We start from the raw sequence: 576716 nt of genomic DNA, 5'->3' as shown, positions 1-576716 counted from the left end.
TTTATTACTGCAGGTATAATGAACAATAAAAATATAGCAAAAAGTGGAGTGCATCGTATAGGAATTTTTATACGATTAACACTGTCATGTAATATTCTGTTCATTTGGTGCAGTTTTTTTCGTAAAAATAAACTTTAAAAAACTATAAAAATTATTTGAATACATTTCTGTGTGGTATTAATGTAACCTTTTACATAAGAAACCGAACTGTTTCACTGAAATTGCTGAACGCAGTTTAATAGCTGCACTCCTGGAACAGAGTGTGACAAAGTGATGACGTGACAGACCCAGGGTTAAGGTGCCATTCACGTGGAGCGGCTGTGGCAACGCGAACGCCGCGGCTGTAGCGATGTACAGTCATGCTTAAAAGTATCCGAACCACCTGAATTGCATTTCGCCTGATTCGCATGCAATCCACATAACGCAGCTGTCTAGCGGGTCCTCTAATCGCTCATTAGTACAGTCGTTTGACTATTGAAAATGGTTTCAACAAGTCACCACTAGAAAACACTGCTCTGTATCGTAATAACTCAAGATGTAAAGGGATACCAAGATACTACAAATATCAGGGAACACCTTATCACCGATAAGGCTGTCCTTAAGCCTTGTAAGCTCACATTTATTGCAACAAATGACATACCTGAAATGTTACCACTCTCATTATTACGTAAGATAGGTAATGCACGTACGACGTTCATCGTATTCATGATTTCCTCATCAAAGTAACATACCGTGCTTGTTATTTAACACAAAATGACATTAAAAATTTAAGTTATTCACGAACACCTATTTGAGAATATGTATGAACTTCAAATGACACGACGAACCGTCTCGTTCTGCATATGGATTCAAACCCAGGTCATGCAGACTAAGATTTCGTGACTGACGGAAACTAACATTCCTGACTAGGCATACAGACAGTGATATACCTCGATTTTAGAAAGTATCAGTTGGGAAATATCAACTTTAAATTACATAACGTAAACATTTTTAACGGACGCGAATTCCTACTTAGCATCTATTGTCCCTGTTAACAAACTACGACAGATGTTAAATATTGCTTCCTCACAAGTAACTTACTTGAAATGCCGTGAGGTAAAGCTTTGTGTTGGACAGGGATTCGAACCCAGAACCTAATCGGATTGTTATCGAAGCACAATCAACTGCGACATATCGGATTTTCTCGGCAGTAACTATATGTTTTAACTTTAACGACGAGACGAAACATTACTTTTTTCGTTGCCAGAACTCTAACGCGGCACCTATATTTGTTATATTCTAGAGAAAACGAACGTTAAATATGGGTTTCTTACACCAGCAGCGACATGTGAGCATGTTTGTACTAGAAATAATATGACGAAGAGTTGAGTGCTGACTGGGAATCGAACTCCACACATATCGTTGTTGACTACACACAAAGAGACGTCAGCTATCGAATTTTTCTTCACCAGCAGCTCTGAATAACATCCTTGAACTTACAGTGGTCTCTCAAATAGTTCTGTGTCTCACTGGGAGTCAAAAATGTCAGATATCATTAGTGTTGACAACGAATGAAAATGCATTAAAAATCAAAATTGTTATCCACCAGCAGATAGGTGTTCTCATGCTAGAACTTGATAATACATAATGAAAACCTTGATGCCGGGACAGGATTCGAACCCATTCACGCGCAATATGTGGAGATGTTGAGGAATGTGCAGTTTTGAACAAACAACAAATTGAAGTCGAGCTGTATTGTCAGGAAGGGATCAAATTCCGCATTAAGGGCGGTCTGAGTTGCATTCCCAGTTCAGAACCAATTTCATCGACATACAGAATCTCAAATAAAAAATGGAATATGTGGCCTGTGACCCTACTTAGCGTTTGTTTCGTCACTTGAAATAAATAACTAGTATAAGATAGGTTACTGGTGATAGAGTTCCCACATTTCGCCACTCCTGACTTTATTGTGGTTCAACCTAACGTCTACTTGGTAGAGAAGCAATATCATGTTGAATGTGAATTTCAGACCACAATGCCATTATACCTTATTCACTTGGCGTAGCCAGAAGAGAACAGAATCTGTCTCTCCCTAGTAAAAATAATTAGCAGAAGTTGGACTCGAACCCAGACCACCATCATATGAATCTGGCATCAATCCAACAGACCACCAAATGCTGTTCTATGAGCCTCCTTCTTAAGTTATAACACCGCTGTGGCACACTCGATGAGAATTCTGACACACAGGCTCCTTGTAGAGGTTTCCAGCATGTTCAGTACATTCATTTACTTGGTTGACCGAATTGCCATGAACTAGCTGCTTCGGCTATCCAGTGCATACATTCGACTCTATTTTGTAATCATCGAAATAAAATCACGTAACTGCCACCTACACACACCTTCCAACAGTGTAGGATGTAGAAATTTAAATAGGAAGTGTTCCTTTGCATTTGAGCTACTCTATTGCGCTATCTGTTTGTTGAAAACGTCGTGCAATGCAAAAGAAAACCTGTAGCTGTCTGTCTCTCAAAAGTCTAGATCCGGCCATATGCATTATCTCACAGCACTGTGGAATGCGTAAGTTCTGGAGGAAAAGTTGTTGGCTTCTGGAGGTGCCATAGCTGCATGACAGCTGATACTGTAGCGGTAAGTATCGCCCACCGTAGATAAGACATCGCGAGTTGTATTACATTCGCTGCTACATTTTTTAAAACGCAATTCTGCTGTCCGCTGAAGTTATCAATTTAATTGAACATTGAACATAATTCCCTTCACTTCTCAACCCAAAATAGCCACATGTGGAAAAAGGGCGAACTTCTGCAACATTTTGTTCTTTTCAGGTTTAATAGACGGCCAGGCAGCAGATGCATCACGAAGCTTTTGTATTGTGTATGGGGAGAGCGCATCGTGCCAAAATAGTCAGAAAAGTATTTTCTACATTATCTGTCGTCTGGTAGTGGCATTTTATTCTTCTTCAAACCTTGTTTGACAGCGTTAACTCAGAATAAGTTTTCTACACACATGTAACCAATAAACTGCATGTGCATTATCAGACTGCTATAGATGACATCAGAGAATTCGCATATATCGTTGATGATTAATTTCTATCTCTTGTTTAGTACTCTTTTAACAACACTAACGGAAACCCTACGAAAATTGTGCACTGTATTATAAGAAATGAAATAAAACTACCCACAATAACCTTACGACGGAAGTCTGTTTTAATAAAACTGAGTATCTCTACACAAGCGTGCCTATATCGGCACGATTTTGTAAAATACTACTCACTTAGATTTCGATTGGGTCTGTGTTTAATTGGTATGCTGTGTCTTACTCAACAGGTACGCATATGTGGCATTTCATAAATAAGGTTATGTATTCCTAGAAACCCAAAATTTGCTTGACAGCAGCGGAAAGAGGCGTTACCTGTTGTGCAGCATTGTAAGTTTTTCACCATTGCACTATGAGCTGAAAGTATTTTCTCGCGATTTCCTTATCGATGTTTGATATGACTGCCTGTAGCTCTTCTCCAGAAGTGATAAAAGCGCTACTGTCAGCGAGACTGGAACCATGAGCCATAACAGACGCTTTTTCACAGCTCAGCAAATCCCCACATAGCTACCGTAGAGGTATGTATTTCGTCATTCTCTTACAAGGCCAATAGTGGCTAGAACTCGAAAACCGCTATATAAAGGACGAGTTTAGTTGCGATTTCCAGGTGCCACGACTTTTCTGGGCTGAAAACCGTAAATTTACCATCTTTTGTTACACCTCAAGTGATAATAACTCAGATTGTTAAATGGAAATGACATGAAAAATCAAGTGAACTTTGAGGCTTAATTCCGTGCACACCAGGAAGTAACCCGTCGATCACATACCTTGCCTTGTTGCCAAATCTCAGTTACAGTACCACCAGGAAGAAGACGAACCGATGTGATCCTACAGCGGGTTGGGAAGTGACCATAGCTGGCGTCTCAAAGACGCGGCTGCTACGGCTTGGAATGCGTAATGCGTCTGATTCGCATTTCTGTAACTAGTTTTAAGGACTGGTGCCTATTTACTAATAATACTTAGAACTGACTGCAAACTACGCATCATAAATCAGTAACTCTCATAGTTGTTTTTATATTTCTTTCGTAACTGTACTCAAAAATAAGAAACTCATTCACGGACATTTTCGTGACTCGCCGATAGTCGAGCACACCTAACAAATAAAAAAAAAAGAAGAATGTGTGTGTGTGTGTGTGTGTGTGTGTGTGAGAGAGAGAGAGAGAGAGAGAGAGAGAGAGAGAGAGGGAGAGAGAGATAAAATTAAAAAAGAAAGATAGAGAGGGTAAACAATTGTTGTAAAGAAATTGAATACCGCTATGCAAAGAAATCTTTCATTAAAATGACACGTTCCACATTATTACGAAATGTCTTATTCATGATCTATGGAACAAGTATTAATCTAATCTAATCATATCATATTGCTGACTACCCGTGAACATGAATTACCGAAATTTTCGCCAATATCAGTAACGAAATCTAAACTTGAAAATAAAAGACGACCGTTTCTGTAATAAATCGGGACTCCTATCAAGACCCTTTCATCCCTGTTAACTAACTACGAAAGATGTCTGATATACCTCCATTCATAAGTAACAAAGTGTGTATGCATTTAAAGATGAAGCGCATGATGTTAAGTTCTGTGACGGAGTTACGAACCCAACACGTAATCGGATTGTTGACTAAGTAAAATCAAATGTTACGTATCGGTTTTTCTTACCAGCTGTAGGTGTTTGAATCTAAAATAAGGATACAAATATTTGTGCCTGAGCTACAATAGAACCGCACTCATATCGTTCTTCTTTATCGTCCACGAATATAGCCTAAGTATCAATTGCTTACTTACCAACAGTAACATGTGTGCGTGTTTGACCAGAAATTGTCGGCAACACATGAACAGACATTAAAATTGCACGTTAATTTTCACTAGCAGGCCGGTGTGCACGTGATTGGGCTTGAAATGAAATTATGAATATTTTTGTACTGGCTGTCTCACCCTGCTTTGTTCGCTGCACCGTCCCTTCGGCCGCAACACAGCATTTAATTCATTCGCGTAACACTTCAACACTTCCTATTCCTGATTTGTATCGACATTACTTTCACACTTACCAAAAGATATTCATTTTGCGGCATTAGTTATCGTAATTCAACAAAAGTTCAAAAACAGTTCAAACATAGTTCAAAGCCTACTTATCACAGTTTATATGCAGTTCTCTAGTCATTTACAGTTCACACCTGTACACAGTTCGGTGGTCGGTTACGGTTCACAGTTCTTGCTAATAAAATGTATCCTCACAATTGCAAAGCACTTCGACTTCAAAGGTTTCACCGCAAGGGATCCCATGTATGGCAGTGGAAAAGAGAGAGAGATGGCGAGAGGGTTTTTCGTATGTGTATGATACATCCCTTTCCTCGAAAATTTCTTCCCTTCTTACCTCCTATGTGTTACCACAGACGGCATGTCACTCATCTCATTTGTACAAAGACTGCAGTACAACCGAGGTGCCTAGTTGCTTCAATCACCCTGAGTGGAATGTGTGTTGTTGGTGTGTTGTTGTCGTTGCGGTTCACAAGGAAAGACAAAGAAGAAGAGGAGATGTTGTTATGGTTGTGGTCTTCAGTCCAGAGACTGGTTTCATGCAGCTTTCCATGCTACTCTATCCTGTGCAAGCTTTTTCATCTCCGAATAACTACTGCAACCTACATCCTTCTGAATTTGCTCTAATCTTCAGCATTCTTGTGTAGCACCACATTTCGAAAGCTTCTACTCTCTTCCTGTCTAACATATTTATCGTCCACGTTTTACTTCCATACACGGCTACACAAATACTTTCAGAAAAATCTTCCTGACGCTTAAATCTATACTCAATGTTAACAAATTTCTCTTCTTCAGAAACGCTTTCCTTGCCATTGCCAGTCTACATTTTATATCCTCTCCACTTCGGCCATCATCAGCTATTTTGCTCCCCAAATAGCAAAACTCCTTTACTACTTTAAGTGTCTCATTTCCTAACCTAATTCCCTCAGCGTCACCCGACTTAATTCGACTACGTTCCATTATCCTCGTTTTCCTTTCGTTGGTGTTCATCTTTCAAGACACTGTCCAAACGCTCTTCCAGGTCCTTTGCTGTCTCTGACAGAATGCCATGTCGTCGTCAAACTGCAAAATTTTCATTTCTTCTCCATGGATTTTAATTCATACTCAGAATTTTTCTTCTGTTTCCCGTACTGCTGGCTCAAAGAGAGTATTCCAGTCAACATTGTCAAAAGCTTTCTCTAAGTCTACAAATGCTAGAAACGTAGGTTTGCCTTTCCTTAATCTATTTTCTAAGATAAGTCGTAGGGTCAGTATTGCCTCATGTGTTCCAATATTTGTACGGAATCCAAACTGATCTTCCCCGAGGTCGGCTTCTACCAGATTTTCCATTCGTCTCTATAGAATTCGCGTTAGTGTTTTGCAGCTGTGACTTATTAAACTGATAGTTCGCTAATTTTCACACCTGTCAACACCTACTTTCTTTGGGATTGCAATTATTATATTCCTCGTGAAGTCTGAGGGTATTTCGCCTGTCTCATACATCTTGCTCATCAGATGGTAGAGTTTTATCATGGCTGGCTCTCCCAAGGCTGTCAGTAGTTCTAATGGAATGTTGTCTACTCCCGGGGCCTTGTTTCGACTCACGTCTTCCCGTACTCTGTCAAATTCTACACGCAGTATCATATCTCCCATTTCATCTTCACCTAGTTCCTCTTCCATTTCCATAATAGTGCCCTCAAGTACATCGCCCTTGTATAGACCTTCTATGTACTCCTTCCACCGTTCTGCTTTCCGTTCTTTGCTTAGGACTGTTTTCCCATCTGATCTCTTGATATTCACACAGGTGGTTCTCTTTTCTACAAAGATCTCTATAAATTTCCTGTAGGCAGTATCTATCTTACCTCTGGTGAGATATGCCTCTAAATCCTTACTTTTGTCCTCTAGCCATTCCTGCTTTGTCATTTTGCGCTTCTTGTCGATCTCATTTTTGAGACGTTTGTATTCCTTTTTACCTGCGTCATATACTGCATTTTTATATTTTCACCTTTCATCAATTAAATTCAATATCCCTTCTGTTATCCAATGATTTCTACTAGCCCTCGTCTTTTTACCTACATGATCCTCTGCTGCCTTCACTATTTCATCTCTCAAAGCTACCCATTCTTCTTCTCCTGTATTTCTTTCTCCCGTTCGTGTCAGTCGTTCCCTAATGCTTTCTCTGAAACTCTCTATAACCTCCGGTTCTGTCAGTTTATTCAGCTCCCATCTCATTAAATTACCGACTTTTTGCAGTTTCTTCACTTTTAATCTACATTTCATAACCAATAGATAGTGGTCAGAGTCCACTCTGCCCCTGGAAATGTTTTACAATTGAAAACCTGGTTCCTAAATCTCTGTCTTACCATTATATAATCTATCTGGAACCTTCCAGAGTCTCCAGGCCTCTTCCATGTATACAACGTTCTTTCATCATTCTTATGCCAAGTGTTACCTATGACTGGGTTATGCTCTGTGCAAAATTCTACCACGCGGCTTTCTCTTTCATTCCTTACCCCCATTTCATATTCACCTACTACTTTTCCTTCTCTCCCTTTTCCTACAATCGAATCCCAGCCCCCATGACTATTAAATTTTCGATTGCCTTAACTATCTGAATAATTTCATTTATCGCATCATACATTTCTTCAACTTCTTCATCATCTGCGGAGCTAGATGGCATATAAACTTGTACTGCTGTGGTAGGCGTGGGCTTCGTGTCTATCTTGGCTACAATAATGCGTTCACAATGCTGTTCATAGTAGCTTATCGGCGGTCCAATTTTGGAATGCATAAGTTCTGAATAATGTTCGCCAACCTTCAGTCTTCTGTAGTTGTCCCCTGCGCAGAAAATAACACGTACTTCATGAATCCGTAATCTTGAAGCTGTAATAAACTGTTGGCGAGGAACTGTTATTGCATAAATAATTAAATTTTGAATTGGTTTGTTTAAGCGGATTGCTACGCTCTTTTAATTAACAGAATACGATAGACTCCCCAATTATAGTCCACGTTATGAATTACAAATTATTTCTTTCTTCATACTTTCACACAAAATAAACAAAACAATGAAATACGTATTTCCGTAATTATTATCAAAGTGCTTCTCAATTACGTGTCCAAAAAACCAGATGCTCTTATTTAAGTTCTTAACCAACACAGACAGAGGCAGACAACATGTCTGCCCTGCGGCACTGCCGAAGCAGCGCTGCCCTAAGAGTCGAACCACTTCGCCATCCCTCAGAGTTATGCGTGACTCTTCGTCTGCCACTTCGTTCAGCAACTGTTTATTATTCTGCTGGTAACCAATACCTTTGAAATAATGGAATGATAGCCTGCTATTAGGATCGCTTTTGTATGGAAGGCGAGTAAATTCACTGTTTAGTTTTTCTAATATTAATGACAGAAGTTTATCATTTTGGCGCTCTAATTCCGAATACAGCAGCCAATCGCGGAGAAGCATCACAATTTAGGCGGTCCTTCTCACGATACACATATCGAATAAACCATTTTGTCGTCGGTACCTCACACACGTTACGTCATCTTCCCACTGCCGCCTTCTCAACTGCTCTAAGAAGAGCTTCTTGTAGCTGAATGTGATGGCTGTAAAGCCAGAAATATTACATAATGTAAGAACAATTTTCAATATTGAAACGTCGATAACAAGCAAAGTTAACTTTCATTGCAGTAGATCTCTCCTGGTGACTCTTTTCTTTTCCCTCGTACTTCCTCAGTCGTCAACGCTAACCCTCCCCTCCGCCATGGACCATGGACCTTGGCTTCGGTAGCGTTGCATTCATCAGCGATACGGATGGCCGTGCCGTACGTTCAACAGCAAACGGGGTGTATCTGTTGAGAGGCTAGACAAACGGTGCGGTTCCTGAAGAGGAGCAGCAGCCTTTTCAGTAGTTGCAGGACCAACAGTCTGGATGATTGACTGATCTGGCCTCGTGACATCGACCAAATCGTTCTTGCTGTGCTGGAAATGCGAACGGCTGAAAGCAAAGCGGAAACTACAGCTGTAAACTTTCCCGAAGACGTGGAACTATGATTAAATGATGGTGGAATCCTCCTGGGTAGAATATATCGGAGGTAGTCTCCCATTCGGATCTCCGGGAAGGGACTACTCAGGAAGATGTCGACATCAGGGGAAACAAAACGCATTCAACGGAGCGGAGCGTGGAATTTTAAATCCCTTAATCGAGCAGGTTGGTTAGAAAATTTAAAAAGCGAAATGGAAAGGCTGAAGTTAGATATAGTGGGAATTAGTGAAGTTTGGTGGCAGGAGGAACAGGACTTGGCCGTGCGGAGTGGCCATGCTGTCAGAGGCGCCATGTCACGAAGGTTCGAGTCCTCCCTCGGACATGGGTGCGTGTGTTGTCCTTAGCGTAAGTTAGTTCAAGTTAGTTTAAATAGTGTGTAGTCAAGGGACCGATGACCTCTGCAGTTTGGTCCTTTAGGAATTCACATACACTGAACAGAACTTCTGGTCAGGTTGATACAGCGCTATAAATACAAAATCAAATAGAGGTACTGCGGGAGTAAATTTAATATTGAATAAGGAAAGAGGAATGCGGATAAGATACTATGAATACCGTAGTGTACACATTATCATTGCCAAGATAGACATGAAGTCAACATATACGACAGTAGCACAAGTTTATATGCCAACTAGCTCCGCTGATGATGACGATATTGAAGAAATGCATGAGGAGATAAAAAAAAAAAACTATTGAGGTACTTAAGGGAGGTGAAAATTTAGAAGTGATGAGGAACTGCAGTTCGACAGTAGGGAAAGGTAAAGAAGGAAAAATGGTAGGTGAGTATGGATGGAGTGGGGGAAAGGAATCAAAGAGTAAGCAGCCAAGTAGAATTTTGCACAGAGCATAATTTAGTCATTGCAAACACTTGGTTTCAAAATCATGGCAGAAGACTGCATACGTGGAAGAGACTTGGCGACACCAGAAGGTTTCAGACTGATTGTGTAATGATAAAACAGAGATTTCGGAACGACTTGTTAAATTGTAAGACTTTTTATGGACTCCGGACTCTGACCGCAGTTTATTTGTTATGAACTGTAGATTAACACTAAAGAAATTGCGAAAAGGTAGGAAATTAAGAAGATGGGGCCTGGATAAATTGAAATAACCAGAGGGTGCTTAGAGTTTCTGTGGGATCATTAGGTGACCTGACTAGAACAGGGGAAAGGAATATAGTACAGGACGAATTGGTAGCTTCAAGAGATGAAATAGTGAAGGCAGCAGAGGACCAAATATGTAAAAAGACAAGGCATACTAGCAATCCTTGGATAACACGGGAGATATTGAACTTGACTGATGAAAGGAGAAAATATAAAAATGCAATAAATGAAGCAGGCGATAGGGATTACAAACGTCTAAGAAATAATATTGAGAGGAAGTGCTAAATGGATAAGCAGGAATGGCTGAAGGACAAAAAAATGGCTCTGAGCACTATGGGACTTAACTGCTGAGGTCATCAGTCCACTAGAACTTAGAACTGCTTAAACCTAACTAACACATCCATGCCCGAGGCAGGATTCGAACCTGCGACCGTAGCGGTCGCGCGCTTCCAGATTGCAGCGCCTAGAACTGCTCGGCCACTCCGGCCGGCGGCTAAAGGACAAATAAAGAGATTTAGAGGCATATATCACCCAGGGAAAGATAGATACCGACTACAGGAAAGTTAAATGGGGTTTTAGAGAAAATACAAACAGCTGTATGAATATCAAGAGCTCAAATGGAAAACCAGTTCTAATCAAAGAAGGGGGAGCTGAAAGGTAGAAGGAGTATATAGAGGGTTTATGCAAGGGAGATGAACTTGAAAGTAATATTACACAAAGGGAAGAGGACTTGAATGGAGATGAGATTGGAGATACGATACTGCGAGTAGAATTTGACAGGGTACTGAAAGATTTAAGTCGAAACAAAGCCCCCGGAGCAGACGACATTCCGTCAAAACAACTGATAGCCTTGGGAGAGCCACCCAAAGCGAAATTCTTCCATCTGGTGTGCATGATGTATGAGACACGCGAAATACCTTCAAACTTAAAGAAGAAAGTAACAATTCCGCTTCCAATGAAAGGAGATGCTGACAGACGTGAAAATTACCGAACTATCAGTTTAATATGTCATAATTTAAACACTAACATGAATTACTTACAGAAGAATGAAAAAATTGGTAGAAGCCGACCTTACAGAAGATCAGTGTGGATTCTGGAGAAATGCAGGAATACGGGAAGCGATGCTGACCATATGACTTACTTTAGGCGATAGGAAAAGTGATGCCAATCTACGTTTATAGTATTTGTGGACTTGGAGAAAGCTTTTGACAATGTTGACTGGAATACTCTCTTTGAAACCAGACGGCAGTTACAAGAGTCGAGGGGCATGAAAGGGAAGCAGTGGTTGCGAAGGGCGTGAGACAAGGTTGTAGCTTATCCTCCATCTTATTCAGTCTCTATATTGAGCAAGTAGTAAAGTAAATCAAAGAATAATTTGTAGTAGGAACTAAAGTTCAGGGAGAATGACAAAAAATGGCTCTAAGCACTATCGGACTTAACGTCGGTGGTCATCAGTCCCCTAGAGTTAGAACTACTTAAACCTAACTAACCGAAGGACATCACACACATCCACGCCCGAGGCAGGGTTCGAACCTGCGACCGTAACAGCAACGCGGTTCCAGACGGAAGCGCCTAGAACCGCTCGGCCACAGTGGCCGGCTGGAGAATGACATTGTAATTCTGTCATAGACGGCAAAAGAATTGGGAGAGCAGCTAAATGGAATGGCAGTGTCTTGAAAGGAGGATATAAGAAGAACATCAACAAAACCAAGAAAAGAATAATGGAATGCAGTCGAATTAAATAAGCTGATGCTGATCGAATTTGAGTGAGTAATGAGGCACTTATAGTAGTAAATGAATTTTTTTTGTGTTGCAAAATGACTGCTGATGGCCGAAGTAGAGAGGATATGAAATGTGGATTGGAAATGGCAAGAAAAGCTTTTCTGAAGAAATTTGTTAAGCTCGAATATAGATTTAAGTGTTAGGAATCGTTTTCTGAAGGTATTTGTCTGGAGTGTATCCATGTATGGAAGTGCAACGTGGATGATAAACAGGTTAGACAAGAAGAGAATAGAATAAAGTGTTACAGAAGAATGCTGAAGATTCGATGGGTAGATGACATAAGTAATGAGGAGCAGTTTGTGCCGCAACCTGACTAGAAGAAGGGATCGGTTGATAGGACACATTCTGAGACATCAATGGATCACCAGTGTAGTACTGAAGGGAAGAGTTTGGGGCTAAGAATCGTAGAGGGAGATCAAAGGCCAATACGATAAGCAGATTCAGAAGGATGTAGGTCGCAGTAGTTATTCGGAGATGCAGGGGCTTACAGAGGATAGAGTAACATGGAGAGCTGCATCAAACCGGACCTTCATGTTGAAGACCACAACAATAACGACACTGCTAATATTAATCAACCTTATCACAGTACCGACTTCGTCAACAGTTCTCGAATGCCATAAATGTACTTTATTCCTGGTTTTTCTTTCTTTCTTCTATTTAAAAAAAAAGAATGGAAAGTAGCATCAGTATCTCGATAAGAAAAAGTTATAAGAAGCACATAAAAATACTTTCTATTTTGATAAAAACCTCTTTCGAATATCTTGAACCAAGTGCAGTATTGATTACTTATTCTTCACAATTACAGCCTATTATCTAAAAGCGAAAATAGGCTATACAAATCACATTTTCCTGGATAATAATAGAGGTACATATTAACTATTCCTTTTGTATTTATTTTTTTAATTACTCTAACTACTCCTCTTACTATTACAAAACTATAGAAAAACTAGAACCAGTTACCCAACTACTAATACTAGTATTAGTACTACAGAATCTGTTCTGTGTTTCTTCATTTATTTTGGTGCATTTAATGGTTATTTCTGCTACTGCATACACAGCCATGCTACCTCAGACACTAGACATTGTCTGCTGGATTACTCGGACATCAGGCAGCGTGACAGCGGCGTTCGCACTATAAGAAGCAATTCCACCAGTCACTGTTACACCTTAAAGTCCACACTTTCTTGATCACTTGCACCAGAGCAATACAAATTCTTGAGAAACTATTTCATTCAGTGATTACTGGCCTCAGTTGTGTTCTCTCGATCTGCAGAGTACGTGTCTAGTCGGAATGGTTGCTTGCTGACGAAAGGTTGAATACCCCGATAAGTCTTCTTTGACTCTCGTGGATACTGCAGCTGCAGTATCGTCAAAGATGTGCCAGATCGAATCGCTTGTTAGTGTTACTTTAGGATCCAACATCATTAATGCCTGACGGACATTACTCACTGCATCTTCATAGAGCAGGAAATTCGGTTTTGAGCCCTGGTCCGGTACAAATTTTCATTGTTGCTCTTCCATTATCCAGATGATGGTTGTCTATATTCATATGTATGTATCCGACGACACTGAGCAAGTGACTTTAAATTAAAATGTCTCTCATGTATGGGAATATCCATAATGAATGTACAAGTGCAGGCTGTGGACACGTGTTTGATGACATATGGTAGCTTTGGTCAGGCTGTAAAGCGTGATTGGCTAGCCTAAAGGTAAGGCGATCGCTTGTGATAAGCAGGAAATCTGGGTTCGAGTCCCAGTTTGGCAATAATTTTCATTGTTGTCATTCCATTATACAGCTGATGGTTATCCGTATTTGTAACTGTATATACCTGTCGTGGAGACATGGAAATGATAGACGGAGACGTCAGGTGGCTTTCTCAGATAAGGGCAATGATGATAAATGCAGGAAAGAGCATGGTTGGTCACAACCATTTTAATAGATGTAACAGTGACGTTCTACATCTACATCTACATCCATACTCCGCAAGCCACCTGACGGTGTGTGGCGGAGGGTACCTTCAGTACCTCTATCGGTTCTCCCTTCTATTCCAGTCTCGTATTGTTCGTGGAAAGAAGGATTGTCGGTATGCCTCTGTGTGGGCTCTAATCTCTCTGATTTTATCCTCATGGTCTCTTCGCGAGACATACGTAGGAGGGAGCAATATACTGCTTGACTCTTCGGTGAAGGTATGTTCTCGAAACTTTGACAAAAGCCCGTACCGAGCTACTGAGCGTCTCTCCTGCAGAGTCTTCCACTGGAGTTTATCTATCATCTCCGTAACGCTTTCGCGATTACTAAATGATCCTGTAACGAAGCGCGCTGCTCTCCGTTGGATCTTCTCTATGTCTTGTATCAACCCTATCTGGTACGGATCCCACACTGCTGAGCAGTATTCAAGCAGTGGGCGAACAAGCGTACTGTAACCTACTTCCTTTGTTTTCGGATTGCATTTCCTTAGGATTCTTCCAATGAATCTCAGTCTGGCATCTGCTTTACCGACAATCAACATTGTCTTGTAGTACAGTGGATCACCTGATCCAGTGCATAATCACATGCAGGGAGTCTGCTGCCAAATTCAATGCTTTCCGAGCGGGAAGGGGGGGTTGGGTTGTTTGGGGGAAGAGACTAAACAGCGAGGTCATCGGTCTCATCGGATTAGGGAAGGAAGTCGGCCGTGCCCTTTCACAGAAACCATCCCGGTATTTGCCTGGAGCGATTTAGGGAAAACACGGGAAACCTAAATCAGGATGGCCGGACGCGGGATTGAACCGTCGTCCTCCCGAATGCGAGTCCAGTGTGCTAACCACTGCGCCACCTCGCTCGGTCTGCTGCCAAAGGAATGATAAGTATTGTCAGCAGCTGAAACAGGAGCTGCACAAAGAATAAGTGGGAGTACTGAAGAGTTAAACATGTTAAATTTTAATGATGTGAATGAAGTCTTAGTATTAAATCAGTAATGGATCCACTGCTTGCAATCTGTATGAATGGAGTTCTCTTGTCATTTGTGTTGGACACAGGGGCTAAGGGGTTGGTATTGAGCATGTCTGTATTTCGGAGCTGTGAAGGAGGGGTTCTTGGTCTATAAGGCCTTTAGAATAGACGAAAGTGATAGAGACAATCATTGGAAAAAGCGAAGCGTTGAGGTGGAAAGACAAGTCGTCTTTGAATTTCAGTATCTGGAATATGGGTTTTATGAGAACTTTGTATTCAGCCTAGGTTCGCAACTGAAGCGATTTTAGGAGTGGATTTTTTATCAAAGCACCAAGCAGTGATGAACTTGGATTCCAGTGAAGTAAATTTAAAGAATAACGGATCTATGATGGAGCTATTGTTTGATGTATGTACAGTTAGAGAAAAGAATTGCAACTATTGTCTAAAGATTCTCAGCAGAGTTGTCTCTCAATCTCAAGTTTGTTGAACTGAGAGTATCACCTATTGAATGTATTGCGTTTTCAGAGCATCCAGCTACTATTAGAAGTTTCTATCATCAGTTTTCAGTCAGTAAGCATAGGAAATTATTTTTCAAACATTATTCTACACCGTTAATTTACAAAGAGAGAGTAGAGACAGAGGTTAAAAGATGTTACAACAGGGTGCCATAGAACTTGCTGTTAGTTTATATGTCTAATCCATTGTCATGTTGGATTCTGAATAAACAATTAGTCTCATTCTACCTGAAACCGGCAGTCTCTGAACAACGGATTAACTTTTACTAAATTTCATAGTCATGTATTTTAGTACATTTAACCTATAGATGGTTGTTCCTGCTACTGCATCCACCCTCACAGCCACAGCCATTGTCTGCTGGACTCCGTAGACGTTGGAAGATTTGAGAGCAAATTAAAGGCAGTTCGAACTGCGTTCTGCATGTGAGAAATATATGCAGTTTTTGTATTTTAGCTCTTGTTATCAATTCCATAAGTTAATGTGAGTTTGACTCTCTTTATAAGTGCTTTCAACAAAAGTTTCCCTGTTGGTTTAAAAAAGATATTAAAGATGCGTGTAGACCATGCCTTGATTGTAGAGAACAGTTAGCAAAGTCATAACAAAGTGATGGTTGGAGAAAGTACTTAAGGATTTTGGAGTGACTGTTAATTGTAGAAATCAGAGATAAGTGGGAAGCAAGTTAAATTCCTTGCACATATTGTTTCTGTGACAATAATTCAGCCTGACCCAGCCAAGGTTGAAACCATCCATGATTTTCTTGCTACTTTACTAGAAAGCATATTCATTCATTTCTTGATTTGTCAAATTTTTATAAACATTTCATGTATTTGAATATGTTGCCTTCATATCATCTTTGTGCGCCAATGGGTAAGAATTTTCATTGGGACTGGGATGCCCAAGCACAGACTAAATTGCAAGGTGTGAAACAGCCTCTTCTTAATACTCCTATACTACCTCATCCTGATTTGCGAAAGGAATTTTGTCTTCGTCATTTCAATAAGCGGAGCAGAACTCTTTCAAGAATTTGAGATATATGGTAATGTGTGCCATATGGCTATTGCTTTTGTGACACCGGTGTTCTTGAAGTGTGAATGTAGTTGTTCTGACATTTAGTTGGAAGCTTTGGCTCTCATGTCAGGATTCACAAAATTTCCTTGTTATTTATTTACAGGAGAATATGGGCTTGAGACAAAGAATGAGAAAGGAGAAAGACTAATTGAGTTGTGTAACAAGTTTCAGCTAGTAATAGCGAATATTCTGTTCGAGAATCATTAGAGGAGGCGGTATACTTGGAAAAGACCGAGTGAGATTACATCATGGTCAGACAGATTCCGAAATCAGATACTGCATTTTAAAGAGTACCCAGGAGCAGTTATAGACTCAGATGACAGATGACAGTGATGAAGAGCAGGCTGATGTTTAAGACATTAGTCAGGAAGAATCAATACACAAAGAAGTGGGATATGGGAGTACTAAGGAATGAAGAGATGCGGTTGAAGTTCTCTAAGGCTATAATACAGCAAGGAGGAATAGTTCAGTAGGCAGTACAGTTGAAGAGGAATGTACATCTCTGAAAATGGCCATCATAGAAGTTGGGAAGGAAAACATAGGTACAAAGAAGGTAACTGCGAAGAAACCATGGGTAACAGAAGAAATACTTCAACTGATCGATGAAAGGAGTAAATACAAAAATGTTCCGGGAAACTCAGGAATACAGAAATACAAGTTGTTGAGAAATGAAATAAATAGGAAGTGCAGGGAAGCTAAGACGAAATGGCTGCAGGAAAAGTGTGAAGACTTCGAAAAAGAAATGATTGTCGGTGACATTAAAAGCAAGGGTGGTAATATTAAGAGTGTAACGGAAATTCCGCTGTTAAATGCAAAGGAGAGAGTGGATAGGTGGAAAGAATACACTGAAAGCCTCTATGAGGGGAAAGATTTGTCTGATGTGATAGAAGAAGAAACAGGAGCCGATGTAGAAAAGATAGTGGATACAATATTAGAATAAGAATTTCAAAGAGCTTTGGAAGGCTTAAGATCAAATAAGGCAGCAGGCCTAGATAGCATTCCACCAGCATTTCTAACATCATTGGGCTAAGAGGCAACAAAACGACTATTCACGTTTGCAATATTCCATCTGAGTTTCGGGAAAGCATCATCCACACAATTCCGGGGATGGCAAGAACTGACAAGTGCGAGAATTATCGCACAATCAGCTTAACTGCTCATGCATCCAAATTGCATACAAGAATAATATACAGAAGAATGGAAAAGAAAATTGAGGATGCGCTAAATGACTATCAGTTTGGCTTTAGGAAAGGTAAAGGCACGAGAGAGGCAATTCTGACGTTGCGGTTAATAATGGAAGCAAGGCTAAAGAAAAATCAAGACACATTCATAGGATTTGTCGACCTGGAAAAAGCGTTCGACAATGTAAAATGGTGCAAGGTGTTCGAAATTCTGAAAAGTGCTCGTATTAAAAAGGGTGTAAGACAACGATGTTGACTTTCGCCCCTCCTGTTCAATCTGTACATCGAGGAAGCAATGACGGAAATGAAAGAAGAGTTGAGGAGTGGAATTAAAATTCATGGTGAAAGGATGTCAATGATACGATTCGCTGATGACATTGCTATCCTGAGGGAAAGTGAAGAAGTATTATATGATCTGCTGGACTGAATGAACAGTCTAATGAGTACGGGGTATGGATTGAGAGTAAATCAAAGAAAGAAGAAGGTAATGAGAACTAGTAGAAATGAGAACAGCGAGAAACTTAACACCAGGACTGATGGTCACGGCCGGCCGGAGTGGCCGAGCGGTTCTAGGCGCTTCAGTCTGGAACCGCGCGTCCGCTACGGTCGCAGGTTCGAATCCTGCCACGGGTGTGGATGTGTGTGATATCCTTAGGTTAGTTAGGTTTAAGTAGTTCTAAGTTCTAGGGGACTGATGACCTCAGCTGTTAAGTCCCATAGTGCTCAGAGCCATTTGAACCATTTGATGGTCACGAAGTAGAAGAAGTTAACGAATTCTGCTACCTAGGCAGGACGGACGGAGCAAGGAGGACATCTAAAGCAGACTAGCATTGGCAAAAAGGGCACTCCTGAGCAAGATAAGTCTACTAACATCAAATATCGGCCTTAATTTGAGGCAGAAATTTATGAGAATGTACATCTGGAGTACAGCATTGAATGGTAGTGAAACATGGGCTGTGGGAAAACCGGAACAGAGGAGGATCGAAGCATTTGAGATGTGGTGCTACAGACGAATGTTGAAAATTAGGTGAACTGGAATGAGAAGTTTCTGCGCAGAAGCGGATAGGAAAGGAAAATGTGGAAAACACTGATAAGGAGAAGGTACAGGATGTTAGAACACCTTTTAAGATGCGAAGGAATGACTTCCATGGTATTAGAGGGAGCTGTAGAGGGCAAAAACTGTAGTGGAAGACAGAGATTGTAATACATCCAGTAAATAATTGAGGACGTAGGTTGCAAGTGCTACACTGAGATGAAGACAGCAGAGGAATTCGGGTGAGCCACATCAAACGAAAATCATTTAGTTGTTTGAGCAAGATGTATACTATTCATAGAGCTTTACAGGTTTTGATGAGTGCTATGTTAACTCATGGGCGTTTAGCGAGATGGGCTTTATATTTGCAAGTATCTGATTTCACTGTTATTCATCTTCCTGGAATGGAAAATCTTGTTTCTGACATTCTCTCAAAATCACCTCTAGTGTTGAATAATGGGAATGAGGAATGTCATAATAGCTTTCTCACCTTCTATTTAAAAGACGTTACTTTTGAGAATTTCATCTCATTTTCAATCGCATATAATGACAGGAAACAAGACAAAGATATCTCCTTGAAGTTAAATTGAAGTGGAATTACCTCACCAACTTTGAAATTAAGTGGGTAGAATGTGATTAAGAATAACATTTTGTTTAAAAAGAAGGAGCTTGAACATCACATGAGACTGCATGTATACCAGGTGATCTAGTTAAGAAGTTTATTTGGTATACTCACCTGAGTTATTCACATATTGGACCTAGAACATGTTATGAAAAGCTTTGTAATATGTCTTACTTCATCAACATGGGTAAAGAACCCATAGAAAATTAATATGAATTTAGTACTGTGATGAAGGTAACTCAAAACTATTTTTATATAAACGTATCATCCTCCTCCAAAACATGGAAAATTGTGCCATCTCTGTTGTCATAGTCATCATGGGTCTTGGGATTCTTATGCCTACAGTTGTCAACAAGCTATTAATGAATTAACAAACACTTTTACTCTCTACTACCACTACTTGCACTATTTATCCTCCAGATAAGATTTGGGAGACTATCCATTTAGCTTCTTCCTAGCAGTTATGGCTCAATGATGTAATGAAATTGTCCTTGGCAAACATTCAGAGAACTGTGGCGAAATGAAAATGGTGAGATGAAGTTAAAAGGCAATCAGCCCATTCAAGTTGGGACAAAAAATACTGACGAGGTCTCAGAAGTTATTATGAAAGAGAAATTTCCTTACTCATAAATTACTTTCGGTCTACAATGGTCCGTTTAAGATGAAATGAATAAGACATAAAAATGCAGTGGAAGTGGAGACACCTAGGACGAAGAGGTCATGAGGTTTGCACCACATTTCAAATGTATGAGTAGGAATGTTGGATTACATTTTGGGAGCCTATCTCAGTTATATCATGTAAGAGTAAATAAATGTTTTCTGTACAATACTAATTTTATTCCTAATTTCAGATGAGAATAGTATGTATCACACCATGCGTGTGTTGCTTACATATTACATTGCAGGGGTATCTCATGGAAATGTGGAAGGGTAAGCCTTTGTCTACCACAGGTATGTCTGTTTCGATGATCAGGTGTTCCATGCTGTACCACTGGAATGAGTTTTAGCTTTTATGCTACTAAACTTACGTTTTGCCAATTTTATACTGGGTAATAGTGATGAAGATGCTGTGTAAGCTGTAGAATGTGATGACTTGGTCTTTCATCCTTAGATGGCTATCAGGAGCTGTTTTCACACTGGAACACATGAAGCCAAGTACGAATAAGCATTTAATAAAATGGTTTAATTCTGTGTTTATTTACACATATGCATATTATTTATAACAAAACTGTAATCAATTTTTGTCAATAAGTAATTATTTTTAAGATTTTTGACTGATGACTAAGTGTGATAAAAGAAGGTGAATTTATTGGTTTTACCTGTGTTAACAGTCTTTTAACAGAACAAGAAAATAATATTATGAACATTAACAGAAGTCAAAGTGGCACCATCATCAGTTCAAGGTCAAATGAACAGTCGTTGTGGGATGATTTTCTGAATAAAAGATGTATATTAACTGTAATGCAATGTACTGTGGTCACAGGCCAGTTAGTGTAAGTTATTGCAAGTATTTTTTGAGGGTTATTTGATGATTGATATACTATGTTGGTAGTATCAGAAAGTGGTATGACTGTAAAGGCAAAAAAAAAAAAAAAACTGGTGAGAACATAATAGAAGAAATATATCAGTGCTACAGTAATACTGCAGTAGTTTAAGAACGTGAAAATTATCCTAAACCATTCATACATACCACTCTGATAATTTATGTCAGTCAGTTTAACACAGAATCATCTACGATTATGACATGAGAAGGATTATTGAATGTGTACTGCGTAATGTTGTACCGATTTCTTTGGTCACGCAAAATTTCGTTTATTATCTATTGCTTATTTTGAGGGACCACTTAGATTATTACGGATGTTCTGCTGTACCACTACCAGATTCTTTTTTGTATCTTTCTTGAATTATCATTTATTCATAATAATTATGGTAAATTGTTCAACTTCGTACTTAGTTTGTTGTATTTATTTTCATGTCATGGAGTTGAGAGACAATCACTGGCAGATGTTATGAAGGAACACGTGAGGAGAGACCACACTCTATTCCCAGACAAAACGATGGACGCTCTATAAAGGACCATTGAACCTGACATATGTAAAGCAATTACTGAAAAACACTCGACAATATGGAGAGCTATTTCGATTGTCAGAATTCCTGCAGTACAGTACTCACCTCGGACTGACGCTGGAAATACCTGCCATGCAGGGTGGGTAGTAGTTGCTCAGACGGAAACTGGATTGCCATTGAAATGTGACCTGTAGACGTGAGTCAGCCCCAGCGACGTGTAGAGGTCATGGATCAAGAAAATACCCTGGTATTACTCACAGCCATGGATCTTGCCATTGGTCTCCACAATCGACGATTTGCTCCCCATCTGCAACGAGGTTCCATTCAGCTCACCAAACTGTCAGTTGAAAAACGTCTCGCAACGTGAGTCGAAGACGTCTCCCACTGCAGAACGCTTCTTGAAGTGTATGAGTAGCTATGAATTCCATCAAACGCTTGACGAACCAGTTTAGTACTTCCACCATCCCTAAAGTAAACCTGAAGAAAGACTCATTTACTAGAGTATTTTGTTATTAAGGCTTGCATTCATGAGAACAACTACCCCAAATCTTCTTCCTGCACCATAACTATTTTATTTGTATGCTTTTTATTCATTTCCAGGACAAACTTTTTTTTTACTGACTTGTCTTAGCACTGGACTAAGAGAAAGATGTGTCTCTTTCCCTAACTGTGCTCGTATTCAATTTTATTTTTGTTGCATAAATGGTTCATGGTGTGGGTTCCTGTAGTCATGTCCTAGTTCATGAACCACGGGCAACGTATGAGTGGCCAAGTAAGTGGTCCCGACAGTCGGGATACCAGTTACTTTGGAATAAGGCTGGGCATCTCGGACATATTCTGAGTCGTGGTCACCTTTGTGCTCATACGGCAAAGACTACCAAATCCACCGGTTAGTCCCTCAGCCGTTAGGGGTAAAACCCAATGGGACTCGGGGCAAGTAAGGCTAGCAACCTGCTTCCCTGGTACTCTAAATATGATGCTGGCAATAATCAGAGCAAAATGCCTCGGACCTTTGGAGGTGACGGAGTCCCACCTCTAACTGACAAACCAGGGACTCCTAAGATACGACTTGGCAAACAAATGGTAATGAGATGGGGAGCTATTAATATCAATGGGGGCTACTCTGGGAAGAAGGTAGAGCTGGCAGAGGCTGCAAGTAAGATGGGGCTGGACGTTTTAGCTGTTAGTGACACTCGGGTAAGGGGTGAGAAAGAAGAGGAAGTGGGAGAATACAAGGTCTACCTGTCAGGAGTCAAAGCAGGAATAGCACAATGGGGTGTAGGGCTTTATATCAGGAAAGAAATGGAACCCAGCGTAGTTGCAATAAGGTATGTAAACGAACGACTGATGTGGATAGATTTGACAGTGTCTAGCAAGAAAATTAGGATTGTGTCAGTATATTCGCATTGTGAAGGGACAGATCAAGATAAGATGGATAGTTTTTATGAGGCACTCAGTGATGTAGTTGTTAGAGTAAAGGACAAGGACAGTGTTCTGCTATTGGGTGATTTTAACGCCAGGATTGGAAATCGAACAGAAGGGTATGAAAAGGTTATGGGTCAATTTGGAGAGGATATGGAGGCCAACAGGAACGGAAACAACTCTTGGATTTCTGTGCCAGTATGGGCTTAGTAATCACTAACTCCTTATTTAAACATAAGAACATTCACCGGTATACTTGGGAAGGCAGGGGAACCAGATCTGTCATTGACTATATAATAACAGATCAGGAATTCAGGAAGGCTGTGAGGGACACACGTGTATTCAGGGGATTCTTTGATGACACTGATCATTATTTAACCTGCAGTGAAATTGGGATTGTGAGGCCGAAAGTGCAGGAGGTCAGGTCCATATGTAGGAGGATAAGAGTGGAGAAACTTCAGGATAAGGAAATCAGGCACAAGTACATAACAGCGATCTCAGAAAGGTAGCAGTTAGTTGAATGTAGTCAATTACAGTCATTGGAAAAGGAATGGACAAGGTACAGGGACACAGTACTAGAAGTGGCTAAAGAATGTCTTGGAACAGTAGTGTGTAAAAGTAGGATGAAGCAAACAGCTTGGTGGAATGATACAGTCAAGGCAGCCTGTAAAAGGAAAAAGAAGGCGTATCAAAAATGGCTACATACCAGAACCCAGGTAGACAGAGAAAGTTATGTTGAAGAAAGAAACAAAGCCAAACAGATAATTGCAGCATCCAAGAAGAAATCGTGGGAAGACTTTGGAAACAGGTTAGAGACTATGGGTCAAGCTGCTGGAAAACCATTCTGGAGTGTAATTAGCAGTCTTCGAAAGGGAGGTAAGAAGGAAATGACAAGTATTTTGGACAGGTCAGGAAAACTGCTGGTGAATCCTGTGGATGCCTTGGGCAGATGGAGGGAATATTTTGAAGAGTTGCTCAATGTAGGTGAAAATGCGAACAGTAATGTGTCAGATTTCGAGGTAGAATGGGATAGGAATGATGATGGAAATAGGATCACATTTGAGGAAGTGGAAAAAATGGTCAATAGATTGCAGTGCAATAAAGCGGCTGGGGTGGATGAAATTAAGTCGGAACTCATCTAATACAATGGAATGTCAGGTCTTAAATGGCTACACAGGATAATTGAAATGGCCTGGGAGTCGGGACAGGTTCCATCAGACTGGACAAAAGCAGTAATCACACCAATCTTTAAACATGGAAACAGAAAAGATTGTAACAACTACAGAGGTATCTCTTTAATCAGCGTTGTGGGTAAAATCTTCTCAGGTATTGTTGAAAGGAAAGTGCGAGTATTAGTTGAGGACCAATTGGATGAAAATCAGTGTGGGTTTAGGCCTCTTAGAGGTTGTCAGGACCAGATCTTTAGCTTACGGCAAATAATGGAGAAGTGTTATGAGTGGAACAGGGAATTGTATCTATGCTTTATAGATCTAGAAAAGGCATATGACCGGGTTCCTAGGAGGAAGTTATTGTCTGTTCTACAAGATTATGGAATAGGAGGCAAACTTTTGCAAGCAATTAAAGGTCTTTACATGGATAGTCAGGCAGCAGTTAGAGTTGACGGTAATTTGAGTTCATGGTTCAGAGTAGTTTCAGGGGTAAGACAAGGCTGCAACCTGTCTCCACTGTTGTTCATATTATTTATGGATCATATGTTGAAAACAATAGACTGGCTGGGTGAGATTAAGATATGTGAACACAAAATAAGCAGTCTTGCATATGCGGATGACTTAGTTGTGACGTCAGATTCGATTGAAACTTTGCAAAGTAATATTTCAGAGCTAGATCAGAAATGTAAGGACTATGGTAGGAAGATTAGCATCTCCAAAACGAAAGTAATGTCAGTGGGAAAGAAATATAAACGGATTGAGTGCCAAATAGGAGGAACAAAGTTAGAACAGGTGGATGGTTTCAAGTACTTAGGATGCATATTCTCACAGGATGGCAACATAGTGAAAGAACTGGAAGCGAGGTGTAGCAAAGCTAATGCAGTGAGCGCTCAGCTACGATCTACTCTCTTCTGCAAGAAGGAAGTCAGTACTAAGACTAAGTTATCTGTGCACCGTTCAATCTTTCGGCCAACTTTGTTGTATGGGAGCGAAAGCTGGGTGGATTCAGGTTACCTTATCAACAAGGTTGAGGTTACGGATATGAAAGTAGCTAGGATGATTGCAGGTACTAGTAGATGGGAACAATGGCAGGAGGGTGTACACAATGAGGAAATCAAAGAAAAACTGGGAATGAACTCTATAGATGTAGCAGTCAGGGCGAACAGGCTTAGATGGTGGGGTCATGTGACACGCATGGGAGAAGCAAGGTTACCCAAGAGACTCATGGATTCAGCAGTAGAGGGTAGGAGGAGTCGGGGTAGACCGAGGAGAAGGTACCTGGATTCGGTTAAGAATGATTTTGAAGTAATAGGTTTAACATCAGAAGAGGCACCAATGTTAGCACTGAATAGGGGATCATGGAGGAACTGTATAAGGGGGGCTATGCTCCAGACTGAACGCTGAAAGGCATAATCAGTCTTAAATGATGATGATGATGATGATGATGATGATGCATAAATCGTTAGAACGTTAAAGAATATGACTCAGGCATTACCATGTTTAGGGAGACTGCTGTCATTCTGGTTGCATATTAATGACTGCTTAATCAGCAAGGTTGCCTCACAGTTTTCTTTTAAGTTTGAAATATTGTTGAATGACAAAATTTTATTTCTTTAGGTAACTATGTAATACCATACCTGCTTATGCCGTCTAAAAAAATATCGTTATAAAAATTGTTATGAAGATTGTAACTCGTAGATAAATAATCACATTGCATGGATGTTTGGGAATTTAGAATCTTTTTTACACTGGCTTCTCATATTTAATTTACTGAAAACACTCCAAATAATGATCTGAAATAAGTGAGAGAGTGATGCAAGTCGATCATTAGAAAATACCTTCAATATCATCTATCAGGTACGGATACTCTACCCACTGGTTTTGTCTCCTAGGAATGCCACAGTATTTGGCTGCGTAGTGGAAGCATAACTACACGGAATGTATTGATGACGGTAACTGATTGACCAATCCTTTGGCACGGGGATTCAGATTTGAGCCAGCACGTCCAGGTGGACTGGGAGACAGAGGCACCTGTGTTTCCGTGATCATAGCGGTTACACGCATCGCGTGGGTACCGCCTGCGATTTCACGATTCTGTCAGTTGAAACTCGACAACTTTGTCTAATGTATCATTTCGATGACGATTTCTGTGTAGCAACATACAAGAATTTGTGGTAAGACCATTGCTTACTCGTGCTCTTTTTCGTAATATTCCACCTATTTTTCAACTTTACAGATGCGCTTTCTTTGTGACCGCGGCTAAATCTGTTGTTCAGAGCGAGAGATTTTTTTCGGGGTTTCTAGGGCCTACATTGGTTTTTCATTAACTCAGCCGTGAATACAGGTCTTGGTTCACATTACTATACTGCTTATTTAGTCATTTACTACGAGGATTAGAGTCTATCTGTAGTTTCTTTTGTTCTGATTTTGATGATTTGTGGTCATTGTATCCCACGTAGTTCGTAGTTCCATGGAGGATTTATTTTATTGCTTATTTACTGTGTTTGTCATGAGTAATAACTAAAAGTTATTCTCATACATGTCCGCTCTCTTATCTGAGTGGCCAGCGCATCTGAGTGTCATACAATGGGTCAGGGTTCCATTCCGGATCGGACATTCTCCCCCCTTGGAGACTGGATGTAGTGTTGTCCTCATCACCATAGACATGCAAGTCGTCCAATGCGTGGTCAGCTGAAAAGACTTGTAACTCGGCAGCCGAACTTCCCCAGGTGGGGACCCCTGGCCATTAATGCCATATGATCATTTCATTTCATTCTATTAAATTATTTCACATCCCGAAATAATTCATAATTTATCATACTCTCTTGTCCAGATCCGATGTGCTCATTTACTCTTCGTCTCAAATCGTAACCGACGTGACCGCACTTAACTAAATACGTTCTTCTTTCAGTGGAATCGTTGGCTGTACTACCTGACATCGGCAGACTAACAAATTTCTTTACACTCTAATTACAACATAAATAGGGTACGTCTGAGATGCAGAGAACTTCGAGATACATGCTGACCCTGGACATGCTGAAAATGACTAATGTGATTGTTTCTTGTGTGTAGGTGTTAGTTAATACAGCGCGGAATCTTTATCTCAATATCGTGAATGCTCCCTATAAGGACTTAGGCTTTACACTTTTATATCGTGTTAGTAATCTTTGAATACACTGAAAGATTTTGGACATGGCTGTGTTTCAGTAACTGTGCATGCAAGAGCTTTAACGGATTGGGAATAACAGCCAACCAGTTGCAGAATACAGGTTTATTAAACCTTGACCATGGTTTCGACAGTTTTAAAATTGTCTTTCCTCGAAGGTATTGTACCTATTAAAAATTATTACGACACTGTGTGTGGAACAGATGTGGTATCGTTACAATAAACAAAATTACAGGAAATATTTACAAATAATTTTAATGAATCATACCCATGTAGGATCACATTACCTATATGCAATATGGTAGTAGTTGCCCTTGTCTAGTAGATGGCTGTGTGCCATTTAGTTAATCTCTGTTTTTGAAATATTTGATATAGAAGTAGTAGCTGTCTACTGTAGAGCTTTGTCTTAACTGTTTTAAAATATCACGCATTTGATATTGGATCCAACAACAGGTAGTGTGCCAGTTGACAGGTATACGGCATTAAATAAAAAACGTGGCGTTGGATCCTACAGAGGATAAGTGTGCCACATAAGAACTAGTGACATGCGCCGATTGGCTGAAGACTAGGTATGTGGCGCTGATGTGCGTCGTCTTCGTGTACGCAACCAGCTGCAATGAGCAGCGTGTGTGATATGACAAGAACACATTCACTACTAGAATTAACTTATTAACTAAAACGTTTAAAAGGGGAGAGTGGATGGGGTAAAAAATTATGCCATTAAATTCATTTGGTTAATAAAGAGCCCGCACGCTCGGGTAAACATAGCAAACCATTTATAATATCATAGAAACGTACGAGAAGCACTTTTGCGTGAATACGCAACTGTAGCAAGAACTAGCGTCAAACCAAACACGCTTCAAGGAATTATTATCAGTTTATAAGAGCTCCAATACTGACATATTAAATTGCTACCTGACATGAAGGAATACTGTAAAACAACACACTGCGACGGAGAAATCGCAAATATTAAAGACGAATGCGGACTGGTGAAAGAGAAGATGGAAGGGGGGGTAGGGGGCGGGAGCAGGTGTGGTACTTCATTACTTGTGAAGCATCACGCTAATGGAAATGGTCGTACTTCGTCGTACTGAGAAAGCATGCTATATGAACAAATATACTGGAAGGGTGAGGGGGGGGGGGAATGTTATAAAACACCAATGTAAAACAATGAATAAAAGAAGGCCTCTAAGCACTGTACATACATTATGTTACAGTCTGAAAAAAAAACTAACTAAAAATTTTAAAAAAATTAAAAAAACGGGGCGATGGTTCTAAGGTAGGTCATAGCAGCCTATTCAAAACATTCATTTCCTTATACATCGGCATCGCCATTCACCATCTGTCTCCGCTACCCAATACCTACTTTTCACTTCATTTTCTAATTACTAAAATAAAATCACATAACGGCCCTCTGCATGAGCTGGCAACATGGTAGAATACGGTAATTTCTGCAGGAAGTGATGCTTTCCATTTAAACTGCTGTGGTGTCTTATATACTTCTGGTTTGTGGTAAATTTGGCTCAGTGTAAATGCAAGGGCAAGATATCGAAAACACTGTTCTATTAATTTTCTTAAATTAATTTCGGTGGTCTGTTACAGCAACTATTTTTTACTGTCAAATGACTGTACCGCAGAGATATTGAGGACCTGCAAGAAAGTTACGTTATGTGGGTAGCATACGAATAAGGCGGAATGTAGTTCACGTCTCTGGCATACTATTGAGCATGATAGTACGTTCAATTGTTTTTACAGCTTCAGAGTCGGATAAATGTGTTTACCCCGTATAGGACGGCACGACGACACGGAGCTAATAAAAGTCGCGACATTGGAAGTCGAGCAGACGACCTCGAACGCGCGGTTGTGATGGTAAGCCTGGAAATTTGCAGCTGCCGCACTGGAATCGAATCTTTACTTGGATTAAGAGGCATATTGTGCCACCAACCTTGCTCCTTCTGATTCTCCCTGTAAAAATAAGTTACATGGTTGCTGCTGTTGCTGCTTCATGTAATATTTGTCGTTCTAATGTCGTCCATCTTACGGACTGGAGATAGCGGTTGTTAAGGAAATCGTTATATATATTTCAGTATACAACGAATGTTAGGGACATAATCCTCAGCAACGCGTTGCGGGAGTGAAGCTTCCATCATCTGGCTGTATGTTAATCCTACATAAAATGCATTTCAAAAGCACTCATGATCAAAATATAAAAACGGATAAAATTATTCGGACACGAATTCCTCGTCCCAGTTAAAAAATGGAAACACCAAATTCCGTGCTCTGCTTATCCATGTGAGCCATCAGCCGATCCATAACATTCCGAAGATGTTACAAAGGGTACGCAGAGACATCATACTAGTGGTTATCAGCGCCAAATCGTTCACATTCGTTGTACTAATGCTAAACTTAAAAAAATATCTAAAAAAAACGTTGTAGAATGTGTTACCACTCTCGCCAGTGAGTATATTACGTAAATTATCAAAAATAATTCGCCTGTTTTCTAATTCAAGTTCTTTTCTTGTCCACAAGTATCAGCTCTAAGTCTTCTTCTATGCCTTTCAGATGGTGACTTGTTTCTCGCACATATATATGTTTGGCAACTACTGATCTGCCCAAGTGGTTTTGTATTTAGACCATGAGTGCTTTTGAAGGGTATTATATGTAGGGTTAATCCAGACAGCCAGACATTGCGAGCTTAATTTCTAATATTAGTACTTACATGCTAAAATATTTATAGCGAATACTTATCGTGCTTTGCTTTATTGCAGCTGTAATTAACAGTACTGTGGCGAAGTACCTTCATCGTACCTAAGTAACATGAAACTCAACGCTGAATGTTCTTAGTGCACTCTAAAGCACACGCTGCAGACAGACGCTGTAGAATGATTCAGAGCTCTTTGCAAACTGCTATACACAGTTTCTAATTTTAATATTTGACTTATTGTCTTAAACCTTTAACGTAAGATTTTGACTTAAGGGGATTTTCCGCCTCGTAGCCTTATTATTTGCAAAACATTATTTTTTCTGACAAATGTTCGTATCTTTAATGCTATGTAAATTATTTTTGCCCGGTAAACTGATGAGCCTGTACAGCACGAAATGGTGGCCAAAATATCTCTTCGCTGACTGAATAACTAAGCTGTTCGCACGATTAAGGTGAAGTCCAGGTCTGCAATCAAAATTAAACGTATATACATTATTAGAAGTAAATTCTCTTTAGCGTCAACCCTGAAAACCAAATTTCCTGTAGTACATTTCAAAATGGTGGCAACTTGGGAACGTAAAATCGACCTATTTTGTTGCCTTTAAAAGGAAATAAACAAAAAAATTATAAAAAATATATTATTTAATAAGATGGAGATGTTCCGGGATAATATACGATAGTTATTGTGTTACTACTGTGGCCTGAAAGCAGAGACAGTCACTACACGCACCGCTGGAAAAGTTGTCTTGCTTATGCAGCGAGTGAGTATTTTATGATGGTACGCCCTGTGTATGCAACACGATATTATGGCCTTCCAGTACACTTTTCTAGTCAAATAACGTTCTAACTCCTATACGTAACAATGTTCTTAGATAAGATATTAAATTTATGGTACGCAGGGAGCCATAAAATGTAAGCAAAGTTTGGTTTTCGCTTGACTTACTTCTAATTGAGGGATACTCCCTTAAATGTACTAAAGCATCTAGCTACGTAAACCAGAATGTATCACATTAATATTTCTCTTTACGCTTCGACAATATGAGCAATAGACCTCACGCTATCCTGTAACCTCGATTAATCCAAATTGGTTACGTAAACAAAACCTTAATTTCACCGCTAAGTCAACTTTCTTGAGAAATTAAATCATAAGTTTGCTTTACTACCACATTCCCAAGTCAAAAGAAACTATACATACATCGCTGCCTAGGTGAAACGATTCTGCTAATTGCCAGAAATTATCTATGGATTTCCGTTCCTAAACCGCACACAAGCCGCTAATCAGTAAATAGCAACCTACCGATTATGTATTTAGTTTTACTCACCTTATACGTAACTGAAAGTTCACCAGTTCCTTAGTTGCCGATCACGTCAATACTCACAGATATACTTTATTGTTAAGGCAGCGGCATAGACGTAGCCTCTGACTTTACTTCTGATCTTTGTTTGTTATTAGTTAACGTAGATTCCTATTCACACTCCTTTATAAGATAAAACTGTTATGCAGACTACTATCATCTGTCGCTTTACCTATGCTGATAATATAATAATATCCTTTTATTAATAATATGATTCTCAAGCAAAGAACATTTATATTATTTTCTAAAAACAAACGAACATTCGATAACCAGTAGCATCTTTTCTTTAGTAAAATATTATTTCTTCAGGTTCTGTCATTTTTCAGTTTCTGTTATTCTTTTTTTTTTCTTTATTTCTCTTTCTTTCAAATTATAAGGTACTTCTTTTCCTCTCTTGGACTCAAAATTTATTTTTGATCTCCTAGGCTTTATTTAGCTCGTTGTGTCAGCACCATAATGACGATATGAGTGAACGACAGCCAGAAAAAGTTAATCCCAGATGAAACGACAGAAATTAAAAAAGGGAAGTAAAAAGAACCTACATGCCACCACCACTTTCGCCTTAACTTAGATAATGTAAACAAAATTCAACTCGTACTTCGCTGCAGAGTGAAAATTTCATTCTGGAAAACTCAGCCTCTTCAGCTGTTGACTATTCGCAGACGTAGTATTATGCCCTGTTTTAAATGGCAACTAGTCAGTTAAAGTTGTCAGTAATAGTAGCCTCGACACAATTTTCTCGAATGGTTCTAGTTTGGTACGGTTTGCCTATTAGTGGGAATGAAAGGACAGCCTCCGCTGTACGACCACAGTTCTAGAATTCCGCTACCACAAATATCAGTCCCAGTTTGTAAATTAATTCAATGAATTTGAGTACTCTGCTCAAGAAGAATCCTGGATGCACCTACCCACACGTTATTACCACAGTGTGTGCTATTACAGCCAATGAAACTGCAGTCGCTAACCTTCGCAGTGCGCTAATCACCGAGTTACACATATGTACGTACATCACGAACACGCAAATTCCTTGAAGCGCACACACAGGATCACTGATTAATATGAGCAGATCAAATCGATACGACGATTGAATGCAGCGCAACGTAAGTACAAATTAGAAACGTCTGGTTCAGGTGCAGCATTTACTTAAACATCGCAGTAAACTATCAGTCAGTTCTTACGGCCAGAAAAACCTACAATCGCTAACATAGATTTTCCATTGATCGTGACTTAATAACAACTATAGGAACTCAGTGCAACGGATAACAACCACTGTTAATAGTAACCTCTGACATACCTAACTCCTCCAAATAAACCTTACAGTTATTCAGGAAACTATTCCTCTGAATAGACCCAGTTGAGCAGTTAACTGTGACCATAGATACGACAGCTCACCAGCAAGTCTTCTCTGCCGTAACTCCACTGCCCTGTAAGAGACCAGATAAAAGCTGCATTGTTCAGGGACCAAAATCCACTGAGTACTAACCCCGTGTTAAAACTACCTAGGGACCATTACAAAGAAACGCACAAAGCAACCATTACTTTTGGCAATTAGTTCATTATTTCTGCAGCAATCAGCTCTTGCTTCTGTGGCTAGCTCCTGTAAGATATAGTCTTCGCCACAGACTGCTTCTATTGGCGACAAACATGACTTGCACCATCTTTGGCAACTTGCTCTGTTATTAATAGCGGCAAATCTCACAGTACCCATACTAAAACATTTTTAACAAATATACATATAGAAGAAAACCTTACACTTACATACACTACTGGACATTAAAATTGCTGCACCAAGAAAAAATGCAGATGATAAACGGGTATTAATTGGACAAATATATTATACTATAACTGACTTGTGATTACATTTTCACGCAATTTTTGGTGCATAGATCCTGAGAAATCAGTACCCAGAACAACAATCTCTGGCCGTAGTAACGGCCTTGATACGCATGGGCATTGAGTCAAACAGAGCTTGGATGGCGTGTACAGGTACAGTTGCCCATGCAGCTTCAACACGGTATCACAGTTAATCAAGAGTAGTGACTGGCGTATTGTGACGAGCCAGTTGCTCAGCCACCATTGACCAGACGTTTTCAATTGGTGAGAGATCTGGAGAATATGCTGGCCAGGGCAGCAGTCGAACATTTTCTGTATCCAGAAAGGCCCGTACAGGACCTGCAACATGCGGTCGTGCATTATCCTGCTGAAATGTAGGGTTTCGCAGGGATCTAATGAAGCGTAGAGCCACAGGTCATAACACATCTGAAATGTAACGTCCACTGTTCAAAGTGCCGTCAATGCGAACAAGAGGTGACCGAGACGTGTAACCAATGGCACCCCATACCATCACGCTGGGTGATCCGCCTGTATGGCGATGACGAGTACACGCTTCCAATGTGCGTTCACCGCGATGGTGCCAAACACGGATGCGACCATCATGATGCTGTAAATAGAACCTGGATTCGCCCGAAACATTACGTTTTGCCGTTCGTGCAACCAGGTTCGTCGTTGAGTACACCATCGCAGGCGCTCCTGTCTGTGATGCAGCGTCAAGGGTAACCGCAGCCATGGTCTCCGAACTAATAGTCCATGCTGCTACAAACGTCGTCGAACTGTTCGTGTAGATGGTTGTTGACTTGCAAACGTCCCCATCTGTTGACTCAGGGATCGAGACGTGGCTGCACGATCCGTTACAGACTTGCGGATAAGATGCCTGTCATCTCGACTGCTAATGATACGAGGCCGTTGGGATCCAGCTCGGCGCTCCGTATTACCCTCCTGAACCCACCGATTCCATATTCTGCTAACAGTCATTGGATCTCGACCAACGCGAGTTGCAATATCGCGATACGCTACAATCCGACCTTTATCAAAGTCAGAAACGTGATGGTACGCATTTCTCCTCCTTACACGAGGCATCACAACAACGTTTCACCAGGCAACGCCGGTCAACTGCTGTTTGTGTATGAGAAATCGGTTGGAAACTTTCCTCATGTCAGCACGTTGTAGGCTTCGCCACCGGCGCCAACCTTGTGTGAATGCTCTGAAAAGCTAACCATTTGCATATCACAGCATCTTCTTCCTGTCGGTTAAATTTCGCGTCTGTAGCACGTCATCTTGGTGGTGTAGCAATTTTAATGGCCAGTCTTAATGAGTCTTTGTTTTGAATTATGTGAACCAGTTTACGAAAGATTGTCTCTAGAAATACGCATTTGAAGTTTTGATTTTTCAACTTATCATTAATCTGCTGTTCGTGGGCCATACAGAATACCTTCCTCGTCTTTGAAAGTCTCATTTTATTAAGCGAAGTCTCTGTAGCTGCAGTTCTCGCGTCGACGCTGATCTGGAACGATCTACGATACGAACGCTTGAGGATTTTCTCGGCCGTTTTCGTGGCGAATCAGCAAGCTGTCACGCAGATGACAACTCCCATGACTTTCACATTATGCAGGACACCCGTAAATCCGTCTTTAAAAATGACGCACGGCCAATTATTAGCTATCTGGACAACTTTTACATTCGAAAACATGTGTTATGGAGTGCAAGTCCGACTTAAACAATTCATTGATTCATTGTTGTTTTGGGTGTGGGCTTCTAGACATCTCTCCAGCACACGCAGATACTTGCACACGTCACCAATAGCTGCAGTAACGTCACTCCTCAGTGGCGGCTTATGATCCAAAATAACTAATGTCCCCTTCATCTCAGCTTGCTACCATTTACACCATCTTTCATAACAGCTACCGTGCTGTCAATTGTCATTCGTTGCATTGCTCTGAAAAAGTGTCGCCATAACCGCTTTTGTCATCCACTTTTATCGAAAGCATGTACTTAATGCGTCTGATGGGCAAGTACAACAACTGCATCGATGTTTTCCTCGACCTACAATGTTACACTAAAATTACAGACAAATAAAACTATAAGAAGTCAAATTATGAAAAAAAATATGCTTCGAGACAGGAAAACCGCCTTAGTGAATTTCAAGAAAGTAAATACTGACACCTCCGCGCGGGGTTAGCTGAGCGGTGTACGGCGCTGCAGACATGGACTGTGTGGCTGGTCCCGGCGGAGGTTCAAGTCCTCCCTCGGGCATGGGTGTGTGTGTGTTTGTCCTTGGGATACTTTAGGTTAAGTAGTGTGTAGGCTTAGGGACTGATGACCTTAGCAGTTGTAAGTAGGCTGTTCATGTTTTCTCATTGGCAACGTTACGTAGCGCTCTGTATGAAAATCACTGGCTGTGCTGTGTGCAGTCTGTGGCTAGTTTGCATTGTTGTCTGCCATTGTAGTGTTGGGCAGCGGCAGCTGGATGTGAACAGCGCGTAGCGTTGCACAGTTGGAGGTGAGCCGCCAGCAGTGGTGGATGTGGGGAGAGAAATGGCGGAGTTTTGAAATTTGTAAAAATGGATGTCATGAACTGCTGTATATATTATGACTTTTGATGACTATTAAGGTAAATACATTGTTTGTTCTCTATTAAAATCTTTCATTTGCTAACTATGCCTACTAGTAGTTAGTGCCTTCCGTAGTTTGAATCTGTTATTTAGCTGGCAGTAGCTGCGCTCGCTGTACTGCAGTAGTTCGAGTAACGGAGATTTTTGGTGAGGTAAGTGATTTGTGAAAGGTATAGATTAATGTTAGTCAGGGCCATTCTTTTGTAGGGATTTTTGAAAGTCAGATTGCGTTGCGCTAAAAAAATATTGTGTGTCAGTTTAATCACAGTCGTGTATAAATATTTCTAAGGAGACGTTTCACAGTTAAGTCGCATAAGATTTTAAAAAAAGAAAATAAACCCTTAATTTTATGAATGATTTTATTTGACTACCAGTTTCGGTTCCTCATTGGTACCACCTTCAGGCCGCTCTACACACGTAGCTAGAAATGTAATCTAAACTTCTGTACTACTATAGGGATCACTAATTTCAACTGGCTACAGTAGACTTCTGAAACTTCTCTGTAGACGGGGACTCTCCATACCTCTAACCATAAGTTGTCGTTTGACGTGTGGAGAGCCCACGTCTACAGAGAACTTTAAGAAATCTGCAGCAACCATTTGAAATTCCGGATCCCTAAAGTTGCACAGAAGGAACTATAGGCTCTTTACTCGCACGAAGCGTTGAGTGTTACTGACAAGAGATTTCAAATTGATTCCGTATTTCTGGATTTCCGGAAGGCTTTTGACACTGTACCACGCAAGCGGCTTGTAGAGAAACTGCGTGCTTATGCAATATCTTCTCAGTCATGTGACTGTATCCGCGATTTCCTGTCAGAGAGGTAGTAACTGACTGGAAGTCATCGAGTAAAACAGAAGTGATTCCTGGCGTTCCCCAAGCTAGTGTTATAGGCCCTTTGGTGTTCGTTATGTATTTCTCAGCAGCCGTCTTAGGTTATCTGCAGATGACGCTGTTGTTTGGCGACTAGTAAAGTCATCAAAAGATCAAAAAAATTGCAAAACGGTTTAGAAAAGATATCTGAATGGTGAGAAAATTGGCAGCTGATCTTAAATAACGAAAAGTGTGAGGTGATCCACATGCGTGCTAAAAGGAATCCGTTGAACTTCGGTTACACGATAAATGAGTCAAATTTAAAGGCCGTAAATTCAACTAAATATCTAGGAATTACAATTACGAACAACTTAAAGTAGAAAGATCACATAGAAAATGTTGTGGGGAAGGCTAACCAAAGACTGCGTTTTATTGACAGGACACTTAGAAATCTACACTACGCTTGTTCGTGCTCTTGTAGAACACTGCTGCGAAGTATGGGTTCCTCACCAGATAGCACTGACGGAGGGGCAGTGCGTTTTGTATTATCACGAAATAGGGGAGAGAGTGTCAATGAAATTATACAGGATTTGGGACGGACATATTTAAAAGTTTGAAGGTAGGAGACGAGGTACTGGCGGAATTAGAGCTGTGAGGAGGGGGCGTGAGTCGTGCTTGGGTAGCTCAGTCGGTAGAGCACTTGCCCGCGAAAGGCAAAGGTCCCGAGTTGGAGTCTTGGTCCGGCACACAGTTTTAATCTGCGAGGAAGTTCCATATCAGCGCACACTCCGCTGTAGAGTGAAAATTTCATTCTAAAAAGGCGTTTTTCGTTGCGGAGGAATCTTCCCACGAAATTCCAATCATCCTCCTAATGCGAAATATTTTGTTGGCGTCGACCTACATACGAAGAAACTATCACCACGATAAAAATAAGGGAAATCAGAACTCGTACGGAAAGATACTGGGTGTTCGTTCTTTCCGCGCTCTATAGGAGATTGGAATAATAGAGAACTGTGGAGGTGGCTCGATGAACCTTCTGCCACGCCGTTAAATGTGATTTACAGATTACCCGTTTAGATGTAGATGTAAATGTAATGAATAGATTATGACAGCATTTTAAACTTTTAAATTTGGCCGATTTTTATATGCAATACTTCAATTCATTAGTTAGTCAGACTGGGACCGTGCATCGTTTTAGACGTCCAGTACTACAGGTAGTCGAGAAGCCGAGTGCCTGTCCGTCAAGGACAGCATTGGCAGCATGTTCATAAGTCCGTGGGGCCTTCCTCTGCAGCTCGAGGACACGTTGACGTCTTGTCAGAAGTCCATCCAACGTCACGCTCCTCGCCACTGGAATTCCACGCACGTATACAGGTGGCAGGCGGTTGGTGCCGGCAGGCAGGTTGTCTGCTTCGCAGGGGCGTTAAATCCAATGTACGGCACTACTGGTCATTTCAAAACCAGGAAAGTAGCACATAACGAAATTTTACTAATCGTGTTGATCCATTTGTGCAGGGTGGATGTAATCACACTTGAGAGGGCCCCCCATGAAAAACGAGAGATCGTAGGACAATGAAACTTTGTGCAAAGATTTCTAAGGACACGCGGAAGAGAAATATCGAATAATCCACTGAAAGAAACACATCTTAATTTCCACATGAGAGGTTAACGACTGTTAACTGCGCCTCTTGTTTACATTCCAGGTTACAAATGTTGCTCAGTATGATGACCATATGCATCCACGACAGCCTGGAACCGCACTAGAGGTGTTATTTCACAATTGTTCGGACGACTCTCCGAACGGTGGACTACTGAATGTTCAGCTGTTGTGACACGTCTCGTGCATTTCTTGAAGAGCGCACACTGCGTCCAGCATTCTCAGCCATGACAAAAGTAACTTCTTCAACAAGTTGTGGCACAGGTGGCCGTCTCTCCCAGGAGCAGTTCCCTAATCCGTAGCTAACTGAACTTCCGGATCATGTTCTGGAAGGACCACGTCTCCGTATTGGCTTTTTGCGTCGATACTCACAAGGGAACCTCCCCATTGCACCCCCCTCAGATTTAGTTATAAGTTGGCACAGTGGATAGGCCTTGAAAAACTGAACACAGATCAATCGAGAAAACAGGAAGAAGTTGTGTGGAACTATGAAAAAAATAAGCAAAATATACAAACTGAGTAGTCCATGCGTAAGATAGGCAACATCAAGGATAGTATGAGTTCAGGAGCGCCGTGGTCCCGTGGTTAGCGTGAGCAGCTCCGGCTGTAATAAGTTTAGTGTCTGTGTTTTGCGACCGCACTGCAAAACCGTGCGATTAGTAGACGAAAGAACGTGCCTCTCCAATGGGAACCGAAAACATTTGATCGCAAGGTCATAGGTCAACCGATTCCTCCACAGGAAAACACGTCTGACATATTCTATACGACACTGGTGACGGCATGTGCGTCACATGACAGGAATATGTTGTCGACCCACCTAACTTGTACACTTGGCGAATGGGTAAAAAGATTCTACTACCTTGCCCGATTTAGGTTTCCTTGTGGATGTGATAATCACTCCCAAAAAGTGATCGCATCGGACGGACGGACGGACAGATAATAATTGTCTGAAAATAAAAAATTAGCCTTTTTCACTCGAGGGAAGACTTGAACCAAGGACCTTTCATTCCGCAGCTGCTCACGCTAATCACGGGACCGGGGCGCTCCTGAGCTCGCACAGTCCTTGATGTTGCCTATCTTACGCATGGCCTACTCAGTTTGTGTATTTTGCTTATTTTTTTCATAATTTTACACAACTTCTTCCTGTTTTCTCGATTGATCTGTGTTCAGTTTTTCAAGGCCTATCCACTGTGCCAACTTAAAACTAAATCTGAGGGGCGTGCGATGGGGAGGTTCCCTTGTCAGCAGCAGCGCTCATGCTGACGTTTTGATAAAATAGCTTTACCAGTAAAGCCTTGCTCACCTTGTCCAAACCAACACTACCTACACTTATAAATTAAGGATAATTGCTGAATGTGGTGCACTACGCAAAACTGGTGCTAATAGCATAGGCACATAGGGAACACACACGACACAGATCTGTAAGTCCACGGTATTGGTGATAAGTTGAGAAAACCGTCCCGAAACAAATGTGCTACAAAACGGCACTGTTTCCTGCGCATGTGCCCCAATATCAACATCGGATATGATCACCATGCGCAGGTGGCACGGCATACTGTGGATCAGGTGGTCGAGCAGCTGCTGGGGTATAGCCTCCCATTCTTGCACCAGTGCCTGTCGGAGCTCCTGAAGTGAGCTTGAAGACGTGCAGCGATACGTTGATCGAGAGCATCCCAGACGTGCTCGGTGGGGTTTAGGTATGGAGGACAGGCACGTCACTCAATTCGCCTGGTATCTTCTGTTTCAAGGTACTCCTCCAGGGAGGCAGCTCGGTGGGGCCGTGCGTTATCATCCATCAGGAGGAAGGTGGGACTCACTGCAACCCTGAAAAGGCATACTGGTGCAAAATGACGTCCCGATACGCCTGACCTGTTACAGCTCCTCTGTCAAAGACATGCAGGGGTGTACGTGCGCCAATCATAATCCCTCCCATCAAACCACGACCTCCATACAGGTCCCTTTCAGGGACATTAAGGGTTTGGTTTCTGGTTCCTGGTTCACGCCAGATGAAAACCCGGCGAGAATCATTGTTCAGACTATACCTGGAGTCGTCTGTGAACATAACCTGGGACCACCGTTCCAATGACCATGTACTGTGTTCTTGACACCAGGCTTTACGGGGTCTCCTGTGACCAGGGTCAGTGTAATGCAGTGTAATGCAGGTCTCCAGGCGAATAAACCATGTCTATTCAGTCATCTGTAGACTGTGTGTCTGGAGACAACTGTTCTAGGGGCTGCGGTAAGATCCCGAGCAAGGCTACCTGCAGTAGTCCGTGGCCGTCTGCAGGCACTGATGCTGAGATATCGGTCTTCTTGTGGTGTACACTGTGGACGTCCCGTGCTGTAGCGGCTGGACACGTTTTCTGTCTGCTGGAATCGTTGCCCTAATCGTGAAATCAGACTTTGTTTCACACGGAGGGCCCGTGCTACGACCTGCTGTGTTTGACCAGCCTCCAGTCGCCCTAGTATTCTACCCCTCATAACGTCATCAGTATGAGTTTCCTTGAGCCATTTTCAACACACAGTCACCATTAGCACGTCTGAAAACGTCTGCACACTTACTCGCTGCACGTTACTCTGACATGCACCAACACACCTCTGCGTATGTGGACTGCTGCCAGCGCCACCGTGCGACGACCGCAGGTCAGATGCACCGCATGGTCATACCGCGAGGTGATTTAAACCCGCAAACCGCCCACCAGATCTTCGTTTCACCATGTATCAGCATTATCCTTAATTTATAAGCATAAGTGTAGATGGAAAGGCCGAGCAAGTGCGAGAATTCCAAGTTGTGACGTCAGCAAGAAGCGGCGGAAATCAACCGCTCTCTTGCGTTGTATGAACAAGGTATTGGGCACAAAAATTCGTCGTCCTTTGTGAATGTTACGTGATGGTTAGTCAACCACAAAAAATCAAATTTTTTGTTACTAAGTTGTGTTTGTGAGAGGTTAACGCAACATGGTATACGTTTATGCAGTTTCATCTTTGTACGATTAGCAAGTATTGCGCGCCAAACGGTAATGGAAATCACACACCAGGAAACACGGCTCACTTGTTCAAGTTTTCTAAAGACGATATAATGAGACAGAAATGGCTCCACTCTATCCCAGGGAAGGATTTCGCAGTTACTAATTATTCAGTCGTAAGTTTTGTTTTAAATGTAATTTAGCAACCTCCGTTTTAGTTAGAGCTATATTATTATATCCCGGATCATTTGGCTTGAATAGATTACGATTAATGTAATTAACTGTTCATTTTCTGGAGTGCAACAAGTATTACAGAGTTTGCTGCATTATCTGGGAAGTATCAGCCACAGGCGGAAAGAAACCATAACTTCTCCACCTTCAAAACCACAGCTTGCTTCGAATACAGTGTCACGCAGTTTCCCTTTGTCCAGCCTACCTGTCTTCAGCTGCAAGAGTATTCAGAGAGGGAGCAGAAGAAGAATCACATTTGGAGATAGCAGTATTGCAAGGAAGCATCAAGATTAGTGCAGCCAGCTGGAATCAATCTTCAAAAAGAATTTCGTATAAGAGCTTTCAGGGACTGAAAGTTAAACTTGATGTAATATCTTTACAGAAGAAATGGATGAAAATAGTGGAAGAAGAGTGTATTATTTTTATGTCTATCGATCTAAGTGTGCAGTCTGGTTACTCTGTGTATATTGTAATTGATAATCACATAAATGTCGAGGTCTTTTCGAATGGAGTCTCATGAAACAAAATTCTAGCCGCTAAATTTGTTCTTGATCTTGTACCGGTAACACAAGATGTGTGAGTACAACAGAGTGTGATTATATGAAGACGTTATTTAGAAATGTGTGAATCGTTTGCTGCCGCGCGGGATTAGCCGAGCGGTCTGAGGCGCTGCCGTCATGGACTGTGCGGCTGGTCCCGGCGAAGGGTTGAGTCCTCCCTTGGGCATGGATGTGTGTGTTTGTCCTTAGGATAATTTACGTTAAGTAGTGTGTAAGCTTAGGGACTGATGACCTTAGCAGTCAAGTCCCATAAGATTTCACACACATTTGAACATTTGAATGGTTTGCTAAACAACTGCCATAGGTTACATTTAAAAATGCCCCAGACGGTCCTAGCAGTTCATACGCGGTTGGCCGTAACACGTTAGTAATGTAACGGCTGCTGTTCAAATTACTAGCAGTGTGAAGCAGCGGTGATATTGTTATGCATCCAGTTACACCCCGCAATCAAGCATGTTGCTGGGGCATATGATAACGACGAATTCAGTCTGACTACGTTCGTCCTCCTCATTGCCTCCACACTGGGATACATCCATGAAGATACCATATACAGAATTGTGTGCAGTTTTGTCGCTGAGCGCACAACTGAATTGAAATCGTAGTGTGGCATTGACGTCCGGGAGTCCGGCCGTCGAATTGCAAGTCTTCTCAATTGATGCCACATCGGGCGACCTGCGTGTCGATGATAATGAAATGATGATGAGGATAACACAAATCCCAATCCCGGAGACGAGAAAAACCTCAGACCCAGTCGGGAATCGAACCGTGCCCGTTGCATGGCAGTGAGATGTGCTGACCACTCGCTAGAAGGAAAGACAGCGTCTCATTACCGGCGCGCCTCTCTGTGCTGCCACGTCAAGGCAGGCAGCAACAATAGCCGCCGCGTTGACAGTCCTGTGTGCCCCAGGCGTAGTCGCAATGTCAGTATGCGTACTTGTTCTATCTAGCCTATATCCTGGCCTAAGGTACATAGTGTGGCTGTATAATCCTGACGGCGGAGAGAACAATACATCTGTCCTCTCGGTCGATAGCCGCGTGGTCCGCTAATACTAACAATAAGATCCTACTTTCTTGGTATTCATTATGGCACTCCTAAACCCATCGACTGTGTATTCCCGTGACAGTTGCGGTATGTCTACAAATTCGAACAGTAATATCGTGGAAGGATGTACGGCAGTCTCGATATGCAACTAACCTGAATTGAAATCATCGTATGGCATTGCCCGCAGCTCGTGGTCGTGCGGTAGCGTTCTCGCTTCCCACGCCCGGGTTCCCGGGTTCGATTCCCGGCGGCCGGCCGCGGTGGTCTAGCGGTTCAGGCGCTCAGTCCGGAACCGCGCGACTGCTACGGTCGCAGGTTCGAATCCTGCCTCGGGCATGGATGTGTGTGATGTCCTTAGGTTAGTTAGGTTTAAGTAGTTCTAAGTTCTAGGGGACTGATGACCACAGATGTTAAGTCCCATAGTGCTCAGAACCATTTGAACCATTTTTTTGATTCCCGACGGGGTCAGCGATTTTCTCTGCCTCGTGATGGCTGGGTGTTGTGTGATGTCCTTAGGTTAGTTAGGTTTAAGTAGTTCTAAGTTCTAGGGGACTGATGACCATAGATGTTAAGTCCCATAGTGCTCAGAGCCATTTTTGCCGGTCGCGGTGGTCTAGCGGTTCTGGCGCTGCATTCCGGAACCGCGGGACTGCTACGGTCGCAGGTTCGAATCCTGCCTCGGGCATGGGTGTGTGTGATGTCCTTAGGTTAGTTAGGTTTAAGTAGTTCTAAGTTCTAGGGGACTTATGACCTAAGATGTTGAGTCCCATAGTGCTCAGAGCCATTTGTATGGCATTGACACCGGATGTCCCCGCCTTTGGAAATCCGCCTAGTCGAGTTGCAAGTCTTTTCAGGTGACGCCACATCGGCAGTGTCGATGACGGTGAAATAATGATGAAGACAAAACAACACCCACTCCCGAAGCGGAGGAAAATCTCCGACCCGGTCGGGAACCGAACTCGGGCCCGCTATATAGTAATCAGGCTCGCCGACCAGTCAGCTAAGGGGCATACCTGCAGGCGTTTATACATCATACACGAACAATCACCCTCTCTTCTTGTAAGCAGTCTACACTCAAATCTGAATTCAAAATGAGAAGTCCACAGCGTAATATTCCCTTATATACAGAATATAGATGGCAGCACTCGAATGTGCTATGTGAAATTTTGCTGAAATGCCATATACTCTTAGAATTACTGTGATTCTTGGGACTTCCAGCCGTGACAAGAAAATTCCACCTGGTGTGCAAGATATACGCCTGGCGAAAAACCCTCAGACTTTAAGAAGATTGTAATAATTCAAATTCCAAATAAGATAGATGCTAACAGGTGTGAAACTTTACTGAACTATCGATTTAATGGATTTCTTTATGGAGGCGTTCCGCCTTGAGCAAAATGCAGATTTATCTTTCCTTCTATTTCCCATACATGTTTCGCTGAAGTTCCGCCACCATCAGTGGGCTTTTATTTCTTTATTAAACTGGAAAATGTTCTTCACTACCATTTTGTGTTTTTTATTCCACTTTTTTGTTTCAAAATTTGTCATTTTTTTCCTGTTTCCTCATTATATTCACTGTGAAGACCTGTAGTATGTAACTTCCATTGTCGCTGTTTACAAACTACGAGAACAAGATAGCGGACAGTCGAAAAGTTAAATGTGTTCTAGGCGGGAATTTTGAATCTTTAACAGGCACATCCCCCATTTTGTGTGCGTGAGTGAGTGAATGTGTGTGTGTGTGTGTGTGTGTGTGTGTGTGTGTGTGTGTGTGTGTGTGTTTAGATTGGAGGGGGGCGAGTGTTTGTGGGTTGGTGTTGTCAGATCCGTCTTTGATGGCAGAGAACGATCTCCATTCCAGAGAACTGTGTATTCTTTGTCAATTATGGCATTTTGCATTTGGTAGTTATCTTCAGTTATTGGTTTCTGTGCTGTTTATTTGCAGTCCTGACATCTCATTTGGCAAATACCAAATGTATTGCGTTGGTGTGTTCTCGTATTGGTTGCCCTTAATTTTCTCTGAACTGATTTGTCCGCTCTGTAGGCTACTTTTATCTCTTTTTGATGTTGCTTACTCTGTGGGCTGTGTTATTATTGTAACTGAGAGTGTACTATTTGACTGCCGTTATGGATGTTTCTTGTTCATTTGTTCTTGTGTTTGTGTTGGTGTCTGAAAGTTGGTGATCGGCTGTCTTTTTGTGTGCTAGGTATCCCCTTTATTTTTGTTTTAATATTGTGATTCGCTTTCTCTATAATGTTTCTATTATATCCATTCACTACGGCTATTTTTTTAATTTTTTAATTACATGTAATCCATTTTTGTAGTTGCTTTTACTGAGAGGAGTCAGTTCAATCTGTGCAGCGCATATTGAAAACCAACCAGTTTTTGAACTATCGAATGATGAGAGTAGTTGTGCATGGTCGTAGTGACTTTCCTGAATATGGAGAATTGGTGTTGGTTGTTGTGTCTGTGTATTGTGAAAGTGTAATTTAATATTTCTGTTTAATATTTAATGTTCTGTTTCTGTGGTGAATTTTATTTTTGGGTGAACTGTGTTTATGTCACAGGGGAGTTGTTAGCTACAACTGGGTGTTCTATCTAGAAGGCTTAGGATGTCATCTACATTACAATATCAATGTACTATCCTGAACTGGTTGGATCTTACTACTGCTTCAAATATTTGGTTCTGATTGTGTTTGAGGAAGATGTTGGCTAGGAGTCCACTGACTAGTGACCCCATGGCAAGCCCATCTCGTGGTGAGTCGAACTGGTTGTCAGATGAGAAACAGTTTTGCTCTGTGATTAGAATACCGCTATTTCCTTTATGTGGGATTTGGGAATGTCTTTCTGTTGCTCTAGTCGTTGTTTGATGGTATTGATGGTTTCAGTGGAGGGGATAATTATGTACATGGATGTGATGTCAAATGATGTGAATATGGCTCTTGTGGGTGTGTTTTTGTATCAGCTCTCTGGTGTTTATACGAGTCTGTTATTTGTGCATACATAATGTTTCCGTAAATACATGTGTATTTCTCTGGCAAGGTGATATGTGAGTGCAGTTCTCAAATTTACAACTGCAAGTATTGGAACATCCTTCTTTTGGACAGTTAGTAGTCTGTTCTTTTATTTTGGCCATTTTACTTTCTATTTTGTGAATACTTCTAGATATTTTTTAGAAGTGTATGTTCATTTTTTTGGTATCTTTGAGTTGGGTCATCACTTAGCTTTGTATGTAGTTATTTTCCAGAAATTTTAAGCTTTTATCTTTGTATTGTTGTTGTTTTATAACTCTCAAGGTATTGTCCATGTCTGATCTCATGACAGGAACACCGTTGTTTTTAAATTTGTTCATTATTTTTCTGGAAGTTTTTTATCTTCAGTTTCCTCACAGCAGACCCCTCCAAAAACAAAATCTGTTTATAAGCAAACATGGGCAGGGGAGCTTCAACCTCAAGATGATTATCAATTTAATAAGACATAGTTGCAAAATACTCATACGATTTATGTACAGAAGAATAGAAAAACTGATAAAAGCTGACCTTGGGGAAGATCAGTTTGGGTTCTGGAGAAATGTAGGAAAACGCGAGGGAATACCGACTCTGTGACTTACCTTAGAAGATGTGCTGGAGAAAAACGAAGTTACATTTACTGTATTTGCGGATTGAGATAAAGCTTTTGACATTTTTGACTGGCATACAATCTTAAAATTCTGAAGGTAGCAGGGATAAGACATGGAGAGCGAAAGGTTATCTAGAAATTGTACACAAACATCATTCCAGTAACACATGAAAAGGAAGCGGTACTTGAAAAGGAAGTGAGACAGAGTTGTACCCTATCGCCGATGTTATTGAAGGTGTGTACCGAAAACTACGTAAAGGAAACCAAACAGAATTTTAAAAAGGGAGTTAAAATTCAGGGAGAAGAAGTACAGACTTCAAGATTTGCTGATGACAGTGTAATTGTGTCAGAGGCGGCAAAGGACTTGGAAGAGCAGGTGAATGGATTTCATGGTAGTTTAAAAAGGCATTATAAGATGAAAATCGACAAAATAGTTGATTATGGCGAAAGTAGAGAGGATATAAAATGCAGATTCGCTGTAGCAAGAAAAGATTTTCTGAAACAGTGCACTTTCTTATCACAGAATATAAATTTAAGTGTTGGGCAGTCTTTATTGTAGGTGCTTGCCTGAATTGTCGCTTTGTATGAAGTGAAACAGGGACGATAAAAACTTTCAAACAAGAAAATAATATCAGCTTCTGGGAGGAAACGTGCTGCTGCAGAAGAACGTGGCAGATTTGATGGGTAGATCGAATAACTAACGAAAAGGAAATAAATCGAACACAGCAAGAAAGAAATTTGTGGCACAACTTGACTAAAAGAAGTGACCGGTTGATATAACAAATCCTGAAGCATCAAGGAACTGGATAGAAGTATGGGAGAAAAAATTGTAGAGGGATATAAACACTTGACCACAGTAAGCAAGTTCAAATGTGTGTGGGTTGCCATAGTTATTTGGAGATGAACAGATCTGCACAGGATAGACTAGCACTGATAGCTACATACGAAGGCTATTCTGAAAGTGAGGTCCGATGGCGAGCGAAATGGAAACCACAGTGAAAACCCGATGAAGCTTTGCACAGGTCTGTTGGGCAGTGTCTCTAGTATCCACATCGATCGAGTCACGTCGTTCTTTTCAGTTCTGAGGACACAGTGAGCACGTAAAGATGTCTAAAACAATAGTGTCTCCCACCAAGTATGAGGGCCTGGTGCAAGATTTCGCCTGATGTCATGCAGCCCACATGACACAACTGTCACGCGCCTCCTTCTGCACGACAGTTCTCGGCCGCATTCTGACGGGGCAATGAAGATGGTCCTGCAGCGTTTTCGATGGGAAGTGTTTGATCACCCACAATACAGCCCCTAGTTGACTCTCCCTGAATTTCATCTCTGCTCACATAAACCGTTAGCTATGAAGACAACGTTCTGGCAAAGACAACGAGCTGTAGACCAGCGCAGAGCAGTGGCAGGGAGCACAAGCGTCTTCCTTCTATGCGAAAGGTATTGGAAATTTGGTACAACGTTAAGACAAATGTCTAAATCGGATCGGCGACAATGTAGAGAAGTAGCTGGAAGGTGTAGCTAACTGTTGCAAATAAAACGTTTTTTTATTTTCACAGTGGTTTCCAGTTTGCGACCGATCGGATCTACCTTTCCGAATAGGCCTCGTAAAACTAGTCTTGAGGGTAAAAATCACAACAAGAACAACAACAATATAGTGGCTGGATGGATAGTAAAAAGTACAAACAGACATTTAAAAATTATCTGAGAGCTTTTTGTAAGCTAAGAAGGATATTAAATATGAAGATTCTCATTGACATGATTCAGAAAAACGTGAAGTCAGTCTGCGTTACAAGTTATTACTTAATGACAGTATCAGGTGTACTTCCAGTGTGAATATTATTCAAAAACTGAAGGTTACTCTGTGAAAAAGACGTGTTGCATCTCCCTTTTTGCTTAACTTTTTACTTAACCCTTATTATTTCACGGCAGCACGACATATCATTGTGAGATGATGGACCATATAATCAGTAAACGGGGGCCGGTGTCTGGGGCAAAGACCGACAGCAAATTTATTCGGAGACGAATGACCGATTCATTGGCACATCTCCTGAATGAAACCAATACTACATATGTTAAAATGATCGGCCGCTAAAGTCAGGATCGCTTATTGCTATGAGCAAAGACAAATTAATGACTGAACGCAATAAGCGGTCGGTCATTATGTCACTTCACAATGATACGCCGACTTCGCTGGATCCCGTCTGTAACAAATTATACGATAGCAAAACATCATGTAATTATCCACAATGGGAGTAGGCAGGTTTAAAATAATTACAAAAGCTGTAACATCTACCTCGTTTAGTTACTTTAAGCTAGCACACATTATAATTTAAACTCAAAGTACATAGCATACCGGCTCGCCACAACAGATTAACAGAGAGAGATAAAGAAGAGTGAATAAGTTCGCACCCTTACACAAAACAATAGAAAATTTTCCCTACTCCGTTCTGTTCCAGTAACAGGCCACTTCAGTATCGATGATCGTCGATAAATTTTCACTAAGGTGGCACAGAATACAATAATTATTATTATTACATTTCATTGAATGGCTAGACATTACTTCCAAAGTTCTCGGGGGTACTGCCAGGTGCAGTCTTCGAAAGTCAGCATATTTCGGCGAACAACCGTTCGACAATTGCATCCAGCAGTACACCCGAGAACTTTGGAAGCAAAATATACACCAGGAAAGCCTCTTACCGCAAACTAGACATTGCGCGGAATTTTTCTTCTTTCTTTTACAGAAACTATTAAAGAAAGAAACATATGCGCAGGAGACTGGCTCTATACAAACAATAACGAAAATATATACTTCCTTCGAAAAGTAACACTGCAAGCTCTGGAAAGATGTATTGTAATTTCACTTCACTGAATCCTATTATTACTAGACTGAGCCTTCACATTTCCCTTTTCAGATTTTCTAACTTTTCTACTGTATTCAGACTTGTAACATTCCATGGTCCGACTCGTTAAGTGTTACGCTTTCGTTGCTTATTCCGTCTTCTTATCATGGTCACTTCCTCCTTGGCAGCACACTTCTGGAGACCCGTATGATGGACTAATAGGTAATCTTTTGCGTATGGAGAGATAGTCATGACACGTTTTTCAATTAAAGACCATATTTCCTTCAGATACACATTGAGTGTTGTCACTGTAGTGGCTTCCATTGCTTTCTTCATTCTGTCATTGATTATTTATGATCCTTCTGCGTTTAGGCCAATTTCCTGCTCTGCAAGGGGAAGTGGATGCGCTGATCCTCCATCCGCTTCTCTGCCACCTTTGACAAGGCCGTTGATAGAATGAGGGAGGCTTGTTCATCTGCATCTACATCTACATCTACATTCATACTCCGCAAGCCACCTGACGGTGTGTGGCGGAGGGTACTTTGAGTATATCAGTTCTCCCTTCTATTCCAGTCTCGTATTGTCCGTGGAAAGAAAGATTGTCAGTGTGCATCTGTGTGGGCTCTAATCTCTCTGATTTTCTCCTCACGGTCTCTTCGCGAGGTATATGTAGGAGAGAGCAATATACTGCTTGACTCCTCGGTGAAGGTATGTTCTCGAAACTTCAACAAAAGCCCGTACCGAGCTACTGAGCGTCTCTCCTGCAGAGTCTTCCACTGGAGTTTAACTATCATCTCCGTAACGCTTTCGCCATTTCTAAATGATCCTGTAACGAAGCGCGCTGCTCTCCGTTGGATCTTCTCTATCTCTTGTATCAACCCTATCTCGTACGGATCCCACACCGGTGAGCAGTATTCAAGCAGTGGCCGAACAAGTGAACTGTAACCTACTTCATTTGTTTTCGGATTGCATTTCCTTAGGATTCTTCCAATGAATCTCAGTCTGCCATCTGCTTTACCGACGATTAATTTTATATGGTCATTCCATTTTAAATCACTCCTAGTGCCTACTCCCAGATAATTTATGGAATTAACTGGTTCCAGTTTCTGTCCTGCTATATTGTAGCTAAATGACAAAGGATCTTTCTTTCTCTGTATTCGCAGCACATTACACTTGTCTACACTGAGATTCAATTGCAATTCCCTGCACCATACGTCAATTCGTTGCAAATCCTCCTGTATTTCAGTACAATTTTACATTGTTACAACCTCTCGACATACTAAGGCATCATCCTCAAAAAGCCTCAGTGAACTTCCGATATTATCCACAAGGTCATTTATAATTATTGTGAATAGCAGTGGTCCTACGACACTCACCTGCGGCACACCTGAAATCACTCTCACATCGGAAGACTTCTCTCCATTGAGAATGACATGCTGCGTTCTGTTATCTAGGAACTCTTCAATCCAATCACACAATTGGTCTGATAGTCCATATGCTCTTACTTTGTTCATTAAACGACTGTGGGGAACTGTATCGAACGCCTTGCGGAAGTCAAGAAACACGGCATCTTCCTGGGAACCCGTGCCTATGGCCCTCTGAGTCTCGTGGACGAATAGCGCGAGCTGGGTTTCACACGATCGTCTTTTTCGAAACCCATGCCGATTCCTACAGAGTAGATTTCTAGTCTCCAGAAAAGTCATTGTACTCGAACATGGTGTGGGTTCCTGAAGTCATGTCCTAGTTCATGAACCACGGGCAACGTATGAGTGGCCAAATAAGTGGTCCCGACAGTCGGGATACCGGTTACTTCGGAATAAGGCTGGGGATCTCGGACATATTCTGAGTCGTGGTCACCTTTGTGCTCATACGGCAAAGACTACCAAATCCACCGGTTAGTCCCTCAGCCGTTAGGGGTAAAACGCAATGGGACTCGGGGCAAGTAAGGCTAGCAACCTGCTTCCCTGGTACTTTAAATATGATGCTGGCAACAATCAGAGCAAAATGCCTCGGACCTTTGGAGGTGACGGAGTCCCACCTCTAACTGACAAACCAGGGACTCCTAAGATACGACTTGGCAAACAAATACTAATGAGATGCGGAGCTATTAATATCAATGGGGGCTACTCTGGGAAGAAGGTAGAGCTGGCAGAGGCTGCAAGTAAGATGGGGCTGGACGTTTTAGCTGTTAGTGACATTCGGGTAAGGGGTGAGAAAGAAGAGGAAGTGGGAGAATACAAGGTCTACCTGTCAGGAGTCAAAGCAGGAATAGCACAATGGGGTGTAGGGCTTTACATCAGGAAAGAAATGGAACCCAGCGTAGTTGCAATAAGGTATGTAAACGAACGACTGATGTGGATAGATTTGACAGTGTCTAGCAAGAAAATTAGGATTGTGTCAGTATATTCGCATTGTGAAGGGACAGATCAAGATAAGATGGATAGTTTTTATGAGGCACTCAGTGATGTAGTTGTTAGAGTAAAGGACAAGGACAGTGTTCTGCTCATGGGTGATTTTAACGCCAGGATTGGAATTCGAACAGAAGGGTATGAAAAGGTTATGGGTAAATTTGGAGAGGATATGGAGGCCAACAGGAACGGGAAACAACTCTTGGATTTCTGTGCCAGTATGGGCTTAGTAATCACAAACTCCTTTTTTAAACATAAGAACATTCACCGGTATACTTGGGAAGGCAGGGGAACCAGATCTGTCATTGACTATTTAATAACAGATCAGGAATTCAGGAAGGCTGTGAGGGACACACGTGTATTCAGGGGATTCCTTGATGACACTGATCATTATTTAATCTGCAGTGAAATTGGGATTGTGAGGCCGAAAGTGCAGGAGGTCAGGTCCATATGTAGGAGGATAAGAGTGGAGAAACTTCAGGATAAGGAAATCAGGCACAAGTACATAACAGCGATCTCAGAAAGCTACCAGTTAGTTGAATGTAGTCAATTACAGTCATTGGAAAAGGAATGGACAAGGTACAGGGACACAGTACTAGAAGTGGCTAAAGAATGTCTTGGAACAGTAGTGTGTAAAAGTAGGATGAAGCAAACAGCTTGGTGGAATGATACAGTCAAGGCAGCCTGTAAAAGGAAAAAGAAGGCGTATCAAAAATGGCTACACACCAGAACCCAGGTAGACAGAGAAAGTTATGTTGAAGAAAGAAACAAAGCCAAACAGATAATTGCAGCATCCAAGAAGAAATCGTGGGAAGACTTTGGAAACAGGTTGAAGACTATGGGTCAAGCTGCTGGAAAACCATTCTGGAGTGTAATTAGCAGTCTTCGAAGGGGAGGTAAGAAGGAAATGACAAGTATTTTGGACAGGTCAGGAAAACTGCTGGTGAATCTTGTGGATGCCTTGGGCAGATGGAGGGAATATTTTGAAGAGTTGCTCAATGTAGGTGAAAATGCGATCAGTAATGTTTCAGATTTCGAGGTAGAATGGGATAGGAATGATGATGGAAATAGGATCACATTTGAGGAAGTGGAAAAAATGGTCAATAGATTGCAGTGCAATAAAGCGGCTGGGGTGGATGAAATTAAGTCGGAACTCATCAAATACAGTGGAATGTCAGGTCTTAAATGGCTACACAGGATAATTGAAATGGCCTGGGAATCGGGACAGGTTCCATCAGACTGGACAAAAGCAGTAATCACACCAATCTTTAAACATGGAAACAGAAAAGATTGTAACAACTACAGAGGTATCTCTTTAATCAGCGTTGTGGGTAAAATCTTCTCAGGTATTGTTGAAAGGAAAGTGCGAGTATTAGTTGAGGACCAATTGGATGAAAATCAGTGTGGGTTTAGGCCTCTTAGAGGTTGTCAGGACCAGATCTTTAGCTTACGGCAAATAATGGAGAAGTGTTATGAGTGGAATAGGGAATTGTATCTATGCTTTATAGATCTAGAACAGGCATATGACCGGGTTCCTAGGAGGAAGTTATTGTCTGTTCTACAAGATTATGGAATAGGAGGCAAACTGTTGCTAGCAATTAAAGGTCTTTACATGGATAGTCAGGCAGCAGTTAGAGTTGACGGTAAACTGAGTTCATGGTTCAGAGTAGTTTCAGGGGTAAGACAAGGCTGCAACCTGTCTCCATTGTTGTTCATATTATTTATGGATCATATGTTGAAAACAATAGACTGGCGGGGTGAGATTAAGATATGTGAACGCAAAATAAGCAGTCTTGCATATGCGGATGACTTAGTTGTGATGGCAGATTCGATTGAAAGTTTGCAAAGTAATATTTCAGAGCTAGATCAGAAATGTAAGGACTATGGTAGGAAGATTAGCATCTCCAAAACGAAAGTAATGTCAGTGGGAAAGAAATATAAACGGATGGAGTGCCAAATAGGAGGAACAAAGTTAGAACAGATGGACGGTTTCAAGTACCTAGGATGCATATTCTCATAGGATGGCAACATAGTGAAAGAACTGGAAGCAAGGTGTAGCAAAGCTAATGCAGTGAGCGCTCAGCTACGATCTACTCTCTTCTGCAAGAAGGAAGTCAGTACCAAGACTAAGTTATCTGTGCACCGTTCAATCTTTCGACCAACTTTGTTGTATGGGAGCGAAAGCTGGGTGGATTCAGGCTACCTTATCAACAAGGTTGAGGTTACGGATATGAAAGTAGCTAGGATGATTGCAGGTACTAGTAGATGGGAACAATGGCAGGAGGGTGTCCACAATGAAGAAATCAAAGAAAAACTGGGAATGAACTCTATAGATGTAGCAGTCAGGGCGAACAGGCTTAGATGGTGGGGTCATGTTACACGCATGGGAGAGCAAGGTTACCCAAGAGACTCATGGATTCAGCAGTAGAGGGTAGGAGGAGTCGGGGCAGACCGAGGAGAAGGTACCTGGATTCGGTTAAGAATGATTTTGAAGTAATAGGTTTAACATCAGAAGAGGCACCAAAGTTAGCACTGAATAGGGGATCATGGAGGAACTGTATAAGGGGGGCTATGCTCCAGACTGAACGCTGAAAGTCATAATCAGTCTTAAATGATGATGATGATGATGATGATGATGACTCGAACATAATACGTGTTCCAAAATTCTACAACTGATCGACGTTAGAGATATAGGTCTATAGCTCTGCACATCTGTTCGACGTCCCTTCCTGATAACGGGGATGACCTGTGCCCTTTTCCAATCTTTTGGGAAGCTACGCTCTTCTAGAGACCTACGGTACACCGCTGCAAGAAGGGGGCAAGTTCCTTCGCGTACTCTGTGTAAAATCGAACTGGTATCCCATCAGGTCCAGCGGCCTTTCCTCTTTTGAGCGATTTTGTTTTTCTATCCTTCTGTCGCCCCCCCCCCCCCCATGAACCATGGACCTTGCCGTTGGTGGGGAGGCTTGCGTGCCTCACCGATACAGATAGCCGTACCGTAGGTGCAACCACAACGGAGGGGTATCTGTTGAGAGGCCAGACAAACGTGTGGTTCCTGAAGAGGGGCAGCAGCCTTTTCAGTAGTTGCAAGGGCAACAGTCTGGATGATTGACTGATCTGGCCTTGTAATAATAACCAAAACGGCCTTGCTGTGCTGGTACTGCGAACGGCTGAAAGCAAGGGGAAACTACGGCCGTAATTTTTCCCGAGGGCATGCAGCTTTACTGTATGATTAAACAATGATGGCGTCCTCTTGGGTAAAATATTCCGGAGGTAAAATAGTCCCCCATTCGGATCTCCGGGCGGGGACTACTCAAGAGGATGTCGTTATCAGGAGAAAGAAAACTGGCGTTCTACGGATCGGAGCGTGGAATGTCAGATCCCTTAATCGGGCAGGTAGGTTAGAAAATTTAAAAAGGGAAATGGATAGGTTAAAGTTAGATATAGTGGGAATTAGTGAAGTTCGGTGGCAGGAGGAACAAGACTTCTGGTCAGGTGACTACAGGGTTATAAACACAAAGTCAAATAGGGGTAATGCAGGAGTAGGTTTAATAATGAATAGGAAAATAGGAATGCGGGTAAGCTACTACAAACAGCATAGTGAACGCATTATTGTGGCCAAGATAGATACGAAGCCCACACCTACTACAGTAGTACAAGTTTATATGCCAACTAGCTCTGCAGATGACGAAGAAATTGATGAAATGTATGATGAGATAAAAGAAATTATTCAGATAGTGAAGGGAGACGAAAATTTAATAGTCATGGGTGACTGGAATTCGAGTGTAGGAAAAGGGAGAGAAGGAAATGTAGTAGGTGAATATGGATTGGGGCTACGAAATGAAAGAGGAAGCCGCCTGGTAGAATTTTGCACAGAGCACAACTTAATCATAGCTAACACTTGGTTTAAGAATCATGATAGAAGGTTGTATACATGGAAGAACCCTGGAGATACTAAAAGGTATCAGATAGATTATATAATGGTACGACAGAGATTTAGGAACCAGGTTTTAAATTGTAAGACATTTCCAGGGGCAGATGTGGAGTCTGACCACAATCTATTGGTTATGACCTGTAGATTAAAACTGAAGAAACTGCAAAAAGGTGGGAATTTAAGGAGATGGGACCTGGATAAACTAAAGGAACCAGAGGTTGTACAGAGTTTCAGGGAGATCATAAGGGAACAATTGACAGGAATGGGGGGAAAAAAATACAGTAGAAGAGGAATGGGTAGCTTTGAGGGATGAAGTAGTGAAGGCAGCAGAGGATCAAGTAGGTAAAAAGACGAGGGCTAGTAGAAATCCTTGGGTAACAGAAGAAATATTGAATTTAACTGATGAAAGGAGAAAATATAAAAATGCAGTAAATGAAGCAGGCAAAAAGGAATACAAACGTCTCAAAAATGATATCGACAGGAAGTGCAAAATGGCTAAGCAGGCATGGCTAGAGGACAAATGCAAGGATGTAGAGGCTTATCTCACTAGGGGTAAGATAGATACTGCTTACAGGAAAATTAAAGACACCTTTGGAGATAAGAGAACCACTTGTATGAACATCAAGAGCTCAGATGGAAACCCAGTTCTAAGCAAAGAAGGGAAAGCAGAAAGGTGGAAGGAGTATATAGAGGGTTTATACAAGGGCGATCTACTTGAGGACAATATTATGGAAATGGAAGAGGATGTAGATGAAGATGAAATGGGAGATACGATACTGCGTGAAGAGTTTGACAGAGCACTGAAAGACCTGAGTCGAAACAAGGCCCCCGGAGTAGACAACATTCCATTGGAACTTCTGACGGCCTTGGGAGAGCCAGTCCTGACAAAACTCTACCATCTGGTGAGCAAGATGTATGAGACAGGTGAAATACCCTCAGACTTCAAGAAGAATATAATAATTCCAATCCCAAAGAAAGCAGGTGTTGACAGATGTGAAAATTACCGAACAATCAGTTTAATAAGCCACAGCTGCAAAATACTAACACGAATTCTTTACAGACGAATGGAAAAACTAGTGGAAGCCGACCTCGAGGAAGATCAGTTTGGATTCCGTAGACATACTGGAACACGTGAGGCAATACTGACCTTACGACTTATCTTAGAAGACAGATTAAGGAAAGGCAAACCTACGTTTCTAGCATTTGTAGACCTACACAAAGCTTTTGACAATGTTGACTGGAATACTCTCTTTCAAATTCTAAAGGTGGCAGGGGTAAAATACAGGGAGCGAAGGCTATTTACAATTTGTACAGAAACCAGATCGCAATTATAAGAGTCGAGGGACATGAAAGGGAAGCAGCGGTGGGGAAGGGAGTAAGACAGGTTTGTAGCCTCTCCCCGATGTTATTCAATCTGTATATTGAGCAAGCAGTAAAGGAAACAAAAGAAAAATTCGGAGTAGGTATTAAAATCCATGGAGAAGAAATAAAAACTTTGAGGTTCGCCGATGACATTGTAATTCTGTCAGAGACAGCAAAGGACTTGGAAGAGCAGTTGAACGGAATGGATGGTGTCTTGAAGGGAGGATATAAGATGAACATCAACAAAAGCAAAACGAGGATAATGGAATGTAGTCTAAATAATTCGGGTGATGCTGAGGGAATTAGATTAGGAAATGAGACACTTAAAGTAGTAAAGGAGTTTTGCTATCTGGGGAGCAAAATAACTGATGATGGTCGAAGTAGAGAGGATATAAAATGTAGACTGGCAATGGCAAGGAAAGCGTTTCTGAAGAAGAAAAATTTGTTAACATCGAGTATAGATTTAAGTATCAGGAAGTCATTTCTGAAAGTATTTGTATGGGGTGTAGCCATGTATGGAAGTGAAACATGGACGGTAAATAGTTTGGACAAGAAGAGAATAGAAGCTTTCGAAATGTAGTGCTACAGAAGAATGCTGAAGATTAGATGGGTAGATCACATAACTAATGAGGAAGTATTGAATAGGATTGGGGAGAAGAGAAGTTTGTGGCACAAGTTGACTAGAAGAAGGGATCGGTTGGTAGGACATGTTCTGAGGCATCAAAGGATCACCAATTTAGTACTGGAGGGCAGTGTGGAGGGTAAAAATCGTAGGGGGAGACCAAGAGATGAATACACTAAGCAGATTCTGAAGGATGTAGGTTGCAGTAGGTACTGGGAGGTGAAGAAGCTTGCACAGGATAGAGTAGCATGGAGAGCTGCATCAAACCAGTCTCAGGACTGAAGACCACAACAACAACATCCCTCTGTCATCTATTTCGATATCTACCATTTTTTCATCTGTGCGACAATCTAGAGAAGCAACTACAGTGCAATCTTCCTCTGTGAAACAGCTTTGGAAAATACATTTAGTATTTAGGCCTTTAGTCTGCCATGCTCCGTTTCAGTACTATTTTGGTCACAGAGTGTCTGGACATTTTGTTTTGATCCACCTACCGCTTTGACTAAGATAAGTCTTCGGTCAGCATGGCCGATGATTTGTATTCAGAATCTATATACTGGCTGGGTTAGAATTCGGGACCAAGGGCATTTTGATTACTAGTCAAAGACGCCACCACTGGAGCGCAATAAACCAGTACCTGAAACTAACCGTCCAGTGCCGGAGTCATCTGTAGCCAATGTCACAGTATTTTGAGTTTTTTGCTGCTCTAAGGTGCACATCGACTCGATTTGCAACTTCACCAACAGATCAAAAACGTGTCAAGAAACTATTATTAGTCGAGCTACAGTCAATAATGTAATAGTATAATCGACATTCACTGGGGTTGGAACAGATAAGAAAATGAGGTATGTTATCTTACAATCAGAATGTGTTACCGCTAGGAATAATGTATTCGAAAACTTTCTTCAAATGACCTTATTACTATGTTTTCCACAATTTTGTGTTAATATAAATTATACTCAATATACAATGTGTGAATAAACACATGATTGGCAAAACGAGGAGGGTACTAGCCGGATGAGCTGTTTCCTGCAAAACGGTTGCCTGTGCCTTCTTAAATATAGGTTCCCTACAGTGAATTTCCATTTGCAAAAAGGGAAGTCAGTATAGTAACCTAGTAGTCCTTTGTTAGGTATTGTTCTTGTCCGTGAAGCAATTCACCCAACTCTTTACGCCACGACCTACAGAGTGGCGTGGAGTGCATAGAACAGGACACTTACAGTTTCTTCATATACAAACGACTGTCACATTTATGCAGACAACAGAATAAAGTCTCTTTGCCTAGCGATAATACTGGTAATTAATACATCCTCATTGTCGTTTGTTGTAGCGGAAGATGCTGGTCTTTGGTGCAGCTGACGTTTCTGTCACATTAAATAATTACATGCTCTGTACTGCTCCTGATCTGAAGACGGAGACTGACTGTTTCCCGCCATTTGCAGGCGGTGAAGGGGTGGGACGTCGTAGGGAGTGGGGAAAACCTAGCCGCCACTTTGAATAAATTATTTGTACTTGTAACGGCCTTGTTCCACTACTCTGGTCGACATCGGAGCCAAAGTCTTGCTGCATCAATAACCTTCACACCGTCCAAGTACTCATTCCTGCGGAGTGCATCCTTGATTGGGCCAAACAGATGGAAAATTGGTTTCTAGTTCGAAGTGATGAACGCATGTTTCTTCGCCTGTGACGATGTTCGATAAGAAGTTGTCGCGATCAGCCTCGTAACGCGTAAGCAGTTCCGCACAGGTGGTCCTTCGCTGCTCTTTATGGCCTTCCTTCAGGCGCCGAGGAACTCAGGCAGCACACTCCTCTGAGTATCCCGACTGTTGGTCGACTACGTCAGCACTACTACCGTCAGGTGGCTTGCGGAGTATGGATGTAGATGTAGATGTAGATACTGACAGAGACATCCAGTTGTACAGCGAGGTGTTTGTGATTTGCTTTTTTATTTCAGTCTCTGATCACAATATGAATTCTTTAGACAATGACCGGTTTCAGTCTGTATTGACCATCCTCAGACCTATATAAATATATACATCTAGTGAGCAGTGTGTCTTTTAACATAAAACAGCAATATGTATCACAATATACTGTCATACAAACAGGGAAATGTACAGATAGAATATGGTATAACGTACCTTTTTTACACCATGTCCTAAAGTGATATGGCCATAATGGCATCATCAAAACATATAAATATAATCAGCATAGCATCGTCACATATATTTAAAATATGGTGTAGAATAGGCCACATCGTGATTATTGCCAAGTAGCTACTGAAGTACAGTAGCATCCAGAAACCTGTTTGCCTACACCCTCCACAGTAGTCGCTACTGTGGGCTTGCTTATATGTAGTCATCATTTACGCAAAAACAAAATCTGATAAAAGCACATTAAATATTTATTTTTCTTTATTGTGATTTTGATCACCTTACACAAGGCGAGCTGTCAGCAGCAGAGTACGCCACTCTTCAGCCTTGAGTTTTACAATAAGTAATACATAGAGGGGGCACAGAGAATACAATCAAAACGGCGGGCAAAAAAATGTAGACACTAAAAAACATGGAGCCGTTCACGCTGGATGAGAAACGTCACTAACACTAGTTGACACGGAGCACATAACATGGATGATGGCGACGGTACACGTGAACAGTGGTGGCGTGACGGCGAACAAACACTAAACACAAACGAAGGCACACACACGAGACACTGATGGCGATGACCTCCGGCGCGCGAATGTTCACTGTGCGTGTGCGAGTCCGGGATCTGCCAAGAGAGGAGGAGGTGGAAGGGAAGTGGGAGAGCGAGAGCGGAGAGCAGAGAAGCCACGGGCAGGGGGATAGGGGGAGGGAGGAAGGGGGAGGGGAAGCCCAGGAGAAGAGGGGTGGAGGGAGGGGACAGGGGAAAAGGAAAGAGAATGGAAGGGAAGAGAAGGGAGGGAGGGTGCCTAAAGGAAAGGACACCGGAAGTGGGGGGTGGGGCAGGGTCAAAGTTGATAGGAGGGGTAGATGGAGCGGAGGAGGACATCATCAGGGAGAGGGAGCTGACAGAAGCCACCTTGGGAGAGGGTAAGGAGGGTGGAGAGATGGAGACCGGGTGGGACGTGGGAATACAGGCACAGCAGCGGGTGGGGGTGGGAGAGGATGGGTGAGACAAGCGGATGAGGAGGATCGAGTTTGCGAGAGGTGTACAGGATCCGTATCCCTTCAAGAAAAAGGAGGAGGTGGGGGAAGGGGATGAGATCATACAGGATCCGCATGGGGGACGGGAGGCGGATGCGATAGGTGAGTTGGAGAGCATGGCGTTCAAGGATTTGTAGGGATTTAGAAAAGGTAGGGGGGCAGAGATCCAGGCCAGATGGGCATAACAAAGGATAGAGGGGATGGGGGATTTATAGGTGTGGAGGACAGGGGAAAAGGAAAGAGAATGGAAGGGAAGAGAAGGGAGGGAGGGTGCCTAAAGGAAAGGACACCGGAAGTGGGGGGTGGGGCAGGGTCAAAGTTGATAGGAGGGGTAGATGGAGCGGAGGAGGACATCATCAGGGAGAGGGAGCTGACAGAAGCCACCTTGGGAGAGGGTAAGGAGGGTGGAGAGATGGAGACCGGGTGGGACGTGGGAATATAGGCACAGCAGCGGGTGGGGGTGGGAGAGGATGGGTGAGACAAGCGGATGAGGAGGATCGAGTTTGCGAGAGGTGTACAGGATCCGTATCCCTTCAAGAAAAAGGAGGAGGTGGGGGAAGGGGATGAGATCATACAGGATCCGCATGGGGGACGGGAGGCGGATGCGATAGGTGAGTTGGAGAGCATGGCGTTCAAGGATTTGTAGGGATTTAGAAAAGGTAGGGGGGCGGAGATCCAGGCCAGATGGGCATAACAAAGGATAGAGCGGATGGGGGATTTATAGGTGTGGAGGATGGTGGAGGGGTCCAGACCCCACATACGGCCGGAAAGGAGCTTGAGGAGACGGAGTCGGGAGCGTGCCTTGGCTTGGATTGTCCGGAGATGGGGAGTCCAGGAGAGGCGACGGTCGAGGGTGACGCCAAGGTACTTAAGGGTGGGAGTGATGGCGATAGGACAGCCATAGATGGTGAGATAGAAATCAAGGAAGAGGAAGGAAGGGGTGGTGTTGCCTACAATGATCGCCTGGGTTTTGGAGGGATTGACCTTGAGCAACCACTGGTTGCACCAAGCGGTGAACTGGTCAAGATGGGATTGGAGAAGGTGTTGGGAGTGCTGCAGGGTGGGGACAAGGGCAAGGAAGGCGGTGTCATCGGCAAACTGGAGAAGGTGGATGGGGGGTGACGGCGGCGGCATGTCCGCCGTGTACAAAAGGTACAGAATGGGGGAGAGGACGGAGCCTTGGGGCACACCGACGGAGGGGAAAAAGGTGTAGGAATCTGTGTTATGGATGGTGACATAGGAAGGACGGCGGGAGAGAAAGGAGCCGATCAGACGGACGTAGTTAATGGGAAGGGCGAAGGTTTGGAGCTTGAAGAGGATACCAGAATGCCATACATGGTCATAAGCTCGTTCGAGGTCCAGGGAGAGGAAGATTGCGGAGCGACGGGAATTAAGCTGCTCGGAAAGGAGATGAGGTGAAGGAGAAGGTCATCGGAAGAGAAGGATGGCCGAAAGCCACACTGGGTAACAGGAAGGAGGCGGTGCTGGCGGAGATGCTGGTGGATGCGCCGAGTGAGGATAGGTTCCAGGACCTTGCTGAAGACCGAGGTAAGGCTGATGGGATGCCAGGTTTAAGGAACATCAGGATACAGGAGATTTTTCCACAGGTCGGGGTAGTAACTGTTGGACAGGACTACATTGTAGAGCCTGACCAGGGTGGAGAGGAAAGAGACAGGAGCTTCACGAAGGTGACGGTAGGTGACACGATCATGACCAGGAGCGGTGTTGCGTTTTGTGCAGATTGTAGCAATGAGATCCTGTGTAGTGATAGGGGCATTGAGTTCCACGTGGGCAATGTTGTCCAAGTACTGGAAACCAGGTGCGAGGGGAGAGACAGAGGTGTCAGTTCGATCGCAGACATCTAGGAAGAGGGAGTAATCGAACTGGGGATCATCGGGGATGGAGAAAACATCGGAGAGGTAGGAGGCAAAGTGATTGGCCTTACTAAGGGAGTCAGGGAAGGGGTGATCATCATGGAGAAGAGGATAGTAGGGGGAGGGTTTAGTTCCGGTAAGGCGATGGAAGGCGGACCAGAACTTGGACGAGTTGATAGGTAGGGTAGCATTTAAACGGGTGCATGTCTGTCGCCAGTCCCGGCGTTTCTTAGCCGCGGGCAAATTATGAATGTGTCGCCGGAGTTGCCGGTGGTGTCGTAGTGTGTCCGGGTCACGCTTGCAGAGGAAGGCACGGTAGAGACGGCGGGATTCATGGAGGAGCAAGACGGCCTGTGGGGGTAAGGGAGGACGGTGGGGGTGGACGGCGACAGTAGAGACGTGGGCCACCACAGCCTCAGACAAGGTCTGCTGGAGAAAGGAGGCGGCATGGTTTACATCGTCAGGGTGGCGGTAGGTGAAGGGGTGGCTATCGACCTGGGTGGAAAGGGTATCCCGGTAGGCATTTCAGTTGGCACAGGAATAGTCATGGACGTACTTAGGGGGAGGGTCATTACGAGTGCCGGGGCGGGGGCGACGACCGTCTGAAACGGTGAGGAGGACAGGGAGATGGTCGCTACCAATAGGCTCCAGGACATCCACCATTATGCGACCAAGGAGGTTGGGGGAGGAGAGGATAACATTGGGAGTGGATTCGGGACGGATGTGCTGGGGGATGGGGATGAGGTCGCCTTGAAGGGAGGAGAGGAACCGATGCCACCGCTGTAACTGGGCGGCGGAACGACTATGGATGTTGAGGTCAGCGGCGATCACGTAGGAGGAGAAGGTACGGTCAGTGTGGGAGAGGAAGTCGAAGGGAATAGGGGCGTTAGGGCGTACATAGATGGTGGTGCAGGTAACAGTAAGGCCGGGGAAGAAGAGACTGAGGATCAGGTAGGATCGGGAAGGAGAGGTTGGAGCCGAACGGGGATCTGGCGGTGGTGACCAATGGCAACTCCGCCACGCGCAATCGGGAGGGGATTATCGGAGCGGTGAAGGAGGTAGGGCAAAGTGTGGACAGTGTGGTAGGGTTGGAGGAAGGTTTCATTGAGGAGGAAGGCATCCACGTGGTGGGTGGCAAGGGTGTGCAGGAAGACGTTCTTGTTGGTGGAAAGGGAGCGGATATTGTTGAAAAGGATACGGTGTTATCGTGTCATCACAGGGATTTAAACGAGGGTGTCAAGACAGGAGAAGGTGAAATGGGCCTGGTTGTTGGAGTAGGTGGCGTACATTTTTAGTTGGAAAATACAACGGGTGGCGAGGGATATCTGTTGGAGGGTGTGTGGGCGCTGAAAAGGATGAACATTCTGAAGGACAATGGTGAGGAATCTGATGATGTCCTCAGCGGTAGGGGGCGGGCGAAGGAAATTGCCGGGAGGGGTGGGGGCGTCCAGAGGGTGGACAGGAATGGTGAGTTCAGGAGTGGTAAGAGGGGGTTGGGCCTTACATTTCTGGGAGTATGTAGGATAAGGGAGGTTACAGGTATTACAGGAAGGGGGGGACTGGAGATTGGGGCACTGCCGTAAAAAGTGGGCTTGCCTACAGTGAGGGCAGGTGGGGGCCTCGCGGCACTCAGATGTCGGGTGTGCATTATACCGCAAGCACCTTTGGCAGCGGAGGGGAACGGGCGGCGAGGGATATCTGTTGGAGGGTGTGTGGGCGCTGAAAAGGATGAACATTCTGAAGGACGATGGTGAGGAATCTGATGATGTCCTCAGCGGTAAGGGGCGGGCGAAGGAAATTGCCGGGAGGGGTGGGGGCGTCCAGAGGGTGGACAGGAATGGTGAGTTCAGGAGTGGTATGAGGGGGTCGGGCCTTATATTTCTGGGAGTATGTAGGATAAGGGAGGTTACAGGTATTACAGGAAGGGGGGGACTGGAGATTGGGGCACTGCCGTAAAAAGTGGGCTTGCCTACAGTGAGGGCAGGTGGGGGCCTCGCGGCACTCAGATGTCGGGTGTGCATTATACCGCAAGCACCTTTGGCAGCAGAGGGATTGAGGAGGGGATCGGGAGAGGTCAACTTTATAACGTTGGTTAAAAAGGAGGGCACCCTCCTTCAGGAGACGGTCTATGGAGGGGGCGTGCTCGGAAAAGACCTGCATAAGGTGGGTGGGGCCGGCAGCGTTGTGGATGCGACGAACCGCACGCACCTCCAGATGGGGATGGGCCTGAAGCTCCGCCAACACCTCCTCCTCCGTGATCGTCAGACTAAGCCGAGTGATCACGGCGGTGAGGGTCGGCGGTCGACATGGGGGTTGGGGTTGGTGGGAGGGAGGTGGGGAAGTAGCACGGGTGAGGGAGGCATGAGGGCCAAAGCGGGTGACAGGGATGCGGGAAAGGAGATCTGTGTGGAGGGTAGGGCTGGGGGAGGAGATGAGCACCGAATCACGGCGAGGAGTGAGGAGGGAGATGGGGGCACCAGGAAAATTCTGGCGAAGGAAGAGGGTGAGGTTCTGGGCTTCAAGAAGGGAGGGATCAGGACAGGAGAGGAGGTAGCGGTAGGAGGAGGGGGTAGAGGAGGAGGAGGAGCGGGCAGGGACGGTCGGGGAGACATCCGTGGCATCATGGGTGGGGGAAGGGGGACGAGGTGAAGCCTTTTTGGGAGTAGAGGAGGCTGGGGTGCCACTGGGGCGCTTGACGGTGGTGGAGGAGTTGTGGGGGAAGACGATGATGAGGAAGGCGAAGGGGAGAGTGGAGCGTGGGCCGTAGCCCGCCGGGCGACCATCCTGGCGGGGGCCGCAGAAACGGAAGGAGCAGAGGGATGGAGTGGAGGGAAGGTATCAGAGGAGGCACGGGAGGGAGGAGTCGGGGATGGGGCGACAAATAGGGAGGGAGATGAGAGAGTGAGGAGTGGGGGAATGGACTGGGGGGAGTGAAGCGGCACACCACATGATAGTGGTGGCAGCAGTGGAGGGGGAGGTGTATATGATGGCAGTGGTGGTGGCTGTAGAAGAGGTGGTGGGGGTTGACATTATGATAAGGGGGGAAAAAACACAGTACTAGACAAAGGAGCAAACGAGAGACGGGCAGGGCGACGAGAAACACAGAGGAGAAAGGGACGGAGAATGACGAAGGAGACTGGGGCCGAAGCCCCACTCTGCTGCCGCTGGTGGGGGGAGGGGGGGGGGCGACCCGGCTGGCTGGCCCATGGGGACGCCTCTGCTGCTGCTGCTGTTGCTGCTGCTGCTGCTGGCAGATGGTGGGGGCAACTAGGACCACTGCTGGCCGCTGGCTGCGACCGCTGGTGGCTGCGACCGCTGGTGGCTGCGACCGCTGGCGGGGACAGCTGCTGGCCGCTGGCTGCTGGCTGCTGGCAGGGGCCAGTGCTGGCAAGGACCACAGCGTGCTGCTGGCGGGGATGCTGCTGGCTGCTGGTGTGGACCGCTGCTGGGTGCTGGCGAGGACCGCTGCTGGCTGCTGGCGGGGACCGCTGCTGGCAGGGACCGCTGCTGGCTGGACTGCTGCACTCCGATGGGCTGGCTGGCTGGCTGGCTGGCTGGCTGGCTGGTTGGCTGGCCGGATGGCTGGCTGGAACCTGCAGCACCTATCGCTTCGATTGGTACCGGAATAGCACATTCGAAGGGCGGTATTCAACTGAATTACCGCCGGAGATCCACATTAAATAAAGTACATGTAGCAGACTTATTAAAATTGATGACTATCATAGAAACCAATTGTGATACATTAAAAGATGACTGCAGTTACCCTTGTAAAATTGTTAAAAGGAATATATGGAGAGTATAGGTCCAACCCTTTCTTTTTATTTACAGTCAACAATTAATGTAGCGTAGTACATTGCCTCTAGGAACCTATAAATTGCTTATGAAAGATAAAATGTCTATATGACAGCTGAAAAAGAGACAGATCAATGAACAGCGCCCTCTGTTGGATCGGCCGCTAGGATCTTATGGAGGCGCGCACCGATCGTGAGAACTTAACCAATAGAGGGCTTTACATACATCGTGACATGTCTCCCACAGAAAACGTTTAAACATTCAATTAAGCATTCAATTTAAGCATTCAATAAATAAAATTATATAGTTTAGTTATACATTCCATGAGTAGGTAGGAGATAATCAGTTACAGGATTAGAGCGACTACTGTGCGGAAGTAAGGCAAATGGCTTCTGTTCTCAACATAACTCATCAAGTAAGGCTAGGTACAAATCTGCTAGGCATTATTTGGTTATCATCTACAGGGTTGGATCCCCTCCTTCGAAAGCGTCAGATTGCAAAGCCTGGGCTACTTTCAGGGTGGAATCTCCGTCTTCGAAGATTGTGTCTGTCTGTCTGTCCGCCGCCCGCCGCTTGCTGCTGTAGCTGTTCGTCGTCCGTCCGCCTGCTTGCTCGCTGTCCATCGCCGTCGCCGTCGCCGTAACCGCCGCCGCCGCCGCCGCCTGCAGCCCGTCCGTCTGTCAGTCGCCGTTCGTCTGCAATGAGTCCTCCCACCTCCACTGTCATCTACACCTCCCCCTCCCCCTCACCCACAGTCACTTCCTGGAGTGCCGCCCCTGGCCTCCCTCCTTAGACCTCCCCTCCCCTTCCCTCACTTACCCATCCCCCTATCTCCTCCCCTGCTGTATACCCACACCTCTACACCCTTCCTCCAGCCTCCACACCCTCAACAGCTCCCACTACTACCCCCGCCCTCACGTACGCTTCTGTTGCCGCCTCTGCTGCCGCCCCTCAGGTGGTCGGCTTCCCCTCTCTCACCCACCCCGTCACTTTGTCATCTGCAACTCACGCACGCATCACTTCGCGCCGAGCCACTATCGCCACCACTGAACCGGCTGCTTCTCCCGGTGCCTCCACTACGCCACAGGGATCTGCCACCCGCCACCTCCCTCTCCTCCCCGTTCCTCTCCCCTCCTCCCAGCCTCCAGTCTCCAAAAAACCCCAAAAGCGCGTCATTACTGACTCTGCTCCCGCCACTTCCCACAAAAAGTCAACACCACCTCCCCCTCCACCTGCCGTCTCCATGGACACCACCCCTCCTCCTGCCACCCATACCTCGGCCCCCACCCTCCACACCTTTGTCCTGTCAACTCCCGATCCTAAGTTCCTCGACGCTCGTTCCCTCACCATGGAGATACGAAAATACTTACCTGGTGCTCCCATTTCCCAACTCATACCCCGCAGGGACTCAGTCCTTATCGAGTCCCCGTCCCCATCCTTTCACACAGACCTCCTGCGGAAACTCCCACGAGTTATGTTTGGCCCTCCCCTACCTGGCCCCCTTCAGCGCGCCCCCCGCTCATCTCCCCCACCTCTTCCCCTCCCTCCCTTCTTCCGGTCTCTCTCATCTCCTTGCACCTGGCAGATCCTCCGTTTTGATCATTGTCAGTGTGCCACATCAGTGTTGCGTTTAGTGCTGTTTCTCCTGTGCGTCAAGAGGTGTGATTTTAATTCTGTACTGCCTTGAGGTTCGCCGCCAGTGTTTGTTATGTGCTACACCATCCGTCGATACCTTTTATGCTCCAGTCATACTGTGCCTTGTTTTCTTTTAATTGTCGCAGTGTGTGGCTTTTTGTGTGTTCTACTTTTAAACAGTTTTAACAATTTTTTATCTCCATTTTACGGTCACCCCGTTTTACTGTCTATTGCCTTCCGTGATGTTCCCCCTTTTTTATATCTATGTTCACATATTCTCTCCTTTGATCTTTTTAAATGTCTTCTATTGTTTGTTCTATGTCTTTCGGCTGAAGACCAGCGCATATGCTGCTGCCAGCCCGCCCAGATGGGGAATTGAAATACAATAACGAAAAAAAAAAATTGGCTATCGTAGTATGTTATCAAATAAAGCAAAGTAGGCGTTGGGTACAAAATCGCTTTGTCCATTGGCTTTATAAATTTCCAACTCCTCCAACAAGTCGAGAGCGCGGCCCTTCTCTGCTCTGTGTAAAATACGCATTCAACTCTCGATATTGTCTACAGTGTGGCCGGTTTCTGCTAAATGCGTTCCTCATGCAGTTTTGTTATGTGCTTGCAAATGCTCCCTGAATCTAATTTTCAAAGAGCGGCCAGTTTGACCGATGTAAAATTTGTCACAACTACTACGAGTGATTTTGTAAACCCCAGAACCATCAAATTTATCAGAGTCTTTACTCAGACTGTGTTTTAAACGGAGTTTGAGTGTTGTTAACTTGAAAACCACATATAACCTTAGATTTATTCAGACACTTTTCTATTCTTTATTCTTTCTTTTTTCTAGATGATTGTGGGTCGGCCTATTATTTACTTTCTGTTTTTTTGTCCTATTGTATTGGTGCATAACAAATGGTTCAAATGGCTCTGATCAGTATGGGACTTAACATCTGAGGTCATCAGTCCCCTAGAACTTAGAACTATTAAAACCCAACTATCCTAAGGACATCACACACATCCATGCCCGAGGCAGGATTCGAACCTGCGACCGTAGCAGTCGTGCGGTTCCGGACTGAAGCGCCTAGAACCGCTCGGCCACCGTGGCCGGCGGCGCATAAAATCTTTAGCTGAAAAACCGTTGGCTATTGCAATTTGCTTCAATATACTAAGTTCTTGGCGTGTTTGTGATTCGTCGATCACCTTGAATGGGAGTGTCCGTACGTTCCAGCATTGGAGGAGTCACAGCTGTGTGCGTGTGGCCGGCACGCAGCAGGTAGGACAGGCTGTGCGACTTTGCTACGATAACGACGGACGCCTCACCCAATCACTCAGCGTTCTTTTGTTCACTGTTAGGTCTCCGTAGACGTTCTGCAAGTGCCTATGAATATTTTCAGTGCTCAAATTTTCCGCCAAAAGAAACTCAACGACAGGTCTCTGCTTGGAATGCGCCTCCGTTAGAGACGGCATTTTGAAGGCTACGTATAACGCTACCAGCTATCGGAACTTCATGAAACTATAGGGGTTGAAGGGGGAATATTTGACGTCGTCCCAAAACAAATAAAGCATTTTTTCAATTGAAGTTTGCCTAGAAAAAGAAGTGTTGCATAACTTGTTGAGGCGGCCAAGAAACGATATGTTACAAACTTCTACTCCCTACTCTTCCATCCATAACCAAATTAACTATTTCTTGATGATATTTTAAACATAGCTGCGCAATAGCAACCGTTTCACGTAATAAAAGTATAAACATGGTCGGTTGTGAGCTCTGCAAGATCCATGAGCTATTTTACATTTACGTGACAAGCCCTAATTAGGGCTATATTTTATTTTTGACACATGGATATATACCGACAATTGTAAAAGCGGCGATGGTACATTAGTCCTTACTAATGTAAAATTGCTACCTTCTAAAGAAGACAAATTTATACTTGTCGAAACCTAGGTAAAGAACTCCTTTATCCATTGCAACTGGTCGGCTGTTTATAATTTTATTATTCCTTGATGTCTATCAACCGACGATTCTTTCTTTTAGTCAAGTTGGTCCATAAATTTCCCTTCAGCCCGACTCGATTCAGTACCTGTTCACTATCCTATCTAAACTTTTAATCGTTGATAACAACAAGAAACACTTTTCTAATAACCGTGCAGAACTCCGACTAAGCCCTGTCTAAAGCTGTCCTGTCACGAGACGTGAAAACGCACGTGGACGAGGAGCTGGTAGCGTCACTGCGTAAAACTAAACGTTCTGCTACACGGTGGATCGTGATATAAAGAATCTGGCATGTTAGATTTTTGCCTTGTGCAGAGGAACGTGGCCGATGAGATGCAACATCGCCTTCCGTCACAAGCAGAACATAGAAGCTGACATGCTGTATGGAGTTAAACTTGGTATTTAGAGCCTTTCCTTTCTCATTCAGTATGTTGTAACGAATATAAGCTGTTTCAGAGCATCAGAAAATTGAGAATCTCTCGAAAATGCGTCGTTTTAGCTACGATTTATTATAATAAAATGACAAGAAACTACATGTCGGTAGGTAAAGGCTTTCTGTGTCTAATGTTTTTAGTGCCGTAATTTGTGTGCTACGAACGTATACGATTTCAGTGCTAAGGCAAAATGATGATATAGTAAAAGTGAGTCCTTTTTGGTGCCATTTGCACACTAAATATCAAATAGTGGCATTTTTAGATACGATTTATAGACGGCGTACGCTGTGTACGGAGGACAGGTCGCCATGTCAAAGCTGTAGTCCATGTCAAAGCTGTAGCGTCGTTGGCTCATGTGTTGTGACAAAGGAGGCAGCATGTTCGCGTCCACCTACTTTCAAAAAAACATTTTTAACGTTTTGTTTTCTATAAGATTCTGGACATTTCTTATTCATTTAATAGGAATATTACCTCAAACGTCTAAGTCATTCACTATAAATAATATATTTGCTGTAATTCTTGTTCATCTACAACTTCGTGGATACTCTGCAAATCACATGTAACTACCAGCCACAGGGTTCATCGAACCACCTTCACAACCATTCTCTATTGTTCCGATCTCGTATAGCGCGCGGGAAGAAACGGAACACCTATATCTTTCCGTGCGAGCTCTGATTTCCCTTTTTTTTATTATGGTGATCGTTTCTCGCTATGTAGGTCGACGCCAACAAAGTATTTTCGCATTCGAAGGAGAAAATTGGTGATCGAAATTTCGTGAGAAGATACCGCCGCAACGAAAAACGCCTTTGTTTTAATGATATCCTCCCCAAACCCTGTATCATTTTAGTGACATTCCATCCCGCATTTCACGATAATACAATACGTGTTGGTCGTCTTTGAACTTTCTCGATGTACTCCGTCAATTCTCTCTGGTAAGGACCCCTCGCCGCGCAGCAGTGTTCTAAAAGGGGGCTGACAAGCGTAGTGTAGGCGGTCTCTTCAGTAGATCTGTTACATTTTTTTAAGTGTCCTGCCGAAGAAACGCAGTCTTTGGTTAGCCTTCCCCACAACATTTTCTACGTGTTCCCTCCAATTAAACTTGTTCGTAATTGTAATTCCTACGTATTTAGTTGAATCCATGGCCCTTAGATGTGACTGATTCATCGTGTAACGTCCGCAGCTCGTGGTCTTGCGGTAGCGTTTTCGCTTCCCACGCTCAGGTTCCCGGGTTCGATTCCCGGCGGGGTCAGGGATTTTCTCTGCCTCGGGCATGGATATGTGTGATGTCCTTAGGTTAGTTAGGTTTAAGTAGTTCTAAGTTCTAGTGGACTGATGACCATAGCTGTTAAGTCCCATAGTGCTCAGAGCCATCGTGTAACCGAAGTTCAACGGATTTCTTTTAGCATTCATGTGGATCAAGTCACAATTTTCGTTATTCAGGGTGAATTTCCAATTTTTGCATCGTACAGATATCTTTTCTAAGTCGTTTTGCAGTTGGTTTTGATCTTATGATGACTTCACTAGCCGATAAACGACAGCGTCATCTGCAAACAACCTACGACGGCTGCTCAGATTGTCTCCCAGTTCGTTTATATAGATAAGGAACAGCAAGTGGCCTATAACACTACCTTGGGGAACGCCAGAAATCACCTCAGTTTTACTCGATGACTTTCCGTCAATTACTACGAACTGTGACCTCTCTGACAGGAAATCACAAATCCTGTCACATAACTGAGATTATATTCCATATGCATGCAATTTCACTACAAGCCGCTTGTGTGGTACAGTGTCAAAAGCCTTCCGGAAATACAGAAATATGGAATCGATCTGAAATCACTTGTAAATAGCACTCAACACTTCATGCGAATAAAGAGCTAGTTGTGTTTCACAAGAACGATGCTTTCTAAATCTATGTTAACTGTGTGTCAATAGACCGTTTTCTTCGAGGTAATTCATAATGTACGAACATAATATATGTTCCAAAATCCTGCTGCATATTGACGTTAACGATACGGGCCTGTAATTAAGTGGATTACTCCTACTACCTTCCTTAAATATAGTGGTGACCTGTGCAACTTTCCAGGCTTTGGGTACGGATCTTTCGTCGAGCGAACGGTTGTATATGATTGTTAAGTATGATAATGCATCAACATACTCTCAAAGGCGCCTATTTCGTATGCAGTCTGCACCAGAAGAGTTGCTTTTGTTACGTGATTTCAGTTGCTTCATTACTCCGACGATATCTACTTCTACGTTACTCTTGTTGACAACTGTTCTTGATTCGAGTTCTGGAATATTTGCGTCGTCTTCTTTGGTGAACTAATTTCGCAAGGGTTTATTTAGTAACTCTCCTCTGGCAGCACTGTCGTCGATAGTATTTCCACTGTTATCGCGCAGAGAAGGCACTGATTGTATCTTGCTGCTAGCATACAACAAGAATGTCTTCGGATTTTAGTCAGGTTTCGAGACAAAGTTTCGTTGTGGAAACTTTTCTAAGCATCTTGCATTGAAGTCCACGCTAAATTTCGAGTTCCTGTAAAAAATCGACAATCTTGAAGATTTTGGGTCCGTTTAAATTTGACATGTTTCTTGTTTCAGCAACAGTGTTCTGACCCGTTTTGTGTACCAATTAGGATTAGCGCCGTTGTTTGTTAATTTATTTGGTATAAATGTCTCAGCCGCTGCCGATACTGTTTCTCTGAATTCATGCTACATCTGGTCTACACTTACATTGTTAATTTGGAGGGAGTGGAGATTCTCTCTCAGGAAGGCGCCAAGTGAATTTCTATCTGCTTTTTCAATAGGTATATTTTTCGTTTATTTTTGGAGAATTTGGGAGTTATAGTATTCGATCTCGCTTCGACAACCCTGTGTTCACTAATCCCAGTCTCTGTTTTGATGCTCGTTATTAGCTCAGGACTGTCTAGTGCTAAGAGGTCAAGTGTGTTTTCACGACCGTTTACTATTCACATGGGCTAATGAACAAACAGCTCGAAATAATTTTCAGAGAATATGTTGAACCGTCCCCTTAGAAAAATTAATGAATTACTATGCTGATAAAACCCTTACGTTATTTGATTTTCAAACAGCTGAGCAAAACTGAACGTACTCAGACATTTCTCACTTTACTTATTCTGATCATCACTAAACTGACACACAATATTTTTAGCGCAACGCAATCTGACTTTCAATAATCCCCACAAAAGAATGGCCCTGACTAACAATAACCTATAACTTTCATGAATCACTTACCTCACAAAAATCTTCGTTACTCGCACTACTACAATACAGCGAGCGCCAATACTGCCAGCTAAATAAAAGATTCTAACTACTGAAGTCACTAACTACTGATAGGCATAGTTAGCAAATGAAAGATTTCGATAGAGAACAAAGAATGTATTTACCTTAATAGTGTTCAAAAGTCATAATATATATCAGTTCATGACATCCAGTCTTACAAATTTACTGTCTCTGATGAACACACGTCCAGATCATCCGCTCCCAAAACTCTGCCATCTCTCCCCCCACATCCACCACTGCTGGCGGCTCACCACCAACTGCCCAACGCTACGTGCTGCTCACATCCAACTGCCCAACACTACAATAGCGAATATTCCAACAATGCCAACCAGCCACAGACTGCACACAGCACAGGCCAGGATTTTCATACAGAGCGCTACATGGCGTTACCGACATAAAAATCTAAACAGCCTACTTACATAGCTAACTTGCTCCCCACAAAAAATTTTACAAATTGTTTTGGGCAGTGGCCAATAATGATTTGATAAAATTTTTCATAATTACAATAACAAAGATATCAAATGCACACACTTATTGATGTAATGTTGGTCAAAAGCAAAAATTTTTTCACAGTCCATAAAGATAGTCCTGATCATTCATCACAGTATTAATTACAATTTTATGCACAAAGTCTGAGCAGTAAAAGAAAATGCACATGGGAGTAATGGATTTACATGCACTCTTGAAGAAGTAGTGTTGTCCTTCCAACAGAAAGATAATCCTGACTCTTGACATGCAGACAGGTACTGGTCCGCAATAGAGCAAACCCACAGCAGAGTCAGTCGAAGGTTTGAAGAATATTGATAGGTTGGTCATCAGAGAGCAGGCCCACTGTAGTCCTGGTAGAGAGTATGGTATTGGTGGGCCATCAAAGGTACAGATACACTGCAGTCCTCGCAGAGACGGCCAGCAGCCATCTGTTGCGACTGTGCAGGTGCACAATCACCATCGAAGAGTCTTGCGAACAATATAGCAAGTCCATAAACGACCACTTATTTTTGGAATTGTCCTTAGAACCTGCAATGCTGTTAACCAGTCCCAAGCTGAGTTATTGACACACGTGAAAACACTAACAGACCCAACTTCTCACATATTGTGCATATACTATGACCAACAGAAACATGTGCAGTGAAATGAAACATAATATGAAGAACTGGTGTCTATACAATTGTAAATTAACAACATAAAAGTACAGTTACAAAAGTACAAAGTACATCATTAAAGAACATAATAGTACAGATACCTTTTTTAGTAATGTGGGCTTTACAAAAGAATAGAAATAAACATGTACATCAGCGTTACAGGAATTATGACGTAAGTCAATAAATAAAATAATGAGAATAGTTTTCGAAACATTAATTTCACACATGAGCATTGAAACAGAACAGAATTAATAGTGTCTAAACATCTTTACAAAGTAAATAACATAGTATTACAAAAATTCTACAATATAACTCTTATCTGATAAACACATAAAGACAGGAAGAACACAAATACGCAAGGGTACACAAACACATAGCGGAATAACACAAAAGGAAAGGACAGGGTTTGTTTTACTGCAGTATTTTGCAAACAAAACTTTCTTTACTTCTTGGAGATTATTACTCCCAAAATGTCCTATCTATACCTGTTGTCCCTAAACCCTAATGTTTTGTTCATATCCTCTTTGAAAATAATTATTCTTCATTGTACACTACTCATTTTGGCCCAAATCTTTTTCATATACTTCTCAATGCATTTCTTCCAATTCATCGCAACTCATTCTCTTATATTGCCTACCCCCTCTTAAGATAACTTAAATCTACTGAGCTCAGATGCATAAACTAAGGGATGAACCAATGCAACAGTTCAAAATAATTAGCACAAACAGCAATGACAAAAAATGCAAATTGGCAAAGCAAGCAGCAGTATATGTAAATTAGCAAAGCAAATGCAACATTACAACTAATATGAGCCAATGTGCAGCAACAAGAAAAATAAATCAGTAGTAAAACTGGCTTAATACAATGTAAAATTCAGTAGAACTATGAATGGCAAACAGCAGCAGCAAATGCAATAACTTATATCTAAACATGACAAACCCACAAGCAGATACAATAGTACACTAAAGACAACAATGCAGATAAGGGAAACATCTATTCACATCCTAGTGTCTATGTCATTAAAGTGGTGCACCACAACAACTTATTATACAAAAAAAATATCAAGTACTTGAAAAGAAAATTATGTATGCAGTTACTGTTATTAGTCCCTTCTTATTGTTCTTTCCTTTCCAAGTGCTCCTTTTTGGAAGAATGTGGATCATAAAATTATTATTTAATACATCTGTTGACAGAAAGTGTTCACATTAGTAAATGCATTTAATTTTATTTTATAAAATCAATGCTGCAACACAGCTGGAAACCAGATATCATTATGAAATAAGCATTTATGTACAAAGCAAAGCACAAAAACATCATTCAATAGCCATGTGGCATTTCATAAGTCAGTAGAAATTCTCTCAACTCTCGTAGAAAGACACTTGTGATAATCAGGTGTGCAGATGTAAGAATATTTCCCATCAATTCATAAGCATTTCAGTAAGTAGCACAAAGTACAGGCTCCACAGTATAATCATATGTTTCAAAGTATAGCGTGTCATATTTGCGATGCTTTCTGCAAAGGAATGTCAATAGCGAGGATAATGGCCTCTTTTTTCTCCACATAATGGCTTTTTTCCAGGCGACTGGTGCAGCTGGGCACCCACAACGCATTACATCAAGGTCACTTACCTTCTGTACTGAAATATTTACGACAGCAGTTTGCCCTACAGTGACAGTCTCACATAAAAAAAATTTTACAGGTCGAGAATTTGCGTTACAAATGTGTAGAAAATAAATTCTATAAATATAACAGTGTCCAAAAACTTTTCGCCGGCATTGTGATACATTCATGCATGTACACACATTTCATAACTCTTAAAGTATGATTCTTGGTTTTGAACATCCTTTTTCACAAATCAGAGTCCCTAACTACTACTCATTATTCCTTACTTTATTACACATACACATATTCATCGACACTTCTTCAATATTTCATCATAATAAATATGTAGCATAATTAAATTCCTCATATACATCAGCTTATTGATCATAAACATACTTCAACAGCATAATACACATCGTCGTCGTAATAATAACATCATAACACCTCAGTCAAATCTCAAAAATGTCGTAGCTTTCTGCAATAATTTCAAAACCTAAAAAAAATTCTCTGCTCATTTCAATAGTGTTATCTACCTCAAACGTACTTTAAAAATCATGATCCCATACCAAAGACATCATTCAAAGCTCTCATAGTATCACAATGGTTCCAAAAAAAATATGAACAGTTCACAAAGTACAGACAAAATACAATTTCATAAGTGTGAAGTTATCTAACCATGGAATTATGTAAACATCTGTCACTGATGTAGTAAAAAAAAAATGTTTGTCTGTCTCAGTTAAATGATCAGATAACTGTGTAATTATGTGTTAGAGAAATATGGTACCGATGCATAAAGTTGTATAAGCAAATACCATATTAGCTAGGGATCCTTGTGATTGCCAAACACATGGTACCCAAAGTAAGCATGTACTCCCCTGAGGATTAAAGTAATTATACCCTCTGGTGTTACAGATTATAGCAATGGAATGAAATGTATCACGGAAAACCTTTGTATCTTTGTAATTCTAAAATCTTTAAAAATAAATGTTTTAAGTACAAAATTAATCACTCAGATGCGTGTCCTGTAGCGCTAAATGTGCGTCTTCCTGCAAGATAATTCTGTGGAAATGTCGTAGTTATCGTCCTCTGTAAGCAAATTTCTGCATAAGCCAATGTACTCACCTCATCATAAACAAAAGTGAAATGCTTTGCGTATATATATCGTAGTTATTACACTTGTTGCCGTGATGAAGAAAGTACTGTACTGTATTGTTGTGCTATGGAAAAGGCTGTCTCATAGTAGCTATACCACAAAAGTTACTACTAAAAAATGTTTTCCTTTCCAGAAGAATTCAGAAAAACTGTGCAGATATGAAACAGATACAGCGCAAAAGCAATAATATAAACTGTGTCACTCATTAGTAGCATCGTGTAGCTGTCAAATAAACTAACCACTGTGTCATCTGGTATCTCTCAGAAAGCACTTTAAATCCATAATGTATTTTCAAGTAAACCAAAATGTTGCATTACAATGTCATTAGCAGTACCGATATATGTTCTAAGTATATAAGCCTTGTAGTCGTTACGTAATCATGCAACTAACAAGCAACAATGTACACGCACAATAACACTGTGTCCTCTGTTCACTACAACAATGCATTTGTAATTACTGTCTAAATAAGTTCCCTAGGTTCTTGACTGGATAGGTAACTTTAAAACATAGTTGCATGTTAACAGTTTCTAAGTGTGACAAAGCGTACCAGTAACATGAAGTGAAAAATTTTATAGCAAAGACTAAGTTAAAAAGCAGATTATCTCTGAATAAACAGTTTTACATGTGAAATGTGGTGCAATCCTTTACTCGTCCTAGGATGCAGAGTTTCAACTTCAACGCAATTATCATGTGGTATACGTTGATAAAGAATGCTCAGATTTTTCTCAAGATTGCGTCTATGTTATTTTTCTCTGAGCCAGCCGGCGCACACGGCTGCCTGCGGTGTGAGTCATTGTCTGTCTCTTTGTTGGCGTGCGTCGTTATTAGAATTAGGAGACCTAATTTCTACAAATTCACCTTGTTGAGAGGGCCCTGCCCTGTTTGAATCCTGCCAGTTCTGATGACATTCAGGTCTGTGGTTACGTCAGTAGTTTCCATAGTTCCTTTCTAGTCGGTCATGTGGTGGAGAATTTCTCCTGGAATTGTAACTGTGCGCTGGACCGTTGCGTCTGAAATTGTTCTGTCTCACTTTGATAATAATTATTTTGGTTCCCATATTGTCCGTTTCTATGGTTATCTCTGTCATATTCATTACTACGGAAATGCGATCTTTCACTGTATCTATTATTCTGCCAACGGTTGTCATATGGGTGGTGTCTGTTATGGCCACGATCTGCGTTGTAATAATAGCCTTGTCGTGTCCAGTTATTATTTCTTTCATCCCGGAATTGTGACGGATGTGACCTGTAATTGTTGTGTTCCTGTTTTCGCGTCCCGCGATTGTCAGTGTCAATTTCTAATTCTTGTAAGAGTCCCTAAAAAGCTTCAATGTCGTCTTTGCAATGTCCTGCCAAAATATTATGTTGTAAATGTTCAGACAAGTAAGCAAATGTGGATGAGTTCTGAGGGGCTGTATGGGTTTGACAGGTACTGATTCTTGTGCAACATGTCTTCAAAATATTTCACAAGACTGGAAAATTCAGATTGTTCGAAATGTTTCATCATTATGATGCTGTGTTTTACTCGGTCTTGTGTAGCTTGAGACCAATATGCTGAGAGGAAGGCATGATAAAATTCTCCTTCACTGTGAAAATCGTGAATGACCGATCGCATTCTTACAGCTGCTTCATTCTCTAAGTAGCCACACATAAATTCTAACCTGTGCTCCAATGACCAGTTGGGAGGAAAACAATGAGAGAATTGATGAAGCCATGCTTGTGGATGAATGTCGTTGCCAGAATTCTTAAATGTTTTGAATTTACGTGTAGTAATGAACAGCTTATAGTCAAAATCATCATGTCAGCGAGTCACATATCGGTCATTGTTATTTCGTTTCGGCGGTTCCATGTTAAAATTCGGTGTACTTTGCCAATTTCTTACATAATTTCTGAAGTGCCCTGTGTTATTATTTTGTGGCTGTTCCATATTTCTATGTCCCTCTTCCCATATTGGAGCGCGAGCGTCCTCTGAAATATGTAATTCTTCTATTACCTGTGTGAACTCATCTTGTACTTCCCGGATTTCTCTTTTGTACTGTGTATTTATTTGATTTTGATTTTGTTTGCATTTTCTAATTTGTTCATACTCTTCTGTGTCAGTAAGGCTACGGGTCTTGTGTCATTCAGATCATCATCTACCTTTGTAGATAAGTTAGTGAACTGATCCGAAAGTTCGGCTACTTTCTCCGATAGTGAACAGATTTCCTCAGTGTGTTTTTCTGAACCAAGTTTCAGAGAGTCCATTTGTGTTGAAATCGTATCTACTGTGTCCTTTAAGTTCTCCTGAGTTTTTGCAAGTTGCGTAACCAAATCGCTAGATGCAACTGAGTCAATTTTAACTTGAAAGATGTCGTGATTTTCATGAACAATAGTTTGCAGTTCTTTTATGACTGCTTCGTGATTCAGTAATGCATCTTCATGACGAGAAAAAATAGGTTGGAAATGCTCACAAATTTGTGTTTTTACGTCATTACAGGCTTTTTGACATTTCAATTCGATTTTAAGTAACTCAGCAGTTAAACCTTCACGTGTTTGTTCATGTGTGGTGTCTAACATTTGAAGCTGTTGTTGTGTTTGTCTCTGGTGTTGTTCCATTGTGTCTAACTTTTTAAGATTTTGTTCCATTGTGTCTAACTTTCGAAGATTTTGTTCCATTGTGTCTAACTTTCGAAGATTTTGTCCCACTTGTTTCTGATTTTGTTCAAGGGTTGTGTCTAACTTCTGTAGCCTTTGTCGCATTTGTTGCATTAACTGTAATAACAATGCACTGGTGTCTGAAACATGTTCCTCAGTGCTATTCGGCAGTGCATTTGAACCGGCAATATTCGCATTTTGAAAAGTAGAAAATGTGTCTTGACTTATTTGAGAAAACGGTGAGGACGCAAAACCTAACTCTATAGTATTTGGAAGATTGTGTCCTGAGGCGAGCTGTTGCCGACCGATCGATCGATAATGCTTCCCTGTTCACTAACTGTTTCACTGTCTGCACCATTATTTGCCGCCCGCTCCATTTCTCTATGCACAATTACCAAATTACTACTTTGAATGTCTGTTAATTCATAACACGGTGATGCTGATAAGCTAAGTTCGTCGTCACTATCATTTCTCAGTTTACTTTGGAGCCTAGTGCTACGTTTTTCACACGTCATAATTGTCACGTATTTCACACAATAACAAGAAAAGCACAATTTGAAGAGCAAAAATAAGAAAACACATTAACATAGCACTGAAAATAATATCTAGATAATTGCAAGCGCAGCTGCGAAATACTTGGTGCAAATCTACATGCATGCCACAACTGTTTTAGTGTACAACAATGAAAAACTACAACTACAAAAGAAATTCTCTCTACAATTACGCTCTAGCAAAAAACTACACTAATTGCACAAACTACAAGAAAAAATCAGAAGATTCCAGTGAGGTATCCTCGGCTAAGAGTCGACGTATGAAACCTCCCCTTAGAAAAATTTATGAATGATTGTGCTTACATTATTTGATTTTCAAACAGATGAGCAAAACTGAACGTACTCAGACATTTCTCTCTTTACTTATTCTGATCAGCACTAAACTGACATACAATATTTTTAGCGCAACGCAATCTGACTTTCAATAATCCCCACAAAAGAATGGCGCTGACTAACAATAACCTATAACTTTCGTGAATCACTTACCTCACAAAAATCTTCGTTACTCGCACTACTGCAATACAGCGAGCGCCAATACTGCCAGCTAAATAAAAGATTCTAACTACTGAAGTCACTAACGACTGATAGGCATAGTTAGCAAATGAAAGATTTCGATAGAGAACAAAGAATGTATTTACCTTAATACTGTTCAAAATTCATTATATATATATATCAGTTCATGACATCCAGTCTTACAAATTTACTGTCTCGGATGGACACACGTCCAGATCATCCGCTCTCAAAACTCTGCCATCTCTCTCCCCACATCCACCACTGCTGGCGGCTCACCACCAAATGCCCAACGCTACGCGCTGCTCACATCCAACTGTCCAACACTACAATAGCGAATATTCCATCAATGCCAACCAGCCACAGACTGCACACAGCAGGGGCAGTGATTTTCATACAGAGCGCTACGTGGCGTTACCAACATAAAAACCTAAACAGCCTACTTACAGTGTTTAGCATAATTTCGGATGCTGTTTTATGCGTACCTCCGGACTTAAACAAGTATTTTAGCGAACATATCGAGGGTAAATTAAAGTCACCTCCAACTATAGCTGTGTATGTCGGGTACATGTTTGAAATCAAAATCAAGTTTTGTTTGAACTTTTTAGCAATTGTATCATCTGAATTGGGAGGTCGGTAAAAGGATCCAATTATTATTTCATTCCATTTGCCAAAAGTTCCCTCTGCCCATATTAACTCACAGAAACTATTCAATTTTGCGACAAGCTAAACTAGTTCTAACAGCAACAAACACGCCCCTGCCAACTGAGTTTAGTCAGTGCTTTCGGAACACAGTTTGGTTCTTCGCAAAAATTTCGGCTGAACTTATTTACTGCTTCAGTTAGCTTTTAGTGCTTATAACGATTGTAGTGTCAGTGCTTTCTGTTAGCGCTTGGAGCTCTGGTACTTTCCCAACAATTTACAACTGTTATACCGATGGTTCCTGTATCTACGTTCTTCCTGTGTTCGACCTGCACCCTTTGTGACTGAAGCCCTTTTTGTGTTTTCCCGAGACCCTCTAAAATACCGCCCAGTCCAAGCCACAGAGCCCCTGCTACCCGTGTAGCCTCCTCCTGCGTATAGTGAACACCTGACTTATTCGGCGGAACCTGAAACCCAAACACACTTTGGCGCTAGTCGAGGAATCTGCAGCCTAAACGGTCGCAGAACCGTCTGAGTCTCTGATTCAGACCCTCCACTCAGCTCCCTACCAGACGTCCTGGCGAGTACGCTGCAAATGGTGAGCTCTGCTTCCATCTCGCAGACAAGACTTGCAGCCTTTACCATTTCTGTTAGCCGCTCGAAGCCAGTGAGAATCTCTACCGATGCAAAGCGACACACGTGATTGGTACCTACGTGAACCAGCACCTGGAGTTGGCTGCACCTTGCTGCAATGGCCAACGACTGGAATGTTTCCCCAACGGCCAAACATGTTAACGTGACTGCCAGTCTGTGTCTAAAAGTATTATGAAATTTTCTGTGGGGTATATACACCAACCTCTGGGCTTATGGACTCGCTCATGTTTGTATCTTGCTAATAAATATCTTGTGGGCAACGTCGAAAGAATCTCCTCTTCCATTCGACTGAAATTACAAAGGAACCTCAACCTAGATATCTATGTGATGAAGTACGTTGTTTCAGAGTGCTGATAATCAACGCGGCATCGAGAATGTGGAATTGTGCATGTGCAAACTGACATCAGACATTATACCTTAGTTATATTTAGTTTAAACCGAAAATTCAACTAACGAATGACTTCTTCCGGAAAGGATCTCAGGTCGTTATATAGCACTGTGCAGTGTTCCTCTACCAGAAATTCGGTGTTCAATCTGTCGACGAATGAAGAATCTTCTTCGTGATTGTCTCCACTCATCTTCGACAATCACTAACAGTGTTAACGGAGCTATTTTCCTCGTGTCCAATTTCGTGAAGGAACTGTGTGGTTTGCAAGCCAAATAAAGTCGACAACGGGCGCTGTAGAGGGCTGCGAGCGCAAATAGCGATGTCCAGCTCGTCGCGTGCGTGGACACGCGATGCCTCTCGTGAGATCGGATGCCTCGTCCGCGTCCGCCTCAGCGTTAGTTACCTCGTCCCGTGTCAGGACATCTTAAGGCTGGTCAGTGCATGAAATCCCTTCGATTGTGCCTCATCTTGTCTAGAAAGCCCGTATTTTACAAGTTCCACTCAACGTTACGGATTACGATCTGTACCATAAATAGGCGGGCTTCACATTGAGTTGTGATAAACTGGTCCGTGGGAGGCAGACAGCTGGGAGCAGTGGGTCGCTGCCTGGTCGTGAGCAGAGTGGATCGACACGAGCGTCGACCTGACCTGGGCGGCCTGCGTGGGCGCCGCGGACCGTTCTCCGGCCGGGGGGACCTCCGAGGCAGGGCCGAAGGTCGCCGTCACGACCCGGAGGGCTCTGGCAGCGCCGCGCTGCAGAGCCCAACCTCTGCCAGCTCCCGGCTGACGATTCACGACAGCGAACGACACGCTTACCTACGTAAATAAAAATGTAACGTTCGTTCGTTCAAAATCGATATCTTCGTAAGTTCTTTACCGATTGCCTTCAAATTTTGACACAATGTTGCATTCGAAAACGGACGTGTTTTATATACCGTCTGGAGCGCCAAAGGGTACATAGACACATATATTAGATGCATAGTGAATAAAATTTTTTAATATTTTATACCATATGGCCCTTCGGAAGGTATAGAAAAACAAGCGCGTTTTCAAATGCAACGGCGTGTCAAACTTTCGAAGTATTCGATGAAGAACTTTCGGACATTTACGATTTTGTACAGACGAACATTTAAATCTATATAAATACAGTTATAAATGTTTTTGTGTTCAAAGTCATAAATCTCTGTAGCTTCATAGATAGCCCTGAAATTTTGCCACAACATTGCATTCGAATACGTGCGTGATTTTCTATGCCTATTTTTTTGAAATACGTATAACACATAAATAAAAATGAAATATGTAGAAGGGAAATGTTATCACCAAAGATCTCGAGTAGTGCTTGACTGATTTGCTTTAAAATTTTGCTACAGTGGAGTGTTTTTATCAAACAAGGAAGTTGTATTTATGGCTTACTGGCTTATGATTAGGGTACTCAGTCTGTGTGTGGAAGCACAATAACAATAAGCAAGGCTGAGGGTTAGAGAGAGAGGAAGAAGAGATAGAAAGGTGGAAGGAAACGGAGATAGGAGGGGATGGAAAGAGAGAGGGGGCAAGAGATGATGGCGAGAGAGAGAGAGAGGATGGAGAGAAGACGGACATGGAGAAGGTGGACTAGATGACGGACAGAGAGAGGGAGAGGGAGGGGGGCAGGACGGGATAGAGAGAGAGTTGGAATGGAAGATGGACAGCGAAAGGAGAAGCGGAAGTAATGGACAGAGTGGGGGAGAGTGAGGGGCAGGAGATGGATGAGAAGAGGGACAGACAGAGAGTGAGGAGGTGATGGACGGAGAGAGGTGGAAGGAGGGGGCCTCGATTCGAAGCGGGACTCATCACTAATGAGAATTCTATTCCGGTCAGTGAGATTCCAGGCCGAAAGTGCTCGGCACCACTGCAGACGTGCTTGTTGCTGTACGAATGTCAATGACAGTAGGCGCAAAGAGTGCCGTGAACTCAGCCCTCTTCCTGTGAGCCACCTGTAAATGGACCTTGAGATCACTGCAGCACCAGTTGCACTTGGGATCGATGCTGTAGATGAATCCGGGTCTCTCGGTACCTCTCTGACGATTGAGGGGTCCTTGTTCTGTCGTCTCACTTAGGCCGACCTCTTCCTTCTTGACGATATTTTCGGCCATTGTTAATCCACTCCCGCCAACATCGTCGAATAGTGGCATTGTCACTATTCAATTGTCGAGCGATTCGGTGGTTACTATGGCCCGGCTTCTTTGAGTCTAACCACACGCCCTCTCTCAAATGCGGACATATGCATATATTGCTCATGCGCCTGTCTACGAGGCATAGCTGTTATCCAACAGTGTACAAGGCATGAAATTTGCAAAGCCTCTATGCTCCGGTATCGACGTCCCCTGTGTACTGTCCTTGCCACGTGCGTTGCGAAACTGCGCTGCAGATTCACACATTCATCCGTAGGTCGCCACTGACTACAATTTTGCGTTTTCTATCGATAATTGTACAGATATTAGTCTGTGGCCAATTTACGTAACTCCTTCGTGGTGCGTACCATTCTTTGTGTATACCTTTATTGGTGAGTACAAGACTATTAATCGGGTAACAAAATTACGTGCAACTTTGCTGACTACCATTTGCCAAAATTCTAGTTTCGGTATCCACAACCGTTCAGGAAACGAAAAGGATACTGAGTCACACGGGACTCACTGCGCAAATGCAGGGTGAGTACAAAGTCTTGCATTACCACAAAAATTTATTTGAAAGAAGCTATTCTAGATTCAAATATTCAGTTTGTCGCAAATGATTGCTTAACTCCTAAAGTTGTTTACAGACACACTTCATCATGTGAGCAGTTTGTTGGTCGCAGATCATCTAGGCGACACTCAATTTCTCTTCAGTCTTTGCTACGTTTCTTTCATCGTCGCGTCTACAGCATATCGTGCTCGCGTCGTAAAAATTTGCACGTCAGTAACTCAAGGTAACAATACCAAAAAAAGACGAGAGGGTTTATGTTTGGTGAACATAGTGATCATAATTTTAGACCATTTCTACCAATCCATCTGTCTGGAAATGTTTCATTCAAGAACTGGCGGACAAACACTCTACTGGACCAAGATATATGGGTTCTCCGACCCCAGCTACGAACGTTACGTGTGTTTACTTTCCCAGAGGTGTGAAAAGTCCCTTCATCGGGAAAGCAGAACTTGATTAACCTAGGTATTGTCTCTATCGATTCATTCCAGCATGTTCCCACAAAACTCTGGACGTTTGGGCCTATTATTTGGCTGCAAAACTTGCACGAGTTGTACTTCGCATGTACAGAAATTCAGTCGTTTCTGTGAAACCTCCACGGGCAGTGTTCGAGGTGTGTCTGTTTCTCTGGAAACAGTGCTTCGATTTAAGCGCGGACTGCGTTGAAATGTTGTACTTCAATATCAACAGTGTCATCACTCACTCCATGTCTGCCGCTTCTTGCCTTGTCAACAACAAGGTATGCTTCATGATACCACAAAACACTTTCTCCCATGTAGACGCTATTGTGTAAGCAGCACTCTTAAATTACGCAAGCTGTAAAAACAGAGGAAGAAAAGAAATCTGATACGGTCAGAACACATACAGAAATGCATCCACAAAATCTTCGTGAGTTAAGCTACCATACACACGCATCAAATAAAGTTTTCCATTACCTGGTTCCCAGACCTCCTGAAAATAGACGTTGACTGTGGATATTCCATCAGAGACACGGTCCCTTTGACTGTTCAGAGATGTCACTAAACGCGCCCAAAGATGTAAACAACCATGCATGAGCAGCGCCTATTAGACGGAGTGGTCCGACAGCCGATCAGTTCCAGTCATTCGACCAGGAAGGAGGTACACGGCTCATGTTCTCTGTAGTTCAAGTATGAATATACAGTCAATACCGCGGTTCGATCGCGTCCATACAGTTACTTTGTGCAAGGAAGGGCTCTCAACAAGGGAAGTGTCCAAGCGTCTCGGAGTGTACCAAAGCGATCTTATTCGGACATGGAGGAGATACAGAGAGACAGGAACTGTCAATGACATGCCTCGCTCAGGCCGCCCAAGGGCTCCTACTGCAGTGGATGACCGCTATCTACGGATTATAGCTCGGAGGAACCCTGACAGCAACGCCACCATGATGGATAATGCTTTTCATACATCCACTGGACGTCGTGTTACGACTCAAAATGTGCGCAATAGGCTCCATGATACGCAACTTCGCTCCCGACGTCCATGGCGAATTCCATCTTTGAAACACGACACCATGGGCCCAACAACATGCCGAATGGACCGCTCAGGATTGGCATCATGTTCGCTTCACCGATGAGTGTCACATATGCCTTCAAACAGACAATCGGCGGAGACGTATTTAGAGGCAACGCAGTCAGGCTGAACGCCTTATACACACTGTCCAGCAAGTGCAGTAAAGTGGAGGTTCCCTGCTGTTTTGGTGTAGCATTATGTGGGGGCGATGAACGCCGCTGGTGATCATGGAAGGCATCGTAACGGCTGTACGATGCGTGCATGCCATCCTCTGACGACAGTGCAACCACATCGACAGTATATTGGCGAGGCATTCGTCTTCATGGACGACAATTCGCGCCCCCGTCGTGCACATCTTGTGAATTTCCTTCAGGATAGCGACATCGCTCGAATAGAGTAGCCAGCATGTTCTCCAGGCATGAACCCTATCGATCATGTCTGGGACAATTTGAAAAGGTCTGCTTATGGGCGACGTAACCCACTAACCACTCTGAGCGATCTACTCCGAATCGCCTTTGAGGAGTGGGCTAATCTGGACCAACAGTGCCTCGATGAACTTGTGAATAGTATGCCACGACAGGGACGCATCAATGCAAGAGGACGTGCTACTGGGTCTCGCTGTATGGTGGTACAACATGAAATGTCTGGATTTCATGAGCAATAAAAAGGGCGGAAATGATGGTTATCTTGATCTCTGATCCAATTTTCTGTACAGGTTCCGGAACTCTTGGAACCGACATGATGCGAACCTTTTTTTGAAGTGTGTATATAAAAAAAACTAAAAACATTCAAGAAAATGCGTAGCTGTTCAGAGACGTGCGTTCAAAAGAAAAGATACAAAAGAATGCTATGGGTGTAATTGAAGACTGAAGTCTTTATTCAAAAGTAATCACCAGAGGCCTGAGCACAACTATCTCACTGTTTCACGAGCCGAAGAATACCTTGCTCCAAGAATTCCTGTGGCTGTGACAGGAGCCAGTCCTCCGCTGCATCCTTCAGTGCAGTTCGTGATCCGTGTCTGGGCTGTAGGGTGGTTACTCAAGCTGTTCGCACTTCCCACTTGACCATTACACTGTGTACCTTGGAGGTTGGCCGTTGTGGCCGAGCGGTTGTAGGTGCTTCAGTCTGGAACCGCACTGCTGCTAAGATCGCAGGCTCGAATCCTGCCTCGGGCTTGGATGTGTGTTATGTCCTTACCTTGGAAACGTGTGGAAGCGCGTTGTCGTGGAGCAGAATCACTCCCTCCGTGAGCAGTCCACGCCGTCTGAATGGACTTGTGTAGGCTACGGAGTGTCTCACAGTACACGTCACCGTCAATGGTTTTTCCGGCCTCGAGAAATTCGATGAGCTTTAGAGCTTGGACGTCGGAACAGACGCTTGCATCACCTCGTCTACTGAGCTACACACAGCACCGCTACGTCTACATCTACATCTACATTTATACTCCGCAAGGCCCCCAACGGTGTGTGGTGGAGGGCACTTTACGTGCCACTGTCATTACACGATCCCAGGTAGATGCCATTTTCCTTGACTTCCGGAAGGCGTTCGATACACTTCCGCACTGTCGCCTGATAAACAGAGCCTACGGAATATCAGACCAGCTGTGTGGCTGGATTGAAGAGTTTTTAGCAAACAGAACACAGCATGTTGTTCTCAATGGAGAGACGTCTACAGACGTTAAAGTAACCTCTGGCGTGCCACAGGAGAGTGTTATGGGACCACTGCTTTTCACAATGTATATAAATGACCTAGTAGATAGTGTCGGAAGTTCCATGTGGCTTTTCGCGGATGATGCTGTAGAAAAGTTGCAGCATTAGAAAATTGCAGCGAAATGCAGGAAGATCTACAGCGGATAGGCACTTGGTGCAGGGAGTGGTTCAAAATGGCTCTGAGCACTATGGGACTTAACATCTGTGGTCATCAGTCCCCTAGAACTTAGAACTACTTAAACCTAACTAACCTAAGGACATCACACACATCCATGCCCGAGGCAGGATTCGAACCTACGATCGTAGCGGTCACGCGGTTCCAGACTGAAGCGCCTAGAACCACATTGCCACACAGGCCGGCGCAGGGAGTGGCAACTGTCCCTTAACATAGACAAATGTAATGTGTTGCGAATACATAGAAAGAAGGATACTTTATTGTACGATTATATGATAGCAGAACAAACACTGGTAGCAGTTACTTCTGTAAAATATCTGAGAGTATGAGTACGGAACGATTTGAAGTGGAATGATCATATAAAATTAATTGTTGGTGAGGCGGGTGCCAGGTTGAGATCCTTTGGGAGAGTCCTTAGAAAATGTAGTCCATCAACAAAGGAGGTGGCTTACAAAACACTCGTTCGACCTATACTTGAGTATTGCTCATCGGTGTGGAATCCGTACCAGCTCGGGTTGACGGAGGAGATGGAGAAGGTCCAAAGAAGAGCGGCGCGTTTCGTCACAGAGTTATTTGGTAAGCGTGATAGCGATACGGAGATGTTTAGCAAACTTGAGTGGCAGACTCTGCAAGAGAGGCGCTCTGCATCGCGGTGTAGCTTGCTCGCCAGGTTCCGAGAGGGTGCGTTTCTGGATGAGGTATCGAATGCATTGCTTCCCCCTACTTATACCTCCCGAGGAGATCACGAATGTAAAATTAGAGAGATTCGAGCGCGCACAGAGGCTTTCCGGCAGTCGCTCTTCCCGCGCGACTGGAACAGGAAAGGGGGGTAATGACAGTGGCACGTAAAGTGCCCTCCGTCACACACCGTTCGGTGGCTTGCGGAGTATACTGTAAATGTAGATGTAGATGTAGAAACCAACATGGATTCAAGAAACAGAGAATTAGCTAAATTCAGCTCGCTCTCTTCCTCTGTAAGAACGCTAGCGCTGTGGACAATGACCCTCAGAATGATGCCGTGTTTCTTGATTCAGCGTGGCATTTGTATCCGTCTCGCACAGCCGTTTTTTGTTGTGATCTTCAGTTCGAATACTGGTTAGATGCAGCTCTCCACGATATTCTACCGGGTGCAAGCCTCTTCATCTCCGAATAACTACTGCAGTCTACATCCTAGTGAATCTGCTTACTGTATTCATCTCTTGGTCTCCCTCTACGATTTTTACCCCCACACTTACCTCCAGTACTACATTAGCGATCCCTTGATATTTCCTATCAACCGATCCCTTCTTCTAGTCAGATTGTTCTACAGATTTATTTTCTCCCCAATTCTATTCAGTGTCTTCTCATACCCTTCTAATCTTCAGCACGTTTCTGTAGCACCACATTCAGAAAGCTTTTATTCTCTTCCTGTCCAAACTGTTTATCGTCCATGACACTTAAAATCTATATTCGATGGCAACAAACTTGTCCAAAATAACTCTCCTGATCATTGCCAGTCTTCATTTTATATTATCTCTACTTGGGCATCACCAGCTATTTTACTGCCCAAATAGCAAAACTCATCTGCTACTTTCAATGCCTCGTTTCCTAATCTAATTCCCTCAGCATCACCTGATTTAATTATGCTACGTTCCATCATTCTTGTTTTGCTTTTGTTGATGTTCGTCTTATATCCTCCTCCATTCTGCTCAGCTGCTCTTCCAAGCGCTTTGCCGTTTCTGAGAGAAAGGCTCAAAGTTTTTGTTTCTTTCCCCTGGGATTTAATTGCTACTCCAAATTTTTCTTTGATTTCCTTTTCTGCTTGCTCAGTGTACATACTGAATAACGTCAGGGGTAGCTTACAAACCTGTCTCACTCCCAGCTCAATCACCGCCCCTCTTTTCATGCTGATTCTTATAACTGGCGTGTGATTTCTGTGCAAGTAGTAAATAGCTATTCACTACCTCTGCTTTATCCCTGCTGCCTTCATCCCATTCGACCTTGTCAAAAAGTTTCTCTAAGCCAAAAAATATTATAAATATAGGTTGGCCTTTCCTTAATCTATTTTCGAAAAGAAGTCGTAGAGACTGTATCGCCTCTCGTCTTCCCACATTTTACCGGAATCCAAACCGATCCTATCTGAGGTCGACATCTGTCAGTTTTTCCATTCTTCCGTAAAGAATTTGTGTTAGTATTACTTCAACTACGACTAATTAAACTGGTAGTTCGATAATATTCACACAGGTCAACACTGCCTTCTTTGGAATTGGTATTGTTAAACTCTTCTTGAAGTCTGAAGGTTTTTCACCTGTCTCATATATCTTTTACACCAATGGAAAGTTTTGTCTTGTGTGACTCTCCCAAGGCTATCAGTAGTTCTGACGCAATGTCGGCTACTCCCAGGGCCTTTTTTCGACTTAGGTCTTTCAGTGCTCTGTAAATTCTTCTCACAGTATCGTATCTCTCATTTCATCTTCATCCACGTCGTCTTCCGTTTCTATAATATTTCAGTCATATAAGACCGCCTGTATACTCCTTCCACCTTTCAGCTTTTCCTTCTTTCCTTAGGACTGGTTTCCCATCTGAGCTCTTGATATTCATACAGCTCCTTATCTTTTCTTCAAAGGCCCCTTTAATTTCCTATAATCGGTATCTACCTGTCCCCGTATGATATACGCTTCTAAATCTTTACATTTGTCCTTTAGCCATTCCTGCTTCGCCATATTGAGGTTCTTTTCCCTCTCATTTTTTCTAGTTTGTATTCCCTTTCACCTACTTCATTTACTGCATTTCTATATGATCTCCTTCCATCAGTTAAATTCACTATCTCCTGTGTTACCCAAGGCCTTGTCTTTTTACCCATTTGATCCTCTGCTGCCCTCACTATTTCATTTCTTAAGTCGTCTTCTCCTGTGTTCCGTTCCCTGTCCCTGTCAATCGTTGCCTAACGCTCACTCTGAATCTCTCAACAACCTCTGATTCTTTCAACTTATCCACGTCCCATCTCCTTAATTTCCTACCTCTTTGCAATTTCTTCATTTTTAATTTATAGTTCATAACTGTGGTGTCACCGCCAGACACCACACTTGCTAGGTGGTAGCTTTTAAATCGGCCGCGGTCCGCTAGTATACGACGGACCCGCGTGTCGCCACTGTCAGTGATTGCAGACCGAGCGCCGCTACACGGCAGGTCTAGAGACACGTCCTAGCACTCGCCCCAGTTGTACAGCCGACTTAGCCAGAGATGGATCACTGACAACTACGCTCTCATTTGCCGAGACGATAGTTAGCATAGCCTTCAGCTACGTCATTTGCTACGACCTAGCAAGGCGCCATAGCATTTGATATTGAGATTATAACATGTACCGTCAAGAGGGATGTACACCAATTGTGGATTACAGTTAAGTATTATATCAACTACGTACTTTATTTGCCACTATTAATTCCCTTAACTGTTCCAGACCTCACGCCAGTCAGCGTGTAATTAAACGCGTGCATTTCGGCCTCCTCTAGCAACACAGTGTTGGCTCTTCTGCCAACACTTCAATAACCAATAAATTGTGTTCAGAATCCATATCTACCTCTGTAAACGTCTTACAGTTTAAAACCGGTTTCCGATATCTTACCATTATATAACCAGTGTGAAACCTTCCGGTGTCTCCAGATCACGTCTACTTGTACAACCTTCTTTTATCACTCTTAAACCATGTGTTAGCGATGATTAAATTATGCTCTGTGCAAAACTGTACCGAGTGGCTAACTCTTTCATTCGTTTCCCGCAGTCGATATTCACCTACCACTTTCCTGTCTTTTCCTTTACCTGCTGTTGAATTGCAGTCCCCCATCACTATGAAATTTTCATCTCCCTTATCTATCTGAAAAATTTCTTTTAACTAGTCATACATTTCTTCAATCTCCTCGTGATCTACGGAGGTAGTTAGCATATAAACTTGTACTACTGTTCTGGGTGTGGGCTTCGTGTCTATCTTGGGTACAGTAATGCTTTCACTATGTTGTTGATAGTAGCTCATCCGCATCTTACTCTTTATTAAATCCACTCCATTACCCCTATCTGATTATGCGTTTATATTCCTGCACTCATCTTCCAACTGTTCCTCCTGCCACCGAACTTATCTAATTCGCACAATATCTAACTTTAAATGATCCATTTTCCTTTTTAAATTTTCTAATCTACCTGCCCGATTAAGGGATCTAACAGTTCACGCACCGATCCGTAGAATACCAGTTTTGTTTCCCTTGATGAAGACATCCTCCTGAGTAGTCCCCACGTGGAGATCTGAATGGGGACTATTTTACCTCTAGAATATTTTACCCAAGAGGATGCCATCATCATTTGTCCACAGACTAGAGCTGCATGCGTTCAGGAAAAATTACAGCTGCAGTTTCTCTTTGCTTTCAGCTGTTCGCAGTACCAGCACAGGGAGGCCGTTTTGATTGATGTTACAAGGCCAGATTAGTCAGTCGTCCAGACTGTTGCTTCTGCAGCTTCTGAGAAGGCTGCTGCCTCTTTTCATAGGCACACGTTTGCCTGACCTCTCAGCAGACATCCCTCCGTTGTGGTTGCACTTACGTTACGGCTATCTGTATCACTGAGGCACTGAATATTCTGTCGAAAACGCGTCTCTCGAGGCATAATTTGGTAGTGTGTCTTGTCACGAAAGGTGTGCCATTCATATCGGCTCGTAATCCCATAAACAACAGCGTAGCGGACGCTACAGTTTTGACTTAGTGCGCCAAGAGCGCTCTATCGCGACACGTGACGTGGCGGCTCGCGAGTTTAAGGAAGTATGCGAATCACTCCCGTGTGTCATCAAAGGTTGCCCATACCTGCGCTAAACTACAAGAAGTATGTTCAGTTCTGTCATTTTGTGCAGTTCTTACTTTTCTTTTCGGTATTCACGACCCAATAAGTAAATGAATAACTGAGAAAAACTCTTTCTTATCTTCAAGTAGACTCTATTTCCATTGACCTTGTTTCAGAAATCCGCCAAAGAAGGCACACTCAGAAAATGTAAGGTTGCGCTAGAAGGGGAGGCCGGAAAAGGCGTTCAGTCCACAGATGGTCCAAGGATTTTTCTGTCATTTGTCCCTTAATTTCATCTCTTTGTGGTTGTGAGAATTGGCGAGTTGGTCGTTGTCTCAAGTCTACGTTAAACTGTACATTTCCATGTAACTGGCTGCCTGAGTCATCTCGAAGGTCGTAGGATGGCGAGGGTATACCATATCCACAAGAACCGTGCTAGAATCGCACTGAAGCGCTCAGACAAACCTTCGAGTTGGAAACCGCTTTTTTTCCTTTTTTACGCTGGTATATGCCCTTTAATATCTTACGCATAAAAGATGTGGAACACAGATACCAATAACGTGAGAGGCAGACAAGATTTGAAGAAATTCTTCGGACCGAGAAAAGCTTCATTTTTTGCCTACATTTTAGATGATAGATAATAATCAGAAAATCATTTCCGTAATTCCTGGGACGGTTCGTATTCTTATCCAGTACGAATGAGTCAGGGAAAGCTATAATTTTCTTTCTTCTGCTCACTGTCAGTGACGCAGCTAGAATAAGTCGCACTCAGGGCATACTTCGAATTTGCGCTTCCCTGTCCCCCCCCCCCCCCCACCCCATCCAACCCTTTTCTCCCACCCACGCGTACGCAGTCGTATCCCAATTCTTGTTTTGTATGAAACAGTTCGAAACATGGAACAGCACCCATTCCAAAATTGTACTGCTTGCAACAATAACAAGATTTCTTTTTCTTTTATTACGTTCATGTGGCGCTCCCAAACCTGTAAATCGACTTTCCAGTCCCGCTTTTGGTTGTGCATGTAATCACTCCAATGCCGTTTTCCGAAATGTTGTTCTAGCGCCGGATTTCCTCGTTGACAATAGAGTTTCGCTACCATGTCAACTCCCAACTTTTTTTTTTTTTTTACATTTGTTACTCCCGATCACATTACTTTCGTGTAGCAGCGGAAAAGTACAAATATCAGACTAATCAAGTAGTCGCCTACCTCCTATATATAACAGAAAGGAAGCGACTACCATCAGAGAACAGGACAGCTGATTTCCAAGAGCAACTTACGGAACACAACCGACGATCGGCAACCCGATATGTAACAGTTTTAACAAAACCGATCAATCTGTAACATGTAAATATAATAGCGATAGCTCTGTTTACGTATCTTTCATGCTTTGGTACCAGCACTGCGTCGTATTCCCATTTTCGGGCAGTCGTTCCTCCCATCGGGCAAGCCGTTATTCTGAGTTTACATATTCCGTATTGTCGCTCAACGAAAAGCCGTAACAGACAAAACAACAAAGGCAAAATGTAGTCTTTAAGTTTTAATTGTCTTCACTCACTTGACATGCTGAGCGGAGTTCCTCCTACAGGTAGTCGGAAACAAGAGACATGCACTTTAACACTGTTGCTCGATGTGGTCCAGTCGAAATCTCTTCTTGATTCCTTTTTTACACATCCGCCCCCTCCGCCCCCCCCCCCTTACCGTTTTAGTAGCCTCGAATTCATAAGCTTCTTTATTTGATTCTTCTTCTGCTCTCTTTTCCTACCTTGTTATCAGCCTTCGCTTTTTCTTTGGCCCTTTCTCAACTTTCGCAGCCACTTCCGTCTCCCCCCCCCCCTCCCATCACCGATCACCTCACGGAAACGTGGCCCAGCTGCCAATTTTAAATGCATGATCTTCTCCGTCACTTTTCAGGGATAATTTTATTGGCACGTCAGCAGTTGATAAATCATTTGTTTTTGGAAACAAGCATTCCACAGCTTCACAGTTTCTAATCTGTTTATGTACCTTTCATGCGTTGGTACCAGCTCTGCGTCGTAGTCCCATTTTCGGGCAGTCATTCCTCCCATCAGGTAAGTCGTTATTCTGGGATCCAGCATCGCCATTGGTTCGTGCCTTGACGGCTTGCCTGATAGTAGAAATAATTGCTTGATAATGGAGCTACAACGCGGAAACTAGTACCAATGAACAAAAGATAAGTAAACACACTGTACCACACTGCTAAGAACACAATGTAGAAACACATGTGAATGATTAACGATACACTGTTAGTCGGACATAACAGTGGCACCTGAAAGACGGATTACTAGAAAAAATAACGGGTCCAGTAGAAACTACAGATGGTTGGATTGTGAGAAGTAATGAGGAAATTTGCGAAAATACACAGTAAAAATCAGAAGTAATGGCGAGGCGAAGGTTAATCTTCTTTTGATACCTCCACAGAATGAATGAGAACAGGATAAGGAAGCCAGCATTCCTGTGTTTCTAGAAAAAGAAGTTAATAGCACGGGTTATAGAAAGAAAAGAACTAGAAATAAAGAACACGAAAGAATCGGCAATAATAGGAACCATTTTAAAGTAGAAATACCAGATTTAGAAGGTTTTCGAGGCAGATGATGATGTTGTCTGTCTGTTAGTTAGGTCCACAAGTGTAAGTTCAGCAGTAAACAGTTCTCCCGGTTTTTTGCAATCATTTCGCACACGCGACTGGTGCATTTATCCTAATGTCGTCAATTGGTTCATATCTTCTTCTTCTGGTCTCTGCCTTTGTCTGGTCACACAACCGGAATGGGAAAGGAGGAGGGTTGGCTGGTCTGTTAATCAGCCGTAAAACTGCCAGCGCCGAGCACTGGGCCGCGTTAAATAACCCAATTACATAGGGACACCGACGGTAGGAGCGGATGAGGTCATTAGAGCTTCAGTGAAGAAGCTGACACTGGAAAACATGCGGTGGCGTCTGTTCTCCATGTTAGGGGCGACCACCAATGGCTTCTGTTTCCGATGTAAGGGTGGCCTCTAATGACATGTAGAAACCAACAGGGAGGCACCACATTTACAAGGTCCCCAGGAAAACCGGTAAGTGTAACGCACGGTCAGATGAAAACAAGACAGATGAAAGAAAAGTTACTAAAATGTTAATTATTTCAAAAGTAATAGCCGTAACTGTTAATAAATTTATCTCGCGGTGAGACAAGACGGTTTGTATCTTCATGGAAAAATGATTGCGGGTGCCTAGTAAGCTGCGCTCAACGTTCTCGTCTGGATATCGTATGTGTCCTCATCTGAAGTAAGATATGATGCAGGATGAAGTCCCGATGATGCAAGGTGGCTCAGTAGCTTCGTGTATAAAAGCGAAGTTAGTACTTAGCTTTTGTAGAGTCGCCTCCTTGAGATGGCGTTGTGTTTCTCTTCTCTCAGGTTCATTACTTCCGCGAATTTCCTTATGATATTTGTTTCTGTTTTTGTTTAATTAAATAACAAATGCCTTTTCTTCTGGTCGACACGAGGCTTTATTAGTTGGTAGCTTTATAACTACCCAATTTATACATTGCAGCACTTCAATTAGTCACTGGTGAAATATATTCGCAGTTGCGAATACGGACACCCTTCAGCTGTATAATGTAATGACGAAAAGGAAAATCTGTGAGCCGGCCGGAGTGGCCGTGCGGTTCTAGGCGTTTCAGTCTGCAACCGCGAGACCGCTACGGTCGCAGGTTCGAATCCTGCCTCGGCCGTGGATGTGTGTGATGTCCTTAGGTTAGTTAGGTTTAAGTAGTTCTAAGTTCTAGGGGACTGATGGCCTTAGCAGTTGAGTCCCACAGTGCTCAGAGCCATTTGAACCATTTTGAAAATCTGTGACGGACCAGGACTCGGACCCAGATTTCACGCTTTAGGCGAGAAGTAACCTTACCTGCTTCTGCTATCCGAGAGCGACCCCCAGCCAGACCCAAAATTCTATGTGTCGTCGTCCATATGTCTACAACCTGGACTCGTACACGTCATGTAAATGCCGCACACGGGAAATATTTTAACTGAATGTCGCCAGCCTAGCATTGATCGGTAAATACGTCATTGCAGTGCCTATGTTGCTAAGAAGTATCTCCCGCTTCAGATGTGCTTTAGGTCTTCGGAACATGTCTAGTGTCATCTGGTTGTTAACAGTAATAGTTTCAGTGCAAGTGTTAAGTAAAGTGTAAAATAAGCGTAAAACTTAGTATGTTTGTTGATGTCCAATGTCAACTGGTTGTTTACAGTAGTAATTTTGAGTACAAATGTTAAGTAAAGTTTAAAATAGGCCTAAAATTTAGTATATATGTTGATATGTCTTCTACATAAGTCAGATCTTATAGTATCGGTGCTTAAATATGTTGATATGCTTTTACAAACTCTTCTGTAAGCAGTACATGTAATTTGACTAGCGTATTGTACTTTGAAAGAGCTTGTTAACAATGACGTTTTATTGTACGTTTTTCAAACGTATGGTACTTTTCGTGTTATCTTATTAATTTGACAGTATAAAATTAACATGGACTTTCGAATGTGACAACGTTGTAAATCTATTGCGTTTTGAAAACGACGAAATATAATTCGCAATTATGTCGAATAACTCACAGTCTAGCAAGTTTCAATGAAAGTGAAGGTTTTACCGCATTATCCGTCGCTAGAGCTTTCTAATGGTAACTTCAGAAAAGGTAATTCGTTTTTTAATTATAAAGTTTCGTAATTTTTGTGTTACTTGAGATTAGATGCTGCTTCCATGTTTCGGTGGCTTTGAACTTTGTTTAAGCATACTTGTATATCACAGGCTAGATTATCTTTATACTTTGCTGTTAAATGGTATTGTTTTATTATGTAGTTTCAGTCATGGTTTTGATTTAATATCAGACGTCACTAAATGAAAAAGATAACTTGGTCTTTTACGGCTGTAAGCAGATGTCATCATTTCAGATACTACTCAGAGCGTTATTATCAAGCTAAGAATGTTAATCTTTACTTTACAGTGCAAACTTGTCAACCTGACTTACTGATACCACACTCGACCAGATTTGTTGTTATGTTACCAGGCTGAGTCTAAAATGCAGAGATCGATACTATACGAAAAGTGTTACGCTACGGAACCGTGATTGTTTTCAGGCGTGCACCTCTTCGTTCCAAGTAAATCGACAGCCACGAATGTGTTTCTTCAGGGCTCCAAAAATATGGATATCGCATGGGGAGAGATCGGGACTGTATGAAGGATGTAAGGGCTTCCAGCGAAACTTGTGGAGCCTAGTGGAAACAACCTACTAACGAAATGCCCTCTCATACATTGCTCCCAAAATGTGGAAATCTCATGGTGAGAAATCGGGACTATATGGCGGGTGTGTAAGGACTTCCAAGCGACGCTTCTGTAGTGTAGTCGATGTTTCTAGTAGTCCTTAGACACCCTCCATATAGTCCCGATTTCTCACCATGATATTTCCACGTTTTTGGAGCCCTGAAAAAAGACATTTGTGGCTGTGAGTTTACTTGAAACGAAGAGGTGCACGCCTGAAAACAATCATGGCCCCGTAGACAGCCACAAACATATTTCCTTGATATGATCCTCTTGTCTCACAGTAGGATAAATGTATTAATAGTTATCGAGATAACATTTGAAATAGTAAACAGTTTACTTGCTATTTTCCACCTCTCCCCTTTTCATTTGATTGCCGCTAATAGTACTATGAGTCCTTCAAGGCAGACTAAATAAGAAATAGGGAACAACAAAGAGCAACGTTCCTACTCTCAAACAAGGCGTACAAATTCAACGAAAAGTTCTGTTCGTAGATGGCACTTACCTCGACAGCAAAATTGGGAGTTTTGCTAATCATAGAAGTTTTGGAGCAGAAAACGCTACTTTCACAATTATTACTCGTGTTAATGAACTCGAGGATGATGTTCATAGTTGTTCATGTTTGTTCGCTGCAGATGTTCCGGTTTCATTGTCTTTTTCGACGCTACCAAATTCTTAAACAGTTCTTATAGGATGACTTTTAAAAATAAAATATGCGATACTACTATACTAATAAATTTTCTTCATTCATTCGATCCAACTATTTCACACTTCTACTGTCCTTAACAACCTGCATGAACCAGCTGATAACTAAACAGTGTTGCCTTATGTCTCTGTGATTACAGGTACTGTCCCTTATACAAGGTGCAAAAAAAATGTATTCTATATTGTGACAGGTGGTTGCGCGAACCAAAACAAGACAAAAACGGCCAGTAAACGTGAGCACCTTAAGAGTCTTGTTCATCTTTGCTGCTGTGCAACATCTCTTCTACTGCTACCTCTCTGCTACAGAATACTTAAACAAATGAGTACAGATTCCTCTGTTATTGACCAGATGGATACAGCACGGAGTGAACATCTGTTTGTTTCGTTACTGAAAACCGTAGTCACAATTCCGAGTAAATGTCGAGCATATGTTAATATTAATGGGACCAGTTTGTGTTGTGATGATTTGTGAAATGCTTTTACATTGTAGTTTTCTCTTTAAGTACTATTTCACATGAGAACTGGCGCACATGATCTGTTATGATCTGGCAAATGGAAGCAACTGACGAGTCCATATCCTGCATGCTGGAAAATATCCAAAAGGCAGGGTACTTTCTGCACAGTTATGCAGCCGTCTTATCACGCAAGTAGCAGGACGTGGTTCCGTAGCTCCAACAGCGGCAAATCGTGGCAGACCTCGCACCATTCATACTCCTGTTGTAGAGGAGCGAGCATACTGTAATGAGTGGGAGAGGATACTGGAACTAGCGTACGACTACGTAAAATTTCAGCATTTATTGGTGTTAGTCGTTTCCTAGCCTGGGTGATCCTGTATGACCATTAGCTGAAAGATGCCAACGGCCTTGCTTCGCTGGACACACCGGTTCCCGTCAGATTACCGAAGTTACGAAACATTGGGTATGACTAATATATGGATGGGTAAATGCCTGGTTATGTCATCTCCCGTCAGCTGTTTTGCCTTTGCCTTTGCGACAAAGGGGAGGAGGGATGGAGGCGTAAAATCCCCGGTCACGAGTCTTTGCACCAATGTCCTTGATTAAATTCCAACCCTCTCCACAGTGTCTCATAAAGTGAGGGCATTTCACACTGTTGACAGTGATCCGTTCGTCCGATGGGGATCTTAAATTCGATGCTCTCCTTGATGCTATTCGAGTGGACAATGTGCCGGCGTATGGTCTCACCCTCCTCCACATCCGACACCACGTGACACTGAGGTACACACCCGTCCATTAGAGTCAGGTACACTTACCAGATACATTTAGACAACTCACGAATAGAAAGTGTCATTGAGTGCAAAGGCAACTGAACCTGCCTATCGGGGTCTCCCAACCGACGATGACATACGACTTTACTTTAGTATCGGTAACCGTATCGTGAACAACGTGTCCAAGTCCATCAGGCACAAGATCAGCCTGCCAGACCGCACTTCTACCAATGTCTGCTGCAAAGTTGTGGTGTAGATCCACTTTTCACAGCAAAGACGACGTTGTACTCATGCGAGATGGAATTGTCAATTTTCAGAAGCATATGTGCAAATCCAGTGAAGAAGGAAGGCATCAGCGCCGATTTTCAGTTAATATCGATGGACTAACGGGACCTTACATACTACCCAATACGTTGACCGATATGAAGTATCGTCTATTCCTATCAAACGACTTGTCTGCCCCGCTAGAGAAGATGCCATTGTAACTACGGCTTGAGACGTTGTCCATTCATGATGGACCACCTGCTCATTTTCTCTGAAATGTCCGAAAACGCCTCACACAGCCATTTAATGGGGAGAGGATTCGTCGGTGAGCTCCAGTACGTTACCTTTTCGTTCCCCAGATCTTAATCCCTTGGATTTTTTGCTGTTGGGAAGCTCGAACTTTTTGGTGTATTCAAACCCGATTAACGACGTACAAACGCTACAGCAAAGCATCATCAGTGCCTGCCAGTGCATCTTTGACCAACCAGAAATTTTTCATAGAGTGCATGATTCCCTAAGACGTCGGACAGAAACACGCCTTATTGTGAACGGACACATATGTTACATATCCTTTAGCTATGGCTCACAAGTAAAGGTCTTTTGTAATAGCAAGCAGATGAGATTAGAAGATCTGCCGTTTCGCCCGTAATAGCAAAGAGCGTACAGCAGAAGAGGCCTGTACACAGCATAGAAGATGAGCAAATAGTCACAGCTCTTAAGGTAGGCCTATGCGTTTTATAATCCACGTTTACTGAACATTTTTTCCTTGTTTCGTTCCATGCTAGCAACTCTCAGAATACGTAATACTTTTTAACACCATGTAAAATCTCTCGATGGTGCATCATACTTACAGTATTGATTTCAAGAATATTGCGTATTATTTACAGTGAAGAAAACCGCTATACAATTACAAAGTACGCTCAGCAGAAAATATAAACATGTTGTATATAAACAGTTTCGTGAAATAAAGAGTCTTTCAATATTAAGAAACGATATTTTAATGTAAGAAGTTAGTATTAAGTCTAACTTCTTTGAATAATGCTTCGGGCAATAAGTGGTGTCAAGTTCAGGAAACACTTGTCGACCCCTTTTCACGAGTCTGGATATTTTGACATTGGCCTCTCAGTATATGTATATTCCTTATTGTCATTTCTTATTAACAACATTAGCATATTCTCATGAATAAGCAGCTTTCCCTAATACTCGGCAGAAATCAATCCTGCATTTGGATCGGACTTCTGTAACTCTAGCGCCGAAAGGTGAGCAGTATACTGCTGCATCCATTTTCAATAAGTTATCACTAGAATTCAAATATCTTAGCAGTAGTCCAGGCGCTTTCAAATCGAAACTGAAGAGTCTGCTCATGGGTCACTCCTATTCTGTCGCTGAGTTCCTTGGAAACTTAGGCTGATTCTTGTTGTATTGTTGATTGCGTTTACTTAATCTTATGGACTGACTTTTTTCGGATTCATAAACATACTATTTTTATCTGTTATTACTTTTATATTGCAATTTCATGTACTGACACGTTCCATGACCTTGAAGATTTCCTCCTCAATTTGGTCCTACGGAACTTGACGTGTAAATGAAAAAATTAAAAACTTCCAGTAACTCGGGTGACAACCGCCGCTATCTCGACAGGAGCACACCTTGCCACTCTAAAGGCAAAACTGCAACAGGTAAGTGCTGTGGAAGGGAATTTAAAATCTCAGTTTTCAAAGAAATTCCGGAAAGATAACCTCCAGACATTCCACAAACACTAGCGCCATCACAAACCAAAGATGACCGACGTCAGAAGTTATAGACAGTGAAATTAAAACTCAATGGGTGAGGTAGAACATACTCTTTCTCTCCGTTTTTTGAGAAATGAGAGAGTATTTTTCCACACAGAATTTAAGCAAAAAGCAGCGTCCCTACTTATAAGGTTACAAAAGCTTCCTCCATAACACTATCCCAATGGGAGGAAGTGCATGCCAGTATCTGCGTGTTGTTACATTCCGTAAGATGACCAAGACAATGTTGTGCAATGGCGGATATGCTCGGCTGTTGTGAGTGTGTGTGCTGCTTATGCTCGATACAGCGGTCCTATACAGTCCTCATAGTCTGACCAATATATGACGTGCCAGGGATACTATAGACACCCGCCGTACACAACTCAAGGCCATCCTTTACGTTACCTAAAGGGACCCTGCTCTAAGATGGTGGACGAAAAACACACTTCACGTATTTCCGCGAAATCCTGTTCGAAATGCTCCCTGCATAAGGCAAAAAGGCCTTAGACTTTGGTACCATCTCGGGACTATCATGAATAACCCTGTGCACAGTAGATCGATAGCGCAACGCATGTCTGATCTTTCTTTCACTACAACCATTCTGACGAAAAGTAAGTTTGAGATGGTCTAATTCTGCTGACAAGCTCTCGTGGTCCGAGATGATATGCTTCCTGTAAACCAAGTTACGAAATACTACTTGCGTCGAGCAGAATGGGGACAACTATCAACCTACAGAATGCAAATCAATGCGAGTAGACACCCTATAAACTGCATGTCCCAACGTACCATCCGCCTTCGTCCTGCCAACGCATCAAGGAAGGGAAGACAGCATTCTTTTCCACCTCCATCGTAAAAGAAATATTCGGGTGGATTGAATTCAGGTGATCTAGAAAGTCGTTCAAATTCTCGCTGTCATGAGGCGAAACAACAAAAGTATCGTCTACATATATGAAAAAACGCGCAGGTTTCATAGCTTCAGACTACGCGGCACATTCCTTGAAATCTTCCATAAACAAATTGGCCGTAATAGGCGACAACGGGCTCCCCATCGCAACTTCATCTGTTTGGTCGCGATTACTAAATGATAAGTAAGTGGAAATCAACACCATCGAAATAAGTTCGTTAATTCAGAGACAAACATAACCTCCTTTCGAAATATCGGCGGTTGTCGACGAAGTTATCCAGCTGCAGTCCCTTAAGTTTTTTGAACGTCGTATACGCTGGAAGAAACTCAGGTATCACGCATGTTGTAAGTCTTCACCACACTATAAAATGAGTACTGTAACCTAGAATATGGACACACTTTTATTTTTGTTTTCAAAGAAAACTCCCCATCGCTCCCTCCTCAGAGTTAGTGGCAAAATGGTCCAGCGGATAGCATATCAGAAACCGAAGACAGATCAAGCATGAAAACAGGCAAAAGTGTACTGAGCTGTGAAAAAAGAAGCGAAACAGAAACATTGAACGGTCCAAGATATGCAACATCGGGGGAAATACGAGAACAACGGCGTCATGGTAGACTGGTCATGATGTTTTAGTGGAATTGCCACGAAGGAAAACTTAATAATATTGGGAGGAAACCGATCGTTATATACAGTTTCTAAATCACGTAAAACCTTTGATGCTTATAGAGCACTAAATCTCTATCTCGGTGACTTTTCACCTGATTCTGAGACATATTGCTTGAAATTTGTGCGCAGTAGCTATTCTAAACACTTTTTCTTCGAAACATGCACGTGGATTTTGGACTTCTAAGCAAAACGTTTGACATACGAGATGCGTTCACGTAGTAATTTTTATTTTTTGGTAAGAACTTTATTTGTTAATCTACAGCAATATTATTCCCCATTAAATACTATACACTTGTGCCATTGCTTTTTCCAATTTCCGAAATTCTTTAGGAACTGTTTCTTCGGGGTAGTTTATAGGTCTCTTAATTGTGCATTTTTAATCTCATCCATGCTTGTAAAACCGCTGTCATTTAAGGCGTGCTTTGAAATGTTTATACCACATGTATGCCCCTGGTTCACTTATAACAGGCTCACCCAGCTCACCAAAGCAATATTTAACATTTCTAAAAATTTCATTCCATTCCTATAACAAAATGTAATACAGATTCTCTAATCTATTTTTACACAAAACGAATAATGGTTGATGCTACCAAAGCCCGCATCTCGTGGTCGTGCGGTAGCGTTCTCGCTTCCCACGCCCGGGTTCCCGGGTTCGATTCCCGGCGGGGTCAGGGATTTTCTCTGCCTCGTGATGGCTGGGTGTTGTGTGCTGTCCTTAGGTTAGTTAGGTTTAAGTAGTTCTAAGTTCTAGGGGACTGATGACCATAGATGTTAAGTCCCATAGTGCTCAGAGCCATTTGAACCATTTTTTTGATGCTACCAAAACACATGTAACCTTTTTGACAGCTGACAACAGAGTAAATACCCAATATGCATAACATGGTGCACATACTTTTGAGACATGTTTACGAAGACAGTGAGGAAAAGTAGTGCAAGTCGGCCTAATACAACACGCAAAACTTATAAATTTCTGCTTACTTTTTAAAGACTCTTCGTGTTGCAAAAATTGTTAAGTTTCAATGCATTTCTTCAAAGAAAACTTCTAACTTTTAGTAGAAACACAAAGAAAGAACAAGCCTCAAATTCTACAGATTGATTGCATTATATGGGGTTCGTTTTACGAATAGCAATAGAGGAACATACAGTACATTCAAATGAACAGGCATTCGGTTCTATGTTAGTAGTATAATCCTGACTTCCATTGTTATGTTAACATTATTTACTCTATAATATTGTGTTTCGGAAGAAGGTATCGTTTTTTGTATTCCTTATGGTCTCAATGCATTTGTCTAAAAATAAAAGCAGCCGGTACGTATCTGTACACGGCGTTGCCACAGATTTAACCTTCAAGCGCTCGCGCGGGCGGTGAAGTGACCGCCTTTTTGAAATTTCGCGCCATACTTATTCCACAAAGGTAACGAGGCGGCGGGAGGGACATGTATTCTCTAGTTGTGCTTTTTTCCGACAGATGCTGCTCAAAGTTCGTCCAAGTCGCACCTCTCAGCCTCTCAGGACAAGTTCAAATAGGTCCGAACACGTTCGGCGGTCAGTTTACCGCCTTGCGAACTATTGATTATTACTGTCGATCTCGCAGTACTTAGTATCTTCTGGATGATTGTGATGAATTTTTGCCCAAACCCGAGTCTGTTTAGTGTCTCTACGAGATATTTGTGGTCGATCGTGTTGAAGTCCCCCGAAATTATGGCACCTGCGCTTCTGGTGGTGGCTGCCTGTGGTATTATGTCCCTGTAGGTGCATGAAGGACCTCGCGTTCCACATCTGCTCACACTAACCACGGGACCACGGCGCTCCTGAGCTCACACTCTCCTTGATGTTGCCTATCTTGCGCATGGACCACTCAGTTTGTATATTTTGCTTATTTTTTTTCATAGTTCCACACAACTTCTTTCTGTTTTCTCGATTGATCTGTGTTCAGTTTTTCAAGGCCTATCCACTGTGCCAACTTATAACTAAATGTTACAAACACGGTCAGTTTACCGCCTTGCAAGCGCTTACGGCACTTACAAAAACGGTCAGTTACCGCCTTGCGAGCGTTTACAAGACTTTGTTCTACTCGTCTACTTCGGAATGTAAGTATTTCTTTTTGTAATTCCTCTATAATTCCTCAATTTTATAGACTCTTCCAATTCTCTAGTCAATGTGCATGTGCTCCAGAATTTCAACATCAAGAAGAAGACAAAGGTTGCCTGCATGTATATTTTTCCGCTTACTTGAATTGGCAGGAATAAATTCGTTACGCATTTTTCAATTCAACACAGGTAATATGAAAGAAAAAACGAGAAGAAAATTCTTACATGCGTTATCTTTGGAACTGATGAGCGAAAACCTGAAAGAAAGAGCCAAACTGAAGCATTTACCCAAAGATTTGTTAGTATTTTTGGAAAATTACAGAGAGAATGACGTAGTTTATCCAGCTGTATCAACCCCTACAAGGAGACGAATATGTTATTTGTGTGGCTCAAAAAATAATATAAAAACAAAGCGAGAATGCGGTGAATGTGGAAGAAACGTCTGTCTACGACATTCAACCACGACAGTTACGTGCAATAATTGTTGTCAGCCTCAAAACGAAAATGAAATGGATACAGACTGATCAGCATTTTTCATCTGACAGAAATGTTTGTGACGTTTTCAATCAAAAATTCTTTTTTGAAAGCAAAATTAGCTTTTCTTGTGAAGAGTTAAGACAGTGAATAATTCTAGTCTTAAGTATTACATTATATAGTCCCAAAACATTACAATTAAAAAAAAATGTTCTTATATTTCATTTGGGCATTTGGCTTCCTTTTTGTATTCCATTGTATATTTTATTGTTCAATAAATAATTTTGACTACAAATGTGTTTGCAATATTGTGTGAGATATCCTATGTCGTTATTTTATGGAAATATGACCTTTAAAAACGGTAAACCTCAAGAGATTGATGAAAAGTCTCGGGCGGTCGGGCGGCCGACCGTCCGCGCGAGCGCTCGCGTGACTATTTGTAGTGCGAGCGCACGAAGGTTGAAGCGCGCGCCGCGGCAGGGGCGGTAGTACTTACAAGGGGAGGCCGGCAATTGTGAAATTCAGATTCGATTCATACTGCGCATAATAAAAGCTCATGGCCAGAGGTGTCATGTGGCAAAGCACCAAGATGCACTTCTCAGCCGTTCTCGAGAAAATCGACAGTTAAAAGAAACCGTTGCGGTGAAATACTCTACTGTTAATGATTTTCTACAGCGTCGTGGTGCAGCGGTAAGCGCTGGAGTTGGTAACCCGAAGGTCGCCGGATCGAATCTCGCGCCATGCAATTTTTTTTATTATTATTTTTTTGTAATTCAAATATATATATATATATATATATATATATATATATATATATACTATTAATGAATTGCTTATGCATGTTGGTGAAGGCGGATCGCTCTCCAATTGTACCGCCTCCATTTTCCATTTGTTTAACAGGGTGTACCAAAGCTCTCCCGTCCACACTGATTTCCGACGATGTTATAAGTTGCGCTAGGGACCACATCTACCTTCTTCCGAAGTTAGCACGCAACTACTCTATTATGCGGCGGCTCGTTTCGGCCCATTCAACATCTGTCCTTCAAGTGTAACGAGCGAGTAACGGAGTTTATATTTCATACCTGCCACAGCAAGTTTGTGTTCGTGGGGTCTCTATTCTAATTCGAACGTTTGACTTACGCTATACGTATTCGTTTCGGAATATCGTTTCTACGTCTTCCGTTAACTATATGTGGTTAACATTATGAAGGCAATAAAATTTGTGAAATACAACTTTGTTTGCGGAAAACATAATGATGTTCGAAGTCGCCAGTTTTTCCACGACAAACGACTTTCAACAACTTATTATATGCATAATTGTTGCAACTGATGGCCGGGAATTATATATATATATATATATATATATATATATATATATATATATGAATTACAAAAAACAAATACTAAAACAAAATGGTTGAATGGTTCGGGATTCGATCCGGCGACCTTCGGATTACGAACCCGAGCGCTTACCGCTGTACCACGACGCTGCAGAAAATTTCTACTCTTAGAGAGTATTTCACCGCAACGGTTTCTTTTAACTGTCGATTTTCTCGAGAACGGCTGAGAAGTGCATCTTGGTGCTTTGGCACATTACACCTCTGGCCATGAGCTTTTATTATGCGCAGAATGAATCGAATCTGAATTTCACAATTGCCGGCCTCCCCTTGTTAGTCAAACAGCCTGTACAAGAGCCTTGTGACGCAGCTGACTTGGCAGAGTGGGGACTCGCTCGCTCGCTCTTCAGTTTACCGACAGGCTATAGCTAGAAGCGGTCACCGCCTCGGGCCACCTGGGCGGCCCGGCGGCGATCTGGAGCGCCGGGAAGCGAACCCGGCGCCCCCTGCGTGGGGCACAGCTGACGGCGGGCGGCCGGCAGCTGCTGGGCGGAGTGGGGCAGCGGGCCGCACACTTCCGCAGAGCAGAGCAGGGCAGAGCGGAGCGGAGCGGGCCCGGCCGCGCTGGGTGGTCCCGACGTGTGTGGCTCGGGCCGCCGCCGCCGCCGCCGCCGCAGCCGCAGCCGCCTCCTAGAGGCCCCGCGCGCTGCCGCTCTCTCTCTCCGGCTCGGCGCGGCCCGGCTCTCGTAATTGCCGGCCCGGACGCCGCCGCCCGAACGGCCAGCCAGCCTGCCAGCCGCGCTCCGCAGCTGCGCACGGCCAGCCGGCGACCTCCGCGAATCCGGCCGCGGCTTCCGGGTGTGGTCCGGCCGCTGCGGCGCGGCCAGGCGTGACGGGGGCCGTCTCCAGCTGTGGCCAGCCCCCTACTGGATATAACGTCCCAGTCCCAGGAAGGTGTGTCTGCACTAGTAACTTCTGCGAGTACTTTCCGATGTGTCTACGTCGGAACCAAAACTTGCGCAAGTTTATTCTGCAAATCCATTGGGCAAGTTAATTTCAGGATCAAGCTGCAAGTACTTGCAGAAGTACAGGGTGGCACAAATAAAAGTAGCCCAGGGAACAGAGTTCTAGGGTACAAAGACACGCAGCAGAAGAGAGGAAATACTGTACGAGCGTTTGACTCGGTGCCCCACTGCAGACTCCTAACTAAGGTACGAGCATATGGGATTGGTTCCCAAGTATGTGAGTGGCTCGAAGGCTTCTTAAGTAATAGAACCCAGTGCGTTGTCCTCGATGGTGAGTGTTCATCGGAGGTGAGGGTATCATCTGGAGTGCCCAAGGAAAGTGTGTTAGGTCCGCTGTTGTTTTATATCTACATAAATGATCTTTTGAAATTTACCATCATGCTTGATATGTTACACGAGATTGCTGAAAAGACTGGGCTAAAAATATCCTACGAAAAAACCGAGTATATAGAACACAAACATAATACAGAAAAGTTTATGAAAACAAAGTATGGAAAAATTAAAAGAGTTGATAGATTCACATACCTGGGGGAGTGGATCCAAGCCAATGGACTGGATAACACAACAAATAAAGAAAGAATAAAAAAGTTGGAATTTGCATATAAATTAACACAAAACTACTACAATAAGAAATCAATATCCATACAAGCAAAGATTAAACATTATAATTCAGTTATTAGGACACAAGCAACATATGGATCAGAGTGCCTAACATTGAATAAGAAAGGCGAATTAAGAGAACTAGAAAAAAGAGAGAGAAAAATATTAAGAAAAATTCTAGGTCCTGAGAAAAACAAGGAAAACAGGTGGATTAAAAGGAGAAATGAAGACCTATACAAAAATACAGAAAAGATCATAGACACAATGAGGAAGAGACGGCTAAAATTTTATGGACATTTAAAAAGAATGGAAGAAACACGAATTACAAAGAAAATTTTTAATTACGTTAGTAAGCTGAAAAACACCGTAGGATGGATAGAAGCAGTAAAGAAAGACGCCAACAAAATAGGTGTTACAGAAGAAATAATACGTGACAGGAATAACTTTAGGCTACTTATAGAAAACGCAAACTATGAAGAAGATGCGCCAAAACCTCGACCCAAGAGAGTGTGGACAGATGAGCAGAGACGAGCAGTTGGCGAGAAAATGAAGAAGTACTGGGAAGAACGGAAGAAAAAGAAACACCAGAAGTCTTAAGTTGTATGCGGTCCATAGCTGGCCAAATTCATAATTAAAAAAAAAAAAAATGATCTTTTGGATAGGGTGGATAGCAATGTGCGGCTGTTTGCTGATGATGCTGTGGTGTACGGGAAGGTATCGTCGTTGAGTAACTCTAGCAGGATACAAGATGACTTGGACAGGATTTGTGATTGGTGTAAAGAATGGCAGCTGACTCTAAATATAGGTAAATGTAAATTAATGCAGATGAACAGGAAAAAGAATCCTGTGATGTTTGAATACTCCATTAGTAGAGTAGCGCTTGACACAGTCACGTCGATTAAATATTTGGGCGTAACATTGCAGAGCGATATGAAGTGGGACAAGCATGGAATGGCAGTTGTGGGGAAGGCGGATAGTCGTCTTCGGTTCATTGGTAGAATTTTGGGAAGAAGTGGTTCACCTGTAAAGGAGACCGCTTATAAAACACTAATACGACCTATTCTTGAGTACTGCTGGGGCGTTTGCGATCCCTATCAGGTCGGATTGAGGGAGGACATAGAAGCAATTCAGAGGCGGGCTCCTAGATCTCTTACTGGTAGGTTTGATCATCACGCGAGTGTTACGGAAATGCTTCAGGAACTCGGGTGGGAGTCTCTGGGGAAAGGAGGCGTTCTTTTCGTGAATCGCTACTGAGGAAATTTAGAGAACCAGCATTTGAGGCTGAATGAAGTACAATTTTACTGCCGCCAACTTATATTTCGCGGAAAGACCACAAAGATTACATAAGAGAGATTAGGGCTCGTACAGAGGCATATAGGCGGTCATTTTTCCCTCATTCTGTTTGGGAGTGGAACAGGGAGACAAGATGCTAGTTGTGGTACGAGGTACCCTCCGCCACGCACCGTATGGTGGATTGCGTAGTATGTATGTAGATGTAGATGTACTAACCTGACTACAACAAATACTGAAAATGACCACCATTTATGTATTGGCACTTTTGGGCAGCAAGTAGCTGAAGGCGGATCGAAGCTGGACTCTTGCAATCTCGTCCGAAATGTACTGCTGTACTTCTTGAAGACTATGAGGGTTGTAGCGATACACCTTAGACTCGAGGGCTCTCCGCATAAAGTACTCGCACAGTGACAGACCAGGTGACGTGAGCCGTCAGCTAGGGCCGCAACCAGACTGACCTCTGAAACTTCCTGGCAGATTAAAACTGTGTGCCGGACCGAGACTCGAACTCGGGACCTTTGCCTTTTGCGGGTAAGTGCTCTACCGACTGAGCTACCAAAGCACGACTCACGCCCCGTCCTCACAGCTCTACTTCAGCCAGTACCTCGTCTCCTACCTTCCAAACTCTACAGAAGCTCTCCTGCGAACCTTGCAGAACAAGCACTCCTGAAAGAAAGAATATTGCGGAGACATGGCTTAGCCACAGCCTGGGGCATGTTTCTAGACTGACCTATGCTAACAACACTATGAGGCACGAAGACAGTGTAAATGACCTCCAAGGTCCGGCCGGCTCTATGGGCAGCTGCTCCATCCTGTTGGAAGTAGCTTTTTCTCCTCCGTTAATGCTGTCCACCCGGGTGCAGGCCGCTTTTATTTCCCCTACCCTGTATGTCTGGAAGACCAGACTTGATTTATGATCATAAACTGCCGGAAGAGAAATTAGTACATCTGAAAAGACGAAGTCGATTCTTATCCTGTAAGGGAATTAGATTAGGAAACGAGACGCTTAAAGTAGTAAAGGAGTTTTGCTATTTGGGGAGCACCATAACTGATGATGGTCGAAACAGAGAGGATATAAAATGTAGACTGGCAATGGCAAGTAAAGCGTTTCTGAAGAAGAGAAATTTGTTAACAACGAGTATAGATTTAAGTGTCAGGAAGCCGTTTCTGAAAGTATTTGTGTGGAGTGTAGCTATGTATGGAACTGAAACGTGGACGATAAATAGTTTAGACAATAAGAAAATAGCAGCTTTCGAAATGTGGTGCTACAGAAGAATGCTGAAGATTAGATGGGTAGATGACATAACTAATGAGGAGGTATTGAATAGAATTGGGAAGAGGAGTTTGTGGCACAACTTGACAAGAAGAAGGGACTGGTTGGTAGGACATGTTCTGAGGCATCAAGGGATCACAAATTTAGCATTGGAGGGCAGCGTGGTGGGTAAAAATCGTAGAGGGAGACCAAGAGATGAATACTCTAAGCAGATTCAGAAGGATGTAGGTTGCAGTAGGTACTGGGAGATGAAGAAGCTTGCACAGGATAGAGTAGCATGGAGGGCTGCATCAAACCAGTCTCAGGACTGAAGACAACAACAACAACAACAACAACATACCATATGCTACCTGAGGGATAGTAGATGTACTGGTAATTGTTTCAACGTCGTCCGCCAACAGATCGCGTAGTGGCATAGCTAGCAGAGCGCTATCTGTGTCTACACTATACTAGAGAGTGTTGTCAGAAGGCTCAGTGTGGTGCAAACGTGCGAAGCAAGCAGTCAACCATTCCACAGAGACGCACTGGTGCTTCTTACAGCCAACTGAAAAAGTTCGACAGGGGTCATATTGTGGTCGACAGGGGTCATATTGTGGCCTTCCCACTGCCGGGATGGTCCTTTTGGAGAACTGCCACACAAATTGGACGTGATGTGCCAGTCGTGCAACGATGCTGGTATCAGTGCTCACGTGAACATCCTCCACACCCGTAGACGAGGTTCTGGACGTCCAAGAAGTACAGACACCCGATGGAACGTCGTACTGCAAGTACAGCAGTGGCAGATCGTACAGCTACCAAAGCACAGACAAGAGCGCTTGTGAGCCCAGATGTGTCAACAAGAGCTGTTGCGAACTGGCTACTGGCAATGGGACTATTGGCACGCATACCTCTAGCCCGTCTTCCACTCACGCCACAACAGCGAAGTGCATGGCTGGACTGGTACCGTCAGAGCATCACTTGGAAGATGGAATGCCGCGCTATGGTCTTCAGCAATGAAAGCAGGCTCGTTTGCACGTACAAGGTAGACCTCGTGAGCATTGTCTCGCGAGTGCATTTGTCTGAGACGCGCGGGTCCCGTTCCAGACTTTATGGCCTGGGGTGCAACAAGCTGCAGCTCTGGTCCATCTTTGCTGTTTCCGGAGGAGACGCCAACCTGCGCTCGGTACATGCTGCATATTGTTAGACCCTTTCTCTTGCTGTTCTTACAATGGGACTGTGAAGTGTTGTCCCAACAGGATAACGCTCGTCCACACACTGCCCGTGAAACTCAACGTGCTCTGCAAAGCGTGCAGAAACTTTCCTGGTCATTCGGGATCTCCGGCTTTGTCTCCAATCGAGTACGTGCGGCATGTGATAGGACGAAAAGTGATCTGTGTGACTCGTCAACCGTAGCTCTCACAAGGTCGAGCAGGCGTGTCGTAACGTATCCCAGGACGGGATTCGCCATCTGTACGATCGACTGCATTGCGCTTCATAGAGGCCACACTAGTATGGGTGCTTCAGCATGGGTCAATAACTGGTACCTCGGAACCGTTTGTGCTATAGACTTGTGAATGTGATCTTGTATTCCATATGCAATAATGCAAGAATAAACCTCGAGTGAATTGCAAACTTCTAAATGGCAGTGTGTAAGTCACTAAGGTGACTGAATCTCAATGTAGACAAGTATAATGTGCTGCGAATACACAGAAAGATAGATCCTTTATCATTTAGCTACAAAATAGCAGGTCAGCAACTGGAAGCAGTTAATACCATAAATTATCTGGGAGTACGCATTAGGAGTGATTTAAAATGGAATGATCATATAATGTTGATTGTCGGTAAAGCAGATGCCAGACTGAGATTCATTGGAAGAATCCTAAGGAAATGCAATCCGAAAACAAAGGAAGTAGGTTACAGTACGCTTGTTCGCCCACTGCTTGAATACTGCTCAGCAGTGTGGGATCCGTACCAGATAGGGTTAATAGAAGAGATAGAGAAGATCCAACGGAGAGCAGCGCGCTTCGTTACAGGATCATTTAGTAATCGCGAAAGCGTTACGGAGATGATAGATAAACTCCAGTGGAAGACTCTGCAGGAGAGACGCTCAGTAGCTCGGTACGAGCTTTTGTCAAAGTTTCGAGAACATACCTTCACCGAAGAGTCAAGCAGTATATTGCTCCCTCCTACGTATATCTCGCGAAGGGACCATGAGGATAAAATCAGAGAGATTAGAGCCCACACAGAGGCATACCGACAATCCTTCTTTCCACGAACAATACGAGACTGGAATAGAAGGGAGAACCGATAGAGGTACTGAAGGTACCCTCCGCCACACACCGTCAGGTGGCTTGCGGAGTATGGATGTAGATGTAGATGTAGATGTAGACCAGTGATCCCTCTTTCAGTGCAGATGCACACCATGCCCGACCTCATGGAAATCAGGGATCCGCCAGCGAGGTGTTCATGAGTAGGTGACGAAACGTCAGTAGTGTGTAACAATTTGCAAATTCGAGTCCGAAACGATGTGAGTTTGGTTGATCGTGGCGATTAATGGGACTACTCGAGTAAAGTGGGAAATCTGAGTTCGAGTCCTGGTCTGGCATTAATTTTCACCCGTTACCAGTCATTCAATTCGATGCTTAAATGCGCCTTACGTCAGTCAAACCTCTGAACAACTTGCAGAAATGTTTCCGCTAGAGTCGCGTTGTGACATAATCAAGTCTAAGAAAGTCGATGTTTACAACGTGGTATAAAAAAGGAGAGCAGCAGCCACTGTTGTTGTGTATTTATTATTATTGAACAAAAATCGTAACGGAAAACTAAAAGTTAAGAAGAAAAGAAACGTTTGGGCGAAGAAATGGATACAACAGTGTGTATATTTAAGACTAGTGACCGACCCTAGTTTCACACAGTTAACACTAATTGCAAGGATCTATCACAAGACATGTTTATAATATGGAGTGAGGAGCGACATAATGCATGATCCTCTCATTGAAAGCTACATAGCGCCTTGATTTCAGAAGGACTCAATAAATTCATTTTTCTAGACAGGAAGTCATAAATAAAAGAAAACTATAAATAAAACAATTCTGTTAAGTTTTTAATATACAAAGTGAAATCAGTAAATCTGTATATCGCAGCCATGTAAATTCAATATAGTCTCTACTCGTAAATATAGACTGCGGTGCTTAATTCTGTCATTGTTGTAAACTTTCGAAAGTACATCTGTCACAGAGACAAAAAAAAAACTAACGGCGCAATGTATCGATTCTTTGGTGTACTACGGAAGTAACAGCGCCATCTATTGATTCTTTGTTCTACTGTGCCGTGATGATCATGTCACTGAGGTAAACATCCGAACTAGTAAGCTGAGAAGACGCCTGAAACTTGAAACTAACATATCTTTTTTTTCCTTTAGCCGATTTTGGTGAAATAAAGCCTATATCCAAGTTACACTCAAGCTACCTATGAAAACCCTATTAAAATTCAGCCAATAGTATTCTGTTACACTCCCTACATCAGCCACAGTAACTTTTTGCAAATATTTTCAGCGGTTTTACAGTTTTGTTGTAAGGTAGATGTCAAGAAATGATATCGAATGAACTAAAGTCAGATGTCTTTGAAGAGATTAAAAATTTTGGAGAATGTCATCTGCAAGCTTCAGACGTTATCTATTGTACAATCAAATTTTCTAAAAGAGGATACAAAAATACGACAAGCTATAGCACCGAGATATTGCCTTTTAATTACTCTTAAATTTTTTCAAACCATATTTATTACTCTTATTACAACTGAAAATCATTTATGTTTACTCTAAAATGAACGAAAAAAACAGCTGAAATTTAATCACCTGATGAAACAAAGTAATCGGTAAATTCATTTCGCAATACGTTGGCAATTCACATTTGTTTCGGCCTATTTTCTTTCGTGCCTTCTGCTTCTGGACAATTACATTTTCGCACCGGTATTCAAAATACCAAAGTTTGCAAATTAAAAAAAACTTTTACCAACTGACAAATTCCACAAGTACATGCGACAGAATGAAAGAAAGTGTCTCCACTAACTTGCGGAACCCAATCCTGGAAGTTGGTGAAACTTGCGAAAGCCGATTGTTCTGGGGGCATTCCCATGTCAAAGAGTTTGCAGAAGTAGCTTTTAAAAGAGCTTTGCGGAACTTTTCTGGGTAGTGGAAACACGCCGTTATAAATTACTCAAAAAAATTTGCGAATCTTTGAACGTGTGTGAGCCTAAAGCGTGCATCCACCAGCAAGTGAACTTCCACAAGTTCCATGTAAACCTCAGCAAGTTCTTTGACGTGGAATCGCCACCAGCAAGTAGACTTTCGTCATTCTGCAGAAGTAGCTTCGGCAAGTTAACATATAATAAATTTCCGTGAGACGGAAAAGCTTCTGTCCACACATCAGTACGGTTCAGAAAGCTCCGTTCGTGTGAAACTCAAATTGCCTTTTCCTCGCACGATATTCCACGAACCATGGATGAAAGGTAACAGGCAGATTCTATATTCCTGGACTTTCGGAGGGCGTTTGACACAGCGTTCCAGTGCAGACAGTTAACGAACAATCATGCATACGGAATAGTTTCTCAGATATGTGAGTGGCTGTAAGATTTTAAAATAATTGAAACTAGTACAGTGTCCTTGATGACCAGTGTTCATCAGAGGTAAGGATACCATAATGAATGCCCCAGGCGAATATGACAGGTTTGTTGATAACGCTGTATTTATGGGAAAGAGTCATTGTCAAGCGACTGTAGGAGGGCTACAGGATGGCTTAACATTTATATTTGGTGTGATGAATGGCAGCTTGCTCTAAATGTAGAAAAACCCAAGCTAATGCACACGAGTAGCAAAAATAGACTTGTAACGTTCAAATACGATATTAGTGCCATGCTTCTTGATTCAGTCGCGTCCATTAAATATCTAGACGTAACGCTGGAAAGCGAAAGAAATGGAACGAGCACATAAAGTCGGTCGTAGGGAAGGCGAATGGCACACTTACGTTTATTTGGGGAATTGTAGGAAAGGGTAGCTCATTTGTAAAGGAGACTGCGTACAGAAACTTGTCCGACCCATTCTTTAGTACTGCTCGAGTGTCTGGGATCCCCACCAGGTCAGATTAAAGGAAGACATCGAAGCAATTAAGAGGTGAGTTGCTATATTTGTTACCGGTAGGTTCGACCAACATGCGTTGTTACGGAAATGCTCCACGAACTCAAATGGGAATCCCAGAAGGGAAGGCGACTCTTTTCACGAAACACTGTTGAGAATTTTTAGAGAACCGCCATTTGCGTCTTACACTTTATAAGGACCCTGCCGGTATTCCTTCAGACCCGGTGTATTAGATCGCAGTCTCTCCTTACTTTTCCAACGAACTTAGAGTAGTGTTGTATGTTGAGTACTGGTACGAAAATGTTAATTTCGGAAAGAAGAAATGCGCAATGAAGATGGGAAACAAAAAGTGTACTACTGGTACCCATAAACAAACATATCTGGTCACTATCAGACAAAAGAGAGCGAAATGAATTTGATTTCTTTTTCTCACCAGGAGCGGAGTACAATGGCAATACAGACATCTTTATATTTCTTTTAATGTCTGTGTAAACATAAATGCATCACATTTATATTAAAGATAATAAATAATGATGTACAAGTAGATGAGTAATTAAATAGCAGTCTCTTAGCATACCGTATTTTTGTACCTTGTTTTCGAATACTTCATTATACAGTGCACAACAGATACTGAAAACTTGTGCACAACAATCACAAAGTTTTTAACTTGGCAAAATTTTCTGATTTTACTTCAACTGTTTCATGAACAATATGTGTGCCTCTGTAGTCTTTTCTTCATCCAAAGACTTCTTTTATTGTGAATGAAAACATGGTCCAGGCAGACTACATCTCTTTTCTAACATTTCGTTTTTCGCCAAAAATCCTTCTTTAATTATAACGCATCACCGGCCGCGGTGGTCTAGCGGTTCTGGCGCTGCAGTCCGGAACCGCGGGACTGCTACGGTCGCAGGTTCGAATCCTGCCTCGGGCATGGGTGTGTGTGATGTCCTTAGGTTAGTTAGGTTTAAGTAGTTCTAAGTTCTAGGGGACTTATGACCTAAGATGTTGAGTCCCATAGTGCTCAGAGCCATTTGAACCATTTTTATAACGCATAAACGGTGACAGCAGCTCTGACCTGTAAGCGTGACAATGTAGACCCCCGCTTGCTTATTTCACGAAGCAGCTCTAGTGAAAACACATCTGCAGGCCCCTGCAGCAAGTTCCTGAAATTAACTTCATGGAAGTAACTTGCTCAAGCGACTTACAGAAGCAAACTTGCTCAAGTTTTTGTTCTAATGCAACAAGTACTTGCAGAAGTACTTTAAGAAGGCTGAGTTACTTGTTAGTGAACACACGCCTTTATATGCAAAGTGGAGCAGGAGATATGAGAATAAACCTTAAGAAGCAAACGAAAACAGCACTTTACTATGAAACAGAAACAAACCAGTAATCAAAATAACCGTAACGTAAACTGTTTATCATACAAGATAGGAAACGAATTCCAAACTAGGATCGGTTCGTTAGTGAGAACATATTAAATGAAGCAACAAATTCACTGTTACCAGTCACCGTTTTATTTATTTCCACGACGCGTTTCGAAGGTTTAAACCTCCATCATCGGGTGGATTTACATTAGTAAGTATTACATTTGTGTGTGTGTTGTGTTACGATTTTTGGAGGAACTTGTGGCACTCGTTATAATACCTCACGCGTTCATGTATCACTGCACGAGTGTGATCCGCGAGGAGAAAAGGTTCTACGTTAGCAGCAATCTCATTGGCTGCGTTACATATTAATACGCGAATCGGCGGAAGCAGAATTTGGTCCGTCTCTAAGACAGCGCCATCTCGTAGTGCGGAGATGGACGAGTGCTGCGCCTGCGCTGTTGTGCTTAGCGGGGCGCGCTCTAGTGGGAAAGTTGTGTATGCGCTAACTACGCGGAACTATGTACACAACACACACACGGTCTCAAAAGTAAAACTGAAAGATGAGGTACCACGACCTATCAAAATAAACACAGGTGCCTGAGAAAGCATTTGCATCTTGGAAAAAAACTTGTGAGAACTAAGAATGAAAAATTTAAAGAGTATAAAATATTATTTCTCATGTTGGGAAGAAAGAATAGTAGAATTGCAATAAACTGACTAAAATGACTTTACTGTGTTTCCTGAAAGTGTAGCAAGAGCCAAAATGCAAGTTAATTTTTTCTGGGAAAGATAGTTTACATGGAAGGCTTAAGAATCTCTCCTGACAAAAAATTTCCTACGAATATAAAAATTGCTTCAAAATTTTTGAGAACAGAGTTTTGTCGCATAGAAGACGTGGAGTAATTTGGTGGAAACAATCGAAGACAAAGTATCAGAAAAATCTGGTACAGAGGAAAGGATACAGAAGACGGAAAGAGTTCACCCTATGATATTGTTAATACCAGAAGCCATTTTTCCCCAGCTGCTACTTCAGTTAGGTATTATGAAATAATATAAAGAGCTGTACACTCTTTGAACAAAAAGTGATACACCATGAAAGAGCTATCCCAATGTTACGGAAATTAGTACACGTTATGTACATGAACGGACAAACGGTTACAATTTTACGAAAACTGGATGATTTATTCGAGAGGAATAAATTCACAAATTGAGCAAGTAATCAACGCGTTAATCCACCTCCGGCCCTTACGCGAGCATTTATTCGGCTTGGCATTGATTGACAGTGTTGTTGGAAGTCCTGCTGAGGGATATGGCACCAAATTCTGTCCAGCTGGTGCGTTAGATCGTAAAAATCCAGAGATGTTTGGAGGACCCTGCCTATAATGCTTCAAACTTTCTCAATTGAGGAGAGGTCCGGCGAACTTAATTGTCCAAGGTAGTGTTTGGCAAGCGCAAAGACAAGCAGCAGAAACTCTAGCTGCATGTAGGTAGGCGTCATCTTGCTGAAATATAAGCCCAGGATTGATTGCCATGAAAGGTAACGAAACGGGCCGTCGAGTATCGTAGGATGCCGCGGGTAACAACCAAAGGGGTCCTGCTATGAAAAGAAATCGTCCACGAGACATAACTCCTGGCTGTAGAGCTGTGTGGCGGGCGGCAGCCAGTCTGGTACCCGACCGCTGTCTGGAGCGACTCTAGACACGTCTTCGGCCTGGAATTTCACTGACTAGAGTAGAATTGTCTACAGTGATGAGTCCCGCTTCGAACTGAACCTCGATGACCAGTGAAGATGTGTCTGGAGACGTCCCGAACAACGGTGGAATACCAACCTGACCGTCACCCGTCATACAACCAGAAGTGGTAGTTGGGATACCACTTCTTTTCATAGCGAGACCCCTTTGGCTGTCATCCGTGTCACTCTTACAGCACAGCGGTGCGTCGATGAGACTCTACGCCTCGTTGTTTTGCCCTTCATGGTAAGCCATCCTGGGCTTACTGTTCGGCAAGGTAATGCCTGCCCGTAAACGGCACGAGTGTTTACCGCTTGTCTTCGTGCAGGCCAAACCCCACCTTGGCCGGTGAAGCCGCCAGAGCTCTACCCAACTGAGAAAGTTTGGAGCATTATGGACGGAGCCCTGTAACCGACCCGTAATCTTGACTATCTGACGAGTCACCTGGTCAGAATTTGGCACGATACCCCTCAGGAGTACGTCCAACAACTCTGTCAATCAAAGACAAGCAGGATAACTGCTTGCTTAAGGGCCAGAGACTGAAAAAAATGGCTCTGAGCACTTTGCGACTTAACATCTGAGGTCATCACTCCCCTAGAACTTAGAACTACTTAAAGCTAATTAACCTAAGGACATCACACACATACATGCCCGAGGCAGGATTCGAACCTGCGACCGTAGCCGTCGCGCGGTTCCAGACTGAAGCGCCTAGAACCGCTCGACCACCACGGTCGGCGCTAGAGACAGACCAACTCATCATTGACTTGCTCTTGAATAGATCATTCATTTTTTTTATGAAAGCCTGGTCATTTGTTTGTCTCTACATGTACGTCACATGTATGTATTTCTGTCCTATTAGGATAATTCCTTCGTGGTTGGTCGTGTTTTTAGTTTTTTTCCCAATATGGTGTATTTCTGTCTACCAGACACGTTTCTACTGTTCACGTTGGTCATCAACAGTACTCTACAGTATAAAGAAAATGATTTAGTAATATATATTTCAATGTGTGATTTGTAATGATTCTTGGCAGCTTTTTAAATTATCGAACTATTTACAAATACACGGTGTTTTTTTAACACCTACGTTAATTTTTGAGTTATTCTGTTATATCCATCTGTTTTTCTGTATGTACTAGATGCACATGGTACAGGTTTCCAATTGATAAGTCTTAGGCTATGGTTGAGAATACCTATAGCAAAATGTTCATATATAAATGCCTTAACATAAAGCACTGCAATACAGAAATGGAACCGGAATCCCTAAATGCCAGGCAAATCTTAGCTCTGATTTTATAAGTCTGAATACGTGCAACTATTAGAAAAGATTATAAAAAAATAGATTACGTCTTCTATAAATTTAATATGTTTCAAAATTAAGAAGGAATAATGAAATTTATCAAAATGTAGAAAACATACCACAAACAATGAAGATGTGGAGATTGCATTTCCTTGACCGTATTTACAGAATAGATGCCAACTAACTAATTAAAACCATCTCGAAATATCTTTGGAAGCAAAAGTCAACAACCACACGGGCTCAAGAGATCAAGACAAAGATGGAAAGAAACAAGCAGAAATGTTCAGGAGGAAATTTGTTAAAAAGTAAAACGGAAGGCACAAAGTGCACTGAAGAAATGAAGAAGAAACACTGAAATTATGATGGAGAGCGGAACGGAAGATCGAAAGATGAAGAGCTGAAAACGACACGTGGCGCCTGAAAGTTCGTACAACGGAAAGGAAATAAAGGCGGCCTCCTTGAAAGTAGTGTCTTAACACTGACGTATTTACTGTTGTTTCATTAAATGTCATTTCGGCTCTTCTGTATGTCATTTCATTTTAACTCTCATCTTCTTTCTATTGATTTCATTTATAAGTTACTTAAATTGCTGTATGCCTTTCTAATCCTGAATATTTTTCAATTTCTTTCTTTCGTCGATCAACTGAATCATGTCTTCTGTTGTCTAAGACTTCATGGCAGTTGCCTTCCTTGTAAGTGTGTTTCTGTTGTGATTGACCTTCTTAGGGATGACTATTCCTCTTCATCTGAACTATTTGCTCCGGTGTTCACTAATATAGTATCTACAGCCACATACACCTACAAAAGCATATCATCATTCCTCAGTGCTTCTGTATCGCACATAATTGTCTCAAACTTCAACATTTTCTTAATCATTACCAAAATGTGGTCTGTCTATATCTCTTCCTAGATACTCATTAAAACCCCGTACCTGATTACGGAATATATTCTCTCACCATGATGTAATCCAGCTCGCATTCTCCTGTGTCTCTAGGACTTTTTTCCAATTACCCTTGACGTACATTATCTGAATGTTTCTCAAGTCACTGCCTATGTCTGACACTAAAGGTCTTTTTCTGGCCAGGAATTCCCTCTTTGCCTCTTCCAGTCCGCTTCATATTGTATTTGGTTCGCCTGGCACGCGTTATTTTGCTTGCAAGGTAGCAGATTCTTTTCATTTCATCTACTAAGTGGTTCTCTAATTTTGGTGCTAAGTTTGTCTACGATGTATCTATTGCTGGTCCACAAACTTTAGTTTCTTGTGTAGTCTCAATTCACATACAGTGTCCAGTGGACTGTTCATCCCAATCAGCATGCCATATAATTCTTTTCACTATCACAGTAAAAGCATTATCTTGAGCGAATCTTATCATTTGCACACCTTCACCCAGAATTTTAATCTCACTGATGAATCTTCCTTGCGTTGTATTTATTACTACTTCCATGAATATGCCGAACACTACAAGATAAATATTGCATCCCTGCGATAAAGCCTCTTGCATCTCAGGACGTGTCTCTTTGTTTTTTATTCTTATTGTTCCGTCTTGGCTCTTGTACGTATTGTATGTTAGTAAATCTGAGACTTTGCAGCGATGTATCACCGGTATACATGTATAGGTCTCTTCAGCTGTGTAGTCCGGTCCCTTACGCGATAATCAATGTTTCCAATCACAGATTAGTACAGCAGACTAAATTACTACTCCAGTGACAGTTATTATGGGCCATCTGCATAATTAGTTAGCAACTCGTTAAACTTAATGGGCTAATTTATACATTATAATCAACTTTCCAAAGCCATCTGCAGCTACCGATGTGTTACTCTGGTACCGGACCAACGAGTGATGGGAGCGGATCAATTTGAGTACCAGCCATACGGTTAATTTGAGAAAGCCACAAGATTTCGTAACTAACTGTCCTCCTCCCACCCACCCCCCCACCCCCCTCCCTGTAAAGGCGGCTACCGGCACTGCATTCTCTCGGACTAGACACACCATTATGCTTTTTCTGCGTCCACGAGACTACAAAGAGACACTCTCCAGACCCCATTTCGTTGCAGGCACCTCATTACTGAACTATAGACGGTGTTCCAGACTTCCTCTGTCGGATTAAGATCGGATACTTTAGCGGGCTAATGGTGATGCCGTAGCGCTCGTGAGTGTTCGTCAAACTCGGATCGTTTATTTGCAGCTCTGTGAACACGGCTGTTGTCATATTAGAGTGTTCACAGCATACTCATTATGAAAAAGACACCGATGATGAAGTAAATATATTGGTCCATAGGAAGAATTTTCACCCTGCGCAGCGGAATGTGCATTGATCTGAAGCTTCCTATCTGATTAAATGTGAGCACCGGAACGGGACTCAAACCTGGGACCTTTGCTTCAAAAACCAAGTGCTGTACCTACTGAGCTATTCGAGCAAGGTTCGCGATTCCACCCCCCCACCCCTCCACCCCTCACCTTCCGCTCAGCTTGCTTCCGGGTTGCTTACGGAGGTGCCTTGTCTTCTACCTTCCAAATTTTACAGGAAATTCTCCTGTGTACCTTGCCGGACTAGCATTCCTGGAAGAAAGGATATAAAGGAGGAACGGCTTAGCCACGGACAAAAGTCTCAGTCGGAAGTTCCATGCGGCTTTCCGCGGATGATGCTGTAGAATACAGAGAAGTTGCAGCATTAGAAAATTGCAGCGAAATGCAGGAAGATCTGCAGCGGATAGGCACTTGGTGCAGGGAGTGGCAACTGACCCTTAACATAGACAAATGTAATGTATTGAGAATACATAGAAAGAAGGATCCTTTATTGTATGATTATATGATAGCAGAACAAACACTGGTAACAGTTACTTCTGTAAAATATCTTGGAGTATGCGTGCGGAACGATTTGAAGTGGAATGATCATATAAAATTAATTGTTGGTAAGGCGGGTACCAGGTTGAGATTCATTGGGAGAGTCCTTAGAAAATGTAGTCCATCAACAAAGGAGGCGGCTTACAAAACACTCGTTCGACCTATATTTGAGTATTGCTCATCAGTGTGGGATCCGTACCAGGTCAGGTTGACGGAGGAGATAGAGAAGATCCAAAGAAGAGCGGTGCGTTTCGTCACATGGTTATTTGGTAAGCGTGATAGCGTTACGGAGATGTTTAGCAAACTCAAGTGGCAGACTCTGCAAGAGAGGCGCTCTGTATCGCGGTGTAGCTTGCTTTCGAGGGGGTGCTTTTCTGGATGAGGTATCGAATATACTGCTTCCCCCTACTTATACCTCCCGAGGAGATCACGAATGTAAAATCAGAGAGATTCGAGCGCGCACGGAGGCTTTCCGGCAGTCATTCTTCCCGCGACCGATACGCGACTAGAACAGGAAAGGGAGATAATGACAGTGGCACGTAAAGTGCCCTCCGCCATACACCGTTGGGTAGCTTGCGGAGTATAAATGTAGATGAAGATGTAGATTCGATTCCAAGTCTGACACACAGTTCTAAACAGCAATCAGGTTTCATCCTGACTCATTTTCGTGGTGACCTGGATGAATTGGTCCATGGCGTGGTACAAGAGACAGCCACAGAGCATCACAGAACGACCTACAGCCCCAACACAGTGCTGGTTAAATGCATCGTTGTGATGTCGGTTAACTCGACGCTTTGCACCATTTGGAAAGAGGTAACGTCGCGACTCCAGTATGTCTTGTTTGGTGCATTGAAGACATGCAACTTTACATGCCGCTGTGAGGAATGGCCATCTGAGAGGTACCTGGCTGCGAATATCTGCTGCGTTAAGTTCCGCCTGCAATGTTCGCTCGGGAGCTGTTGTTTTCGATCTTTTACGTTAAGTAGCTCCCCCTGCCGTTCTGTCGTGTTCCCACGCCGAGTCATCTTATTGTGTTGGTTCCACGCAACGCACTGACACCTGGACATTATTTCTCTTCCATGACTTAACGCTAGCAGCGAAAAATGATCTGCTGGTAACAGAACCACAGGGGGCGGTCAAAAATGTGAAAACACCGAAAACACATTATGATGCCTAATACGGCGTAGAATAACTTTGGTACTCAAAACAGCTTCCAATCGTCTCGGAATGGATAAATACAGTTCCTGTACGGCTTTCAAGAGAGTCTTATACCATTCTTCCTACAAAGTAGTGCCAAGTTCGGCTAACGGTGATGGTGGTACGCAGCGATCACGCACCCTTCTCTCCAAATCTGACCACAAAGTCCCGGTAATACTGACATGTGGTGACCACGATGGCCACGGCGGATGCGACAGTTCATCGTCATGCTGATAAAACTAGTCCTGGACGATACGATTTGATCGAAAACGGTCCTGCCGTCTTGGAACATAGCATCACCATTCGGGAGCAAACACTGTATCATCGGATAGTCGTGAACGGCCAAAATGATCACATAATCCTTGGCAATGATGAGACCAGGCGAAGTATCAATAGAGTCCCTGGAATACCACGATACGGATACCCAAATCCTCACAGAACCCTCGCCATTTTTTACTTTTGTAGTGCACATTAGACTAGAATTTGGAAACAGTGTGAAACGACACTCATCCGACAAAATGACTTTCCTCCATTGGTACATAGTCCAAATTTTATGGGTTCGGCACCACGTTTTCCTGTCACGAGCATTTGCGTCTCTGAATAGTGGTTTTGGGATTTCAGTTCGTCCAGCGGTTCCCTACTTACGGAATTCCCTTAATGTTGTTTTTGGATCTGACAGGGTTCACGAGTACGACATTCAGTTTTTTTGTGACTTTTGCATCTGTTGTCCTCTTATTTTTCGTCACAATACTCTTCAATGACCGCCTGTCATGATCGCGCAACACGCATCTTCCGTCCGCGTTGCGACTTAGAGGATGACGTTCTTTCGCTTTCTCTTTATACAGTGTAATTCTTCGATAAGGTGCCTCTCGAAACACCAAACACTTCAACTACCTCGGTTACGGAAGCAACAATTTGTCCACGTTCAAACTGACTTAGCTCCGACGTAATGCACTCGTAACCACACAGAACACTGTTGTGGCCACGATTGACACTTGGATGTATTGAGGACATTCCACAGGTGCCGTTCCTGTTCAAATACGACAGCGCAACCTGCAGGCTCGGCTATCATCTGTCTTTATGTTCAGGAGTGCATTTCTCACAGCGAGTGCATATCCTTATCCAGCCCTGTACTTCATCTCCAATCCTCCAAAGCGGCCAGTGTGCTGTTTAAGGGATGACTAATATTTTTCCCAGTAAGCTTTCTTTATCAGGACTGGCATTCTATGTTTAAATGATTGTAGCTAATGACGAAGATAGACACATTACTCTAAACTCTTGCTACAGCTACAGCAGATGGAAATCTTTACAGGGTATGAGCACAGCTATGCCCTGTATGTACCAATTCAAGCAGTAATAGTTTGTTACTCCACTTTGGAGCCATTCTCTTTTCAGCCAAACCTTTCTCTAGCGTCGTCGCACTTTCCGATTGTCAAGTGCTGACAGAAGTCCTCATTGACCAGTGCACACAACCTCTTTCAAGGAAATCAGCACCGGAGTTACCACCCGAAAACATGCGAAGATCCCTGCTGGCAAGCAACCTGTATGTAACAGTAAATGGTACCTGTTTGGGAACAATCGAGCGGACCATTAACTAATCTGATAGCAACTCTTACTCTGTATGACGCACGCTTTAACCCTGATGTCGGACTACAAAAGATACGATTTTAGTAACCACACACATTGAACAACACTCTCCTAGGAACACCAAAGCTTTCCATAATAGCTGTACATACAAAAAGAAGAAAACTTTCTAGAGCTCCTGGCTATACGAAAATAAATTTATAAACATTTATGTCATAAAATGGTTTTATTTTTTCTGTAGTCTCTTGAAATTTAATTATCTGTGAGTTTTGCCACCGTTTGCATGGTTCCCCCTTCCTTCCCCGTTGGAGGTTTCGAGTCCTTCCTCGCGTAGTGATGTCTGTTGTCCTTAGCGTAAGTTAGTTCGAAGTTAGATTATGTAGTGTGTAACCCTAGGGACCGATGATATCAGCAGCTTAGTACGATACGAACTTACCACCACCGCCACCAATCTGTATGTTTTACACGTTTAAAGGCAACTTTGAACATTTGCCACAGCCTCTTTTTCAACTGAGATTGGTGTCGATTAATAATTTATTACATCAGCTCACTAATTCTCAGAGCTGAGACCCAAAGCTAATATCATCTACTCTTTATGGACGCCAATACGCCACTCACCTTCTGCTCGTGTCAAGAGATCCTTCCCCCGAATCAAGATTCTTTGACCATCTCTTGTCGTTATGTTGTCAGTTAAGCCTGTTTCACCATTGTCGACTTTTGATCAATTGCATCACTCCACTTCCGACAGTGTATCCTGTGTTCAAATGGCTCTAAACACTATGGGACAATATCTGAGGTCATCAGTCCCCTAGACTTAGAACTACTTAAACGTAACTAACCTAAGGACATCACACACACCCATGCCCGAGGCAGGATTCGAACCTGCGACCGTAGCAGCAGCGCTGTTCCGGACTGAAGCGCCACAGCGGCCAGCTATCCTGTGTTCCATGAGTCGTCACTACGTAGACTTCAGCTCCTCTAGACTCCACTCGCTGCGCAAGCTGCTTAACTTCGACAGTAACGCGCAATATCTCAGCAATGTCACTGCGCCATCAATATTCGACACCAGTGAAACCAAGCTTTCAAGATTGATTATCCAGTCCCATAGCGACCAGGTAAACTTCTCTGTGTAAGCTGCCGTCTAGCTTTCGAAATCCTCACAACGGATCCCACCATAACAGGGTTTCTATTGAAGTAGCAGAAAAAAATTATGGTTAGATCGAAAATCCCGGCTAATTGTAAGCGAATCTACAACAGGCCTTAGGTAGCACACTGTAGAGTGAATACTAGCTCACCTAAGCTTTGTTCTGCAGCGTTCCCTAAGGAGGCTGTAATGCTTTCGTAGAGCAGCTCCGTTTACGGAGATCTTCTTCCAGACTTGGCTGGCGAGCGGCGCTTGCCGGATTCCGAGCGTACGAGACCACCCAGGCAGCTGACCGGCTGTCTCCATTAGCGCTAAATCCAGATTCGCACGTGTCCATCTCAAAATCTCTGTGTCGCAATACACTCAACACGAGCATGCGGAAATATTTTTGCTAAATGGTCTCCATACCTATCAAGTACTGTATGAAACTCATAGTATGTGAACGCACCAACTGCTACCTGATCAAATGCCGAAACGGTTTTAAAATTAAGGGAATTTACTTAGTAGCTGTCGGCGTATCTGTTCATTATTATTTAAATAAACCTTACCGAAATGACCTGTTCCAGCAATGTTCGCGATGCCTATCACTGAGCTACTTACAAAAGCCGTGTTTACTCCATTCCACTGCGCAACAACGTGGCTGCAAATATACACAACCGGCGCAAAGGCAGAGACGGCCCTACGATTTATGAGTTCGTTTCGAGTTCGGATAATCAAGATACCAGCAGACTGGAATATGTACAGAAGATATGTGTGTGTGTGTGTGTGTGTGTGTGTCGATGATATGGCTGCAGCTTGTATGGATGTACACTGCTGTTGTTGTGGTCTTCAGTCCTGAGACTGGTTTGATGCAGCTCTCCATGCTACCCTACCCTGTGAAAGCTTCTTCTTCTCCCAGTACTTACTGCAACCTACATCCTTCTGATTCTGCTTAGTCTGTTCATCTCTTGGTCTCCCTCTACTATTTTTACCCTCCACGATGCCCTCCAATGCTACATTTGTGATCCCTTGATGCCTCAGAACATGTCCTACCAACCAGTCCCTTCTTCTTGTCAAGTTGTGCCAGAAACTCCTCTTCTCTCCAATTCTATTCAATACCTCCTCATTAGTTATGTGATATACCCATCTAAGCTTCAGCATTCTTCTGTAGTACCACACTTCGAAAGCTTCTATTCTCTTCTCGTCCTAACTTTTTATCGTCCATGTTTCACTTCCGTACAAGCTGGGTGGTCTCATACGCTCGGAATCCGGCAAGCGGCGCTCGCCAGCTCTCCGTAAATGGACCTGCTCTACGAAAGCATTACAGCCTTCTTAGGGAACGCTGCAGAACAAAGCTTGTATGCAAATACTTTCAGAAACGACTTCCTGACACTTAAATCTATACTCGACGTTAACAAATTCCTCTTCTTCAGAAACGCTTTCCTTGGCATTGCCAGTCTACATTTTATATCTTCTCTACTTCGACCATCATCATTTAGTTTGCTCCCCAAATAGCAAAACTCCTTTACTACTTTTAAGTGTCTCATTTCCTAATCTAATTCCCTCAGCATCACCTGACTTAATTCGACTACATGTACACTAGCGTACAGAATCTGCGAGAGATAGTACATAACAAAATGGCTCGAGGCAATTCAAAATGAAGTATTATCCCTGGTAATGTAAAGAAAGCATTATCTTGGAGACGATTGGTGTGAGGTTTAAGTTAAGTTCTTCCAGTAACGATTGCAGGATGTTTTGCTTCGACGGTAGCCGTGTGTCCCACATAGCGATGCTCTTAATGAATGGTATATGCTAAGGTAAATAACCGATAACAAACATAGTTACAATCGAATTACTGGCATCCACTAACACCGATGCAACTCTGTTAGCGACAGTGCAGTGACTATTTACTTAATTCGGAGTTTCACACGCTGCGGAATTTACTGAAACGGCTTGCTAGCGGCAATAAATGGGAAATTAAATAGTCTGTGTGTATAGTAAACATCATGTATGTGAAGTAGCGCTTTTTTCCCTCAGGCGATATTCTTAAATTAGTAGACACAGACTAAACGCCATGGAAACAATGCCATTCTGTCGACTGATGAACTGTCGAAACTGAAGGATACGGCTACAAGGAATACCTTATCACATAAGGGCTCAACTAAAATAATTTCCTATTTGGGAGCAGTTCACTTTCCTGGAGGGAGAAACATTTCCTATTTGGCTGCAGACTAGGGCTAGTCTTTGGACTGCCTTAACAGATTTGAATTGTGAACAACGGTCTAAGAACTTTTAGCACTGTACTCGATAATGACATAAAAATCGAAATCTAGATAGTACAGAAGATAAATACAGTAATACACAGTCAAATGGCGGTTTATTCTTTCAAAGAATATTGCATGACTGTGGCTTTGCGCCATCGAACTTTTTGCAGTTCGCTTTGCTGGAGGGAGAATGTTCGAGGGAAACTAAGAATCGTCGGCTGTGTTCCAAGGAACCGTAAAACTAGCTGATTTTTCAGTATATGCGAATGGTCCACCAGATGGTCCACTCATATACTGTTCGCTAGCTGCGCTGTTACCTATCATCCCTACGTGATGATAGTTCAATTTCTGCTCGGTGTACTGTATTGCAGTTCTCTTTAAAATGTCGATAAATGGAAGTTAATACTCATATGCAGCATAAGATACCCTACAGTACAGGTGTTTCTGGGAATGTGCAGTGTTTATATTAAAGAAACCTTATAAAAAGAGTGTACTGCGACCTTATTATGTAGGCATCACAAAGGACAGAATGGAATCAGAGACGTGCTGCTATGTGCCCCCATACGAAGATATACCAGAAAAGCACGGGTAACATAAATGGACGTAGCCGAAAGAAATGCCAGAGTGAGACGTAAGACGTATTCGATAATGATTGTGCAGCAATTCTGCAGCCTCCATCATATAAGTCGCGTAGGTATCATGAGAGTTGAAAAAATAAGGCACCCGAAGAGATGTTACAACATATTTCCCTCGCTCCACATTAGCTCTGGTACAAAATGCCCTCCAAAAGACACTGTGCAGTGTCCTTTGGAGAATAAATGTAGGTGATGATGACATGCTGATATGTTACACTGATACGCACAGGAAGTCTCGAATTTACAAGTTGTTCATGGACATATGATACTAAAGTGCGGACACCAGCGACTGAATTAGAGATGTTCTTTAAATAACGCGTAGCTCAGACGTGGCCTGCAGGAGACGTAGAAACTGCAGGGGAGCCATCCTTGGACAGCGCTAACAAGTTGCGGAGATTCTTCGGAACTCGTCCCAAGACGTGTACATCTCGATCGATATCATCTACATCTACATCCATACCCCGTAAACCACCATACGGGGCATGGCGGAAGGTACGTTGTACCAGTACTAGACATTTACTTCCCTCTTCTACCAGTAAATGGAGAGAGGGACAAACAACAATCTATATGCCTCTGTACGATCCTAAATTTCTCTTACCTCGTCTGTTTCGTCCTTACACGATATGTACATTGACGCCAGTAGAACCGTTCTGTAGTCAGCCGCAAACACCGGTTCTCTATACTATTTCAATAGCGTTTCTTTGCTCTAGGGATTCACATTTGCGTTCACTTTCTCTGTAACACTCGTGTGTTGATCGAACCTGTCGTTAACATATCTACCCGAATGATCGTAAATTGTTTCAATTTCTTCCTTTAACGTGACCCGGTGGGGATCCCAAACACTTCCGCAATACTCAAGAATGGCTCGCATCAGCGTTCTATACGCTGTCTCCTTTATAGGTGAGCAACAACATTTCTTTCATTCTCCCAATAAACCGAATTCTACCACTCGCCTACTGCGCAGCCGACCTTACGTTCTTGTTCCATTTCACATCGCATTGCCAACGTCGCACTTAGATATTTATTCGTCGTAACAGAGTTAAGTGGAACACCACTAAAACTTCATTCGAATCTTACATGGTTATTTTTCCTACTCATCTGCATTATCTTAAATTTTTCCACCTCTAGAGCAAACTGCCATTCATTATAGTAAGAGGAAATTTTGTCAAAGTAATCCTGTATCCACCTGCAGTCGCTGAACCAAGATACTTCCCCCATATCAGTCATCAGCAAACAGTCGTATATCGAATATTTTCAACATTTCGCGGCCCTATCAGCAACTGTATAAATATTAATTTTAATGTCCACTATGGACAAACAATAGTTACTTTTATTCTGAAGACGGTTGTGTTATTCCGACTGAAACCTAGGTAAATCTAGGTAAACACTGCATCTGAAGCTGTTGGTTATTAAAATAAAAAAAAAGGTCGCATATTGCACCACCGAGCAAGGTGGCGCAGTGGTTAGCACACTGGATTCGCATTCGGGAGGACGACGGTTCAAACCCACATCTGGACTTACTGATTTAGGTTTTCCGTGATTTCCCTAAAGCGCTTCAGGCAAATGCCGGGATGGTTCCTTTGGAAGAGCACGGCCAATTTCCTTGCCCGTCATCCCCTACTCCGATAGGACCGATGACCTCGCTGTTTGGTCCTCTCCCCAGAATCAACCAGCCAACCATATTGCTCCTGACCTTACACACGCCACTGGCCATTAAAATTGCTACACCACGAAGATGACGTGCTACAGACGCGAAATTTGACCGAGAGGAAGAAGATGCTGTGATATGCAAGTGATTAGCTTTTCAGAGCATTCACACAAGGTTGGCGCCGGTGAAGACACCTACAACGTGCTGACATGAGGAAAGTTTCCAACCGATTTCTCATACACAAACAGCAGTTGACCGGCGTTGTCTGGTGAAACGTTGTTGTGGTGCCTCGTGTAAGGAGGAGAAATGCGTACCATCACGTACGTTTCCGACTTTGATAAAGGTCGGATTGTAGCCTATCGCGATTGCGGTTTATCGTATCACGCAATTGCTGCTCGCGTTGGTCGATGAATGACTGTTAGCAGATTATGGAATCGGTGGGTTCAGGAAGGTAATACAGAACGCCATGCTGGATTCCAACGGCCTCCTATCACTTGCAGCCGAGATGAAAGGCATCTTATCCGTATGGCTGTATCGGATCGTGCAGCCGCGTCTCGATCCCTGAGTCAAGAGATGGGGACGTTTGCAAGACAACAACCGTCTGCACGAACAGTTCGACGACGTTTGCAGCAGCATGGACTATCAGCTCGGAGGCCGTGGCTGTGGTTACCCTTGACGCTGCATCACATACAGGAGCGCCTGCGATGGTGTACTCGACGACGAACCTGGGTGCACGAATGGCAAAACGTCAGTTTTTCGGATGAATCCAGGTTATGTTTACAGCATCATGATGGTCGCATCCGTGTTTGGCGACATTACGGTGAACAAACATTGGAAGCGTGTATTCGTCATCGCCATACTGGCGTATCACCAAGCGTGATGGTATGGGGTGCCATTGGTTACACGTCTCCGTCAACTCTTGTTCGCATTGACGGCTCTTTGAACAGTGGACGTTACATTTCCGATGTGTTACGACCCGTGGCGCTACCCTTCATTCGATCCCTGCGAAACCCTACATTTCAGCAGGATAATGCACGACCGCATGTTGCAGGTTCTGTACGGGCCTTTCTGGATACAGAAAATGTTCGACTGCTGCCCTGGCCAGCATATTCTTCAGATCTCTCACCAACTGAAAACGTCTGGTCAATGGTGGCCAGCAACTGGCTCGTCACAATACGCTAGTCACTACTCTTGATGAACTGTGTTGCAGCTGCATGGGCAGCTGTACCTGTAGAAGCCATCCAAGCTCAATGCCCAGGCGTATCACGGCCGTTATTACGGCCAGAGGTGGTTGTTCTGCGTACTGATTTCTCAGGATCTATGCACCCAAATTGCGTGAAACTGTAATCACATGTCAGTTGTAGTATAATATATCTGTCCAATGAATACCCGGTTATCATCTGCATTTCTACTTGGTGTAGCAATTTTAATGGCCAGTAGTGGTAACACGCTTCCCTGGGGCCCTCTGATGACCATTTGCCGGTCAAGACTTTGCACCGGATTCTATTACTTAAGAATTCTTCGAGCCAGTCACACATCTGTAAATAATTCGTCTCAGTATTTTGTAACTATGAATTATTAAACGCCGGCCAGTGTGGCCGAGCGGTTCTAGGCGCTTCAGTCTGGAACCGCGCGACCACTACGGTCGCAGGTTCGAATCCTGCCTCGGGCATGGATGTGTGTGACGTCCTTAGGTTAGTCAGGTTTAAGTAGTTCTAAGTTCTAGGGGACTGATGACCTCAGATGCTAAGTCCCATAGTGCTCAGAGCTATTTGAACCATTTTTTGAATTATTAAACTAATGGTTCGGTGGAAGTCACACGTGTGAGCACCTGCCTCTCCTAACGACAAACAAATAGCTACGTGTATAATGTAATTGGCTTGAGATAAAAATATTGAACGAACTCGTTTCAAAGCAGAGCATGCACAGCTCTGTGAGCAAACACGTCAGTCTGAAGTGTCAAGTGGCATCGGTTTTCTCGGGCTTCTATATGAAGCCGGCCCTAACTCGTACATCTCGTCTAAAGCCCATACGCCACTTGCCACAGTGTGCCAGCGACAGGTGGTCGTGTGATGGTCGGGTCCTGCCTATGGGGCCATCTACGCAACGCTGGAGAGAACGCTCGCGTCGTACATGTAACAGTGGATCTCTGACCATTTTGGAGGTAAAATATTACCTAGTTTTAATCAAAATCATGTTTAGAAAATTATTACAAGAAAGCTTACCTGACTGTTTTAGGTGTGTCTGCACGAAATCGAACGGCGTTTGAAGTACTGTGCGCTGCCTCCAAGAGCTGCATGTCTCGACAGAGTCGTTGTTCTTCGCTAGATGACAGAGTGTTTGTCCATCTACATTCAGTTCGGAGACGCGGTTGTTTTGTTGTGGAGTCGGCAACATTGAAATCGGACGCTGAATGAACAGAATAATGTGTCCTCCTTTTAGTTTGCCGGTAAAATCACGCGAATACCTGGGGAAGAACCACTCTGGTGGATGTAACTCTCTCTCCTGGAAGGTATCAGGCTGGATGGGCATACGCAGCACCACATCTTCGTTAGTGGTCACGGGATTATTATTAAGGCCCAATAGTGTAGGGATGAGGTACTGTAACCGCATACATAAATTTTTTTTAGTGGTTCAATTGGTGCAGATATTTTCATAGACGATTATTCTCAGCCCCTTCAGTGAGCTGTGGTGAATGACTATTTCGTTTGGAAAGTTGTTTGCCCTACGGAGAGGCCACTAAATACAGTAGACAATGGAGCATGTTTGGTCTACACGGGGGAGGAAATCTGCTGCCCATTTGTCATCAGCGAGTACTGCTACGTGCCCCTTTTTCAGGTATGAGACTGACTGCTAATGAAGATCTAGAACCGCCAAACAGACGCTTTTACGTCATTGTGTAGCGGCTAGTGGCAATTATTTCTCCTGTTTTCTGTTTCGTTGTTGAAAACATTTTCGAGTTTTTTACGTGTTTTCATTGTATATTTTTCGTTTTTATAATTACACATTTTGGGCATTTTATGTTAAATGTACTGCAATAAAGTTTCACGTTGTTCAGATATTCTGTTATGACGAAACACAGTGTAACGGGTAAGCTACTAAAAAATGTCGTGATACTGTGGATCGGCTAGGTTACTAGAAGGTGTCGACGTCCTTACGATCAACGTAGGCGGTTCGTGGACAGTGGAAGTGTGATCTATACACGTGAACTGATATCCATACTGCAATTAGCTGTTGTTTAGTTACACCTATTCCATTAGAAGTGTGTAATGAATACAAATTTCTAATTTAAATAAATAAATCTCTGTAAAACTAGTTAATCAGAAACATTAATGTTAACGTTATTTGTTAACGGGAAGGAATGGTATAAATCCGCTTTGTGTAGCCAAACCATTAAATTATAATTTTTTTTGAATTAGTGTATTGAAATTTAAAATGTGAAAGAGTGGTGTGAGCTATTACAGTAACGTAGTTAATCAAAACATGACAGTAAGAATATACTTAAGAAGTTATTGTAAAATAAAGGAAAATAATAGCTTGAAAATTATTTTTTTGTAAAATTATAGTAGAATTGTATTGAAAATAAGTTTCTAAATTCTTAGAATGTGTTATTTACATTTCCTTTACAGATAATTTTGGTAATGTATCGTGTTACTATGCGAATAATACTTTACCATAAAAGCTGTTGTTTGTTATAGGAAAAGGAATTACCAGTTTCAATGAACAGTACAAAAGACAAAGGAGCTGACTTTTTTAAAATTATCAAACATTTATTTATTTTGTCTAGGTGTATGGTCAAACGTTAATGTACAAGAGGCAATTCGATTCGAAGTGTCACATCGTTTAATCTATAATAAATACATACATACATATGTTACACTTCCGTGACGTGTCCAATTGTAGCCAAGTTTGTGGAGATCAGAGACAATGAATAACTCATTGAATATTTGTGAGACAGTTGGCACCTCTAGTCTATTTTTGTCACCACCGATGTCACATATAACGGCATTTAAATGTAGACAACGGTATTCCATAGGTATTACCTTTTACATAGCAGTACATTTTGTGGACGACATAGACGACACTATCATGGTACAAAATGGTAGTTCCCGACGTGGAAATGTTGTAATACTGCAACACAACTACTGCATGTAAATTATAGTAAATATCAGTCCAGTTTCAATACTTTTGAACTGAGATTTATCCTTTGGTGTACGTACTGAAAATAAGACTACTTTATTTATGTAAACCGAGTACCGTAGAGCCTGCGCCTTGTACTCAAAACATTGTTTGGTGACGGCAAGCTGCGAGATACTGAAATGAACCCAGGCCGGTTTGACAGTTTCTTTGGCGTCTGTGTACTATGAGTATTTCACAGATTTAGGAATACAATTTTTGCAAAGTTTCTTCTTACCATGTAATAATTCAAGCCGTGCTGAGGCTTTCACAGAGATATCAACAGCGCACATTCGTATGGATAGCTACCAGTATGGCTGGGAGCTCTGAAAACCACTCGGCAATCAGATTGTTATCTTATATAAAATTCATTTGTGGCACCCGTGCTTTGAACACGGGAAAGCTTAAAGCTTGTGTATATATCTGTATATAAAATATAATTTTGTACGTTATTCTCTCACGATCACATTTCAGCAGTTTTGCAACCACGCCCGCCCGCAACCCTTGTTTTACACTTGTACTTGGTATACGCCTGCCGCTTCTTCAGGCCACAACAAAGCAAATGTCCCGCAGCACTTTGTCGCACTGTTCCGCAACGGAACAAACCTGAGGAGTCGAGGAAGGAAGAAGACGCAGGATGAATACTGCTCGGCGTTCATGAGGTAGATGTGTGTCCAGGCCGCTGGTGTCCGCAACGCCCGAGCGGACTGCAGTCCGTGTCTTTTGTGACCTGCGAACATTAAAGTTACAGGTTAATAAAAAATTTCGTTGGAAAATATCAAACAGAAAACGATTTCCTGAAATCCCGCAAAAAAATTATTTATTTGATGGCTTTAGGCTTCTTAAGCCACCAGGTGACAATGGAAGGTCGCAACCATAGATAAATGAAGGGCGACTTACAAAGATATTACTGATATACTGCCACAGACATATAAAATGATGACACAGAGGTTTACAAAGGAAAGTATTGGTTCCAGAAATAACTGTAACCAGTCGCCTTCTGTGATGCTTTAGTTTATATTTGCTATGAGCTGTTTCGAATAGCCATGCGGCTCATCATCAGACAGTAAACACTTTTAATGACCGTTCGGAGCACTGTGGAGGGTGTGTAGCAGCAAGGTAGAAAAACGAAACAAGCTAGCACTGAATGTAACCGTAAGGTCGACGTAGAGGCATTACTTACAGTTATTAGCAACCATGAGTTTATTCCTGGTGCACACATTACTCTGGAGAACATAATTTACGTTTTCCAGTTTCGTTAAGGCTTTAGCATTACACTAACTTTGCCACAGGCAGCAACCTCTATGTCCTTCACAGAATTCATTACATGTTTGTACTACCTGATGATGAGCCTAAGTGATTCGAAACCGGTTACGGTAAATAAAAGCTGAAAATCATAAAAGATGAATAGTTGCAACTGTTTCTGGAAACCGTTATTTCATAGTCGCAGCGTTCGACACCCATAATGGATGAAAGTCTTAAAGAAAGTATTACCCTTTTATGCCACACGAGAATCTTTACATCTAACAAAATGGTAATTTTTTTTACGCTGTGTGGAAACCGTTATATTTAAAGAAAGATGATAAAGTTGAATATGCTATTGCATAGCTAACACTTCATTTAACATGGGAAAAAAGTCTTCGTGCCTTTCATTTTCGTAAGAGTAGCGCACAAAAACAACAAGCTGGGGAAGACTCCCGATATTTAAAAAAAAAATGGTTCAAATGGCTCTGATCACTATGGGACTTATCATCTGAGGTCATCAGTCCCCTAGAACTACTTAAACCTAACTAACCTAATAATATCACACACATCCATGCCCGAGGCAGGATTCGAACCTGCGACCGCAGCGATCGCGCGGTTCCAGACTGAAGCGCCTTGAACCGCTCGGCCACAGCGGCCGGCATTCCCGATATCAACAGTGTCAAGTTGCAGGGCGAACTTTGGGCTTCCATGAAGACGGGGAAGCAACTTATTTTTCATGTCAGCGGTTACTGCATCACTACTACGAGCCACAGTATCGAGTGGTTCCGACTTCATACTCTCGCCAAACCTTTCCCCATGCACGATTCCGCACATTTTGACGGAAGACGTAATTCGTGAGTAATAATGTCTGCTGGTTTGCATTTTACAATTTAAGCAAGATACCTCTAGGGATGCTCTTAAGGCTGTCCTAGGAACTAACACCTGTTTTATTTATTTTTTTACTTTTTTGAGCAATCTGACAATTCATTTCTCGGTCTGGATGCTTTGTCTGCAGGTGTCTCTTTAGTCTTATAGGCCCCAAGCTTTCGTTGGCAAAATCTCGAGACAAAGAACAAAGGGTGGTCATTCCTCATTATTCGAAGGAATGCAGGTAAGGTCTGATGTCATATAATCAACTCGATATTTACGTACTTCCGTTTTGTGTTTAGAGAAAGATGTGAAAGAGGCATGTACTTTGATCTTTGATTAATTAATTTTTTCCCGTCTTAGAACTGCATACTGTCAAAGGAGAAGAGACAGCGAATCACTTCCATGGGATCTCTTGTTATCACTGTTGATCAGTCAGTTACCCACCGGAATGGAGGAACTTTTACCACTTTATTTTAAATCCGGTTAACTACTTCCACTGAAAATGCGCTGGAATTCAACTTTTGACTAACTCACTACCTTCGATCTGACTCCGGAAGCCTGGATGTAATCGAGTCGACAGTCAGAATGGCTGTGATTAACAATATATTTTAGTAGTCAGCGTTGCAAGGAAGAGGAGGTCGCACTGTCTAGCGGCTTATCGTCATTAGCGGTTGTTCAGTGTTCGGTAAAATATTATTCACGACTTCCTCAGCATACAGAATGGGAGGGGCGGGGTTTGAGGACGGCTGGAATAGTGTACTAATATATTTTCTTTTTTCTTACCTACTGCTGACCAATATCTGCAGGCAAAAGTGCAGAAGTGGTGAAATTTTTTCGTAGAATATTATCAGTCACGTCAGGGCTGTGGCTATTATTGAAAATGATTAGTTTCATAGTCCGTTTGAAAGGCATCCGTGGAATAGGTAACATAGGCTACGTATGATGATGTTATCGTGGGAATCGTTCTGAATTGTACTTAAATTTTCGGCAGGCTGGAGAATATATACTTAATATTGTGTCGTAACCTGCCACTCTCTCTCTCTCCAGAGAATCACTGAGTGACGTGGCTCTGTGGTTCAGAGCTGTTGAGTTCAAATACTTGTTCGGCCATTCTAAGAACTTCGATGGTTTCAGCACATTATGTGGGGTGTATTCTAAAAACAGATCCACGGCTGATTCCTTTCTTCATGTTTGTTCAAATGAATTAGTGAGCCGTTTCTGGTTAACATCATATTGAAGAGAAGTTTACCTACGAGATTGTAAACGACGAGTGGATAAAGAAAATTTGGGGTTTAACGCCCTGTAGCCGACGAGGTCATCAGAGATGTAGCACAAGCTCTGACTGGAAAAGAGTGGCGAAAGAAACCGGCTGTGTTCTTTTAGAACTTCTAACATTGCAGCGCGTCAGCAGTCGTGGATAATTTAATGGTTATAAGGAATCCGCCTCGATTGCAAATTGAAACCGGATATTCTTTTAAAAGGAACCATCACGGCATTTGCCTTATGAGGCTTCGGGAAATCAGGGAAAACCACAAAGTGGATGGCCGGATGGGGTTTTGGACCATTGCCCTCCTGAATGCTGGTGTGTGTAAATTACTTCGACATGTTAAAAGAATATAGGGCTCTTTGTGCAAGCGGAAACTCAACCAAGAATGATATTCACGGTGCCGCATGAAAAACTGGCCCCGAGTACAGACTGCTCACCAATTACGCACGAACTGTTGCCCGCTTCGAGTAGATACAATGACAAGCAAATAAACATGTAATAATTGGATAATAAAGAAATAAAAAATAAACTGGTGCCAAGATCTCTATTTACTGAAACTATTCTGTCAGATTAGGTATTGAAACTGACCTCCTTGTGCTTCAATACGCTCTTGCCTAAGCCTGCCGCATCGATTCTCAAAATTTTATTAAGAATATGGTACTTCTTAAGTTCTAGGCGCTACAGTCCGGAACCGCGCGACCGCTACGGTCGCGGGTTCGAATCCTGCCTCGGGCATGGATGTGTGTGATGTCCTTAGGTTAGTTAGGTTTAAGTATTTCTAAGTTATAGGGGACTGATGACCTTAGAAGTTAAGTCCCATAGTGCTTAGAGCCATTTGAACCATTCTTTTCTTCTTACGTTATTTCATTATGTGCGCACACTTTTTGCTTTAGACTTCCTCCAGATAAAAGTCGTAAGTGATTAGATCCGATGAACGCGGCGGCCACAATCCTTTGCTGACAGTTCTTTCTTTCTGTGAATACTCGATTAATTCGTGAAACGGACTCGCGAGAAATGTGATAGATCGCCCCGTCCTGTTGAAAGACAGCATGCGTACGCTCAGAGGGTGAACTGTCCGTAAAATCCCTCAAGATTCGTATACACGCAGCAGGGTTTACAGCTTTTTTTTTTCAGGAAATATGAGACCCACAATGTGACTTGCTGACACAGCACACCACACTCCGATTTTTTCACCGTCAGCGGATTCAATATTGCACTCTCAGTTGTTTGACGGACCCACGTACAGTAATTCAGACGTTTTTGCCTTATTTTCCCGCATCATCCCTTCGAAACATATCTTTTTGTAGGGCTTGATCTCTATATGTTGTAAAACATGTTGACAAGACGTATGTGAAACGTTCACTTTCTTCTACAATTTACGTGTCGACTCCTTTGGGCTATGGATCATTCGTGCTCGAATATCCGCGATCGCAGCAAGTATACGAACGGACGAGGATCGGTTCTTTTATTGCGTTTGCTACTAAATCTGTAGTACGCCACTTTGGCACCAATTACTACATACTGCTCATCGCTGGTATAGAGACGGCAGGAAACTACTTTGCAAAAATGTCGCACTTTTCCGTAAATGAACCGGTAGACACGTACGTCAACACTACGATACTTCTATCATGAGGAGGATACACCTCGCTGAGATATTTACTTCGCATGTCTTAACAAAGTCGCAACGGCTTTCGTACTGACACTATATAACGTAGTCGGAACAATAGGCGGACAACTGGCGGACGACAGTGAGGAGTCTAGTAATCGGAGCTGGTAGATGATCTACTGCCGTTTATGATACTAATCTTCTCTTAGAAATTATTTTTGAGTCACTCTTCTTGGTAATTGAAGTGAATGGTTAAGTGACTGAGATGTTAATGTCAATGCCGGAACAATTTAGCGTGGCATGAATTCGAAATACCTCTGAGCACTATGGGGCTTAACATCTGAGGTCATAAGTCCCCTAGAACTTAGAACTACTTAAACCTAACTAACCTAAGGACATCACACACATCCATGCCCGAGGCAGGATTCGAACGTGCGACCGTAGTGGTCGCGCGGTTCAGACTGTAGCACCTAGAACCGCTCGACCATTCCGGGCGGCATGAATTCGACAATGCCCTGGTTGTGCACAGGTCACGCAGTTCTAAATTACTGGCCTGTGTTTACTGGGTGCAGAGCTGGCGCCCGATTGCGTCCAAAATGTGTTCCATCCGTTTGTCATAAGGCAAATTTGCTAGCCAAGGTATCAATATGAGTTCGCTATCATAATGCTGAAAACATTCCGGCCTGTGACACGGACACTTATCCTGCTGGAAGATACCATCGGCGTCGTGAAATACATCTAGAATGAAGGGACGTAAAGAGTCAGCAGTATACTGCGGTGACACGTATATACAGTGCTGGCCACCGTAAATGCAGCACCAAGGAAGACAAGAGGTAGCACAACAAAATTTATTTTGTAGATAACATGTTGACCAAGTATCAAATGATTACGTTTACAGACGTCTGTGACATGTGGTTCCTGCCAGAATCAGTAGCCAGAGTAGCCGCCATTGTTGGAGATCACCGCTGCCACACGTCTCGGCATTGAGTCAAAGAGACGTTGGATGTGTTCCTGGGGTACAGCAGCCCAAGCAGCTTCCACACGTTGCCAAAGATCATCTGGTGTGGCAGCTGGGGATGTAATCTGGGTCACTCGTTGAGCAACCATGGACCACATGTTTTCTATCGGCGAAAGATCCGGAGAGCGAGCCGGCCAGGGAAGCAATTCAATCTGGTTATTGACGAAGAACCTTTGGACAATGAGTGCCACGTGTGGTGAAATATGGCTGTGGCCGAGCCCTGAAGGTAAGGAAGGACAACTGGCTCCAGCACCTCGGATATGTAGCGCCGGCTATTTAAAGTACCGGCAATGCGTACTAGAGGCGTGCGAGAGTAATATCCAATACCGCCCCATACCATAATACCCGGTGCAAGACCAGTGTGGCGGTGCATAATGCAGCTGTCCAGCATCCTCTCTCCACGGTGTCTCCACACTCGAATCCGACCATCGTGGTGCTGCAGACAGAAGCGTGCCTCGTCAGTAAAGACAACGTCATTCCATTCTGGCGTCCACATCCGTCTGTCATCATACCATTGGCGACGGAGACGTCTGTGGTTCTACGTCAATGGTAGACGAAGCAATGGACGTCTTGCGGACAGACCACCCTGCTGTAAACGGCGTCGAATGGTACGCGCAGACACTGGATGATGCGTTACAGACGCAATGTGCTGTGCTATGGTTCGGGATGTCACTGAGCGATCCGTCACTGCCATGTGCACAATTTGCCTATCAGCACGTGCAGTGGTGCACCGAGGTGAATGCGATCGACCACGTCGGTCCGTCGTACCCTCCTGCATCCAACGGTCACATATCCGTATTACAGTTGTTTGCTTTCGTCCAACACAACTAGCGATTTCTCTGTATGATAATCCACAATCTCGGTAAGCCACTATCCTTCCTCTGTCGAACTCGGATACGTGATCAAAAGAACTTCGCTGTTGCCTACGAGGCATAACTGATCGTCTTGTGAAACAACCACAAGGTAAACACACGTGCCGAACGTACACTCGTCGAAATCGCCAAGCCTTAAATGGCGCTATGAGGTGGCGCCACAGGCGCGCGTGATGTGCGTCTGCGCTGAAATTCTAATGAGTTGCATATCTCATCGCAGCAAACTCATGGTGTAAATTTCACTTGATTCGGATGCTTCCTTCGGGGTGTTGCATTTACGGTGGCCAGCAGTGTACAAAAGGTGGTCATATTGCGTACACGACGTATAAAATAGCAGCAGATCGGTGGAACTGTCGTTTGTAGTCAGGTGCTTCCTGTGAAGAGATTTCCAACGTAGTTTTGGGCACACGACGGGAATTAACAGACTGTCAACCCAGAATGGGAGTTGGAGCTAGACGCATGGGACATTCCGTTTCGGAAATTGTTAGTAGACTCAATATTCCGAGATCCACAGTGTCAAGAGTGTGCCAAGAATACCAAATTTTAGGCATTACCTCTCACCAAGAACAACGCAGTGGCAAATGGGCTTCACTTAACGACTGAGGGCACCAGTGTTTGCGTGGAGTTGTCAGTGCTAACAGACAAGTAACACAGTGCGAAATAACAGCAGAAATCAATGGGGGCCGTACGACGATCGTATCCGTTAGGATAGTGCGGAGAAATTTGGCATTAATGAGCTATGCCAGCAGACGATGGACGGAAGTGCCTTTCCTAACAGCACGACTTCTCCTGGGATTGTGGCCGTATCGTTTGGACCAAAGACGACTGGAAAACCGTGGCCTGGTCAGCTGAGTTCCGGCTGCAGTTGATAGGAGCTGACGGTAGGGTTCGAGTCTGGTGCAGACCGCACGAAGGCACGGACCCAAGTTGTCAACAAGGCACTGCGCAAACAGGTGGTGGCTCCATAATGGTGTGGACCGTGCTTACGTGGAATGAACTGCGTGCCCTGGATGTTCGGCTACTCCGTCCGAACAGGCCTCGAAAGGCCGAACCGTACCGACCGACCGCCGTGTCATCCTCAGAGAACAAGCGTCACTGGATGCCGGCCGGGGTGGCCGAGCGGTTCTATGCGCTACAGTCTAAAACCGCGCGACCGCTATGGTCGCAGGTTCGAATACTGCCTCTGGCATGGATGTGCGTGATGTCCTTAGGTTAGTTAAGTTTAAGTAGTTCTAAGTTCTAGGGGACTGATGACCTCAGCAGTTAAGTCCCATAGTGCTCAGAGCCATTTGAACCGTCACTGGGCGCTGATATCGAGGGGCATGTGGTCGAGACGGGAGTCGCTACTTCTGAAACAAGTACCTCCCCACTTGGCTTCACGAAGGCCGAGTGCAGCCTGCTTGCCAACAGCTCATTGGCTTCACAAGGGCTGCGTGTACCCCACTTGCCAAACCGCACGGTCACCCATCCAAACTCTAGCCAAGCCCGACAGCGCTCAACTTCGACGGAGCTCCTATGATCGGTCGGAGACTGGTGTTACCACTGCGGCAAGCAGCGATAAGTGTGTTGAAATTCATGCTGAAAACCTTCAGCCGTCTTTTACTTTGGACAGTGCTCTCCTAGGAGGGTGACCAGCATTTTGTCCAGCGAACGTCTTTCTGCCTTGTACGGGGAGGAGTTCGGAGTGCGTGGTGTGCTCAGCGAGGGCTGCGAAAGGCGGAAACTGGAGGAGTCGCTCCCGACGTCCTCGAGGCTCGGGCCACGCCCCTCCAGAAGTCTTGCCGGCGCCACGCCGCTCGTGAGTTACCGCCGCTCCAGCCGTCCCGCCGGCTCCACAAAAGAGCCGCCGCAGACCTCAGACACAATACAGGGCGCTGCGGGCGACAAAGAGACTGGCCGGCACCCCGCCGACCGCCATGTATCAGCTCGGCTGCCAGACAAGTCAAGCAGCAACACTTGTCAAACTTTGTACTGCAGTGCATCACACTTTGCTAAACGTAGATGTGGACGTTAAAGTACCACCTCTGTTCCGTTGGTAATCTTTCCTGCTACGTACCCAACTGTACAACATGTAACACTATTATCGATATTACCTATAATTATCTTATCTGACTTCTTTGTCTTTAGCTAACGTGGCTTGGTATCACGACACTATTTTTTTTTTCAGGTAACAGAAACAACTGGGGTCACATACAACCATGTTAAAACTGTAAAACACGAAGACAAAGGGAGGAGATGAAAACGACTACTCGTCAATTCCAATCGAAGGAAGAGAAAACAGCTAAAAACAGGGACGTGGAGATAGGTCTATAAAATACGCCCTAGAGAAACTGAGGTCCAGAACTTAAATTTAAATGGCCTTCGCCATATTGCTACGACGGATAAGAAGTAAAACGCCGGTCTAAGGCGCTACAGTCATGTACTGTGCGGCTGATCCCGGCGGAGGTTCGAGTCCTCCCTCGGGCACGGGTGTGTGTGTTTGTCCTTAGGATAATTTAGGGTAAGTAGTGTGTAAGCTTAGGGACTGATGACCTTAGCAATTAAGTCCCATAAGATTTCACAGACATTTAAACATTTTGAAGTAAAACGCTGTCGGCAGCTCGCGTGTCGTTCGCTAAAACGGCCGATAACTCAGACGGCAAACACAATCGGGAACGTAAACCGGTTAAAAAGGGGCCTTTCGTCAGGAAATGGCTGGCTGTTAAAAGTTGGGCACAAAGTGGTGGGGGAGCACCACTTAACCAATGGCGGTGGCTAAAAGACAGCGCCCAATACGCAACCTCGTTAAAATGATCCCCTCGCGGCGAGAGGGACCAGAGGAAGTCGTGCAAGCCGCTGGGAGAAGCTTAATTTTCGAAATTTGCGGTAAGGTCTTATGGGACCAAACTGCTGAGGTCATCGGTCCCTAAGCGTACACACTACTTGATCTAACTCAAACCAACTTACGCTATGGACAACACACACGCCCATGCCCGAGGGAGGACTCGAACCTGCGACGGGGGCAGCCGCACGGACCGTGACAAGGCGCCCTAGACCACGCGGCTGCCACGCCCAGCAGAAGTTTAACAACCCGGAGCTTGTTCCCACGAAGGGAGGGTCAGTGATGATGGCAAAGTGACACCACCTGCTGACAGGCGGCAACGCGGAGATCATCCGAGGAATTGTAAGAGGTAGCGGGCTGAGGTAGGAGGACTGCAGCCTCGGCAGCAGCGCCAGCAGCCTCGTTTCCTGTCAGACCGACGTCACCAGGGACCCACATAAACACCACAGTGGCTCCACCAAGAGTGAGCAGGTGACAGCTCTCCTGGGCCCGTTGCACTGAGGGATGGACGGTGTACAGCACGCGGAGGCTATGAAGGGCGCTGAGAGAGTCTGAGCAGATGACGCAATTGAAAAGCCTGTGCCGCCGAGTGTAGTGCGTGGCCTGCTACAGAGCGAAGAGCTCTGCTGTGAATACTGAGCGGCGTTCCGGAAGCCGATACCGAAAAACATCGGCGCCAATGACGAAGGCACACCGCACACCACGGTCAGTCCGACAGCCAACAGTTTACAGAAATGTACGAGGTGCATTCAAGTTCTAAAGCCTCCGATTTTTTTTCTCCGGACTGGAAAGAGATAGAAACATGCGCATTGTTTTAAAATGACGCCGCGTTCATTGTCAATACGTCCCACATATCGCAGCACCGTACGGCAGATGGAATTTTACCGCCAGCGGCGAGAATGAGAACTGTTTTAAATACCTAAAATGGCGACGTTTTCCTTACTTGAACAGCGTGCAATCATTCGTTTTCTGAATTTGCGTGGTGTGAAACCAATTGAAATTCATCGACAGTTGAAGGAGACATGTAGTGATGGAGTTATGGATGTGTCGAAACTCCTTTCGTGGGTGCCACAGTTTAATTAAGGCAGAACATCGTGTGACAACAAACCGAAACAACCTCGGGCTCGCACAAGCCGGTCTGACGACGTGATCCAGAAAGTGCAGAGAATTGTTTTGGGGGATCGCCGAATGACTGTTGAACAGATCGCCTCCAGAGTTGGCATTTCTGTGTGTTCTGTGCACACAATCCTGCATGACGACCTGAAAATGTGAAAACTGTCATCCAGGTGGGTGCCACGAATGCTGGCGGATGACCACACGGCTGCCCGTGTGGCATGTTGCCAAGCAATGTTGACGCGCAACGACAGCATGAATGGGACTTTCTTTTCGTCGGTTGTGACAATGGATGAGACGTGGATGCCATTTTTCAATCCAGAAACAAAGCGCCAGTCACCTCAATGGAAGCACACAGATTCATCGCCACCAAAAAAATTTCGGGTAACCACCAGTGCTGAAAAAAGATGGTGTCCCTGTTCTGGGACAGCGAGGGCGTAATCTTTACCCATTGCATTCCAAAGGGCACTACGGTAACAGGTGCATCCTACGAAAATGTTTTGAAGAACAAATTCCTTCCTGCACTGCAACAAAAACGTCCGGGAAGGGCTGCGCGTGTGCTGTTTCACCAAGACAACGCACCCGCACATCGAGCTGACGTTACGCAACAGTTACTTCGTGATAACAACTTTGAAGTGATTCCTCATGCTCCCTACTCACCTGACCTGGCTCCTAGTGACTTTCGCCTTTTTCCAACAATGAAAGACACTCTCCGTGGCCGCACATTCACCAGCCGTGCTGCTATTGCCCCAGCGATTTTCCAGTGGTCAAAACAGACTCCTAAAGAAGCTTTCACCGCTGCCATGGAATCATGGCGTCAGCGTTGTGAAAAATGTGTACGTCTGCAGGGCGATTACGTCGAGAAGTAACGCCAGTTTCATCGATTTCGGGTGAGTAGTTAATTAGCAAAAAAAAAAAAAAAAAAAAAAAAAATCGGAGGCCTTAGAACTTGAATGCACCTCGTACTATCGCGAAGTTTCATGCGAAGGCCGTGAAATTGAAGGCGGTAGAGCGAGACTGGAGTGGTGTCTTCAGGAAGCCAACGAAGGGCAAGGTGAACGCGAAGCTCTTTGATCTAACATCTGTGTTAACGTTTTATTCAAACAATGGAAAATCCAGGCTGCAATGTAACAATATTAGAGAAGGTAAGTTGCTGCTCACCATATAGCGGAGATGCTGAATCGCGATAAGTACAACAAAAAGAATCACACAATTCTAACTTTCGGCCATTAAGGCCTTTGTCAGCAATAGACACACATACACACACGCACACACACTCTCACGCAAACGCAACTTGTACACGCGTCTGCACTCTCAGACGTGGTTTCAGTGTGCTTTCAGTTGTCTGAGACTGCAGACGTGTATGCAAGTTGCGTTTGCGTGAGAGTGTGTGTGTGCGTGTGTGTATGTGTGTCTATTGCTGACAAAGGCCTTAATGGCCGAAAGCTATAATTGTGTGAATCTTTTAGTTGTGCGTATCGCGACTACGCATCTCCGCTATATGGTGAGTAGCAACTCCCCTTGTCTAATAGAGTTAAAGTTTCATTCATTATTTATGACCATTTATGCAACTGTAATTAATCTATGCTTGTAACTTCAAAATTAATATGCTGTAATAATGGGATTGTTAAAATTTCACTTGTAGTACTGGTTCATGCATAGAGCATGTAGGTTTGTAATCAGGTAGTACTTGGAGGGAAGCCCCTGTGCAGTGAAACTGGCTTGGCGGGAGTAAGAAAGGTGGAGCTGGCGGTCGAACTGCGAGGCTCCTTTGTGGCAAGTCAGTCAGTGACTAGCAGTCAACGTGTTCGCATCCTGTGAATTGAACGAGGCAAGAAGAACAGCAACATTATGATGTGGAAGTAATTTGGCATTATTGATGGCATGCTTTGGTTAGCTCTGCCCTATGAAAATACGACGCTGAGAAGAAAATTTTTAGAGCTAGTTACACAGCAAGAGCCATGGATACAAACACTAATCAGTACAAATGATGCAATTACTTTAAAATTGTTTCAGTGGTAGTAATTTCCATTAATTACATTGGCAAAAGGACTACTCGTCCGGGTTATAAGCGCTCCACTATTAGTAATCATGTACCTATAATGATAATTAACTTCCTACTGTAATTGACGGATATTAAATGTCATCGAGAGCCAGTTGTTGCAGAAATGTTTTACATTCCTTCTGTGTTGTTCATGCCAAAGTACTGTTAGCTTGCTTGATAAATTTCGCTAGTGCTTAGTATCTTATTCGTAAAACATAATTTCTGTATCACGTGAAGTCAGTCCAAATGGTTAACTTCCTTTCATGAACCATGCTAGTACTTGGTACAAATTTGTCTAATTAGGCTGGGGACCGTTTCCTTTAATGCAGGGGACTGATGACCTCATATGTTAAAGTCCCATAGTGCTCAGAGCCATTTTTGAGCCTTAAATGTAATTACAGTTTACTTGATTACTAATAGAACCTTAGTTCGATTCTCGTTTGTTCTGCTACCGCGTCCTTTCAATATAAATCTTTAGAGAAACAAAAACAGCCATACCTTTCCATTACTCACGGACACGGTCGAATTAGTGTCCTTTCACGGGGGTAACATTATCGGTTTGTTGCTAATTTAGTAGTAGCCGGTAGGGTTATAAACACAGAGTAAAACAGGTTGAAAATTGAGACGACCTATGAGAATGCAATAGATACTATAGTATTGTTTAGTGTAATACTGAACATTTTTAAATAAAGGCAGGAAAAAGTATTGTATTAGACAGGGACGTGGACTCTACGCTGGAAGTTTGCCATGTAGCGTACTTCTTTCTGCAATATTTTCTTATTCACCTTCACGTTTTCCAAAAGATTCTAGAGATTCTTCATTAATTTAATAGAAGTAAATAATCGATATTACGTATAAACAAGAGAGCTCCTCATTCAAAAGTGCCTCATTAAGTGTTACCTTCCTTGATGAATGGCGCCAGTGCTTGTTATCTTATTTCCCAAACATATTTTCTGTATCAAGTAAAGTAAATCCCAAAGTAAAGCAATCCAGAGGCGGGTTGGCAGATTTGTTACCAGTAGGTTCGAACACCACGTAAGTTTTACGGAGATGATTTGGAAATTCGAATGGGAACCACTGGAGGGAAGGCGACCTTCTTTTCAAGGAAGGGCATTTGAAGCTGACTGTCGAATGATTCTACTGCCGCCAAAATACATTGCGTGTAAGGACCACGAAAGTAAGGCACGAGAAATTAGGGCTCGTACAGAGGCATATAGACAGTTTTGTTCACCTCGTTCTGTTTCCGGCTATAACAGGAAAGGAAGTGGCTGGTAGTGGTACAGGGTACCCTCCGCCACGCACATTACAGTGGCTTGCGGAGTAGATGTGGAGGTAGACCTTGTAAATGTGCCAAAGAACGTGGACAAATGAATTGCAGTATTTCTATTTGCGTCACTGCCTGATTCTCTCGCATTTTACGCGCGCCAGGTATAGCCGACAATTGCAGGTAGAGAGCGCTGCGATCGTAAACCACATTCCGGAATATGCTTCGTGTGATGTACCAGTTGGTTTCTGAACGTCCGCCAATCACGTCTGACGCGCCGCACTTTGAGAAACATGTTCCGTGTGAGGACGGAATAAAATCACCTTCATACGGAACGTGTCACTCAACGTTTAACGCGACGACGTGGTACCCACCATGCTGCTGAACGCTCATAAAAAAATGGCTCTGAGCACTATGGGACTTAACATCTATGGTCATCAGTCCCCTAGAACTTAGAACTACTTAAACCTAACTAACCCAAGGACATCACACACATCCATGCCCGAGGCAGGATTCGAACCTGCGACCGTAGCGGTCGCGCGGCTCCGGACTGAGCGCCTAGAACCGCTAGACCACCGCGGCCGGTGAACGCTCATAAACGTTCCGGCTTGTCCATATGGTAAGTACGCTCCAGCGGCAATTGGCGGCCGCAGGCGACGTGCGCGAACTATAAATTACACACGAGTTGCCGAAACGCATAATCGTAAAATAGCTACTCACACGAGACTGAGACTCAGAGCGACAACGATTATCATGATAATCTGTAGTGTTGACGCTGTATAGGCACACTTCTTTGAATATAAAAATCGAAACACGTAACTGTTCTCTGTGTGGAGGTAGCCGTGATGCTCTTTCCGTAATGAAACGAGAAGCGACCTGCGCGTGACGTAGGTAGCGTTTCACAATTCATTGGTTCACTTCCGAAAATGTGTTCATAATACGCTATCATCCGTACACCTACTGGTGGACTGTAAAACAGAGTTTATTCACCCTTCGCCTTTATGACGGCTTCAACTCTGCCGCGTACACTTTCAAAGACGCTTCTGAATGTCTGTGGAGGAATGGCACCCCATTCTTCCTCAAGAGCCGAAATGAGAGAAGATAGGGGCGTTCGAGGCTGGGGTCTGGAGCGAAGTCATCCTAATGGTGTTCCACGGTGTTCCTTTTCAAGAATGTTGTTGTCCACAAATAATTTTTTTACAACCACTCTGCGGAATGGTCAGTACGTAAGGTCTGCCTGTTATTGTTTTAGCTCCGGTTGTTCCTTCTAGTTTCCAGTCGACACTCACATCACCAACAGTCGGCTCTTCAGGTTTAGAAGAGTTGAAATGGCCCCAATGTTTTTTGTTACTCAGGTAAGAGTCACTGCGGCCCTCGTGGCAGACCCGTCCTGCTGTTACTGCATCCCTTCTGACAGAGACTGCTTTCATACTGGCGAGAGCGTCTCTGGTGACATCTAGCTGTCAATCCCGCATTACATGGAGGTGTCCAGATACATTTCATCAGATAGGGTATCTGACGTACTTGGGATTGCTCTGCATGTTCGTAAATACCCCCCAGGGTGCGTTTCACAAGCTCTGACGTCAGAATCTCGCCGCGTAGCCACAGAGCATAAAAGTAAGTAGAGGGGGCTTTACTGTGGCGTAGGACCGGAGGGCGTACGCTCCGACCCCCAGCATGTGGGTACCTTACGGTACGCACCGCAGCACCAGTCTCGCTGCTCTTTTCTCTGTGTTTACTTGTTTACTCACTGCCTCATCTCACCTTTTTATCGGGTCTGTTTTACATGTCTTAGTTTTCATTTTAGTTTGTTTTCAAGTTAGTTACATCATCATCATCATCATCATCATCATCATCATTTAAGACTGATTATGCCTTTCAGCGTTCAGTCTGGAGCATAGCCCCCCTTATACAGTTCCTCCATGATCCCCTATTCAGTGCTAACATTGGTGCCTCTCCTGATGTTAAACCTACTACTTCAAAATCATTCTTAACCGAATCCAGGTACCTTCTCCTCGGTCTGCCCCGACTCCTCCTACCCTCTACTGCTGAATCCATGAGTCTCTTGGGTAACCTTGCTTCCCCCATGCATGTAACATGACCACACCATCTAAGCCTGTTCGCTCTGACTGCTACATCTATAGAGTTCATTCCCAGTTTTTCTTTGATTTCCTCATTGTGGACAACCTCCTGCCATTGTTCCCATCTACTAGTACCTGCAATCATCCTAGCTACTTTCATATCCTTAACCTCAACCTTGTTGATAAGGTAACCTGAATCCACCCAGCTTTCGCTCCCATACAACGTTTTAGTTACATAAATGAGCGAATAAATCCAACAATAAACGTAACGTTATGAACAAAATAACGCACGTAACATTCCTTCCTGAGACCAGGTAGCACAGACTGAAGAAAATCTGGATTAATGCGAGTAGGATTCGCGCTGTGATGGTTCAGTAGAAACTTAAGTATGTGTACAGATAGTTCACCCATCCGGGGATTCCAGAATTTCAACGATTTTTGCCTGTTATCCACACCTACACTGGAAAGACATCAAAATATGTGACGTAAATGGCTGTGTCGTTTGCCTGCACTGACGCAGAAGCTTTTTTCGGACGTGAGGGGATCGTAGACTTCAGTACGTTTCAACTTGGTACGTCCTGAGAAACAGCAGTGCTATAGGAGAGACAGACTGACAGCCAAAAATGATCGTATTAGGTCTCTATTTTTTTACCGACTGAGATACGGAATGCGAAAAATATACCGTCAGCGCTATGAGCTGATTATTGTCGGAGTCTTTTCATTTCATTTCGTTTTTCTTTCATTTTCATCTTCTATTTTTGCAGGCAGCATTCGAAGAAGAGAAATACGAAGCAGTTCCGCACTGCACACAGCAGGCGGCAATAGCCGCATGTGCGACGCGTAAGTGGCGAACTCGTCACGGGCAATCTCCAATATGTCGCACGTATTTTCTCGACAACGGAAAAGATATGCCTCTGCTTCCAAAGTTAAAAACAACTTCGGAACGTTTGCTGTATTTCATACGCTGTAACGTGTGGCATAAAACGCACCGAACGTAAACTGGCCAGCGACTACATTGCAAAATACTTGAACAATGATAACAAAACCAGCGGCTGTATTTGAATCTACGTCATTTATTCTTCTTAGCACAAGCTACCATCTTCAGGGCCCAAGCGTAAGCAGCCATCCACCACCCTGTAGGGATTAGAATCGTATGCAGCTGGAAAAAATTACCTGGATTCCGTACGTTCTGTGGCAATAACAAGACCAGCGTGGAAGGAACGGAATCCTGTTGCTACTACCCTGCTGCATACGATTCTGTTCACTGCACATGAGAACGACTGTGGATGGCATCTTACGCCTGCGGCCTGAGGATAACGCCATTTGGTATCGAACCTGATCGCATGTGTTGAAAAGAATAAATGACGCAGGTTCAAATACAGCCGCTGGTTTCGTTATCGTTACTCAAGTACTTCGGCTGCAGCGCCCTCCTTCCTTGATGGATTACCAAACACATTTCAAAACATCATACTTTACACAGAAGTATCACAGTGACTGTGGGCAATAAAGAAAAGAAAACAAGTTCATTTTGAAGCTGCGATGTGTCGCTACAAGATGTGGAAAAATGATTTTTTCACCGTATAGTTTCCTCAAAATCGAATGAGAAAAACTACATAGCGGAGAGCACGCGAGAAGCTTATATATATATTCTTCCAATGCATATGTGGCATACAGCAAACCAGTGCTTAACAGTATTGGTTAAAAACAGTCTTGGTTGCAATTTTAGTTTTTTTTTACTCTTCAACGACGCGTTTCGCCTTATTTAGGCATCTTCAGGTTATCTTTTCTAGATGGACGCGAGAGACACCAAAATCTGCATAAGGCGTTCCCGTTCAAAGGAGCGACTAACAGTAGGATGGGGGCTCAGGTAGTAAACATAAAGATAACCTGAAGATGCGTAAATAAGGCGAAACGCGTCGTTGAAAAATAAAAAAAATAAAAACTAAACTTGCAACCAAAACTGTTTTTAACCAACAGTATATATGAGTTGCGTGGAGCGACTAGCACCTCTGTGGTTGTGGGTACCGAAGGGGAGGGGGGCAGCTCGACACATCTCGTGCGCACGAAGGTCACTCTATTTACTTCTATGCTTTGTGCACGTAGCACGTCGACGTTTGGGCTCGCGACCCAAGGAGAGCGGCAGGGGGGTGGCAGTGTGTGTGGCAGTGGGTACCTGTGTCAGGTGGCGAGGGGCAGCAGCCTCCAGCACAGCAGGGCCGCGAGCCACGCGGTGGCGGGCAGCGGGGCGGCGCCGGGGGCGGCGGCGGCGGCGGTGGGCGGCGGCGGCGGGGGCGGCTCGGCCAGCTCCCGCGGGGGCGGCTCCGCGCTGGCGGGGAAGCACAGGCGGTTCATGTTGACGCGCACGCGCTCGCAGTCGTAGCCCTCGCTGCCGTCGCACCGGCAGTCCGACAGCTTGGCCGCCTTCTCCTGCAACGGCGCAAAAAAAAAAAAAAGAAAAAAAATGTAAATTTGTGGTTAGTTCCTGTGGGACCAAACTGCTGAGGCCATCAGTCCCCAAGCTTATGCACTACTCAGTCAAACCTTAACTCACGCTAAGGACAACACACACACCCAAGCCCGAGGGAGGACTCGGAACCTCCGACGGGGGCAGCCACGCGAGCCGTGGCAAGCCCCCCCCCCCTCGTAGACCTCGCGGCTACAGCATATCAGTGCTCGCCGTTCGCTCGTTCTGTCATACACCATGATCCTTAAATACTAATACGTAGGACAGTGCGATCCCAGCAATGTGCTACCTCTGAAGGATTTAATTACGAACTGGTTGCCTTAGTCCCGGATATGGTACACGTTATGAAACTTGTCGTCTCTCTTGTCCCCTGTACTGATCTCATTATCAAGTATGCAGGCTGTGTTTTGCGGTATTAGTGTGATGTCTCCTGGGGGGCGGCGATATATTATTTTTTTATGTTGTGTGTTCTAGTTAGAGGAACAGACAAAATTTAAGTTGCGTGAAACGGGTTGTAGTGGATATGAGCAACACCTCCACCGACTCAAGCCTTCAAAAATCCGATCTCCAATATATAAAACAGATTGTCGTCTAGTTACTTTACAAATTAGTTAATGCGTTAAATATTTATCGTTGAGCATGTGAAACATTTACGGTTGAAGTCGAAAAGTCGTAATTACGTTAGCTTTATTAGTTACGGGAATATTGAGTCGCAGACTAACAAAAAAGTCAAAACTGTATTTCACACATTTCAATGTTTATCTCTTCATATGTCCTGAAGTATGTGTTACGCAGTGGCGCAACCTTGTAGGTACATACAGTGGTTTATGTACAGTCTGCAAAATATTTTGCGAATAGAGTTACCAATAAAGAATTAATATAATAAAACGTCATACCTGATGCTGAAGTTTTAATATATGAACAGCAAAAATATACGAGGCGACAATTTTTTTCCTTTTTTATTTTATGGTGGATGTCAGCGACAAAAAGTTTCGAAAAGGTTTCAATTATATGTACACTTCGTTAGAAGTAGCTAAGTGCGCTCATAGATAAGTACAGTATGGATAATTTGTGCACTGTGAGTTACGCTGCTTCAAGATGTACACGGTATATCTCGTATAAGTGCAGACATTTTGCTTGATGACTGAGAACACTCTACTGAACGATATTGCATCAGTATTTACTTCATACCTATTAGGAGTAGTATGTGTTTAGTGCCTACAAGTACACGTGGAAAGAGTAATTCATTAATGCGTATTTTCATCATGTCAGGTGTCGAAGCGTGGACACGTGGATGCACAACAGTTGGTCTATACTGCAGGCATAGTCTATTTCGTGATGCAGTTATAACCATGTAGAAAACATCAGGTGGTACATTATGTGATGTTTTTGCTGCAAGACTATTTGACACAGAGAGAAAGCAACAGACACAGTGACGTGTAGACATAGTAAGGTACAACATATAAAATATCTGCATTTATGCCCATTTCACTCCGTATACAGAGTTTCTATCGTTAAAACTTGTCTTATCGTAATAAAGCTTTACGATAAGATTATTCCTCTTATTGACAGCATTATAAATTTTTTAATTTGGTCAAATAACACATGAAATATGAAATAACACATGAAATATGAAATACCGAATTTGTAGCCGCTGGAAGCTTTTAGATAGAAAGTCTGCAACTGTATCTTGTGATCGTTTTAGCCATTTATTAATATAGACAGGGAGTATTGGAGATGTAGGGGTGGAAGCAGATGGATAGATAGGGGGTATTGGAGATGAGATGAAAGCAGGTGGATAGGTAGGGCGTACTAGACATGTGCAGGTGGAAGCATGTAGATAGATAGGAGGTATTGCACATGTAGAGGTGCAAGCAAGGTGTTAGATAGGGGTACTGGAGATGTAGGGGTTATGAGGAGGTGGGAAAAAGGAAAAGAAAGGGAAGAAACCATTAATTTCAGTTACATAAGGACTTTATATGGAGTCAGCAGCAACGAGTAAAAAATGTGTGGTGGACCAGGATTCGAACCTATGATCACCTGCTTACTGCCGGCCCGGGTGGCCGAGCGGTTCTATGCTGGAAGCGCGCGACCGCTACGGTCGCAGGTTCGAATCCTGCCTCGTGCATGGATGTGTGTGATGTCCTTAGGTTAGTTAGGTTTAACTAGTTCTAAGTTCTAGGGGACTGATGACCTCAGAAGTTGAGTCCCTTAGTGCTCAGAGCCATTTGAACCATTTGAACCTGCTTACTAGGCAGGTGTGTTAACAACTGCGTTACCCAAACACAGTGTTTACCACAGTTGCACAGACTCCTTTACTGACGCACATCCCCACGTAGTGCCACCTATCTGAAGTCCCCATCCGCGTCCTCTTTGCTCGCTACTTTCAGATTCACGCAGAAGCGCGATCACAATTATCCATTTGCACTGAAGGTGATGCATTCATTGCCCATCGCGACAAGTCAGTTATATGAACGTGCAGAGGCTGTTCTTTTGTATTTGTGTCTGGTTAGTGCAGTGTTTAATGCAGCTGTTCCCAGTCTGGCATACATTCCACACATGATTCTACCTGCTTTCCACATATAAATGACCTAGTAGATAGTGTCGGAAGTTCCATGCGGCTTTTCGCGGATGATGCTGAAGTATACAGACAAGTTGCAGCATTAGAAAATTGCAGCGAAATGCAGAAACATCTGCAGCGGATAGGCTCTTGGTGCAGGGAGTGGCAACTGACCCTTAACATAGACGAATGTGATGTATTGCAAATACATAGAAAGAAGCATCCTTTATTTTATGATTATATGATAGCGGAACAAACACAGGTAGCAGTTACTTCTGTAAAATATCTGGGAGTATACGTACGGAACGATTTGAAGTGGAATGATCATATAAAATTAACTGTTGGTAAGGCGAATGCCAGATTGAGATTCATTGGGAGAGTCCTTAGAAAATGTAGTCCATCAAAAAAGGAGGTGGCTTACAAAACGCTCGTTCGACCTATACTTGAGCATTGTTCACCAGTGTGGGATCCGTACCAGGTCGGGTTGACAGAGGAGATAGAGAAGATACAAAGAAGAGCGGCGCGTTTCGTCACAGAGTTATTTGGTAATCGTAATAGCGTTAAGGAGATGTTTGGCAAACTCAAGTGGCAGACTCTGCAAGAGAGGCATTCTGCATCGCGGGGTAGCTTGCTGTCCAGGTTTCGAGAGGGTGCGTTTCTGGATGAGGTATCGAATGCATTACTTCCCCCTACTTATACCTCCCGAAGAGATCACGAATGTAAAATTAGAGAGATTCGAGTGCCCACGGAGACTATCCGGCAGTCGTTCTTCCCGCGAACCATACGCGACTGGAACAGGAAAGGGAGGTAATGACAGTGGCACGTAAAGTGCCCTCCGCCACACATCGTTGGGTGGCTTGTGGAGTATAAATGTATATGTAGATGAAAGTTCCAATGCAGTAGACATCAATGGTTCCTTTGCTTCCCTATCTCCCAACTCCACCTTCAGTTTTCATAATATGAACAACAGCTTTGGATTCCGTGTGGTGTCTGTTTTTTTAGACATGTATGAAGGAACAGACTACACACATTGGTTTAGATGTAGAAGTGGAAGTATATGTAAAGAGAGGAAGTATTGGTGATGTAAAGCTGGGAGCAGGTGCGTTAGATGGGGTTCTGGAGACATAAAGACGGAAGCAGGTGGACAGAGAGGGGGTATTCGAGATGTAGAGATAGAAGCAGGTGCACTGATAGGGGTACTGAAGGTGTAGAGACGGAAGCAGGTGGATAGGTAGAATGTAGAATGCACTGGAGCAGTGAAGATGGAAGCAGTTGGACAGATATGGGGTTCTGGGGGTGTAGAGATGGAAGCGGGTGGATAGATAGTGGGTACTGTATGTGTTGCGAGCAGTGGACTGATAAGGTAACAAAGATGTAGAATGGAAGTAGCTGCATAAACAGGGGTAGTTGGAGATTTAGGGACGGGAGCAGGTGGATAGATAGGGGTGTAGATATGGAAGAAGTTGAATAGGTAGGGTAGTGTGAAGATGTAAAACTGCAAGCAGATGGATAGACAGAGGGTATTGGAGATGTAGGGATGGAAGCAGGAAGGTAGGGGTTACTGAAGAGTTGGAAGCAGGTGGAAGAGGAGGACGGGGCAGGTGCGAGTGGCGCTGACTCACATGTAGGGATGGAAGCAGAAAGGTAGGGGATACTGAAGAGTTGGAAGCAGGTGGAAGAGGAGGACGGGGCAGGTACGAGTGGCGCTGACTCACATGTAGGGATGGAAGCAGGAAGGTAGGGGATACTGAAGAGTTGGAAGCAGGTGGAAGAGGAGGACGGGGCAGGTGCGAGTGGCGCTGACTCACATGTAGGGATGGAAGCAGGAAGGTAGGGGATACTGAAGAGTTGGAAGCAGGTGGAAGAGGAGGACGGGGCAGGTGCGAGTGGTGCTGACTCACATGTAGGGATGGAAGCAGGAAGGTAGGGGATACTGAAGAGTTGGAAGCAGGTGGAAGAGGAGGACGGGGCAGGTACGAGTGGCGCTGACTCACATGTAGGGATGGAAGCAGGAAGGTAGGGGATACTGAAGAGTTGGAAGCAGGTGGAAGAGGAGGACGGGGCAGGTGCGAGTGGTGCTGACTCACATGTAGGGATGGAAGCAGGAAGGTAGGGGTTACTGAAGAGTTGGAAGCAGGTGGAAGAGGAGGACGGGGCAGGTGCGAGTGGCGCTGACTCACATGTAGGGATGGAAGCAGGAAGGTAGGGGATACTGAAGAGTTGGAAGCAGGTGGAAGAGGAGGACGGGGCAGGTGCGAGTGGCGCTGACTCACATGTAGGGATGGAAGCAGGAAGGTAGGGGATACTGAAGAGTTGGAAGCAGGTGGAAGAGGAGGACGGGGCAGGTGCGAGTGGTGCTGACTCACATGTAGGGATGGAAGCAGGAAGGTAGGGGATACTGAAGAGTTGGAAGCAGGTGGAAGAGGAGGACGGGGCAGGTGCGAGTGGCGCTGACTCACATGTAGGGATGGAAGCAGGAAGGTAGGGGATACTGAAGAGTTGGAAGCAGGTGGAAGAGGAGGACGGGGCAGGTGCGAGTGGTGCTGACTCACATGTAGGGATGGAAGCAGGAAGGTAGGGGTTACTGAAGAGTTGGAAGCAGGTGGAAGAGGAGGACGGGGCAGGTACGAGTGGCGCTGACTCACATGTAGGGATGGAAGCAGGAAGGTAGGGGATACTGAAGAGTTGGAAGCAGGTGGAAGAGGAGGACGGGGCAGGTGCGAGTGGCGCTGACTCACATGTAGGGATGGAAGCAGGAAGGTAGGGGATACTGAAGAGTTGGAAGCAGGTGGAAGAGGAGGACGGGGCAGGTGCGAGTGGCGCTGACTCACATGTAGGGATGGAAGCAGAAAGGTAGGGGATACTGAAGAGTTGGAAGCAGGTGGAAGAGGAGGACGGGGCAGGTGCGAGTGGCGCTGACTCACATGTAGGGATGGAAGCAGGAAGGTAGGGGATACTGAAGAGTTGGAAGCAGGTGGAAGAGGAGGACGGGGCAGGTGCGAGTGGTGCTGACTCACATGTAGGGATGGAAGCAGGAAGGTAGGGGATACTGAAGAGTTGGAAGCAGGTGGAAGAGGAGGACGGGGCAGGTGCGAGTGGCGCTGACTCACATGTAGGGATGGAAGCAGGAAGGTAGGGGATACTGAAGAGTTGGAAGCAGGTGGAAGAGGAGGACGGGGCAGGTGCGAGTGGCGCTGACTCACATGTAGGGATGGAAGCAGGAAGGTAGGGGATACTGAAGAGTTGGAAGCAGGTGGAAGAAGAGGACGGGGCAGGTGCGAGTGGCGCTGACTCACATGTAGGGATGGAAGCAGGAAGGTAGGGGATACTGAAGAGTTGGAAGCAGGTGGAAGAGGAGGACGGGGCAGGTGCGAGTGGCGCTGACTCACATGTAGGGATGGAAGCAGGAAGGTAGGGGTTACTGAAGAGTTGGAAGCAGGTGGAAGAGGAGGACGGGACAGGTGCGAGTGGCGCTGACTCACATGTAGGGATGGAAGCAGGAAGGTAGGGGATACTGAAGAGTTGGAAGCAGGTGGAAGAGGAGGACGGGGCAGGTGCGAGTGGCGCTGACTCACATGTAGGGATGAAAGCACGAAGGTAGGGGATACTGAAGAGTTGGAAGCAGGTGGAAGAGGAGGACGGGACAGGTGCGAGTGGCGCTGACTCACATGTAGGGATGGAAGCAGAAAGGTAGGGGATACTGAAGAGTTGGAAGCAGGTGGAAGAGGAGGACGGGGCAGGTGCGAGTGGCGCTGACTCACATGTAGGGATGGAAGCAGGAAGGTAGGGGATACTGAAGAGTTGGAAGCAGGTGGAAGAGGAGGACGGAGCAGGTACGAGTGGCGCTGACTCACATGTAGGGATGGAAGCAGGAAGTTGGGGATACTGGAGAGTTGGAAGCAGGTGGAAGAGGAGGATGGGACAGGTGCGAGTGGCGCTGACTCACATGTAGGGATGGAAGCAGGAAGGTAGGGGTTACTGAAGAGTTGGAAGCAGGTGGAAGAGGAGGACGGGGCAGGTACGAGTGGCGCTGACTCACATGTAGGGATGGAAGCAGGAAGGTAGGGGATACTGGAGAGTTGGAAGCAGGTGGAAGAGGAGGACGGGACAGGTGCGAGTGGCGCTGACTCACATGTAGGGATGGAAGCAGGAAGGTAGGGGATACTGAAGAGTTGGAAGCAGGTGGAAGAGGAGGACGGGGCAGGTGCGAGTGGCGCTGACTCACGTGTAGGGATGGAAGCAGGAAGGTAGGGGTTACTGAAGAGTTGGAAGCAGGTGGAAGAGGAGGACGGGACAGGTGCGAGTGGCGCTGACTCACATGTAGGGATGGAAGCAGGAAGGTAGGGGATACTGAAGAGTTGGAAGCAGGTGGAAGAGGAGGACGGGGCAGGTACGAGTGGCGCTGACTCACATGTAGGGATGGAAGCAGGAAGATAGGGGTTACTGAAGAGTTGGAAGCAGGTGGAAGAGGAGGACGGGACAGGTGCGAGTGGCGCTGACTCACATGTAGGGATGGAAGCAGGAAGGTAGGGGATACTGAAGAGTTGGAAGCAGGTGGAAGAGGAGGATGGGGCAGGTGCGAGTGGCGCTGACTCACATGTAGGGATGGAAGCAGGAAGGTAGGGGTTACTGAAGAGTTGGAAGCAGGTGGAAGAGGAGGACGGGACAGGTGCGAGTGGCGCTGACTCACATGTAGGGATGGAAGCAGGAAGATAGGGGTTACTGAAGAGTTGGAAGCAGGTGGAAGAGGAGGACGGGACAGGTGCGAGTGGCGCTGACTCACATGTAGGGATGGAAGCAGGAAGGTAGGGGTTACTGAAGAGTTGGAAGCAGGTGGAAGAGGATGACAGGGCAGGTGCAAGTGGCGCTGACTCACATGTAGGGATGGAAGCAGGAAGGTAGGGGATACTGAAGAGTTGGAAGCAGGTGGAAGAGGAGGACGGGGCAGGTACGAGTGGCGCTGACTCACATGTAGGGATGGAAGCAGGAAGGTAGGGGATACTGGAGAGTTGGAAGCAGGTGGAAGAGGAGGACGGGGCAGGTACGAATGGCGCTGACTCACATGTAGGGATGGAAGCAGGAAGATAGGGGTTACTGAAGAGTTGGAAGCAGGTGGAAGAGGAGGACGGGGCAGGCGCGAGCGGCGCTGACTCACATGTAGGGATGGAAGCAGGAAGATAGGGGTTACTGAAGAGTTGGAAGCAGGTGGAAGAGGAGGACGGGGCAGGCGCGAGCGGCGGCGACTCACCTGCCGGCGCAGGATGGAGATGGAGTTGTTGCAGCGGTGCGAGCAGCGGCGGCCGGCGAACATGGCGCGGCAGTTGCGGTGGTAGAAGTCGAGCGCCGTGTAGCACAGTTGGTCGGCGTCGCAGACGGCCTGCGCGGCGCGGCAGCTGAGGCGCGAGGTTCGCGTCATGTTCTCCACCCAGGGCCGGCACACCTCCACGCGGCGCTTCGTCTCCCAGCACTCGTCGTCGCTGCACCGGCACTGCCCACACACACAGCACAACGCACGCGTTCAGTCTGGCGTCCCAGAACGGACCACAGGGGTTAAGGCGTCGCCTTCTAGGCTCTGAGATGGCAGCGCACATGCCGGAAACACCGGTTTGTGTACAATTAATATCGATATAACAGTTTCTTGGCTCTGTGTAGTTATCTTAAAAGGATAATTGTGTAATTCAATCTTCTTCGAATGAAACAACAATTTTCCTGTTATCAGCCACCATATGCGTATTTCCAAGACGCGTTTCACAAGTTTAAATCTCCATCATCATGTGGACTTACTTGGCTCAGAATGGTGTGTATGTGTCGTGTTACGACTTCGGGGTAATATGTGTTCCTGTCTAGTAGATGAGGACAATAGCAAAACAGTAGTTAACAACATAAGAACCTTCAACATCGCAGCGCGTCAGCATTCGTTGGTTAATATATTAAAAAAAGTAAAAACCCGCCTCGATTGCGAAAAAAGCACCTAGTGTTAAGTGTTAACCCAGGTTTCGGCGTAGATAACAACACCTTCTTCAGGACAACAATGAAACTCCAAGTGCCTAAGAAAACCTTTGTCAATGATTAAAAGAACACCATAGCTATACATTTATAAACGAAAAAGAAAAGGAAACCACAAACAGTACATATGTACAAAGTCAAAACCACTACTTGACTAGCCGGCCGCAGTGGCCGTGCGGTTCTGAGCGCTACAGTCTGGAACCGAGCGACCGCTACGCTCGCAGGTTCGAATCCTTCCTCGGGCATGGATGTTTATGATGTCCTTAGGTTAGTTAGGTTTAATTAGTTCTAAGTTCTAGGCGACTGATGACCTCAGAAGTTAAGTCGCATAGTGCTCAGAGCCATTTGAACCATTTTAAACTACTTAACGTAATGGTGTACGCTCCAACTCACTCCTGAGTTTATTGCGGGTCATGGCCCATCAAACATAGGTCGCTGTGAGGTGGAGCGCACACCATTAAGTTTTGACTTTCTACATATGCACTGTTTGTGTTTTCCTTTTCTTTTTCGTTTATACTCGTAAATGCATACCCATGGTGTTCTTTTAATCATTGACAAAGGTCTTCTTAGGCACTTGGGGTTTTATTGTTGTTCTGAAGAATGTGTAGTTATGTACGCCGAAACCTGGGTTAACACTTGATACTAGCTGCTTTTTACCCAATCGAGGCGGGTTTTTAGTTTTTTACACTCCTGGAAATGGAAAAAAGAACACATTGACACCGGTGTGTCAGACCCACCATACTTGCTCCGGACACTGCGAGAGGGCTGTACAAGTAATGATCACACGCTGGGCACAGCGGACACACCAGGAACCGCGGTGTTGGCCGTCGAATGGCGCTAGCTGCGCAGCATTTGTGCACCGCCGCCGTCAGTGTCGGCCAGTTTGCCGTGGCATACGGAGCTCCATCGCAGTCTTTAACACTGGTAGCATGCCGCGACAGCGTGGACGTGAACCGTATGTGCAGTTGACGGACTTTGAGCGAGGTCGTATAGTGGGCATGCGGGAGGCCGGGTGGACGTACCGCCGAATTGCTCAACACGTGGGGCGTGAGGTCTCCACAGTACATCGATGTTGTCGCCAGTGGTCGGCGGAAGGTGCACGTGCCCGTCGACCTGGGACCGGACCGCAGCGACGCACGGATGCACGCCAAGACCGTAGGATCCTACGCAGTGCCGTAGGGGACCGCACCGCCACTTCCCAGCAAATTAGGGACACTGTTGCTCCTGGGGTATCGGCGAGGACCATTCGCAACCGTCTCCATGAAGCTGGGCTACGGTCCCGCACACCGTTAGGCCGTCATCCGCTCACGCCCCAACATCGTGCAGCCCGCCTCCAGTGGTGTCGCGACAGGCGTGAATGGAGGGACGAATGGAGACGTGTCGTCTTCAGCGATGAGAGTCGCTTCTGCCTTGGTGCCAATGATGGTCGTATGCGTGTTTGGCGCCGTGCAGGTGAGCGCCACAATCAGGACTGCATACGACCGAGGCACACAGGGCCAACACCCGGCATCATGGTGTGGGGAGCGATCTCCTACACTGGCCGTACACCACTGGTGATCGTCGAGGGGACACTGAATAGTGCACGGTACATCCAAACCGTCATCGAACCCATCGTTCTACCATTCCTAGACCGGCATGGGAACTTGCTGTTCCAACAGGACAATGCACGTCCGCATGTATCCCGTGCCACCCAATGTGCTCTAGAAGGTGTAAGTCAACTACCCTGGCCTGCAAGATCTCCGGATCTGTCCCCCATTGAGCATGTTTGGGACTGGATGAAGCGTCGTCTCACGCGGTCTGCACGTCCAGCACGAACGCTGGTCCAACTGAGGCGCCAGGTGGAAATGGCATGGCAAGCCGTTCCACAGGACTACATCCAGCATCTCTACGATCGTCTCCATGGGAGAATAGCAGCCTGCATTGCTGCGAAAGGTGGATACGCACTGTACTAGTGCCGACATTGTGCATGCTCTGTTGCCTGTGTCTATGTGCCTGTGGTTCTGTCAGTGTGATCATGTGATGTATCTGACCCCAGGAATGTGTCAATAAAGTTTCCCCTTCCTGGGACAATGAATTCACGGTGTTCTTATTTCAATTTCCAGGAGTGTAGTATGTTAAGAACATGATTCAGAATATTGTGGAGGTCCAATGGTCACAGGCTCCAAAATGGAAATAGGCTGGGCATATCGCACGAAGAAATGCCTGAAGATCAACAAAGCCAGTACTAGAGTGGAACCCCAGAGAAATTCGAAGACCACAAGACAGACAATCCGACTATTGGCATAAAGAACTGAAAGAAAGTCGCAGGTTTATACTGGCAGAGGACAGCAGGAGCCAGAGCGAAATGGAAAATTCGAATCAAATTCTGTTTTTTAGCTTATAAATAGGCTGTGCTTTGCATAGCTTGAATTAGCTGAATCATAAATAAATAAATAAAGACATTCAAAATCTGACAGGGAGAAGAAACAGTCGATGTGTGGGTCGATCCGCTGGGTTTTGTGAGGTAGGCAAGTCAATCGGTCATTAAGAAACTATCCTGGAAACATGAAAATAACTAACAGCTGCTCGGGCAGCTGTACCTGTACACGCCATCCAAGCTCTGTTTGACTCGCTGCCCAGGCGTATCAAGCCCGTTATTACGGCCAGAGGTGGTTGTTCTGCGTACTGATTTCTCAGGATCGGTGGACCCAAATTGCGTGAAAATGTAATCACATGTCAGGTCTAGTATAATATATTTGTCCAATGAATACCCGTTTATCACCTGCATTTCTTCTTGGTGTAGCAATTTTAATGGCCAGTAGTGTAAATAAATTCGCCAGAAATAGTTACTCGCTCCCAGCCAGAGCCGGTTGCTGGCTCTCGTAAGACATGCCGTGTCACGTGCTCTGACGTACGGGCCACGGCCTGTCTTTCTCGGGGGCTTGATTCATTACGCCACACTACCGTCGGTAGTAGTTCCCCTTACTAAATTTTGCAGTGGAGTTCTTAGCAACTTGAGCAAGTTCAAACCAGCTCTGAAGAGCGCGATACGATCCAACTGCCGTGCGAAGAGTGCGGCAGCAGCGCCGTCTCAGTAAGTTTGTGGCATACCTAGTACGCGATTGAACTGTAAGGCTGACTTCTGCACTCGTACGGAACAAACTAATAACTTTTGTAACGCATTCTGAGTAGCTACTGTTGGTAACTACAGGAAACAGTAAGTTTTCAGGCAACTGGCAATTACCTCTTATAATATTATGTACGAAGATATCAAGTAAGTGGCAAGAGAGTCGTGTAATTTCTTAAAGTATTAGCTGTCATACCTAGCTCGAAATTAGCAGATGACATCTCTTTCTACGAAGGAATATCTACATTTCGCTGCCGGTGGACACTCCTGAAGTAATTAGCACGATTACATCGTCGCTGCATTCGAGAGGAAACGACAGCGGTCGCTAGCCCACAGTACCCATCCCTTTTCGTTAAACGTTGCTGCTGAGCAGCTGCTTCTAATGATATTAACTCTCCTGCGACGACGGCAAGCGAAACGGTTTCCGGTTACCGACAGGCTTCCTCTCGTCCTCATGAGCCGATCCTCCGCTCGTAGAAACCAGTCCCGAGCGGTCTTCTCATAACCTTTGCTTAATTAGCTGTCATCATTTGCGCACAAAATAAACCGCCGCTGATGGGAGTTTAATTTAACAGTCGTGTTCTCATCGAATACTAACTTCAGCCTAACATTCGTTATAAAGATTACCCGTTGCGGCGGCTGCGAGATGCAGGCAGAGGTCAACACATCCTCCGGCGTACAAGACGTGCTACCAGCCTCCACAGCTGTGCGGCGGGCGCGCGTGTCACTGCGAGTAGGGGACCGAATTTCGATTCCTGGTACCAGCGGCGCTGTTGCAGGTAGTGTGACGACTGGAATGGGGGCACCCAGCCTCTTGTGGACAACTGGGGTTCTACCTAGGGAGGCAGGAGCAGCTCCTGTGTCGCAACGCTGCGTTAACGACCGGAAAAGTTATGTGCTGAATATAAACCTATCCAGGGCTGTGGCGCAACTATATCTAATGCAGAAGAGGAGGCGGTGCACGGCCGGCATACCAAGGTCCTACGTGGACTGTATCGCCAACAGAATTGGCCTCGTGAGGCGAGTTGTTACATTGTGCATGCCACACCGCGGTTGTTTGGCTGTACAGACGGAAAACCGTGAAACGTATTCACAGTTGCGAACACGGACAGCCATCAGCTGTATAATGAAATAACGACAATGAAAATGTGTGCCAGACCGGGATTCGAACACCGGCTTTGCACTTATCGCATGCGGTCGCCTTACCATCAGGCTAATTGAGCACGACTCAAAGCTGGACCCAAACTTCCATATGTCGTTAACCAAGTGTCTACAGCATGCGTTCCAAATCCATTATGTATATTCCCGTACATGGGAGACATGCTTGCATGTCCAAAGGAATCCTGCATCGTACTTCTGAACAACACAGGCAGTGCAATATCGTATATATCCGCCGATACTGGGCAAGTGTCCTTCAATTAAAATTTCCCTGTTCGGCACAACCTCTCATTTTCGTCTTTTCATTATACAGCTGATGGCTATCCATATTCACAACTGCGAATATATTTAATGTATTTCGTAACGGCTGTATTGCTCGCATGCATGTCCGAACTAACATTACGTCTTACTTCTGAACACCACAGGCACTGCAATACCGTAAATATAAAAGTTTTTAGAAACGAGACATACTCACCCAGCATCTAAGCCATCAATACGGAATAACGATGAGAAATCAGAAGGAGCGATATATTTTACTCGATAAAAAGATTCTAAAGCTAAGATCATCAACATTTCTTTATTTACAGACAGCTGGCTTCGACAGACTTGGCTGTCATCTTAAGGTCTTATTAGGTACTTTATACACCGTTTAATGTAGATCTTCAAAGATAGAACATGTCCAGCTAAAGTAAACAGATATAGTACTGTGTATTTTATTGTTCACTGCGTTTTTTATGAGGTAGCGACCATCTGCTAAATGTTATATATATGGACATGGGCATGTGCAAAAGATGCTTTTCGTTTTTAAATGTTTTATTTATGACATACTTTTATATAATGTGCTACATTTTATCTGGATGACCCCACGCTGGTTTTTGTGATTTTGGCTTGAAGCATGCGGTACCCACAAACCCGATTTTTGAAATTTCTCCATTGCATGCAAATGCCGCACGGTGGTGGAATGATCACAGTTCATCAAATTTGGCAGTCCTCGAGTACTCTGACGTGGATCACTGTGGATTCGTGCGTTTAAAGGATATTCGTAAAACCCCAAAGGTCTTCCTGAACGCGGAGAGTCACTAATATCAAAACGGTCCTCTTTAAAAGGAGGCAACCATTTTCTTGCCGTGCTGTGTCGAATGCCATTAGCTCCATACAAGACGCAAAATTTTCTGCCTGCCTCCGCCGCTAATACCCCTCTGTGGAACTCAAACACAGGAACATGTCGGACTCGCACTTGGGAGGACGACGGTTCAATCCCGCGTCCGGCCATCCTGATATAGGTTTCCGTGATTTCCCTAAATCTCTCCACAGAAATGCCGGAATGGTTCCTTCAAAAGGGCACGGCCGACTTCCCTCCCCGTCCTTCCCTAATTCGATGAAACCGATGACCTCACTGTTTGGTCTCTTCTCCCATGCAACGCAAATCAACCCAAGAACATGTCGAAAATGTTCCGATTTCTCCACTTGGCACTCCATTTTCTGGCGTCCACAGCTCCACTGAGTATCTCCAAATGACGAAATGACAATATGTAAACTCAAATAGTAGTAATGAACTACGAATAGAAAATCACAATCGATAATTAGACCGCCGGCCGGTGTGGCCGAGTGGTTCTAGGCTCTTCAGTCTGGAACCGTGCGACTGCTACGGTCGCAGGTTCGAATCCTGCCTCGAGTATGGATGTGTGTGATGTCCTTAGATTAGTTAGGTTTAAGTAGTTCTAAGTGTAGGGGACTGATGACCTCAGATGCTAAGTCCCATAGTGCTCAGAGCCATTTTTGATAATTAGACCCATAGCAACCGGAATACCAGCATGCAAAACAAAAAAATCTACGAACTTACTCCTCAACATAATGGTCTGATGTGGTTGCCGTCACTGCGCGAAGAGCTCAACATTACTTCGCTATGTCTATTTTCGATTACAAACAGACGAGATGCATATCGGTCAACTCTATAACAGTAAAACTATTCGTAGTACTGTTGTGTATCACTGTTGACGACGAGCTAACACCGCCTGAAAAAAAAAAAAAACCAAGACAGAATCGAACATTACTGAATGCAATCTTCAGGGCGACGAGTAAAGTGGGCGTTACTTTTGTTGACAGCCATTCCCGCAATTGAGTGGAGCAAATGTGTTTCCAAACAAGACACACAGCAGTGTCGACATTTGCACTGCTGGGCACATATTTCCGGTGTAGTACAGACACAGAGACAGACAGAGGTAAGAATTTAATCCAAGTGCGGTTGTTCTGGAAGGAGCCACCGGAAGCAAACCACGGCTCCTTTATACCACAACGCTCAGAAAATATCTCCTCATTTTGCTCAGGTGTTTTTCACTGTTTCATTTGAAGTTAATTTCACCCGCCCTTTGCCGCCCTAAAATCTTCCCGCCCTAGGCGGCCGCCTAGTCTTGCCTAACGGTAGAAACGGCGCTTAGCATGGCGGCCACTGCTGTGGCTTCACTTGACGGGGCAAAACAGAGGCGAGCCGACTGTGGTGCGGCCAACGACTACACTGGACACAGCAGTGGCATCGCGTCATCTTTCGAGACAAGTTGCGGTTCTGCAGCGTAACAACGAACCTATTTGTTTGTATCAATCAGCCAGAACATTGTGACCATCTACGTAACAGCTGATTAGTCCAGCTTTGGCACGGATAACAGCGGCGACGCATCGTGGCATGGAAGCAATGAGGCTTTGGTAGTTCGCTGGAGGGAGTTGGCACCACATCTGCACACGCAAGTCACCTAATTCCCTTAAATTCCGGCGAAGGTGATAAGCTCCGGCGCCACGTTCAATCACATACCAGATTTGTTCTATTGGGTTTAGATCTGGTGAGTCGGGGGGAGGGGGGGGGGGGAGTGAGTTGGGGGCCAGCACTTCAACTCGAACTCGCCGCATTGACAGCATGACGGATGCTGCAGTGCGGGTTGTATACGTCGCAGAATGCTGCAACATCGTAGGTATGTTCATTAATCGGGCGGAGTGTACTGAAAAAAAATACAGGTACCACTTTCTCCCACCAGATGAAAATGTGGCGCTGTACGCAGCCCATAATGCGAGTTGTTTCCTGTTTGACGCTAGTGCGCTGATTGTCGTTTCTCGACGGGTGTTGATATCTTTTGTGAAGTAACTGTCGGTGGAAAGGGTTAAGAAGGTTGAAGTTTCCCAACGAAACGCAATGGCTGTTGACAAGAAAGACCGTGTACCGCTGGTAAAGTTGTTTTATCAGAATGGGCAGCGGAGGCAGCGCCGCATCGTGGAAATGTCGCCAACAGAAACAGCTGCAAACAGGTCACATATCAACAAACGAACTGAAGAATACGATCAAGTATTTGTGGCCATTCTCATGACAGTTGTTGATGAAATTGCTGTCGCTATAGCCAACTGTGCCGCAAATGGGTCCAGTTCTGCAGCCAGTGCTCCAGCTGTGTCGCGGGATTTATCCCTCCCCTGGTCAACAGTTCAAAAGATTTTGCGTTGATTTCACTCTGGCATCCCGACAAGTTTCATGTGCACCAAACGAAGCCTCAAGATAGGCTATAACGCCGTCAATTTGCCCTTCGTTTTTTGGTACGCACTGAAACGGATGACATGTGGCCGAGCAATATTCTTTGGACGGATGAGGAACATTTTGCTCTGCATGGTGCCGCGAATGTACAGAACTGTCGCACACGGGGTTCTACTCCGCCACATGTGCTGGAACATCCGCACTTAGCTTATGTGACTGTGTGGTGTGGTATCACGAGCTCCGTCGTTCTCGGCCCGTTTTTCTTCGAGAGGTGTACAGTGCCATCTGCTCGTCGTGAGGACCTCACTATGCAACACCTGATACCAGCTTTGCAAGAACGCAATTGTATCACCACCACTATTTTCGTGCAAGATGGGGCGACGCCACAGGTCACTTGCCAGCTACAAGATTTGCTTCGAGAAGTCATCAACCCTAGGCAGTTGCAAGACGCGCAGCCTTTAAGATATCACTACCTAAATCCATGTGGCTTCTGTTTGTGGGGATATCTCTGTCAAGACGTATCGGGACTTTTCCTGATCCGAAGGATAGTGTGCAACGACATATGCTGCGAGCAACTGCAGCATGTTATAGAGTCTGGAGACCACATTGAACATCCAGAATGAAATTTTCACTCTACAGCGGAGTGTGCGCTGATGTAAAACTTCCTTGCAGATAAAACTGCGTGCCAAACCGAGACTCGAATTCGGGACCTTTGCCTTTCGTGGCAAAGTGCTCTACCAACTGAGCTACCCAAGCACGACTCACGACCCATTCTCAGAGCTTTAATTCTTACAGGACCTGATCTCCTACCTTCCAAACTTCACAGAAGCTCTCCTGCAGAACTTGCACAACTAGCAGTCGTGAAAGAAAGGATATTGCGGAGACGTGGCTTAGCCACATCCTGGAGGATGTTTCCAGAATGAAGTTTGGAAGGTAGGAGACGAGGTACTGGCGGAATTAAAGCTGAGAGGACAGGTCGTGAGACATGCTTGGGTAGCTCAGTTGGTAGAGCATTTGCCCGCGAAAGGCGAGTGTCGGTCCGGCAGACAGTTTTAATCTGCCAGGAAATTTCAGATTGAACATATTTTATGTTGTGACCATGTCGTAATAAACGTAGCAAAACCACGGTTATCATGTTTGAAAGTTCTTCCCCGTTCCCTGTCCTCACACCACATTTCGACAGCTAACAGAGCCATATTTTCACCTGATGGCATAAACTGGAAGTATTATAATGGACGTACCTACATCTACATCTGCATCTACATGATTACTCTGCAATTCACATTTAAGTGTTTGGCAGAGGGTTCATCGAACCAGAATCATACTATCTCTCTACCATTCCACTCCCGAACAGCGCGTGGGAAAAACGAACACCTAAACCTTTCTGTTCGAGCTCTGATTTCTCTTATTTTATTTTGATAATCATTCCTACCTATGTAGGTTGGGCTCAACAAAATAGTTTCGCATTCGGAAGAGAAAGTTGGTGACTGAAATTTCGTAAATAGATCTCGCCGCGACGAAAAACGTCTTTGCTTTAATGACTTCCATCCCAACTCGCGTATCATATCTGCCACACTCTCTCCCCTATTACGCGATAATACAAAACGAGCTGCCCTTTTTTTGCACCCTTTCGATGTCCTCGGTCAATCCCACCTGGTAACGATCCTACACCGCGCAGCAATATTCTAACAGAGGACGAACGAGTGTAGTGTAAGCTGTCTCTTTAGTGGACTTGTTGCATCTTCTAAGTGTCCTGCCAATGAAACGCCACCTTTGGCTCGCCTTCCCCACAATATTGTCTATGTGGTCTTTCCAACTGAAATTGTTCGTAATTTTTACACCCAGGTACTTAGTTGAATTGACAGCCTTGAGAATTGTACTATTTATCGAGTAATCGAATTCCAACGGATTTCTTTTGGAACTCATGTGGATCACCTCACACTTTTCGTTATTTAGCGTCAACTGCCACCTGCCACACCATACAGCAATCTTTTCTAAATCGCTTTGCAACTGATACTGGTCTTCGGATGACCTTACTAGACGGTAAATTACAGCATCATCTGCGAACAACCTAAGAGAACTGCTCAGATTGTCAGCCAGGTCATTTATATAGATCAGGAACAGCAGAGGTTCCAGGACGCTTCCCTGGGGAACACCTGATATCACTTCAGTTTTACTCGATGATTTGCCGTCTATTACTACGAACTGCGACCTTCCTGACAGGAAATCACGAATCCAGTCGCACAACTAAGACGATACCCCACTGGCCCGCTGCTTGATTAGAAGTCGCTTGTGAGGAACGGTGTCAAAAGCTTTCCGGAAATCTAGAAATACGGAACCAACTTGACATCCCCTGTCGATAGCGGCCATTACTTCGTGCGAATAAAGAGCTAGCTGCGTTGCACAAGAACGATGTTTCCCGAAACCATGCTGATTACGTATCAATAGATCGTTCCCCTCGAGGTGATTCATTATGTTTGAATACAGTATATGCTTCAAAACCCTACTGCAAACCGACGTCAATGATATAGGTCTGTAGTTCGATGGATTACTCCTACTACCCTTCTTAAACACTGGTGCGACCTGCGCAATTGTCCAATCTGTAGGTACAGACCTATCGGTGAGCGAGAGGTTGTATATGATTGCTAAGTAGGGAGCTATTGTATCAGCGTAATCTGAAAGGAACCTAATCGGTATACAATCTGGACCTGAAGAGTTGCCCGTATCAACCGATTTGAGTTGCTTCGCAACCCCTAAGGTATCTACTTCTAAGAAACTCATGCTAGCAGCTGTTCGTGTTTCAAATTCTGGAATATTCCATTCGTCTTCCCTGGTGAAGGAATTTCGGAAAACTGCGTTCAATAACTCCGCTTTAGCTGCACAGTCGTCGGTAACAGTACCATCGACACTGCGCAGCGAAGGTATTGACTGCGTCTTGCCGCTTGTGTACTTTACATACGACCAGAATTTCTTCGGATTTTCTACCAAATTTCGAGACAATGTTCCGTTGTGGAACCTATTAAAGGCATCTCGCATTGAAGTCCGTGCCAAATTTCGCCCGTCTGTAAATTTTAGCCAATCTTCGGGATTTCGCGTTCTTCTGAACTTTGCATGCTTTTTCCGTTGCCTCTGCAACAGCGTTCGGAGCTGTTTTGTGTACCATGGGGGATCAGTTCCATCTCTTACCAATTTATGAGGTATGAATCAATTGCTGTTGCTACTATATCTTTGAATTTGAGCCACATCTCGTCTACATTTGCACAATCAGTTCGGAAGGAATGGAGATTGTCTCTTAGGAAGGCTTCTAGTGACACTTTACCCTCTTTTGTAAATAAAATTATTTTGTGTTTGTTTCTGGTGGATTTGGAAGAAACGGTATTGAGCCTAGCTACAACGACCTTGTGATCACTAATCCCTGTATCAGTCATGATGCTCTCTATTAGCTCTGGGTGTGTTCAGCACCCTGCGATGTATACAGCCCGCGCTGCAGCACTCGCAACACCGTCAGCTTAATAATAACCACCCGCGTACCTCTGCCCGACCACCTACAACGATACGCCGCGTGTTCTGTGTCCTGCGTGCTGCGCCAGAGGCTGTCTGTGTAGTGCTGTATGCGGTGAAGAGCAGCGGCTGATTGTGCTGTGGTGGGCGGCGGCTGTGGCCAGCACGCCCTGATTTACGGTGAGGCGGCAGTCGGCTGCCGACCGCGCGGCGCTCGCACAGTATATACGTCGCGTCCGGACAGCGCCTGCGGCTTGTCCCTGCCAGAGAAATGGCGGCGTCCCCGCCGTACGCCGACGGGTCTTAAACCTCCGCTCTGGTAAGAGCGCCGGAGACAGCTACTGCTGGCAGCGCAGTTCCGAGCACCTGCTCCTCACAGCCGCGACTGCATGTAGAGGAGGTCAGCACGTGCATCAGGATAGTTCGTTGCTCGAGAACTTGGCGGCTTCTCGGGAAGTGGCCTAGCGAGAAACTCCAGTACTGGCGCTCGAGAGGGAGGTGACTCGAGCAAGTCGTAACGAAAGAGATGCCGACGAAGTGTGATGATGAATAATTTGCGACGAAAGTAGACGACTAGTGAATATATTGCAATCTTTGCAACCTCTTCCCTTCTTGCCAAACTTTTAATCGTGAAGCACATGCCTAAAGCACTTATGAGGTGATTTAAAGACTGATCAGTGCAAGAAATTGTATTCTTCAACAGGTTCGCTACAACTAACTAACTAATGCTTCTCAGCCCTCCGTTTGGCACTAAACTTAGCCCACTGAACTGCAAGTACTATTTTCACTCACTGTCTGAAATTAAAAAAGAGATAAATAAACATGTAGTGTCTAGAAAACGGCTCCCTATGTTATTCTCTTACCATTTCAGAAAAATTGTCCAAATGATTTTCGAAACGAGAGTGCACGAAAAGAGAAATCATTACGCCTATCATTCCAATAACGGTCCAAGGAAAAAACTTGATGGACAGTTGCTTCGGTAAATAAGAATTATTATTCAATTTTTTATTGAAATCGACGGAATCGTTTTTTTAAAATCTCTCATCTAAATTTATTATATGTATCAGATTCGGCATTAACATTTTTGACCACGACATCTGGTTGTATTCCGTAACTAACCTCTTTAGCTTTGGCGTGGAACCATGATTAACTTAAACAAGACGATGAAAGCAAGAAATACCTTGATTTTCGAAATTCTTGTGTGCGTCGGTTCAGAAAATAAAAGAGATGTGAAAATAAACTTCGGCACTCTCGCTTCAAATGCTTGTAAGACTGAGGAAGGAGTATGGTTCAAATGGCTCTAAGCACTATGGGACTCAACATCTCAGGTCATCAGTCCCCTAGACTTAGAACTACTTAAACCTAACTAACCTAAGGACGTCACACACATCCATGCCCGAGGCAGGATTCGAAACTGCGACCGTAGCAGCAGCGCTGTTCCGGACTTAAGCGCCTAGAACCGCTCGGCCACACCAGCCGGCGAGGAAGGAGTGAGATCTTATAATACTGGTTGGGCACCTCGTTCATCTAATCTTAAATAACGCAAATTCCTATTAAAACTAAAAAATTAGCAGCCTGAAGTTATCCAACTAGCAACTTCCAGTCTTGTTCGAGGTTTGTCCAATGGAGTGTACGTCCCGACTGTTAACTTGCGTAGCACTTTGACACCCAGTCCGATGAGCCGTACGAGCACAGTGAGAAGTCGTACACTCGTTGCGCCAGACGTCCACCGCCAGCTCTTTTCCCCACTGCCTCTTGTGGCCGTGACTTTGCGACACTGCAGCGACGATCTTACGAGCGAGTCTAACGGCGGAGAAGAGCAGCTCTAACTGTATTGTCCCAATCAGAGAAGGAGGAGGGTAAACGAATTAGGGTTCGAAGTGTCGAGGAAAAGAAGGAAGGAGAAACCTTCATTCTTGCGTCCCGTAGAATACAAGATCATTAGACACGAAGCACAAGGTCGGACGTGAAATGAAATCTGCCATATCATGCTGAAAATAACCACCCCGCCACTGACTTTAACAGATTTAGGGAAACGTTGATAGCCCTGATGCCAGGACGGAAATTTCGACCTCACCATCCGGTACGCCACTCCAAAGTATTACCCACTGCCAGTTGACGAAAGTGCGTAAATGCTAGTCGGGGGCCCCATTAGACATTGCAGCAGCAGGGACCCACTGTTACGTACCCACAGTTCATATGCAGAAAACTCCAAACGATCCGTTCGTCTCGTCCTCGGAGCTTCTGTGACGTCACGCCAAGCCACACACGAGCTAGCGGTGAAAATGGAAGCACTCTCGGTGATGCGCGGCTTGCGAGGCAAGCGAGGAGACGTATTGCTCCGCATATTTATCTGGAAACGTTGAATTAGTCTTCCGCGCTGCAGTACTACAGAATCAGTTTAAATCTGGGTCACTTGACTTGCCTCGACTCCGAAAAACAAGGCTGAAATTGTCACTACGCAGATACCACAAATAAATGCCCTGTAGCCGTTCAACTACTTTCAGAAAGATTCGAGGTTCGACGACTGGACTAGGAAAGGTCCACCGCTAACACTGTACCCACTTGGCTCCTTAACAACTCTAGCCGAGAATATCCACAAAGACATACATAGATTTCTATTCCTGTTTTGTCTTTGTCGATATTCTCGGCCAGAATTGCTAAGACGGGAAACTCACCATCGTATGCCCCTCAGATTTAGTCGTAACATGGCCCAGTCCGTCAAAAATTGAACAAAGAAACACAGATCAAGCATGAAAACAGGAAGGAGGTCTACTGAATGTGCAAAAAAACTGTGAATGGTCCTAGGTGAAGATGTGCACATCGAGCTACTTCAAGAGTCACTAAGTCGTGGTTGTGTGGTCACGGCGTTGGACTGCGAAGGGTGAGACCCGGGTTCAAATCTCACTTGCAGCCCAGAATTCTTTTTTGTTTCACAGAATTATGAATTTTCGTCCGGTCATGTAAGTCTTGGCAGTTGTCATACTATACATTGGCTATAGAATGTGAGTCATGTGGTAAGGACATATTACTGTCGCAAGTAAACGTGATGAATAGTAAGAGCAGGTGAGACAACGCACAGACCTCCTAAAGGAAAAACAACAAATAAACGTTTGTGATCTACGTTACAACAAAAAGGAACTCTAGAGTCAAAACTTCCAAAACGGAATGCAAGAGTCATAACATGTAGTACATGTGGTACTTTCCCCATTTTCACGGTTTTTTTCCTACTCCCGCTAATAACAGTCCACTGAAAAATGCTGCTTCTTGCCAGAATTTATGCGCAACTTATGCCACAGAAACACTTGCTGTAATGGAAAAGTCGTTATACCTTCAGGAAGCATACAGTAGTAGGTCCGTCCCGACTATAACTCATTTAGAAACATTACGCAGAGACCCATCATCTCCAGGCTGGACAAAGCTCCCTTACCCCAGGTACGGTTCAAAAATGGCTCTGAGCACTATGGGACTTAACTAACTGCTGAGGTCATCAGTCCCCTAGAACTTAGAACGACTTAAACCTAACTAACCTAAGGACATCACACACACCCATGCCCGAGGCAGGATTCGAACCTGCGACCGTAGTGGTCGCGCGGTTCCAGACTGTAGCGCCTAGAACCGCTCGGCCACAACGGCCGGCCTCAGGTACGGTGCATCAACAATAATGAAGTGAACAAATTTACGGGTGCGGCCACGTACATCTTAGAAACTACTCGAGTAATACCCAACAATTCTTCTTAATCATGTGGTTTCCTTAATAAGTCATGGTTGCAAGACGTTGACACAAATTATATACAGAAGAATGGAAAGACTGGTAGAAGTCAACCATGGGAAGATACGGGTGACGTGTAGGAAAAGGCAAAGCCATAGTGATCCTACTGCTTATCTTACACGATAGACTGAAGAAAAACAACATTCGGGGAGTTGGGGAAAGCTTTCGACTATGTCGACTGCAATACTCTCTGACATTCTATACGAACCACATAGTACTGACAGAGGAAGTAGAGAAGATCCAAAGAAGAGCAGGACGTTCCGTTACAGATTCATTTAGTAAGCGCGAAAGTGTCACGGTAATGTTGAACGAACTCTTGTGGCAGAGCCTGCAAGACAGGCGTTCTGCATCATGGTATGATCTACTGTTAAATTTAAAAGATAGTACGTTCCTAGAAGAGGCAACCAATATATTATTTCCGCCTTCGTATCGTGAAAAGACTATCAACATAAACTTAGAGAGATTCGAGGTCACAGGGGGCTTAACAGCAGTCATTCTTCCCGCGAACCGTTATCTACTGGAACAGGAAAATGGGGAATTGTAACTGGGATACAAAGTACCCTCCGCCACACAACGTAATGAGGTTTGCGGTTTATAGATGTAGGTGAATGTAGCTAGGGATAAAAAACAGGGTGCAAAAGTTACCTCACAATTTCTACAGAAACCAGACTGATTTTAAAAGAGTCGAAGGTCGCGAAAGGGAAGCAGTGGTTGAGAGGGGAGTTCTTATTCAATCTGTATATTGGGTAAGCGTTAAAGGAGCCAAGGAGAAATCTGGAAAGTTCATGGACAATAAAGAAAAACTTGAGAGATGGCAGAGTGCAATTGAACGTAATGGGTAGTATCTTAAAACGGGTTATATGATGAGTGACAAGAAAACAAGGGTAATGGAATGAACTCGAATAAAAGAAGGTGACGCTGAGAAAATTAGATTAGGAAATGAGGCAGTAAAAATAGTCTATCAGTTTCGCAATTTGGGCAGCAAAATAACAGACGACGGCCAAAGTACAGCGAACATAAAATGGAGACTGGGAATTTAAAGAAAACCTTTTATGAAGAAGAGGAATTTATTAATATGGAATACAAATTTCCGTGTTAGGAAGTATTTTCTGAAGACATTTGTCTGGGGTGTAGTCTTGTGTGGAAGTGGACGACAGGCAGTTCAGACAAGAAGAGAATAGAAGCATTCGAAACTTAGTGCTACAGATGAATGCTAAGGTAGATCACATAACTAATGAGGAGTTACTGAATCATAACGGGAAATAAATTTGTAGCAGAACTTTGCTTAAAGGATCGGCTAGTAGTACACATCCTGAGACGTTAAGTGTTGAATCCTGCCTAGTCGTCAACTATGGGGAGTCTTGGAAATCTGCTTTCTCGGACAGCTATACAACAATTCAAGCAAATAGTTCAAATGACTCTAAGCTCTATGGAACTTTAACATCTCAGGTCATCAGTCCCCTAGACTTAGAACTACGTAAACCTAAATAACCTAAGACCATCACACTTATCCATACCCGAGGCAGGATTCGAACTTGCGAGCGTAGCAGCATCGCAGTTCCGGACTGTAGCGCCTAGAACCGCTCGGTCACACCGGCCGGCTTTCAAGCAAATCGTATCAATGAGTTTTATTACGCAAAGAAAATGACAATATGTAACTGACAATAATACGGAAGTGTCGCAAGCAAAGGGTGATCTATGAAATAAACAAGCTTCTTCAGTATAGACAAAGCTACACAGTACAATCGAAATAACTAGTGTCGAAGCTGCTGAAGTATCGGTCCGCGGCAAGTCGGCCGCGGCGCTTATGTCCTCATCGCATAAAGCCCGCTGCTGTCGCGTTGTCGTCCTGGAGAGGAGTCGGTCAGCGTGCGATTGGCTGACTTCTTCTTCACAGCCCTCTCTGCTCTCCCGTTCCTGACTGGCTTGCCGGCGCTTGACTTTAGGCCGTAACATTAAGGATCGGCAATTAGGTAACGGAAGAAAGTGTGGGAAAAATTACAGAGAGCGACCATGAGAACAAAATATCCAGCTTGAAGGGAATATACACTCCTGGAAATTGAAATAAGAACACCGTGAATTCATTGTCCCAGGAAGGGGAAACTTTATTGACACATTCCTGGGGTCAGATACATCACATGATCACACTGACAGAACCACAGGCACATAGACACAGGCAACAGAGCATGCACAATGTCGGCACTAGTACAGTGTATATCCCCCTTTCGCAGCAATGCAGGCTGCTATTCTCCCATGGAGACGATCGTAGAGATGCTGGATGTAGTCCTGTGGAACGGCTTGCCATGCCATTTCCACCTGGCGCCTCAGTTGGACCAGCGTTCGTGCTGGACGTGCAGACCGCGTGAGACGACGCTTCATCCAGTCCCAAACATGCTCAATGGGGGACAGATCCGGAGATCTTGCTGGCCAGGGTAGTTGACTTACACCTTCTAGAGCACGTTGGGTGGCACGGGATACATGCGGACGTGCATTGTCCTGTTGGAACAGCAAGTTCCCTTGTCGGTCTAGGAATGGTAGAACGATGGGTTCGATGACGGTTTGGATGTACCGTGCACTATTCAGTGTCCCATCGACGATCACCAGTTGTGTACGGCCGGTGTAGGAGATCGCTCCCCACACCATGATGCCGGGTGTTGGCCCTGTGTGCCTCGGTCGTATGCAGTCCTGATTGTGGCGCTCACCTGCACGGCGCCAAACACGCATACGACCATCATTGGCACCAAGGCAGAAGCGACTCTCATCGCTGAAGACGACACGTCTCCATTCGTCCCTCCATTCACGCCTGTCGCGACACCACTGGAGGCGGGCTGCACGATGTTGGGGCGTGAGCGGAAGACGGCCTAACGGTGTGCGGGACCGTAGCCCAGCTTCACGGAGACGGTTGCGAATGGTCCTCGCCGATACCCCAGGAGCAACAGTGTCCCTAATTTGCTGGGAAGTGGCGGTGCGGTCCCCTACGGCACTGCGTAGGATCCTACGGTCTTGGCGTGCATCCGTGCGTCGCTGCGGTCCGGTCCCAGGTCGACGGGCACGTGCACCTTCCGCCGACCACTGGCGACAACATCGATTCACTGTGGAGACCTCACGCCCCACGTGTTGAGCAATTCGGCGGTACGTCCACCCGGCCTCCCGCATGCCCACTATATGCCCTCGCTCAAAGTCCGTCAACTGCACATACGGTTCACGTCCACGCTGTCGCGGCATGCTACCAGTGTTAAAGACTGCGATGGAGCTCCGTATGCCACGGCAAACTGGCTGACACTGACGGCGGCGGTGCACAAATGCTGCGCAGCTAGCGCCATTCGACGGCCAACACCGCGGTTCCTGGTGTGTCCGCTGTGCCGTGCGTGTGATCATTGCTTGTACAGCCCTCTCGCAGTGTCCGGAGCAAGTATGGTGGGTCTGACACACCGGTGTCAATGTGTTCTTTTTTCCATTTCCAGGAGTGTAGATAGCTGTCAATAAGCAGAGGTGAAGATGCTTGCACAAGACAGATGAGAGCTGCATCAGACCAGTCTTTTTACTGAAAGCCACAAGAAACAACATTTCAAGTGAATTTAAGAGACACCCGTCTGACGTGTTTCTCCAGTGAGCTTTGCGGGTGAACTTGACGCCTGTAACTGCGTATGCGTCTTTTGACGAGTACCGAAGACCAGCGTCAATCGCCCTTTGGCGTAATACTGTCTCCACATCGGTTAACAGGCTATCGGTCACTATATTTACAAAGTGTCTCTGCCGATAATTACCACCGATGTTAAGGAAAGCGTGATGGAATGAATATTTCTTGGTGCTTCCGTACGGCAGTTGTCGCGTTCTTCCGGGAGAGACCGCGTTCAGCAGTGTTCGCTCTTCTTCAGTTTATACAGTGTGATCCATTGATCGTCACCGGGCCAAATATCTCACGAAATAAGCGTCAAACGAAAAAACTACAAAGAACGGAACTTGTCTAGCTTGAAGGGGGAAACCAGATGGCGCTATGGTTGGCCTACTAGATGGCGATGCCATAGGTCAAACGGATATCAACAGCGTTTTTTTAAATAGGAACCCCCATTTTTTATATCATATTCGTGTAGTACGTGAAGAAATATGAATGTTTTAGTTGGACCACTTTTTTCGCTTTGTGACAGATGGCGCTGTAATAGTCACAAACATATGGCTCACAATTTTAGACGAACAGTGGGTAACAGGTAGGCTTTTTAAATTAAAATACAGAACGTAGGTACGTTTGAACATTTTATTTCGGTTGTTCAATGTGATACATGTACCTTTGTGAACTTATCATTTCTGAGAAAGCATGCTATTACAGCGTGATTACTGTAAATAGCACATTAATGCAATAAATGCTCAAAATGTTGTCCATCAACCTCAATGCATTTGGCAATACGTGTAACGACATTCCTCTCAACAGCGAGTAGTTCGCCTTCCGTAACGTTCGCACATGCATTGACAATGCGCTGACGCATGTTGTCAGGCGTTGTCGGTGGATCACGATAGCAAATATCCTTCAACTTTCCCCACAGAAAGAAATCCGGGGACGTCAGATCCAGTGAACGTGCGGTCCGTGGTATGGTGCTTCTACGACCAGTCCAACTGTCATGAAATATGCTATTCAATACCGCTTCAACCGCACGCGAGCTATGTGCCAGACTTCCATCAAGTTGGAAGTACATCGCCATTTTGCCATGCAGTGAAACATTTTGTAGTAACATCGGTAGAACATTACGTAGGAAATTAGCATACATTGCACCATTTAGATTGCCATCGATAAAATGGGGGCCAATTATTCTTCCTCCCATAATGCCGCACCATACGTTAACCAGACAAGGTCGCTGATGTTCCACTTGTCGCAGCCATCGTGGATTTTCCGTTGCCCAATACTGCATATTATGCCGGTTTACGTTACCGCTGTTGGTGGATGACGCTTCGTCGCTAAATAGAACGAGTGCAATAAATCTGTCATCGTCCCGTAATTTCTCTTGTGCCCAGTGGCAGAACTGTACACGACATTCAAAGACGTCGTCATGCATAGAAATATGGTATGGGTGCAATCGATGTTGATGTAGCATTCTCATCACCGACGTCTTTGAGATTCCCGATTCTCGCGCAATTTGTCTGCTACTGATGTGCGGATTAGCCGCGACAGCAGCTAAAACACCTACTTGGGCATCATCATTTGTTGCAGTTCGTGGTTGACGTTTCACATGTGGCTGAACACTTCCTGTTTCCTTAAATAACGTAATTACCCGGCGAACGGTCCGGACACTTGGATGATGTCGTCCAGGATGCCGAGCAGCATACATAGCACACACCCGTTGGGCATTTTGATCACAATAGCCACACATCAACAAGATGTCGACCTTTTCTGCAATTGGTAAACGGTCCATTTTAACACGAGTAATGTATCACGAAGCAAATACCGTCCGCACGGGCGGCATGTTACGTGATACCACGAAAAAATGGCTCTGAGCACTATGGGACTCAACATCTTAGGTCATAAGTCCCCTAGAACTTAGAACTACTTAAACCTAACTAACCTAAGAACATCACACACACCCATGCCCGAGGCAGGATTCGAACCTGCGACCGTAGCAGCCTCGCGGTTCCGGACTGCAGCGCCAGAAACGCACGGCAACCGCGGCCGGCCTACGTGATACCACGAGCTTATACGTTTGTGACTATTACAGCGCCATCTAACACAAAGCGAAAAAAGTGGTCCAAGTAAAACATTCATATTTCTTCACGTACTACACGAATATGTAATAAAAAATGGGGGTTCCTATTTTAAGAAAACGCAGTTGATATCCGTTTGAACTATGGGAGCGCCATACAGCGGGCCAACCATAGCGCCATCTGGCTTCCCCCTTCAAGCTAGACGAGTTTCGTTCTTCGTAATTTTTTCGTTTGACGCTTATTTCGTGAGATATTTGGCCCGGTCATTATCAGTGGACCACCCTGTAGACACACTGTGCACCAAGACCACTTGCGATTCGTACTCTTGACGAAGAGCGGACAGCGGCTGCGGTCGTAACGTCAGCTTTATGCGGCTAAGGTAACGAGAATGTTTTACGGAGGAAAACTGCAGACGCGGGGCGACAAAGTGCTGAAGGCCGCGGTGGGGAGCCACGCGGCCTTGGGGGTGCTGCGCGGTCCCGCTCCGCCACTGGTAGATCTGCCATTACGCGACCCACCCCCGGCCCCTCCTATTAATTCGATACAATTTAGCGTAATTACAAAGTTGCGACTGTGTTGTCCTTGCTGCGGCCGTCATTATCCAATTTCACGTCGGGCACGACCGTTCCCCGTCCGGAGAGAACGAGGGACGGCAGACGGAATAGAAGGAAGGAAGGAGGCAGCAGGCGGACCGCACGCGCAGCCAGGTGCGCCGCCCGCGGTGATACAGCTTTCTGGGCGTTTCTGTTCACTGTAGAGATGGGCAAACTCGTTCATCCTTGGGAACTAGTTCACTGCTGATAGTTCTATTTTGGAAACCGTTCATTTTTACTCGTTCACCGTTCATTTGTGCTTGGTATATGGTTCTTGTGAAAAACTGCAAACTAGTAGTGTAGGTGACTGAAGGATGGAGGGCACCAAGAGGGCACTTGCCTCCCCCCTGGAGTATAGAGTTTTGATTCATTGCAGAATTCTTACACACTTTTAGAAGTAATTTCTGTGATTCTGCAGAACCTCTCGGCTAGCCAACTGTGGCTGATTGCAGGGAAATAATGTAGGGTGACGCACGGAAAGACTGCTCGCCAATTACGAACGATGTGTTGCCCCTTTACGAGCAGATATGACAGACAGACAAACATGTAATAATTGGGCAGTGAAGAAATAAGAAGCTAATGCAAGCAGCAATCGCTAAACAATCGATGACGATGTGTAGAGAGCTGGAGAAGACAACATGAAAATCTCACGCGACGCGCATGGGCTATAGCTCATGTAGTCTTGTAAACCTGTTGGTGGCTGTTTTCCACTTTAATAGACCACAAATGTCTTGTATAAAGTTCTTCGTTTCGACTTCCACTACATAGCTATGCTACGTCGTAAACAATAATCGTTTACACCCTATATATACTTCACGTTGTCTCTGAGTTCGTTGGCGAAGTAGACTTTATGGAAGCATAAAATAAGATGTGGTTATCTCATCATGCTTGCGTCTCACGCTTAGTAAAATTTAGGTTTTTATGTTGCATTATTCAAGTTAATGCATCAATAATAATTAAGTTCACAGTAATAAAGTTTTTGGTTTCAAAGCTCCTTCTGAACATATGCTTTTGAAATAATAAGTAAATACGATTTTTTGGCAATCTATGTCTTTTCAAATGGAGAAGCACCGCTTTTGCTACTGAGCCAAAATGACCCACAACCCACTTTTTTTTTTTTTTCAAAGAAACCAAACTAGTAGGCAATGCAAATTAGAAACAACCAAACTTAAAAATAATTAGAGCCTTCCTAAATGTAATGTTTTGTATGTGAAAGACACACGAAAACCGTTTTATATTGATTTTCTCACATTAGAAATTAAGCAAATTATTGGAAGTTAGTTGCTAAATCAAGTCGATGAAACCAAAAAATATATGAATAACAAAAAAAAAAAAAAAACTTGCCTTGTTATAAGTATGTCTTCTGCTGTTCATCGATATAATGAAGTGAGCTGATATGCCCTTTTGTTACCTGAAAAGACGTACCTATTACATACAACGTGATTTTTATGTAATTTACGTAACTATAGAATACTTTTTGATTACCGGTCGTGAACGCTGAATAGCCAGACCCAAGTGCAAGAACAGTTTGGAACACATGTAAAATGGGCGAGCGCAGTGAACGAAACGAACAACTGGATACTGAACTAACTAGGAGCAGTCGGCAGTGGGACTGAGACAGGTGGTCATGCGAAGAACGACGGGTGCGGCGGAGGGAGACAGAGACTGAGACGAGCACGCGACCGAGGCTGGAACGAGAACTGCCGAAGTGACCGCCGCGACCGCAGTGAACTAGTGAACTATGAACCGATCGTTCCTCGTTCCCGGGAACTGTAAGTAGATCGCCGCGACCGAAGTGAACTATGAACCGATCGTTCCTTGACATTCGTTCCTAGGTCCTTTCGTTCATCTTGGTGAACCGTTCTTTTGCAGCCGTTCGTTAGCGAACTACCCATCTCTAGTTCACTGTGTTACCTTCTTGGCTTTTGCAGAGGACGTTAGTTTAGACTACCAACGATAACGCGCACGTGTATAGTTTGTCCTCGCAAAGCATCACTTCACTTTCACACGATATAAGTCAATTTAGCGAACATATTAATAGCTTGCGAATCAAAACAAATGCTACAGTACACACGGCAACAATTGTAGAAAATAAGTCTTTCATACAAAAGAGAGTACTACCCATACATACACTGAAGCGCCAAAGACACTGGTATAGGCATTCGTATTCAAATACGGAGCTGTGGTCGGCAACTCCTATATAAGAGAAAAAGTGTCTGGCGCAGTTCTTAGATCGGTTACTGCTGCTACAGTGGCAGGTTATCAAGATTTAACTGAGTTTGAACGTGGTGTTATAGTCGGCGCATAAGCGATGGGACACAGCGTCTCCGAGGTAGCGGTGAAGTGGCGATTTTCCCGTACGACCATTTCACGTGTGCTCCGTGAATATCAAGAATCCTGTAAAACATCAAATCTCCGACATCGCTGCGGAGGGAAAGATACTGCAAGAACGCGACCAGCGGCTGAAGAGAATCGTTCAACGTGAAAGAAGTACAGTCCTTCCGCAAATTGCTGCACATTTCAGTGCTGAGCCATGAACAAGTGCCAGCGTGCGAATCATTCAATGAAACATCATCGATATGAGCTTTGGGAGCCGTTGGCCCAATCGTGTACCCTTGATAACAGCACGACACAAAGCTTTGCGCCTCTCCCAGGCCCGTCGACACCGACATTACACTGTTGATGACTGCCGGCCACTGTAGCAAACGGTTCTTGGCGCTTCAGTCCGGATCCGCGCTGCTGCTACGGTCGCAGGTTGAAATCCTGCCTCGCGCATGGATGTGTGTGATGTGCTTAGATTGGTTAGGTTTAAGTATTTCTAAGTCTAGGGGACTGATGTCCTTAGATGTTAAGTCCTATAGTGCTTAGAGCCATTTTTTTGTTGATGACTGGAAACATGTTACGTTGTCGGATATTCTCGTTTCAAACTATATCGAGAGGATGGAAGTGTGCAGATATGGAGACAACCTCATGAATCCACGGACCCTGCATGTCAGCAGGGGACTGTTCACGATGGTGGAGGCTCTTTAATGGTGTGGTGCGTGCGCAGTTGAAGTCATATGGGACCCCCGATGTGTCCAGATAAGACCCTGACAGGTGACACATACGTAAGCATCCTGTCTGATCACCTGCATCCATCAACGTTCATTGTGCATTCCGACGGACTTGGGAAATTTCAGCAGGGGACGTCGAGGATTGCTGCAGAGTGGCTCCAGGAACACTCTTCTGAGTTCAGACATTTCCGCCGGCTACCATTCTCACCAGACATGAACAGCATTGAGCATATCCGGGAACATCCCTACAGGATTCATGGTGTCAGTTCCCTCCAGCACTACTTCAGACATTAGTCGAGTCCATTCCAAGTCGTGCTGCGGCACTTCTGCGTGCTCGCGGGGGCGCTACACGGTGCTCGGCACGTGTACCAGTTTCTTTGCCTCTTCAGCGTATTATAAAAATGTACGTGTGTATGTTCCACATTTCCTCCTAAACCACTGGGCCGATTTCAACCAAGATCGGTGCACATATTACTTACTGTCGGGAAATCGTCACTGCGGGGATAAGAACCATCCCACTACCACAGAGGTTGGGGTGGGAGTGAAAAGAAATGTAGCTTACGACGCGCGAATTCCCAGACTTTATTCACTCAGTATTTGAGAATGAGTAAAAGAACCTATACCGCATCAGACGTTGCCCGAGGAAACAAAAATCTACATCGATTGCCAAGCTATCGCACTCTAATGTCAACATTATGATACAGTAAAAGTTGGGAACCAGAATGAAAAATGCTCCTATGGTACCACAAAAAAGACGAATGTGTCCTGAGCAGAGTTGCGGATGTAAAGGAATGGAGCTAGCTTTTCGACTTAGCTGCCAGCTTCAGACATTTAAATCAAAATATCTTGACATATTCGCGCTATTTTACGTGTTAATCGCTGCTCCCCTAGCGCAGTCAGCTCTCTTGGACTCACTCCCTGTTAAAGGTATACTGAGAGCTGTAAGGGCAGATAGACATAGATTTATGTGCTCCTATAGAGTGGGATGAATCAACGACAGAAAATAGCCGAGAGTGGAGGTGTATATATAATAGGAAGTATTACAGAGTGGGGATGCACGCATCTTAAACTTTAATGACACGTTGTGGCATACTGCACGACATAACAAATGCCATGTTGGCTGACATGATGGCACGTTATCCGATATGACATATATCATCTTACTTCACTTGACACAATGCTTTATATATATATATATATATACGAGGGTTGCCCAGTAAATAATGCCCCATATTTTTTTTCTCCAGAAGTATTTATTCCACAACAATCAAATTTACATATGTGAAAGACTGATGTTTTGTCTACTTGCTTTATTTTTCCACATAATCTCCTTCAAGTTCGACGGCCTTTTTCCAGCGAGACACAAGAGCGTGTATTCCCTGCCGGTAAAAATCTGTACTCTGCCTACGGAGCCAGGTTGTCACTTCGTGAATCACTTCTTCGTCATCGGCAAAACGTCTTCCACGAATGAAATTCTTCATTGGCCCAAACAAGTGAAAGTCTGAAGGAGCCAAATCGGGGCTGTAGGGTGGATGGGGTAACACTATCCAACCCAGTTTCGCGATGTGTTCACAAGTCCTCAAACGTGTGTGAGGACGAGCGTTATCATGCTGAATCAAAACATCCTGTGGGTTAACATGGCGCCCAAGGCGCCGGAAGCGCTCCTTAAGTTTGTCTAATGTTTTGACATAAGCCTCTGAATTAATGGTACTGCCTTTTGGCATCACATCAATGAGAATTACGCCCTCGCAATCCCAAAACACAGTCATCATGACTTTTCCGGCTGAAGGAACTGTTTTGAATTTTTTCTTCTGTGGAGAATAAGCATGACGCCATTCCATCGATTGTCTTTTTGTTTCGGGCTCAAAATGATGCACCCAAGTTTCATCACCTGTCACAATCCGTGACAAAAAGGCCTCCCCGTCAACGTGAAAGCGTCGCAACAAATCGAAAGAAATGTCTTTTCTTTGGGATTTGTGATCGACAGTAAGACACCGAGGAACCCATCTTGCACACACTTTTGAGTATCCAAGCTGATTGATAATCACATCCACACTTCCTTTGCTTACTGACAACTCCAGTGCCAATTGTCGAGTCGTAATGCGTCGATCCCGTCGAATGAGAACATCAGCCCGCTGCAACATGTCAGGCGTGACAGCCGTGGGAGGCCTTCCCGACCGCGGCAAATCTCGGAGCTCCGCAGCACCGCCCTCTGATGCTTTCACCCTCTGTGCCCAGCGACCAACAGTACTCCTATCGACTGCAGATGTTCCGTAGACTTTGCACAAGCGTTTATGAATATTGCCCACGGTTTCTTCCTCTGCTACGAGAAATTCAATCACTGCACGTTGTTTATGACGGATGTCACCTGCAGACGCCATTTTAGAACATTCCTACACCACCGCTCTCTGTCGGAGGAAACTGAAACTTTGCGTACACACGCGGGAAACTTCAAATAACTCGCACCTAAAGTGTCACATTTCTAATATTTTTTATTTCGGAGAAAAAAAATATGGGGCATTATTTACTGGGCAACCCTCGTATATATATATATATATATATATATATATATATATATATATATATATATATATATATATATATTATATGCTATATTATAATATTATATTATACTAGCTTAGCGGTCGCTGCTTCAGGCGCGATGACTGTGGTCTACACAGATTTTTTGGTTTTATTTAATCGATTTTTTTATATTATACACAAATTATTGCACATGAACTTTCCACGCTAATTACAGCCGTAGAAGGATGGTCTTTGCCGAATGTACTTCTGACCAAAAAGGATTCTGGTAGCTGAAGTCCAAGGTTTTTGTTGATCATGCTTTTTGAGTTCTTGAGGTGATATTTTCATAGAAACTTTCATCTCCCAACACACATTCTTTTATCTAGCCCAGAAGTGAATTTTCATAGATTTAAGTTATCTTTCTTAACTTTCTAAAAATTTTCATCCCCTATTTCACCCCGTTAGGAGGGGAATTCGTGGCGGGCGGCATCAGACCAGTCTGATGACCCAGAAAGAAAAGGGGTTGAATTGCCAAAATCTTTGGAACACGTATTTTTTATTTCTAACAGAGAAGTCAAATACAAATTTTCATAGACTTAGCTTTGAAAATGTTTTCATAATAAAACAATTTCATAATATTTTTCATCCTCTCTTACACTCCCTTAAGGTGTTGAATTTCCAAAAAGACTAAGACACGTATTTTTTTATTTCTAACCGGGGACTGAAATAACAATTTTCATAGTGCAGCCTTAAAAATACTTTAGTAGCTCTTATAATTATTTATTTAAAAAAAGGCCTTTCACCCAATATTTCACCCCCCATAGGGACTAAATTACCAAAAATGCTGAAGCATGTATTTCTTTATTTGTGCCCGAGTAACCAATGCCGATTTTCGTAGGTCTAACTTCAAAAATGCCTTAGTAGCGACTTATTTTTAAAAACCTTCCTATTTCGCTCCCTTAGGGATCGAATATCGAAAAATCTCTTTTCAAACGACACTTGCACGAGATCAACACCCTTTCCAAATTTCACGTTTTTATCCTTAGCGGTTTGCGCTGCGCCATGATCAGTCAGTGAGCGGGTCAGTCAGCCGAGACATCCCATTTTGTAAACAGAGACGACGTGTGTGCTGATACTAACAAGTAGGAAACCGCGAGCATGTCAAGATGATTTGATGTAAATGTCTTCGAAGGAGTCTGATAAGTCGGGAAGACAATTCCTTCCTTCTAGATCCGTAAGTCTGCCCAGGACGTATTCGCCTTTTTTGTGCTACGATAGGAGAATTTTTCATTCTGGTACAGCTGTGTATTCGTGTCCGATCGTCACACCTCAATAATTGATGTAGCTGATCAACATGATTCCGAATGGAATGGCAAGTTTCTTACTTGTATGGAAAAGCACCAAGGTGGAGGCTTGGCTTAATATCTCCATCGACAGACGAACCATCATCAACAGTGTTACACGCCCTCTCTGCACTCGTGGAGTCTGGTCATCAGGATCGTTCGATTCCCCTTGCCGGCTGATGGTGAAATTTTGAACTGTTGTTGTTGTTGTTGTTGTTGTTGTGGTCTTCAGTCCAGAGACTGGTTTGATGCAGCGCTCCATGCTACTCTATCATGTGCAAGCTTCTTCATCTCCCAGTACCTACTGCAGCCTACATCCATCTGAATGTGCTTAGTGTATTCATCTCTTGGTCTCCCTCTACGATTTTTACCCTACACACTGCCCTCCAGTACTAAATTGGTGATCCCTTGATGCCTTAGAACACGTCCTAGCAACCGACCGCTTCTTCTGGTCAACTTGTGCCACAAACTCCTCTTCTCCCCAATTCTATTCAATACCTCCTCATTAGTTATGTGATCTATCCATCTAATTTTCAGAATTCTTCTGTAGCACCACATTTCGAAAGCTTCTATTCTTGTCTAAACTATTTATCGTCCATGTTTCACTTCCATACATGGCTACACTCCCCCCAAATACTTTCAGAAACCACTTCCTGACACTTAAATCTATGCTCGATGTTCACAAATTTCTCTTCTTCAGAAACGCTTTCCTTGCCATTGCGAGTCTACTTCGACCGTCATCAGTTATTTTGCTCCCCAAATAGCAAAACTCCTTTACTTTCCTAATCTAATTCTCTCAGCATCACCCGACTTAATTGGACTAGATTCCATTATCCTCGTTTTGCTTTTGTTGATGTTCGTCTTATACCCTCCTTTCAAGACACTGTCCATTCCGTTCAACTGCTCTTCCAAGTCCTTTGCTGTCTCTGACAGAATTACAATGTCATCGGCGAAACTCAAAGTTTTTATTTCTTCTCCACGGATGTATTACGAGAAATCGAACCACGCACCTCCCAGTCGAGTGCCACGGCACAGGCGAGCGCCAGCGACCCCGGCTGCGGAGGCGGCAGCCCGCGCTGCGCTCCGCAGACGTCCCTGATTAAGACGGCGCTGTGGGCGCCTAATTAAACTTGCAGATTGAGTCGGCAGGGTAGGGGGAGCTTCATTTAGATAGGCATCGGCAGGCGGCGGCCGCTTCCGTGCGGCGCTGCCCTGCCCACTGGGGACGCCCGGTAAGGACTCAATCGCGGCGGCGCTCGCTGGCGACAGCCGCGCAAAAACACGCGGCGCCAGCGCCGGCCCCGGCAGCTCGTACGCCGAATTTATACCGGGCCGCGGCGGCGAGCGCCGAATGCGCCATAAATTAAGATATCGCTGACGGATGGCGGCCCGCCGGCAAAAAGCCGGCCGGCGAGCGCGGCCGGGAGCGCCTGGCGCCGCCCGCCGCCAGCTGCCGACCCCCGGGGTCCGTCCCGCAGCGCGCTGGCCCTGACCAACCACGCCTGCTACCTCGCTTCCTCACTACCGTCGTAAAACTACCGTAGGCTACCACGGGTAAGCGCGCATTACGGTAGTTCTCCTAGTAGTTCTGGTCAGTTAATTTTAACTGCGTTACATGTATGTTAGGCGTGTTGCATACCTATCAGGTATTACTTCATTTTGACAGCTTAGTTCAGGGACGGGCAGGAATCCTGCACGTGTGCGGTGCACTTGCACGCGTGCAGTTAACAGGTGTTCTGCGTGCACACAGGGGCAAGCTGGTCACCCGCTTATCTCCCCTCCCCACCATACCTTCTGTCCGCTCCTTCCTCTGCAATGCGTTTTGTTTCCTAGCTTGCTTTATTGAATGTAGGAATAAGATTAGTAGTAGTAGTGCTTGAAAGATGTCCTGTTTTGAAAGAGTACCTATTACCTACGATACGTTTTATTTAATTATCACAGGTGGAGTGGAACAAAATTTCTACATACAGACAAACGCAAGCAGTTACTTAAATTTTCATCACTGATGTTTGCTCTTAACCGACACTTACTAATTTAACAAATGGTTTTCCAGCTCTCGCTATATTAAGCTCGTACCGCTGGGCTATTACTGTTGTCGTCCTAAAAAATTGAAAACGGTGCTCCATAAAATGTTAAATCAGTTACATGAGAGACATGACGAAAGAAAGTCGCAGATCTCTCGTGACCACAGCAACTACGACAGATTCATCTAGTATCGTCAGGACGCTCTTCTGAAGCCCAGTCAATTTCCCCATCCGCTCAGAAATCTGACAATAAATTGTACTCGTCCTTGTGAAATTTGTTATAATGGCCTTCAATACTAAACTTCCGCTGACCATCGAGAATACTGCCACATATTAAACATTTTGAATTTTCACGTTTTTGCACAAAGAAAAAATGATTCTCCCATTACTTTTTAAAAGATAGCAAATCTCCACATCTCCGTTTCCTTGTTTCACTCTGCATTTTCCGGTTCTTGAAATACAACGTTGACTACGTAGTGGTCGCTACGCATCAACGTCCGCAGCTTAGCCTGGCACTACACTGCCGCAACCTGCCGGCTGTCGCCACTGCCCCAGTCGACGATTGCACGCGAGCAGCACACGTGCAGCGCTGTGCGCTCATGAGCCGCGTGCAACGTTTGCCCGCCCCTGGCTTACTTTGTGTAGTCAGTTAGTTAGTTAGTTGGTTGCGTGTTCCATTGATCAATACCACGGTACGGTAGCCATTATGATGTGGAACGTGTCAAGTGCACAAGAAATGCACATATGAAACAAATTTTTTTAATATATACAGGGTGTTACAAAAAGGTATTGCCAAACTTTCAGGATACATTCCTCATACACAAATAAAGAAAATATGTTATGTGCACATGTGTCCGGAAACGCTTAATTTCCACGTTAGGGCTCATTTTAGTTTCGTCAGTATGTACTGTACTTCCTCGATTCTGATGATCAAATTGTAAATTTTCACAATCAACATGTGTGGGCTGACGAGAATCCGCACACAATTGTGCAGTCACGTCATCAACACAGATTTTCTGTGAACGTTTGGGCAGGCATTGTTGGTGATGTCTTGATTGGGCCCCATGTTCTTCCACCTACGCTCAATGGAGCACGTTATCATGATTTCATACGGGATACTCTACCTGTGCTGCTAGAATATGTGCCTTTACAAGTACGACACAGCATGTGGTTCACGCACGATAGAGCTCCTGCACATTTCAGTCGAAATGTTCGTACGCTTCTCAACAACAGATTTGGTTACCGATGGATTGGCAGAGGCGGACCAATTCCATGGCCTCCACGCTCTCCTGACCTCAGCCCTCTAACTTTCATTTATGGGGGCATTTGAAAGCTCTTGTCTACACAACCCCGGTACCAAATGTAGAGACTCTTCGTGCTCATATTGTGGACGGCTGTGATACAATACGCCATTCTCCAGGGCTGCATCAGCGCATCAGGGATTCCATGGGACAGAGGGTGGATGCATGTATCCTCGCTAACGGAGGACATTTTGAACATTTTCTGTAACAAAGTGTTTGAAGTCACCCTGGTACGTTCTGTTGCTGTGTGTTTCCATTCCATGATTAATGTGATTTGAAGAGAAGTAATAAAATGAGCTCTAACATGGAAAGTAAGCGTTTCCAGACACATGTCCACATAACATATTTTCTTTCTTTGTGTGTGAGGAATGTTTCCTGAAAGTTTGGCCGTACCTTTTTGTAACACCATATATATATATATATATATATATATATATATATATATATATATAATACAGAGTTAAAGATTAATATTTCTATTATTTACCCCATTCCCTTAAATGGCACAAAATGCATATACTATATTTATAGAATTATTTATTCCTGTTCAAACAAATTTCGGGCTTGCAGCCGGTCGTCCTTCAATACTTCGCACTCTATTTCAACTGGGCACCTGCCAGTCATCTTCAGGTGAGCCGTCTTCTTTATTGTATTTCAATTGCCCATCGGGGCGGGCTGGCAGCAGCATATGCGCTGCTCTTCAGCCGAAAGACATAGAACAAACAATAGAAGACAGTGAAAAATATACAAAGGAGAGAATATGGTGAACACAGATATAAAAAAGGGGGAACATCATGGAAGGTAATAGACAAAAAAACGGGGTGACCGTAAAATGGAGATAAAAAACTGTGAAAACTGTTTAAAAGTAGCACACACTGCGACAATTAAAAGAACACAAGTCACAGTATGACTGGAGCATAAAAGATATCGACGGATGGCGTAGCACATAACAAACACTGACGGTGAACCTCAAGGCAGTACACGATTAAAATCACACCTCTTGACGCACAGGAGAAAGCGTAAACGTCGTCCGTTCCGCAATATATAGCGTACTGTAACTATTCTGCGCATGCGTCGAAAACTTGTTGAACCACACTGCCCGCCGGCAGCGCCCTCGCTGGTGGAATAGCGGAACTCAGTCGCCCTCTGCGTTGCTGTTTGCCACGGCGGTCGACGCAATCTTTCGTCTTCGATTTGAGCAAATCGTGGAGATGATGGGATTCCATGCACTGTCCAGCTGGTAGCCGCTGTCACGGTTTAACAGATTTTCCGCCAGTCGTATTTCTACGGATTCTTTAATAATGGAGTCCCAGACAGACGTTGCTGTGGACAAAATCATTGTTTTCTCATACTCCATTGAATGTCCAGTAGAAATACAATGTTCAGCAATAGCGGACTTGCTTGGCTGCAAAAGACGGGTGTAACGTTGATGTTCAGTGCAGCTTTCTTTCACGGTGCGCGTGGTTTGACCTATGTAAGCCATACCACATTGGCACGGTATCTTGTAAATTCCGGCCTTTCGTAGTAACAGATTGTCCTTAACTGATCCCACAAGGTCCGCAATCTTCGATGGTGGGCGGAAAACCACTTTTACCTGAAATTTTCGGGGGATTCTTGCTATTTTAAACGAAGTGTTGCCAACGAAAGGCAGAAAAGCTAAAGATTGTTCCGGCATGTTCTCCTCTTTATTCACTTCCTGCTTCTTAGTTTTAACTGTTAGTGCCCTGTTAATCTGCCGGATGGAATAACCATTTTCGCTGAAAACTGTCTTTAGAGGGGCGAGTTCTTGAGGTAAGCTATCTAGATCTGAGACACTATGAGCTCTATGAACAAGTGTTTTAAGCAAACTCATGGTTTGCGATGGGTGATGGCAACTCGATGCTTGCAGGTACAAATCAGTATGAGTGGGTTTCCGGTAAACTGAATGCCCTAGAGAACCATCATTCTTCCTTCGAACCAGGACATCCAAGAAAGGCAAACAACCATCTTTCTCTATTTCCATGGTGAACAGGATGTTGCTATGAATGTAGTTGAGGTGATGTAGAAACTCCATTAATTTATCTTCTCCATGAGGCCACACTATGAAAGTGTCATCCACATACCGCCAAAAAACTGTTGGCTTCAGGGCAGCTGATTCAAGCGCTCTCTCTTCAAAATCCTCCATAAAAAGGTTCGCCACCAAAGGAGACAGGGGACTACCCATGGCGACACCGTCAGTCTGTTCAAAATATTCTTGATTAAACATAAAATAAGTTGAGGAAAGAGCGTGCCTGAACAAAGCAGTGATATCAACAGGAAACATGTTACCAATCAGTGTCAAAGAATCTGCAAGAGGAACTTTTGTAAAAAGTGAGACCACATCAAAACTTACTAGAAGGTCTACACTGCGAAGAGCCCCCAGTCGATTGATAAAATCAGCTGAGTTTCGTATGTGATGTGAGCAGTTGCCTACGAAAGGTCTCAGTAAGGAAGCGAGATGTTTAGCTAAATCATATGTAGGAGCTCCAATGTTGCTCACTATTGGACGCAGAGGAAGACCCTCTTTATGAATCTTTGGAAGGCCATATAGCCTTGGAGGTACACAACCATGTGGTCTTAACCTCTTGATGGTCTCTTGCGGTAAGGAGGAGGAATTTAATAGTGCTGAAGTTTTTCGTTGCACACGTCCTGTAGGATCGTAATCAATCCTCCCATAGGTAGAGTCACTTAGCAAACCATACGTCTTATCTTTATACACACCACGAGGTAACAAAACAGTTGCATTACCTTAGTCAGCTTTCAATACCACTACGTCAGGGTCCTCTCTCAGATTTCGTAATCCAGCCCTTTCTGCAGAGGTTAAATTACTGCGTTGAGTAGGAGCCTTCAACAGAGCACGGCAAGTTTCCCTTCTTATTTCGTCTACAGCATCCAAAGGAAGACGTCGTATAGCTTCTTCAACACCACGCAAAATACTTATTAATGGCGGTGCTGTAAGTGTAGGTGCAAAATTGAGTCCCTTGCTTAATACAGACAGCGTAGCGTGGTCCAAATTCTTCTCCGTGAGTTTGACAACGGAACGTCGTACCATTATCCCTTCTGGCGACGGCTTCTGTGGCAACAGTCGATCAAATTTTGATATCTGCCGACAATTAGCATCATTGTGGATCCACTCGAACTTGGCCGAAGTCACTCCATCAACCCAGTCCCATGATACAGAAGAAAGATACCTTGCAACCTTCAAATGTAACTGGTAAAGTTCTGCTGAAATAGCATCTAACCTTCGTCTTGTATAGCAAATCCTCTCCTTGACAATAGCATGACTAGCCTTCTCAGTAATCTTCCGTGCAGTAGCGGTCTTAATGAAATGAGTCACTCTAGCAACTTTTGGTATAATGCCATGGTCCCGACATCTCAATATTCATGAATTCATCTATGGTATAGAAGGAGTTGTCAAAGCGATATGATTTCAATTTATTTTTTAATCTATTACTGCTGTCTGTCAGACACCTTATTTCATCTGCTAATTTGTCGAAAATTTTTATAGCAGCATACTTTACCCCTTTCTGTGCCAAAGATAGGTTGAGCAAAGGATAGTGTAAGTCTCTCTTTCTTTCTGGTATTATAATCATGAATGTCACTGTTGTTTTTAAACTGGTCCATGTTGTTGAGAATAAATTTCATTGGTGAGTAGATGTATTGTCATGCTGTTGTAAGAGTTCCCAATCTTTTAAAAAGATGCCTACATGATGGGCGACTATGACACCCCACACATTACTCTAACCACTTTCTTTTGAGCAGTGAATACTTTTTGTCTAAATGTTGAGTTACCCCAAAATATTACTCCGTATGACATGGGAGAGTGAAAGTATGCAAAGTATGTTAGCTTACTAATTTCTGTATCCTCAATATTAGCAATTATTCTGATCGCAAAAGTTGCTGAACCTAGTCGGTTTAGGAGATCCAAAATATGAATTTTCCAATTAAGATTTTTACGTATATGTACACCCAAAAACTTAGTATGCTCTACCCTACTTATTGACTTCTGTTGGTGTGTTATATTTATTGAAGGAACTGTACTTTTCCCAGCAGAAATATAGATGTACTGTGTTTTTTTTTTTTCAAAGTTTAGAGCACGCACATTTGCAGAAAACCAATTAATGACTTTTCCAAAGACCTTATTTGTATCATTTTCGATTGGACTTTCTTTTACTGGATTAATAATGATGCTTGTATCATCAGCAAGCAGTGTCAGTTCAGCTTCCTTTTTTCAGATAGGATGGGAGGTCGTTCACATATATCAAGACCAGAAGGGGACCCATGATTGAACCCTGTGGAACACCTAATGCAATTTCATCCCAGTTAGATGAAGTGTCAAACTTATTTAAATCACTTGACCCATATAAGAAAACTTTTTGCTTCCTGTATTGTAGATATGACTTAAACCACTCATATGCTATTCCATTTATACCATAGAACTGTAATTTCTGTAACATAAAGTCATGGTTCACACAATCAAATTTTTTGGACAAGTATATCAGACCAGTATCTACTTTCCCCTAGAAACTGGAAGCAGTGAACTATCTAGAAACTGAGTCAGAATATACAAAGGGCTGGGTAATGTATGGAAAATTTTCGTTGTACATAGTTATCTTCATCTTCGTTTCTTAAAAATAAACTGTATTTACAGCAAAACTGGAAATTTCAATATTTAATTCAGGTTTTATTCGAAAACGGCTGATGTTCTAACGTGAAACCGACAGATTTTATAACAAAAGTAAAAAAAAAAAAATACATAAAAGGGACATTTTACGACAAACACAAAACAAAAATATGTCAAACATCGCTTCAGCACTTCATCGAGCTGATATAAAACATGCTCCTGTTATTCATAAAAAACTTTCGCCTTTGCTCATGATGAATAACGTTCCACTGAGTACAAAAAACAACGAAGGTAACATAGACTTTTTATGTTTTGCGAAAGAACTGTCTTTGCATCAAAATTAATAGCTTCAGTGGCCTAAAAGCAGAGGCATTATAAGATCTATTAACTTGTATTCCATTTAAAAATAATTACTTGCAAAACAAATATAAAACAAAGGTAAGTCGACGGCTCACAGTTTCTCTCAAACGCATTCATCTATGTTTCTTTCCCTATCAAAGCTACCAATACTAGTGGTAGTCCTACCGTTCATTATGTCACTTTTGCATTGTACCAAAACAACGGAAGGGTAGTCCTGGTACTTTAACTAATACTTTAAAAAATTCGCAGTTAAGAAACCTCCAAGAGTTGCTCATGAAACATACCTTTTTTCATTACCAGTTTCAAACAACTGACTATCATCAGGTAACAAAATTAACTAGACTACTTCAGCATGAATCGTCCTTTACCTACTCTACCGTACAAAAAAGAAAGAACAATCCTAGGTTACTAAAACTATTCACAGTTTTATAAAAGCATGCATTTTCAGCTACGGCACTTTCGGCCATGGCTGTTTCACCGAGCCGGCCGGAGTGGCCGTGCGGTTCTAGGCGCTACAGTCTGGATCCGAGCAACCGTTACGGTCGCAGGATTGAATCCTGCCTCGGGCATGGATGTGTGTGATGTCCTTAGGTTAGTTAGGTTAAAGTTTTTTAAAACGCCACTCGTAACATTATTCCAGGTTGTTACCACCTGCAATAGTGTTCAACAAACCGGTGCGTCATGCGCTGATAGTGCTCTGCGTATGAGGGTACTGGTTACTACGCAACACCGAACACAGCCATCTTTTTATTGATCTTCCTACTGATCTTGTACCTTAAGATCGGAAATTTAAAGCTTCCTCTGTTAATCTCGAACTTGGCATTATTTGTGTGTGTTCTAGGCAGCATTGTCGATTAGGCCTGATCTTCTCATTTATAGTTTACATCACCAGCTCTGCAAGTATCTAATCTTGTGCAGCTCTTCACTCCTCTTAAGAGTTTCATTCCTGCCTCTCGGATTTATAAATTTAAGGGTAAAATAAGAAATGGAAGCCGGCCGGAGTGGCCGAGCGGTTCCAGGTGCTACAGTCTGGAACCGCGCGACCGCTACGGTCGCTGGTTCGAATCCTGCCTCGGGCATGGATGTGTGTGATGTCCTTAGGTTAGTTAGGTTTAAGTAGTTCTAAGTTCTAGGGGACTGATGACCTCAGAAGTTAAGTCCCATAGTGCTCAGAGCCATTTGAACCATTTTTTCAAGAAATGGAAAAGATTGGGGGGGGGGGGGGGTTGCTTGGGGAAGGAGACCAGACAGAAAGGTCATCGGTCTCATAGCATTAGGGAGGGACGGGGACGGAAGTCGGCCGTGCCTTTCAAAGGAACCATCCCAACATTTGCCTGGAGCGTGGAAATGATTGCTTGCCACATGCAAATTGGGACTTGCTGATTGATAGACCTACAAGAGTGACAGTAATAAATATTGGAGCACAGCTTTGCCATAGAAAAATGCCTGCAGTGAGAGACTTCGAGATAATTTACTTTATCAGATATGTGGAGGGACCGTGGGCACACTGAGCGGAATCCTCGTGCGTTGGGTCTTTAAAGTTGCGGCGCGAGCAATTTCCTACTTTCACAGGAGAATAGATGCCATACAAAATAAGGAACACATAATGTTCTAAGATTTCTTTAGCAACGCAGTACCCAGCGTGGAAGTGTCACGATTCGGTTTCAGAGCAAACGAGGAAACATCGGTCGATGGTGAAATCAGTACACAAATTCAAAAGGAAGAACTGCGAGTAATCCAAAACGTGAAAGCCAAGAACCGTCAACAGCGTACAACAGTAAATCGAGAGAAAAACCAAAAGCAAGCGAGCAGCTATATGCGAAAATAACGTCAACGATCGGGAAGTTTCGCGAACATCAACGCAGTTGCACGAAGAAAGCTCGTTCACTGTTCTCCTAGCTTACGACGCCAGAGGACCTCGCCACCTGAAGCGAAGTCCACACGGCGTGCAGTGCGACTCGAAGGGAAACAGTTCTGGATGAGCAACGGTTGTGCGTTCATCTTGACAGAGTCTGGCGAGGATAATAAAATTTCCTTCCGTTGCTTCATTTTTGTGAAAACTGTAGGGTTACACATGAAACGCGCCTTATTTTCGACGTTATGAATACATTTTGTCACGCGACGGCTGTGTTGTGTAGCCTTAAAGCCTACAGCACGTTAAAATATGTGTTTCACCACTGAAAAATATCTTGAGAAGTGGGCACATGAGGAAAGCATATACGAGCTAGAGTAATATACTTGATTCTGGCTAAAATATATTACATAACCATAAGAATTCAGCAGATAACTATCAAGACTTAGGAGAGAAACTGGCTGGCCATCGAGCCCTTAAGCACCCAGAGACTGAGGGCAAACGTTCGCAGCGGTGCAGTGCTGACTTTCCCCCGTAAGTGTTAAGAGCTGAACGGAGCACCCGCCTGCCTCGGAACTCGTCCAGAAACACTATCGACTGGAACCCGTTCTCCTCGTGATTCATCGGCTGCATAAAATTTACAGCGTAACCTCGTCGTTTACTGCAACTAAGCTTTATGTTTTGACATAATAAACACGCTGCGGAACGCTGTCTGGACGTAAAGATACCAGCTACAGCATCTCAACATGACGTGTGAGGTAACAAGACCAGACCGAGAGAATAAGACTTTTGACTGAATTTACGGCACGAATATATCATCGGATATTTATCACTACAACTGCAATTCGTAGAGCACCAGTGTTGTTTTTCTCCGACCATTTTTACACCTCCGATTTTTTTCTCAGTACCAGTATACCACTGTTGTGTGTATGTGAAATCTTATAGGACTTACCTGCTAAGGTCATCAGTCCCTAAGCTTACTCACTACTTAACCTAAATTGCCCTAACGACAAACACACACTCCGATGCCCGAAGGAGGACTCGAACCTCCGCCGGGACCAGCCGCACAGTCCATGACTGCAGCGCCCTAGACCGCTCGGCTAATCCCGCGCGGCATACCATTGCTGTGACGGCACAGTAAGTACGAGGTGAATATAAGGTCTTTCAGTTCTACGAGCAACATACCGTGTTAAACAAAATGCGTTTCTATTGGCATCTTCTGCAGGAGTTTATTCCACCTCAAAACGCTTGAGATATTCTTGACAACCGGAAAAAATTAATACTTGATTCTTTTTACCGATCAAGCGACTAGCTGATACAGTTGCTGAACAGTTCAAAGAAAACTTGACTATCATTTCAAACACGTACCCCACTCACACAATTGTAGTTGGTGATGACTTCAATTTAACGTCGATATGTTGGCGAAAATACAGTTTTAAAGACGGTGCTAAGCATGAAACGTCGTCCGCAATCGTACTGAATGGTTTCTCAGAAAACTGTTTTGAACAATTATGCCAGAAGCCCACTTGAATTGTAAAGGGTTGCGTAAACATACTGGAGCTCTTAACAACGAATGATCCTGAGCAAATATGGAGCATCATGACGGAGACAGGGTTCTGTGATCACAATGTCGGTGTAGCGAGATTGAATACCGTAACACGTAAACCCAACAAAAATCAACGCAAAAGACCATCAATTTAAAAAATCAGATAAAAGTTCGCTAGACCCCTTCCAATCTATGTAAGCGTAGACTAGATTTGGTGTAAATTCAAAGAAATAGTATCGACAGCAACGGAGAGATATATTGTATAATAAATAAATCAATAAGATATGGTACTGATTCCTTATGGAACACAAAACGAATCAGAACATTGTTGCAGAAGAAACTAAAAAAGCATGCCAAATTTAAAAGAACGCAAAATCCCGAAGATTGGCGAAGTTTTACGGAAGCTCGAAATTTAGCGCCATCTTGCATGCGAGATGATTTTAATGGTTTTCACAGTGAAACTCTGTCTCGAAAAATGATAGAAAACCCAAAGAGATTCTGGTCATATGTAAAGAACACCAGCGGACAGACACAGTCAATGCTTGCTCTGTAGGATAACATTGGCTATGTTACAGATGACAGTGCCACTAAACCAGAGTTACTAAACGTGGTTTTCGGGAATTTCATTACCAAAGAAGATGAAGTAAATATTCCAGAATTCTAATCAAGAACAACTGCAGACATGAATAATTTAGTAGATATCCTCGGTTTAGCGAAGTAGCTTATACCACTTAATAAAGGCATGGCCTGCAGTTCACACTGTATACCAATTAGATTAATTTCAGAATATGCTGACACAATACCTCCATACATACTAATGATATACAACCGCTCGCTCATAAAAAGATTCTTACCCAAAGATTGGAAAATTTCAGAAATCACACGAATACCCAAGAAAGGAGTGGGAGTAATCCGCTGAATTACTGACCCATATCGCTAACGTCGATCTGCTGTAGGATTTTGCAACATATGCTGTATCCGAACATTATTAGTTACCTCGACGATTTATTGACAAACAGCCAACACGGATTCAGAAAAGATCTTTCTTGTGAAACATAACTCGCAAGAACACAACTCGCTCTTTATTCTCATGAAGTAATGAGTGCTGTTGACAAAGTATGTCTATGGACTGCCGTCTCATCTGTGCGACTAGATTCGTCACTTCCTGTCAGAAAGGTCACATTTTGTACTAACTGACAGGAAGCCATCGAGTGAAACACAAGTACTGTATGGAGATCAGCAATATTATAGGCCACCTGCTGTTCCAGTTATACACAAACGACTAAAGGGCCAATCTGAGCAGCTCTCTTAGCTTGTTTTCGGATGATGGTGTCGTTTACCGTCTTGTAAAATCATCAGACGATCAACACTAATTGTAAAATGATTTAGACACGATATCTGTATGCTGCAAAAAGTGGTAATTGACTCTAAATAATTAAAAGTGAAGTCATCCGCATGAGTAATAAAAGGAATCCGATAAATTTCGGGTACACGATAAATCACATATTTCTAAAGGCTATTAATGAAAATAATATTCAAGGATTACAATTACGAATAACTTAAATTGGAACGATCACATAGATAATGTTGTGGGAAAGCAAGCCAAAGACTGTGATTTATTGGCAGAATACTTAGGAAATGCAACAGCTCTACTAAAGAGACTCCTTGCATTACGCTTGTCAGCCATCTTCTGCAGTACTGCTGTGCGGTGCGGTATCCGCAACAGATAGGACTGACGGAGGACATAGAAAAAGTTCAGAGAAGGGTAGTTCGTTTTGTATTATCGCGAAATAGGGGATAGATTGCCACAGAAATGATACGCGAATTGGCGTTGGCAGTCATTAAAAGAAAGGCGTTTATCGTGGCGGCAGCATCTTCACAGGATATTTCAATATCCTGTCAGGATGTTTATAATCAGAATTATAGGTTCTTTTGAAATGTAGATAGACTTTTTTTTTTTTTGGAAACTTAGTTCTACATCTTCCACGGATAAAAGCCCATGTCACTGTCTCTCCCGAAATGATGACACATCATGGCGCAAACGTAACAGGGCAAAAGTGACAGGAGAATCTTACGCGCTTAAGCATAGTCTTCCAGCAGATGTACCTGGTGCTATAAAATCGAATACGTAGAGATGTGACCAGGGCTGAGCAACCGAAGAAGTGTTTGCAAGGGCGAACACAAATCCAAATGAGTGTTTCAACAGCTTTACTTGGAATCATCTACCAACAACTATGTTTATCGGTATCAAGACATTAAAAATAGTCCATGACGCTGTTTTCACATACAACTGTAGAAATATTACCAAGTGTTGGGCATTACAAGAGTTAGGAATTATTTCTGAGGAGAATGATAACCTTACAATGTAAGATGGTGAAAGATCTGCGATGGCAAAAAATGTAAGACAGTTAGCTACATGCAAAACCAAGTGGGAGGACATACTAGAGATAGAAGAAGACAAAACATATGCATCAAACTGTTTTTAATCATCTGTAAGTGTTCCAGCTCAGCTCATTTTCTTTACAAGTGATTTCCCTGATACAATATTTTTTACCATGAGACCCTTATTCGGAAGAACTGTTCCAGACAATTCACTGAAATTTTGTGTGCAACTAGGTAACAAGCATTTATAACTATGGAACCTCATATAATGAGAAATTTTGTAATACTTTCTTCTAAATAAAATTATAAGTGAGGAAAACTGTGTCAAAATTTTGGATCCTTTAGTTTTTTAAAAGTTTTTGGAGAAAAGCAACTTAAAGAACTTTTTTTAGTTCAATATAATGCACAGTACGTACTTGATATCTAGTAGAAATTTGATTACTGTACGTTCATTAGACTTCCCACACAGGGACAAATGTTTGGTGTAAAATTAACATGGACCAGGTAGGCCAAGTACTGATCACCTTAAAAATCTATAGGCTGTGGGCAAAGGCTGGTAGTTACACAGTTCTCATATCTCCCCACTCCCTGTATTGTTACAGCTGAACTGTCCGCTCGCTCGCTCGCGGTCTACAACTTCGGGACTGGCTCCGATACGACACGCTATTGACTGGAGCCCACTCTCCGCGTGAGTCATCCGACATATAAAATTTACAGCACGACCTCTCCATTTACCGCCGCTAAGCTGCGCGTTCTGACATTATAAACACGTTACGGAACGCTCTCTGGACGTAAAGATACCACCTACAGCACCTCAACATCACGGGTGAGGAAACAAAACCAGTAAGAAGCAAAACCGAAAGAGAGAATTTATGGCGTGAAATATTGATCGCTTATTTATGACCACAAAACGCCAGCCACAGTAAAGTGCAAGGCGAAGAGTGCGTAGCGCACTATTGTTGTTCGTCTGTCTCCATCTTTACAGCTCCGATTTTTCTATCAGTATACCGTTGTTCTCATTGTGCAGTCATACTGAGGGCGGGGGGAGGTTGGAAATATAAATTCCTCAAGTTTTACGAGTAAGTAATCTCATGAAATAAAATGCGTTTCTGTTAGCATCTAGTGCAAGAATTTATTGTGCCTCGAATCGCTTACGATACATTTGACTGGTGTCACAGTCTCCTACGTGTACATGCAGAATATAATCACTAATAGTTGTTAGTATAGATCGCTACCGCTTCAGCTGACGACAGATGAGATTTGAGTCACCTTCGAGTTTTCAATTTTAGGGTGCTGATACGAGAAAAAGTTATGAGTCCTTTCTTCAGCTTCGGTTTTAATTTCTATTTGTCTGCTGTTTCTGCTGTCTCTCTAATTTTATGGTGATTAATGAAACAGGGCCCACAGCCATAGAACTTGCTAGAAACAGGCTGTGGTAACTACTAGCGAGCACAGAAACTATGGTCCATTGTAAGAAACATTTAATAATACTATTTGGGAACACACAACACTTCTTGTTAATTAGGAACTAAAGCCAATAATTATAAAAGAAGATATCCCAAGGAAATATGTGCATACATCATTATATCACTATCAACAAAAACAATTAACTTTTGTAAAGTTGACGTTACCATTCTCTCACGTACACGTAGGTGCACCAACGGATATTCGAAATCTGGAGTCGATACGAAGTTAACGGAAGTGAACAGTTATTATTCAGGCATCTTGCTAACACATCGGGTCGTGTCTTGTAGGATAGTAATTTGGAACAAAATGAGCAATGTTAAGCGCCTGGACTTATGCGGCAGTGTCAGAGCAGGTAATGTCTTTGAACATATTACGACACTGACCCCAGAAAGCATACTTCGTAGTATAGATTACAGAAAAGCCACCACATGAGTTAAGGGTTAACAGACATAAATGTAACTGATGATTGAGGTTAGGTTAAAACCTCCGAAACGGTCAGTGGAAATAAATATAAATTGTGACTATTCAGAGTAATTTGAACAAGGCGCGCAAAACAAAGCTGCCCGGGAAAATATTTTATTCGGCTTAAGACAGACACCCGTCATGCAACATCCTTCACAACGCACATAACTTAAAGTTGGGTTGTCTGGCCTAATTTATGGATGATGTAAGTTGGGTTGCCTACCTTCAGGCACACAAAATACACTACTGGTCATTAAAATTGCTACACCACGAAGATGACGTGCTACAGACGCGAAATGTAACCGACAGGAAGAAGATGCTGAGATATGCAAATGATTAGCTTTTCAGAGTATTCACAAAAGGTTGGCGCCGGTGGCGACACCTACAACGTGCTGACATGAGGAAAGTTTCCTAACGATTTCTCATACACAAACAACAGTTGACCGGCGGTGCCTGGTGAAATGTTGTTCTGATGCCTCGTGTAAGGAGGAGAAATGCGTACCATCACGTTTCCGACTTTGATAAAGGTCGGATTGTAGCGTATCGCGATTGCGGTTTATCGTATCGCTACATTGTTGCTCGCGTTGGTCGAGATCCAATGACTGTTAGCAGAATATGGAATGGGTGGGTTCAGGAGGGTAATACGGAACGCCGTGCTGGATCCGAACGGCCTCGTATCACTAACAGTCGAGATGACAGGCATCTTATCCGCATGGCTGTAACGGATCGCGCAGCCACGTGTGAATCCGTCAGTCAACAGATGGGGACGTTTGCAAGACAGCAACCATCTGCACGAACAGTTCGACGACATTTGCAGCAGCATGGACTATCAGCTCAGAGACCATGGTTGCGGTTACCCTTGACGCCGCATCACAGACAGGAGCGCCTGCGATGGTGTACTCAACGAACTCGGTGCACGAATGGCAAAACGTCATTTTTTCGGATGAATCCAGGTTCTGTTTACAGCATCATGATCGTCGCTTCCGTGTTTGGCGACATCGCGGTGAACACACATTGGAAGCGTGTATTCGTCATCGCCATACTGGCGTATCACCGAACGTGATGCTACGGGGTGTCATTGGTTCCACGTCTCGGTCACGTCTTGTTAGCATTGACGGCACTCTGAACAGTAGACGTTACATTTCAGATGTGTTACGACCCGTGGCTCTACTCTTCATTCGATCCCTGCGAAACCCTACATTTCAGCAGGATAACGCACGACCGCATGTTGCAGGTCCTGTGCGGGCCTTTCTGGATACAGAAAATGTTCGACTGCTGCCCTGGCCAGCACATTCTCCAGATCTCTCACCAATTGAAAACGTCTGGTCGACGGTGGCCGAGCAACTGGCTCGTCACAATACGCCAGTCACTACTCTTGATGAACTGTGGTATCGTGTTGAAGCTGCATGGGCAGCTGTACCTGTACACGCCATCCAACCTCTATTTGACTCAATGCACAGACGTATCAAGGCCGTTATTACGGCCAGAGGTGGTTGTGCTGGGTACTGATTTCTCAGGATCTAAGCAGCTAAATAGCGCTAAAATGTAATCACATGTCATTTCTAGTATAATATATTTGTCCAATGAATACCCGTGTATCATCTTCATTTCTACTTGGTGTAGCAATTTTAATGGCCAGTAGTGTATAGTCACGACCAGTTTTGTTTTGCCCAATTTGATTTCACGTCTAGCCGCACCCCCCCATTTGTGTAGGGGATGGAGCGGACGCACGCCGGCTCACCGTCATGAGGTGGTGGCCCTCGGGCGTGGAGGTGAGCGCGACGAGCGCCAGCTGGCAGTCGTCGGGGCAGCGCGGCTGCGGCGAGTCGGGGTCGAGCGCGTTGGCCGGGCAGTGCATGAGGTAGAGCTGCAGCGCCGAGCGGCAGCCGCGCCGGTAGCCGCAGCGCAGGCGCGCCTCCTCGCACGCCATCGCGGGGGCGGCGCCGGCGCCGGGGGCGGAGGACGAGGCGGGCGCGACGGAGGCGGCGCCGGACGCGAGGGCGGCGGCCGCCAGCAGCAGCCGGCGCCACATCACTCTGCCACCTGCCGGAAGAGCCACCAAACACTGACCGTCATGCTCAGCTAACATGAGAAATACACTGAGGTGATAGAAGTCACTGGGTACCTCCTGATAAAATTTTCTGATCTCCTCTTGCCCACAGTCCTCTGTAGAAATATTGAGCCATACTGCATCTATAACATCCGTGAGCCGTGGTAAAAATTGCTGTTTTGTATGTTTTGAAGAGCGCGCCGCAGCGCGTTGTGTGAAGCAGTCGCCCTCCGTTTCTGGCGGTGGAGTCGCTGTGGCAATCGCAGCTTTAGTGTCTCCCTCTGGTGGGAAAGGGAAAAGGTTGCCTGTTGACGTTCATTTAAGGGGCACTATGAGCACGCAAGCCTCTCCTTTCCTCCGTCCTTTCGCTCGGCTCCTTCTTCCCCCCCTTCCATCCTGTTTTCTCCCCACCACACCTCTCCCTACCTCCCTTCTCCCCCCCCCCCCGCCCTGTCGCGTCTGTCCAGCACCCCCCCCCCCTTATGGGTCCTCTTCCTCGATCGGCTCCTTTCCCGTCTCCCCCCCTTTGCTTTTCCTCTCCTTCCCCCCTTTTTTATTTTCCCATCATCTGTCCAGCTTCCCCCCAGCTGCTCTCGGCTGTGGTATGTCACGTTTGCCAAATTTTTAGTGCAGTGTTCCAGTGACTGTTCAGTGTTGTTCGTCTTTCTCGTGTTGCGAACAGAAACCATGCTGTCGCTAGGTGTGAATTTTATGTCTTTTGCGAACAGAAACCAGACTGTCGCCGTATTTTTTAATTGTCTGTCTATTGTTTTACCTGTCTGCTTCGTATGTCTTTTATTAGCATCATCATCCCTCTGTTCTATGTTTTAAGTTCCACGATTTTTTTTTCGCCATGTTACTCTTTAAGTCTCCGATTTTATCGCCTGTTTTTATTATTTATTCTCCTCATCTTTTTAACAAAGTCTGTAGGCTGAAGAGCGGCATACTAAACTGCTGCCAGCCCGCCCCCTTCGGTGGGAATCGAAATTCAATAAAGAAAAAAAAATACCGCTAGGCGGCGAGTCTGGTCAGTGGGTCAGCCGGGTCAGTGTGGGGCAGTCAGTGTCTGTCTGTCGGTCTGCCGTACGTTAATAGCTACCTCTGTCATGTTTGTCGGATTCGGTGTTAACGAATTTATTGCTTAAGGTGTAAAGGCCGAATTCTTGAAATATGTTTTTATCTTGCCTATCATCTTGAGAGGCGGTATATGTGTAATGCAGAGCATGTTTGTACTTTTTATGTAAGACTGAATTTCATGGGTTTTTATTTAAATGGTCATTTTAGTATATAAAGTTGCGACCCTTCCACCGTAAGAGTTTTCTTTTAAAAACAAGTTGCACTTTCGGTGTCAAGTAATTTGTCAGTGTGCCTGACGTCCGGAGTGCTAGTACGTGTTATGCCGCCAGTCTGCTCGAGTTTGCAGTTTATTAGAAGTTAAGAGATTCGTAATATGTTGTTTCATTTACTTTTTAAATTCTACTGCTTTTATTGGTCAGTCTCTCGTCCCCAGCTTGATCGTCTGTCTCTCGTCCGCATTTGTTCGGCAGTTAGTGTCTGTATGTCTGTCTGTCAGTCTGCCGTACGTTAATAGCTGCCTCTGTAATGTTTGTCGGGTTCGGTGTTAACGAATTTATTGCTTGAAGTGTAACGGCCGAATTCCTGAAATATGCTTTTATCTTGCCTATCATCTTGAGAGGCGGTATATGTGTGGCCAACCTTGTATATTTTATGTAAGACTGCATTTCATGGGTTTTTATTTAAATGGTCATTTTAGTATATAAAGTTGCCATTCTTCCACCGTAAGACTTTTTTTTTATGAAGTTGTACCCTCGGTGGCAAGTTAATCTTTTAATGTTAGTGTTTTGTACCATTTCCATCCGTCCTACGGCGTGCATTGTTTTTGTGCTTGTGTGAGTTGTTAAAATTTTTAGTTTAAAGTAATCTGTTGTGTTACAGATTTGCAGCAGTGCAGTCTTTCAGAGGTTATTGTGAGCGGTCGTGACTACGACCGTGTCAAAAGGGAGCGGCAAGGTTCTCAGCCCGAAAGCTCATAAAAAAAGGTTTTTAGGAATAAATTTTCCATTTGTTGAAATAAATTTGATTTGTTTTCATCAGTTACCCACTGGCAACTACTTCCACGCTCACATACTGTGATTAAATGTGTTAATGTTCTTGATGAATCGTTAGTAAATAAAGTGAATTTTTAAGAAAAAATTTTGAAAGTAAATTCACGGTTCAACCCGTAACTATGAAAACGTTGCCGGTGCACGATTTTAAACAGAACTGACCTCCTCATTATCTCCCAAAAATGTCCGATGGGATTCGTGTCGGGCGATCTTAGAGGTGTCGGGCGACCTGAGTGGCCAAATCATTCGCTCCGACTGTCCTGAATGTTCTTCAAAGCAATCGTGAACAACTGTGGCTCCGTAACGCGGCGCATTCTCATTCGCAAAAATTCGATAGTCGTTTGGGAACATGAAGTGCATAAATGGCTGTAAATGGTCCCCAAGTAGCCGAACATAATCATTCCCGGTCACAACGTGGTGCCACAGCAGGGTGCACAGTGCCTTGTTGGTAAAACTGTGTTGATGGCTTCGTGGGGTCTGCACCACATCGAACCATACCATCAGCTGTTATCAACTGAAATCGGGAATCAACTCATCAGGTTACGGTTTCCCAGTCATCCAGGGTCCAGCCAATATGGCCACGAGCCCATAAGAGGCACTGCAGGCGACGTCGCAATATCAGCAGTCACTCTTGCCGGTCGTCAGCTGCCGCAGCCCATTAACACCAGATTTCGCTGCACTGTCCGAACGTGTACGTCCGTCGTACGTTCCAAACCGAATTCTGTGCTTATTTCAAGTATTGTCGCGTGTCTGTTAGTATTAACAACTCCATGTCGAGCAGAGGCCGTTGGCGACTGCGTTGTCCGCGGTGAGAGGCACTGCCTGGAATCACGTATTCTCGGCACACTCTCGACACGGTGGGTCTCGGAACACTCAACACCCTATCGACTTCCGAAATGGTGTGTCCCATGCCTTCAAGTCCAACTACCATTCCGCGTTCAAGGCCTGTTAATTCCCAACGTCCGGCAGTAATGACGTCGGAAACCTTTTGACACGAATTTCGTTAAGTACAAATGACGGCTCCGCCAATCCACTCCCCTTTTATACCCTATGTACGCGATTCTACCGCCACTTGTAGCTTTGTCATCTCAATATAGTGTGCTGCACAATCAATTAAAGGGTTCCTTTTTTGAAACTGCGCCATTTTTCCTCATTGCGGGAAGGAAGCGTCAAATTTGTCTCAGAGATGCTACAATCTTCGTCTTTAGTGGTGAAAAATCGTGGTGTCGTGAAAAGTCGCCGATGTGCTCATCGACACGCGCGAAAAAAAAAGGCCAGAGCTCAGAACTTCATGTGAGATATAAAGTGGGTTAATGGCGTCACGTTGGTGCCAAATTTTACACGATAGTAGGCTCGCCACTCTCTCACCGTCCCTCCTCATCATCATCCCATCTTCTTCTTGATGCCTCAGTGAGTGAGATTAGACTCACCACATCCCAAGTTGAAATTTCGCTGTTTTCTGATGAATGGTTAAGCATTCCAAACACAGCACAGGTCAGAGTCTACACATAAAGTTCTGAGGAGATGGCATAAAGGGACTCAATACAACCAGACCTTCTACTGGGGCGTTCATTCAACACACATCGCAGTGGAAAGCGGCAGTCCGTATAACGATGTCCTGACAAGTTTTACCACCGCTGACAACCCCACTAAGCGTGATCTGACTCCTTTGGAGTGTAGCACGTCCACAGTATTTTCTCCTGTATTAATGGGGAAACTATTCAAAGAGATACGACTTCATGTGAAGCAGCAGACCGTGTTCATGCTTCTTCAGGCCTCCTCTTTTGTACCCTCCTGTAACTTGATGACTGGTGGGGGTGGGGGGGAGAAGGGAGGGACGACTTAAAACGGCGAAGGGTCCCCTAAGACCCCCTCTCCCAGCTTGGCAACAACCTCCAAGCAAGCAGGCAACTCCTTGACACAGTTCAGCTCAGTGGCACTATGTTGCTGCTCTACTGCCTATTTGCTGACATGCGGTATCTGACAGGGGAAACTCCCCATCGTTCCCCCCTCAGATTTAGTGGTAAGATGGCCCAGTGGATAGCCCGTGAAAACCTGAACACAGATCAAGCATGGAAACAGGAAGGAGGTGTACTGAACTGTGAAAAAGAGGAAAATAGACGATTCGAGGTCAATATGTGCAGCATCGAGTTGTGTAGCTATGGCATCGTGGTTAAGTGTTCACGGTGTTGGAACGCGAGGAGGAAGATCGTGTTCAAATCTCGCTCGTGCCCCAACTTTTTTTTTCACAAAATTATGAACTTTCCGTCCAGTCGTTGACATGTCTTTTCTCCTTCTGTAGTCTTGTCCGCAACCGGTAGATGGGTGGTCAGCGCGATAGAATGTTAATCCCAAGGGCCCGGGTTCTATTCCCGGCTGGGTCGGAGTTTTTCTCCGCTCAGGGACTGGGTGTTGTCCTAATCATCATCATTTCATCCCCATCGACACGCAAGTCGCCGAAGTGTCATCAAATCGAAAGACTTGCACCAGGCGAACGCTCTACCCGACGGGAGGCCCTAGCAACACGCGGCATTTCCATTTCTGTAGTCTTGGCAATTTTCATAGTATACAGTACTTGTAGAATATGCTATGTGGTAAGAATATATTAGCGTTCTAAGTAAATGTAGTGAAACGTGAGAGTAGGAGAGATGGCGCAGCAGCCTTTCACACAAATGAAACAAGCAAATACGTGGGTGTGAACTGTGTTACAACAAAGGAATTCAAAACACAAATCGGAGGTTCGTACGTCTGGAGGTCCCTTTCTTACACCTCGCTGTTGCAAACTTAACATTACACCACGACACAGACATAAATCTGAATGCAGCGAACACACACGTCAATAACAGGGCAGATAAAAACAAAACAAAAAATGGAGAACAAGCGAGATTTTAGCACCGATGCCTCCTTTCGCAGTCCAACACTGTAATCATATAATCACGACGCCGTCGCTACCCAAGTATGCTCGATGCTGTACATATTGAGCTTGTACCGTTCACTACCTCTACCTTTCTGTCACAGTTCTGTACACCTTCTTATTGTTTTCATGCTTGATCTGTGATCATTTTTTAACTAGGTATCCACTGGTCCGTCTTACGACTAATCTGAGGGGGCTACGATGGGGAGTTTTGTGTCGAAGCGCTTCACAGGCGCCTATAAATCGGTCAAGGATTGTATCCGTGTGGACATATTTTTAAAGGGCAGGCATTTCACTGAGGGTCATATTGAACTAGGAAGTGTCTTAAAGGGGTCCTTTGCCATTTTATGTACCCAAGTGTCAAAGTGCCCCCCCCACCCCCTCCTCCTCCAGCTCCGGTCATCGCGTCACAGGAAAGCGCGAAAGAGGAGGGCTGATAAAATACACACACCTTTTGTTGCTCCGGCTTAAGGTCAAATTTCGTCGAATGTTTTTGACCAGTCCCTAGTCCATATACTAGAGCAAAAAAGCAAAAATCGTGGTCATGCAATAAACTTCGCGTTCTGAACTTTTTTTCGCTTGTGTCGACACTTTTCCGTTTGAAGTTCCGTTGAGCCCGGCAGTGACTAAGTAAGGTGCCACACTACTGCATCATTACAGAGGAAGATTGTAGGCACCTTCCAGCCAAATTTCAAACTTCTGCGTCACAAAACGAAAAAATGACGTGTTTAAAAAGAGTGACCCTTCCATTACTTAGCACAGTGAAGTTTGGGAGGTCGTAGTATAGGGTAATTCAAATAAAATATCCTACTTAACATTGACGAAGTGGAAAATAACATTTATCGACGACAGTCAGTAGCATGCGAATTAACGAGACGGACTAACCAAAACAACACTCCGTCTTCAGGTCACAAGTGGCCCATCGGGACCATCCGACCGCCGTTTCATCCTCAGCTGAGGATGCGGACAGGAGGGGCATGTGGTCAGCACACCGCTCTCCCACTCGTTATGATGGCTTTCTTTGTCCGGAGCCGCTACTATTCGGTCGAGTAGCTCCTCAATTGACATCACGAGGCTGAGTGCACCCCGAAAAATGGCAACAGCGCATGGCGGCTGGATGGTCACCCATCCAAGTGCCGGCCACGCCCGATAGCGCTTATCTTCGGTGATATCACGGGAACCGGTGTATCCACTGCAGCAAGGCCGTTGCCCCAACTAACCGAAAAGGGGGAGATAAATACAATAACGTTAGAACTATAGGAACAGCATTACAAAAAACTCTCAGTTGAAGATTTAGCAGTGGAGTAATACTGTGAAAATTGCCCAGTCAACAGACACCGAAATGAATGGATTAGATTCAGCAATGCAAAAAATGAAGTACAGAAAAGCGAGAGGCACAGGGGAAATAAATTCTGAGTTGTTAAAACAGATCTCTGACTGCATGAACGTACGCTACAACTCATTAAACTATATCGCATTGTGGTTAAGGTAACTGACAAATGGAAGCGGACTAAAATTTTCTCCGTGTTCAAGAAACGCAACGGAAACGACCCAATTAACTATAGGGGAATTAGCCTCACTAACATTGGCTAGAAGATCTAAATAAAGAACTGCATCCTATCTGTGACGCAATTTTTTTAGAAGAACAAATACGTTTTAGAAAAGGTCTATCCTGCATTTATGGTATATTTAGTCTAAAAAAAACTGATAGAGAAAAAGAGGAAATTAAACTCAGAGCCGCATGATGCATTTGTAGACTGTGAAAATGCTTTTCACAAAGTCAGTAGTAGCCTATTACAGCAGATTAGGGAAAGAAAAATTATATTCGAAGATTAAGTTAACTTGTCTGAACTTTTAATGACACAGTTACGTAGACGTGATGTCTCCAACTCTATTGAACATCTACATAGGCGACCTGGACAGGGTTCAGAAACAAAATACCAGCTATGGCTAAAAGGTCAACAGAGAAATATTTCTTATTGTGCTACACGCAGATGATCAAATAGAAATTCAAGTAAATTAAGATAAACTTCATAGACCCGATTATTACCTTAATTTGTTGGAGTCGAATTATAACACTAATAAAACACAGGTTATAGCATTTTACGGAAAATTTACTAAAGATCTGAAATTATAGTAGATAATATAATACTGAAACAGATAGCCCATTTTCTCGAGTGTGACAAGGGGCCAAATTTCGACAATTAAACTGATAACAAGATACTAAATTTTATCGTAATCTATGGGACAATCAAAACTACGCTACAAAGTAGACCACGAAAGGAGAACAGACGAAGTTCTGCATGCTATGCTCAATAGATCTGAATCCTGGGTTCCCCCAGAAAAGGAACAGGCTACAGAAATGAGATTTCTCCACAGTTTTAAAGGATCCACCAGAGAAGGTTTCCTCAGGCATGAAGACATTATAAATGAATGACAGTTTGATTCAGTGTACAAGAAAATAGATCTAAATGAACTCAGATGGAGGGAACAAGTTCATAGAATGCATGAAAATACGAGGGTGAGATGAAAACCTTAAATATTTGTTAAATATTATTTATTGAGCAGAAGTGGTACAAAACTGTATCACTTTTCAACATAGTCTCCCCCACGCTCAATGCAAGTCCTCCAGCGCTTACAAAGTAGAGATGGGGGATCCGCTCTTGAACTAATTCATAGAGTTGAATCTTTCAAAGGAGTGAACAATCAGTGATTCAGAAAAAAAGAACGGTAGCTCCAAACGTTTCCCACGGCAGAGAGAGAGAGAGAGAGAGAGAGAGAGAGAGACGGAGCATATCAGCAGCGCCTCTGCTGGTCAGAGCACAGTGCACGCCACACAACACAGCCAGCGCCGGCCTCTGCCCTGCTTCTACCTTGGCTGCCTGCATTGTGCAGTGCCCCATTGGATTTTGTGCTTCACATATGCCGTGCCGTCTCTGTGCGTCGTCTGCCGTGTGCAGCGTCTGGCGCAGCTTAACTTCGCATCGCACTCTGTCGGCGATCGTTTCAGTCGCACGTCCTGCCCTCTGGGCAGTTGATGCGAGCAACAGGACAGAGAGCCACCTAGCGGATAACATAGGAACTACTTGCAAAAACCTGCTCGCAAGGGAACGGACGATTTGTCTCGGAGCGGGTGAGTTCACCGCTCCCCCCACCCTCGGAACTCGCCCGCTCAATGCTCACCCCACCGTCTCGACTCTAGCCAGAGCGTTGAGCAAAGCGACTCAGGTGTCACTCTGGTCTCTGCGGTCTCAGCTCACGCAGTAATACAGCTCGCAGCTCGACCTGCTCGACTCAGTGCCTCTGCATCGGAGTTCGTCCCCACTGGATATTGTTCTTCGTAGTAATACCGCTATGTATATTACATTATTATGTTATGTATACATCAATTGTTTTTATTTTATTTTTATTTGTTTAAATTGATTAGATTAGGTTCCTGATGACTCCTCTTACTATAGGATTTTTATTATGGACACTCGAATTTACGCTTTAATTACGAGCGAACCGATAAACGTATCGCAAAATGTGATACACCAATATTTTCCTTGTTTTATTCTGCGTAAGGCTATATGCAGCACTTTCGTTTTACAGTCAAATTTATATTTTTTTTCTTATTCTGGTACGGATTTTGCGATTTTAGGCGTCTTCGGAAGGAAACGTTCACTTTAAAAATATATGGCTTGTGATGTATTTGTATGAGGTTAATGAAATTTTAATACATTATAGCCAAATATATTGTTAATGTAAATCTCAAGTTACAACATTTTCTGATCACCCAAGAAACCACGATAGTGCAAAATAAATCAATAATCAAAAACTTTGTCATATCGTGGAAATTTCAATAAACAATACAAAATTCTTACTCATTACCTGTGTTACTTCAAAATAGGATCAAATAAGATCAAAATACGGGTATAGTACTGGAATAAACCAAGTTTAAAGGGCAATGTGCCTTCCATTTATTTTCTATTGTAAATGAGTGGTGAGTCATGAAAAAGAGCTAATTCATTTCAGGGAGTGAACAGTTCTGATCCAATCTCTGAAAAGAACAGTTTTGCCCATCTCTATTAAAAAGTGCATAAATTCCTTTAGAAAAAATTCTTTTGGTAGTCCACACAACCACTCATGCACTGCGTGGCGTACCTCTTCATCAGAACGGAACTGACCCACGACTAATCTGTAAAAATGCTGCAATGTCATTCAGTATCACTCGGCGGTTTTCCTTCACTATGGCTTCAACTGCTGAAATGTTCTGTGGAGTGACAACTAGTTGTGCCTGACCTGGACGAGTAGTATCTTCCGCTGAAGTCACACCATTTGCGAACTTCCTACTCCATTCGTAGGCTTGCTGCTGCATCACCGTACTGAACCTTCATTCGTCGATGAACTTCACACCTTCACTACGGAAAAACCGAATAACAGAACTCTGTTCAAAAAAATGTTCAAATGTGTCTGAAATCCTATGGTATTTAACTGCTAAGGTTATCAGTCCCTAAGCTTACACACTACTTAACCTAAATTATCCTAAGAACAAACACACACACACCCATGCCCAAGGGAGGACTCGAACCTCCGCCGGGACCAGCCGCATAGTCCATGACTGCGGCGCCCAAGATCTCTCAGCTAATCCCGCGCGGCGAACTCTGTTCTTCCCTGGTGCAACTTGTGTAAACTTCAACAGACGTGCATCTTCACGTGAACAGCCATCGGGAGATGAATATGTCGATTCGAAATCGGTTACAGTGATATTTGTGTAAATAAATAGCATTATCAATAGTGGCTAACTGCTGGTTTATTAAGAATCAACCTACGTCTTGTATACAGTCACGGACCACAAAGTTAAGCCAATAAAAATGAAATCAGCTAAATCTTGAGAAAATGGTTCCCGACTAGACAGGGCAAACGCTAGGGAAAAGAAAGACACATACGAAATCTAAATATCAGCTTGAACCGGTAAGCTCGAATTACAGACCAAGTAAGGAGGCGCTGGACTCACATTAAGGAGGATGGCAGTTCAAATCTCCGTCTGGATATCCGTATTTACGTTTTCCGTCATTTTCTTAAATCTGTTAAGATTTGTGGTATAATTCCTTTGAAAACGACACTGTCGATTTCCTTTCCCGTCCCGAATAATCTCGTCGTCGACGGGACGTTCATACGTAACCTTCCTACCTCCCTGTTTTCGGTCGCAGCTTGTTCTTGCTGAGTGTAAACAAGCTCTGCGAAAATGTGATTTAATTTTTCATGGTGTCTTAGTATGTATACAATGCAAGTCACTGCCATACGCGAAGATTTCCTGGCGTAGGTATTGCAGTGTGTATACATGCGCTGACCCGAAGACGGGAAAAGCCAATAATGTCGCTGGTGAGTCTGTGGAGTACCATTGCAGCACTGTAGCTTGTTCCGTTAGTCTGCAGGTCAGCAAAAATTTCACTAACCCGTCAAAAAATATCCGGATACCGCTATATTTTGCGGAATTCAGTAGATATGACGAAAGGTAGACGCGCCATTATAATAGGGGTCAGGAAGTATTCTGCTGTCAGCAGAGATGCAAGAACAGTAGAATGGATTGATCAGGAGAGTTGAATGACATGGAATCTGCAGTAGACACTGGATGTCACCTGAATGGAGATCCATTACGGATATGTAAATACGTCTAAAGCTCCCCAGGTCGACTGTTAGTAATTTGTCTGTGAGGTGGAAACGGGAGAAATAATCACAGTTAGACCAAAACAAAGCAGGCCTCATGTAACGACGCACAGGGACCGTCGAGCAGAGCGGAGTTGGATGTAAAAAATCATATGAAATCAGCTGAAGGAATCACTAGTCAATTCCAAAGTGCTACGAGCAGTCCTCCTTGCACATTTAATGTGCATAGTGAGTTGAATGGGGTACAACGGTCGAGCCACACACATTTCTGTAGTGAACTCTAAGCGACGTTGGAGGTGGTATAATGTGGGACGCCATAGGTCAGTAGATGAGTGGAAAGGAGTGATTTGGAGTGATGACCCACGTTATATCCTATGTCTATCCGATTGAAGGGTTAGGATTTGGAGCATGCATGGAAAACGTAACCCGCCACATGTTCACTGCCAACAGTAACGTACTGAAGTGGTGGTATTACAATATGGGAGTGTTTTTCATAGTTATATTGCTGTCGATTACTGCGTTTGAAAAACGCTAAATGTGGAACCATATGAATGTTTTGCAGCATTGTGTCTTGCGTACAGTAAAGAGATAGATCGAAGATGATGACTGTACCAGCATGAACATGCACCTTCTCATAAAGTGGGAACTGCGTGACAATGTGCTGTGGACAATAACGTTCCTGAAATGGACTGGCTGGCCCAGAAACCTGTCCTGAAGCCAGCGGAACACCTATGAGATGAGTTAGAACGATGACTTCGCTCCAGACTGCAACGTCCGACATCACTACTTCCTCTGGATTTGGGTTGTGAGGAAAAATGGGCTGCCGTTCCACCACAGGCGTTGAGACACCTCGCTGGAAACATCCCCGGCAGAGTTCAAGCCATCATAATGGCAAATAGTGGACACGCCATATATTATCGCCCGCCAGTAGGAGATAAGATACTGTATGCACAACGGAGCTTCCGGATTATGCCATGTAATGCAGTAGGATAGGGAGTACGCAGATTACTGGAGAGGTATTGGCTAACGAAAGATGACCGTGGAATGCTTTAATTGAGATCTCAGTCTCGACCGTGGAAGGTAATTAACTCCATCTGTATTTACAGGGTATTCCAACTAATTAGAAGAGTGAAGAAGATCGGCTGGGTATTCAACAGTAATAAAACAGATTAATGTTTAAAAATGAGATATATTCTATTACAGTGTATGTATATCCGAGAGCAGCCTTCACTGCCTTTCATGCTATCAAGTACAGAGACAGAAATCCGTAACTGCAGGGATCAACATGTGTAATTACAAAAGGTCTCAGATGACACCATGATTATTAACGTACCAGAGGGAATTGAATCCATGTGAGGATCCTAACATGCTAGAGTGAGTGGTTATTCTGATACGGCTGTTCTGAGGAGTTGCTGGCAAACTAGGCTGGAGCGGCTGCGTTCTGGGATTTTACGAGTGTGGTGAACTTCCGACCTAAATAAACAGGGCCGGTACCAACTGCTGGGAGGGACAGTTGCCGAGGGTTGCTGTTGGTACTTAGAGAACTCACAACGTCCCATGTTCGTAGAGGTTAATATAATGTCGTAGACTCTAACCGGCGGAACATAGTCGCCTATGTATCACTGTGCCTTCTCGAGAAAGAAAAAGATGAGTCGTTTGAATATGTATTTAAATTTAGCTTTTGCTGCCATCCCGAACAAATACTTAAATTCTCTCAAAATGAGCGCCTCTGAAACCAGATTAAGGAATAATGTTCTTCAGTATGTCATGAATCTGTGTATTACCGTCTGTTTTATCTCGTAAGTATGGGGTAATTTGCATTCACTGTTTCGTGGAACCTTGGAAAAGACTGATAACTTGATAGTAAGTTTACCGGTTAGTCGGTTATTAAGAGTCGGACCTGGAATCTTAAATGATACGTATTATTTATTCATAATCTGGGGTTACTTTCTCTGTTAGTGGCTTCTCACGAATAACCATTTTGTCTGGGGTCGTTGTGATACAAGATACGAGGGATATTCGAAAAGTAAGGTCGATAGATTTCGAAATTAAAACTACTTTGAAAATCAAACATATTTTATTTCCGACAGTTAGCTACACCTTCCAGCTATTCTCTACATAGTCGCCGTTCCAACTTAAAGATTTATGGTAGCGTTGTACCAACTCTTCCATACACTCGTCACTGAAGGCTGTCACCTGTGCTTTCTGCCACTTCTCTACATTGGTCTACAACTCGTTCTATGCGCCAGAATGTTGTCTTCATAGCCCGCGGTTTATATGAGCAGAGATGAAACTCAGGGGGAGCCAATTAAGAGCTGTGTTGTGGGTGACCAAACAATTTCCATCGAAAACGCTGCAGGAGCATCTTCATTGCCACTGCGGAATGTGGCCGAGAATTGTCTTGAAGAATGCAACGCATGACAGGTATGTTACGTGGGCCGCATGACGTAAGGCGACATCTCTCACCAGGTCCTCACACTTGGCGGGAGACACACTTTTCTGGGCATCTCTACGTGCACACTGTGCGCTCACAACTGAAAAGAGCGACGCCACGCGATCGACACTGCCCAACACACGTGCGCTAATCTTCATCGGATTTTCAGTCTAGTTTCCATTTCGCACCTGATCGGACCTTTCTTTCCGAATAGCCCTCGTATATCTTTCTAACGAATAACAATTGGACACATGTTATATTTTTCTTCTTATTTTCCCTCCACGGATTGGGTGAATGTGCGTTCTTATCAACAATGTACAGCCACCTCTCCCATGGTCTACCCCTCTGTCGTTCTCTCTAGAATTGCAGTCAAGAACTTGTATTGAACATCTACGAGGGTGAGTCAAATGAAAACCTTAAATTTGTAATAACGAATCGAAATTTCGCGCCGTTATCCTGTAAGTTGGTAAGCGTGCTACGAAAAGGATCCAGAATGGTCTGTAGGTGGCAGCGTAGTGTAGATGCACACATACCGCCGCAGTATCAATATAAAGATGGCCACCCCACTCGCAACTTTGAGGTGAAACAATCTTAGGATGGTGGTAAACTACAGTAAAAAACAATATTAGAAACCACCTATTTAAACTAACAATCCATTGTAACGACCCAAAAAACGTAAACAAATGTTTAAGATTGAGTAGTTGTTATATTTTACTTACATCGAATAACTCCCACGATTTTGTTGGAATGCTGTTGGCTTATATTCGCGAAATACTGTGGAATATGGAGGATTTATGTGATTGGTACATAATCGCATTGCGCTAAACACCATACAAAACCAAAAAATTTTTTGTCACATGGGAAAATGCAGACAAAGATGGCAACATCACAAATAAATCAGTAGCAAAGTATTTCTCTCTCACAGATCTTACAATATTTACGTGTATTTGACAATAGAAAATTTATAGGGAATAAACGTTATATTTTATGCATTTAACATTCGGTGAGCATTAATGACAAATGAAGTCAACAAGTCAAGCTAGCAGCTGGTTAGGAAAACTTACTTACATGATATTATTTAAATATACGCAGGGAATAAAATAAATCGTGAGAAATAAATAAATGTTACAACAGTAGAAATTATATTTACAATGAGTGAGTACGCTGCATATTTTAGCGTAGTGTTTATATTGGATTACTGACTGTATGCTCTTGTCAAAGGGAGTATATTTTCGTGTTCTTTTACCTATGTAGCAAATACTTTTTGGTGTGTATGTGTGTGTGGTATTTTACACAATGTGGTTACGTACAAATCAAGTAGTTGCTACACGTACTCTACTATACTTTCTAACATCCCTCTTTACTGTACGGCACCACCATTCCAAGAATATTTCACCACAAGGGAGAATAAAGAGCTAAAAACGTATGTAAACTTGAGCAAATTTGCAACTTGACAAGAAAAGCCGCCTGAAGATGAACGTGTCGGTTGGAAACCGGTTACGACGCTATTTTAGTGGATAAATAGCATTGTCAGTAGTGGTCAGTTGCTATCTTCTTTTTGAAAAAGTCAACCTATATTATGTATCAAGGAAGTTTACAATTTGCTGAGATTTGTATCTGTTTATGCGGAGAAAAAACGAACTAAAAACCGGTAACGTGGCTGCCATGTAGACTGAAATGGAAAACTGCTTTCTGATAAACCTGTAACCCGAGACTATCTAGGGACAGTGTTTTTGTTGGCTACATTGTCTGGCTATTAGTATAAGCTGATCGTAAACGAGACCCGTGGAAACGTGATTTTCGTCACGTGTTAGCGGCTGCCGCTCACAAGAATTGCTTTGGCGCCGGCAGCAGTTCAGATGGCGCCGTGTAACACGAGAGTTTAGCTGCACAAATATTTGCAGAGAATTCCAGACTCTACTACACACGCCCGCCCACCACTCCGTCTTCACAAACACACACACACATACACGACCCGGCGCGCGCGTACACACCACTGGCTGTTCAGACGTAACAGATCCTTGACGTGCTATGTGTGTGGCTTGGTGGTTTGCTGAGTGGCTGCCGAAACTTAGTCGAACGACGACGTGGGCAGGAAACAGTAAAAGGTAACAAAGGAATTTCGAAGCAGACATGGTTTTTCTAGCGTGGACACGCACTTACCCTCGTGAGCTCTTGCTCTCATAAAGGCCTGTGGGACACCGCATATGTAGGTCAAGAGTCTTAAAAGCCTGACAAGGAGAACTTCACAATAACAAATAGCAGCTGCGAGGTACGCACAGGTACGTGAAACGAAAGGCACCGCTGCTTGACTGCTAAGTTGCGACGTCTTGACAAAAATTTTGATAGTCAAGCTGATGAAACTTGCCGAAAGAAAAATGTCGTGCTGCCATCGGATTCTTGTCATAGATGCAGTTGTGTGACTATTCGAATAACTTGTGAAACAAATCATTACAAAAAATTATGTAAATACTCTTTGGCATTGAACAGGATGACCAAAATGTAACTGGTCTGGAAAACATTTAAAAGACTGGCACAGAATTAATTCTTCTTCATGGAAATAAGAACACCCCATCAGAGAAAACGATGGGGAACTGTATTCAGATGGACAGATGTGTTAGCGTCACGTGTCCGCCCGTGCGCATCTCTCGCATGTTCTGTCCCGAGCACATGGCCCAGTAATTCGTTTCAGTGAGTGAGAGGAGCAGAATAGCTTAGTGACCAGTTGAATGTAACACAAAATGGTGCACGCGACAAAACGACGCGTGGCCATTGTAGAGTGTTATACGAAGCCTAATTCGTGGAAAACGTGTGCAGTTTAAGACAGGAAGTGATACGGCAAACTTTCTAGCAATGTTTCAATGAAAAATCTAGTTTCAAAATGGCGTGAAACGGGCTTTTTAAAGAATAAAATCCGTAATTACCGAAATGACCTCGAACACCAATAGGCGGCCGGTGTGGCCGTGCGGTTCTAGGCGCTTCAGTCTGCAACCGCGTCACCGCTACGATCGCAGGTTCGAATCCTGCCTCGGGCATGGATGTGTGTGATGTCCTTAGTTTAGTTAGGTTTCAGTAGTTCTGAGTTGTAGTGGGCTGATGACCACAGATGTTAAGTCCCATAGTGCTCAGAGCCATTTTTTTGAACACCAATAAACGAAGTCCGATAAAATCTCCACCCTGCAAGCGGAAATCGAAAATAATCTGCATCTGTATCCCTACAAATGTAATGTTCCGCATGAGTTAAAGCGTCCAGAAGGATTTTCTTGTGTTGAGTTCTGCTATTGGTTTGCAAGTGAAGTCGAATCGGGACTTTCCGTGCCTCCGTTCTTGATTCCTTAACATGAGACGTGTTTCAGCCTCTCAACTTATATGAACTCATGGAACATGCGCCATTATGTATCAGAAAATTGTCGTCAGTAGTTGAAGAGCCGTTGCATGAACTTAGTATTGGTGCTTGGTGTGCAGTGCCTCGTCACTTTACCGTAAAACGATTCATTCAGCAACTGATAATGCTAGCCGGTATACAGGGAAAGTGTTTAATGACTATGTGGGTCATCTCGAAGAAGATGAACGACTGTAACGATACTTTCAGAAAGACGGAGCGACAGTCCATGAGGTGTTCGGCGAGCAGACGACGATCTGCAGAGGCAGTGTGATCTCCCATGCACGTCGATCGCCAGGTCTCCCTCCCCCCCTCCCCCCATGATTTTTACATGTGGGGTAAACTGAAAGAATCAAATGTATGCAAATGACCCTCACACACTCAAAACGCTATTGTTTCTGACCCTCAGGCAGAACCGCTACCTCTGTCACAGTTGATAAATCGATCACAGCGCAGCGTCGACGTCAGCGTCAATGGAGGTCATTTCCAGCATCTTCCGTAATGTTCAATACCAAGGGTCAGCCTCGAGTCAGTCTTATTGTAAATACAGTATTATTCAGGCCAGTTTTATTCTGCCCACCCAGTATGTATACAAACCACGCGACAGTATCGGAGGTTCGGGATCCGACCGCATTCTGGGTTCTAGGATTATTACTTTCTCTTTTGTCACTTCCCGTACCTGCCAGCATGTAAGTAGTAAACACCAACTTGTGTCTTGAATTAGATCCATGCTGATTACGTGTAAAGGAGAGTTGGCAGCTGTGTGCAGCGGCTAATCGTGCACATTCGATATTTGAACGTGGCGATCAACATCACAACTTCCGACTACTAACGGCCTCTTCTGATCCCTGCAGCTATAAAACAGCAACGAGAGGTGTCATTTGATCTGTCGAACACGCGAGCGTGAGGCAAATAAAATAGGCCTTTTTTTTTGCTATTTTCAGCGACAGAAAATAAGAGGATATGCTTATAGTTATTACCGATTTATTTTTATCTGAATACACATCGACGACCCAATACATTATGACAACCTGATTAATATCTTGATTATACGGTAAGATCGCAACCACGTAACATGTACGTTAGGTATGTTGCATACCTACTGGGCGTTTGGAATCGCGTTACCTGTACATTAGGTGTGTTGCATATCTATAAGGCGTTACCTCGTTTCGATCACTTTATTTGCGTATGCAGACAGTGTCTTCGCAGATTCTCCTAGAAACTGGAAGCAGTGAACCATCTAGAGCGAGGATACATAAAGGAGCATGAAACATTTTTGTCTTGCATAGTTACCCTCCTGCCTGTTACTTAAAAATAAACAGTATTTATAGCAAAATTGAAACTGTCAATGTTTACTTCAAGTTTAATTCGAAAATTGTTGATTTGTAATGCGAGACAGAGGGATGTAATAAAAGTGTGTTTATCTTATATATAAAAGGTAGAATACGCGTGGGGAAATTGGAGTCAAAAGAATTTGTAACAAAGAACGGAATTAAGCAGGGAGATGCCCTGTCTCCGCTACTTTTTAATTTGGTCCTAGAATATATTGTATGAATGGCAGCAGATAATTCAGAGGGTGTGGAGTTAAATGGAAATATTAAGATATTAGGGTATGCAGATGATCTAAACATCATTAACGATAGGAAAGAATCTGTAACAGCAAATGCGAATGCGTTAATCAAGGCTAGTGAAGATGTAGACAAAACTAAATACCTGGTTACTACTAGAATGCCAACAGCAGTAGATCAGAAAATGTTAAGATTTGGAGACATGCAGTTTGAAAAAGTGAACACATTTAAGTATCTAGGCGTGGACATCACTTCGAGAAATGAGATTGAATCCGAACTGAAGAAGAGATTACGGGCGGGAAATGCGTGCTACTTCTCGTTAAATAGATTACTTTCATCACGGATATTGTCTAGGAATTTAAAGATTAGAATATACAAAACTATTATTCTACCAGTTATGCTGTATGGGTGTGAGACTTGGTCTCTCACTGTGCAAAATGAAAAACCGTTTCGAGTATTTGAAAACAAAATTTTGAGGAAAATTTTCGGAGCGTAAAGTAGCGAAAACTGCACAACGAAGAGGTTCACGAACTCTATTCAAGCCCTGACATAATCAGTATTATTAAATCACGTAGGCTGCGATGGTCGGGTCACGTAGCTCGAATGGATGAGGGCAAGGCAGCGCGCAGAGTACTGGTAGGGCACTTAGAGGGAAAACGTCCTGTGGGGAGACCGAGGCGTAGATGGGGGGACAATGTGAAGACTGATTTGAGGAGCCTAGGTATTGAAGGTGAATGGAAGGAAATAGCCCAAGACAGGGACAGAGTCCTGTATGAGCAGTGAGTAAGTATCTTATAGTGCTAGAAAACACAATTTCCTAAAAGAAGGTAAAATTAAAAAAGTAGCTCAAAACAAAAACATATCAAACGTCACGTCAATACTTCATCAAGCTTATATAAAACCGTTACTGTTGAATAACTTTCGCACTTACCAGTAACAATAGGAAATTCTTGCCTTTGATTATTGTGAAAAATGTTCTACTGAGTGCGGTTCTAATTATGTGGAAAACAAACAAATATACAAAAAACAAGAAGTCGTCGGCTCCCAGGTTCTCTCTCACACATTCATGTTTCTTTCCCTATCAATGCTACCAATACCATCGGTTATCCTACCACTTAATACGTCATTCATGTACTGTAGCAAAATTACCGAACTGTAGTACTGGTAAAAAGCAGCTCTACTGCCTACTGGGGTACAGGTATTGTAGTTCCCACGCGATGCCGCCTGTTGTTACAGGTGGTTAATGTTGTGAAATACTGCGAGACTGACACAAGTAACTGGGTTCCCGTGCCTACCTGTTGTCTACGGGGGCGATCTCGAGGGCAGGACGGAGGTGCGCTGCAGCCGGCGGTCGCCTGCCGAGCTACCAGCCGGTCTGGCGCGCGGGGCTGGGCTGAGAGCGGCCTTCTTGCGGTTGCTCTCCGGACTTATCTGCCGCCTCTCCGGGGATTTATGCCAAGAGGCGCCGGGTAGGCTGCTGACGTCACGGCGCCGACCTCAGCCGCCATGTCCTCCGCTAAAGAACGGTACACAGGGCTCTCTGTCGTATGATGGACGCCCGTCAGGCCGTAAAACTGTTTTTATTCAGTACACGGAACACTGTCGCTTACATACGCGGACTGAGAGCTACAATATTTCACGGAAGCGCGCTGCTGTACAACAAAACATAACCCGGCTCTTCTCTAGTCTGTAAACTTCCTTGTTTATAGTGCGTTCAGAGAGATGGATGCTGCACCACTGCCTTCCTAGACAACAAGAACAGGTCGTCCCTCCGTGATAACGAGGTCGCGGGTTCGAGCTTCAAACGTGCCTTTACTGTACGCCTTCTTGTCACGTCCCAGCCGTCGATCGCATCGCGCCACTGCTCCACGACACATATCGAGAAAGTCATCGAGTTAACTCTTCTTCTTGGGTGAAGGCCTTCTAACGACCACGCTCCAATTCCAATTCTTAATCCTTTGTTATTCTTTGTCTTCCTTCGGGTTTCCTTCAAAGTTTCTTTTTCCTGTCTTCAGCCTGTTTTGTGACAGTTTTCTTTTCCCTCCTGCCTCGGAATCCTTCCAGTTTTAAAACTTTTTCCCTAAAAACCTCTCTTTCCTAACCTCTTGAATCCAAGTCCTTGTTAATTTCTTTCTCCTAAGATATTTGAAGATCTTAAATTGTTGATGGTGTACAGTAACCAGCCTCAAGTGGTTTCAGGTTACTTTATTTAAAAAGTACCGTAACATGTTTCGAATTTTTTACAATTCATCACCAGACGGTTTCTTGATGCTTTCAAATGGTTCAAATGGCTCTGAGCACTATGGAACTTAACATCTATGGTCATCAGTCCCCTAGAACTTAGAACTACTTAAACCTAACTAACCTAAGGACATGAGACGTGTTTCAGCCTCTCAACTTATATGAACTCATGGAACATGCGCCATTATGTATCAGAAAATTGTCGTCAGTAGTTGAAGAGCCGTTGCATGAACTTAGTATTGGTGCTTGGTGTGCAGTGCCTCGTCACTTTACCGTAAAACGATTCATTCAGCAACTGCCATCACGAGGCAGAGAAAATCCCTGACCCCGCCGGGAATCGAACCCGGGAACCCGGGCGTGGGAAGCGAGAACGCTACCGCACGACCACGAGATGCGGGCTAGATGCTTTCATCAATAGATATTATACACTGGTTTCCTGCGAGTTGCCGTGAAATGTCCATCTGATACATTAGCATTAGCAGGTACCTGGCTGCTGTACACCATCAACAATTTACTCTATAGAAAAGCCACGATCTCCAACCATGTCTACGTATGACAAAATTGCGTTTGAAGATCTCCTTGGTGAGTATATTGTCATCTGTCCCTTAAATATGACCAAAAAATAGTAATGTCCTCTTCCTTATTGTTTCTCATATTTTCCTGTGTTACAACAAATTTCATCGTTACTTCTTAATTTGCAACGTGCCACATGTTTCCAACAATCTAATCTCTTACGTGAAATTTTTTTTCAATATTTCTAATTTTTCAAGCCATTACCAGACGTTCGCTAGCATACAAGCTTTCTGGATTCGCTACTGTGGTGTTGTGATTGAGTTTTCGTGGTTCTTGCCTCGGTTGTAAGACAAATGCCGTCCTATAAATCCCTTCCCAAAATATTCCCAATTGAGATTTCCTATCAACAGACAATGTGTCAGAACTCAAATTGTCTGCTCTACCTTTGAAGTCAAGGAAAGGAAATAATTTCAAAAAATGCTTTCCCTACATTGATAACATTAAATAACAGAAATAGCTACATGTATGTGCCGACTGTGTGCAAACAAAAAAGAATTAACTTCGTGTTAAATAATTTATTTTTTATTTTTGTAGAGATTTGCTCGCCTGTAGCTGAGACACAGTATGTAGGGTGGTTCTAAAAAATCGCAAAAATCAGATGCTTCACTTTGGCAGATGTTACACTTTAAGACGATTTTTTCACACACTGCCCGGCAAAAAAAATGAAGCACCAAGCAGACCTGATCAGATGCCTGTATGACTTTCTACACATACGTACCATTGACAATTACGTAAATGATTAGGGTTGCAATCGTCTGTTACCCGTACAAAAGCCACTATAATGCATTAGTTTAGTGTTGTTACCAGGCCTGGTAGGGTATAGAAGGAGCGTAAATTGTGTCGAATGTTGACTCCTCACTAATGAGGATACGGAAATGGAACGTACTCATTTGAGACAGCATTATCAGCACCTGACACAGTTTGACATAGTTCCAACTATTACGTAAACGTTTGACTAAAGCTTTATAGCAGTGTGGGTCTTAATTTGGCGTCATGGTCTAATCGTGCAAAGTCCAGATTTGTGGTGCGTTCGTATGTGACAGCGGCCCATTCTTGGACTACATGGTAACCCCTTCACATCTGCGCTAGCCATCCGAAACTCAGCGTGGACTCCCTGCGACATCTGTGTGCCATCCTGTACCGGTGGTCGTAGACCAGCAGCAGCTGGACTGGGGAACTACCGTCTCATGCGTAAACTTGCCATTAAAACCGCAAAACAAAAGGTAAATGACGGAACGTGTGTGTCGACTATCTGTCAAAGAAAATGAAAGAGCATTATGGTAACGAACCCATAACAAGAACCAGCTGGGGATTTAAAAAATTTTCAGATGTTTCTTGGCCTGCAGCTGAGACACAGTATTCAGGGTGGTCGTACAAAACCGTAACGACCAGGGACTTTAAATTTTGAGACATGAAGCTTTAAGAAGATTTCTTTGTATGTATTCACCGGCAACAGGCTGATATAAAACGTTATTTTGCTGCAACTAGTTCCTACTACTACGTCAACTTTTGACAAAAGGACAGAACTGGTTATAGGTAAATAAAGTTTTATGTCAGATTTTTGCTAGAAAGAATGAATAAAGAAAACTTCAGTAAATATTTAGAGCATAGCTTCTGAACATTCATGGAAATTATGGGGTCTTAGGATTAAGCACGAATTATAATGCTTCACACTACTTATATTATTTGAAATGGAAGACTATCTATGTCGGAACTGCAAGACTGCGTTTCGAATGCTCTAATTTCAGTTTCATGTGTTATTGGGAAGTGTTAACATGTTATTGTTTTACAGTGCTTTTAACATAGCGAATAAGCTTTTTTCAGTAAGTAATTCATATAGAGCATGAAGACTCTGCAGTTCATTCTATGCAGGAAATAGAGAAAAACGTGATGCAGGATCCAACTGGTGGTCTTGAAAACTTCACTGCAGCCGTGTGCCAACAGTACAAAATACAATGAAACACCAAAGAAACTGGTAAAGACATGCGTATTCAAATGCAGATCTACGTAAACAGGTAGAATACTGCTCTGCGGTCGGCAACGCCAATAAAAGACAACAGACATCTGGCGCAGTTGTTAGATCGGTTACTGCTGCTACAATGACAGGTTACCAAGATTTAAGGAAGGTTGAACGTCGCGCGCGAGCGATAGGACACAGCATCTCTGAGTCCGCAGCTCCTGGTCTTGTGGCTAGCGTTGCTGCCACTGGATCACGTAGTCCCGGGTTCGACTCACGGGTTGAGGATTTTCTCTGCCCGGGGACTGGGTGTTTGTGTTGTCATCATTCGTGAACGTGGCGCGATTGCACTCTGTAAAGATTGGGACCTTGCACGGGCGCTGACAATCGGGCAGTTGAGCGCCCCTGAAACCAAACACCATCACAGCATCTCCAAGGTAATCATGAAATGGGGTTTTCCCGTACGACCATTTTACGAGTGTTCCGTGAATATCAGGAATCCGGTAAAACATCAAATGGTTCAAATGGCTCTGAGCACTATGGGACTCAACATCTGAGGTCTTCAGTCCCCTAGAACTTAGAACTACTTAAACCTAACTAACCTAAGGATATCACACACGTCCATGCCCGGGGCAGGATTCGAACCTGCGACCGTAGCTGTCGCGCGGACCCAGACTGAAGCGCCTAGAACCGCTCGGCCACACCGGCCGGCGGTAAAACATCAAATCCCCGTTATCACTGCTGCCTGAAAAAGATCCTGCAATGACGGGACCAACGACGACTGAAGACAATCGTTCAAAGAGACGAAAGTGCAACCCTACCGCAAATTGCAGCAGATTTCAGTGCTGGGCCATCAAAAAGTGTCGACGTGCGAACCATTCAACGGAAGATAATCGATATGGGCTTTCGAAGCCGAAGGCCCACTCGGTTACCCTTGACGACTCCCCGACACAAAGCTTTACGCCTCGCCTGGGCCCGACAACACCGTCATTGGACTCTTGATGACTGGAAACATGTTCCCTGGTCGGACGAGTCTCGTTTCAAATTGTATCGAGCAGTGTGCGGGTATGGAGACAACCTCATAAATCTATGGACCCTGTATATCAGCAGGTTACTGTTGCCCTGGTGGAGGCTGTGTAACGGTGTGGGGCGTGTGCAGTCGGAGTGATATGGGACCCCTGATACTTGGAGGTACGAGTCCGACAGGTGACACGTACGTAAGCATCCTGTCTGATCATCTGCAGCCATCCACGTCTATAGTGCATTGGTACGGAGTGGCTCCAGGAACAGTCTTCCGAGTTTAAGCACTTTCGGTGGCCACCAAACTCCGCGGGCATGAACATTATTGAGCATATCTAGGATGCCTTACAACGTGATGTTCAAAAGAGATCTGCATGCCCTCGTACTCTTAAGGATTTATGGACAGTGAGGCAGGGTTCACGGTGTCAGTTCCCTGCAGCACTACTTCAAAAATTAATCGAGTCCATGCCACGCCGTGCTCGCGGGGCCTGTACACGATATTAGGCAGGTGTGTCAGTTTCTTTGACTCTTCAGTATGTAAGCTACGTTTCCTATATTATTTTCGTTTTTGTCTAATACATAAGTTTTATTTATTATGCTTTATTTATTTATTGTCAGCCTTCGTTATCCGCGTATAGTCTCCCTAGCTCGTAGAGAAAAGATCGCTGCTTAAGGGCCAAGTTCACGCATGTGGTATAAACTTTAAATGTGTCATGCTCGTGTATTCTGCATGGAGGAAAATCATACCAACGTGTTCATAAAGGCGTGCCGTATGCGCACCAATGAAAGGTGCCCTCCGAATTAATTTTAAAAAAAAAGCCTATCGTACAAGTTGAATTCGTTGGCAGCTGATAGCTGACTTGCTGTACTACGTTTTAAAGCAGAATCACTATATTGTATAAATTTAATGATTTATGCTACTGCAAACTTTGAGAGTACGATTCCTTTTACGAAAACGAGAACATAGTGTATAAACACTTTCATACGATTAGTGAGTATGAGTTATTAATGAAAGAACGTACTGCGGAGTTGAGGCAATAGCTCACAACTAACTTTCAATATGTTCTCTCTTTCTTGCCCCCACGCAAGCGCGGACCTGGACTGATTCGAACTCTCTCACCGTGGGAGATGGAAGTGGTGAGACACAGAACTTGTATTGGGACGGACGCAGGATCAAATCCCCTTCCAGCTGTTCAGATTTAGGTTTTCCGGCTTTTCTCTAGACGAATCTCAAAAAATGGCTCTGAGCACTATGGAACTCAACTGCTGTGGTCATAAGTCCCCTAGAACTTAGAACTACTTAAACCTAACTAACCTAAGGACAGCACACAACACCCAGCCATCACGCTAGACGAATCTCGGGATAGTTCCTTTGGAAAGGTCGCGGTCGAATTTCTTCTCCATCCTTTCTCGATTCGAGATTTTTTCGCTAATATGACGGTTGAAATCCAAGTCCGGATATTCAACTTTAGGTTTTCCGTGATTTCGCTATATCGTTTGAGGAAAATGCTAGGATGGTTCCCTAGAAATGGCACCGCCGATTTCCTCTTCCGTCCTCTCTAACCCGAGCATCTGACATTGTTTTCAGGCGGAGCTTATATTCCATCTCTAATGACGTCGACGTCTATGATTCCTTTAATCTCAATCTGTCGTGATCAGTTTCGCAGGCTTCCATGGCGCGCAGATAAAGTTTTCTTGGCTTAGGAATGACTTCTGCTTAGACCAATTGGTTTACGTAGCCCCACAGATAAAAAGTCCAACGAATTGTGGCCGCGTAACATAAATGCCGCGGTACGTAGCCCCCCGCCCTTAAAGAGGGTCATTTAATAAGGAATTCAACTTACTTTTTTCTCGGCCAGTTTCGGTTGAAAAAATTAGGTAATTGTTGGAGAACATCGTGGAACGTTCCAGCTTCGGCCCCTATAGTTTCATGAAGTCCCAATAGGTGGCGGTGCTACACGTAACTTTCAAAATGGCGTCTGTAACGGAAGTGTATTCCAAGCAGAGAGCTGTCATTGAGTTCCCTCTGGCGGAAAACGACAGATCGCATATATTCATAGGCGCTTGCAGAATATCTACGGAGAGCTGGCAGAAAACAAAAGCACGGTGAGTCGTTGGGCGAGGTTCAAATGGCTCTGAGCACTATGGCACTTAGCTTCTGAGGCCATCAGTCCCTTAGAACTTAGAACTACTTAAACCTAACTAACCTAAGGACATCGCACACATCCATGGATTCGAACCTGCGACCGTAGCGGTCGCGCGGTTCCAGATTGTAGCGCCTAGAACCGCTCGGCCAGTCCGGCCGGCCCCTCGTGTCAGCCGGTTGCACGCAGCTGTGGCTCCTGCAATGTTGGAACGACTTCAGCGTGTCCGTCGCCGCAAAAATGCGAACGAACTTCTCCTTCTCCATGGCAACGCAAGACCTCACACTAGTCTGCGCACCCGAGAGGAGCTCAGTAAGCTTCCCTGGACTGTTCTCCCTCATCCGTCCTACAGCCCGGATTCGCACCTTCAGACCTCCGCCGTTGGCCCAATGAAGGATACACTCCACGGGAAGCAGTGGAAGTTACTTATGAAGCAAGACGTTGGCCCCACGTCGACCAGTAGAGTGGTACCATGTGGGCATACGGGTCCTCCCAGCAAGATGGCGTAAGACCGTCGTACCGAACGGAGATTACGTTGAAGAATAAGGTTTTGTATCAAAACGAGTGGAGAATAATATGGTGCATTAGAGTTCTGATTAAAACCAAACTGCTTTCAGAAAAAAATGTGTTGCATTACTTATTGAACGCCCCTCGTGTATTACAAAGCCCGTGAAACGGTGCACAATCCCAGCTACAGACTACCTTTGTTACGCCTTCCAGTGGAAACAACCATTCCATCTTTAGTATTTCAAATAATTATCGTTGATAATTTAAAACAGTAAGTCAAGTATTGTAGTTCGAAACTGTATATCCGTCTTGAAAGCTGTGTAACTCACGGCGCGCAAATTACCCACACTTTATCCATCCAGTATTTGACAATGTTAGCGACTTCTAACAAGCTCTACAGACAATATCAAACCTTTTAGAAACTCCTCCTCACTGAAACTCCCCATAAAATAATGAAAGGAACACTTTGTCGCTCACTTCATTTTCGTTTTTTCAATCAGTGAAACTTCAGCATCAGCCATGACGCTTTGATTTATTACTTCTTTACTACGAAACGTATTCGCAACACATTTCGCACACTGTATCTACACATACCACGGGATGTAGCTGCAAAATTATATCATTCTACGTAGTTCAGGAAATAGGACGTCGTAACTACTGGGATGCGTAAGAAACTAACTTGTCCTAAAACAAAGCATCTGCACACACAAAAGTTTTACATGCTTAATGCCAAGTATTTAACACATTAAATCAATCGTAAATGTAATGGGAGTAGGAGATTAGTATTTAACGTCCCGTTGACAACGAGGTCATTGGAGCACAAGCTCGTATTAGGGAAGGATGGGGGGGAAAAAATCGGCCGTACCCTTTCAAGGAACAATCCCGGCATTTTCCAGAAGTGATTTAGGGAAATCACAAAAAAAAACCAAATCAGGGTAGCCTACGGTGTGAACCGTAGTCTCTCCGAACGCGAGTGCAGTGTGCCAACCACTGCGCCACCTCGCTCGGTGATCTGTCAAGTAATCAGCCGTTTGAAGCTCTTTTATACACGGCAGTTCCATTCTTTAAAGGAATGAGGTGGGATTACTGGTGACGGTGACTCGTTCCATGACCATGGAGACTTCTTAATTTGGTCCCACGGAACAATAAATAAATAAAAAATAAATAAAAATAAAAAAATAAAAAGAAATAACATATTTAGTAAAGAGTTTTCAACATAGTCAAAAAAAAAAAGAAAGAGAAGTGCGATACAAGCTCGTCACTATGACGGAAGATAGCAGAACATTGACAGTACCAGTAACAGCAGTGTGTCACAGGAGCCCTGCACGAGCTGTAACACACTGAAGAGGCACAGAAACTGGTACACCGGTACACCCGCCTAATGCCGTGTAGGGCCCCAGCGAGCACGCAAAAGTGCCGCAACGCGACGTGGCGTGGACTCGACTAATGTCTGGAGCAGTGCTAGAGGGAACTGACACCATGATTCCTGAACGGCTGTCCATAAAACAGTAGGAATACGGGGTGATGGAGAGCTCTTCTGAATAGTACGTTGCAAGACATCCCAGATACGCTCAATAATCTTCATGTCACGGGAGTTTAGTGATCAGAGGAAGTGTTTGAACTCAGAATAGTGTTCCTGGAGACACTCTGTAGCAATTCTGGACGTTTGCGGTGTCGCATTGTCCCGCAAGAATTGCCCAAGTCCCTCGGAATGCACAATGGACATGAATGGGATGTAGGTGAATAGAAAGGATGCTTACGGACGTGTCACATGTCAGAGTCGTATCTAGACTTATCAGAGGTTCCATCACTCCAACTGCACACGCCCCACACCATTACAGAGCCTCCACCAGCTTGAACAGTCCACTGCTGACATGCAGGGTCCATGAATTCATGAGGTTGTCTCCATACCCGAACACGTCCACCCGCCCTGTACAATTTGAAACGAGACTTGGCCGACCAGGCGCTGTTGGTCTCGTTGCAGGATCTTTTCCCGGCAGCAGCGATGTCGGGAGATTTGACGTTTTACTGGATCTTTTATATTTCACGGTACACTCGTGAAACGGTCGTACGGGAAAATACCCACTTCATCGCTAACTCGGAGATGTGTCCCATCGATCGTGCGTCAACTATAACAACTCATTCGAAGTCACTCAAATCTTTATAACCTGCCATTGTAGCAGCAGTAACCGATCTGACAACTTCGACAGATACTTGGGGCTTGAAGTTCCTCAAAGAGAGGACGTCGAAGCAGCCTCATTTCTTGACGAAAAGAAATGCTTTCCTGCGTCTGTCCGAGTAATGACGGTAGTCGCCAGCTTGCTGCCCCCGGGGCAGATGCAAAGTGTTTATCTCGGCGGCGGACCGCTGCAAAAACACTCCGGACGACCCGTGGCCCTCGCTGAGGGCCCAAATCGCCGCTAACGGCCAATTAGGATCCATTTGTCTGGCGCCGGTCCCGCGGACCCAAACCGCAGCGGTCGCCAGCCGTTGACCGTCCTACACCGTGTGTATACTCTCTGCGGAATATCTCTACACTTACACAGACTACATACATTGCCGTTTGCATCACAGGCACGGTACAGGTTGCAACACTATCACAGCAAACAGGGGAGTAAATGTTCGAAATATCGTCTGCCACAGTATGTACACGAGGACGCATGGTGATGTTACGTGTGATTTACAGATGAAATATAGTGCGTCTGCCCCACACTTCTCGTAACTGTAGCCGCCTTGCTTACCTCGCGCCTCGAAGATATTGTCCCAACTGGTTTCCTCCATGACGCTTATACAAAAAACAGTGCATAATAATGTGTCAAGTGGGCAGGTTTAAATGCTAATAACAATCGCAAATCGTTAGGATGTCAATTTTCTTTTATTTAACCATTCGCAAAATCAGTAAAATGATTTCTAGAGCCAGTCTAACATTCATAACAAGATTATTGTCATTAATCATTAGATCTCTAGCACCGCAAAGGTAACAAAATGCTCCACACAAGCTTAAAATCAGCATGAGATAGCATAAAAATGTTTACGCGGGTTTGCACCTCACATACTAGTTCGCGCGTTGCCACCGTGAAAAACAATCATAGACTGCACTGGATTTCACACATCATCATCCAAGTACGTCACCCGAACCGCGTGGTCTTGGGCGCCTTGCCACGGTTCGCGCGGCTTTCCGCGTCGGAGGTTCGAGTCCTCCCTCTGCCATGGGTGTGTGTGTTGTCCTTAGAGTAAATTAGTTTAAGGTAGATTAAGTAGTGTGTAAGCCTAGGGACCGATAACCTCAGCCGTTTGGTCCCATAAAAACTTACCACCACCACCACGTCACCCGAGGCAATTTTTCAACTAACTGTTCCTTGTTTACATGAAATCACATTTCATATATTACTTCTTCGGAAATAATTGGTAGCCTTCTAATGAGCTCTCTTAGTAGTTGGCGCATACCTTCTCAGGGAGCACTTGTGATTGGTCCATACTATCCATCGATAAGCGCAGACAATAACTAAAATCTGAAATGAGTGATACTGAAATTATTATTAGCAATTTCTCAGAGCAACGTCATCAGCACGGTTCGAACTGTCAGTTAATATTTGGACAGTAAATATAAAAAGATTCGTTTCTGGGTGCTCAGGGTTGTAGCTGAATCCCCATTGTCTCTCTCTGCTCCAGTACTACACTGCTTTTGCTCATCCGGCTGTTCTCACGCTATGTGACCATCTGGCGCCTCGTTTGATGAGTATGCTCCGTGATTCTACCCACTCACTAGCCTCCCGTAACAAAATCTTTCTATATTGCGCATTAAAACACTGAAATAAAAATGTAATAAACGTGGGCAGGGATGTCGCATAAATGCCACAAGGTGACCTGTCGTAACGGTGCAATTACGTACCGGTACGTCTTTTTTTATTCTCTGCTAAAACATTAATTTGAAGTTGAGGTAGTTTATACAGGGTGTATATAACTAATGTCATAAGCCCATGCAGTTGAAAAAACACAATACTAGAAGCAAAAAGGTCTCAGTAAACACAAGTCCACAACCGAACCATTTGCGAGATAATGACGACTTTGTTGTTACCAGCCACTACTGACGTGATCCCGTGTAAATACCGTATGCCGATCCGTGGTGTGGTATTTGATTACACTTTCGAGACGAGTACGTGTAAACAGAGTGGATACAAGCATGCAGTACACAGTCAGAATGTCACTCATGTCATTTGTTTGCGCAGCGTCAGTTGTGCTGTACACGTGTTGGTGATAACAGGGATGATGTTTGGTTTGTGGGGCGCTCAACTGCGTGGTTATCAGCGCCCGTACAATTACCCAATCTTTGCTCAGTCCAATTTCGCCACTTTCCGGGATGATGATGAAATGATGAGGACAACACAAACACCCAGTCATCTCGAGGCAGGTGAAAATCCCTGACCCCGCCGGGAATCGAACCCGGGACCCCGTGCTCGGGAAGCGAGAACGCTACCGCGAGACCACGAGCGGCGGACAGATAACAGGGAGCATTACAGTAATGAGCAGTATGCGGATATGCGTTTCATGTATGGCAACGCTAACAGCAGTGCGTGAGAGGCTGCACGTACGAAATAAGAACCATACCCTGCCCGCGGACAGAGAACTCTCCGAGACTCGAAGGTTTACAGGGGTGCGTCAACGCCTCCGAGAACCTGGGAGCTTTTCACATGCTGCGGGAATGGATGGGCCCGCACGGATTACATCTGTGCTCGAAGGTGTGGTGCTGGTAGCAGTCGCACACTGTCCAGGAATCTCGACAGGAAACTTGTCACACAAATCTCTGTAATGAGCCATACTAGCGCCTGGAGAATAATTCATGCAATGGAGTGTACCAGCACCCCCAGCCAACGAGTTCAGTGCCTTAGTGAGGCGGACTTTGGTCCTAGACTAACGTTCTGTCAGTGGGCGCAATAACAAGCTGTAGGCAACCTACGTCTGACGATAACATTTTATTTGCAGATTTCGCAGGGCTGACTCGCTATGGTGTGTTTAATTATCACGTTTGCAGACATCCAGGCTCCAACCCACATGCTGTTCATGAGTCTCCACATCAGCAACGTTTCTTATTGAATGTTTTGTTAGGAGTACTAGGTGATCTCAATGCTCACGACGATTTTGCCTGATTGGCGTATCGATTCTGGACTGTACGGCCTTTGAACGAAAAATTTTTGATCGCTCTTTATAATTCTTTTTTCCCCCCTGAGTTACTGCCGGCCGATGTGGCCGAGCGGTTCTAGGCGCTGCAGTCTGGAACCGCGCGACCGCTATGGTTGCAGGTTCGAATCCTGCCTCGGGCATGGATGTGTGTGATGTCCTTAGGTTAGTTACGTTCAAGGGGACTGATGACCTCAGATGTTAAGCCCCATAGTGCTCAGAGCCATTTGAACCACTTGAACATTGAGCTATTTACAGCCTCCCAAGGGTTTCGTGGAAGGTTGTGGCGAGTAACAAAAGGATGTCACACACCCTATACAGTGCTATCACAGAAATGTTCCAAGAAGGACGACTATTCGGGTTGGGATACGTCTTCGAAATGGACCTCGACGTTTACAGCGTGACATCATATGGCGTACTGTACGCGCAAATACACGCATGAAGCGTCCCATGAATAGTTCCGTGGACCCCTCCAAGCGTGACACGATTAACTCTGATAAAAACCCTAGTAGATTGGTGGCATGCACTAAAGCGGAGATGCCCAACCCGCGACTCAAATCAAATGTATGTGCATCCCAAGAAATGAGCAAACAAACTGCAAAAAAAGTAGAAAACCTTAAAATTCCGTCTATGTAAATTTATGATCAATTGAATACTGTATTTCCAATTTGAAACTCCAGACAAACGATGCCACTCTCAAAATTGGTCCATCCTGTTTCTTTTCTTTTCTTTGTTGGACATTATCGAATTTTGTCAAGAGATGAGACACACGTAGCGAGAAACATCGTGCTGACATTGGACTGATAAGCATAAATACTGATGTGCTAATTACAAGAGTAAGTTGAACAAGTCATTGCCGTAATAGTCTGGAAAAACTGCAATGCCTGCAACAATGAAAGTACTTGCCAACTGCGGACCAGAATCAAACTGTAGATCCCCACTTTCCTCAAGTTCATTTTCTAGTTGAGAACTAAAGAATTCCTTTTGATCCGCAAAAAATTCTCTGCTTATTATTCTGCATGCGCAGTTACGTCAACCATCTGTCTCACATTCCTTATAGTACGAATATTTCGATACATATTCTCGACAAAGTGTTTACAGAAGGCTTCGTTAAATAAAAATTTGCACCTTCCTCTAAATGTCGCTGAATGCGCTCCCATTATTTTACTTCCAGTAATAATTTTATCAGGATTAATACACCGAGATGACAGCCATCTGTATATGCACATATACAGGTGGCGATAGTATCGCGTCTACAAGGTAAAAGGGCAGTGCATTGGCCAAGTTCTCATTTGTACGCAGGTGATTGATGCGAAAGGGTTTCCGACATGATAACGGCCGCACGACGGGAATTAACAGATTTTGAACGCGGAATGGTAGTTGGGGCTAGACACATGGGACATTCCATTTAGGACATAGTTGGGGAATTCAGTATTCAGAGATTGGTAGTGTCAAGACTGCACCAAGAATACCACATTTCAGGTATTACGTCTCAACATGGGCAACGCAGTAGCCGACCGAGAATAGCAGCGTTAGCATAGAGTTGTCAGTGCTAACAGACAAGCAAAATTGCGTGAAATAACCCAGACATCAATGTTGGACGTACGAGGAACGTATCCGTTGGGATAGTACGGTAAAATTTGGCGTTAATGGGCTACGGCAGCAGACGGAAGACGCGAGTGCCTGCAGCGCCTTTGCTGGGACCGCAGGCGACAGAAAAACTGTGGCCTGTCAGAGGAGTCCCGATTCCACTTGGTAAAAGCTGACAGTAGTGTTTGCGTGTGGCGCAGACCCCACGAAGACATGGAGCTCAGTTGTCAACAGGACACTGTACAAGCCGGTGGCGGCTCCACAATGGCTTGGGCTGTGTTTACATGGAATAACTGGGTCCTCTGGCAGAACTGAACCGACCATTGACTCAAATGGTTATGTTAAGCTACTAAAAGGTATCAGATAGATTATATAATGGTAAGACAGAGATTTAGGAACCAGGTTTTAAATTGTAAGACATTTCCAGGGGCAGATGTGGACTCTGACCACAATCTATTGCTTATGACCTGTAGATTAAAACTGAAGAAAATGCAAAAAGGTGGGAATTTAAGGAGATGGGACCTGGATAAACTGACTAAACCAGAGGTTGTACAGAGTTTCAGGGACAGCATAAGGGAACAATTGGCAGGAATGGGGGAAAGAAATACAGTAGAAGACGAATGGGTAGCTCTGAGGGATGAAGTAGTGAAGGCAGCAGAGGATCAAGTAGGTAAAAAGACGAGGGCTAGTAGAAATCCGTGGGTAACAGAAGAAATATTGAATTTAATTGATGAAAGGAGAAAATATAAAAATGCAGTAAATGAAGCAGGCAAAAAGGAATACAAACGTCTCAAAAATGAGATCGACAGGAAGTGCAAAATGGCTAAGCAGGGATGGCTAGAGGACAAATGTAAGGATGTAGAGGCTTATCTCACTAGGGGTAAGATAGATACTGCCTACAGGAAAATTAAAGAGACCTTTGGAGATAAGAGAACCACTTGTATGAACATCAACAGCTCAGATGGAAACCCAGTTCTAAGCAAAGAAGGGAAATCAGAAAGGTGGAAGGAGTATGTAGAGGGTCTATACAAGGGCGATGTACTTGAGGACAATATTATGGAAATGGAAGAGGATGTAGATGAAGATGAAATGGTAGATACGATACTGCGTGAAGAGTTTGACAGAGCACTGAAAGACCTAACTCGAAACAAGGCCCCCGGAGTAGACAACATTCCATTGGAACTACTGACGGCCTTAGGAGAGCCAGTCCTGACAAAACTCTACCATCTGGTGAGCAAGATGTATGAAACAGGTGAAATACCCTCAGACTTCAAGAAGAATATAATAATTCCAACCCCAAAGAAAGCAGGTGTTGACAGATGTGAAAATTACCGAACAGTCAGTTTAATAAGCCACAGCTGCAAAATAGTAACACGAATTCTTTACAGACGAATGGAAAAACTAGTAGAAGCCGACCTGGGGAAGATCAGTTTGGATTCCGTAGAAATACTGGAACACGTGAGGCAATACTGACCTTACGACTTATCTTAGAAGAAAGATTAAGGAAAGGCAAACCTAGGTTTCTAGCATTTGTAGACTTAGAGAAAGCTTTTGACAATGTTGACTGGAATACTCTCTTTCAAATTCTAAAGGTGGCAGGGGTAAAATACAGGGAGCGAAAGGCTATTTACAATTTGTACAGAAACCAGATGGCAGTTATAAGAGTCGAGGGACATGAGAGGGAAGCAGTGGTTGGGAAGGGAGTAAGACAGGGTTGTAGCCTCTCCCCGATGTTATTCAATCTGTATATTGAGCAAGCAGTAAAGGAAACAAAAGAAAAATTCGGAGTAGGTATTAAAATCCATGGAGAAGAAATAAACCTTTGAGGTTCGCCGATGACATTGTAATTCTGTCAGAGACAGCAAAGGACTTGGAAGAGCAGTTGAACGGAATGGATGGTATCTTGAAGGGAGGATATAAGATGAACATCAACAAAAGCAAAACGAGGATAATGGAATGTAGTCAAATTAAGTCGGGTGATGCTGAGGGAATTAGATTGGGAAATGAGACACTTAAAGTAGTAAAGGAGTTTTGCTATTTGGGGAGCAAAATAACTGATGATGGTCGAAGTAGAGAAGATATAAAATGTAGACTGGCAATGGAAAGGAAAGCGTTTCTGAAGAAGAGAAATTTGTTAACATCGGGTATAGATTTAAGTGTCAGGAAGTCGTTTCTGAAAGTATTTGTATGGAGTGTAGCCATGTATGGAAGTGAAACATGGACGGTAAATAGTTTTGACAAGAAAAGAATAGAAGCTTTCGAAATGTGGTGCTACAGAAGAATGCTGAAGATTAGATGGGTAGATCACATAAGTAATGAGGAAGTATTGAATAGGATTGGGGAGAAGAGAAGTTTGTGGCACAACTTGACCAGAAGAAGGGATCGGTTGGCAGGACATGTTCTGAGGCATCAAGGTATCACCAATTTAGTATTGGAGAGCAGCGTGGAGGGTAAAAATCGTAGGGGGAGACAAAGAGATGAATACACTAAGCAGATTCAGAAGGATGTAGGTTGCAGTAGGTACTGGGAGATGAAGAACCTTGCACAGGATAGAGTAGCATGGAGAGCTGCATCAAACCAGTCTCAGGACTGAAGACCACAACAACAACAACAACAAGCTACTTGGAGACCATTCGCAGCCATTCATGGACTTTATGTTCCCAAACAATGAAGGAATTTTTATGGACGACAACGCGCCTTGTCAGAATTGTTCGTGGGTAGTTTGAAGAACATTCTGGAGAATTCGAGCGACTGATTTGGGTCATCCGGATCGTCCGACAGGAATACCATCGAATATTTATGGGACTTATTTGGGAGGTCAGTTCATGCACAAAATCATGCATTGGCAACACTTTCGCAACTATGGACGGCTACAGAGGCAGCGTGGTTCAGTACGAGTATTTCTGCAGGGCCTTCCGACGACTTCTTGAGTTCGTGCCCTGCCGAGTTTCTTCACTACGACGGGAAGAAAGAGGCCCGATACAATATTAGGAGGTATCCCATGAGTTTTGTCACTTCAGTGTATAAAGTTGTCTCATTCATCTCCTCAGTTACTTCCAGGATAACTGTTTTAGTTTAAATCTTTGTTTCCAATTTTCAGCCGTATGGGGCTCAAGGCATTAATCCCGTCACCGCGTCCCAAAACGACTTCATTCTTTCTCCTCTTATCTTCCTCTACTTCTTTGTTAAATTTTTTATAAAAGTGCTTCTAGGTAGTTTCTCCTTAATTCTCGTGAGGTTAACTCGGTTTCTTAACTCCATTCCGTTCTGCACAATCTCTGATTTCGCACCAACCTATCCTGCATCTTTTTGTTCATTCTGTCTAGACGTACATTTTCATCCTTCGTTTCCATAGTGTCCCCATTATGTTTACAAAATTTTTCGCGTGTCTTAGGTGAGTGTTGTTTAACGTCCCGTCGACAACGAGGTCATTAGAGACGGAGCACAAGCTCGGGTTAGGGAAGGAAATCGGCCGTGCCCTTTCAAAGGAACCATCCCGGCATTTGCCTGAAGCGATTTAGGGAAATCACGGAAAACCTAAATCAGGATGGCTGGAGACGGGATTGAACCGTCGTCCTCCCGAATGCGATTTTCGCGTGTCCTCATTTCTATTCCTCTTAAAAGGTTTACCCATAGTTTTCTGTGGTACTAAAATTTTTCTCATAGGCTTTTTTTCCTTTTTTGTAGCTTCTTGAATTTGTTCAGCATAAGAGACTCTGACGCATACACTCTTACTAGTGGCTCTGCATCATCATAATGTCTGAATCTAGCCTTATAAGAGCGTTTGTAATTTTTGTACCCGTTTTCGTTTTAAGTTTCGTACTGACAATAAAAACAGTTTTCATTAGCGCTGTTGCGCTACCTGATTAGACACAACTCGTTGACAAGCGCTTGTGCTCCTGCCAAGGGCGCTACTAACTCGCTGCATTTCATTGAGTTTAATTACGGCTTAACTGCGGACTATTCCGTGGCTGCTGAGAAAATTAACGTGCCGTAATAACAAGACCTCATGCAACAACGACGACGTTCGCCTTTGAAAAAATGCATCATCTCCGTAAAGCCTCGTACTTGCTCACCTGGTGGGGAACTTACCCCACAGCTGCCGTAAAGGTACTGTACTGTAACTGTTAAGTAGGCATATCGGTTTCTATTTTCTAAGAAAGGAAGAAATATCGTGGATCCTTGACATACCATTTTGTAATTAAAGATGTAGTTTCCTAAATACGAACAACTCAATATGCCCTCACGAGTTATTTCAAACATACAGTTTGTCAGATACTTGCAAGAAACGTTAGCGATCCCGAAATTAATGTGCAAAAAGATGTGAAAAATCAGTGAAGATTTCTGACAGTTCTGTGAAAAATATTTACGGGAGCTACTTTTTTTCCTCTTTTTTGTGTGTATTGGGGAGTCCAGTTGCTCTGTTAAAAAACTTTTTATGACGTAAGCCACTCTAATTCCTTCATTCCTGTTTTCCTTCGTCCTGTTTCCTAATGTCTACGTATTTAGATCAGACCAGTTCTAAAAGTTGTTTTGAAATATCTCGTTAGGTATGTATTATTGTTTCTGCAAAAAAGACTTTTTTAATTATTCTACTCGATGGTTTTGTCCCATTTATACCACTTTTTGGATGTTGTTTGTTGAACAACTTTATCGTTCCTGGATATTTTAGGAATTTAATTAACTGCCGGAAAGAAACGCACTGCCCTTAAGGATTAGATTATTTTATTGACAATTGGAACGAGACGTAGTTCAACATTGTAGGAGTATATGATAACAGACCAAATGAAACACACAAGTCTTAGTAATGGTATCCAAACAGTCGTTCAAAGCACAGTGTGACATCGCAGAGGCGTACTCTCGCATGTAAACTATCATAAGGCTGACGAATGACATTCTGTGACAGACTGTCCCAAGCACCTGGTGCGTTTTGCTGCGACTTGGCAAAGGTTCTCGCTGGTCCTGGAGAACGCACAAGGGCCCATACGTGTTCAGCTGGTGACAACTCTGGTGCCCTTGGTTGCCTTGGTCACACATAGTACACCTCGAATACTAAGTTTCGTAGCAGCAGCCGTATGTGGATGTACAATGTGCTGCTGAAAAAGCATATCAGATGCATACCTTCAGAGCTATGGGCAATTGTTCACTTTCGATACCATGAAACACTCTCTTCTACTGCAGACTGCTTGGTTATTACATTTTAAAGGCGGTAATACGGATGAAAAGAGGGAAAAAAGTACGATGAATATGGGCTCTAAAATGCTATGATCACGTTTTCAATAGAAAAGTGGTGAACATGAATAAGTGCTCTTTGCTCTTAAGGTATGCATTTTAGTGCACATGCGCGCGATTAGCCGAGCTGTCATGGCCTGTGCGGCTGGTCCCGGCGGAGGTTCGAGTCCTGCCTCGTGCATGGGTGTATGTGTTTGTCCTTAGGATAATTTAGGTTAAGTAGTGTGTAAGCTTAGGGACTGATGACCTTGGCAGTTAAGTCCCTTAATATTTCACACACATTTGAACACTTTTTTGGATGAGTCGACTCCCTGCAGATAGAATGACGCAGTCGTCCACCGAAATTACTTCGACCATCAAGTCCAAAAACTCGAGCGCCACTATGGAGGAAGCAAACTTCACTCTCAGCAACAGTCATCACCTGACAAAGAAGACGTTGACATTCTTCGAAAGTTCGCGTTTTAATTCCGATTTGACGGGATCTGAAGATCGAGAAGATTTTATGCATGGATGCCACCGCGAGAAACCCCCATTCAGTGGTCGCAATGTTTTGGCTCCTCAGTGAAAGGAGGGTATAAGATGAACATCAACAAAAGCAAAACGAGGATGATGGAATGTCGTCGAATTAAGTCGGGTGACGCTGAGGGAATTAGATTAGGAAATGAGACACTTAAAGTAGTAAAGGAGTTTTGCTATTTGGGGAGCAAAATAACTGATGACGGTCGAAGTAGAGAGGATATAAAATGTAGACTGGCAATGGCAAGGAAAGCGTTTCTGAAGAAGAGAAATTTGTTAATATCGAGTATAGATTTAAGTGTCAGGAAGTCGTTTCTGAAAGTATTTGGAGTGCAGCCATGTATGGAAGTGAAACGTGGACGATAAATAGTTTAGACAAGAAGAGAATAGGAACTTTCGAAATGTGGTGCTACAGAAGAGTGCTGAAGATTAGATGGGTAGATCACATAAGTAATGAGGAGATATTGAATAGAATTGGGGAGAAGAGGAGCTTCTGGCACAACTTGACAAAAAGACGGGACCGGTTGGTAGCACATGTTCTGAGGCTCAAGGGATCAGAAGTTTAGTATTGGAGGGTAGCGTGGAGGGTAAAAATCGTAGAGGGAGACCAAGAGATGAATACACTAAGCAGATTCAGAAGGATGTAGATTGCAGTAAGTACTGGGAGATGAAGAAGCTTGCACAGGATAGAGTAGCATGGAGAGCTGCATCAAACCAGTTTCTGGTCGGAAGACCACGACAACAACAACAACAACAACAACAGTGTATTTTAGCAAGGTCGCTCCCGGTTGAGCGCCCCAAACAGACGCGCACACACGCCGAGTGTTCGCCGCCCGCCAGCGGCAGCAGCAGCAGCAGCAGCACCAGCGGAGCGGCCACCGGCCGGACAGCAGGTACGCTGCCCACGTGGGCGCCAAGGACGGCCCCGCCCTCGCCGTGTCACACCGTGGGACAGCCGCTGTTTACGGCCAGCGACACCTCGCGGATGCTGCTGGCAAGTCCGCGGCGCTCGTGCCTTCCACACGAGGTCGCGGATTCCGACGTGCCCGGTGCGCTCTCAGAAATGACCACACGGGACGCGCTCAGCAGCGTAATCTGCGACTGCGCCGCATTCCTTGCGTCAGTTCTCAGCAGCTGCGCGACAACCACACGTCTCAGACCCTGGAAGGTTGTCAGTTGAGCTGCCCCGCTTCGAAGTCACCTTAGACAAGACGCGCGTTGTCTTGTCGACCTGGCGTGAATCGGGATGGCCTTTTTGCCTTAAGCCTAGTTTACACGACGGCATTGGGTTGCGTCACTCGTTGCGTGAAATGGGTCGCACGCAAGTGGTTTCATATATGACTGTAGACTAGAGATGGGTAGTTCGCGAACGAACGGGTGCAAAGGAACGGTTCACCAAGATGAACGAAAGGACCGAGGAACGAATTCCAAGGAACGATCGGTTCATAGTTCACTTCCGTCGCGGCGGTGTACTTACAGTTCCCGGGAACGAGGAACGATCGGTTCACTAGTTCACTTCGGTCGCGGCGGTCACTTCGGCAGTTCTCGTTCCAGCCTCGGTCGCGTGCTCGTCTCAGTCTCTGTCTCCCTCGGCCGCACTCTTCGTTCTTCGCATGACTACCTGTCTCAGTCCCACTGCCGACTGCTCCTAGTTAGTTCAGTATCAAGTTGTTCGTTTCGTTCACTGCGCTCGCCCATTTTACATGTGTTCCAAACTGTTCTTGCACTTGGGTCTGGCTATTCAACGTCCACAACCGGTAATCAAAAAGTATTTTATAGTTACGTAAATTACATAAAAATCACGTTGTATGTAATAGGTACGTCTTTTCAGGTTAAAAAATGGCATATCAGCTCACTTCATTTCATCTATGAAGATCAGAAGACATACTTATAACAGGGCAAGTTTTTCTTGTTATTCATGTTTTTTGGTTTCATCGACTTGATTTAGCAACTGACTTTCAATAATTTGCTTAATTTTCAGTGTAAGAAAATTCATATAAAACGATTTTCGTGTATCTTTCATATACAAAACATTACATTTAGGAAGGCTCTAATTATTTTTAAGTTTGGTTCTTTCTAATTTGCATTACCTGCTAGTTTGGTTTCTTTGAAAAAAAAAGTGGGTTGCGGGTCATATTGGCTCAGTAGCAAAAGCGGTGCCTTTCCATTTGAAAAGACATAGATTGCCATAAAATCGTATTTACTTATTATCTCAAAAACATTTGTTCTGAAGGAGCTTTCAAATCAAAAACTTTATTACTGCGAACTTTATTATTATTATTATTATTATTATTATTATTATTATTATTGCTGTATTAATTTTAATAATGCAACATAAAAATCTAATTTTTACTAAGCGTGTGACGCAAGTATGATGAGAAAACCACATTTTATTTTATGCTTCCATAAAGTCTACTTCGCCTACGAACTCAGAGACAACGTGAAGTTTATATAGGGTGTAAACGATATGTAGTGGAAGTCGAAACGAAGAATTTTATAGAAGACACTTGTGGTCTATTAAGTTGGGAAACAGCCACCAACAGGTTTACAAGAATACATGTGCTGTAGCCCATGCGCGTCGCGTGAGATTTTCATGTTCTCTTCTCCAGCTCTCTACACATCGTCATCGATTGTTTCGCCATTTTTGCTTGCATTAGCTTGTTATTTCTTCACTGCCTAGTTATTACATGTTTGTCTGTTTGTTGTATCTGCTCGTTACGGGCAACACATCGTCCGTAATTGGCGAGCAGTCTGTACTCGAGGCCGGTTTTCCGTGCGCCACCCTATATTATTTCCCTGCTATCAGCCACGCAAGGCTACAGTTGGCTAAACGAGAGGTTCTGCAGAATCACAGAAATTACTTCTAAAAGTGTGTAACAATTCTGTAATGAATAAAAACTCTATACTCCAGGGGGGAGGCAAGTGCCCCCTCTTGGTGCTCTCCATCCTTCAGTCACCTACACTACTAGTTTTCAGTTTTTCACAAGAACCATATACCAAGCACAAATGAACGGTGAACGAGTAAAAATGAACGGTTCCCAAAATGGAACGATCAGCAGTGAAATAGTTCCTAAGGTTGAACGAGATTGCCCACCTCTACTGTAGACTTAGCGACACTAGTACACACTTCAGTTTCATTGTTTTGTGGGTCCCTGAGTCGTGTTTGAAATGAAAGTTTTGGCAGCTGCACGTAGCACGGGTTCTGATGTATTTAAAGCTTGTTGCGTGGAATCGTTACATAAGGAAAAAAAAAAAAAGAAACGTGTTTAGATTCGTGACTGGATGAAGAAAACATGTCAGCTCGGTTGCTCAGCATTCTTGCTGCAATAATTCATAACGGAAAATCCAAGAAGTTCTTTTAATTATCTTAGAATGTCACCGGAACCGTTCACATTTCTTCTAAATAGAGTTAATTATGCGATAAGGAATAAAGGAACTGTAATGCACGAAGCACTGTCGCCAGAACTGAAATTACATATATTGCGTGCATTACAATCGACAACACTCGGCATGCTGTAAGATACGGTTTTAGTTGCTGATGACACTATTTCATGAACACCAATAATTATTGACATTAACAGTAATAATTATTAACATTAGCAACAATAATCATTCGAAGCAGGCCGCATTAAGAAGAGAATGGTTTGCAAACTACTCTCTTGAACATAGATATGAACAGTGACAATATTTCAAAATTCTAACATATGTGAATGGGGAGCACTGCAGCGACGTTTTAAACAGATGAACATTGAATAAAGAATGCAGCATCTTGAATTTGTAAAGCCTTCCCTCCTGTCAACAATATTCCTTAACAAAGAGTTGGCCAACTCGAACGATGGGATTTTAGTCTTGCAGACGAGAGCATTCCACAGCTAGAAATACACTTGCTCGTATTTTTCTTAATTCAGTTGTATATGTGCTCCTAACTCAATAAATTTTGCCCTGCAGCTCAGATATTGTCAAACCATCTATGTTATGATCGCTCGTGAAGGTCTCAGCGACAGCAATGTGTTGCTTATTTTTGTAAGTAGCATCACTGAAATCCCACAAACACCTATGCAAAGCATAGGTATCCAAGAAGCGAACATTATTCTCCGTTCCCCACTTCGTGTTTCAGTTTGTCTACACTCTACGAACACTCACAACCTCAAAACCCATGCAACTAGTGTCGCCAAAGTTGGAACACGCCGAAAGTGTTTAGTTTCACCAACGATTTGCGCAAAAGCGCGGCGCGCATGTGCAGTGGCCGGTAGCAGTTGCCTGCAACCTAGTGACGTCGTGTAAACTAGGCTGTACGCAGGTAGCATTTCTATCAGGAGTGGGCCCATTCTGCGGAAACACGATGTAAAGTGTTTTTCGACCACCACCAAACATTAGGCAACGTTTAGGATCTGCAAAAGACGATACTGGTTACGGTAAGTTGATGTCTACATCTCATTTGTAGCATCTCACCCCGACGGGAAAACTGTGCGTGTTAAAACGCCTCTTCCGTGTTTTAGGCGGTTTCCCAAACCAAACTGGGCTGTTACCAAAGTCCTTCGTCTGTTACACGATTTGCAAACATTTACAACATTTCTCTCACTTTCACATCAATAGCTCTGTTCGCAGACAGTTGAGATATAGATATTCCGTCCTGTACTGGACGGTGCGAAGGGCGGGGGGGGAGCAGGGCATCCGACCACCCTTTAAATTAACCTTGCGAAATTCGTTAATAAGTAAGTCGACCCTGCGCCAGCGCCGGACAAAGACACAAGGAGAGAAAGAGAAGAAGAGACGGAGATTTTTGCTCATATTCTCTGGGAATCCTGTCCCCCCCAAGGCCCCCCTGCCCCCCCACCAAGGTCAGACGCCAGAGGGACGGAGTCAACGCTACTTGTTCCGCCGTTGGTAATTAATATTCACTGTTGACAACTACCGACGTTTGTCACCTTTGGTTGGTGATGGCGTTGGATGTTTATAGTGTGTGTGTGTGTGTGTGTGTGTGTGTGTGTGTTATGAAATGACGAAACTATAACTGTGAATTCTTTGACTGCTACAGGAGATGGTTGATCTGAACTACATCACACGGAATGTTAGTTCACTTCCTTACAAGAATGATAAAAACATTTAATTCAAATTTATACAATCCATTGCCACAAGAATGTGCCAAATATTTACAACTGTCTTTGAATATTAAAGCAACCAGGCTGTGGCTAACCCATGTCTCCGCAATATCCTTTCTTTCAGGAGTGCTAGTTCTGCAAGGTTCGCAGGAGAGCTTCTGTAAAGTTTGGAAGGTAGGAGACGAGGTACTGACAGAAGTAAAGCTGTGAGGACGGGGCGTGAGTCGTGCTTGGGTAGTTCAGTTGGTAGAGCACTTGCCCGCGAAAGGCAAAGGTCCCGCGTTCGAGACTCGGTCCGGCACACAGTTTTAATCTGCCAGGAAGTTTCATATCAGCACACACTCCGCTGCAGAGTGAAAATCTCATTCTGGAATATTAAAGCATCTATTCAAGCACACATTTACTAAACCCTTCTCTCGAAGTACTAAGTTCTCAATGTTCAGAAATACAGTTCCGTCTAAGAGATGAGTAACACATGAATCCTTACTAGTCAATGTTGTCTGCTTTATCAGAGGTCCATGCAATGGCGCTGCGGACTGGGAACGAGAGTGTCGCTCCGGCACAGCCTCCCACTGGCCAGTCCGGGTTGCTGTGAGACATCGCTGACTGTTGTGGTATCGATGCGAGTTGTCGACTGTGGTGTGCTACCGTGGTCGATATTTGACGGTACCACACACAAAGAGAGACAGAGAGAGAGAATATGTGTGTGTGTATGTGTGTGTGTGTGTGTGTGTGTGTGTGTCTTAGTCAGCACCTCCTACCGAAGCCTTAAGAGTCCCTGCACGGCGCTCTATCACTGCATTTGCGCCATATGGGGTGTTCACCTATCGAAATATCAGCGGTTGTCGAAGACGTCTTTCGGCTGCAGCCGTTAAGTTGTTTGTCCACAGATTTTCCTTCCAGAAAGGACGTGCCAGAGTTAACTGCTATTAATTTTCAAACACGGGTACAGAAAATCCCGAGCCGGCCGAAGTGGCCGCGCGGTTCTGGCGCTGCAGTCTGGATCCGCGAGACCGCTCCGGTCGCAGGTTCGAATCCTGCCTCGGGCATGGATGTGTGTGATGTCCTTAGGTTAGTTAGGTTTAACTAGTTCTTCGTTCTAGGGGACTAATGACCTCAGCAGTTGAGTCCCATAGTGCTCAGAGCCATTTGAACCATTTGAAAATCCCGAATAACATTGAGGAGGTGTGACTGGATTCTAAGGGGTAAGGGATCTGAAATCCGCTTTCAAAGTTTCATTTACGAAAGAAAATCTAGGGTTACTTCTCCTTCCTAATTCTTGCAGTGCTACAAGAAAGATGATTGATACGGATATTTGTATTATTGCTGTCGAGAAACAACCGAAAATTCTAAAACTAAACAAACTCTCAGATGGAATCACTATCAGACTGCATAAAGGATTTGCGGAAGTTTAATCTCTCTTTAAACTCTCGAACAAAAACCGTGCACGTTAGTTGGATGAAGCACGGGTCACATGTTCTGACGTCAAACGCAAAGCTGTATCTCGAACGGTAACAGGCGTGGATTCCGGAAACAATGGCCATGTGAAACCCAAATTGCACTTTTCTCACATAACATTTTGATGACCTGGGGTCTAAGTAGTCATGCAGACGCACCATTTATAGCCTTTCGAAATGTACGTATACTTCCTAGTTTATTTTTGTTCACAGTGTCTTTCGACATTAAAGAACGGTGGTGTAGTGGATAAAAGACTACAGATGTACGCTCGTCGTTATTTCCATTTCAGAATTGTTACTTCGTTCTTGGATGCTAACGACTTTCTTTGTGATGCAACCATTGAAAGAAAAAAAGAACCTACCGCCATACTACAGCATAGTATTTAAGAACGTTTTTAGGTCAATACACTTGACTTAAGTAAGGAAATCAAGCGTACCACACTTATTTATGAAAGGAAACAAAAAGAAACATGGAAAGAGAGTAGGATGGGTTATAGAGGTACAAAGTGCCGTTTCAAGAACAATGCCACACTGAACATAATTTGATATGGCTATCTTAAGAGGTTATTCTTTTTCCTCTCGAATAAAAGTCTATCCGCTTAATCATAGCGCCAACTGTTCTATTGTATGTGGTACGTCAGAATTTCCGTCTTCAAAACTGTCCCACACTCTGAAACCCACATTTCACCATGAAATTCGAATCATAATGCATTCTGCCATTTTTATCACAGACAGTTCACTGCCATAGATGTTAAGACACGTCAATCTTCAGACAGTATCTTTGAACCGACCAACATTTCACTCCGTTAACTTTCGATTCTATAGTCTCATATTTACTCGTTCTGTTGTCATGGTAATTACGCAGTTGGAAAATTTCAATTAGCTAACTTCTGGCGCAAACTAAGAGTGAAGCTGCTTTCGCAAACTAAAGTTTTGTTAGATGAAATTGTGACTACACTGAAAATGTTATAAACAGTGCATGTGTTTGTACGACAAAAACTTTAACAGTATCCTATTTTGTCAAATAATGACATTATAGGAGAAACTTAAACTGTGAAAGTTGATCTCGGGGAAGATCTGTTTGCGTTACGGAGAAAGTTAGGGACACACGATGCTAAGACGATACTATGGTCTATCTGGAAGACAGAATCAAAAAAGGCAAATCTTTGTTTATAGCATTTGTAGATTTATAAGAGTAGCCAACGGCCTTGGCGCAGTGGTAACACCGGTTCCCGTCAGATCACCGAAGTTAAGCGCTGTCGGGCTGGGCTAACACTTGGATGGCTGACCTTCCGGTCTGCAAGTGGGGTGCAAAATGAGGAGCTACTTGACAATGAAGTAGCGGCTTCGGTCTCGTAAACTGACATACGGCCGGGAGAGCGGTCTGCTGACCACATGCCCCTCCATATCCGCATCCAGTGACCCCTGTGGGCTGAGGACGACACGGCGGCCGGTCGATACCGTTGGTTCTTCGTGGCCTGTTTGGGCGGTTCTTTTTATTTGTAAGAAGCTTTTGATAATATTCACTGTAATATATTTTTTCAAACTCCGAAGGTAGCAGAGGCAAAAGACAGGGAGCGACAGTTTACCTACAACTCGTACAGAAACCACACTGCAATTACGAGAATGGAATCGAAAGCCGCGAAAGGCAAACAGCAGCTGAGAAGTGAGTGAAAAATGTCGAAAGGGGCTAAAGTTCAGGAAAATAAATAGAAATTTGCCGTTTGCCGGTGTCATTGTAATTCTGTTATAGACGGCAAAGGAGGTGCCAGAACAGTTTAATGGAACGGATAGAGTCGTGAAGAGACGTTGTAAAATAAATATCAACAACAGTAAAACAGGTGATGCTGACGGGATTAGATTAGCAAATGGGATACTAAAAGAAGGAGGAGAAGATTAGTTTTTAAAGTCCCGTCGACAACGAGACGGAGCACAAGCACTAATTAAAAAAGGCTCTGGAAGGAAATCCTTTCAAAGGAACCATCGCGGCATTTTCCTAAAGCAGTTTAAGGAAATCAAGGAAAACCTAAATCAGGACGTCCGGAGGCTGGTTTGAACCGTCTTCTTCCCGAGTACGAGTTCAATATGCTAGGGATACTAAAAGTTTTCGATTAGTTTTGCTATTTGCTTAGCAGAGTAACAAACAATGGATAGGCAGAGAGGATATAAATGCAGTAGCAGAAAAAGATTTTCTGAAAAAGAGGAATTTGTTAATACCGAATATGACATGTTAGGAAGTCTTTTCTGAAGACATTTGTGTGGATTGTGGGATTGTAGTGAAATGAAACGTGAACGATCGGCTGCCTAGACAAGAAGAGAAGCTTTAGAAGTGTGGTGATACAGGAGAATGTGGAAAACTAGATGGGCAGCTGGAATAAGCAATGAGATGCAACAGAACTGAACTGGAGAGAAAACAGAAATGTACAGCAACTGAGTAATCGAAGGGTTCGGTTCACAGGACACATCCTGAGACATCAAGGGGGCGTCAGACTGGTAGCACAAAGAAGTGGAGAGGGTAAGAACTGCAGAAGAAGACGAAGTAAGCGGGATTGGATTGGTTGGATTGTTTGGGGGAGGAGACGAGACAGCGAGGTCATCGGTATCATCGGATTTGAGAAGGACGGGGAAGGAAGTCGGCCGTGCCCTTTCAAAGGAACCATCCCGGAATTTGCCTGGAGAGATTTAGGGAAATCACGGAAAACCTAAATCAGCATGGCCGGACGCAGGATTGAACCGTCGTTCTCCCGAATGCGAGTCCAGTGTGCTAGCCACTGCGAAGTAAGCGGGTTCAAATAATTGTGGGTCACAGTAGCTATCCAGAGACGAGAAGGCTTCCACAGGATAAACTGAAGGCCAGCCTTCAGAGTAAAGACCATGACAACAAAATCATCAAACCCGTCTTCAGACTGAAGACCTCAACAACAATGGAGAAGCTTGCCAGTTATAAGAAACAAAATGTTTGTAACGTACTGCAACAACCAGCCACAATATATTCGTTTACTTTATTGAAAAAGAGGCTTTACCGGTTCGAATATACACATACATTGTCAGATGACTTGGATGCTTTTATCAGATCATGTCGTATGTTTATTTACAGGTAACTTGTCGAGAAATGACCGCCTCTGTCCTGCGTCATTTACCGACAAGTAACGTTTATGTTTTCATACACACTCAGAGTCATACCTGTTGTGATGCCGTCGTACAATTGTGAGTATCGGAAAGACAGTGAAAGTGATAAATATATCTCCCCTTTGTTATTATTATTATTATTATTATTATTATTATTTCTTTCTTTTCTCAGACGTTATGTCTCGTCAAAAATGGAAAGTGACGCGGACCTTGATCAAGCGTGACTTCCTTTTAACTGTACGGTATATGTTATATTGCATTTGGGAACTTTCGGGTAATTGAACATGTATCAATAATTACGGATTTCTGTAGTTGTATATATAAGTTTGGATGTAGCTGTATTGCATTGATGTACTGGTGGATATTGTGTTGTATGACTCCTGTAGTTGATAGTATAATTGGTATAATGTCAATTTTATCCTGATGCCACATGTCCTTGACTTCCTCAGCCAGTTGGATATATTTTTCAATTTTTTCTCCTGTTTTCTTTTGTATATTTGTTGCATTGGGTATGGATATTTCGATTAGTTGTGCTAATTTCTTCTTTTTATTGGTGAGTATAATGTCAGGTTTGTTATGTGGTGTTGTTTTATCTGTTATAATGGTTCAGTTCCAGTATAATTTGTATTCATCATTCTCCAGTACATTTTGTGGTGCATACTTGTATGTGGGAACGTGTTGTTTTATAAGTTTATGTTGTAAGGCAAGTTGTTGATGTATTATTTTTGCTACATTGTCATGTCTCCTGATGTATTCCGTATTTGCTAGTAATGTACATCCGTTTGTGATGTGATCTACTGTTTCTATTTGTTGTTTGCAAAGTCTGCATTTATCTGTTGTGGTATTGGGATCTTTAATAATATGCTTGCTGTAATATCTGGTGTTTATTGTTTGATCCTGTATTGCAATCATGAATCCTTCCGTCTCACTGTATATATTGCCTTTTCTTAGCCATGTGTTGGATGCGTCTTGATCGATGTGTGGCTGTGTTAGATGATACGGGTGCTTGCCATTTAGTGTTTTCTTTTTCCAATTTACTTTCTTCGTATCTGTTGATGTTATGTGATCTAAAGGGTTGTGTGAGTGGTTATGAAATTGCAATGGTGTAGCCGATGTATTTATATGAGTGATTGCTTTGTGTATTTTGCTAGTTTCTGCTCGTACTAGAAAAAATTTTCTTAAATTGTCTACCTGTCCATAATGTAGGTTTTTTTATGTCGATAAATCCCCTTCCTCCTTCCTTTCTGCTTAATGTGAATCTTTCTGTTGCTGAATCTATGTGATGTATTCTATATTTGTGGTATTGTTATCGTGTAAGTGTATTGAGTGCTTCTAGGTCTGTGTCACTCCATTTCATTACTCCAAATGAGTAGGTCAATATTGGTATAGCATAAGTATTTATAGCTTCTGTCTTGTTTCTTGCTGTCAATTCTGTTTTCAGTATTTTTGTTAGTCTTTGCCTATATTTTTCTTTTGGTTCTTCTTTAATATTTGTATTATCTATTCCTATCTTTTGTCTGTATCCTAGATATTTAGAGGCATCTGTTTTTTCCATCGCTTCTATGCAGTCGCTGCGGTTATCCAATATGTAATTTTCTTGTTTAGTGTGTTTTCCCTTGACTATGCTATTTTTCTTACATTTGTCTGTTCCAAAAGCCATATTTATATCAATGCTGAATACTTCTGTTATCTTTAGTAATTGGTTGAGTTGTTGATTTGTTGCTGCCAGTAGTTTTAGATCATCCATGTATAGCAAATGTGTGATTTTGTGTGGGTATGTTGCAGTAATATTGTATCCATAATTTGTATTATTTAGCATGTTGGATAGTGGGTTCAGAGCAAGGCAGAACCAGAAAGGACTTAATGAGTCTCCTTGGTATATTCCACGCTTAATCTGTATTGGCTGTGATGTGATATTATTTGAATTTGTTTGTATATTAAGTGTGGTTTTCCAATTTTTCATTACTATGTTTAGGAACTGTATCAATTTAGGATCTACTTTGTATATTTCCATTATTTGTAGTAACCATGAGTGGGGTACACTATCAAAAGCTTTTTGGTAATCAATGTATGCGTAGTGTAGCGCCCTTTGTTTAGTTTTAGCTTGATATGTCACCTCTGCATCTATTATCAGTTGCTCTTTACATCCTCGTGCTCCTTTGCAACAGCCTTTTTGTTCTTCATTTATAATTTTGTTCTGTGTTGTATGTGTCATTAATTTCTGTGTAATGACTGAAGTTAATATTTTGTATATTATTGGTAGGCATGTTATGGGGCGATATTTAGCTGGGTTTGCTGTGTCTGCTTGATCTTTAGGTTTCAGATAAGTTATTCCATGTGTAAGTGTATGAGGGAATGTGTATGGGTCTGCAATGTAACTGTTAAATAATTTAGTTAGATGTGAATGTGTTGAGGTGAACTTCTTTAGCCAGAAATTTGCTATTTTATCTTTTCCAGGGGCTTTCCAATTATGAGTAGAATTAATTGCTTTGGTGACTTCATGTTGCAAAATTACCACTTCAGGCATCCGCGGTATCATCTTGTATGTGTCTGTTTCTGCTTGTATCCACCGTGCATGCCTGTTATGTTGTACCGGGTTTCACCATATGTTGCTCCAGTAGTGTTCCATGTCTGTTATGCTTGGTGGATTGTCTATTTTAAAGTGTTTGTTATCTATTGTCTGGTAAAATTTCTTTTGGTTTGTGTTGATGTTTGGTTTTGTTTCCTTCTATTTTCACTTTTTTTGTATCTTCTAAGTCGTTTGGCCAATGCTTGTAATTTCTGCTTCTTTTCATCTGATTGCTCTATCGCTTCTTGTTGTGAGATTTATTATTATTATTATTATTCACATTCATTGCGTACCAGTTGCGAGTGACTGAGGTGACAAAAGTCAAGGATAGCGATATGCACATATACAGAAGGCGGTAGTTTCGCGTACACAAGGTGTGAAAGGGCAGTGCAGTGGCGGAGCCGTCATTTGTACTCAGGTGATTCGTGTGAAAAGGTTTTCGATGTGATTACGGCCGCACGACGGGAATTAACAGACTTTAGACACGGGACAGTAGTTGAAGCTAGTCGGAAATCATTAGGGAATTCAACATTCCGAGATCCACAGTGTCGAGAGTGTGTCGAGACTACCTCTCACCACAGACGACGACTGAGAGCTCTGTGTAGACTTGTCAGAGGTATTAGACAAGCAACACTGCGTGATATAATCGCAGACATCCATGTGGGACGTACGACGAAGATATCCTTTAGGGCAGTGCGGCGGAATTTCGCATAAAAGGGCTGCGGCAGCAGAGGACCGACGCGAGTGCCTTTGCTAGCAGCACGACATCGCCTGCAGCACATCTCCTCCGCTCGTCACCGTATCGGGTGGATCCCAGACAACTGGAATGCGCTGGCCTGGTCAGAGGAGTCCAGATATCACAGGGTAAGAGCTGATGGTAGGGTTCAATGGCGTGATCAGATGAGTCCATATTTCAGTTGGTGAGAGCTGTTGGTAGGGTTCGACGTTGGCGTAGACCTGACGAAGCCACGGACCCAAGTTGTCAACAAGGCACTGTGCAAGCTGGTGGTGGATCCGTAACGGCGTGGTCTGTGTTTACACGGAATATTCTGGGTCCCCAACGGAACCGATAATTGGCTGGGCATGGTTTATTTATTCCTATAGCTTACATGGTTATTAGTAGGCTGGAAGTGGTTACGTTCGGTTACTGGAAGACCATTAGCAGCCATTCATGGACCTCAGGTTCCCAAACAACAATGGAATTTTTATGGATGAAAATGCGCCACGTCACTGAGCCACAGTTGTTCGCGATTGGTCTGAAGAACATTCTCGACAGTTCGAGCCAATGATTTGGACGCCCAGATGGACGGACAAGAACCCCATCGAACATTTATGGGACATAATCGAAAGGTCAGTTCGTGCACAAAATCCTGCACCGACAACACTTTCCAATTGTGGACGCCTTGTTGGCAGCATGGCTCAATATTTCTGCAAGGGACTTCCAACAACTTGTTGAGTCCATGCCACGCCCATTTACTGCACTACCCTGGGCAAAATTAGGTCGGACGCGATATTGGGAACTATGCCATAACTTTTGTCACCTCACTGATTTAAAAGAAGTATACAGAGAAGTTACGAATTATCTACTTCAGATGTACCTGAGGGCTATTACACTACTGGCCATTAAAATTGCTACACCACGAAGATGACGTGCTACAGACGCGAAATTTAACCGACAGGAAGAAGATGCCGTGATATGCAAATGATTAGCTTTTCAGAGCATTCACACAAGGTTGGCGCCGGTGGCGACACCTACACCATGACATGAGGAAAGTTTTCAACCGATTTCTCATACACAGACAGCAGTTGACTGGTGTTGCTGGAGAAACGTTGTTGTGATGCCTCGTCTAAGGAGGAGAAATGCGTAGCATCACGTTTCCGACTTTGATAAAGGTCGGATTGTAGCCTATCGCCATTGCGGTTTATCGTATCGCGACATTGCTGCTCTCGTTGGTCGAGATCCAATGACTGTTAGCACAATATGGAATCGGTGTGTTCAGGAAGGTAATACGGAACGCCGTGCTGGATCGCAACGGCCTCGTATCACTAGCAGTGGAGATGACAGGAATCTTATCCGCATAGTTGTAACGGATCGTGCAGCCTCGTCTCGATCCCTGAGTCAGCAGACGGGGACGTTTGCAAACAGCAACCATCTGCTCGAACAGTTCGATGACGTTTGCAGCAGCATGGACTATCAGCTCGGAGACCATGGCTGCGGTTACCCTTGACGCTGCATCACAGACAGGAGCGCCTGCGATGGTGTGCCCAACGACGAACCTGGGTGCACGAATGGCAAAACGTCATTTTTTCGAATGAATCCAGGTTCTGTTTACAGCGTCATGATGGTCGCATCCGTGTTTGGCGACATCGTGGTGAACGCATATTAGAAGCGTGTATTCGTCAGCGCCATACTGGCGTATAACCCGGCGTGATGGTATGGGGTGCCATTGGTTACACGTCTCGGTCGCCTGTTGTTCGCATTGACAGCACTTTGAACAGTGGACGTTACACTTCAGATGTGTTACGACCCGTGGCTCTACCCTTCATTCGATCCCTGCGGAACCCTACATTTCAGCAGGATAATGCACGACCGCATGTTGCAGGTCCTGTATGGGCCTTTCTGTAAACAGAAAACGTTCGACTGCTGCCCTGGCCAGCACATTTTCCAGATCTCTTACCAAATGAAAACGTCTGGTCAATGGAGGCCGAGCAACTGGCTCGTCACAATACGCCAGTCACTACTCTTGATGAACTGTGGTATGGGCATGGGCAGCTGTACCTGTACACGTCATTCAAGCTCTGTTTGACTGAATGCCCATGCGTATCAAGGCCGTTATTACGGCCAGAGGTGGTTATTCTGGGTACTGATTTCTCAGGATCTATGCACCCAAATTTTGTGAAAATGTAATCACATGTCAGTTCTAGTATAATATATTTGTCCAATGAATACCCGTTTATCATCTGCACTTCTTCTTGTTGTAGCAATTTTAATGGCCAGTAGTGTATGTTTGAGGCCGATTGCAAAAATCACGAGAAATAAAATATCGAGCGGTGGTCCATCCATGATAGCTCAAATAAAATAACTTTGTGATTGACAGATTGTACAGAACAAGTAATACAGGTAGCACTGGCGCTCGAGAAAGATCTACGATTGGTTGTTGGCTGCCGCCTACCTCTACATTCGCTGGAACGTCAGTCTCGATGACAGCAAGTATTCTGTAGCATCTGTGGCCTCTACGGACAGTGAGGCACCTAGGAGCAGGCAGGCAGTACATACGGTACAGCTGGCTGGGCAGCGTAGAGCTACGCTGCATGAGGAACGAGGGACCGCCGGGATGAGAAATGAAGCGCCCGTCACCGGCTGGACACGTGTCAGCCCGCCCCAGGCGAGTGCAGGCACTCCTCCTCGCTGGCAGACCCTCGGCCGCCTTCCCACGGGACGGGATTTCCACCGCGCCGCTCAGTGCTCGGCAACGATGTGCCGTGTTCACACCGAACGTTCACGGCAACGTGATGACGTTGTTGTTGTGGTATTCAGCCCAAAGACTGGTGTCATGCCTCTTCATCTCTGAACAACTACTACAGCTTAAATCCAACTGAACATGCTTACCGCACTCGTGTTTTAATTTCTCTCTACAATGTTTACTCCCCAACCATTACCAAACTGATGAATTCTTTATGCCGTAGCATGTGTCCTATCGACTGATACCTTCTTTTAGTAAAATTGTGCCACAAACTTTCTTTTCCCCCAACTCGACTCAGTATCTCCTCATTAGTTATTCGATCTAACCCTTTAATCTTCAACATTCTTCTGTAACACCACATTTCAAAATGTTCTATTCCCTTCTTGTCTAAACTGCTTATACACGTTGCACATTCATAGGTGGCAAACACCAGACAAATTCTTTCGGAAAAGACCAGGACTTCAGTTTATATTTGATGTTTACAAATTTCTCAGTATGAGGAACTCTTTTCTTGCTACATCCTCTCTACTTCGCTCGTCATCAACAAGTCTGCGACACAAACAGCAAAATTCATGTACTACTTTCACTGTCTCATTTGCTTATCTAGTCGTTTACATCCTTTCTTTCCATTCCATTTAACTGATATTCCACGACCTTTGTCGCATCTGGAAGAATTACAATGTCCTCAGAAAACTTTAACGTTTCTTTTATTTCTGCTCTCACAATTCTAATTTCGTTTCCAAATTTCTCCTTGAATAACATTGGTGAGAGCTCAGAACCCTGTGTCACTCTCATCTCAATTACTGCTTCTCTTTCATGTCGTGCTATTCTTAGAACTGCGCTCTGGTTTCGTTGCTACTTATGGATAACTTTTCGCTCTCTGTATTTTATCCCTGCTGCCTTGAGAATTTCAGAGAGTGTATTTCAGTCAAAAGCCATGTGTAAATTTACAAATGCTATAAACATAGGTTTGCCTCTCTTTAACATATCTTCAAAGATAAGTCATGCTTCCTGTTTTCCCGCGTTTCTCTATAACCCAAATTAATGTTCCCCGATATCGGCTTCTACCAGCTTTTTACATCCTTCCGTAAATAATTCATGTCATAGTTTCGCAATCATGACTTACTAAACTAATGGCTCAGTATCTCTGAAAACTGTCAGAACTTGCTCTGATGCGAATAGGAGCTATTACATTTTTCTTTAATTCTGAGGCTGTATCTCCTGTCTGACACATCTCACATACAATGTGAAATAGTTTTTTCATGGTTAGCTCTCCTAAGGATCTCAATAATTCTGAGTGACTGTCGTCTAGTCTTCCCAATCAATAGAAGAAAGTCATTCGGATCGAATCAGAAACCTGTGAGATTCTACAGAGATTATTCGAAAGAACTTGTTTCCCTGTTAGCAGTAGTTTATCGTAAGTCGCTGAAGCAACGTAGGGTTCCTAGTGATTGCAAAAAGAAAGGCACAGGTCACTACAGATTTCGAGAAGCATCGTTGGATAGGTGCACGTAATGACAGAATCATCGAACATTTTTTGTTCTGTCACATGATGACGTTTCTGCAGAGCGGAAATCTCGTGTATAAAAATCAGCTTTTATTCAGAAAAAGGAGAGCTTGTGAATCCTTGCTAAATCAAATCGAAAGTTTCCACGGCATCCTTACTGCACAACGGTGCGCCGATGATATACTTCGTCCCGTTTCGTTGTCCTTCATGGCAAGCCATCCTGGGCTTCCATTTCAGCAAGATAATGCCTGCCCACACACGGCAAATTTCTACTGCTTCTCTTCGTGCTTCTCAAACCCTACCTTGGCCAGCAAGGTCACCTGATCTCTCCCCAATTGAGAACGTTTTGGAGGACTACGGGCAGGATCCTCCAACTGGACATAATTTGGCACGATATCTATCAGAAGGACATCCAACAATTCTATCAATCAAAGCCAAGCCGAATAAGTTGGATTAGGGCCAGAGGTGGACGAAAGCATTTTTGACCTGTTCAATTTGTGAAGCTCTTTCTTTTGAATTTTTTTTTAGTGAAATACCAGATGCGTCCCAAGGACGTGTGACAGGTCTATTAATGTATACCCTGTATGTAAATGGGCTAGTGGATAACGTCGGAAGATTCTTGAGGCTGTTCGCAGATGAGGCATTTGCCTGGAGCGAGGTTGCCAACACTGTTGCGAACTGCAAGAAGACCTGTGGACCTTCGGTGACGTGTAGAGCTGGCAGGTGACCCTAAACGTAATGTAGCGTTTTGCGCATAAATAAGCGAAGATTTCCACTACTTTCCTATTTAACTATTGGGTACAAATGACTGGAACCAATAACTATCGTAAAAAGGAGTAACTTAAACTGGAGCGATCATATAAAGGTAATAGAGGGAAAAACAGTTTCCAGGATGAGATTCACTGCAACAATCTTTAAAAAATGTAATTGATCCATAACAGAAATGGTTTTCAAGACACCGCTTGCACCGTTTCATGAGTACTGCTCATCAGTTTCAAATCCTTACCAGGTCGACTACACAAAAGAGGGAGAGACGATCCAATGAGGAGCGGTGTGCTTCGTCAAGCAATAGTTTAGTCGCTTCCAGAGCGTTACGGAGATTCTCTACAAACTTCAGTGACAGACACTACAAGAGAGGCGTTTTCCGGCAGTCTCTACTGACATTCCGTGAAAGTACGTTCCTGGTAGAATCGGGAAATATATACTACTTCCTTCGATATCGGTCTCGCGAAATCACCGCAACAAGAAGAAAGCAAAGAAATTAGAGCTGATACGGAGATTTGCTGACCATCGTTCTGCCCACACGCCATTCCGCAGCAGTTAATATACCGCAGTTGTGCGAAACAATGTAAACAAAGTACCGCTGAGCCGGCCAGAGTGGCCGAGGGGTTCTAGGCGCTACAGTCTGGAATGGCGCGACCGCTACGGTCGCAGGTTCGAATCCTGCCTCGGGCATGGATGTGTGTGATGTCGTTAGGTTAGTTAGGTTAAAGTAATTCTAAGTTCTAGGGGACTGATGACCTCAGATGTTAAGTCCCGTAGTGCTCAGAGCCAAACTACCGCTGAGTACAAGTGTTATTATTGCACCTGGGAGTGATGCCAGTCAGCTTATCGTGAGGTTTCCTCGTGACGTTTCACGAGGACATGCTGCAGCACTTGATGGTACAAGCACAACTGTCTTGAAAGCATTCACAATGCGATGTGCTTTCCGTAGTCACCACTGTGCTTGTTTACTATAACGTCACTGTGCGTTTCCAATAATGCAATAATATCGTGGTCAGGTAGTTTGTGCAGCGAGCACTTTACAGTTGGCTTCTGGCGTATTTTGTTGGTAGGAAAAGTTCTACCTTTTGGTGACACCAGTTTAGTAATAGTTTAATAGTAGATGTGGCACATGTTCTCTGTTGTATCAGCACCTATGGTGGTGTGAATGAACAATAAACGTGAATAAAGAATTACGGCTGCGCCTGGTGCTTCCGCAGTTGGATAATGAACGGCATAAAAATTCTGTCTCCATCCTCTGAGTTTCTCCACTGTCGGGACGACGGGCAGCTCACGAGAAGTACAGGGTGTTTCAAAAATGACCGGTATATTTGAAACGGCAATACAAACTAAACGAGCAGCGATAGAAATACACCGTTTGTTGCAATATGCTTCGGACAAAAGTACATTTTCAGGCAGACAAACTTTCGAAATTACAGTAGTTACAATTTTCAACAACAGATGGCGCTGCGGTCTGGGAAACTCTATAGTACGATATTTTTCACATATACACCACGCGTAGCAATAATATGGAGTAGTCGCTGAATGAAATTACCCGAAACCTTTGACAACGTGTCTGGCGGAATGGCTTCACATGCAGATGAGATGTACTGCTTCAGCTGTTCAATTGTTTCTGGATTCTGGCGGTACACCTGGTCTTTCAAGTGTCCCCACAGAAAGAAGTCACAGGGGTTCATGTCTGGCGAATAGGGAGGCCAATCCACGCCGCGTCCTGTATGTTTCGGATAGCCCAAAGCAATCACACAATCATCGAAATATTCATTCAGGACATTAAAGACGTCGGCCGTGCGATGTGGCCGGGCACCATCTTGCATAAACCACGAGGTGTTCGCAGTGTCGTCTAAGGCAGTTTGTACCGCCACAAATTCACGAAGAATGTCCAGATAGCGTGATGCAGTAATCGTTTCGGATCTGAAAAATGGGCCAATGATTCCTTTGGAAGGAATGGCGGCCCAGACCAGTACTTTTTGAGGATGCAGGGACGATGGGACTGCAACATGGGGCTTTTCGGTTCCCCATATGCGCCAGTTCTGTTTATTGACGAAGCCGTCCAGGTAAAAATAAGCTTCGTCAGTAAACCAAATGCTGCCCACGTGCATATCGCCGTCATCAATCCTGTGCACTATATCGTTAGCGAATATCTCTCGTGCAGCAATGGTAGCGGCGCTGAGGGGTTGCCGCGTTTGAATTTTGTACGGATAGAGGTGTAAACTCTGGCGCACGAGACGATACGTGGACGTTGGCGCCATTTGGACCGCAGCTGCAACACGGCGAACGGAAACCTGAGGCCGCTGTCGGATCACCTGCTGCACTAGCTGCGCGTTGCCCTCTGCGGTTGCCGTACGCGGTCGCCCTACCTTTCCAGCACGTTCATCCGTCACGTTCCCAGTCCGTTGAAATATTTCAAACAGATCCTTTATTGTATCGCTTTTCGGTCCTTTGGTTACATTAAACCTGCGTTGAAAACTTCGTCTTGTTGCAACAACACTGTGTTCTAGGCGGTGGAATTCCAACACCAGAAAAATCCTCTGTTATAAGGAATAAACCATGTTGTCCACAGCACACTTGCACGTTGTGAACAGCACACGCTTACAGCAGAAAGACGACGTACAGAATGGCGCACCCACAGACTGCGTTGTCTTCTATATCTTTCACATCACTTGCAGCGCCATCTGTTGTTGAAAATTGTAACTACTGTAATTTCGAAAGTTTGTCCGCCTGAAAATGTACTGTTGTCCCAAGCATATTGCAACAAACGGTGTATTTCTATCGCTGCTCGTTTAGTTTTTATTGCCGTTTCAAATATACCGGTCATTTTTTAAACACCCTGTACACGGAGGACACGGCTGTGAACGTGAGAAGGTGCACGGCCCGCGCGTGTTCCTAGACGTGACAAACGCGGGCGCTGGCGCTCGTGTTCTGGGGTGGGCGTGGCGCGCTCCACACGATCACAGGCGATGCGCTGCGGCCTGCGTGCCGCCCCCCCCCCCCCCCCCCCCGCCCCCTTACCAGACCCGTTTTGCTGTCGGGCACGGCTGTCAGCGGCCGCGGCGCCAGCAGTAAATAGCCGGCGGTAAGAGCCGGCAGGCCGGCACCAGGTGTGGGCAACAGCGACGCACCACGTGGCCTGCCTCCACCAGCCGCCAGCGGCAACCTACTGGCGCAGCTCACTACGTCCTGTGTACAGCGCACAGTCAGAAGATCCTACCTACATAGATGACTGTCTTAGACAATAATATCACTGAAACTTGCTGGCAGATTAAAACTGTGTGCCGGACCGAGACTCGAACTCGGGACCTTCGCCTTTCGCGTGCAAATGCTCGGTCCCGAGTTCGAGTCTCGGTCCGGCACACAGTTTTAATCTGTCAGCAAGTTTCATATCAGCGCACACTCCGCTGCAGAGTGAAAATCTCATTCTGCAATAATGTGACATCTTCCACAATCGAGGCCAGCAGTCGTATACGGGGTGATTTCGCTAAATGGAGATAAACTCCAGGAGACGATCCCTGAGACGAGTAAAACAAAAGTCATATGACCGGAAATGCCCTCCAAGAGAGCAACAAAGGTGCACATAAAAGATAGCTGACAGCGTAAATTTCAGTGACTGAAAGAACGCGCAAGAACAGGCCAAGCAAGTATGAATGTACTGCCTGGACTAGTGGTTTTGCTGAACACTCGAGAGACGAGTAATGTTCTACAGGACGGCAAAGTGCTCACACATTGGCGCCAGGGCATTCGCTTCATTGCTATTGCCGACTCACCGGTGTATAAGTGTCTAGTTAAGCAGTGCAAGACGATGGCCCGGTATACATACCGTGACCATGTGGACATGGTACTTACGTATGGACCAGGAAATGGCAAAGGGGAGCAGGGGGAGTGAAGTGGCAGCAGTACTGCACTGTGGAAAGTACCACTGCCGATACAGCAACCGCACCATGAATTGTTTGCAATAGTGCTTCATCGTTTGTGTGATCGTATGACAGGCTTTTTCTCGGGCCGTGTTCTACGAGTACTTGTCGTGAGCTCCCCGCCGTCCCGACGGCGGACAAACTCAGAGGACAAACTGAATTTTTGCATTATGTAACTGCGTCAGCAGCAGGCGCAGTCGTAATTTTTTATTCACATTTATTGTTCATTCACACCATCGCAGGTGTTGATACAACACAGATTATGTGCCACATCTACTATAAAACTATTACTAAACTGGTGGCGCGTAGCCTGTGATGCTATTTCATTGCGTGTGTCGTTTGGTAGTGCACCGTCGTCACGCATGCTTCACTTCGAACACCTTGTCTAACGGTGCTATCATCACAGCTCGTTGTGCACTGCATTGTACTATACAGGCATTGTGCATTAACAAATACCAATTTTTGTAGATACCATGCATTTCCGGTCATCTGTTAACAAAAATGTTCAAATGTGTGTGGAATCTTATGGGACTTAACTGCTAAGGTCATCAGTCCCTAAGCTTACACACCTGTCCTAAGGACAAACACACACACACCCATGCCCGAGGCAGGACCCGAGCCTCTGCCGGCACCAGCCGCACAGTCCATGGCTGCAGCTCCTCAGACCGCTCGGCTAATCCCGCGCGGCCCGGTCAGCTGTCCATATGACCTTGTTTGTTTCTTATCGTCTCAGAAATCGTTCTCTGCAGTTGGTCCCCCCTTAGCAAAATCACCCTGTAACCAAGGTACTACCCCAAAATTATGAACAAATCTTTGGCGTGGCTATGGGTTGTGAGTTATCGGCTGTCGTGACGAAACCACACAGGGAACACTTAGAAGCAAAGCCGCTACCATCCGCCAAGTTGAGAGCAACGTATTTCTGTCGATACGCGGACAAGACTTTTGTGGTATGGCCGCGTGGAGCGGCAAAACTTCGAAGCTTCCTGGAACATTTAAACTGCGTCCATCGTATCATAAAATAATAGAAAAAGAGAGCCAACTACCTTTCCTAGACTTATCAGTTAAGAGAACGGACTGATCCCTGTGAGACAGGTCATATAAAAACCTAGGCACACTAACTCATCTCTGTCTCCATGCCTCAAGCCACCACTAACCCTCACGAAGAAAATAGGTCCTACGGAAACTGGTCGATAGAGCTCTAAGATTTTAAGATGACGAGAGCTTCGTCGAATAATTACGACACCTACGAATAGTGTTCAGGAAGGAACTGGTACTCAGGTCGTCAAATTGAATGAACGTTGCGGCTAAAATTGCCAGAGTAGGTGGTTGACACTGTTACCTAGGAAGAGAAGCAAAAAATCGCTTATTGTACCTTATGCTGGCCCAACATCGGTAAAGATCGTTAGATACCTAAGGAAACAAGGCATACAGTGCATTTCGCTCCCTTCAACTAAGATAAAGTCTTTTTTGTAATGTTACAGACGATCTAGGTCTCCGCAAGTTGTGTGTGTGTGTGTGTGTGTGTACCCCATCCCATATAAATGCAGCATGTCCTACCTGGGACAGACTGTCAGAACAGTAGAGGAGAGATGCACAACTCGCCCAACCGAAACAACGAAACAAATCATATGTTGTCGAACAGTGCCTCGAATACGATCATCCAATCAAGTACGGCGAGACCAGCATCGTACTGCGAACACCAAGTTTCTTGGACAGCACAACTAATGAGCCTATCGATATAAACATTCCACCAAACCTAATAAACAGGAACACAGGTTTCGATTTAAACATCGCTTGAGATCCGGCACTCAGTTTACTAACTCGCTGGGCATCACAGCTGGAAAACGCTGAAAGAATTTCTGTTTCACGGGCTCTAAGAAACAAAAGAACACCAACGGGAAAGCCGGCCAGAGTGGCCGTGCGGTTCTAGGCGCTACAGTCTGGACCCGAGCGACCGCTACGGTCGCAGGTTCGAATCCTGCCTCGGGCCTGGATGTGTGTGATGTCCTTAGGTTAGTTAGGTTTAATTAGTTCTAAGTTGTAGGCGACTGATGACCTCAGAAGTTAAGTCGCATAGTGCTCAGAGCCATTTTGAACCAACGGGAAGTGCGTGACGAGAATCGAACTCATCTAAAATAGCGGCGCGAAACCAGCAATTATTCGCAATCTGGTTCGAGTCGAGGCAGCGAGTACACGTAATAGCAAAATTCGCAGCGCCTGAAGAAGTCCGCTGGGTCGGTCGTCGAGATATTAAAAACTGCATAGAATGGAAACAACAACTTGGCGGAACACACGGAAGCACATCCTGAAACAGTCGCGTCGATAAAACCCAAGAGATTACACCCCCTTGATTTTCCTAAGTGCTCGTGACAGCTTCAGTTCCATACCTGTTCCACCTTCGTACAGTTTTACATGATGTTGCTCCTCAGGAGTTAAGGACGTTGTGTACCGGCCACTAAATTCAGCTCCACACCTTTTATATCCCTGAGAGTCCTTCGCCGCTGCCTCGCATGCTGGTCGCATGGCGATATGTGTAAGAAGAATCCTTACTAGCGGCAATTTGCGCTCGTAGCCCAGGTTCCAGTAAACAGTTTACTCGCAGTCCCACCTGACACTGTGGTTGCAACACTGGTCGCGTCTTTTGGCGCAGAAGCCTTGCGAACAACAAAGGCTGTTCTCGGTATGACAAGCTACAGGCTTGAGCCCGCCGTTGGGAACCAGGATTGGAATGCGCTCCCCCCTTGAACTATCGGGACCAAATTAATACTCGACTGACAGTTTGTGGCAGCCGTGTTGCGCAGTTCTTCCGTACCACCTTCTAGCTTCCAACTGGCCCAGAATATGACCTCTTGAAACTAAGTAAACTCGACTTACGCCTACAACGTTTGATAACCCCATATAAAACTCTGACCAACAGACTACTCTTGCAGCAAATCATGTAGAGTTACTAGGAACTCTTGGCTATCACGGTGAGTAAACGGCTCCTACTTCGTTCAAGGCAAGTCCCCACACTGTGTATTGATTCCGTGGAGGAGACACATAGACATAATGAGTGATGGGCTTGACAGCTTGTGTTTTCCATCTTCCGACAACTGCAAGCTCACTACATTGTTGTGTCATATCATCATCCGGAATGATGGCCTTTCATAGTAGCGTGTAAACCGGTGTCGCAATCGTAAAGTGCCAGGCTATAGATCCACTGGTCTCGGGTTCGATCCCCGCTCACTTCTAGGATTTATATCTGTCACTTATCATTCCTTCCCCCTCTGACAATGTTTGTTGATGTAAAAAACGCTGAATTTCACCGTCGTTCGAAATCCACGTTAAAACGTAGATGTCCTGTAACAGGCTGGGTGAGTCAGTTCAAAGTTCGGAGGAAGACAAGGCCATAGCACCTCCACGGCTAGTGAAGAACAGTCGTGTTGAAAACAGTCTTCGGATTAATGAATACTTTGCTTCAGTTGCGAGAGTAGTCGGAACTAAGACAAGTTCATGCTGATGTTTCTGCACAGGTGGTCGAAGCAATGCTTCAAACCCTGAAATGTGCGTGGAAGGAGCGTTATGCAGGAAACACGGTCGTGGTCGAAATGACCGCAAAATCCGACGAATATGGTGGCAAGAAAGAACTTTAAAAAAGTCCTGTCTGCATTAATGTACACTTCTAGTCATTTTGTAACGAGCATACTCTTCTGGCAAATTCCATAGTCACCAAGAATGTGTTATGCGAGGGTCGTTCGTCACTAATGTGCCACCAGTGCCTTAAAATTGGACAAATGGTGTTGCAGGAGGGAACTTTGCCGTTGACTTCTGTTCATCCAGTAATTATGTAAAAGTGTTTGTCCCTAAATGGCCATCCGACAAGTTGGTCTTCCAATCTTTCCAAGGTAAAAGATGGTCACTGGTGGAGGCAACTTGTTATGAAACAATAACAGTCTAGTTTGTTTCTACAGAGCTGAGCAATCTACGCAAACTTTCGACCTCAGTTTCAGCATCCTAAACAACACAGTAAGCGCAAAAGATGACAAATAATAATCCTACACTGAAACTAAATGCACAATGAACTTATTTCTGCGTTAACATACAGCAAGATTTTTGCACATTAGTTCTTGACGGCAAGTTGGCAGCTCATTTTAAGGACAGAACACTAACCGAGAACAGAAAAGTGAAGACTTGTGCACGGGAACCACAAAGCTATTAGCATCACACTTAACGATTGGTTATCGAAGTAAAACAAAAAGCAGTCGTTACAGCCTATTTTAATTAGGGATAAACTTCAAAAATAGTACAGTTGCCATCTCCGTTGCATTTTACTAGCAGCCACAAGGACGGTATAATGCAGAATATGCAAACAAATACTAGCTTTTGCGTGAAAATTTTTTTAAAAATATTCCACCTCTGCTTCACGCAATAGGTACCTGTGTTCAGAAGGTTACTGACCTCAGCAGGACGTTCCTCGCTAACTTGGGTACAGCGCCCTGGCAGACATGGTGGCAGAACGTCCATAGGCGCTAGGTCCCCAGCACAGCTCGGTCCCGGCGAGCGAAAACCGCAGCACGGAGTATCTTGCGTGCCTGTAATAAACAAGAAAGAGCTTGGTTAGTTGTGGAAGTACGCCACGTCAGCGACAGAAGAGACCGTAAAATAATAATAATAACAATAATAATAGAATAAGAAACAACTGTGGCAACGTCGTATACACTGAAGTGCCAAAGAAACTGGTATAGGCATGCGTATTCAAATACAGAGATATATAAAAAGGCAGAATACGGCCCTGCGGTCCTCATCGCCTATATAAGACAACAAGTGTCTGACGCAGTTATTAGATCGGGTACTGCTGCTACAATGGCAGACTGCCAAGAGTTAAGTGAGTCTGGACACGGTGTTATAGTCCGCGCACGAGCGATAGACACAGCATCTCCGAGGCAGCGATGAAGTGGGGATTTGCCCGTACGACGATTTATTTATTTACACGTCAAGTTCCGTAGGACCAAATTGAGGAGCAAATCTCCAAGGTCATGGAGCGTGTCAGTACATGAAATTACACCATGAAAGTACACTACTGGCCATTAAAATTGCTACACCAACAAGAAATACAGATGATTACAGAAGAATGCTGAAGATTACATGGGTAGATCACATAACTAATGAGAAAGTATTGAATAGTATTGGGGAGAAGAGAGGTTTGTGGCACAACTTGACCAGAAGGAGGGATCGGTTGGTAGGACATGTTCTGAGGCATTAAGGGATCACCAATTTAGTATTGGAGGGCTTCATTGGACAAATAAATTATACTAGAACTGACATGTGATTACATTTTCACACAAGTTGGGTGCATAGATCCTGAGAAATCAGTACCCAGAACAACCAACTCTAGCCGTAATAACGGCCTTGATACGCCTGGGCATTGAGTCAAACAGAGCTTGGATTGCTTGTACAGGTACAGCTAACCATGCAGCTTCAACACGATACCACAGTTCACCAAGAGTAGTGACTGGCGTATTGTGACGAGCCAATTGCTCAGCCACCATTGACCAGACGTTTTCAGTTGGTGAGAGACCTAGAGAATGTGCTCGCCAGGGCAGCAGTCGAACATTTTCTGTATCCAGAAAGGCCCGTACAGGACCTGCAACATGCGGTCGTGCATTATCCTGCTGAAATGTAGGGTTTCGCAGGGATCGAATGAAGGGTAGAGCCACGGGTCGTAACACATCTGAACTGTAACGTCCACTGTTCAAAGTGACGTCAATGCGAACAAGAGATGACCGGGACGAGTAACCAATGGCACCCCATACCATCACGCCGGGTGATACGCCAGTGTGGCGATGACTAATACACGCTTCCAATGTGCGTTCACCGCGATGTTGCCAAACACGGATACGTCCATCATGACGCTGTAAACAGAATCTGGATTCATCCGAAAAAAATGACGTTTTGCCATTCGTGCACCCAGGTTCCTCGTTGAATACACCATCGCAGGCGCTCCTGTCTGTGATGCAGCGTCAAGGGTAACCGCAGCCACGGTCTCCGAGCTGATAGTCCATGCTGCTGCAAACGTCGTCGAACTGTTCGTCCAGATGGTTGTTGTCTTGCAAACGTCCCCATCTGTTGACTCAGAGATCGAGACGTGGCTGCACGATCCGTTACAGCCATGCGGATAAGATGTCTGTCATCTCGACTGCTAGTGATACGAGGCCGTTGAGATCCGGCACGGCGTTCCGTATTACCCTCCTGAACCCACCGATTCCATATTCTGCAAACAGTCATTAGATCTCGACTAACGCGAGCAGCAATGTCGCGATACGATAAACCGCAATCGCGATAGGCTACAATCCGACCTTTATCTAAGTCGGAAACGCGATGGTACGCATTTCTCCTCCTTACACGTGGCATCACAACAACGTTTCACCAGGCAACGCCGGTCATCTGCTGTTTGTGTATGAGAAATCGGCTGGAAACTTTCCTCATGTCATGGTGTAGGTGTCGCCACCGGCGCCAACCTTGTGTGAATGCTCTGAAAAGTTAATTATTTGCATATCACAGCATCTTGTTCCTATCGGTTAAATTTTGCGTCTGTAGCACGTCATCTTCGTGGTATAGCAATTTTAATGGCCAGTAGTGTAATACCAGATAAAAATAAAATGTTTATGAACCCGAAAAAGTCAATCCATAGGTTGAAGTAAACGAAGCCAACAATACAACAAGAATAAGCTTACGTTTTCAAGGAACTCCTCGACAGAATAGAAGGAAACACTTCAGAGTTTCGATTTGAAAGCGTGTGGATTATTGCTAAGATTTTTGAATTTGAGTGGCAGCTTATCACCCTGTCCCAGCCAGTTTAGGTGGTGGAAGGCCACGGAAACGAAGGAATCGTATACATTCAATAAGAGAATTAAGTTGTCTGCAGGCTGGTACCCTTTGAATTTATACACTCCTGGAAATTGAAATAAGAACACCGTGAATTCATTGTCCCAGGAAGGGGAAACTTTATTGACACATTCCTGGGGTCAGATACATCACATGATCACACTGACAGAACCACAGGCATATAGACACAGGCAACAGAGCATGCACAATGTCGGCACTAGTACAGTGTACATCCACCTTTCGCAGCTATGCAGGCTGCTATTCTCCCATGGAGACGATCGTAGAGATGCTGGATGTAGTCCTGTGGAACGGCTTGCCATGCCATTTCCACCTGGCGCCTCAGTTGGACCAGCGTTCGTGCTGGACGTGCAGACCGCGTGAGACGACGCTTCATCGTCATGCTGAATGGGGGACAGATCCGGAGATCTTGCTGGCCAGGGTAGTTGACTTACACCTTCTAGAGCACGTTGGGTGGCACGGGATACATGCGGACGTGCATTGTCCTGTTGGAACAGCAAGTTCCCTTGCCGGTCTAGGAATGGTAGAACGATGGGTTCGATGACGGTTTGGATGTACCGTGCACTATTCAGTGTCCCCTCGACGATCACCAGTGGTGTACGGCCAGTGTAGGAGATCGCTGCCCACACCATGATGCCGGGTGTTGGCCCTGTGTGCCTCGGTCGTATGCAGTCCTGATTGTGGCGCTCACCTGCACGGCGCCAAACACGCATACGACCATCATTGGCACCAAGGCACAAGCGACTCTCATCGCTGAAGACGACACGTCTCCATTCGTCCATCCATTCACGCCTGTCGCGACACCACTGGAGGCGGGCTGCACGATGTTGGGGCGTGAGCGGAAGACGGCCTAACGGTGTGCGGGACCGTAGCCCAGCTTCATGGAGACGGTTGCGAATGGTCCTCGCCGATACCCCAGGAGCAACAGTGTCCCTAATGTGCTGGGAAGTGGCGGTGCGGTCCCCTACGGCACTGCGTAGGATCCTACGGTCTTGGCGTGCATCCGTGCGTCGCTGCGGTCCAGTCCCAGGTCGACGGGCACGTGCACCTTCCGCCGACCACTGGCGACAACATCGATGTACTGTGGAGACCTCACGCCCCACGTGTTGAGCAATTCGGTGGTACGTCCACCCGGCCTCCCGCATGCCCACTATACGCCCTCGCTCAAAGTCCGTCAACTGCACATACGGTTCACGTCGACGCTGTCGCGGCATGCTACCAGTGTTAAAGACTGCGATGGAGCTCCGTATGCCACGGCAAACTGGCTGACACTGACGGCGGCGTTGCACAAATGCTGCGCAGCTAGCGCCATTCGACGGCCAACACCGCGGTTCCTGGTGTGTCCGCTGTGCCGTGCGTGTGATCATTGCTTGTACAGCCCTCTCGCAGTGTCCGGAGCAAGTATGGTGGGTCTGACACACCGGTGTCAATGTGTTCTTTTTTCCATTTCCAGGAGTGTATATTATTTTATTTGCAAATGTAGCTTCATGTCTTCAGTCACTTGAAATTTATCTTGTTGATTTTTAAGATTTCTTGTTTGGTGGCCTTCAGTCGTGAAAGAATTGGATTTTGAAACTCGTAGTTTTAAAGGTTCGGCTATGTGCCGTCTTGGTTTAAAGGTGCTATTAAATTGCGATAAAATACAATTTTGAGTCAAACTGACCGACACCCTATCCGGCCCTCCCCACAGTCCTGACCACCTGTTGTGCCCAGCGGGTTTAGCGGGCGTATCAACCTGTTACTCCTGTAACTGAAATATCAGATCTGAAGATGGTTCTGAATGAACCGAAACCGGTCATATGAATAATAAAAAAATTTGCAATCAAGACGGATTTTAAGTAACATTATAAAATCACTGATTGCGGTTTCCCGTAAGACATTATGTCTGTTTTTGCAACCTAGAATCATTAAATTTGGCAAGAAGCGAAGTTTCACAGTACAAATAAAGCAAAAAATACGAAAATTTTTAATTTGTAATTATATCACAGGAAAAAAATATTTATCATGTTGTCCGAGAGTCTGTTAACTCCTTTTCCTCAGGAAGGCGTATATGTAACAGCTTGAAATTTATGCTACATCCTAAATTCCATGATTCGTTCGCGGTGTAAAAAAATGTAAGATTCTAAGTCAAAGCGTCCATTTATATCACATACTTTAATATGTTGCCAATACTGATATCGATAACAGGCAAAAATCATCGCAATTGTAGATTCCCGGGATGGATGAACTGTCTATATAAATAATTAAGTTTGTACGAAGCCCACATTGCGCGAGTTCTACTCGCGCCTACACTGACTCTTTCCTTATCACACTTTAATTCTCTGTACTAACGAGATCTGAAACAATGCTTTTACTGTCACATTACCATGTGCTACTCTAGCGCCCCTGGGGTCTCACTTCCTGCTGCATTATTCCCTTATGCTCTTTGAATGTATTCGTTCTTCGCACCTAGCTACCACATGTTTACCTTTATTGCTTTGCCAATGTCTGCTCCTAAACATACTGGCCCATTCTTTTTTTTTAACTTAGTGACAAAATTTTATTTTTACTGTTATTCATTTAATAATTCATTATATGATTTCGTAGAGTTAGGTCATTCAGTCATTCATCGGAATTCTTTAAAAATATGCTTATGCCGTCTTGCATACTCCATCTTGTGTCGAAAGCATAACTGAAGCTCGCTGCGAGTGTTGACCGAATTCCTCTATGGAAAACTGAGCCTGTAACATGCCTTTTGATATTCAGTAGCTGACGCAATGGAAACTCGGTAACGCGTATGGCGTCGCGATGAAGCCGATACGCCGGATTGTGTGTGACTGGTGTAGCGTGAGTTGGCCACTCGCCCTCCGCGTTAGCTCCGCTCAGAGCTGACGTCAATCTGTCCGATACAAGACGGGAGAGAATGACTAGTGGGGTCAAATCGATCCGTGCAGAACACAGACAGATGTCTTTCTGTTTCACACGATGACGTCAGGCCGTAGATCGTAGCACTTGTCGCTTCAGTGATGGAAAGAGCGATATTCAAGCGGTGAAGCGGAGAAGACAAGAACGTATCTTCTCTTCGAGCACAACGCCGCGTTCATATGAACGACGCTACAGACGATCAGAGTCATTACACTCTTTGCACTCCGCTTCGTGGCGGTTGAACACCTACGTACGCCTTTTTTTTTTTTTTTATTTAAGATGGACATATGCCTTTGGCAACGTATGTCTCGTCTTCTCTACTCTCCCTCTCTCTCTCTCTCTCTCTCTTTCTCTTTCTCTCTCTCTCTCTCTCTCTTTCTCTCTCTCTCTCCAAACAATACACCAGTGCCCTCTCCTCACTCTGACATTTCCTCTTATTCGTTGCGATCCCACTTTTCATAATCTCCTTTCTACATATCATGGCTCCTTCCTCTCATACTGAGCGACGTGACGCAGTGGCTAGCACATTCTGGAGGACGACGGTTCGAACACGCGTGTGGTCGTCCTGATTCAAGTTTTCCGTGATTTCCCTAAATCACTTTGGGCAAATGCTAGGATGGTTCCTTTTGAAAGGGCACGGCCGAATTCCTTTCCCATCCTTCCCTAATTCTATGGGACCTATAGCCTCGCTGGTTAATCCCCTCCCCCAAATCAACCAACTACCCAACCAACTACGAGGACTCTCAACTCACATTCTTATTCCATAATTGTATTCTAATATCGCGAAAATCCGTTCTTTCGCTCCTCAATCTCTCCCTTCCCCTAGGAACTCGTTCACTTGGGGTATGTCCACACGATGCCTCTTTCCTCGTTCGCAATCGCTCATACATGGGAACAAAAGCACATGCACAAAAATTAATAGAAAGAACGCACGTATGCATGCGTGTTCTCGTATCCATACGATGCCTCACTGTTCGAGCCGTCTCCCATCTGTCCATTTCTTTGCTCGTTAGTATGTGCTACCTTTCTTGTGCTGAAAGGTAACAGAAAAAGAAAACACAAGAGACTTTTGGTAAAACAGTATCTAAATAACAGAAGTACGAGGAATACAAAGTGATGGTCACACTGTGTTTCCAAATTTCAGAATGACATCGCAGCGAGATTTCACTTTTTCTGCTTGGGAAACTGCAGCGATAAAGCTCGCAAAAACATTTCGTCAGCTGGCAGCCGGGGACTTAGATACCACTTTGAGCTATTTATTTAGCATTTCGAAACAAATCATTTCACTCATGAATACTGAAACTGAGAAATGCTTAAGGGAGGTTCTTAGTCGTTCTGTGAAGGTTAATTCACTCATATGAATTTTATTTTATAAAAAGTTTTTTACATAACTTCAGCCGCAGGAGATTACATGTAGCTTAACAACCTCGTGCTCCATACACTGGCAAAGCCACAGACCCAATAAACCACTAGAAAGAAGGTTCCGTTTTCAAATTTTGTATTTTTTGCATCACCAGTGTCCTTTATATCAATCTCTAGTAGTTTCATAAGGAACTTCACCTATCCCATCTCTCCTTTTGTTCAGATATTAGTCTCTGCAAATGTTATGCTATTCAGTAGCTCTTACATGAATATTCGTACACAGTTTTCATATGTACCTACCATAAATTTGTAGTGTTCTTCTCTATTTTGTCTACTCCGTGACTTAACTTATTGTTTGCAGTGATTTTATGGAAGACTTTTTACCCAATACTTGACTCTCAAAGAATTACACCCTCAAATTTTTATTCACATAATCTTTCAAAGTGTCATTTTCTGTTGGGGAAGAATCACCCACCTATCAAATGGGTTGGAGTGAAAAAACACTGTAGTTCACGACGCGAGAATACTCATACTTGTCATCGTATTTGGGAATGAGAACACATAGAGACTTCCAACAAACTTTACACATAATTCTAAACCATTAAGAAAGATTTTTTAGCTGATGACCCCCATAAAATAATGAAAGAAAAAAGTATGTTACTTCTATATTTTCGCTGTTCATGCAGTAAAATTGTCATCTGAAGCAAGACGTTTTAGTTTATTACTTCTTTACTGCTGACTATATATGTGGTACACTTTGCACACAGTATTTACATATACCACTGAATGTGCCAGAAAAATTACATCATTTTACGTCTCTCAGTTCAGGAGTTATGACGTCATGAACACTGAATGCGTGAAAAACAACTGCAAAATGCGAGACATTTAAATTTATTACTTCGTTGCTACTAACTCTATTAGCAATAATTTTCGCAGACAGTATCCGCATTTGTCGATGAATATACGTACAAAAATATATCATACGACACATAGTTCAGGAGATAAACATTAAGCTGAGTGAAAGTGAAATTTCAAGGTGAAATTCGGTAGACGTGCCGGTGAAATATGTGTACTGATACGCGTGAAATATGTTAAATACGTGTGAAATGTATTTTACATGCGCAAAGCCATGGGTAAACAGTTCATCCTAAACCCCTGTAACAATTTCAACCAAATATGGCACACATGTTAGTTACCAACTGGAAAGAAATACTGCAAAGGTAAGAAACACCAGCCTCCTATTGAGGCGAGTGTGATAACGTGGAGAGAGAAGGCAGGACAAGGAGATGGACAAACATCGAAGGGGAAAGAGACAGGCAGCGAAGGGAAAGGAGGAGGTAGACACAAATAGGAGGAGGAAGACATGGGCAGGGACAGGGGTGGGGGGGGGCAGGGGAATGGACAGAGAGAGGGGGTGAGGAGGAGATTGACAGAAAGGAAAGAGGAAAATATGAACAGAGACAGAGGATAAGGAGGCAGGTAGAAAGATGGGGAAGGAAGAGAAAATGGAGAGATGGGGTAGAGGAGGAGATGGACAGAGAGAGGAAAGAGGATGTGGACAAAGAGAGATATGGGAAGGAGAGAGAGGAAGGACAGGAGAAGATGGGCATAGAAAAGAAAGGGGAAGGAATGAACAGGAAGAGAGAGTTGCGTTGTTTGGGGGGAAGAGACCAACCTGCGAGGTCATCGGTCTCATCGGATTAGGGAAGGACGGGGAAGGAAGTCGGCCGTGCCCTTTCAAAGGAACCATCTCGGCATTTGCCTGTAGCGATTTAGGGAAATCACGGACGCGGGACTGAACTATCGTCCTCCTGAATGCGAGTCCAGTGAGCTAGGAAGAGAGGGAGGAAGAGGTGGAAAGAGAGGTGAGAGCAGGAAAAAAATGGTTCAAATGGCTCTGAGCACTATGGGACTTAACAGCTGTGGTCATCCGTCCCCTAGAACTTAGAACTACTTAAACCTAACTAACCTAAGGACATCACACACATCCATGCCCGAGGCAGGATTCGAACCTGCGACCGTAGCGGTCGCGCGGTTCCAGACGGAAGCGCCTAGAACCGTTCGGCCACATCGGCCGGCATCACCTTATTGGTTTAGGAAGGCGGCGGGAAACACAAATACCAACAGCCGGAGCGGAACATCAGTTCCGGTCGTCTTGAATGCGCCTCAGATGCCTTGCACTGCGCCACAGTGATGGGTACTTGGATGCAGCCTGGTGCCTTTCGCGTCTGTTTCGCCGTGTTTGTTACTTCGCGGCTTCACTCGCTGCTCCTTGAGGGTGCTCAACCGGCCAGCTGGCGGGCCCGCCGTATCAGATGCGGCAGACTAATTTCTCACCACACAGCAGGCCCCTGTGCTGGGCGGGGTGCGGTCGCGGCCGTTGGCCATCGAGTGGGGCGAATGATGGACGAGCTGCTTACATAATTGTCCCCCCTATCTGTGGGCCGCGCCGCCACGCTGCTCCCGTGACAGACAGCCCGTCTCGAGGGCCTGCATTAAGCAGTCCAGTTAAATCGATGAGTCAACAAACCAGGCGATACACTGGGGCCATCGAAAGGGCTGTGAACGTTGAGCATCCCGCTGCAGAACGGTGTGCAATGAAACTGTGGCTTTGATACCGACCAAAAAACAAAAGATGTTTGGGAATATCGAGGGAGAAGCAGGCCAATGCAGTGGAAAAGGCCTGCAATGCTAACCATGAAGCATACGTGGTGGTGTTGATGCTGCTGATGATGCTCACGATGCTGTACTTTTCGGTAAGATACGCGCTGATGGGTTCCGAGGCAAATTTTTGCAGGGGCCTAAACAGTATCGTCTATATACAGTCAAATTTTGCAGGTGTAAGATACTCCAACGTTCCGGCCTCAGCGACTTTTCACTTGGGCAGGAAGTCGTCTAAAAATTAAGTCTGGCAGGTGTCGCATTCTACACTGAGTGCGCCATCTCCCTTTCACCGTGTCAAAACTGAGAGTCAAATAAAATGGTTCAAATGGCTCTGAGCACTATGGGTCTTAACTTCTGAGGTCATCAGTCCCCTAGAACTTAGAACTACTTAAACCTAACCTAAGGACATCACACACATCCATGCACGAGGCAGGATTCGAACCTGCGACCGTAGCGGTCGCACGGTTCCGGACTGTAGCGCCTAGAACCGCTTGGCCACTCTGGCCGGCAAAACTGAGAGTCGTTCATCGACTTACAGTTGACGTAATGCACAGACAAGCTATATCATTCAAACGGAAATGTGCAAACACCTTCGACGCATTCTTACTGAGGTGCTCGCACTTGGTTTCACTAATTAATACATTCATTTTCATTTCAAAATACAGTGGCCAAAATGAACGTTGCATATTGCCGAAACTTTATTTTTTGTCATCAGCCTACCGGTTTCGGTCTATAATGACCATCCTCTGATTTGCAACAAAATATAGGAAAAACACAAATACACTAGCAGATTGTCTACTGCTTAAAACAATACAATAGACCATTATGAAAAGTATTACTGACATACATGTGCATTTGTGTGTTGTAAGTATAAAGAGGCATACCTAATATGCTGCAGCCATAGTGGCATCGTCCATTGCTAAACACAAAATCAGCGCCAGCTTCGTCAAATATTTGTAAACAATAGATTTCAGCTATCAGTCGTCCTTTGGAATTTTTGTTGGAAGGTCTAGATTTCAGCTAGAAACTAGCCAGTATTTAATGAACTGTGCACAAAGCCAGACCAACAGGCATTACATGCATTGACCAAAAAAGGATAGTGCATTGAGAATGGCTAGTTTCTAGCTGAAATCTAGATCTGCCAATAAAAATTCCAAAGGACGACTGATACTGAAATCTATTATTTACATATCAAAATAACGGTCGCTGCGTGCAACAGCCTCTGAATGGAGGGTAACCTGATCGTCAAATATATATAAATAATACTATATACAAGTCTCATCTAGTCAGCAGCACTACTGTTCAAAACAATCCAGAAATACATTACAATATCATTACATCTGTACATTTGAGGGGGCAGTACAGGCAGTACCCGGCAGTAGCTGGAGCGGGATTCGGATATAGATAGATAGTACAGGCAGTCTGCGCCGGCCGTCTCATCGGCAAACATCGCAGTACTTGTGCTGCGTGTCATTACGAGTTGCATTGCTTCAGGACGGTTCAGACCACAACAATGTACAATCTTAGGCTACGTATAATACGGAATGAGACAGGAGGGCGTCGCAGTGAATGTCGCTGTGAATCAATGTCTCTGGAACCTGGGAAAAGCTTCTGGTGACAGGGTCAGCTGAGAAGTGGCCGCGAAAGGAAAACAACAGGTGTGCAGCACGCACATCTGCATGTAACAGCAAGCAGAAATGCTACACGACTAAGGCGACAGTTACAAACAGCTACAGGAATGCACGCGTCAACACCAACGATACGAAAAAGGCTCCACGAACAGGGATTACATACCAGACTCCTCCTTTAAATCGGGTTCGGAAAGGGACTCGTGTCCAATGGGCACTAAGCCACTCTTTGTGGACTTGGCAGCGGTGGAAGACAACGTTCTTTGCTGGTGAGTCGCGTATCAGTCTCCACCGTAACAATACTGATGTTCGTGTGTGGAGGCAGCGAGGATAACGTTTACACCCTATCCATGTCGTAGTTCCCGACACTTATCTAGGTGGTTTAGTCATGTTTTGGGGCGGAATCACGTATGGGAGCACGACACGCCTTGTGCCAATGTATGGGAGGATGACAAGTGTGAGGAATCGGGAAGTCACGCTTGCGCAACATTGTGGCTCCATTTGGTGAACGCACTGGAGCGGGATTCAGCCTGATGGACGACGGGTCGTGCCCCCATCGTCAAAATCTTGTGAGTGTATTCTTAGTATGCAACATTTATTTTGAACACTGCGTACCTGAAAGGCACTCTCCTTAGTAGACATGGCTCAACGGTAAGCGTTACATCTGTATCATTCTTCGATCTGAGAAACGTCTCACGAAGAGACCACATGCCAATCGGATTTTTGTAACTTTTTTATATTTGAGGTACGTGAAGTTCAGACCTCAACTATCGATCGTTAGATGCAACTCTCAAAAATTCTTGAGAAAATCTACTCTGAAGTTTCCCGAGCGTCTTTAATACATTAGATGAGCCTAACTTCTTCGATGAGTCGCGTCGCGCTGCAGTAGAATGCTGGCCTGTCACTTGGGTGGCCTTAGTTCGATTTCTGGCTGAATTATATTTTCAAACAAAGGTGCGTCTCCCACAAGCGCTCTATTAGAGTTGGATGAATAATTGAAGATTACGTAATCCCCGTTATGTCTACACAGTTCTTGAAAATGGAGTTGCAGCTCCGAAATGCATTGGAAAGTATTCAGGAAATAAAAACACTGTGACAGAAGACGAGATGTTATGAATAAAATACATCCCTAACCTGGCAGCTGCTGCCACGGGTAGTCCACCACTTACTGTCTATTAATAATGTTATCAATCAGTACCATATTGGTGCTAGCTACTTACACGCAAACCAGATGTGCGACACTCAGAAAGGTTCGTGTAAGAAGAAAGCCACGTACTTTGCATGATATTGGAACAACTTATATAGACCAGTGTGATCTGTAGTGTAGCAGCATCTTAGAGAAACACGTTGATGCCACTTATATCATGAACAAATTTTATTTGTGGAAGTAGTTTGTTGACTGTATTTCCTTTATGTCGATTTACTGAGACATAATTTCCCACTGCGCTGCTTTATCAGTCATTTGTGTAACAGAGCGATTGGTACATCATTAACTTCCATACGTACATTTGTAAAGCTTACACACATGGAAGAATCCACTGTCTTTCAGTATTAAGAAAATCGCTGTTGAGCAAAATGCCGCACAGTAAGCGGAACAGCAGTAGCGGGGAGAGCGAGTTGTAGTTGAGTGTTGGACGAGATGAAACGGTGATCGGTTGGCTTGACCGAGGAGCTCTGAGTTAGAATACCATTCCCTTTTGAAGGTGATAAATTTTAAAAAGTAGAGAATAGCTAAGAACTGAATATTTTTGGAAACCAAAAGGAATTTTTCGCACTACATTCCGTGCATTTATTGATTATTGTAATCGGTTTATTTTCGTTGTTCAGTGATTTCGAGTGTTAGGCAAAGGAGATGATTTATCAGTCATACCGCCAAGGTGTTAGCAAGTGGTTCAAATGGCTGTGAGCACTATGGGACTTAACATCTGAGGTCATCAGTCCCCTGGACTTAAAACTACTTAAACCTAACTAACATAAGGACATCACACACATCCATGACCGAAGCAGAATTAGAACCTGCGATCGTAGCGGCAGCGCGGTTCCGGACTGAAGCGCCTAGAACCGCTCGGCCACAAGGGGCCAGCCTGTTAGCAAGTGCCATCCATTTATTTTAAATAAAATGCAATTTCGATTTAATAATTTAAAAGCACAACTGATAGCAATTTTATACTTAAATAGTACCTAGTGTCTGTGATAGGGTTAAAAACAATGAGTCATTTTTGTTAAAAGGAGTTTAAACGCTAGATTAGCAATTCAGGGAAAATTAAGTTCTGATCTACTTCCAAATGATTTCCAGAATTAGACTCTGATAATGTTTTACCTGAAACGGATGCTCAGTGCAGCTCCGTATCACCGTTGTTGCCAATTACAGAGCTGTTGCGACTTAAAGAGCTGAAGGAGTAAAGCGCTACACTTGCATGCCACAGTTTACAGCTTGTCAAGAAAGGCAACACGCCATACACAGTGCTTTTAGTGTCATTGCATTCAAAAGGAGTGTCATTTAAGAAAAAGGAGAGAATAAACGAAAAGTAAAATTAAGTAAGTACTTATATAATTTTACTTTTGGATTATAATCATCCTCTTCCTCTAAGTCGCAACAGCGTTGTAATCGGCAGCAAAGGTGATACAGAGCAGCACTGAGCGTCAGTTGCAGGTAAAACATTATCAGGGCCATTAAAATTGCTACACCAAGAAGAAATGCAGATGATAAACGGGTATTCATTGGACAAATATATTATACTAGAACTGACATGTGATTACATTTTCACCCAGTTTGAGTGCATAGATCCTGAGAAATCAGTACCCAGAACAACCACCTCTGGTCGTAATAACGGCCTCGATACGCCTGGGCATTGAATCAAACAGTGCTTGGATGGCTTGTACAGGTGCAGCTGCCCATGCACGGCGTTCCGTATTACCCTCCTGAACCGACCGGTTCCATATTCTGCTAACAGTCATTGGATATCGACCAACGCGAGCAGCAATGTCGCGGTACTATAAACCGCAATCGCGACAGCCTACAATCCAACCTTTATCAAAGTCGGAAACGTGATGGTATGCATTTCTCCTCCTTACACGAGGCATCACAACAACGTTTCACCAGGCAACGCCGGTCAACTGCTGTTTGTGTATGAGAACTCGGTTGGAAACTTTCCTCCTGTCAGCACGTTGTAGGTGTCGCCACCGGCGCCAACCTTGTGTGAATGCTCTGAAAAGCTAATCATTTGTATATCACAGCATCTTGTTCCTATCGGTTAAATTTCGCGTCTGTAGCACGTCATCTTCGCGGTGTAGCAATTTTAATGGCCAGTAGTGTAGATATCATTTGGAAGTAGATTACCTTGTGACACGCATTGAAATAAATTCGACGTGAACACATTCTCGACTAGTAATGTATAGCCTCTGTGAGTGAGCATTTCCACGACAAGGTTAGTTTCTTTTAATACAGTCGATGTTCAAATTTCCTTTCATTAGGAACTACCGATCTGAATAATAGTCATTTTACGAGGTACTCTCCGCAATACTGTTTATTAGATGCTGTCAGCTCTTTTAGCTCTTGTCAGTCTCATCTTGATATGTCGTGTACCAACATGCGTCGATGCAAATGGCTGCGCCACTGCCATACCTTGGCACTCAAATACACTGAGGCAAAAACTCATCGGGGGCGTTATACCTGTGCGAGTGCCAGGCCAGGAATAGAACGCACACAGGCGACAGAGAGTGAGGGGGATGGGGGACATTACGTCTGTTTGTCGGGGGCCCGTGTGATGCGTGGCAGGCAGTGAGACGGAACGCAGCAGCCGTGTCAGTCGGCAGTTCGTTAGGTCGGCGGCTGGCCACCTGGCGGGGCTCCAGAGAGACGGACGGACAGACAGAAGGACCGCTCTGCGCTCTGCTGCCTCCAATTTGTGCCAATCCGGAGCCGGCGGCGGCCGCTCGTTACGTTCGCCACTGGTCCGCGCATGCGGCCCGCGTCCGCGCCGCTGGAGGGCCGCTGCTCATTCCGGGCAGTGACTCGCCGGCCGCTATTAGCGCGTCCTTGTGCAGCAGACCACCCCGCGAACAGCATCGCGTGTGGGCTAGGCAGGCGCAGTATGGGAAAAACTAGAGGGGCTCACTTGTGAAAGCCGGGCAAAACGAAATGGAAAAACTTTCCTTCGCGCTGGGTCCGCTCATATTATCACGTGAAACTTTTAGAGGATCGCAATAAAGTCATGAGATGTTCAATTGGCTCTTTTATTAGAAGATGTTACGCGTTTCGGCACTACACCCATCTTCAGACAAGTTCAACTCCTTCCTAACCAACCAGGCGTACAGCCTTGACAACTCATCAGAAGGTGTCGAATAACATATGACTGTGACACAAGCAGTCTTGAAGCGGAGGATTTTTTTTCCTGAAGCTCTGATACATGATGTGGTGTCACCGCCAGACACCACACTTGCTAGGTGGTAGCTTTTAAATCGACCGCGGTCCGCTAGTATACGACGGACCCGCGTGTCGCCACTGTCAGTGATGGCAGACCGAGCGCCGCCACACGGAAGGTCTAGTGAGACATACTAGCACTCGCCCTAGTTGTACAGCCGACTTTGCTAGCGATGCTACATTGACAAATACGCTCCCATTTGCCGAGACGATAGTTAGCATAGCCAGCTACGTCATTTGCTACGACCTAGCAAGGCGCCATTTATCCTTTGCTATGTATCTAATGAAGCATGAACCATCAGACCGATGTACTCCAATTATGGATTAAAGTTAAGTATTCTACCAGTTACTCTTGTTTTGCTAGTCTTATTTCTCTGACCTGTTCCAGACCTCACGCCAGCCTGCGTGAGCTTAATCGCGTGCCTTTCGGCTTCCTCCAAACTCCGTGAATTGGCTCCTGCCAATTCACAACACATGAAACCACTGGCCTTTAGTAGTTGAAAGGTCTTTTGGCGTTACCTACCCAGATCTGGAATCTCGAAACCGAAAAGCACATAACAGATACTTGATAGGAATATGTTCCACTTCCTTTCATCACCTCCCACGTTATTTATCATGGTTAAAAAATGGTTCAAATGGCTCTGAGCACTATGCGACTTAACATCGGAGGTCATCAGTCCCCTAGAACTTAGAACTATTTAAACCTAACTAACCGAAGGACATCACACACATCGATGCCCGAGGCAGGAGTAGAACCTGCGGCCGTAGCGGTCGCGCGGCTCCAGACTGTAGCGCCTATAACCGCTCGGCCACTCCGGCCGGCCATTTATCATGCAACTACACACTAAGACAAACGCCGCGGCACGAAGAAATTATCCGAATGGGTCGGAATTCGTTAGGTGTGACGTACAGGTGCAGATAAACAAGCGATTACAGCTTCAATGCAGTCATGGACTGTGCGGCTGGTCCCGACGGAGGTTCGAGTCCTCCTTCGGGCATGGGTGTGTGTCTTTGTCCTTAGGATAATTTAGGTTAAGTAGTGTGTAAGCTTAGGGACTGATGACCTTAGCAGTTGAAGTCCTATAAGATTTCACACCCATTTGAACATTTTTTGAACAGTTTCAAATACTGGATGACTTACTCAAGATAAAGGGTTTCACTCTGGCCCTTATGTAAGCAGTTGTTCGGTTTGGCATTGATTGACAAAGTTCTCCTGAGAGACATGTAATTCTTTCCAAATGGTGCGTTAGATCGTCAAAATCGCGAGATGGTTGGAGGGCCTTGGCCATAATGCTCCAAACTTCCTCAATTAGCTAGAGATTCGGCGAACTACCTGGCCACGGTAGAGTTTGGCAAGCACGAAGGCAAGAGAATAGAGACTCGCCCTGTGCTGATGACCGTTATCTTGCTGGGATCTAAGCCCAGGAAGCCTGGCCATGAAGGGCAAGTCAACGAGGCGCAGAAGAGCGTCAACGTACCGCGGTGCTAGGGTGCCGCGGATGACAACCAAAGGAGTCCTGATATGAAAGAAATCTCATCCCACTCCGTCTCTCCCGTCTGTCAGCCCTCAGAGTAGATGGCAGTGAGGTTGGTATTCCACGGCTCTCCGGGGCGTCTGCAGACACGTCTTCGACCTGGAATCTCATTCACTGGAGTAGAATTGTCTTCAGTGCTTTGCCCCGCTTCGAGACGAGCCCCAATGACCAACAGTGGTGTGTCTGCAGACACCCCAGGCAGCGGTGCGACACCAACCCGACTCGCCTGCCATATGGCCCGACGACCAGCAGCAATGGAGTGTGGGGCCATTTTTTTTCTTTTTCGCAGCAGGACCTCTTTGGTTGTCACCCGCGGCGCCATAACAGCACAGCGGTACGTCGACGGTGGTCTACGCCCCATTGCCTTGCCCTTCATGGCAAGCCATCCTCGGCTTACATTTCAGCAGGGTAATGCCGGTCCGCACACGGCGACAGTTCCCCGTGTCTTGTTCTCACGCTTGCCAGACCCTGCCTTGGCGAGCACGATCGCCGAATCTCTCCCCGAGGACGTTTAGAGCATTATGGACGGGACCTTCCACCCAGCTAGGGATTTTGACAACCTAACGCCCAATTGGACCGAATTTGCCACGAAATCACTCAGGACGACATCCAGCGACTCTGTCAATCAGTACCAGCTCAATTTGTAGAGCCGTTTATCTTGAAAAAATCATCCAGTATTTCTGAAAATGTAATCATTTGTTTGTCTGTGCATATATATCACATCTATCGATTTCCGGCCCATTCAGGTAATTCATTGGTGGTGCATCGTTTGTTATTTTATCTTAGATTGAAGATACTTAGCTTCTCCGCTTGGGCTTGGGCAAATCTCCAACTGCTTTGAAGGGATGGAATTATTTGACCGTGGTTATCTAAGGCGCATATTTTCGATGTGTGCTCTCCAAGCATGCGTTGCCCGCATCTCGTGGTCTTGCGGTAGCGTTCTCGCTTCCCACGCCCGGTGGTGGTGGTTGTTGGGATGTTTAAGGGGGACTAAACAGCTAAGGTCATCAGTCCCCCATTCCAAAAACAGGCGAGACATAAATGCACGAAGCAAGTAAAACCCCAAGGGGAAGGAGACCCCCCCAGGCCCTAAAAGAACACAAATGCGGTAACGAACACTACAGACACGAAGAGTACAGATGAACACCAGACAAAGAAAAACGGAAGAAAAGAAGACGGCCGGAGACTGGTTGACTGACCGGGTTCCCGGGTTCGATTCCCGGCGAGGTCAGGGATTTTCTCTGCCTCGTGATGGCTAGGTGTTGTGTGATGTCCTTAGGTTAGTCAGGTTTAAGTAGTTCTAAGTTCTAGGGGACTGATGACCATAGATGTTCAGTCCCATAGTGCTCAGAGCCATTCCAAGCATGCGGCCAGTGGGACATTCTCTTCTACTTGCTGGTTTCCAGACACTTCCTTGCAATATTGTCCTACAATCAACTACTTATATCATACATATTATAAATTAGTCTGCCGCCGCGCTTTCTGTCTGTAAGTTCAGGCTAACCTTAGGACTACTACAGTGATTTTGATATGGTTTTCACTAACAGACTGATTCACAAAGACGGTTTGTGTATACAGAGTGAACCTGAATCCCACCGACAAACTATCAGAAGGGGTATATGAACCAAAATGAGAATAAAATGTCTAGAAAACGTGGGCTCTATAATGCATACCTTAAGAGCTAAGGCACTAGTTCATCTACGATACTGTGCAAGACATCTCTTCTAATGCAAACTCTTTGCCTTCCGTATTTCCCAGGAGGTAACATGGACAAGAACACAAGTCTAGGAACATGGACTCTAAACGGCATACCTTAAAAGCTATGTCCAATAGGACAGATGTGTTCTCAGTAGATAGCTAGGTGAAGCCGAGGCGGGTCGCTCGTTATAATAAAACCATATTAACTGTTTACTAGTGTGCCTCATAGCCAGTCTCTATGCTTCCAGTGCCTCCAACTACGCATAACACAAGATTTCTTTTCATATTTGATCAATCTGCGCATCTTGTACGAAGCGTGTACAGAACACAAGCAAGTAATAAAACGTCTAGAAAACATGCGCCCTATAATGCATACCTTAAGAGCTAAGGCACTTGTTCATCTATGATACTGTGCAAGACATTTCTTCCAATGCAAAATAAAACGTCTAGAAAACATGCGCTCTATAATGCATACCTTAAGAGCTAAGGCACTTGTTCATCTATGGTACTGTGCAAGACATTTCTTCTAATGCAAACTCTTTGCTTTCCATATTTCCGAGGAGGTGTCGCGGACAAGAACACAATTCTGGGAAACATTGGCTCTAAACGGCATACCTTAAAAGCTATGACTACTTGTCGAATAGGACAGATGTTTTCACAGTAGACAGGCGCGTGAAGCCGAGGTGGGTCGCTAGTCATAATAAAACTATATTATCTGTTTGTTGTGTGCCTCATATCCAGTCGCTATGCTTCCATCGCCTCCAGCTACGCGTAACACAAGATTTGTTTTCATATTTGATCAATCTGCGCATCTTGTACGAAGTGTGTACACAACACAAGCAAGTAAGAAGCTCAGGTAACATTAGCACAAGCACACGTAATTGACATTGAACATAGATGTGTGTTTCAGCCCTATGAAACAAAGAGTAATGCACCAATCATGTTATCGCAAGGTTCGGTACATAACAATACAGGACTGTTTCGTGTACAAAAAGTAGACGGAAAGAGAAAGGGGAGGGGGGGGGGGGGGGGGAAGCGAGAGAATGAATAAATCGCAACGGATTACTCCGTATCAAATCGACAGGAGTCCGTGCATTCCTTATAAGAAAGAAAGAAAGCAGAAAATAACCTTCGTAAAGAGCGCTGATATTTGTCTCTCCTGTAGATGACTCCGCTGTTATTCTTTCAATATATTATGAGGTTTTTGCTGTGGAGTGGCGTTGAAGTGAAGTTATTCTGCCGGCCGGTGTGGCCGTGCGGTTCTAGGCACTTCAGTCTGGAACGGTGTGACAGCTACGGTCGCAGGTTCGAATCCTGCCTCTGGCATGGATGTGTATGATGTCATTAGGTTAGTTAGGTTTAAGTAGTTCTACGTTCTAGGGGACTGATGACCACAGATGGTTCAAAAATGGTTCAAATGGCTCTGAGCACTATGGGACTTAACATCTATGGTCATCAGTCCCCTAGAACTTAGAACTACTTAAACATAACTAACCTAAGGACATCACACAACACCCAGTCATCACGAGGCCGAGAAAATCCCTGACCCCGCTGGGAATCGAACCCGGGAAGACCACAGATGTTAAGTCTCATAGTGCTCAGAGCCATTTGAAGATATTCTAATGTAACTTCATAATGGACTTATATTAACATTGGGTAAAAGGTAAGACGGTATTCCCCAAATAGCCAAGCAATCCGATTACAAAGTTACTGTAAGCTTCACGCATCGCCCTTCTAACGAATGTACGAGTTACTATTAAGTTTTCTCTATCATATTCCATGCAGTCTCTTCGGCAGCACAAGCGTAGAAGTCTCTGTTTCTAGAGCATTCTACGAATGGCACTATTAAACGTAGATGGATCTCAACCATGTTATTAACGTACATGGTACCTAATTATCTAGAACGCAGTATATAAAGTGTTTCTGCTTTACTCACAACAGTTCTGCTTTTCCTGGATCCCAAGAAAACATTCTCCCCTTGTCCTTAGTTAACTTTGTCTATCACTTGGAGCAATCACGAATATTCTCCTCGGGACGAGCTTTTTGCCTTTGGTGGCCATACGCGCAGTGGTAGTTTTTTAAAGCAGCTTTTCATGGTATCTTATGAACCTTGTATGGTTAAATCAACATGTTAAACTTGTTGAATAATGAAAGAGATAACCAAAAATATAAACAAATAAATCAGTGATTCACAAAGAACAATTATTTCCATTTTACTGAAGAGAAATCTTACGATTTCCGTGCTGATGCTCTTTATCCATTGGCGGTATTCGCAGGTGGAGGTTCGTAGTGGCTGAGTATTCCTTGGGAAGCTGACTCCGTGTAAGGGGATGCCATATTCGTCTGGCTGGTACTGCTTTCTTCCCAAATCTCCCCCCTCCCCTAACTGCTGCTGCGTCTTGATATTGGTAGGAGACCGTTCTTTTGTTGTTGTTGTTGTTATACAGTTTGATGACCGGTATGGTTAGTAACGTTCGTCATAGCTTTATTAAAGGTCGTGTCTAACGCTATTAAGTAGAATCTCGGCAAACCGCCCCCTTTCTGGACCGAGAGCATGAAAGTTACGCAGGAAAGGTCTTATTATCAGAGGAACATTTTTATTAACTCGTAACATCACAATACAGTACAGTAAAAAATTAATTTTCAATTCGTAACATTGTCTGAAATATTGTTCCTTGTTATAACAGCAACAAAAATGAAAGAAAAACGTTCGACGTACTAAAAGAATATCTTACATGAAAGTGTACTATAAAGTAGAAGCTGTATTGAGAAATACGTCTGTATCGTACGGCTGTAACCTTTACAACTGCGTGAAAATCGCTGTAGTGTCTACGTCCTGCCCTTCATCACCTGTTCCATGGACTGTTTGATCTTGATTCAGTCATTTCTGGGCACAGTTTTCGCCAAGATTTTTCAAGTGTTGATGCTGTCATTTCTTCCTAAGCTTCGGCAACAGTAATAATGACCGTATGGCATTGGTGGCCGGGAGACCCCTCACGGGGCGGTTCGGCCGCCGCTCCACAAGTTTTTTAACGCGACTTGCGAGTGAATGAGGATGAAATGATGATGAAAGACACACAACACCCAGACATCTCGAGGCAGAGAAAAATACCTGACCCCGGCGGGAATCAAACCAGGGACCCCGTGCGCGGGAAGCGAGAACGCTACCGCAAGACCACGAGCCGCGGACTAGGCAACAGTATGAGTTACATTATCCCATTTACTGATTTCACCGTTTGAAACAAGCTGCTGCCTTTCTGTGCCCCCTCTAAATTGGTCCAACGTATTTTCACCAATATTCCCTCTAGATGAGATGTCGCATTGCCGGGTATCAATATCGCACGTTTAGAGTTTCTTTTATTTTTTATTTTTTTTTAAAAGGTGCTTCATAACGGCAGAGACAAGTTGGCCATAAAACCATTTCTTAAAGTGCCTGGATTCCATGCTGACTTTTGGTTACGACAATATAGGAGTGGTGTTGTCATATTAACTTTCTTGATCGTCCTTGATTATCTTGCCTCTACGACATGTTGCGACACCTGCGAGAAAATGAGAGAAGGAAACGGCCTAAAATGTGGCGAGAGAATTCATGGCTCTTCCATCACGATAACGCAACCGCACATTAATCCCTTTTGGTGAGTGACTACTGCAAAAAAAAAAAAAAAAAAAAAAAACATCACTGCGCTGCCTCATTCTGCGTACTCTCCGGACCTGACCCCTGCGGACTCGTTTTATTCCAAAGTTGAAAACCCCGTTTCAAGGACGAAGATTTGCAACGACAGACGAGGTAAAAGAAAATTCGTAGATGCGCTTCGCTCGATCCAGCAAGAGTCGTGTCAAGACTGCTTCCATAAGTGGAAAAGGCGTTGGGAGCGGTGTATCATTTGTGGAGGAGAGTATTTCGAAGAGACCATGCACAATAAGTGACAGGTAAGCGTAGAAATATCTTATGGACAAAGTTCCGAATTTTTGAACAGACCTCGTATGCATGCCGGCTTGGGTTCGTAGTCATCAGCCACTGGCGCCTATCCCGCTCATTGTCAACCCTGGGCTTGTGGTGAGTCTCAAATGAGCCTGCTAGTGACATGAAAAAAAAAGCCCTACAAAAACAAGAAAAGCACACACGCAGTCACAGGTCCCTAGTCTATCTCCTGTGGAGGGAATTTATTTCTCCTCTCTCGTCGTAACAGCCTGTCAGCCTAGGAAGACCACTTCACATTTATGTCGTCTGCCGGGCATCGTAAACAGCGAGATAGGGGCACACGAGAGGTGTGTTTGCCGCGAGGAACAAGCAGCTGCCTCACAGAGAGAGAGAGAGAGAGAGAGAGAGAGAGAGAGAGAGAGAGAGAGACAGAGGCGGTCGCCGTCACCATGCCTCCGTCGGTGGAGCGTGGGCGTGAGCCGGCACGAGGTCGGATTCGTGTCGACAGCGAGGACGCGGCTGAGGCGTCACCACCTATATAGGTGTGTCCGCCGCAGTGTGAGCAGTCTGCCACCTGTGTTCTCACTGTTGTCTCCGACGTAGCAGATCGTACAGAGCGTCGGAGAGTTGCTACACCCAGAATCTGTTTTTATTTGACAGTTTTTCATTTTTGAGAAATACTTCGCTGTTTTTATGGAAACAATAGGCATTCAGTATATTCAGAATTACCACGTAAGTCCAAAGAGTCTCGAGACTCGATTAATAAACGACAGAGAAACGTCAAGACAATGTATGAAATGCGTATTTGACAGTCAAATATCGAACGGTTTCACAGACCACATTCATGGATTAAGGTTAAAACAGTTTAGGCTACAACATCACATTTGCCTTTACTTAAAAAACGGCCGAGTCTCCTATGTAGAGCACACCATGATTTCCAGTTGTGACGTCTCCTGACAAGACATTCACAAAATCGTTGTAATTTGTGTGAAAAAAGAAACATTTATCTGTAATATTATTATTATTATTACATTTATGTATGAACGATTGTCGATTATGAGGACTCTGTAAAAAAAAGAAATAATCTTTTTTTAATTTTTATGTTTGCGCATAATTATACACCTATATTTTGTAAATAACATCTCTGGTCAGAGAGTATAGAAATCGAAGCAGACTGATAATTAAAAAAGATAACAAAGATGCTTATTAAACTCATAGAGCAAATATCTCTGGAGTGAGCATTGCGTTCTGCGCATGTTGTCAACATTAAACCAGGATTGTCACGTGTTTTCGGGACTTCGCTGTGCGTGTGTGCTTTCTGCAGCATTTGAAGTTTATAATATCAAGAATTTTTGTTGTGTTTCACCGTTTGTTGATAGTGTAATAGCGATGGTGAATTACTGTTGTTGCAACGGATGCAAAGAAAAATAGGTGAAAGGACGGATAGTAACTTTTCATGGGTACATACCATGTAGCTCTAATTATAGTTATCATATTAGTAAGAGACACTTTATATGTTTAAAAATTTCGAGACCCATTATAGATTAGGCTTGATTCGGGTCTAGTTTAGCAGGGGATACAACCCGTCGGCTTTGACCAATGACGTCAGAATTGGTCACAGAGCATGTATTACAAAGATGAAAGCTGAGAAGAATATTCAGAAACAAAGGAATGTAAGAGTGAAAAACTGTACTTCACATATATAAGGGCCAGTAGTATTTTCACGTTAACGATATTGCGTGTTTGTATCTTAGTATTTCTCCGCAAAATACAATGGAAACAAATGAATGAAACATATTACTAGCAAAGAATACATCACGTTACATGTATGTCAGTTGTATCTCGAAGCTCTTTCGAACTATATTGCTCAAGTGCAGTACGGGATACAAGTTCAACGTACGCCGATTTCTTAGTTTCAACTACCATTGCTGTCCTGTTGTTCACTTGAACTATGTATCCCCTGCTTCGCTAAACCGTAAATGAAACACCGGATACAAAATACAAATTAAAAGGTCATTCGAAGTATGTTCCTTAGTTACAGTACGGAATACGAGCTTGTCGTAAGTCGATTTCTTCGTTTTCACTAGCATCACTGTCCTGTTCTTCACTTGAACGATGTGTCCTCCGCTTCAGTAAACCGTAAGTGGAACACGTGATACAAACTGTAGATGTGTTGTTTATTTCATCTCCGCTATTAGTAAGAGTCTTTTCTTACGTACATATCAGCACCACTGATGACAGGAGGACCTACGTATGTAATATATGTATACCAGACTTCCGTTGACCTCTATATATGTCCACTGGTAACGAAAAGGTGGAAATAGACGTACGTTACATTTGCAACTTGTACCTCAATTGAACTACACGGAGACAAGAAGACGACACATGTACAATTTGTATCCCGTACTTCACTATGGGGTACAGTTTTCTTGTTGTCTTGGACGCTAATAGTATCTCATTCGTTACTTCAGCCATATAGCTGTACGCAACATTTGTATCTTGCTCGCCAATTGACATATACAGTGTCAGTGTAAAGGAGAACTGAAGGACGGGATACAAATTTTACGATCAAATTTTAGTTGTGTCAGGGGTTTCGCCTGTTATATAGCAAGTACACATTTGAAAATGTCGTACTGATATTAGTGCTGGGAAACAAAAGAAGATCGACAGCTGAAAAATTTCTATTACGTACTTCACAACACGATAATACACATATTGGTGGAATAAAACAGTGAAATATCAAAATAGTGAAATACCGAGAAAGAAGCAAATGGAAAAGTGAACTTACCACACGGAAATATCGAGGAATAACCGAAGCCCGCCTAGACAGACAGTAACGAAAATTACATACCCACAAACAGACAAATCCATTCCTATAACCGAAAATAAGACACTAAAAATTGTTCTTCAATAACAAACTAATACTCCAAATTACCTCAATGTCATTACGAATAATTATTTTAATGTACGCCGGCCGCGGTGGCCAAGCGGTTAAAGGCGCTACAGTCTGGAACCGCGAGATCGCTACGGTCGCAGGTTCGAATCCTGCCTCGGGCATGGATGTGTGTGATGTCCTTAGGTTAGTTAGGTTTAAGTAGTTCTAAGTTCTAGGGGACTGATGACCTTAGACGTTATGTCCCATAGTGCTCAGAGCCATTTGAGCCATTTATTTTAATGTACAATGATAGCGCTTATCCGGAACACAGAACAGTTTTATTATCTATGCCTCGAAGTGAAGACATTACTATCTATGACTATTGTATGACGTCATTGGTCAAAGCCGACGGGTTGTATCCCCTGCTTCATTACACCCCTTGATTCTGTAGACCTATTTTTCTACGATTTTATGAGTATATAATAGATATTACGGCTCGTACGAAAGCTTACAAACAATCGTTTCCTCTCGTAAATTTGTTAGTGGAACAGGAAAGGGAATGGTTAGTTGTTTCAGCAAATACTATGCTCCATGCATTTATCAGTGACTTGTCCACTATGTATATAGATAACTCAGCCTACTACTATTTATTTAATAAACTGGGAGCAAGCACGTAAAATGCGTTAAATAAATACTTCAAAGTGTCGCCAGTAAGAAAAATTGTGCTTTAGGTCGCAAAAACGAAAAAATACATACGCAGAAATAGCAGAAAAAAAGGACGAATTAGCAGGGATATAATCGCTAATGTGTGGCAAATTCGGTGTTTTTCGGATACTTGCAAAAGTATTAGCGTAGGCCTACTGTCAAGTCGTTTTGCAAGACTATCACTGCAAAAATGTACGTCAGGCTCTGTAATACTATAAAGTGCCGTACCATACCGAAAACTACCAAAAACCGAGTGCAGCTGAACTGTGACACCTATCGCAAAGAAGCAGGATGTAATATCACTTGCCCTTAAAAGTTACGTAGCTGGTTTATGCCCGGTATGGATACTGTTAAAATGTCTGCGCAACATATATAAATAATCCACCACACGTACGAAAAGAATCCGTCTGTACTAGGGATGTAGTGACATTGTAAATGTACAGGACGCTGTACGGACAAACACACGACGTCCCGAGAACACGTGACCAGGCCGGCAATGTGTGTTGACAACACAAAATCTGTTCTGCGCATGTGAATGCTCACTCCAGAGATATTTACTCTATGATTAAACTGCCAATAAATAGTGGAGATTAAAACATTACTCTCTCTGTCTTCTTGTAGCCGTTAAAGTTGTAATAGCCTGTCACGCTCGACTGAATGCTTGGTTAGCTTTCTTTTGTTCCTTGTTGGAGAAAGACGCCATTGGAGGCTGATGAATGAAAAAGTACTTTAAATTTATGTTGATTTTTGAATATAGAAACTGTTAGAAATACTTGTAATAATTCATTGCCGGTTTGCGCAGTATTTCATTCCACATTTTTTAGCCGTTTTCAGCATATTTAGAATTTTTCATGACTCAGAGCTGTGCAGCGATCGCGGGAGCCGCTGCCGCGGCAAAATCAAATTAAATTGAATGAAAGTAGTTTTCCCGCAGTTAAGCGGGTAGCTAACGGTGCATTAAAATTATTTCTTTCAACTTCCCGGAGACCTCAGAGGTGAATGGTGGATTTTGTTATATGATTTTCAGGGGGGACTTGGGCATGTGCTATTACAATATCACTGACGTAAATAAGAGTAATGAAATTTTTCTTGTGTGATATCAAAGACTGCTGTGATGAAACCTGTTCTGGCTAGTAATAGAAAAGTCAAATTTCATTTATAGTTTCATGTTCTCGTGTTAGTCATGGCAATCAACAGTGTTCATATATTAAAAAATCCACTGCAGCGTTTACGTTTAGCGAACGCAGCATACTGTAACTTCAGTACGTGTAATAAGACTAATTTTCAGTGCATTTCAGAGATGAAAGTAGTGAAGGACACGTTTAAATTCCTAATTAGTTACAGAAATGATACCGTGTTCCGTTTCTAACAAGCCAGGTCAGGGTTATACAAAAATAGTTTGCAAATTAAAGATAATACGTGCACAGCAGGAAATCTTTTAGTGTTGTGCGCATCACCACGTAATAGATCAAGGTCCACAAAGTTAAAATATTTTCAACTGCAGAAACTAATTGTGAGAATGGCGTTTTATCTGTTGTGCTCGCAACAATAAACTATATACAGTTGATTAAAATATTATGCTATATAAAATGCATATAAGCTCAAAAGCGTGGTTGGAATGACGCCACACAGTGTAACACACAGGACTTTTAAAGGCAAACATACTAATAACAGGTCGATATTTGGCTTTTAACCAAAAAGCAACTGATGGTCAAACACGCATTTTATGCATTACATTACGGCTGTTAGTAGTCACCTTCCAGATATATTAAGATAATGGTTTTAATGTTTTGGGAGTGCTTCGTAGAGGACACGCTCTCGCCCAAACCTCACCTCCCTTGAGTATGACACACATAACTTTGAACCAGCCACGTCAAAGTTTGTTTGGGACGATGTTCAACTCGCACGTCGCATTGGCTCGAATCTCGATTATATCGTCAGAGCGTCGACACAACATGCGAGTTTCTGTACTCCGTCGCTTTGTGGTAGGTTCGTATAGATAACACCAAGTCTTGTAGTCAGTGCTGATGTTTTTCCAGAAAAGAAATTTCGGCATTTTGCACTTCATTGATGTAGTGGCAGGCTTCCACGGGTCGCTATTTCTGGTCGGGACTCAAGATGTGTTGGACAAACTTTGCACGCAGTTTTCTCTTCTTGCAAACAATTTGCAAAACGCATTGGATGTTTCATGTAGAGATGTTGCTCCACTGTGACTTGAGACACAATGACGTGCAGCCGGCCGGTGTGGCCGTGCGATTCTAGGCGCTTCAGTCTGGAACCGCGTGACCGCTACGGTCGCAGGTTCGAATCCTGTTTCGGGCATGGATGTGTGTGATGTCCTTAGGTTAGTTAGGTTTAAGTAGTTCTAAGTTCTAGGCGACTGATGACCTCAGCAGTTAAGTCGCATAGTGCTCAGAGCCATTTGCCACCACAATGACGTGCGCACGCTACGTCCGCTCGTCCACTACTTAACACTGTCCGCTCACAACTGACTGGTCCAATGCACATCTGTTGTTTACAGTTTTTAGTACAAGCTGCCGCCATAGTTACTGCGCCGACGAAAAAAATCAGTCTCGGAACTTTTTGGACAGGCGGTTGGTTGGTTGATTTGTGGGAGGGGACCAGACAGCGAGGTCATCGCTCCCATCGGCTTAGGGAAGGATGGGGATGGAGGTCGGCCGTGCCCTTTCAGAGGAACTATCCCGGCATTTGCCTCAGGCGGTTTAGGGAAATCACGGGAAACATAAATCAGGATGGCCGGACGTAGTCCTCCCGAATGCGAGTCCGTTGTGCTAACCTCGTCACCTCGCTCGGTCGCTGTAGATGTGTTGCCAGGTATCTTAAAAACACGCAACACCCTTACTCGTTTAATGTTTACAGCGAGAGGTGAGATAAACGCATAGAGACATAGCTCCTCTTCCTTCGTCCCGTTCCACAATTTATACTTAAAAGAACGTAGTTTTGAAACCGTCAACGTCATGTTCTCATATGAACAGTCATCGATTTATGCAATTCTAGGTCTCTTTATTCCCAACGGAAATGCAGATTTTAAATTTCTTAAAACTTGCTCGATAATTTTACAGGGTGAACATCAATAAAAGTGACAAACTGCAGGAGCGGATTCCTGAAAAAGGCTCATTGCAATCCGTCCTGAAATGCATCGTTGTCACAGAAAATGGCGCTGACGAATGAAAGTTCCTCCGACCACGTGCCGTGTGTTCCTTGTGTGTTACAGACTGTGTGATTGACGCAGCGAATTGTAAGCGGCAGAATTGTCCGGTATTCATGTCGGGAACAAACCGATATGGTGTTTGTGTACGGCCGAGCAGATGGGAACGGTCAAGAGACAGCACGGCTGTACCAAAACAAGTACCACCACAGACACCAACCACATCATACCCTTTTTGGATGTTTGTGTGAATATAGGTCCTTTCAGACATACAAAAGTGCAGGGAGGCAGCGGACTGTGAGTGCACCAGCTTTGGAGGACCAGGTTCTACAAGGTATTGAAACCTGAATTGGAATTTAGATTTAGGAGGGAAGCGCAGTAGGCAGATTGTGTGGTTATCCAAAGCCCCTGTGTCAGGGTGGTACAGTTAACACATCTGCCTTGTGAGCAGAAGACCCGGATCCGAATCCCACCCTTGCAAAAATTTTTATTTGTCGCTTCTATATATGACAAAAATGTCTATTTTACTTATGTTGCTATTTGTTAAAAAATAACTGGGGAAAATTTGTGACAGTTCGAGCTTTTAAAACTGTAACAATGCATTTACACTGAAGAGCCAAAGAAACTAGTACACCTGCCTAATATCGTGTAGGGATTTCTCGTCAAGCCATTCATTCCAGCCACTAATTAAGAGACTAATGATTATGCTACATTTGCACTGTCAAAATACCGATGCTCTTTAAAAATTCGCTCGGTGAGCCCCCTCGAGCACGCAGAAGTGCCGTAACATGAGGTGGCATGGACTTGACTAATGTCTCAAGTAGTGCTGAAGAGAACTGACGCCATGAATCCAGCCGGGGCATCCATAAATCAGTAAGAGTACGAGGGGGTGAAAATCTAAACAGCACGTTGAATGGCATCCCATATATGCTCAATAATGTTCATGTCTGTGGAGTTTGGTGGCCAGCTGAAGTATTTAAATTCAGAAGAGAGTTCCTGGGGCTACTCTGTAGCAATTCTCGACGTTGGGATGTCGCATTGCCCTGCTGAAATCGCCGAAGTCCGTCGGAATGCATAATGGACATGAATGGATTCACGTCATCAAAATGGATGCTTACGTACGTGTCAGAGTTTTATCTAAACATATCAGGGGTCCGATTGCACACGCCACACCATTACAAAGCCTCCACCACCTTGAACAGTCCCCTGCCGACATGCAGGGTCCATGGATTCATGAGGTTGTTTCCATACCCGTACACGTCCATCCGCTCGATACAATTTGAAAGGAGACTCGACCCGCCACGCAACATGTTTCCAGTCATCAACAGCCCAATGTCGGTGATGAAGGGCCCAGGCGAGACGTAAAACTTTGTGTCGCGCAGTCATCAAGGGTACAGGAGTGGGCCTTCGGCTCCGAAACCCCAGATCGATGATGTTTCGTTGAATGGTTCGTACGCTGACACTTGTTGCCGGCCGATGTGACCGAGCGGTTCTAGGCGCTTCAGTCTGGAACCGCCCGACCGCTACGGTCGCAGGTTCGAATCCTGCCTCGGGCAATAATGCGTGTGATGCCCTTAGGTTAGTTAGGTTTAAGTAGTTCTAAGTTCTAGGGGACTGATGACGTCAGATGTTAAGTCCCATAGTGCTCAGAGCCATTTGAACCATTTGACGTTGATGGCCCAGGATTGAAATCTGCAGCAATTTGCGAAGGATTTCACGTCTGTCACGTTGAACGATTCTCTTCAGTCGTCGTTGGTCGTGTCCTTGCAAGATCTTTTTCCGGATGCAGCAATGTCGATTTGATATTTTATCGGATTCATGATATTCACGGCGTCTATAACACCACGTTCAATCTCACTTAAATCTCGATACCCTGCCGCTGTAGGAGCAGTAAGCGATGTAACCACTGCGCCAGACACTTGTTGTCCTATATAGGCGTTGCCGATTGCAGTGCCGTATTCTGCCTTTTGACTCTATTTGAATATGCATACCTATACAAGCATGTTTGGCGCTTCATGGTATATATTTTCTCCGGCCACGATGTAAACAAGTTTTCTGATGGTTAAACAGAGTGCGAACTATAGGGGCCAAATAATTTTTTTAAAGAAATGTTCGTTACTCTTTGAAACACGATTTCTTAAACATAATTGTGGACTACATCGTACTAGAGCAGCGTTTGTTACGTGTAGGAACGTCTAAAGTCGACCGAAACGTGAGTGAGATTCACCATCTGTTTGGCGTACGCTTCCCTTGTAAGACTCCGTATTGATGCGTGTGTTGGATCTTCTACTGTAAGCGCAAAAATAACGCCTTTATTATTCCGTGAATTTCTTGAAGTCAGAGTGTCAGCGTCCAGTATCATTTTCCACGAAGCTAGGAATCTCCGCTTTCGCTCTTTCGCGGGCCGCGCTTAACTGCCTCCGCGTGGCTCTAAATATTCACGACGGCGAGGAACGTTCTGTAGCTTCGTGAGCGGCGAGCGAACGCGCCGGGTCGTGCTGCAGACGGTATCACGTGCCGTGCTGGGCGGAGAGTGAAGTAGTGGCTCTGGTTCCAGGAAGGCCGCGCGTGCCGCGGCTGGGTATGCGGGTCGCGGGCGTATCCCGGGGCGGGATCTGGCAGGCGCCGCGCGCGCCCCGGCATCCCATCTGATGCGACGCGGCCTTGCCGCAGCCGCCAGGGAAGGACGAGCGGGCGTCGCTGCGCGGGCTGTCAGCTTCCGCCTCTGGCCGATGACCGGCAAACACACGCTGGGAGTCCGCAACGGCGGCCAGGGGTCGCACGAAGATCACGTCTGCAGTCGGCTGCAAGGGACACTCCGCGCGGCTAAAAATGTTCAAATGTGTGTGAATTCCTAAGGGACCAAACTGCTGAGGTCATCGGTCCCTAGACTACACTACTGGCCATTAAAATTGCTACGCCAAGAAGAAATGCAGATGATAACCTGGTATTCATTGGACTCGTATATTATACTAGAACATACATGTGAACACATTTTCACGCAACTTAGGTGCATAGATCCTGAGAAATCAGTACCCAGAACAACCACCTCTGGCCGTAATAACGGCCATGATACGCCTGGGCATTGAGTCAAATAGAGGTTGGCTGGCGTGTACAGCTGCCCACGAAGCTTCAACACAATACCACAGTTCATCAAGAGTGGTGACTGGCGTATTGTGACGAGCCAGTTACTCGGCCACCATTGACTAGACGTTTTCTTTTGGTGAGAGATCTGGAGAATGTGCTGGCCAGGACAGCAGTCGAACACTTTCTGTATCCAGTATGGCCCGTACAGGACCTGCAACATGCGGTCGTGCATTATCTTGCTGAAATGTAGGGATTGGCAGGAAGCGAATGAAGGGTAGAGCCACGGGTCGTAACACATCGGAAATCTAACGTCCACTTGCCAACAAGAGGTGACCGACACGTGTAACCAATGGCACCCCATACCATCACGCCGGGTGATGCGCCAGTACGGCGATGGACGAATACTCGCTACCAATGTGCGTTCACCACGATGCCGCCAAACACGGATGCGACCACCATGACGCTGTAAACAGAACCTGGATTCATCCGAAAAAATGACGTTTTGCCATTCGTGCACCCAGGTTTGTCGTTGAGTACACCATCGCAGGCGCTCCTGTCTGTGATGCAGCGTCAAGAGTAACCGCAGCCATGGTCTCCGAGCTGAGAGTCCCTGCTGCAGTAAACGTCGTCGAACTGTTCGTTCAGATGGTTGTTGTCTTGCAGACGTCCCCATCTGTTGACTCATGGATCGAGACGTGGCTGCACGATCCGTTACAGCCATGCGGATAAGATGCCTGTCATCTCGACTGCTAGTGATACGAGATCGTTGGGATCCAGCACGGCGTTCCGTATTACCTTCCTGAACCCACCGATTTCATAATCTGCTAACAGTCATAGGATCTCGACAAACGCGAACAGCAATGTCGCGATACGATAAACCACAATCGCGATAGGCTACAATCCGACTTTTATCAAAGTCGGAGACGTGATGGTAAGCATTTCTCCTCTTTACACGAGGCATCACAACAACGTTTCACCAGGCGACGCCGGTCAACTGCTGTTTGTGTATGAGAAATCGGTTGCAAACTTTGCTAATGTCAGCACGTTGTAGATGTCGCCACCGGCTCCAAACTTGTGTGAATGCTCTGAAAAGCAAATGATTTGCATATCACAGTATCTTCTTCCTGTCGGTAAAATTTCGTGTCTGTAACACGTCATCATCGTGGTGTAGCAATTTTAATGGCCAGTAGTGTAACTTAAGCTAACTTACGCTAAGCAAAACACACACGCACACGCACACGCACACGCACACGCACACTCACACGCACACGCACACACACACACACACACACACACACACACACGTAAGAGGGAGGACTCGAACCCCTGGCGGGAGAGGCCGCGCAATCCGGTACATGGCACCTCAAACCGCGCGGCCACTCCGCGCGGCTATACTCTGTCAAAGGCTTTTTCCAAATAAATAAAAACAGCAAAACAGCATAAATTTTTCTATATTTCTCAATATATGTTTCCCCAATGTTTCTTAACAGGCCAATAGCATCTCTTGCTCCTTTTCGTCTTCTAAACACGAAGGCTTCATCCCGAATCCATCTGTCCACTTTGCCATACAGCCTTCTCATCACCCTCAGCAGTACTTAACCTGCATGAGAAATTAGATTCACAGTTCTATGCTCTCTGAATTGGTATCATTACTGTTTACAGAAAGCCATCCGACTATTCCCCTTTGTCGTATATCTCATACTTTCTTTGGCCGGCCGAAGAGGCCGAGCGGTTCTAGGCGATTCAATCTGGAACCGCGCGACCGCTACAGTCGCAAGTTCGAATCCTGCCTGGGGCATGGGTGTGTGTGATGTCCTTAGGTTAGTTATGTTTAAGTAGTTCTCAGTTCTAGGGGACTGATGACCTCAGATGTTAAGTCCCGTAGTGCTCAGAGCCATTTGAACCATTTTCATTCTTTCTGTCTTTCTTTCGGCTCTCGGCTACCCTGGCGGGTCTTTGTCGTATATCTCATTATAGAGGTAGAATGTTTATTTCCTTGTTTCCCCTGTTTCCCAAACACTTCAACACTTCTGCTGCCAAGTTATCAATTCCACCTCCCTTCCGATTCTTCATCTCCTCCTCTACTTCTGCTTTGAAAATGCTATAGGCCCTTCCATCTTCCAGCACACATTCCTCCCCTTCAAGCTTTAATTCACTTGGTATTTGATCTATTTTATACAGACATTCTGTATATTATTTTCATCTGCTCAGCCACATACCGTGCACTCTATTTCCATGTTAGCCTTCTTTTACTTTTAAGGACTGTCTCCCTAGCCAATCTACACATCATTTCATACTTTCCCTCTCTGTGTTTTCTTGAATTTCCCTTTTATCCCCATTTCTCTTGTTTCTTCAGTTTCTCTTCGTAACTCATTCTTAATAGCATTTAGTCGAAATTTTCGCATTATTGGTGGAACATTGGAAGGCAAAATGTGTACGCGCGTTTCTTTAAAAATTGTTCAAATGGCTCTGAGCAACTATGGGACTTAACATCTGAGGTCATCGGTCCCCTGGAACTTAGAACTACTTAAACCTATATAACGTAACGACATCACACACATCAATGCCCAGGGCTGGATTCTAACCTGCGACTGTAGCGGTCGCGCGGTTCCAGACTGAAGCGCCTAGAACCGCTCGGCGGCCGGCGCGTGTTTCTTACCACAAGATGTTCACAGCACGTGGTACAAGGTTGTAAACAGGACCGTACCGACCAATGGAAAACTGGAAGACATCCGCCTAATCAGGTCAGACCCCCGTGACTCGTGCAGTGAACTAGACACTTTGAGCTACAGGATTTTGTGCTGAAAAGTCGCAGACGTTTGGAAAACTACTGAACAAAGAATCAGCCTGACCTACAGAACCGCCCCGTGCCATTTCAATACAACAACGATCACAGCACCAGACTTTAATCCGACCCCAGCCTGCAAGAGAGTAGCCAGCACGTGAATAGTCGCCCACGCAGCAAACGCCAACTTTCAACTGCGATATACCGAAAAATTACAGTCTGTGTGTTACCTTTAGCACTAACATGAAAAAACGAGGAAAACACCAAAATATAGGTAAATCTTTCTCCCCGCTTAGTCCGACTGTCCGATTTGCGGCGTTTGTTGGGACTTGCCGATGACGCATTGTCCGCAATATGAGTCAGGAGGCAGTTGACCAATCGATACATGCGGTAGATCCATCAGTTTTAATATGAAAGTTGTTTTTAACTCTATCAGTATGTTTATTCTGCACGCATTGTTTTATAAGTTAGTGGCAGTGTTGCTCTGACATATTAAAGTGTATAAAACTAAATTATGGCATCAACTTGTAATACCATAATCGATAGTGAGTAGTTTATTATGTGAAGTATAAAGTGTTTACTCTTCAGTGCTTAATGTCTTTGCGTTACTGTAAGTAAGTGGAGTTTATATGTTTTGTAGAATTATAACTGTGTGCTTAAATAATGGAATTTCATTAAATATGTTTGTTTATGTATGAAAAACTGCAATGTAAAAACTGGTTCATACTTAGGGCTTTGTATTGTATAATATAAATAACATAGCGATTCCCCTCCGCTACGGAAATGGTGTGGCGCGATCTAAAAGGTGGAACTGGCGCTTAATCTGGGCGGCAAGCGAGAGAGCACAGTAGGCGGTCAGTAGCCAGTAGTCGACTAGTCAATAGCGCAGATGCTGAGCGAGGCATCCAGTATCTAATATGAGATGGAATGGCCTCGGGTGTAACTGTCGCTGCGGAATGGTGCTCTCGCATTGCAAATGGCTCTAAAAATTATATTCACGTCTCCAAGAAGGACTAAATAGAGCACGTTACTGCCAAAGGAGAGACCGGGGAGCCGCCACGAGCTCGCAGCCACTATTGCGCTACCACTTCATCAGATCCAAGAGGTTAGAACTGTATAACAGAATGAACCAGAGTGTTTGTATGATTTAATTTGGAATAATAATTCAAGTATTGCCGAACTTTCTGTTCGAACCATGAATTCACTCCTTTCATGGTACCTAACGGGGTCCTCTCCTCAAACACCGAGTATCTTGTGTGTAAAAACTGATAATAATCTGTGTTATTTGACTATGCCTAATTTCTAAATGCAAAAATACATAAATGTGAATAGTCAGATTAATGTTTTCATTGAAATCAAGAGAGACACTGACTGATAATTTATAATGTGTTTTGGTTTGCTTCTATTTTACAAACATCGGTGTTTTAATGTTCATCAGCATAAAAGTTATCAGTGAAAATCACTTGCTTCACAAATGGTGTTATAAAGCATTTGCTTTTGATGCTATCTGAAGTTGAACTTTTACTTGAAGCCATTTCTGAAGTTGTAGAGAGTACTGTCAATACAAACAGTGTTAAAACTTCGCAAGATAAATGATCCTAAGTGGGACAGTAATTCAGCTTTTATCATAATGCTAAATATATTTCTGAAAAGTGTATATAGTTTGCTTATATAAAGAAGGGGTGGTTTGTGGGCCCTCATTTCATTCTTTTATATCAGGAAGAAACCAAACTGAGTAGTTGTTCTCTATCTAAAGAAACCTGAAGTAATCATTTAAAAGAATATATATATGTTAAAGGTATGTGTCCTGTCATCTTATTGCATTTGTGATGTGTATATGTTTGTTAGTCAAACTTTAATTCTCATCACTTGCCACTTAATATTGTGTAAGCCTTTGGTAACAATTCCTGTAGTGAAAGGTGAAAGTGAAGATTATGGTCAACAGGGATAAAGTCTCTTTTCTGTTTCTGTGATTGCTTAACTATGCTGTTGATACCTACTGCTACCCACTTTGTAGTTCGTCTGGTTATTGTAGGTGTTCATTGCACTTTTCTGAGAAAGAATCTATGAAAGTCACTTTTGCAAGAGTATATGCAAATCCATTGAAAATAATGTTTTCACATTATTATAGGCTGGCGACCGTTTTAATACTTCATTTACATTCAATGTGTTACTGTAATTTCTTTCCAAATTTTTAGTCTTTCAGATGTTTACCAACTGCTACCTTTACGAATTTCATGTTCGATACCCCCCTTTCTGTTAGATCACACGCGGTCAGATTCAAAAGTCCTCTCAGAGGGTAACACATACTGTGCGTTTAAGTCATAATTAGGCAAATTGCAGCGGTAGTGTTATATTTGGCATCCTTGTGACAGGTTTGTAAGTTCCGTTATTAGGAAACAATGTAGCGCACACACACGCGGGAACGCCGGTAATAGTGTTATAAACTGAACGTAAACATGTTCTTAGCGGAGAAGTTGTGCTTGGAAAATTACATAAAGTCGGGTCTTTTGAAAACATTACAAGAGAGGTAGGGGTTGGTATAGCAACTGTTAAAAACTGGATGAAAAATCGTAAGACTGGTGAAAGTCATACAGTAACGACTGATGATATGAAAGTGCTGAAAATAGGCAAGACTTTGAAGAAGTCTAAAAGTGAAATCTAGACAATGTTTCGTGGATGTTGTTTGAACGGGAGAGAAGAAAAGAAACTCACTTGCCTCAACCATTCATAAAGGAAATGCACCTATTTTGTATGAAAAATAAGACGGAGACAATGAAAATAAAAAGTTTACGGCTAGTGAAGACTGGCGGCATCGCTGTAAAAAAGCGACATGGCATTCGAGATGTAATTATTTCAGGCGAGAAGCTGTCTGCTGATGAAACAGTTGCCACTGAATTTGTTCCAAAATGTAAGCAGATCCCTGATGAAGTGCATAACGTTGATAAGTCTGGCTTAAACCTCAGAATGCTCTGTAGAAGATTCTTGCTGTACAAAATGAGTCTGTAACAGGTGCAAAACTTGTCGAGAATAGAACGACTATTGCTGTCTGCAGTAACACTAATGACAATCACAAACGGAATTGTACCATCGATTAAAGCTTGTCTCTGTGGCACTAATCCATGATGAACTAATACTTCAGAGTCAAAGAAAACTATCAGCATGGCTTTGACATTTGACCTGGCCTGACGAGCTTTTTTTTTTTTTTTTTTTTTGTCTCGGAGAAGCCTTCCCGAGCCACTGTGAAGACTGAACCTTGGTCTCAATATAACAACCGTAGACACACGTCTCATCACCAGCTGTGATCCTCTTAAGGAACATCTCGTTCTCATTTGCGCGATCCAAAAGCTCTTCACAGACTGAGAGGCGAAGGTCTCTCTGGTCTTGGCTGATGAGCAGTGGGCAGTACGATGCGTTCCAAGATGTCGTCACAGGATTTCATGGCATGATCCGACTGAAATGTTAAGTCTTCTGCAATCTCTCGGTCTTTTATTGGCACGCACAATTTCGTTGACGTTCCTGACGTGAACATCTTCGGTAGACGTCGAAGGGCGTCCTTGACGAGGGCCGTCTGTAACTTCCGTCTGGCCATTTTTAAACCGTGTGAACCGTTCTTAACACCCCAGTACGGCTTAGGTACTCATCACCAAAGGCTTCCGACATCACCTGGTGTGTCTCTGTAAAGGGTTTCTTGAGTTTCACGCAAAATTTAATGCAAGCGCGTTGCTCCTCTAACCCTGCCATCTCGAAATTTGCAAACTGCGACACAACATTCTATTGAATGCAACACTGAACTATAACTAACAGACATACAATAACGAAACTACCGGCAGTTACACATTAAACACAGGCATGTGCAAGGATGCCAGCGGTATTTTGCTCCAACACACCCCATTCGCTCAAAATGTTCCTTTTGCTCTTAATTTTTTTTCCTTCCATAAAATAAGTTCATTGCGTTGAAGAAACGTATAAAACAGGTTTTATATGATCCAGGATGATTTTGTTAACTGCAGACAAACTTAAGAAAACGATCCTGAGAGGATAAAGAGCAAAAACGGTTACCCGGGCACATGGCCGAAAATTCCTTCCAAAGTACTTACACCCACTTGAAGTTGGAGATAAAAGATCGTTGACAGTGACCCAGGGGTCAGCAACTAGCGACGCGAGCTAGGCCAGACTCCGACCGCAACTGCCGCTATCCCTGTCAAGTTCCAACGCCTGCAGGCCTCATTACCCACGGACTTGTCTGCTTGGCTAGTTCGCCGCACGGTCCACCATGATGCGGGGATTTCCTGTCAGCCATCCTATTCAATACGAGGCTGTCTTTACGAGGGTCGGTATCGTCAACCTTCACAACACCCACCTGTGGGCTACGGGGAAACCCCATCTCAGGTAGCTGCGAACAGTCTAGCACTGGTTGAGCCTCGGCGTGTGGGTGGGGATTATTGGCGAGCGCCTCTTCGGACCAGTCACCCTTCCACAACACCTCACACGTGAGGCATATTACTTCTTGTAGGTGATCCTGCCTCTTCTGCTGGAAGACGTGCCCATGGCGATACGAAGGGTAATTTGGTTACTACGTGATTGTGATCTAGTTCACTGCCGTCTTGAGTGTGGGGATAAAACACTGGTACAATCAGAACGTTCCCACAAACCTGGGATGTTCTCATGTGCGATTCCAATCACAGAATCCTACGCTGTCAAACTCACCACTTTCTAATAGGTAGCGTATTCCTCCCTTGGAACGTATTTCTGACCATATGACTTTTTTGCTTCTCATTCTGTTAGGGGTCGTTTCCCGCACTTTGTCCGCATTTAGTAAAATCACCGTGACTATTTTACTAAACTTATGCCACGTTATTCGAGAACTACGAATAATAATATGTTTCGTAATACTACGGCGGGCGCTCAATAAGTAATGGAACGCATTTTTTTTCTCGGACAGTTTCGGTTGAAAAAATGCGGAATTTCTTGTGGGGCATCGTGGAATATACCCGATTAACCACGTACAGTTTTATAAAGTTTCAACAGCTAGTGGCGCTATAGTAGGCTTCAAAATGGCATGCCAAGGAGAGAGCTGTCACTGAGTTTCTTTCGGCGCAGAGCGTTGTAGAAATTCATAGGCGCTTGCCGAATGTCTATGGAGGCCTGGCAGTGGACAAAAGCACGGTGAATCTTTGGGCGAGGAGTCTGTCATTATCGTAACAAGTCCGGCGAACGTGCCGGCTGGCCGCACACAGCAGTGACTCCTGCAATGTTGGAACGTGCGGACCCTTTCATTCCAGGCTATCGACGCATCGCAATCAGACAAATCACTGCTCAACAGCATGTCTCTCTTGGTAGTGCTGTCTCACTGGTCCACCAGTTGGGGTACTCAAAGGCGAGTGCCCGCTTAACAGAAGACCATAAAGAGCAACAAAGGACCATCTGTGCGGAATTGCTCGTGCGTTGAGTCTGATCGTGACAATTTTTTGTCGAGCTTCGCGACATGTGATGAAACACGTGTTCATCACTTCGAATCGGAAACAACAGGGAGACCCGTGGACTGGCGCCACACCTATTATCCTCTGAAAAAATAAAAGTTGAAAGCCATACCCTCGGCCGATAAAGTCATGAGGTCGGTCTTCTGGGACTATGAAGGGGTTATTCTATTTGATGTTCTCCTTCATGGTGCAACTATCAGCTACGAAGTATATTTTGCTACCCTCAGGAAATTGAGGAAATGACTTCAGCATGTTCGCCGCCACAGAAGTGCAAACGAATTTTTCCACCTCTACGACAATGCAAGGCCTCAGACAGGTCTGAACACCCGAGGGGAGCTCAGAAATTCATCGGACAGTTCTACAACATCCACCCTACAGCCGGGACCTCGCACCTTCCGACTCCCATCTGTTTGCGCCCGAAGAAGGATGCTCTCCACGGGAAGCAGTTCGTGGATGATGGGGAGATTATTGACGCAGCAAGACCCGGTGGAGTGGTACCACGCGGGCATACAGGCCCTAGCGATGAGGTGGGGTAAGGCCGTCGCACTGCACGGCGATAATGTTGAAAAATACGGTTTTGTAGGAAAAAGCGGAGAATCCTGAATAAAACAAATCTGCTTACGGCAAAAAATGTGTTACATTACTTATTAAACACCCCCCGTAGTACGTGTCCATGAGGTCAAGAGCATCGTAGACAACGGCCCCTGGTTATGCCATGCTCTTTGACTTCTGGGAGGCATTCGATACAGCTCTACTCTGTTGTCTAGTGAACAAAATACGAGCTTACCGAGAATCAGACCAATATTATGACTGGCTCAGGACTTCATAACAGATGCTCAACAATATGTTCATACGACGAATTCAACAGACGTAAAAGCAATTTCGGATGTACCCCAAAACAATATTACACTGGTGCTGCAGTTTACAATGTGCATAAATGAACTGCTGGAGAAACTCAAAGCTACGTGAGGTTGTTCGCAGACGATACTGTGGTCTATAAGGAGGTCGCAAAACTACAACACTAGTGACATTCAGGAAGACGTGCAGAGAATCGACTACTGGTGCAGGAATTGGCATTTCACCCTGAATGTAAATAAATGTAACGCATTAAGGCATTTCGCATCTACAGCAGAAGAGATCCATTACTCTTCGATTAAGCTATTGGCGATAACACATCCGCAAACTGTAGCAACTTGAAATATTACTTTTTAAGTACATTAAAATTTGTATAGTCTAAGAAAGAACCCGTATTTTGATGTATCCCTCTTAAAGTTTTCAGACTGAGGTTAATTTATTATAATTTATGAAGTCGAAGTTAGTGTTCACTGTGTGTGAATCTTCTAAAGAAGTTGTAATTACGTCATATCGTAGGAAAAATAAGAAGAACGTTTCTTCTCCTATTCTGCCTGTTGCTAGCTGTTCAGTCTCCTCTGTTGTTTCTTTATGCCTCATGTAATTTCGCTGAGTACACTACATTAGCTGAATAATTGCTGTTAATATCTGATACATTACCGCGTGAATTATTTCAAATCTGTCACCTTACCGAATCCTTCTCATGCAAATATTACTCACTGTGTTTTTAGGTTTTCATTTCACGCTTGAACTAAAAGCGGTTGGTGGCGAATTGTTGGACGGCGGACGACCAAACACTAATCGCCCTCTCTTGTTGCTTATTTCTTTAAATCAAGCTAACGCGTCCCTCAGATACTTTGTACTGGTGAGTCTTCAATAGTTCACGCAATATTTTTTGCAAGGCCTGTAGTAAATTGATCGGTTACTCGCCGTCAAACAAACACCTCTAACTCTAAGCTACATAGGAGTAACCATTCAGGAATGGCTCTGATCACTACGGGACTTAACAGCTGAGGTCATCAGTCCCCTAGAACTTAGAACTACTTAAACCTAACTAACGTAAGGACATCACACACATCCATGCCCGAGACAGCATTCGAACCTGCGAGCGTAGCAGTCCCGCGGTTCAGGACTGCAGCGCCTAGAACCGCACGGCCAACACGGCCGGCGAAAGAATCTAAATAAATTGCAGATCATTCACGGAAGAAGAGTCTTGCAAATCACTCGTTCTACCGATTTTTGAGTATTGCTCCTCAGTTTGACAGCCATACAACGTTGAACTAATAGAAGAAGTAGGGAATATCCAATGAAGGGCGGAAAGTTTCGTCACAGGATAGTTTAATTCGCTAGAGAGCGTTACAGAGATGCTGCACAATCCCCAGTGACAGATGCCATGACAGAGGCGTTCTGCATCACGGAGATGTTTATTGTTAAAGTTCAAAGAGCGTACGTTCCAATAAGAGTCGGGCAGCGTATTGTTTCCTCCTGCATGTGTCTCGCTCAACGGCAACGGCGAGAAAATCGGAGAAATTTGAGCTCATACGGAGACTTATTGCCACGCGTTCTCCCCTCGCACAACTCGTTAATGGAACAGGAATGAAGGGAAATGATAGTGGTCCCATAGACAGCCACCGCCACGCGCAGCAGGGTGGCTCGTAGAGTATGGATGCAAATAAGACGTTTGTTAAGAGTAAGCATCTGTGTATATGTGTGGGACGTGAGTGGGTAGCAGATTTAACGCGCTACTGTCTGGAGGCCGAATAAAGGAACTAAACAGTTACGCGACGGATACGCAGAGGCGAACACCTCTCAGCGAAACTGTGGCCCAGCTGACAAGCTGTGAGCAAACACTCTGCCAGCAAACACGGCTCCCGTCTCGACGCACACCGCTGTTCACACACGTCCACAATAGCCACTTGACCTTAGCGGTGCTTGTCGGCTAATAGCATGGAGACAGCGACACAGCAGCGGAGTCTCTTCCTTTTTGCGTCGCCGTAAGTAGCGGGACTGAAACAAGAAATGTAAACGGAGAGACGCTTCGAAAGGAAAAGTGGAACAAACCGAGCAAAGCGACAGTCGAAGAACAGCCGCGAGCTCTTTAATGAAGAGCTGTGTTGCTAACAACGTTCTGTGTATCATATCCTGCAGATAAAAAAAAAAAAAATCTGCGAAGGACTTTCGCGAATATGGATATATTGGCTCTAAGCACTATGGGACTTAACATCTGAGGTCATCTGTCCGCTAGACTAAGAACTACTGAAACCTACCTTCCCTAAGGACATCACACACATCCATGCCCGAGGCAGGATTCGAACCTGCGACCGTAGCAGCCGCGCGGTTACAGACTGAAGCACCTACAACAGCTCGGTCACAACGGCCGGCTTAGCACAGGTTTGCATCGCCTTCCTCTTGCTGAGTGTTGCACAGTTTGTCGAAAAACCCGTTGCCGCACTATTTCTAAGGTCCACCTTAAACTACATGCTATACTTAACAGTAAACATGACTGACGCTCACTTCTACAAAGCAGAAAACAGCTTTTAATTCACGCAGACAGGTCCGTGCGGCAGGTGGTCGGAAGTTGGTCTGGGAGAACTCCAAGAGAGCAAATACGGTGCATGTTGCTGGCTCCTCTCCCAGCATAAGAAAGATGCACTTCACCCGATGCAACACTCCGTGTACATTCGACTAGGTTCTTCCACTCCATATTCCGATTTCTACACCAGACCCGCACAGTTGAAGAACGTGCGAAAGAAATAGAAACGCAAGTATCACAAATCAGTTGATTCTTGCAAATTTTATTTGTGTGCTTTTTAGTGGTTCCGTGAGAAACTGGAGTATGCGGGGACTTCAAATGTACGTTAGGCATGGCGTCCCACGCTAAGATCATTGCGCGGTAAGCGGGGCGCATGGTCAAAAGAGAGCGCATGTTCCGGAATTCCTGCAGACACCGTTCTACTGAGGTATAAACAATAGGCACAGGACAGTGTGTAAGCAAAATAGAAACGGACATCAAAGCTGAATTACGCGGGGTTGAACGGTTCGTGTTGCAAAGCGTCTAAACTGCACACAAATTCAAACCGAAATTCTAAATTTATATGGGCCAAAAGGAAATTGGCGTCCAGCTGTAGAGAAGTGGTGCCAACAATTTGACTTAGGCCACACAGATGTGGATGACGATGATCAGGGAGACAGGAAGATCTTGCACTGCGCGATTTCCATTTTTTCGGCAAGCTGAAAGAGCACCTGTGGGGGAAAGACATTTTCCAACGATCAGATCGCTCACAAAGCGGTTCTGGAACGGCCCCTGACCGAGGAGCGGATTTCTGTCGAAGAAGAACCGAACGGTCGGTAGAACGTTCCGACCACTGCTTACAGAGCCAATGTTGAGAAATAGTGTTATGTATCTGGATCACTTACAAGTATAGTGCAACATTCAATAAAAGTAACTTGGCCTGCCACATTACTTGGCCCGCCATGTTACTTGGCCCGCCATGTTAATGTGAAACTTAATTTTTGAATCCCACTCTTATTATCTCGTGCAGAAAAAACGAGGCTGCTCTTATTAACACGTTAATAAAATCCTCTCGGTTTACGAGCCAAGTCACTTCGAATAACATACTCGAGCATTCAGTTGCCATCTCCGCCATCGTCATCAGGAGTTAAAGCAAAGCACTGACTGTCGGTGCCGGCACGGTGCTCTGCTTACGTAGGTGCGATAGCAGCGTCTCGAACCTTTCTACGAGGACCATGCCAGCCCCAGCACTCAGTGATTTTCAGTTCTGATGACGATGATGATAGCTTGAGTATTTTATTCGAAGTAACACGGCTTGTAAAACGAGAATATTTTATAGCAGCATGTCATCGCGAAATACTTAGAGGACACGTAACGCCGTTTATTGTGGCGTATTAGTGCGAGCTTTTGTTTTTTTCGACCATGAAGTGTCTCCCTATGCCGGCCGCTGTGGCCGAACGGTTCTAGGCTCTTTAGTCCGGAACCGCGCTGCTGCTACGGTCGCAGGTTCGAATCCTGCGTCGGGCATGGATGTGTGTGATCTCCTTAAGTTAGTTACGTTTAAGTAGTTCTAGGTATAGGGGACTGATGACCTCAGATGTTAAGTTCCATAGTGCTCAGAGCCATTTGAACCATTTATGTCTCTCTTCCCATCCAGGTTGTAGTTCAGGATTTTCTTGGGTGGTCTTTCCACCAATCTATGATTCAGCTTTTTCCTAATTAATAGTATGTACATTCAACTCATTAACAGCGTTTTCATATTTAATTATTTAATTAAGTCCTTAATATTTTTTATGAAGTCGCTAAGGTCCCGAGTTCGAGTCTCGGTCCAGCACACAGTTTTAATCTGCCAGGAAGTTTCATATCAGCGCACACTCCGCTGCACAGTGAAAATGTCATTCTGGAAACATCTCTGTTCATTCTTTTCAACAATCTCCTGTCTGCTGCTTGTATGTTTTTCTTCCCAAACTCTGGCTTCCATACCTCAATAATGAATCGTCATAGTATTATAAAATTTTATTTTTGGATCTCTTAACATTTTGTAGTCAAGTGCTCGTATCGTTGGATATTTGTGCAGCTTTTCAGCTACACCGTTAATATAATCATGTGACAAGCCGGATATTTAAAATGTTATTTCGTTGTTAATTGCCATTTCAGTCTATTTCAGTGAAAAGCCATAGCTCTCATCCGATGAAGTCTTCGGAAATCAACTAAATAAGTTTCTGCGCGTAAGGAACATCGGAAGACGTCTTTCGCTGTTGAGAACGAGTCGTTACGCCTTATTGTAGGATGGCACCAGGCTAGAAGTTTGTTTTGTGTTCCAAGGCACAACTTCAAAGCTAATATTTGCTGATAATATCTATTTCAATTTATTTTGTTTGGGAAATGTTGACAGTGCACAATTGCATTAGAAGCCTGATAGCTGCGAAGCAGCTCCTGTTCTGTAGCTGGTAAAAATTAAGAACCGCCTTCTATCACATGGTCTTGCCCTCCGCCATCAATGTTGTAGATTATATCGTCTACGAAAGAACGTCATCACTGCAGGAGACAAGACGCTGCGGTGGCAACCCTGCTGAGCCCATTTTCGGTCCAGCATCCGAACGAGTGGGAAGGCTGGCCGCTAGGTCGACCTGAGAGAATAATAAAAAACGAAACACTACAGGACATGTCGGTGACATTCTGAGGACTCTCCCTTTCCGCCTCAGAGCGTCTTGTGAAACGCGCGCCAGATTGGCTGTGGGAAACTCAATTTGGCCTTCGTAAACACGGGCTCCAAGCAGTACCAGCCCACACGGCGACGTGACAGTCGTAAACGATTCGTTCAGTCCTCTCTCTCTCACTCTCTCTCTCTCACACACACACACACACACACACACACACACACACACACACAGAGAGAGAGAGAGAGAGAGAGAGAGAGAGAGGATTACCTCACAGCATACATTCATCATTATCTCAAACCTGGAGGCGGCGAGCAGCTTTATTTATTTATCTACTCATTCTAATTTCTTTATCACAAGAATGCACCGTTACAGATAAAACATTATTTATGCGAGTCGTTAACCTGTTTGTTGCCTAGGAGCAAACAGGAGACTAGGATCTATTTGGATTTTTCCTCTTCCAACCAAGCAGAGAAGACTACAAACGATCTGTTTCTGAACACACGACAGCGACCCACTGTCGTCAGAATGAAAGCCGGATTTTTAACTGGGTTTCACAGGAAATGTATTCCACAGGTTCTATCGCAATTAATGGGGAAAACTCATGAAGTTGAAAGTAAATTATGCTAGAAGCAAGAAAATCTCAGCAAACATCGGTTCTAAAGCGCAAACCTTAAGAGCTGTAAGCATTTATTCGTCTTGGCTATGTGAAACATAGCACATTAAGTGTTCCTAACCCTTAAGCCTTAAGGTAGGCAGTTGAGAGTCAACGTTTATTTGACGTCTTTTTCTTGCTCTGGTCCATACCACCTCCTCCGCAAATATGGAAAGCAAAGAGCTTGCAGCAGAAGAGATTTGTTTCACAGTGTCGAAGGCATGCTTGTAGGTCTTAAGGTACGCTTTCTGGAGCCCATATTTACTGAGATCTTTTCGCTTCTAGTATCGTCTAGTTTCAACTGCATGCGTTTACGCTATTGATTGTGATACCCGCTATACCAACACGACCCAATTTCCACATTACAAGTCATTACCCTCGAGTGCAGTTTAATGTAATTCAGTGAATCGGTTAGTACACGAAAGATTGTCGAGGCGTGGGGTACTAATGGTTCAAATGGATCTGAGCACTATGGGACTTAACATCTGAGGTCATCACTCCGCTAGAACTTAGAACTACTTAAACCTAACTAACCTAAGGACATCACACACATCCATGCCCGAGGCAGGATTCGAACCTGCGACCGTAGCGGTCGCGCGGTTCCGGACTGAAGCGCCTATAAGCGCTCGGCCACTGCGGCCGGTGTGGGCTACTATAAATGTCGTTAAAGGGTCTCTCTGTTCCGATGACATAGACGGGAGATCTATGTAGGTGGAGCTGTAACTTGTGTACAAAATCTATTTCCTGTATAAATGTCGCTAAAGGGTATTTTTGTTCTAATGACATAAACGGGAAATCTGTGTAAGTGGAACAGTTACTAGTGAACAAAAACTATGTTCTGATTTGTGTTTAAGAAGTAGTTCAACAAACTTAACTTTTGTGTTTGATAATCTGAACAAAGTCTTTCTTTATAAATAAAACAATGTTCTATCAAGACATGACAGTGAGAAGTCACACTATTTTCATTCTTTGTTAATCAGTACGAATGGACCAACCTCTCTGGTTACATGAAACATTTAATTACAACATATGCAATTAGTATAGTGAACTTCGAATTAACAGGTAAGAGATAACAGTCACCAGTTAAATTAATTTACACAATAATAAACATTGGTTGTAACATAATGAACAGAAAAATCTATGATCTTAGAATCAAAAGAGCGAATACATCAAAATTCTAATTATAATAATTAATACTATTATTTTTTATTATTATTATTTATTTTATGGCGTCATTGGACCACTTTAGTCAAAAATACAAAGTTCTAAACAAGTTGTTACATAGGGATACAATTTGGTTCAACAATAACTTAATATGATATGTAGGTAATATAATTATTAGAGTCTATTCTTATATGAAAGGTGTTTTGCTCTTCTATCTGCCCAATATTTCTTCGTTCTTTCAGATATTTTTTTTCTTTCTTCATCTGAGACAACTCTTCCTGTACTCCTTTTATTGATTTTCATTTGTAGTCTGGTTTGCGGGTCTTGCAGTATTCTGGTTTCCTCTGTCTTGTTTTATAGGTCATCTACTGTAATTTGAACTTCTTCTATACCTTCCTTAATTTCTGTGATCCATTTAATGTCGCTCTTGCTACTGCACAATTTTTGTATTATTTTTTTACTAATTCTGTTTTCTGGAGTTCTTATCAGATGTCCAAAGAATGAGATGCGTTTCTTCCTGATTGTGCTCATGACTGGTTCTATTTTCTTATATACTGTTTCATTTGATGCTATTCTCCAATGTCCATTTATTTTATACTGTTTATTTATACATGTCCTAATTATTCTTCTTTCTATTTTTAGTATTCTGTCAATTTCTGCTGTTTAGTTGTTTTGAACATAGTTTCAGCTGCATACGTTATTTCTCGTTGTGTAGCTGTTTTATAGTGTTTCAATTTTGCACCTATAGATAGGCTTTTTTTGTTGTATGTAGTTTTGGTAATGTAATTTGCATAGTTCAGTTTTTTTATTCTATTCTGCCATGATGGCTTCTCATTTAGATTGTATGTTATTATTTCGCCTAAATATTTAAATTTATCAACAATTTTGATTTCCTGTTCTCCTATTGTAATTTTGTTTGCAAGTGGTGGATCAGTTAGCATAATCTCCGTTTTTTCAAATGATATTCTAAGGCCTACTTTCTCTGCTATTTCTTGTAGTGATTTCACTTGTTGCCTGGCTTCTTGAACGGTGTTGGCTAGGAGAGCAAGATCATCAGCGAATCCCAAGCAGTTTAAGCTAATATCATCTTTTGCACTTCCAATTGTTATCCTCTTTGGATTGTCATTGTACCATTCTCTTATTATGTATTCAAGTGCACAGTTGAACAGTAATGGTGATAGGCAGTCACCTTGTCTTAAGCCTGTTTTTATGAGGAATGGTTCCGAAATTTCTCCTCTAAACTTCACTTTTGATTTGGTGTTGGTTAGAGTGAGTTGTATTATTTTAATTAGTTTTGGGTGGAGTCCTAGATTTCTTAAAATTTTTAATACTGAAGGTCTGTGGAGACATATGCCTTCTTAAAATCTACAAATGTTATTGCCAGAGGTTTGTTCCGTTTCTTGTAGTATGCCATGATCAATTTTAAACTAATTATCAGCTCTGCACAGCTTCTCCATGGTCTGAAACCTCCCTGATATTCCCCTAACTCCTGTTCTAATTGCTCCTTGATTCTTTCATATAGGATCTTGGATAAAATTTTGTATGTGCAACCTAGGAGAGAGATTCCTCTGTAGTTGTCTAGGTTGCTCTTATCTCCCTTTTTGTGTAGTGGGTGGATGATAGCTGTGGTCCAATGTTCGGGAAATCGTTCTGTTACCCATATTTTTGTTAGAGGTCTTGACTGTGTCACTTGCATATTTCCACATTTCAACAAAAACCTGTTCTTCTCCACATGCCTTATAATTTTTTTTGTTCTTTAAGAATTTTTTCTACTTCTTGGAAAGTTGGAGGGTCTAATTTGTTAGGTTTGGCTTTTATTGGGGTGTTTATGTTGATTTGTTCTTTGGGTTCCTCGCAATTCAGAAGTTTTTTAAATGCTTTTGCCATGATTTATGCATTTTCCTTGATACTGTGTGTCATTCTTCCATCTTCATCTTTCAGTATTAGTGGAGGGGCCTCATACTGTTGTAGTTGTTTCCCAAAGATTTTGTAGTAGTTCCTGGAGTTGGTTTTATGATAATTACCTTCTATAGAGTTTATAATATCTTTATGAAATCCTCTCTTGATTCTTCTAATATTTTGAGTGAATTTTTTTCTTTCATTTTTTAGGTTGATGGCATTTTCTTCAGTTTTATGTGTTTGAAACTTTAACCATGCTTGGTGTCTATCTTCATGGAATTTGTCACATTCTGATGTGCACCATGCATGTTTCCTTCGTGGGTTCAAGGGAGCTAGATTCTCTGCTTCTTTTTTAAGATTAGGCACTAGTTGTTGTAGATCATCTGTTAATTTGATGATTTGTGTTATTTCTTGGTACTTATTATTTTAATTAGCTGATGTGGGTCAAACCTCCTTTTTATTTTATTTATTTTCCGGTCCTCTTTTTTAACGGAGTGAATTTGATTTTAATTTTAACCATATAATGGTCTGAGCCTGTGTCTACTCCTCTCAGTACTTTAACATTGTGGATCTCCTTATGGAAGTTTTTGTCCATACAGACATGGTCTAGCTGCCATTCGCCCTTCCTCCAGTCTGGATGGTTCCATGTTTTAAGGTTACTTGGTTTCCTCTTAAAGTATGTTGATTTAGATATAAGGTTGTGTTCTCTGCAGAATTCTACAAGTCTTTGACCGTTTTTGTTTGTAAATTTATGTTGACTCCATTTTCCAATTATATCTTTATATTTCCTTTCTTTTCCCAACTGAGCATTGAAATCTCCCAATAAGATTTTTACATTCTTTTTATTTACTCTGTTCACAGTTTGTTCTAGAAGGTCCCAAAATTTATCTACCTCTTCCTTTGTTTTTGTTAGACAATTTTTTTCATTTGTTGGGGCATGAGGATTTATTATTGTGTAGGTTTTATTCATTGTTTTAAAGCTTAGAGTCGCAATTCTTGGTGATACTGCTTGGAAATCCGTTACTGAATCTATTATTTTTATGTTTACTAAAAACCCTGTTCCAAACTGGGGACATTGTTTCATTGCCCTCGGTCCTGGTTTCCCATTACAAATTCTGTAGCCTTGTGATTCGAATGGGTCCTCTGGCTATATTAGGTCACTCATTTGTTTCCATTTCCTTTGTTTAGAAGGCAACATTGCCAGGTACCTGTCTGTACCGTATACTATAAGGAAACTTCAAAGGAGGAGGATCAGAATTTGGAGCACAAGCTCGGATTCAGAGAGGATGGAAGAGGTGCACTTCCAAAGGAAGTATCCCGGAATTTGATTGCAGCTACTTAGGGAGAAGGAGGGAATACCTAAATCTGGGAATCGAGGGAATCTTAGAAAACAAGTTGCACATTATCATGGCAGGTCAAGTAACTTTAATTGAACGCTGCAATACATTTCGAAGTGACAACGATACAAGACACTATCTGTCAACGTAGTCAGTAGGTCTCTATAAATAACGATGTGAACGTTCTACCAACAACTCAATTCCTCGACGGACAGAAATCCGCTCCTCGGCCACGTAGCCATTTGAGAACAGCTTTGTGAACGTCCTCGTCGCCGAAAAATCTCTTTGCCGCCAGATGTAATTTCAACTTTGCCGAAAAGATGGAAATCCCGTGTTGCAAGATCTGGATTTAACGATCGGCATCAGCCAGGTGTGCAACCTTTGTCGCCATTGTTGGCACCACTGCACTACGGCTGTACGGGACAATGCATTTGGTCCATACACCTCCAGAATTTCACGGTGAATCTGCAGCAATTTAGACGTTGTTTTTTTTTCCAACTACTGCGTCATTTCAGTCACACGCTGTAATGCGCTTGTGTAACGTAGTGTAACTGTGTCTACAAGAAAAATATATTTTGTTCTGACAATGAGCCGCTCTTGTTGCGAAATGGACTTCGTGTGGGACGACATATGTAACTCACTTTATTAAGTCACTACGTAGTACAATAAGTCTCTTCTAGAGCTCAGTGCGAGCAGTTCCAAGGTCGAATGCTTCGTACAAATAGTAGTGTGGTGTCACCGCTAGACACCAGACTTGCTAGGTGGTAGCCTTTAAATCGGCCGCGGTCCGTTAGTATACGTCGGACCCGCGTGTCGCCACTATCAGTGATTGCAGACCGAGCGCCGCCACACGGCAGGTCTAGTCTAGAGAGACTCCGTAGCACTCGCCCCAGTTGTACAGCTTACTTTGCTAGCGATGGTTCACTGTCTACATATGCTCTCATTTGCCGAGACGACAGTTTAGCATAGCCTTCAGCTACGTCATTTGCTACGACCTAGCAAGGCGCCATATTCAGTTATTATAAGTACTATGTGAACAGATAATATTGTGACTCATGTACCATCAAGAGCGACGTTCATCGTTAATGGATTAAAGTTAAGTATCAAACTAGCTACGTCCGCTTTCTGAATTCTAATTCCTTGTCATGTTCCAGACCTCACGTCAGTATAGTCTTTTCCTCCTCACACCAGCCTGCGTGAGCTAAAACGCGTGCATTTCGGCCTCTTCTAGTAACACGCTGTTGGCTCTTCTGCCAACCCAGCAAGTAGATGATTCTAAAAATTGTTTGAACTGAAAATACGAAATCTTTGAAATGCAAGATGATGTATAAACGGTGGGCGACAAAGTGGAAAATAGAGTAAATGGAAAATGTATGCAGAATGGGATTTTCACTCTGCACGGAGTGTGCGCTGATATGAAACTTCCTGGCGGATTAAAACTGTGTGTCCGGCCGAGACTCGTACTCGGGACCTTTGCCTTTCGCGGGCAAGTGCTCCACCAACCTTTTTATTTTTTATTTTTTTTTTCTTGCGGACGTCACACGACATACGTTCAAGTTCGTTTTTGATCGTTTCACTCAGTTATTTTTATTACAGAGCTACCGTGCCGACACCAACTGAGCCACCCAAGCACGACTCACGCCCCGTCGTCACAGCTTGACTTCTGCCAGTACCTCGTCTCCTACCTTCCAGACTTAACACAAGCTCTCCTGCGAACCTTGCAGAACTAGCACTCCTGAAAGAAAGGATATTGCGGAGACATGGCTTAGCCACAGCCTGGGGGATGTTTCCAGAATGAGATTTTCACACTACAGCGGAGTGTATGCATTGGAACTTTGATTTTTAATACTACACTGAAATCCAGTTCTTGGAGATTAAACGTAAACTATAAGGCTGCAGCTAAATCATTTAAGTACACCATTTTTAAAACAGTTCTCTTGTCCCACTTCTCGGTTTAAAGAAGTTAATTGCAAAATCTGTGTTTAACACGTGCGAGTCTAGGTGGTAAGTACTGGCAAGTAACAGCAGGTATTCTCACTGCAATTACAATCGTGATGGTAACTAGCTAACAAAGAGAAAGAGTGACTCTGTAGCGAGCCATTACATACCAAGAGTTGCTCGTGTATCACACTACCTGGCTCTTTCTCGGGAAGTCCGCTCTGACCCAGTGTGACACAATGACGTCTCGTTAGGCTGCAGTGCGTTCTGGCACATCTCTCGCAAGCCTCCGTGCTCCACGCTGGAATTCCGGGACGGACGCTCCAAGAAGTCCCATTAGAGCCCGTAAACTCCAGCACAAAGGCTTCTGCCCTAATGAACCCGTGGGCGAGACGTTCCTGAATGCCCCGAGTGTCGCCTCGTATCTGTCGTCCTCGCAGCCTCACGGGACAGGTGGCGAAACGAGCTCAGAATGCGGCACCATTCTGCCGTCTCAACTGTAATTAGCGTCGGCTTCAAAGTATTCTCGTTACAGAGCCTTACATATTACACGTCACCCTAACCCTTTCGTGGGCAAAATTACTGAGCAGTTTTTTTAATGAATGGAGAGCAGGTAGTAGTTAACATATAGGTATATTTATAATACAGAATATCAAATCTTCTCAGGTATTGTTGAAAGGAAAGTGCGAGTATTAGTTGAGGACCAATTGGATGAAAATCAGTGTGGGTTTAGGCCTCCTAGAGGTTGTCAGTACCAGATCTTTAGCTTACGGCAAATAATGGAGAAGTGTTATGAGTGGAACAGGGAATTGTATCTATGCTTTGTAGATCTAGAAAAGGCATATGACCGGGTTCCTAGGAGGAAGTTATTGTCTGTTCTACAACATTATGGAATAGGAGGCAAACTTTTTCAAGCAATTAAAGGTCTTTACATGGATAGTCAGGCAGCAGTTAGAGTTGACGGTAAATTGAGTTCATGGTTCGGAGTAGTTTCAGGGGTAAGACAAGGCTGCAACCTGTCTCCACTGTTGTTCATATTATTTATGGATCATATGTTGAAAACAATAGACTGGCTGGGTGAGATTAAGATATGTGAACACAAAATAAGCAGTCTTGCATATGCGGATGACTTAGTTGTGATGGTAGATTCGATTGAAAGTTTGCAAAGTAATATTTCAGAGCTAGATCAGAAATGTAAGGACTATGGTATGAAGATTAGCATCTCCAAAACGAAAGTAATGTCACTGGGAAAGAAATATAAACGGATTGAGTGCCAAATAGGAGGAACAAAGTTAGAACAGGTGGACGGTTTCAAGTACTTAGGATGCATATTCTCACAGGATGGCAACATAGTGAAAGAACTGGAAGCGAGGTGTAGCAAAGCTAATGCAGTGAGCGCTCAGCTACGATCTACTCTCTTCTGCAAGAAGGAAGTCAGTACCAATACTAAGTTATCTGTGCACCGTTCAATCTTTCGACCAACTTTGTTGTATGGAAGCGAAAGCTGGGTGGATTCAGGTTACCTTATCAACAAGGTTGAGGTTACGGATATGAAAGTAGCTAGGATGATTGCAGGTACTAGTAGATGGGAACAATGGCAGGAGGGTGTCCACAATGAGGAAATCAAAGAAAAACTAGGAATGAACTCTATAGATGTAGCAGTCAGGGCAAACAGGCTTAGATGGTGGGTCATGTTACACGCATGGGAGAAGCAAGGTTACCCAAGAGACTCATGGATTCAGCAGTAGAGGGTAGGAGGAGTCGGGGCAGACCGAGGAGAAGGTACCTGGATTCGGTTAAGAATGATTTTGAAGTAATAGGTTTAACATCAGAAGAGGCACAAATGTTAGCACTGAATAGGGGATCATGGAGGAACTGTATAAGGGGGGCTATGCTCCAGACTGAACGCTGAAAGGCATAATCAGTCTTAAATGATGATGATGATGATCAAATTTGCTCCAACTGTGAAAGTAAGGTCACACAACAAGGTGGGAAGTATTCTTCCCACTGCCCTTCCTTGGAGTTAAATGACAAAAACAACTTTTTCAATATGTCATATTTATTTGATACATTTACTTCTATTGTTACAATGATTGTTCACAATTACTTGCCATGAAATTTTCTGAAACATGGGCCTATGCAAAGTGGTATTTGACAATATGTATAAACACAGCGAGCGCTCTTTTCCGCAGCTTTGGTACTACAATGACGGCACTTCCAGTAGGTTTCTCCTAAAATGGGTTGCTGCTCCCCTACAGCCACATGACGAAAATCTTCAGGTACTTTACCCCTTTTTGCCAGAAAGACAGGTTTTTGTCCACGCCTTTTTTGGGATGAGAAGCCAGCGGTCAATTGTCTGGCTAGATGGACCCTGTATGCGAGCTGATCATGCTGTCCATTTTCTTTTTTACTTATTCTCCACAAGATAAAACTGTTCACTGCAGCAGCGTCCACCAGAAAATAAAATATTCTGTGCTAACATTTTACAGAACGTCTGCCAGTAGCATACTTTTCTCGTAATTGATCAAACTTATCGACACCACCCATTATTTTGTTGTATTCTGCCACAACTTCAGGACAAGAAATGTCTGTACTAGTACCATCCTTGTTTTTCCTTTTCACTGGAAAGTGACTGGACGGTTATCCATCCATTTTACTGCAGAAATGGCTCCTTTTGTTTCAAACTGGAATTCTCCTCGTGCAAATTTTAAGTTTTCCTTCATAAATTTGGGTAAATCAAAAGTATTTACTTTATACTATAGCTTTGAGGAAAAAAAATCACAAAATGTCACGCAAACAGCTATGAAAGGCACCTGTACAGAGCAACACTCAGCTATACAATCCCTCTGCGCGAAGGTACAGCAAAAACGGCGGGAACCTCCGATTGGAAGTAGTACCCTATACTGTTCACTAGGTGGTAGCACCGGACAGAGGTGGGAACTGTGAATCCCACGGGACTAGGAGCGAGTTCATTGTAGTGGGAAGCATGTTTCCCACGGCTCACTAAAGGGTTAACAAACACATTTCCTACACTGTCAAGCAATTCCGATGCTGCTAACTCTTAACATCATTATCATCATTGACAGCAGAAAAACAATGTTAAGCACCACACGCATTACTCAGTCAGCTACACTAAAGATAGAAGTGAAACACAACTTGACAAAATGGTACTAACCAAAAAATATTCTACCAGTCCTTGAGCTACACGAATGAATAAATGACTAATTCTCCATCATGCAGATTAGTCAACAATACATCTATCATGACTAAAGTTTTCAGGAGCAACTCTTCATTCACTTGATTATTTTTTATGCGATCATTGCACATTAATTGTATGGGGTGTTTCCTTACTGTCTGATTTCCCCAAAAAAAAAAAAAAAAAAAATCTGGGAGCCACCATGGCGATGAAGATCGTCACATAAAACTTAATGTGCGCAAATCTGATGGCACGCTCGAATTCATTGGAAGAATGTTACGGAAACGTAATTCGTCCATGAAAGAACTGCTTCACAAAAGACATATTAAGTTGATTCTTGAGTCCCCCTAATCAGTATCGGACTATCGGCAGATTTGGCTAATACAGGAGTGAGAAAAGATCCAATGGCCGGCTGGGGTGGCCGAGCCGTTCTAGGCGCTACAGTCCGGAACCGCGCTGCTGTTACGGTCGCAGGTTCGAATCCTGCTTCGGGCATGGATGTGAGCGATGTCCTTACGTTAGTTAGGTTTAAGTAGTTCAAAGTTCTAGGGGACTGATGACCTCAGAAGTTAAGTCCCATAGTGCTCAGAGCCATTTGAACCATTTGAAAGATCCAATGAAGAGCGGAGCGTTTCGTCACGGGTTTGTTTATCAAGCGCGAATGAGTTGCGTAGATACTCACAGTCTACAGTGGTAAACGCTACATGAGAGCCGTAGGGCACCACAGTGGGGCTTAATGTTGAGAGTCTTAGTGTGTTCCACGAAAAGTCAGACAGTATATCACTCGCTCCCATATACGTCTTGCGAAATGAACACGAGGAGAAAATTAGAGCTCACATCGAGATTTACCGACACTACTGCAACAGCTTCAGTTTTATAATGATGTTTTAAGAATTTGTACTGGTACTGGCAAAACTGAAATTATTTTACTAGCTAGCAGAAGGCGCAATTGTTTTCAACTGACCGCCACACTTTAGATTGTCGTTGAGAACAAGAGCGCGAGGAACAAATTGTGGGCTTTTAACAGACAAACGTCGCAAACAAAATAAACGATATTTTTATATCTGTACCGCATTCCGTTAGGTACGTATTCGATCTGAACTGGTAGACTTCAATTCCACTTCGTAATTTTTAACACTGCGTATTTCCATTTTATTTCTGAGTGTCAGTTACAGCTATGAGCTACAAAGGAATCAATATCGGTTCCGCAAGAAGCGATCATTTGAATCTCACTTCACCCTCATCTCCCTGTGATCAAGAACTTGTCGATAAGAATCGTGCAGATTGATGTCGTGTTCCTTGACATCCGGAAGGCGTTCCATACAATTCCTCTCTATCGCCTAGCGAACAAAATACTAACTTATTAGACACCCTACAAGCTTCGCGACTGGACTGATGACATACCAGCAAATCGGGATCAGTAAGTCGTTCTTAACCAGGCGAAACTGTCAGACGCAATAACAACTTCGGGCGTAACGGAAGCAGCCGTCTTGGGGCCTTTACTGTCCACGATATAGCAACTGATCGGCTGGATAGCGTTAGGATCTTTGTAAACGTGCATGCAAACATGTGCGCCGTGCACATGCGCTTGCCTCACGCGAAACAAGAGGCAATGCGTGTACGTGTAGCCTCTTTCTCAACACGAACACCACTGTGATTCCATTCGCATCTGGTAGTCAGCTTTGCTAGCGGCGGGTATTTCCGCAGCGGGTATTACTTAGAAGTAAAGACGAAACAGTAAAACGTGTGGGTGTGCGTTGGAAGAGAAAAATCTCCACATACATTTGTATTTGTACCACAAGGCGGGCTGGCCAGTGTGGCCGAGCGGTTCTAGGCGCTTCAGTCCGGAACCGCGCGACCGCTACGGTCGCAGGTTCGAATCTGCCTCGGGCATGAATGTGTGTGATGTCCTTAGGTTAGTTAGGTTTAACTAGTTCTTAAGTTGTAGGGGACTGATGACCTCAGATGTTAAGTCCCATAGTGCTCAGAGCCATTTGAACCACAAGGCGACATAATTCCCTGGCCCGGATACTTCACCACACTGTGGGTGAGTGACTCGAGAGGCAGTTTTCTTGTGGGTATTGACGTCATTGAGACTTAGACAGCGAGTCTCCTGGCAGTGTCATGATCAGAGATTAACGCTTGCATCTTCATTATCATAGCTGCCGAGTCACTGCTACACTTTCTGTAGATGCCATCACTCAACAAATGAACCACGTCTTTCGCGGGCAGTGCTATAAGGGCAGGTCTGTGTGGCTCAGTTGGTGCCGTACGGTAGGTCAGCCTCTTCGATCAGGGGACTGGTCGCATTCTCTAACAAGAAAAAGAAAGAAACATTAAACTACAAAATTGTTAAGGCTTTCGTGGCCACTTGTTGACAAACTGTCTATTGGCTTCTGTCTCGGGTTCTTCGGCCGACGTTCATCTAATGATTTTTCTGACGTTTCGCCAGCACGAGTGTTCATCGATGGAAGTTGAAACATGTCCACTCAGGACAGCTAAAGAAAAATTAAGAAGAACAAAAGTAAGTTGGAAAGAGCTTTGCCGGTGGAAAATAAGGTTCTGGGTTCGAATACTGGTCCGACAGACAGATTTAATCTGACACGAAGTTTCAAAATACAATACGCTGCAGAAATAATAATTCTTTCTTAAATCAGTCGTTCTCGGTTCATATTGCTTAGTGTCTATTACAACGGTGCCGTTACCTTTCTCCGCATGGAGCGTCAAAACGTCCACACTACTTTGTCCTACGGAAGCTCTGCTTTTCGTGTGTTATTCTAGCTGCGTCGTTCCGCTCTTTGTAGAATTCTGATTTTTTCCTGTCTCATCTTTCCGCCTTAGACTTGAGAGACCTGTCAGAGCGCCTCTTCAACAGACTGAATAATTTCTTCCACAGAAGTCCTAGATTTCACTGCAGAGCTTAGCCTTTTGTGCACCATCTTTACAGAGATTGATCACATACTTCAGATTATGATGAACAGGGGCGCCACAGTACCCCTCCAGAAGCCTCAGTACGTCCAGCAGAGAGCACTGGAATACACGGGGGACTTAAATATGCTGGTGGCTTAGATAAAACACAGTCGCTGTTCTGACAGACTCGCGACCAGCCCTGCTGCTAATATGGAATCGTGTCACTAATAGCTATCATTACTAGGTGTAGCAGAGTATAGTCATTATTCGCATATACCACTGAATTACCTCTAAAATTTTATCATTCTACGACATGTACTTCAGGACATATGACGTAATAAACATTAAAGTGCGTGAAAACTACGTTTTATTGAAACGGAGCGGAAATGACACACTCTCTACTCATCCAGTGTTTGATAATGACAGTATTTAGTGGCTTTCAACAAACTTCAGACAAAAGTACAAACGTTTTTCAAATTTTTTCCCGCTTACATTTTTAACGTCAACTACCGAAAACACTAACTCGTCTACAAGTGTTTAGAAGTTTGCTGTTTCATAGAGGAAAGTTCGATTCTTTAAAGACTCTAGGACTCACTGGTTACTTCTTATCTGAAAAGAAGCACTATCCGGCTGAGAACCACTTACATCTCATAGGGGTGGAAATGAAAAGGGGTGACACTGAAGCATAACTCAGGAGCAACTAGAAGAATTTCAACCTAATTTGTTAGGCACCCGTGTTATTACTCGTATAAAAAAAAATACTGTGGGAATAAGATTCCCTATTATAGTCAGGGATAAGGGGATGAATGAGAAGGGGCGGCGTAAAAATGTTTCAAAACGACTTGTTGATATTTATTTCCTGTATTTAGTTGACTTGGAATACTTTCAAAAGTATGACGTGACATTTTTGTCTTATTTGTGCTGGCCAGGTTGTGAACCATGTAGGGAGAATGAGCAGTGCGGGTACTAGGGGCTTAAAATAATACCATATGAGCCGTATAGTGCGAAACAGCAGAGAAACAGACGTATGTGTGTGACATTTACGTCGAATACGCATATTGTCAACATCTATTTCTAAGCCCCTGGATCGGTTCCTACAAAACTTTGTAAAGGTACATACATCCAAAAAAGTTTTCCATCACTTCTGTTGCGAGAGTTCCGGAACTTACACAGAAAATTGGAATAGAGATCAACATAAACATCATTTGTGCCGATTGTATTGCTCATGAAAACCACACATTGCATGTTGTACCACCATACAGCGAGACCTTCAGAGGTGGTGGCCCAGATTGCTGTACACACTGGTACCTCTAATACCCAGTAGCACGTCATCTTGCGTAGATGCGACCCTGTATTCGTCATGGCATACTATCCACAAGTTCATCAAGGCACTGTTGGTACAGATTGTCCTTCTCCTCAACGGAGATTCGGTTTAGATCCCTCAGAGTGGTTGGTGGGTCACGTCGTCCACAACAGCCCCTTTTTAATCTATCCCAGGCATGTTCCGTAGGGTTCATGTCTGGAGAACATGCTGGCCACTCTGGTCGAGCGATGTAGTTGTCCTGAAGGAAGTCATTCACAAGGTGTGCACGTTGGGGGCGTGAATTTTCGTCCATGAAGACGAATGCCTCGCCAATATGCTACCGATATGGTTGCACTATCTGTCGGAGGATGGCATTCACGTACCATACAGCCGTTATGGCGCCTTCCATGACCACCAGCGGCGTACGTCGGCCCCACATAATGCCACCCCAAAACAGCAGAGAACCTCCACCTTGCTGCCCTCGCAGGACAGTGTGTCTAAGGCGTTCAGCCTGACCGGGTTGCCTCCAAACATGTCTCAGACGATTGTCTGGTTGAAGGCCTATACGACACTCATCGCTTCCCACGCCCGGGTTCCCGGGTTCGATTCCCGGCGGGGTCAGGGATTTTCTCTGCCTCGTGATGGCTGGGTGTTGTGTGCTGTCCTTAGGTTAGTTAGGTTTAAGTAGTTCTAAGTTCTAGGGGACTGATGACCGTAGCAGTTAAGTCCCATAGTGCTCAGAGCCATTTTTTTGACACTCATCGGTAAAGAGAAGTGATGCCAATCTTGAGCGGTCTCATTTGTACCGCGCTGCATGGTGTCGTGGTTGCAAAGATTGACCTCACCGTAGACGTCGGGAGTGAAGTGGCGTTGCTGTCTTTGCTGTCGTGGTTGCAAAGATGGACCTCGCCATAGACGTCGGGAGTGAACTTGCGCATCAAGCAACCTATTGCGCACAGTTTGAGTCGTAAAGCGACGTCCTGTGGCTGCACGAAAAGCATTATCCAACATGGTGGCATTGGTGTCAGGGTTCCTCCGAACAATAATCCGTAGGTAGCGGTCATCATCCACTGCAGTGGTAGCCTTTGGGCGGCCTGAGCGAGGCATGTCATCGACAGTTCGTGATTCTCTGTATCTCCTCCATGTCCGAACAACATGGCTTTGGTTCCCTCCGAGACTCCTGGACACTTCCCTTGTTGAGAGCCCTTCCTGGCACAAAGTAACAATGCGGACGCGATCGAACCTCGGTATTGACCGTCTAGACATGGTAGAACTAGAGACAACACGAGCCGTGTACCTCCTTCCTGGTGGAATGAGTGGAACTGAACGGCTGTCGGACACCCTCCGTCTAATAGGCGCTGCCCATGCACGGTGTTTTACATCTTTGGGCGGGTTTAGTGACGTCTCTGAACAGTCGAAGGGACTGTATTCAGGTCTGTCTTCAGGAGTTCTGGGAACTGGGGTGATGCAAAGCCTTTTTTGATGTGTGTATTACTTACTACATGGAAAAAAAATAATGTGGATATGAAAACCTCCAGTTTCCCATTGGGAGTGAGAAGGGGTGATGGACAGAGTACGGGGGGATGGGGGTAAGTGGATAGAGAGAGTGCAAAGAGGAGATGGATGGAAAGGGGGAGGAGAAGGTCATCAGTCAGAGGGGGAGGTGGAGGTGCAGAGTGGGGGTGAGGAAGGTGGAGATTGTCAGAGAGAGGGGAGGAGAAGAGGGATAGAGAGAGTGGGAGGACTGGATGAATAGAGAGAGGGAGATGGACAGAGACAGGGGAAGGGGGTGGGTAGGAGACGGGCAGAGAGAAAGGAGGGGTGGACAGAGAGGGGGAAGAGTAAGTGGATGGACAGGCGGGATCAGATGGGCATAGAGATGGACTAAGAGAATATTGGAATAAATAAATACCCAGACAACTCCGGATTTCTCATCTAGAAAGTAAATGTGAAAGAAAGTTTAGTCCTTTGGGCACTGGTTCCAACGACGAGTTTGTGGGTGATGGATCTCGAGACAAACGTGTGCGGTGCGGTGCAGTGGCAGACAGTGGACTCCCACTTGAGTCCGCCGCGGCCTCATGTCCAGCCCCAGAGCGGCGCCCGTTGACAAGAGCGGCCGCCTGAGCTCCGGCAAGAAGCGGCCGGACCCGGAATGGCCTGCGGCGACAATTCTGCGTGGCGGGCGCCGTACCGCACAGCTACCACAGAGCACACACGCGAGGCGCGCTTTTTGCGACGGCCGGGCATTCACTGCGCTGCTGCCGCCGGCGAGGAGTGCCTGCAGCTGCCCGCCTCTCGCCTCTGCGGCACATGTACAGGGGACAGGCAAAGTAATGCGAACAGTGGTAGTAACGGGATGGTTGTGTTTCGTGGTCAACAACGCAGATAAGACACGTGTCGCGCTGGACTGTGAGTGTTCAGTACGGACTAGGCACCAGTGCAGGATGTTTACGAGTAGTGCATACTTCGTATTGAGTTCGACGTGTAATGAAAGGCGTAACAGAATTGGTTAAAAACAGTCTTGGTTGCAATTTTATTTTTTTTTATTTTTCAACGACGCGTGTCGCCTTATTTAGGCATCTTCAGGGTATCTTAATGTGGTATTTCTTAGAAGAAGCCACTAGTCAGTGTAGCCAAAGGGCATCGTCGAATATATCAGGCCAACATCGCCTTCGTTAAACTCAGTAAAAGCTTTTCTAGCTCGCGTTATGCAGATCTTGGTGTCACTCGCGTCCAACTAGAAAAGTTTTTACTGGGTTTAACGAGGGCGATGTTGGCCTGATATATTCGACGATGCCCTTTGGCTACACTGACTAATGGATTCTTCTAAGAAATAGCAAATTAAGATAAGCTGAAGATGCCTACATAAGGCGAAACGCGTCGTTGAAAAACAAAAAACTAAAATTGCATCAAGACTGTTTTTAACCAATACTGTTAAGCACTGGTTTGCTGTATGCCCCATATGGATTGGAAGAAGACCCAACAGAGTTCCACAGAGGACAGATTGTAGGGGCCCGATTAGCTGGAGCATCAGTAAGATGGATCAGTAAGATAGCCAACTTACTCAACGTTTTAAAAGCAACTGTTTCAACAGTCATGACAGCCTACACAAAACATGCAAATACATCGTCGCGTAAACTTAGTAGTGGGCGCAAATCGAAACTAAATGACAGAGCTCTCCTTATGCCAACACGAATTGTGTCAAAACAGCACAGAACTATTGTGGCCAAAGTGACTGCAGAGCTCAATAGCCATCTTCGACACCCCGTGTCTACCGACACTATCCGCTGAGAACTCCATAAAGCGAATATTCACGGAAAGGCCACTATACCCAAACCATTAGTGACGACACACAACGCAAAGGAGTGTAAAACATGGAGTCAGGAGCATAAATCATGGACGGCTGATCAGTGGAAACAGGTCATATGGTCCGACGAGTCAACGTTTTCGTTGTATCCGACATCGAGCCGGGTTTACATCTGGAGAACGCCAAAAGAAGCCTACAAATCTGATTGCTTGATTCCAACGGTTAAGCATGGAAGTAGAAGTGTGATCGTGTGGGCAGCCGTATCATGGTATTCTGCTGGTCCCATCATTACTTTCAACGGCCGTGTTACAAGCAACGATTATGTGCACATTTTACGTGATCAGGTGCACCCCATGATTCAAATGCACCCATTCACACAACCAGGACAGTACAGTTGTGGTACTGTCCAGCTTCGATCCGGCTTCCGCAGCTTGACGACCAGGGCACGAAAGTGCCAAGAGATGAATGGTGATCACTTTCAACATCTGCTACAGTCAAGTTAGTACCGTATTTCCTTTCCTCTGCTGTGTGTCTTTGTGCCACAGAACTCTGTTTTCCGGGCCACTTTTATTTGTCCCACCCTGTATTTGGCATTTATGCTCTTGGAAGGAGCTTTAGCTCAGGGGATAGGACGGATCCTTAAGCCGTCGGCACACGGACCGTGCTGTCGAACGTTAGCGGTGAGCGCGCCAAGTTCAACGTGCTGCTGAACGCTCAGGAACGATGCGGCTTGTGCATACAGTACGTGGGCCCCAACGTGGCATACACGACCACAACGCAGTCCAGCGCCAGTTGTGGGATCTTTCTAGTTCGTAAATCACACTGTTTACTAAACGGGCGCCCATAAAGTTCCCACGTTAGCTCTATTAAAACGCACATTTCCTCCTTCACCCACGAAAAGGAATGTAACATTTTTGTCCAATCAATAAGGATACACGCTTATAAAAGTTCCTTACAAACAGTGCGATACAAATTTGCAGTACTTCTCCACGTAAGATAAACATTATTTCATCATTGTAACATTTTAGTAAGACCGCAAGGTCAATCTTACTTGATGACCGTTCGTATCCAGTGACAGAATCTTTGCAACATATGAATTACGAAGCGGAAAAGAAAAAGGAGCAAAATATCTTTATTCAAGTAGCACAAGCTGTCCTATAGATTAAGCCCATCGAACAAACTCACCCCTCGAAAAAAGGTGAACTTATATTTACATAACATCAAATTTTATAGTATATACTTAAACTAACAAGAAAGTATCAGAACCTAATACATACGCTAATGTTAGGAAAAAAAATTCGAAAGTTTCGGTACGCGAACGACAGTCCTAGGTTACATTTTGTTCGTTGTTGATCGTTGTTTGGTCGTTGCAGACGTCACACGACGTCCGTTCAAGTTCGTTTTGTTGATCTTCCCACAAAGTTTTTTTATTACACAGCCCAACCGGCTCTCTGACCGAACACGCAGAGCTACTGTGCCGGCATGTAACAAAACATAGCATCTTACCGCATTCTGTAAACTTTAATCGTAGATATGTTACTGGTTGACATTTAATTATAACAAATTATACCAAGAACCAATGGGTTTTGGGTGGATCTCCAGTGTGTCGCTGCCTTCAAATAGCATACTCTCATAACACGCAAGTTACAATAATTCTTTTGCCACGAATATGATGTTTCTCATTATTTTATTGGAACGAATCACACAGTTAACAACGGGTTCTCCAGTGATTATCAATTTGCTGGTTCTCAGAAACGGCATATATACGTATAGGCTTGAAATGAATGCCAATATGGCGCCTCTGCACGTTCGGAAAGACTCCCTAAAGCCGTCGCCACTTGGCCCGTGTATTCGAATGTTGAGCGTTGAGCGTGCCGAGTTTCTGACGTCATAGCGTGGAATAGCACGTTCGGGAGTCTTTCCGAACGTGCAGAGCAAAATCTGGCATGTCAGATATTCTGAGCGTGCGTCTGAGCGTTGACCAATGAGATGGCGCAACGCCACCTACGTCACACGCACGCCGTCTCTCTTCAGTACAGAGTTGTGAGGCGCCATATTGGCATTCATTTAAAGCCTGTATGTATATACGCCTTTTCTGAGCACCAGCAAATTGAGAATCACTGGAAAACCTGTTGTTAGTTGTGTGATTCGTTCCAATAAAATAATGAGAAACATCATATTCATGGCAAAATAATTATTTTAACGTGTATTATGAGGGTAGGCTATTTGAAGGCATCGACACACTGAAGATCCACCCAAAACGCGTTGTTCTTGGTAAAATTTGTTATAGTTCAATTTCAATTAGTAACATAATTATCTACGATTAACGTTTTTAGCAAGCCATAACAGATTATGATTAAGTACAAGGAGTACGTTGTTGGTTTAGCGTAATGCCGGGACGGTAGCTCAGCGTGTTTGGTCAGAGGGTTAGCTGCCCCCTGTAATAATAAAAAAAAAAAAACTGAGTGAATGGGTCAGTAACGAACTTCAACGGGCGTCATGTGACGTCCGCAACGAAAAATTGAAACGAACAATAACGAACAAAATGAGATTACAAAAATATATAAATAAATAAATAAAAAGCATAATGAGTAACCCCTCTGTGTTATAATGAGTTTTTGTTGAAGCAGTGGTTCGCGTCTTAACACTTCCTAATTTTTTTCCCTAACATTCGCGTTTTTATTAGGTTCTGATACTTTATTATTAGTTTAATATAAGTATATGCTATAATATCTGATGATATGTAAATATAAGTTCACCTTTTTTTGAAGGGTGACTTTGTTCGATTGGCTTAATCTACAGGACAGTTTGCGCTACTTGTATAAAGATATTTTGGTCCTTTTTCTTTTACGATTCGTAATTCACATGTTGCAAAGATTCTGCTACTGGGTAGGAACAGTAATCAAGTAAGACTGACCTTAGGGTTTTGCTAAAATGTGGGAATGATGAAATAATGTTTATCTTATGCCGAGAAGTATTCCAAATTTGTACCGCACTGTTTGCAAAGGAACTTTTATAGGCATGTGTCCTTATTGATTGGGCATGGTACTTTCCTTTTCGTGGACGATGGAGGAAATGTGCGGTTTAATAGAGCTAACGTGGGAATTTTACGCGCGCCCGTTGATTAAACAGTGTGATTTAGGACCTAGAAACATCCCTCAACTGCCGCTGGATTGCGTTGCGATCGCGTATACCACGTTGGGGCCCACGTACCGTATGCACAAGTCGCATCGTTCCTGAGCGTTCAGCAGCACGCTGAACTTGGCACGCTCAACGCTAACGTTCGACAGCACGGTCCGTGTGCGGACGGCTTAACGTGCTACTCCACGCTACTCGTCACGCTCAACGTTAACGTTCGACAGCACGGTCCGTGTGCGGACGGCTTAACGTGCTACTCCACGCTACTCGTCACGCTCAACGTTAACGTTCGACAGCACGGTCCGTGTGCGGACGGCTTAACGTGCTACTCCACGCTACTCGTCACGCTCAACGTTAACGTTCGACAGCACGGTCCGTGTGCGGACGGCTTAACGTGCTACTCCACGCTACTCGTCACGCTCAACGTTAACGTTCGACAGCACGGTCCGTGTGCGGACGGCTTAACGTGCTACTCCACGCTACTCGTCACGCTCAACGTTAACGTTCGACAGCACGGTCCGTGTGCGGACGGCTTAACGTGCTACTCCACGCTACTCGTCACGCTCAACGTTAACGTTCGACAGCACGGTCCGTGTGCGGACGGCTTAACGTGCTACTCCACGCTACTCGTCACGCTCAACGCTCTGATGCACGGTCCGTGTGCCGGCGGCTTTAGGGACTTCCTTGATGGGCCAGGCGAGTTGAGTGCGGCTGACAATGATATATTAAGGGTAACGGAAGAGAAACAGGACTTCATTGATGAAAGTTAAGAGGTCAGGAGTTTAAATAGAAGGCCGGAATGCTTTCGAAAACAAAGATGGCGAGTGGCATTTGCCCCGACACTCGGGAGTGTTACAAAGTTGTTGTTCCAGATGTCGAGTGGCGCGTCCAGACAAAGGCGACAGTGCTGGAGAGCCCGCCGGCTGGAGCGACGCGGCGCTGCACGGTAAGGCGAGTGTATATATAGCTGGAGCAGCCCTCAGCCCTGCGACGGCGATAAAAACGTCGGAGCGGAGCGCTGGAGCACTCCCCGGAATAGAAGGCGGTGGGCCGGCGCCGGCGGGCGCATCACACGCCGGCCACGTGCGCCCACTCCACACTCGGCCGCCCGCCGCCCTGTGTGCCAACCTTACAACAACAAACCCCGGCGGCGATGACAGGCGGCGCGCGCCGACGCGACGCGGCACCCCAGCCGCCGTGCAGGCGAGCCAAATAAACATTCATTACGTTACGTAAAGGCGGGGCACTACCCGACAGAGCTGAGTGCATTGAGGACAGCTGCAACAAGTGCCCATCGAGCCAGCTGAGGGCGCTCCTAGTGACTTTCCGACTAGGTGCAACCAGTGCCTGTTCTGAAGACGTGCAGGTTCAGACGGCTCTGACAGCAACGAACGGCCTTTTGCGGGGCGCCCCCCTCCTACTGTGCACAGCGTGTAGTTAGCTTCTCATTGTTGGCTCAGGAACGTGTTGAAATGAACCAGCGTTCACAAAGCACCAGCAATGCTTGCCGGCTTTATACCGTTTGTCACTGACGAGGCATGACTCTCGTTTCTGGCCGCTGTCGGTTAATATTTTCTCGTTACGACAGTTAATTTTATTTTTAATAATAAATGGCCTTAGTTCCACCGTTTACCTAGAATTTACCTAGGTTTCACTCGGGATAACCCAATCTTCTTCATAATAACAGTATCTACTGTTTGTCCGTAGTGGACATCGTCAAGCTGAAGCTACAAATCCATAAATTATCATCAAACTGTAAAACGTATCTGGCACTGCGTCGGCCCTACTTCGCGACCGCGATGCGGCAGCCACGAGTGCTGTACTGCAAGTGACCGTAGCGTCATGAGGCGCGCCTAGGCGAACACAATACCTTGCGCCTGCGCATAAACTGTATGGTAGTTACTTGTTGAATTTAACAAAAATGGTTCAAATGGCTCTGAGCACTATGGGACTCAACTGCTGTGGTCATAAGTCCCCTAGAACTTAGAACTACTTAAACCTAACCAACCTAAGGACTTTACACACATCCATGCCCGAGGCAGGATTCGAACCTGCGACCGTAGCGGTCGTGCGGTTCCAGACTGTAGCGCCTTTAACCGCGCGGCCACTCCGGCCGGCTGTTGAATTTAACCCCTGACCTTGAATTTACTAGTAAAGTGAAAAAAAAAGGTATAACTAAGGAAAAGGGTGTATATGTTAACCTGTGCGAAACGTACTAAGATCGACTGTCTTAACATTAATGAAGTATTCATTGGTCATCATATGAGGAAGACATGACGTGCTTAAAAGGTATGGCCTATCTAGGTAAACTTTTGTGCTTAAGCCACATTAATGCAATAAGCCACATTAATGCAATAAATGCTGAAAATGATGTCCATCAACCTCAGTGCATTTGGCAATACGTGTAACGGCATTGCTCTCAACAGCGAGTAGTTCGCCTTCCGTAATGTTCGCACATGCATTGACAATGCGCTGACGCATCTTGTCAGGCGTTGTCGGTGGATCACGATAGCAAATATCCTTCAAATTTCCCCACAGAAAGAAATCCGGGGACGTCAGATCCGGTGAACGTGCGGGCCACGGTATGGTGCTTCGACGACCAATCCATCTGTCATGAAATATGCTATTCAATACCGCTTCAACCGCACGCGAGCTATGTGCCGGGCATCCATCATGTTGGAAGTACATCGCCATTCTGTCATGCAGTGAAACATCTTGTTGTAACATCGGTAGAACATTACGTAGGAAATCAGCATACACTGCGCCATTTAGATTGCCATCGATAAAATGGGGGCCAATTATCCTTCCTCCCATAATGCCGCACCATACATTAACCCGCCGAGGCCGCTGATGTTCCACTTGTCGCAGCCATCGTCGATTTCCCGTTGCCCAATAGTGCATATTATGCCGGTTTACGTTACCGCTGTTGGTGAATGACGCTTCGTACTAAACAGAACGCGTGCAAAAAATCTGTCATCGTCCCGTAATTTCTCCTGTGCCCAGTGGCAGAACTGTACACGGTGTTCAAAGTCGTCACCATGCAATTCCTGGTGCATAGAAATATGGTACGGGTGCAATCGATGTTTATGTGGCATTCTCATCACCGACGTTTTTGAGATTCCCGATTCTCGCGCAATTTGTCTGCTACTGATGCGCAGAATAGCCTGCCGGCCGGAGTGGCCGAGCGGTTAAAGGCGCTACAGTCTGGAACCGCACGACCGCTACGGTCGCAGGTTCGAATCCTGCCTCGGGCATGGATGTGTGTGATGTCCTTAGGTTAGTTAGGTTTAAGTAGTTCTAAGTTCTAGGGGACTTATGCCCCACAGCAGTTGAGTCCCATAGTGCTCAGAGCCGTTTTTTAGCCGCAGAATAGCCGCGACAGCAGCTAAAACACCTACTTGGGCATCATCATTTGTTGCAGGTCGTGGTTGACGTTACACATGTGGCTGAACACTTCCTGTTTCCTTAAACAGCGTAACTATCCGGCGAACGGTCCGGACACTTGGATGATGTGGTCCAGGACACCGAGCAGCATATATAGCACACGCCCGTTGGGCATTGTGATCACAATAGCCATGCATCAACACGATATCGACCTTTTCCGCAATTGATAAACGGCCCATTTTAACATGGGTAATGTATGACGAAGCAAATACCGTCCGCACTGACGGAATGTTACGTGATACCACGTACTTATACGTTTGTGACTATTACAGCGCCATTGTCACAAAGTGAAAAAAGTGGTCCAACTAAAACTTTCATATTTCTTTACGTACTACACGAATATATAATAAAAAATTGGGGTTCCTATTTTAAAAAACGCGGTTGTTATCCGTATGATCTATGGCAGCGCCATCTAGCGGCTTTCCCCCTTCAAGCTAGACGAGTTTCGTTCTTTGTAGTTCTTGTGATTGATGCTTATTTCGTGAGATATGTTGCCCGGTCACTATCAGTGGACCACCCTGTGTATTGCGTATTTCTGCTCAATAATGTCTTACGGAATAATTTTGTTTGGTAACTCGTCACTTAGAAAGAAAGTATTCAGGACACAAAAGAGAGAAATAACAATAATATCTTATATGAATGAATGGTGTTGCCCTTTCAGATATGTCCCAAAGGACAGACACCGCACGTTCATATAACTGATTCACCTCGGTGGGCAATGAATCCACCACCTTCAGTGTGCGTGCAGAAATAGGTTCGACATCCTGCGGGAATCTTAACATACCGAGCATGGAGGACACGGACGGGTATTGCAGGTAGGTGGCGCTGTATGGGAATGTGACACGGCCGGGAAGCGTGCTGTGACAGTCCGCAGAGTTACTATAAACAGCGTCTCCGAGTGGCGCAGTGCTTAACACAACTGCCCAGTAACCAGGAGATTCCGGGTTAGAATCCTCGTCCGCCAGACATTTTCACTCGTCGCTGCTGATTCCGCATAACTTCCCGACGCAGCTGTCATTAATAGTTCCTTCCATCTCCATTCATTTCTTCTCCCTCCGCCTTCAATTTACATAACAATAAATGTGGTATTGACTTGCAGTCATCTTGTAGGTATGACTTCAAGGATTCAGGCATTTTAATAGCACCTTCATATTATCTGTACCAGTATGTATACTCGCTAATGAGATTCGTCATAAATAAATCAGCACAGTTTGGGGAAAATAGAGGGGTCATTACAACAAAAATTACCTTTACCAAAGCTGTCAGTGGCTCAAATATGCATCAAAAAACTTTTGATCGTTTGCCGAATAACATAAAATGTCTTATAGATAGCGAAGCGCCGGCCAGTGTGGCCGAGCGGTTCTAGGCGCTGCAATCTGGAAGCGCGCGACCGCTACGGTCGCAGGTTCGAATCTGCCTCGGGCATGGATGTGTGTGATGTCCATAGATTAGTTAGGTTTAAGTAGTTCTAAGTTCTAGGGGACTGATGACCTCAGCTGTTAAGTCCCATAGTGCTCAGAGCCATTTGAACCATTTGAAGGTAGCGAAGCAAGTATTCAATCTGACCTAAAATCATTTCTTCTGGACAAGCCCTTCTATTCCACAGACCAATTTTTGTTAAAAGCTGGCAGATTATGAAAAAAGAACAGGTGTAGCTGTAGTTACGTGAGTAGGACTCAAAAATAATATGATCATAAATGTTAAAACTAATAATGTATACATATCGTGTAAAGTGACTTGTTCCACGTAATTTCGATAAGAATATGTAACTAATTAACTAACTAACCAACCGACCAATCATAGAACCTAGTGCCACATACACACTTCACTGCCATGAATTTCGTCAGCAGCGGAGGGTCAGATGACTGGCACCAGTTCTACACAGTCTGCTGTGCTCCAGAGCGACATGTTTGCTAATTTAGTGGGGTGACTAATATTTGTCATCTGAGCATATGTAGTTTTGAATATAACAATACAGGTTGATGCACATATAGCAGTATGTTCGGCGTTGCACGGGAACCAGTACCAGGAAGGCATTCTCTGACGTGGCAGAAGCTGCGGGCCGTTGCTCGGACTTTACCGTGTGGCGTACCGGTTTTAGTCGAAATAGGCCTTGGAAAGTAGTCCGTGAAATTCGTTGAGCCATTTGGCACTTCAGACAGATGGGTCAATAGCATCCGGTCACATAATGGTGCACAACCCCATACTGAACCAATCTGTGACAAAGGTTTTGGAAACGATGCGGCATGACCCACATTGCTCTTGTGAATGTGTATACTGCTCCCTTCCGACGAGCTTTAATTACGTCAGTGAAACGCCACATCTGCATTTCGATGCCGAATAAAGAAAGCACGTACGACTACACAACAACTTCTATTTTGGGCACAATGACTCTGCAGTACCGCATGTATTACCATACGCTGATGAGCCAAAACATTATACCGCTGCCCACCAGGATGCTGAATGCAGCTATGTGCCACTGTGAACAGCTGACGCGTCAAAGAAAGTAAGCAGTATAAGAGAGCAGACAGAAATGGGAATCATTCTAGCAACGATAGGTGCGACAAATGAGGAAACCCACATACATAAGCGACGTTGGAAAATAGCAGATAATTATAGCCCGGTGCCTGGAACGATCATCTCGGAAACGGTGAAGCTGTTTAATTGTTTTCGCGCTACCGTCGTGAGCATCTACGGAAAGTGGGAGGCGAAGTGACTAATACGGGACAAGATGCTGCACGCCTACGGCCAATCACAGGACGTGGAAGTTAGAAGCGCTGTAAAACAGGACAGGCGGTGATCTGTGGCAGGTCTGACGACTGAGTACAATGCTGGTGCAGGTACAGGAGTTTTGCAGCACACACTTCAGCAAGCATTTTTGAACACAGGGATCCGTAGCGAACAACCCCTTCATCAGTTGTTACGATCGCAGCGGGCACGGCATCAACGTGGACTGTGGATCAATAAAAATATCTCGCCTAGTAAGTTGAATCACGTTTCTTGTTACACTGGGTCTACAGTCGTGTCCGGCGAACACCTCATTCAGGCGAACAGTTGCTTGAAAAATGCACGGAGCCCCGGATGCAGACCAGTGAACCATGGACCCTCTGACAGTGAGCGACAACTTCGTGACAGCTCTGGACTGCGTGAAGATCACTGTGGACCACCTGAATCTCTTCACGCTTGATGTCTGCTCCGACGGCACTGGCATCTTCCAGCAGGATAAGTGTCCTTGTCAGAAAGCCTGAACTATACTGCAGCGATCTGAGGAGCATGACAGCAATGTCTAATGCAAATATATAGCTCCTTGCGAAATAATACATTTACGACTCTTGCGAATTTTCTTGTCACAACTGTCTGTAAAGCAATACTGCACTACGGGCCACTAAAATTGCTACACCACGAAGATGACGTGCTACAGGTGCGAAATTTAACTGACAGGAAAAGGATGCTGTGATATGAAAATGATTAACTTTCCAGAGCATTCACACAAGGTTGGTGTCGGTGGCGACACCTACAACGTGCTGACGTGAGGAAAGTTTCCAACCGATTTCTCATACACAAACAGCAGTTGACCGGTGTTGCCTGGTGAAACGATGTTGTCATGCCCCGTGTAAGGAGGAGAAATGCGTACCATCACGGTTCCGACTTTGGTAAAGGTCGTATTGTAGCCAATCGCGATTGCGGTTTATCGTATCGCGACACTGCTCCACGCGTTGGTCGAGATCCAATGACTGTTAGCAGAATATGGAATCGGTGGGTTCAGGAGGGTAATACGGAACGCCGTGCTGGATCCCAACGGCCTCGTATCACTAGCGGCCGAGATGACAGGCATCTTATCCGCATGGCTGTAACGAATCTTGCAGCCCCGTCTCGATCGCTGATGGGGACGTTTGCAAGACAGCAACCATATGCACGAACAGTTCGATGACGGTTGCAACAGTTTGGACTATCAGCTCGGAGAACGTGGCTGCGGATACCCTTGACGCTGCACCACAGACAGGAGCGCCTGCGATGGTGTACTCAATGACGAACCTGTGTGCAGTAATGGCAAAACGTCATTTCTTCGGATGAATCCAAGTTCTGTTTAAAGCATCATCATGGTCGCATCCGTGTTTGGCGACATCGCGGTGAACGCGCGTTGGAAGCGTGTATTAGTCATCGCCATGCTGGCGTATCACCCGGCGTGATGGTATGGGGTCCATTGGTTACACGTCTCGGTCACCTCTTGTTCGCGTTGACGGCACTTTGAACAGCGGACGTTACATTTCAGATGTGTTACGACCAGTGGCTCTACCCTTCATTCGATCCCTGCGAATCCTTACATTTCAGCAAGATAATGCACGACCACATGTTGCAGGTCCTGTACAGGCCATACTGGATACAGAAAATGTTCGACTGCTGCCCTGGCCAGCACATTCTCCGGATCTCTCAGCAATTGAAAACGTCTGGTCAATGGTGGCCGACCAACTGGCTCGTCACAATACGCCAGTCACTACTCTTGATGAACTGTGGTATCGTGTTGAAGCTGCATGGGCAGCTGTACCTGTACACGCCATCCAAGCTCTGTTTGCCTCAATGCCCAAGCGTATCAAGGTCGTTATTACGGCCAGAGATGGTTGTTCTGGGTACTGATTTCTCAGCATCTATGCACCCAAATTGCGTGAAAATGTAATCACATGTCAGGTCTAGTATAATATATTTGTCCAATTATTACCCGTTTTCATCTGCATTTCTTCTTGGTATAGCAATTTAAATGGCCAGTAGTTTATTTTTCAACTACTTGTGCTTTGTAGCCTTTAGATTAGTTAACTTTTAAACTTAAGTTGCAAATAAATCAGAGCTCTACAGATGAATGACCTTCATGGGCGGCAAGACATACACATCTCTGTACTTAAAGAAAAAAGAAAAAAAAGAAAGAAAGATGTTTAATCCATTCCAGTTGGGGTATTAACTTTGCTGGATGAATTTTTCAGAAAATATCATAGTAAACAATGGCTCATAAAATCATCTTCAATATGTTAATATCCCGTATTTAAATACACTTTTCAAGATTTCATTTAAGTGCAGCCTGCGAGACTGCACCGTTTGTATTCTAATCCACTAGGATTGCTCACAGAATTTTCCCATTTTCATCCTTGCACCCACTGCACTAAAGAAATAGCTCCAAAGTAACACTCCACTAAACGGAAGGACAGCTTCTACGGAATGATCATTCAGCATTACCTTCAGGTTGGTCTCATCCCCGCCTCGCTCTCGTCCTAGTCTGCCATTGCTCATTCCATTCTCGGTGTCGCACCGTCGTTCCAGTTCGCCCGTTCCTCTTTCCCACATCTGTGTCGTTCTGTCCGTTTCATCCCCCGTTCCAGTTCTGCCGTTCCTCGCTGCCGCCTCCGAGTCATTTCTTTTGTCTCGTTTTTCTTCCCAGTTCCACCCCACAATTCCTCATTCCTAACTCAGTGTTAACTCTTTCGCACGTCTTTGTTATCGTTCTATCTGTTTCATTTCTCTTTCCATTTCTGCCATTCCTCATTCCCGTCTCGGTGTCACTCGGCCAGTCTCGTTCCTCGTTCCAGTTCGGTCATTCCTCCACCCCGCATCTGTGTCGTTCCGCCCATTTCATTCCTCGTTCCCGTTCTTCATTCCCACCTCGCTGTCAATCTTTTTTTCTCATTCTTCTTTCCAGTTCCGCCATTCCTCATTCCCGCCTCGGTGTCATTCGGTCAGTCTCGTTCCTTGTTTCACTTCCGCCGTTCCTCATTCCTGCCTTGATGTCATTCGAACAGTGTCGTTCTTTCTCTGTGATCAGTCGTTCCTCGTTCGAGCTGCAGCGTTCTTCGTTCAGCTGTAGTTCCTTTCGTTGATTGCTATCGCCTGTTCTTGTTCAGTTTCAAACTGTTCTCAACATACTGACTTTCAGTTTTTTGTGTACGCTGTTCGGCGCCCACAGCAGATCATTTGTAAATTTTTATAACTAAACGCTAAAATTAACAAAAGAAGTTCCATTCAAAGCAACTCGTTTTCTGATATGCTAGTTTCGCAAAATAGTGTCCTTAACTACAGATTTAGGATTTATGTGCAATGTTTATCAACTACAATATTTAAGTTTATATGTGAACATCTTCTAGTAATTGTTGAAAAAAATAAAAATTTAAAATTAAATTAAATTAATTCACCAAGCCAGTTCCCTGTAGCATTTCACTGTTAAACTTCTCTGGAATAACAGGATAATCCTTTGAAGGGATTAAAGGCCAGTGAGACTACTCGAACTAGGTATCAGTTCTAATTCGTTTCGCTCACTTAACTTTCACCTGTAATTTCGGAAAGTTCTATAATTCCACTTTAGTTCAACGTATGTGCAATATTTACCTAACATGAGGACCTTACATACTGGTCCTTTCTTTGCATTTATAGGATTTGAAAGTCGTTGGATAAAGATCAATTTCCTAAAGCAATTCTCAAAAGTCTCGATTATTCGGCTTTGAATCCTGCAAGATTCCTGAGATCTGTTAAGTAAAGACAATTCGTAAACGTCAGCCTAGGCATCAGAAGCTGAGTGTGTGCCGGCACAGTAGCTCTATGTATTCAGTCAGGGGAATGGCCCCCTTGTGTAATAAAAGAAACGGAGTGAAATGTTCATCGATGGAATATGAGAGATATGAGGCGGCAGACCTGCAGAATTGCTGGAGAAAAAAAATTGTTCAAATGGCTCTGAGGACAATGGGACTTTACTTCTGAGTTCATCAGTCCCCTAGAACTTAGAACTACTTAAACCTAACTAACCTAAGGACATCACACACATCCATGCCCGAGGCAGGATTCGAACCTGCAACCGTAGCGGTCGCGCGGTTACATACTGTAGCGCTGGAGAAACGCAACCAAAATTCAGATGGAAAAAAGTTTCGTAATAGTGAAATCTCTGGTTCTAGTCTCACTTGTAGCAACTGTTTTTTACTTTTATTTAAATTACATATATGTATAAACAAATTGAAATGTTAATCAATAGATACATAATTGCAATTTTTAATAAAAATAACGGTTTTATTTTATTTTTAATTACTGGTCACATGGTTCTGACATAGAGTACTACATCATTAGATTAAGACATGGCGCTGTAAACGAAAAAGGACCAGTGAACCGGTTTCTTAAGATGGACGAGTCTGCCCATCTCTGGCTGGAACATACTTCTCAAGGTGAGGCCCTGAAATGGCAACCACGAGAAGAGAACAAAAGAGTACCGATGAAAACAGCGTTTACTCAGTACCAAGATCGTACAAGCGAATCAAAATTAACAGGCAAAGGAGAAAATGTAAGACGAAGCCTACGTTGGGGATGTAAATTTCACGGCACACGAGCACACCTGGCGCGGAAATAAAGAACGATGCATTCCAGCGTAATAAATGAGAGGTTAGCAGCAGTCAGCAAAGGTGTTTACGATCGGCAAGGCAATTAAAAACGGCAGTTACCGGAACACTTAACAGCCGGCATTTAGCTTTCATTACCCAAATTAATTTAATTGGGCTAACTACCAATTTTGTAACCGTGTTCCAGGAAATATAAATACTCGTCAGTCTTGTCGGCGGCGCTTCAGTGTAATGGCCACAAGTCTTTATTGCGTCCTGCAAGAAACGTCGAGTGCTCGTCGAGGGCGGCGAGGGTGTTCACTTGACGCTATCGCCTCGCGGACAATAAAAGGCGCTGCACGCGAGCAGCCCTCACTTCCCAGTTTATTTTTAAACAGGAAGGGCTTTACGACGCCGTCAGGATTGCGTCCGACAGAAGATGTGAGGTTCGACACACGGACAGGTGTGTGCGACCGCGGGCACGCCACCGCACTGTAGTCCGATCGTCACAAACTTCAGCCTGATGTAAGCAGACGCCTGCCCGGCGCGCTCGGCGGCTGGCTGTCGTGTGTGTAGTGCGCCTGCAGCACAGGTTGCGACGCCACTGAAAATACAGGGTGTTTCAAAAATGACCGGTATATTTGAAACGGCAATAAAAACTAAACGAGCAGCGATAGAAATACACCGTTTGTTGCAATATGCTTGGGACAACAGTACATTTTCAGGCGGACAAACTTTCGAAATTACAGTAGTTACAATTTTCAACAACAGATGGCGCTGCGGTCTGGGAAACTCTATAGTACGATATTTTCCACATATACACCACGCGTAGCAATAATATGGCGTAGTCTCTGAATGAAATTACCCGAAACCTTTGACAACGTGTCTGGCGGAATGGCTTCACATGCAGATCAGATGTACTGCTTCAGCTGTTCAATTGTTTCCGGATTCTGGCGGTACACCTGGTCTTTCAAGTGTCCCCACAGAAAGAAGTCACAGGGGTTCATGTCTGGCGAATAGGGAGGCCAATCCACGCCGCCTCCTGTATGTTTCGGATAGCCCAAAGCAATCACACGATCATCGAAATATTCATTCAGGAAATTAAAGACGTCGGCCGTGCGATGTGGCCGGGCACCATCTTGCATAAACCACGAGGTGTTCGCAGTGTCGTCTAAGGCAGTTTGTACCGCCACAAATTCACGAAGAATGTCCAGATAGCGTGATGCAGTAATCGTTTCCGATCTGAAAAATGGGCCAATGATTTCTTTGGAAGAAATGGCGGCCCAGACCAGTACTTTTTGAGGATGCAGGGACGATGGGACTGCAACGTGGGGCTTTTCGGTTCCCCATATGCGCCAGTTCTGTTTATTGACGAAGCCGTCCAGGTAAAAATAAGCTTCGTCAGTAAACCAAATGCTGCCCACGTGCATATCGCCGTCATCTATCCTGTGCACTATATCGTTAGCGAATGTCTCTCGTGCAGCAATGGTAGCGGCGCTGAGGGGTTGCCGCGTTTGAATTTTGTATGGATAGAGGTGTAAACTCTGGCGCATGAGACGATACGTGGACGTTGGCGTCATTTGGACCGCAGCTGCAACACGGCGAAAGGAAACCCGAGGCCGCTGTCGGATCACCTGCTGCACTAGCTGCGCGTTGCCCTCTGTGGTTGCCGTACGCGGTCGCCCTACCTTTCCAGCACGTTCATCCGTCACGTTCCCAGTCCGTTGAAATTTTTCAAACAGATCCTTTATTGTATCGCTTTTCGGTCCTTTGGTTACATTAAACCTCCGTTGAAAACTTCGTCTTGTTGCAACAACACTGTGTTCTAGGCGGTGGAATTCCAACACCAGAAAAATCCTCTGTTCTAAGGAATAAATCATGTTGTCTACAGCACACTTGCACGTTGTGAACAGCACACGCTTACAGCAGAAAGACGACGTACAGAATGGCGCACCCACAGACTGCGTTGTCTTCTATATCTTTCACATTACTTGCAGCGGCATCTGTTGTTCAAAATTGTAACTACTGTAATTTCGAAAGTTTGTCCGCCTGAAAATGTACTGTTGTTCCAAGCATATTGCAACAAACGGTGTATTTCTATCGCTGCTCGTTTAGTTTTTATTGCCGTTTCAAATATACCGGTCATTTTTGAAACACCCTGTAAGACCCACTTACGCCATATGGTTCGTACTCACATGTTGTGAACCAGCACAGTGCCACACGTACTTACGTTCAGACTGTCGGCGCGTCACAGTTTAACATTTTAGTGTGGGCTTTTTAACAGCCTACTATGCCTGTGCCCCGTCCGAGCGCAGGTGCTGTAACCATCTGCGAACGAAGATGTGGCCTGTGTGACACAGTCAGGAAGTTGATAATGAGGGATGACATCTGGTAAGTTACCTTTATTGGAGTCAGAGGGAGAAAATGTCCTTAGGATGCTTAGTACAGATAATTTTGGAATGCACAGGAGAAGTTTTTCGCCTCGTAGGAAGTGAATAAGCGCCGGCCGCCGTGACCGACTGGTTCTAGGCGCTTCAGTCCGGAACCACGCGACTGCTACGGTTGCAGGTTCGAATCCTGTCCCGGGCATGGATGTGCGTGATGTTCTTAGGTTAGTTAGGTTTAAGTAGTTCTAAGTCTTCACGGTAAATGATAGCAGCCAAACAGTTGCAGGATAAAGATTTATTGAAATCCTTGACCACGGTTTCAGTATATCTGAATATACCTTCATCAGCAGCAAAATACACTAAAATCACATCCTGCAGTGGAGATACATAAAACAATCGTGCCAAAGGCGTCAGTACTTCGCCTGTGAACTAAACTGTTGCTATGCCGTGTTCGCATCGACCTTCCCTTCATAATTATATTGTATAAATGGAGATGATGGTTTAATTACTGACGACGCTTTTGGCACGATTGTTTCATGTATCTCCACTGCAGGATGTGATTTTAGTGTATTCTGCTTCTGATGAAGGTATATTTATTAGACATACCGAAACCGTGGTCAAGAATTTCAATAAATCTTTAGCCGCAACTGTTTGGCTGTTATCATTTAACGTGAAGATTTTCAACAGTTGCTGTTTCAGCCATGTTTAAAATCTCGAGTCCCATAGCGCTTAGAGCCATACGAACCATTTTGAAGTGAATAAGCGTGCAAGCACTAAAAGATACAATTTCAAACAAACGAACACTGTACGAACATACCGTGACGGTCCATGGTACCGACCGGCCACCGTGTCATCATCAGACCGTGGGCGTCGCCAGATGGGGATACTAGAGATGGGCAAAACTGTTCTTTTCAGAGATTGAATCAGAACTGTTCACTCCCTAAAATGAATTAGCTCTTTTTCATGACTCATCACTCATTTACAATAGAAAATAAATGGAAGGCACATTGCCCTTTAAACTTGGTTTATTCCAGTACTGTACCTGTATTTTGATCTTATTTGATCCTATTATGAAGTAACACAGATAATGAGTAAGAATTTTGTATTGTTTATTGAAATTTCCACGATATGACAAAGTTTTTGATTATTGATTTATTTTGCACTATCGTGGTTTTTTGGGTGATCGGAAAATGTTGTAACTTGACATTTACATTAACAATATATTTGGCTATAATGTATTAAAATTTCATTAACCTCATACAAATACATCGCAAGCCATATATTTGTAAAGTGAACGTTTCCTTTCAAAGACACCTAAAATCGCAAAATCCGTACCAGAATAAAGAAAAAAATATAAATTTGACTGTAAAACGAAAGTGCTGATATAGCCTTACGCAGAATAAAACAAGGAAAATATTGGTGTATCACATTTTGCGATACATTTATCGGTTTGCTCATAATTAAAGCGTAAATTCGAGTGTCCATAATAAAAATCCTATAGTAAGAGGAGTCATCAGGAACCTAATCTAATCAGTTTAAACAAATAAAAATAAAATAAAAACAACTGATGTATACATAACATAATAATGTAATATACATAGCGGTATTACTACGAAGAACAATATCCAGTGGGGACGAACTCCGATGCAGAGGCGCTGAGTCGAGCAGGTCGAGCCGCGAGCTGTATTACTGCGTGAGCTGAGACCGCAGAGACCAGAGTGACACCTGAGTCGCTTTGCTCGACGCTCTGGCTAGAGTCGAGATGGTGGGGTGAGCATTGAGCGGGCGAGTTCCGAGGGTGGGGGGGAGCGGTGAACTCACCCGCTCCGAGACAAATCGTCCGTTCCCTTGCGAGCAGGTTTTTGCAAGTAGTTCCTATGTTATCCGCTAGGTGGCTCTCTGTCCTGTTGCTCGCATCAACTGCCCAGAGGGCAGGACGTGCGACTGAAACGATCGCCGACAGAGTGCGATGCGAAGTTAAGCTGCGCCAGACACTGCACAGTGCACATGGCAGACGACGCACAGAGACGGCACGGCATATGTGAAACACAAAATCCAATGGGGCACTGCACAATGCAGGCAGCCAAGGTAGAAGCAGGGCAGAGGCCGGCGCTGGCTGTGTTGTGTGGCGTGCACTGTGCTCTGACCAGCAGAGGCGCTGCTGATATGCTCCATCTCTCTCTCTCTTTCTTTCTCTCTCTCTCTCTCTCTCTCTCTCTCTGCCATGGGAAACGTTTGGAGCTACCGTTCTTTTTTTCTGAATCACTGATTGTTCACTCCTTTGAAAGATTGAACTCTATGAATTAGTTCAAGAGCGGATCCCCCATCTCTAGGGGATACGGAGGGGCGTGTACTCAGCTCACCACTCTCCCGCTGGCCTCACAGGGGCTGAGTGCGCCCCGCTTGCCAACAGCTCTCGGCAGACCCAGACGGCGACTCATCTAAGTGCTAGCCAAGCCCGGCAGCGCTTAATTTCGGTGATCTAACAGGAACCGCTGTTACCACTGTGCGAGGCCCTTGGCAAGGAAAGAATTTAAGAACTCTGTATTTCCCAACAGTTCATCTTCACTTGCAGAGGTGTCTTACAATGGTTTTGTACCATTACACATCAGGAATTACACCCTATCACTCAATATGTTAGTCGCTTCCAGCACCTCAGACTCCCTGAGTTCCACCCTTTACTATGAGAGACAAATGCGTGCTTGTAACTCGTTGAATATTCAAACCACACTAGGAGACAAGTGTAAGACAGCACACTAGTTCCTCTTTATACCAAATATTACTCATTGCTAATACTTGAGTCCGACCGGAACTACATCTTTGCTAACAAACAGAAAAGTCAAAATAATAACTACTGCTGGGTACTTATCTGAAACTCAACTGCCATCCCTCGAATTTGGACAGACTTCTCATAGTTCTTACTGCGGCAGCATCGAGGTGTCACTCTGCCTGACGCTGCGGCTCGGCTGTGGTACCGCTTTGTCTGCTTCCTGCTGCTGACTCCGAAAGTGGCTGACTTGGTCCTGAGCGCTACTCGCTTATATGCTGCTCTTTCAGGGACTAATGGACGAGATTCTCTAGCTGAGATGCTTTCCCCTGATGTTACTAACGGTTCTCCTAATTGCTGGAAACTTGTAACCTCGGTGGAAATGGTTCTCGAACACGGCAACCTCGTTACTGTTTCCTTGTTTGCCTCGGCTGCTGACAGCTGTTCTAGCTCAAATGGTTCAAATGGCTCTGAGCACTATGGGACTTCTGAGGTCATCAGTCCCCTAGAACTTAGAACTACTAAAACATCTTAAGGACAGCACACACATCCATGCCCGAGGCGGGATTCGAACTTGCGACAGTAGCGGTCGCGCGGTTCCAGACTGTGGCGCCTAGAACCGCTCGGCCACCTCGGTCGGCTGTTCTAGCTACTGCATGTTACCGTCCGACAGTGATCGTGGCAGTGAATGAATCAACTTCGCCTGTGTGACAAGACAGTGTTATGCTTGGCCCACTTCTCGCCGGCCCGGCATCACACGAGTCGCGCTTTCGCAGCACTATGCCCCTGCGTTGTGTTACTTTACTACTTAATATAGTCTCTTTTCTTTTCACAGCGTCTGTGACAATTCTTACAGATTTAATAGCCATAACACTTCCTACATTAATAAAACTTGGAAGCCGAGACGCCTCTTACATCAATGAATCTTGACATCAGTGACGCGTCTTACATCAATAAACTTGCGACTCATGATAATTAACTGAGGTAGCTAATCTTCAGCACAGTTGTTTAGTAGATGCTGCTAGTTCCACAAAATCTCGTCGTCGTGAGGCCGGCAAATATTTAAGGGCGCCGAGCGTCGCTGCGTAGTGTCGACGGACATCTTGTCTGTAACAAAGGTTGTTGATCACGACCTGACCTATCACCTCTAAATCTTTGATGCGAGGCACCCTGCTTGCATTCCTTAACGTGTCACGTGTCCCGAACTTCACAAGGCGTCCTTCAGTCTCGTGGTGGCCAGCGGTCATAATATTTTGGCTCCTCAGTATGCGTGGAGTTGTTGACCACTGAGAGGTAAAGTGCAGCCGATAGCTCGGACATGACGACGCTGTCGATGGTGATGTGATGGGATGCGGTCTAGCAATGGCGAGGAGGAACGCGGAGAAGACAGGAAACAGTCTACCACCGTAACACTCGCGACACCTGATGTCGGCTTTTGTTACCCACTGCGATAGCAGCGCGCGAAGTGGCCAGCAAGTGATACATCTCAGTTCCGTGGGGTCTTGTGAAAGTGAAAACGAATCTTAATTGTTTATATCGGTTTGCAGAATGGTTCTTACAAAGGGTAATGTCTGTAGCGCAATAAACTGCAGTAACATGAAGAAGACAGCACATTTGTCTTGTTTTAGGCTTCCTAAGGACCCTCAATTCTATCGGCAGGATTCTCTTGTAACCTACATATGTGTATAAATGATTAATGTCTCCTTTTAGGAGTAGAAAACGGCTAGTACATATCAGAAGGGAAGACCGTATGAAGAAATACACTATTCACATACATAATAACGTTAAGCTTTGTTCGCTACACTTCGAAGCAAACCAGTTTATGAGAGCAGAAATTAATAAACAGGTATGGGCTACTCATTTATTTGGTACGTGTTTCGTTCACTTTTGTTGCTAGTCAGTTAATATTGCTTAGTTTCTTCGTGTGATGACACTGTTTTGTTTAGAAACTTGTTCACTGATAGATTGTTTGAAAATCATTCAGATATTTGAATGTAAATGAACTATAATGTAATCAACTCAATATGTTTTCAACATGTTTCTACCATTATTTGGAAATAGTTGTCCGATATACCTCGTAGAATATGTATCGGTGTCCCAGAAGGAACGTTCAATATTCAGGGATATGACAGGAACGATCACATGAAGCGAAAGCCTCATAGGGACATATGACCTATTCCGAATGGTTTACGAGACAGAACACATCTGTATGGAATATCACTGGACCCAGAATTGAACTCTGTGATACTCTCTTTGTGATTTCTCCCCATCATAATAAACTGGTTACCAATATCGCCAGACCTTACATCATTTGATTTTTGACTAGGTGTGTACAAAGGAAAGGTGAATACGTGAGATAAACTACTTGGTCTCATCGTGGACGCTGCTGCCCTCATTAAGGAACTCCAGAGAGATGCAGACAAGGAGCACCACATGTTCTCCCAAGAGTGCGCAAATGCACTGAAGATGACGTTGGGATATTCGAACGTTTATTGTGAACTGTACAACGGCCATAATGTGACGTGTATGATAATGCTTAGACGTGAATGAGTTAAAATATGTATTACTCAATTGATATTTTGTAAAACGCGTGTTTGTCGTTTACTGACTGCCGTACATGTGTATACGTGTTAACTGGAAATGTGTTGAATAATACAAAAAATAAATAACAATGTACATGAAAAGTTTTCTACTTCGGAAACCAGTCGGAATAGAGCATACGTCCATGAGAAGTTTCATCCTTAAAATAACAGTTTCTGTCGTATTTCTGTATATTGGCCATCCGTCCTGCGACATCCTGTATAAAGGTGAAGGTCATACTTGTGACCATCCTCTATAAAGGTGAAAGTCGTACTTGTGCCAACAGGTGCCAGTGACTAGAACGCAGAACGAAATGACAAATATGACCTCGATCCTTTTTGCATCTGAAGGGACATGTCCGTCTGTATTTGTGTGTGTTTATATTCTTTCGCGCCAACACGGTAGGCTGCTATTCTGTCCAAAGCCACATGAAATTCTTAAGAAGCGGGTACAGCTGTCTAATATCGTGTAGGGCCCCCGTGAGGACGCAGAAGTGTCACAACACGACGTGGCATCGGCTCGACTAATCTCCGAAGCAGTGCTAGAAGGAACCGACACCGTGAATCCTGCGGGCCTTTCCATAAGTCCGGTTGGTTGGTTGATTCGGCGGAGGGGGCCAAACAGCGAGGTCATCGGTCCCATCGGATTAGAGAAGGATGTGGAAGGAAGTCGGCCGTACCAAGGAACCATTCCGGTAGGAGGGAACAGCACTTTGTAAGGCGTCCCAGATATGCTCAATAATAATCAAAATATCCACGGGTATGCTGCCGGTCTATAGTGTCCAACGGGCACAATATTTCGGCGATCAAACATGTCGCCATCATCAGGTGAACTGACGGACTGAGCTCCTGTGAACGTGCCGGCACGGAGATCCGTACGCTATGGCTGCTCAGAGGGAACTGGGTTCGGTCGCGGCGGCGGCCGATTTAAATACCCTCCGCCCGCGGCGCGCTCCCTCCGCCGTCCGCGCCCAGCGCCACGGTCGCGCGGTGGAACAGATTGCGACGGCGTCTGAGATGACGTCGGTGTGATGGCTCTGTCCGCCGTGGTCGTCACAACTATACGTCTGCTCGATTTACTCTTGATTAACCCGACCGCTGGTTCCCAAGCCTTGCTAAGATTATAGCCACAGTCCCGGTTTATGAGGTCGTCATTGGTGCGAATTTCGATGGCCTCTCTAATAACGCTGTCCCAGTATCTCGACGTCTGTACCAGAATCCTCGTGCGGTCATACTCCATGGCGTGATTTTCCGACAAACAATGTTCAGCGACCGCCGACTTGCTCGGATACATCAGTCGAGTGTGCCTCTGGTGTTCACGGCATCGATCCTCGACGGTACGCATCGTCTGACCAATATACGACTTGCCACATTGACACGGAATCTGGTACACGCCGGCCTTCCTCAAACCGAGGTCATCTTTGGCGCTCCCCACTAGTGCACGAGTTTTATTTGGAGGACAAAACACAGTTCCGACCCGGTGTTTCTTCAGAATGCGGGCGATTTTCCCCGAGAGTGCGCCTGTGTATGGAATAAATGCAGTGCCTACCTCCTCCCTCGTGACTTCATCCATCTCAACAGGTTGTGCTGCAGTGGTTGGGCGGAGAGCACGTTGAATCTGCCACTCTGAGTACCCATTTTTTCGAAATACAGTTCTCAGATGTTCCAATTCCTGGGGTAGACTCTCTGCGTCAGAGATAGTGCGCGCCCTATGTACTAGAGTTTTAAGTACCCCATTCCTCTGTGAAGGTGGTGGCAGCTGTCTGCATGCAAATACAGATCAGTGTGCGTAGCCTTCCGATACACCCCATGACCTAGGGTGCCGTCAGCCCTTCTCTTGACCAAGACGTCAAGGAAAGGTAATTTACCCTCCGTTTCAGTCTCCATAGTGAACCCCAACATCAAATTCACTATGGAGACTGAAACGGAGGGTAAATTACCTTTCCTTGACGTCTTGGTCAAGAGAAGGGCTGACGGCACCCTAGGTCATGGGGTGTATCGGAAGGCTACGCACACTGATCTGTATTTGCATGCAGACAGCTGCCACCACCCTTCACAGAGGAATGGGGTACTTAAAACTCTAGTACATAGGGCGCGCACTATCTCTGACGCAGAGAGTCTACCCCAGGAATTGGAACATCTGAGAACTGTATTTCGAAAAAATGGGTACTCAGAGTGGCAGATTCAACGTGCTCTCCGCCCAACCACTGCAGCACAACCTGTTGAGATGGATGAAGTCACGAGGGAGGAGGTAGGCACTGCATTTATTCCATACACAGGCGCACTCTCGGGGAAAATCGCCCGCATTCTGAAGAAACACCGGGTCGGAACTGTGTTTTGTCCTCCAAATAAAACTCGTGCACTAGTGGGGAGCGCCAAAGATGACCTCGGTTTGAGGAAGGCCGGCGTGTACCAGATTCCGTGTCAATGTGGCAAGTCGTATATTGGTCAGACGATGCGTACCGTCGAGGATCGATGCCGTGAACACCAGAGGCACACTCGACTGATGTATCCGAGCAAGTCGGCGGTCGCTGAACATTGTTTGTCGGAAAATCACGCCATGGAGTATGACCGCACGAGGATTCTGGTACAGACGTCGAGATACTGGGACAGCGTTATTAGAGAGGCCATCGAAATTCGCACCAATGACGACCTCATAAACCGGGACTGTGGCTATAATCTTAGCAAGGCTTGGGAACCAGCGGTCGGGTTAATCAAGAGTAAATCGAGCAGACGTATAGTTGTGACGACCACGGCGGACAGAGCCATCACACCGACGTCATCTCAGACGCCGTCGCAATCTGTTCCACCGCGCGACCGTGGCGCTGGGCGCGGACGGCGGAGGGAGCGCGCCGCGGGCGGAGGGTATTTAAATCGGCCGCCGCCGCGACCGAACCCAGTTCCCTCTGAGCAGCCATAGCGTACGGATCTCCGTGCCGGCACGTTCACAGGAGCTCAGTCCGTCAGTTCACCTGATGATGGCGACATGTTTGATCGCCGAAATATTGTGCCCGTTGGACACTATAGACCGGCAGCATACCCGTGGATATTTTGATTATCAAATACGCCGGGAGAAACTCAAGAATCACATGCTCAATAATGTTCAGGTTTGGGGAATTTGGTGGCCAGAGGAAGTATTTAACCTCAGAAGAGTGTTCCTGGAGCCACTCTGTGCCGCCGGCCGTAGTGGCCGAGTGGTTCTAGGCGCTACAGTCTGGACCCGCAAGACCGCTACGGTCGCAGGGTCGAATCCTGCCTCGGGCATGGATGTGTGTGATGTCCTTAGGTTAGTTAGGTTTAAGTAGTTCTAAGTTCTAGGGGACTGATGACCTCAGCAGTTAAGTCCCATAGTGCTCAGAGCCATTTGAACCATGTGAACCACTCTGTGCCAATTCTGGTCGTGTTGTCCTGCTGGTATTGCCCAAGTCCGTCGGAATGCTCAATGGACATGAATGGATGAAGTGATCAGACACGATGCTTACGTATGTGTCACCTGTCAGAGTCGTATCTAGATTATCATATCACTCTAAATGTACACGCCCCACACCATTACAGATGCTCCACCAGCTTGAACAATCCCCTGCTGACATGCAGGGTCCATGGATTCATGAGGTTGTCACCATAACCTTACATGTCCATCCACTCGATGGAATTCAAAACGAGAATCGTCCGACCATGCAATATGTTTCTAGTCATCAATAGTCCAATGTCGTTGTTGACGGGCCAAGGCAAAGCGTAAGACTTTATGTCGTGCAGTTATCAAGGAAATTGGAAATTTGTGGCATGGTCTTATGGGACGAAACTGCTGAGGTCATCGGTTCCTAAGCTGACGCACTACTTAATCTAACTTAAACTAAGTGACGCTCCGATGCCCGAGGGAGGATTCGAACCCCCGACGAGGGCAGCCGCGCGGACCGCGGCAAGGCGCCCCTGGCCACACGGCTCAGTCACCGAGGGTGCACGAGTGAGTCTTCGGCTCCGAAAGCCCACATCGACGATGTTTCTTTGAACGGTTCGCTCGCTGACACTTGTTGATGGCAGAGTACTGAAATCTGGAGCTATTTGCGGAAGGGTTGCACTTTGAACAATTCCCTTCAGTCATCGTTGGTCCCGTTCTTGCAGGATCTTTTTCCCGGCCGCAGCGATATCAGAGATTTCATGTTTTACCGGATTCCTGATATTCCCGGCACTGCAGTGAAATGGTCGTACGGGAGCATCTATGGAAAGTGGAAGGTGAAATCACGAATACGCGGCAAGAAGTTGCACGTCTACGCCCAATCACAAAACGTGGAAGTTTGAAGCTCTGTAAAACAGGATAGGTGGCAGGTCTCACGACTGAATGCAGTGCTCGTGCAGGTACAGGTATTTTGGAGCACACATTTCAGCAAGCATTTTTGAGGACTGGGATCCGTAGCAGTATGTCACCTACCCTGTTCAATTTGGCCCTCAACAAAAACCTGAGGGGAGTAACATGTGAAAGTGCAGGAGTCACCATAGAAAAAGAGACAAATGTCCTGGCTTTTGTGGATGATATTGTGCTGATAGGAAAGAACGTGGAAGACCTGGAGAACACGGGGAGTGTGCTAATGGAAGACGCTAAGAAAATAGGTCTTAATATAAACAAAGTTCATGGCAGTAGGAAGAAGAGCAAGGCATCCCAGACATGCTCAATAATGTTCGCTTTTGGGGTGTTTGGTGGCCAGAGGAAGAGTTTAACCTCGGAAGACTGTTCCTGGAGCCACTCTGTAGGAATGCTGGACGTGTGGGGTGTCGCGTTGTCCTGCTGGAACTGCCCAAGTCCGTCGGAATGCATAATGGACATGAATGGATGCAGGTGAAAAAATCCCCATTTCATCGCTACCTTGTGCGCCGACTATAACACCACGTTCAAACTCACTTAAATATTTATAAATGGTTCGAATGGCTCTCAGCACTATGGGACTTAACATCTGAGGACACCCGACCCCTAGACTTAGAACTACTTAAACGTAACTAACCTAAGGACATCATACACATCCACGCCCAAGACAGGATTCGAACCTGTGACCGTAGCGATTGTGTGGTTCCAGACTGCAGCGCCTCGAACCGCTCGGCCGCTTCGTCCGGCTAAATATTTATAACCTGACATTGTAGCAGGAGTAACCGATCTAACAACTGCGCCACACACTTGTCTTGCATACGTGTTGCCGACCGCAGCACCGTATTCTGCCTGTTTTAATATCTCTTTATTTGAATATGCATCATGTCTGTAGCAGCTTCTTTGGCGCTTCGGTTTATCGTGAAATGTTGTTGTTGTTGTTGTGGTCTTCAGTCTTGAGACTGGTTTGTTGCAGCTCTCCATGCTACTCTATCCTGTGTAAGCTTTTTCATCTCCCAGTACCTACTGCAGCCTACATCCTACTGAATCTGCTTAGTGTGTTCATCTCTTGGTCTCCCTCTACGATTTTTACGTTCCACACTGCCCTCCAACACTAAATTGGTGATCCCTTGATGCCTCAGAACATGTCCTACCAACCGATCCCTTCTTCTAGTCAAGTTGTGCCACAAGCTCCTCTTCTCCCCAATTCTATTCAATACCTCCTCATTAGTTATGTGATCTACCCATCTAATCTTCAGCATTATTCTGTAGCACCACATTTCGAAAACTTCTATTCTCTTCTTGTCCAAACTATTTATCGTCCGTGTTTCACTTCCATACATGGCTGCACTCCATAGAAATAATTTCAAAAACGACTTCCTGACACTTAAATCTATACTCGATGTTAACAAATTTCTCTTCTTCAGAAACGCTTTCCTTGCCATTGCCAGTCTACATTTTATATCCTCTCTACTTCGACCGTCATCAGTTATTTCGCTCCCCAAGTAGCAAAACTCCTTTACTACTTTAAGCGTCTCATTTCCTAATGTAATTCCCTCAGCATCACCCGACTTAATTCGACTACATTCCATTATGCTCGTTTTGCTTTTGTTGATGTTCATCTTATACCCTCCTTTCAAGACACTGTCCATTCCGTTCAACTGCCCTTCCAAGTCCTTTGCTGTCTCTGACTGAATTACAATGTCATCGGCGAACCTCAAAGTTTTTATTTCTTCTCCATGGATTTTAATACCTACTCCGAACTTTTCTTTGAAAACCAAACACTATCCTTATGACGCGTGTTACTGTCTGCTTTTTCGCCGCTTGGAGCGCTAATGTCGCTGCATCCGACAAACGGTAACATCTTTGGCAGCAGAGAGTGACTCTACTGTAGGTACTGTATTGTGACAGGGCAGGAGAGCACGGGAGAGGAGAGGAGAGGAGAGGAGAGGAGAGGAGAGGAGAGCAGCAGGAAGCAGTGGCGCTGGCGATGATTTGCGGCCGCGACGCCGCCGCCCGCTTCCGGCCGTGCGCGGAATGCGTCAGCGCCGCTGCTCCTGCCCCACCCGCCTGCCCGGCGCAAGGACGGCCCGCGGCCATCCGTACGCGTCAGCCGGCGGATGGCAGCCGCCGGGCACGTTGGCCGCTCGCGCTTCCGGCTGCCACGTCGCCGCCAGCCAGCCTCCGTCAGCCTATTGGCAGTCACTGACAGCCACCTGGGCTGACGCCGCTGCCGGAACTGGCAGACTCAATCTCACGCCGTCCTTCATCTCCTCCCACTTTGTGTCGCGCGAGTGTTCCGCGAGGCTTCGGGATTGCAATAGGATGACGTAGACGTCATTCGACGATATTTCGTGTGGCAGCGCGGCCGCTGAGCCACAGCTCCGACAGCTCTGTACTTGGAGACCAGCGGCCGCGACCCAGCCCACTCCCGCTTGGAGCCACCTCACTAAGTGTTGCTACACGGACACCACATAGTCGACAGCATAGTTCTAGTCAGGACAGCGAGTCTCATCCTAGTTGCTATTGTATAGCCTGGACTCTATTTCTTGTTGCATCATTTGTAATGAGTCTTTATATGTCTGGAGAAATAAGAGTAAATCTATTCTTTCTTATGTTACCACGTTTGCTACTCATTTCTGCTTCTGTAGCCCACCACTCCTTACTGTTTTGTGCAAAGTCGTACACAAAAAAAAACCTTACGACTTTTTTCTTTGAGGTTATCTTCAATCATTAATGAATGTCAATAAACCCTGAAAAATCCACGAATTAGAGGAGGAAATTGGACCTGTTGGTGGCGTAATGCAAGTGGATTAGTCATAGTGAATTTCTCCTACGGTGTTCTCGAATGCCAGCGAAGTTGAGAAGGTCATATGAGCACTCCGTCTTCAGGCCACGAGTGGCCTACCGGGACCATCCGACCGCCGTGTCGTCCTCAAGGAGGATGCGGATAGGAGGGGCGTGGTGTCGGCACACCGCTCTCCCAGTCGTTATGGTGGTACACTTGACGGAAGCCGCTACTATTCGGTCGGGAGTAGCTCCTCAGTTGGCATCACGAGGCTGAGTGAACCCCGAAAAACGGCGACAGCGCACGGCGGCTGGATGGTCACCCATCCAAGTGCCGGCCACGCCCAACAGCGCGGTGATCTCACGGGAACCGGTGTATTCACTGCGGCAAGGCCGTTGCGGAGGAGGTCATATGCCAGACGTAATTTTTTAAGGAGACAGGTGTGATGGTGTTTCTGCATTTTGTTAATGTGTTTTGAAAAAATAAACATTCATAATGTGATACATCAAAACCGGCTCACTTTTTGCTAGTAAGCGAACGATGCCATTCGCTTCCGCACAACGCTACCGCTAGTGCAGCCACACCTTACGCCTGGGATGTCTAGCAGCTGCTGGAGTCGCAAGCCCTCGCCGGCTGTCTGGATAATGACCGGACTAGCTAACCAGCCATCCAGCCATCGAGGCCCAGAGTGCATACGGCTGCGGCCACCCAGGAACTGGGCCGGCCGGCTGTTTGGGCAGCTGGGAGGCGGTTTACGCCCGCCAGCGAGCGCCGTGTTGTGACAGGCGCTGTCCGCGCTCGCTCGCCGCGCCCCGAGTGGAAACGAGGCCGCCTGTCGGACGCCTCGAAATGTCCCGTCCTCACTCCGGACACCGACACAGCCACACAAACGTCTAACGATGTAGCGGCTTCTGTGTGCTACTTGTAGCAATGCGGTATTTTGATTCGTTATCCCATAGCTGGAAGTGTTCTAATGAGATGATACTATTTATACGAGGGTGAGTCAAATGAAAGCCTTACATTTTTTTTTTCAATATCACTTATTGTGCAGAAGTGCAACATCACTTTTCGACATAATCTCTCCCATGCTCAATGCAAGTCCTCCAGCGCTTATAAAGTCCATAAATTCCTTTAGAAAAAAATTCTCCTGGTAGTCCGTGCAACCACTCATGCACCGCGTGGCGTACCTCTCCATCAGAACATCTTGCGTCTTTGAGTTGTCCAAACATAAGGAAACCACTAGGGGCAAGGTCTGGTGAGTATGCCGGATGAGGAAAACAATCAAAATGTAGGGCTGTGATTGTAGCAACTGTTGTACGGGCAGTGTAGGGCTTGCATTGTTATGTTGCAAAAGGACACCTGCTGACAGCAATCCACATCGCTTTAATTCGATTGCAGACCGCAGATAATTTTTTAGGAGATCTTTGTATGATGCACTGGTGAGAGTGGTCCCTCTAGGCATGTAATACTCCAAAATGACGCCTTTTTCGTCCCAAAACATAGTCAGCAGAACCTTCCCTGCTGATGGTTCTGTTCGAAACTTCTTTGGTTTTGGTGCCATTCCTTGCTCGCGCTCTTTGTTTCCGCTTGGTGGAAGTGAACCCAGGTTTCGTCCCCAGTAACGATTCTTGCAAGGAAGCCATCACCTTCTCCTTCAAAGCGCCGAAGAAGTTCTTCGCAAGCATCAACACGTCGTTCTCTCATTTCAGCTGCCGTGGCGCCCATCTTGCAGACACTTTGTGAAACTGGAACACATCACGTACAATGTGGTGTGCTGACCGATGACTAATCTGCAAACATGCTGCAATGTCATTCAGTGTCACTTGGCGGTTTTCCTTCACCATGGCTTCAACTGCTGCAACGTTCTGTGGAGTCACAATTCGTTGTGCCTGACCTGGACGAGGAGCGTCTTCCACTGAGGTCACAACATTTGCGAACTTCCCACTGCATTCGTAGACTTGCTGCTGTGACAAACATGCACACCTTCACTACGCAAAAACCGAACAACAGAATTCTGTTCTTCACTGTTGCAAGTCGCAAGTGGGGCGACCATCTTTATACTGATACTGCGACGGAATGTGTGCATCTGCACTATGCTCCCACCTACAGGCCATCCTGCACGCTGTTTGTAGCACGCTTACCAACTTACAGGGTAACGGCGCAAAATTTCGATTGGTTACTACAAATTTAAGGTTTTCATTTGACTCACCCTCGTACATTTTAACCACGACTACTACGCTGAGATACAGCATTTCTCACTCATTTTCCTTTTAAATATTTCTATAAGATGACAGGCCTCCAGTACCTGAGATTCCAATTAACATTCTGGCAAATAGAGACCCCTCAAGCAGCACGTCCAAACCGGTTTTGAAGTAGTTCTGTTCTTCACAAGCACCGTTGTTGATACGCCACGGAGTCGAGTATACTGTTACTGTATTTCTTTCCAATCGAGGTGGTCCCACAGATTCTCGATTGAGTTTTAATATGGGGATTTTGGTGGCCAGGGCAGTACGGTTAACTCATCCTTGTACACTACTGGCCATTAAAATTGCTACACCACGAAGATGGCGTGCTAAAGACGCGAAATTTAACCGACAGGAAGAAGATGCTGTGATTTGAAAATGATCAGCTTTTCAGATCATTCACACAAGCTTGGCGCCGGTGGCGACACCTACAACGTACTGACATGAGGAAAGTTTCAAACCGATTACTCATACACAAGCAGCAGTTGACTGGCGTTGCCTGGTGAAACGTTGTTGTGATGCTTACGTACCATCACGTTTCCAACTTTGATAAAGGTCGCTTTGTAGCCTATCGCGATTGCGGTTTATCGTATCGCGACATTGCTGCTCGCGTTGGTCGATGAATGACTGTTAGCAGATTATGGAATCGGTGGGTTGAGGAGGGTAAAACGGAACGCCATGCTGGATCCCAACGGCCTCTTATCACTAGCAGTCGAGATGACAGGCATCTTATCCGCATGGCTGTAACGGATCGTGCAGCTACGTCACGATACCTGAGTCAACAGATGGCGACGTTTGCTAACAACAACCATCTGCACGAACAGTTCGATGACGTTTGCAGCAGCATGGATTATCAGCTCGGAGACCATGGCTGCGGCTACCCTTGACGCTGCATCACAGATAGGACCGCCTGTGATGGTGTACTCAACGACGAACCTGGGTGCACGAATGGCAAAACGGCATTTCTTCGGATGAATCCAGGTACTGTTTACAGCATCAAGATGGTCGCATCCGTGTTTGGCAACACCGCGATGAACGCACATCGGAAGCGTGTATTCGTCATCGCCATACTGGCGTATCACCCGGCGTGATGGTATGGGGTGCCACTGGTTACACGTCTCGGTCACCTCTTGTTCGCATTGACGGCACTTTGCACAGAGGACGTTCATTTCAGATGTGTTACGACCCGTGGCTCTACCCTTCATTCGATCCCTGCGAAACGCTAAATTTCAGCAGGATAATGCACGACCGCATGTTGCAGGTCCTGTACGGGCCTTTCTGGATACAGAAAATGTTCGACTGCTGCCCTGGCCAGCACATTCTCACCAATTGAAAACGTCTGGTCACTGGTGGCCGAGCAACTGGCTCGTCACAATACGCCAGTCACTACTCTTGATGAACAGTGGTATCGTTTGAAGCTGCATGGGCAGCTGTACCTGTACACGCCATCCAAGCTGTGTGACTCAATGCCCAGGCGTGTCAAGGCCATTATTACGGCCAGAGGTGGTTTTTCTGGGTACTGATTTCTCAGGATCTCTGCACCCAAACTGCGTGAAAATGTAATCACATGTCAGTTCTATTATAATATATTTGTCCAATGCATTTCTTCTTGGTGTAGCAATTTTAATGGCCAGTAGTGTACTTCTCGAAACACGCACCGCGACCCGCGAACATGTTGCGTTGTCCTGCTGATAGAAGCCATCACGGCGAGAACAAACAAACTGCATGAGGGAGTTGGCATGACCCCCAACGATAGATGCATACTTGTGTTGATCCATTGGACCTTCCAGAATGGCGAGAACCTCCTGAGAATGCCATTTCCCACACCATAACGCTCCTTCCTCTGACCTGGACCCTTCAAAAAACTGTTGCAGGTTGTTTGCTTTCAGACGTTTCCCGCCGTACACGCCAGCGTCCATCTCTCCGATGTAGGATAAAACGCAATTCGTCTGAAAGGCCCACCTGTCGCTACTCAATGGACGTACAGTTGCGTTACTGGCGTACGGATTCCAGCCTTCTTCGCCGATGAAGAGCATTCGACATAAACGCATGTTCCAGGCGCCTGTTGAGAAGGTCCATACGGACATCGTTCGCTGAACGGTCAAAGAGGTACCGTTGGTAGGCGCTATGTTCATCTAGGCACTCAGCTGCTCATTAGTTCAGTTTCTATTCGCCCGTACACATCTGTGTGGCTGTCATTCACCCTCGTCGTGTATGGTCCAGGGCGCACCACAGTTTCCCTGGCGCCAGTTTTGGACAGCGTTATTTCGCCTTGCACGGACTTGAACCACACAGGGACGCGAACAGCTTACAGACTTAGCCGTTTCGTAAATGCTTCGACCTTTGACCCGAAAGCCAATGATGACGCCCTTTTACAGGTCAGAAAAATCGCTCCGTTTGTGCTTTACGACAACGACTGCACTGATTTCCGTGTCCCCTCCCCCGACATCCGAGAACTTTCTTCGGTCCCTTTTGAGTAGTCCAGTTGTCGATGACTGCCCAAGTCCTCAGCAACCACGCCAGTCCTTTCTACCTTGTGCGACGAACGAGCCAGTGTAGTTTGATTTTTGACTGGGCAGTGTAGCCATTTGTGGTGTGTTTCGTCGATAGAATGTTTCCCTATTCGTCTTCGCTCCGCTTACACTCTTCACTTACTGCGTCGCCTGTGCGATACTCCACGAGGCGGCATTCAGTCTCGCGCCGGGCGGCGTCACAGTTTTTTGGCTCAGTAGTGTAATTAATCTCAGGCGGAGAACGACCGCAAGAGGGGCGTTGGTACTGCCACAAGCTACATGTCACAATACCTAAGGAGGAACGTCCTCCTATAAATACTGTAAGCTCAACTTTCAAAAAAAGAAACCACTTACCTTTGCGGTGCCAAAAAATACAAATTTTGCAACAGCTTGCTGTCCAGCTACTACTATGACCACCAAATTTCCCACTATCTGCTTCCAGCTTTCTTATTATTACTCTTATTATTATCGCTACTCTCTGGCATGCATCCTTATCGTACAAAACTGGTCACTTCTGACTGTTTAAAAAATAGTTTATTGTGACCGAATATCTTCAAAACTACACAGTCACAACAATCCACATGTATTTCCATAAAATATTAACCCTTTACTCACGCTATAAAAATCCAATTGTACAGTCCAGCAGCGTCGTGATCGATACGTGTTTCCGACAGGTGAACTGCGTCTCAATGGTATTGCTGTACTACGACATTCAACAAGCCATCCACAAAAAGCCATTGCACAATCGACACTTGCTGCAACGGACTGCAATATAGCCTATATGTACGAACCCATTTCCTACTACTAAGCCTTAGAATCTGACGACATTGCAACATCGTATACATTCGGGGACAAAAGTCAATATTTTATACGGTAATCTCCATGTAATTAATCAATTGTCGTCGATTTCAAACGCTTTAGTCACAAGTGTAACCAAATATCAACGACTAACTGCCATAACAGGTTTGTTCTTTATGTTAATTGTAATTAAACATCCACGAACAATATGTTGCAACATTAACGAATAAAGACGTCGATTTCCCATTCAGATTTCTCATACAGTGTAACATCATGCATACCTAGTTCACATCTTCGACACCGGAACTCTGAACAGTACGGAATATACATCGCCGGTTTCCGGGATAACAATTTCTCCATCAATGTTGATTTATCGATAGTCGTCTCGCCATATAAATACAACAGCTAGTCGACGCTGAGGATGTTAAGGAAACTGCTTCTGATGTCTTTTTTTTTGTCTAACGCATGCTTTTAAACAATTGTAAGAAACGTCATCCAACAAGACAGATGGTTCCAATGAGCACATATTCCACAATTATCTGGTGTTACAAGCGGTAGAGTGGCTACATTACGACAGAAATTTCCCACAGAAGTGGAGTGCAGTGTTATCACATAAGTTGGTTACGAATGTAATGGTTACCAGAGAGGGGCATCCGGCACACCTGTGCTACTATATGGCTGTAACGGCCACCCACCCAGCTCTGTCGCAGGTTCCTTGTCTAACGGCTTCCAGGGGAAATCCAAATTTCTTTTTCTCTATTTCACAAAATTATTTAACTTATTTAAAATGCTGCCGTAAGCAATTCATCAACAAGTGTGATTTTACGTTGAACGTTTAATACAATGATTCAAGTATTAAAGTTTGAAACAGTGCATACGTCTTGAGGCAGGACACGTTACGGCGCGCAACTTATCCAGACTACATTCATCGAGTATTTCACAATGACAGCACAAACCGACTTCCAACTTAATTTACACGTAATTTCAAAAATTTTCGAAATTTTGTTCTCGCTGACAAAAAAAAAATGGTTCAAATGGCTCTGAGCATTATGCGAGTTAACATTTAAGGTCATCAGTCCGCTAGAACTTAAAACTACGTAAACCTAACTAACATAAGGACATTGCACACATCCATGCTCGAGGCAGGATTCGAACCTGCGACCGTAGTGGTCGCGCGGTTCCAGACTGTAGCGCCTAGAACCGCTCGGCCACTTCGGCCGGCGCTCGCTGACACTTCTCACAAAACAATGAGAGCGAAAAAGTTGACCGCTTGCTGCAATGTAGCTGCTCATGCAGTAGAACTTCAGTGTCAGACATGGCGTTTTAATTTATTACCTCTTTAATACATGAAAGTGAATGCTGCGTGGCGTTACGAACACTAACGAGAACACATAGGGTAATCAGAAAATGTCTGACAAGCTTGTAGGGGTCCGCCGCTCGTGGTCTCGCGGTAGCGTCCTCGCTTCCCGAGCACGGGGTCCCGGGTTCGATTCCCGGCGGGGTCAGGCATTTTCACCTGCCTCGAGATGACTGGATGTTTGTGTTGTCCTCATCATTTCATCATCCAGGAAAGTGGCGAAATTGGACTGAGCAAAGGTTGGGAAATTGTACGGGCGCTGATAACCACGCAGTTGAGCGCCCCACAAACTAAACATCATCATCATCATCAAGCTTGTAGGGATGTTACAGGGCAGGGCCGGCCGCGGTGGCCGAGCGGTTCCAGGCGCTTCAGTCCGGAACCGAGCGACCGCTACGGTCGCAGGTTCGAATCCTGCCTCGGGCATGGATGTGTGTGATGTCCTTAGGTTAGTTAGGTTTAAGTAGTTCTTAGTTCTAGGGGACTGATGACCTCAGATGTTAAGTCCCATAGTGCTCAGAGCCATTTGCAGGGCAGGTTGTACTGAGACATAACTGTTAATAAAAAAATCGATTTCCAAGTTATTTAGCATTGAAATTATCCAATCGGGGCGTCGCGTGCTCACATGAAAGCGGACCGCCAGGGGCGGTGTTCCCCAACGAGTACTTTATTTGGTTAGCTGAAACTCGAATTTGAGCGCGCGACGACCTGATTGGCTAACTTCAATGCTGAATAACTAGACAACGGCGCAACGTTTTATTTTTTTCTCAACATTTATGTCACAATACAATCTGCCCTGCAACATCCCTACAAGCGTTTCAGACATTTTTTAATCAGCGAAGAACGGACGAATTTAGTACCATTCTTGTGACGGTTCCGGCCACAAATGTGAGAACCCACTTAGACAAGCGACTCTGACGAAGGGCGGACTGTAGTGCCCCGGTACATGGGAACGGCCCTCTCGAAAACCAAAGCGCGCTAATGCCGTGAGCATCTACAGAAAGTGGCCGAAGGACTGGATTTAGGAGCCTTAACCGCTGTGTAAAGCATGATAGGCGGGGACCTGTGGCGTTGAACATGGGCTCCCCGCAGCAGACACCCCCTAAGCGTTCCCCCGTTGTCCCAACAACACTATCAGTCATGGAGACTGGAACGTGGATCAGTGGAAACGATTCCCCTGGTCCGATGGTTGGTTGGTTGGGAGAAGGGGGGACCAAACAGCGAGGTCACTGGTCACATCGGATTAGGGAAGAATGGGGAAGGAAGTCGGCCGTGCCCTTTCAAAGGTACGATCACGGCATTTGCCTGAAGTGATTTAGTGAAATCACGGAAAGTCTAAATCAGGATGGCCGGACGCGGGTTTGTACTGTCGTTCTCCCGAATGCGAGTCCAGGGCACTAGCCACTGCGCCACCTCGGTCGTGGTCGGGTGAATCACGTTTCTTGTTACACCGAGTCAATCGTCGTACCCGGATATACCGTCTCCAGACGAACGGCTGCTCGAAACGTGCACTGAGCCACAGACATAGGCCGGTGGGACCGGTATGGCGGACATTCGCCTGGGCTTCCACGGGAGTAATTGAAGACATCGTGGCACCTGTGGCTATGTTAAAATTATTGCGGGGCATCCGCTCCCTTCGTGCTTGATGTCTTCCCCAATGGCGATGGCACCTTGCACCAGGATGATTGTCTGTGTGACTAGGCCAGAATCGGTTGTTTCTGGCGAATGATAATCATTTTTGGACAACATGGTTGTGGAGGTGAAGCAGCGATTAGTATGATTAATCAATTATTCAAAAACAGTCTTAATCGCATTTATTATTATTATACCGCCACTGGGTTTCAAGCCGACGTAGGGGTCATCATCTGGGCGTCTTCACCATTGGTCGACTGCTCGTGGTGTCACTCCTGTCTACATAACGGCAGGAAACTATCACCTGCCGTTACGTAGACAGGAGTGACATCACCAGCAGTCGACCAATGGTGTAAACGCCCAGAAGATGATCCCTACGTCGGCTTGAAACCCAGTGGCGGTATTATAATAATAATAATAATAAATGCGATTAAGACTGTTTTTGAATAATAGAATGATACTGATCTCATGTTCATGTCTCGGCCACCAGATCCACGTGGTCTGAAACCGACGGAACTCCTCTGGGACCTCAGCGCCCTCAGACCACCAGCGCGCAGTTCATAAGAACCGCGTGACCCGTGCGTAGACATCTGATCCCATGTATCTCTAGAACTTCATCGAGGATTTGTGGAATCCATGCCAAGTAGAATCGCTGCTGTATTGCTTTCGGATGTTGGACCAAACGTAATTAATCATCTGGTCACAACGTTCTAGCTCATCGTCGTGTACCTCTGGAGAACAATATACGAGATGCGAGTTGTACAAAGTAAGAGAACAACAGGAAAAAGAAGTATAGCGGGTTCTTCTCATAGTGATAGCCGATGTTACTCTGCAGACCTCTCCAAAACTTGAATTATATATGTTGGTGAAAGCAGTGGAGGAGATCCGCTTCCCCCAAGTAGGTTACGAAGAATCGAGGACATCACCACTCATGTGAAGAAAGTTTTTAATGTAATGTTTCAGAATTAGTCATACGTGCGAACTGCATCGGTACATATGTAGTGCTTCTCACAGAAAAATAGCCAGACGGACATGTATGCAGTTGTGAAATCAGCCTCTTGTTGAAGATGCTGTCAAAGACAGAGCTCGTGCAAAGGCAGGACTATTATGACGCCCAAATGTGTGAGATAACTCGTTTCATGCGTGGCAACCTGGAACATTTGTGCCAAGTAAATTAAGACCGTCAAGAGGCGCTATTACTGTAAAGAAAAATAGTAGTAAAAAAAAGAGAGTCGAGGACGCTCACGTTTGAAAACAGGCGCTCTGCAGATCGTTCGAACAAAAAATTGCAAGCCGAAAATAGCACGCAACTCGTGCGTGCGGCACCTGGCAAAGAGCGAAAGGAACCGACTGCTCTGTACCGGCACGCGGCATTAAGGGCGAACAAATGAACTGTAGCGCCCATCGCTAAAAGAAACGGCCGCTCAGAATTGCTGGAGACACAAAGACGTTTTGGAATATTAGTAATAAAGCGGGCAGCGCGGTGCATTGCGTAGCTGATGCGTGCCACGGCTAACATCACGGAAGCGGTCTCTTCTAGACTTCTAGGCAGTAAACATCAACGTGTATCAAAGTTTCGAAATAGGCTATACCACTTCCATTCATCGTGGAAAACATCGTGGATGGGAAGGGTTCGTTCAAGATGGTTCATTATTCATAAAATAATTTTTCTGCTTCGGTCACGTTTCACTGATACGTATTTGCACGACGCATTTCGCAGCATGCTGGCCGCGGATGGAAGCGTCGAACTTGAGTTTTCCAACGCAAGACTCGGGCCAGTGCATTAGCTGGCAGCACAGCAACACAATACTGAATGAAGACTGTTATAGATCTCTTTACAGTGTTGCCAAATTCTCTTGTTTGAAGCCGATTTTCTATCGAACACATGCAAGGAATTAATTTTTGGTAGAGATATTTTCATAATGTCAGAATGCAAGGAATCGCAATGTGGTGACCTGGTGCGAGAATTTTGTTGCACCACGTATACACTGATCAACCAGAAAATTAAGACCATCGACCTACTATCGACATAAACCAGTCCAGGTGATAACAGCGTCACCTGACGTGGACTGACTGCTAGTCAGGCACACGCACGGTGTATATACAGGGTGTTTCAAAAATGACCGGTATATTTGAAACTGCAATACAAACTAAACGAGCAGAGATAGAAATACACCGCTTGTTGCAATATGCTTGGGACAACAGTACATTTTCAGGCAGACAAACTTTCGAAATTACAGTAGTTACTATTGTCAACAACAGATGGCGCTGCGGTCTGGGAAACTCTATAGTACGATATTTTCCACATATCCACCATGCGTAGCAATAATATGGCGTAGTCTCTGAATGAAATTACCCGAAACCTTTGACAACGTGTCTGGCGGAATGGCTTCACATGCAGATGAGATGTACTGCTTCAGCTGTTCAATTGTTTCTGGATTCTGGCGGTACACCTGGTCTTTCAAGTGTCCCCACAGAAAGAAGTCACAGGGGTTCATGTCTGGCGAATAGGGAGGCCAATCCACGCCGCCTCCTGTATGTTTCGGATAGCCCAAAGCAATCACACGATCATCGAAATATTCATTCAGGAAATTAAAGACGTCGGCCGTGCGATGTGGCCGGGTACCATCTTGCATAAACCACGAGGTGTTCGCAGTGTCGTCTAAGGCAGTTTGTACCGCCACAAATTCACGAAGAATGTCCAGATAGCGTGATGCAGTAATCGTTTCGGATCTGAAAAATAGGCCAATGATTCCTTTGGAAGAAATGGCGGCCCAGACCAGTACTTTTTGAGGATGCAGGGACGATGGGACTGCAACATGGCGCTTTTCGGTTCCCCATATGCGCCAGTTCTGTTTATTGACGAAGCCGTCCAGGTAAAAATAAGCTCCGTCAGTAAACCAAATGCTGCCCACGTGCATATCGCCGTCATCAATCCTGTGCACTATATCGTTACCGAATGTCTCTCGTGCAGCAATGGTAGGGGCGCTGAGGGGTTGCCGCGTTTGAATTTTGTGTGGATAGAGGTGTAAACTCTGGCGCATGAGACGATACGTGGACGTTGGCGTCATTTGGACCGCAGCTGCAACACGGCGAAAGGAAACCCGAGGCCGCTGTCGGATCACCCGCTGCACTAGCTGCGCGTTACCCTGTGTGGTTGCCGTACGCGGTCGCCCTACCTTTCCAGCACGTTCCCAGTCCGTTGAAATTTTTCAAACAGATCCTTTATTGTATCGCTTTTCGGTCCTTTGGTTACATTAAACCTCCGTTGAAAACTTCGTCTTGTTGCAACAACACTGTGTTCTAGGCGGTGGAATTCCAACACCAGAAAAATCCTCTGTTCTAAGGAATAAACCATGTTGTCTACACCACACTTGCACGTTGTGAACAGCACACGCTTACAGCAGAAAGACGACGTACAGAATGGCGCACCCACAGACTGCGTTGTCTTCTATATATTTCACATCACTTGCAGCGCCATCTGTTGTTGAAAATTGTAACTACTGTAATTTCGAAAGTTTGTCCGCCTGAAAATGTACTGTTGTCCCAAGCATATTGCAACAAACGGTGTATTTCTATCGCTGCTCGTTTAGTTTTTATTGCCGTTTCAAATATACCGGTCATTTTTGAAACACCCTGTATATAAGTAAACCTGCAGCCCTTCTTTTCAGTGAAGCTCGTACTCTTTCAAATACACCTGGCTTCATTCGGTTTGCAACATATGCGTTGGTCACGCGGTCCAGTAACGTCTGCACTTTGCCGATGGTTGGGCATATACCTGTCTTTAAATATCCCCATAGCTACAAATCCAACGGATTTAGATCCGAAGAACGGTGAGTCCACTCCATCAAGCCTCCTCGACCAATCCATCGCTCATGTAATTTTGGGATGAGTTACTGTTGCAGGATGTATAAAAAAATGGGCTGGTGCTCCTTTGTGCATAAACCACAATCGTTGTCTTCTTCAAGGGTGACGTTCTCCAACAGCACTCGTTATTCATCACTTGAAAGCGGTGATACACAACACCTGTTAATCCATTTAATGAAGTGTATGACCCTGTGAGTCTGTCAGCAATATTTACTGCCCATATATTGATACCGAAGCACCTCGATGATTGCCAAAGAATCTCGTATCTCGTGACACCTGAGTAATGTGGTAATTAATTATGCCATCTCTTGTGAATCCCGCCTCAGCTGCAAATAAAATACCGTCTGTGAACTGGAGATCTTCAACGATCTCCGGACGCATAGTTTATAGGCGTTACAGTATTGAGAGCGTTACTACATCCAAACCGGAGCGACATATTTGAACTATTCTGAGCTACACGCTGTTCCAGTACAGACCGCCCCTTGAGAAGATAAGAACCTCTGGACGCATTAAAAACTCGATTACTGGCAAAATCAAAATAAAAGTAGTCCGATACTCAGGAAATGAGGGTAGGGGAGCAAGCGCAGGAATCCTGCTCTGTGGTTCTAGGGTAGGTCCTAGTGGATGTGGTTTGCCGTTGCCTCCCTCCGTCCTGTTGTGGCCAAGTGAGTATCTGTGTCGTGTGAAAGGCTGTGGACGAGTACTTGTAGTGTGTAGTGTCGGGTTTGTGTTATTACAGATGAAGGAAACGCAGAGGGTGAAACCCTGTGCTGGCAAGGTCCCCCATCCGGTGAACGGATCACCATCAACACTTTCACATGCCCATACATAGTTTTGGAATTAATTCATGCCACTGGCGCAATAAAGAACTATACGACACCATCTTCCCTCCCCTTGTGGGCCAAATACAGGCAATGTAAATTTTTCATCATCATGATTCGAAACAACTTACCACCGAGTCGAGTGCGCAGTACAGGCAAGCGTTTGAGAAATCGGGTAATGAGGCAGCCAGTTGGCAAATATCGAAATAGAATTTGAGAAAATCACTGTATATCTGTGCTCTAACGGAAATCACGCGGAGGTAACAAAAATCATGTGATACCTCCTAATTCTGTGTCGGATCTCTTTTCACCCGCTACAGTGCAGCAATTCGAGGTGGCATAGACTCAACAAATCGTTAGAAGTCCCCTGCAAAAATATTGAGCGATGCAGCCTCTGTGTTGTTGTTGTTGTTGTTGTTGTAGTCTTCAGTCCTGAGACTGGTTTGATGCAGCTCTCCATGCTACTCTATCCTGTGCAAGCTTCTTCATCTCCCAGTACTTACTGCAACCTACATCCTTCTGAATCTGCTTGGTGTATTCATCTCTTGGTCTCCCTCTACGATTTTTACCCTCCACGCTGCCCTCCAATGCTAAATTTGTGATCCCCTGATGCCTCAGAACATGTCCTACCAACCGGTCCCTTCTTCTTGTCAAGTTGTGCCACATACTCCTCTTCTCCCTCCCCAATTCTATTCAATACCTCCTCATTAGTTATGTGATCTACCCATCAAATCTTCAGCATTATTCTGTAGCACCACATTTCGAAAGCTTCTATTCTCTTCTTGTCCAAACTATTTATCGTCCATGTTTCACTTCCATACATGGCTACACTCTGTACAAATACTTTCAGAAATGACTTCTTGACACTTAAATCTATACTCGATGTTAACAAATTTCTCTTCTTCAGAAACGTTTTTCTTGCCATTGCCAGTCTACATTTTATATCCTCTCTACTTCGACCATCATCAGTTATTTTGCTCCCCAAATAGCAAAACTCCTTTACCACTTTAAGCGTGACATTTCGTAATCTAATTCCCTCAGCAGCCTCTATAGCTGTCCATAATTCCGAAAGTGTTGCACACTGCAGGATTTTGTGCACGAACTAACCTATCGATTAAATCTCTAAAAGTACAGTGGCAAATTGTCATAATATTCTTTAAACCAAACGCGAACAGTTGTGGCCTGGTGACATCGCGCATACTCATCCATAAAAATTCCGCCGTTGTTTGGGACCATGAAGTCCGCGAATTGCTGCAAATGGTCTCCAAGTAGCCGAATATAACAATATGCAGTGAATGATCGGTTCACTTGGACCAGAAGACCAAGTTTGCTCCATGCAAACACAGCCCGTAGCATTATGGATCCACCAACAGATTGCAGAGTGCCTTGTTGACAACCTGCGGATCCGTGGGGTCTGCATTCCACTCGAACCCTACCATCAGCTTTTACCGACCAGGCCACGGTTTTCCAGTCGTCTAGGGTCCGACCGATTTGGTCACGAGTCCAGGAGAGGAGTAGTAGGCGACGCCGCGATGTTAGCAAAGACAGTCGCGTCAGTTGTCTGTTGCCACAGCCCAATAACACCAAATTCCGCCACACTGCACTAACGGGAACGTTCGTCGTACGTCCCACGCTGACTTCTATGGTTATCCGAAGCAGTGTTGCTTGTCAGCACTGACAACTCCACGCAAACGCCGCTCCTCTTGGTCATTAAGTGAGGGCCGTCAGCCACTGTGTTGCCCGTATTGAGAAGTAATGCCTGGAATATGGTATTCTCGGCACCGCCTTGACACTGTGTATTGCGGAATATTGAACTACCTAGCGATTTCCGAAATGGAGTGCCCCATTCCGCGATCAAAGTCTATTAAATTCCCGTCGTGCGGCCATAATCAAAAGGCTGACTCTGAGCACTATGGGACTTAACTTCTAAGGTCATCAGTCCCCTAGAACTACTTAAACCTAACTAACCTAAGGACATGACACACATCCATGTCCGAGGCAGGATTCGAACCTGCAACCGAGCCAGTCGAGCGGTTCCATACTGTAGCGCCTAGAACCGCTCGGCTAACGCCGGCCGGCTATGGGACTTAACATCTGAGGTCATCAGTCCTCTAGAACTTAAACTACTTAAAGCTACCTAACCTAAGGACATCACTCACATCCATGCCGGAGGCAGGATTCGGACGTGCGAACGTAGCGGTCGCGCGGTTCCGGACTGAACCGCCTAGAACCACTCGGCCACAATGGCCGGCGCCATAATCACACCGGAAACTTTTTCACGTGAATCATCTGACAGCTCCGCCAATGCACTGTCTATACCTCGTGTGCGCGTTAGCGCCGCTGTCCCATGACCTGTGTCACGTCAGTGTAAAATACCGCAGCATAAAACCTTACGGTGTATAACAGCACGCATGTCGGCTGCCACGCGCACGGGTACTGAACAGCCGCCACGTCGCCTGCTTTTACGGCAGCCCACTCCACCTGCCGACCGCTCTGCCGCGATGTCGGACACTGGCGCGCGTCGCAGATAGAGCGGCATCGCGCAGCGGGTGACGAGGGGGCAACCGCACGAGCGGCAGCGACACACAGCTGCGCGCCCACGCGGGACGCCGGCGGCAGCCCCGAGGCGGGGGCGTCGCCGGGGGAGAGCTAGAGGAGGGGTGCGGGGGGGGGGAGGGGCAGGAGCGGCCTTCAGGGGTGGGGTGCGGGTGGGGAGCCTAATGGATCGCCGCCGTAAAAGTGTCGGCCAGATTTACGGGTAGGTCCGCGCCGGCCTGCTGAATACACAGCCTACCTGCCGGATGGGGCCTGGCGCGCCAGATTGGCGCTTCGAGACGCAGCCGCAGAAGACCGCGCGCTTTTTGTCGCGCGCGCTCCAACTGTTACAGACCGGAAACGAAGAGAGCAGGGAAAGAAAGAGAGGCGAACGCACTGACATCTGCTCCGTACGGTTCATCTCGTATTCCGGGGGAAGCCCAGAGCGTCTAAGCCACAGAACGACAAACAAGCGAGAACTATACTATCGAAGTTCTTTTGTCTTCACTCGTGTTTTAATTCTGAACATGTACTCTAATAAAATTATTGTTCAAGGTTTTCAGAAACAAAGATGGACCTTCTGCAAGAATTAGACATTCTCATCCACACCCCAAATCATCCAAAATGGTCAAACTGTCTTAGCAAAGGAACCTTTTCTTCATAATTCTAAAGAACTTTTAACCTTGCACAACTAACCACACACTCTGACGCTAAATACCCCAAGATACCCTCCTCTCCCCCCCACCCCCCACACACACACCAGCCCCTCCATACACAACTGTCCCACTCACACACCCACTTAACATCTCTCTCTCTCTCTGTCGCCTACATACGAAGACACACACACACACACACACACACACACAAATGGTTCAAATGGCTCTGAGCACTATGGGACTTAACATCTGAGGTCATCAGTCCCCTAGAACTTAGAACTACTTAAACCTAACTAACCTAAGGACATCACACACATCCATGCCCGACGCAGGATTCGAACCTCCGACCGTCGCTCGGTTCCAGACTGAGGCGTATATATATATACACTCCTGGAAATTGAAATAAGAACACCGTGAATTCATTGTCCCAGGAAGGGGAAACTTTATTGACACATTCCTGGGGTCAGATACATCACATGATCACACTGACAGAACCACAGGCACATAGACACAGGCAACAGAGCATGCACAATGTCGGCACTAGTACAGTGTATATCCACCTTTCGCAGCAATGCAGGCTGCTATTCTCCCATGGAGACGATCGTAGAGATGCTGGATGTAGTCCTGTGGAACGGCTTGCCATGCCATTTCCACCTGGCGCCTCAGTTGGACCAGCGTTCGTGCTGGACGTGCAGACCGCGTGAGACGACGCTTCATCCAGTCCCAAACATGCTCAATGGGGGACAGATCCGGAGATCTTGCTGGCCAGGGTAGTTGACTTACACCTTCTAGAGCACGTTGGGTGGCACGGGATACATGCGGACGTGCATTGTCCTGTTGGAACAGCAAGTTCCCTTGCCGGTCTAGGAATGGTAGAACGATGGGTTCGATGACGGTTTGGATGTACCGTGCACTATTCAGTGTCCCCTCGACGATCACCAGTGGTGTACGGCCAGTGTAGGAGATCGCTCCCCACACCATGATGCCGGGTGTTGGCCCTGTGTGCCTCGGTCGTATGCAGTCCTGATTGTGGCGCTCACCTGCACGGCGCCAAACACGCATACGACCATCATTGGCACCAAGGCAGAAGCGACTCTCATCGCTGAAGACGACACGTCTCCATTCGTCCCTCCATTCACGCCTGTCGCGACACCACTGGAGGCGGGCTGCACGATGTTGGGGCGTGAGCGGAAGACGGCCTAACGGTGTGCGGGACCGTAGCCCAGCTTCATGGAGACGGTTGCGAATGGTCCTCGCCGATACCCCAGGAGCAACAGTGTCCCTAATTTGCTGGGAAGTGGCGGTGCGGTCCCCTACGGCACTGCGTAGGATCCTACGGTCTTGGCGTGCATCCGTGCGTCGCTGCGGTCCGGTCCCAGGTCGACGGGCACGTGCACCTTCCGCCGACCACTGGCGACAACATCGATGTACTGTGGATACCTCACGCCCCACGTGTTGAGCAATTCGGCGGTACGTCCACCCGGCCTCCCGCATGCCCACTATACGCCCTCGCTCAAAGTCCGTCAACTGCACATACGGTTCACGTCCACGCTGTCGCGTCATGCTACCAGTGTTAAAGACTGCGATGGAGCTCCGTATGCCACGGCAAACTGGCTGACACTGACGGCGGCGGTGCACAAATGCTGCGCATCTAGCGCCATTCGACGGCCAACACCGCGGTTCCTGGTGTGTCCGCTGTGCCGTGCGTGTGATCATTGCTTGTACAGCCCTCTCGCAGTGTCCGGAGCAAGTATGGTGGGTCTGACACACCGGTGTCAATGTGTTCTTTTTTCCATTTTTTTCATATATGCGTAAGAGAGAGAAAGAGGACCCACCCACCCCAAGCACTCACATTACTAAGCATTTTCATTAAGCGAAGCGAGCACCATGATACAGCTCTGCTATCTAGTTCGTAATCAATATGTGATAATCAAGGAAAAAACCGACTAAATGTAATTTCATTAGCGAGAAATTTAGATGAAATGGCATTTTGAATCCAACAATTTGCAATTTGTACACGTTATAACATATATAAAAGAAAGAAAGGAAAATACTCATAAAATTTTGTGACTGCAAAACAAATTACAATTGGACGAAGATGAGAACTGAAAATCTATACAGAAACATAGAAACAATCGAAGACACTACAAGGAAGAAAAAATTATAAAGTTTTACAGAAGTATTTACACAGTACATGACTACAGGCTAACGAAGAAAAATTTTAATTCCATTTCCAAATTAAAAAAACTCCATCGGATGCTTGAAGGAGACAAGAAGGACTTTGAGAAGACTTAATGTCGCGGAAGACACCATACAGGACAGGAAAAATTTCAGACTACCGATAAGTACTGCAAAATTTTTTATCCAACGACAAAAACCACAACCTAGGACTGTGATGTCAAATGAACAGAGGTAGGCCATCAATCAAGACATGATGAAATCCTGGGAAAATAACAAGAAGTGAAAATTGTACCATAGTCTTAGGTTCTAAGCGGTCTGTAACTGACCAAATTCTGTAATGTGTATAAATGTTAGTTCTTCCCAGCAACTCCCAGTCCCCAAGTTATACAAAATCTTTTATTATTAGCCAATATCACACACAATTTCATTAACATCTTGCAAAGAATATGGAATTTGCTACCTGTATCAAAGTTTGTGTAATGCTGTATAATGAACGAAACTGGAGAACATAACCGATGTTTTCCGTAGTGAACCATTAACCTTGTGGATTCAAGTACCTGTAATGCCATTAGCTCAACCTTACAATATGAATAATTTCAGACGCCTCGCCAATCCGGTGCTTATTTTTTTCGATTTTTCTGTGTTGCTATAGCTACGCAGTGACCTCCACGATGCTATGAACAGTAACTAAGAACTGTGTACCATCTGATGATCAGTCGCCAGCCGCCTTGAAATGGCGATGGCAAAATAAAAATCTAATCATCGCAAAAACTTACAGGTTGCAGTTATTTCTGGAAACCTTTAGTTACCAAAGGGTTCCACAACCATAATGAATAAATGTTTTGAGTTATTGTTGTATTTATGTATTCAGGGCAAATCCGAATTCCACCAAGAAAACTGCCGAGGCTGTTCAGGAATAAATTTTGAGTATTTCTGTGTAGGGTGATCTCCGGTAGGTCGTTACACAATAATTGCATTTCGTTTGATATCTCACCCCTATTTATATTTGTACCTATAACGCACTGAAAATGAATGGACAACAGTGCAGATATAGACCGTAGGAACTGTGCATCTTGTCTGGAAACAGCTCTGCTATCTAGTTCGTAATCAATATGTGATAATCAAGGAAAAAACCGACTAAATGTAATTTCATTAGCGAGAAATTTAGATGAAATGGCATTTTGAATCCAACAATTTGCAATTTGTACACGTTATAACATATATAAAAGAAAGAAAGGAAAATACTCATAAAATTTTGTGACTGCAAAACAAATTACAATTGGACGAAGATGAGAACTGAAAATCTATACAGAAACATAGAAACAATCGAAGACACTACAAGGAAGAAAAAATTATAAAGTTTTACAGAAGTATTTACACAGTACATGACTACAGGCTAACGAAGAAAAATTTTAATTCCATTTCCAAATTAAAAAACTCCATCGGATGCTTGAAGGAGACAAGAAGGACTTTGAGAAGACTTAATGTCGCGGAAGACAAGTGTACTCAGTGTTGTCAACAGTACGACTGAGGTGACAAAGGTCATGGGGTACCTCTTAATTTCGTGTCGGGCCTTCCTTTGTCCGGCGTAATGAGGCAGCTCGAAGTGGCATGGAATCAACAGGTCGTTGGAAGTCCCCTGTAGAAATGAAATACTTCATCTCAGAGTAGCACTTGCAAACTACGTCCTCAATTATTTGCTGGATGTATTCCAATCTCTGTCTTCCTCTACAGTTTTTTCCTTCTACAGCTCCCTCTAGTACCATGAAACTCATTCCTTTATGTCTTATCAGATGTCCTATCATCCTGTCCCTTCTCCTTATCAATGTTTTCCACATATTCCTTTCCTCTCAGATTCTGCGTAGAAACTCCTCATTCCTTTACCTTATCAGTCCACCTAATTTTCAACATTCGTCTGTAGCACCACATCTCAAATGCTTCGATTCTTTTCTGTTCCGGTTTTCCCACAGTCCATGTTTCGCTACCATACAATGCTGTACTTCCGCAAATTAAGGCCGATATAAGTAGACTTCTCTCGGCCAGGAATGCCTTTTTTGCCATAGCTAGTCTGCTTTTTATGTCCTCCTTGCTCCGTCCTTCATTGGTTATTTTACTGCCTAGGTAGCAGAATTCCTTTACTTCATCTACTTAGTGACCATCAATCCTGATGTTAAGTTTCTCGCTATTGTCATTTCTACTACTTCTCATTACTTTCGTCTTCCTTCGATTTACTCTCAGTCCATACTGTGTACTCATTAGACTGTTCATTCCGTTCAGCAGATCATGTAATTCTTCTTGACTTTCATTCAGGATAGCAATGTCATCAGCGAATCGTGTCATTGATATCCTTTCCACTCCAGAACTTTTCTTTTATTTCCATCATTGTTTCTACGATGCACAGATTGAACAGTAGGGAGAAAAGTACATCCTTGTCTTACAACCTTCTTAATACGAGCACTTCGTTCTTGGTCATCCACTCTTACTATTCCCTCTTGGTTGTTGTACATATTGTATATGATCCGTCTCTCCCTATAGCTTACCCCTACTTTTTTGAGAATTTCGAACATCCTGCCTATGTAGCCTCCCGTAATGCCGAAAGCGTTCCCTGTGCAGGACTTTGTGCCCGAACTGACCTCTCAGTTATGTTCCATAAATGAAACTTCCTGACAGATTAAAACTGTGCGCCCTACCGAGACTCGAACTCGAGTTCGAGTCTCGGTCCGGCACACAGTTTTAATCTGTCAGGAAGTTTCATATCAGTGCACACTCCGCTGCAGAGTGAACGTTTCATTATGTCCCATAAATGCTACACTGGATTCATATCGGACGATATGAGTGGCCAAATCACTCGTTCGAATAGTCCAGAATGTTCTCGAAATCAATCGCGAACAGCTGTAGCCCGGTGACATGGTGCATTGTAATCCATAAAACTTCCATCGTTCTTAGCAATGTGAAGTCCACGATCGCTTGCACATGGTCTCCGAGTAGCCGAACATCATTTCCTGTCAATGATCGGTTCAGCTGGAGCAGTGGGCCCGGACCATTCCATGAAAACACAGTCGACACAATTATGGAGCCGCAAGCAGCTTGCACAGTGCCTAGCTGACGACTCGGATCCGTGACTTGGTGGGCCCTGTGCCACACTCAGGTCCAGCCATCAGCTCTTACCGACTGAAATCGAGACTCATCCGATCAGGCCACCGACGGTTTTCCAGTCGTCTAGGCTCCATCCGATGTCGTCACTAGCCCAGCATAGGAGCTGCAGGCGGTGTCGTGCTGTTAGCAAAGGCAGTCGCGTCGGTCGTCAGCTGCCATAACCCATTAATGGCAAATTTCGTCGCACTGCCGTAACGGATACGTTCGTCGTACGACCCACATTGATTTCTGCTGTTACTTCACATCTGTCAACACTGACAATTCTACGCAAACGTCGCTGCCCTCGGTCGTAAAGTGAAGGCCGTCGGCCACGGTGTTGTCCGTGGTGGGAGGCGATGCCTGAAATTTGGTATTCTCGGCACACTCTGGACACTATGAATCTCGGAATACTGAATTACCTAACTAACACTTTCCGAAACAGAGAGTTCCATTCACACGCTACCTGTATATCGCTACTCCTCAGTGTATAAGCGGAGCAGAGACGAGGGGAAATGATTCTAGCGGCGACACGAGCCTCAAATGGAGAAGTCCACTGAGATAAAGAACCGTGACAAAGGACAGATTCTCACAAAACGGAGTTTAGGAATGACTAACTTGGCAACTGCACAGCTAGTGGGCTCTTGGTTCAAATGGCTCTGAGCACTATGGGACTTAACATCTGAGGTCATCAGTCCCCTAGACTGAGAACTACTTAAACCTAACTAACCTAAGGACATCACACACATCCATGCGCGAGGCAGGATTCGAACCTGCGACCGTAGCGGTCGCACGGATCCAGAGTGTACCGCCTAGAACCGCTCGGCCACTCCGTCCGGCGTGGGCTGTTGGCGAGCTATTGTCTCGAGCATCTGCTGAAAGTGTTTCATGGACTGGGAAGTCGCGAGTAAGCAACAAGGTGTTGGGCTTCTACAGATCTTCACATAACGCGAAGGTCGCAGGCTTGTCCTCTCCGTAAATCATGATAGGCGGCGTTCTGTGGCACACCTGACGACGGAGTGCACTGCTGGCGCAACCACGAATGTTGAGGAGCGCTCCACTCCTCACAGCGCATGCTGTTGAGTGAGCGGCTCTGCAGCAGACGACCCCAGCGTGTTCCTCTGTTTAGCCGAGGATACACCGCCAGTTACGGTTGCAGTGAGCACGGGACCATCGCCGGCCGGGGTGGCCGAGCGGTCCTAGGCGCTACAGTCTGGAACCGCGCGACCGCTACGGTCGCAGGTTCGAATCCTGCCTCGGGCATGGATGTGTGTGATGTCCTTAGGTTAGTTAGGTTTACGTAGTTGTGAGTTCTAGGGAACTGATGACGTCAGAAGTTAAGTCCCATAGTGCTCAGAGCCTTTTGAATCGTTTTTGAACGGGACCATCGAGACTGAACCGTGGATCAATGCCTGGTGAGTGGATCACTTGTTACTTGTTACACCAGGTCAATGGTTTTGTCCAGATGCATCATCATCTAGGACGCCAATGGCTATTCGAAAAATGCATTGTGCCATGGGTGCAGGCAGGTGGAGGTAGTGTCCTGCTTTGGGCGATATTCACTGTGGTAGCTGATTACCACGTGAACACTTAAATGGACCACCTGTATCACTTCATGCTTAATATCTACCCTGGCGGCGATGGAATCTTCCAGGAAGATAGCTGTCCATGTCATATAGTTAGAGTCGTGCTACAATGGCGTGATCAGCACGATAGCGAACTCACGTTGATGCCTTGGCCAGCAAATTTGCCTGACCTGAACCTGACTGAACATATATGGTATTCGTGCCACGCAAAATCGCTGATATACTGCATTCCAAAGGTGGGCCAACACACTACAAAGGGGGCGATCATAATGATTTGGCTCGGCCACGTATGTATACAGATATGCAGTGTGAATCCGAATTGTTCTGACAAAATTTTGGAAATTGTGCAGTTCTAAGTAGTTTGGTATAAAGGCTCCATATTCTCCAGTGGGTCGTTACAGAGTAATCTTTATTTTTTATGAGAATATATCTCTACAACAATGAAAAAGTTTGTAATGTATAGCATCTATTTGTCATTGTTGTCGTTGTATGTAGTTCTTTTGAAATTACTACAAACCCACTCCTCATTTTAGTATTTGCTTCCATTTAAAATCATTATCATCGTTTTGTGGGACCTTTGTCCCACTTCAATGCAGTGTCGGCCCTGTTACTACGGATTTGGCAATGTTAGCGTCAGAAGGTAGCCAGGTACTCTTCCTGTCGCCACCCGGTATCCCCCGGGACTGAAGTAGTGTACCTCAGCTGCCTGCGTCTAGGGTATGCCACGAAATAGTGTGAACGTTTTCAAATGTCTGCGAGTCAGGTAACTGAAGTGGGACATGGGGATCAGCCCGGTATTCACCTAGCGGGATGGGGAAAACAGCCTAAAAACCACATCCAGGCTAGCCGGCACACCGGCCCTCGTCGTTAATCCGCCGGGTCCGCCGAGTCCGAGAAGCGGCGCATTAGCGCTCTCAGCTAACCGGGCAGGTCATTTGCTTCCATTTAAAGTATTTTCAGAATAAACGGTGCAAAGCACTGACAATGCCACGGCGTGGGGGAAATGTCCGGGAAAAAGGAAGGTTACAGTGTAAAATGTTGATGTCCAGGCCATTGGTGACAGGACCCCTACTTTAGTTTTACTTCTTTTTTCAGCAACAGTGTGTGTTAGATATTTTTTTCAAATGTTGATATCAGCATTCCGAAATGATAGTCCAGTGTCATAACAACTCACCCACACATGTATACCTAACTGAACAAGACACTAGGTTTTGCGTAACTGACGTAACGAGCGGCTTTCCGGACGTGTTGTGGCCCCCTCTTTCCCCGATTGTAAACCGTACCCAGAAGACGGTAGTAGCGCACTGACTCGTTTTCGACACGAGAAGAGGGCGCGTGAGGCGATTCCTAGAAGACGATGCCAGTGTATGCCGACGTACGCTTGTGCGCCGGCACGGACAGTAATTTCGCAGTTGCTTTCTGAGAACGTGGGAAGGCCAGCGTCACAGCCACTCCCATGGTAAATGGGAACGTCCCGTGCCGACGAATTGTTAGTTACAGAATCGACAATCCTTGTAGAAATATCGACAGAAAACTGTGCAATGTGATTTGTGCGTGAGTTTCTTCCGTCGCCTGTTATTCCACCACAGACAAAAATTAGAAGTCTTCGGACAAATACCTCGTGTGTGTCAACCTCTGCGCTGGAGGAAAGCTGGCCGCTGGAACGAACAACACGATTCTACTTCTCTCGCGGAGCAAAAGCTCTGATAGGGGAGGATGGAGAAAGAAACGTATGTTGCAGGTGACAAATAATTTTAACAAGGAGAAAGAAATCGTTCGCATCTTTTTCACGAGGACCGTAACGGAATTCGTCTTAATCGATCTAGGGAAATCTCGAAATACCCAAATCTGACAGCCGAACAGACAGAACGAACACCAACAACAGTGTCACTCGCCCTAAGTCCATGGAAGATGGTGGAAAGATTTCAAATCTTGGGCATTTGCGAAGTCTGGTGAGCAGAAACTTCGAGCCTCTTCCCGTTGCCTGCCAAATATACATGGTGAAAAGTTCTTACACGGCTAGGATACGAACTGGGTGCCTCCGAATCGAGTGTCACCTCAAAAGCGTGCGTTAGTGATCCCAGCTACCTAGGCGTGTGTGTGTGAAGTAATACAAACTTGAAATTAATTACGTATTGTCGCAGCAGACAAACATAACGAAAATTATAGTCGTTAGACACATACTCGTACAATCGTCTGTTTAACTATTCATCCGTAGAGACTGCAGCGTCAATAGGTCTAAAGTCAGTTTCCTTGCCGCGTTATAATTCCATTGTAAATTTTTGGTAATTCGTCTTTTTTGGTAATTATAAGCGTCATTAAAACACCAGATGCGTAATCTCCTTACTATAGCGCCTGAAAAAGCATATGAGCGGATGGTTATTGTCTAATAACTCTCACTCAAATACCATTTTTATTACAAAATTAATTAATGTGACCTATGTCGAAGTACTTTTTTGTTTTATCTATCACGTTTTGTGGGCCTGTGCGGGCCAAAGCATTCATAATGCCGATTGGCATATTTATAAACAAAAAACTTAAAAAATTAATCATAGACGAAATACTTGTGACAGATTATGCTAATAAACGAAACAATACAGAGAAAAGGTTTCGACGTTTTAAATCAGATTTGAAGACCTGGTGTTTGTAGTATTCAGTTGCGTTGGAAGCCTATTAAAAATGAAGCCCGCTGAATAGTGCAAACCTTTCTGTATAATGCATAAGCAAATATTATCCAAGTGCATATCGTATTCTGTTTGCTTTTCAATGAACAAATGTTGCAGTTTCTTCTAAATGATTCAGTATTGTTAATAACAAATATCGTGATGGAACAGGCATCGCAGAGTTGAAATTCCGACATGCCTCATCAATTGCCTATGCGAAGTCCACGAACTGACACCGCAGTTCATGCTGACCACCCTCTTCTATTCTATGGTCCACACAATCAAATCATTTTTTTAAACTAAAGAAAATACCTACTGTCCTTAGTCTGTTGTTTCGCTCTGATGGTACCAAACACTACCTGCAGACTACTCGAAATGTAATCACAACAAAATACACATTATTTATCCTTGCTTTTCGCAAGCCACTACACTACACCAGCGGACGGGGTCACGTCGTGGTTAAGGCGCTAAAGTCGCCTTCGCCCTACCAAAATTTAAGATTTACTTGGTTTCCACGAGTCGATTAAGGGGGTAGTTCTCCTCGAAAATTTCAAAAAATCTTTTTTCATAATCGTGTTTGGCTTATGTTCTCAGCGATGTCTGCTTTATTGCAGCGTTCTCCTCAAGCTCGCCAGAAACTCCGTTACCGACTTACATGGCAATTTTTGAAAAAAAGTGTCTCCGAAAACCACTAACGGCGGGAATAAAATACACTCCTGGAAATTGAAATAAGAACACCGTGAATTCATTGTCCCAGGAAGGGGAAACTTTATTGACACATTCCTGGGGTCAGATACATCACATGATCACACTGACAGAACCACAGGCACATAGACACAGGCAACAGAGCATGCACAATGTCGGCACTAGTACAGTGTATATCCACCTTTCGCAGCAATGCAGGCTGCTATTCTCCCATGGAGACGATCGTAGAGATGCTGGATGTAGTCCTGTGGAACGGCTTGCCATGCCATTTCCACCTGGCGCCTCAGTTGGACCAGCGTTCGTGCTGGACGTGCAGACCGCGTGAGACGACGCTTCATCCAGTCCCAAACATGCTCAATGGGGGACAGATCCGGAGATCTTGCTGGCCAGGGTAGTTGACTTACACCTTCTAGAGCACGTTGGGTGGCACGGGATACATGCGGACGTGCATTGTCCTGTTGGAACAGCAAGTTCCCTTGCCGGTCTAGGAATGGTAGAACGATGGGTTCGATGACGGTTTGGATGTACCGTGCACTATTCAGTGTCCCCTCGACGATCACCAGTGGTGTACGGCCAGTGTAGGAGATCGCTCCCCACACCATGATGCCTGGTGTTGGCCCTGTGTGCCTCGGTCGTATGCAGTCCTGATTGTGGCGCTCACCTGCACGGCGCCAAACACGCATACGACCATCATTGGCACCAAGGCAGAAGCGACTCTCATCGCTGAAGACGACACGTCTCCATTCGTCCCTCCATTCACGCCTGTCGCGACACCACTGGAGGCGGGCTGCACGATGTTGGGGCGTGAGCGGAAGACGGCCTAACGGTGTGCGGGACCGTAGCCCAGCTTCATGGAGACGGTTGCGAATGGTCCTCGCCGATACCCCAGGAGCAACAGTGTCCCTAATTTGCTGGGAAGTGGCGGTGCGGTCCCCTACGGCACTGCGTAGGATCCTACGGTCTTGGCGTGCATCCGTGCGTCGCTGCGGTCCGGTCCCAGGTCGACGGGCACGTGCACCTTCCGCCGACCACTGGCGACAACATCGATGTACTGTGGAGAACTCACGCCCCACGTGTTGAGCAATTCGGCGGTACGTCCACCCGGCCTCCCGCATGCCCACTATACGCCCTCGCTCAAAGTCCGTCAACTGCACATACGGTTCACGTCCACGCTGTCGCGGCATGCTACCAGTGTTAAAGACTGCGATGGAGCTCCGTATGCCACGGCAAACTGGCTGACACTGACGGCGGCGGTGCACAAATGCTGCGCAGCTAGCGCCATTCGACGGCCAACACCGCGGTTCCTGGTGTGTCCGCTGTGCCGTGCGTGTGATCATTGCTTGTACAGCCCCTCGCAGTGTCCGGAGCAAGTATGGTGGGTCTGACACACCGGTGTCAATGTGTTCTTTTTTCCATTTCCAGGAGTGTAGTAGACACGGAATTTCAACGACGCGCTAACAGGCATTGTGTAAATTATGAACATGCCCTAGCTTGATACGGGGGCAGTCCGTTTCAACTTCTACACAAAAGCGTACTAAAAGCGTATCGAATGAGCAGAGCAACAGATGGTAGGTGCTGCCAGAGACGTCCGCAAGGCCATCACGGCCACAAAGAAGTTGCGGGGGGGGGGGGGGGGGGGGAAGGGGGCGGCGGGGGACGACCTCGTTTTAGATCTGGAAGAATTCCTGTATTGTCCAAGGATCGCTGACTGGAGGTATGTTTTGCGACAACTCAAAAGCCGATCTTCGGTGCACGCTTTTGTCTCGATTTTGTGGGCGAAGAAAAGGACATGTGTTTCAACACATCACCATTTTTTACAAATTAATATTTTTCAATTATCTTATCATTCTGATGATGATGTTTGGTTTGTGGGGCGGTCTCAACACACTGATAGAAAATATATTGAAAATCACTTGTACACAATTATTTTGTCCAAGGGGCCCTTGCAGCTGACGCAGCGGTTACAGGGAGCCTCAGATGTGGACACAAAAATGACTAGAGACAAAAGTATAAGGAATGAAAGTATGTCATCAGAGTTAACCGTAGTTTTTATTTTACTTGAAAAAATTCCTAAAATCAATTATTTTTCATGCGTTCAGACAAGGCTACCCCTTTAAGAAGAGTGTGAGGAATATTCCCCTCGTTCTGTTTCGTGATTTGATGCAACTTTTCGTCTTTATTTCCTCATCCTCATTAGGCGTCCGCTTGAGGAATTTTATCTTTGCTGCTATCTCATTTGCATTTGCTTCAAAATAAATGAAAAATGCAGATAAAGATGTAATTCCTAATTCGTCTTCTCCTTGTGGAAGCTGTAAAGGGTGTAAAGAGAGACGCGCCCACGCTTCCCAACACATTTTGTAAACAACGGTAAGCTCCAGAATAACTCAGTGTGGACCACGTTAGTTAAAAACTTATTCAAATCCAACGTTGTTACAATAAAAAGGTAGAAAGAGTGTTATTGTGAAAGGAAAAGAAGGAACTGTCTGTTATATTCGTCGTTTCGCTTCAAATCGCACCCTTGATGCTTGACAGTTGTGAGTATATGGAGTTATGGCAGGAAGATCCTGAAATCAAACACTATCGCATCTTTTATTCTACACTTACTACCGTCACTTGTCGGACAGATAGATGGAATTCTGTACATTCATTATTACGTCTGGCAGTGGCCTACTTGCCAAGTATCAGTCGCTGTTCCTCTTACGGGAGTGAACCCAGCAATTCGAGCTCATTTTATAGAAACGATAACAGTCGCATTACCCGCCTGCGCCATTCTCAACTGCAATAAAAAAGAAATTAAAATGAAGTTTAGTTGACATCACAGCTGACAAGGGCGTAAGTCGGGAGGGAGTAGGTAATGACACACGCCGGCGCTGCTGTTTTCGCTTCCTCACACTTGAGGAGTGGAAATAAATTGGGACGTCGAGAAGACGCAGCGTCAGCCTTCTAAAGTGCCGCGATAAAGTCGGCGTAATTTAGTGGCGTGTTTACAGAGGTCTGTTGCTCCAGCAAGGAGGGTACGCGTAAGGAATGATAAAATGCGACACGCGCATTACAACGCAGAGCCTGTATCTACACACGAGGAAACTATACGTCTCGATGGGTCGTAAAACAAATGTTTGAACTAGTCGCTAAAACATACTTCACTATTTGTGTTCTCTGAAGTGTCTTCTTTTGCTATAAGGGGCATCCGGCGCTAATTAACAACCATCCCTATTCTTTTTTACGTGTTTCTTTGTGTAAAAAATTAACTTTTCTTCTTTTAAGCACTTTCAAGTGCAAGCGTTTCTCGGCTTAGTGCGTCTGCTCTTTAATACTTTCATTTTCCAGAGTACGCTTTGTCTTGACATACTATAAAAAGTTTCATAAGGAAACGCGCGTATTTTTTGTTCTTTCTTTTCTCTAGTGAAGTTCATTGCGAATAGGAACGAGTTTCGAAAGGAGGTCTTTGAAAAAATAAAAAAATGGTTCAAATGGCGCTGAGCACTTTGGGACTTAACATCTGAGTCCCCCAGACTTGGAACTACTTAAACCTAACGAACCTAAGGACATCACACACATCCATGCCCGAGGCAGGGTTCGAACCTGCGACCGTAGCAGCAGCGCGATTCCCGACTGAAGCGCCTAGAACCGCTCGACCACAACGGCCGGCGATGTCTTTGAACATTATATGAAAGATGGTACAGTGGAAATGAAATGAAGTTAGCTTAGATAAGAGATGGTATGATAATTTAATTAAAATTCTCTTTTCTCTTTATTTGGATGTAACTACGTTTTGGTGCGGAGTTCCTAAAGAAGCATTTGACGGCCAATAAAAGCTTCATATCATGATACGAGCGAAAGTATGGTTAACACTAACGGGGAGCAGCACCGAAGACAGCATAAATTATGACTTGTAAACGAAAATTACAAACTGTTCACTGAGCAACCTACTACTCACGGAAGTTATACTGAAAAGATTCAAAATTGAATGTATTGTAATATTGTGTCTGAATATATTGTAATATTGTTTCTTGACTATTGTTTCGTCTTCGCCCTCGACTGACATTTTAACAAATAACGAAAGTGAACAGAAAAATGAACTGATAAATTTAGAATGTTCAAAAAGTCTTTGTGTAAAAGTAACGGAAGTTTAATCTGAAACAAATTTAGTGTCTTAATTTTTTTCTTTACTTAAATAAAAATATTGTTCTGTCTTTCTAATTATTAATTCAGGTTAAAGACGTGTTAATCTTTGGTTTAATACAGTGGTAGAACAACGTGAAATGCTACTCTTTTATGTTACATCTGGAAGTATTGATGTGCCTCTATTACCAACATAGTCGAAGTCCGACGCAGTCTCTTAAGCATCAACTTGAAAAATTTACAAAGAATTCAAGATTTTTTTTTCAGGGAAGCGTTCAAGAGCGGCTAGTTAATGTCAGTTTTTCGTGCTGTTGTTTTCTCTCACTCACAAGTTGGAAAAAATGTGATCGCTGGTAGCAGCTGTTATTAGTAAATGAATTCTAGGCAGACCTGCTGTTAACGGTATTCTGTCACTACTTGTTAAAATATACCATTAACCTGAATATATGAACACAAACGCTCAAGCGCTGATGACCTCGATGTTGAGCGCCCATAAACCCCAACACACACACACAAACGCTCAAATACTGGAATGAGTGTCATTTCAATGTAATGTCTTATAACTGTAATACAAGAAGCAAAACAAATTTGTCGTTTGAGCTGGTATCTTTAGGCAAAAAGATTTTTGTCATAAAAAATGTTAAATGCGAACTTAAGAGAAATGTTTAAACCGCCCGTCTAAAAAGTTTCGAGGCGGATTTTATTCTTGCCATATGAGCAGCGTCAGCGCAGGAACTACGACGGTAGCTTCAACTAACAGCTACAAACAACAAATCTACATTCTACCATTCAGTTATGAGCAGACAGTGTTGGGAGGTAGCGAACGTACGAACATAGTGTGTCAACGTTATTGCGTCACAAATCGCTGTGAAGCAACATCTCTGAATCAAGCATTCAAGACGTTCTCCAGAATGTTTCGAAGAAGAGAAAGGCGTGTGCAAAGTTTGTCCCACACACCTTGACTTTCAATCTACAGGGTTATTACAAATGATTGAAGCGATTTCACAGCTCTACAATAACTTTATTATTTGAGATATTTTCACAATGCTTTGCACAAACATACAAAAACTCAAAAAGTTTTTTTAGGCATTCACAAATGTTCGATATGTGCCCCTTTAGTAATTCGGCAGACATCAAGCCGATAATCAAGTTCCTCCCACACTTGGCGCAGCATGTCCCCATCAATGAGTTCGAAAGCAACGTTGATGCGAGCTCGCAGTTCTGCCACGTTTCTTGGTAGAGGAGGTTTAAACACTGAATCTTTCACATAACCCCACAGAAAGAAATCGCATGGGGTTAAGTCGGGAGAGCGTGGAGGCCATGACACGAATTGCTGATCATGATCTCCACCACGACCGATCCATCGGGTTTCCAATTTCCTGTTTAAGAAATGCCGAACATCATGATGGAAGTGCGGTGGAGCCCCATCCTGTTGAAAGATGAAGTCGGCGCTGTCGGTCTCCAGTTCTGGTATGAGCCAATTTTCCGCGGGCTATGAGTGAAACTTTCCCACACGCGTTCAACCGTTTCTTCGCTCACTGCAGGCCGACCCATTGATTTCCCCTTACAGAGGCATCCAGAAGCTTTAAACTGTGCATACCATCACCGAATGGAGTTAGCAGTAGGTGGATCTTTGCTGAACTTCGTCCTGAAGTGTCGTTGCACTGTTATGACTGACTGATGTGAGTGCATTTCAAGCACGACATACGCTTTCTCGGCTCCTGTCGCCATTTTGTCTCACTGCGCTCTCGAGCGCTCTGATGATGATGTTTGGTTTGTGGGGCGCTCAACTGCGTGGTTATCAGCGCCCGTACAATTTCCCAACCTTTGCTCAGTCCAATTTCGTCACTTTCCTGGATGATGATGAAATGATGAGGACAACACAAACACCCAGTCATCTCGAGGCAGGTGAAAATCCCTGACCCCGCCGGGAATCGAACCCGGGACCCCGGGCTCGGGAAGCGAGAACGCTACCGCGAGACCACGAGCGGCGGACACTCTCGAGCGCTCTGACGGCAGAAACCTGAAGTGCGGCTTCAGCCGAACAAAACTTTATGAGTTTTTCTACGTATCTGTAGTGTGTTGTGACCATATGTCAATGAATGGAGCTACAGTGAATTTATGAAATCGCTTCAATCATTTGTAATAGCCCTGTAAAACTACGAAAAGTGGACATGTGCTGCGACTTCATAGAAACTGAAAATGCGTGCCGGTCTTCTCTGGAAGAAACTTGTCACGTGTGACGAGGCTTGGTGTTATTTATATGAACTTACCGCTCATGTGCAGAAACTCACGTGAAGGGTTAACGCTTTGACGATATAACAGACACTGAAGCCACCGTGACGAGCGAATTGAACAACTTCCCAAAGAAGGACTTTCCTCACAGTTTCACATGGTAGTGTGAACTTTCTGTACATTGTACTCAAGTGAGATTAGACTATGTAGAACACGTGAAGTATTAAAACACCTTTTAACGTTCCTCTGATTTTTATTCACCCAGTCTCGAAAGTCTTTTGACTGAAGGTATGTCTTCTATCGTTCCTTAGCCCCTAAGTTAGTAACCGAGCATCGTCACTTGGGCTAATCTAAAGGAACGTAAGATAGCAAAATTTCAAACAAATCGTCAACTTGACTATGCACAGAAAACTGGGCAATCGGCCCCAAAATTTGTAGGTGAGATAAACAAACTTATGCCGTCGTTCGGCAAGGAATTTGTTTTCAGCTCCGACCAGTCGGGATTTGAAGAGAATATGCATATGAGAGGAATCCTGGAAATTACAGGTACCAAGAAAGTTGTATCAAGATCAACGAACATCACTGCCTTAAGGCATTCGTATGCAATTATGACAGCTGTTAATGTGGATGGTAAATTGGCTGGCGAGTTTTTATTGTACTGCGAGAAGTTGGAGGTGCTCTGCCCCCCTACGATTCTTTCTCGTGTGCCTCATCTTGCAAGGGCAGTATGGAATATTTACGTTACAGCAAGCAAGAGTGGGAAAATGAGTGTAAGAGAATTACTATGTTATGAGCACTACTTTTGGTCAATAGCTGGTCAAAATAACTTCTTTACTTGATTCCCAGTCTGCGTACAAAAATATTACTCCTTTACAGCAAACTATCCCTCCCGAAAAGTGTGTGACATTGCAGTTCACACCATCTGGAACCACTGGACGAATTCGGCCTCTGGATATTGGTTTTTCCAGCGCCTGCAAAACATACTACGGCACATTCTGCAGCTACGCCTTAAAAAGACAGCCAGTTTCCGCATAAGCTCCACGGCAGACTTTCGCATTCGGTTGCATGCCATCACATTTAATCAGTTCTCCTCGTCTCGTTACATCAATATGATTCTATATGCATTCTGTAACAGTGGATATTTACCTGAACGTTCCGCGCGGTTTGTAACTCCCAACGAGTTCGCCTTCGATCTTGACAGTGCGAACGTTTGGGAACACTGTGTGATCATGGGGCAAATTAATGGTTTGCTTTCAACATTTCTTGTCTGTAGGCGATGTCCATTTTGTGAAATGTAACACATACATCCAACAGAAAATTGATTTCTGCTCTTAACCAACACTCATTTTCTCTCGTCCTCCTGATGCCCATGATGAGTCACTAGATTTCTGCTCTTAACGAACACTCATTTTCTCTCGTCCTCCTGATGCCCATGATGAGTCACTAGTAGCTAACATCTTCTAAGTGTTAACACATCACTTTCATATGAGCCTTACTAAAGACTGAACTTGCGACCTCACACTCAAGGAGTTCCTTGTTTGAGAGCTGCGTGGAGCCAGATTTCGGACAATAGACTGCAATAACAACAATGTCCCACTGTGAAAATTTGTGTGCACATTTGAAACTTCTAATTTAGGGTTTACTCGGACAACAATTCCTTCGCGGCATAGAATCTAAAATGGGGACGGCACGAAATCACTTCTGATGAAGGCTCATAAATAAAAAGAGCGAAACTTCTACGACAGACAAGCTGTAACGGGACATCCTCCTCTAACATTACTTTTTCTCAACAGTAGTTGTTGATACCAATATTATTTTTCGGATTTTGGACAAGTCACTATTATCTCAGTTGCTACTCTGAAAATTTTCATATAATTTTATAAACGGTATATCTCAAGCTAAAGATCATGAAAATTAATTACTTTATAAAATATTTCAGTTTCGTAGTTACAATCGATAAGTACTAGTGTTGAATGTACAGTTAAAATTATGTTTCTAGAAACATTTTAACTTTAAATGCGAACATTTTAGGTTAGACTTTACCGTGACTGTTATTGACATTAAATGAAACAACAAGTTTACTGTTACCAGTACCTGGTAACAGTAAACTTATTGTTTCATTTAATGTCAGAAACATTTTAAATTACGAACTATTGGCTCACTTAAAATTACTATCATTAATTACGCAATACTAATACTGATTACTATGTTTATTTCTGGATTCATTTATGAAATATTAATCTAAAGTAATAATTTAGCCGGCCGGAGTCACCGAGCGGTTCTAGGCGCTACAGTCTGGAGCCGCGAGACCGCTACAGTCGCAGGTTCGAATCCTGCCTCGGGCATGGATGTGTGTGATGTCCCTAGGTTAGTTAGGTTTAAGTAGTTCTAAGTTCTAGGGGACTGATGACCTCAGAAGTTGAGTCCCATAGTGCTCAGAGCCATTTGAACAATTTGAAGTAATAATTTAACAGAAACTAGTTGAAATTCATTTGTTAAGAAAAATTGTAAACCCTTTGGAATATGATTATTTCCACAGAATGTGAGAGTCGTAAGCATGGTGCTGATGTGATCGGACGTATTTTTGTATTTTGTGCGAGCAATGAAATTTCGGCTTTGTTAATGTGAAAATCAAAACACTGTATGGTATATTAAAATGTGAGAAAATATATTTACGTACAAACAAAAATTCTGCAACAACAATCTTCAAATTTACTTCGATCAACCTAACCATGAGAACCTGCAATGTGACATTTTCAGCTTCAAGAATCAGACCCCTAGACAAGAAGAACTGGAGCCAATTCTACATGACTAGCTAAGTAAACTAGAAAGTTTATTGTAATCTTCGCTCCTCTCAAATCTTCATAAAAGACTAATATGGACAATATATGGAATAAGGGAGGAGGGGGGGGGGGGGGAGATTACAAAGATTTTTTTTGTTTTGACGGAGAGACAGGCCGCAGTGGTATGAAGGTAATCATAATCAGATTTGTCAATAATTGCAGATTGGTTCAAATGGCTCTGAGCACTATGGGACTCAACATCTGAGGTCTTCAGTCCCCTAGACTTACAACTATTTAAACTCAACTATCCTAAGGACATCACACACATCCATGCCCAAGGCAGGATTCGCACCTGCGACCGTAGCAGCAGCGAGGTTCCGGACTGAAGCGCCTAGAGCCGCTCGGCCACATCGGCCGGCAATTGCAGATTATCAGAGCATATAGACTGAGGCATTTGAACAATTCTGAATAATTAAACTACAACCTTGGTGCTGGATATTTGACTTTTAAAGCATTTACGGATGAGATGGTTATTTTGAAACAGACTTACGAAATAAGATGCCCATCTAACAACTTTCCTCAACCTTTATTTATGACAACGACTGAACACGAACTCTTTGGTAAGGCCTCAGACAACGTCAGTGTGTGTTCACTCCAAATTATTAGCACTTTACGCTTCAGACGTAAATTGTAAATGAAGAAACAAGAAGACCGTAAAGAACAAAGCTGTGTAAATAGCCGTAACATTTATTTCTCAGAGGACAATGAGACTAAAACTTGCCAGCTTGTCAGCTACTTAGGAGCCGCGCACTTAGGATGTATGCGCACGTCGTTGGGGTATTTAGGCTTCGCAGAGACTTGGCGCATAACCAGGCTTTCTGCATCTGCAGTCGCCCTTCTTAACACGAGAATTCTCGCCACTTCCCGAACTTTACAATTTGAATCATTTGCGTCTTCACCGTCTTCTACTAAAATCCTTTCCAGCACTTATTTTAGTGTTCTATGGATGCTGGATTCTCACGCAAAAAAATCGAAAGCTTTTACGCGTTATTCTCCGTAAATAAAATCACATCGTCCGATGGTACAAAATGTGGAAACATTAGAAAGTAAATAATGAGAGAAAAATGTATCGGAAATTATGAGTACACTGGAGCTGACAGATGAATTATCTGCTGCACAGCTAAGTGACTGGTTAATACTAGAACTTGTCATCGGCAAAACTTGCTCCGGTTTTTCTGGTTCTGAACGCAGCGAGCGTGTAATTTAATGCCTCTCTCTCTCCTACCGCGTGTGTAGCGTGTGTGTGTGTGTGTGTGTGTGTGTGTGTGTCTGTCACTTTTATGACGATGTAACATCACATTTACTGAAGCAGCTTCAATTTACTCTGCAGTTTCCGAGGGAAATTGTGCAGCAGTCTGAGGGTAATGAACTTCGTCCTTCGGATACAAGTTGGTGCCCGCCCACAAAAACGGTGCTAAAGAAGTTTTACGATACAGGCCACTTTATTTCCGTTTTTCGAAATAGGCTCCACTCCACCAAGACATCACTTCTCGCTTCGAAACCAGACATCAAACTTCTTTCTTTTGCGCATGAAAGAGCACCCCAGCCGTAGGTTCTTCCAGCATGGTTTTCACTTGGGCCTAGCCTAATTTTGACAATGTCCCTATTATCGCACGATGTCTCGATTTTTAAGGTTTTCACGACCCTTCCCGAGTAAGCCTTACCCGGGACTCCCAAAGTTCCAAACTTTGGGCACTGACGACAATTTTAAATTCACCTTAAAAATGGTCTTGTACATTAAAGTTCAGTTATGACTTTCTGAACGAGTCGATGGTGGTAACCAAGAAAGATAGAATACGCTGAACCAAGAGGTCACATCCGTTGATGAACTAAGGGCATGCCTCTGCTGTACGTTTCGAAAGGCTTCCATGTTGTATTAGTACCGTCTCACCGGTGGTTTCTGATCCGTGTTTCAACATCTGCCCCCTCTCGCCTCTCTGACAAATCAAAACACGGGAGGCAGGTGAATTTAGGTGTGTGCACAGCTCCTGTCGACGTTCTCAATTCATTTAGCAAGAGGAAATACGACTGGCAAGTAATTTATAGGAATACGTAGAGTTATATTTCGAAAACAGTGAACAGAAACAATTTGAATGAAGCTGTATGCTAATAGGGTACATTAAGCAATTGCACTAACAAGTCTAAACTATCGTCCTGTCTTAGTTTACTTAAGAAAGCAAAGCAAACCATTCTATTTAATTAGATCCATATTTTGCAGCTGAGAAACATTACTGCATTCAGTGCACAGGAAGTACGAATAAAAACGGCGTCAGTCACGATTTTTAGTGTTTCATTTAATTACACGATGCATTTCGAATCATGTCGGCCCATCATCAGATGCGAATCGTCTTAATATATAATTTAGTTCTGCTCTTGAGTGATGTGAAATGTATGTTACTTTTATGAAAAGGTTAGATGTTAAGTTTCGTACTTCGCGAATCAAGTGCTAAAAATATGGTGAGAATCAGTGGAAACAAAATTGTGGAAAACTTACCGAACAATTAAGGAAAGATATTTATTTTTAACCTTCCCACACCAGCAGAGTTGGTTTACCTGTCTCTCATGACACACCACGTCACTAAGGCGTACATTTGTTTATAGATTTTAAAAATACTTCGCAGATGTATTTTAACGTGATATAATCAAAGATGGACTTCATATCGTAGTGTCACAGATCTGAGTATTAACTAAATTAACTTATGCAAGGAAAAAATTTAAAATAAATCTTTAAAATTACTAAAACAACTGTCGCTAGAGAAATTTGTATGTTGATTTAACATCGATTCAGGCTTTCTGATTTTATGGCCTTATGTTTCCAGCTGCTCCAACAGATTTAGGGTCTTACCATTGACTTCACTGTGTGGTTCGGCGAAATTGCGTTCTGTCTCATTCACAATGCGTTTGATTCCCAGCATATGCTCCGTAACAAGCGATTTGCCAAAGCAGCTGAGTCTGAAATCATTTGTGTGTTGCTGAAAGCGAGTTTTGATATTTTGCCTGTTTTCCCTACACAGTGGACGGGATAACAGGAGCCAGATACTTTATACACGCACCAGCGATAATTATTTTATCAGTTTTAAAAATTTATTTTAAATGTACTCCTCGCATAGGTAAATTTAGTTAATACTCAGATCTCTGACACTACGTGGTGAACTTCGTCTTTGACGATATCATGTTAAACTGCATCTGTGAAGCGTTTTCAAAACGTATATACACATGTGTCTCTGGAGCGACCGCCGGCCGCGGTGGTCTCGCGGTTCTAGGCGCGCAGTCCGGAACCGCGCGACTGCTACGGTCGCAGGGTCGAATCCTGCCTCGGGCATGGATGTGTGTGATGTCCTTAGGTTAGTTAGGTTTAAGTAGTTCTAAGTTCTAGGGGACTGATGACCACAGCTGTTAAGTCCCATAGTGCTCAGAGCCATTTGAACCATTTGAACCTGGAGCGACGTGATGTGCGATGACAAAGAGTAAACCAACGTCTGTTGGTGTGGAAACCTTAAGAAAAAGTTCTTCCTTAACTGTTTGATAAGTTTTCTACTATTTTTTCCAGTGTTTTTCGTCATATTTTCTGCAGTTGATTCACTAAATATGAAATATAATGTCTAACGTGCTCTGCAGTTGATTCACTAAATACGAAATATAATGTCTAACGTGCTCGTAAAAGGATCGTGGATGTCACCTCGAGAGCAGAACTGAATTATATATTAAGACGGTTTGCACATGATGATGGGCCTATAGGGTCCAAATGCATAGTGTAATTAAAAATAAAATACCCTTGCAATGCTCGCTTTCTCTTGTTAACGATTTTTCTGTAGACAAGCTGATGTCACAAATGTCAGGAGGATCATATAAAATCCAGTTTTTGTTTGCAAAATATTTTTGCATTACGAACCTAAATTTTGAACTTTTGATAAACAGAACAGTAGTTTTGATCGTAATATATTATCTAATGATTGGAAATTATGACTTTTTGCGGCGTCCCGGCTTTTAATTCTTTGTCTGGACGATTTTTAAACCACTAATCCCTAAATTTCGATTTTCTGCAAATTGGATCGGACCAAGGCACATGAGACAGACGTAGAGCACTCCAAAGACTGAAGCTGGGCTTCATCCAGTCAATACAGACTTCCGCAAAATAGTGACACACTGTGTGGGGGCAGCTGACTAAGTTATTTTACTGTTTCTGTACCTTTGCGACACAATCGCATACGCGTCTCATAATCTTCAGACTGCGAATGGATAAAAAGAGCACAAAAAGAGTCATTATCAGATTTATAAAATTAAGTCTGATTTCATTCCTCTTTATCATTACACACATAGTAATTGGCAGCTTCTATAATGATTTTTTGTCTCCTCATTTTATCTATTGACAATCTAAAGATGACCACTGGCTTGTCAAAACTGGTGATGGCTTTGTCAAATGCTCGTGTGATTGTGCCGTAATAATTAAGAAACAGAACAATAGAGACTTCTTGACAGTGCGGTTTTTTGTGTCATGAAAAATCGATTTTCTGGTCTCGATCTTGAATAGTTTGCTGCTCACCAACGACTTGAGGCAGACGTTGTTTCACTATCACTTTTTAGCGACTGTTTCTGTTTAGAGCCAGAATTACACGTTTCGTCATTCTACGCACAGTGCAGGAAACAGCCATCATTCTTTTCTGGACAGACTGGCATTTTCCACTTGCAGCAGTTAAGTTTGCCCTACCACTTCTTGCTCTACAGTTTGACAGTACTGAGCATGGTGACACGGTGAGTCTGGCATACTAATCAGGAGAAGTGAGGTTTTAATACCTAGTCAGGGCGATCCGCATAAATATCTTTCTTTACCCATTCCAACCGCATACCGCAGTTGACAGGCCACAGTTCATTTCCTAACGCATGCTAGTCCAGTCCGCCCTCTCATAACTGTTCGTTAACAGGATATTACACCTTTATCTTACCTCCTTACTTGGTTCGAATGTCACATTAACAAAAGCCAGTTTTCGTTAACGGTAACAGCAATAGTCACACAACGAGATTCGGCAATTTTGAATTTTTTTACACGTTTTTGTGCATCAAATGGATCCTGGGCGCTATCTGCCATTTTCTCAAACGCTGTGGTATTCACAATGTACAGAGTTTCCAATCTTTAAAGTGATATTTCAAAACATTGATCAACAGTTTCTCGTGGTCACTGTCAATCCGAATAAAAGCTACCTGCTTCTTGAGCTCCTCAGATGGCTGAAGCGTTTTGAAAGGAGTATATGTCAAAGGTCTTCCACTTTTTTAAATTTGTCTGTTCGTGAAAAATGAGAATTAAGAAGTGACTAGTGGACCGTTGTAGCTGTTCATGTTCAAGCAATTGAGAGTGCGGCGTGGAAAATGTTTCTACACAATACATCACATCATCATGATGTGAATTGCAGGTGCGGGAAGAGTAAAGGACTTTAATGTCTGGCGATGTGGCACTGACCAGCTATCCTCCACGAGTTCCTAGTCAGCAACGTTTCCTTCCGCGTCGGCAAAAAAAGATCGAAGTGAATGAGACACTGAAGCTACTCTTCTGAATACTCTTTAAGTATTTTCATACGGCAGAGCGTCGTGTAGTGTCTCCTGCAAGCAAAGCGGACATATCTCTAAACCACCGTTTCACGGTCAGCCTCATCGAAAACTTGTACCGCTAAACTGCATGCCATCTTTCTGCCTAGCACCGCTATATGTGCAGGTGCAAATTGACAGCAGCAACGGTAAAACTAATATAGCAAACCTGAGGTTCTCATTAGCGTGTATCTATGGGAAGTCCTAAACATGCAAGGAGACGGGGGTCGTCACTCGTCTATCCTGAACCTCTCACTGCGTAACGTTTCCAATTCCTGTTGTACGTAGCGACACTTTTAAGCGTCAACACTTCGGACGTTGAAACGGAGAGGTCATGGGATCGAATCCTGGCCGGACCACGGAAATTTCTTGTCTGACTTTAAAAGAACCTTCAGCTCTCAAAGACGTAAAAAGTCACCAGGAACCACACTTGGTTCGGACTCCACGTTTTACTGTACGTCCCCTTTCCCCGGTTGGATAGCTGGGGTTTGTTAGCAAATACGCAAGCCGCCGAAGTGGAGTCCACTTGAAATGACTTGCATTCGACCACTGAGCCACATGCGGTAACAATGATAATAATGGTAATAATAATAGTAAAAATGTCACTATTAAAGAACGAGATTCATTGCTGCAGCACATTGTAAAAGAACGGGAGTGCACACTACGTGGTCCTTTCCTCCCTTCCGTCATTACTAGTTTTGTTGTCTTTTTTTCCACAATATGCAAAATGAAATATTACTTTCCTAATAGATATTTTTATTTGTTTGTGCCATAATAGCTTCATGACCAGTTTCGGTGGAGTACAACAACGTTCACATTATCGCTTACAGCATCTGTGTAGCCCGTTAGTACCTGCGATAAAACTAACACACGCTTAGTCGATATAGATGCAACAAAGTTACGTATTTACACTATGTAATTGCAGTTTCGACGTGCATATTTACAGCATAGTGACACTGCAGCGTAGACACACAAAATAGCTACAGGAAAACCATAATAGGTAAAATGTCAGTTTGTACAAAGGAACATAACAATCCAGAAACGATGCAAAAACTTCACATCAGCAAAATTCCTACTTCTGTGGCGTTGTACTCATAGTACGAACGCACATAACAGTATCAATAATATAATAAATCGTATAATACTAAGAAACGCGTACTGAAATCAGTCGACTGAAGTATCCGTTTCTAAACCCGCAATCGTTCCATATATTCGTAAGTATGAGACGCAGTACAGCTAATAGCAACTTTAATTTCAGTTAAGCAGGACTTTTATTTTTAAAAATCACGAACTTGTTATGTCTGATTTAAAAAAAAAAGAAAGAATTCTATTGAGCTGTACGTTTTCATAAAAATTGTATTCATCTGACTCTTCAAATTCCTATCCTATTACCGGCAACTGCATCGGAATATTCGGACTTCCGACAAATGATCTGTCATGATTCATTGTCAGGAAAAGCCTTATTATTTGTGCAACAATAATTTGAAGCTTGCACCGATCTTCTTGTTCAGTTGTTGGTAAAAAAAAAAAATAAAGATGTTATCAACCTTAATGAACAACACCTTTCTAGGCATGGTGCTATTGGATGCGGTTTGGTATTGCCTTCCTCCGAGCTTTGGACTGATTTATGTAGCCAGTCATAAGCCAAGTTAGAGAGAAAAGAACCATTGTAATAAATTACATCTAGTTTCTCCAGCACTATAGGAGAGATAGCAGGAAAAGAGGGCGATTTATTTTGCAAGTATCTCAGATCACAATACTGAAGGAACGATGACAATGGTATTTTGTCGCCGATTACGAGGTTAATTATTAGACACGAAGCAGAAACCCATGAAGAGCAAGGACAGCTAAGGAAATCTTCCGTGTACTTTTCAAAGTAACAATTGAAGCACTTGGTTTAAGACAGGCAGGGTAGCAGCGGAAAATATAAAAGGCGAGATTGGTTATTGAACCACGGGCCCCCTTGTTGCAAGTTCAGTGCCTTAATTATAATGGCTCTCCCCTCATTATCTCGATAATGTTGCTTCTGTATGTACAGTACCAGTAAACTACAGGTGTTTCATCCACAAATCGACGTTGTCAAATTACATTCCCGCTGAACTACCGAAATTTCACAAAACGCTGTTATACAACACCATAACTAGAATTAATAACGATTCTGTGACTAATAATATTTCTTGCTCTTGGATGTACTCCTCTAAATAGTTTTCGGCAGTACCACGGCTTTGGCGGCAAACTACAGGGGAATGCTCTTGCAAATGTCACCATTTGGATAGCCTGCAGCAGTTTGTAAGCTGCCAAACGAAGGAATACATGTATCAAGATGATAAAGCCTCGCTGTTGCGTGTGCCTAAGCCATCCTTTACCACAGCGTTAACCAATGTCTAAAACCTACTGAATATTTGTTCCTAAAACGTCCGATGTATTCGGTCAGTTTTGAGTTGCAATGCAATAAGAACTGCAGCTGACAAAGATCACACATCTGGATCTACAACATCAGTAATTGAGCTGTTCATCAGGAACAGATCGCCAGTAAGCAGGTGACGAATTACTTTGAACTAAATATTTTAAAATAGAAAATTGGCGGGAAAACATTCCGTGCTTTACAATACGGAGCAATTTTCGTAGTTGTTACCTAACTGCATCGTGCTGCACAATTGTAGAATGGAAATGGGAAGGGTTATTTATACCAAATCCTTTCGAATAAGAGACTGCGCCACCTCATTAGGTGTATTTCCAATCAGTTTCATGGCGCAGCTTCTATGGACGTTTGTCGGATGTACAGTGTTTCTCATAAGCTTAACACAAAAAAAAGTACGCCGGCCGTGGTGGCCAAGCGGTTAAAGGCGCTACAGTCTTGAACCGCGCGGCCGCTACGGTCGCAGGTTCGAATCCTGCCTCGGGCATGGATGTGTGTGACTTCCTTAGGTTAGTTAGGTTTAAGTAGTTCTAAGTTCTAGGGGACTGATGACCTTAGAAGTTAAGTCCCATAGTGCTCAGAGCCATTTGAACCATTTGAAAAAGTACAAGAAACTCAAATTCAAAACCAGTAATAGTGTAGGACAATTAAAATATTTACGTGTTATGTTAATGTCGTGCTAGGTAGTTGTTTTACAAATTCCGATTCCTAATCAGCAGTCTCTGGTGAGAAAAATCCTTCCTCCAGCGCTTCCAGTGCTCCTATTGATACAATAGGAACACCCTCTGCCATGCACTCCATAGTGGTTTGCGGAGTATAAACGTACATGTGGAAAAGTTGGAACTTATTTCTATCAAACGAAATTTGTGACTGGACTGAGGATTTATTTGAAGGGAAGGCGGAAAATGTTACCTAGAGATGGAGAGTCACTGAAGGATGTAAAATTAACTTCAAACGTATCCCTTGCAGTTCGGATTGTATGTTAATGATTTGGTGGACAATATTAATAGTTACCTCACCCTTTTACAGATGATGCAGTTGTCCATAACGAATTACTGTCTAAAAAAAGTTGCACAAATATTTAGTCACATCTTGATAAGATTTAAAGTGGTGTTAAGGCTTGACACCGTCTTTAAACGTTCAGAAACCTAAAATCGTGTGTCCACAAAACACAGAGCTGCAGTATGCTATAACAGTATTAATCAATCACAATTAGATCCATACAAATATCTTGTGTAACAATTTGTGTGAATATCGACTGCAATGAACACGTTCGGGAGAGCAGTCCACTTGTAAGGCACTAAAAGATGACTGCTAACGAACCAGTTGTGTGACCTGTCCCAGAATAATGGTCACGTGTGTGGGACCCATACCAAACAGGACTAATAGGGGATGTTGAATGTATATGAAGAAGAGGAGTGCGAATCGTCAGAAGTTTGTTTGATTCACTAGAGACCGTAACGGAAATGCTGAAAGACCTGAGTCTTGAAGATACACCCCAAATATTACACGAAAGCCTACTTACGAGGTAGCCGACCGCGGTGGTCGAGCGGTTCTATGCGCTTCAGTCCGGAACCACGCGGCTGCTACGATCGCAGGTTCGAATCCTACCTCGGGCATGGATGTGTGTGATGTCCTTAGTTACGTTTAAGTAATTCTAAGTTTAGGGGACTGATGACCTCAGATGTAAAGTCCCATAGTACTTAGAGCCATTTGAACCACTTACGAAGTTTTCGAGAAACCAACGTTAAGTGAGAAACGTAGGAATATATAACAGCCCCCTATGTATCGCTTCCGAAAGGACGGTGAAGACAAGATTGAACGGGAGTGAGTCTTGCTGCAGTCCAAAGAACAATGGAATGGCGAAAAGCTGTAATATTTGGCACTGTTGGAAGTAGCCTCTACCATACACTTCGCCAAGGTTTGTGGAGTATTGATGTAAAACCGACCTTGGGGAAGATCATTTTAGGTCTGAAGAAATGTAGGAACACGCGAGGCAATGCTAACTGTACGACTTACCTTAGAAGATAGGTTAAGGAAAAGCAAACCTAGGTTTATAGTATTTGCAGATTTGGAAAGAGTTTTTGACAGTTTTGACTGGAACACACTCCTTAAATTTCTGAAGTTAGCAGTGGTAAAATACTGGAAGGAATGGTTATTTAAGACTTGTAGCGGGCTGCAGTTACGAGTCGAAGGACACGAAAGGGAAGCTGTAATTGAGAAGGAAGTGAGACATGGCTGTAGACTATACCCAATGTTATTCAGTCTGTACATTGGACAAGCTGCGAAGGAACGCCAGGAGAAATCTGGAAAAAGAATTAAAATTCAGTGAGAAGAAATGAAAACTTCTCAGTTTGCCGACGACACTAATTTTTTCAGAGATGAGAAAGCACTTGAGAGGTGCAGTTGAACGGATTGGACAATGTGTTGAAAGGTGAATGTAAGATGAACATTAGAAAAAGCAAAAACGCAAAGGCAGAAAGACAAAATTAAACCAGACGATGCTGAGGGAAGTAGATTATAAAATGAGACACTAAAGGTAGGGGTTTAGTATTTGGGTAATTAAATAACTGACTATGGCTAGAGAGGATTTAATGTAGAACGCCAACGTCAAGAAAAGGGTTTCTGAAGAACAGAAATTTGTTAATATTGAATATAAATTTAAGTTTCAAAAATGGTTCAAATGGCTCTAAGCACTATGGGACTTAACATCTGAGGTCATCAGTCCCCTAGACTTAGAACTACTTAAACCCAACTAACATAAGTACATCACACACATCCATACCCGAGGCAGGATTCGAACTTGCGACCGTAGTAGCAGCGCGGTTCCGGACTGAAGCGCCTAGAACCGCTCGGCCACAGCAAATTTAAGTGTTTGGAAGTATTTTCTGAAGGTATTTGTCTGTCGTGTTACAATGTACGACAGTGAAACGTTGACCCTAAGCAAGTCAGCAAGGAAGAGATTAGACAGAAGCTTTTAAAATGTGCTGCGAAAGAAGACCGCTGAATAGTACGTGGATGGGTCGCGTAACTAATGAGGAGGTACTGAGCAGAACTGGGGAGAAAAGACGTTTGTTGCATACATTGAGCGGTAGACAAAACTCAGTCTGAGACCTCAAGGGTTCATCAGTTCAGTATTCGAGGGAAGTGCGCGGGGTAAAAATTGCGGAGGGAGGCGACGAGACGAATACTGTAAGCAGGTTAATATGTGTGTGGGTTGCAGTAGTCATTCGGAGATGAAGAGGCTTGCACAGGATATAGTAGCTTGGAGAGCTGCATGAAATATTCTTCCGAATGAAGACAACGACAAGAAGAACAAGAACAACAACAGATTAAAATATAGTACTGACAATCAGCCAACACGGATTGAGAAAATAACGTTCTTGTGAAACACAACTAGCTCTTTATCCCCACGAAGTAGTGAGTGGAATCGACTGGAGATGTCAAATTGTTTCCATATTTTTAGATTTCCAGAAAGCATTTGACACTGCTCCTCACAAGTGACTTCTGACCAAATTGCTAGGCTATGAAGTATCGTCTCAGCTGTGCGACTGGATTCGTGATTTCAGGTGACGAAAGTCACCGGACATAGTAATTGACGGAAACTCATAGAGTCAAACAGAAGTAATATCTGGCGTTCCCCTAGGAAATGTTACAATCCCTCTGCAGTTCCTAATGCAGATACGCGTTTTAGGAGAAAATCTGAGCAGCCCTCTTCGATTGTTTGCAGATAATACTACCATTTACTGTGTTATATAGTGATCAGATGATCAAAACAAACTGCAAAACGATTCGGGAAAGATATCTGCATGGCGTAAAAAGCGGCAATTGACTGTAAATAATGACTGTAAATAATTAAAAGCGTGAAGTCAGCAACACGAATACTTAAGGGGACCCGTTAAGTTTCGGTTTCAGGATAAAGCACACAAATCTAAAGGCTGTAAATTCAACAAAATACTTAGCGATTAAACCGAGGGAGGTGGCGCAGTGGCTAGCACACTGGACTCGCACTGGGGAGGACGACGGTTCAATCCCGCGTCCGGCCATCCTGATTTAGGTTTTCCGTGATTTCCCTAAATCACTCCACGCAAATGCCGTGATGGTTCCTTTCAAAGGGCACCGCCGACTTCCTTCTCCATCCTTCCCTAATCCGATGAGACCGATGACCTCGCTGTCTGGTCTCCTTCCCCAAACAACCCAACCCAACCCCAACTTGGCGATTACAATTACAGATAACTTAAACTGCAACGATCACATGGATAGATACAGATCACATACATAGATCACATAGATAAATATGGGGATAGCAAACCAAAGACTTCGATTTATTAGCAGAACACTTAGAAGATGCAACAGGTCTACTAAACAGAGTGCTTACACTGCGCTTGTCCGCCCTCTCCTTCAGTACTGCTGTGCGATGTGGGATCCGCATCAGGTAGGGTTGACGGAATACAGAGAAAAAGTTCAAAGAAGGGCAACTCATTTTTTTAGTATCGCGAAATAGGGGAAAAATTGCCACGGGTATGATACGCAGCTTGGTGTGGCAGTCATTAAAGCAAAGGAGATTTTCGTTCCTGCCGGACCTTCTCGTGAACTTTTATCCTCGGAGTGTGAAAATATTTTGCTAGCGCCCACCTACGTAGGGAGGAAAGATCACCGAAATAAAATAAGAGAAATCAGAGATGTCACGGAGAGATTTAAGCGTTCCGTTTTTCCCGCGCGCTGTTCGGTAGTGGGACAGTAGAGAAAAAGCTCGAAGGTGGTTCGATGAACCTTCTGCTAGGCACTTAGTTGTGACCTGCAGAGTAATCATGTAGATACAGATGTGGTGGCTGACAGCTGTCTAACAAATTCCTATTGCTAATGTACCACCGCTGACGGGGGAGTTTTGGAGGCGCGCGGACGAACGAGCGCCAGAGAGCGTGTGAGCAGAGGTAAACAGAGAGTGCGACTGACCTGCGAGGTGGCGTCGCGTCGGCCGGAGGCGGCGTCGCAGGGGCTCCGGCGTGGACGCGGACACGGCACGCACACTCGCGCTACGCGACACGACGCTTCGCGCACAGACGGACGGAGAGACGCGTGTTGCCGGGCCGGCGTCGGCGCCGCGATTGAGTTGTGCTGCGGGCGTGACAGCGCGCTCCGCCTCCCGCGGCCGGCCGGCCAGCGCGCCGTTGCCACGTCTCGGGGGCAGCGCGGGGCTCGGCCGCAGCCTCCCGCGCCGCAATTATGTAACGCCGCCGCCGCCGCCACAGCAGCCCCTCGGCGCAGCGCAACACCTGCCCAGCGCCCACCCCCCACCACCACCACCTCCACCCCCACCCCTACATACAACGGCTACCGCCGCGCGCGCGCCGAAACACCCCGTCCGTCCTCCGGACGCACTGCCGGACCACAACTTTTAACGGAGGATGCTAAGTTCACCGGACTTGGATACGATGTGACGTCATTATGACGTATACACGCTACATCGAAAACGATAGAAACCGTATATCGACTATTCGACTTTTGTGAACTTTCGAGAGATTGTGACAGGGTAGCGCTGTGCTCTGCGCCATTCGTTTCGGAACAGTAGACTCCAAAGCTGAACTGAGTATATGATGACCTAACACATTCGTTCTCCGAGTAAGAGACCTTTACTGGTGCCATCTACTGCAAGCTGCATCCAGCAAAAGTAACGAGACTTCTGCATAGTTTAAGGTATCCGCTCATGTTGTGATGCAATTCGTATTTTGCATAATCTTGTCTTAGCAAATTATACTGCTGACATAAACCACATTGGCATGGCCAGGTACATGCTAAAACTATTGTGGTTGTATACATGACATAATAAACAGTACGTCTGGTTTATCATACCACCGTGGAATGCTTTGACACTGCATTCAATCATTTCGTACCTCAATCAGTACTAGGCACTAACCTTTGGTTAAGATTACATTGAGAAATTCACTTCCCCTCGTATTTCATCTTCGGTCGACGATTTTTCTTCAACAATGCCTCATATTTTCGAAATTCAATCATTCTACACACCAGTCATTACTGGACACTAAGGTACCTGTCTCTGCAGTCCGTGTGTAAAATTACTTGGAATTATGGTTGATAAAAGACTATCTTGGGATGGACATATAAATTACTTAGCTAACAAACGTGCACGAGTTCTCTTTCAGCTATATAAATTAGGAAAAAAAGTCAGCAAGAGTATGCTGCTACAATCTAATATGTACTGACAAGACCAATTGTATGAAACCATACTAAAATGTTGACAGTAAATAAATATTATTTTAGGCGTAAGCATTCAATACAAGAATCTAATCTGGTCGGGACATAAGAAGACTTCACTTCTTTACGAAACGTGTTGTCCGTGGTGTTTTCAAGGCCACGGTCAGGAAAATTTCTACTAATATCCAGCTCTTTTACTTTTATTTTGGCGAAATACATATACGCTGCCACACTGAGCTGTTTTCAGAATCGCACGTGTCAAAACAAACCACTAGCTGACGACAGTTTAGAAATCTCGAACGTTCGTAAAAGTCGATAGGTGTGTTAATCGACTAAAGCGTAACAACGTCATAATGACGTCACATCACATCCAGGTTGGGTGAACTTAGCATCCTCCACTTTTAACAGCCGTCACCTGTCCCACCCATAGAGTAAATATCTCTGGAGTGAGCATCGCGTTCTGCGCATGTTGTCAACATTAAACCAGGATTGTCACGTGTTTTCGGGACTTCGCTGTGCGTGTGTGCTTTCCGCAGCGTTTGAAGTTTATAATATCAAGAGTTTTTGTTCTGTTTCACCGTTTGTTGATAGTGTAATAGCGATGGTGAATTACTGTTGTTGCTACGGATGCAAAGAAAAATATGTGCAAGGAGGAATAGTAACTTTTCATGGGTACATACCATGTAGCTCTAATTATAGTTATCATATTAGTAAGAGACACTGTATATGTTTAAAAATTTCGAGAGACATTATAATTAAGGCTTGATTCTGTAGACCTATTTTTCTACGATTTTATGACTATATAATAGCTATTACGGCTCGTACAAAAGCTTACAAACAATCGCTTCCTCTCGTAAATTTGCTAGTGGAACAGGAAAGGGAATTGTTAGTTGTTTCAGCAAATACTATCCTCCATGCATTTATCAGTGACTTCTCGATTATGTATATAGATTACTCAGTCTACTATTTATTTAATAAACTGGGAGCAAGTACGTAAAATGCATTAAATAAATACTTTAAAGTGTCACCAGTAAGAAAAATTGTGGTTTAGGTCGCAAAAACGAGAAAATAGTAGAAAAAAGGACGAATTAGCAGGGATATAATCGCTAATATGTGGCAAATTCGGTGTTTTTCGGAGACTTGCAAAAGTACTAGCGTACTGTCAAGTCGTTTTGCAAGACTATCACTGCAAAAATGTACGTCAGGCTCTGTAATACTATAAAGTGCCCTATCATACCGAAAACTACCAAAAATCGAGTGCCTCTGAACTGTGATACCTATCGCAAAGAAGCAGATTGCAATATCAGTTCCCCTTAAAAAAACATTTGCGATCAAAGAGTCAGTCTTCATATTAATGTTACCTTTGTAGTAATACTCCGCCGCTCGTGGTCTTTCGGTAACGTTCTCGCTCTCCGCGCACGGGGTTCCGGGTTCGATTCCCGGTGGCGTCAAGGAGTTTTCTCTGCCTCGAGATGACTGGGTGTTGTGTGTCTTTCATCATCATTGACTCGCAAGTCGCTGAAGTGGCGTCAGCTTAAAAGGACTTGCAATTTCGGCGGCCGAATACCCCGCATGGGGTGTGCCGGCCAACAATGCCGTACGATCGTTTAATTTTTGTAATAATATAAGGCGCAGCTTCCAAAGTTTCTTCTCAGCAACTAGGAGGAGCCTCGCTGTTCGAACTTGTGTTACTGCTTTCAGTTTTTGACTTCCAAGCTTCGTGGACTGTAGTTGTAGTGATTTCACAATATACTAACCTATTTTTTGAATGATTTCGTGATGCCTTCAGCTGCTATTCTCTTTATTTCATGTACGATTCTACGATTTCAGTCTTAGGCAATTTTCAAGTATCTAAAACGGAAGCATTATACATTGAATATTAGTAACACTTGTGATTTTGACATAGGAACAATTCATATCTGTAGTTCCACTAGGCGCATTATAACTTACTTTATGGATGATTCTCTAGTAGTATACTATGCCATGGATGCCCTTGCTCCTCCGACAGCATGTAATGGTTCAAAGGGCTCTAACCACTATGGGACTTATCATCTCAGGTCATCAGCCCCCTAGACTTACAACTACTTAAACCTAACTAACTTATAAGACATCACATACATCCATGCCTGAGGCAGGATTCGAACTTGCAACCATAGCAGCAGCGCGGTGCTGGACTGAAGCGCTTAGAATCGCTCGGCCACAGCGGCCGGCCATGTAATGGTCATAAAATGAATGGGAAAGATTTTTCGCTGATTTAGAAGCACATTACTTTCGAGCAGTTGTTGCAAATCGCCAGCCGGTGTGACCGAGCGGTTCTAGGCGCTTCAGTCTCGAACCGCGCGACCGCTACGGACGCAGGTTCGAATCCTGCTTCGGGCATGGATGTGTGTCATGTCCTTAGGTTAGTTAGGCTTAAGTAGTTCTAAGTTCTAGGGGACTGATGACCTCAGATGTTAAATCCCATAGTGCTCAGAGCCATTTGAACCAATTTTTTTGTTGCAAATCTCTTAACATTGAAGAGCCAAAGAAACAGGTACATCAGCCTAATATCGTGTAGGGCCCCCTAGAGCACGCAGAAGTGTCACAACACGACGTGACTTGGACTTGATTAATGTCTCAATTTGTTCTGGAGAGAACTGACACCATGAATCCTGCAGGGCTGCCCATAAATCCGTAAGAGTAGGAGGGGAGGGAGATCTCTTCTCAACAGCACGTTGCAAGACATCCCAAATATTCTCACTATGTTCATGTCTGGGGTGTCTGGCGCCCAGACGAAGTGTTTAAACTCAGAGGAGCGTTCCTGGAGCCATTTTGTAGCAATTCTGGACGTGTGAGGCGTTGCATTGTCCTGCTGGAAATGCCCAAGTCCGTCGGAATGCACAATGGACATGAATAGAAGCAGATGATCGGACAGGATTCTTAGGTATGTGTCACCAGTCACAGTCGTATCTACATGTATCAGAGGTCCCTCATCACTCCAACTGTTCACGCCCCACCATTACAGAGACTCCACCAGCTTGAACAATGCCCTGCTGACATGCAAGGTCCATGGATTCATGAGGTTGTCTCCCTACCCGTACACGTCCATCCGCTCGATATAATTTGAAACGAGACTCGTCCGATCAGGCAACATGCTTCCAGTCATGTCCGATGTTGGTGCTGGTGGGCCCAGGCGAGGCCTAAAGCTTTGTGCTGTGCAGTCTTCAATGGTACACGAGTGGGTATTCGGCTCCGAAAGCCCATATCGATGATGTTTCGTTGAATGGTTCTCACGCTGACAATTGTTGATGGCTCAGTATTGAAATCTGCAGCAATTTGCAGAGGCATTGCACTTCCGTCACGTTGAACGATTCTCTTCAGTCGTCGTTCGTCCCGTTTTTGCAGGATCTTTTTCCGGCCGCAGCGAAGTCGGACATTTGATGTTTTTCCACATCCCTGAAATTCACTGTACACTCACGAAATCGTCGTACGGGAAAATCCCCATTTCATCGCTATCTCGGAAATGCTGTGTCCCATTGCTCGTGCGTCGACTATGTCACTACGTTCAAACTCACTCAAATCTTGATACCCTGCCATTGTAGCGGCAGTAACCGATCTAACAACTGCGCCAGACACTTGCTGTCTGACATGGGCGTTGCCGACCGCAGCACCGTATTCTGCCTGTTTACATATCTCTGAACACGCATGCCTATACAAGTTTCTTTGGCGTTTCAGTGTACATGATGTCAATATTTTAACGTACTTAGCACTAGGAAGATTAAAATTATTATACATAAATTTGTTAATTAACCTACATGCAACTTTGTTCTCAATTACATTTAATTATGGTTCATCACTGTGTAATAAATTTGTTAATTAACCTACATACACCTTTGAGCTCAATTACATTCAATTATGGTTCATCACTGTGTAAAAATATGACTGCATGTATTTTCTTTACAGTAACTTGTAAATATTTGTTCTGTTATCGTGGAAGCATATCATCTTTTGTATAGCTGTTACAAATATACTTAAAATCGATCACAGTACTCTAATGAAACAGTACGGAGAAGTATGAAAAGCGAATAAAAATGGATTTATGGCAGAGTGATCTTTGACATTGGTCATTTTTATTAACGACAGTAGCTATAATTTTAATTTCTATGGTTCTTTAATGCTTCGTTGTAGAAGTGGTAAAAAGGTGTCTAGGATCTTTACAAGTTGCTTTAAAGCAATTACATAGTCATATTTAGAACAATGATGAACGATAATTAAGTGCAATTGAGAACAAAGGCCAATACGCCAGTTAACAAATTTCTGTAAAGTTATTATAATCTTTCTTGTTACGTTACAGCATCGACCTTATATGTAACATATTGTGTTGGCAGAAGAGCCAACACCGTGTTGCTAGAAGAGGCCGAAATGTACGCGTTTAAGCTCACGCAAACTGGCGTGAGGTCTGGAACAGGACAATGTAATTAATATAGCCAATAAGGTACGTTGCTGCTGGAATACTTAACTTTAATCCATAATTGGTGTACATCGCTCTTGACTGTACAGGTTTTACAATCTCAATATTGACTGGTAATGGCGCCTTGCTAGGTGGTAGCAAATGACGTAGCTGAAGGCTATGCTAACTGTCGTCTCGGCAAATGAGAGCGTATTTGTCAGTGCAGCTTCGCTAGCAAAGTCGGCTGTACAACTGGGGCGAGTGCTAGGAAGTGTCTCTAGACCTGCCGTGTGGCGGCGCTCGGTCTGCAATCACTGACAGTGGCGACACGCGGGTCCGTCGTATACTAGCGGACCGCGGCCGATTTAAAAGCTACCACCTAGCAAGTGTGGTGTCTGGCGGTGACACCACGTAACAGCTTTGCACAACTGCTTTCCAACAACTGCTAGAAAGTTACGTGCTCTAAAATAGCAAAAAACATTTCTTATTTATTTTATGACTATTACATGGAGTCATAGGAGCGACGACGTACAAGGCATAATATACTGCTAAAGAATCACCCATAAAGTAAGTTATAATGCGCCTAGTATATGTACCGGTATCACTAGGTCCTATGTCAAATCACAAGTGTCAGTAATATATCCAATGTATAATGCTTAGATACCTAAAAACTGCTTAAGGCTGAAATTGTACAATCTTACATAAAATAAAGAGACGGCAGGTGAAGGCATCACGAAGTCATTCAAAACATACATCGCAGCTGCCGCCCTTATCGCAATGAAAATTATACTAACCTATTTTGAGTTACGCAAGTGCTGTTGTACTACTAATCTCCCAGTCCACATGTATGTTTAAATATTCCTTGTATTACAAGTTTTGTTTTTCAGCGTTTCTAACTGGGCAGAGGCAACACTTTCATGTGGCAACGATCCGCCACTGGCGGTATATCATTAATAATTTGCAACGCATATTCTTACCTGTTGTATGTGCGGAACCTGCAGTCATCCAGGAAAAATGGCCAAGTTTTTTGGAATCAGTCACTCAACACACAACCAAATCGCGATACGCAAGTAACATTTCCTAAAATTCGATCGGTCCACATCCTCTGTTACGCCACCCCCAAGACCAGTCTGAGATAATAATCTTCAGTCTCTGCCCGGGGACTGGGTGTTTGTGTCGCCCTCGTCATTTCATCATCATTCGTGACAGTGACTAAATTGGACTGTGTAAAGAAACTGGACTGTGCGAAAAATTGGGACTCTGTATGGGCGCTGATGACCGCGCAGTTGAGGGCCCAACAAAACCAAACAATCTTCATTCTGCTTACGAAATTCTAAAATATTTGAATTGGCAGGGTGGAAGCCAACTTGCAGGTTAAAATGTAGAGGTCGAGACATTATTATACCACTACTGCTTCCTATGTCCATTTACAAGTCACTGTTACGAAACTACATGATAAGTAACTGCATTGTTTCAGCTAGTCGTAGAGCTATGTAAATGCGTAGTTATAAAGTATGACAAACAGCAACGTTCAAAAACGGTTCTAAGTTGGATGATGTAATGTGCAAAAATTTTAGTGGTCGCCTAACTTCGTGAATGTACTTGTGACTCCAAACTTCCTCTTGTCTATGGGATTATGTGAAGGTCCTGGGCTGTCTAACATTAGTGTAGATTGTTATTCACACGTTTATCACATTTTCATTTATTTCCCATCCAGGCATGACAAAACAATGAAATTTATGCATCAGTTTTCTGCACTTCGCTTAAGGGAGTCTGCTTTTGAGCATACACAGGTGTCATAATGATCACTGTATTCAGTCAACAAGTTCGTGAAGTAATCCGATTGCATTTTCACTACAAATTACACTTCCCAATATACGTAACGTATGCTTGGTGCACGTCCAGCCCGTAGCGTAAAGACACTTCCAACTCCACGTCCAAACGAAGACTGTGTCACTCGAGCCCGTGACAAAGACTAACCATTTTTGGCGCACGTGACAAACAGTACGGTATACTACAGCGGCCCTAGAACAGGCAGTTGGGCGAATTAACTTCTGTACATAGTTTTCTGCACGGATAGCGAACAGCTACAAAGAAAACACACCTTCTGAGGTTAATAAAATTCATAAAAATAAAAGTAATTATGTATTATTTTACATAATTTTGAAACAGAGTTTTCTAAAAATTGCGGTATTATGTAACATCACTAAAATAATAAACATTTTATATTTTCTTTCATAAGATTGTTTTTTAAGGAAAAATCGAGTTTGCTTTCGAAGAATTATAGTAGTTCTTAGTTTCAAGGATAACAAAATTTTATCAAAAATTTCATAGCCAAAATATTGCAAAGTGCGAAAATTAGGTATTTATGGCCAAATGAAACATATGGAATTTGTGGGAAGATTAGTTTCTTTTAAAATCAGAACAAGAAATATTGTTCCAAAGGATTACAGAAAAACATTGAATAGTATGCAATTTATACAATGTAGGCTTTCATAGCCGGACGACCTCAGAAGATGTCTCCCGCAGATGGAGACGAAACGTTAGGTGGGAATTTTACACATCGACCACGGCCTCTCAGCCCGTAAGTTTCAACTGAAGATTATGTAATTTAAATAAATATTTCCATACAATGCACAGATCCCATTATCTCGTCTCTTACACTGTTCGAAACCATCCTCAATGTGTTACAGACATTCAGTATCTGACAACAGCGTGATTTTTCATATCGAAAACCATCTCGCTGAGGAACGAATTTTCCTTCAGTTATGTTGTTAATTCGGTTAAGAATAAGACGTTCGAAGATCTTGGTACAGTGTTACAACAATGATATTGCACGAAAGCGTTTATAGTCGTTTGGCACCAGGCTTGAACAGTGTAACCACTCGACCTTTCCTCCAGAGCCTGGGAGTCTAAAGCTTAGCTTCGCACTCATTCATTAACTAGAGGAACTATAGCGGAGCAGTCCAGCCCAACTTTTTGATCCGAACTACTCTGAAGCCATCGATGCCGTAAACTTCAATTAAACTGGAGATGGCAAATTATACAGTAGTTCATTCAAGGAGAACGGTTCTCATGTCCTGGGTTTCGTTCCAGTTGTTGTATATTCTGACCAATTGTGTTGTCACTCACAAACAATTGATCTGGTCTGCTGTTATTACAATAAAGTTATGTAATTTATATAATCTTCTGCTACACCTCTGTGCACCTACTCTCCTGAGTTAAACTAGTCTATGGGAACAACAGCGCGACAAAAAGCGATTCAGTCATTTATAATTTTACATATCGGTTGGACCATTATTAGTTCATTTGTCCCGAGTGAAACCAATCAGTAGGAACAACCGAATGAAGTAGTGGATACAGTTCCTCTTAGCTTTGTATACTGAGTGAATTATTCAGTCTTTCTTTTCAAGTGAAAATAATAAATAATAATAATTTTAACCCCCCTAACCCCAACTCACATTGAAAAAGTGTACTTTAAACATACCACATATTCCTACGATTTTTAATTGCAATGAAATATTTGAATATAATACTAATTAACTGTTTACATTAGTGCTTAGTACATCACTTTAACATAACATCCACGAAATTGCAGTTCAGAAATACACGCATCATATAATTGTATGTGACAACTTCGACAACATAAAATTGAAAGTCGCAGTCACAATTAGCAGTAGTTCACTTAGCACTACGACTGTGAACACAGGCCTGCAGACTATGTCGATGCGAGCTTGTAAATGCAGTTTCTTTCTCTCATTTCTGTCTATATTGAGCAAGCTAGGTTTTCTATTGCTTTTTTTCTCTTAGTGAGCGGAGGTCTTTCCCTTTCTGCCTTGACTTACTCAACCTTTGGTATCCTGGTTCTGCAGTATCTGAGGACTTACGAACAGTGTCGAATTTTTTATTGACTGTATGTACAGTTAGTCTGGTAATGTGCGCCTATATGTGGGTGGAATGTTAGCTGTCAGGCAGCAAGCCCATCCACTTGGGCAGCACATCGTGCAAGCAACTGGAAAGTGTCTTATGTTGAACCTTACTACGAAAATGTATTTTTTGGGAGTGGAGGACTAGTGGGGGAATGACTCTTATGACACTTCCTCCTTTGACCTACACGTGACCCGTCATTGCCCATCTTCCCTTCCTCTGAATCTCTCTGTAGATCAATGCCTACTTGTGATCAAAGAAAATCAAAACAATTATCTGTGTCACGTCTTTTATTAATATTCACCATACATTTCAGTTGTCTTTGTAAATAAGGTTACTGTCTTTCTGTGGTTCGCTAGACACGTCTGCAGGACAAATCAATCAATCCTAGACACATGCAGCGAAGTTGGGATTCCAGATTATAACATAAGTGGTTCCCTGAAAGTATTCAAATGAAGTACTACGCATTACAGCAGGATTAACCCTCCATTCACAATGCGGATTTTGTGTCAGTTAATAAGGCATGCTTTTTGGGAACACGTGGCACTGTCTGTTATCAGAACACGAACAACAAAACACTGCTTTAATGCATGGCTCAAGATTATGTTTTTTATTGTAAAGTGAATAGTAATGCAGATAATAAAAAAATAAAACATTTCAATGGACAATCCTATCAGGATTATATCATAAACTTTGTATACACCTAACTAAGCGAAGGCAGTATATTAGCGGCTAAGTTTTGCAAAGTATGTGTAAAAATAATGTCATAATATCAGACTCCTCCTAACCCCTGGCCCTGGATCAATTTAAAAGAAATTCGGTACACAAGCAGAAAACTTCATTAGCATCAACATTACAAAGTTTACAGACCCCTAGCTCCTGTAGGAGTGGAGACGCAGGCAAGAGCCCGTTTTTCCAGCGCCTGGAGTGTAGACTGTCCTGCATGATAGGCATGTTGTGTAGGTATAGTATAGGCCCACCTTATCCATCTGCTTTGCAGGACAGTTCACAGAGCAGGTGCAAAAAATAGTTTCCCAACTTCCTGCATTTAGGCTGCATGACAGACATGCATTGGGGAAGTATTTGTTTACCTTATCGAACTGCTTTCTAGGGTAGCCTATATACTGATGCAAAACACAGTTTTCAAAGAGAGCTGATAATGTATGGTGTCCAGCATTTATGTTAATGGCATTAATATCAGCCTGCTTTATGTTTTGCACATGCAGATGAACACAGCTAAAAGAGGCTTCATATGTGTAGAGCAGGGGATAGACAGACAAAGGGGACAGGAGAGGATGGGATGGTCACAGACAGGAGGACGGGACGTAGATGTAGATGAAGGTTAAAGAGGGGAGGAACAGAGAGAGGGGAGGGAGGAAAAAATATGTGAAGAGGAGATGGTTGGGCAGATGGGACAGAAGCAGATGGATGGGGCAGGAGGGAAAGGGAACATGGACAGAGAGATGGGGACAGGAGAGGATGGACATAGGGAGAGGGGGGCAGGAGGAGATGAAGAGAAGTGGATGGTGGGGGCAGGAGAGGAACACAGCTGAATGGGTAGGAGGAGAAGGACTGAAAGGGGGGTAGAAGGAAATAGGCAGGGGGAGAGGGTGAGAAGAAGGAGATAGGTGGTGGTACAGAGAGGATGAAATGAGCGGAGAAAGGTGGGTGGAGATGTATGGAATATAGATGTTGCATACGTTTTGCAGGGACTACATGTGTGGTCGGGCACTGCTGGGGGAAATTCGAGATGCACAGAGGAGAGGATGGACAGGGGGAGTGAGCAGGAGGGAATGACACTTGGAGGAAAGAGAGGAACCGAGAGAGGAACATGAGGAAATGGAGAAGCAGGAGGAGATGGTTAGGGAGAGTGGCCATAAGCAGATGTATAGGGAGAGGAAAGGGTGGATAGGGGCGGAGAAGGAGATGAATAGGGGGAAGGAGGAGATGGACAGATAGGTGGGAGCAGGACCTGGACACAGAGAGAGGGAGCAGCAAGATATGGGCAAAGAGAGATGACAGGGAGGAGATGGATAGAGAGAGAAGGCTAGGTGGAGATGGCCAGGGAGAGGGGGAGGAGGACAGAGAGTGAAGGTTAGAAGGAGATGTCCAGCGAGAGGAGGAGGAGGAGGAGGAGGAGATGGACAGAGAGAAAGGGGGGATGAACAGAGAGAATTGTGTGAGGTGGAGGTGGACAGAGAGAGAAGGAGAGGAAGTGATGGCATGGAGAGTGGGAAGACGAGATGGACAGAGAGAGTTCAAAATGCTCAAATGTGTGTGAAATCTTATGGAACTTAACTGCTAAGGTCACCAGTACCTAAGCTTACACACTACTTAACCTAATTATTATTCTAAGTCAAACACACACACACCAATGCCCGAGGGAGGACCCGAACCTCTGCCGGGACCAGCCGCACAACAGAGAGAGTCGGAGGAAGAGATGGACAGAGGGAGGGGAAAGGAGGAAACAGGCAAGCATAGAGAGGGAGATGTGGGAATGCAGGAGGCAAGTGGGATATGTAAACGAATAGTGACTAAACAGAAGATATTCAGGAGCAGATGAGATGTAGAGAGAATAGGAAGTAGTAGATGGACAGACAGTAACAGACAGTTACAGAGACCGGGAGACACCAAAAGGTTTCAGATTGATTATATAATGGTAAGACAGAGATGTAGGAACCAGATTTTAAATTGTAAGAAATTCTTCTAGAATATCTAGTCTACACCCTTTCTTTTCGGTGTGCAGATATTCTAAAAGAATTAGAGATTTTCAAACATCTTGCTCGAAAGGATAACCTCATCCTTAACAAACAGCTACAGCTACGTAACAAAAATGTTTTCAACGGTATAAAGCCGTTACTCGAGATCTGACTTTAGGTCTCCTTGTGCAGGTTGCCGAAATGTTGTTTTCCTTCTAAGGTAGTCCTATGTTTTCTAATTATCAAATGTTTCTTGGTTGTATTTCACATTAATATTGCTTTCTACAAGTTGTCATTCAATCCTATCTACATTTTCAAATGATGTTTTCATGTTTTATCTTACTGTTATAAGCTTCGATGTAGACAAAATGTTATGTCGTATGATACTATCAAAAACAATTGCTTTCTATTATGTACCAAATACTGTTCATTTATAATCATTTCTGCCTATATTTCAATGTGAAGTAGCCTAATTGTATCTACGGATACTAGATGGCATGCTCGTTGCAGTGCCATGTTCACCTGGCCGCATTTGTTAACGAGGGCACCTCAGTCCGTTTGCAACCTGTAACAGCGTAAGTAAAGAGAGGCCCTTAGTGGCTCGCCATCACAAACATTTTTTATTTAAATGTCTTTGTGACTAATGCCCTTTTGGAATATTTATTGTTTTATAAATGACGTATAAGTACTGCCAGTCTTTCACTATGATTCTGCACTTATACTCTGTATCATACGTTTTTAGTCATAACTGTGTGACCATGTTATAGACCATTCTTTGATTTAAATTCTGAGGAAGACACTCCTAGCAGTGTTGAAACCTGGCTGAGGGCTGTTTTCTTTCAACTGTAACTATTCACAGTCTCTGAACGTGCAGCCATGTTCAAAATTTTGAAAAACCTTGAAATTTGCTGATGACATTGTAATTCTGTTAGAGACAGGAAGGGACTTGGAAGAACAATTGAACGGAATGGACAGTGTACTGAAAAGGGGGATATAATATGAACATCAACAAAAAACTGGAATGTAGTCGAATTAAATCAAGTAATGCCGAGGGAATTAGATTAGGAAATGAGACACTTAAAGTAGTAGATGAGTTTTGCCATTTGGGTAGCACAATAGCTGATGATGGTCGAAGTAGAGAGGATATAAAATGTAGACTGGCGATGGCAAGGAAAGCATTTATAAAGAAGAGAAATTTGTTAATATCAAGTATAGATTTAAGTGTCAGGAAGTCTTTTCTGAAAGTATTTGTATGGAGCGTAGCCATGTGTGGATGTGAAACATGAACAACAAACAGTTTAGACAAGAAGAGAATAGAATCTTTTAACATGTGGTGCTACAAAAGAATGCTGAAGATTAGATGGGTAGATCACGTTACTAATGATGAGGTATGGAATAGAATTGGGTAGAAGAATTTGTGGCACTGACTAAAAGAAGGGATCGGTTGGTAAGACACATTATGAGGCATCAAGGAATCACCAATTTAGTACTGGAGGGAAGCGTGGAGGGTAAAAATCATAGAGGGAGACCAATAGATGAATACACTAAACAGATTCAGAAGGATGTAAGTTGCAGTATTTACTCGGAGATGAAGAGGCTTGCACAAGATAGAGGAACACGGAGAGCTGCATCAAACCAGTCTTTGGGCTGAAGACCACAACAACAGATGGACAGATAGATGTGGGAGGATGAGGTGGACAGAGAGACAATTATATTATGAGAAAGCTGTGGACTGTTAAGCTTATGATCCAAAAGTCGTATGCACACAACATATATGACATTAATTTACTTTAATCCACCTGATGATGGAGGTTTAGCCCTCTGAAGTGCATGACGGCAATAAAATAAATAAATCATGCACTTAATCTAAAACTTCGCATTTTAAACAAATAATACAGTCACACAATGAAAAAAATCTAATTTTGTTATAATAATGTCAGTCCACACTATGTCCTCTATGTTATACAATGTGCCTTTTGTTTATACAAGTCACACAGAGACAAATACGTTAGTTAATTCTATTGTGTAGTAGGCCCTGTTAATTTTAGCATGTCGCAATAGGACTAACAACATACCTGGTAGCAAAAATGAGAAGGTTCATTCACATCATTCACACAATATCTTGCTTCATGTATGACATTTAATAATGTAAATGTAATTGTCGCTGTTGTGTCTAGACAAGACAGCCTAGACACAATGAGAGGGAGGCGAAAGGCACGCGCTTAAACTCACGCAGGCTGGCGTGAGGTCTGAAACAGGATACGTAATAAATGCTATAAAGAAAAGTACGTAGCTTCTGGAATACTTAACTTTAATCCACATTTGTAGAACATCGCTCTTGATGATACATTAATAGAATCTCAATAACAATTGAATACGGCGCCTTGCTAGGTCGTAGCAAATGTAGCTGAAGGCTATGCTAACTATCGTCTCGGCAAATGAGAGCGCAATTCTCAGTGAACCATGGCTTGCAACGTCGGCTGTGCAACTCGGGCGAGTGCTAGTACGTCTCTCTAGACCTGCCGTGTTGTGGCGCTCGGTCTGCAATTACTGACAGTGGCGACACGCGGGTCCGTCGTATACTACCGGACCGCGGCCGATTTAAAAGCTACCACCTAGCAAGTGTGGTGTCTGGCGGTGACACCACATTCCTCCCTCGCAAATCGGCGAACGGTTGTGTTATAAGGCTTCCGCCCGCCGTGGGGAGGACCCCATGTTGACGTATGCGACGAGGTGGGGAGCCTAACAACAGGCGAGGCTGTGCCACCCGCACCCGGCCATTCGGTCCGAGGGGAGCTAGGAAACGCCTGAAAATGTAGTCCAGGGTGCACGCCAACATGAGGTGTATGCGCCCGTAGATAGGCAGGAGGGGCCGAAGGGTCGACCTCCATCGACTCGGAGCACCCGACTGGCGAAGACGACAGATGGTCCGGAGCGGGCAAGAGTTCCATGGCGGAGGACAACTGGTCACGAGAAGCGGTCGGCGGCGCGGGACCCAGGGAGGCGCCCGGCGGTTGCAGCGACGCGTCCACTGCGGGCGCCGCCGGCGAGAGAAGAGGCGGCGGCGGCGGCGGCGGTGGCGGCGGTGCGTCGCCATGGGGCAAAATGGAAGGCAGCGTCGGTAACACCTGGGGATGAGGCGAGCCAGTAGATGGGTCCCCAGGGCGCTGACCGGACGGCACCGTCGCTGAAAGCAGACGGGGAGCGGCAGAACCCATGCGACGACAGAGGCGCAGCTGATCGAGATGCCGACGCACCTCACCAGAGGCCCCCAAAACCAGATACATCGCGCGGCCGAAGCAGCGAAGAATGCGCCCTGCGAGCCAACGCCGTGAACCGCGATAGTTGCGATAGTATACAACGTCGCCGGGAGCAAAAGCAGGTGGCTGCCGCAGCACAGGAACAAGGAACATGATGCGGCGGATGCAGCAAAGACATCAAGGTTCGATGAGGACGACCGTGAAGCAACTGAGCCGGCGAGTGACCATCTCGGGGCTGAGAGCGATAAGAGGACAAAAAGAGCAATAACGCGTCCTCCCGAGAATGCGGCTCTTTCAACTTCAACATCTTGGACTTGAAAGTCCGGACCAATCGTTCAGCGGCACCGTTTGAGTGCGGCGAAAACGGCGCGGATGTCAGATGTTGAATACTATTGGCCTTGCAGAATGACTGAAATTCTGCGGACATGAATTGTGGGCCATTGTCGGAAACAATAGTCTGTGGAAGACCTTCAAGGCAAAAGATAGCAGATAACGCTTGGATGGTGGTAAATGACGTCGTGGAAGACATCCGGACAACAAAAGGAAAATTACTGAATGAATCGACAACAACCAACCATCGAGCATTCCAGAATGGACCAGCAAAACCTATGTGTAAGCGTTGCCAAGGGGAAGTGGCTTTTGGCCATGTAAAGAATTTCCGCGGTGGCGGGATTGTTGTTCGGCACACACCATGCAAGAAGAGTACATATTCGTAATCGCAGCATCGATTCCGAACCAAGTACAGTGCTGACGAGCAAACTGTTTCGCTCGCACTATACCCCAATATCCTTGGTGGAGAAGCCGTAAGACAGAGGACTGTAAGGAACGTGGGACCACGACCCTGGACTGATCATTATCAGAACGCAACAGCAAAACCCACGTCGTACAAAAAGACTCTCCTTGAGAGCAAAAAATCGGCGAAACAACGGATCCTCGATCCGTGACTTTGACAAGGGCCATTGCGTAACAACAAAACGCAGAACGGTAGCAAGGACAGGGTCTGCAGCTGTGGCTGTAGCTACACGACGAAAATCAATCGGAAACGATTCGACCACGTCATCGGTTTCCGCATCAATGAACATGCAAGCAAGTTCAGAAGAATCGAATGCTCTATCCTCAGCAACAGGCAAACGGGACAACGCATCGGCGTTTCCGTGCTTAGCAGTGGACCGATACAAGATATCGTAGCGGTACTGCGAGAGGAAAATAGACCAGCGAATGAATTTCTGCGCTGTACGTGGGGGTACAGGCTTGGTCGGATGAAAAAGCGATGTCAAAGGTTTGTGGTCAGTGATGATGGTAAAGTGACGACCATACAAGAAATCGTGAAATTTTGTAACACCAAACACGAGAGCCAAAGCTTCTTTCTCTATCTGTGAATAAATTCTTTGCGCTGACGATAGCAATTTGGACGCAAAGGCAATAGGGCGATCATGCGATCCATCTTTGTGCGCAAGCACAGCTCCGATCCCGAAATCCGATGCATCTACCATCAACAAAAGGGGTTGCTGGGGATCGAAAGGCGTAAGGCAAGTATTAGAAAGCAGCGCCGATTTCAACTGGCGAAAGGGGCGTTCGCATTCCGTCGACCAGACGAACGGAACACGTTTACGGCGTAAGCGATGAAGCGGAGCTGAAATGGAAGAGGCATGGGGGATATAGCGATGGTAATAATTTATTTTACCCAGCACTCTCTGTAGCTGCTTCAAATTCTGTGGCGAAGGCAAGTCTTGTATGGCACGAAGGTGCTCTGGACTGGGATGTATGCCTTGGGCATTGAGTACATGTCCCAGATATGGCAAATCACGAGCAAAAAACACACATTTGTCCTTCCATAAGCGAAGACCATTCTGTCGCAAGACCTGAAATAATGTTCGGAGGTTGGCTAAATGTTCGTCGTCTGTCTTTTCGGAGATCACAATATCGTCCAGATAGTTTGCTGCCATAGGGACCGACGCACAAACAGTTTGTAAATATTGCTGAAACAATGCAGAGGCAGATGCACACCCGAATGGCAGTCGTTTGAATCGGTACAAACCAAGATGCGTGTTAACCACCAATACGCGCTGGGATTCTTCGTCCACCGGTATTTGCAAGTACGCATCTGCTAGGTCCAACATCGAAAAATATTTACCGGGGCACAGTTTGTCAAAAAGATCTTCCGGGCGGGGCAAGGGAAAAGTTGTAGTCACAAGTTGTGGATTCACTGTTGCCTTGAAGTCCACGCAAAGTCTCAATTTTCCGGAAGGTTTTGGCAAAATTACTAAGGGTGAAGCCCAGAGAGAAGCCTGCACACGCTCAATTACACCTTGTGATTCCAAATCGTTTAATGTTCTTGCGACCTCATCACGCAATGTGTGGGGAACATTGCGCGCTCTGAAAAATTGTGGTTGCGCGTTGACTTTCAGTTCCAAATGTGCTTCATAGTTCTTAGCGCAACCAAGGCCCGGTGCAAAAATGTCTGCAAATTCTTCACATAGACGAGAAACACTGGCTGAAGGCACAGTCTGGTTCACTGATAGGACCTGATTGACTATAGACAAGTTAAACAATTGAAATAAATCTAAACCAAACAAGTTCACTGCAGAAGAACGAAGGACGTAAAATGACACAAGTTTTGTTTGTCCCTTGTATGTTGCAAGAAGGCTGCACTGTCCTAACACAGGGATATGCTGTCCAGAATAACTATGTAACTTAATATTTGCGGCACACAACGGAGGTGTGCCCAGTTGTTTTTACGTGTCTTTATTGAGCAATGAAACTGCAGCTCCGGTATCGAGCTTGAATGGTATCACGTTGCCATTAATTTCCAAGTCTACAAAAAGTTTATTGTCCTGCTGACGACAAGAGCGACTGTTTCGTGCAACGTGAACTGTTTCTGGGACAGAAGCACTTGCGACTTGACGGGATTTCCGTCGATGTCGACGCACATTATTTGTGGGACGAACACAGTCACTGTTAGAGGGAGTAGCGCTGGACGGAGTGGCATGAACTACATGAATTTCCATGGGCGAAGATTCACGAGCCCAAGTATTATTGGTTCAATTCCGGCGCGAAGCAAAGTGCCTGGAATGGTTGTGAGTGTCCATTCTAAGCCTTTTCTGGCAAACACTTTGAACATGACCTTTCTTATTACAGAAAAAGCAAATAGCTTGGCGTGACGGGCAATTCTCACGCGAATGTCTAGTAGCACACCGCGGGCATGATTTTAGCACTGCATTTGCTTGCTTGCGCGGCACACGTGGCTGCGCGGACGTGCGCAAGGACTGTTTAAAGTTTCGTGCAGCTCGCCCGGCGGGCCGGTTAATGTGACACACAGCTGGCGAAGTTTCAAATGATTCCTGAGCAAAGTCAAGTGTGTCTTGCCGATCCAATATGTCTATCACTTGTTGAAGGGAGGGATTGACAAGTTTCAAAATCTGTTCCCTTATGCGAACATCAGAAACGTTCTGTGCAATTGCATCACGCACCATAGTATGTGAATAAGGGAGTCCACATTCACACTCAAAAGCACAATCCCTAGTAAGGCCTTGCAACGTTGCAACCCACTCACGATTAGTCTGAACGGCCGTACGTTTGGTACAAAAGAAAGTATACCTTTTTGCAACTACATTGACTGTTTCTTTGAAATAGGCATCCAATGCAGACAAAATTTCTTCGTAGGACAGAGTCGCTACGTTGCGTCGGGGAAACAATTTCACTATCACACGGTAGGTGGACACACCTACACAAGAAAGAAGACGAGGCTGCCGCTCGTTACCTTGAATTCTGTAGGCGGCGAGATGGAATCCAAATTGGCGTGACCACTCCGTCCAGCTTTCCATTTCTGCCTCAAAAGGCCGAAAAGGCGGTGCAACTGCGTGTTGTGGCTGTGGTAGCGGTGGAGCGGCCGTGGCCACATCGTGTTGCAGTGCACGTTGACCCTGGAAGAGCTGTCCAAGGGCATCCATTAAGGCCTGCGTATGCTGATTCTGCAAGCGATAAAATTCGGACAGTACATCTGGAGATTCTGGCGAAGCCATTACACAAGGAAAGTAAGCTAGTAGAAAGAAGAAGAAGACCCGTTTTTAGACTCGTCGCCAAATATGTTGTGTCTAGACAAGACAGCCTAGACACAATGAGAGGGAGCCGAAAGGCACGCGCTTAAACTCATGCAGGCTGGCGTGAGGTCTGAAACAGGATACGTAATGAATGCTATAAAGAAAAGTACGTAGCTTCTGGAATACTTAACTTTAATCCACATTTGTAGAACATCGCTCTTGATGATACATTAATAGAATCTCAATAGCAATTGAATACGGCGCCCTGCTAGGTCGTAGCAAATGTAGCAGAAGGCTATGCTAACTATCGTCTCGGCAAATGAGAGCGTAATTCTCAGTAAACCATGGCTAGCAACGTCGGCTGTACAACTCGGGCGAGTGCTAGTACGTCTCTCTAGACCTGCCGTGTGGTGGCGCTCGGTCTGCAATTACTGACAGTGGCGACACGCGGGTCCGACATGTACTAATGGACCGCGGCCGATTTAAAAGCTTCCACCTAGCAAGTGTGGCGTCTGGCGGCGACACCACAGTCGCATTGCATTGTTGGTTGGTCTATCCTATGGGTTAGGTTCACTCACCTTTTGGAAAGAGTATTCTTCCACACACTGAACTCTTTCCATGTGGATATGTGAGAGAGTGTCATACGTGTATCTGTAGAGTGTAGGTCATGTTTGTGTTTTATGATAATGATGGTGATGTGAGAAGGCTGAGCTTAAAACCTGGTGCTGACATGTAGCTTACTCCTCTTGAATAGCACAAGGGGACCGTGATCTTAACGTCTCCATCCGACAGATGGATTGGCACCAACATTATCGCATGCCTTCACTTCATGGTACACTGTGGGGAGGTCTGTAATTTAATCCATGACATTTGCTCTAATACTGATGATCAAGAACTATGCATGAGATCCTCTCCTCCCCTTGCGAGATGAGTAACGCCAGTGAAAGTTTCATCCACTACCTGGGTTCGAACGAGCTTACCTCCAAGCTGAGCGGCACACTCAGGCGCGCCTTAGCAACGTCAGCTAAGCGGCAGGGCACGTTATTAACATCCTGACCGCCAGTGCAGTTAACTGATGGGATGCGAAAATTTCGGTGGGCTGTGAACCCAATCATTTGAAAGTGTAAGATTTCCACCGCTTCTAAATGCAAAGTTGTGTATATTGACAGGCGGGACTGGTCCTCTTGGTGGACTATTCGTCTGAATAAATATCGAAAATCTATAAAAATGGCAGACATCAAAAGATATGGCGACGTTTACATGGCCAGGAGTAAAAGTGTTAATATTCCTTGTTATGTTATTGTAGTGCAATATGGCTTACTATTCATGATTCCACCAAACAAAATAAAGTACGGAAATTTATCTGTTCACAGATTTAGTAAATTAATTAATGTAGTACAATATAATTAATTAATTAACCTACTGATGGAAAGTATTTCTTCAAAAATGAAGTACATGTTATTGGCAGGATTCAGGAGAGCTATTACAAAATTTCAGTAACGTACTGTATGTCTTATACAAACTGCTTCATAATCCTATATCATATCAGTTATACAGGGTGTTACAAAAAGGTACGGCCAAACTTTCAGGAAACATTCCTCACACACAAAGAAAGAAAATATGTTATGTGGACATGTGTCCGGAAACGCTTACTTTCCATCTTAGAGCTCATTTTATTACTTCTCTTCAAATCACATTAATCATGGAATGCAAACACACAGCAACAGAACGTACCAGCGCGACTTCAAACATTTTGTTACAGGAAATGTTCCAAATATCCTCCGTTAGCGAGGATACATGCATCCACCTTTAGCAAAAGTGACAAAAAGCAGATTTCAGAGTACCTGACCAACACAAAAGTTTTGTCTCAAGTACAGATAGCGTTGAGGATAAGTGGACAAAGTTCAAAACCATCGTACAATATGCGTTAGATGAGTATGTGCCAAGCAAGATCGTAAGAGATGGAAAAGAGCCACCGTGGTACAACACCCGAGTTAGAAAACTGCTGCGGAAGCAAAGGGAACTTCACAGCAAACATAAACATAGCCAAAGCCTTGCAGACAAACAAAAATTACGCGAAGCGAAATGTAGTGTGAGGAGGGCTATGCGAGAGGCGTTCAATGAATTCGAAAGTAAAGTTCTGTGTACTGACTTGGCAGAAAATCCTAAGAAAGTTTGGTCTTACGTCAAAGAGGTAGGTGGATCAAAACAAAATGTCCAGATACTGTGTGACCAAAATGGTACTGAAACAGAGGATGACAGACTAAAGGCCGAAATACTAAATGTCTTTTTCCAAAGCTGTTTTACAGAGGAAGACTGCACTGTAGTTCCTCCTCTAGATTGTCGCACAGATGACAGAATGGTAGATATCGAAATAGACGACAGAGGGACAGAGAAACAATTAAAATCGCTCAAAAGAGGAAAGGCCGCTGGACCTGATGGGATACCAGTTCGATTTTACACAGAGTACGCGAAGGAACTTGCCCCCCTTCTTGCAGCGGTGTACCGTAGGTCTCTAGAAGAGCGTAGCATTCCAAAGGATTGGAAAAGGGCACAGGTGATCCCCGTTTTCAAGAAGGGACGTCGAACAGATGTGCAGAACTATAGGCCCATATCTCTAACGTCGATCAGTTGTAGAATTTTGGAACACGTATTATGTTCGAGTATAATGACTTTTCTGGAGACTAGAAATCTACTCTGTAGGGGCATGAGTTTCGAAAAAGACAATCGTGTGAAACCCAGCTCGCGCTATTCGTCCACGAGACTCAGAGGGCCATAGACACGACTTCCCAGGTAGATGCCGTGTTTCTTGACTTCCGCAAGGCGTTCGATACAGTTCCCCACTTTAATGAACAAAGTAAGAGCATATGGACTATCAGACCAATTGTGTGATTGGATTGGAGAGTTCCTAGATAACAGAACGCAGCATGTCATTCTCAATGGAGAGAAGTCTTCCGAAGTAAGAGTGATTTCAGGGGTGCCGCAGGGGACTGTCGTAGGACCGTTGCTATTCACAATATGACCTTGCGGATGACATCGGAAGTTCACTGAGGCTTTTTTCGGGTGATGCTGTGGTATATCGAGAGGTTGTAACAATGGAAAGTTGTACTGAAATGCAGGAGGATCTGCAGCGAATTGAAGCATGGTGCAGGGAATGGCAACTGAATCTCAATGTAGACAAGTGTAATGTGCTGCGAATACATATAAAGATCCCTTATTATTTAGCTACAATATAGCAGGTCAGCAACTGGAAGCAGTTAATTCCATAAATTATCTGGGAGTACGCATTAGGTGTGATTTAAAATGGAATGATCATATAAAGTTGATCGTCGGTAAAGCAGATGCCAGACTGAGATTCATTGGAAGGATCCTAAGGAAATGCAATCCGAAAACAAAGGAAGTAGGTTACAGTACGCTTGTTCGCCCACTGCTTGAATACTGCTCAGCAGTGTGAGATCCGTACCAGATAGGGTTGATAGAAGAGATAGAGAAGACCCAACGGAGAGCAGCGCGCTTCGTTACAGGATCATTTAGTAATCGCGAAAGCGTAACGGAGATGATAGATAAACTCCAGTGGAAGACTCTGCAGGAGAGACGCTCAGTAGCTCGGTACGGGTTTTTGTTAAAGTTTCGAGAACATACCTTCACCGAGGAGTCAAGCAGTATATTGCTCCCTCCTACGTATATCTCACGAAGAGACCATGAGGATAAAATCAGAGAGATTAGAGCCCACACAGAGGCATACCGACAATCACAATATGAGAGTGGAATAGAAGGGAGAACCGATAGAGGTACTCAAGGTACCCTCCACCACACACCGTCAGGTGGCTTGCGGAGTATTGATGTAGATGTAGATGTAGATGTAGATGTAGATGTAGATGTAGATGTAGATGTAGATGTAGATGTAAGTATTATAGTGGATGAGGACAACGGCCTCTGCGTCATTTGCCATGTGAAATGTGCTGGTGAGGATCTGTCAGGCAGCTGGAAGTGTTAGTGTAACATTACTGTGGTTTACGCAGTTATTAACCACAAGTACTGTGCGATACTCCTCAGATCGTGAGCAGCCAGGTGAGCCAACAGAGCAATGACCAGCCTGGCGTTTTGTGACACGGGCGTGCCCCACAGAGTGTGGCAGCAGCTGAGCGGCTGACGTCTCACGAGCGGCTGTCGACCTGTAGTGACGCAAACACAGCTAGCACCGCCCACTGGCCTGTAGCTCTGCCAACCAATTTCCAAGGCATTCTCATGCTCAGGGAAGAATTGCGTCGTGGGCACTCTGCAAGAGAACGGTCTGTACACTGGAGTCTGCTAGTAGCTGGAGATTGGGGGGCAGCAATTACTGTACTACCTGATCTCCAGGACGATGGTGGTACATTAGGTCGCCAGGGACCAAGACTGAGACGTGCAGGGGCCTGATGTTGGCAACCAAAATCTTTCCGTTAGCGAAGGTGACGATGAGGCAACAGAGTCCATCATATCTATTTGGCGGTAGCACCATAGGTCTTAGTCGTCTTTTAACGTGGCTATAATTTCGCACCTTACAAGCACTCATCTACATACTTTGTCGAGATTTACAACCGGAATTAGGTATCATTTGATAGGTTGTAGATCGTATATATGAATATTCAAAGAAGACTGGGACCCGAATCCGGGATCTCCTGCTTACATGGCAGACTCTCTGTCCTTCTGAGGACACGGTAGCGCGACTGCAGGAACTTATCTCTAGCACGCCTCCCGTGACACCCACATTCCCAACTTATTGTCCCTCGCTATATTCACAAGGCTCAACGGCCATTTGACCATCTTCTTCTGTGCGGATGCACAAACAGTGCCTGAACTCTTACGGGAATCGGCAAAACGCCGCGATTGATGAGTATAATGGACAGGGGCGCTATGAATATAGTGCGGGACAACAAGTTTGGAATATGAGTCTCAAGGGAGGGGTGCCAGAGATAAGTCCCTGCAGTCGCACTATCCTCTGTGTGCTCAGTGCCTCAGAAGGATAGAGCGTCTGCCCTGTAAGCAGGAGATCCAGGGTTCGAGTCCCGGTCGGCTCACACATTTTCAACTATTCGCGTTGACTTATACCAACACCTGTATGCAGCTAGGGGTATTCATTTCACTGTAATTTCATTCTAACGAGCTGCTTGGTCACTGATGGTGAGGACATGTCCGAAAGAACAGATGCCATCTTCCTATATATATAAGACTGACACTGTCACGTACACCTTGTAAATAGTTGTTAGCGCTTATTGCATGAAAGGTGAGGGATTGTCTCTGTTATCAAAACGGCGTAACGAATGATTGCCTATACTAGCAGAGGTTGGAACGCCACTTGAAATGGAAAGACAGGTGTAACGCAGGCCATGGGTGTAAAATCCCGCACAGGTGTGTTGGTCCTGCTAGAAACAGCAAGTAGCCCAAAATGGACAGTCGGGCAACTGATCGCTGAAGCGCAACACAGCGGCGGCCGACCGGTATTGTAGCTAGGCCAGAAGGACAACCAGAAACTCTGAAAATCTTGGACGCAGCAGAGAGGAACAAGGAAGCGTTGCCTCGGAAACGCTGCGTTATTTCCGAAGATTTTTACTCTGGGAAGCATACTGTAAGTGGTTCATTACTATTCGCTGCCCACGTAGCAGACATAAATAGGCTAAAGGCCTGAAAGGAAGAGCTGCAACATCAGAGTGTGATGCAGAGCGGCGATGTGCTCAGAAAACTGGAACACATTTGGTCATCCCAACTTAAGGATAACGTCATCACGATAGCCAACAAATAAAAATACCCCGACTTTTACAGCTCGATTCTCATTGTTGCAGCTAACCAGTGCTGAGCTGGAACCTGCGACACTCAATCCACACTCTACTGAGATACCAAGATGCTACTATAGGCGGGTGTAAAATGAATGTGCGCAACGGAAAATACTGAACGCGAAAATGGAGATTTCGCCCTGTCTAACTGCCTCCTGAAGCAGATCTTAGGACCTCTTAGTGGTGATATTATCTCCTCCTTCTTGCTCTTTAACATGTAAATTACAACATAAACATTAAGTGAATGATTAAGGGAACTAGTAACTACAAAATGGTAAATGCTGTTTCTGCTTATATATTTATCATAGATTAAAACTCCTTTATATATTACAAATGTTTATATATCAATGTCCAATGCACATAAAGAGATACAAATGAATTTCCTAACTAGTCTTACTGATCAATTGCCCAAATCTGCCCCTTTTTGTGGTTACGCGATCTAATATAAATAATGCGAGATGATTGACATCATCTACGTACCAAACACTAGAAGACTACTTTCAAAGATGATCTACAGTGGTGTACAACCTCAGTGGAAATAAAATTTATGTGATCACAGCTGTTTAACTTTATAGCCCTAATAAGTCGAAGCAGTTACCAATATCACTGTATGTACTGCGTCCAGTGCGTTGGAGTGATGGTTCTTGTGCACATCTGCGACGATGAAAAAACGCCAGCTACAAAATAAAAATACATTCAAACTCTAGGACGGCAGAAGGCGGTCCTCTGACTAGTATAATCTAATACTGTCTTCTCCTCTCTGTGTTCTACAGACAAGAAACGCGAACTCACAGCCACAACGACAGAATTCAGATAACGTCTCAACGTGAATAAAGACACAAGAAGTGCTCTCAATCACTGAACACTGCGTACTCAACGACGACTCCCTTCCCGGAGGCGAAGTCCAGAATCGTATAAGTTCGCAACAGTACAGTGCCTGACTATAAAATCTCCTGAGAGCAAAGACAGCAAGTCCGTCTGTACCAACAAAAGCTGAAACTGAGCGACAGCCAAACGCAGGTGCTCAAAACGGAGGACTCTTCCCCTCCACCGCTGGCTTCCCAGCAAAGCTCGGCTCCCCTCCCTCGTAATTGCAGAAGGCGAATCATATTCTCAAAATCAGGGAATATTCTCCCTCTCTACAGATTTTTCCGAACATCGACCAACGATATTTTAGTCTTTTGTCGTCCAGCGCGGAAAGTTTGCGAGGAAATACCAATCCCCGTTAATTAGGAACCATACAATGGTATTGTAAGGGGTTCATTAGGGGTTCATTACTATTCGCTAGCGCACCTGAGCAGATGTAATTGAGCAGATGGCCAACACTGCACTGCGCTGTGGCAAAAATTTCTATAGGAGCAGATATTTACACTCCTGGAAATGGAAAAAAGAACACATTGACACCGGTGTGTCAGACCCACCATACTTGCTCCGGACACTGCGAGAGGGCTGTACAAGCAATGATCACACGCACGGCACAGCGGACACACCAGGAACCGCGGTCTTGGCCGTCGAATCGCGCTAGCTGCGCAGCATTTGTGCACCGCCGCCGTCAGTGTCAGCCAGTTTGCCGTGGCATACGGAGCTCCATCGCAGTCTTTAACACTGGTAGCATGCCGCGACAGCGTGGACGTGAACCGTATGTGCAGTTGACGGACTCTGAGCGAGGGCGTATAGTGGGCATGCGGGAAGCCGGGTGGACGTACCGCCGAATTACTCAACACGTGGGGCGTGAGGTCTCCACAGTACATCGATGTTGTCGCCAGTGGTCGGCGGAAGGTGCACGTGCCCGTCGACCTGGGACCGGACCGCAGCGACGCACGGATGCACGCCAAGACCGTAGGATCCTACGCAGTGCCGTAGGGGACCGCACCGCCACTTCCCAGCAAATTAGGGACACTGTTGCTCCTGGGGTATCGGCGAGGACCATTCGCAACCGTCTCCATGAAGCTGGGCTACGGTCCCGCACACCGTTAGGCCGTCTTCCGCTCACGCCCCAACATCGTGCAGCCCGCCTCCAGTGGTGTCGCGACAGGCGTGAATGGAGGGACGAATGGAGACGTGTCGTCTTCAGCGATGAGAGTCGCTTCTGCCTTGGTGCCAATGATGGTCGTATGCGTGTTTGGCGCCGTGCAGGTGAGCGCCACAATCAGGACTGCATACGACCGAGGCACACAGGGCCAACACCCGGCATCATGGTGTGGGGAGCGATCTCCTACACTGGCCGTACACCACTGGTGATCGTCGAGGGGACACTGAATAGTGCACGGTACATCCAAACCGTCATCGAACCCATCGTTCTACCATTCCTAGACCGGCAAGGGAACTTGCTGTTCCAACAGGACAATGCACGTCCGCATGTATCCCGTGCCACCCAACGTGCTCTAGAAGGTGTAAGTCAACTACCCTGGCCAGCAAGATCTCCGGATCTGTCCCCCATTGAGCATGTTTGGGACTGGATGAAGCGTCGTCTCACGCGGTCTGCACGTCCAGCACGAACGCTGGTCCAACTGAGGCGCCAGGTGGAAATGGCATGGCAAGCCGTTCCACAGGACTACATCCAGCATCTCTACGATCGTCTCCATGGGAGAATAGCAGCCTGCATTGCTGCGAAAGGTGGATATACACTGTACTAGTGCCGACATTGTGCATGCTCTGTTGCCTGTGTCTATGTGCCTGTGGTTCTGTCAGTGTGATCATGTGATGTATCTGACCCCAGGAATGTGTCAATAAAGTTTCCCCTTCCTGGGACAATGAATTCACGGTGTTCTTATTTCAATTTCCAGGAGTGTAGATAGCGTTATCCGGCGACATCTTTGTGAGGTAAGAATTTTTCAGTTTATTCAGGATGATTTCACAGGGCCATGAAGCAGCGCTGCTGACATCAAAACTTATCAATCTCGATATGAAGTCAGTCTTTAATGGAAAGTCACATTAAAACTTGAAATTTTATTATTGGAAAGAAATTTTCTGTTGCGAACTTACGCGACATTTTTCTGTTGGCAGCTTACACTAAATATGAATATTATAATTATTTTTCTGTTGGGCGGTTACATTTGTCGACAACCTGCCAGGATCGTATTTTGAGAATTTTCATAGAAGTAGTCAGCTATCTATATCTGCTCTTATTTATCTAGTGTTAAATGTAGTTTGCATTTGGCGCTCCGCGTTTACTAATTTGTCACTCCTTTTTCACAGAACATGGGCAATTATTGCTCTTTGTTGTCATTGTATTTATTCCACTTGGTATCTGCTTGGTCTTGTTTTGATTTTGTGTCCATCTTTAATTTATTAAAAATGGCAGGAAAAACTGCAAACAGTACATCGCGAAGTGTAATGAATGAAAACACCGACCTGAACAGTATGACTGACAATATTAGAGATACTCAGTGTCATAATTCTAATCTTGCAACTTTACACAATCAGTGTGTGCCAACCACCAGTAACAATTCAAACTTAAATGATAAGCAAACAAATTTAATTATGTCCACTGTAAATTTAACAACAATTGATGACGCCGCCCAGTTTGACACATCAGATGTGCAAAATTTACACAGTGAGCAGATAAATGTTAATAATGAAGATGAATAATTTACTCAAAATACGTCAGATTTATTTAATTCCAATGTAGTGACCAACAGTGCACAACCCATCAGCAAACCTTTTCATGAATCAGACAATGACCAAATGGTTACAGAACACGTATCAAATACAGATACACTATCACACAGCACAGGGAACAGAGCCGCTAAATTTGGCGTTGATCAGATTATGGCAATATTGCTACAACTTAATGAATCGAACATACAACTTAATGAATCGAACAAACAACTTAATGAAAATTTCAAACAGTCTAATGAAAAACACGACAGGTCGATTAAAGAAACTAATGAAAACTTCAAACAGATTAATGAACAGGGTTACAGCCATTGCTGTGCAATGTAATGAAACTAAGTGTAGCCATGTATGGAAGTGAAACGTGGACGATAAATAGTTTGGACAGGAAGAGAATAGAAGCTTTCAAAATGTGGTGCTACAGAAGAATGCTGAAGATTAGATAGGTAGATCACATAACTAATGAGGAGGTATTGAATAGAATTGGGGAGAAGAGAAATTTGTGGCACAACTTGACTAGAAGAAGGGATCGGTTGGTAGGACATGTTCTGATTCATCAAGGGATCACTAATTTAGTATTGGAGGGCAGTGTGGAGGGTAAAAATCGAAGAGGGAGACCAAGAGATGACTGCACTAAACAGATTCAGAAGTTTGTAGGTTGCAGTAGGTACTGGGAGATGAAGAAGCTTGCACAGGATAGAGTAGCATGGAGAGCTGTATCAAACCAGTCTCTGGACTGAAGACAACAACAACAACAACAACATTCCAGTCTCTGTCTCACTCTACAGTTTTTACCTTCTAGAGGTTCCTCTAAACTACCACGTACAATTACTTGGTTCATCTAGACAACAAGGTAAAACGGGATCATTAGTAGAGAGCTTAACAGGCTGCGCGGTTCAGTATGTTTTTCACTTACAAATATCTTCCACTGTGTTTTCCTGAATGCAGTGATGTCAGCGTATTCGACATTCTTACACTCACTTTCGTCCTCTGGATTATCTCTTGGGTTAATGCTGCTCTAGTAAATAAAATGCTTATTAATCAAAGGAAGTAACACGAATATGGAGTAAAATAAGGAAGTGAATAGTCTGCACAGAATCTTTGAATTATTAGTAATGTGTTTCGTAAGCACAAATGTAACATAATAGCTTAATAATAGATGACTGTTAGTACTATCAAAAGCACGTGTCCGTCGCAGCTGTCTTAAAGCACACACCTTACTTGTCAAACATCCCTGAAGGTTCTACTACAGTTTATTGTTATAAGCAGTAACAATGTATAGGCCAAGAAATTGTAATAATAACAATGATAATGTTAAACTGTCGCAGCGGTACGTTCGTTGTCCGACCTGGTAGCACCGGAGAAAACAGATAGTGTAAAAGCGTACAATTTTACGGTTCGTTCCCTAACTGGCAAAGATGGAGAAGTCAGGACATAATATGATGAAAACAGTATGAAGTAGGCGTAGAAAAAGTCGGACTTTTTGAAATGATAGCCAGGGAAGCGAGTGAGAAATACATTCACGGAAAAAAAAATCGCATCATCGAGGAATTGTGCGAAATAAACGAAAGCTGGTAAACGTGTTTCTACATGTGAAAGATGATATCTACTCATATTTCGCTCCAGTCGCATAAGGGTAACGCCACGATGAGGGTGAAAATCAGATTTGCTTTAAATACACTCTGCAATGGTCGTGAGCGTTAGTTACCTTTGAAAGTGGAAATGGTGAGATCATGTTAATAAAGAATGCCTTTGAGGTGACAAAGACGCCATTATCAACATCCCATTGAGTTTGAACGAAGTCGTGTAACAGGGCTACGAGAAGCTGCATGTTCCTTCCGCGATACTGTAGAAATACCTAGCAGGAATGTAGCCACCGTACCTGACGGCTGTCGGTGGTAGTCATGCGAAGGTACGGTAGCAGAAAGACCGGACTCCGGTCTGTCACGTGGCGCTACCGAGAGGGAAGACCACAGTGTTTGGCGTATGCCTCTGCCGCATTGTACTGCATCTGCAGTAGCAATTTGAGCGTCTGTCGGCACCATGGTGACATAACGAACTGTTAATAAAGCGGTTACTTCAAGGACAGTCCGAGCCAGACGCCCTGCAGCGTGCATTCCACTGCCCCCAAGCAAACGCCAGTTGCGACTTCAGTCGTGTCAAGCGAGAACCCACTGGAGGGCAGGGTCGAGGTCTGTTTGTGTTTTCTGATGAAATCTGGTTGTGCCTCGTTGGTTGGAGGGAGTCCAGTTGAGGGCCTGCAACCAACTTGGCTGCGTGCTGGACACACTGGACCCACACCTGGAGTTACGGTCCGGGGTGCGATTTCATACGACAACAGGAGCACCATCGTGCTTATCCCACGCACCCTGACTACAAATCTGTACGTCACACTGGTGACTCGACCTTTTGTGCTGCCATTCATGAACAACATTCCAAGGGGTATTTTTCAACAGGACAACGCACGCTCACACACTGCAGAGTGTCGACATGTAGCCTAGGCCTGTTCGATCACCAGATCTGTCTCCAATGGAGCCATATGGGACATCATCGGACGACAACTCCAGCCTCTCCCACAGACAGCAATAACTGTCCCTTTATTGACCGAACAAGTGCAACACACATTGACCTCTGTCCCACGAACTGACTTCCGGCACCTATACAGCACAACACACGCACATTTGCAAGCTTACATTGAACATTTTGGTGGTTACACCGTTATTAATGTACCGGTACCTGAATTTCACATTTCCAATGGCTCCCGCTTACAGCCGCCCGGAGTGGCCAAGCGGTTCTAGGCGCTACAGTTGAAACGTCCCCTTATGAAAAATTATACAAGACTGTGCTTAAACTGACACACAATATTTTTTAGCGCAACGCAATCTGACTTTCAGAAATCCCTACAAAGGAATGGCCCTCACTAACATTAACCTATACCTTTCACAAATCACTTACCTCACAAAAATCTTCGTTACTCGAACTACTGTAATACAGCGAGCGCCACTACTGCCAGCTAAATAAAAGATTCAAACTACGGAAGTCACTAACTACTGATAGGGATAGTTAGCAAATGAAAGATATTAATAGAGAACAAACAATGTATTTACCTTCATAGTCATAATATATATAGTAGTTCATAATATCCAGTATAACAAATTTCAAAACTCCGCCATCTCTCTCCCCACATCCACCACTGCTGGCGGCTCACCTCCCACTGCGCAACGCTACGCGCTGTTCACATCCAGCTGCCGCTGCCCAACACTACAATGGCAGACAACAACGCAAACTAGCCACAGACTGCACACAGCACAGCCAGTGATTTTCATACAGAGCGCTACGTAACGTTGCCAATAAGAAAACATAAACAGCCTACTTACATAGCCCCCATGCTCCCCACAAAAAATTTTACAAATTTTTTTGGGCACTGGCCAATACATATTTGTTAAAATTTTTTTCACAATTACAATAACAAAGAAATGAAATGCACACACTTATTAATACAATGTTGGTCAAAAGCTAAAATTTTCTCACAGTCCATAAAGACAGTACTGATCATTCATCATAATAGTAATGACAGTTTTTTTTCACAAAGTCTCATTAGTAAAAGAAATTGCACACAGAAGTAGTGGAGTTCCATGCAATCTTGAAGAAGTAGTGTTGTCCTTCCAACGGAAAGACAGTGCTGACTCTTGACATGCAGACAGGTAATGGGCCACAACAGAGCAAACCCACAGCAGAGTCAGTCGAAGTTGTGAAGAATATTGATAGGTACGTCATCACAGAGCAGACCCACTGTAGTCCTGGTAGAGATTACGGTGTTGGTGGGCCACCAGAGGTGCAGACCCACTGCAGTCCTTGTAGAAATAACGGTATTGGTGGGCCATCAAAAATGCAGACCCACTGTAGTCCATGTAGAAATAATGGTATTGGTGGGTCATCAGAGATGCAGACCCACTGTAGTCCTTGTAGAGATGGCCAGCAGCCATCTGTTGTGACTGTGCGGGTGCACAATCACCATTGAAGAGTCTTGCAGTTAAGATAGCAAGTCCATAACCACCACTTGTGCACTCACAAAGTTTTTGGAATTGTCCTTAGAACCAGCAATGCTGTTATCCAGTCCCTTGTTGAATTATCAACACACGGGCAAACACTAACAGTCCCTACTTCTCACATATTGTCCATATACTATGACCAACAGAAAAGTGTGCAGTGAAATGTAACTTACAAGTTACTTAATTTGATGAACAGGTGTCAATTCCAATATTATAACATGAGAACACAATTACAAAGGTACAAAATACATCATTAGAAACATAACAATACAGATAACATTTGTAGTACAAGCTTTACAAAAGAATCGAAATAACATATACATCAGTGTTACAGGAATTATGACATGAATACATACGTAAAAGATCAGAATAACTTTCGGAACATCAACTTCACACATGAGCAACACAACAGAACAGATAAATAATGTCTAAACATCTTTACAAAGTAAATAACATAGTATTAGAAAAATTCTACAACATAGCTCTCATCAGATAAACACATAAAGACAGGAAAAACACAAATACACAAGGGTACACAAACATATAGAGGGATGACACAAAAGGAAAGGACAGGGTTTGTTTTCAGTGTAACATTTGGTACTGCAGTCCAACCCAAAACTTCATTCCATAGATCTTTCGTCTTATTTCAACCTTTGCTTCCACCAAAAAAATCCTGTCCAAGCATGCTTTTTGTATTTTTCTCGTATAACCTCTCAGTGCATTTCTTCAAATTCATCACAACTCATCTTATAGGCTATCCCCTCTTAAGCTAATTTAAATCTACTGAGCTCAGATGCTAAACTAAGTGACGAGGCAATGCAGCAGCACTAAACAATTAACGCAAACAGCAATGACAAAAAAATGCAAATTGGCAGCAGCAGTAAATCTAAATTAACAGAGAAAATGCAACATTACAACTAATATGAGCCAATGTGCAGCAACAAGAAAAATAAATCAGTAGTAAAACTAACTTAACAGAGTAATAAAAAGTGAAATTTAGTAGCACTATGCCTGGCAAACAGCAGTAACTTATACCTAAACATGACAAAGCTCAAGCAGAAAAATATGACAGTAAAAATGGCCATGTTTAATACTTATGTCACATCTTAACACTAGAGTGATGCATCACAAAAACTTACTCTGCAAGAAAGTTACCAAGTCATTAAAAAAATTATGTATGCAATTCCTGTGAAGGGAAATGTCTTTTTGTGCTCCCTCGTTTTTTTGAAGTAGATTACAAAATGGTTATTTACTGGATCTGTAGGCATAAAATATCTATATTAGTACATCTATTAAATTTTATTTTAACCAATGCTGTGGTGCAGCTAGAAACTATATATCAAATGAAATAAGCAACTATGAAAAGCAAAGCATAAAAATATCATTCAATAGTCATGTGGCATTTAATAAGTTAGTAGAAATTCTCTTAACTCTCGTAGAAAGTCACTTGTCGTAATCAGGTGTGCAGATGTAAGAATATTTCGCATTAATTCATAAGCATTTCAGTAAGTAGCACAAAGTACGAGTAATCATGTTTCCAAGTAATGAGCGTGTCGTATTTGCGATGCTTTCTACAAAGAAATGTCAATAGCGAGGATAATGGCCTCTTTTTTTTCACCTGTGCCTCTGAAAGGCACTAATGGTTTTTTTCCAGGCGTCTGTCACGCAGCTGGGTGCCCACGACGCATTACGTGCAGGTGATCACTTAACTTTCTTACGGAAATGTTTATGACAGCAGTTTCCGCTACAGTGACAGTCTCATATAAAAATATTTCACAGGTCAAGAATTTGCGTTACAAATGTGTAGAACCAAAATCCTATTGATATAACAGTGTCCAAAAAATTTTCGTCGGCATTGTGATACATTCACTCATTTACATACATTTCATAACTCTTAAAGTACGATTCTTGGTTTCCAACAACCTTTTTCACAAACCAGAGTCCCTAACCACTACTCATTACTCCTTACCTTATTACACATATATATATATATCGTCGACACGTCAATCTTGCGACGACACTTCAATATTTCATCATAATAAATACATAGCATAATCAAATTCCTCATATAGCATCAGCTTATTGATCATAAACATACCGCAACAGCATAATACACATAGTCATCGTAATAATAACATCATAACACCTCAGTCAACTCTCAAAATTGTCGTAGCTTCCTCCAATAATTTCAAAACCTAAAGAAAATTCTCTGCCACTTCAATAGTGTCACCTACCTCAAACGTACTTTAAAAATCATGATCCCATAGAAAATACACCATTCAAAGCTCTCATAGCACCACAATGGTTCCGAAAAAGTATGAACAGTTCACAAAGTACAGACAAAATACAGTTTCATATGTGTGAAGTTATTCAACTGTGTAATTACGTAAACATGTGTCAATGATGTAATAAAAAAATGTTTATCTCTCAGTTAAATGATCAGATAGCTGTGTAATTTGTGTGTTAGAGAAATATAGTACCGATGTGTGAAGTTGTATAAGCAAATACCATATTAGCTAGGGCTCCTTGTGCTTGCCAAACACATGGTACACAAAGTAAGCGTGTACCCCCTGAGGATTAATGTAATTATACCCTCAGGTGTTACAGATTACAGCAATGGAATGAAATGTATCACGGAAAACCTTTGTATCACTGTACTTCAAATATCTTTAAAAATAAATGTTTTAAGTACAAAATTAATCACTCAAATACGTGTCCAGTAGCGCTAAATGTGCGTCTTGCTGTAAGATAATCTCTGTGGAAGTGTCGTAGTTATTGTCCTCCGAAAGCTAAGTTCTGCAGAAGTCAATGTACTTACCTCATGATAAACAAAAGTGAAATGCTTTGCGTATAGATATCTTAGTTATTACGCTTATTGCCGTGATGAAGAAATTACTGTGCTGTAACGTATTGTTGTGCTACGGAAAAGGCTGTCTCATTGTAGCTATACCACAAAAGTTACTACTAAAACATGTTTTACTTTCCAAAATAATACAGAAAAACTGTGCAGGTATAAAACAGATACACCGCAAAAGCAACAATGTAAATTGTGTCACATATTAGTAGTGTCGTAATATAATCATGTAGCTGTCAAAGAAACCAAATACTAAGTCATCTTTAATCTCACAGAAAGTACTTTAAATCCAGAATGTATTTTCAAGTAAACCAAAATGTTGCATTAAAATCTCATTAGCAGTACTGGTAAATGTTCTAAGTATGTGAGCCTTATAGTCGTTACATAATCGTGCAACTAACAAGCAAGAATGCACACACACAATAACACTGTGTCGTCTGTTCGCAATAACAATGCATTCGTAATTTCTGTTTAAATAAGTTCTCTTGGTTCTTGACTGGATATTTAACTTCAAACATTGTTGCATGGTAACAGTTTCTAAAGCATACTAGTACCGTGAAGTGAAACGTTTTATGGCAAAGACAACGTTAAAAAGCAGATTATCTTTCAATAAACGGTTTTACATGTGAGATGTGGTGTAACACTTTGCTCTTCTCAGTACGCAGAGTTTCAACTTGAATGCAATTATCATGCGGTATTCGTCCGTAAACAATACTGGAATTTTGCTCAAGGTTAGCGTCAATGTTATTTTTCTCTGAGCCAGCCGGCACACGCGGCAGCCTGCGGTGCGAGTCATTGTCTGTTCCTTTGTTGGCGCGCGTCGTTATTGGGATTAGGAGACCTAGCTTCTACAAATTCACGTTGTCGAAAGTGCCCTGCTCTATTTGAATCCCGCCAGTTCTGATAAAATTCAGGTCTGTCGTTACGATCATATCGTCTGTCGTCATGTCGGTAGGTTCCATAGTTTCTTTCTTGTCGGTCACGTGGTTGAGAATTTCTCCCTGAATCGTAACTGCGCGCTGGACCATTGTGTCTAAAGTTATTCTGTCTCCCTTGATAATAATTATTTTGGTTCCCATATTGTCTGTTTCTCTGATTGTCTCTGTGATAGTCATTACCGCGGAGAGGTGATCTTTCCCTGTAATTATTACTACTCTGCCAACGGTTGTCATACGGGTGATGTCTGTTTCGGTCACGATTTACATTGAAAGAATAGCCTTGTCGTATATTATTTCTGTCATCGCGGAATTGTGACGGATGTGATCTGTAATTGTTGTGCTCCTGTTTTCGCGTTCCGCGATTGTCAGTGTCCATTTCCAGTTCTTGTAACAGTCCCAGAAAAGCTTCAATGTCGTCTTTGCAACGTCCTGCTAAAATAATATGCCTCAAATGTTCAGGTAATTTGATTAAGCACATGCGTATGAGTTCTGAGGGGCTGTATGGGTTTGACAGGTACTGATTCTTGTGCAACATGTCTTCAAAATATTTCACAAGACTGGAAAATTCAGATTGTTCGAAATGTTTCATCATTATGATGCTATGTTTTACTCGGTCTTGTGTAGCTTGAGACCAACACGCTGAAAGGAAGGCATGATAAAATTCTCCTTCACTTTGGCAATCGTGAATGACCGATCGCATTCTTATAGCTGGTTCATTCTCTAAGTAGCCACACATAAATTCTAATCTGTGTTCTAATGACTAGTTGGGAGGAAAACAATGAGAGAATTGATGGAGCCACGCTTGTGGATGAATGTCGTTGGCAGAATTCTTAAACTTTTTGAATTTACGTGTAGTAATGAACAGCTTATAGTCAAAATCATCGTGTCGGCGAGTAGCATATCGGTCATTGTTACGTCGTGTCGGCGGTTCCATCTCAAAATTCGGTATACCTTGCCAATTTCTTTCATAATTTCCGAAGTGCCCTGTGTTATTATTTTGTGGCTGTTCCGTATTTCTATGACCCTCTTCCCGTATTGGAGCGCAAGTGGCCTCTGAAATACGTAATTCTTGTATTACCTGTGTCAGCTGATCTTGTACTTCCCGGATTTCTCTTTCGTGTTGCGTATTAATTTGATTCTGATTTTGTTTGAATTTCCTAATTTGTTCGCACTCTTCTGTGTCATTAAAGACTACCGGTTTTGTGTCATTCAGATTTTCATCTACCTTCATAGATAAATTATTTAGCTGATCCGAAAGTTCAACTACCTTCTCTGATAATGAACTAATTTCCTCCATGTGTCTTTCTACTGTGTCCTTTAAGTTTTCCTGAGTTTTTGCAAGTTGCGTAACCGAATCGGTAGACGCAACTGAGTCATTTTTAGCTTGCAAGGTCTCATGATTTTCATGAACAATAGTTTGCAGTTCTTTTATGGCTGCTTCTTGATTCTGTAATGCATTTTCATGACGCGAAAAAATAGGTTGGAAATGCTCACAAATTTGTGTTTTTACGTCGTTACAGACTTTTTGACATTTCGATTCGATTTTATGTAACTCAGTAGTCAAATGTTCACGTGTTTGTTCAAGCGTGGTGTGAAGATTTTGTTCCATTGCGTCTAACTGTCGCTGTGTTTGTCTCTGGTGTTGTTCCATTGTGTCTAACTTTTGAAGTTTTTGCTGTGTTTGTCTCTGATTTTGTTCCATTGTGTCTAACTTTTGAAGCTTTTGCTGTGTTTGTCTCTGATTTTGTTCCATTGTGTCTAACTTTTGAAGCTGTTGTCCCATTTGTTGCATTAATTGTAATAACAATGCACTGGTGTCTGAAACATGTTCCTCAGTGCTTTTCGGCAGTGAATTTGCACCGGCAACATTCACATTTTGACAAGCGGAAAATGTGTCTTGACCCATTTGAGAAAACGGTGAGAACCCAAAACCTGAGTCTACAGTATTTGCAATATTGTGTTCTGTCATTCCCGATTCCTTAGGCGAGCTGTTGCCGACCGATCGATCGATAATACTGTACTTCCCTGTTCACTAATTGTTTCACTGTGTACACCATTATTTGCAACCTGCTCCCTTTCCCTATGCGCAATTACCAAATTACTACTTTGAACATTAGTTAATTCATTACTCTGCGGCGCTAACACACTGCTTTCGTCTTCACTGTCATTTCTCAGTTTACTTTGGAGCCTAGTATTACGTTTTTCACACGCCATTATTGTCACAATATTTCACATGATAACACAGAAAAACACAATTTGAAGAGCAAAAAGAAGAGAACACATTAACATAGCACTGAAAATAATGTCTATTTAACCGCAAGCGCAGCTGCGAAATACTTGGTGCAAATCTACATGCATCCCACAACAACAATGAAAGACTGCAACTACAGAGGACATACTCTCTACAATTACGCGCTAGCAATAAACAAAATCTACACTAATTACACAAACTACAAGAAAAAATCAGAAGATTCCAGTGATGTATCCTCGGCTAAGGGTCGACATGTGAAACGTCCCCTTATGAAAAATTATACAAGACTGTGCTTAAACTGACACACAATATTTTTTAGCGCAACGCAATCTGACTTTCAGAAATCCCTACAAAGGAATGGCCCTGACTAACATTAACGTATACCTTTCACAAATCACTTACCTCACAAAAATCTTCGTTACTCGAAATACTGCAATACAGCGAGCGCCACTACTGCCAGCTAAATAAAAGATTCAAACTACGGAAGTCACTAACTACTGATAGGGATAGTTAGCAAATGAAAGATATTAATAGAGAACAAACAATGTATTTACCTTAATAGTCATAATATATATAGCAGTTCATAATATCCAGTGTAACAAATTTCAAAACTCCGCCATCTCTCTCCCCACATCCACCACTGCTGGCGGCTCACCTCCAACTGCGCAACGCTACGCGCTCTTCACATCCAGCTGCCGCTGCCCAACACTACAGTGGCAGACAACAATGCAAACTAGCCACAGACTGTACACAGCACAGCCAGTGATTTTCATACAGAGCGCTACGTAACGTTGCCAATAAGAAAACATAAACAGCCTACTTACACAGTCTAGAACCGCGCGACCGCTACGGCCGCAGGTGCGAATCCTGCCTCGGGCATGGATGCGTGTGATGTCCTTAGGTCCGTTAGGTTTAAGTAGTTCTAAGTTCTAGGGGACTGATGACCTCAGCTGTTGAGTCCCATAGTGCTCAGAGCCATTTGAACCATTTTTGATTACAATTTCATGATACTACACTCCAAAAGTTTAAACGACCAAAGTGCTAATGGTGCAGAAACTGAAAAGAAATGTACATTATTATGACATAGAGTTTTACAAGTCTGCTGAGTGACAGTGTTGGTGAGTGCGAGGAATGATCCCTTCTAACCTACATAAAATATCACAGTTTCGATAAAGTTGAAGTGTCCGATACTGCCAGAACATCCCCTACCGATTAATTTTTCAGCACGTTTGTTGAACTGGTGCAGGATCAGAAATGTCCTCTGAGCAAATCCCACGCAGAAGTTAAACCTCAGTGCGAAAGTAGGTCTTCCGTCATTTACGGGAGGCGACGCCCGGTCCACAGCCACTCCGCAGGGAACATCGGTGGAGCCTGCGTAACTTGATACTTGTGCTACTGGTCAGGTCTGGCCAACTGTTTACCTGCTGAAATTAACCCTCAGTCCGCTTCCTCGGGTTACAGCCAGGTCATCCCGCGCAGGATCAGATTCAGGGACATTAACGGCGCTCTCAGTGCAGTTTCCGCCACGACGCTACGCATCTCCAGGTGCGTGTAGCTGCAGCAGACCGCAGTCTACAAGGGGTACATTTTGTCACAAAACGGGAAGTTTTCAGCTCTACTACCGATTGCTTGTTAACTTCAGGTATTATCTGCATTTATTAATGTTTCTGATACCTCTTTTGCGTTTTGCACAGTCTTATCGTTTCCAAAAAAGGTGTCAAGGTTGGTAGCTTTTGATTACTTTACTCTTACTTCGACAGAATAGCAGCAAACTCAGAATTAAAAGAGAAGTCGGAAAAGGAGATTCCAGATTAAATTTTCTCGCATCATCTGACGAGTAAATCATGGCCTAGAAGGAACGATTCAACGTGTTTCCTACTCGTGATAATCAGCGGAAGATAATCTTTAGGCAAACTATAGAAACGTCGTTCTCCGGCGAAGCAGTTACTTGTCTGTTAATCCGAGAAGACGAGAAGATTTCATCAGTGAAATACGTCGGGGAACCACGGTTTCAGAAAATTTCGGTCTTGTGAAACACAATTAGCTCTTTGTACTCATGAAGTAATGAGTGCTATCCACAGGGCATGTCATACTGATTCCATATTTTTAGATTTCCAGAAGGCTTTCGACACCGTTCCTCACAAGCGTCTTCTAACCAAACTGCGTGCCTACGGAGTATCGCCTCAGTTGTGCTACTGCATTCGTGATTTTCTGTCGGAAAGGTCACAGTTCGTAGTAACAGACGGAAAGTCATCGAGTAAAACAGAAGTAAAATCCGGCGTTCCCCAAGGAAGTGTTATAGCCCTCTGTTGTTCCTGGTCTATATTAACGACATAGGAGACAAGCTGAGTAGCCGTCTGAGATTGCTTGCAGATGATGCTGCCATTTACCGTCTTGTAAAGTCATCAGATGATCAAAACGACTTGCAAAATGATTTAGGTAAGATATCTGTATGGTGCGAAAAGTGGCAATTGATCCTGAATAAAGAAAAATGTGAAGTTATTCACATGAGTATTAAAAGAAAGCCGGACGGAGTGGCAGAGCGGTTCTAGGCGCTACAGTCTGGAACCACGCGACCGTAACGGTCGCAGGTTCAGATCCTGCCTCGGGCATGGATGAGTGTGATGTCGTTAGGTTAGTTAGGTTTAAGTAGTTCTAAGTTCTAGGGGACTGATGACCTCAGCAGTTAAGTTCCATAGTGCTCAGAGCCATTTGAACCATTTTGAACTAAAAGAAATCAGCTAAATTTCGATTACGCGACAAGTCACACATATCTGAAGGCTGTAAATTCAACTCAATACTTACGGATTACAATTACAAATAACCTAAATTGGAACGATCACATAGATAATATTGTGGGTAGAGCAAACCCAAGACTGCGATTCATTGGCAGAACACTTAGAAGGTGCAACAGGTCTACTAAAGAGACCGCTTACACCACGCTTGTCCGCCCTATTCTGGAGTACTGCTGTTCGGTGTGGGATCCGCATCAGGTGGGACTGACGGATGACATCGAAAAAGTACAAAGAAGGGCAGCTAGTTTTGTATTACTGCGAAGTAGGGGAGATAGTGTCACAGACATGATACGCGAATTGGAATGGCAATCATCAAAACAAAGGCGTTTTTCGTTGCCACGGGATCTTCTCATAAAATTTAAATCACCAATTTTCTCCTCCGATTGCGAAAACATTCTGTTGGCACCCACCTACATAGGGAGAAATGATCATTACGATAAAATAAGAGAAATCAGGGCTCGCACAGAAAATTTTAAGTGCTCGTTTTTCCCGCGTGCCGTTCGAGAGTGGAACGGTAGAGAGACAGCATGAAGGTGGTTCATTGAACCGTCTGCCAGGCACTTTATTGTTAATAGCAGAGTAATCTCGTAGATGTAGATGTAGAAGCGTGTCTTTTCACCAGACCTACTTTCAGAAGTCTTAAAGGAAGTCTCCGGAACACAAAATGCGGAAAAATAAAGAAGCAGACACTAAAGTCCTTCTGAATTTATAAAATAATGGTGGGGGGGCAACCAAACAAGTACTCAAGTTCGGTTGTGGAATCTATGATCAGGACATACCATTACATTTTCAGAAAAATTTAATGTACACAATCATGAAGATAGCAAAGTCAAATAAGTGGGAGAACTATCTCGCTATCACCTTAACATCTCATGCATTCAAGTTGCTAACAAGAATAACTTACAGAAGAATTGAAAATAAAGTTGAGGATCTGTCAGATGACGAACAGTCTGCTTTTAGGAAAGGTGAAGCCACCAGGGAGGCGGTTCTGAAGTTGCGTATGATAACATTTAAGACAAATCGAGACATGCTCGACGGATTTGTCAACCTAGAGAAAGAGTTCGACAGTGTAAAATGGCGCAAAATGTTCGAAATTGTCAGGAAAATAGGTGTAAGCTACAGGGAAAGTTGAATAAATAGTATACATTATGTGCAAGTACCAAGGTGGAACAATAAGAATGGGATAGCAAGAATAAAGTGTTCGAATTAGGAGGGTTGTAAGATAAGGGAGGGGAAGGTGTAAGTAGGCTGTTTATGTTTTCTTACTGGCAACGTTACGTAGCACTCTGTATGAAAATCACTGGCTGTGCTGTGTGCAGTCTGTGGCTAGTTTGCATTGTTGTCTGCCATTGTAGTGTTGGGCAGCGGCAGCTGGATGTGAACAGCGCGTAGCGTTGCGCAGTTGGAGGTGAGCCGCCAGCAGTGGTGGACGTGTGGAGGGAAATGGCGGAGTTTTGAAATTACATATATTATGACTTTTGATGATATTAAGGTAAATACATTGTTTGTTCTCTATTAAAATCTTTCATTTGCTAACTATGCCTACTAGTAGTTAGTGCCTTCCATAGTTTGAATTTTTTTTTAGCTGGTAGTAGTGGCGCTCGCTGTATTGCAGTAGTTCGAGTAATGAAGATTTTTGTGAGGTAAGTGATTTGTGAAAGGTATAGGTTAATGTTAGTCAGGGCCATTCTTTTGTAGGGATTTTTGAAAGTCAGATTGCGTTGCGCTAAAAATATTGTGTCAGTTTAAGCACAGTCGTGTATAATTTTTCTAAGGGGACGTTTCATATGTCGACCCTTAGCCAAGGATACCTCACTGGAATCTTCTGATTTTTCTTGTAGTTTGTGTAATTAGTGTAGATTTTGTTTATTGCTAGTGCGTAATTGTATTGAGAATCTCCTTTGTAGTTGCAGTCTTTCATTCTTGTACAGTAAAACAGTTGTGGCATGCATGTAGATTTGCACCAAGTATTTCGCAGCTGCGCTTGCAATTAACTAGATATTATTGTCAGTGCTATGTTAATGTATTTCCCTATTTTTGCTCTTCAAATTGTTTTTTTCTGTGTTGTTGTGTGAAATATTGTGACAATAATGGCGTGTGAAAAACGTAATACTAGGCTCCAAAGTAAACTGAGAAATGACAGTGAAGACGAAAGTAGTGTGTTAGCGCCACCATGTAATGAATTAACTGATGTTCAACATAGTAATTTGGTAACTGTGCATAGGGAAATGGAGCGGGCGGCAAACAATGGCGTAGGCAGTGAAACAATTAGTGAACAGGGAAGCATTGTCGATCGATCGCTCGGCAACAGCTCGCCTCAGGAATCCGAAATGATAGGACACAATTTTGCAAATACTGTAGATTCAGGTTTTGCGTCCTCACAGTTTTCTCAAATAAGTCAAGATACATTTTCTGCTTGTCAAAATGTGAATGTTGCTGGTGCAAATGCACTGCCGAAAAGCGTAGAGGAACAGATTCCAGACACTAATGCATTGTTATTACAGCTAATGCAACAAATGGAACAAAATCAGAGACAAACACAGCAAAAGCTTCAAAAGTTAGACACAATGGAACAAAATCAGAGACAAACACAGCAACAGTTAGACACAATGGAACTAAAGCTTCAAAAGTTAGACTCAGTGGAACATAAGCTCGAACAAACACGTGAATATTTAACTACTGAGTTACATAATATTGAATCGAAATGTCGAAAAGCCTGTAATGATGTAAAAACACAAATTTGTGAGCATTTTCAACCTATTTTTTCGCGGCATGAAAATGCATTACAGAATCACGAAGCAGCCATAAAAGAACTCCAAACTATTGTTCATGAAAATCACGACAACTTGCAAGCTAAAATTGACTCAGTTGCATCTGCCGATTCGGTTGTGCAACTTGCAAAAACTCAAGAAAACTTAAAGGACACAGTAGATACGATTTCAACACAAATGGACACTCTGAAACTCGGTTCAGAAAAACACACTGAGGAAATAAGTACACTATCGGAGAAAGTAGCCGAACTTTCGGATCAGTTCACTAACTTATCTGCAAAGGTAGATGATGATCTGAATGACACAAGACCTGGAGCCATCACTGACACAGAAGAGTGCGAACAAATTAGGAAATTCAAACAAAATCAGAATCAAATTAATACGCAACACCAAAGAGAAATCCGGGAAGTACAAGATCAGCTGACACAGGTAATACAAGAATTACGTATTTCAGAGGCCACTCGCGCTCCAAATCGGGAAGAGGGACATAGAAATACGGAACAACCACAAAATAATAACTCAGGGCACTTCGGAAATTATGAAAGAAATTGGCAAAGTACACCGAATTTTGAGATGGAACCGCCGACACGACGTAACAATGACCGATATGCTACTCGCCGACACGATGGTTTTGACTATAAGCTGTTCATTACTACACGTAAATTCAAAACGTTTAAGAATTCTGCCAACGACATTCATCCACAAGCGTGGCTCCATCAATTCTCTCATTGTTTTCCTCCCAACTGGTCATTAGAACACAGATTAGAATTTATGTGTGGCTACTTGGAGAATGAACCAGCTGTAAGAATGCGATCGGTCATTCACGATTGTCACAGTGAAGGAGAATTTTATCATGCCTTCCTCTCAGCGTACTGGGCTCAAGCTACACAAGACCGAGTAAAACATAGCATCATAATGATGAAACGTTTCGAACAATCTGAATTTTCCAGTCTTATGAAATATTTTGAAGACATGTTGCATAAGAATCAGTATCTTTCAAACCCATACAGCTCCTCAGAACTCATCCGCATTTGCTTAATCAAATTGCCTGAACATTTGAGACATATTATTTTAGCAGGACGTTGCAAAGACGACATTAAAGCTTTTCAGGGACTCTTACAAGAATTAGAAATTCACGCAGACAGTCGCAGGATGCGAAAACAGGAAAACAATCACTACAGGTCACATCCGTCACAATTGCGTGACGACAGAAACAATAACTGGACACGCCAAGTCTATTCTTACAACGCAAATCGTGACCAAAACAGACACCACCCATATGACAACCACTGGCAGAGTAATAATAGTTACAGAGAAAGATCGCACTTACGTAGTAATGAATATGACAGAGATTACCTTAGAAACAGACAATATGGGAACCAAAACAATTATTATCAAGGGAGACAGAATAACTTCAGACGCAACAGTTCAGTGCGCAGTTATGATTCAGGAAGAAATTTTCCACCACATGACTGACAAGAAAAAAATTATGAAATCTACCGACATGATGACAGATGAGGTAATCATAACGACAGACCTGAATTTCATCAGAACTGGCGGGATTCAAACAGAGCAGGGCACTTTCGACAATGTGAATTAAAGAAGTTAGGTCTCCTAATCCCAATAACGACGCACGCCAACAAAGAAACAGACAATGACTCGCACCACAGGCAGCCACTTACGCCCGCTGGCTCAGGGAAAAATAACATTGACGCTAACCTTGAGCAAAATTCCAGTATTCTTTACGGACGAATACCGCATGATAATTGCATTCAAGATGAAATTCTGCGTACTGAGAAGAGCAAAGGGTTACACCACATCTCACATGTAAAACCGTTTATTGAGAGATAAACTGTTTTTTAATTTAGTCTTTGCTATAAAATTTTTCACTTCACGTTACTAGTACTCTTTGTCACACTTACAAACTGTTAACATGCAATTATGTTCTAAAGCTAACTAACTATCCAGTCAAGAACACAGGTAACTTAGACAAGTAATTGCGAATGCATTGTTATTGCGAACAGACGACACAATGTTGTTATTTATACATTCTTCCTTGTTAGTTGCAGGATTACGTAACGAATATACGGCTTACATACTTCGAACATATACTGCTAATGAGATTTTAATGCAACATTTTGGTGTACTTGAAAATACATTCCGGATTTAAAGTACTTTCTGTGAGATACCAGATGAGACTGTGGTTAGTTTATGTGACAGCTACACGATTTTATCACGACGCTACTAATGAGCGACAATTTACATTGTTGCTTTTGTGGTGTATCTGTTTTATATCTGCACAGTTTTTCTGAATTATTCTGGAAAGTAAAACATGTTTTAGTAGTAACTTTTGTGGTATAGCTACAAGGAGACAGCCTTTTCCGTAGCACAACAATACGTTACAGCACAGTACTTTCTTCGTCACAACAATGAGCGTAATAACTACGATATCTGTACGCAAGGCATTTCACTTTTGTTTATCATGAGGTAAGTACTTTGGCTTCTGCAGAACTTAGCTTTCGGAGGAAAATAACTACGACACTTCAACAGAGATTATCTTACAACAAGACGCACAGTTTAGCGCTACAGTACACGTATTTGAGTGATTAATTTTGTACTTAAAACATTTATTTTTAAAGATATTTGAAGTACAATGGTACAAAGGTTTTCCGTAATACATTTCATTCCATTCTTGTAATCTGTAACACCTGAGGTTATAATTACATTAATCCTCAGGGGGGTACACGCTTACTTTGTGTACCATGTGTGTGGCAAGCACAAGGAGCCCTAGCTAATATGGTATTTGCTTATACAACTTCACACATCGGTACCATATTTCTCCAACACCGAATTACACAGCCACCTGATCATTTAACTGAGAGAGACAAACTTTTTTACTACGGCAGTGACAGATGTTTACGTAATTACACCGTTGGATAACTTCACACTTATGAAACTATATTTTGTCTGTACTTTGTGAACTGTTCATATTTTTTCGGAACCATTGTGATACTATGAGAGCTTTGAATGATGTATTTGGTATGAGATCATGATTTTTAAAGTACATTTGAGGTAGATGACACTACTGAAATGAACAGAGAATTTTCTTTAGGTTTTGAAATTATTGGAGGAAGCTACGACGTTTTTGAGAGTTGACTGAGGTGTTATGATGTTATTATTACGATGACAATGTGTATTATGCTGTTGCGGCATGTTTATGATCAATAAGCTGATGCTATATGAGGAATTTGATTATGCTATATATTTATAATGATGAAATATTGAAGAATGTCGACGAATATGTATATGTGTAACAAGGTAAGGAATAAGGAGTAGTGGTTAGGCACTCTGATTTGTGAAAAAGGTTGTTGGAAACCAAGAATTGTACTTGTAAGAGTTATGAAATGTGTGTAAATGCGTAAATGTATCACAATGCCGGCAAAAATTTTTTGGACACTGTTATATTCATAAGATTTTGTTTCTACACATTTGCAACGCAAATTCTCGACCCGTGAAATTTTGTATATGAGACTGTCACTGTAGCGGAAACTGCTGTCGTAAATATTTCCATAAGAAAGTTAAGTGACCACCTGCACGTAATGCGTCGTGGGCACCCAGCTGTGTCAGACGCCGGGAGAACAAGTCATTAGTGAGTGCCTCGTCAGAGGCACAGGTAGAAAAAAAGAAAGGGGAGGCCATTAACCTCGCTATTGGCATTCCTTTATAGAAAGCACCGCAAATACGACACGCTCATTACTTGGAAACATTCTTACATCTGCACACCTGATTATGACAAGTATCTTTCTACGAGAATTGAGAGAATTTTTACTGCCTTATGAAGTGCCATATGGCTAATGAATGATGTTTCATGCCGTCCTTTGTACATATTTGCTCATTTTCTTTAATATCTAGTTTCTAGCTGCACTGCAGCATTGTTTAAAATAAAATTTTATGAATGTACTAATATAGATATTTTATGCCTACAGATCCAGTAAACAATAACTTAAAAAAAAAAAACGAAGGAGCACAAAAAGACATTTCCCTTCACAGGACTTGCTATATTGTCTGCAAGACTTCTAAGGACAATTCCAAAAACTTTGTGCGTGCACAAGTGGTGGTTTATGGACTTGCTATCTTCTCTGCAAGACTCTTCGATGGTGATTGTTGTCACAGCAGATGGCTGCTGGCCGTCTCTACATGGACTACAGTGGGTCTGCACCTCTGGTGGCCCACCAACACCAATACCATACTCTCTACCAGGACTACAGTGGGTCTGCTCTGTGATGACCTACATACTAATCCTCTTCAAAACGTCGAATGACTCTGCTGTGGGTTTGCTCTGTTGTGGCCCATTACCGGTCTGCATGTCGAGAGTCAGCACTGTCTTTCCATTGGAAGGACAACACTACGTCTTCAAGACTGCATGGAAATCCACTACTTCCGTGTGCATTGTCTTTTACTGCTCAGACTTTGAGAAAAACACTGCAATTTTACTTTAATGAACAATCTGGACTGTCTTTATGGACTGTGAGAACATTTTAGATTTTGACCAACATTGTATCAATAAGTGTGTGCATTTGATTTCTTTGATATTGTAATTATGAAAAATTTTTTCAAATCTGTATTGGCCAGTGCCCAAAACAATCTGTAAAATTTATTGTGGGGAGCATGGGGGCTATGTAAGTAGGCTGTTTATGTTTTCTTATTGGCAACGTTACGTAGCGCTCTGTATGAAAATCACTGGCTGTGCTGTGTGCAGTCTGTGGCTAGTTTGCGTTGTTGTCTGCCATTGTAGTGTTGGGCAGCGGCAGCTGGATGTGAACAGCGCGTAGCGTTGCGCAGTTGGAGGTGAGCCGCCAGCAGTGGTGGATGTGTGGAAGGAAATGGCGGAGTTTTGAAATTACATATATTATGACTTTTGATGATATTAAGGTAAATACATTGTTTGTTCTCTATTAAAATCTTTCATTTCCAGCTATGACTACTAGTAGTTAGTGCCTTCCGTAGTTTGAATTTTTTTTTTAGCTGGCAGTAGTGGCGCTCGCTGTATTGCAGTAGTTCGAGTAATGAAGATTTTTGTGAGGTAAGTGATTTGTGAAAGGTATAGGTTAATGTTAGTCAGGGCCATTCTTTTGTAGGGATTTTTGAAAGTCAGATTGCGTTGCGCTATAAATATTGTGTCAGTTTAAGCACAGTCGTGTATAATTTTTCTAAGGGGACGTTTCAAAGGGAAGGGGGGGGGGTCGTATGCGTTGTCCCCCTATGCCTCGTTTAAACTTTTTTCCGTGTCTTATCGCATTTTAAGGAGTTTCTATAGGGCATTCTCTGAAGCGAAATTTGGGGACCAGCCCTGCCTATGCCCACACAGCCTCAGGCGCCCAGTAAAACAGCTACCGCTTCGCACATTAGATCCGGGTTGTCTCCCCTCCCTGTCCCACAAGCTAGCGCGCTGTGCATTACGCTGTACGAGTTGGTCTGCCAATACCTCATGGGATTCAGCGTGAAATGTAACATGAATTGCGGGTACCTACTTCGCAATGACGTGCAGCCCTCGCCTTGCTGTGGGCAAACAGCTGATCACGAGGAGCTAGATGGCTAAAGGCGTCCTCTCATGGGACGTGAAAATGTACGTGTACCAGCAGATAGCGACGTCACAGGATAGAATTCCACGCTTCACTGCACTGCGAAGCGTGAAAGGCAGAAACTGCCATCTCAGATTTCTGCCATGTGGAAAGGAACGTGGCCAATTTATGAAATATCAGCTTTACGCCACAAGAAGAGCTTAGGCGAAGCCATATTGTATTAACTCACATGGAGCCGAGCTCCGTGTGTTGTGGTGCTTACATTGTAGCGGCAAGTAGTATGAATACAATGTGTTTCAAAGCTCGAGCACATTGAGGAACGGGTCGTTCTTCGGAAAATTCCTTATGATCAAGAGATAGAAAACTACATGTCGGTAGTAAAAGGCTTTTCGTGTTTGATGCTTCTCGTATTATAACGTCAGTGCTATGGAATTATACCGTGTTAGTGCTACGGCACAACGATGATTTACCAAAGGTGCGTCGTTTTAGTACAATCTCTCATAGATGAATATTAAATGATGATATTTGTAGTTACAGCCTTTACTGATTGTGTACAATGTCTCAAGCAGTGTTGAAACTTTAAAGCCGTAGCGTAGATGACAGTGTCGTAAACAATACGGGGAAAAGAAGCTGTTTCGTGTTTAGCTACTTCCGAAATATTTTTTCGTCTGTTGTTTCTTAAGAGATTCTGCGATTTTGTTTATTATATCATAAATAATGTATCTAGTGGAATTCTTGTTGCGTAGGCCAACTATCTTAATGTTTACCCTCTCGCCAGAAATCTTAATGTGGCTACCAGTCTATGTTAGAAAATAAACACAGGGGACATACTGGAAGTTTTTGCTATTATGAAACATTGTGTAAAGGATATATTACCAATACCTTGGATATATGGACTGCGTCGTGTTACTATCTTGCCGGCAAATAATGATAGTGAGTAGTTTTGGAAAAATCTCCTCTTTCATTTGAATGAAATTACGAAACGAATCTCGATAGTGAAACCTATGTGGTGAAGTGCGTTACTTCAGTGAGTTGGAAGTAAACACAAATCGAGAAAATGCAAACTGAGAGAGCCCACCTTCAGCGTTGCCGGTGCAGGATGATCTGTTGGCTTTTCCCGTAAATGTTCGATGAGAATCATGTCGGGACATCTGGGTGGCCAAATCATTCGCTCGAATTGTCCAGAATGATCTTCAAACCAATTGCGAACAATTGTGGCCCGGTGACATGACATTATTGTTTGGGAACATGACGACCATGAATGCCTGTAAATAGTCTGTAAGTAGCCGAACATAACCATTTCCAGTTGTAAGACATGTATATTTCTATTGTCTGCTGTCAAATCACAATTTATGAAAGATGTTTATATTTTATTAATAGGATTAAGTAGGAATAATTAATATTTGTCATTTTGGAAATAATTAAGATGTTCAGATGTGTGTGAAATCTTATGGGACTTAACTGCTAAGGTTATCAGTCCCTAAACTTACACACTACTTAACCTAAATTATCCTAAGGACAAACACACACACCCACGCCCGAGGGAGGACTCGAACCTTCGCCGGGACCAGCCGCACAGTCCATGACCGCAGAGCCTTGGACCGCTCGGCTACTCCCACGCGGCTGGAAATAATTGCGGTAGCAGGGAATGTCTGCACCAAAGTATTGTTGGTGGGAGAAACCGCACATTGATATAATTTTAAAAAGGGCGGGAGAGACCGCGTATGGATACATTTTAAGAAAAGAGCGGAAAAGAGCGCGCATTGATACATTTTGTAATGGTAGCAGGGATCGTCTGCACCAGAAAGTATTGTTGGCGGGAGAGACCGCACTTTAGCGTTCGTAGGAAGTCAGTAGTAAACGAGATGTGAAGCGAGACGCTAGCAGGTCTGAAGCGAGAGGTTGAGAGGAGCGGTGTGCCTGCCAGCCACCAGCTGTGATTTACAAGAGATTATAAACGGATGTACAGAAACATCAGCTAACTATTATCATAAGAGAAACTAATATTACTAAATTATTTTTTTGAGAAACTCAAGACTACTGAACGTATGTTTGCGCAATGCTAGTAGTAAGATTATTGTAAAAATTATGTCCCATTTGAACGTTTGTAAAATCATTTCATTACCAACGGTAAATATTTATATTTGAAGAATCGTTTTCAGAATATAATTAATTTTTACCAGTAATATTGCATTACAGATTATAATCCATCCCAAAAACCATCAACGTAAAACTTTGCAAAATTTTATTGTTGTCAAGAAAAAGTTTAACTATGAATTACGTAACTTCAGTCAAATTAATTACATCTACATCTACATTTATACTCCGCAAGCCACCCAACGGTCTGTGGCGGAGGGCACTTTACGTGCCACTGTCATTACCTCCCTTTCCTGTTCCACTCGTGTATAGTACGCGGGAAAAACGACTGCCGGAAAAACTCCGTGCGCGCTCGAATCTCTCTAATTTTACATTCGTTATCTCCTCGGGAGGTATAAGTAGGGGGAAGAAATGTATTCGATACCTCATCCAGAAACGCAGAAACGCACCCTCTCGAAACCTGGACAGCAAGCTAAACCACGATGCAGAGCGCCTCTCTTGCAGAGTCTGCTACTTGAGTTTGCTAAACATCTCCGTAACGCTATCACGGTTACCAAATAACCCTGTGACGAAACGCGCCGCTCTTCTTTGGATCTTCTCTATCTCCTCCGTCAACCCAACTTGGTACGGATCCCACACTGATGAGCAGTGCTCAAGTATAGGTCGAACGAGTGTTTTGTAAGCCACCTCCTTTGTTGATGGACTACATTTTCTAAGGACTCTCCCAATGAATCTCAGCCTGGCACTCGCCTTACCAACAATTAATTTTATATGATCATTCCACTTCAAATCGTTCCGCACGCATACTCCCAGATATTTTACAGAAGTAGCTGCTACCAGTGTTTGTTCCGCTATCATATAATCATACAATAAAGGATCCTTCTTTCTATGTATTCGCAATACATTACATTTGTCTATGTTAAGGGTCAGTTGCCACTCCCTGCATCAAGTGCCTATCCGCTGCAGATCTTCCTGCATTTCACTGCAATTTTCTAATGCTGCAACTTCTCTGTATACTACAGCACCATCCGCGAAAAGCCGCATGGAACTTCCGACACTATCTACTAGTTCATTTATATATATTATGAAAAGCAATGGTCCCATAACACTCCGCTGTGGCACGTCAGAGGTTACTTTAACGTCTGTAGACGTCTCTCCATTGAGAACAACATCCTGTATTCTGTTTGCTAAAAACTCTTCAATCCAGCCACACAGCTGGTCTGATATTGCAAAGACTCTTACTTCGTTTATCAGGCGACAGTGCGGAACTGTATCGAACGCCTTCCGGAAGTCAAGGAAAATGGCATCTACCTGGGAGCCTGTATCTAATATTTTCTGGATCTCATGAACAAATAAAGCGAGTTGGGTCTCACACGGTCGCTGTTTCCGGAATCCATGTTGATTCCTACAGAGTAGATTCTGGGTTTCCAGAAATGACATGATACGCGAGCAAAAAACATGTTCTAAACTTGTACAACAAATCGATGTCAGAGATATAGGTCTATAGTTTTGCGCATCTGCTGGACGACCCTTCTTGAAGACTGGGACTACCTGTGCTCTTTCCCAATCATTTGGAACCTTCCGCTCCTCTAGAGACTTGCGGTACACGGCTGTTAGAAGAGGGAAAGTTCTTTCGCGTACTCTGTGTAGAATCGAATTGGTATCCCGTCAGGTCCAGTAGACTTTCCTCTGTGGAGTGATTAAAGAATAACATCAGCTTTGCTATTAAAGAATAACGTCAGCTTTGGTAATAAATACAGCCACTTATTATGGCAGCCCACCAGCAGCTAATAGAGTATAGTAAAACAGGTTAAGTATATTCATGTCGCAGTTCGTTGTAGCAGTCAGATGGCGATCCAGTAACAGTAAAAAAGGTAAGGAATAGTTTTGGGTTATTGCAGGTAACGACTGAGGGCTATCACGACGACACATTCTATGTTCCGTCGAAATAATCAGAAAATCACTTTTAATAAGCAGCATTTAAATTTGTATGCGAAGATTGCACTTATTATTATTGAGAAAGAGAATTAATTTCAGAGGGAAGATTTCATTTGTTATTATTAAGCAAGAGATAGAAGTCCTAAGGGAAGGTTTCATAGGTTATTGTAGACGGGAAGGTTGCGTAACAAGAGAGATGTAAAGGGAGACGGGAATGTTTCACAGTGAATGCTCGGTTCGGCTGGACCAGCGGATCCAGTCCATTCTGTTGTGTCTAGACAAGACAGTCTAGACACAAGGCGAGGAAACCGAAAGGGCACGCGTCAACTCACGCCGACTGGCGTGAAGTCTGGAACAGGATACTTAATGAAGGCTATAAAGAAAAGTACGTAGCTGCGGTTATACTTAACTTTAATCCATCATTTGTATACAGCATTCTTGATGATACAAGTGAGACTCTCTCTAGAAATGGTTAATGGCGCCTTGCTAGGTCGTAGCCATGGACTTAGCTGAAGGCTATTCTAACTGTCTCACGGCAAATGAGAGAAAGGCTTCGTCAGTGTAGTCGCTAGCAATGTCGTCGTACAACTGGGACGAGTCCTAATACGTCTCTCTAGACCTGCCGTGTGGTGGCGCTCGGTCTGCAATTACTGACAGTGGCGACACGCGGGTCCGACATGTACTAATGGACCGCGGCCGATTTAAAGCTACCACCTAGCAAGTGTGGTGTCTGGCGGTGACACCACACATTCCATGTAAACAAGGCCCACATCGTCACGGAAAGCCACTAGCTTGCACATTGCCGTGTTGACAACTTGGGTTCTTGGCCTTGTGGGATCTCCACCACACTCGAACCTTACCATCAGTTCCTACCGACTGAAATCGGGACTCATCTGACAAGACCACTGTTTGCCAGTCGCCTAGACTGCAACCGACAAGTCACGAGCCGAGAAGAAGTGCTGCAGGCGATTTACTGCCATTACCGAAGGTACTCGCGTCGGCCATCTGCTGCCACAGTCCATCAACACCAAATTTCGCCTCACTGTGGTTATTTCCCCCGGTGTTGCCTGTCTGTTGGCACTGAAAACATTAAGCGAAAGCCGCTGCTCTGGGTCGCTAAGTGAAGGCCGCCGGCTACTGCGCCGCCCGTGGTGGGAGGCGGTGTCAGACGTGTGGTATTCTCGGTACACTCTTGACATTGTGAATCTCGGAGTACACTGCTCCCTACCAATTTCCGAAATGGAATATCCCTAGCGTCTACGTCCAACTACCATTCCGCGTTCAAAATCTGTTAATTCGACACCCCCGGGATAACAAGGCCGCCCAGCAGTGTTAGTGACGTCACACCAAGCGGCCCATAGCCGACGCAGCAGTCCACGGACACCTCCGTACAGACGCGCCTGATGCTAACGATCTTCTGTCCGTCATACAGAAAGGAGCGAACTACAATTCGAACCAAAGACCAAATTATATATATTCTTGTAAACAGCATAAAGGTTCATAACGAAATGCCGATTACATACACGGGCAGGAATAAGTTTAATCGATTGAGGAACTTTGCCACTATTTTATAATTGTCAGAACACTATTTAGCTTTAAAACTCGCATACAGGTGGTGACAAATGCCAACTGACAGCAGGACTTAACATTTTCAAGCTATTACATTGAAAGTAAATTATCTTAAACACTGTCATACATAGCAAAACCCTCACAACTTTCGTTTACAATAAGGTAACAAGAGTTCACTTTATCTCATAAAACACATGACTATTGTGAATTTACTCATATGTTCATGGTGACAGCTCTTTTCAAGAATTTTTACAAGTGTATCCCCAGTAATAAAGAATGGAAACACAAGATAAATATCAAATATTCTCCTTTTAACATAGACATCACTGAACACAAGATTCTGTCTTGCACTGTGATACTAAGGGACTGCTCTTTCCTTTAAGAAAAGCCTGACAATTTCAAGTTCACTCTGCTATTGAAGATACACTTCCTGAAACAATATTAAAAATGTTATGAAAGGTAAGGGAATGAAAAACAACCAAGTGCATTACATGTAAGAATGTGAGCAAAAGGCTGAGGCTCTCTTTACTTACCATTTTCAATCTCTCTACAGCTTATTTCCTTTTCCACGTAGAAATCACCAACTGCAAGTCTCATTATTGCTGTCTGTTACTAACAAAGTGCTTTTCTATTTAGAAAACCTGACAATTTGATGTTCATTCTGGTACTGAAGATAAACACTTTTCAGAGGAGTTCTAGAACCTATTCCTGCCCGTATATGTAATCGGTATTTCGTTATGAACCTTTATGCTGTTTACAACAATATATATAATTTGGTCTTTGGTTCGAATTATCGATTAGTTCGCTCCTTTCTGTATGACGGACAGAAGATCGTTAGCATCAGGCGCGTCTGTACGGAGGTGTCCGTGGACCGCTGCGTCGTCTATGGGCCGCTTAGTGTGACGTCACTAACACTGCTGGGCGGCCTTGTTATCCCGGGGGTGTCGGTTAATTCCCGTCGTGCGGCCGTAATCACGTCGGAAATCTTTTCAAATCAACCACCGGAGTACAGATGACAGCTCCGCAAATTACTTTCTGTACGGAAAAGCAGCGCCATATGTAGATGTACATATCGCTGCCCATGACTTTTGTTACCTAGTACACTTTAACTGTATTCAGTTTCAAAACCGAAAAGTGATGGGAAGTCAGTTAACGAATAACTTTTACCAATATGCATCTCGGATTATTCTTCACCAATGTAGTGTTCCTCTAGCAGCATTTAGCTTTTCAAAACATCGACGACTGCAGACCCTTCTTCGCGATTTTCCCCCTCTTGGCCTACGATAGTTAACAGAGTTAACACAACTACACTACTGGCCATTAAAATTGCTACACCACGAAGGTGACGTGCTACAGACGCGAAATATAACCGACAGGAAGAAGAAGCTGTGATATGCAAATGATTAGCTTTTCAGAGCATTCACACAAGGTTGGCGCCGGTGTCGACACCTACAACGTGCTGACATGAGGAAAGTTTCCAACCGATTTCTCATACACAAACAGCAGTTGACCGGCGTTGCCTGGTGAAACGTTATTGTGATGCCTCGTGTAAGGAGAAGAAATGCGTACCATAACGTTTCCGACTTCTATAAAGCTCGGATTGTAGCTTATCGTGATGTTAGCAGAATGTCGAATGACAGGCATCTTATCCGCAAGGATGTAATGGATCGTGCAGCCACGTCTCGATCCCTGACTCAACAGATGGGGACGTTTGCAAGACAACAACCATCTGCACGAACAGTTCGATGACGTTTGCAGCAGCATGGACTATCAGCTCGGAGACCGTGGCTGCGGTTACCCTTGACGCTGCATCACAGACACGAGCGCCTGCGATTGGGTACTCAACGACGAACCTGGGTGCACGAATGGCAAAACGTCCTTTTTTCGGATGATTCCAGGTTCTGTTTACAGCATCATGATGGTCGCGTCCGTGTTTGGCGACATCGCGGTGAACGCACATTGGAAGCGTGTATTCGTCATCGCCATACTGGCGTATCACCAGGCGTGATGGTATGGGGTGCCATTGGTTACACGTCTCGGTCACGTCTTGTTCGGATTCACGGCACTTTGAACAATGGACGTTACATTTCAGATGTGTTGCGACCAGTGGCTCTACCCTTCATTCGATCCCTGCGAAACCCTACGTTTCAGCAGGATATTGCACGACCGCATGTTGCAGGTCCTGTACGGGCCTTTCGGCATACAAAAAATGTTTAACTGCTGCCCTGGCCAGCACATTCTCCAGATCTCTGACAAATTGAAAACGTGTGGTCAATGGTGGCCGAGCAACTGGCTCGTCACAATACGCCAGTCACTACTATTGATGAACTGTGGTATCGTGTTGAAGCTGCATGGGCAGCTGTACCTGTACACGCCATCCAAGCTCTGTTTGGCTCAATGCCCAAGCGTATCAAGGCCTTTATTACGGACAGAGGTGGTTGTTCTGGGCACTGATTTCTCAAGATCTATGCACCCAAATTGCGTGAAAATGCAATCACATGTCGGTTCTAGTATAATAAATTTGTCCAATGAATACCCGTTTATCATCTGCATTTCTTCTTGTAGTAATTTTAATGGCTAGTAGTGTATTTTATGCGTATACTCTTCACAAACAAACTGTGCGATTAGCGCGCCAGATGCCGCTGGAGAGCGCTACTGTCGCAGATCACGATGAGGACTACGTTCCGTGATTCGTTTCAGAGCGTGTAGCAACCGCGACGGATATCACGTTTGGTGTGCTCCGTGATACGAAACACGCGTCGTGCGAGGACGACTTAACCGGGAAGACGGCGCGCCCCGCCGGCTACAACAAGGCAAACACAGAGGCCGCGGCACGCGCCTGTGTGTGCTCAATGTATAGCGGCGGCGGCAGCAGCAGCAGTTGGCTCGCCACTTGGTTTTTTATGGCCGCAGGTGGCGACCTGACCCCGTGTTGGAACAGCGGCCTGTGCACACACTCTAACCAGCTGCCTGCTCCTCTGCCTCTCTACCTCCTCCGTTCGCCGCTCCTGCTTCTCCCTTTATGGTGCAGCCCGGCTCTCGACTCCAGTCGACGACCCCGCTCTGCAGACGGTCGTTACAGCTCAACAGACACCATCTTCCGACAGTCTGCAACTTCATGTAACGCTGCACTCGTCACAGCAGCCACTTACTTGTCCACCGAGTCGGCACTAGGCGCCGCTCGTAGCCACAATTCGCATCTTACTTGTTGCGTAGTGTGCCAAGTTTTGGTGTGCGACATAATTATTTTTTATTTTGTTTTCGTCAGTCTTCTGGCTGTTTTGTGCGGCTCGCCACAAATTCATCTCCTGAGCCAACCTTTTCGTCTCAGAGTAGCATTCACAACCGACGTCCTGAATTATTTGCTGGATGTATTACAAACTCCGCCTTCCTGTACAGTTTTTGCCCTCTGAAAATCCCTCTAACGACACAGAGGCTATTCCCCGATCTCTTAATACATGTCCTGTCACCCACTCCATTCTTCTTGTCAGTGTTCTCCATATATTCCTTTCCTGGCCTATTCTGCGGAAACCTCCTCATTCCTTACCTTATCAGTCTACCTAATTTTCAACATTCTTCTGTTGCACTACATCTCAAATGCTTCGATTCTCTTCTCTTCCTGTTTTCCCACAGTCCATGTGTCACTATCTGTGCTCCAAACGTACATTCTCAGATATTTCTTCCTCAAATTAAGGGCTATGTTCGACACTAACAGATTTCTCGTAGCCAGGAATGTCCTTTCTTCCAGTGCTAGTCTGGTTTTAAAGTCCTCCTTGCTCCGTCCATTATGGGTCATTTTGCTGCCTACTTATCACAATTCCTCAAGTTTGTCTTCTTTTGCCTTGGTACCACAATTCCTTAACTTTGCGTATTCCTGATCCCCAACTTTGTTGTAAAGTTTCTCACTGTTCTCATTTCTGCTGCTTCTCGTTACTTTGGTCGTTCTTCGATTCGTTCTCAATCCGTATCCTGTACTCATTGGACTGTACATTCCATTCAACACATCCTGTAATCCTTTTTCACTTCCACTGAGGATACCAATATCATCAGCGTATCTTATCATTGGTATCCTTTCACCCACTTTTGAACCTTTCTTTTATAATTCCTTAACTGTGCGTATTCCTGATCCCCAACTTTGTTGTAAAGTTTCTCACTGTTCTCATTTCTGCTGCTTCTCGTTATTTTGGTCGTTCTTCGATTCGCTCTCAATCCGTATCCTGTACTCATTGGACTGTACATTCCATTCAACACATCCTGTAATCCTTTTTCACTTCCACTGAGGATACCAATATCATCAGCGTATCTTATCATTGGTATCCTTTCACCCACTTTTGAACCTTTCTTTTATTTCCGTCATTGCTTCTTGCATGTATAGATTGAACACCAAGGGGAAAAGACTACATCCCTGCCTTACATATTTTTTCATTCGAGCACTTCGTGTTTGGTCTTTCAGTCTTATTGTTCCCTCTTGGTTCGTGGTACAAAGTCGCTATTCCCCAGGAAAATGTGTTGCCTGATATTGCATGCTACAAGTTGCCTGTTTTTGTTACACGTGTCTTCATTGAAGCAACATCGGAATAGTGCAACATGTCTTTGCAGACGGTAGCAGATACTACGTTCTTGGTCGCAACAAATGCAAAATAAAAAGAAACAATCGACAATTACGTCGATGAGAATTATTTGTCGGGAACCCCGCAATTACTTTTCTTTTAGGAAACTGCTGAGTTACAATGTAGCTTCGTTAAATGAAATTGCTGTATAAGATCATGTCAATGGTAAGAAAAATAAGCCCTAACTGAGGCAAAACCGACTACTAATGGTTTTGGGATTTCTAGATACAGGCGTCAGTTATTCTTCACAAATGTACGGTAGAACTCCCAGATCTCCGAACACAGTGTTTTAAAAACCTTTCCAAAGTATGTAAAATTATAACGCTTGCACGTTCTTCACTATTTTGTACCGGCAATAAGGAAAATAATGACACTCCAAACTGTTGCATGTGCGTTCGTATGCAAATCATCCTCCTTTTTTCTTGGGGAAATTACCATCTTTCTTTAGTTTATACCATCACAATGAAAGGTGTCGATAATTTATTGATTTTCATCTTTTCTTCCATCGCATTACAACCATATTTCTTGCCGAGACACCCCAACTTATCTTAATCTATTACCTTAGGCGTCAGTATCTGTAATGTCCTACAGCTCGCGTGAACTACAGTAATCTCCAGTAAACGATACCTTTTCTCAGTCTTCGACTCTACGTCTCACGCGACAAGCTCCATACAGGGTGCAATATGTCGTTTCTTGTTGACTCATGGTGCCTACGGCTGGCAACAAAATGGATAGTGCAACGTTTTACAATACCGCAAGCTTTGAGTAACATGCACCATGTGCACGTACCGTATGTTACCTCGATGGAATTGCGCATTTCCGCATGTGTCAGACCCCAAATTGTGCTGCTTGCTCGTACCTTATTCTCCTCTAGAAAGTTCTACATTTTTTGCTACTACTCATGCAAGTCGTTCAGTCCTTTTCCGACCTTTGCAGACAGCGTTGTAAATCTCGCAAACGTAATCGGAATGCGTTTTCAGAAAATATGGCCAAGTTGAGCCATATTGCACTTGTCAGAAGTTGTGCAATTGGTGAAAATGAGATGAAATCTCGGAGAAACCATCCAGTGTGATTACAGCAGATTATGCTTTGCGAAGAAAAAAAGACTACTCTAACAGTGTTTTGTCTATCCAGGAGCTTCTCCAACTCTGTGAAGGTAACAAGCAGTGCATAAAATTGGATGATGTTTCACATTGCCAGATTGTTTTCCCGAAATATCTTCAATAAACTACCAACGGCGAAGGATTGAGATTTATTCAATTTTTTAAATAGTTGTGACGCATATAATAGCCTGACTGAGATATCATGACACAAGGTGTACCTCTCGGTGTGATACAGTAACGAACAACTGAGATACAGAGACCTACCAAGCAATGTTGCAGAGAATTTTCGGATTATGCAAGGCACAATAAATTTATTTTTCTTCTGCCCACACACGTTTCACCAGTTTATGTGTCATTCTCAGCGTTTTCCTCATTATTATGCCGTCTCGCATAACCTATTACTTTCTGATGGTAGTGTCTTAGGTATCACATTTCGTAGAGCTTGTCGTAATTTCCCAATGTTGTCGTCCTCTTTTCCCGTAGATCAGCTGTGTTCAGACACTTTGTTGGCTGTCACTGCTGTAATTGTTTTTTTTTTTTTTTATCGTGAGTACTATCACTGTCGTAACTTTTACAGCTACCTTAACCTTTCTGACGTCAGCTCATGTGACGCTGTACCTACATCAAAACATGAGCCGCGTGTTGATTAAATGACTCTTCATTAGTTATCCAACCTACCCACCTCCTCTTCAGCATTCTTCTGTAGGACCACACACCAGAAGATTCTATCCGGTTCTTGCTCATACTGTTTATCGTATATATTTCATCTCCGTATAAAAGTGCATGCCAGACAAATACACTGAGGTCACAAGGACCGTGGGATACCTCCTAACATCGAGTCGGACCTCCTTTCTCCCGGCACAGCGCAACAACCCGACGTGGCATGGAGTCAACAAGTCCTTGAAGTCCCCTGCGGAAATATTGAGCCATGCTGTGTGTCTAGCAGTCCATAATGTTTGTTGGTGCAGGATTTTGTGCGCGAACTGGCCTCTCGACTAGGACCCACAAACGTTCAGCGGGATTCACGTCGGGTGATCTGGGTGGCCAAGTCATTCACTCGAATGTTCTTCAGATCAACTGTGAACAATTATGGCCCGGTGACATGGCGCATTGTGATCCATAAAAATCCCATCTTTGTCTGGGAACTTCAAGTCCATAAATGGCTACAAATGGTGTCCAAGTAGCAGAAAATGACGGAGGACCCAGTCTGTGCCATGTAAACACAGCCCACACCATTATGGACTCGCCACCAGTTTGCACAGCGCCTTGTTGACAACTCGGGTCCATAGGTCCGTGGGGTCTGCGCCAGGCTCGAACCCAAGGCCTATCCGCACGCGACTATACATTCGGGTCGCCACAGTTGGTCACACCCCGCCTAGAAACGGCAGTGTGTCCTACAGGATTAAATGCCTTTTGGTTAATAAATATAAATGCAAGGTAGCTTTTTTCTACTAATATTAACCTAAACAAACATCTTGTGCTTACTGGCAAAAATGCTGAGGATCCGTTCTCAAATTCTGGTATTTACAAAATGATCTGTCGTAAATGTCCCATTTAGGATATTGGACAAACTGGTAGAGCAATCGAGGTAAGATACAAAGAACATCTATTGAGAAAGAAAAGTAGTAATGTACACAATTCCACCTTCGCAGGACAATTATTTATTGCTGGCCATACTCCGAACGATTCAGACGATACCGTAACCTTGCACAAAGATGTAAAACGGGCGTAGATTAGATTTATGGGAAGAAACTGAAATTTTCAAACAGAGAGAAACATTTTAAACGATCGGCTTCAACTTGCAAGGCTTTAAGCCTTAACTGCCAGCCGAGTAGCCAAGTCGACTGCTCGGTGCTGGCCTCTGAGTAGTGTTTACTTGCTTTTTTTTCCAAACTTCTGTCTTGAGTGAGAATACATCTCTTGTTATTTTACAATGTACTTTGTCGTTCGCAGTTGGCCGCTGTTCAACATTTTAGTAATGTGGCATTTTAGATCTATTCCCCCCTTCCCCCTTTTATTTCTTAGTGTGTGTTTAATCTACCTACAATGTCTTCACTTCTAGACATATACACTGCTTAGTGAGGCTTCGTTTACTACTTAGCCGATTATTTTCTAACCACTTCCTAGCATATTTGTTCAGCTAGTCAGTACGACCACTCACCTAAGCACATTTTGTAAAGAGTCTGCTTTGTTTACCTGACCCTCCGGGCTTTTTGTAAGACATATGACTTCAATGACACTCTTATTGCCCCTCTCCTCTTCTTCTGTTCAATTATTTGGTTAATACGTTAATTCTTTTATAGTAAGTACTTGTGAAATCAAACACGCTGCTCGTCGTAGCTACGCTCATTATAGGGCGGGAAGGAGCGCTACTGCCTCCACTTTTCAGCCGGTCGAAGTGTCACATATTGAAGTAACCGACTGCCGAATAGAAAAGCAACTACAGTCGCTTAGTAGGGGAAAGGCATTAGGACCAGACGATATATCTGTAAAATTCTACAATGATTTTCCGAAAGAACTTGCTCCCTTTCTAGCAACAATTTATCGTGACCTGGAGAAGAGTACGCAGAGAATGTAAAGAAACGCAGGTCATGCCAGTTTCCGAGAAGGTTCGTAGGACATAATTATAGACCTATACCATTGACGCTTCGAATTACGACGTTTTTGGAGAACGAAAACCTCTTGTCTAAAAATCATCGTGGATTCCGCAAATAGAGAGCTTGCGAAACTCAGGTCGTTCTGTTCCTTCATGAGATCCAAAGCGCTGTAGACAACGCTTCCTTGACTTCAGGAAGGTATCTGACGCCGTCCCGCACTACCAATTAATGAAAATATGTGCTTATCGAGTATTGGACTAGATTCGCCACTGGATGCAAGACTTCCGTAGAGAGAGAATTCAACACGTCGCTCTTAATGGATTAAAATCGATACAGACAATTTCCGAAGCAGCCAAAGGAAGTGTGATAGGGCTGTTACTGTTTACTATTCACACCACTGGCCATTAAAATTGCTACACCAGGAAACTGACGTGCTACAGACGCGAAATTTGACCTACAGGAAGAAGATGCTGTGATATGCAAATGATTAGCTTTTCAGAGCATTCACACAAGGCGACACCTACAACGTGCTGACATGAGGGAAAGTTCCAACCGATTTCTCATACACAAACAGCAGTTGACCGGCGTTGCCTCGTGAAACGTTGTTGTGATGCCTCGTGTAAGGAGGACAAACGCGTAGCATCACGTTTCCGACTTTGGTAAAGGTCGGATTGTAGCCTATCGTGAATGCGGTTTATCGTATCGTGACATTGCTGCTCGCGTTGGTCGAGATCCAATGACTGTTAGCAGAATACGGAATCGGTGGGTTCAGAAGGGTAATACGGAACGCCGTGGTGGATCCCAACGACCTCCTATCACTAGCAGTTGACATAACAGGCATCTTATCCGCGTGGCTGTAACGGATCGTGCAGCCACGTCTAGATCCCTGAGTCAATAGATGGGGACGTTTGCAAGATAACAACCATCTGCACGAACAGTTCGACGACGTTTGCAGCAGCATGGACTATCAGCTCGGAGACAATGGCTGCGGTTACCCTTGACGCTGCATAACAGACGGAAGCGCCTGCGATGGTGTACTCAACGACGAACCTGCGTGCACGAATCGTAAAACGTCATATCTTCGGATGAATCCAAGTTCTGTTCACATCATCATGATGGTCGCATCCGTGTTTGGCGACATCACGGTGAATGAACGTTGGAAGCGTGTATTCCTCATCGCCATACTGGCGTATCACCAGGCGTGATAGTATGGGGTGCCATTGGTTACACGTCTCGGTCACCTCTTGTTCGCATTGACAGCACTTTGAACAGTGAACGTTACATTTCAGATGTGTTACGACCCGTGGCTCTGCCCCTCATAGGATCCCTGCGAAACTCTACATTTCAGCAGGATAATGCACGACCACATGTTGCAGGTCCGGTACGGGCCTTTCTGGATACAGAAAATGTTCGACTGCTGCCCTGACCAGCACATTCGCCAGATCTCTCACCAACTCAAAACATCCGGTGAATGGTAGCCGAGCAACTGGCTCGTCGCCGGCCGTTGTGGCCAAGCGGTTCTAAGCGCTTCAGTTTGGAACCGCGTCACTGCTCCGGTCGCAGGTTCGAATCCTGCCTCGGGCATGGATGTGTGTCATGTCCTTAGGTTAGTTAGGTTTAAGTAGTTCTAAGTTCTAGGGGACTGGAGACCTCAGATGTTAAGTCCCATAGTGCTCAGAGCCATTTGAACTGGCTCGTCACAATACGCGAGTCACTACTCTTGATGAACTGTGATATCATGTTGAAGCTGCATGGGCAGCTGTACCTGTGGACGCCATCCAAGCTCTGACTCAATCTCCAGGGGTATCAAGGCCGTTATTACGGCCAGAGGTGGTTGTTCTGGGCACTGATTTCTCAGGATCTATGCACCCAAATTGCATGAAAATGTAATCACATGTCAGTTCTAGTATAATATATTTGTCCAATGAATACCCGTTTATCATCTGCATTTCTTCTCGGTGTAGCAATTTTAACGGCTAGTAATGTATATAAACGGTCTAGTAGTAAGAAGCAATGCCAGAAGCCGTAAAGGACTGCAGAATGACCTGCAGAAGATTGATGAATGGTCAGGCTCTGGCAGTTGACTTTGAAGGTAAATAAATGTAAGATATTGCGCGTAGATAGGAAAAGAAAGCCACTACTATACAACTACACTATTGATGACAAGTTACTGGAAAGAGTATCTACCGTAAAATATGTAGGAGTAACTATCCAAAGCGACGTTGAGTGACCACTTAAGACAAATAGTAGGAAAAGCAGGTGCCAGACTGAAATTCATAGGAAGAATCTTAAGGAAATGTGTAACTCATCTACGAAGGAAGTGGCTTATAAGGTGCACGACCATGCCCAAGTTTTGTGGATATTTATTTGCGTGAGGTCATTAACCATGTACTTTTTATTATGTTTTTTATGTGATGTATATTGGTCCTATCCATTGTTTTAGCCTTGCAATTACGTACATGATTGTTGTGGATATTTATTTGCGTGATGTCATTAACCATGTACTTTTAGTTATGTCTTTTATGTGATATATATTGGTCCTCACCATTGTTTTAGTCTTGCAAGTACGTAAATGATTGCTTCTCTAATTGGTCTTGGTAGTGTGCAGCTACTATTTTCTATTTTCACGTTACATTGTTTGTACAGTGATGAGTTTTACTAAAGGTGGTCGTGTGCATAGCAGTACTGACAGAGTACAGTGTGTGTGTGTGTGTGTGTGTGTGTTTCATTACAATATTCTACTATACACTTCCTAATGTTTTATATAGATCGTTTGTAAACAGCAGAATAACTATGTATAACGTATTTTAATTGTAGGTACAATTTTTGTTTCTTATGCCATGCAGTTGCTAATGTAGCTGCTTTTTTGTTACTTTTAGGATTTGACGACGAAGTGTATTGTCCAGACCGGTTGCCAATAAATTAACATTGCAATTCCAGCTGACAGTAATGTCGAAAATTGTAGCTAAGGCGCTTGTACGACCAATTCTTTAATGTTGTTCATGAATCTGGGATGCTTACCAGGTAGGTTCAAAATGGCTCTGAGCACTATGCGACTTAACTTCTGAGGTGATAAGTCGCCTAGAACTTAGAACTGATTAAACCTAACTAACCTAAGGACATCACACACATCCATGCCCGAGGCAGGATTCGAACGTGCGACCGTAGCGGTCGCGCGGTTCCAGACTGAAGCGCCTAGAACCGCACGGCCACACCGGCCGGCCTTACCAGGTAGGTCTGATAGACCACGTCTCGCAAAATAACTACGATGAGAAAATTATAGAAATTAGAGCACATAGGGAGGCTGACCGACACAGAGTAACACATACAGAGAGGAAGCCCCCCCTAAACCACTGTCCCGGGGGAAATACGGCCATGCGCGAACGTGAAAAATCGTCTCTTCTCGACGGTGACATCACGCAGAAGTGCTCGCTGCCGAAAGCGTTGGCCCAAATTTTCTATGTAAGTATTGCTTGTTGCTGCCTACACAGATGCTACCTACGTAACGATGTGTAGCGGAGGGTACTTCTGGTAACAGTAACTGATCCGGGGTTCCCCGTTCCACTCGCGAATGGCGCGTGGAAAGAATGACTGTCGGTCGAAAATTCCGTTAGACGACAGTAGATGTCAGGCGTGTCGCCTGCTTAGTTTCGTGAGATCACGCTAGAGGCGCTTCGGCAACGGCCTCCCTGACGTCAAGGGTAGCAACGTCGGGTGACAGAGGGGTGAGACCGAGAGAGCGTAGCCGCATCTGTGTAGGGTATGACTTAGATGTAATGTTTCGCTTTCTGATAGCTTCAGAATTTCAAAGAGTTTATTCTAAAATACAGGAACACTTTCTCCACGCGGTCAGCTCTGTCCAGACAGGCCATACGCCTGAGACGTTCCGTGTATCTGCTGTTGGGTAGGGCGACGCCAGCACGAGACGTACGACGTCACGACAGCTCCCTGCGCTCGCCATGACTCAGGACGGCAGCGGCCAGCCTCAAGCAGGGTGGTGGGTGGAGTGGGGAGGGGGGTGGGGGGAGTGGGGAGGTGGCGATGCTATCTCTGCTACCTGCTGCTCCGTGACTCGCCATCCCGCATCCCGCGCCTAACGAACGCCCGGCCGTCACACAAAGACGTGACCCCCGCAACACTCTCCCTGCCCGTCATTATTTCTGACTGACACGCAGACTGCCCGCAGGGTTCCTCTGGTGCCATTTCTGTCTCCTGTATTACCCACGCGGAAAAATAACGTACACAATAGAATACGGGAGGACTAATAGTGTCACTGTCATCTACAGCAACAGACACTTCTTGACAGTCTACTGAAAGGAAACATGCTGCAATAGGACAGCGGGTGTGTTATCACGGCATCGCAACACTCACAAACTGGTTGCCTCTAGGTTAATGTTACGTAGTACACATAAGGAGCTTAAGGATGAAGTGCAACCTGAGCGGAAAGGAGGAGGTGAGGGTGACGTAAATTTTCATTACTGTAATAGTTGATACAATGTATATAAAAGCTCTCTCCATACTAACTTATATGTGATCACTTGCAAGTAATCTTTTCTTTTCAGCTATAGTGAAGTACATGTAATAAAAGTTCGTCCTCACATCATTTATTTTAAAATGTGGGAAATCTTATGGGACTTAACTGCTAAGTTCATCTGTCCCTAAGCTTACACACTACTTAACCTAAATTATCCTAAGGACAAACACACACACCCATGCCCGAGGGAGGACTCGAACCTCCGCCGGGACCAGTCGCACAGGTTTATTTTAAAATAACGGCAGCTATTAAAAATAAAATGCGGAACTTATGACCCAAATAATACTTTATATTTCTTTTACACTCTATCTTAAATACAAAATACGTAATCAATATACACTACTGGCCATTAAAATGGCTACGCCAAGAAGAAATGCAGATGATAAACAGGTCTCCATTGGACAAATATATTATACTAGAACTAACATGTGATTACACTTTCACGTAATTTGGGTGCATAGATCCTGACAAATCACTACCTAGAACAACCACCTCTGGCCCTAATAACGGCCTTGATACGCCTGGGTATTGAGTCAAACAGAGCTTTGATGGCGTGTACAGGCACAGCTGCCCATGCAGCTTCAACACGATACCACAGTTCATCAAGAGTAGTGACTGGCGTATTGTGACGAGCCAGTTGTTCGGCCACCATTGACCAGACGTTTTCAGTTGGTGAGAGATCTGGAGAATGTGCTGGCCAGGGTAGCAGTCGAACATTTTCTGCATCCAGAAAGGCCCGAACAGGATCTGCAACATGCGGTCGTGCATTATCCTGCTGAAATGTAGGGTTTTGCGGGGATCGAATGAAGGGTAGAGACACGGGTCGTAACACATCTGAAACGTAACGTCCACTGTTCAAAGTGCCGTCAATGCGAACAAGAGGTGACCGAGACGTGTAACCAATGGCACCCCACACCATCACGCCGGGCGATACGCCAATATGGTGATGACGAATACACGCTTCCAATGTGCGTTCACCGCGATGTCGCCAAACACGGACGCGACCATCATGATGCTGTAAACAGAACCTGGAATCATCCGAAAAAATGACGTTCTGCCATTCGTGCACCCAGGTTCGTCGTTGAGTACACCATCGCAGGCGCTCCTGTCTGTGATGCAGCGTCAAGGGTAACCGCAGCCATGATCTCCGAGCTGATAGTCCATGCTGCTGCAAACGTCGTCGAACTGTTCGTGCAGATGGTTGTTGTCTTGCAAACGTTCCCATCTGTTGACTCAGTGATAGAGACGTAGCTGCACGATCCGTTACAGCCGTGCGGATAAGATGCCTGTCGTCTCGCCTGCTAGTGATACGAGACCGTTGGGATCCAGCACGGCGTTCCGTATTACCCTCCTGAACCAACCTATTCCATATTCTGCTAACAGTCATTGCATCTCGGCCAACGCGATACGATAAACGGCAATCGCGATAGGCTACAATCCGACCTTTATGACAGTCGGAAAAGTGACGTCACGCATTTCTCCTCCTTACACGAGGCACCACAACAACATTTCACGAGGCAACGCGGGTCAACTGCTGTTTGTGTATGAGAAATCGGTTGGAAACTTTCCTCATGTCAGCACGTTGTAGGTGTCGACACCGGCGCCAACCTTGTGTGAATGCTCTGAAAAGCTAATCATTTGCATATCCCAGCATCTTCTTCCTGTCGGTTATATTTCGCGTCTGTAGCACGTCATCTTCGTGGTGTAGCGATTTTAATGGCCAGTAGTGTATTTCAGAAAGCATCTAAATTTTGTTAAAGCTTCACATTAAACTTCATTATTCAGTATTTAGTTATCAGTATCTTGATTGTAATAGTATAGCTAGTTCTATCAAAAACATTTTATTTAAAGAAATGCGATAACATTACGATACCTACAAAGTATACAGGTATATTGCACAGAATTTTTACGCAGGTGAAAATTATTCATACTAACCTTTACATATAACAATCAAAACCTCCCTTACACTACTTTTTTTCAGAAATAATTTGTTTGCAATGTCCTGAAGATAAAAAATTTATCATTCTAGAACATTCTTTTGTAAAATTAAGTAAAATTAGAATAGGCAATACTAAATTCTTGTAGCTATAATTCTCAGGTTTTTAAAAAAGTGTAGCCGCTACGTTTGTCAGAATTAACGTGACTCCATCCGAACCGGCCTTGGAAGGCACAACGGTGCCGACCGCCGGCCTCCGTGCCACACTCAGCCGACAGGTGTCGCTGGATGTGGACGGTCACGTGGTCGGCACACCGCTCTCCCGGCCGCTGTCAGCTTTCGTGACCGCAGCCGCTGCTTCTCAGTCGAGTAGCTCCTCAGCTGCCGTCACAGAGGCTGAGTGCACCCCGCTTGCCAACAGCGCTGCGTGTAGCCGGACGGTTACCGATCAAAGTGCCAGCCGAGCCAGACTGCGCGTTACTTCGGTGATCTGACGGGAACTGGCGAGGCCGTTGGCCCAAATTAATGTGATAATTGTAAAAGTATTGTAATTAAAAGTTTCTACTTCGCAAAAATTATTGCACGAAATACATTATAAAGAAGGGTGCTGGGGACCAATCTGAGAATCTGTATTTAGCTTTTGACTTGTGAAGATACTGTCCCAGGCAGTCTGTTACTAATTACTTCTTGAAAGATACTGGGTGGTTATAATTAAAGCGATAGTGTTCCAAATGCTGCACAGCGGGATACATACAACACAGGACACTGAAACATCATAGATACGTTCATTAATCGGCACATTCGCAGAGTATGCTGAAAAAATAATAGTTTCATTTTCGGCCACCAGGTGAAAATACGGCGCTGTGTGCAATAAGGAATGAAACGTTTCCTGTTTTGGCGTCAGTATGCTGTTTGTCGTTTAGCGATGTGTGCTGGTTTCTTTTGTGAAGTGCCAGTTGGTGTGGATTTAAAACGGTTCAAGTTTTCCATAGGAAATGCAATGGCTATTGAGAAGAAAGACCATAGAAAGCTGGTAAAATTCTTTTATGAGAATGGCAGCAATAGCAGCGCTGCATTGCGCGAATATCACCAGCAGAAACAGCTGCAGAGAGGCCTCATGTCAATAAATGAGCCGAAGAATGTGATCAAGGATTCTCCAGAAACAGGTGAATTAATTGGTGCAATAGGGAGACGGAAGCGGCCCATTCTAACGACAGCTGATAGTGAAATTGCTGTAGCTATAGGCGATAGTGCAGCTTGTCGCTCAAATTATGCAGCCAGTGATCAACATATTTCATGAGGGTTGTGTCTCCTCTGGTTAACAGTTCAAAAGATTTTGCCACGAATTTTACATTGGTATCCCTATAAGATTCAGAAATGCACCAAATGAAGCCCCAAGATAGGCTACAATGCTGTGATTTTGCGCTTCGTCTTTTTTTTTTTTTTTGGGTGGGGTGGGGGGGGGGGGCACACGTGGAAATGGGCTATATATGATCAGGGGATATTCTTTGAACTGCCGAGGCACATTTTGCTCTGCACGGTGCCGTGACTGCACAGAACTGTCGCATATGGGGTTCTACTTCACTACATGTTGTGCAGGAACATCCACTGTATTCAGCGTATGTAACTCTACAGTGTGGCTTCACAAGTTCCTTCATTCTCGATCCATTTTACTCTGAGGAGATGACACCTTGCGGGCTTGTAAGGTGTACAGTGACATCTACACGTCATGAGGACCTCCTTGTGGAACACGCGACTCCGTTTCAAAGAACGCAACTCTGTCCATACAACTATTCTCATACAAGATGAAGCGACATCACGTATCGCTTGACAGGTAAAAGATTCGCTTCGAGAAACCTTCAGTAACGACTGCATCATCTCTAGGCAATTTCAAGGTGTGTGGTCTTCCGGATCCCCCGACCTAAGTCCATGTGACTTCTGGATGCTGGGGATGTCGGAAAAATTGTGTCTATCAGGAATGTATCTGGACTCAAGAAATCAGGAGGGTAGCATATGATGACATATCGCTCTGAGTACACCGGATATGCTGCGATCAACATTCGACCATGCCGAGTTACAGATGCAACAAGCAGCTGAGTTGTGAGGCCACATTGACACATGTTGTAACTTGTGACCGTATCCTAATAAACGTGCCAGAACCACTGTTATCATGTGTTTCGTCGTTTCTCCCCTTTTCCTGCATTCACCCCCCATTCTTACTGCTTACAGCGCCATTTTAACTAGGTGGCAGAAAGTGGAACTATTATGTCTTTCAGCATACTCCACGAGCTCATCGATTGATGAACATACGTACGAAGTTTGAGCATCCTGCGATGTACGCAGCCTCCACTGCAGCTCTCGGAACACCCTCCGTTTAATTCTAATCAGCATGTACTATGCATCCAATCTAAAGACATTTGTCATTATACTGACTTGTCCGTAGAAGTTGGGTCATGAACAACTCTCCTGATGTTAATAAATAACGAAAAGGGCGACAAAATATGTTTCAAGCATCAAGTTACGAACTCGACCTTAGACAACGAGTAAAAAGCAAGATAGAAACATAAGAAAATATATCTCGTTTGTCATTGTTTGTTCCCAAAGATAATCACACAATGAAAGAGTGGTGAATACTTACATCTAAAATGGACTTTGTTTGATATTTAAATCTCCGCAAACTGATTCGGACGGAATATTATAAGGGACACAACGATCTCCTCCATTCCAGCCATCACAGATTCGGAAACCGTAATGCGGAAAAGGCCAGGCGCTTTTCTCACAAGGTACCCAGGATACTGCAGCAGGTAGATACAGCTTTTTTGACTTCCAAAAAGCATTTGACTCATTACTACTGCAACGCTTATTAACGAAAGCACAATGATGCAACAAAAGTCATGGACACATCCTAATACCGTGCCGGACCCCCTTTCACCCAGCGTAGTACAGCAACTCGACGTACCGTGGACTCTACAAGTCGTTTTAAGTCCCCTGCAGAAACAATGAGCCAAGCTGCTTCTGTAAGCATTGATAACTGCGAAAGTGTTGCCGATGCAACGAACTGACCTCTGGATTGTGTCCCATAAATGTCCGATGAGATTCAAATCAAAATGGTTCAAATGCCTCTGAGCACTATGGGACTTAACGTGTGAGGTCATCAGTCCCCTAGAACTTAGAACTACACTCCTGGAAATTGAAATAAGAACACCGTGAATTCATTGTCCCAGGAAGGGGAAACTTTATTGACACATTCCTGGGGTCAGATACATCACATGATCACACTGATAGAACCACAGGCACATAGACACAGGCAACAGAGCATGCACAATGTCGGCACTAGTACAGTGTATATGCACCTTTCGCAGCAATGCAGGCTGCTATTCTCCCATGGAGACGATCGTAGAGATGCTGGATGTAGTCCTGTGGAACGGCTTGCCATGCCATTTCCACCTGGCGCCTCAGTTGGACCAGCGTTCGTGCTGGACGTGCAGACCGCGTGAGACGACGCTTCATCCAGTCCCAAACATGCTCAATGGGGGACAGATCCGGAGATCTTGCTGGCCAGGGTAGTTGACTTACACCTCCTAGAGCACGTTGGGTGGCACGGGATACATGCGGCGTGCATTGTCCTGTTGGAACAGCAAGTTCCCTTGCCGCTCTAGGAATGGTAGAACGATGGGTTCGATGAGGGTCTGTATGTACCGTGCACTATTCAGTGTCCCCTCGACGATCACCAGTGGTGTACGGCCAGTGTAGGAGATCGCTCCCCACACCATGATGCCGGGTGTTGGCCCTGTGTGCCTCGGTCGTATGCAGTCCTGATTGTGGCGCTCACCTGCACGGCGCCAAACACGCATACGACCATCACTGGCACCAAGGCAGAAGCGACTCTCATCGCTGAAGACGACACGTCTCCATTCGTCCCTCCATTCACGCCTGTCGCGACACCACTGGAGGCGGGCTGCACGATGTTGGGGCGTCAGCGGAAGACGGCCTAACGGTGTGCGGGACCGTAGCCCAGCTTCATGGAGACGGTTGCGAATGGTCCTCGCCGATACCCCAGGAGCAACAGTGTCCCTAATTTGCTGGGAAGTGGCGGTGCGGTCCCCTACGGCACTGCGTAGGATCCTACGGTCTTGGCGTGCATCCGTGCGTCGCTGCGGTCCGGTCCCAGGTCGACGGGCACGTGCACCTTCCGCCGACCACTGGCGACAACATCGATGTACTGTGGAGACCTCACGCCCCACGTGTTGAGCAATTCGGCGGTACGTCCACCCGGCCTCCCGCATGCCCACTATACGCCCTCGCTCAAAGTCCGTCAACTGCTCATACGGTTCACGTCCACGCTGTCGCGGCATGCTACCAGTGTTAAAGACTGCGATGGAGCTCCGTATGCCACGGCAAACTGGCTGACACTGACGGCGGCGGTGCACAAATGCTGCGCAGCTAGCGCCATTCGACGGCCAACACCGCCGTTCCTGGTGTGTCCGCTGTGCCGTGCGTGTGATCATTGCTTGTACAGCCCTCTCGTAGTGTCCGGAGCAAGTATGGTGGGTCTGACACACCGGTGTCAATGTGTTCTTTTTTCCATTTCCAGGAGTGTACTTAAACCTAACTGACCTAAGGACATCACACACATCCATGCCCGAGCCAGGATTCGAACCTGCGACCGTAGCGGTCGCGTGGTTCCAGACTGTAGCGCCTAGAACCGCTCGGCCACCCCGGCCGCCCTCGATGAGATTCATGTTGGGCGATCTCCAAGCAGCCTAACATAACCATTTCCAGTAAATGATCAGTTCAGTTGGAACGGAGAACCCAGTGCATTCCATGTAGACGCAGCCCAGATTATTTTGGAGTCACCACCATCTTGCGCAGTAGACTGTTGACAACCTGTGCCGTTTGGCATCCGTGCAAAGGAGAGTCTCGAGTCAGTACACCTGGAGGGCATTAAGGTACTCCACCAGGGATGGAGTAGGGGATCTCCCTGGCGACTACAAAGGCCAAGATTACTTCTTGATCTGGCTGCTTACAGGAAGTATTGTACCCTGGACCACCTTTTTAAAATTAAACTTACTGAGATTTTAGACCGCCATTCAGATTTTATTACTGTTTACACGGATGGGTCTAAACAGGGGGATTTTATGGGCTGCTCTGCTGTGTTTCCCGATGCTGTCCATCGGATAGGGCTCCCAGAGCAGTTCTCAGTTTACTATGCAGAACTGTTTGCCATTCTGCAAGCATTAGAGCATATGCGCCGACATCGTGGCACGAAATTCATCATCTGCTCCGATTCCCAAAGTGCTCTACACGCTCTTGAACAGATGTACCCAGCAGATCGGATGGTGCAAGAGGTGCAGGACGCACTCCTGCTCTTGCAACAGCAGGGTAAGGATGTAATTTTCTGCTGGGTTCCAGGGCACATAGGGATTCCTGGAAATGAACTTGCAGATGCGGCTGCCAAGGAGGCTTGCTCCATCCCACCTCCTGCTCCCTGTTCCGTCCCCCTGCAGGCCATTACGTCTTTCGTGACTCGGAAGGTCATGCGTTGGTGGGAGGCTCAGTGGCTGGACGTGAGGGATAATAAGTTGCGAGCGGTGAAGGATTCTGTCCGACCGTGGCTCACCTCCTTCCGACAACGACGCGCTGAGGAAGTAGCCCTTACACGGCTTAGAATAGGACATTGTCCTTTGACACATGGTTTTCTGTTACGTCGTGAGGAGCCACCAACGTGTCAGGCATGTGGGACACAGCTGTCGATACGACATATTTTAACTGAGTGTGTTTTATACACTCCTGGAAATGGAAAAAAGAACACATTGACACCGGTGTGTCAGACCCACCATACTTGCTCCGGACACTGCGAGAGGGCTGTACAAGCAATGATCACACGCACGGCACAGCGGACACACCAGGAACCGCGGTGTTGGCCGTCGAATGGCGCTAGCTGCGCATCATTTGTGCACCGCCGCCGTCAGTGTCAGCCAGTTTGCCGTGGCATACGGAGCTCCATCGCAGTCTTTAACACTGGTAGCATGCCGCGACAGCGTGGACGTGAACCGTATGTGCAGTTGACGGACTTTGAGCGAGGGCGTATAGTGGGCATGCGGGAGGCCGGGTGGACGTACCGCCGAATTGCTCAACACGTGGGGCGTGAGGTCTCCACAGTACATCGATGTTGTCGCCAGTGGTCGGCGGAAGGTGCACGTGCCCGTCGACCTGGGACCGGACCGCAGCGACGCACGGATGCACGCCAAGACCGTAGGATCCTACGCAGTGCCGTAGGGGACCGCACCGCCACTTCCCAGCAAATTAGGGACACTGTTGCTCCTGGGGTATCGGCGAGGACCATTCGCAACCGTCTCCATGAAGCTGGGCTACGGTCCCGCTCACCGTTAGGCCGTCTTCCGCTCACGCCCCAACATCGTGCAGCCCGCCTCCAGTGGTGTCACGACAGGCGTGAATGGAGGGACGAATGAAAGACGTGTCGTCTTCAGCGATGAGAGTCGCTTCTGCCTTGGTGCCAATGATGGTCGTATGCGTGTTTGGCGCCGTGCAGGTGAGCGCCACAATCAGGACTGCATACGACCGAGGCACACAGGGCCAACACCCGGCATCATGGTATGGGGAGCGATCTCCTACACTGGCCGTACACCACTGGTGATCGTCGAGGGGACACTGAATAGTGCACGGTACATCCAAACCGTCATCGAACCCATCGTTCTACCATTCCTAGACCGGCAAGGGAACTTGCTGTTCCAACAGGACAATGCACGTCCGCATGTATCCCGTGCCACCCAACGTGCTCTAGAAGGTGTAAGTCAACTACCCTGGCCAGCAAGATCTCCGGATCTGTCCCCCATTGAGCATGTTTGGGACTGGATGAAGCGTCGTCTCACGCGGTCTGCACGTCCAGCACGAACGCTGGTCCAACTGAGGCGCCAGGTGGAAATGACATGGCAAGCCGTTCCACAGGACTACATCCAGCATCTCTACGATCGTCTCCATGGGAGAATAGCAGCCTGCATTGCTGCAAAAGGTGGATATACACTGTACTAGTGCCGACATTGTGCATGCTCTGTTGTCTGTGTCTATGTGCCTGTGGTTCTGTCAGTGTGATCATGTGATGTATCTGACCCCTTCCTGGGACAATGAATTCACGGTGTTCTTATTTCAATTTCCAGGAGTGTATGTAGGTTTGAGGGAAGATTTAAATTTACCACCAGACCTGCCCTCTATTTTAACTAATAATGAGGCGAGTGTCGCTAGAGTTTTACGTTATTGTGTGATGTCTGGCCTTCTTCCCAAAATATTGGGATTGAAGTCTTAATGTGCTGTCCAGTGGTTTGGTCACCCATTATTTGTAAGTGGTCACGCAGCCACCGTTAATTATTTTTACCTGTTTGTACTGCTATTTTATTTTTAGTTTTATCTCCCTGTTTTGATGTGCTGTGTCCAATCTTGCAATTTAAACAATACCAATTCTCTCATAATTCGGCTCTGAATTGAACTTTTGGGAACGGGCGCTGATAACCTCGCTGTTGTGCGCCCTAAAACACTAATAATAATCATCATCATCATCATCATGGCGTCGTGGGGTCTCCGCCACACTCGAACCTTACCGTCAGCTCTTACCAACTGAAATCGGGACTCATCTGACAAGACTACGGTTTTCCAGCCGCCTAGGGTCCAACGGATATGTCACGAGCGGAGGCACTGCAGGCGATTTAGTGCTGTTGGCAAAGGTACTCGCGTCGGTCGTCTGCTGCCACATTTCGCCTCGCTGTCCTGACGGACACGTCCGTCGTCCGTCCCACATAAGTTTCTGTGTTTACTTCACGCAGTGCTGCTTGTCTGTCGTCACTGAAAACTCTACGAAAAAGCCGCTGCTCTCGATCGTTAGGGGAAGGTCGTCTGCCACTGCGCCGTTGGTAGTGGGAGTTAATGCCTAAAATTTGGTATTCTCAGCATACTCTTGACTCTGTGGTTCTCGGAATATTGAATGTCTAACGAGATCCGAAATGGAATGTCCTATACGTCTAGCTTCAACAACCTTCCGTGACGAAAATCTGTTAATTACCGTCGTACACTCATAATCACTTCGAAAACATCTTAACATGGATCACCTGAGTGTAAATGACGCCTCCGCCAATACGCTCCAATGTTATGGTTCACGTGCGCAAGAGCGCCGCCATCTGTAGATGTTCATATCGCTGTCCCGCGCGTTATTTCACCTCAGTGAATTATCGCATGGGTTGTTAAATAAAGTTGGCGACCCTATTGAGGATTTCTTGGCACGGAGGACGCAGCATCCTGTCTTGGAAGGAGAATTATCGACACACGTAGATGTAACTTCAGCTGTGCCCCAGAGAAGTGTGCTGGGACCCATGCCGTTCGTGTCGTGTATTAACGACCAGGCAGACAATATCAGTACCAGGCATTTCACAGTCTAAGGGAGAAGCATCTGGACTGATGAGCAATATTCGTAGATTCCGCCTCAAAAGCAGCTACGGACATTTTCCAAGGAGTTTTCCACCACCTAATAAGTAAGCTCGCTTGTTTTTTAACGCCCGTCAGATAATACTTTTCAGTCTTCTGTGAGTTTTCTCAAAAGCCTACGCCCTTTCAGGGTGACCTGCTTCATATGTTGCTAAATCTCCGAATTCACCTCGTAATGCCTTCACGTAATCATAGCGTCTGCTGTGGCACACGAATTCGTGCATGCCGTGCAACAGCAGATGGATAACCGACGGCTCGCCGCCAGTGTGCGCACATACCAGTAAATCCGCTGGTCGATGCTGCAGAGAACTGTGTCGGTCGCTCTTGTGCCTCAGCTGGTGTGTGCCCGCCGTACCGCACGTTATCAAAACAAAGACCGCACAAACGAACGAACGAGGAACGCTTTATTGTGTTTGAAAGGTGTGTGTATTGTGGGAAGTGGGTGTAAATTATGTGATACTTGTCATCCCGTACCTGAACACATGGATCGTACATGTCTCTTTCATTACCACACTTAATGTTAGGGGCAGATGACGTCTCTGTCGTCTTTTCGAGCAGAGTGCAACGTGCGTAATGTTGACAAACTGCCTATTGGCTGCTGTCTCGGGTTCTTCGGCCGACGTTCATCTAACGATCATCAACGGAGGGTAAAGCTTTGACAATGCCAGGCACTCGTGCTGGCGATCGTCAGTAAAATCGTTAGATGAACGTCGGCCGAAGAACCCGAGACACTAGCCAATAGGCAGTTTGTGAACAAGTGCCCACCAAAGCCTTAACAATTTTGTGTGCGTAATGTTGTCGAACGGTCATGCCTGGGGGAGGATATTACTCCCTGGGTGCTTGTATACTTTGAGTGAGGTAACATGTTGTTGTTGTTGTTGTCTTCAGTCCTCAGACTGGTTTCGTGCAGCTCTCCATTCTACTCTCTCCTGTGCAAGCTTCTTCATCTCCCAATACTTACTGCAGCCTACATCCTTCTGAATCTGCTTAGTGTATTCATCTCTTGGTCTCCCTCTATGATTTTTACCCTCCACGCTGCTTTCCTGTACTAAATTGGTGATCCCTTGATGCCTCAGAACATGTCCTACCAACCGATCCCTTCTTCTGGTCAAGTTGTGCCACAAACTCCTCTTCTCCCCAATTCTATTCAATACCTCCTCATTAGTTATGTGATTTACCCATTTAATCTTCAGCATTCTTCTGTAGCACCACATTTCGAAAGCTTCTTTTCTCTTCTTGTCCAAACTATTTATCGTCCATGTTTCACTTCCATACATGGCTACACTCCATACAAATACTTTCAGAAATGACTTCCTGACACTTAAATCTATACTCGATGTTAACAAATTTCTCTTCTTCAGAAACGTTTTCCTTGCCATTGCCAGTCTACATTTTATATCCTCTCTACTTCGACCATCATCAGTTATTTTGCTCCCCAAATAGCAAAACTCCTTTACTACTTTAAAAGTGTCCCATTTCCTGATCTAATTCCCTCAGCATCACCCGACTTAATTCGACTACATTCTATTATCCTCGTTTTGCTTTTGTTGATGTTCATCTTATATCCTCCCTTCAAGATACTATCCATTCCGTTCAACTGCTCTTTCAAGTCCTTTGCCGTCTCTGGCAGAATTACAATGTCATCGGCAAAGGTCAAAATTTTTGTTTCTTCTCCATGGATTTTAATACCTACTTTGAATTTTTCTTTTGTTTCCTTTACTGCTTGCTCAATATACAGATTGAATAACTTCGGGGATAGGCTACAACCCTGTCTCACTCCCTTCCCAACCGCTGCTTCCCTTTCATGCCCCTCGACTCTTATAGCTGCCATCTGGTTTCTGTACAAATTGTAAATAGCCTTTCGCTCCCTGTATTTTACCCCTGCCACCTTTAGAATTTGAAAGAGAGTATTCCAGTCAACATTGTCAAAAGCTTTCTCTAAGTCTACAAATGCTAGAAATTTAGGTTTGCCTTTCCTTAATCTTTCTTCTAAGATAAGTCGTAAGGTCAGTATTGCCTCACGCGTTCCAATGTTTCTGTGGAATCCTAACTGATCTTCCCCGAGGTCGGCTTCTACCAGTTTTTCCATTTGTCTCTAAAGAATTCGCGTTAGTATTTTGCAACTGTGACTTATTAAACTGATAGTTCGGTAATTTTCATATGTGTCAACACCTGCTTTCTTTGGGATTGGAATTATTATATTTTTCCTGAAGTCTGAGGCTATTTCGCCTGTCTCATACATCTTGCTCACCAGATGGTAGAGTTTTGACAGGACTGGCTCTCCCAAGGCCGTCCGTAGTTCCAATTGAATGTTGTCTACTCCAAGGGCCTTGTTTCGACTCAGGTCTTTCAGCGCTCTGTCAAACTCTTCACGCAGTATCATATCTCCCATTTCATCTTCATCTACATCCTCTTCCATTTCCATAATATTGTCCTCAAGAACATCGCCCATGTGTAGACCCTCTAAATACTCCTTGCACCTTTCTGCTTTCCCTTCTTTGCTTAGAACTGGGTTTCCATCTGAGCTCTTGATATTCATACAAGTGGCTCTCTTTTCTCCAAAGGTCTCTTTAATTTTCCTGTAGGCAGTATCTATCTTACCCCTAGTGAGATAAGCCTCTACATCCTTACATTTGTCCTCTAGCCATCCCTGCTTAGCCATTTTGCACTTCCTGTCGATCTCATTTTTGAGACGTTTGTATTCCTTTTTTCCTGCTTCATTTACTGCGTTTTTATATTTTCTCCTATCATCAATTAAATTCAATATTTCTTCTGTTACCCAAGGATTTCTACTAGCCCTCGTCTTTTTACCTATTTGATCCTCTGCTGCCTTCACTACTTCATCCCTCGGAGCTACCCATTCCTCTTCTACTGTATTTCTTTCCCCCATTCCTGTCAATTGTTGCCTTATGCTCTCCCTGAAACTCTCTACAACCTCTGGTTTAGTCAGTTTATCCAGATCCCATCTCCTTAAATTCCCACCTTTTTGCAGTTTCTTCAGTTTTAATCTACAGTTCATAACCAATAGATTATGGTCAGAGTTCACATCTGCCCCTGGAAATGTCTTACAATTTAAAATCTGGTTCCTAAATCTCTGTCTTAGCATTATATAATCTATCCGTTACCTTCTAGTATCTCCAGAATTCTTCCACGTATACAACCTTCTTTTATGATTCTTGAACCAAGTGTTAGCTATGATTAAGTTATGCTCTGTGCAAAACTCTACCAGACGACTTCCTCTTTCATTTCTTAGCCCTAATCCATATTCACCTACTACGTTTCCTTCTCTTCCTTTTCCTACTCTAGAATTCCAGTCACCCATGACTATTAAATTTTCGTCTCCCTTCACTACCTGAATAATTTCTTTTATCTCATCATACATTTCATCCATTTCTTCAACATCTGCAGAGCTAGTTGGCATATAAACTTGTACTACTGTAGTAGGCATGGGCTCCGTGTCTATCTTGGCCACAATAATGCGTTCACTATGCTGTTGGTAGTAGCTTACCCGCGCTCCTATTTTTTTATTCATTATTAAACCTACTCCTGCATTACCCCTATTTGATTTTGTATTTATAACCCTGTCTTCACCTGACCAAAAGTCTTGTTCCTCCTGCCACCGAACTTCACTAATTCCCACTATATCTAACTTCAACCTATCCATTTCCCTTTTTAAATTTTCTAACCTACCTGCCCGATTAGGGATCTGACATTACACGCTCCGATCCGTAGAACCTCAGTTTTCTTTCTCCTGATAATGACGTCCTCTTGAGTAGTCCCCGCCCAGAGATCCGAATGGGGGACTATTTTACCCAAGAGGACGCCATCATCATTTAACCATACAGTAAAGCTGCATGCTCTCAGGGTAAATTACGGCTGTAGTTTCCCCTTGCTTTCAGCCGTTCGCAGTACCAGCACAGCAAGGCCGTTTTGGTTAGTGTTGCAAGGCCAGATCAGTCAATCACTCAGACTATTGCCCCTGCAACAAATAAAAAGGCTGCTGCCCCTCTTCAGGAACCACACGTTTGTCTGGCCTCTCAACAGATACCCCTCCATTGTGGTTGCACCTACGGTACGGCCATCTGTATCGCTGAGGCACGCAAGCCTCCTCACCAACGGCACGGTCCATGATTCATGGGGGCAGTAATATGTATCAGAATTAATATATTTTTTCGAGCTCTCATTATAATACTCGCGCAAGCTGCTTTGGTATCATTATTCATTCCGCGCGTATGACAACATTTACGATGAAATTCGGTTAGACGCTCTGTACTTTGTTAACCATTTTATGATCATGACCCATTTGTTCTGCGACTGGTAAATGTTTCTTCATCCCTTTCGAAATGCAAAAAAAAGAGCAAATATTATGAAAATCGTGTACCGACTTCTCTTTGGTTTCTGCATTTATGGGGTTCTTTGTTTGTGACAATGCGTAAAGTAGGTCAGAAGTTAAGGTGTCCGCCGCTCGTGGTCTCGCGGTAGCGTTCTCGCTTCCCGAGCACGGGGTCCCGGGTTCGATTCCTGGCGGGGTCAGGGATTTTCACCTGCCTCGAGATGACTGGGTGTTTGTGTTGTCCTCATCATTTCATCATCATCCAGGAAAGTGGCGAAATTGGACTGAGCAAAGGTTGGGAAATTGTACGGGCGCTGATAACCACGCAGTTGAGCGCCCCACAAACCAAACATCATCATCACTCAGAAGTTAAGGTAATTGAAATTATTTATCTGGTTTTGAGTTCCAATATACCTTCAGTTTGAAACAGCCTTTTAAATTACCTAATGCCTCTTCATCACATTTCCTCTTAAGGTTTGAAGTTAAAGCTAACATGGCTTTGCTGACATACACTGCACTGCCACGTGGTCAGCTAGTATTCCAGCTAGTATTCTCTGTGAACACACTGTGTTGTTGCAAGCAGCGACTTTCATTTCAAGAACACATGCAGTGTGGTGCTTTCTTTAGCATACAGGCAACTCTATGACTCACTTCAAGCATTTGGTCAGAGCGGAGCAGAGCAGCATTCCCGTTCTTCAGGTAATGATCTACTTCACGGCCATGATGTACTTAGAGAGCAGTGATCATTCGTAATATTTTCCGTATTGAAATTGCATTAATAACGATATGCAGATTTAACACTCTACAGTTGACCATCTCAAATGTTGATTGTTGGTGGAGAAGTTGAGAGGTGGCATGAGCCCCCTCTCATATTTATAATTCCCGCGTTTTCTGCAAAATCGTAACTGTGATTGGCTTGCTCAGGGCACAGCTCCGTAACGTAGCAAAATCGGTGCAGAAATTGGCGCCAAGAATCTCCATTGGTGGAATGGTAGTGTTTTGGCAATAGAGTGGAATTTTCCGCCGGTTTTGGAGTTGCTGATTGGAACGTTTAACCACAACCACTGTCGTGGGGGCGGGAATGTTGTGTGTTCAGTTTGTACGGGTGCTCTTGTGGGGAGTCGGCTTTCGCCTTTCGGTGGGATTAGGTTACAAGACTGAGCTCTCGCTGCTCTGGACAGCCTGCCTTCCGTTGGCTGTCTAATATACTTTTATTTAACTGTAACTGTTTGACGAAGTTGCTGAAGTTTCGACTTCAACGTAACTTTCCGAGTGCAGTTGGCAATTGAGCGTTCTGCTTACAAGCGGCTTATGTTGTCTGTCTTGAGCAGTTTTGGCTAAAGTTGACTGTATCGGAGTTACTGTGTGACTTCGCTTGTTAAAATCAATCACTGTGCTGTCAGTCATTGTGTGGCGAGCCTTCTTCGTCTCCCTCAGAGGCGCATTTGTATTGCTAGGAAGTCTTTAGTCTAGAACAACCATACCAGGATAATTCGTTTCGGGCTATACTCGCGACATTATCATCACCACGACGGGACGTCGAAGCAACCAGCCATCGCCTCCGGTACGCCAGTTCGTGTTCTTGCAGTTAAGAAGACAGTTTGGTAATGTATGTCCGCAGCACCGGCAGATAGGGATTTTCCTAGGTGATAATCAGAGCTCAGCAGAGCGCGCCTGTTCGTCTTTTTCTAACTTTGTTCTGTCTTGTGTGTTCATTGTCTGAGTTCTCACTACTGTAGCAGCAATTAATGTTGGGTTGGCTGTGTGTTTCTCTAAGGATTTGAGTTGCAAGGAATTGGTTCCACATACCACTTCGTCATAAATGTCACAATCTAGTTTAGAGACAACTTCACCTTCACAGCATTTATTTGAGTATCCAATTTGAGCCAATTTGATGTATTGTAAATGTTTCACGTATTTTGATTTTAGTCATAATAAATCATGTTGTTATTTTGGACAGAAATTTCATTCAGTTAATCGGTAGAGCAACCCTTTCATTTCTCATTACTTTAATGAAACTTTCCTTTATTTAACTTATTTATCAAATTAAATTATTGTAGGTGCCAAACTCTTTTCTACTCCACTTGCAGGGTCGATTACAGTCAGTTCGCGTTTCTTTTTAATCCATGTGCAACAGCAAAAGTCAGAGTTAGAATAGGGGGGGGGGGGGGGGGGGGGGCTTAGAGCATAATTTATATATGAAGATTCTAGAATAATTTAGTGTTAAATACACTGCTAGCCCCGGCACCCCGCAAAGTCATCGACTGTTACTAATCCCAATTTAAAAATAGCGCAGGCATATTACGTCTAGGTCATGCTACACTGGCAGTTTAGCAATCATAAACAGAATATTTCTAAATATTGCACTGAGGTTTTGTATTCTTGTAGAACGAGGCGGCATTAATCCTTTTGTCGCGAAACAGCTGAGAGGTAACGCGGCGGTTACGCTTAGCGCAGTTTATCTTACACGTGAAATATATTCGCAGTTGCGAATGTGGACCATCATGAGTTGTATAATGGAATGACGACAGTGAAAATTTGTGCTGGAGGGGGACTCGAGACCGAATTTCCCGGGTCGCCCAGCCATTAGTTTATCCGAACACCACTCAGGGTCAGTCCCAAAGTTCCATATGCCGTCAACCGTGTGTCTACAACCTGCACTCGTTCAGCTGTTAAGTATATTCCCGTACAGAGGAGACGTTTAATTGAAAGTCGCTTGCCCGGTTTCGGCGGATAAATACGATATTGCTGTGCGTATGTTGTTCAGAAGTACCATGCAGTGTTCCTACGAACATGCGTGCGTGCGTGCGTGCATTGCTCAAAAGTACCGTGCAATGTTCTTTGGACATTCGTGCATGTCCGAAGGAAACTTACGTGGTACTTCTGCACATCAGAAGCACTGCAATACCACGTCGAGTTCATATTATGTTTCGAAAAACATTATGCTATTAGAGAAGCAAACTGAAGCTTTACACAGAAAGAAATGTAAAACTAAAGATAACACGTATCTGCTCTAGAGTACTAGCTATACAGTAATCGTAATAAGGAGTAACTAAGGTAGTAACTTTACACGAGCCACACCATCACACTTCAGCAGGAAACATTTTGCAGAAGAAGTTGTAAGCATATGAAGTTTTCATTTTCGGTACGAGACTATGTGAAAGGCAATTTGTATTTGAACCCGAACTTGTCGTATGACGAAGCTCAGTTCCTGTGGCAGAGGGGAACACCACTGGTTTGTACAGTAATGATTATTCTTTTGGTAACTACAGAAGCTTTTCTACCCAAACGAAGACAGTTTATTAAATAGAAATAATTGTCAAAGTCTTTCTATGTTTTTAGAGTAGTGGATGCTACAAGCGAAAGTGCTTTGCGAGACGCATATTGAAGGCTGTAGTTGACTACTGAAGGATCTTTGCTGCAGTGTGGTCGCAACAGAAACGCACATCTGTGAAAGCTGCTGCCACACCGTGTACGACGTTTCCTATGGATATAGACTGGAGATATTAGTATAAAATCAGTGAAAAATCGTCTAGATATCGATGGTAATTTTATTAAAATGACTCGTTTCGACTTAGTCTTATGCCATCTTCAGACCAGCACCATCACCTGAAGCTGACGACGTCTACAACAGTCAGTAGAGCTCAGCTACACTACTGGCCACTAAAATTGCTACACCACGAAGATGACGTGCTACAGATGCGAAATTTAACCGACAGGAAGAAGATGCTGTGATATGCAAATGATTAGCTTTTCAGAACATTCACACAAGGTTGGCGCCGGTGTCGACACCTACAACGTGGTGGCATGAGGAAAGTTTCCAACCGATTTTTCATACACAAACAGCAGTTGACCGTCGTTGCCTGATGAAACGCTGTTGTGATGCCTCGTGTAAGGAGGTGAAATGCGTACCGTCACGTTTCCGACTTTGATAAAGATCGTATTTAGCCTATCGCGATTGCGGTTTATGGTATCGCGACATTGCTGCTCCCGTTGGTCGAGATCCAATGACTGTTAGCAGAGTATGGAATCGGTGGGTTCAGGAGGGTAATACGGAACGCCGTACCGGATCCCAACGGCCTCTTATCACTAGCAGTCGAGATGACAGCATCTTATCCGCATGGCTGTAACAGATCGTGCAGCCACGTCTCGATCCCTGAGTCAACAGGTGGGGACGTTTGCAAGGCAACAACCATCTGCACGAACAGTTCGACGACGTTTGCAGCAGCATGGACTATCAGCTCGGAGATCATGGCTGCAGTTACCCTTGACGCTGCATCACAGACAGGAGCGCCTGCAATGGTATACTCAAGGACGAACCTGGCTGCACAAATGGCAAAACGTCATGTTTTCGGATGAATCCAGGTTCTGTTCAAAGCATCATGATGGTTGCATCCGTGTTTCGCGACATCGCGGTGAACGCACATTGGAAGCGTGTATTCGTCATCGCCATACTGGCATATCATCCGGCGTGGTGGTATGGGGTGCCATTGGTTACACGTCTCGGTCACCTCTTGTTCGCACTGAAGGCACTTTGAACAGTGGATGTTACATTTCAGATTTGTTACGACCCGTGGCTCTACCCTTCATTCGATCCCTGCGAAACCCTACATTTCAGCAGGATAATGCACGACCGCATGTTGCAGGTCCTGTATGGGCCTTTCTGGATATAGAAAATGTTCGACTGCTGCCCTAGCCAGCACATTCTCCAGATCTCTCACCAATTGAAAACGTCTGGTCAATCGTGGCCGAGCAACTGGCTCGTCACAATACGCCGGTCACTACTCTTGATGAACTGTGGTATCGTGTTGAATCTGCATGGGCAGCTGTACCTGTACACGCAATCCAAGCTCTGTTTGACTCAATGCCCAGGCGTATCAAGGCCGTTATTACGGCCAGAGGTGATTGTTCTGGGTACCGATTTCTCAGGATCTATGCACCCAAATTGCTGAAAATGTAATCACATGTCAGTTATAGTATGATATTCTTGTCCAATGAATACCCATTGTTCATCTGCATTTCTTATTTGTGTAGCCATTTTAATGGCCAATAGTGTATTTCGATATAGCACGCAGTCACCACTGCTTCGCTAAGCTACGGCTCCTCCAGCTTCCTCCGCTGGTATACTTAAGCAGTGCTCTCCGATCTCCGGCAGGGTGGAGCAGGTGCCGGCCGCCAGATGTCGCTGCCAGATGGTAGGCCCTGCCTGGAACGACCCCACTCAAAGCCCAACGGTCTCACAGCCAGCCGTAAACACTCCTCTTTCTCAACGCAAATCTCAAGATGTACACGGATGCGTATCGGCCGATCAAAAAGCACGATAACTGCAATCATTTACTATAGTCCCTCACGTCGTAACCAGAATATATAAACACGAAAAAATTTCGTGAAGCTTCCAGAACTGATCTACACTAAATGACAATTAAATTCTGGTGGTGGGGTTCGAGCTGGCGGTCTGTAGCACACCAACCAGCGACGCTGACTGCTCCTCCTCTCCTGGAGGAACAGGATGTTTCCACTGAAGCCGACTACAGCTCCATAAATCTAGATCTTGTCAATGGTTCTCTATACAGCAGCGACGGCGGATCCTCGCTTTACGGTCTCGTTGTCACATTCTCTACGCTGTGATGAACATTGGTGGTCCCACCTGCAGTAGAAGCTTCGCGATATTCGAGCGCATTTGTAATATTCTTGAAGCTTGCATCTTCGATCTGCGCCTCACGACTGTAGTATAGCTCTTCGTACGGTGTACATGGACGACATCTTTGCATTTTGTCTTCTTGATGAAGGGTCGTTATCCTCGACTTCGTATGTGACGTCTGACAAGCGAAGAAGGATACGATAAGGCCCAAAGTAGCGTATTAGTAGCTTCTCCGATAGCCCACTTCTCCTCACAGGAGTAAGAATCCGTTCAGTCTCCCCAGTTGTACCTCACTGCTGGTGCCTGATCGCAACAGCGCTCTCGGTGTTTCTCCTGGGCGAGCTAGCCGTCTTGCTTCCTCGATGGTGGTGAAACGTTTCACGCAGTCACCCTGTGTATCGTACGGTTGAAACGGGAACATCAGTTGTCGTTTTTTCAGCCTCGTGATGGCGTCTACCTTCACTGTGTTGTACGCGAATGTCACGACGGGCAGTATTGTATCCCAATCCCTCTGTTCGACACTCACCGCACATTGAGTGCCTATTTGCCAACATCTTATTAAAGCGTTCTGTGAGACCAGTAGTCCGTGGTTGTCATCCTGTGGTCATGTCGTAACTTGAAATTACGAGTACTTCTGATATAAGTCTGACCTTACGACTTACCTTAGAAGAAATATTAAGGAAGCGAAAACCTACGTTTCTAGCATTTGTAGACTTAGAGAAAGCTTTTGACAATGTTGACTGGAATACTCTCTTTCAAATTCTGAAGGTGGCAGGGGTAAAATACAGGGAGCGAAAGGCCATTTACAATTTGTACAGAAACCAGATGGCAGTTATAAGAGTCGAGGGGCATGAAAGGGAAGCCGTGGTTGGGAAGGGAGTGAGACAGGGTTGTAGCCTCTCCCCAATATTATCCAATCTCTATATTGAGCAAGCAGTAAAGGAAACAAAAGAAGAATTCGGAGTAGGTATTAAAATCCATGGAGAAGAAACAAAAACTTTGACCTTTGCCGATGACATTGTAATTCTGCCAGAGACGGCAAAGGACTTGAAAGAGCAGTTGAACGGAATGGATAGTGTCTTGAAAGGATGACACAAGATGAACATCAACAAAAGCAAAACGAAGATAATGGATAATGGAATGTAGTCGAATTAAGTCGAGTGATGTTGAGGGAATTAGATTAGGAAATGAGACACTTAAAGTAGTAAAGGAGTTTTGCTATTTGGGGAGCAAAATAACTGATGATGGTCGAAGTAGAGAGGATATAAAATGTAGACTGGCAATGGCAAGGAAAGCGTTTCTGAAGAAGAGAAATTTGTTAACATCGAGTACAGATTTAAGTGTCAGGAAGTCGTTTCTGAAAGTATTTGTATGGAATGTAGCCATGTATGGAAGTGAAACGTGCACGATAAACGGTTTGGACAAGAAGAGAATAGAAGCTTTCGAAATGTGGTGCTACAGAAGAATGCTTGACGAGAAGAAGGGACCGGTTGGTAGGACATGTTCTGAGGCATCAAGGGTTCACAAATTTAGCATTGGAGGGCAGCGTGGAGGGTAAAAATCGTAGAGGGAGACCAAGAGATGAATACACTAAGCAGATTCAGAAGGATGTAGGTTGCAGTATGTACTGGGAGATGAAGAAACTTGCACAGCATAGGACAGCATGGAGAGCTGCATCAAACCAGTCGCAGGACTGAAGACCACAACAACAACATAAGTCTGGACTGGAAAACTTTTTCCAGAATGCTCCAGTCGGTACGACTTTAGTGAGACTGAAGAGGGTGACGAAGTCAGTGTGAGCTACTAGACGTATACGTCGATTCCTGTTTGTCGACTTCGGGAACGTCCAGAATAGGTCGATTCCATTTCGATGGAATAGTGTTGCTGCAGGTGGAATTTTTGTCAGGTGTCCCAGAGATAAATGCGGCATGTGCTTCTGCCGTTAGCATTAGTTACCAGTGCCTCACGTATGCCCTGACGCATCGGTAGAGACCTGCAGTGACTTGTGCCTTACCACCAAACAGTGTCACTTCATTACCAGAACCAATTTGAACCCGAAACAAGTCCAAACCCGAAAATAGGGTCGTCAGTCATATACAACATTCACAAAACAAGTTTATTGCGAACACCAAAGTGTGTGAACGAGTGTGTTGGTGATGATATGTTGCTTTTTATGTGCCAAGTGTCCCTTTCATCTTTGTTTTAATTTTGTGATTCGGTTTGTCTATAATGGTTGTTTCATATGCCTTCTAAACAGTAATTTTTTTGATTATCTGTAGTTCATTTTCTATGTTGTCTTCATTGAGAAAAGTTTCAGTCAGTCTGTACGCGTACATTGGAAACTGTCGTGTTTGTGGCGAAATCTCAGTGTGTTGTACAGAAAGCAGGGACTACTTCCATAAGTAGTAATAATCAAGCCATGATACTTTCGAGCTCTGGAAATGTAGACTCTAGTGCCTCAGAAACAATTTGGAAACGCTATCTCACTCGTGAAATTGAGTAGATGTGCGTGTGTACCTTCATAATTCAGCACAACAGAAAATAATCAAGGCTTGCAAAGCTTATACTTGAATATCTCACAGAGAGTACTAATTCGTAAAGGACCATGAAGGAAACTGAACTATTGTCAACTTCCTGATTATAGTTCGTAGCTGTCCAGTGAGGGCATCTCCTCAATTTTCTAATCATCGATTTGGTATGAAAAAATGATTAAATTACCCAAGTGAACATCTATATTCTGACTGTCAGTCTTCCATAACATCGTCATAGTGGGAGATATTACATCTCACAGCGCATGATAAACAGCTATCAGCAATACATCATCCATCGACCTACCTTTATCAGCGCTTCTAAATTAACAGCATGCAAAGACTAGCCATGTCGTTGAGACGGATGTTCAGTGACGAATTTCCTATACACCCTGAGTGTATGCTCATCCTAAAGCAATGCCATAGGTTTCAACAGCATGGCGCCTTTGCTATGTTGCGTGCCCTAGTGACTTAACAGAAAGAATTGTGAGGCATATTTCGAAGAAAAACCAAAAAAGTAGACGGGTGAACAGTTACAGTCACTGAATACGAGGGAAAGGTTTCACAGTTCCTACAAACACTAGATTTAGATTTACGGCTAACATCTCTCAATATCTGAATAATTGAAAACTACTTTATACTTCAGGAAAGATTTAACACCTTCGAATTTACATTATGACAAAGAGGAACAATAGTATACAATGTTGTAATCAGAATTCAATTAAGTATCAACAACCTATTAACTTCCATTTTACTACACGTAAGCAAATAGCGCGATTCCTGGGCGCGGAGTGGTCGCAATCTAGCAATGCAACTAGCCTTACAACAATATCTAAGCCTCACCACAGCAAATAAATTGAAATAGCCTCGCCCTATTCTGATTCATTGTAAAATCTGCGAGGCAGCACGGACCGTTTCGCGTTTGTGCCACATCCCTGTCCGCGTTTATTACAGTTTTGTTGTTATGTTTTAATGCACAGCGCAGGAAGATTTCGTTACGGGAGGCTAGCGACTAGGTAGGATCACAAAGCAGACTCATGGAACGACGCGTCAAATGGTCACAATAGCGTGAGAAAGGCCGGGCGACCAGACACCTTACTGGAGCAGAGTGCGGCAGTGGGGGTTCACCTACAATGCTGGGCGCCAAGTATCAAATCTTTCATTATTTATATTTACTGTTTAAATGTTATTATAATATAGCTACAATGTGCTGATGATGTTACTTCCACTGCGAACTCGTCAAAAATAATTCCAGTATTACTCAATTCATCAGGAAATGATAATTACAAATTTTAGTTTTTGTCAGTGCTTGTTGACAGAAAGAATGGACCAGTCACAAGACTGTGTTAGTTACTATACATGTAGTTACAGTGTTGCCAGGTTGCCACTCTTTAACGTCCTTTTCCTCCCGGATGTTCTCGCCGGCCGGCCGGTGTGGCCGTGTGGTTCTAGGCGCTACAGTCTGGAACCGCGTGACCGCTACGGTCGCAGGTTCGAATCCTGCCTCGGGCATGGATGTGTGTGTTGTCCTTAGGTTAGTTAGGTTTAAGTAGTTCTAAGTTCTAGGGGAATGATGACCTCAGCAGTTAAGTCCCATAGTGCTCAGAGCCATTTGATCCTTTTTTTTTTTTTTGTTCTCACCAGATGAAATTTTGTGAGAGACATTTTTTTATCGCTGGCATTTGAGGAGTCGCGCTGCGAAGCCCGAGTGCGCGAATTTCACTTCATCTTATATAAGGCAACAAGTGACTGGCGCAGTTGTTAGATAGGTTACTGCTGCTACAATGGCGGGTTATCAAGATTAAAGTGCGTTTGAACGTGGTGTTATAGTCGGCACACGAGCGATGGGACACAGCATCTCCGAGGTAGAGATCAAGTGGGGATTTTGCCGTACGACCATTTCACCAGTGTACCGTTAGTATCATGAATCCGCTAAAACATCAAGTCTCGCTGCGGCCGGAAAAATATCCTGCATGAATGGCACCAACGACGACTGAACAGAATCGTTCAACGTGACAGAAGTTCGACCCTTCCCCAAACTGCTGCAGATTTCAGTGCTGGGCCATCAACAAATGTCAGCGTGCGAACCATTCAACGAAACATCGATATGGGCTTCCGGAGCCGACGGCTCACTCGTGCAGCCTTGACGACTGCACGACACAAAGTCTTACGCCTCGCCTGGGCCCGTCAACACCGACATAGGACTGTTGATGACTGGAAATATGTTTGCCTGGTCGGACGAGTTTCGTTTCAAATTGTGTCGGGCGGATCAACGTGTACAGGTATGGAATCCGTGGACTCTGCATATCAGCAGGGGACTGTTCTAGCTCGTGGAGGCTCAGTAATGGTGTGGTACGTGTACAGTCGGAGTGATATGGGACCCCTGATACGTCTAGATACGACTCTGACAGGTGACACGTACGTAAGCATCCTGTCTGATCACCTGCATCCTTTCATGTCCATTGTGCATTCCGACGGACTTGGGCAATTCCAGTAGGACAATGCGACACCCCACACGTCCAGAATTGCTACAGAGTGGCTCCAGGAATACTCTTCTAAGTTTAAACACTTCCGCTGGCTACCAAACTCCCCACGCATATCTGGGATGCCTTTCAACGTGCTGTTCAGAAGAGATCTACACCCCTCGTACTCACACGGATTTGTGGGTAGCCGGGTAGGATTCACGCTGTCAGTTCACTCCAGCACTACTTCAGACATTAGTCCATGCCACGTCGTCTCGCGACACTTATGCGTGCTCGCGAGGCCCTACACGATATCGGACAGGTGTACCAGTTCCTTTGGCTCTTCAGTGTAGTTTGGTTTTAGGTATTGTATATGGCTGTGTTGGTGGGGGTGAGTTTCCTGTATGAAGTTGGCTGTTCTAACTGCGTACTGTAAGAGTGTACAGTCCTGTATGGCTGTACACAAAAAGTTTCGAAGAACGCACGCGGGTGTGAACCACACGCGCGCCTTGCTGTGACGGGAGAGACAGGAGCGACTGTGTGATGGAATGTTTGACGGCTGAGGGGGCTTGGATATTGCTTGGCTGAACTCAAGAGCCACCCAGAGCGAGTGTGAAAGCATTGTCGACAGATGGCGGCAGCTTTGAGTCTCAGTGATTGACGGACACTGACAGGAAGAGAAGTCCCATCGCCTTAGGAGAGGCGCAGGTAAAATTGTGACGTGGCATGTGACATGGGAAAACCTGGCGAATGTTAGTCATTGGATTGAGTGACCAGTATGCACACCAAACAAATTCAAATTCAGTAGTAACAGAGAAGCCAGTAACATCGCTACAACGATAGAAATAAGACGAGTGCGTGAGTAAAAATGCACTTTCGATAAAGCAATTTGTTTCTAAGTTATTCGATGTCAAAATTTTTATGTTTAAAATGAGCATCGAAAATTAACATCTCAACAACACCTTGTGTGATTATAATACTTGCCAGAGTACACATTCTGTACATAAAAACGTGAATTTTCACCTAAATGATTCACATTACAATGAAAGTAGAGGCAGCATATCAAATTAGTTTTAAATTTTTACGTATAAGTGTATTTAGTTTTATTTATTTAATTTATTAACAACAAAGAGCCTTAAAGTAGGGTTTACACATACAAAATAGCAAATATTGGACAAAGTAACGAATTCAGCAGAAAATCAACGACAGCAGTAAAATCCGAGTAACGTGACACGTTTTCTCATATATAATGCACTTGTACAGTGTAAAATTAATAGATTTTGAGAATTTATTGGAAAACAGACGGATGTCAATTTGACTAACGACAACGAAAAGGCGTAAATAATTGGCGACCTTATTTCTGGCTGCTCTTCCTTTCCCAGAGCTGCAGCAGGGAACACATATATTGTCCAAAAAATCTGTAAGTACAAAATTAGGGACTTGTATTTTTTCACGTGTATCATATACTTAGGAATACTTAAGCGAATTAGCTAGCGTATGCGCTCGAAATAATACATGCTAGGTGAATAAGACAGAGCTCTAAAAATATTTCCGCAATGGTTAGCCAGTGTGGTACTTCGGTCTTAAAACATATGCTGATGAACTGTGAACTATTTTTGAGGTTTTACCATAACTTTCACATTAATTGATATGAGATACTGCTATTTTCTTTTACTTTAAAGCTTTCACTCCGTTTTTACATTGCTTAGGTGTAGAAAACAGAACAATAAACTCGGTTTTATTTAAATAAAAAGTACTATGACTTGTTTTACATCAATTGCTTTCACCGCATAATCCTGCCTGAATATTTAGTTATTGAAGTTATGTGACTAATTATCAAGGGTAATTGCGACAAATGCGTTTGGTTGGGCTCTAGACACTAGTGTGGCCAAACTGTAAAAACCAGCCACGCATTCTGAAACCCAGGGACAGTGTTTAAACCAGCATCCATCGATTTATTCTTCGTTACTTCAGTTTATAATTCATGAAGTCACAAATGGGGGCTCAACAGAGACAATAAATGCAACACATTTTAATTTATATTTTAATATTACACTAATAACAGCCCATATGGTTGCAGTTGTGAGGTCAAGGAAATTTAACTATTTTTCACATTTCCCGTCCCTCCAGTGAACGTTTTTGTGCTTTTGGTGGACAGTGTTCACGTCATTACGGAGTTCTTGGATGCAATTTGGAGATCTCATCTAGAAGGCATATGGTGTCATCTACATTGTGATGCCGATACACTATTCTGTATTGTTTGGCCGAGCGGAGTGGCCGCGGGGTTAGGGCCCCATGTCACGGATTACGCGGCCCTTCCCGCCGGAGGTTCGAGTCCTCCCTAGGGGATGGGTGTGTGTGTTGCACTTGGCATAAGTTAGTTTAAGTAGTGTGTAAGTCTAGAGACCGATGACCTCAACAGTTTGGTTCCTTAGGAATTCACTCACATTTGAACATTTTTTGTATTGTTTGCATCTTACTATGATTTCACAAAGTTTGTTCTCAATGTGATCAAGAAAAGTGTTCGCTAGAGGTCCACTGACTACTGACCTCACTGGAAACCCATCTTGCTGTCAAATGAGAAAAGTTTTTTTGTGTGATTAATTTTACAGTGTTTCTCATTTCTTTTATGTGGGATTTAGGAATGAGGCACTCAATAACGGCAGATCCTGATCGACGTCGAATTTTGTGATTGAGGCATTACGTTATACGCCCGCCACGTACCTTTCAAGCTGCGGAGTACCGATTAATTACGTACCCCAATTCTGGGTGGTTTCAGCTACGAGTTCATAACGCTGTAGATAGCGTGCTTGGGTGTGATGTCAATAAAAGTTCTGATATTTCAGGCTTTAAGTTACTGTAGATGTTTGGTGGCCAAAGAACGATACGGAACAGTAAATAAAACGGTTGTTTTAAAATACTGATCTTTATAGCATCATTCTACTATTACTTTCGTAAATATTCTGCTCGTGATGGTGCAGATAGTATAATACCTCAACTTTACTATATGGATGAGCAAAAGCAACATTTGCCGATGTTTGATAGAATGGAGGCGTTGAAGAGTGTACAGCCCAGGGCAGCGACAGGACGTCTGACCAACGTAAAGATGAACCACTTCATCTGTATTGGTCGAGTGTGGTCGGATGTAAAACACTGAGGCATTCTATCTGAGGGAGGGATGTAGTAATAGACACTTAAAGAACAGAATTCGTTATCGTAGACTGGTGAGTGATGCACTAAAATTTAAATAAGTTTCCAGTACGGGGATGGCGCTCGAACCTGTTTCGAAAACTTCATTAGAGCTTTTAAGTGGACATGGAATCCACTTGTGTCAACGTAAACAGAGGTTATTTTGTACTTCTGTTCCTGTTCATGTGTTTTCTTGCAGTAGTTAGTCTATGTTCTTCGTCTACTTTCGTATTTTGTTGTGGCCGAGATTGTCGAGTTGATAATGGTTCAAATGGCTCTGAGCACTATGGGACTCAACATCTTAGGTCATAAGTCCCCTAGAACTTAGAACTACTTAAACCTAACTAACCTAAGGACATCACACACACCCATGCCCGAGGCAGGATTCGAACCTGCGACCGTAGCAGTCCCGCGGTTCAGTTGATAATGCCCCTACATTCTGTGCACTAATGAACGTGTTGCAGATCTCCGAGACTGAAGTTGTTGGAGACTTGAAAAAGGTTTAGCAGATTGATAGGCCATTTCTCACGGCATTTTGAAGGGAAAGTGAACCAGATGAGCCTAACACACGATTTATGAGAGTATGGAGTACAGTACGCCAAACAGCCATAAGATGGTTTCGTGTCAGTGAGGCCTGTGAGTTGTCTCTCAACGGAGGTGCTGTTTAGAAAGAGTGAGAGGCCGGAAAGAACAGGCACATTGTAATGTTGTTTGAGAACGTGAAAATGTGGAAATGAGAGTCAGTTGATTATTTTAAGGTACTGAATGAAGAAAAATTGAAATTTAAAAACCATATTTGAAATGCAAAACAGAGAACGTGAATGTAAGCAGAGTGCGTAAAAATGAAAATAAAGGGCCAGCTGAAAAGTTTTCCGCTAAAATCACTAAACAATGAAAGGTTGGTAGCAACAAGATATTTTGAAGAATGCAGATTAAGTAAATGAATCAGCTGTCCTGTATGTTACAATTCCCTGTTAGCAGGTAAAGTAATTCCCAACCTGCAAATCTTCTGTCTACTGAGCACGGAAGTCGCAATCTTTTCTGTACTACGCGTATTTCTATTGCCAGAAGAAATTATACTAAAAAAGGGCGGAGGGGAAGCTAAAGTAACAGAGAAGGCGTTAAAGGAATCAATATAGACTGAAGAGCCAAAGAAACTGGTACACCTGCCTAATATCGTGTAGGACCCCCGCGAGCACGCAGAAGTGCCACAACACGACGTGGCATGGACTCGACTAATGTCTGAAGTACTGCCGGAGGGAATTAAAACCATGACTCCTGCAGCGTTGTTCATAAATCCGGAAGAGCACTTTGCGCTTCACCAAAACACACTGTAATTGTGGTTGTTGTGTGTCAAATGGTTCAAATGGCTCTGAGCACTATGGGACTCAACTGCTGTGGTCATCAGTCCCCTAGAACTTAGAACTACTTAAACCCAACTAACATAAGGACATCACACACACCCATGCCCGAGGCAGGATTCGAACCTGCGACCGTAGCAGCAGCGCGGCTCCGGACTGGAGCGCCTAGAACCGCACGGTCACCGCGGCCGGCTGTGTGTCCCAGCCCAATCAGTGTTCATTTGTTCACCAATGAGTTCGGCCCCAAATTTGAATTTTGTTTACATTTTATCTTTGTGTGTATGTATGTGTGTGCGTGTGTGTGTTTGTGTGTGTGTGTGTGTGCGTGTGTGTGTGTGTTCTGTACGCTTCTTAGCTGTTTGTGTTATCTTTTACGTGGTGTTCCTTTAGTGTGTAAAATGGTGCATCTTTGCAGAGTGTAGTGTATCCGTTTATCATGTGTGTGTGTGTGTGTGTGTGTGTGTGTGTGTGTGTGTCAACTTTTTAGCTGTTTTTGTTGTCTTTTTTGTAATGTCCCTTTAATGTGTTAAATAGTGTGCCCTTGCAGAGTGTATTGTATTCATTTATGACCTGTTTTCCTTCTGCTATTACCTTCTGTATGTGGAAGTTTTCCTCAATTGGTCAGTTTGCTGTATAGGCTGTGGCTGGGTTTTTGTATTCTTAAGTCTGTTTCTGTTGTAGTTGGGTTGTGATGGTGGGCCACTAGGTGGTCAGCAAATGTGCTATTGGAGCTGTTGCTTTTTAAAGCTCTGAGATGGTCTGTGTGGTGTTACCGCCAGACACCAGGTGGTAGCCTTTAAATCGGCCGCGGTCCGTTAGTATACGTCGGACCCGCGTGTCGCCACTATCAGTGATTACAGACCGAGCGCCGCCACACGGCAGGTCTAGTCTAGAGAGACTCCCTAGCACTCGCCCCAGTTGTACAGCCGACTTTGCTAGCGATGGTTCACTGTCTACATACGCTCTCATTTGCAGAGACGATAGTTTAGCATAGCCTTCAGCTATGTCATTTGCTACGACCTAGGAAGGCGCCATACTCAGTTACTATAATTACTTCAAGAATGTATTCTGAACAGATAATATTGTGAATCATGTACCGTGAAGAGCGACGTTCATCATTAATGGATTAAAGTTAAGTATCAAACTAATTACGTCCGCTTTCTGAATTCTCATTCCTTGTTATGTTCCAGACCTCACGTCAGTATGGTTCTTCCGTCCTCACGCCAGCCTGCATGAGCTAAAACGCGTGCATTTCGGCCTCCACTCGTAACACGGTGTTGGCTCTTCTGCTAACACAAAAGTCTGAATACCTGGTTTTGAAGTTCTGCATGTCTGTCCTATGTATACTGACTGGCAAGTGTTGCACATGAGTTCATATATTCCTGATCTGTTAAATTTATTCGCCGATGTTTCTTCCATTCTGATCTTTTTCTGTGTTGTGTGCTATACCCTGTATCCTATTTGGAGTCTCTGCTTCTTTAATATGTTGCCAATTCTGTGAACAATTTTGTTATTGTAGGTGAGTATGTGCCATTTCGTTTTGCGTGTGTTGTTGCTCTGTTGTGTCTTGCGTGTGGTCATTGTTTGTGTTTTGTGTTGCCTGTGTTGAGTGAGGACTTGCGTGTGTGGTATGTTCAGTTCTGTACTGTTTACACATTTTTTATTTAGCGTGCCTACTATATGGGCATCATAACCATTTTCTACTGCTATTTGTGTAGTTCTGTTTGCTCATGGGTGTTCTGTTTAATCTATGGAGCATGAATCTGAAGTTTGCTTGGTTATGTGTCAATGGGTGGTTCGATAGGTTGTGATGGTGGTGCTTGTGGTTGTTGGTTTCCTGAATATTGTGAAGTCGTATGGTGAGATCTAGAAAATGTAGTGTGTTGTTTGTTTCTGTTTCTAGTGTGAAGTTGATTTTTGGGTGTAAGTTGTTTATTTCATTGTGTAGCTGTTTTATGGGTGTGTGTGGTTCATCAATCGGGCATATTATGTCATCGACATAACGGTACCAGAATGTAACTTTGTAGTTTTTTGGTTTCATTATGTGTCTCAAGATCATGTTCTCCAGGTTGTTCATAAATATGTTAGCTAGGAGGCCACTAATTGGTGATCCCATTGGCAGTCCTTCATGCTGAGAATAAAAGGAACTTTACAAAAAAGACGACACAAACAGCCAAAAAGATGGATACACTACACTCTGCAAAGACGCACCATTCTACACACTGAAGGAGCACCAGGTAAAAGACAAGCAGCTAAGAAGCGTACAGAACACACGCACACGCACACAAAGATAAAATGTAAACAAAATTCAAATTTGGAGCCGAACTCACTGGTGAACAAGTGAACACTGTCTTGGGCTGGGACACACAACAACCACAATTACAGTGTGTTTTCGTGATGTGCAAAGTGCTTTTACGACCGTATTTGTGAAAATATGTGTTATATTTACGTGTGCTTCATAACACCTAATCAGGATGCTGAGAAAAAAGGGCTTGACATACAAAAACGTAAGAAAAACGAACATAGGGGCGACATATCGCGACAAACTAAATTATGTTTAAAGCATAAAATGACAGGTTAACTCCCAACAAAATTTCTCATCATTATCGTTTGGTTACAGATGAAAAGCTACTTGTAATAAATAATACACAAGTGGTCCTGAAAAAGCATGCAAACCGAGTGTAAAGGTATTAATAAAAAGAAAAAAAATTGTTGTTTGAACTAAATATTCCTGTAACTTTGTAATCATTCAGTAAAAATGTTCACATTACATGTTAAATAAAACAGAAACCCACTGATGATGGCACAGAGGTGTTTTGCATAACTGGCGGACTTTACATCTGGCAAGTCACTGGAGGTGAATGTTGATTGCAGTTGTTATGAAGTGTCAGTAATTGACTACTTGCTTGCTCAAAGGAAATGAGTATAAAAATATTCTGAAATGTGTTCCGCGAAAGTTTCAGAGAAAGCTGGCCACCTAACAACTGGTCTGCATGGCTGCTGAGGCTTTTCCATGCGTGATACTTTGCTGAAAAATCTCAGGCTGTCGTCGACGTGAAAAAAAATCTTATTTTGGAAAGAGAAACTTTAACGTTTGACGAAGACGAAGTATAATTGTAGTCGGCTATACCTCCTAGATGCTGTGTCCTTCTCGATGTTTTAAATATTTTCTCCAGGAAACGAAATGATGATGTTATTAATGTCCTAAAATGTTTTTATGAGCCGGCCGCGGTAGTCTCGCGGTTCTAGGCGCTCAGTCCGGAACCGCGCGACTGCTACGGTCGCAGGTTCGAATCCTGCCTCGGGCATGGATGTGTGTGATGTCCTTAGGTTAGTTAGGTTTAAGTAGTTCTAAGTTCTAGGGGACTGATGACCACAGGTGTTAAGTCCCATAGTGCTCAGAGCCATTTGAACCATTTTTTTTTGTTTCTATGACACCACTTTTTATCGTCATCCAGTTTCCTGAAGTGCAACGGAATCACTTCATTTATTCTGGTGTATTCAGTTGATGCTGAAAAAAATGGTTCAAATGGCTCTGAGCACTATGGGACTCAACTGCTGAGGTCATTAGTCCCCTAGAACTTAGAACTAGTTAAACCTAACTAACCTAAGGACATCACAAACATCCATGCCCGAGGCAGGATTCGAACCTGCGACCGTAGCGGTCTTGCGGTTCCAGACTGCAGCGCCTGTAACCGCACGGCCACTTCGGCCGGCAGTTGATGCTGAAGCTCCACTTCGAATGTACGCCCAAAAGTGGAGCGCAGTATGAAGTTTCTTATCCGAGACATAAGTCGCTCAGAAGCGAAGACTGGTTATCCATGTAATTAGTATCCACAACAGTTAGTATATAGTTTATGAAAGCGCGGCGTCGTTTTTCTATTCGTTCCTCGGCTTGGTATGAAACAAAGCTTTTTTCCTCCTTAATTTCTGATTTCGTTCTAGGAATCCCGGAGACTGACAACAGGAGGCAACAGGTGGTGTTTTAATTGTCACCGACAAAATGCAAAAGACATTACTGAAACCGTTTAGTGACGTCTAAATATGAGCTTGAAAATTCTAAACCGGTAACGGTTTGTTTCGATTTCTTTCTTTTTCCGTCAGTGACAATATCTGTTTCACTCTTAACCATCCAGCAGGCGCGCATATTCGTGGTGCATGCGTAGTCTACGGCACACTGACTGCACCACTTACGTTATTCAGTTCTAAAATGACATTCAGATTAACTTACGCCAGTATTAACATTAATTAATTTACTTTTTAAGGGGGAGATATCCTATCACTGAAACTGATGTTAATAACATTGAAATATTAAAATTTTATCTAATTGATCCAAATACTATATTATCACCATAGTTGATGATAATAACTAATAATATAACATATCTAATGCAGAATTATGTATACATTAATGATCGCTTTCAACGCAAAAATATGTTTCATTATTTAATATGTCTATTAATGCCACTTTTTATAATAAATGTAGATATAAATCTAAACTCGTAAATGATACAAGTTGAAAACAAAAAAATTATGTTTCGCCATCAGTGCTGAAAATAAATATATTCGTGTTGAATGGCTGCTGAAACTACGCTGTAACACCTTACAGACGGGCCGTGTTCGCTACTCAGTAACTGCAGAGAGATCAAGAGTCCACTCACTACACATCTGAGCTTGCAGTTCAACTTAACACATTTCATACGTGTAACTAATAATCATATGCTCCACGCAAACAAAATTTTAGATGAATCACACTTTATAGTTGTGTTAATATCCTTGGCCCTTCCGTGGATAATACAGCGTCCTCGTTTCTTAGAAGGACGCTATTCAGCTTACTCGTATGTCGTTCGGTACTTTTGAAGGAACAGCGAAACGTTCTTAGGAAGGCACGAAATTTTGGCACTTTATAATAGATGTTGTTTCATGAGACAATGAGCAAGTTCTTTAGAAAAATCATTCTTGTAGCCCTATGATTTTCTCCATTTGGGTAAAAAATGACCTGAGCATTGACGCACGCGATGTCCATTAGAGATAAAAAGATTACCAAACCTACAGAATATGTGCTACACATCTTGTATTATTTCTGGCTTTACGGCCATCACATCCAGGTACAAGGATCTCTTTTAGAGCAGTTGAGAAGGCAGAAGTGACAAAATGACGCAATGTGGTGTGAGGTAGCGATGATAGATGATTTGCTTGGTACTGGTATGTGAGAAAGACCGCCTGAATTGTGCCGCTTCTCTGCGATTGGCTCCTGCATTCGGAAGTTAAGCGCCAAAATGATCAGCGGGAGACTTCTGTACCAGTTGTTCATTGTTACTTTCCCGCCGGATCCCTCGACATGACTCACTAGTCTGTGGACTATATACTGAAGTTGAATTTGAGACTGTATAAGGACCTTCAGGCCGGTTTCCACAATATACCGCAAGGTTGCTTGTAAAAAATGCTTTCGCATCACAAAGTGCAAATATCTTTATGCCATATTTGGCAGATTTGTTGAGAATATGTTATTTAAATCCACAACGACCCCGAAAAGACTGTAGTTTCTCATCAGTTGCTGTAAACTCACTGAGACCGTACGTACTTTTTCAGTTGGCCACAAACTCATCGAAAACTGAACGTACTGCATCTGTCTTATCAGATGTATTGGTTAAAAACAGTCTTGGTTGCAATTTTATTTTTTTTATTTTTCAACGGCGCCTTTCGCCTTATTTAGGCATCTTCAGGTTATTATATAAAACAGAGAACAAATACATCTATTTAAAAATCGCGATGCAGACTTGGATAACCTATAAGAATGTATCAACACATCAGCTATTGACAGTATAAACAGATCACTTACTGAAAGAGCAAATACCTCAATTTGGTATTTCTTAGAAGAATCCAGTTTAGCCAGTGTAGCCAAAGGGCATCCTCAAATTATCAAGCCAACATCGCCTTCGTCAAACTCAGTAAAAACTAGAAATATAAAATAGTAAAATCATTACCTTTTCTAGATGGACGCGAGAGGCACCAAGGTCTGCATAACGCGTTCCCGTTCACAGGAGTGAGTAACAGAGTAAGATGGGGGCACAGGTAGTAAGCATAATGCGCCACAGCGTCGTGCTTACTACATGAGCCGTTATGCAGATCTTGGTGCCTCTCGCGTCCATCTAGAAAAGGTAATGATTTTACTATTTTATATTTCTAGTTTTTACTGAGTTTGACGAAGGCGATGTTGGCCTGATACATTTGACGATGCCCTTTGGCTACACTGACTAAACTGGATTCTTCTAAGAAATACCAAATTAACGTATTTGCTCTTTCAGTAAGTGATCTGTTTATCTCTCAATAGGTGATCTGTTTATACATGCTTATAGGTTATCCAAGTCTGCACAACGCGATCGCGATTCTTAAATAGATGTATTTGTCCTCTGTTTTCTATGTAGATAACCTAAAGATGCCTAAATAAGGCGAAACGCGTCGTTGAAAAATAAAAAAAAATAAAATTGCAAACCAAGACTGTTTTTAACCAATACTGTTAAGCACTGGTTTGCTGTATGCCACATATGGATTGGAAGAATTTCTTATCAGATGTCTTCCTCTCTACTCTGGTTGCTTTTTCGTCGAAATGAATACAACGTAGCAGGAAAAGGAATCGCTTGTAAGTCATAACAGCTGTTGCAAGTTAGATTCCTGATCCACTGGTATTCCGCCACTCCGTTACATTCGTGTGCTTAGCTTTGTTCATTCCGAAAAGATAAAGTAAACGAAGAAGTGCCAATATCTCATTTCTCAATTTTCTTTTTTATCTCTCTCTCTCAGATAATCAGAAAATTGGTGTTTGAGCTCAACGTATTTATTTGTACATTTTACAATGTTACCAATCGTTTTCATGCTAATTATCTTAGTGAATAATCCGCATCCATTACTGAGTGGTTAGGGCGGCAGGGTGCCACGCGAGGGGCCCGGCTTCGATTCCCGACCAGGTCGGAGATTTTCTCCACTCAGGGATTGTGCAATGTATTATCTTCGTCAGCTCACCCACGTCGACACGCAAGAAGCCGAAATGGCAAGAAGTGCACCACGCTACTTTCCTACCCCGACGGCACGCCACGTACACGCGCGCATCTTATTTCATCACACTGAATCCAGAAATTTCAGTTGTGACACCCTTGGCGATGGCGTTATATCGTGGCAAAAGTTTTTACAGTATCTTTATTCTCACTCTGCTTGTGAACGAGCTAACCGTTTTCCTCCATTTACACGTTATGTCCTTTTACAGAAATCATCACCAGTAGCACCTGACTGGCAATTATTACGTTCATTTTCATTCGGCTTGTACTCTTGTTCACTTTTAGTGCCGTGGTCACTTCGAGTAATTACGTCCTCTTCCGCATCGGTATCATCGTCTGATATACTGCCTACATCTTTCATAAAATCTGGATCTTCATTCACGAGTCACCATAATTCTGCGTTAGTTAAAGGCTGCCTTGCCATAAAATAAAATAACATTTAATTAACACGGGTTGTAGGAGTAATGTAACTGAAATGAAACACTGTGTGCGAGGAAGTAACAAAATACAAGACAAGTCGCGGGGCGCAGTGCACCAGCTATGTCAATGTCAACCAAAATTTCCCCATAAGGAAATTCTTTAGAACCGAAAATTACTAGACTGCACACAACAGTAGGCAGGATACTAACGAAGGAACAGCTAGATTTCAAATGTCCCCAGCGTTACCAATATCAGGATACCGTGTTAATTTAATAATGAAATTTTCGCCGGCCGATGTGACCAAGCGGTTCTGGAACCGCGCGACCGCTACGGTCCCAGGTTCGAATCCTGCCTCGGGCATGGATGTGTGTGATGTCCTTAGGTTAGTTAGGTTTAAGTAGTTCTAAGTTCTAGGGAACTGATTACCTCAGATGTTTAGTCCCATAGTGCTCAGAGCCATTTGAACCATTTTTGAATGAAATTTTCGTTCTGCAGCGGAGTGTGCGGTGATAGGATGCATCCTGGCAGACTAAAACTGAGTGCCGGACCGAAGTTCGAAATCGAGACTTCTGCTGTAAGGCGGCAAGTGCGCTACCGACTGACCTATCCAAGCACGACTAACGAGTGTGAGGACAGGTTGTGAGCTGTGGTTGGGCAGCTCAGTCGTCTGGTTCTAGCAGCCGAGCAGTGCGAACGTTTCGTGTTTCCGCCTGCAGAGATCGCGTACTAGTCTTGTTTACCTTTCTCGGCCGTTACTTGTGAGCCGCCTAGGATTCCAGAGCAATGGCGAACAGATTCCGTAAATCAACATCCTGTTTCACGTTCTGCAATGGCTATGCAAGACGAAAGGCATGGAAGTCTCTTCGGGTTTGCTGCCGGATTCTAAAATCAACTTGACTCGATATTTCGGCGATCCAACTGGTCGCCATCTTCAGGGAAATGCTGCTTCTGCTGATGAGTCCCGCTGAACACTGACGCCAGGCTGCAAACAGGCCGTTCAGTAAACGGCGGCCTATATAGGGCGTCGATTTGCAGCCTGGCGTCAGTTTTCAGCGAGATTCATCAGGAGAAGCAGCATTTCCCTGAAGATGGCGACCAGTTGGATCGCCGAAACATCAAGTTGATTTTAGGATCCGGCAGCAAACCCGAAGAGACTTTCAAGACTTATTACGCCAGGAAAGCCTACGTATTCACAAGACGAAAGGCGTTCGAGGTAGAGCGCTTTCTTCGTGATGTAACCAAAGTCTCGGCAAAAAGACATAGTGGGCGTCCTCTTATCAATACCGAACAGTACGATGTATCTTAATAGTCGTCGATGATGCGACTTGTGATAAGATCCTTCGGAACACGCAGCAGGGGCTCCATTTCTGTCACGCCGACGCTAACGTCGGGCCCGTGACGGTCGATCATGCAGGGTTAGACATGCAGACAATTCCGATCTTTGAATTGCCATTCGAACCATCGGTGGCCAACGTCATGGGCGCCTTGTGTCCTTACGGCACCGTTACCGGCCACGTAGTCAAAACGTGGGCACAATTTCGAACATACCAGGTCCTCAATGGCGCCCGTCAGATAACCATAGACTTCCCTCGTCTTGTGCTATCCTACCTCCAGATATGCGCCTGTCGCGCGGTCGTCATTTGCGACTGCCAATCGCGGAAAGGAAGGGCACGTTCGATCAGGATTTCTCCAACGTGGCATCTGACGTGACGCCAGTCTCCTACGCGTCGGCTCTCGTTGCCGGTGCAACTTCGCACCACCCCCTGGATCCTGTATCGGCGCCCTTATCGGGCACCACTGGCACCACCGTTTCACAACCTCCACAGCAAGAAACGGCCGTGTCAATACCACCGGTACCATCACTTGAGAGGGACGATTATCCAACAGACCCCCTGATGCCTTACTTGCAGTTCCTACGGACGAGACCACGAGTCGACGGAAGTCGAGGATACCAATGCAACAACGACTTCCACAGACGAACAGCCCATCCCATTAAACACTTCTTCATCAGTCAATCACCTGCGCCACCAGAGTGAATGGATGATTCGCTGGGACTCTTCTGCGTGGAGCGACGACATCGAAATCGATCCTGACACCCAGTAGGTAGCGGCTCCGCCTAAAAACACCTATGCTGCAACTTTGGACGCGACGTTCTATGACCTCCTTCTTCGCCCTCAACTGTCTTGCAACATACAGATCAGGAGCCTCACTCTAACAATTGTCAAGAACTCCTCTAGCTCAGCGACGCACAGGAAGAGAAGTTCGGCAATGCCCGTGGCCCCACTCATCAAACGACCCATTTCGAAAGTCGACTTGACAGAATTTATGTCTCCCAGGAGCATCTGAAGTCCAAGATATTGAACTGTGACTGCTGTCTTTGACAGTCAACAGTGCAAACATCTGCAAGATTCTCCTCATATCGCAACCAGTCTGGGGTAGCCATACCCTGTGGGGAGTCAGCATCAGATGTCTCCAGCAGGAAGAATGTCAATGACATGTAAGAGAGACTTCGACGACTTGCGAATGAGGCTACCCACTTACAGACGATTTTAGAGTGGTGGTTAACGCGTGCCAAGCCCTCTTATGGCAGACCCTGACACGATACGAGAAGGACATGACAGGGTGGCGCCGACATACGACTAACAACCATTACGTTATCCTCCGAGACTTGTCACTCAACGACCCGACTTGACCATCCAGGCGGAGTGGTAGCAGATTAAGGCGCGCATAGTAACGATGTTCCAACGTCTTCTACAGGGAACCCTCCCGAGAACACGTCTATAGGACTGACTGCACCACGAGGTACCTATGATGCACCATATTGCAGTTGACGATCGACGATGACAGCGACTGATCATAACCAACTTTGCTCGGGAGTGGAAACGCGACAGACCACTAAAGCAATCATGACGTAAGGCGCAACTCGATGAACATGAATAAATCTGCAGCGCTGCTAACAGGATGTGACCTAGCCAATGCCGAACTAGCACCCTTCCCACAGGTGCAGACCATCAAGTACCTGGTTTGTCTTCACCCCCAATACCTCCCGTACGACAGCCGCTAACTTTCGGCGCGCGTTGCTGAGTGTTTGCGCCAAGGTCTACAACAATCTATTCTGCCGTCTCGGCCGTTCTAAATGGAAGGTCTACCTCAATAGCCATGTTGCTTCGAAACTGGTGCATATTACACAAGTCCTATTACACAAGTCCTACCGTTACTGCACACGCCCGCCGGAGTGGCCGTGCGGTTCTAGGCGCTACAGTCTGGAGCCGAGCGACCGCTACGGTCCCAGGTTCGAATCCTGCCTCGGGCATGGATGTGTGTGATGTGCTTAGGTTAGTTAGGTTTAATTAGTTCTAAGTTCTAGGCGACTGATGACAGAAGTTAAGTCGCATAGTGCTCAGAGCCATTTGAACTCATTTCGTTACTGCACACAATATGGACTTCGTTTGCAAGCAACCTTCGGCTACTGACTTACCCTCCCCCCCCTTCCCCCCGCCCCCCCATCCCGCCCCCGCGTGAGGGAGAATTTGATCTGGTCAATGTACGGCACAGGACAGATGCTCTGTATATTCTAATTGTGCAGAAGCAACGGACTGGGCCGGAGCATCCATTACACGCAGTTTGGTGGATGTCCTCATGCTTTCACCAGTTTCGGTTGGTCACATTTATACCTCATTGCCACCTTTATTGTGGCCTATAGTTATGTGCCTCCTGTACTCCTGATCATGCGTCCTCCAACGGCCAGAGACATCTGTCCCACCCTGTTACATCGAGCACGACGCAACATTACCGAACAGAAGGAGCCTGCCATCTGTTGATGCAATGTGTGGTGCCATACCCACTATGTATGTTAGAACAACAAGGCACTTGGTTAACAGCGGCAAAATTAAACAGAGGCTACATTTAGCTGAATTAGTTGACATCCCACCGTTTGCTGCCTGACAGCACCTGGATGAGGACATCCACTACCTCACGTACCCATCAACCCTTGATGTCTAGGAGCTAAGCCGCAAGATAGTCAACCCGCTTTCTCCGCATTCCTCCGACCGCGGTTGAATGTAAGACATGCATCTTTCCTGATGACATATAATCCCCGGCTGCTAAAACCAACACCATACTCTGGATAAAAGGTTGGACGCTCAACTACCAATACAGCGACGGCGGATAATCAGGCCTCAGCTTTTGGTACTGGTTACAGAATGCCCACACCGACCTGAAGCGACGATTTAGTTACCGGACCCTGTTTGCGAACTATTGGCGTGGGATATTCATGTCCCCCGCCCCCGCCCAGTTGGGGCGAAACGTGCGTTATCCCCACCCTCCCATCCCGTATGATTTCCTCTTCGGCTCTTATCGCTGCATATGCATATTTCTGAGGACTCCACAAAGGCAGTCCACATAATGCAGCACTATGACACTTTACTTCCGCCTCCCACGTCATTTAAATTGGAATTAAATAAATAAAGTAAGTCTCCTAGACCCCGCACTAGCCATTACAAGAATTCCACTCGTATGCATCTGACCAGGGGCATCGTGGGCATGCGTCAATTATGACCCTTGTTCTCTCTGCTCTCGGGCTCCGCCGATGGACGGATGTGTAGCCCCGATTGTTTCTCCTCTCCCCTCCCTTCCCTTCCATTATAAATTACAGTATACTGTAGATACGTATCTCTATTGTTGCTCTTTGGTTTTTGATAATAAAATTATATACAAATAAAAAAACGGTGTAGAATTGTAAACTAAAAAAAACAAACAAATAAAAAGCAAAGGAAAAAAGAAAAGTGATAGGATAGTGAAGTAGGCAAAGTGGTGAGTATGCAATCGCTTGGGAAAAAAAAAGAAAAAAGAGTCGGTAGCGCACTGGCCCGCGAAAGGCAAAGGTCAAGAGGTCCCAAATTGGAGTCTCGGTCTGGCACATACTTTTAATCTGCCAGGAAGTTTCATTTAAGTTTGGCGCACTATGTGCGCCAGTGCGCCTGCTCGAGGGTTATGGAATTATCGAAAAACTTCACCGTGTGTCCTTTATTTTCGTATTTACGCACTGTGTGCACATTTCCTTTGTTTGCATGTTGCAAAATCTGATTAATAATTGACACAATTACAACGATAACATAGTAGAGCCCAGCCACAATTATTTTTGAGACAACTGTCACTATTGTGGTTTGTTTAGTGGTAATCTGGGGTACTGTTAACATCTACGTCTACATCTACATTTGTACTCCGCAAGCCACCCAACGGTGTGTGGCGGAGGGCACTTTACGTGCCACTGTCATTACCTCCCTTTCTTGTTCCAGTCGCGTATGGTTCGCGGGAAGAACGACTGCCGAAAAGCCTCCGTGCGTGCTCGAATCTCTCTAATTTTACATTAGTGATCTCCTCAGGAGGTATAAGTAGCGCGAAGCGATATATTCGATTCCTCATCCAGAAACGCACCCTCTCGAAACCTGGACAGGAAGCTACACCGCGATGCAGGGCGCCTCTCTTGCAGAGTCTGCCACTTGAGTTTGCTAAACATCTCCGTAACGCTATCACGCTTACCAAATAACCCTGTGACGAAACGCGCCGTTCTTCTTTGGATCTCCTCTATCTCCTCCGTCAACCCGTCAACTCTAGAGCGTTTAATTTCAGAAAAAAAGTGGCTGCGTTGCTACCATTGTCGATTTCGACGCGAACCACTGAGCAATGCGCTGGTGACGTCACGTTCAGTGCAGCTCGGTCACGACGAAGGGGCGGCCTCGCAGAGTGGAGTGCGAAACTGGCCGTGCGGCCGCGGCAGACAGGTGGCGGCGGCCCCTTTGAAGTCCGCCGCCTGCCCGCCCCCACAGCGCCGCTGCCTGGATTGAGCTGTCGCGAGGTGGCAGGCACGTCGCGCTGCCACGCCAGGGCCCGCCCTGCAGACGCGCTCCAGGCCGGACGTGGCGGTCCTTGCCTCCTGGCACCGCTCCCCATTATGTTGTCTCCTATTACAGTGCTGTCTGATGTTACTCACGTCTCTAAAGCTCCACAGCACCGGCACATGGACTTTTGTGCCTGTATTACTAAACTGCTCTAACAGTCGCCCGCTATCGACTGCAGGTCGCTTATCTAACAGCCTTCAGGGGTAACAAAAATTTCGTTGTCAGTATTTCTTCTGATATTTACTGACACAATTCAAAAATTGAAACTGCTGTCATAATCTATTGTTGTTTAATCTTGTGAACTGAGAGTAAAGCGAACTGCTATTCTTTATAACTCATATATCTGTGTTGATGTCGTGAACAATACAAGTAATGTAATTGTGGAAGTGCTGTCTGACAGAATGAGTCGCCTAAACTGAAACTGTGTAACTGTATTTTTAATTAACTTTACCAAACTGATTAGAAAACGCTACTCAATATTAAATAAGCTCCAGAATGAAATTTTCACTCTGCAGCGGGGTGTGCGCTAATATGAAACTTCTTGGCAGATTAAAACTGTGTGCCAGACCGAGACTCGAACTCGGGACCTTTGCCAGTACCTCGAAGTAAAGATGTCAGGATGGGGCGTGAGTCGTGCTTGGGTAGCTCAGATGGTAGAGCACTTGCCCGCGAAAGGTAAAGGTCCCGAGTTCGAGTCTCGGTCGGGCACACAGTTTTAATCTGCCACGAAGTTTCATATCAGCCCACACTCCGCTGCAGAGTGAAAATCTCATTCTGGAAACATCCCCAGGCTGTGGCTAAGCCATGTCTCCGCAACATCCTTTCTTTCAGGAGTGCTAGTTTTGCAAGGTTCGCAGGAGAGCTTCTGTAAAGTTTGGAAGGTAGGAGACGAGGTACTGGCAGAAGTAAAGCTGTGAGGACAGGGCGTGAGTCGTCCTTGGGTAGCTCAGATGGTAGAGCACTTGCCTGCGAAAGGTCCCGACTTCGAGTCTCGGTCTGGCACACAGTTTTAATCTCCCAGGAAGTTTCATTAAATAAGCTGTTCTGTGAAAATCTGTTGTGCAGTACAGTGAAGTGCTACAATACGTGACGTCACAAAACGTGACTTGCAGTTCCAACACTCAAGCTTAACATCATAAAAATGCTACTTAAATTTGCCGATCGAATATTAAAAGTATAAATAACCACTACGTTTCTACTACGATCTCCTGCGAAATTACGTACGCAATCTGATGTGCAACACTGCGCTGTGAGAACGAGACTGTATATGAAATTAAAATCTGATCTGGTTCTTACCTAAACTGAACCTCACAATAATTTGAAGAAGCTATGCTTAATACTGAATGATCTCACTGCTCTGGCCCTAACAACTTTTTGTGGCTTACCTGCGGCACCGGAAGTGATGAATGTAAAATATGCAGGGCGCCGACAAGCAAGCTAAGTAGGAAAGGAACCCTCGTGCAGTGCAATGCAACGTTGCACAACTATTCATTACGCCTCACCGTTTAAGAAACTGTGTTCCGGTCTGTGCAATGCGACGACGCATAATCAGAAAATGTGACAATTCTTTCTTGACGAGGCGACGATGGAATACGAATTTGCTAAATAATTGAAAGTAACTGACCTTTTAAAAAACTTGTATTGCAAAAACTGAAACTCATTGTCTGACCATTACAACAATGGTTACGAAAATTTGTCTATTACAACAAATTTTACTCTGCCAAGATAACGTCTAAACAATAAAACTCACTAACCAAAACCATTAAAGAAAAATTCCACTAAAACTTTCCGTTATTCAAACACAACAAACAAGCAATGCAGCAACGGTTCACATCAAAAAATTTTCATTTGTCCAATAAATCTTTACCGAATCATACACCAAAAGTCATAATTCTTTGTATGTTTCTCTCTGTGCTGTGCAAGCTATTTCAGACCGCTCAGTAGCATAGCCAACACCCGACCCTCCCCCTGCACTCATTCGAAATCCCTACTGCAGCGACAACGCTGCTGGGTGCTTGTACTACAGTATAACGCAACAGTCGCGACACACCGTCTTGTTTTTCTTACCCCCAGCGATAGCAGCACCCCAAGCCGCCAGCAAGAGACACTTCTGAATACGATATTGGATAAGTGTGAATACTAACATTTATTTTAGTTTTGAACATAGCTGTTACAATAGTGCGTGAAGTGTCACAAAAAATCGACAATAACTGAAATACTACACCTTATTTGTGATTATTTAGTTTCCTAAGGACACTGGGAGATGCAAAACGGTGCATTACAGGACAGTTTACTAACGATTCTCTTTTAACGTACAAACGTTTACTGAATAATGTCGTTTTCCTCTAAGAGCAAAAAAATTCTGGCAAACAGCAGAAGACCGGACGTGTACAGGAAAATGTCGTATATCTATGTAACAAAGCAGCGTTTTGTTCTCCGCACTTTCAGCCAAATCAGTGAATGTGGAACGTAGGAAACCGATATGGGATGTATACCTACATTATTTAACGCATCAAGTAAGCGACCGCAACTGTAACTTAAGGGAAAACCATACGGACGTGAAAACAAATCGTCAAAAGCAATAAAGCTGTTCCCCAACACAGGAGAAACCAATTCAGCTGTTGTTACATCTCAGCCACAAATAGCAAGAATCTTCAATACATTCGCTTTTGCAGCAAAAGTAATTACATGTACAAAAATATTAGAGTCAACTCTCTGAAGTGTAAGAACGAGCGAATAACTGGACTCCATAAAAATTTTTTAGTTGTCGAGGAAAGTGCGTGTGATAATAACAAAAGACGATAACAGAAATATATGCTTGTCATGCATAAAACGGTTTTAATATTCCCTTGCTTTCAATGGAGTAAGCTGCAAATATAGGAGGTATATCTTCATGAAAGAGCTTAGCTTACGTTATTGGATCTGTGTGATTCCGTTGTTTTTATATGTATTTCGCGATGATTCATATCTTTCGGTAACTTAATAACGCATGGAACGCAAAAATATAATCACTTTCGTTAATTATGTAGAAAGTAATTAAAAACGAACATTACCCTTACGACGCCAAGTGACTGCTTTCTCACCGCTTGGAACGGTGAAGCGGTAACAACTCTCGCACAAAAGAATATTCGTGACGGTATGTAATAGACTGTGCTTCTACTCAGAGTTCTGTGGCGTAACAGATCGACTATCTAGAACGTCGTAGTGCTTAACGTACATGTATGAAATGTGACACATCTAATGAAACTATAAGGCTCACACCACTTTCCTTGCCGGCCGGGATGGTCGAGCGGTTCTAGGCGCTGCAGTCTGGAACCGCGAGACCGCTACGGTCACAGGTTCGAATCCTGACTCGGGCATGGATGTGTGTGCTGCCCTTGGGTTAGTTAGGTTTAAGTAGTTCTAAGTTCTAGGGGGCTGATGACCTCAGAAGTTAAGTCCCATAATGCTCGGAGCCATTTGAACCACTTTCCTTGAATACCAAAAATAAACTAGAAAGCTTACAAGGGCTATAATCTTATTTCAAAGTGTTAACGCAATAAGTCAAGAACTAAAGTTTGAAATTATGTATATTAATTCTCAGCCTGCAGATTACCCAGACTATATTCACCCAGTCAGAATGAGAGCACTTACCGACTACCAAAATCTTTACAGAATTTCTAACCTTTCCGACACATTTTCTCACTGACATCCCCCCACAAAATAATGAAAGGAACAAGATTATAGCTTGCTACATTTTGGCTGTTCATGCAGTAGAACTTCAGCATCAGCCATAACGTTTGAATTTATTACTTTTTTTATTACTAATTCCATTAGCAACATATTCTACAGACAGTATCCACACGTAGCACTGAATGTACATGTAAAATCTAATCATTGTACGTCACAGAGTTCAGGAGGTATGATGTCGCCAACATTGAGATGCATGAAAAGTTGGTCTATCCCTTTTGTTCGAGAGTTGTCTCTCTGTTAATTTGGTGGCAGGAACAACCTCTCTGATCAATTACATTTCACGCGTGGTTTTTAGGAGTGTTCTGAGCGGAATGACACTCTGCTGCTGGTTGTTGGTGAGTGTGGTCCATAGCTCTCAAGTACGCCTTATGTAACCAATCATGAGATAGATCGTAACTTTAAGCACGGTCGTCATGTGTTATGTCGAGAATACTGAACTTCTTCAGCCTAACTAAAGCGTTCTGAGTAATTCTTCGGGATGTGCTATGTATTGCCGATGATAGGCAAAACTTCAGTAACTGATTTTATTCGTAGTCGAAGATTGCTTTGTTCTTTTGGAACACTGCGGTGTGGGGTGCGCTCCACAGAATACGGTTCGGCTGAGGTAGGATGCGTTTAGTCTTGTGTGGATATGAGAGTAACTGTGACTATGTGTGTACGATATTTCATTTCATTTATTGTACTTTGCATTCACCTGTCACAGTGTTGTTCTGGTTTTGTACCACGTCAGTCTTCAACTCCGTTACACCATCTCCATACTTTGTCCGTTCTACTTAATTGAACAGTGCCGGATGAATTCACTGAGCTATCGCACTTCCTCCTTTTATGGCAACTTTTGGTAAATGTCTTATTGTTTAGTTGGGACAACGTATTCCTGGAACCACTGGTGTCTTCTACCTTCCTAGCTTTGGTATCAGTTCGCGGTGATTCATGATCTGTTCGTTCTTGAAGTCGTGTTGATTCTATATACTACGTGATTTTCTTCTGTTTCTGTTTTGGACAGTAAAATAAATGTGTGACTTCGTCCACCACGAGGTCAGCTCATTTCAATGTATGTATGTGTGCGCGGATTCTCGCATTGTGTATTTATGCTAACAAGATGTTTCAGTCGGTATAAAATTCTTTGTGGTTAGCGCATGCACATAATGGTAGTGGTTTGCTCCTCTGAACTTTCTCTTTTTTCGTGTGGATGTAAATCGGAGGAATGAAGTACTTTGTTTCCTATACCTTTTCCACTCTTCCCCCTCTGGTATCCCTAGTTAAATCGTGCGATATAATTTCATTTTATCAAAGCAGATAAATTTATTTCATGTTCAGGCCTCAGTGCAACTTAACCCCTTGTCCGCTTTGCTGTACCTAAGTGAGTCTTCCTAAAACTGTGTATCAAAATTTCTCAGAAATGGTTACCAAACACACTAATTCCAAGCTTAAATACGTGAACTGTGTAAAACTCTAACTATACTGAATTATACAATGACTTATTATGATTTGCTCAACACTGTCTACAAATTGAAATTAACTGTTTGTACAAAAACGTAGTGCTACCCAGAATGTAACCTGACTTTTGAAATAAATGCATAAGTGAACTTAAAAAGAAATTCCTGGCTCTAAGCTATATTTTCACTGACCTCGTGCTCTGACAAACAATTTGCAGATTTCTCGAAAGCATGCTCAGCGTACAGCAGCAAAGCAACGCTAAAAGCTACGACTGAAAATTCGCTGAAAACTAGGACTGAAAATTCCGTACCACAAAGTGCAATGTGAGTACATAGAAAATAAACTGAATGAGAATTTTAACTGACAAGAAATAACTTCTGACACAATTAAGATGAAATTCTATATTCAAAAGTAATGCTTTAAAAATCAACTGGATGTTCACAACAGTATTTGCATAACACGACTTAAAGGAATTATATTCATAAAGGAGAACCTTATCTTCCCATTAGAGCAATACATTTAATAACCCCACTATCTGAGCTGCGTTACTATAGTCAACAACACAAAATGATGCTACGCGCTTGCGTACTTACCTCAGTCTCTCAACATTCCAGAAAACAAGTAATCTCCTACACAACTACATCAAAAATATTCCCTCCAATTCCATCAATCTCATTATAAAGAAAATTTTCTGATCGTTCTTCAAAATACGTCTGCTACTCAACACTGCTCAGCTTAGAATGCGTGTACCTTTGCTAGTCCTCTCAGGCAAAGGCGGCATTGCAAAACAAAGATATTGTAGCAATAGTCAAAGATTACTCAGCTACACGGTTTTGCTCTGAGCTATACGTATCGATGTTTACTTAAGAAACAGAATTTACAGAGTGAATAAAAATAATACGCATATCTCATACCAGTTAAAAACGTTGATAGGATGTCCACCCATGATTCTTTATGGCTAACTGTGAATAAATGTCTTTAGTAAAAGCTCATATGTCACGTTACTTTCTTTATAGCTCACTAAATAATTACCTGATTTCCAAAGTTAACGTTTTTAGCGCTTTTGTTCTTTAAAATATTAGCCTGTTTTTACATACTACACCAAGACAAGTTATTCAATTTTTTACGTACTCCAGTTTCTTTTATCTAGTTCACTACAGTTGAAATTTTACCATCTTTTCTTTTGAACAAGCAGTCTAATAATTTCCAGTTCAGATTATTTCTCGTATATTAATAGGGGATTGGTGGCAACCCTGTGATTTTTCCCTGTTAGGTAGCTTAACCACTCGTTGCGTACAAATATTACGTGCGCGTGCGAACTGGTACTTAACATCCATCAGTTCAGTCAAGTACCAGCAAAACGATATAGACGTGTAGCTTATATACCTCGTATCTTATCTTCACGGTCCTTACTCGAAATGTACGTTAGCGGCTGTACAATCGTTCTGCAGTCAGCTTCGAATGTTAATTCTCTAAACTTTCTCAATAATAACCCCCGAAAAGAACGCCGTCTTCCCTACAGGGATTCCACTTGAGTTTGTGGTTATCGGCCGCACCTTCAAATACGCCCGCCGCGCTTCCTACAACCGCCACCGCGGCTTGAGGGCGCTGCCACGTTTACGCCGCTACCAATGAGACGCAAGCATCCCCTCTCCGGAGCTCCAGCAGCTGGTGTACTGCATTTCGAACATTCATGCAGACCCCATTTTGTGTTTGCCAGTTGAATTACATTTACAGACTTCCATAATGGCCAGGGCTCGACGTCTTCTAAATAGACATTGTATTGAAAGAGTGACAAATGTATAAATATTTTGTGACTGTATACATTTCTACATTCAGATCTACTGTTAGCGACTGATGCTGAAAATACAGCAATAAAGTTGGGTATTATTTTTACTATTTGGTATTAGATGTTTAATAAATTAATATCTGAATTCTCTGTTCATGAACGGCATCTGTTCATTGCTCCTGTATCAGCTAAACAAGAACACAATGTGCAAGGAAAACATAAGAGTTCACGAAACATCTCTGTAACACATGCGTGTTGATCGGACCTACTAATAACAAAGCTGTGTTGCTTCGATGTCTTTCTTTATCCGACCTGGTGCGCATTCCAAATACTGAAGCAGTACTCAAGAATGTGTTACACTAGAACCACAATTCCTTAAAATCGTCCCAATAAACCACAGTCGACCATTTGCCTTCACTACTACAGACCTTACGGCATCGTTCCATTTCACATCGCCCTGCAGCCTTACACCTAGATATTTAGTCGATGTGGCTGTGCCAAGCAGTACGCTGTTAATGGCGTATTCGAAAATAGGGGAATTATTTTTCTGCTCGTATGCATTAACATATAATTTTATGCATTTAGGGCATTTATTTACTTGTTAGCGCCACTTTCTATGCTTATGGATAGTTGTATAACATAGAACAATTATGCAATTGTAAATGAGGTAGCTATACAAGGCATGCACATTAGCATTTTTTCTGTATTATGTAAGTTATTCGTAGAGCAAAGAAAATGGCACTAACAACTCAAATATTATTATGCAGTAAAGGAACAGACGACATGCTGCTAACGATTCTGACACTCTACTAAAACAAGTATGGCCTTGTGAAGAAGAGGAAAAATAGCCCGAAACCGTTTGTCTCAGTAAAACAAAGCTTCTTAAAAGTAATTGTGGCTGGCTGAGTTTTACGTGAATAATCTTTAGTTGAATGACAGCCACGGAGTTCAACAAAGTCCAGCATGGATAAAATGGTTCAAATGGCTCTGAGCACTATGGGACTCAACTGCTGTGGTCGTAAGTCCCCTATAACTTAGAACTACTTAAACCTAACTAACCTAAAGATATCACACACATCCATGCCCGAGGCAGGATTCGAACCTGCGACCGTAGCGGTCGTGCGGTTCCAGACTGTAGCGCCTTTAACCGCTCGGCCACTCCGGCCGGCCATGGATAATACACCGGCCGTTGTGCTAAATAAAAGAACCTTACAATTGTAGCGGTATTTTCAACCTCTGATAAAAGCCATAGTTAATAATATTAATAAACGTTATCGGTGCTTATTGACTCTAACGACAATGCTATTATGAGAATAATATAAAAAAATAATGTTTATTTTTCCGCTTTGTGGGAGAATAATTACTCATTTCAGCGTGAGAAGCAAAATAATTGCGTTTTGTTAGACAAATATTCTTTATCTAACCCATCTTCGGATTATAGACCATCGCCAGGTAACAACTCACTGTTAACAATAAATCAAGATATCACACATTATTAATGAAGGAATAAACAACTGTGTAACTAATAGTGCTTTCAGTGCGTTACAATTTACCAAATGAGCATAAAATACAGACAAAGAAAATAATGTTTTAAAAACAAGGCAATGTGATCCCAATTAGAATTTTAAGGTGTTAAGGCTGAAGGCCTTTAACACCAAGAACGGCAATTACAAAAAATTTAACAAACGTACTGTAAAACAGCAATGCAATAGCAAGGGTTAATTTAAAAAGGCAGGCAACTGATCACCGAACAGGTGAGAGAAAATGATGGTAAACTTGGTAGCACAACCATTTAAACCTGCTATAATGCCAAGAATGGCAATTATATAAAAAATTAAAAAAACACAGTAAAACAGCAAATACAGCAGCAAGGTTACTTTAGAAGAACAACCAACTGATCACCAAACAGGTGAGACAAAATGATGGTAAACTTGGTAGCACAATCATTTAAACCTGCTATAATGCCAAGAATGGCAATTATATAAAAAATTAAAAAATACAGTAAAACAGCAAATACATTAACAAAATACAAGGGCCAGTTACAGATGGTGCACAAGGAATCGACCTCTGAGTAGGTCCGGCAAAAAACACTTTTGCGAGTAGTGAGATAGGCAGCCAAGAGTTGCATTCACTTCACAAGATGGTAACTCAGACTACTGGCAGTCTAACGAATGACTAATGATAAGCTTGCTGAGGCTGCCTGACGTCCAATAAACCAAATGCAAAGATGTAAAAATACGCAAAAGCTGGAACCAGCGGTCTGGACTCCACCCGCAGAACACTGCGCCTAGAGCGCCCAGACGAGAAAGGAACCACTACCACCAAAGTAGAAGAATCGCCAACCAACCTACAATCAAGAAAGCTGTCAAAGCGGACAGCATCGGCAAGGCGACGAAGCGTACACTGCCGTTACATAAACTAACCACCGGGGCAGGTAACTGGGGCATTAGTGGCCACGAAGCAGGAAAAATTCCGCTGGTTGAACTTAACAAACAGTAACAAACTGAAATCAATAAATAGTAATTAGAAGTCCAGGAAAGCTAATCAGATCCGCTTTCCCCAAGCACTCCACTCACTGCTCTTCGCCTCAGCAACACTACGAGTAGCAACACAAACCCAAGTCATTGGAGAATCGCAAGACCTCGCAATGGTGAAGGTTTCTCTACTTGCGTCCAAATGCAATCAACTTAAAGCTTCCACAATGCTGTTTACGACGAGGTCGTGCACATTCGTGACCTGCCTTCGGTCCGGCAGTCCATGCGTGTTCTCGCTCTGTGCACACCTGGCTCCTCCTGAGTTCCCAACCGAACTGCACACTAGACTTGGCCACTGTTTCTATGTTTCGATACAGTGTATCGATACGTGGAACTGTTTCAGTGTTTCGGAACGGCTACGGTTCACTGTTTCGAAACAGTGGCGTTTCATTCCACCCCTGTCTCGGATAACTGGACCAGATTCGGTCTCGAGCCAGACACAGAAACTGTATCGTTGTTTCAAAATAAGGCTGTTTCAGTCCACCAGTGCTTGGAACGGACTAATTGTATCGAAACAGTGATGTTTCATTCCACTCTGTGTCGGACGAGATTCGGGCTCGGCACAGGTACTGAAACACATTTAAAAAAGCACTTCATGAAATACTTCCAAGAGTTTCAAAATCTTTTTGACAAGCAATAGCATGAAGCTTAAGATATCCGAAAATAAAGCTTCGTTTCTAGCTGACTGTCATATTCCGAAATGGCGTAACATCTGCTTTATAAACACTAACCAAGCAATAAAACAACGCATACTATTCACATTCAAAATAATAAATATGTGAAAATCATTCAGTTAAATTACACTTTTTGATAACATACGCTTCTCTGTTCATGTACAGTAACCATATTAAGAAACGTAAGTAAGCCTACAACATTTTGAATTAAAAAAAGGCGTAGAGTGACAGTTATTAGACATATACATAAATTTGATGTAGGTATAATTGCAAGCAATCTGTTTGACATATCATTGATAGTGTAATGGTGAACGGGAAGGACTAGGAAGCATGGTGAATTTATAGTAACGGTTCGAAACACCTTGAAAGACAAATTTTTTTCTGTTATATTTTGTTATTTATTCGAATTATTTGTGAGTCTATAGTCACTGTGCCTATTATCCTCAATGATTCCCTTTGTGTGCATGGAAATTAGCAGGATGGGTATATTACCCATACTAACGGAATGTGGGAATCCCAGTAGCATATCCGTTGTTTCTGCAGTTTGCTCCCACTTCCAGTTCCGTTCGGGGTGGCTCTTCTGTCTTCAGCTATGGCTGTCCTCAGCCAATTGAAAAGTATGAAAGTCACACGACACGAAAGCAGCGCATTTGCTGCAGAAATACGAAGCTGCCAAGACGCCTAAGTAATAATTTCATACTTTCTGCGATATGATTAGCGCTCTCGCACCTCATTTATGTTTATGTGGACATACTTATACAGTAGACAGTCAAGATGATAAAATGTGTAGGTTTATTAGATTACAAAACACAAACTGTTTCACTGTTTCGAAACAGCGTATCGAAACATTACATTGTACTGTTTCATTTGTTTCGAAACAGTTACGTGTTTCAGTTTGCCCATCTCTACTGCACACTGACACAACCTGGAAGAACAAAGACCTCGCGTCACAGATAGGGCCACAGTTACTACATATCGATAACCGCCGCTGCTGCCACTAGCGGGCAGGCAATGCTTGTGAAACCGAGTGGCGCCAGTCAACACGAGAAGAAGGCAAACAACCGCAACCATGTCAGCTAAACGATACGGTCTGGTCTCCAACAGAGGACAGAAACCTACAAACAGCGCCAACATGAGCCGCAGTACAGTTCATAGATACCGAGCTTTTTCTACAGGGGAAATACGAAACAACAGAGCGCGCAACAATCTGATATAAAGTTGTCATCATGCTGAATGTTTATTTGAATAGGAAAGCGCTTAATTAGGTATGGTCCCGTTCAGGTGTTATGCGCCTGTTTTCCTCCGATCTTTGATCTGACTTATAATTTTAAGAAAAGTAGCAATGAGCCTCTTAGTTGCTTACGCTTTTTTTTTTTTTTTTTCTAGTGCGTGTTTCAGGCTTACGCCCATATTCAGTTGGTCTAGTAAATGTCTGAATATTCAGTGAGTCCATCATTAAAGCACGACAGTGAATTGGATGCTGCAGCTACCCTGCGCAAAATAACAGTTTTCTTTAAAACGTCACCTTTGAACAATTATACAAGACTGTGCTTAAACTGACACACAATATTTTTAGCGCAATGCAATCTGACTTTCAAAATTCCCTACAAAAGAATGGCCCTGACTAACATTAATCTATACCTTTCACAAATCACTTACCTCACAAAAATCTTCATTACTCGAACTACTGCAATACAGCGAGCGCCACTACTGCCAGCTAAATAAAAGATTCAAACTACGGAAGGCACTAACTACTGATAGGCATAGTTAGCAAATGAAAGAATTTAGTAGAGAACAAACAATGTATTTACCTTAATATCATCAAAAGTCATAATATATGTAATTTCAAAAGTCCGCCATTTCCTTCCACACATCCACCACTGCTGGCGGCTCACCTCTAACTGCGCAACGCTACGCGCTGTTCACATCCAGCTGCCGCTGCCCAACACTACATGGCAGACAACAATGCAAACTAGCCACAGACTGCACACAGCACAGCCAGTGATTTTCATACAGAGAGCGCTACGCAATGTTGCCAATAAGAAAACACAAACAGCCTACTTACATAGCCCCCATGCTCCCCACAAAAAATTGTACAAATTGTTTTGGGCAGTGGCCAATAATGATTTGATAAAATTTTTCATAATTGTAATTACAATAACAAAGAAATCAAATGCACACACTTATTGATACAATGTTGGTCAAAAGCTAAAATTTTCTCACAGTCCATAAAGATAGTCCTGATCATTCATCTTAATAGTAATTACAGGTTTTTTTTTCACAAAGTCTCATTAGTAAAAGAAATTGCACACAGAAGTAGTGGATTTCCATGCAGTCTTGAAGAAGTAGTGTTGTCCTTCCAACGGAAAGAGAGTGCTGACTCTTGACATGCTGACAGGTAATGGGCCACAACAGAGCAAACCCACCGCAGAGTCATTCGACGTTTTGAAGACTATTGGTAGGTAGGTCATCACAGAGTAGACCCACTGTAGTCCTGGTACAGAGTATGGTATTGGTGGGCCACCAGAGGCGCAGACCCACTGCAGTCCTTGTAGAAATAATGGTATTGGTGGGCCATCAAAGATGCAGACCCACTGTAGTCCTTGTAGAAATAATGGTATTGGTGGGTCATGAAAGATGCAGACCCACTGTAGTCCTTGTAGAGATGGCCAGCAGCCATCTGTTGTGACTGTGCGGGTGCACGATCACCATTGAAGAGTCTTGCAGTTAATATAGCAAGTCCATAACCACCACTTGTGCACTCACAAAGTTTTCGGAATTGTCCTTAGAACCAGCAATGCGGTTATCCAGTCCCTTGCTGAATTATTAACACACGTGCAAACACTATCAGTCCCTACTTCTCACATATTGTCCATTACTATGACCAACAGAAATGTGTGCAGTGAAATGGAACTTACAAGTTACTTAATTTGATGAACTGGTGTCAATTACAATATTATAACATGAGAATACAATTACAAAGGTACAAAATACATCATTAAAGAACATAAGAATTCAGATAACATTTGTAGTACAGGCTATACAAAAGAATCGAAATAACATATACATCAGTGTTATAGGAATTATGACATCAGTAAATACATAAAAGATCAGAATAACTTGCGAAACATCAACTTCACACATGAGCATTAAAACAAAACAGAATAAAAAATGTCTAAACATCTTTACAAGGTAAATAATATATTATTAGAAAAATTCCACAACATAACTCATATCAGTTAAACACATAAAGACAGGAAAAAGACAAATACACAAGGGTACATAAACACATAGCGGAATAATACAAAAGGAAAGACAGGGTTCGTTTTCAGTGTAACATTTGGTACTGCAGTCCAACCCAAAACTTCATTCCATAGATCTTTCCTCTTATTTCTACATTTGCTCCAGCCAAAAAAAACATCCTATCCAAGCATGCTTTCTGTATTCTGTTCACACATTTCTTGGACTTTTGAGAGTTGGGTGTAGTCACCTTCTACTCTGCTTCTTATCCATTTCCTACACCTAAAACGAAACATTAATCATCAATACACATGTAGTTTGCAAGCGAATCCTGACGATACAGTTCACTAACATGATGTTATATACCTCTAAGGGTCCTTAGGAAACCTAAAAAAAAGACAGATGTGGTATCTTCTTGTTGTTACTGCAGTTTATTGTCCTACGCTACGTTCCCATTTGTAAGAACCATTGTACAAACCAAAATAAACAACTACTACTCGCTTTCGCTTTCACGATCGCGCCGAACTCTTAACAGTTTAATTTACTGGCAGGCGGAGCAGGCAACAAAATCCAGGCGAAGTGTCGCGACTGTTATGTTAGACTGTGCGTATGTATTGATTGTCTGCAGCAGTGTGGGAGTCGTGTAGCTGTGGCAAGACGTATAACTGAAAGTACTGTGTGGAGAGAATTATTCACATTGTGAGATCAATTTTGTTGCGTTATTTACAGTTATTAGCATCCGCTGGTTGGTTGTTGGTGAACATAGTATTCCGTAAGTATTGTGCATGTTATCCGGTGACATTAATTTTACTGCACTTCACACATTTAGCCACAGGCAACACGTTCCACATGCTTCAAGGTTACTAAATAATGAGGTTGGGCAGTAAGCGCTCTGCTCTGCCATTGGCTGGCCTAGTGACGTCAGCGTGGAAGCAAGCGCTCACAAGCAGACGACACGGTATGCACTTTTACGTCAAGTTTTTTGCGGAAGATTTTGTTTATACCAGAATTGAGATGTCTAAACTGCTTTTCTGCTGCTAAAATATTACAGTTAAAACTGATGAGTTATATTCTTTCGCAGTTTATGCCTTACACATCGGTAAAATATCAGATCACAACCACGCTGACACACACTTGACATTCGAAACCTCGGCTCAAATAAATCAGAAACTATTCATTTAATCGCATTGAAATGAATTTACTTAAGAGCATAATTGCTTTAAATTAACATTATATAAAGAAAAACATAAGTTTACTCACCATTTCTCCTCTGTAGTGAAGCTGCGAAGCAGTGTTGCAAATACACAAAAGCATTCGTAACATGTCTTGTAACACCATGACAATTTAGGGAGAAGTTTACAAACAGAATATATCCAATTGTTCTGTCAATAATGTACGTACCTATATACACTACTTATATTTGCAAAATAGTTACACGATATAGTGAATTGATTACTTTGATGACATATGCCATTTTCTCCCTTTTTTCCTCTGAGCTGCCTCAGATATTCTTGGTCTGTCTTTAGATGAAAGCCAGCGCAGGCGAATAAATGTGCGAGTTCTAGCATATGTTTTAATTATTTCTTTGTGTATATGGGGGAACCGCTCACCAAGTGCTGCACACAGCTTACTAATTATGCCTCTTTCTGTAGACAAACTTTCACTGCCATGGAGCTGAGTAAAAGTCAGCTCGAATTGGCTTATTGTCTCAAGCCAAGTTTCTGATGGCACAAGTAAGCTTCCCTTAGAAATCGTACACAGCCAGCTGACTGGCTTTTCCCCTGGGACCGACATTAGCTCTTCAGTGGGTGCGGCTAATGTTCTGTCGTACTGCCTGCACCGATGGGCTATGTATCCGGCCAGGTACTGAAATCCCTCCACGCTACAGTCCGAACCCACGGATGCTGAGGAATTCTCATAATTTTCTGCTGTCAATTTCTTTCTGCCCTTCAATCATCGACAGTGCTTCAGACATATCAGGAAGAATGCTGTTGAACACTGCTGCAGTAACAAACGTTCTTTCTTCATCAGGTTCAACAAAAGAAGCATTAGACAGAGGAATATCGGAAGCGTTTGCACTTAACAATAATAGCCTGATTCGGGTTTTTACGTCTATCGGAGTTGGATGGTCATAAAAATGTCCCGAGCCCCTTATAAGAGAAAAGAAGTTTTCGAGACAGTCCTGATTCAGCCTGGCAGTAAGTATGTATTTGACATCGTATTCTCTTGAGTCACTGAATAGACCTAAAATTGACCGAATACACTTCACGAATCCTTTCTGAATAGGTAACAAATGCGTCGATGATCCAACGTGCACCCTCTCACAGCAGTTGTAGAACTTGCGCAGACATTGTTCTTGTGCTTCAAAATGAATTCCGAATCCACATGCCAGAGGTTTCTTACTTTCGGGGGTCCTTGAATTGAGGACATCTAAAGTATCGTCGACCAGCTGTATGAAGTCACTAGCATGTCCGTCTTCTGGCATTAAATACCGAACGGCCTGTGAAGTTGTGTGAGACGGCAATTCGGCTGCTAAACGCACTTTCTGTCGGTCTCTTCCCTTAACAGTGATGTGTTGCTGGGTTAACTTTGGGCACATTTTCATTTCCCCACTGTCTAAAGCCAAAAGTCTCTCAAACACGGATTTCGTCACTGCCTTATTTTCTACAATAATACCTTCATCCAGCAGATAATTCCTTAACAGCTTAAGCAAATGTGGGACATCAGCGAAAACCCACACACGTTTCCGTGTGTCGCTAGGATGAGGGAAACAACTGTTTATGTGCGTCACGCCAAGCTCATTCCAAACGCAAGCGTTTTTTGTTCCCATGTCTGCTACACAAGCTACAACCTTATACGAATTACTGTCTAAGGCGACAATAATTTCATTCAAGAGGGCAGCTGTCATGCGAACATCAAAATCAAAATACACAGGTTGTTTCCAACTTGCAAACAGTCCACGCACCATAACAACTAAAACATTACTGTGGGGTCCTAACACCCTGTCCTCTTGTTGATCATAGCAAATCCTACTGTCGATGTTCATTTCGTCGAAGGATAAAACGCAAACACGTTGCCTGTCAGTGAATGTTTTTACCTGCATTTTCATCATAATCAGCACATCTTTCAAAACGCCAGGACTGCAACTAAAAGAGGTGTTTATCCAGGCCCTCAACGTTAGCTGGTAGAGGATACCCGATTTTTTTCCTCAGAAAATTATAACATTTCCGAGATATAGCACGGGGAGTAATTGATTTACAAATGTCTTCATTACTCCATCTAACACTTTTTGAGTCACTTAATAAACTTTTTATTTGATTGGGTGAAAATATTATTCCCAGCACACGAGTAATTTCCTTAGACGCAAGAACCTCTTTATTAATTTCTTTCTCGCGCATTAGTCGTCGCGTTCTAGACAGCTGATCCGAAGATCTTTATTCCTCGCTCGAAGTTGCACACACTTGTTTGTAAGAACAGCATTCCTTCTTTCTAATGCCGCTATAGTAGTCATCAAAGTAGCTTTATCTGTGTTCTGTCATCTGTACATGTGCTCTTATTATAATGTTTCTTATTTGGTGACAGCTTTTCCAGAGTTTCCAGAGATCTCTTACGTAGTTCTCGTTTCTTATACCGTTTGGTTCTGTCTTCTGTTGCGGGTGACACATTGACAGTCGCTCTACTGCACGGCAAATTGCACGAAGGAACTGCATCTGGCTTGAGTATTCTTTTTCGGGGCAAATTAAGCAATTCAGACTGTAAATCCCTTAAGTAATCTGTTTCTGCGAAATGGCGAGAGCATATTCCTGCATGCGCAACATTTACACTGTCTTTCCTACAACATTTCGACAACCATAGTTTTTGTAATGTTTCATTACGCGGGAAACTGTGATACATTACCTCGGTTCCCTTTGTGTTCCGGTTGTAGGAAAAACAGCCCGTAACAGCACAGCCTGGCATTGTAAAAATTACTTAAAAAATTCTCCAGTAAGAATTTCACAGGACGAACCATAAACTACAGAGCTGGCGAACACAATGTTGATCCCGCTGTCCACTATCGCTAACTATTTGAGTTCCGAATCAAATATCAATTACAGGAAAAACCGTAACTCTCCCGAATTCCGAATGTTTCCGCTAACTCAGAAGAAAGAGCTCCTTCAAACACAACACAACACAACACAACAAAAACAGTCATACACAAATTCGAACTGTGTACTGTTTGGCACAGCTGCTTCCACCGTGACGTAATGCGCACAACTGAGAAAACACGTTGCTTTCTGCGCATCGCTTTCTGCGCCCCCCTGGCGTGCTTCGCAAAATGTAAATAAACTAAGGAATTTAGCTAAAGTTACGTCAAAGAGTTTGTGTTAGGGCAGAGTGTCTCTTTGTTCAGCTCTTGTAATATACACTGGCAACTATAAGTACACTCCTGGAAATGGAAAAAAGAACACATTGACACCGGTGTGTCAGACCCACCATACTTGCTCCGGACACTGCGAGAGGGCTGTACAAGCAATGATCACACGCACGGCACAGCGGACACACCAGGAACCGCGGTGTTGGCCGTCGAATGGCGCTAGCTGCGCAGCATTTGTGCACCGCCGCCGTCAGTGTCAGCCAGTTTGCCGTGGCATACGGAGCTCCATCGCAGTCTTTAACACTGGTAGCATGCCGCGACAGCGTGGACGTGAACCGTATGTGCAGTTGACGGACTTTGAGCCAGGGCGTATAGTGGGCATGCGGGAGGCCGGGTGGACGTACCGCCGAATTGCTCAACACGTGGTGCGTGAGGTCTCCACAGTACATCGATGTTGTCGCCAGTGGTCGGCGGAAGGTGCACGTGCCCGTCGACCTGGGACCGGACCGCAGCGACGCACGGATGCACGCCAAGACCGTAGGATCCTACGCAGTGCCGTAGGGGACCCCACCGCCACTTCCCAGCAAATTAGGGACACTGTTGCTCCTGGGGTATCGGCGAGGACCATTCGCAACCGTCTCCATGAAGCTGGGCTACGGTCGCGCACACCGTGAGGCCGTCTTCCGCTCACGCCCCAACATCGTGCAGCCCGCCTCCAGTGGTGTCGCGACAGGCGTGAATGGAGGGACGAATGGAGACGTGTCGTCTTCAGCGATGAGAGTCGCTTCTGCCTTGGTGCCAATGATGGTCGTATGCGTGTTTGGCGCCGTGCAGGTGAGCGCCACAATCAGGACTGCTTACGACCGAGGCACACAGGGCCAACACCCGGCATCATGGTGTGGGGAGCGATCTCCTACACTGGCCGTACACCACTGGTGATCGTCGAGGGGACACTGAATAGTGCACGGTACATCCAAACCGTCATCGAACCCATCGTTCTACCATTCCTAGACCGGCAAGGGAACTTGCTGTTCCAACAGGACAATGCACGTCCGCATATATCCCGTGCCACCCAACGTGCTCTAGAAGGTGTAAGTCAACTACCCTGGCCAGCAAGATCTCCGGATCTGTCCCCCATTGAGCATGTTTGGGACTGGATGAAGCGTCGTCTCACGCGGTCTGCACGTCCAGCACGAACGCTGGTCCAACTGAGGCGCCAGGTGGAAGTGGCATGGCAAGCCGTTCCACAGGACTACATCCAGCATCTCTACGATCGTCTCCATGGGAGAATAGCAGCCTGCATTGCTGCGAAAGGTGGATATACACTGTACTAGTTCCGACATTGTGCATGCTCTGTTGCCTGTGTCTATGTGCCTGTGGTTCTGTCAGTGTGATCATGTGATGTATCTGACCCCAGGAATGCGTCAATAAAGTTTCCCCTTCCTGGGACAATGAATTCACGGTGTTCTTATTTCAATTTCCAGGAGTGTATGTATCTATTTCACTAGTGCAAAAAATCATGTAGTTATTTGGCCTTTGGAACAATGATTGCAGCAGATACATTATTTATAACAAATATCATGGACTTTTGCCATAATTAAATGAATTACAGAGACTCAGGATCTTTTAGGAAACAAAATGGGGAAAAATAAATGTGCTCTTTATAAAATCCGATAAACAATGGGTTTGGAAGATATTACTTCTACAGTCTTAGCACTGTTCATTTACCTTTTGGTTAACTAACTTTGATTAACACTTATGAAATAAATAAAAAATATTGCAGAGTTACTTTTTATTTATTTATCTTAATAATGAAGGAAGAGGAGATTGTGCGTGTGTTTTTGTGTGTGTATGAGGTATTTAGTTTTTCATGTGTAATATTTCCTTGAAATTTTGGGAAAATGGGTTGTCTGCCAAGTCCGTTTAAGGTGGTGTGGGGTGATTTATTTGTCATGGGCGAAAATCTCAATTGTTCCAGAAACTCTATTGCAATTCCTTTGTCTGCAATATGTAGGATATGGAGGTTTCTTTTGATGTTTGTAACTGAATACCTGTTTTATGCTAGGTGGGCTGCAAAACTAAATTTACTTAAATTTTTAAAATGTAGTGCTTTCTTATTCTTTATATTGAATTTAATAATTCCGTCGTGTTTGCTCTGTGTAGTAGCAAAAGCAGCTGCCGCAGGTTAATTTATATAATCAGGTTTGTGAAAAGATGGCTTGGCTGTTTCAGTGTTATGAACCATTTTGTTTCGTATTTGTTGGTGGTGTGGTTACATATTTTGACTTTGTGTGGTTTCAACAGTTTTGCAAATTCGTATGAGATGTTACCGAGGAATTGCATGGAGATATATTTAGTTTCTTCTGCTATTGAGGGCTGTGTTGTTGATGCTGTTTGGTTGGTTTTTTATCTTTTCATCTAATCTGTCGACGATGGATGGGTCATAAGCATTATTGTGGGCTATTGTTTTTAAAGATAGTTTACTGCTGAGTTGACAAAAGACTTTATTCAGAGACTGGAAATGCTTGTAATGTTCTACATGACTACGTCTCATAAGACAAGTAAATGTGTTTGATTATTGAATTATTACACTGTCTGTGGATATCCTGTGGTGTGCCCAGCTACCTTGGTCTTTCTCCTGCTTCCTGGTCTACGAATTACTGTTGTGACCACCCGAGGTACAACGGCAGTGACTATCAACGTTATGAAATAACGTACTTCTTCACACAGAGTTCAAGATCGACATTAGTCTCGTAATGTCATTTGAATGGAAGAGGAGACCTTTTCTTAGCTGCTCACCATCACTGAAAAAGATATTTACCTGCAAAGATACAAACCTGAGGCTGACCATAAACACAGAAATCGGTATATGTAATTTACAGAAAGTTTAATGATAGTAAAAGCTTCTAGTATTGGCAGTCAAGAACTCTGGCCGCTACTGGGGAAACACTCAAGTCGTTGGCCTTTGGAGCAAAGATTGCAACGGATACATTATTTATAACAAATAACATGGACTTTTGAGATAATTAAATGAAAAAGAAAGACTCAGAATCAATCAGGAAACAGAAGATGAAAAAAATTTGGAAGGAGGTGGACACGATCCTATTGACTGTCGCTTCAAGATTCACGACGTTTTCCAACGGTCTGCAGCTTCGGCATTACACCTAGTTGTCAGTAAATGCAATAACTGTGTAAAGGCTGTATCTACAAATTTCGTTATTTGATATTTAATATGTAAAGCGTACCAAAAAGACGCGATTTCGATAGATCATCATTTTGTCATAGCATTGAAACGGTATAGTTTCGTAGTACACGTGCTATGACAATAGAAACATGAACTGCAGGAAGGCTTTAGTTACCAATATGTGGTTTCCTGACTTTTATTATAACAAGTCCAAGGTAAAACGATGCGTTTTAGAGATCCTCAATTGTCTGATGTTTTGAAATAGCTTATGTTCTTACTACGTACTGTATGTGAGTGAAACCCACCAATTGCTATGTTTAATGCCATACAATGCGGCAGCTATTATGTGGTGATTGTGACATAAAACGATGTGGCAACTCATTGGCCGCGTTCGTCTCCAAGAGGCAAAAATCTGTCAAGCTAGATTTCTGAGTTCTCACTTCAGAGTGTAGCAATTCGTCAAAAATTTTTACGTGATTCTGTCTGTTTTAATTATTCGGGAGTTGACCCTCTGGTTTTAAACTCTCTTTGCTTTTTTGCGTATAATTTGATTGGGAAACCGTTGAGATTGAACTTAACATATGAAATGAAAGGCTGCAATATTTTTTTCATCTGTAATTATTACTTAACGTATGAAATATTCTGTTGCAGATTAATAAAAATGAATTTCTTTGAATATTCCACAATAATTATTGAAGTTTTACTTTTATTCAAGTACTATAGCTGTTTGTGCAAGAATGAAAATATTATTGTCCATCGAACTTAGCAAACATTTTCACATTGCAATGGATTTTTGTTTAACTGGATTACCCCGACTAGCTTTGAAGCATAAGACTATCTTTACCATATGAAAATTTTTTCTTTTTTGATATTGCTAAGCTCTCATGAAAATTATCCAGTTTTAAATACACTTTACGATATGTTCAGAATTTATCACTTTTTTGAATGAAAATTTACAAAAGCTGCAGCTTGTATCCACCTGTGAATGCACAAGATAAAATCTACTATGTACTTTTATTCTGCGTCTGGAATGCTGTGAAAAGGAACACTTTATTATTTTCCTCTTTAGGATGTGGTCGTTATTGCGATCGTATATTTAAATCTGCCGCTGCTGCAGACTGCTCGCTCGCGGCGCAGCTCCGCACCGCCAGCGATATCCAATAAAATGCTGAAATTTGTTAAATAAAATGTGTAATGTCCGGTGCGAACTTTGCGGTAATTGTGACAAACAGATTTTACTAGATAAATATATTTTAACAGAAACAATTAAAATCTTTACACACCTTATACAATCCCAGTTACAAATGGCGTCGATCATCGACTTATGACAAATGAAGACTACTTAAGAGCCTAATGCACCGTCACCGGTTCCTCTCCCATTCAGTCCGTGCAGAAGACAAGCGATTCTATTCCACATCTACATTTACATGATTACTCTGCATTTCACATCCAAGTGTTTGGCAGAGGGTTCATCGAACCACAATCATACTATCTCTCTACCATTCCACTCCCGAACAGCGCGCGGGAAAAACGGAACACCTAAACTTTCTGTTCGAGCTCTGATTTCTCTTATTTTATTTTGATGATCATTCCTACCTATGTAGGTTGGGCTCAACAAAATAGTTTCGCATTCGGAAGAGAAAGTTGGTGACTGAAATTTCGTAAATAGATCTCCCCGCGACGAAAAACGTCTTTGCTTTAATGACTTCCATCCCAACTCGCGTATCATATCTGCCACACTCTCTCCCCTATTACGTGATAATACAAAACGCGCTGCCCTTTTTTGCACCCTTTCGATGTCCTCCGTCAATCCCACCTGGTAAGGATCCCACACCGCGCAGCAACATTCTAACAGAGGACGAACGAGTGTATTGTGAGCTGTCTCTTTAGTGGACTTGTTGCATCTTATAAGTGTCCTGCCAATGAAACGCAAGCTTTTGCTCGCCTTCCCCACAATATTATCTGTGGTCTTTCCAACTAAAGTTGTTCGTAATTTTAACACCCAGGTACTCAATTGACAGCTTTGAGAATTGTACTATTTATCGAGTAATCGAATTCCAACGGATTTCTTTTGGAACCCATGTCGATCACCTCACACTTTTCGTTATTTAACGTCAACTGCCACCTGCCACATCATACAGCAATCTTTTCTAAATCGCTTTGCAACTGATAATGGTCTTCGGATGACCTTACTAGACGGCAAATTACAGCATCATCTGCGAACAAACTAAGAGAACTGCTCAGATTGTCACCCAGGTCATTTATATAGATCAGGAACAGCAGAGGCCCCAGGACGCTTCCCTGGGGAACACCTGATATCACTTCAGTTTTACTCGATGATTAGCCGTCTATTACTACGACCTTCCTGACAGGAAATCACGAATTCAGTCGCACAGCTGAGACGATACCCCATAGGCCGGCAGCTTGATTAGAAGTCGCTTGTGAGGAACGGTGTCAAAAGCTTTTCTGTTACAATATATTGCCTATTTATATCTTAACTAATTCTTGTACAGTCTTTGTCATTTCTCATTACATATCGTTTCTTCTGTGGCGGTTTTCACATCCTCCGCCACAGATAGTATTTCACACTCTTTGAATAATCATTTGTAATAGCGAAGTTCATGATTATCTTTTTCCTCACAGTGTTAAGTGTCCTTTTGAAATTCAATAAACAAAAATACATATAAATTATTTGTTACATTGAGCATTATACATCGAAATGTTCTTTCAACTTTCACTTTGGCTGCGTGCTGCCAGAGAACGTTACAAATTCCACGTTGTGACGTCACGAGCTTCTGGGTCGGCGTGCGTGTCACGTCTAGGGGCAGAGCAGCGGCGCGCCTGCGTCGCACGGTGGCAGCGGCCGTCTGGCGGCGCCTTTGAGGCGGCCCCCCCGCCGCCGCCGACACAATGGGCGCCGCCATTAGGAGCGGCTTTCGCAACGCGGCTTTGTGCTGGCCGCTGCCTCCGCAGGTGGCTGCGGGGCCGCGCTACCGGCTTCGGCACCTGCGCCTACACGCGAGCGCGTCCCACTGCGCGTCTGTATCGACGCCTCGCCAACCGCAGGTGCCGGGGAGCTGCTCCACAAAGCATCGTTCCAGCTCGTTCTCGTGAGAGGCTACGGTCGCCCTCGTGAGAAGCTATTCACTGCATTGCGACACACGGGGCTCGGCCGATGCATTCGGCAGCGATCGGGCGTTTCCGCGTGACGTCAATGTCGAGGAGCTGTAGTAGGCGGAGACGTATTGTCAAAATCATTTTATCTTGAAACTCTTCGACTGATCTGCGTTAGCATAAAAACAACAATATGGGATTGTGGGTTCAACTTGAGGCAAAACACTTTTGTTTTATTTACTTTTCTTTTCTAAACTAGTTTCAGCAACAATATCGCCGTCAGTTGGTTTCTTTATTCTGAAACATGTGAAATTATCATCGTTTTAGACATTGTAAAACATTATTACATATGTACTCTTTGGTTCCAAATACTGTTCTCTGTGAGTAGCTTAATAATACTTTTTTTATTCTAAGTCACAGCACGGTTTCTGTGTTTGTTGCCGTTATTTCCAACATATTTTCTGTGTTCTTGTTGCAGTTTCTTCGGCATACGTCATGTCGTCTGCAGCTGTATGGTCGTGACGGAAAGGTTCTAGGCGGAACCGCGCCGCTGCTGCGGTCGCAGGTTCGAATCCTGCCTCGGGCATGGATGTGTGTGATGCCCTTAGGTTAGTTAGGTTTAAGTAGTTCTAAGTTCTAGGGGACTGATGACCTCAAATGTTAAGTCTCATAGTGCTTAGAGCCATTTGAACCATTAACAAATGTAAAATAGTGGACTTTTATACGTCAGCGTTACACGAGGCGTGTTTTTTTAAGTAAGTATCGTTTTGAAATGAAAGAAAGACGTGCTAAGATATCTCAATAATTTTATTTTAACAGGAATGCCTGTACCTTAATCTACGAACTGACGCCATTACAGTCTGATTCTCCCTTATTAACGTTGTGTGCTGAGTGTTTTAAGATGCCTCCGATAATCGTGAGTCCCTCCGACTGTGAGGTACTGGCTGTTATAAGATTTCTGAGTGCTACAGGCCTAAAAGCGATCGATATTCATCGTGATATCTGTGCAGTTTACGGAGAAAACATTATGAGTGATGGAATTGTAAGAAACTGGGTGAGAGCATTTAAAGATGGCCGCACAAATGTGCATGATGAACAACTGAGTGGGCGTCCTTCGGTCGTTAATGAAAGTTTGGTGCAGGAAGTGGACAATAAGGTGAGAGAAAACAGACGCTTTACGATTTCCTCCTTGCGGGATGACTTTCCTAATGTTTCTCGCAGTGTTTTGTATAGCATTGTGACCGAGCACTTGAATTACCGAAAATAGTGCGCACGTTGGGTACCGAAAATGTTGGCAGATGTGCACAAAATCCTTAAGCGGTACCACAACGACGGTGATGATTTCGTAAGCCAAACTGTTACGGGCGATGAAACATGGGTGGTTTACGTCACACCAGAATCAAAGCAACAATCCATGGAAGTTGAGCAAGGGCATCCTTTTGCTGCAAGACAATGCCCGTCCGCATGTGGCGAATCAGACCGAAGATCTCATCACATCTTTTTGATGGGAAGCTCTTAGATCATCCTCCGTACAGCCCGATCATGCGCCCAGTGACTACCATCTGTTCCTGCACTTGAAGAAACACATGGGCGGTAAGCGTCTTCAAGACGGTGACGTAGTCAAAACGGTGGTGATGCAGTGGTTAACAAGTCAGGCGGCAGGCTTCTATGAGGAGGGTATTCAAAAACTAGTAGAACGTTATGACAAGTGCCTCAGTATTGACGGATATTATGTAGAAAAGTAAATTAAGGTACAGGCTTTCATGTAAAAATAAAATTATTGAGATATTATAGTGTAATTTTTCCTCGTATCTACGTAATTCTGTAGCTCTCAATTCGTTCGAGCAGTCAATCATTCATGATAGGAAACACAGTCATAGCTCATTCACTCAAAATGATTCAGAAAATTTTACTTGTTAGAATGAAACCAGGCGATGATTCTTCTTCTCTGCAGGCCCGTGCTTTGCGGCAGTCTGCTAATCTGATACAAATAAAATGCCTCGTAATTTTGGGAGCGTTGTATAATCAGTCGGGAAACCTCAGATCAAGCGGATATTTGGCTTTGATGAAGTTTAACCTTCCGAAGAAGTAATAGAGCTCTTGGATTATTAAATGCAGGTTCATATCCAGTCTTTCGGAAGTCCCTTCTGATTAACAACTACGCAATATATCGATAAATATCATTAATTCTCAAACTTCAAATACACACCTTTTATTTGAAGGAGCCATCTATATATATTTCCTTTCAATCGTACAGTTCGTATCAGTTATCTTCTGTGATAAATCTCAATAATCAGATTACAGTTCTTCCAAACCAAGCTCAGGCTAATCGGCACGAAGACAATCCCGGAAGCCCCCTTTCCTTTCTTTTTTTTTTTTTTTTTTTTTAACAACCACCAGAGAGAGTACTACAAAGAATACTTGTGCGCTCATGGCATAGCTATTGTATGAACTACTTTTCGCATGGATTCTGCGAGTATGAAGATAGAAAATTAGTAAACGTCATTCAAGGGTAGAATTGTATCAGAATAATTCATCGAATATAAAGAGATATTACAATTGCCCCTCGCAGCGAGCAAAGTTAATGATAATACACTTTGCGAGCTAACAGGAAAAATTTGTTGGGTTGTTTATTCAAAAGAGGAATATTTTGAATTAATAGAATTTTACTATAGAGAGTATGGGTATCACGTTAAGACAGTAAGTTAGAGAATACTTAAGCTGTAGCTTTTACATGTACCGGGGTATACCCGCATCCCGAGTACATAACCAGGGAAGATGTAGATTGATGTAATTACGAAAAAGGTCTACCCATTTGGGAACTGGCCTTCACAGGGAAACCCTGGAAAACCCGGAAGAATAGACCCCAGCTCAGGTATTAAAGAAGATAGGAAAGCCTAAACCCAGTAATTTTGAAATACAGTATATAGAAGCTCGTATCAAAAGCGACGCTGTATGTCGTTCGGTACTGTAAGGATATGGCATCGGCCTCAATTTCAAACACACTGACAGACACATATGAGTAGTCACGGTCGATCACATGGGGCTCAGATTGCGCTCCTGTGCACTTTCAAGCCCCCTTTTGAAGTGCCGTCTCACGTTGTTATTGCTGTCTTACAACTCTACAGGAAAGCGATGAACCGCATATCCGAAAAATGGGAAAGGTTCGAAACATATCTGATCCTTAATGGCGTCAGGCAAATTAAGATGGAGCTAGCTAAACACATGCTGCCACACATCAATATTGGTAGCTGTTGAGCAATATCAGTGTATGACAGACAGTCATGCACGTGTTCTGGATGTCACCAGGAAGACCACATCAGGTGGGCATGCTCCCGACAACACCTAACCAACTCCCACTGTGTGATCAGTCGCAAGAGCATGGGGCCACCATCCTCCCCCCTCAATTACGCTGGGCGGTGAGGCCAGTATACTCTTCTGATGAAGGACGGACTCTCTAGATGTCACGTTCAGACATCATGCCAAATACAGTTTTGAATAATGACATGCTGGAGGCGGAACAACAGCCGGACACTGTTCGACAGCAGTCATTGCTGGCTCCAGCTTTGGATGCAATAGATATGGACGCCAAAGTTGTACTAACTTGTAAAGTTGATATGTTAAGTTGTTCTGAAAGCTGTGCTGATATTCAAGATAATAAAAGCGGTTTAAAAGCTATGAGTTATCTGGGCAAGTTATCCTTGCATTACTGAGCAACTGTTTCACCAGGTATCCAGTCTAGTTTACTAAATTGCCAACCAGACTAACATTCTAACATTAATTACAATCTTTTAATAGTATATATATATATATATATATATATATATATATATATATATATATATATATATATAAAGAGAATTTGAATAAAAGGAAATAAATCAGTTTATATTTGGACGTTTATTTTAATATTGATCGTTGTTCCATTGAAATTTCAGCATATTAAACTTGATTCATAACTAAACTGGTGTCTTATTTAGGATTGTGAAAATGTGCGTTTGTAATCTTATGGAACACATCAAATATGGAGCATACAACACTGCATTCATAAAATAATACATGAAGAACGTTGAGACCTATGCAAGAGGAAATTAACCACAACCAACTGATTCAATTTTCACCCAAAGAAGTTACGGTCGTAGCGCAATCCTGTCTGTTATGAAATTACCACACACTGGTATACTAAAATCATACTAATTGTCTGTGAAATCTTCTCAAAAAATTAGTTAAGGGCTACTTTGATGATTACACCACATGCTTCACGTGGTCAACCTGGTTTACACAAAGAGTGTAACTCCACAATAATTTTGATAGTTAAAATAAATTACATCGAAACGCAATTTACAAAAGAAAAACTTCGAACTGGTTACTATCGTTATACTATTAACCTGATGGGTCAAACAATTATATAAGCACGTGGTACTGGTCTTACAAAGTATACCCCACGTGGGTTGAACATAAAAGAAAAGTTGATACATTGAAAAATATTGTCAAGACGAGACGTTATAATTTCACGCACATTCGCATTTAAGATTGATGATCTTAGTTAGAGTTATGGATCGTCAACACGTGGTTGCACTTTGCTCACAGAGTAGTGACAAAGCAACTACCGGAAGATATTCTGAACTTCACACTCGAATTACACTGCATTGCAATTTAAGATAACAGAAGATATCTTAGATCTAAACCTGAAACGAAGGTGATTAAATTTTCAGTTAGGCTGAACTTAAGAAATCCATTCTCCTACGGACTTAGCAGAGACGCGCTTAGCCGGAGATCTTACCACTTCAGACGCTCGCCGCGGACAGACTGGCGTGGGCCCCTACCGAGGGTGCCTCACAGATACAATCGGAAGTGACCAGAGAGGCAGCTTCCTATACCAACATGACAAGGGACAGACAGGACCATACCAAGAATAGAAACCTCTTTGCTTTTAGAAAGTGTAGCTACCTGTTCCAACGTTGGTCCTACTGTTCTCTAGCAGACAGGCTTGTCTGCTACCATCAAGCATGCAACTAGAAATACATTTGCTCATTCATCCTTTCACACGGAAGGGAAGGGGGATGACAGTATCTTATCATATACACTACATAAAAGAAAGCGGATATAGGTTCCATATGAGACTTGTGTATGCGCGCTGTAGCCAACCTTTAAATCCTAAGAGAGTATTGCCAACTCTCAATCACACCTTGTTGTATATCGAGGCTATGCTGATGTGCAAAGTATCGGCGCACTACAGATTTCTTTACGCTACAAAGCTGGCGAGGCCAAGATGTGCGAATGTATTTTAGCAAAATGTTCAAATCTGTATCAGCTTCCGTGGCCTGTGCAATTTTCCTATAGTTCAGAGGTAAGGACTGAAGCAATTCAGAATCTTGAGCATCGATGTGACAACAAGATGCAGCTGAAGTGTCAAAGTCTGTATCAGCGCCAATCGAAAGACGTAAAAGGGCGTCCGCATTACCATGTTGAGCTGTCGGACCATACACAATCTCGGAATGGTATTGAGACAACATTTTTGATGCGAAAAGAATAGCCCTGTCTTTATCACCAAACCTGTGCGAAAGCACTGCGACCATTCCGTAAGAACCAACTTGCAACACAACTGGTTTGTCAGGATCAAAGTGAACCAAGCATCGATCACTGAGCAATACGTCTTTAAGTTTTTGAAAAAGGTTCTTGGCACTCATCTGTCCAAGCAAAAGGGACGTTCCTCCAACGAAAGCGATGCAATGGAGCTGCGATTTGTGCAGCATTCGGTATGAACCGAGTATAATAGTTCATTTTCCCTAAGACTGACTACAATTCTGTGACATTTGTCTGTAGCCTGTTTGTATGTTGGCAGCGCTATAGACTGTGTTAATATCGCTGACAGCGCTCTGCGCCCTTGGCAAGAGCCGGCCGGTGTGGCCGAGCGGTTCTAGGCGATTCAGTCTGGAACCGCGCAACCGCTACGGTCGCAGGTTCTAATCCTGCCTCGGGCATGGATGTGAGTGATGTCCATAGGTTAGCTAGGTTTAAGTAGTTCTAAGTTCTAGGGGACTGATGACCTCAAATGTTAAGTCCCATAGTGCTCAGAGCCATTTGAACAGTCTGATTCTCCCTTATTTACGTTGTGTGCTGAGTGTTTTAAGATGCCTCCGATAATCTTGAGTCCCGCCGACTGTGAAGTACTGGCTGTTATAAGATTTCTTAGTGCTAAAGGCCTAAAAGCGATCGATATTCATCGTGAGATCTGTGCAGTTTACGGAGAAAACATTATGAGTGATGGAAGTGTAAGAAACTGGGTGAGAGCATTTAAAGATGGCCGCACAAATGTGCATGATGAACAACTGAGTGGGCGTCCTTCGGTCGTTAATGAAAGTTTGGTGCAGGAAGTGGACAATAAGGTGAGAGAAAACAGACGCTTTACGATTTCCTCCTTGCGGGATGACTTTCCTAATGTTTCTCGCAGTGTTTTGTATGGCATTGTGACCGAGCACTTGAGTTACCGAAAATTGTGCCCACGTTAAGTATCGAAAATGCTGACGGATGTGCACAAATCCAAACGTTTAGACAGTGCACTCATTTTCCTTGAGCGGTACCACAACGACGGTGATGATTTCTTAAGCCAAACTGTTACGGGCGATGAAACATGGGTGGCCTCCGTCACACCAGAATCAAAGCAACAGCCGATGGAAGTTGAGCAACGGCATCGTTTTTTTAGAAGACAATGCCCGTCCGCATGTGGCGAATCAGACCAAAGATCTCATCACATCTTTTTGATGGGAAACAGTTATGTTATCTCGATAAGCTGAAATTCATTTTAATTAGTACAGTTCCTACTAATTAGCGTTTCTTCTTTCATTTATATCTTATATTTACGTGATGTATTTAACACACTAATCAGCATTTATGTAGTCTTACACATGATTGAAAACAGTCTGACAAAGTTTGGATAGTTTGACAATTTCACGCCTGTGCATAGTATGTTAGTGTGTATCAACTGATCCTTTCTTCTACTCAGATTGTGCTACAAATTTCTTGTCTCCTCAATTCTTTTCAGTAACTCATCCTTAGTTACTTGAACTACCCATCTTACATTTGGCATTCTTCTGTAGCGCAACATTTCCAAAGTCGGTGGGAGCACGGTTCATGACAAATATTATGCACACAGCACAATTAGCAGCGCTATAATACTCTTTCATAAGACAAAGTGTTTTCTTCTTTCCTCGCAATTTTCTGTCGAAACAAGGCATCCTCCATACAGCCCCGATCTTGCGCCCAGTGACTACCATCTGTTCCTGCACTTGAAGGAACACCTGGACGGTCAGCGTCTACAAGACGATGAAGAAGTCAAAACAGTGGCGATGCAGTGGTTAACAAGCCAGGCGGCAGACTTCTGTGAGGAGGGTATTCAAAAACTGGTACAACGTTATGACAAGTGCCTCAATATTGACGGAAATTATGTAGAAAAGTAGGTTAAGGTACAAGCTTTCATGTAAAAATAAAATTATTGCGATATCTTAGCACGTCTTTTTCTAATTTCTGAACGGTACTTACTTAAAAAAACACGCCTCGTATTAATTAAAATTAATTTAAATTACAATACTGTTTAAAAAATGAAGCTACTGTGCTACAGTACGGTAGTTTGGTTATCAGCAATGTTTAGGATGTTATGTTCAGTAAGATGTTAGAAAATTGCTGAAGTTCTTTATAGTAAAAAGATTCTAAGGCCAGTCTTACAGGTGCACCTAACGTGTACAACGTGAGGTAGGCGTCCCGCCATCGGGCAGCAGGATAGGTTGAAGCTGCGATTTTAGCAGACCGTTTATCCACCGGGAAAAAATGGAAATCGTTGTATTCTGCAGTGGATCTACGCATGAACAGTAGAAGAGGTCTATGTGCGCATGCACGTAACGCATTTCACGCAAGCTTTCTACTTGGTTTTGTTTTCACTCGTGATCAGTAGACGAGAAATACGTGAGCTGTTGAGGGCTGTTTTGGCTATTGCGTGAAATATTCTACACATTTTTCAGTGAATAATTTATTATGACTACAGTAATAACGCAAATGAAAATTCTCTGTTTTATATTGCCGCTGAGAAAAGCTGTATGTCTACTGATAGCTTCTTATTGTAGAAATGGAATGAAAAAAGAAAGAATAGGCATACTTATTAAGATATACGCCAAGGAAAGGTGCCTATTTGGTCCTCTAGACACGCTGTACCATAATAACTTACGTCTACAAATGATTAATTCTGAGTTTATATGTTTTGCGTAAATGTACATATAATTGTTCTTTCGATATGTGTACCTATCAGCTTAAATGTTCAAAGTACCGTGCATGCTTGCTTTGATTGCATCTTTTGTATTGTTTCTGCATGCCAGGAAGGACAGTGTTGAGACAACAGCCACAAAAGTCAGAGCAGTTACGACGACCGCGACCAGTGAGGACTGTAAAAGCCGTTTTGCATCTTTGCGGTCGCACTATTGTGAAACAGCTTCCCTCATTACTGTGTCACATCCGTTCCTGTGGATCTCCGGGCCTGAACTCCTTCATTAAAAGGTAGTGTGTGTTCCTGCTTACACCGCTTTTACCCACCCAGCGTCGAACCCAATTCCTACTCCAGGCTTTACATCGTCGTCCTGCCCTTTTCGTACTGTCTAAGGCGGATACTCTTAGGATAAATGATCCACTGATTACTGCGTCCTCCATGTCTGATAAGCTGTGAAAAGTACACACAGACAAGTATCGTGAAATACGGCTAACGAAGAAGTTGGCAGTTGTAGATGTGTACGCCTGGGGCGCTGGTGCAGGTTTGTATACGGTAGGTGTGTCGTGTAATACCGGCTTAACGTAGTACAACGAAACAAAAGAAAAATAAAAGTTAAATAAAAACATGATCTAGTCTGTTTTGTTCGTGTAATAATAAAACAAAGTTCCTGCCAGCTCCCGCCTTTCCGTACATCTACAATGTTTCGGTGGCTTTTCCGTCTTCATCATTGTTTATATTTCCGAGGAAACGAACTTGGGTGGCAACCAGTCGTTTCCGAGATCTCCATTGGAGTGCAGCGTCCTGCAGCGGCTGCTTTTGAGGAGGAGGGCGTCTTTCTTTCAGTCCCGCTGTCCATTCAGCACTTCAGCGACGGTCGCGTGTCGGCTTGAAGAACCGCGTTACGAATCGCTCTGCCCTTGCACAATTTCCCCAGTCTCCAGCGTCTTTCCAGTCTGCCGAGAAGCCACCTGCTGGAGAATGGTCCAGGTGTAGACAGGTGTTGCGTCAGCACATTCTCTGTTGCGAGTACAGTGCGTCGTAATCCCGCTGTTTCCCAGGCGCACTGTTGCTGGGGACTCTTTTCCGTTTACTCATCTGACGTGGGCGTTCTGTAAAGTGTCCTATTACTCCCGTTGTCACAGCTGGCGTTCCAGCTACAGCAGTTACGAGCTTGAATGTAATCTTAAACAGATATCCAATGCGTTCTTACAATAACTTAGATATTATCCGGCAAAGTGAAATGAAGACGTGCCAAGGTTGGCAGCACCGTCGTAGCTAAACTCCACAAACCACGCGAAAGATGATGACAGCGTACACTTTAGTATTCTTAAGTTTGGTTTACACTGCAGCGAATGGAAGGAAACACAAGAAAGCTAGCATTCGTAGACAGTTCACCAGTGTTCACCACCATTCGTTTGTACGAATGAACAAGCGTTTACATTAGACAAAAGGAAAAAGAAAGCGAGGTAACGAGCATAGCCTATGAACGCTGAGTTATTGGTTTCTGGCTCTAATAATTGAAACGTGGGATACAACAGGATGCAAAATTTTGATGTTACGTGGAAAGCGCTCTGCTTTTGACGAAATAAGCAAAATGGCGGAGGAAAACAAGAATCTCTATGTCTGAATTTGTACGAAAGCTTAAAATTGCATTGAGGTAGGGCGATTAACTCTGAATTGCAGCTTTCCTCAGCAATATTCCTAAACTTTGCACATACGAGGGTGAGTCAAATGAAAACCTTAAATATTTTTTAAATATTATTTATTGTGCAGAAGTGGTACAAAGCTTTATCACGTTTCAACATAATCTCTCCCATGCTCAATGCAAGTCCTCCAGCGCTTACAAAGCGCATAAATTCCTATAGAAAAAAACTATGTCGGTAGTCCGCGCAAGCACTCATGCACCGCGTGGCGTACCTCTTCATCAGAACGGAACTTCTTTCCTCCCATTGCGTCTTTGAGTGGTCCAAACATATGGAAATCACTTGGGGCAAGGTCTTGTCAGTATGGTGGATGAGGAAGACACTCAAAATGCAGGTCTGTGATTGTTGCAACTGCTATACGGGCAGTGTGGGGCCTTGCATTGTCATGTTGCAAAAGGACACCTGCTGAGAGCAATCCATGTCTCTTTCATTTGATTGCAGGCCGCAGATGGTTTTTTAGATCTGTGTATGATGCACTGGTAACAGTGGTCCCTCTAGACATGTAATGTTCCAAAATGACGCCTTTTTCGTCCCAAAAGAGAGTCAGCATAATCTTCCCTGCTGATGGTTCTGTTCGAAACTTCTTTGGTTTTGGTGATGAGGAATGCGCCATTCCTTGCTCCCTCTCTTCATTTCCGGTTGCTGGAAGTGAACCCAGGTTTCGTCCCCAGTAACGATTCTTCTCGTTCAAAGCGCCGAAGAAGTTCTTCACAAGCATCAACAACGTTTTCTCATTGCCGGCCGCGGTGGTCTCGCGGTTCTAGGCGCGCAGTCCGGAACCGCGCGACTGCTACGGTCGCAGGTTCGAATCCTGCCTCGGGCATGGATGTGTGTGATGTCCTTAGGTTAGTTAGGTTTAAGTAGTTCTAAGTTCTAGGGGACTGATGACCACAGCTGTAAAGTCCCATAGTGCTCAGAGCCATTTGAACCATTTGATTTGAATCGTTTTCTCATTTGAGGAGTCAGCTGCCGTGGCACCCATCTTGCAGACACTTCGTGAAACTGGAGCACATCATGCACAATGTGGTGTGCTGACCCATGACTAATCTGTAAACATGCTGCAATGTCACTCGGCGGTTTTCCTTCACCATGGCTTCAACTGCTGCAATGTTCTGTGCAGTCCCAACTCGTTGTGCCTGACCTGGACGAGGAGCATCTTCCATTGAAGTCACACCCTTTGCGAATTTCCTACTCCATTCGTAGACTTGCTGCTGTGACAAACATGCATAACCGTACTGAACCTTCATTCGTCGATGAATTTCAATAGATGTCATACCTTCACTACGCAAAAAACCGAATAACAGAACGCTGTTCTTCCCTGGTGTAAGTCGCAAGTGGGGCGGCCATCTTTATACTGATACTGCGACGCTATTTGTGGATCTCTACTATGCTGCCACCTACAAGCCATTCTGCACGCTGTTTGTAGCACGCTTACCAACTCACAGGATAACGGAGCGAAGTTTCGAATTGTTATTACAAATTTAAGGTTTTCATTTGACTCATCCTCGTATATAGGTCAGTTGGCACTTTTCGCTGGCAAAGAAGATAGAGTAAGGGAATGTAACACAATTACGACACATTACCGCAACGAAGCACAAACAAGACAGAAATTAAATACCAGAAACGTATTACGGCGAACACTACCAAGCCTGAAATTACGAAATTAAATTTAATTTAATCATTTCAGTTGGCGAATGCGAAATGCTTTTGGGAAATTTCAGATCCAGGAGACAGAGCAGTTTATCTTTTATGTCGAAAATAGAAATTTTTTTGAAGTACCGTACTTAGACAATTTCAGCGATGGCGGGTGGTAGAAGCTTGTGCATTTTTGATACGAACGCCATTTCGCGTTGATCAAAGAAAATTTTAACTGTTTTTGTGCATTGTGGTGGGACAATGATTTTTGAAGACATATTATTTTCGTGTGAAAATAGAGTCTAACTATTAACCAAAAGTGGAGGAACCACCAATAGAAACTCGATCACTTGAGAAAACTGAACAGGATTAGAAACACTAGGAAATCCATGGTCGGAGTCACTCTGTGCCAAAAGGGAATGTAACAACCACCAAACATTTTCGGTGCTCTAGGCCAAGGGCCTCCAGATTACTAGACCATGAGCGCCACATATTCAATTCTGAACCTCAGTGGGGTTCGCGTAATACATTGCCTCTGAAAGTAAAGAAGAAAATCATAATGAAATTTGTTGTTGTTCAACAAAAACATAACAAAGTGAAAACCTTGTTACTCCATAGGTCACCTGCTGAGATGTATAAAACTTGTCCAAAATCATGTCAAACTGAGGCTCTAACTTAGTCTGTTGTATGAGTAAAATATCTGGTGAATGTTCTTCACTTTATTTACTTCTGTATTTAGATTTTGTAAATTTCATCAAGAAAATGTCTCACCGGAGCAGGTAGTGCCACATACAGGTAACAAGAAACCTACTGTAAAATCGTTTTCTTCTTCTAGAAGAAACTTGTAAAACTTAACAATGCTTCCTTCTTTAAACTTGTTCTTCATGGTACCATCAGCTTGTAGAACAGTAATTACCATTTGCAGTGTTGTGTGAGCGTCTTCCACTTTACAAGAAAAGGTGTTTTGGAAAATTCGGTTCTCCTTGGAATGAGCATCTGAATCGGAGAACCTGGAAGATAATACTTTCTTCTGATCGGCTAGAAACTACATTACCCACAAGAGTGGAAAAATGAACAGTGTTCACCCTTCAACGACCCTCAACTGACAAAGTATGAGAAATTTTCGTCTCTCACGTTGTGTTATCAGCTTCCGTAAAGGTCACATAAAACAGTATCCTCCCCTTTAAGTTTTTTTCATTAGGAAATATTTCCACGTCTGATCTCAAAGCAAAGAAGCTTGACAAAATGTTATTACATGCCAACCACGTTACTGCCGTACGGTATGGGAGAGCACTTAAGAAAGATTGTACCTCTTCTAGGAAAGATTTGAATCGATGGCGTTTAAGTCCATAATGTGGAATGAAACTGACACCAGAAATTACAGGCTTAATCACACAGGACGTATCCTGATGAAGAACGCAGCGTATTGTGAACGGTTCGGTAATAACACTGTCTTCACATTCCGAGTTAATTCTTCAAACGAAACCTGCATATTTGCCACAGATATTCCTCCCCTCACCTCCACCCCCCCCCCCTTCCCATCAGTTGCAATACACTTAATCCGATAAAGAGGAAGGTCGTACTTTTCAGCTGCACCCCTTGAAAGATATCTTCACCTGTTGTTGTACCATGAAAGGAAATCACATTTACTGGTTTTTCATTAACTCCGAAATGTGTTTTAATGCCTCTAAAAACAGCAGGAGTAGTATCAGAGACGTCTGCTGCTTCATCCAAGTCAATTGAGTAACAAGCAAATTCAGCTGATTTTTCTAGTAATTAATTTGATAAACTACAGGCAATTTCTTTAGTTCTACGTGCCACTGTAGTTGTTGAAAGAGTAACTACTTGTGAGGAAACAGTTCGTCAGCTGTATTTAAAATGCACCTCTTTATGTTATCATTGTCAAAGAATGGATTGCCTTGTTGGCGATTTCACTGACGTTTCGTAAAGTAACTTTCGTAATGGCCTCACCGTCCTGAACGTGTTTGCTACAACCGTTTGGTTGAAATAGACGTCCACGATTCAGTTTGTCGAACATATGTTCATGTACACTCTCCGTGAATTTATCAAACTGCATATCATACTTCTGTTCGTAGTGGTGACGAATATTGTGTTCCTAATAACATTGGTTTGTTGTCTTTCAATATAATGAATATTTTACGGCCCACGTTGTATTGAAAGTATGACACTCACTATACACTTTTATCTTTTTAGTTGCAACGGTCATCTTGCATATATTCGAAAGAAAGAATACCTGATCCCACGCCCGGGTTCCCGGGTTCGATTCCCGGCGGGGTCAGGGATTTTCTCTGCCTCGTGATGACTGGGTGTTGTGTGCTGTCCTTAGGTTAGTTAGGTTTAAGTAGTTCTAAGTTCTAGGGGACTGATGACCATTGATGTTAAGACCCATGGTGCTCAGAGCCAAAGAATACCTGAAATAACAAAACAGCAAACACAACCTGGAAGTAATTGAGCTGCAGGTAGATCACTCCTGGTGGCATCTGTGTTATTTATGAACAAATGAAGGTGATGCCCCTAGCGGCCTCTTTTGGAATTAAATCATCGGGAAAATCGCACGCTACTTTAAACAACTTTTCCTCGAACGTGGGCCGGGTTATATTCCTTCGTGGGCCGCAGGAGACCCTTGCTCTGGGCCGCCTATTGGTGGGCGTTCCAGCTTACATTGTAGGCGGTAGGGCCTTAAAGAATATTAGATTTTCAAAAAATTCTGACATAAAGTATTTGGCAAGTAGTCATTATTATATGCTCTAACTTGCTGTAACTTTCCTTTATAAATTTCATAAATTTACTCCCTCCCCTACTTAAGAAGTCACTATTACTAAGGAACCGGTTGGCGGTTAGAAAATTTTACTACTAACAATGACCCAAAAGTGGGCGGAGGGTAAAAAATGTTGACTACCCATACTCTAGACGATTGCCTGTTTCCTCTGTACGGTAGGTCGGGCTCAGGTTGGCGCCAACGCAGAATGCGCTTTCACCCCTAAACAAAAATTTGCGCAATTCATCCACACAATCGTTTCTACCACTGTGCCGTAGGACCCATAGCCTTTCTTGTCAGACCGACAATACGAACTCACTCAACTGGGGTCATTTGCTCATATTTTGCTCATCGTTGTCGTCTCGGCTTGTCTGCATTGTTTAATAACACAATACCGTTGTCGAAGCAACAGACCAGTCCTTCAGCAATTCAGATAGTTCGTTAAGGTTGAAAGGCATCAACCAATCCGCCTATGGTATACTTTCGCGGTTTTGCTTTATCAAGTTCTGCAGAGTATCTTCTCCCTGCTTGCATTTGCCCATACTTTCTACGCTAGGAAGGAAGACCACGCTGGGGACTTTAATTGTGCGTTTTTATTCTCATCTTCATTATAGTGGACAGCCAACACAACATGTGCCTTGACGACCTCTCCCAAATGATGATCGCACATCTGGATGAATAAGGGTATAGCTACAAATGCATGCAACTAGGCAAATTACGCGAAAGTCCTTGGTTTAACTCTGCAGTATTAGTCTGGTACGGCAGTTGAGTGTAATCTTCGGAGCCAGCTCTGATGGCGACATTCTTGCAGCACTGTCGTAACGTCCGTTTCGCTCGCTGGACGTGTACTCATGCGACAGTGCCTGTCAAATGCAAGCGTAGGAAGGCTGTTTCAAAATTACAGCCCTTTAACGGAGCGAAAAATTTTCGGCTTAAAGAACCAGGCGTTGTCTCTCCTGCCTTCTGATCGGAGGAGACGCGTGCTGTCACTGGCAAACTCATTTTGGTGTTTGGTCAGTGCTCCCCCACCAAGTTTGTTCGCTCCCTGTACACAGAGGCGAGGCAGTTTAGCTTACAGACAGAATCTACCAGGCCACGAGCGAACTGAGTCGCAGCGTCAGTCGCTGCTCTGTGATCGACTAAGTATAGCATGCTGCTTCTGTACTCATGTCAACACTGACTGGATGGGAGGCAGTGGAATTTTGATGTAGAAATCTGTATAACGATTAAACTCCATCGTTAGGGGCCGTCTCCTTGTATCCTTCTATTAAATCGTAGTCTCCCACCTGCCTTACCCACAACTGAGCCGAACTTGTCGTTCAAGTTCACATCTCTACGCGATATTACGGTCAAATATACACTCCTGGAAATTGAAATAAGAACACCGTGAATTCATTGTCCCAGGAAGGGGAAACTTTATTGACACATTCCTGGGGTCAGATACATCACATGATCACACTGACAGAACCACAGGCACATAGACACAGGCAGCAGAGCATGCACAATGTCGGCACTAGTACAGTGTATATCCACTTTTCGCAGCAATGCAGGCTGCTATTCTCCCATGGAGACGATCGTAGAGATGCTGGATGTAGTCCTGTGGAACGGCTTGCCATGCCATTTCCACCTGGCGCCTCAGTTGGACCAGCGTTCGTGCTGGACGTGCAGACCGCGTGAGACGACGCTTCATCCAGTCCCAAACATGCTCAATGGGGGACAGATCCGGAGATCTTGCTGGCCAGGGTAGTTGACTTACACCTTCTAGAGCACGTTGGGTGGCACGGGATACATGCGGACGTGCATTGTCCTGTTGGAACAGCAAGTTCCCTTGCCGGTCTAGGAATGGTAGAACGATGGGTTCGATGACGGTTTGGATGTACCGTGCACTATTCAGTGTCCCCTCGACGATCACCAGTGGTGTACGGCCAGTGTAGGAGATCGCTCCCCACACCATGATGGCGGGTGTTGGCCCTGTGTGCCTCGGTCGTATGCAGTCCTGATTGCGGCGCTCACCTGCACGGCGCCAAACACGCATACGACCATCATTGGCACCAAGGCAGAAGCGACTCTCATCGCTGAAGACGACACGTCTCCATTCGTCCCTCCATTCACGCCTGTCGCGACACCACTGGAGGCGAGCTGCACGATGTTGGGGCGTGAGCGGAAGACGGCCTAACGGTGTGCGGGACCGTAGCCCAGCTTCATGGAGACGGTTGCGAATGGTCCTCGCCGATGCCCCAGGAGCAACAGTGTCCCTAATTTGCTGGGAAGTGGCGGTGCGGTCCCCTACGGCACTGCGTAGGATCCTACGGTCTTGGCGTGCATCCGTGCGTCGCTGCGGTCCGGTCCCAGGTCGACGGGCTCGTGCACCTTCCGCCGACCACTGGCGACAACATCGATGTACTGTGGAGACCTCACGCCCCACGTGTTGAGCAATTCGGCGGTACGTCCAGCCGGCCTCCCGTATGCCCACTATACGCCCTCGCTCAAAGTCCGTCAGCTGCACATACGGTTCACGTCCACGCTGTCGCGGCATGCTACCAGTGTTAAAGACTGCGATGGAGCTCCGTATGCCACGGCAAACTGGCTGACACTGACGGCGGCGGTGCACAAATGCTGCGCAGCTAGCGCCATTCGACGGCCAACGCCGCGGTTCCTGGTGTGTCCGCTGTGCCGTGCGTGTGATCATTGCTTGTACAGCCCTCTCGCAGTGTCCGGAGCAAGTATGGTGGGTCCGACACACCGGTGTCAATGTGTTCTTTTTTCCATTTCCAGGAGTGTATTTATGAGACGGCTGACTACTTATGTCTCATTAATCATGCAGTCAAAGGATACCACACTTTAAGAGTTTCGAAAAGTGCGCAGTTCTGTATGTCCATGTATTACGGACCGGTTCCCAGCCTTTGCCGAGACTGATGTTGAGAGGCAACCACATGCCTTGCTCACACTGTGCCATCAAGCAGTCAGGCCTGCAAGATGAGTGGTCTGCCAGGCGAGTGGATTTATTCTTATTTATCGAGTAACATTAATGACTGATTATGAGCTCTAGTACCCAAAATTAAGCTACAAATTATTCTCCTGTTTGAATATTACGCAACGGAAACGGATAACGCACATCTATTTGGAATTTACACAACTCTGAATGTTCACGCACTGGCAATATAACATTTTCTTTCTTACCCAACGGCTTTGATCAATACATGGCCATCGCACTGAATACGAATGGCGCACACATTATAAATTCAGGGTATCATGACTACACACTATTCGAAGAAGAAGGCCACCAATCTTTTTCTTTTCACTATTTTTTTTATTCCGATAAATTCTATTATGATTCAAAGATAACCTAAACACACCATTACATTTTATACAACAATTACACATGAGAGACGACGGTTCAATCCCGCGTCCGGCCATCCTGATTTAGGTTTTCCGTGATTTCCCTAAATCACTCCAGGCAAATGCCGGGATGGTTCCTCTGAAAGGGCACGGCCGACTTCCTTCCCAATCCTTCCCTCATCCGATGAGACCGATGACCACGCTGTCTGGTCTCCTTCCCCAAACCAACCAACCAACACATGAGAAACTCCGCCCAGTGGGCATGGCTTTACATTGGTGATTCTCTATCTTATGGTCTCGCAATTATCTAACGCTACAGTGCACTTTCTGGATAGTATGGTGGATCTTTTGCTATATCTCACACTTCGACTCTCACACCCATCATCACGGAAATTTACTCCAGAAAGAGCGGTACAAAAAGGAACATGCATATCCCACTGCCTCTAAACCTATCTTGCTACTCTCCCATGGAAACCACACATACTTAAATTACATGAAATACATCACACTGGCAACATAGAATACATCACAAAGAATAGTCACAACGTTAGAATCACTTCACTTTCAGCTTTCCCACTTCGATTAGTATTCATCCCAGTTTCAAACGACACTGCCCCACTTCGTAACTTTTCTTTCCTACTACGAACTCTGGACGTTATATGCACGTCTTCCTGTGCAATGCAAGCCAAGTGGCGTTGCTGGATAGACGGCTGACTCACCTTGCTTCTCGCTCAGAGTATTAGAGTTTGAATCTAGCGTCACACGGACACATACCACGCAAAGTAATATTAAGATCATATTCGTCACACACGCGAGTCCTCAACTGATACGTTGCACGCTTACTTCTCTTTATCCTTGGTCTCATGCACAGATTGAGACTCACACAGTACTCACCACGTGGAAGTGCTCGTCTCTAATTTCAAGTCCTGCACACGCCATTTCTTAAATATTTCCAACTTATAGTACACACGCCAGTAATTCAGCTTAACTTTAGCACACGGAAGTATTTCAACGTAGTACTAGCACTCTCAAATACAGGGCTATTACAAATGATTGAAGCGATTTCATAAATTCACTGTAGCTCCATTCATTGACATATGGTCACGACACACTACAGATACGTAGAAAAACTCAGGTTTCTGCCGCCAGAGCGCTCGAGAGCGCAGTGAGACAAAATGGCGACAGGAGCCGAGAAAGCGTATGTCGTGCTTGAAATGCACTCACATCAGTCAGTCATAACAGTGCAGCGACACTTCAGGACGAAGTTCAACAAAGATCCACCAACTGCTAACTCCATTCGGCGATGGTATGCGCAGTTTAAGGCTTCTGGATGCCTCTGTAAGGGGAAATCAACGGGTCGGCCTGCAGTGAGCGAAGAAACGGTTGAACGCGTGCGGGCAAGTTCCACGCGTAGCCCGCGGAAAATTGTCTCATGCCACAACTGGAGACCGACAGCGCCGACTTCATCTTTCAACAGGATGGTGCTCCACAGCACTTCCATCATGATGTTCGGCATTTCTTAAACAGGAGATTGGAAAACCGATGGATCGGTCGTGGTGGAGATCATGATCAGCAATTCGTGTCATGGCCTCCACGCTCTCCCGACTTAACCCCATGCGATTTCTTTCTGTGGGGTTATGTGAAAGATTCAGTGTTTAAACCTCCTCTACCAAGAAACGTGCCAGAACTGCGAGCTCGCATCAACGATGCTTTCGAACTCATTGATGGGGACATGCTGCGCCGAGTGTGGGAGGAACTTGATAATCGGCTTGATGTCTGCCGAATTACTAAAGGGGCACATATCGAACATTTGTGAATGCCTAAAAAAACTTTTTGAGTTTTTGTATGTGTGTGCAAAGCATTTTGAAAATATGTCAAATAATAAAGTTATTGTAGAGCTGTGAAATCGCTTCAATCATTTGTAATAACCCTGTATTTCAACTTATTGCTACACGTGGTGTCATTGTGACCGTTGGTCACTTCCGAAGATTACTAAGATCCCCTTAATATTACCTGCCTGACATTTAATTCTCCCTCCAAATGTTCTTGAAACAGAGAAATAATTATTCCAAACTACTCTTAAGTATTTCACATGCCTACCATTCTCTCCACTCTTTTGTCTTTACGGAGCACACCTAAGACAGGTCTTACCAAAACAAGATCTAGCGCCAGAGTGCTGAAACATGGCTGTTCTTCAGGTCATATCGCACCTCCACCGAAGTGGGGGAGCACCATGCTACCGTATTGGCCAGCCACATTTCAGGCGCTCAAAGCTCAGGTAAATTTCATCTCTTTGGTTCCAAGAAGGTGACCAAAGGACCGTCTGAAAGATGATCATATATTGCACATTCACTATCTGCGGTTAGCAGACGACCATACATTCATTCATTTCACAGATTTCACCAAACTGGATGTAGGGGTTTATTTTGTGGGAGCGCACATGTGATCAATCAAATAAATAAATTGTCCTTCTTTCCTACGCTGGTATCCGGCTTCGGTGTATTAAGTGAAATTGAGTTATTATTACAAAAAATATGTTGTTCTGCCAAGAATAACGAAGAATGTTGTACCTATTTTCAATGTCGCGCGGTACTGTACCCTTTCAATCTTTTGTCGATATCAGCTGAATATTACAGCTATTCTATTCGACACAGATAACTTCATCATCTGCAAAAAGCTTGAAACTGTACGTGATAGTATAAACTAAGACATTGATGCACGACAGCGTCACTGAGATGCTCAGCCAGCTCCCGTGGCAGATAGTGCAGGAGAGTCCTTCTGCACTAAAGTGTGGTTTACTGGTGCAGTTCTGACAGCATACGTTCCTAGAAAAGTCAACCAATTTTTTTTTTTTTTTTGATTCCTCTACCACGTACATCCTGCGAAATGATCACGAACGTAAAATCAGATTCGACTTCATATGTAAGCGTACCAGTAATTGTTCTTCTTGCGAAGCATTCGCGACTGGAACAGGGAAAGAGGGAACGGAAGTCGTACATAAGGTAAACTGCGCTACGCCTCTAAGGTGACTTGCCGATGTACACGGATTGGACAACAATATGGAAACACTTCGATAAATTCTTGCATGAATTATGCAGATGCTGGCCAAGTCTGCAGGCACGCTGTTGTGTTTGAATATATGTCCTCAATATATCGAAAGTGTCAGTTGTGTACTAGTGAGTGCTTCGCGTCGGAGCTGAGCGAATTCAAAACGTGGGCACATTGTTGTCGCTCGTATGACAGATGCTTACGTAACGAAGGTAGCTGCACTGTCCAGTGTTTCGAGACGCACCATGTGGAAGAATTATACCGCATACAGCACAGCGAAAGCGGAAAAATAACGGCGAAGTCGCAACGCGGACGAAAGAGTGTGCTGCGTGAGATGGTGACGGACGGTCACTGAAGAGGATTATGACGAAAAATAAGAGGACGTCAGCGGCAAAAGTCACTACAGAACTAAATCTCGCACTCGTGAACACTCTGAGCACAAAAACAATACTAAGTGAGCTTTATAAACCGGAAATTTCAGGAGGAGCTGGAATTCGAGAGCCACTTATCAGCGATGCAAATGCGCGTAACAGGAGAACTTTGTGCCGAAGCCATAAAACTCGGTCTTTGGGCCAATGGAAGAAAACCAATTGGTAGGATGAGTCTTGTTTTACACTGTTCCGCCTTCTGACCGGATTTACATCCCAAGAGTGAAACATGATGGCGGTTCGGTAATGATTTCAGTAGCTATTTGTTGTATAGCATGGGTCCCATTGAAACGACTCAATGGAGTCGCTCCA

General features: G+C 44.1%; 2 protein-coding genes across 2 annotated transcripts; both read right to left on the bottom strand.

The window, feature by feature from the left end:
* Positions 1-137654: 137654 nt before the first annotated feature.
* LOC126191541 (growth arrest-specific protein 1-like) lies at positions 137655-211550 on the bottom strand. Its single transcript, XM_049932446.1, has 4 exons — positions 211345-211550; positions 164559-164798; positions 156460-156713; positions 137655-138815 (listed from the first exon to the last, which is right to left on the bottom strand). Exons 1-3 carry the CDS (start codon positions 211531-211533, stop codon positions 156465-156467), a joined length of 678 nt encoding a protein of 225 aa, XP_049788403.1. The 5' UTR covers positions 211534-211550; the 3' UTR covers positions 137655-138815; positions 156460-156464.
* On the bottom strand, positions 211545-428286 carry LOC126191166 (uncharacterized). The gene is made up of 4 exons (XM_049931938.1): positions 428282-428286; positions 419106-419359; positions 277041-277174; positions 211545-211646 (listed from the first exon to the last, which is right to left on the bottom strand). Exons 1-4 carry the CDS (start codon positions 428284-428286, stop codon positions 211635-211637), a joined length of 405 nt encoding a protein of 134 aa, XP_049787895.1. The 3' UTR covers positions 211545-211634.
* Positions 428287-576716: the final 148430 nt, after the last annotated feature.

The sequence above is a fragment of the Schistocerca cancellata genome, chromosome 6, assembly GCF_023864275.1.
Source record: "Schistocerca cancellata isolate TAMUIC-IGC-003103 chromosome 6, iqSchCanc2.1, whole genome shotgun sequence".
Taxonomy (NCBI): Eukaryota; Metazoa; Arthropoda; class Insecta; order Orthoptera; family Acrididae; genus Schistocerca; species Schistocerca cancellata.
Note: the sequence above shows the minus strand (reverse complement) of the source record. Positions and strands in the feature narration are given on the sequence as shown.

Bases quoted from the DNA above. Each gene is read 5' to 3' on its own strand.
- LOC126191541 (XM_049932446.1), bottom strand. From the start codon at position 211,533: ATGGCGTGCGAGGAGGCGCGCCTGCGCTGCGGCTACCGGCGCGGCTGC. The intron at 164,799-211,344 runs GTGAGCCGGCGT...GTGTGTGGGCAG, and splicing joins AGGGCCACCACCTCATGACG to TGCCGGTGCAGCGACGACGA. The intron at 156,714-164,558 runs GTGAGTCGCCGC...GCGCCGTTGCAG, and splicing joins TCTCCATCCTGCGCCGGCAG to GAGAAGGCGGCCAAGCTGTC.
- LOC126191166 (XM_049931938.1), bottom strand. The intron at 277,175-419,105 runs GTCAGTCGCACT...TGTTTATTACAG, and splicing joins GACGCGACGCCACCTCGCAG to GCACGCAAGATACTCCGTGC.